Raw genomic sequence first — 510,746 nt, 5'->3', positions numbered from 1 at the left:
TAGATGTTTCCCAGTGATGGGTTTCAACTGGAAGGGCATCCACTGTGTAAAACATGTGCTGGATAAGTTAGTGGTTCATTCCGCTGTGGCAACTCCTGATTAATAAAGGGACTAGGCTGAAAAGAAAATGAAGGAATGAATATTTGAATTCTTTAAGAAAATGGTGCTAGTAATTATGTGGTTGCTTAAGACTCTTAATGAGTTGTTGGTGGTTTAAATAGCTTCTATATTGAGAATTAGAGAGAATTAGTTGGCATGTAGATGCAGTGCAACTTCAATTCAACGAACGGACCATCAAAATGAAGGTGACCAAAAATATTTAGATACCTTAGCAACAGCATAGCAACTGGATAAAAACTCAGAACCAAAGTAAATGCATTACATAATATAAAATATTTAGGCACCCTAGCAGCAGAATAAAACATTCAGAACACCATAGCAACTGCATAGTAATGAAATAAATCAAGCATGCAACATGTTCTGAAATGATACTTAATGTACCTCAATGTACTAAATTAGGATTCCTTAGCAACAGGATACTCTAAATGCTGCAGGAACTGCATTGGCATAAAAGAACCCGGGTCCCTAGCAACTGCATAGCAACGGGATAAAACCTCTCAGAACACCTTGGCAACTGAATAGTGATTTAGATTTAGACTCGATATGAAACCACTTAGATTCCTAGCAACTGCATAGCAACAGTAAAAAAACACTGGGATCCCTAACAACTGTTCAACATAAAACTACTCAGTTCCCTAGCAACAGTAAAAAAAAAAAAGACTAGGTAGTTGCTAAGATTTTCTTATTGGTTGTTATTGTGTTTCCAAGGCCTGCATGTCTATCAATCGCTGCTAATAATTTCTTTGTAAAGTCAGACTGGAAAGAGCTATGTAATTGAATACAATGCAAACAGGTTTATGTTGTCCATATAAGTGAGCTAGAGCAAGCAAATATGTACTCTGTTAATAAAAGTTTAGGTTGACTTAGAATGACCAGGGTTGTGTTTTTACTACTGTGCTCATACTCAATGGGCTTCAGACAGTTGTCTTTTTTGTGAAGAGTGGATATTGTGGGGTCTGGTCATCAACAGTCTCGAAATAAAGAGTAAAGTGGAGGATGTGTGTGGTACTGTATGTTGTATATTCTCTTTGAAGGACAAATGACATTAGGGGCTAATCTAATATGAATAATATCACCGAAGCACTTGGTATTTGTCTACTGTTTAAAGCGAGACAAATACTAGCATTAGCTTGTTTTTATTTTTGCTACCTTAAAATGCTGATTCTGTATAATGATGATGATGACAATTTTAAAAAGTAGTAACATTAGCATGTTGTTAGTTTTGCTAACATCTCAAACACACTGTATCTGTCATGATGATTATGATGTAAAAATAGTAGCATTAGCATGTTTCTAATTATGCTAACACCTCAAGGATGCTGATTCTGTCATGATGATGTAAAAATAGTAGCTAGCATTAGCATGTTGTTATTTTTGCTAACACCTCAAGTGTACTGATTCTGTTATGATGAGTATGATGTATAAATAGTAGCATTAGCATGTTTTTAATTATGCTAACACCTCAAGCATGCTGATTCTGTCATGATGATGATGATGTAAAAACAGTAGCTAGCATTAGCATGTTGCTTTTTTTGCTAACACCTCAAGTGTGCTAATTCATGATAATGATGATGTATAAATAGTAGCATTAGCATGTTTCTAATTATGCTAACACATCAAGCATGCTAATTCTGTCATGATGATGATGATGTAAAAAAAGTAGTATTAGCATGTTGTTAGTTTTGCTAACCCCTCAAGTGTGCTTATTTTGTCATGATGATGATGATGATGTAAAAATAGTAGCATTAGTTTCTAATTATGCTAACACCTCAAGCATGCTGATTCTGTCATGATGATGATGTAAAAAAAGTAGTATTAGCATGTTGTTAGTTTTGTTAACATCTCAAACACACTGATTCTGTCAGCACTGTCTGATGATGGCACGTGTAAAAAATATAATTGTGAAAACATAAATATATTTATTCTTTGTTTGTCTTCAGATCTTCACCCTTCCTGGCGTGTGCCACAAGTTCTTGTTAGGAAGCCAGCAGTACAGCACAGCCATGTGGGAAATATCTCAGCGCTGTGACAAAGAACAGCAATCTTAGTACCGGTGATAAAATTTGTACCTTGGATTGGTAAGTGTGTATGTTTATATGTGCTTTGCTTCTGAAATACTTTACATGTCTTTTTTATGGCGTGAGGGGTAGAGGAATATACAAGTAGAGTGGTGTCACTCCATATTTCTCCATACATTTAAAAACAAATCTTAACCACAAAAATGCTTGTTTTTATTATGGCAACATGCTAATCTACTGTACTGTATATAGAGGGAAGTTGTCATAGTGAAACCTGACTGCTATTGAATGAAATTTAATCAGTAAAATTATGTAATGAAAAAACAACATTAATAAACCATTAATTTTCCCATTATTCAACATAAAAAATGTTCATTCGAACATATCAACCTCTTGTGATAACATGCACCTACAGTTTTGATATTTACTATATAAACAGTTTAATGGAAGTTTTCTCCATGAATCTTGCCTATTGTAGAGTTAGAATGACCTATAATAAATAATATAATATATTTTTTATAAATATTAAGCCAACATTATATATTAAAACAAAAGACAGCATGACATCCTATGAGATCAAATAAAATCCACGTAGCTCATAAAAATAGGAACAAACCTTATTTTTTCAGTCAGATGTCCTTTATCATTCTGTCATGTCTCCTGTGAATGCAGATGACTGTCATCTATGTCGTGAGGCTCAGGATGAGCTGTGCGTCTGTTGTTGTCTGTGACTGACTGTAAATGAACTCTTGTCAGTGTGTAAACGTGAGGGCCTCGGAGGGTGGGCTCTAAACACACCTACATGAGAAGCCAGGGGACAATGAGGAGATTTAACATGGATGGAACCAATGTTTATAAATTTTTTATTATTCAAGAGAAGGACACAAATGTAAAAATTGTTTATACAACGTTTTTGTTGTGCTGTCAGCCACACAGGAGTTTAATGTCTGTTTATCGGTTTGAACTTTTCAATGAGGCTGTAATATATACAACTGCTACAAGGTGATTTCTGTGGGCTTGTGGTTGTTTGAACCAAAGTGACCCCAGCTATCCAAAGAGTACCATAATCAAGGTTATTTTGAACACTAGACTGCCCCAAGGGTCTGTGATATCCATCCGTCCGTCTATCTATCTATCTATCTATCTATCTATCTATCTATCTATCTATCTATCTATCTATCTATCTATCTATCTATCTATCTATCTATCTATCTATCTATCTATCTATCTATCTATCTATCTATCTATCTATCTATCTATCTATCTATCTATCTATCTATCGTTCTATCGTTCTTTATAATGAATCCATCCATCCATCCATCCATCCATCCATCTTTCTATTGTTTTATCTATCATATCCATCCATCCGTTTGTCTGTCTTTATATCTACCTATTGTTCTATCTATTCAATCGATCCATCCATCCGTTTATTTGTCTATCTTTATATCTATCTTTCTATTGTTCTATTGTTCTATCTATTGAATCGAACCACCCATCCATCCATCCATCCATCCATCCCTCCATCCATCCATCCCTCCATCCATCCATCCATCCATCCATCCATCCATCCATCCATCCATCCATCCATCCATCCATCCATCCATCCTTTCTTCCTTCCATCTATCCTTCTATCTATCTATCTATCTATCTATCTATCTATCTATCTATCTATCTATCTATCTATCTATCTATCTATCTATCTATCTATCTATCTATCTATCTATCTATCTATCTATCTATCTATCTATCTATTGTTTTATGTATTGTATCCATCCATCCATCCATCCATCTATCTTTATATCCATCTATCTATGGTTCTATCTTTTTAATCCAACCACCCATCCATTCATCATTCATCCATCCATCCATCCATCCATCCAACTGACAATCCGTCTGTCAGTCTGTCCATCGATCTATCCATCCATTCATCATTCTATCTATTGCATCTGTCCATCGTTCTATCTATTGCATCCATCCATCCATCCATCCATATAATACATGTTCTGCTGTGTGAAGGGGGTCACTGTCCGGTATTAAAATTGTTGGCTGATTAAGTGATGAGCAAGGAAGGAACTAAATGTTGTTGAAGGAACTGCTGATAAATATTTGGATTCTCTCTGACATGTAGCTGTAAAGGTGTCTGAACTCCTGCTACAGAAAACGCCCCAAATCATGACACTATATTTTACCTTTACTGAATTCTGCACACATTTTGAGTTTAGTCTTCCTCCAGTTTGATGATGAACATAATGTTTCCCATGAAACCCAAATAAATTAAGCACATTCTTTTCACTAAAGTGACCTTTGGACCAGTTCTCTCTCCACAAAACTTGCTCCTCAGCAAATGTTAGTGTAGTCTTTTGATTATCTCTGCTGATGAAGGTTTGGTCACTGCAGAGATCTCCAGTTCAGATTCTCTTAAAAGTTTAAACTATGTATGTTGGGAGACCAATCCTTTATCCTGTTTAGCACTGCACTGGCAATAAATAACACCTGCGGACAGTGTTAAACTGCTCTCCTTTTTATCCTGTTCTCTTGTGCATTTGTCTTTTGTGGACGACCAGCCTTTTAGATATGTCTATCTGACTCTTTGACTCTCTCTTTGTGCGTCTGACTCACTATCACTCAGTCCATCTCTTTCTTTACCTAACAACAATAATGGGCTGGTTGGAAATATAAAGCCCTTTTTTCAGTGAACTCTCTCTTCTGCCTTGGAGTATGTGTGGTTTTCTAAAGATGCGTTTGTGTTCAGGCTGCTGTGAGTGCTAAGAGCTGCTCAGTGGAAACTTTTGCTGTCAAAGTGTAATGTCAAACATCTCATCACAACTCCCGAGAGACAAAACCCAGTCGTAAGCACTGTGAATAAATTCTTTATAGTGCCACCAGACCATAGGAAGGTACGGCGTTACTAAACTACTGGCCTAATGACATTATAAAAAGATTTGTCTGTCTTGTTTTTGCTGAGAAATAAAATATAAAGACAAACACTATAGTTATTATCATTCATTCATTAATTCTCTTTTAGGCTTGTTCAAGCCTAAAAACCTTAGTTCCTTTATTAATATAGGGTCCCCACGGTGGAATGAACTGCCAACGTATCCAGCACATTTAATGCAGCAGACGCCCTTCCAGCTGGAACCCATCTCTGGGAAACATCCATACACACTCATTTACACCCATACACTACAGACAATTTTAGCCTACCTATTCCACCTGTACTGCATGTCTTAGGACTGTGGGGGAAACCGCAGCACCCGGAGGAAACCTACGTGAACATAGGGAGAACATGCAGACTCCACACAGAAACGCCATCTGACTCTGTCGAGGCTCGAACCAGCGATCTTCTTGCTGTGAGGGGACAGCACTTCCTACTGCGCCACTGCATCGCCTGTAGTAATTATAAAAAAATTAAAAACACTGTAGTAATTAATAGTAAATACTATAGTGTTTTTGAATCATGCTATAGTCAAGTAAATGTATTAATTTGTTATTGTAATGCTATAGTTGCTGTGCTAATACAAAAACGATATATAAAACGATGTAACCAAATTACTCAAAGTTCATTCATTCATTCATTCTATTCCAAATTATCCAGCATTTGCTTTATACAGCAGATGCCCTTCCAGCCACAACCTAGTACTGGGAATCACCCCATACACTCTTGCATTAACACACACACTCACTCATACACTATGGCCAATTTAGTTCATCCAATGCATGCATGCATGTTTTTGGACTGTGGGGGAAACCGGAGCACCCGAAGGCAACCCATGCGAACACGAATAGCCCTCTACACATGGTGTTGCCGTATAGCAACTTGATATTTATGTTAATTTCCCTGCCATTGTTTCTTTAACCCTATGACTGATGTTATAATTTTTTTGGAAGGCAAAGGCCTTGGTTTAGCCAATGGTTTGCTTTGGTTAAGACACATGACGTGCAGTGTTTTTCTGTGGCGCGATTTCTGACAGACTGGCGTTTATTGTGAGTAGTAGCTGAATGCAACTGTTTGTCTGATCCCCAAAAAATCTGAAGCATCACCTCCAGTAAGCTATAATGACATATTCACAACTTTAAAAAGTTTTTGTTAAATTAGTTTTTTCTAAATCGATCAAATGTATGTGTTGCCAATAGTGGAAAGTGCAATATTGCAGTAGTTTAGCTAGCTAAGGTTGGGTGATGTCGAGCAAATTGGTATTGTACGATGTCTAATATGAAACATCATGATGGACGATGGCATCTGCAGTGAATTAATTATTTATGAATAATGAATTCATTCGTAACAGATTCATTATTTGTAGCCTACAGTTTCAACTACCTGACCCGCATGGGCTTTGTTTTAACCATAACCAAATCGTAAATAAATAAAGAGAAGTTACACACAAATTACCACCTGTCAATCACTTTTTCTGCAGGACTCTGGCACATTGCTCTGGCATGAATAATCAGAGTGATCTGTGTCGTTATAATGCCGTTGACAAACTTAGTTGGTAAAAAAGGTGCACAACCAACAGTATCTGAGGTTTTCTCTAAAATTACTAAGTACAAGCGTTAGAGCGAAAGATTGAAGCAGTGTACTGACACTGTGACATGTTACCCGAAAAAAAGACAGAAGAGTCGTTAAATAGAGACAATGTTAATTAAATATCACATTTAACAATGTGAGACACGATCTAGCGGTACATCCTTGAAAAACTGTCTGACATGCTCTGCTCTCTGGGGTTTTGTGCTCAAGGCACTCACTGACTGCTGGAGCTCAGACGTGCTCATTCATTGCAGCTCATGACAGATTGTGTGTGTGGTCATGTGATGTGCGTTTTCATCGGATAGTGTCGAAGGAGTGCATTTCTGAAATGCTAGATAAAATGCCAGTGTGGACGTGGATTGTTTTAGTGTAAAGACGTATTTGTAAACGGGGCCGTGGGTATTTTTCCCGAACAGGTTGCTGCTGTGACGGGGGTGAGTAGGAAAGGATTGTGATGCCAGCTAGATAGATAGTTAATAATAAAGCAAAATGCTTAAATGTGATAGGGAACATCTGATTAAACAGAGTTGACACTAACAGAGTTGACGTTTTACACAATTTTGTGCTTTAGCTCATGATGCTCATCAAACCAGACACTACATGGCATGTCTTAAACAGAATTTTATGTATTTTCAACTTTTTTTTTTAAATGTGAATGAGAAAATCAATGAAATCACAATAACAAGAGTTGACAAATTATGCATCTACTATTGTTGTATCCTGACTATTTTTTTTTTTACAAATTAATTAGAGGAAGAATGACATACATCTCTGCCATCCAGAGCAAGCCAGAAACAAGTTGCATGCTTTTTCTTACTGTGCTTTTAATATTTTAAGAGTTTAGAGTTGAACTGAACACACTCAAAAAACTTTTTTTTTTGCTTGTTTAAACTACTTGAATAAAATGAGCTAAAACAACACAATTTCATTGGGACAACTTAAATTTGATAAAAGTGTTAACTTAATCAATTTGAGTTGGGTAAACATGAATGAATTATGTGGGACCCTGCATTTTTTACAGTGTAAAAAAACACACCATTTTTCATTACTGAAATTACAGATAATAGATGTTTATACAAATGTTTATTTAATTTAGTAAAGTAAACACAAGATAAAATATTAGACTTACTTGTTTCATGATAATTGAAGCTGAATGAGGAGTCTTAAAGTTAATATTTTAAGACAAAAATATTCCTAAATACACATACAAACATTACTTTCCGAGATTACATAACTTGTGTTATTATTAAAGACTGATTAATTAACATATTTAGGTTTGAATAATAATAGAAGATTTATCTTGGAGAAGCAAAATGTACCTGCAATTCTAGAATCACCCATGCATTTACAGTATAATACACTACAGTTCAAAAATGTTTTTCATGTTGGGTTATTGACAGAAAACAGTAAAATAAAATGAAGGATTAAAAGAGGGCATTCAGAAATAGCAATATCTTATAGTAATCTCCATAATCGAACAGATAACCAAGTTTAAAGTGAAGAAGTCGAAGGAAAAGGGGTAAGAGGAGGTATTAAGAACAGGCTCCAGAGGCAAGGAAGCCTGTGTTTCCCTGTTGCCATTATATTGCTGTCAAACTCCTGTCAGACTGAATGCAGTTTGCTTATAAAGCACTGAGGATGCTACTTTAACTCTGCTCCTTGTGATCAGCAAGCACATTCAGCACCCTGAAATCAATATTATTCATTGATTTTAGCTTAGCTTTTAATACTGACAAGACTGACATTTTATTTCATGACTTTTAAAACATGATACCAATGGGCACACTGTGTAATGGATCTAGGACCTTTTAATTGAGCATCTTTGAAGAAGCTCTGTAAAGTGTACAATGTTATTAGGCCCGTAGTCAGGGTAGGGGGTTCTGGTCGTTAGAAAGACCCACCCCCCACTGACAAAGGTCTAGAATATGTCCCATACATTAGCTCATTTGTAATATTTTGACTGAACCATAATACATTTTGCAAATAACCCATAAAAAGTTTCAAGACCAAAGGAATCTGAAAGTGAAGTCATCTTTCACTACTGACCTACTGTATTATTGGTAAATTGACATTTACATGGAACTTTTATTCAAAATATTGGACCTTATTCTTGAAAAAAACAAATCATCAATAAAAAAATTGTGAAGCACCAAAAGCCGGCCATATTACAGATTTTGGTGACACGTCCTGAAAATGCTCAAGACAGCAGTATATACAGTACTATTTGCACAGCCATTTGAATAGTTAGACATCACTGTATTTAGTAAAGTATCCGAGTACAAAACAATGAATATGTATGTTACACTTTTTTACTGCATATGCTCTTTACAATTCTAATTTATTTACAGCATTGTGCCAATTTCTCAGTAGCTTTGGTGCATTTCTCACAACACTATTTACATTTGCACAACAGTTAATGCATTTCTCAAAACAATTTGTACAAACTGCAAAACCTAGTTGATAACCTGCAGAAGTGTGTCACTTGCTCAAAATGGATAGCTCATTCCTCAAAAACAAGTGTTGATGTCAATGAACGAGTCAGTGTCATCAAGATGAAAAGTCCTGACACCATTGTTTATGAACAAGATATTCAATTCAATTCAATTCAGCTTTTTTTGTATAGCGCTTTTACAATGTAGATTGTGTCAAAGCAGCTTCACATTAATGGTCATAGTAACTGGATCATGGTAGTTCAGTTTTTAGTGTTTAAGTTCAGTTCAGTTCAGCTCAGTTCAGTGTGGTTTGAAATCATTACTGAGAGTCCAAACACTGAAGAGCAAATTCATCAATGCGTAGCTTTACAGATCCTGAACCATGCCAGTGGCGACAGCGGAGAGGGAAAAAAAACTTCACCAATATGAGAGTGAAAAAAAAAACTTGAGAGAACCAGACTCAGTTCGGCATGACCATTTTAATTTCTCCGCTGGCCAAAAGTCTTGTGCAGAGCTGCAGTCTATTCAGAAGATGCTGCAGAAGATATTCAAATGGTTTTGTCGTGTTTTCATTATCAGTTTACTCTGTTATTTTTTTCTAATGCAAAAAAAAGTCAGATTTTGGTGACACGAATGATCAAGACAGCACTATACTATTTGCACAGCCAATTGAGAACTACAGTAAAGTTAGAGATCACTGCATTTAGTGAGGTATCTGAGTACAAGACACTGAATGTTTTACATTTTTACTGCATTTACACTTTACAATTCTAATTTATTCACAACATTGTGCAAATTAATAAGCACCCCCTTATTTACAACAAACATAAACTTCCTTTGGGAGAGCTGTGCACAACTGTAAACAATATTGCAGTACAAATTAGAACTGAACCTACATACATACTGTGGGTAATCATTCATGAAATTGTTCAATTTAAGACATATTCTGAAAAAAAAGATAAAAAATCTTGATGAAATTACCTTGGGAGATTTTGACAACTAGTTCAACCTTTTTGTATGTGATGACTCAAGTAATGAAATGAGGACTGTTAGTTTTATGTGTATTGACTAATCAGCATTCACAAGTTTAGTTCATTTTGACTGAGATGACATAAGGAAATGATAATGTTATAAAGCAGCAGAGAGCTGCATGAAAGCAGCTGATGCATGCCCAAAAGCAGTTGCAATGTGTTGGAAGGAATGAGAAACTCCTACTAGGATGTGCACAAATGACTAATTGTTTTGAGAAATGCATGAACTGTTGTGCAAATGTAAAAAGTGTTGTGAGAAATGCACCAAAGCCACTCAGAAAAACTGTAAATGACAGTTTTTAATTAAACATTTGGACAGATTTAATTTCTTTCTTAATTATATATATGTATACTATTAATTATGTTTTATTCTAAAACTTTAGGAAATATCTTTAGTACATCAAAAAGTGTGGCTATATGGACCATCCAACAAACTAGTCCAGATATAAAAATAATACTGCTTAAAATGTCACTAAATGCAGTATTTAAGCCTCATAATTAAATAGAAAATGAAGTGAATAACTGCAAAAAAATGTCCATTAAAAATAGCCACCCATTTCAGCAGGCTGGTTCTGGGTTAAAGTTATTTTTAGAACAGAAGTGCCCCAAGGCTCTGTTTTGTGACCTGCATTATTTTCTATGTAAATCTATCTATTTATCTGTCCGTTGGTCTCGCTTTATATGTAAATGAAATTTGATTATGTCGCTCTCTGCTTGAACAGAAGTCCGAGTTTTTGCAGTTTACAACCACATGGTGGTGCTGGTGTGATTAAACACTGACTGTTACCCATCTAAAATACATCTCAATTTAAAAAACAAAAAACAACATTCTTTAAACCAAAATGAGACATTATTAGGTAGGTATTTAAGCAAACTCATACTTGCTTCCCTTGCAAATAGTTTATCATCAAAATATATATCATTAATTTTAATAAAATAGTTAGCAAGGATAAGCAAAGCATGAAACGCAGCTTCACAAACACACACATACGCACATTTATCCCCTCAGGTCCTGTTTCAGCATTGTTTCTGCGTTCAAGCCGCACAGCAAGCAATCAGTTCTCCAGCTTAACAAGTCTCTCCTCGCTGGAGAAATCACAATTATCCCCATGAAGACGCATTACTGCAGCCTGCCATTTACAATGCAAAATATGTGCCAGGTCCTTTTGTTGCTTCAAGCATACATAGTTTATTGTTTATATTTCGTTAAAGACTTAGAAATGTACTTTTTTTTGTAAGCAATAATTAAAAGTATTATTTGAGGAAGATTTGTATTTTAGTTAGGATTCATGTACACAATTTTAATGCAATTATTATGTTAATAATTGTGTGAGTTATTCATGTGGAATAAATTTAAATAGATTGTATTAATAATTAATATACATTTACAATGAATTAGTATTGCAAATCATATTATGCTTTTCAGAAATTGCATGATGTGTAAGAAGAAGATTGATAAATAATATTTTGTTATACTTGAATTATGTTCTTAATATATTCACATATTTGCATATTTTGTTACATTATGAAGAGTATATGCAGTTCTTAATATGTACATAATAATTTAAATATTAAAATGTGTAAATAAATGTATATATTATGTTATTAAATGTGATTAAAAATGTGAATGTTTTTCTGATATTTTATTAAATTAATCAGGTAAATTTATATAACGATAAATAAAAAAAATTATTTCAAAATAAAAAATAAAGCAGTAATATTTGAAATATCATATTTTATAATATAAAACATAATATGCCCATAATAATCCCGAATCATAAAAAGTTGGGACATTATGGAAATGTAATTAAAAAAAGAAATTGATTTCCAAATTTACTTTGACTTGTATTTCATTGCAAACAATATGAACACAAAATATTTCATGCTTTTTCTGGTCAACTTCATTTAATTTGAAAATATACAGTATAAAGTTAGAAAATATAAAGTTAGAATTATTAGCCCTCCTGAATTATTAGCCTCCTTAATTATTTTATAATATGTTAGAAAACATATTATCAGACATACTGTGAAATTGTCCTTGTTCTGTTAAACATAATTTGGGAAACATTTTAAAAAGAAAAAAGGGTGGCTAATAATTCTGACTTCAACTGTAAATACTTTTATGTCATTTAGACCTTCAACACATTCCAAAAAAAAGTTGGGACAGGAGTAGTTTAGGTCTAGTAATCTGGTAAATGGGTTAAATAATGATGTGATTTGAAACGGGATGTCAACAGGTGATTGTAATTATGATTTGGTACAAAAGCAGCTTCTAAGAAAGGTTTAGTCCTTTAGGAGCAAAGACGGGTCAAAGATCACCACTTTGCCAACAGATCCGTGATCAAATTATTGAAATGTTTAAAAACAATGTTCCTCAAAAAAGATAAGAAGACATTTGGATACTTCACCTTCAATTGTGCATAACATAATTAAAAGATTCAGGGTATCTGGAGGAATTTTAGTGCATAAAGGAAAAGGGTGCAAGCCTATTGTGAACTACTGTGATCTTCGATCAAGAATCCTTCATCTAGAAGCAATATCACCAATGACACCAATGTCAATTTAAACTGTACTTTGCCAAAAGGATGCCCTATGTTAACACTGTCCAGAAGTGCAGTCGACTTCTCTGGGCTTGGAGGCATCAGGGAAGGACCATCATTCTTTTTTTTTTTTTTTGGAAGAAATGGTTACCAGCAACAAGTCCAAAAGCCAGGGTCTGTCATGGTATGGGGTTGTGTCAGTGCCCTTAGCAAAGGTATCTTTAATTGAACTATCAATGCTGAAAAGTACATTGGGATTTTGGAGCACAATATGCTGCCTTCTTTGCCAGGGATGCCGTTGCATATTTATAAAAGAAGACAAAACCACATTCTGCACACATTACAAAGTTCTGGCAGTGGAGGAAGAGGAAACAGGTACTTGACTGGCCTGTCTGCTACCCTAACCTGTCTCCAATAGAGAATGTGTGGCGCATTTTGATGTGCATATGCCACTACGAAGACCCTGTACTGTGGTCCACCTTAAGGGTTGTTTGCAGGAAAAATAGGACAGAATTACACCTGAATCGCTTTATCAGTTGATGTCTTCAGTCCCTAAACATCTTTTAAGTATTGTGGAATGGCAACATTACAAAGTAGTAAATTGTATACTGTTTCAACTTTTTTTTAATTGTGTTGCAAGATCCAAAATTGGAAAATGTTTATTTTGAAAAATAAATAAATATAAAAAAAACTATGAAAATCATGAGGAACACATTAAATAATGTTTGTTGTATTGTCTGCAATGAAGTACAAGTCAAAGTAAATTTATAAATCATTTTTACTTTTTATTAGCATTTTTCATACTGTCCCAACGTTTTCTGATTTGGGGTTGTATGTGATTTTTAAGAAACGTTGTTTGTACACCATTCCTAGTATAAAATGTTTGCATGAGTCCAAGTCCCTTCATAATTTAAGAAAAATTAAAATGCATTGTATTCAACGTTATTTATTTTGTATCTTTGTTTTTAGATGACACCCAAGATGCATAAAAATTAAATAATAAAAACAAAACGACATCTCTAGCGGCCATCTGTGGCAGGTTTGGTGTTGGCTTTACCTATAACTGCACTGTAAATCCATTTGCAGAAGTTAAATAAGCACAATATGAATATCATACAATCCTAACAATGACTGACACTTGAAATCAGTGTAATAAATGTTCAGTCGCATGTCCATCAGGCTCATTTTAAACAGTCTTCCCTGCCTTCCATTGTGGTTCTTTAGGAAAATACACTATAGTCACGGATATGGCTGGAAACTTTGCATACTCATCATATTTGAAATTTAAATAGTATGTAAAGTAATAAGGCTGGCTATGATAATATTTCCAAAGCTTATGAGTTCATCTTTTGATTTTTTTCTGTATGGTTTTGTGCCTCCTATAAGAAAATCTCCTAAATCTGAATCTATTTGAATATTGGTCAGACCTGTGACCCGGCCAACCAGATGTGGCCTCATTCATTGCCATTTCCTTTCAAAATTATTCATGTTCAGCCACTTATAAAGAGACTACACTCTAAAAAATGGTGCTAAATAAGAGTCAGAGTGACTCATAATCATAAGGGAACCCATTTAAAGAGAAAGTTCACCCTAAAATGAAAATTTCTTTATCATTTACTTAAGTGGTTCTAAACGTTTCTACATTTTTTCATGTTAAACAAAGGACAAAATATTGTGAAGAGAAGATTATAATATTTTCATCCATAGTAAAACAATGCGATGGCTGTCCCCCCCACAACCCCCCTCCCCCCATCCCCCAAAATTCTTCAGAATATCTTGTTTTGTGTTCAATGGAAGAAGGAAACTCAGTGTGGGCAAATGGTGAGGACATTTTCATTTTTAGCCAAACTATCGTTTTGGGTTCTATATGCCTTTAATGCCATATACACTAGTGTGTTTTTGTATAAAATTAGAATGTGAATGTTACTTCTCAAAACTGGCATTTTTTATTGTGTTTCAGAAAACCATTCTCTTTTCATATTAAACAGCTCAAAATACATGATATGTGATTCACGCTCATTGGGCATGTGCATAATTTTGCGGCAGTCTAACAACTATAATAGTCTTATTCGTCAGGGTTGATAGTCCAAAATGACCAATCATAGAGCGATTGCGGATAGCCTCTATTTAGTACATCTATACCAGGGGTGCCCAAACTTGGTGGAGGTCCGACATCCTACAAAGTTTAGCCAAAAACTATTGAATACACAAGACATGTCACTCATATAGTGTTGATGGGGGAAGTGTAATTGATCTATAGACATTTCTTATCCTGAAACGCATGCTCAGACTTGCCTAACATGAGAAATAAATCCACATGAAGCTTTACTTCCCCATGAAATTAAACGAACAGAATTTTTTTTTGTTAATTTACATTGTTAGTTTTGTGTTGAACAATTCATCTGCATGTCATTAAAAAAATGTTTGCTCTTCTGAAAATCTGAAAATGCACTTCCTGTTTGTTTTCAGTTAAATTGTCAGATTATGTATATGTTAAGAATTGAGTGTGGCTAATGTATTTAACCACGCTGCTCTAACTGTCAGTTTTGACAACAAACTGAAACGTTAAGGAGGAGGAGTCTGTTAGGTTGTAAAACTCTCCCCAAACCCTTTTCCCGATCTTTCTGAATGAAGTGCCTACTTTGCTCGCAGTAGAATAAAACAAGCCAGGCCCACTGTTTTATTTTAACAAATGTTTTTGGTTTTTTAATCTGTATAAAATGAACACAGGGTAGAGTCAATCCCATCGATTGCAAGTCAAATGGCAGCATCTACTCGAACGCCCACAAACTTGTAAACAAATTGTTGGTATAATTTTGGAAGAAGATGTGCCATCAAGACCAAAGTTTGGAATTACTTCAGAACACCAGTGTGATCGTATTAGGCATTATTCAGATGATCATAATAAATAACATGGCCATGAATGAGGTTGTTATCGTGATCTCGTTCGCTTTGAATGAGCATGCGCATTACCATGAGCAACCTGAAAAAATGGTAATTTTGTTTGATTTGAATGCTTAGAAAATAAACTAAAAAACTTAAGAAACTTAATTGGTGATTCCAAAAATGAAATTTAATCAAATGTTTGGCAAACAGTTTTGGAAAATTCAATGTTTGCCCATTCAAACAGAACACTGCCCAAAAAGCGTTTCAAAGATGGACACCAAGTGAAATTACTTGCCCTGAAAGGGAGGTTGGTTTAGACACACCTACCTGGAAACTTGTAGTGGTAACAGCTTGATTAGCTTGTCTAGATGTGTCCAATTTGGGTTGGAGCTAAACTCTGAAGAGCACCAACCTTCCCCCAAGTTTTGGCAACTCTGGTCTACACTACCTGACAAAAGTCTTGTTGCCTGTCCAAGTTTTAGGAACAACAAATAATAACTTGAATTTTAGAAAGGCACAGGCCTCTAGATTACGCTCATTTTAACAAAATAAAATATAATCATGCCTTGATTTCTAATGATTTATTTAGGACAGTAAGGTCTGACTTTGCTTAGATAAAAGTCTTGTCACTTAACAGAAATCATGGACAGTATAGAATATAAAGTCATGGTGCAGTGGAAAAAGAATTAACATTGTGTGACTCCTATGAGCTTGGAGGACTGCATCCATACATCTCTGCAATGACTCAAATAACGTATTAATAAACTCATCTTAAATGACAAAGAAAGTGTTCTAGCTGGACTTCCAGAGTTCATCAAGATTCTTTGGATTCATCTTTAATGCCGCCTCCTTCATTTTACCCCAGACATGCTCGTCATGTCTGGTGACTAGGCTGGCCAATCCTGGAGCACCTTGACCTTTTTTGCTTTCAGGAACTTTGATGTGGAGGCTGAAGTATGAGAAGGAGCGCTATCCTGCTGAAGAATCTGCCCTCTCCTGTGGTTTGTAATGTAATAGGCAGCACAAATGTCTTGATACCTCAGGCTGTTGATGTTGCCATCCACTCTGCAGATGTCTCCCACACCCCCATAGTGAGTGTAACCCCAAACCATGATTTTTCTTCACCAAACTTGACTGATTTCTATGAAAATCTTGGGTCCATGTGGGTTCCAATAGGTCTTCTGCAGTATTTATGATGATTGGGATAAAACAGATGATTCATCTTTAAAAATCTACCTTTTGCCACTTTTCAAATGATTAACTAGAAGTCAAGTTATTATTTGTTGCTCTTACTGTGATCAATAACAAGACTTTTGTCAAGTAGTGTATACTAAAACAAACACCAGTGTTTCCAATCTAAAACATTCACATACTGCTCTGTTTTCACAGGTCAAATTTGCTGTAAACACAAGGGGACCTTTGTGAAACTGCTCCAATAAAATGAACACTGTTTAATCAAAGGATGGCATAGAGTAAGTTAAATTCTTGGAATATTGATCTGGTCAGTTTCATTTAGGGTTGGTGAGGGTGTGGGGTTGGAGTTGTTGACAAATTTGAGCTAGTTTGGTATTAACAGAATTAACAACGGGTGCAGTAGATGGACAAAAATTCAACCTCTAAAACAGGAATTTTACCTACAGAATCCACTGCCATTTTCCCACTTCTCATTGTCAGCTTTTGGTTTCTTCCACTAGTTTTGCATTTGTTTCAGTTCAGGGTCCTGGGTATCTCCAGATGCATGATAATCATTGTATTAGGAGCATGCCTCAATATTGTTAGGCATGCACACAAGCCTAACTTGTGACAACAATGAAAATTCAACAAAAACACTATCTTTCTGCTTCATTTTTCACTTTGGTTTTTAGGTATATCTTTGAACTCATGTCTTGGGTTTATAATTTATATTCTCATCAAAACTGTGGCAACATTTGCTACCCATTCTATACCAGCATAAATTTCCTGCATAATATGTTTCCGCGTTGAGATCAGATATGTTTTTGAAGTCTTCCTTTAATTTTTTGTAGAGTCTATTTGTGTGTGTGTGTGTATTACCCAATCTCATATGTAACCTATAAATGGGAAGTTATTACGGCCCAAAACCAATTCTATTTTTGTACCCCTTCCCCTTGGCCCTTGAAACAGAGTGGGAAGGGGAAGGGCTTAAAAATTTTCCCCAAAGACATAGGACACCACTACAATACCTGCACATGTCATCATATGACATTGCGATCTCTTGCTTAATATGAGATCATACAATCGCGACTGCTGTAGTTATTCTTATTTTTGGTATTTATCTTCAAGAAATCCCTGAAGGCATATATTATGTTATCATAACGGTCTACTGTGGCAATAAGATCGTAACTATACTGCATTTACAAAATAGCCATATTCATCTATGTAAACACGAAAACAACATTAACATTATACGAGACTCTGTAAAAAGGTTATTCCCAGCCATTAGAATTTTGGACAGGATATTCGAGTGTCATCAAGTGTCAGAATGTTGTGAAACTGCTATACAGGAGTTATTATTATAGATTATAAATAACGAAACTTTGCGTGGCATTTTTTTAAAAGCATGACGGTAAAACATAAACCCGGTTCTGACTGTGTTAAAACATGAGCTTGTTTGTTGTAAAAATTCATTATAATGATAAAAAATACGAATTTGTGGACCTCCTGATCTCCGTGTGCAGCCATGTTGCCATTGCAGATGGTGTATTTTGGGAAATTTTTGTACCCCTTGGTTTAGAAAAATCTTTGCTTCAAGGGCCATCTAAGCCTTCCCCTTAGCCCTACGCCTTCAAGCTAAAGAGAATTGGAACTGCACTTCCCCTTCACGTGAATGCCAAAAACGGTAAGGGGAAGTTCTAAGGTGTAGAATTGGGATTGGGCCTACATGTGCAGCAGCGTAAATGCTGGCACAGGTGTGTGTTTGTATGTTTGTGTTTATTTTTACTAAAACAATCCTGTATATTACAGATTTAATATGCTGTATATATAACGCTGAAACAGCATTTTATGAAATACTATACATTTTGAAGATATTAATTAAAGGAGAATTTTATATTCTGTAATTTTATTTTATTTATTATTAATTAATTAATTAATTAATTATTTATTTATTTTGGGTGATACTGACCAGTATATTTGGAATTCATCTTAGAGTTAAATTAAATTAGTTATTAGGATGGCAGAACAAAACAGAATATCAAAGACAAGATATAGCCTGAATGAATGAATGAATGAATGAATGAATGAATGAATGAATGAATATGGATTGTTAAATATAAAAAATATGAATGATAATGCGCACAAAATATATTTTTAACATCAAAATCTGAGAACAATTTGACACCAATACGCGTGCACATTGAGTGCGCAGCTGAGTGTGGGAGCGCGCTCAAGAGGCGCGCGTCCGCGGAGGGGGGGGGCTATGTATGAAAAGAAACAGGAAACTCCTCCGATCTGATCTGTTCGACTCTTTAACAGCAGTGGAAGAATCGGAGGCAGAGGCTGGCAGTTAATGACTTCATTTCACTCACTTTTTAATCAACGATGGCCGTAAAGGCACTCGATTGATTATCGACGCCGTCACTTTTATACTTTTAACTTTAGAAACTCCGGAAATTTAAAAAACTCCAGTTTAAAGCGGCGGTGCGCGTGTGTGAAAGAGTTGGGCGTGAGTCGTCGGGTGGCTCCACATTTCACCCGCCTGTGTATGATAATTCTTTACTTTTTGACACTTCGACTTCTTAAATCATTTAGAAGCCTTTTAAACTTCGAAAAGATGGGGTGCACCCTGAGCTCGGACGACAAGAGCGCCCAGGAGAGAAGTAAAATGATTGACAGAAACCTGCGGGATGATGGAGAGAAAGCGTCGCGAGAGGTCAAGCTGCTGCTGCTGGGTAAGTTTCGCTGCTGTGGTGATGGAAAAAGCCGTAAAATATACATTTTACAGCACGTGTGAGAAACTTTATCGCTTGTTTTTATATTTAAGTACGCTATGAGTGAATAATGAAGTAGTTAGGTGCGTATCTATGCTCTCTGGAAACTTTTATTTTTCTTCATAGTCAATGCGCTAGCATGTTAAAGCTAACCCACTATTATATCTCTCGAATCATTTCGCGGAGATTTGGCGGTTTGATATCTATGTTTTTCTATAACAGAAGGAAAATAACTGCATTAGTGATGTAATTAGACTGTTTTTATTTTATTTTTTGTTCTCGACCGTTTAAAGTAACGTACTTTTTTTTTTTGCATATTTTCCAGTTTGAAGCAAACGGCTCTCGGCTAATCTAGCCAACAAAAGACTAGTTTAATCTAATTTAATCTCCCTTGATTGGTTTAGGGAGATCAATCTGATAGATTAGACTAACCCTCATTTAATTATGATAAATAAGCTTGTGCATATGGAGGATCCTGCTGGGTGCTTGAAGGAAACTGGGGTGGCTGATGCTAAAATGGGCTTAAAAAGTCTGGAAGGGCTGAATAAGGGGTTAATTTGTATTTTTTTTTTTCCTCTTAGACTTGTCTAGGTGAAAATGAAATAGTTTTCTATTTATTTTAATTTTGAGCATCTCCTTCCAATATTTTCATTTAATAAATGAAGTTTAATATTTCCAAACATAGCACTGTTTTTTATTTACATTTTTGAAAAGAACAGAAATATAATATAATAAATTTATATTTTTCCTTTTTCCCTATAGAATTAATTTTTTAAATACAATTGATGCCATCACAGCCTTAGATTTTCTTAGAGAGATTCCTATTCCAAGTCAAATTCAGTGCATTTGCAATATTTAAACTCTATTTGCAGTTTACAGTTTGCTTTTCCTTCCCTTTAAAGCAGCCGACTTGTAAATTCATTGTGATTTACATAGAGGCCACTTGTTTTTCAGTTTCTGAATCCTGCTTTGCATAGGTTTCTTCTGTACTTTTCCAGTATTTGTATGTTAGTTTTTTTTGTTTTTTGGGTTAAGGGTAATTTTGATGAAATGAAGGCAAATAAACTATTTTCTAGTGATTGAAATATTTGTTTGGCTTTCTTGATTATTGATGGTGTGTATGGCTTTAACTTGTTTGTTTTAGGGAAAATGCCACACACTTACTGAAAAGAAGCTCTAGAAAATAAATAGCAATGTGTTTACCCTTAGGTTTGATTAAAGGTGTGAGAGATTGCTTTATTATTTTGAGGTTCATTTGAAGAACTGTGGACTCTTCTGTTTAAGCATTTGTGCACATGGGAAAAAAGGAATTGAGACCTGTGAAAAAGATGCTTCTGGCTTTGCTTTTAAATAAACTCTGGTATTTTTCAGCTTGTGTGAGATCAGCACGGATCAAAGACATCAAAACAAACCATTATATCATTGTTAGGCATTATATTTCAATACAGGTCTTCCAAAGGCATCTTTATTTGTGACTCAACATTTATAAAAATCCATAAGATTAAGCCCAGTACATTTTTTTTTGAGTGTTTTTTTTTTGGAAGTAATTTAAAAGTTATACATTTTATTTTTGGTGTCTTTACTTTCTGTATTAAAATGACAGTTTGAAGGAAATTTTACTGAATTTGTTTCGGTATATAAGCCAAATAAACCTTGTGAACTTAAGTGTGAACACACCTAAACTTTGTCAATTTCTTTACCTTTTTTTCTTTGCACATGAAATGATGATAATAATGTTTAAATCTGATAATTTAACAACCCTCATATAATGTAGACAATTTTTCCCATCTGTTGCTCTTCTTCTCTTTGTCTAAACAGGACGTAAAACCTGCTCTTATGTCATCAAACTTATGGGACTTGGTATCTAATTATCTAGTTAACTGGATTCCCCCTAAGTGCTGATTCATTATACGCCCTCTTGTGCTCTGTTCTTGGATTTGTTTGCTTTTTGGCAATGGGGATTGACAACATATGTCCTTACGCCTGCTGTAAAACAGGCAGGACTTCCTGTTTAGACTATTTAGGAGGACAAATGGTCACTGCCAGGGTTGTTTCTAATAATACATCCACTGGTGAGAAGAGAAAGCACTTTCACGGTTGGTTATTTGAAGAATCTTGTGTGTCAGAAGTAAACGAGCATCACAAATGGCCATCAGCATGTAATAAGTCAAAGAAGATGCACATTACTTCACCATTTAGAGCATGTTATTGGGTGCTTCTCTAGCACTGTCATTGGTTGCTCAGAAACCAAAATGCTGGCTTAAATTACAGCATAATAAATGCAGTCACAGGAGACCAAACAAAAGGTAAAACTAGCGCTTTGGAAGTCAGGTTCACAGTGTCGCAGCAAACACTTGGCGTCTGGCATGTAGTGTACTTGCTAACATTTATGGTTGGGGATTTGAAAGAACCCTTAATACAAAATTTTGATAGCTTAACTTACCAGAATATCATTGAAACATAGGGACATTAAACGTTTGATCACCCAAAAATGAAAAATTCTGTTATTTTCTTTAGTCACCTTCATGTCATTCCAATGCCCTGAGACCTTCATTCATTTTCTGGGCACAAGTTAAAATATTTTTATAAGATATTCTCTATGGTCCCAAGACATTCAGAGCCCAGAAAAGGATCCAAAAACATTTCTAAATCATCCATGCGACAAAGTATATTGTTTTAGCAAAAAATTTGTCTTTGTTTCTAGTCCAAATATCTACATTTCAAACTGACAACATTATTTAACTTTATTATATTAATTTTTTTATAATAATTTAGCTTGTTTTAAAGAAAAACTATTAATTTTGCTTTATTTCATCTGAATGTTAAAACAAACAATATTTTAATCTAAGAATTTCTTTAGGTATTTGGACTAGAAATGAGACGAAGCAAAGTTAGAAAAGCTTTTTTACATTGTGATTATTCAATTTCTGTCCCTGAATACTGTTAGACTCCCCATAAAACCATCAAATAGTGCTATTCAAACTACCTTGTGAAACTATTCATATCGCAATATTTATCGCAGAAAAATAAATATTGGAATATCAGAGTTTTCCAATATCGTGGTGCTATCAAGGCTAAAAACTGTTTAATAAAAGGAGTGAAAATCCAAAAAATTGAAGCTGAAAAATGTAAGAAATCAGGCCAGTCAATAGTTTTTTTTTGTAGAGAATTTGTCACCAATAATTGTGATAGAAATGAACAAGAAGGTTTTGAACTTAACAATACTTTAAGCGTCCAGTGTTTCATATGAAATGATTATAAAAATACACTGAGATCTTTGTTTATCTTCGGGACACATATTAAGACATTTCTGATGCAATCCGAGAGCTCTCTGGTCTTCCATAGACAGCAACAGTCCCCAAATGTTCAAAAAAAGAAATCAAAAATGTCATCCAGCCATTTCATGTGACTTAAGTGGTTCACATGATTATAGATTAAAGAACAATTTTTGTGGCAAATATTTTTTAAATATAACTTGATTGTTCACCTATATCTTTTCTCCTGCGTCAGGTCAGTGAACATGTTTGTTACGAGCAGTATGATGTATTTACATTAAAACCAGCAGCGCAACATGTAAGCGTTCTTGTAGAGACTTGCAATAATAATAATAATAGTAAATGCATACTCTAAAATGGTGCGGAAGACATCGGTGAACACAGTTGTTTTTTACAGATTTATTTATTGCTCAAAAGTGTTTGTATGATTATAACTGAACGACCAAATGTTTTGACAGTGTTTTTTTTTTCTGAACTGAACTTCAAATGACTTGGGACCATTGCTAAAAGCACTCAGATTTCATTTAAAATCTCTTAATTTGTGTTAAACGAACAAAAGTCTGTGTATTGAAAGGACCTAAAGGGTGATGATAAACAAATTTTATTCTTTGAGTGAACTAATGCTTTAAAGCACAATAATGAAAATATCTTGCCCTTAAGTTATTCCAATGCTTTGAGTTTCTTCCTTTTTTTGGTAAACACAAATGAAGTTATTATGTAGAATGTTGGAAACCAGTAGCAGTGACATCTATTGTTGGACAAACTAATCGGTGTCCGAGATTGTGCAAAATATCATCCTTTGTCAATAGAATAATCTCACTCTAACAGGTTTCTAACACGTTTTCAAATGGTTTTTATACGTAAATAAAATTGGAAAAATATAATATGCAGGAAACATTTATGTATGTGTTGAAATGTTGAAATCAATATTTGCTTCTCAGGAAATATTACAACCTCAAAGGACAATTAATGGTACAGATGAACATGAAGCAGCACAAGCCTCTCATGTGGGAGTTTTTTGGGGGTCTCTGGGGGAAGTGTACAGCACACTTGTGTCGGGTCTCGTCACAGTAGGGTTTGAATCTGGGCGAGAGATGCTGATGTGGCCTAATTGCTGTGTTTGTGCTCTGGGACTGAAAGAGAGAGACATCCTCCCACAGGGACATCCTTAACCACAACTGAGATGGTTAATTGAAATGTTCGCTTAGTGAACGGATGAACTCTTGTCTCACGGAAGGCGGAGAGCTGCATGGAATCGTTGAGATTTATATTAAAAAAAAAACCAAGTTATTTTCAATTGTGAAAATTGTAATGAAGATGCATAATATGTAGATATTACTAAATATTTGTGTGGATAAATCTAAAAACCTTTTTGTTTTTACTATTTAAAAGCAAAACCTTTTTAATCCCGTCTAGCATCAAAAGGTGTATGCATTGTTTTTTTCTAATTAAGACTTTTGTTTAATTAATCAAGAATAGATTAAATTCATTAAGTGACAGTAAAACCTCTTTTATGACTCAAATGCTGTTCTTGATTAAAGTGTTCTTTCTGTTAATCACACTTCCAAACAGCATTAATCAGCACAGAAGCTGTTCTCAACATTTAATGAATCAGAAGGATTTCTGAAGGTTCATCTGATTCTAAAAGCTAAAGTAATGATGCTAATAATGTATCATTTTAAAAGGTTTCTTCAAGAGTATAATGTATTAACATACAAAACCATACAAAATGCAATTCTATAGGATTAAAAATAATCATAGTTTTCTTTTTTTTTGGTCATCAAATCCTATTTGCTATATTTTAAGAGTTTCTTTTAATGGTTTTAGGTCAACAAATTAAGAGTTTAGATGCAAAAACCTCTAAATTAAATTGGATTTCTTCTAAAATTGGCATTTTTCTCCAACTCTGTGAAGGATCAGTAATTTTTCTTGTATAGTCATGAATAAGTTCTTTCCATTTGCCTTTAAAGTGAAAAAACTAAACACAAACATAGAAGGCTGAGAAAAATGCTGAGGGGAAATTTCAGATGGTCTTAAGAGGTTTTTTTCATCTGAACTCTTCATATGCAGTTTAACCTTTTACAAATAAATATGATGCAATTTTAACATTTATATAATTACATTTTAAAACCTAAAAGTTCTTGCAAAATTTTAGATAATTATTGGATTTTTCATTTAATTAATTTATTATTATTAATTTTAGGTTATCATTAGTTCATTCTTCTAGTACATTAGCTATTATTGTATTTGGTAAATAGTAAATACTTTTAATGTATAGTTTAATATTTACACTGTGATCCATATTCTTAAATGTGATTTTAATTCAACATTTAACAAATTCTTTGGCATTCTGAGTTAAATGTTTTATTACAAGTTTGCAATTTCATCTTTGTTTTTTGCATGATTGAAATCCTAGTGCTCTACATTAGATTTTTTTTACAACGACATTCGAAATTTACTAACCCCAAACTTTGGAAACATAGTGTGTTATAATTTAAAGTATTAATTTAAATATAACAGTTTTTTATGTGAGCATCCCAAGATCCATATTGGCATTCCCTTGCTTTCGTTTTAAGTCTACTGTCTGTTCCCAGCAATCAAACCTGTGCCAACTGGCATATCTAGATGCATAACTAATCTGTTTAGAAAAGTCTGTCAGTAATCCCATTACAGCGAGGTGTCGTTTAATTAATCCATTAAGATTTGCACCTTCCACCAGCAAAGTGTGGAAGTGTGTTAAAGTCAGACTGAAATATCCACTTAACACAAATCTGAACAGTCTTCATTTTATTTTCTGTTCGGTTGCCATTTCACATGACTAGTTTTCCCACTTCCCTTTGCTTTGTTTGTGATGGATGCAACGTGATGTTTTATTTTCAGTGAAACAGTCCATATTTCTTTCAGGGTCTAAATTGATAAGGTGTTCTCTCTACCAAGTTTTTACATGTGGTGAAATCAAAGGGATGGAAATGAAACGAACGTCTCGCTCAATCTGATACTGACTTCACATTTGCTGAGCTGGCAGGAGCCGCGAGTGTTTGATCACTCTGCTCCTCATACTCTTTTATTGAGCTGGAAAAGAGCTGGAATGTTTGGGTGTGTGTCCATCTGGTTAACACGCACTCTTTCTGCTTGTCTCTTGCAGGCGCTGGTGAATCCGGGAAAAGCACAATTGTCAAACAAATGAAGTAAGTATAACCTCTTATTATGTCATCATAATATGTCATACTGCTTCCCTAATGTTTAATATATCACACAGGATGTAAAAGATAGCAGCATCTATGGCAATTAGATGTGCCTTACATAATCGTTTGGTTATGATCTTGACTTATTAAGGGACTTCCCTCCCTTTGTCAGAGTCATATAACCTTTTAACATTTGAAACATCCTCAAATGCATTAGCGTTAAGCAATGGATTGCCGAAGTGATAGTGTTTTTTTTGTAGGAAGTGATAGAGTTCGCATCATCCTGCTGCCCTCAGTCAAAACCCAATAGGAACTTCCCATTGATTTTTTTTTTTTTTTTTAACCTAAACTGAACAACAAAGCTTGATTGCCTAAAGCAGTGTTTTTCTCAATCAATGTTCCTGGAGGACCACCAGCATTGCACATTTTCCTTAACCCAGTTGTTCTCAAACTGTGGTACATGTACCACTAGAGGTACGCGGACTTCTATTATTACATGGAGGAATCACTGAGTAATGAAAGAAAAAATGAATACAATTTTAATCATTTCATGCGTACGATAGCACCAATGTGATCAGCATTGGCTGTTCTCTTGAGCCTACAATCAAAGCGATGTTTAAAATGTTTACTTTAGTGCATTACTTTATCAGCTGCTAAAAATCAGTTCAATTGGGGCAGAACTAGAGAAAGAGGTGCATGGTGCTTGCAGAGCAGATACATGCTAGAGCAGTGGTCCCCAACCCCCGGGCCACAGACCGGCACCGGTCTATAGATCAATTGGTAGCCAGCCGCACAAAAAAATCATGAATTTCCGAGTCTGAACAATCATTTATTTAGAAAAATCTTTTATTTTGAAAAATGAGTGTATTCTCTTGTTACATCTCGGTCACTTGAGTGCCAAAATTTAACCCACAGGCTATGAAAATGAGTAAGAACTGTAGCCCGACGCGCTTGCGTATTCCAGGTGTCCCCTGTTGAAAACATCTTAACTTTTCTGAACGCTGCACCGCGAGTTATGAGATAACCAACTGATCGGCTTCATACTTTGTATGGAATATAATTTAATTGAATGAATATGACTAGAATATTTTCGAACTGTGCAGTGCTGTAGCTGCTTAATTCGGCCAACTTCGCTACGTTATTTCAATACTGTTGTTTATGGTGGTACTTGGAGAGACATTTTTTTCTGAGGTGGTACTTAGTGAAAATAGTTTGAGATCCACTGCCTTAACCAAAGATACCTGATTCAGATCATCAGCTCATTTGCAAAGACTGAAAGACCTGAGATCTGTAATGGGTGTGAAAAAGGAGACATCCAAGACATGCAGTGCTGGTGGTCCTCCTGGAACATGGTTAAGAAACACTTATCTAAAGAAAATCCATAAGTATGCATGATTGAATGAATTTTCTTTTTAATCAGTGTTTCTCAACCATGTTCCTGGAGAACCACCGGCAATGCAGATTTTACATTGCTCTTTAACCAAACAAACCAAACACTGAGTCATCAGCTTATTAGCAGAGTCTGAAAGACCTGTAATGAGTGACTTAAAAAGGAGACGTCCAAAACATGTAGTATTGGTGGGTCTTATGAAACGTGGTTAAGAAACACTGATCTAAAGAAATTCATGCAAAACTATGGATGTTTTTTTTTTTCCCTAACACTTTTAAAATTAAAATTAAAACTGCCTAAAAAGAGCAAATAGGAAATCAAACTCTCCAAACAACTACCCAAATATGAGGTCAAATGCTCAAATGTATGTGCTGGTTTGAGCATTTGATTCATCATTGAATTATTACAGGTTTATACAGAGTTGATCATAAAATTATTTGGTAGTTTAAGCATTTTATTTATCATGTGGGTTGTTTTGAGAGATTGATTTACTATTTGATCTTTTTAGGCATTTAGAATTTTCATTTTTATTTTGTTTGGGAAAAAAACTTCCATACAAAATAGTGCTGATTACACAAGCGATTTTGGCATCTAGTATGTATCTTGTCTTATTTTCTGTTTGACTATTTAATACACAATAGGCTGATTGACTTTAGAATATTTGATGTCAAATTTGAAGTCAAACAGATAGTTTTATTGCAATAGTAATACATCCTGTTGTCAGAACATAGATCACTGATTTGTATCAAGTGGTTCCATAACGCAACAAAACTCACAAGAGACAAGCTTCACTTCCTTCCAAAATCTACCAGTCATGCAAACGGTAAAGTCTTCGTTTTTCTTTGTAGTTCCTCGTTGCATAGTTTCTGGTTTGTTTGTTTTGGTGCAGTTTTGTAATAAATGATTGTTACGGGCAGAATGACAAACATTCATTTAGCACTTTTCTTCAGTGTCTACACTGGTTTTCAGAACCACATTCTATACTTAAATGCCACCAGTCTCACTCTTTTGTGCAACTGCAGCAGCTCCAGACAATCACAGTGCATAGTCAAAGAGACAGTATTTCAGTTCTTGTAAATGCAGAGCCTGACATTTCTAACAGCACATGCACTGAGGTTTTATTTTGCACTAATTTGCTTAACTGAGAGGGCAGTACTGTCAGTGTGCATTGTTTTACAGCAGTAAAAGATACAAAGGAACTACATGAAGAGCTCATCCCTATGCCCTAATGCCTTCAAAGGTTTAACTTTCAGAGGCTAAATATTCATAAATATTGAGCGTGGCAGCAGGGATTCTTAATATGTAGTGCCTAGGCCTGTCACAATAATCAATATATCGACTTATCACACAACACATGGACATGACCTCAATCATTTTTAGTGATGCAATATATAGCACCCATATATATATATAAAAAACAATTCTAGCAACATTTCAGCTGATTGTACAAAATCTCTATCTCTATCAGAGGTGTCAGTGTCAGATTGGTTAAAAAAACACTATGGTTTTACTATACTTTAGTTACATCTGATACTTTTTTACACTGCACTTTTCATTTTTGTTTTTATTAATTCATGGGTTTTCACTTTCTGATGAAATGCGTATTATTAAATTGTTTAAATGACTATAAATGAAATATTCTTAGGAATAAAATATAATGTGTTCTTTGGAAGAGTGAATTTGCATTGTGCTGCTATTCTATTGTCATTCTGGCATTATATAATTGGCAGCATATAATGGTCTTAAAATGACAATAATATAGTTTATCGATAAATATTTTGGTATAATATATCGTACAACAAAAAATTGATATTGTGACAGGCCTAGTAGTGCCCTTCAGGGCTAGATTTACAAATTGCAAGACTGCAACATCAATCGATGTCAGCTAATACACACAAAAAATGAAAGGTTATAAGAACAATATGGTTATTGTCAGTGTATACGATGAAAACTAAGTCATACAAATATTACTTGTTCCATTCATATACATACTTGACAACAAAACCAACAATGTATACTGTTTGTACAAGTGGCTGGTATGAATAAATGTAAAATGTAATGCATACATCTCCATTTAATAAGTATGTGCATACTGTTGTCAGCACATAGATCGCATCAAGTGATTTCATGGCATCTGAAAGACAAAAGCTGCATTTGTATTATCAGGCTGAACAATATTGTTTGCTTAACCGTTCTGTTACATGTCTATTCTGTGTTGTCAACACAGATACGGTTTCCTTTTTCCACAGTTGTTGATAACCGAACTCTTTGGATGGAATGTAATAAAAACGTGTCAATCTCTGCCTCGGTAATGCAAGTGTAATGTACACGGTGAAAGGAATGATGATGATCAGATATTTCTTTTTTGGGACTTCTCTTTTCTGATATTTGCTTCATTGACTAACAACAATAAATAAACAAATCTAACGCAGTTCATTCACAAAATACTTCAGTTTGAATTACGGCCAAACTATATCTCGATAGCACATTTGCACATGTAATGACCCGTTTCCACTGAGTGGTACGATCTGGTTCGGTTTGGTATGCTTTTATGGCCGTTTCCACTGTCAAAAAGCGTACCGAACCAAACCATACCGTACCACTTTTTCGGCACCCTTTCGAAAGGGTACCAAACGGGAGAAAGGGTACCAAAAGGTGGAGCTACACATGCAGCTGAACGCTAATTGGTTACAGAGATACGCTATGAGCTCGTGGAGATGCACAGAACGTAAACAAAGGAATCGCCATGTTTTTTTAATACAAAGTCGAGACAGTATTCGCTTTCTTCCGGGAGCTCACGATCGCATCTATATTTGATATAACAATCTTCTTGAGCTGATGATAATAACGTGTGTGTGTTTTTATTGAGGTGTCTCCGTCATCTGATCCATTTAGGAAAAAAAAGACAAGCGCGAGAGTGAAGCGGGAGTAAAACGCGAGAAAAAAAAAAGAAGCCGTCAAAACACAGGAGCAAAATTGTTTTAGCAACCTGAATCATGAACAAACTGCCATGTTTATCTTTGTCTTTTGGGTTATTATGAACTGGGAAAGACAAAATTACTCTCTAACAGAGCTTGCATGTGCTGCTGAAGATTACAGACAAAGATGAGACGTTTGTGCTGTCTGTGGGCTATATTGCGTGTGTTTTTGAAATCAAATAAGTACTAAATGTTTGCTGTGTGTAATTTTTTTCTGTAATGAAAAATATTTCGGAGACTGTAAGGGGCGGTATGTGTTCATATGTTGCATTTATTTATTTATTTTATATAATTACAGATGTTACAGTTACCTATTTTGATCATTTGATCATATTTTGATTTGGTCATTGATCTGCAGTTATAATCAAATCCTGTTCACAGAAAAAGTTAGTAATAAACATTTATAATTAAGTATTTGTGTATAAAGCATCTGTTTTGTGGAAAGTGCTGCTCATTATTATATGTGTACGACCCGTACAGCTTTACTGTAGACATTTATTCGAGCGAGCATAACGTCGACTTAAACTTTGTCATACATCACGCCCACCAAAAGGGTACCCTTTGTGGTTGAAACACAAGCCTGATAAAGGTGACCCGTACCGAACCGTACCGTACCGTACTGTACCAGTCAGTAGAAACGAGGCATTAAGGTATGGCGATGATGTGATCAGTAGCAAATTTACTCAAGAGTATGAAGTAATCATGCAACACCTTTGTCACTGCTTAGAATGCTATTATGATACATGATGCATGCTTTATTCTGTGTCAGGTTATATTTCACAAAAGAAATTAATTCAGACACTCAACTGAAGCTATGAAGTAAGTTTTGAGTAAAAAGGTCATTGCATGTGGTATTTGCATGTGCTTTCAGCTTTAACATTTGCAACATTCACTACTAAAGGCCATAATTTACAGAGAAGCTATGTAAACAGCTGTCAATATTGCAGAATGATTGTTTGCGGTTCGTCTATCGCAGGATGATATTGCATGCAATATTTTGCATAATTAGGCAGAAAACTATTGCTTTTTGTAGTAAATTTTGGAGATTCACAGCTGATTGTTGGGCCAGCTTTATAGAATGTGTATGACAATAGCATGCAATTTATCATTTAGCCCTAGCTTTATTGCTTCACAGACGACAACAGACAATCACAATACTTTTTCAGTGTTGTATAAACGTATACTAATAATATAATTGTGTAAAATGTACCCTTATTGACTCTGGTAACCTCTATAACCCAACACACAACAACCCCAAAACATTATTTATTTTGAGTGTGCCTCTCACAGGTGAGTGGGCTTCACAAACCACCTGTAGAAAAGGCGCTCTTTAATCTCTCTGACACTTTAAACTAGGAATGCAACGATTATAGATTTTGGTTGTACGATTATAGTCTGAGGAATAATCCCCGTTTCATGGTTATCATGATTATTATGCATTTATTAAAATACTACTAATAATACTAATTACTAAATACAAGTTTAGAAAATCACATGAAAACTCCTTATATTTTAAAGTGTTATTCATAGTCTATAAATATGTATTTGTTTAAAGGGCTTGAAATTAACTTTTTTTTGACTTGGCAGCACCGGTGCTCCCAACTTCAAAAATGTAGGAGCACCATAAGTTTATTGTATTTGAAAACGGCATCAATCAGGACCAACAAAAACTATCTAATTCTGTAATGACTTATTGGTGTTTGTGCAATAATTCCAAAATGAATGTCTAATGATTATAGAATAATAATGTTTATGATGATGATGATAAAAATATTACTAACTATAAATTGCATTTCTCATCATCATGCTGCCCTGAATGTTACATCATGAAAAAAAAATTATGGCTTGCAACAAACAAAAAAAAGCATTGCAGTAAGAAATATACATTTTGCACTATTGGTTTTATAACCATCTCAATTTAATGAACCAATCATATTTCTGCTTCAAAACATGAGTGTAAGATTAGAATAAATCATTTAGTTCAATGCTGAAAGCTGCAAAGCAGTCATCAGTAACTAAATAGAAAAATAAAAGATAGAATGGACAAATGAATAGAAAAGAAAGATTGGACAAAAGAATAGAAGAAAAGTCTCACTTCTACCTCTCTTTAAAAGTTTTGATTTCAGTTTGTGTCATTTTAAATGTTCAGTCTCGTTTTGCGCCGATTCACGTTTTTGTGTGTTAGTGGAAAAAAACAAGACAGACAGCCAGCCCAATAAACAAGAGGCGGGGAGCCGGATTCTCATCAGCTCATCCACTTCGAGACTTTCAGCACTCTCTCTGAAAACACTTGGTTAATCTCGGCTGGCAGATCAACATTAACCACGATTGCTCTTATTAGCGCCATTATTTGTAACTTTAGGTGGGTTTGCGAACCTCTGTAACTTTTGTTGCATCTTCCGTAAACTTCAGCCATTTGTATTTCCTGCGATCACAGAAGCTCCCTGTCATCTCAACTAGGTGCGCCTGAAAAGTGTGATCACGTCGCGTGCGCCTCCCTCCTTTAAAAATAACAAACTTGCCTTATTTAATTGCCTCAGTCATAGATAATCCACTGTGCGTGGTTATTAGTCTCAGTGTAAAAGCTCAACTTTAAACTAGTACACAGTTGACATAACTTTTAGTTTTGTTTTGTGCTAAAACATGGTGTTAAAAGGCCCTTATGATTAATTAACCATGATGAATTAAAGCGTGATTAATAATGAAATCAGTTAATCGTTGCATCCCTACTTTAAACAACACCTGCACCTTTTTTTGCAAATTTGCTCCACACACATACACACACACAAAATCATAGCGCATTTATGAAGTGTGCTTCACACAAGTGCAGTTTTCTTAATTTGGCACATTAAAGCAGGGGTTTTCAAACTTTTAGGACATGCACAATTTCATGTACAACTTCACTCGCACTCCCAGGCACCCCTCCCTCGAGCCAAAATGACAATGCATGTGCAAACATTTTTTAAAAATGCGTAGCATTAATTACATTGAAGCATAAATATATAGCTTACCTGATTCAGTGTGATGGCTGAGCCGGATTCCTGACACAACTAACTGTAAATCATCTTCCACTGTCAATCCGCCGCCATTCATTTGAGTGGAGAAATCATTCGTTTATGATCGCATTTTATTCCTATCACACATTAAAGTTAATTTTACATAAAGTCAGTGTACACAACAATCTCTGGGCTTGCTGCATAACAAATACCAAAATTTTAACAATTTATAAAACAATGAATCACTTTCTGGACATCGGATATTAGGCATGGACATATATATTGCGATCGTGACTTTCGAAAGTATTAAATCGCTTTGTAAACGTTTATTATTACCATTTCATGAATCTCCCCATTCATTTGAATAGAGCGCTTGGACCCGGAAGCCGCTCCGCGTGACGTCACACTTAACAAGCGGATAAGCATAAGCCAAAGCATACTTGATTTTGATGTATGTACATACAGAAAATGCTGCTTCGCAAAGCCAAGTTCACAGAGCCCTGATGGTGTAGACAACATTGAGTGTTTACATGGGCAACAATAATTTAATACCATTTGAATATAGTTAAGACAATACTCTGATTAAGAGTCTGCTTGTAAACAAGTTTTTGATCACCTTAATTCGACAAAAGTCATAACTGAACTAAACAGAAACGAAATTAAGACATGTGAAGTATGCATATTTTAGTGGCAGTATGCATATATTAGTGGCATTATTGAAGTAAACGCCGCAATCAAACTGTTACCGTCATGTAGGACGTTTCGCCGGCTCACCAGTTTTCATTCATTCATTCATTTACTCGAGTAAATGAATCATAATTTACTCGAGTGCACTCCTCAATGTCTTAATAGGTCCTGGTGCGCCCCACAGTTTGAAAACCCCTGCATTAAAGTATGTCACTAAGAAATAATAAGATTTTTTTTTTGATTGTGGCAAGCAAAAAACATTCCGTTGGCCCAACCAGGCTATTACAAATAATCATTAGTCTTTAGCCCTTTATAAGTCTAAAATTCAATTCATAATGGTCTTACAAAAAGTCTTACATTTTACATGATGAAACCTGCAGAAAACCTGCTGAGTCACTTTAGACAAAGGCGTCTGCTAAATGCAAGTTTAAATTTAGCCACTTAGTAAATACAGTTATTTGTATAGAGTTACACATTAAAAAGTGAATAGTTTTGAGATTCTATCAGCGACAGACTCTATTTCAGGCAATTTACCAAACCCCCATTCTAAAAACCCATCAACTTCATGCACGTTTTGGCTTACGAAAGCCTTCCTGCTGCACTTTGTAAGCAAATACAGTGATTATACCTTCACTTTTAATGGGTGTTGTTTGGCACAGCGAGCAGCCGAACACTTCCAGCCTCTTCAGCAGGGACTATATTCACATTACACGTGCCAGAAACCATTAGCTCTATTAGTTCAATTAACAATTATTGTCCTTCTCTTCCACAGAATCATCCATGAAGCGGGGTACTCAGAGGAAGAGTGCAAACAATACAGAGTCGTGGTTTACAGCAACACAATCCAGTCCATCATTGCCATCATAAGAGCCATGGGCCGCCTGAGGATTGACTTTGCGGATCCCGAACGAGCTGTAAGTGCTGTCGCTGTGCTGCAAAGTGGGGTTAAATGCAGGCCAGAGAATTTCCAGACCACTTATTTATGTAATGCTAATGTTGCAAATGGAGGAAAAAACAGAATACATAATTCATTTGATTGGCTTGACTGTCGTAGGATGACGCAAGACAGCTGTTTGTGATGGCCGGCTCCGTAGATGAGGGTTTCATGACGAGTGAGCTTGCCGGAGTAATCAAGCGGCTCTGGAGGGATGAAGGCGTACGGCTTTGTTTCCATCGCTCCAGAGAGTACCAGCTCAATGACTCTGCCTCATAGTGAGTATATCTGCCATGCTTTTGGCCTGGTTTTCACATAATAACCTCTGAGATCACCACGTAATCCTTCTCCAATTTACATTGTGGTTACTGACCACGTCATACGTGTAATGTGTGCCGACATTTCGTTCACATTGAGTTATTATAGACATTATTCCATCCATTATGGCCTATGATTCAAATATGCTTCATGCAAACTTTTCAAAAATGCAAATTTGTGCTGTGTTCTCCAAGCATTCTGGGAACCCATACTGTTTGCATATAACCCAGATGAGCAAGATGAAGTGAGGGTGATTAGAATTTCAAATTTTGAATGAAAAAAAAGTGTTACTGAGGACATTTAAACATCTATTGGATTTTTATTATTATTATTTTTTTTAAGAATAAAAAAAATTAATTTGATTATGAAGAATAATCAGTATGAAAGAATGCTAATATTTTGTAAGTATAAAAATGTCACTTACTATTTTCTTTAATTCTTCTCAAAAGTATTATCTTGTCATTTCCACACATTATTAGATGGGACACTCGTTTTTGCTAACAGGAGAAAATTACCTACTTTACTAAATTGCATTACATGAGTCAAAATGACTTGTTTTTTTCTAATGATACTTTCATTTAGGTTTCTAGCCATGTAAATACAATTTAGTCTTAATAAAAATGAATAATAAATGCTTTTAGATCTATTTTTGAATTACTACACCTTACCGTCAACATGTAATCTATCGAATACATGGGTTTCTTGTGATTGCATTTTCATGTAACACTTGTTCTGCAAGATCAACAACTTAAACCTAATTAAATTGTTCACATTTAAGTCACATCACATACTTAATTCTTTTTAATGGGCACATAGTTTACCCTTTTTTATGATTTAATATTAGTATTATGGTTCTTCTGAGTGTGCCAGTTTAGGTTCGGTTTAAAACACAGTTCAGATTTTTTTATTATAATGTGTTAAAAAGTGTCATGTTGGGGGCGTGTACACAGCTCGCTGTTTTAGGGATGTGTTGTTTTACTTGAAAATTAGTTTCAGCTTTCTGCCCAACGTAACAAGGGGGCGGAGCCAAGAGCTCACCAGCTCTTCAGCCAAACATGTAAGACTCGGACACAGACCAAGCAGAGAGTACACAATCATTTGTGTCTTTGTATAGTTTTACAGCCAACTGTGTGCTAGTTTTAAGTGCCGAGCTTGTACACCGAGACTATTGACCATGCACACTGAATTAACCTGACTGAGGCACCGGATGCGCCGCTTGAAGCTGCGACACGGCACACCAGACACTTTGTGGCGTGGCAGAAACATGAAGTGTCCCGAATCGCAGCGCCATGCGTTTTCGGATTCTAAACATAGGTTTCTATCAGGCTAAACACAACATCGATTCAAGTCGACAACTGTGCCCAGCCGCTGGTTTGAAGCGCCCTGTGCACCCTGATAGAAACCTATGTTTAGAATTCTAAAATGCATGGCTCTGCGCCACGCAGAGCGGCGCTTCTGGTATGCGACCTGCAGGCAAGGTAGTTATTTTTTTCCAATGGAGAGACGCGCACATGAGGCAACGCGCTTGCACTTTTCCAGCTGCACCTAGTTAAGATCACACTCACTGGGAGCTTCTGTGTTCGCGAGAAATGCAAACGGCTGAAGTTGCATCTAAAAATAGAGCAAGTGTGTTCCTTTAGTGATAACGCTTTGACTCGCGCTGAAAATGCCAGACGTGAAACAACAAACCAAGGATATGGTGATGCACCTGTCAATCAATATTGCTGAGCGGGGGGATCGCACTCCTACGTCAAGTTGCGGTTGATCTAAAAACCGCTCCAATTGTGCCACCGTTTTTATGTTGTTAAATTGAAAAAAAAAAGGGCTGTGTGTGTTTATATCACCCCAATATGACTGTCTATACACTATATCTACACACTTGTCTGTCTAAACAGCTTAAAAAGTAGATTTTTCACCATAGGTGCCCTTTAAAGTAATAATTTGATTGGTCAATAATACAGATATCCCCTCCTCAAACTCATGCCTTTGTTGAGCTGAAAATGTAATGTCAACACAGTATGCTAAAACTAAACCTTATGGTACGTATTCATTGAGTGGTACAGTACGGTACAGGTTTGTACACTTTTGTGGCCAATTCCACTGTCAAAAGGTACCAAAAAGCGAACCGTACCGTACCATACCACTTTTTGGCTACCCTTTTAAATTATTTTGATAGAAAGATTAGTAATGAACATTTATAGAGAATTTTTTGTGTATGAAGTATCTGTTTTGTGAGAAGTGCTTCTTATAAGACATGTTAAAGACCTGTACAGCTTTACTTTGAAAAGTGCATGTATATTAATATTATAAATGGTTGAGATTATATGGGTATTCTCTAGCTGTTGAGTGTACTTCTTTTGTACACTTGTTTTTGCGATGCATTGTGGGATTGATTGAGTGCACTTCAGAACATCCACTATAGTTTTGGGCCACTACAATTGCCTGCTCCCGCAAATAATGCACTGTTTAATGGTATAGGGTAATGCACTGTTTAATGGTATAGGGGGCAGTTTTGGATACAGCCCATGTGTATAGTGTTTGTTAAAGTGACAGATGTTGTATAAAAGGGCATTTTTTATTTAGTGCAACAATCAAGCAGAATTACTATAGAATTTACATTTTTATTCTAAATAAACTGATCGAATGGCTTTTTTTGTTTTGCTTTTTACAGATAAGTTAAATAATTAAGAGGATGGTTTGAATTTTTATTTATTTATTTATTTTTTATGAACTGAACAGTATTTTCTCTTTTTAGCTACCTGAATGATCTGGACAGAATATCCAATAGTTCATATGTCCCAACACAGCAAGATGTTCTGAGGACCAGAGTGAAGACTACTGGTATTGTGGAAACCCACTTCACATTCAAGGATCTTCACTTCAAGTGAGTTTTTAATTTTAAAATCCAAAACTAAGGGTCAGTTAATGTTTGGGTTTTTCCTATAGTAGTGACATTAATTGATATGTTTAAGTGTGCAATTGACTATTCGTTGATTCAACATGTTAAATTGTTCTCCGATATCTACATAGTAGGTATCTGGCTTAGGCAAGTAAAAAAATTCCAGAAACTGTTTTTATATGCTCATTTATTTCCCCATAAAAACCCCATGAATCAGAATCTGCATATTGACCAAATTTGGAATGGTCATGAATGTTAATGAGCTCTAATTTAACAAGCGTAGTAGATGAGTTGTTCAATCTTTTTAACTTAAAGGGTCACGAAACACCAAAACACATTTTTTGAGCTGTTGACAGTCGTATATGTGTCCCACACTGCTAAAAACACTATTAGGACACCTATATTTCACTAAAAAGTGTAAATTGGTTGTTTTTGCGTTATTTCAAGCAAATTCGTACTTCCGGTTTGAAATGAATTTTTGAAGCTGCGTCACGGTCATGACATAATAGCGTTTCTAGCGTGCAGACTGGACGTCTGTGCCAGAGTGTGTCTTATTACGTCTTACAGTATGTTGCGTTAATGCATGAGTAAGGCTTGGTTCAAACCAATCAGCGCGCTCTATTGTGAAACTTCATTAATATTCATTACTGTCACAGTGTTTAGACGACACTCACACCACGTTGTGTTGGCAAAACAAGCGTGAAGTGTTGCTTTTATAGTTTGCTGCAGTTAAGTTTCGTTTTCATTTTCTCTCTGTGAGAGCTCAGACTCGCGTGTGAATTACAGTGTATGCGACGCTCGACAAAAATAACTTGCGTGTCTAAGGAGGAACATTGTTTACCTGAGAGCTGTTCTCATCTGCAAACGATGAGATCCGGATTCGCTTGTAGTCTTCTCTTAATAAAAACGCGGCTCTAGTTGCTGGTGATTGTCCTGTCTCTACAGATTTGGTAAGTGAGCGACCAGTGCTCTTTGTTTATTCAGTTTGTTCGTATCGAACTAAGTTAACCATTGGACTGAGTGTAGACATGTTAGCACTACAACCAAACTTTAACCTCGTGTAGGGTTTTCACCGCATTAAGTGACCGGTGACTCTACACCGTGACTCTACCTGCCGTGTGCATCTAAGTTTCCGGGAAATGCAGAGGTTTTTTTCTCTCATTCGCCGTGCGGTATCAAACATTGCATGAAAAATACACGCTTACAGCAGTTCCTCGAATCAAATATCTCGTTTGTCGCGAGGGACATGAATGAATTCCCTGAATGAAAGAGCCAAACTGCAGTTAAATTCCACCATTTAATAATTTGGCAAATAATTCGACTACAGATGTCAATGTAGGTTAAACACCATCACTTTCTACTGTGTGTGTGTATTTTGACTCTGAAACTCGCGCGTGCCCAAATAGACACACCCACACTATCCCACTTTTCTTCCTCCGACACTCCCCCCTAAACAGAGCTGGACACGCCCACTTTTCTGACTTTTTCCAAAGTAGAGGTGTGAAAACACCCTGCTGAAACAAAGGGGGTTTCATGGCCCTTTAAGTACTGGAAGTTGATTTTACCTATGTGGAGTGAGCAAGCTATCTATTAAAAACACTGAAGTAATCTATTTTGGTCCTGAGTTGTGTTGTGAATAAAATATATGCTAAACTATGATTAAACTTAAAAAAAAAAAAAAAAACAGACCGAAACAGCCAGGAAATAATATTAAGCTCTGCGCAAGCAAATGGCATTTAATAAAGTGTATTGCTATTCTTTCACTTCAGAAAGTTGACAATTATAGTTGAGTGTTAAGACACTATTTTTAATGGTGCATTTTATAAGAACACACTTACTCCGCAATCTACATGTGTATGTTGAAATTTCACAAACACAATACATTAAAATAATAAACAAACTTTCCTTATTTTATTACTGAATGATTTACTATTGGATAACCTATTCCTTACTGAATACATATTTTAATTCACATATTGTACATTTTGCATCCAGATGCGCATATGAATAGATTGCTTGTCGAAAACCATCTGGTTGAGTCACGCATGCATAGTAGGGATGCTCCGATCAGGATTTTAGAAGCCGATACAGAGAACCGATTCCTTGTCATGGTGATACCGAGTACCGATTCTGATTCTTCAAGCTTATTATAACTTTGCCATTGCATAAGCACAAGTACCCTTTAAGTATGAGATCTTGCCTTACCTAAGATAATAAATTCAGGATGTTGCATGTATGTAATGGTCAGAAGCCACTTTATGAAAAGGAAATGGAAAAAACAAATTTTAAAAATGGTAAGAAAAATGACTAACAATGCAATTTGGAAACATTGCTCTGGGTCTTCCTCTGCTTGTATACTTGTAAACAAACTTTTGTGATGGGTTCATGAGAATGGTTAGATCAATGAGTACCGCTCGAGTCATGAAATGTGATTATCGGCCGATGGCGATCGATCGTAACTTCTCTAATACATAGCAAGTTTTATATAAACTTTAAAAAGGACAGGAAAATTATCATTGTTGCAATCTCACTAGGAAACATTGTGGCCAATCAATTGGTGCCTGCGGCGTGCATATTAATGATGAGCAACATCAGTCTGTGTTTTTATAGCTTAACTTCTGATTTTGTGGATTCTCGTGCAGGTCTTAAAGAACATGTAAATCTTAAAAGCATGCTAATGACTAGCCTTGTGAGCAACATAATAGTCTGCATTGCGTTCTCATAAGCCTGGTTTTTACCAAGGTTTTATACTCGCGGAATTTACATGAGGATGAGGAAACAATGGTGTTTGAGGCTCACTGTATGGCTATTTTTTTTAAAGTACTGAACTCCTTATTATTTGACTCTTCCTAGGTATACCTAAATTTTCTTTATAGGTCACCAAGTGATACTTTTAAAAATGACTTTCAAAAGAGAGTTGAATTAATTATTATAGAACAATTCTTTACATTTGCACAATATATATTAATAATTAAAAGTGTATATATACACAATTAAATAAATATAGATAAATACAAAACTACACATTGACAAAAAAATCACAATAAAAGCTATGCCATTTAGCCCAACTACAACTCAACCCAAGTTACAATACTAACAAACACCAAATAGTCTATTCAAGGTATGCTATGAACTGAGTTGTGATGGTGAGTCATGAGGCAGGGTGCTTTTAAATAGCTTATAAATTCCATGCGCTATTTAAATACTTTCATTTCTTTATTTAAAAGTACATGTTTATTTTGTGTTTATTTATAGGACATAGTGAACATTGTAACAGTGTTTGTTTGTGGATCATTCATCATCGCAAAAAAGATAAATATAGTTATCATATAGTGATTCTGAAAGTTCCTGGTTCAGCCTTAATGCTGGCATTTCTGACTGTCTCGGTTTCATTCTTTCATTGCTCTTATCATGGCATCTATTTCGAGCACAGGGTAAGAAGAAACCACTCATTTGCATTTAAAGGCACAGAAACTATGTCTTTTATTTTGACCCCAAAATTGACATTTTCAGCAGGTAATAATAAATTATACTTAGTTCGATTTGAAACATCAGACAAATTCTGGGCATACCAAAGTAAGTGACATCATTACTAATGTAAATTTTGTAAAATGATGATTTATTTATTTCATGGAGTGTAATGAGATTTCATTACTTGATAATTTTTCTATATTAAACCCCATTCACACAGGGCGTCCGCATCAATGCTTTCCATTCACTTTAAATGGGTAGCGTCAAGCAATGCCGAACTGAATTGTGGATCCGTCCGCGCCACTACAGCAGCGGTGATCGCTGCAGATTCACACAGGGCTTCAGCGTCAACACTTGACACAGGCTATGTCTGAAGTTGGGGCTGACAAGATCATCATAGCAGCGTCAGCCAATTAAATTAATAAACAATCGGCAACTGTCTCAGCTGGTGTATTTGCATAAAGTGATCTGATTGGCTGACGCTTCCATTGGCACTTGAAAAGCTGAGAAATTCCCAACCTCTGCACATGGATCCACAATTTTTTTTGGCAATGCTTGATGTCACCCCTTCAAAGTGAATGAGAAGCGTTGACACTGACGCCTCCTGTGAATAAAGCGTAACTTTTTAAGTGCCAATTGAAGCATCAGCCAATTCGATCACTTTATGCAAATACACCAGGTCAGACAGTAGCTAATTGCAAACTAATTTCATTGGCTGACGCTGCTATGATGATTGCGTCAGCCCCAACTTCAGGCAGGTCCTCTTACTTTTTTTATTATCTTCCTGTTTCAACTCCAGAGCAGATTTAAATATTTTGTCATGTAGCACCTTATTTCATATAGAAAATATACTTGTATAGCTTCTTGTATAACATTTGTGCTTATAAAAACAACTAAAGAAATTAATTCCATGCAATATTAAATGGAATGCAGTTTTATATAATAATAAATATTATAGAATAAGACTTAGTACAGCCAATATTTTATTAAATGTCACTAATATTTATTCTTGAAGATAATACAATGGTGTCTTTTTTGATCTTAATATAGTAATTAGTAATGTAGTAATTAGAATAAATTTACACAATAATAGAATAATAAAAATAAAATATATTTTACCATGGCATTTTGTTTTTTTTAGATGGATACTTTTTAAAAATAGTTTATGTAGTAAACTATATATTAAATATTGTTGTAATGTAGAAAATGCATAGATTTTAAATGTGAATCAAATTTAAACATTTTGCATTTTAGTTTATTTTTTATGTTATTTATTATATTGTTTGTAATTTCTGTAATGTTACTGATGTTTACACCTCAGTGTTGTTTATTGACAGTGAAATTGCTTTGAGTGAACAGATTAAGGGGATTGGAGGTTCTCGGTTTTTTGGGGGGCTGTTAGGAGTCTAGATGGCAGGTTACACAACATTTTCAGCCAGAAAACGTGAAACTTTTTATGCATTTCTCCAGGTTCATTTACACAACAATAGCATTTTTTGACTGAAAAACGCGTAAATCCACAATAAAGTAGAAGTTTTAAAAATGCAGCCATTGTCAAGTCTGTGTGAACCCCAAAACAAGACTCTTCGAAAAAGATGATGTCATTTTCATACATGGTACATGTTTGAGCAATTGTAGATTAACGGAAACTCTGTGGTAGAGTTGTGGTTTGAAGTTTGCTATCACTTCATCTGTAAAGTGTGAATCTATTTGCCAGTACAACCAACAGAGGAGACATATACTAACCATATACATATTCCCTACAGGTACTGTTTACTAGCATAATGACCGCATCCATTAATGGCCTGGCATACGTAATGCATTGTTTTTGGTTTTGTTTGCGCATGCTCGTAAATGTGGATCAACTTATTATTTTACATATCAATTTTCCTGCACCAAATCTTGTCCTGTACCACATTAGGATGCATCAAGTCTGATGTTTAAAGTTATTTATGTCTTGGCACCTAATTTAGCTAGAATTGTTTGAGTTATATTACAAGATAAAACAAAATGCAAAGCAAGTTGATTACAATAGTAGAAAAAAAGATGAAGAGTTTAAAACATGCATTTAGAAGTGATTAAATGATGGAGCATATAAGTAAACATAACCACTACTCCCCCATGTGATCGAATAGTGTATCTGCAATCTCATAGCTGGAAATTAAGGTGATCTGAAAATCTACTGTATCCCCCCAACACTAGCAGATCATTATTGTGTTAATGTGAATGCAGTTGAACATTTTTCCAGTTCAGGCCACATTTGTTTTTGCTACTTTTATTCCAAAGTTATGTTCAAACCAAAAACGTAAGTTAATCCTGTGACAGAAATAAGCTACTACATTTAAACAGTCACTCACAGTTGTTTGGTCTTAAAAATATCAAGCTTTTTATACATTTTTTAATATATTTTTTGTAGCCTAAGATTGGATCTGGGGGTACAGTTCCACTCTTTTCCGCCCTCTGTTGGTACCGCCCTGCACAGAATGCATCTTGCTGAACAGCTCTCCTCTGCTTTTCAGGATGTTTGACGTAGGTGGCCAAAGATCTGAGAGGAAGAAATGGATTCACTGCTTTGAAGGAGTGACCTCCATCATCTTCTGCGTGTCCCTCAGTGATTATGACCTGGTCCTGGCTGAGGATGAGGAGATGGTGAGAAAAATTTAAATCTGCTCTTTGAGAAGCTTTGCATTGGGACATTCCTCTCAGACGGTGCTCGTTTTGTCTCCTTTGTAGAACCGAATGCATGAGAGCATGAAGCTGTTTGACAGCATCTGCAATAACAAGTGGTTTACGGACACCTCCATCATCCTGTTTCTCAACAAGAAGGATCTGTTTGAAGAGAAGATCAGGATGAGCCCGCTTAGTATTTGTTTCCCAGAATATCCAGGTATGAACAGCTTAATGAATGTAATACAGCTTGAATGTAATGTTTTTGAATTTTATTTTGTAGTATGTTTATTTATATTATTATTTAGTTTTTTAATGTATAAGAAAATACAATGCATCTGTATAAATTATAATATAAAATATTGAATTAAAAGTAATAAATTAAATGCTTATTGTAGTTGTTTATGTAGTACATTATAAATTATATAACATATATTATTAAATACAATTCTTATAGTTTTGTTTGAAAAAAAAACTAATCAAGAAATGTATTTTTGCATAACAAATGGAATGCTGTTTTATAAAATATAGTATGGAAAAATGTAATTACGTTATAAAATATTGTAATTTAATACTAAACACGGCTGTGCGATTTGGAATTTTTATTAGTTTAATTAGTAATAATCAGAAATTCAATATGCACCAATTGCTTTTTTTTTCTTGGCTTATTCTAATTTCTGATATTTAGGTGCATTTTTTTTTTTTTTTTTTTTTTTTTTTTGCGGATTTCGATTTTTTTTTTTTTTTTTTTTAATTTTTTTTTTTTTAAGAACTATAGCTATAATTTATTATAATTATTATTATAAATAATAGTCAGTGCTTGATATTAACACCCGCCATATGCGGATAGATTTCAGCTGTGGCAGGGTTAGAGAGCCACTCCCACTAGCCACTTTGGCTGGTTGAAATTCATCCATCTAATCTAAATCAAGTCATTTTATCAAGCCGCAGTCAAATTTCTGCATATAAAATGTATTTTACAAACAAAATTTTGGCTAGTGAAAATGCAGAGTGGCTAGTAATGTTGAAAAAGTACTAGCCACTGTACTTTTTCAAAGTGATAAAAAAATTATTATAACTAAAAAATAATTAGGGAGGCCTAAAAAAAAATATATATATATATATATATATATATATATATATATATATATATTATAAGAATAAAATTGCATCTTAGATTTAAATACATTTTGATCCCAGTATGATAGCCCTAATATGAGAAACATTTTGTTTGTTTTGTTAGCGGCATGGAAATCAGAAAACTGTTGTCAAAGTATGTTTTTATTTATTTTTTTTTATTTTATTACAATTGTAACATTGTTGCGTCATATAACTGCACAGTCGCTGACGTCATGATTGTGATACGATTAGTCATGCAGCACTAATGCTAAATATGTCACTTCAATACTATAGAAAATAAAATGCTAAATAATAGGGATGTAACGGTATCAGAATTTCACGGTACGGTAATACCTCGGTATGAATGTCACGGTACGGTATTTATTGAATCATTTACAGGAAAAAAAAACTTTTGAAAATACTCCAAAAAAGTGCCAAAAGTGTCAATGACATACAAATTAGCCATCTATCTGTTAGCTTTGAAACAGGACCTTCAATTTTAATAACAAAAAATTATTAAACCATGTAAAAAAATAAAGTTTCAATTTAGTATTGTTGAAAACTCATCACATTCAACATTTAATCACTCACTTAGATAGAGATGGGTTTAAAGAAAAATTATCATATAATTATAATCTGGTAAAAGCTGGTATCTCTGGGTATTTACAATGTCCCCTGCAACAGAAAAAACCCCTCTCATTTGGGACTGAGGTTTCTGGGACAAGAGAGATATGACTTGGCCCATGTTGACAGCAGTGGGTAACGTTGTGCATTGTCTTTCCCCCACTTGAGAAGACAAACCATGAGTGAGATAGAGGTCTCTTTGCGGTACAAGTCAATGTCTGCATCAATCTGAACAGTGCTGTGTTTCTGCAGTCCCCATGACTGTTATTAGTCGTATTCCCCAACTTGCAGGCACGTGCACACATAGGGCTCAACCTGTGCAGTGCACATGTCCTTTTTAGTCTTGGATAGAAAATGCCCTTCCAAAACGATCAAAAGTGCCCCCGCGACGCGACACAACCTCCGTCCAGTCCAGCCCTTCAGTAGGCGCGCGACAACACCTCTCTTGGTATGCGCGCTCAACCCCCCCCCCCCTCGGCGCTTTACAATACGCGCGCCACAACACAGCTGATCAGAACGCGCGCGACAGCACCGCTATTCAGCACGCTCGCGGCGACAACACCCGCTTTAGGTTCGATCATTTCCATCTTTTTTTCATCTCCGCTACTAGCAGCACACTCCATTTCCGCATTACTGGATCTGTAGCGACAACAGACCGCAAAGGATTATGGCCACGCCGGGGCTGATGGGAAATGAAGTTTCAGCTACCTCCCGTTCGCTTCATTCGCCTGAGCAAATTTTCTCTGAAGATCTATAGTTTTACCGAGTCATGCGACTTCGGTAATATCGAAAAAATTTAATATTGCGGTATGACGGTATTTACAATACCGTTACATCCCTACTAAATAATAATTGTTTAGTAATAATAAATGTTTTGATTTATTTGAAAGTTTCTGTTATAAGTGATATAATATTATAAATCATTTAGAAAATATTACACATTAAATTGTTCACTTGTTCCTTTTTCTATAATTTTTATTTTGAATAATAATAATAATAATAATAAGTGATCTTTTATAATTTATATGGAAAATATGACATACTAGATTTAGTTTTCTAATCATTGTTTTATTTTATTTTTATAATTTTCCCCCTTTATTTTTTAACATTTATTTTGATTTATTAGAACTTTATTTAGAACATTGCAGACCAAGTTGTTTTCGTGTTTATTTTCTATTTTTTTATTCTAATTTTAATTTAAGTATCTGGTATCATAATAAGCGATATTATAATGATAGATTAATAATAGTTTCAATAAAGTCTAGATGGATAGTTTTTTTTAATAATACATAGTTTAGGACTGTAGAGGAAAAAGTATAAAATATAATAAAGATTTTAAGGAATAAATGTGTGTGTATAAAGATGTCTGATTTGCTCTCTTAACTGTAAAAACTCTCTATAAGGATCTGACGTATATGAAGAGGCGGCTGCTTACATCCAGTGTCAGTTTGAGGACCTGAATAAGAGGAAGGACACCAAAGAGATTTACTCTCACTTCACCTGTGCCACTGACACCAAGAACGTGCAGTTCGTCTTTGATGCTGTCACTGATGTCATCATCAAAAACAACCTAAAGGACTGCGGCCTCTTCTAAAGCCAGCTCATTGGTGAGCAGGAACAATAGAGCTTCATTTTTATTTTGCATGAATTCATATCATTCTGGTAAGATTGTTTATTTTTCCATTAAGTGTGTGGTTTTTTTTTTTGTCTTTTGGCAGTGTTGACAGCGAGTGGCCTGATGTTAAATCTTTGGGAGAACCAAAACAGGAAGAAGGTCAACCATGAACCTGAATGTTGAATGCATTACTTAACTTCATATTTATGTTCTCTGAACATTTTAGATTTTTTTAGGGTGTTTTAGGGAAGGAAAAAAAAGAGCATTTTGTGTAAAATAATTGTACAACTGTAATTGTTCCTGGAATTTTTCACCATTTTTAGACATTGTCTTTAAAGGTCCTTTTTAAAGGCTATTTTTCATTCAAAGGGTTTCTGGGAACAATTTTTTTTTCCAGTTTTTACTCCGAATACTAAGGTCATGTGCCTTCAGTTAATGTTGCAGTGCTTTTCTTTGCCACTTCAACTGAGTTTAATAAGAGACAGTTGATATTTATCCACACAACTCTCATCTGCTAAACTGTAGTATAAAAAGCTTGATATTTTTAAGACCAAACAACTGTGAGTGACTGTTTAAATGTATAGTAGCTTATTTCTGTCACAGGATTAACTTACGTTTTTGGTTTTGACATATAATCTTGGAATAAAAGTAGCAAAAACAAAATTAAATAAATATTACACAGTGTTTCAAGAAGGTCTCAAATCTGGGATACAAATTGCAAGCTAAAACTTTTCATTCTGAGCTTGTCGCATTTCTACATATATTGCAATCTTGTTTTTTTTATGTGGCAGTACTTGGTTCATCTTGAATTCAGATTTTTAGAATTGTTAATTTAAGTTTTTGGTAACTTTATTTTGATGGTACTATTACACATTTTGTTGACAGTTGCAGTGCAACTACATTCCAATTACTTCTAATTTGAGTATTAGTAGAGGGTCTGCTCCTTCAACATATTTAACTGCCTAAGAGACTTGGCAAGTACTTGTGAACATACACTAACCATAACCCCAACCTAACAGTCTACTTATAATCTTTTGAGATTTATTTGGCATGTAGATGCAATGTAACTTAAATTCAACAAAATCCGTTAAAGAGACCATCAAATAAAAGTGATACCAATTTTTTTTTACATTTTTGGAAATTCTGCTTTATCTAGTGAGCGAGTTTGGCGCAATTTATATTTATCTCTAAATGGAAATTCTGACTTTAATAATCCACGCTTTTCCCTGGTATTTAATATTTTTAAGACAATTTCTCACGATTCTGCTTTACATGAAGCTAGTGAGTTTGTTGCAATTCAGATTTTTTTGTCACAATTCTGCATTTATGTGGCAATGCTGAATTTGTTACATTTCTGACTTTAGTATTGCAAGTCTGCCACCGTTTTAAGTTTTAACTTTTGTTGCAATTCTGCTTTAAAGCTGTCAAAATTCAGATTTTGTCTTCATAATTGTCTTAAATGGAACTTTGAGTTTAAATCTTGAAAGTCTTTAAAATCTACATTTTGCTGCAGATTTTACTTTTTGCTGTAATTCTAACTAAAGCTCCACAGTGCGTGCGTGTGTGTATATATGCTAATTTTGCAGTTATGTCCTTCATTTTTGACTAGAATTGTAAGTTTTCACATTTGAGATTGTTTAAAGTTCATAAGTTGCTAAATTTAACTCACAGTTTTTAAGTTTGTCGCAATACAGATTTTACATATTTAAATGCTCTGTTTAGTTAAATTTATGAAGAAAAGCTACAAATTGTAATCCTGTGGCAGAAATGGGCTTTCACACAGAACTATGAATTTAACAGGAAAATCCAAACATATCAAAAGCTCTTTGCCTGTTCCTAAGAGTTTTTAAAGCTTGTGCTGAATCTCGTACAGCCGTCATTAGCAGCACAGCGTGTGTGTGTGTCAGATTTGCCTGTGATTGGAATGATGGAAAAACTGCGGTGAGCTTCAAATTAGCTGTTGAATTGGTTCCTGTGCACCTGCACATCATGAACTGTTTTAATGGGGAACTCCTCAAAAGGTTAACATTTCACAATAAGAGACATTTTTACTGATCAAAGGGAACCAACCGTTGTCGAATGGATTTAAAGGGACCAAAGAATAGGACTTTTTTTTTGTTGTTTTAGGTTCATACTTGGTTACATAATTTAATCTAGACAACCTGTATAATAGAAAATCCTATAGAAACCTTCAGTAGGAATGCAGACCATTTTTCTGATAATAGCCTGATCAATTCAAATGGTTTTAAACTTCCCTTTAATGTAGGTTCTTATTGGATGGGAAGAAATGTTGACTAATATTCATTATTTTGCTAATAAAAATGCTGTTGCAAGAACAGCATGCTAAAAAAAAGACGTCTGGCTTTTTTTCTTGACTACTTTTTATTGTAATTTTTGCTATTAACACATTGGTAAGAGTTGATTTGCTTTAAATAGGGGTTTTTGAAAAACGTGAGATGCATAAATCAATATTTCCAAATAGGAATATTTAGAGAGCTTTTTTAATAGAGTACAAAGTGGATTCACACTGAACTCTAGTGGCCATCAGAAGACATGGTTGAATGTTTACTTTTTAAGTCTTTAGTTTACATTATGTAAAGGTCAGGCAAATTATTTCTTCATATAAAATTTATAAAAAAAACTCATTAAGATGACATCAGCCACAAAATGTGTCACCATAAATGTAAAAAAAAAACAACATTTAAATAAAATGGTTTAAGGGGTAAAATATTAATATACAGTACTATGAGGAAAAAATACACTCATATTTAATAGAAATAAAGGGAAAAGGGGTCACAAATGTCATTAATTTAGCATATCAGATATATTTTGTACAAATGAAATCACATATACTTCTGACCCATATTTAATAAAGTATATAAAAAAAGAATGTGATCATATTATATTTTAAGTGATGTCTTTAGCTGACAAATGATTAAAGTCTAGAGGTTTAAATGAATGTGGCAAAGTATAAGGACTAAAAATGGCAATGAATAAGTATTTAAAATGTCTGTGTCATCAGATGATTGTATATAAATAGTTCTGACAATTTTTGGTGTATATAAACTATTACTTTGACCTTTTAATGGGTGTCTTATCTAAATTATGGTATAGTTGAATGATTTACATCATTTTTTTACATAAAATTTGACAGAAACAATTAATTGTATAAACAATTTATTATATATAATTTATTATATATATATATATATATATATATATATATATATATATATATATATATATATATATATATATATATATATATATATATATATATATATATAAAATTTATCCTTCAGTATTTAGAACACTTTATTAATCTGAAGAACCAAAAATAAAGCAGAGCAGAATAGCAAAATTTATCCTCAACCACAACTGACTCACACACTTAGCTCAGCCGATTCTGTGTGGCCCTCTATTTTAGGGTAAGATGGGGATTTAAATTTAAGTGATTTGACTAATCTCTCAGTTCTCTTGCAGAACGATCAAACGCTTGGTTAATAGAGGAATGGAAAATGAAGAAAGTTGGAAAACCTGACCTGAAAAAAAATCCATACCTTCAATATCCTCATGAGAAACACGCTTGTTTCATTAACTAAATACATTTACATTTATTCATTTAACAGATGCCTTTGTCACTGGAAAAATGCCGGGTTCCACACAATTCCTTCATGTTATCCCAACATAAATCGATTTAAGTTGATTGTTTTTACAAATTTAAGTGGATTTGACATAAGTTGTCCCTCAAACTTTTTCAACTCAATTTTAATAAGTAGTTTGAACAAGCAAGAAAAGTTACAATTGAGGAGGCACTAGCGATTCAACTAGGAGAGGCAGTATACACAAGTACTAATTATACAAGGGAACTATTAGTGCTCAGAGAATTGGGTACTAGAGAATGGGGGAAGGGGGGGGGTATAGACAAAGAAAAAGAGAGAATGGTTTCTACATGTGGTTTGTCAAGCCTACTCAACTGTGTAAGGCACACTTCATAAATCGTACTTTAGTTGTTTTAGTTGTAGGTAAAGTTAATTATTAATTATTTGTTAAGCGCTTTTACAATGTAGATTGTGTCAAAGCAGCTTCACATAAATGGTCATAGTAACTGGAATGTATCTGGAAAAAACATTCACAGGCTTTTATTCTTACAAACCGCATGGACGTAAATGCGTCTGAGTGTTTTGATTGGCTAAATTGGCACCATGCATTTTGGAATTCTGGGCGTGGGTTTCTGTCATGGTGCACGCGGCTTCAAGTTGGTGGCTGGGTGCCGCGGACAGCCGCCGACTTGGGGCGCTGTTGTGTGTGCCCTGTGTTTCGAGTTCTAAAATGTGTGGCGCGACGATTCGGGACACTTCATGTTTCTGCTGCACCACAGAGAGTGTCTGGTGTGCCGTGTCACGGCTTCGAGCTGTACATCCGGTGCCTCAGTCAAAGTTAATTCAGTGTGCGTGGTTATTAGTCTCGGTGTACAAGTTTGACACTTAAAACTAGCACACAGTTGTGTGTAAAACTATGCAAAGACACAAATAATTGTGTACTCTCTGCTTGGTCTGTGTCCGAGTCGTACATGTAAGACTGAATGCTGATCCTCTCATGTAGCTTACCTTCTCTCAGTCTGCCTGTCTGCTGCAAACACAGAGCTGGTGAGCTCTTGGCTCCGCCCCCTTGTTACATTGGGCGGGAAGCCGAAACTAATTTTCATGTGAAGCAACACGCCCCTAAAACAGCGAGCTGTGTACACGCCCCCAACATGACACTTTTTAATACATTATAATAAAAAAATCTGAACTGTGTTTTAAACTGAACCTAAACTGGCACACTTAAAAGAAACTTAATACTAATATTAAATTAAAAAAAATGGGTAAACTATGTGCCCTTTAAAGATTAAAGCCAATATGTACATGCCACTCTTTAAAGGACATGAAATGCTTACTGGGAACTATTGTTCTGCAGCGGAAACAATATTTTGCTGCAACATTTCAAAGAGATGGAAAGTAAATAAATGGCAGGCGGATATGATCCAGGTAAAAGCATCTTTTGCTAATGTGCAGTACTGAACAAAATCATTTTAGTGTGGATGATGGAAAGAATGGAAAACGATAGTGTTCATTCATTTTCTTGTCGGCTTAGTCCATTTATTAATCCGGGGTCACCACAGCGGAATGAACCGTCAACTTATCCAGCAAGTTTTTACGCAGCGGATGCCCTTCCAGCCGCAATTCATCTCTGGGAAAAATTCACACACACATTCACACACACACACTACGGACAATTTAGCCTACCCAATTCACCTGTACCGCATGTCTTTGGACTGTGGGGGAAACCAAGGACTCAGAGGAAACCCATGCGAACACAGGGAGAACATGCAAACTCCACACAGAAATGCCAACTTAGCCGAGGCTCGAACCAGCGACCCAGCAACCTTCTTGCTGTGAGGCTTATTAAATTGATAGTGTATCAATGGTTTATTTGGACAAGAAGTTTTCAGATTTATCCGGAATCGTGTAGATGTAGCTTCTGATGTCCTTTGATCCACAACATTTAACTTTTTAAATCTAAAACGAGCTATTTCAACAACATTTTCAGCCACAAATAGGAAACGTATGCCAAACATGGTGCCTTTTGCTGTTTCTTTACATGAAAACAGCTTTTTGGGAACTAACTGTTGATGACAAACTATGCAAGCAATGCGAGCTGACAAAATCAATATGGTTCGATTTGATTTCATGTAATTTAATCTTTAGAAGCTGTGCCAGTGACAGCTTCTGTACCTTTATTTCTGAGAGTGTGTGTTCTGCTTCTCACGTTTTTAGATGGAAAGATACTTCTGCACGAATTGACCCTGAGGCATCTTATTCAAAGCTGTCTGTTTTGATTTTTTTCTTCTCTGTAGTTGGCAATGAAGTAACAGTGTTGTAGTTATAAAATGAGCGAGACAGAATCATATAAGTTTGCGTTTGCAATTTTTAAAAAAAAATTTCCCTCCCTGATATCCAGTAACTTTTTTATTTTTATTTTAATCTTTTTATTGTTTTTAGCATAGGATATAATCAACAACATAAACAGAACAAAAAACTACATAAAAAATAATTAAATAAAAATAAGGGGGGGTTACAAAGGCCATTTCAAAATATACAAATAGTCAGAAACAACATAATACAACATCATCCAGAAAGCATAAGGAAATAAATATAATTAAATATGAAACAAAAATAATTTACAGAGAAATGCATAGGCTCCACAATTCGACTTACTCCAGACCAATCTCACTTATAAAGAGTTACTAGTTAGCATTACTGATATAGAACATAATTGGGCTCCAGATTTTTAAAATGTGTTTAGTTTGTTTGTCATCCCATATCGCATTTCCTCCATGGGCAACACAAAACTTAAGCTTCTAACCCAAATTTCGAAAACAGGCACATAATCTGACTTCCAATTTTGTAAAATTATTTTCTTTGCTAATATCATACACAAAGATACTGCCTGTGATATAATATCCAGTAACTTTAACATATAACACATTAATTATATATATATATATATATATATATATATATATATATATATATATATATATATATATATATATATAAATAAAATATTTAGTGCTTTGCTTCAATCAGTGTAAAGTTTGTGCAGGAACTACCTGCTAATCATATCAGTGCAGAAAAAAAAAGTCATGTAAATAGTCACAAGTATAAAAAAGAATAAAAAATACTTTCAAACAGTGAATTAGTGGCCATTCACACAGATTGCACCCTTGCCTCTAAAACGGTGTGATTTAGCACTTCTGCCATGTTGACGTCAGATAAAACCATTGTTGTGCCAACTTGTTACTCTAAACAGCAGCTTGCAAAGCTTGCCTTGCCTTTGAGTTCTTCTGATTAGTCCACTGCCTTAACCGACATCAATGAGTGACGGGTGTAAAATTGAAAATCTTTTCATTTCAAACTTTGTGTCTTAAAAATGCATATACAGTGCATCCGTAAAGTATTTATAGCTCTTAATTTTTTCCACATATTTTTATGTTTCAGCCTTATTCCAAAATGGATTTAATTAATTTATTTACTCAAAATTCTACACGTAATACCCCATAATGACAATGTGAAAAAAAAGTTTTTGAAATTGTTGCAAATTTATTACAAATAAAAAAGCTGTTTAGAGAGGAGAACCTTTCAGAAGAACAACCATCTGTGCAGCAACCCACCAATCAGGCCTGTATGGTAGAGTGGCCAGACGGAAGCCAGGAATTTGCCAAAAGGCATCTGAAGGACTCTAAGACCATAAGAAACTAAATTTTCTGGTCTCATGAGACTAAAATAACTAAAAGTCCTTGAGTGGCCCAGCCAGAGCCCAGACCTAAATTCTATTGAACATCTCTGGAGAGATCTGAAAATGGCTATACACCATCGCATCCCATCCAACCTGATAGAGCTTCAGAGGTACTGCAAAGAAGAATGGGCAAAAATTCCTAAAGACAGGTGTGCCAAGTTTGTGGCATCATATTCAAAAAGACTTGAGGCTGTAATTGCTGTCAAATGCGATTTAACAAAGTATTGAGCAAAGACTGTGAATACTTATGCAATATGCGCACTTTTCAATGCGTTAAATTAAATTAAAGAAAATTAAATAACGATGCATGGTGAGCAATGTGTTGAGTTGCCAGGTGTGTGTGTCTGTCTCTCTCCCTCTCTTTTCATCTGCAGGCCCCGCCTTAGATATGCAGACGACGTGCCCAGGGATTGGATGAAGTAACCCAGGGCATCCTTTAAAAAGGGAAAAATGGGCGTGGGGCGGGAGAGCGAGTTTTGTTGGCGTGGTGTATTTGAGTTTGGTGTGATAAAATTATTCCTGTTGCTAAGTGTTATCATTGATTGTGTTTCCCGTGCTGGCGTATGAGTTTTGACTCTTAGTTGTATATCCATCCGTGTTTCCCCTTCCTATTATTTTGTTTATGGTTTGTTTGTTTGTTGATATTGTACACGGTAAGAGGCAGTAGGGGTTGGACGCCACACTTTTCTTTTAGTAACTATTTTCTCTTGTTTTTCTTCTTAGTCAGGGAGATGTAGATTTTGTATTTTTATTTCTGGTATTTTATTAGGTGTATTTAGTTTCATTTGGGTGTTTAGAGTGTATTTTCTATTATTTTTCTGTGTGTCCACTCGAGGTATATGGCTTCATGTTTTTGGGTGATAAAAAAAGTGGTAAATAGGTAGTGCTGTCGCCTCACAGCAAGAAGGTTGCTGGTTCGAACCTCGGCTCAGTTGGTGTTTCTGTGTGGAGTTTGCATGTTCTCCCTGCCTTCGCGTGGGTTTCCTCTGGGTGCTCCGGTTTCCCCCACAGTCCACAGACATGCAGTACAGGTGAATTGGGTAGGCTAAATTGTCCGTAGTGTATGAGTGTGTGTGTGGATGTTTCCCAGAGATAAATTGCGGCTGGAAGGGCATCTGCTGCGTAAAAACTTGCTGGATAAGTTGGCGGTTTATTCTGCTGTGGCGACCCCGGATTAATAAAGGGACTAAGCTGACAAGAGAATGAATGAATGAATGAATCCTTCTTGTGGACGCGCAGTGGGTAAGTCATTTCAATTCTTTGTTTGGCTGCTTTCTTTTTGGTGTGGGAAGTAGTGAATAGTGTTAATATGGATTTTGATTTGACTGCCTTCACACTTTCTTCGAGCACGGTACAGTTTGATCTTTGCAGTAAGTATGATTTATTAAGAACTGCAAAAAAAAAAAAAAGAATTAAAAGCTGTGCTTTATAAAGAATTGGTTTTGCTCCATATACTGCTGATCCCTCAGAGGCAGGTGGCGTAGAGATGCAATTTCTACGCCGTTGAAGGGGTCTCGACTCCTCCACCATTGTCTCCACTTATCAAGTCACCAATATTTGCACCACCAGGTAGTATACCAAATTCTGACCCGTTATTTGTATTAATGTCAAAAGAATTGGATTTAGGAACCAAACAGGTTAAGAGAGCTGGAGCTGGAGCTGGAGTTAGTGAGGAAGCGGCTTCTAGTGGATCATGGCCGGTCTCCCCCGGCTGTAGATCCACTGGAGAGTTCTCCTGCTTTTTCTTCGTTCACTCAGTTACCCGCCGCCCCTTTGCCAGCCTTTCCCACCTAAGTTTCAACTCCCGATGTGACTAATGCTACAATTTGTCATGTGACCTGACACATCAATTTGGTGCCTAATTTTCGTGAAGCTGAAGGGGACAGCTATTTTACAGCGTTTTACAGTAATTTATTTGCTCATCTACATGAATTCTTGTGCACTTATCCATGGCGTAATTATGAGCCCTTTGGCTTGCTATATTTGCACGTTCATCGATGTAAAAGTAGCACATTGAAATGAAAAAAAGAAAACCCTGTTTTTTATAATGACCATTTAGGAAGTGAAATGATTCGTTTATGAAAGAAATGCAACATTGTGACATATTACATCTGTTTGCCATTTTATTCTGTTTTTTTTTACCATCAAAGTGCCAATATTCATTGACTTAGATTTTATGAATTGCCAAGGACCAATTTCAGCAAAAAATCTTCTTTTATAATATTCTACTGAAGAAAAACTTCAATTTTTTTCAACAAAAAAGTTTAATTTACGTGAAATGGGCCTATCTTTCTTCTATGGGCGAATCTTTTAGCAACTTCAATCCACTGTGTGCTTTTCGGACACCAAATGGATGTAATTATTTTTACATGTTGCTTATGCCAAAGCACAATAGCTTTTAGGATGAATTTATGGCCATTTCTATAACAAGTTGTGGGGTAGTAATGGATTTTAACTAAAGGACGTCAGATGTAAATTGAATATGTACAGTTTTAAGGCTTCATAGCTGTTATATCCTAGTTGTAAAATATGTGCCCATAAAAGTGTTGTCGGTAATAAGTCTAGCAGTAAATATAGAGCTTTTATGGTTGGGGAATTAGAGTAATCCTAATCCACACAATATTGAACTGAAAACATTATCCACTTTAATCTGCACATAATCTGCATGATCTAATTATGGTACGTATCCAAGCATCTATTTGCCGTATATTTCTTTAAAACAAAACTTAATTCATGTTAACATACTGATAATTAACCATAGTTTTATTATTGTATTGTAATTTTTGTAAATTACCATTTGTATAACTACAGTTTTATTACAAATACAAATATGGTTAAAAAAGTGGTTGTCAGTGTTGGGGAAAATTACTTTAGAAAGTAATGCTTTACAATATTGAGTTACTCCCTAAAAAAGTTATTAGTTGCGTTACTTAGTTGCTTTTTATGGAAATTAATGGGTTATGTTACTTTTTTATTACTTATCTGAGGCTTGATCTCTTTCAGATCTTGTTTTGTTTTCTTTATTTTTTAGTAGAGGAGCTCTGCAATTAGCAATGTGCTGTATAACCTACACCTTCATGTACCTTTAAAAAAACACAAAGTTTATATATATATATATATATATATATATATATATATATATATATATATATATATATATATATATATATATAGTATATTGTTATCTGAGAACTTCCTAACCCCAGAGCTCTACATGTCGTATATACAGATTATTGAAAGTTTAAAGCAATGTATTTGCTACTATTTGTCTCAAGTAAAATCACTGTTCATTGAGACAATCCCCTTTTCCTCTTCTTTGATGTGTTCAAAATAATGAATACCTTCTCTTAATGACTGTGTGTTTCATCTTGACTAATTATAATTCAGCAATTTATTTTTTCACTTGTGTTACATTTTCAAAAAAGTAACAACTATTATGACCCAATTTTTTTAAAATAATACTTGTTACAAGTAGCAATATTACGTAACTCGCATTAATTGAATTGCATTACCCCCAACCCTGATCATGGTTTTACTACAAAAGCCATGCGTTTTGTTTGTATTAAAAGCATTATTTATTTGGTTATGGCTAGGTTGGTTTTCGAATTGTTACTCACTATAAATCTCTTATTCACAAACTATTAGCAAATCCCTCCAGTCACATTAATATTGAATTACATGTTCCTTACAGTTTCTTCTCAAACTGTATGAAAAAGTAATGACGACAAAAGGTTTTTCATTGTCGACTTTGTCAGAGAATGTTAGTGAAATAGTGTGGAAGACGCCGTTTGACTTGAAGGCTGTTGAGCTAAACTTCCTACCCAAATCATTTTAGCCAAATCTGCTGTAAAAATCTAATAATTTAAAAATGTTTCATAGTTTGAAATTCATATGTTGATAATTGTATATATCTTTCTCTTTTAAAGGGCACCAAAAAGCTTGAATGGCCACAATAAATTATCTGATGTTTATTCTGAAATTAAACTTTACAGACACATTCTGGACACACCAAAGGCTTATCTTACATCTTGTAAAAGAGGTCAAATAGATGCCCTTTAAAAAAAAAAATATTGCCAACCATGTGACAATTTCCAATGTTCAGTGCAGGAAATCTAACACAATCTCACGGCAATTCGTAACTTTTAATTTAGTGGCTAATTTGTATGAATTTGCATGATCTAATTCCTACAATTTAGTACGATTTGCTCATCAACCAATGGTGGTGGGGTTAGTTGCCACGCCTTTTTTTTAAAACTGTACATTTTCGTACAACTCAACTCATATACGAATTAGCCACTAAACTGACCAAATGTAAAATACTTACATTTCCTCGTGTAATCAGGCTGAAGAAATCATATACAAACAAACTTACTAAAATTAACACTAAAAAGCAATACATAAATGCTAATAATAATGCTTCTTAAGTTCTAAATGCAACTGATCAATCTTTCTTTTGTTGCTCTTGATAGTAACCTGATCAAAAATTACTGTTTAATTTAGACATATTTTTATTGCAAATGTAGTCACAACAACAAAGATAAACACTGAAAAACCCATAATATTTTTTGTGCAAATTATATAGTTTTGCATGCACACACATTTAAAAAAAAAATCTATACTAGTTTTGGTAAAAACATGCACTCGTTTTTCATATTATTTGAATTATATGTACACGGCACATAATGGGCCCGTGTTTCCTTTCCAAATATTATTGAGAACGTTCTAGTCTATTCTAAATAAACATAAAATCACTTACAAAGCTACCACATATTCTAATATCATATATAAATTATATAAATAAATAAACAAATAAATAAATAATGAGGCTATTTATTAGGAAATTAAAATGTATATTTATTATTTATTAGGAACTGAAAAAATCCTACTTTAATAATAATATTAATAATGATGATTATTATTATTATTAAGTAGGATATTGTTTATTATTTAAAAGTCTACTTTTACAATTTGACACATTCAAACCACTGCAGAAATGTTCTAACCAACAGGCCCATGTCATATACAGTACAGATACTTAATAAATAACCTACTATAAATGAAAAGCATTAACGTATTCTATTGTTTTTTGTTTTCACAAGCATTGGAGCTTAACATAAATTCCGCTTTTAAATAATAGGTCACCTATAGCTTTCGTCATGAGCCAGGGCTGTTTAAAATGGCATCAATGTTTTTAAAGTGCACTCCAAAGGAAACGCAATTGTCAACATGAAGATCGCTAAAACTGAACTGTGAAAATTGTTTGAAAGCAAATTACACCTAAGAGAGATGGCTTTAATGTTTTTTTTTATCGTTCTAAGTTTAAATGTTAGAATGTTTTAAATGAATAGAGCATAGGGGGGATAACTGGGAATAGAACACAGCCAGGAACTATGTTTCTAACTATAGATGTGTAGTTGCAAGCATACAAGTCTGCAATGCAGTTTGCGAATGTTCATTGGAACGATGGATTTGGGAATGCCAAATCAATGAACTATGACTAACGACGGAACTTGCGACTTTACTTGGCTAATGATGGTTTTCGGAAACGCACCCCAGGTTTGGAAAAAGTTAAGGGTGATCAGTGGTGGAAAGAGTACTAAAAAAATAATACTTAAGTAAAAGTACCATAATTTGCCTAAAAATGTAGTGCAAGTAGAGTAAAAGTATCTGTTGTAAATATTACTCAAAAGTAGCCCTTTCAAAAGTACTCAAGAGTAGTGAGCAGTGAGTATTATGCTGTAAGAAGCTGATGCATTTACGTGTAATTTGTGGATGTGTGTAAACGTAACATTCTGTTGTGCATTTAGTTATAACTTATTGCCTAGCAGCCACACAACATCATAAGATGCTAATATTAGGTTAGATTTAGGTCGTAATGTCAGGTCACCAAAATTCAATGTCTACCCAGCATCTAAGGACAACATTATTTTGATGTCCAATAACAACGTCAATGACGTTGATATTTAGTTGACTTTAGGTTTTGTTAGAAATTAACCAAAATCCAATGTCCAGACAACGTTTTAAACCAACGTCATATTGACGTCAATTACTGACATTTATTCGTCAGGTATGGCAATCAAAATCTTACATCAGATAGATGTCATAGTGGTAATGTCCACTTAACCTCAAACTGTAACATCATTAGACGTTGATATTTGGTTAGATGTTTTCCAATTCCCATAGACAAGAAAAAATAAAGTGGTGACTGCAGATCGAAAGAAAAGTAGTGGAGTAAAAGTACCGATAAAAATGTACACAAGGCAAAGTAAAAGTACACATTTTTAAAACTACTCAGTAAATTACAATTCCTAAGAAAAACTACTCAATTATAGTAGTTTGAGTATTTGTTAGAATGATGACGGAAGTTTCAGTTTTGGGTGAACTATCCCTTTAAATGATTATGGTATTAAAAAAGAAAACATAATAAATAAACAAATAAATAAATAATAAAAATAGATACACTAAAAAAACTGAGTAATTTATATAACCCAATGGTTGAGTTAAACATATTTGGTTCTTTGTTGGGTTATTTTTTAACCTTTATTAGTTTATTTATTAATAACTCAACCAGTTGAGTTAAATATTTGGTGCTATGTCTGGTTATTTTTTAGCTTTATTTGGTTATTTATTTAATAGCTCAACCAGAAGGGTTAAAACTTTGAATTTCTGCTATCAACTGATTTAACTGTCTACAAACAGCTGTATTATGTGTGTGTAATGTTGTTTTTGCGTGATAACGTTTATTTAAGCTATAATGCACTAATATTGTTGTTGTTGTTTTTTTTATCAAATAACAACTCCGTATAGTGTTTTTTAAAATCCGTTTCACCATCCAAGACCATCTTTTAGAAGCGTTTGTATGTGGTTAAAATGTATTGTACATTATGGACACTGAGTGGAGCCTGCTGCAGCTGCCGGTCTCTACCGCACACAGAGCTCCACGTTCTGCTCCATCAACACACGATATTCTGCTTGCTCAGATTATAACTTTCTGTTCTTTGTTTTGTTTCTTCATTGTTTGTAATTTTTGATTTGTTTTAACAAAAGTTTAATGGAAATAAAGCATTTTCAATATTTTTGAAAACCGTGTTATTTGTTTACCCAGCCACAATTATTAAATTAATAGTAGTACTAGTAATAGTAGCAATAGTAAAAATATAACATTTAATCAAAACAACCCAATGCATTGGGTTTAATTATATAACCCAATGTATTGGGTTAAAATAACCCATAGTTGGGAAGGTCCCATAGTTGGATTATATGTTGGGGTATTTTTAACCCAACTATTTTAACAGTGTAGATAATAAAAATAATAGATAATATAAATAATCATATTTTTGGTGAAAAAACAATCAGGATTGAATTGTCTTTTGCACTTTTCCCCCATAATAATAAAATTATGTCTTGGTTGTTTGCATAGGGTAATTAATTATATTCAATTATTACTTTGAATGTTTGAATGAAAAGAACCTACTGGTATTTCATAATCTGCTTAATGGGGAAAAAAAACAAATCAAAATATTTGTACTTAAATCTCGATCGACTCCTTAAACTTGATTTAAAAATTCTCCCTCAAATCCTAGACTTCCAGCCCGCGCCAGGTTTCACCACACACACCTTCCTTTCTTCTTTCCTTCCTTTTCCTTCTCCCAGAGAGAATCCATCTGAATCCCGCTCTCTGGAATGCGCGCTCCAGCTCCAGCATTCCTGCCTCCTCCTCGACATCACATCCGGGTCACTCGGCAGTCAGCGAGCGTGCAGTCGCGCGTGCTCCTCCATCCATCCGTCCATCCAGTGGCGTTTGTGCTGCTGCAGCTCCGCGCAACATGGACCCTCAGAGCGGCGGCCAGACGCGGACGATCTGACGCGCCTCCGGGACCTGCGATCTACGCCACGCGCCGGGGCAGGGATGAGGTGCAGTCCGGCAGACGCACACTGCTAGGCGAGTCGACGAGCGTCAGCGATGTCAAAGAGTCTGAAGAAGAAGAACCACTGGACGAACAAAGTCCACGAAGCGCTGCTCGGCAGGAACAAGGAGGGCGAGCTGGGGTTCGACTTGAAAGGGGGCGCCGAGAACGGCAATTTCCCGTATTTCGGGGAGGTGAAGCAGGGGAAGGTGGCCATCCAGAGCGGCAAGCTGTCCCAGGACGAGCTGCTGCTGGAGGTCAACGATACGCCGGTGGCAGGGCTCACCATCAGGGATGTGCTGGCCGTCATCAAGCACTGCAAAGACCCGTTCCGACTAAAGTGCGTGAAGCAAGGTGAGGAGAAACATCAGCCGCCGTTTCTTTCTACGTGTGTAATGTGTGAATGTGTGTGTGTGAGAGAGAGACCACCGCTGTCTGGAGCTGCTGTCTGCACATTATTATTATTACAACGGATCCTGTTTACACACAAAGGTGTTTTCAGATCTGGTTTGGTGATCGATTGTGGCCGCAAGCGTTGTATTGTCAGCTGAAGTTACTATAGAGCGGATTGTCATATCGACGTGTCAATGCAAATTGGAGCTTTGTTAGGATTCTGAGGACTGTGGTGTTGTGGTACGGTGAGGGGTGTGGGGTATTTTTCAGCCCGTGTTGGAGATATTTTGGCCCCGCGGGTCTGCCATAGGCGAACTGGGCGAACATTTGAATGCGATTTCATTGATCTCGTAAAATGCACGTTGGATGTGGCAAGCGGTTTGAACATTAGCTCATTAGCAACTATTGTTACCTTACGCTATTTTCAAACATTTTGTAGTCTACGAGAACAAATCGTTAACAAAAGCACGTTTTCAAAAGTTTTTTAAAGCCTCATTCACACTACCAGTGACTTTTTAAATGCCTTTTACCCTGGTTGACAATTGCAGTTGCCACGGTTGTGTAGGCTATATATATGATAACAAGCCAAGTATATAAAAATGATATAAACATTTTAATAGGTATGTGACAAAATTGTTTTGGTTATGTGTAAACCTAATCAATATATACACACATTATTTTATGTCAAAACAAACATATACTTTGGATGTAATAATTCTCGATTAGGGCTGTGCGATATGGGCAAGCAAAAAAAAAAAATCTTGATTTTCTTGAGTAAAATTGCGATTTTGATTTTATTTGCGGTTTTGTTAAAGGGTCACGAAACACCAAAACACATTTTTTGAGCTGTTGACAGTCGTATATGTGTCCCACACTGCTAAAAACACTATTAGGACACCTATATTTCACTAAAAAGTGTAAATTGGTTGTTTTGCGTTATTTCAAGCAAATTTGTACTTCCTGTTTGAAACGAATTTTTGAAGCTGCGTCACGGTCATGACATAATAGCGTGTGTTCCAGCGTGCAGACTGGGCGTCTGTGCCTGAGTGAGTCTTATTACGTCTTACAGTGTGTTGCATTAATGCATGAGTAAGGCTTGGTTCAAACCAATCAGCGCGCTCTATTGTGCAACTTCATTAATATTCATTTGTGTCACCGTGCTTACACCACAAAGACGCCACGTTGTGTTGGCAAAACAAGCGTGAAGTGTTGCTTTTATAGTTTGCTGCCGTTAAGTTTCGTTTTCATTTGTTATTTCACCGGAATAACACACGCGGCTTTCTGACACTACCTGCAAGGGCATCTAAGTTACCGGGACATGCAGAGGTTTTTTTTTCTCTCATTCACAGTGCGGTATCAAACATTGCATGAAAAATACATGCTTAGATCAGTTCCTTGAATCAAATATCTCATTTGTTGCGAGAGGCATGAATGAATTCCCTGAATGAAAGAGCCAAACTGCAGTTAAAGTCCAACATTTAATAATTTGGCAAATAATTCGACTACAGATGTCCATGTAGGTTAAACACCATCACTTTCTCCTGTCTGTGTGGGTGTGTATTTTGACTCTGAAACTCGCGCGTGCACAAATAGACACTCCCACACCATCCCACTTTAGTTCCTCCGACACTCCCCCCGAAACAGAGCTGGACACGCCCACTTTTCTGACTTTTTCCAAAGTAGAGGTGTGAAAACACCCTGCTGAAACGAGGGGGTTTCATGGTCCTTTAAACACTGTTTGTGTTTTACAGTGTAAAACTGTTAACAATTAGATCTTTATCAAAGACCTGTAACATGTTTCTAAAACAGACATAAAGCAAAAAAAATCACCTATTAAAGCTGTAACAAATAGTCTCTAGAACAGACCTATGGCAAAATCAAATAAATAGACTACAATGTGTGTGTGCGTATGTCAGAAGTAGTTGCATGAAGTTTTCTACGGGTCAACAGATTTTTTTGCCATGCATAGATCATAGACCTTTTTGTGATGCTGCTGTGAAGTAGTCCGTTCGCATATCGCGTCTTTTGCTTGCACAAGTTTATTATTTCCAATGGAAACGCACAGCTTGAGTGCATATTGGGAGTGACGCGCTTGTGTATTCCAGGCTCATCGAGTTAACTTTTCAGAATGTTGCACCACGAGTCACGTAACAAGAACTGATCGATCAGCTTCATACTTTGTATGGGATCTAAACACAGAGCACCCAAACACCCATTGCGTTTTTGTTTCTCCATAAATAAAACTTGTAGGGGTGTCAAAATGAATTGTTTCTAAGGTGCATGTGATGCAGATGATTCGGTATCGGTTTAGTAATAATCATTACCGGTTATTATGTACTGACGTCATTTATCTCAAATGCGCTATGTCATTTACAACGCTCCAACTACTTAAAAATGCAGAAACTGCACAATTCACTGCGTGTGTGTTTGCTGGACAGTCTTTTACTGACACTTACAGCAGAAGCCCCTATTTCACTGCAATTGAGAGAATGAAAGCACTCCTTTTCTCTTTCTCTCTCACTGTGGCCCATTTGACCTGCTAACGTGACTTTTCCCCTCCTCTCGACTGTTACAGCGATACTTCTGGATACAAGCATGAGCGTGTGTCTGCAGAGTGATTTTTTTCTCCACCCCATCTATCATGGATTAGCTGTGATTGCCGCTGACACGTTAGAGCCAATCGCAGCCCTTTCAGTTGAGCGTGTGACCAGTCATAGAGGTGTAAGAAAGAACTCGCTAGACAAAGCTCAGAAAGCGAGCGAGACATTTAGATTTGTTTATTTGCTATATATGCTCATGTTGTTCTGTGCATGTTCTTGAGTTTTTAAAAGTACAGTTTATATTTATTTCTGTTTGTATTAAAGGGCAAAATTGTATTACAAATAGTAAATAAATATACTTATACATTTTACAAGAATTGCTGCTGTGAAGAAAATATAGAACTGTGTATGGAAAGCATCATCAATGTACCAGGATGCATCGAGATATCGAATTGAACCGAACCAATGACATGATTATCGTAACTGAACCGTGAGACCAGTGTAGGTTCACACCTCTAAAAACTTGTATCTGAACTGCAGGAATGTTCTGTTAGTTTGTCTTTCTCTGAGAAAACGGTTGATGGTCGCCTATAGCAACAACAAAAGACTAAGGAGCGCAATGCTGAAGGAATGACTCGCTCGCGCTTTCCACATGCTTTTATACGCGATATGTGTCTGACAGGTGTTACACATTACCTGATTCTAATTCAGCCTTCCTGTATCCAAAGTAATCCCACACCACAGATGTAGCCAGGACACAACAAGCCAGTGGCAAACAACTAGCGCAGATGAAAACCAACTATGTTGCCGGCTCATGTCTTGACCATAAAGCTGTGAATGAACACACCAAACAGACAGCTGCTGACAGAAATGAGAGCGTAGCTGCAGCCGTAGAACACGGCCTGTTTGCTCATTCCAAAAAGGGAAACCAGAACATCCAGTGCAAGCAAACAAAAAGTAAACAGCGCTGTTTTTAATACTGTTATCACAGCAATTGTCTTACAATAACTCTTATAATTCATATTGTTTGCAAAAATTTTTTGTGAAATTACCATCGGTTTAATTCGTCTCGTCGAATTGTTTACTTTGTTACGTCAGTTACATTTTTGATTTTGTGCATTTTGTGCTCAATCTAATGTTAACCTGATGAGAGTTGATGTGTGGCGCACACCTGGAAGGTACGAGTCGCCTGCTGCAGCTGCCAGGAAAGTCTCAAGACACACACATACATCACTCAACCTACTCATGTCAGTTGCATTGCTTTACTCCAATTCATTAATTCTCTCACATGGCATCATGGGATAGTAAAGTGTCCATTGAACGTGCACTATAGGGATGCAACGATTTACCGGTTTCACTATTAACCGTGCTTTAATTCATCATGGTTAATTAATCGTAAAGGCTTCTCAGCACCGCGTTTCTGCACAGAACAAAACTGCTGCAACAAAAAGTCATGCCGTGCCAACTGTGCGCTAATTTGTTGTTGAGACTAAGAACCACGCGTACTAGATAAACTATGACTGAGGCTATTATTGACTAAGACAAGCTAGTGCAAGTTCGTTATTTCCAATGGAGGGACGCGCGCATGACGCAGCGTGCTCACGCTTTTCAGGCGCTCCTCGTTGGGATGACGGGGCATTTGTGACCGCAGGAACTACAAACGGCTGAAGTCAAAGTATGAAGCAGTACATAAAATGTACACAGGTTTGTAAACCAATTTTAAGTTACAAATAATGGTGCCGATAAGAGCAATCATGATGTGGTGAATGTTGATCCACTAGCCGAGATCAACCGAGTGATTTCAGAGAGATTGCTGAAAGACTGAGTGGATCAGCTGTTTAATGGCCTGAATCTCGATGCGTTGCATTCACAGCTTGTTCAGTGCAAATGTCCGTTAAATGTTAAACACTAAACTAGGGATGCTCAAAATAATCTATTAACCGTTAACCGAAAGGCTGCGTTTGTGACCGATTAATGCTATCAGTTAAACGATTAAAATTATTATTTTATATATTTTTAGTTTGACTGCATAAGGGGCCGATTAAATGTGCCTTTGCGTTAAGAGGGGCATCTTTTGCACGCCGCTCATCCCAGAGCAGCAGTTTGTGTTGTCAAGACAACTACAGAGAACTTTTAAAGAGTTTGGTTTCCGCTCTACATTCATTCTTCCATGGCGGGGACCAAAATGCATCCCGCCACGGCTACATTACCCTTTCAAAACATTCAGTTATTGTTGTTGTTTTTAATAGCGGATTATAAACGCATCAAAACGTATTAAAAGGTAAGTGGATTATAACAGCGCAAACTTTTCTGTAACCGTATAGTGCTGTGCGCTATCTGTTTAATCCTTTGGGGTTACGTGCTGACACCTGACAGGTTCGCAATGCGTGAGGCCAGCAAACACGCAGAAGCTTTCAGTTAAGATGAACACAGTTTCTTTATAGATAAAGTATGACTCTGCATATAATCACTCTATCTTGCTGGAGTTTTTAGCCGTTTCGCTTTACTTCAGGGGAATCAGGACGCATTAATCCGCTCTGAAGGTCTAATCGCTGTTTTAAGTTATCCAGAGCTGTATGAATGTACAAATCTTGAATATCACAATATTATTAAATATTACAATTGTAACAACATAGACAGCAACACTTTTGCACAATCGATACCCAGCTGATTCAGTCGTTTCATAAGAGGACTGCGCTTCTTCTCTTCTTTTTTCCTTGTCAACATAAAGGCAGTGAGGTGCGCCTCGCGTTTTTGGAATGAAAAAAGCACATTAGCTGTAGTCGGCCACTTGTTTAACTGCAAGACATACTTAACTTGCGGGACGATAACGTATAACCCGTGCCTACAGACACATTTGCCAAAGAAGCAAAATAGAAGAAGAATATTGCTGTTTAAAACAGACGTGTTGATACCAAAAAAAGCGTTGATGTTGACCTGAACCTGCTTCATAAACGCAACAAATAGGCTTTACCTTTTATTTTACAGCTTATAAAGCATGTATGCACATTAATGCAATATCATATTTAAACAACACAACTGTTTACAAAAACTCAACATATGTGCACGTTGTTGTTGTCTTTTCATCACGCAGCGCGCACACTTGAACCGTGAGGGAGAGAGAGGAAACCATATCAGGACATACTCTTTAAAATAATGATTTCTATTAAAAATGTAAAAAGGTTTTGTGATTATAATAATAACAGCGGGGCATTAAATAAATGCATATTTTCCGTGGAGCGAGCGATTTGAGGAAGTCAGCTATTTTATTTGACGGAAGAAAAAAACATATGATTGGAAAAAAGCAGCCTATGCCGGTTATTAAAAATAATCAATCAGTGTTTTAGATTTGTAATATAAATAAATTTTTTAAGTGGAAAATAATTTAGGGCAATCCTATTTATTTTATTCATTTTATTTAGTTTATTCTGTTCCTCTGTGCTAAACACTGCAGGTGCGTGAAAATGCTTTGTTGTTGTGTTCTGTTATTAATATGCTAGCATATAAAAATAAATCAGTATTTTAAAAAGCAATATTTAATTTGTCGGACACAAAATAGTCTCGTCAATTTGTTTAATATAAAATTAATAGTAATCTGACCAGTTAACCGTTAATAACCGATTAATGAGCGGCGGTTGTCGGTTAGCAAAATAAACCGAAATTAGCATATTTTTAGCACAAAAAGATAAATGGACTATTATTTGTTTTTTTTATAATATTTTACTGTATTAATTAGTTACTTAACAGCAATAAATAACACTGTAAAATATCAGTTTTCATCTTATTTTCTAAACTAGTGGGGTTTAAAATTATTGAATGCATCATAATCGTGATAACTGTGAAACCGTGATTATTTTTTGGACTATAATCGTACAACCAAAATCTATAATCGTTGCATCCCTAGTGCACTACAGAATCATGTTGGAATTAGTAGATCATCCGGGTGCTTTTCTCCTTCTGTTTTTTGCATACTAAGAATTCGGACATACTACCTGGCTCACGTATAGTAGCGAATGTTTCTATTATCAATAATATTTTTAAAAAGTTTGGATTTGCTTTAAATGGCATTAATTTTTAATTTGCAAAAAGTGCTGCATTTCATCACAATTTTTGGTTTCTAGAATGATATTGGCACAGACTAGTCTATTTTTAAGTCTTTTTATTTTATTTTTTACTATAAATAAAAATGCCTGCAATGTTCTAGAAATTAGTGTTTTCAAAAGAATCAACTTGGGTACCAGTTAGTGCTGAAATTTTAAAAGCGTCCATTTCTCGCTAACATTTGAGCCGCGTCTATCAGCTGATCTGTCTGTGAGGTGACATACGAGCGATTTGCTGATGGATTGACTGATTGATGCAGCTTTGAAATTCTCCAGTGGTAATGGGAAATAGAAGTTTTTACCATTTTAGATTACTGCTGTCAATACTTTTTGACAACCCTAGGAAGGTTAGTTTTATTATGAAATCAGTCTAGTAGTGTTAAAGTCCTCGTGAACTTGAAGTTCCTGCTTCACTTGAATAAATATTAGAGTTAATATTAATAGTGAGGGTTGGCTTTCTTTTTTGTATAATTTCCTACTATAGTAGCATAATAGCAGTAAGAGGGGCTTGGTTAAAAAATATTGTAGCTACTGTCAAACTAGCACAAACAGAGAAGGACCGCCATTCCAAACGCAGAAACAACAGGTCAGAATTTAATCGAAGGTTTCCAAAACAAGCATTTTTTTCAGCAGATGAAATTGCACAAATGAATTGTTCACCTAAAGAAGAACAATGTGTGCCAACAAAATAAACATAATACATTTTGATTTCCTGTTGACTTTAAGCAATGAATGCTAATGTGGCCTGCCATACTGTGGTATCTCTTCAAAACAAAGGCACTGGGTGTTGAAAAGAACACTGGATGCGCGCATGTGTTGTTATCTCTCACACAGATGTTGACGTTCAGTGATGATTGGCATTTAAAGACGTTCAGCTGTGTGTCTTCAGGTCGGAAATGATGAGTTTTTAAAAATGCTTCTAGTAGATTATCCGTGTTTTCCGCTGTTGTTTGAAGCAAACTTCAGCCTCAGGCCTGCGCTCTGGAAAACATCCCCAGATCCCCTGTGAAAGCAAAAAATATCTTGATGCAAGCAATGGTTGTGTCGAGGGAGATCCAGATCTGTGGACTGACGTACAGTAAATATTGACTGGCTGTTGAAGATCAGCATGGGGAGCATGTTGTTTATGGTGTACTTATAATAGAGAGGTTGGTGGAATGGATTCATTTTAATAATTGAAATATGGTAGAGCTTAGAGATATAATGAAAACAGAGTCATGATAGCTGCTTGTTGATTATGTGGGCACCTGTTTAAAAATTTGTAATATACATTGAAAATATTAATCTTTGGTTTTGAGTCTGGGTATTTGTGATTTATTTGTGTGTCTTGTTTTGACTATACTAAAATGTTCTCGATGTTTTGTGTAATACTTTATAAGCAAAACAGCAATGATTGGATGTAAAAAAAGTAAAGACTGAAATTGAAAAAATAAAAATCCTACCCGAGTAGTATAACATTAAACAAAATAACATTTGCAAAAAAGTTTAAAATTGTTTTAAAAAAAAATCTGGGAAAATATTTTTCTAACTTTTTTCAAGTATTTGTCAAAAGCCAATAGATCTAGATTCCCTTATTGCAGTTAAAGCTAGTTATTACTGGTTTTGAGGTAAAACATTACAGAACAAAATATATTCTTATTAATTTGTCAGTCTACTAGAACAAATGTTAATATTATTGAACTGTTTAATATTATTAAAGTTGCTCCTACATATATACACCTAATGAGGGATGTAACAAAACATTTGGAACAGGGGAAAATCTGATTCTCCCTAAAAAGAAAGAAGCCAAATTCTATAAAATCTCATCTCTCATAGATTATTTTAAGGACAAATCCTACAGGAAATAGATGAATTAAAAAAAATTAGACTTATTTAGATTGAAATTGGAGGTCAGTATTTTTTAATTTATTTTTTCTTTATTTTTATTTACTTATTGTATTTATCTTTTATATTTTTTTATTGTCAAGTGTTGTGTAATTGTTTGTAGGACCAAATTTGTGAGTCAAAGAATATGTTTACATGAACACTAATAATCTGATTTTAATATGATTAGGACAATAATCTGATTAAGAGTCTGCCATGTAAACAGTGATTTTTGATTACCTTAATCTGACTAATCGACTAATCCGTCATAATCTAAATAAACAGAAATGGAATTAAGACGTAGAGTATGTTGATTTCAATCCCATTATTGAAGTGCAGCACAGACATACAGTGTAAACCTTAATCAAACTATTACCATCTTGAAGGATTTTCACCGCATTTTGCAACAGGATAGTCTATACACACGCGGCAGTTTGACACCATTATCTGCACCTACCGAGTCAGTGAAGGACCACAGACACCTTCATTGTGAAATGCTGAGGTAATTTTTTCCCGTATGGCGTACGGTATCAAATTGTTTTAAAACAGCACTCTTCCAGCAGTTCACATCAATATCTCGTTTGTCAAGGGGGCATGCATGAAATGTTCCTGAATTAAAGTGAAAGTGTCAAACTGCAGGTAAAGTCAACATATTAAAAATGAAACATCTGACATTACATGACACTCCGGAGCAAATGTGAAAAGTGCTATATTATGTAAAACAGGATTACGAAAGGAACATTAAAAAAAGCAACTCATGTAAACGCCTAAATCATTTTACTGTCTTTTTTAGATTAAGGCAAATTATTTGATTAGTGTTGTTCAGGTATAACATAGTCATTGTCTTTAAATGTTTTTAAAAACAATAAAAAACATTAATAAAAAACAGTTTAAATATTAATAAAATATTATAGTCCATAAAACAAAACACTTTAAATATTAGTATTAATAAATATAAAATTGCATAAACAAAAAATAAATAAAAAATAAAATAACCAAGATTTTAATAGTATTAACTATTATAAAAAAATAAAAATAAAAAAAAAAACACACTTGTACACTGGTCTAGGCATGGGACAATAACCGTTTTCAAGGTATACCGCAGTTTGGACAAGTCAAGGTTTTAAAACCGCCAACATTTTCTGTAATACTGTTATGTGTAAGATTTTTTGTTTACATTTTTTTTTTTTTTTTTTTTTAGAACAACGGTATCTCCAGCAAAAAAAGATATCCAAAGATGCCATTTTAAATTGTGAAGAAATTTGTTTTTTTAAACTAATGAAGACAGCAGAAGTGAATGATGCATTTCCATTATTTAGCTTGACTAGTTTACTGCTCCAAAATATTTTAAATCTTTCACAAAATAAAATGTATTGTGTTCAAAGGGGAAAACAGTTTTTTTTTTTTACCCAGACATTTAAAAAGAAATAATTTTGGAGCAGTAATCACAATACTGTGAAACCATCATATTTTTATTTAAGATTATCATAGCATCAGAATCTTATAATGCCCATTCCTACACTGGTCTAGACAATTTTCACTCAGATAGAGTTTTTAAATTGCTTGAATTATCATAAAGAAAGGATTCTGTTATTTGATTTCTGTAATTATGCGAATGTTGATTTATGGCAGCTGTAAAAACGATGTAGTAGACACTAGGCACGGGACGATAATTGGTTTAAGGTTTTCTGTGGTTTGAAAAAAAGGTTTTAAAACCGCCAGAATTTTCTATTATACCGTTTATATGGTATATGTACAGTTTTTTTTTTTTTGTTTGTTTAACGGTATAATTTTAATAAATTTGTTTAGTTTTTAAGGGCAACAGTATCTCCAGCAAAAAAGTATACCTTCAACAGAAAAAGCTACTGGTCTCGTCCAAAATATTTTAAATATTTCTTAAATTTAAATATATTGTGTTCATTAGTGTAAAAGTTTGTATTTTACCAAAACATTTTAAAAGAATTTTTTTTAAAGTAGTAATCACAATACCGAAAATCTTGATATTTTTTATCCAAGGTTATCATACTGTCACAATCTTATACCGTTTACACTGAAAATATCCAAATTTGGGTTTTGATTTAATATATATATATATATATATATATATATATATATATATATATATATATATATATATATATATATATATATATAAGTCAAATATATATTTAAATAAAAATTTTTAAGCACTAAATTTGAGCACTAAAATTAAAGTCTGTAAAGAATTAAAAAATATTTTAAATTAAATCAAAGTAGTAGGATAATTAAACCCTTTTAATCAGACAAATAAATAATTCAATATAAGTAAAATAAGAACAGATTTTATACTTGTTTACCCAAGAAAATAAAGTGTTTAAATGTAATATTTGTTTTTTAAAAATTAGTCCCAAATCCAATTGACTTTCAATAAAGCAGAAATCTCTCAAATTTGATAAAAAAATTTCATTTGCACTTAATATATGAATGCAGTGCTCTGACGTGAGATTAAGTTTCTTTAATTTTGCTGAAGTAAAATAATAATTTAACACAATAAAAACACTAATAGTTCATGCCTGCCTGCTGATATGTCGTGGGATTGGATTTATTTTAGTCTCGGTCTCATCCTGCTTTGAAGTAATGTACGAGATGTTGGTTTGGTTTGTATTGGTGTGTGTCCAGGATTCACTTTTGTGGTTTGGTTCTTACTGGGACTTTGATGCCCAGCTTGTCATAATGACCCAATTCTGACAGTTATATAAATATCAAGCTAAGTAGTCAACTAGGCTGCCTTTATACAATCACATTTACACACACAGCCACGTTTCACTCGTAAGAAAGAGCCGTCTTAATTTAGAATTCAGTCTTCTTTCATGTTTTCATTTAATCTTCCAGGGCAGATTTGTGGTTTCGTGCTTTCATAATCCCGTAATTCATTGAATGACCTTCGCCTTTTGAAATATCCACAAAATAGTCTTATTATTTTTCACTTGTGAAGTGCAGTGATAGGGTTTATACTACAGCTTGATTCTGATTGGCTGGTGGACATTCTAAAGTGCAATTATTTTCAGGTAAACACAGAGATAAAGTAGTTCCTGGCAGGTTTTGGCTGCATTAGGGCTCATTCACGGCGAATGCATCTTTGCTTCTAAAAATGCTTGATGCGGCGCTCAGGAATAGGCTTAATAAAATTGACACAATATTATGAACGTGATGTAATAACGACAATCATAGACCCATTCGAAATAGGAAAACAACATGTTATATAAAGCACCTGAATATACATCATATACCTCAGGATGTTCTGGACACAGCCACAATGAGCGTCTCCTCCGCCATGATGTAACGATAATTAAAACAGTTGCCATGTCAACTTTCTACATAAATAGAAGCTTGTAACTGTTGCCCCGCCTCCGAGCTCTTCTAATTGGTCAAATGCTTTTGGACCTGACAGGGATGAGCTATGCAGTGTGTGAAAGTTAAAGATCTTGTGAAAGTTTAGATATGGCATCTAAAAAATGCAGTGCTCACGTGCGCAGCATTTCAAAAGACGCAAGCGTAACCATTACCCATCCATTAAGAACCTGTTAACGTAGAAAACCATAGAAAAGTAGCACATTGGAGAGGAAAAACGCATTGTTTTTGAACGACCCCTTAGAGTTCCATATCATAATGATTACACGGCCTATAACTGTCAAAACTCAATTAAAATCAAAACGGAAGTTTCAGATAAATTGTGTAAGAAGCTAGGGCTATGTCAAAAATCCGAGTAGGTACAACATTTGTATTTAGATATACTACACAAACAATAGAAAAGTATGTTCTATGTAGTATGAATGTGAGGAATATGACATACATAGTTCAGACATGCTACATCCGCCTCTTGTCATTTTTACTTCACCTATACTACCTGACAAAAGTCCTGTCGCCTATCCAAGTCCAGGAATAACAAAAAATAACTTGACGTCTTGATCATTTGGTATCAGAAGTGGCTTATATGAAACGAAAAGCGCTATCCTGCTGAAGAACTTGCCCTCTCCTGTGGTTTGTAATGTATTAGGCAGCACAAATTGATAACTCAAGCTGTTGATGTTGCCAATTGCCATCCCCTCTGCAGATCTCTCGCACACCCATACATACTGAGTGTAACCCCAAACCATGATTTTTCCCTCACCAAACTTGACTGATTTCTGTGAGAATCTTGAGTCCATGCTGGTTCCAATAGGTCTTCTGCAGTATTTGTGATGATTGGGATGCAGTTCAACAGATGATTCATCTGAAAATCTACTTTCTGTCCTTTTTCCAAATGATCATTGTTGCTCTTACATTTGTGAAAAATTTTTTTTAGCCTGAAGTCATCCAATCTATATTTTTGGGGTAGAAATATATGCAAATTAGAGCATATTTAATGAAGTATTACTATATTTTCCCATTTAAACAATGTCTGAGGAGTAATATAATGCAAAATATGTGAGATCCCACTGTAATTAATCAACTGGGGAAGCATGGTGATAAATATTAGTTCATTTGTTTTTAAAACGAATATGAGCAGACTTCTGCAGCCTTGAGGGTTTGACTTCTTTGGCTTTGAAGTGTAATTTCTCCGTGACAGTCATTATTCTGTCATAATAGTATGCGTTTTCCTCCGAGATGCTAGATAGATTCGCATTTAGTCGTCGTAAAAGAAGTCATTTTCTTTCATCTGTGGTTTTCAATATTTCATCATCATCGTCATCATCATCTTCTTCCATCTCTTATGATCTCCCTTTCCTTTACATCTATGAAGAAGTGCAGCGCTTCTTAAGCTGGCAAACTGCATAATTATTATCGTGTATTTAGAGTAAACCTACAGTGAGATACAGAGAGTATCTGTACGTGAGAAAAGCAAACTGTTTCTGTGATGAAAATAGAGCATTTCTCATGATGGATAAAAACATATTGTACATCACAGTAATGCATTGCTTATTTATAAAAGCATTTATTATGAATGCTTGTTGTTGTTGTAACTAATATCAAGTTAACTCAAGTATAGTGGATGTCAGACAACTGTAATGTATTTTGTTTCTGCATTTATTTGTTAATAATGTTAATAATAAGTTAAAAGAGGGTTTAAGTTTATGTCAGTTAATGCATTTATGCAAATGTATTATATTTAGTCAGGTCCATTAATATTGGGACATCGACACAATGCTAATATTTTTTGCTCTACACACTAACACAGTGGGTTTGGAATAAAATGAACAAGATGTGCTTTAACTGCAGACTGTCAGCTTTAATTGCCAAGTCAATCCCCTAACCTGAATCTGATTGAGAATGCATTTCACTTGCTGGTGTAAGTGTTGGTGTATAGAGTCAAAAATGTTGGAATTGTGTCCATGTGCCAATATTTTTAGACCTGACTTTATATTATATACTTAATTCAAATTTGTGTTTATTCTCAATATTATTAAATTATATATTTTTCTCAACACAATGACTTTATTCTCAAAATCGAATCAGTTTATTCTCAAAACATGATGACTTTATTGTTGAGAAATTTAAATGAATTTATTCAAAACATTTTATTTGTTTTGAAATCTATCATAAATCATTTAATCTTTACCAATTTTCATACAATCAACCAGTTTCAAGGAAAACTCCCACCTGCCTCTAGTCAAGTGTATAGATCTATGTTCTATAAACAAATTTTTTTTTTAAGAATTTGATAATATTAATACAAACTTGTCTACATCAGTATTAGGGATGCAACGATTAACCGATTTCACTATTAACCGTGTTTTAATTCTTCACGGTTAATTAATCGTAAAGGCTTCTCAACACCATGTTTATGCACAGAACAAAACTACTGCAACTAAACAAAGTTATGCCAACTGTGTGCTAGTTTAACATTGCAAGCTTGTACATTAAGGCTAATACACATGCACACTGCATAAAGGCTAATTTTAACAATGGCTGAGGATAATAACTAAGGGTGGATCACATATCCCGTCTTTTGTACGCGCAAGTTTGTTATTTTCAATGGAGGCGAACAGCTTGTGTGTGCATATTAGCAGCAATGTGGAATGTGAATTACTAAACTAATAGTGATGTCCCGATCAGGTTTTGAGTCATTTGATTTTGAGTATCTACAAACACTGAAACCTGTTCCAATACTTGTATAATACACAGAATAAATAAGCGAAGAGAAAGATCTTGGACGTTCCTTATTTTTTATTTAATTCACCTTGTTTTAACATTCAACGACTCTTTGAACAAACAGAGCACTTCTGTGTGGTAGCTTGAACAATCACGTGATAAATAACATAAATTATTCACTTTAGGACTTTAGTGCAACAGTAAATATAAAAAAGTCTAATATAAAAACAAACAGCAGCTCAGCTTAAAATACTCAGCAGGCAATCCCAAGTTTACATCTCACAGTTTGCTATGGCATTGTTGTCGTCATCTACTTTATAATACCTCCAGATGGCAGACATACTCAAGCTTCAGGCTGCTTCCATGTTCTACTTTGCCGGCATTTAGCTAATAGCGTCTCTGTAACACAGTGATGTCATGCCGTACACGTTGCTGCTTCTGTGTGAAGTCAAGATAGAGGTCTAATTCTGTGCCACTGCGTAACTATAGATGTGTTAAAAAATATTGGGAATATATATTTATATATATATATATATATATATATATGTATATATATATTTAAGTCCTGATCAGGAGGTAACGTCCAATTCCGATCGAATGTAAAGCAGTATGATCGGCCCGATTTCCTATCACATGATCTGATCTGGACATCCCTATAAACTAGTAGTGTTTTGAAATAATAATCTTGAAACCGTTATTATTCCTTAGCAGGGCTTGACATGAACTTTTTTGATCACCAGCCACTGTGGCTAGTAGATTTCCAACATTACTACCCACTTACCATTTTCACTAGCCGCAATTTTGTTGTTTGGAAAATATATTTTGTATTAATAAATGTGACTTTGACATGCTAAAATGACTTGATTTAGATGTTGTGTTGTCCACATGCCTCCTTATTTATTTCACTGTTTGTGTGTGTTGGGTGTGAGCTAGCTCACTATGCATGAGCAAATGTGTTGTCATTGCAATTGGTTTTTATTTCACATGACTTTTTTAGGGCTCAAAATTAAGGTTTTACCAAATTTATCTCTGACCAGAAATAGTTATTTCTTAGCCACACATTTTTAATGTGTCAAAACAAGCAAATATATAGCTGTATACATAACCTTTTTATTCAACAAAACTTTCCTTTTTTTAAAAAATTGACATTTTAAAAGACCTATTGTCATGTATCTAAAATATGCACAGTAATCTGTCCTGGCTAAAGGTCCCAGATCAGCAGTTATTATTCATAAATGGGGAGCTAATCTCATATTAAAGCAATGTTATTGTAAAGGATGATAATTAAACTGTATTAACAAAATAACTGTAAGCAAAAGAAAGCAGGTAAAACATACGACGAATGATAATGAAAGGATGATCACGTGCCTGAGAATAATTAAAATGAAAGCAGTGACTGCTACACACAATTGTTTCGCACAAGTAAACAGGAGCGCGCGCACATTACCTTTGAGCGCGAGCAATCATCAACTCATAGGGTATTCACCTGCTTTTGCTCGCGCGAACAGTCGTCATCGTGCTGCTTCTTGATTCTGAGATCACATTTGCATGCATATTAGGCCATCCATATTGTTGAACCCTGTTTTAATAAAATTACAATGTAAAAATTATTTCCAACCTGTCAAAGTGGCTAGTGGGAGCAGCTGTCTCAAATCTGAAATTTACCCGCATTTGGCGGGTTGGCGGGTGTTAGTGTAAAGCCATGTTGCTTAGACTATAATCGTACGACCAAAATCTATAATCGTTGCATCTCTACTTCGTATATATGGTCCACCTCTCCCCCAAGAAATCATAGTATTATTAACGCATACATGTATACTTTAAAAAGTGAAAGACATGTATAAGGCTCTATTTTAACAATCTAGGCGCAAAGTCTAAATCGCAGACCGCAAAAGCATTAAGGGTCCGAATCCACTTTTGCTATTTTAAGGACAGAAAAATACACTCTAACAGGGTTGTGCTTATTCTGGTGCTTTGGGTTTCTTTTGAGAATAAACCAATCAGAGTGTCATCTCCCATTCCTTTTATTAGTCAGTTGTGTTGCGCCATAGTGCATTTGCTATTTACATGGCGGACTTTGTAAGTGGAAGAACTGAACGCTTCACTAGCGAGAAAACTGTTAAACAGAGCATCTGAAGTGCGAGTATAAAAAATGAGCCTCCTCCAATCGGCCTTTACTTTCACTTTCTCTTTTTTGTGGATGAAGAAACGGTGTTGTACACTTCAGTAAAGGCATCTATAAGCCTAAATAATTTCGTTTGTTAGCACAAAGATTTGTTTCAAAACCATTTCTAAAAATAATAATAATTGGTCTTATCATTTATTATATTTGAATACTCAGATGAAGCATGTTGGGATTTGATGCGAGGCAATTAATGCAGTTTGTCGTATTTGCAAATATGTGTAGTTGCAAATATATAGGGAGCTATGTCTGTAATCCATTTTAAAGCTTTTAAACTGTCAACATTGTAGGGAAAAGAGCAGCATGAACATTCTACCAAGCATCTCCTTTTGTTTTTCTACAGAAGAAGGTTAATATCAAGCATGAGGATGAGTAAACATTATATAGTTTTCCTGTTATTGTCATCCATGACTTTAATACACAGAGCTGTTTTGATATATCTGCCATTTGTTCTTCTCTTCGTAATATTAACGCTCCATATTTATTAGATGCAGATTGTCTCTTGGCTGGTTGCAAATCTGGTAACAATTCCCTAAGAGAGCTGTGAATGCATTTTAGCTTCTTCACATTATGCAATGTAACTCTCCAGCTATTTAAACAATTTTGCCTGGACCTTTTCTCTGATTAATCGATTTCTGATTAATTATGAAAACAGATAATGTGGTGTTAAGTATGGATGCTTGTTTCTGACCTGACATTAAGTAAAGGGAAGTGTGACGTTGTAGGTTAAAATTCGAGCTGTTTTTATTGCACTTTATGAACTTGTGTGTTAGGGCTTGGCAATTAATCGAAAAGTAATCGAAATTGACATTCAGAACCTATAACCAAAATTTTCCAGAACAATTTTTAAAATGAATTTCCTACTGCATGTGGTGTCACGTGACCCCGCTGTGTTCATTTGTTATTTAAGGTTGATTTACTTCTGCGTCGAGCACACCCATCTGGCCGAGCCTTTGTGGGGTCCAGGTGCAGTTGCAGTCTCGTCAGTAGAAACTGTTGGAAACTTTTGTTTTGTGTTTACCTCATGATTAAAGTTGTTGCACGTCCGCCGGTCCCGTCGCAATTTCACTTGTTCAACGCTGATGTTCAATGCTTAATCATAGATAGTAAATAGCTTGTGTTTCCTTCAATTATTTTAAAATCAAGTAATGTACCCGTCATTTAAGAATCTGTCACTTGTAATATGTAAGCATGTTTACTGTACAAAACCTGTCACTGAATTATGATAAATAAAATAAATAAATAAAATAATCTTTCATTAATCGTAATCGAGTTAAAATGTTAAATCAATCGAGATTTAGATTTTAGGCCAGCCCTATTATATGTACACTATTTATATTTACTATATTTACTATATTTACTATTTTTACTATTTTTAAAATAGCGTAAAAAAAAAAAAGACCTTCATCCACACTATACAATAGAGTTGTAAAAAGTATTGAATTTGGTGCCAATTGGTAGTGAAATATTAAAAATATCTATTTCCTGCTAAGATATGAGTGCTGTTAAGCATGTACTTAAGCATTGCTGAGTGTCATTATTCACCATTGTGTTTATATGCCCAACATGGTATCAACTGTTATCGAACTTGATACTTTTTAAATACTCAATACTCGATCATTTTTCCGAAACGCAGTAAAAATGTCATTTAAAAAATGCTATTTTAAAACAAAAATGCACTAGTGCAAATGCAGCCATAAACTTTATGGGAATAAAATTTATGAGAACATGGGGATGTTAGCAGGAAATGGATGTTTTTAAATTTTCAGTACCAATTGGTACTGAACTCCATGCTTTCGACATCATGTATAAACATTATACTGTATATACATTCAAATGTATTAATCTAAACTTTTTTTTTCACCTCTTCAGGCTATTTTGTCAAAGAAAAAGGTCTTAAGGTTCCCTTCTCTTCTATTTATACCAAGTAATAATAACAACAAAATGTATAACTTTGAGATGAGCGACGCAGTGGTGCAGTAGGTAGTGCTGTTGCTGTCACAGCAAGAAGGTTGCTGGTTCAAGCCTCAGCTGGGTCAGTTGGCGTTTCTGTGTGGAGTTTGCATGTTCACCCTACGTTCGCGTGGGTTGCCTCCGAGTGCTCTGGTTTCCCCTCAGTCCAAAGACTGAGTTATGATTACAACAAGCATTTGATATATTTTTTCTTTCAGAGCGAACCCACAGTTGTGCATGAAAATAAATGTTTACAGTGTCAGTATAACTGCTGTAACCTATATATTGTTGAATACAATATGATAATGGCAAATGTCTGATTGTACCAGTGAATAAAATTGTCTAATATGACAGATTGCAAGCATATTTCTCAAACATAGTAAGTCAACATCAGAATTATTATAAGTAAAATAGAATTATTTATAGAAACCAGTAGACCTACACATAATATTATTATTGATGTTGTGCCATATGTTGTTTTTTACCATACCTTTATTTTACATTTACAGAACTGTGAGAGAATCGTGATCTTTATTTTAAGCAAAAAAACCCCGATTCTCATTTTAGCCAGAATCGTGCAGCTCTAATATAGAAACTAGTAAATCTAGTAAACCTCCCTCAAAAAACTAACTGAATTTGAAAAAAAAAAATAGCCAAAATGAAATGGAAACTAAATCTAATGAAAAATCCAAAACTATTGTAATCTTGATTCTGAATTTGTCTCACAAATGTGTTTACATAATAAAAACACACAGCGCAGAGCGTTACAGTATTTTCCTCAGTCTTCCACTCACTAAGCAAGTGGAGCACAATGCCACCTAATTTGTGAAGCAGATCCATCTGACATCCCTCTAGGCTGCTATTTGGGATTATGATGGTTTTAATGCGCTTACTAGAGTAACTGATTACAATCAACCGGACTAAAGCTCGAGGTTTCCATCATACGGAATCATATACTTTAGGCTGATGTTGAGATCGCCATTTTAAAGTGGGTAAATCCTCAACCTATCAGGGCATAGAATTCACTTTGATTCACTGTTAAGTCACGACTACAAGCGTACAAGATGCCAAAAACTGCTGCCTTGAATGTGAATAAGGTAAAAAAAATTAACACTTTTCAACATGTTTTCACATTTGATTAATTGGGTTTAGAATCGCAAACATTTTTGTGTCGCTAGTTTTCTAAAATAATTTGTTTAAATATGACATTATTTCATTAATTTGGCACTAACTTGCATATATTTTTAGTACAAAAATCTGAGCATTGGATGAAGGTTAAACATTTTTACAAAAGGGATTTTGGGAATCTTTTTGTGTCACTCCACAATTCAGAAAATACTTATAACAGCCAAGAAAGAAAAAAAATTCTACAAATATTATCAGTCTTATTATGTATATAAAAAAATTGCTATTAAAGTGATTAGTTGACTTTAAACAGTGAGTAAAGCAATCAGTTGACTTTAAAAATATGACTGAACTTGTTGCTTTTAGAGGGAATAGTTGACTTTTGTTAAAGTGAGTAAACTCATTGTTTTAAAATGATTAGTTGACTTAAAGTGAGTAATCCTGCTGCTTTTAAAGCGATTAGTTGACTTTAGACAGTGAGTAATCCTGTTGTTTTTAAAGCGATTAGTTGACTTTAAAAAGTGATTAATCCTGTTGTTTTAAAAGTGATTAGTTGACTTTAGACAGTGAGTAATCCTGTTTTTTTAAAAGTGATTAGTTGACTTTAGACAGTGAGTAATCCTGTTGTTTTAAAAGTGATTAGTTGACTTTAGACAGTGAGTAATCCTGTTTTTTTAAAAGTGATTAGTTGACTTTAGACAGTGAGTAATCCTGTTGTTTTAAAAGTGATTAGTTGACTTTAGACAGTGAGTAATCCTGTTTTTTTAAAGAGATTAGTTGAATTTAAACAGTGAGTAATCCTGTTGTTTTTAAAGCGATTAGTTGACCTTAAACGGTGAGTAAATCTGTTGCTTTTAAAGGGATTAGTTGACTTTGCTTATATTGAGTAAATACATTGTTTTAAAAGCGATAGTTGACTGCTTAAAATAAGATAAATCGTGGCTTTTGAGAGTGACTAGTTAACTTTAAACAGTGAGTAAACTTGTTGCTTTTAAAGCGATTACTTGACTTTAAACTGTGTTAATCCTGTTGTTTTTAAAGCGATTAATTTACTTTAAAAGCAACATGATTACTCAGTGTTAAAAGCGATTAGTTGACTGTGGTCAAAGTGAGTAAACCCATTGCTTTCAAAGCTTTTGGTTGACTTTTCTTCAAAAAATGAATAACCTTTTTGTGTTTAAAGCGAACAGTTCACTTTGCTTAAAGTGAGTAAACCCATTGCTTTCAAAGCTTTTAGTTGACTTTTCTTCAAGAAATGAATAACCTTTTTGTATTTAAAGCGAACAGTTGACTTTGTTTAAAGTGGGTAAATCCATTGCTTTTAAAGTGATTAGTTGACTTTAAATCAGTGAGTAATTAGTGAGTGATTATTAAGTAAATGAATTGTGTTTGATTATAAAAATTTAAGTCAACTTAACAATTGCAATTTACAGTAGGTTTACTTGTTGCTTTTAACGTCACTTTTTAAAGGGGGTGGACCACTATGATATTATATTTTAAACTTTAGTTGATGTGTAATGTAGGTGTGTGAACAAACAACATCTCTGAATGTAAAAAGTTCTAAGTTCAATGCAAAGGGAGACCTTGGTTTTTAAAGAATTAGCTTAGCAAAGCCTACAGTGAACGAATTTTGGGGACTACAAAAAATACTTCTGCCCCCTGTGAGATCACAAAGGTTTGTTACTGCGCATCCAAACTGAGCAGGTAAGGGCCGTGGCCAGAGGCGCTGTAACGTTTAAGCAGAGATGAAGCTAAAAATCCGTCTAAACACGGCTGTTTCCACAGAGCTTCGTCTGTTTCTGTATTTGGGCTTCCAAAGGACATGACACAAAGACAGAAGTGCTTACAGTTCAATATTAATTATGTTCCAGAGAATTATAAAATACACAGCAAGCATGATTTGACAAAACAGCTCCAGAATCTCTCCCAGTTTAGTGCTGGATTCGGCTAAACACACACACTCCACCAGCACGTTCCAGTCTCTTATGTGTGGGCGCTCACGACTGCATTGATTGTCTACAGGCAGCTTTTCCATGCATTTTACATCTCAGATAATAAAGTCGCTAAAGTTATGTGGATGATTCATATTACTTACACCTGCATATTCCGGATACACTTGAAAGACGTCGTGTAACGCATAGTTAAAAAAAAATACAGGTTAGCTTACCTGACTCATGGTAGCAGCAGAATAATAAATCAAGGCTCACACAGGTTGCATCCCACATCTTGTGCTTTATTCTTCTGTCACGATATATTACAGAAAATAACTTAATCCGAGCATCAGAGAAAAAGAAAGTCCCGCGCACATGCGCTTGTTACAGAAAGTTCACACATTCACATACACACACACATAGACACAGACAACATTTACACCACACACACATAGACGCACACGCAAACGTTCTTACAGGAGCCACACCCCATTTTCATTCGTTACAGACACTTGTCAGACTTTATTATAGAGAGCAGGCAGGAGGTTGACTCATTGTTTACACAGCAGAAAAGCGCGTGCTTTTACGGGCGTGACGTGGAGCCGATTCGCGAATAGCAGCACATTATGACGATGACCAATCAGAGTCACTTAAGGGCGAGCCTTTCAGAGGAACTTGGAAATATGACAGTCATTTTCATGTTAGCTGAGTAGCTGTGTAATAATCAAAGTGAGATATATGAAAAAATAACGCGATTTTCTTCAAGTGAAACATGAGCACACATTGCTTTGGATTAAGGGTGTCACGATCCTCCAAATCCTCGATTCGATTACATTTTCGATTCTAAAGGCACGATTCGATTCAATTGTCGATTATGAATAATTAATTAATGACCAATTAATTATTTGTAGCCTACCGTTTAACTACCTGACCTGTATGGCCTTTGTTTTACCCATAAACAAATCATACAGTAAATGAATAAAGTCAAAATACACACAATTACCACCTGCCAATGACTTTTTCTGCGGGACTCGTGAATAGGCAGTGATCTGTGTCATTATGATGGCGTCGGTAAAAAAGACACACAACCAACAGGAACCAGCCAACAGAATCTGAGGTGTTCGCTAAAATGACTAAGTACAAGTGAGTGAAAGATTGAAGCAGTCCTCTGACTGCCTGGACCTGCTGTCTCGAGCGCATGGCTGTGTCAGTGTGGTCACGTGATGTGCATTTTCAGAGGTAGAGAGTAAGGAGGGCTGCTCAGAAATGCTACACGCCACTGTGGATGTCAAATCGTTGTCGTACTAAAATGACGTTTAAAAACAAAGACAGTGTAAACAGGGCCTGAGTGTGTACTTTTCGCGAGCGGGCGGAGAATCGCGATGCCGGTGTTGTTTATGGACGAACCGTACGTAATACGTACATAGCAGAGCTTGCAAAACTGTTTTTTTTTGACGACAACGTCAAACAAATGTCAACATAACTCACTGAAAATCCAAAATGCTTACACACCGGTGATTTCATTGAAAGAGGAGAGGGTTTAAGTTCTGTCGATGGGTCTCCTGCTTCTGCAGTTTAACAAACACTTCAACAAGCCTGTTTTTTTCCCGCTTGGCAAGCCAAGCTGACATGACATGGGGGCGTGGCAGCATCGACGATTCTATTTTTTGATTCGATAATTGAAAATGAGCATACATTTCGATCGATTTCGATTCAAAATTGAAATCGTGACACCCCTACTTCACATCTTATAAACACAACCAAGCCATAAAATTACATTCTGGACCACCCCTTTAAAGTAAAAAATCTAATCACTTTTTACAATAAATACATTTGTGATGTAGTGCTTTTGAAGTGAGATTAATGACTGAATAAGCAGAATTTTAGAAAATGTATTTAATCTACAAAAACAAGTTGATAAATTGACAAAAATATATATATACATGTACTAGTGTATTTGGCATGTTTTCTTTAAATTGAAAAGAATAAAAAAATGATGGGATGCTAAAAAGGCCAAAATCTACAGTGTCTCATTTTAAAATGACAAACACGGGCGCTTGTAAGTATGCAAGTGAGAATTAGATTTTTATGAAACTGTTTCTCACACTGGCTGGCTTACTTTGAAAGGAAAAAAAAACATATTTAGTAAATAATTAATTATGATGTGGGTTCTTATGCTTTAGATGTGTGCATAAAAACGCTTGGCCATCTGTCATGAGCGCTTCTGCAGTTCATTTCTCCTCTGCGCACTCAACACTGCAGGAACCCGGAGATCTGTGACACAGAGAAACAGTACATTTCATTTGTTGAAGTACATCAGATGCTTTATTTGCTGTTCTTTCTATTGTTGCGCTCATCACCTTAAGATGTAAATCGTATTTAAATGTGCACATGCAATTTTGTTGCTTGTTTCACATTAGTTGGGCTCACGACAGGGCAAGGACTTTTCTTTTGGTTTTAAATATTGTTCCTTATCTGCATTCTACTTGGTTGTTCAATAATTTGTTTAACGTCAGTTAATAATGAGAGGTTGCGATGGTGAATAAAAGGAAAAATTTTGCAAAGTGTAGCTGCATAATCTCCAAGTGCTTAGAAATTCTGTTTGTATTCATGTTGGCCTCATGTGGATTTAATGACTTTAAAAACATAATGCAGTGGAACTGGTAAGTTAAAATAACTTTGCTTACATTTTGATTGCTTAATCATAATTCAATCTTAATGATTTTTTAAAAAAGCAAATGTAGTTTAAATAATACAGTTTTTACGAGTCATGCACAGAAATTTTGTATTATATTTTATAATTATTATGATTTTTAGCTATAATATGATATATCATAAAATAATAATAACAGTTGTTGTTGTTGTTGTTGTTGTTGTTGTTGTTATTATTATTATATGTAATATATAAAAAATCTACATAATAATACTATAAATAAGAATATTATCTAAATATCATAATAAAATATAACTATTACACATAATATAATTATTTTCATTTAAAACATGATTAATAATAAAATAAATAATAATTATAACACAGTATTTAATAATAATTTTAAATAATAATAATAATAATAATAATAATACATTTATTTTTATTATATAATTGAGATTTGTATGTAAATGTATGCTTTTTGATGTCATTTTTGAATAAATTAATCTATCCTACCAAAGGAGGGAAAAAAAAGGCAAATCATTGATCTAAACATAGTATCAATGTTAGTAGTTTCCTTAAGAAGCCATTTGAAATCAATAATTACATGGAACTGAATCAAACACAAGTCCTTCTGCGCTTTAAAATGTGAAATATTCCTCATCAGCTCAGCGTGCAAACTCACACTGTGTGTTTTATCACAGAATTAGCTTCAGGATCTAAAACTCTGCGTTTGGAAAATAAACAAATGTCCACAGCCTACTAAAACCACTCTTTAATTTCAGTCCCATGCAGCGCTGTGTAAAAGCCTGTCACTGTAATGCATTGTGTATGAACTGTTTGCTCTTCAGCCCACAGTTGCACTATATTTTGCAGTGGGGAAAATGAAGATGAGCAAAGTGTTTGTTTTAGGATTAGAAAGAGGTGTAAGAATTACTCGACAGCGGGACACAAAACAAAAGAGCCTGCAGTCGCAGAGAAAGGTCTTTTTTGTTCTGTAATCGCTGTGTGGCTTTAGGCTTTAATGTCTTGTTCTGTGGCCTTGAGCGACTGCTTTGTCACTGAGATCTAGAATTGATCCCTGGGGCGTATTTATTTACTTGAAATTCAAACTGTTTTTGTTGAGTTTTGTTGGACGGGAATGGAGGAGGAGAAAGCATTTAGTCTGGCTGGAGAAAAGGAGTAGGCCTGCACAAGACTGGGAAAATATACAATGATGTAGAGCTGGGCGATATTGCAAAAATAAAAAGATTGTGATGTCATGTTTCATATCATCCGATGTTGATAATTATTAAATATTTTTTAAAAAAATACATTTAGGAATATTAGGATTTTTTTTACTATTTTAATTTATCAACATTACTAAAGCAAATAATTTTTAATAGTCAAAAGCCAAAATATTTAAACAGAATATCTGATCTCCTTATAGTAAAATAAACATCAGTGTTACATCAGTGTCAAAGACTTTTAAACTTTATAAATAAATTGTTACAAAGTGTGCAATGGTAAAGGTAGATCATCTGTAAGGTGTGAATAATAATGATAGAGTAAACCTCAAACTCTGTAAACAACACAAATTATGAAAATCAAATCTGAGCTTTCATGTAAAGGAACAAAAAATCATTATTAAAGTATTAACTTACTGCAGCGTAATGAATAGTGAAGTTGAATGACTATATTACCCCCTATGCTAAAAAATTTTTTCACATGGGGTGCTAGTGGCTAGGATGCATAAGAAAAGAAACCAAAAAGCCACTCTGGCGACATCCTTTTTTATTTACAATCTGCTCACTGCTGCTATACAGCACTCAGTTTCGCATGTGTTGTTTTTCTGACCTGAAGTGACAAGAGCGAGCATGTGGTCTTCTTCACCATTTTCTATGGCGTCTCTCGGAACAAGGCAACCATTTTCTCAGAGGATGACAAACAGACAAACCATTGCTGCAGCTCTGATACAAGGTTATCGGGAAAGGTAAAAAGCGCTGCAGTGTTTGGGTGTGCTGTGTTTGTCTTGGGTAATTGGTCTGTCGTTATTACTGAAATGTGTATATTTCTTACAAAGTGTGAAGCAGATTGGTTAGTTCTGCTTGCCTGAGTCAGTGCGCTCACGGCATTCAGGAAAGTTCAGATGCTTTTCAATTAGGTGCGGCTGGAAAATGTGCACAACATTGCGTGTGCGCCTCCATTAGACATGACAAACTGACACCCTAAGCTTATTGGCATTGCTTCCAAGGTGCGTGCTCAGCTGCCACATTTTAATAAAACTATATTGCTTCATACCGAAACTTTATACCAAACTTTTTTTATTATGGATATTGACAATGGTGTTTGGTTAATAAATACCAATATGGATTTTATCGTTCAGCCCTACAATGATGCTGAGTATTTTGGTCATTTTTTTTTGCCTATTATAATGTTTTCCTTTTCAAAAATAAGCATATGATTTTGTTAGCTCACATTGGTAGTTTTTGTGGTGAACTCCCAATGTGAGCATATTATTAAAACAAATATGTGCATGTCATTTAAAAAAACAAATCGTTTGCTCTTGTAATTTAAAATTAAAATCGGAAAATGCACTTCCTATTTGTTTTCAATTAAATTCTCAGATTACGTGATTTTGAAGTAATGGGCATGGATAACATACTAAACCACACACACCCTCCAATAGGGCCAATAGACAAGACGATGCTGAGCCGTCATCGCCAATTCTCTGCCACACTTAGGCCCTGTTTACACTAATACATCTTGGTATAAAAATGGCATTTTAGAACGAAAATGATCCTTATCCACACCATGTTTTTACCTATATTATCTATGTTACCTAGCATCTCTGAACAGCCCTCCGTCCCCTGAAAACACACACACACACACACACACACACAAACAGCCACACACACTGTCAGAGAGAGCAGTGCACGTCGGACAGTTTATCAAGGATGTACCGCTTGGTCGCGTGTCACTATAGTTGTTAAACGTGATATTTAATTAATCTGGTCTCTATTAGGGATGCTCATAATGATCGATTAACCGTTAACCAAAAGGGTGCGTTTGTAACCGTAACGTACAACTGCAACACATATTTGGTAACTCGCAGGACGGTAACGTGTAACCACACATGCATACAGACATATTTGCCAAGGAAAGCAAAATGGAAGAAGAATATTGCTGTTTGATACAGATGATGCCAAACTAGCACTGATACTGATTGCCTCCTGGATCTGCGTCATAAACACAACAAATAGACTTTAGCTTTCATTAAACAGATTATAAAGCATGTATGCAAATTAATGCAATATCATATTTAAACAACAAAACTGTTTACAAAAAGTCAACATATGCGCGCGTTGTCAGTGTTGTCTTTTCATCACGCAGCGCACACTTGAACCGCACACGAGATAGAGGAAACCATATATCAAGATATAATCTTTAAAATGATGATTTCTATTAAAAATGTAAAAGGTTTTATGGTATAATAATAAGAGTGGTACATTAAATAAATGCAAATTTTCCCTGGAGCGAGCAATTTGAGGAAGTCAGCAATATTTATTTGATGGAAGACATATGATTGAAAAAAAAAAACAGCCTATGCCAGTTCTTAAAAAGGATCAGTCAGTGTTTTGGTTTTATAATCTAAATTAATCATTGAGGGGAAAATATTTTAGGGCAGGCCTATTTATTTTATTTATTGTATTCTATTTTTCTATGCTATTGGAAACTCTGTAGGTGCTTGAAGATGCTCTGTTGTTATGTTCTGTTATTAATATGCTAGCATGTTAAAATAAATCAGTATTTTAAAATGCAATATTTAATGTGTGAGACACAAAATAGACAAGTCAATTTCTATTTATTTTAATTTAATAATAATTTAATATTAATCTGACTAGTTAACCGTTAATATCCGAATAACGAGGGATGGTTGTTGGTTAGAAATATTAACCGAAATGAGCGTCCCTAGTCTCTATTTAACGACTCTTAAGTCTTTTGAATCTATCAGGTTACGTGACACAGCATCTGTACACTGCTTCAATATTTTTCTTTCACACTTGTACTTGGCAATTTTAGTGAAGACCTCACATATTGTTGGTTGTGCACCTTTTTTACTGACCAACCTAATGCAGAAAAAGGTGATTGATAGGTGGTAATTTGTGTGCAACTTATCTTTATTTATTTATGATTTGTTTATGGGCAAAACAAAGACCATGCGGGTCAGGTTGTTGAAACAGTAGGCTACAAATAATTATTTCTTCATGAATTAGTTATTAATAAATATTTAATTCACCTCCGCCTATGATGACCATGTCATCGTTCATAGCAATGTTTTACATTAGACATCGCATAATGCCAAATTGGTCGACATCGCCCAACCCTGCCCTCCAACTGTCAGTTTTGACAACAAACAGAAATGGTGAGGAGGAGGTGTTTGTTAGGTTAAAATTAGTCTTCTAAATCTCATTTCCAGATCTTTTTTAATGAAATGCCTACTTTACTACATCTATTCAGCTCATTTAATATTCCTTTTTTTTTAGGAACTCCGTCCAATACAAAAAAAAGTCTCAGCTTCCAGTTAAGGTGGACTTTAAAGGAACACTTGGGAAAATAGGCTCATTTAACAGCTTCTCTAGAGTTAAACAGTTTAGTTTTACCATTTATAAATGCATTTTGCTGATCTTGGGAACACTTTTAGCTTAGCTTAGCATAAAGCCTGGTTTATACTTCTGCATCAAGTGATTGACGTGACCCACGGGGCATACAATCATGTAGACTTGCATTTATACTTCTGCGCGCTGTTTCTGTTGCTCTGAAAGAACTTTTCAGAAACACTAGCGGGGTGTTTGTGGTCCTCTGTGTCAAATTTCTTTGCTGGTGTTCTGTTTTTACTGAACGCTAGCTTAAATGTACAAAAGGCTTGCAACAACTTTAATCATAAGGTAAACACAAAACAACAATTTTCATCCGGAGCTCCGTCATAGGACTCCACACTTGTAAACACTCGCTGCATCGGGCTCGCACGGCTCTCACCTCCGCCCACCCTTGTCAGCACTACCAAGCTTACCAGTTTACCAACATTTTTTTGAGGGGTACTTGTCAGCGTAGCCAACGGCTGCTGCAAGGGCTATGCATCCACATGTAAGCTGCGCCGTAGCATGCGCTAAATGCAGAAGTAAAAATCACCCTTAAATTATTGAATTGGATTCAATCCATTAGCATCTCACTCAAAAGTGACCAAAGAGTTTTGCTAATTTTTGTATTTAAAGCTTTACTCTTCAGTAGTTTCACCGTGCACGACTGACGGAAATTGAAAAGTTTTTTTTTTTTGGTCTATGTTTTGGAACCCTCATTCCGGTGCAATAATCATTGAAACTTTGCTGCCATACCCTGCTACAGCAGAAGCAATGATATTCCCAAGTATATTTAGTGACTTTTTTTTTTCTATTATTAACATCCTTTACATTTTTTTGTATCCACCCAATGTGTGCGAGATCTGTCAGCACTCTCACAGACAGTCTCAAATGCTCTGCAGACCCACATACTTTGGCTCGCCTTATAGGGACTTAAAAAGTTTGTCCTAGGTTCTAAATCTTGTAAAATGTCTGGGATTCAACTTTTGCATTCACTTTCTAAAGCTTGTAAGCAATTTTGCATCACCTTTTTACATAGTCCTACTTTCGCTTGGCTTTGAAGCTGACTGAAACATTAAATAATTAATATTTTTAAATCTAAAAGACTCAGAAAACTATTTGCTTGAAGAGGACGAAATGACTGGTTTAAACTGATTGCAAAATATATGTACACCGTTAGTAGTAATGGTTAATCAATGCATTTGGCTTATTTAAATCTACATGTTATAATCTTATAGTTATGATAATTTTTAGAGATGTTGTCTGTTTTTGTTCTTTTTTGTTATTTATTTTTCATTTGCTGGTGTTTTTTAATTCTATTACCACCCCAAGTATAATCAAACCTGTGGGAAGCACTGTACTATGATGATGAATTACCTCCATAATTAATAACCAGAACCAAATGTCATAGTTTTTTTGAAATGCTCAAATCAGTCTGGCACCAACCAGAATACCTAAATCACATTTGTTTCTCCATTTTGATAAACTGTTTGAACTACTACATGTCTTCTTGACCACTTTTACATTCCTAAATGATTTAAGTTGCTGCCATGATTGGAGAATTAGATATTTGCATCAACTTTAGACCTACAAAGGCAGTCATTTTGATCATTTTTACATTTTGTAATTTAAGAATTTATTTAAAACAAAGCCCAAATAACTACACTGAAAAAAATGATTGCGAACAATTAAATGGGTTGAATTTAAACAAACATATTAAATTTAGTAATGTTCAGCTTAATTTGTTTGTTTAAATTCAGCTCAAATATTTTTTTAAAACCTCTTTTTAAAAATTATTCGTAGAGGATTCCTTGCATTTACTAATTTTTTGTGTATAGTATCCTGGCTTTTCATAAATGTGTGTATTCTTTATTCTAACATTGGTCTGGTAGCGGTCAAACTGACCCATGCATTTCAGCATCCACTACTTATTCCCTTGTCTTTGAATATGCGTGCATCTGTTGCCTAGTAACAAATGTCCTGCTAACAAAACACATTATGAATAACTTAAAAATAACTTAAAAAATAACCTTACTTCAAACAGCTTTCAAAACAACATATTCTGTGTGTGTGGTCAATAAACTTTGCTCCCCTGTTTGGCGGCCAAAGTGAGGTACACACCTTCGCAGGCAGTCTAGTAACTCGTACACATATATAAGCTCTATTACCAAAAATATCCGATTTTTTGGGTTGATGACTTCATGAAATATGACGACAGACATGCAAATCTAAAATATAAATATCTTAATAGAAGCTTTGAATGTAATTATGACATGATAATGTGATGCCTTATGTGAGAATGGTCAGAATGACCCTATGGCCATTCCAGTGTTAATGAGCAGGCAAGCAGGTGTACTGTAAAGTAGCATGTCCCTGTATATCTTTATGTCTTTGTCTTGCTATGTGTTTATTTATATACAGTTGAAGTCAGAATTATTAGCCCCCTTTTTAATTAAATTTTTTTTTAAATATTTACCAAATTATGTTAAACAGAGCAAGAAAATTTTCACAGTATGTCTGATAATACTTTTTTTTTCTTAAGAAAGTCTTATTTGTTTCATTCCGGTTAGAATAAAAGCAGTTTTCAATTTTTTTAACACCATTTTAAGGTCAAAATGATTAGCCCCTTTAAGCTATATATTTTTTTTCCATAGTCTACAGAACAAATCATCGTTATACAATAACTTGCCTAATTACCCTAACCCGTCTAGTTAACCTAATTAACCTAGTTAAGCCTTTAAATGTGACTTTAAGCTGTAGAAGTGTCTTGAAAAATATCTAGCCGAATATTATCTACTGTCATCATGGCAAAGAGAATAAATCAGTTATCTGAAATGAGTTATTAAAACCATTATGTTTAGAAATGTGTTGAAAAAATCTTCCCTCTGTTAAACAGAAATTGGGGAAAAAAAAATAAACAGGGCGGCTAATAATTCAGGGGAGCTAATAATTCTGACTTCAACTGTGTTTGTCTTTAGCTGGGTATCACATGCGCAACGATTAATGGAAATGCCTAAATTAGAAGAAAACTTTGCTTTAGTTCCCTTAATGCCGTAACTTGTGTGAAGAAAAAGTATTAACGCATCTCTCAGATAAGCTCTGACATAACAACCATTACACACACGTAGCCATCTCCTCCTCAGCTGTCTCCATTATGCTAGCCCTGTTTACTGTTCGTTACTAGGCAACCAATACTAGGACTGTGCGATCAATCAAAATCGAATTGCAATCGCGATTTGAAACGTTGAGATTAGCTAATCACAAGAGGCTGAGATATGAATATATATTTAATTTCGCCTGCCCAGAGCAAATGTGTGCATGGCATCTGTGTGTGACAGTCTTACTAGCTAATTGAGTGAGCACAGTTTCGTTCTACCCAATCAAAATTGTGCAACCGAAGTATGCAGAACTCCCATAAAAAACCCAAACAAAAGCGCAATGAGTGGGATGATGGCGTCTGCCGCTTAAGCATTAAAAGACAAATTAATACCAAAAAAAAAACTGGACTTCAGTAATATGGTAATATCTTGGTTTCAAAGTCGCATAAAATTAAGGTTTAATGTTTTGATAACTTCATGTGTATTTCGCGTGCATTTGCGACTCGCAATGCAGGTATGTGCATCGTCTGTGGTAACTGACTGTAATGTATTATGAAAAATATCATTTGCTGTTTCATTTTCATAAGACAGTTTTATATAGATGCATTAGTTGCAGAATTTTAAAGCAGTTTAACAATTTAAATGCTTCTTATTGGATATTACCTCATTCTTCTTCTTTGGCCTTAGTCCCGTATGGTTGCGGTGTCAGCTCTTAGGAACAAGTCCTCCATTTAGACTTGTCCATATGATAATGACTTTTTTTACACATTCTGGCCGGCCTGTCATCTGGGCCTGTCACACTCATACACTACGGACAATTTAGCCTACCCAATTCACCTGTACCGCATGTCTTTGGACTGTGGGGGAAACCGGAGCACCCGGAGGAAACCCACGCGAACGCAGGGAGAACATGCAAACTCCTTACAGAAACGCCAACTGAGCCAAGGTTCGAACCAGTGACTTTCTTGCTGTGAGGCGACAGCACTACCTACTGCGCCACTGCTTCGCCGTGGAAATTATCTCATTCAATGCGACTATATGACTTAACAGAGAGTCTACGACCTACTACCTACGGTTTGCTTTTAGAACAGGTTTACAAATTTAGTAACAAACTAGCCAGTAGTTACAAAGCCCCTAGTGTGGACTTCACCTTTCAGCTTAAGAAAGAATTTACGAACAGCTGGTGCAACCCTATCTAGGAGATAACTAATGCCATAATGCACTACATCGCTAAAGACACGGTTCATTTGAATGCAGTGATAAACTCTTCCACTTCACACTCATTTTAGCCATTTTGGAGTACCACAGCTGTATGTTTAATGTTATGATGTTTTGTGAAGCATCTGTAATTATTTTTTTGATTTAGACAATATGAGCTACAGAAAGGCTCTTATCAGCCATATTCATTTGCGAGTGTTCTGTATTTTTATAACAATTTTTTTTGTTTGTAAAATAAACTACACAAATTTATGTTCAACTTGTGTACAGAAAAATAAGGTCATTTTATTGTGCTTGCTGTTTGCTCTAGAGAAAAAATAAGTGTTTAATTTCTGAATATTTAAAACAAATTTAAATAAATGTTTAAGTTAATATCTTTTTAGTTTCTTTTTTTAACTAACACTCACTGCATTTTAGCAGTAAGAAGCTATGATACAGATTATTCAGCTGAAGCTTGACTACAAAATTGAATTGCGAATCAAATCAAAAATGAGGGAAAAGCACCTTAATTTGCATTTGTTTTTTTTTTTTACTTTGAAAAAGATTTGTTTTTTGCTATACTTAAACGTTGAGTACATGTGGATGGTCTGACGCAATCTTTTGCCATGGCTGACGCTGACTTTGACACGTAATTCTCACAAAAATGTAGGTACACATTGCGATGGACGTGTGATGCAAGGTCTGTGATTGGTCGACTTGGTAATTAAACGTTGACACTTTTGGACGGGGCTGAAAGTTGCAGGAGAGCTGCAATCCCATTGGATCGAGTGTTGTTAAATAATGCATTTACACCAGACGCAGTTGAAGCATCAAGCTCGAGTGATTTACATATTAAGTCAATGCAAAGACGCGAATAGACATCATGTGTTGCAATTCATGCGAATGATATGGTGCAAATTGAGTGTTTTGTGTGTTTGACACTCTTGAATTGGAAAATCTGAATTTAAGCAGACATTTGCGCCACGTTAACCAATCAGGAGCTTGCTCTTGTAGGGGTGTGAATATGACATTGCACCTGCAGTTGGTGTTCCAAAGGGAAATCCTCCGACATCGGGCAACATTTCATCAAACTGGGCTCAGTCTGAAGCACAGCTGGAAGCCTCCATCATCCAGGTATAGTTTCTGAAGGGGTTTATGAACTCACAGAGCTGGGTGCACCTCTGAAAAGATCTAGCGGATTCAGACATGGTGCTACTATCTAAATAATATTCATGTTAGCCATTTAGCAACGAAGCTAGAGACTCCAGGGCAGACAGAAGCCCCGGCCATGATGCAAATCTATTTCTGTTGCGAAGTGAATTTAATGTGGTAATGAAGCGAATTTGACAAGCAAGTGACGCGAGTAAATTTAAAATGTACATGCATCTGGCGCAATCTCAAATGTTCACGCAATCTGCCTGTCCTGTGGAGGAGCTCCAGATGGATACGTTTGTTTTGGGTTTACTTTATGATTAAAGTTCTTGCATGTCCGCCAATTCCTGCCTCTTTATGAGCGAGTTTAAGCCACTTGTATGGTAAAGTAGCATTACAGGTATTGAACAACACACCCATGAAGAAACTTCACATAGAGGAACATAAAACCTGCTGCCAGCTAGTGTTTTGAAAGTGTTATTGCAGAGCAACTCAATCAGAATGCTGTAGTATAAATGTACAGCTACGCGCAAGGCGTTTGCCACAGGTTGCGGCGATCACTTGACGCAGAAGTATAATGGAGTCTTTAGGATGAAACTATTGAGATGTGGAACACAGAAAATTGTGTTAATAGCATGAAATGTTGGCAATGTTGAAACACGCAAATTCAAGCAGTTTTTGGGGAAAAATTCTGTGACCTTCCTGAAGCAGATGGTGGGAGATCGCAGCACCGGTTGGGTGGGATTGAGTCCCAGATGATTCCGCATGACGAAGACACATTTTTGACATGACTTCAATGCTTCTAAAATCTGGGCCTGATTTTATGCATCATAACAAAGTCATTCGAGCAATGCTTGTTGAAACAAAAAGGGTCAGCTATTGCTTCTATCATCTAGCAGGGAAAAAATAACTCCCTTAGGAGTTCAATTAAACGTTTTCTTTGAAAAAAAAAAAAAAAAAGAAGAGATACATATGCTAAGTGGCAACCACTAAAAATGTCGTTTCAATTTTGAAAATGGGCTAGTTGTCAGAATTTTAGTTCCTGTGGTGTTTTTTTTATTTGTATAACTGAACCACTTTATATTTCCAAGATATTTTAAGAACGGAAACCTTGTGACGTGCAAAGATTTAGTTTCTATATTTAGGTAAAACAACAACAACCTGAATTCATCAGGATCTATTGTGGAGTCAGAGGAAAGGAAAATACGCATTCATTTTCAAAAAGACTAATTGCAACCAATCAAACTCTTTGGGATTGATGGGGTTCAGACATCGGGAGTTTTCTTCTGTACAGAATGACATCAAAGAAATCTTTATTTTTGTACCTGCTGTTGTGTGTGCTGTCAGATGTTGGTTTCCTCAGACCTTGTTGTTTAATTCCAGTTGATTTCTGCCATATTAAAGATAAAAATTAAATATGTTTACTCATAAAAACCCAGCTTGGATGTTTTGATGCCTAAATTCGAATAATGTTCCTCATTCAATGTTATTTTACTGTTTTTTATTTTTAAGTCTTAAGTTACATTGCCCTCATTTAGTACTCATGTTTAATACAATGACATCACTTCTAGGCAGGGGCTGATATAAGATTCTGACGCTTTGATAACCTTGAATAAAATTTTCTTGGTTTCACGATTTCACAGTACTGTGATTACTGCTCTAAATTGTGTTTTTTAAATGTCTGGGGAAAAAAAGATTTTTTTCCCCCTTTTAACAAAATATATTTTATTTAGAGAAACATTTAAAATATTTTGAAGCAGTAAACATGTCAGGCTAAATATTTCTAATAAATCATTGACTTCTGCTGTCTTCATTAGTTTCAAAAACACAAATTTCTTCACAATTCAAAACAGCATCTTTGGATACCTTTTCTGCGAGAGAAATGTAAATAAAAAATCTTTTACATACCTTAAAAGTGGTACTACTAGAGCTGCATGATTCTGGCTAAAATGAGAATCGCGATTTATTTTTTGCTTAAAATAAAGATAACACTTTTGTTGTAAAATACAGATGTAAAATAAAAGTTAATGAGTGAGCTATTATTGTTTTTTCTCAAACATATGGTAAAACAACAATAATATTATGGGTAGGTCTACTGGTTTCTATAAATAATTCTATAATAATTCTATAATTCTATTTTGCTCACGCAGAAATCCGGAGATTTTTGCCGATTTTTAGACTATCATTAAGTCTATTTACTTGTGTAAATGTGTTTAAATTTAAATGTATTTAAAAATTATTCTTTTTTAAAATTAATTTAAATAGTAATATTGACTAATATGAAAGTGTTCATTTGATTTATTTACAATACAGTTTGTAAAGTCATATTTTCTGTTTTTTAGTAGATACAGTTGAAGTCAGAATTATTAGCCCCCTCTGACTTATTAGCCCCCCGGTTTATTTTGTCCTCCAATTTCTGTTTAACGCAGAGATTTTCTCAACACATTACTAAGCATAATCGTTTTAACAACTGATTTCTAATAACTGATTTATTTCATCTTTGCCATGATGTCAGTAAGTAATATTTGACTAGATATTTTTCAAGACACTTCTTTACAGCTTAAAGTGACATTTAAAGGCTTAACTAGGTTAATTAGGTTAACTAGGTAGGTTAAGGTAATTAGGCAAGTTATTGTATAACGATGATTTGTTCTGTAGACTATCAAAGGAAAATATAGCTTAAAGGGGCTGATAATATTGTACTTAAAATTGTTTTTAAAAAATTAAAAACTGCTTTTATTCTCACCGAAATAAAACAAATAAGACTTACTCCAGAAGAACAAATATCATCAGACATACTGTGAAATTTCCTCTGTTAAACATCATTTGGGAAATATTTTAAATTCAAACGGGGCTAATAATTCTGACTTAAACTGTGTATGATAGAATTGCTTTGTTTACCAAATAAGTGGATCTAGATGGATTTGCATTGTAAACGTTTAATAAAAGTTAAAAAGCTAATATTTTTTTATTTCATATATTAAGTTGTTAGTTATGATACTCCCAAAACAATTCTGCATAAATTTGCAGATTTTTACAAAATTCTCCACAGAAATATCAAAAAATGTCTGCAGATTCTGTCTGACCCTGCTCATGAGACAACTTTTTGCCTAGATGAGAAATTTTGTTGCAATTTAGTCTTGCGACATCTCGTAGTAAATATACATTTGAGCTATTTTTTAAAATGTAAGTTATAATGTAATGACTGAAGTCATGTAGCATTTAAAGCTGTTTGCTTGCTGTTTTATTGTGTTTTTATTTTATTATTTACATTTGTTTCTCAGAAAAAGTACTTTTATAATTATGATTTTTTTTACTTAATTATTGGTTATTAGATGGAAATTTCTCTCCCTTTATGCACTTCAAATCTTTGTCGTGTGTCATCACTTTAACATCATTTTACCGCCTTTGGGTTGTTACAGTTAGAGGTGTGAGTGGTTTTTTGTAATATGAATCATCATCACAGGACAAACAAAGTGAGTCAGTCGGAGATCTTCAGAATCATAATTAGCAGCTTTCTCTTTTCTTCCGTTAACAAAAGGGAAAGAGATTGATAGTGGCGGATCTGCAGTTTTTGGATTCACGCCTAGCTGTTAATGTGGATTGTTTGAGTCAAAAAGACAAAATGGTGTCGTGCGTCGGGTTGACATGCAGGTGTCTGGGTCATTTTTACTTCTTTTGCTGATTGTAAGGTTTCAAGCTGTGTTGTGCCAAAAAGAAGTACATTGTGCTCCAGTGTAATCCTGTTATTATGGAAGATGGATTTAGCCATTTTATTTGGTGAGTGAGTGCCTAATGGCTCGTTTCCACTGACTGGTACAGTACAGTACGGTTTGGGTCGGTACGGGTCGCCTTTATCAGGCTTGCGGTTCCACTAGGGTACCCTTTTGGTGGGTGTGGTGTATGACAAAGTTTCAGTCACATCATTCTTGCTCAAGGAAATGTCTACAATAAAGCTGTACAGGTCGCTGACATATCATATGAAGAGCAATTCTCACAAAAACGATCCTTTAGACACATAACTAGTTCTTTATAAACGTTTATCACTAACTTTTCAATGAACAGGATTTGATTCTAACTGCAAATCACTCGCGTAAGCACTGACTTAAAGGTACAGTTCACCTAAGAATGGAAATCTGCTGTTAATTTATTAACCCTCAGACCTTGTAAGATTTGAGTGACTTTTTTCTTCAGTTAAACATTTTTCATAAGATTTTTAGCTTAAATTCTGATAGTTAAGGGGATAGTTCATTTAAAAATGAAAATTCTTTCATCATTTACTCATATATTTGACTTGTTCTGAACCAGTTTGAGCTTTTTTGTTCTGTTGAACACAAAAAGAAGCCATATCGAGGAATGTTGGAAACCGGTAACTATTGACCTCCGTAAAATGAGTGATCGAGATTCATTTAGTATTGCCTGTACAGTACATTACAGTACATCCGGAAAGCATTCATAGCGCTTCACTTGTTCCACATTTATTTATGTTACAGCCTTATTCCAAAATGGATTAAATTAACTTATTTCCTCAAAATTCTACACACAAAACCCCATACTGACAATGTAAAAAAAAGAGTTTTTGAAATTGTTGCAAATTTATTGCAAATAGAAAAGCTGAAAAATCACATGTACATAAGTATTCACAGCCTTTGCTCAATACTTTGTTGATGCATCTTTGGCAGCAATTACAGCCTCAAGTCTTTTTGAATACGATGCCACAAGCTTGGCACACCTGTCTTTGGGAATTTTTGCCCATTCCTCTTTGCAGTACCTCTCAAGCTCTATCAGGTTGGATGGGAAGCGACAGTGTAAATCCATTTTCAGATCTCTCCAGAGATGTTCAATAGGATTTAGGTCTTGGCTCTGGCTGGGCCACTCAAGGACATTCACCGAGTTGTTGTGAAGCCACTCCATTGATATTTTGGTGGTGTGCTTTGGGTCAGTAGTCCCTTTCACACATACAGACCTTTCCGGAAAATTGCCGGCAATTTTCCGGAAAGGTTGTATGTGTGAACAGGTCCTTTTTGAAAATACCGGTAAATTCGTTCTGGCTATTTTCCGGAAAGAGAAGTTGTAACATTACCGGCAATTTGCCGGAATGCTGCGCTGTGTGAATGCAGAAGGAAGATTCCCGTAATAAGCGCGTGCACGTCTAGAACGTGCTGACGTGAGACGTCTGCTTTAGCCAATCACAACAGTCAGACGCATTTAGGTCCGCGCGGTTTGTGAGGATAAAAGCCTTTGAATATTTTTCCAGACACATTTAGCTGCTAGAAGTTAGTCAGATCACTTTTATATCTTCTTCTTAATGCCAACTGTGTAAATAATCATCGATGAGATGCTTATGATAAGCCGTTGTTTGTTTACCTTCAAGCTTTGCGTGCGCCTATGAGCGCCTGCACACGCACATATTATGAACATCTCGACATGCGAAAGTGATCCTGCGAAAGTTGTTCACAATATTGATCATCCACAGAGTTTGTAATGTAGTCAAATGTTTACAAATACAAGCGCAGCCGTTTAAAGCTCATTTGTGGTGAATGATGTCAGAATTTACCAGTATTTTGGAATGGATGTGTGAATGCTCTTTTCCGGAAAATTTCCGTAACGTCCTCGCCTGTGTGAACAGCGCTTTTTTGAATATACCGGTAAAGTCGTTCCGGAAATTTTCCAGAAATTTACCAGTATCACTGTGTGAAAGGGGCTATTGTCTCGCTGGTAAAAGACCCATCATCCCAGTCTGAGGTTAAGAGCACTCTGAAGCAGGTTTTCAGTCTCTGTACATTGCTGCATTCATCCTTCCCTCTATTCTACGTAAGTCTTCCCATTCCTGCTGCTAAAAAAACATCCCCACTGCATGATGCTGCCACCACCAAGCTTTACTGTAGGAATGGTATTAGGCTGTGATGAGCGGTGCCTGGTTTTCTCCAAACGTAAAGCCTGGCATTCACTCCAAAGAGTTCCATTTTAGTCTCATCAGACCAGAGAATTTTGTTTCTTATGGTCTGAGCGTCCTTCAGATGCCTTTTGGCAAATTCCATTTTGGCTTCCGTATGGCCACTCTGCTGCCACCAATCATGCTTGGTGTGTGCTTTGACATGCACTATCAACCCTGGGACCTTATATAAACTGACAGGTGTATGGCTTTTTAAATCATGTCCAATCAACTAAATTATCCCAGGTGAACTCCAATTAAGCTGCTGAAACATTTAGATCTTCATGGCATAAGGCTGTGAATGCACATGTGATTTTTCAGGTTTTTTTATTTTTAATGAATTCCCAACAATTAAAAAAATCGTTTTTGAATGAATCAATTTAATTCATTTTGTAATAAGGCTGTAACATAAATAATTGTGGAAAAATTCAAAACTATGAATACTTTCCAGGTACACTCTAAATGAAGACCACAGTTCCACAATATACTAATGTTCTACTAAACCTAAAGTAAATGTAATTTTTTTTAAAGCACTGATAAATTGTGATTTATAACAAGCACTGCACACCTCCTTCTGTGCCTCATACGGACTGTCAGATTTGAATTTTAGCAGTTGATGACGTGCGCACTGAACATTCCTATCCCACCAATGTGATCGTACATTTCAAGGACCAGCCAAGGCTGATCACACCGGTGTGATTGTACTTGTAAAAGGGTTTACTTGTATCCTGTTACATTTGCTGCAAGTAGACGTGCAAAAACAGTGCTAAGTTAAATGTGTGTGTTTGTGTTTGTGTGTGTGTGTGTCTGTGTGTGTGTGTCTGTGTGTGTGTCTGTGTGTGTGTCTGTGTGTGTGTCTGTGTGTGTGTCTGTGTGTGTGTCTGTGTGTGTGTCTGTGTGTGTGTGTCTGTGTGTGTGTGTGTGTGTGTGTGTGTGTGTGTGTGTGCACTGTGAACTTTGTAATAGCATCTGTGTGTGACTCATCATTGCAGAAAAGCTTGAATAAACTTTTCCACAAATACATCAAATAACCTTTCTTGGTATATTTGACTTGTAAACTAAATCTCTGCTTCAATGTACTTTTCAAGTGGTTTCATATCTTTTTTATACCCTTTTTGGTAACCATAAAAGAAGATATTTTGGAAAAATGCTAGAAACCTGTAACCATTGACTTCCATATCAAGAAAGGAAATGCTATGCAGGTCAATGGCTACAGGTTTTCAACATTTTAAAAATAACTTGTTTTATGTGTAGCAGAAAAAAGAAACTTAAACTTGTGACAATAAGTAAACTAAAGGGTGAGTAAATGAATATCTCACAGGTTATTACTAGTCTTTGGAGATCAAAATTAGAGAACATTTTATAAACATTAGATTTTATAGATCAGTCGGGCTTGTTACCCAACTGGACACAGTCTTTCTCATACACATCACTAGACTCTTCCAGGTCATCACTAGTCTTAGTCTGTCACGGGACAATATAACTCGGCAATGGTTTCCCCAGAGATTTTCAGTCAGTTTTAGGTCAGGACTTAGGGTTGACACTTCATTATTTCCATTTTTTCAGCTTCAAGCAACTGATTTATTGATTTTAATGAACAAATTAATTGTAATTGTAATTTTTGATTGAGCTATTTTTTTTAATCATGCAGTTTGTCCTTTAAAATATTTGTATTGATTAAAAATATATTTTGCTGGTCTTTTGGGTTTACTTTATTGATCTCTAAAGAAACATTTGCTGTATTCCGATTCAATATGCCCGTGTTTGCACCATGACGACAACTAGGCCACATCTCTAACAGTCCAGCAGTGATTGGATGTAGCTGCCTATAAAAGAAGGAATCCGAGAATGGAGAGCAGAATATAATATGTTGTTTTGCGTCTGCTCAAAAAGGAAGTGCAGAATCTGACCTCTCGTAGGAGTTGATGGTTGCGAACAGGAGATATTGATTGGCTGACATCACACATGGTTTCTCTTGCTGCGTGTCCAAAGCTTCATCATGGCTCTCTGCTTTAGTCTGCTTGAGCTGAAGGGCTTCTATGCTGAACAACTTTCTATCAGAGGGAAACTTTGGGAAGATCGATGCACTGCTGGGCTGTCCTCAGTGAGGCCGGTGGTGTCAGGCGTTATTATGCTGTCAGTGAGAAACTGCTGGAACTCATTGAAATGTTTTATTAACCTCCTCTCCACTGCAAGAACAAATCAATATGGTGGCATATTCGCACCTTATCAGTGACTATTAACCATGTCATATGGAAGACTGTCTGGGTCAGACTGTTAGAGGTTTTTTTGTTTTAGCCGAGAGTGAAAAATAAGTGCAATTGTGATTTATTTTTTTTCATGATTGTGGCTTTTTGTATTCATGAATATATCTTCAAATTATAATTTTGTTTCTTAACATCTCACCACTTTAAGTCTCAGTATGTTACTGAATTTATAGATATAGATTTATGAATTTTTTATAACTGTTCCTTAAATTTCTAATTTTCAAACTGTTTTTTTAATATAAATGTGACTAAAATATTATTAGAATTTAGTGACTTTACATCTCATTGTTTTGACTTGTTTGTTGGTCATAATTGAGGCTTCAGATGTAAAAATGTGTCTATCTTATAATTAAGACTAGTTATTGCGATTGTTTGTATTGGAAAATGAGATAAATATACTATAGAGATCAAAATTAGTTTATAGTTTATATTATTAGTTTATATTAGAATAATTTATAAATGTTAAATTTTAGACATCACTTTAAGATTTTGGACATAGTCTTTTACACACACGTCCCTATTCTCTTACAGGTCATCACTAGTCTTAATCTGTCACAGGAAAAAACTACTCGCCAAGGATTTCCCAGAGATTTTCAGTTAGGTTTAGGTCAGGACTCTGGACAGACACTTCATTATTTTTAAGTTTTCAGCTTAAAGGAACTGATTTATCAATTTTAACCTTACCTGTTAAAACTTCTGCTACAGAAAACTTCTTCCAAACCATGACGCATCACCTCAACCTTTACTGACTTCTGCACACACTTTGAGTTCAGTCTTTTTTTAGTTTGGGTGATGAACATTTCCCATCAGACAAATTTAATTTTAGCTTGTTTCATCACTAAAGTGATCTTAGATCCACTTCTTTGTCCACATAACACATGCTCCTCAGCAAAGTTTAGTCTAGTCTTTGATTCTTTCTGCTGATAAAGGTTTGGTCACTGCACAAACATCCAGTCCTGACTTTTTTTTTTGGCATAGAAACATTGTTTGTTCTTAACTTGTTCAATTCTAAATTCAATTCAATTCATCCTTATTTCTATAGCGCATTTACAATGTAGATTACACCATGGCTTTTTACAATGTGTTAAAGCAGCTTAACATAGAAGTTGTAGTAAATTGAAACTGTGTCAGTCTAGATTTCAGAGTTAAAGGCTGGTTTAGTTCAGTTCAGTGTGGTTTAATCTTCACTGCTGAAAGTCCAAACACTAAAGAGCTAAATCTATCAATGTGCAGCTTCACAAGTCCTAAACTGAATCAATGTTTTTTTGTGTGTGTGTGTGGAAGACCATTTTGAGTGACATTTTAAATATGCAATATTTTAGAAATCACAGATTTGTAAAACAGAACTTCTTATGCTATGACTGAAAGGCCTATCCCTTCGGCCTTCATCTGGCCTTCAACCTGCTGACGGACGGTTTCAGTTCACTTCACTTCGTTCTTCACTTTAGAACGGCTCACCATTTTGAAAAGGTCAGTAGAAATTGTAAAGTTAGGCTGCCAGTTATGGTTTGTCAAATAATTAAGCTAATTTGGTGGAGTTTGGCTTGCTTGCTTGGGGTCAGTGGAGCTGCCCTTCAGTGGATCGTCCTTCAAATTTGACATTCGTGAATAAATCATCTTTAATCTATTTAGAACTACATCAGCGTTCTACCCCATTCTGCTGCTGTTTTGGTATGTTGAATACAGTATGTTCCTCAATAATGAAATTCTTATATCTGACTTTTAATGTTTGCCTGTTCTTCCTTGAAAGCAATTCTAACAATCTACATTGTATAAAATTGTGTGAAAATAAAAGACTAGTGGGTTAGTTTCTAGGAATTGTCGTTACTCCTTCAATGGAAAAACGGTTTGCTTTATATTTTCGCATGAAGACCTTCAGTCTCAAAGCATGGCTACATCTCAGAATTGAACCTTTGTCTTTTTCATATAATTCTCACAAACATGAATCTGGACCTTAAATTGCAATAGTATATTTGTGAGAAAAGCTAACAATATATTGGATGAGTCGTACTTAAAGATTTTTCTTTTATGCCAAAAATCTGAAGAATAGCAAATAATCCTTGAAGACATTTTGTAAATGTCCTACAGTAAATATACCAAAACTTACATTTTTATTCTAATATGCATAGCTAAAATCATACCCATATGCTGTGTTCACACCAGACGTGGATATAGCGCCAAATGTGAGTAATTATGTTAAGTTAAATTAATGCAAAGATGATCGGGACATGCCTACTGTTGACAGGTGTTGTGGTCCAAATTGATCTCAAAATTCCCTTAGACTTTGTACTCTGAGAGACCAAAACGGGCCTCCAAACAGACCACTTTAGCCCGTGTACGATAAACCCAATGGCGCACAATCCAGATAGGAATGTCTCCTCCCTGTGCCTGTTTGTTTCTGTACGTGCGTGTCTTTGAATGTATTGACTGTTTAATCAACAAGCATCTGTCATCACTTGTGGAGAAGGGTCTGTGAGATGACACAAAGTGCTGTCCTCTGGGATCGAGAGAGAGGGAGAGAGCGTGCGAAATAGAGGGTGTTTTTAACAGCTGTCCGACTCGCTCTCACCCTCACGTCATGCCTTTGCCCACTGTGTCATCCATCGTGTTGACAAATGAAGTCGTCGAGTCAAAGGTTTGTCCTCCTGCACAAAATCTCAGCTGTGACCTCAGACTTTCTCCTTGCAATATTGACTGAATCATGAGGACGTATTCTCTGGAGATAGGGCTCACTTTAAAGGAATAGTTCACCCAAAAATAAAAATAATCTCATCATTTACTGACCCTCAAACCTTCTTCTGTGGACATGACTTTTTCTTTCTGTCAGACAAACACAGCCGGAGTGGTTTTAAATTTTATATTTGCTCTTCCATGCTATGTTATTGTCTTGGATAATGGCTTTTATTTTGGCTCCCGAAAGGGCATAAATTTGTCATAAAAATAACCCATAAGGAGTACAAGAGTATATCCAATCAGAAATACTTATGTTTTTAATTATATACTCAAATCACTGGCCTCCTGTGGCAACAAAAAATATCATTTTTAAGACAGGTGGACACATGTACAAGCCCTTTAGAGAAAAGTTCTTCAGAACTTTTACAGTAACACAAAGTCAACTAGTTTTCTTGTTTGTCATCTTTAGTACACAAACTGTGTGGTGAGGGATTACTGCAAGACACGTCTGTTCCTGGAGCATCTTACGTAAGGTTGTTAAAAATATTGAGTTTGGTACCAATTAGAGCTGCAAAATTAATCGAAAAAAGATAACGATCTCTATTCAACCCCCTTGACGATCTTTTAAGTTCAGGAGAGAAGAAATGGTGGCCACACAAGTCTTCACGTTGTTTTACATACGTTGTTCTGCAACGTGGACACCAATGGTGTTGAAAGCATCACATACTGTATTTATAAGGTATAATTCACCTAAAAATGCCATTTCTGTCTTCATGTAATGATATATTTGTAGCCGCGAAATCACTCGTGATGTGAGCTGCTGACCGTGAGCTGTTACCAAAGAGAGGGCGAGCGCGCGCCTGTGAATAAAGTCTTCTTTAGTGAGCAGAACCTGCATAGGCTGTGAATAACAGGTAATAAAGTTATAAATAACGTTCAGTTTGTGGAACAGAGCGATTGTTTGAGAGCCGTGCCGGTAGTATGAACCGCACTTAGCAGTGAAAATGAAACCGAAAGCATGCACAACATTTAAATAATCATCGCATTTTAGAACTATGATGAGGCTACGAAATGCTTTTTTCTTTTTCAGCGAACCGAAAGTGTTGTGCATGACAATAAACAGTAGAGCTACATATAATATTAATATAGTTTTTTTACCATATGTTTTAGAAAAAACAATAATAAGAGCCCACTTATATTAACCTTTATTTTACATCTACAGAATCGTGAGAAAACAGTGATCTTTATTTTAGGCAAAAAAATGGCGATTCTCATTTTAGCCAAAATCGTGCATCTCTAGTACCAATCAGTACTGAAATTTTAAAAACACTCATTTCCCGCTAACATTTAAGCGTTGTGGAGTGCGCTCTTAAACACATCTGATTGGCCATTGTGTTCACATGCTTAACAGAAATGTGATTGGCCGTGAAGCTCATGGCTTCACCATTCTTCACCGCTCTTCACCAAGTGAAGAATGGGAAACCGATTACATTCACGGCCAATCACGCTCATTTCTTTTGAACATGTGAACACAATGGCCAATCAGCCTTGTTTAAGAACGCGTTCAACAACGCTGAAATGTTAGCGGCAAATGTATGTTTTAAAAATTTCAGTACCAATTTGGTAAAAAACTCGATATTTTTGACAACCCTACGTAAGATGCATTTAAATTTTAAGAAAATGCTCAGATGTTGGCGGAAAATGGCCATTTTTGAAATTTCAGTACCGAACTTGATAGTTTTGACAACCCTCCTTTTACGTCATCTGTCATTACTTCGTATAAATCAGTCATGCATTCAATCCTCACCACGGAAGTTAGTGATTAAAGTTTATCATTTCAAAATGTAATAAACAGTGCATCTGGAAAGTAATCATAGCGCTTAATTTTTTCAACGTTTTTTTTATGTTCCAGCCTTATTCCAAAATGGATTAAATTAATTTATTTCCTCAAAATACTACACACAATACCCCATAATGACAATGTGAAAAAAGAGTTTTTAAAATTGTTGGGAATTTATTAAAAATAAAAAAACTGAAAAATCAGATGTACAGAAGTATTCACAGCCTTTGCTGTGAAGCTGTAAATTGAGCTCAGGTATATTCTGTTTCCACTGATCATTTTTGATGTTTCAGCAGCTTAATTGGAGTTCATCTGTGGTAAATTCAGTTGATTAGGCATGATTTGAAAAGGCATACACCTGTCTAAAAGGTCCCAGGGTTGATAGTGCATGTCAAAGCACAAACCAAGCATAAAGACAAAGGAATTGTCTGTAGACGTCCGAGACAGGATTGTCTCGGGGGACAAAAAATGTCCTAATTATGTCATATTGAATGAGCTAATGCCTTATTTAAGTTTTTAAAATTAATCTTTAAAAACTTGAAATAAAAATAATGATTATAATTCCTAATGGAATCAATCAATTTCAGAAGAATTAAACATTAATTATGTTTTTGCATTATTCTACAGCAATTTCTTGCCCTAATAGTTTTTCCCACCTCTGTTGTGTGCAGGTTTTTCACATATCAGCTTTAGATGCTGCTGTTTTTGTTCGTTCACCCACACAAGTTTCATTTCTAAAGGGTTGCATCAAGGTCACTTCTGCCTCACCATAACTATGGGTTATTGTTACTCTTGTCTGCTGTATAATTTTCATTCTCACATTCCAAACAAACAGGATTTCGAGCTTCTTGTTGAGAGTAATACATTTAGAACACACACAGATGCATGCCTGTGAATACAGACATTAGATCTTTTTGACCAAAATGTTTAACTGTTTACATGATGGATTCTCAAATGATTGTCTAGTCACTTCAGTTAACACTTCATATGTGCCATGAAGAAATGGTGGGCGTACACCTAAAAATAGCTTGAAATGGTTATTTGAGGGAGTTTTTGTGTCTGTTGATGCATTTATTTATTTATTTATTTTCCTGCAATTTTCTTTATTATTGTTATTATTATTACAACTAACAAAAATGTTCAATAAAAAAATGAATAATAAACTAAATAATGGCTTTTTTAAAATTCTCTGTAGGCTATTACTTATTGTATATTTTAATATTAATGATAAAAATAATAAAAATGATTATTATTGTTATTGTTGTTATAGTAATACAGTTTGTTTTTCTATAATTATTATATTAAAATCCCCACAAATGACTTTGAGGAACACTTTGTGTTCGGGACTTTGACTTTGACTTTTACTTTGTACACAATAAAGTAAATAAATAACAGTAATAGTTTTAATAAAAAAGCATTTCTTATGTTCCCTCAGACTTTTGGACTTCTCTGTAGTTTATTCTTTATTGTATGCAGATTTTAATGCTGCACGATTTTGGATAAATCTGAATTTGCTATATTTTGTATTTCTGCTATATATATTTATTGCGATATACTGTATCTAAACAATTCTAGCAAATTATTAAATAAGTTTCAATTCTCACTCTTAGCAAACCGTTATGACTTACATAAACTCCTAATTTGCTCCTTATTAATAGTTACTAATGTAGGTTAGATATTGGGTAGAATTAGGGATGTAGAATAAGATCATACAGAATATGGGCTTTTATAAGTACTAATAAGCAGCCAAAATCTCAATAACCTTCCAAATAGTAAGAATTTGTCCTTAAAGTGTAACTATCAAATGTATTCATTTAGGTTGATTGGGATGATTCTGCAGGGCAGTGAATCATGCATAAAATGATTTAAAGAAAATACAAGCATAGATACATGCAGTAAAGCAAAGATAAAAGTTAAATAAGCTGTGCATTCTTTATTGTTTTTTTTTTAATGTAAATGTTAAAATTACAGTGCAATGTCGACTCAGCATTGCAGATCTATGCGAGGTGACTATTGCTGATGCATACATTTCGATATCGGTGCTAAAACAATATATTGTGTAGCCCTTGTAGATATGTATAAGGATAACGATATTTAATAATAACAATATTTAATAATAATAACAATATTATTAATATTAATAATAATAATGACATGCAATTATGATGTAGTAGAAATGATATTATTAATAATAATAATAATAGTAATAATAATAATAATAATAATAATAATAATTATTATTATTATTATTATTACATGTAATTACAGTGTATTAGTAGTAGTAATAATAATAATAATAATAATAATAATAATAATAACACTAATAATAATTGTTGTAGTAGTATTTATAACAATAAAATTAATAATAATTATTATTACATGTAATTACATGTATTAGTAGTAGAAATAATAATAATAATAGTAGTAGTAATATTATTAAAAATAATACTCATTACATGTAATTACAAAGTATTTGTAGTAGTAGTAATGATATTATTAATAATAATTATTATGATGATGATGATTATTATTGTTGTACATGGCACACAAATAGTAGTAGTAGTAGTAGTAGTAGTAGTAATAATAATAATAATAATAATAATAATAATAATAATAATTATTATTATTATTATTATTATACATGCTGTGCAATTATTTGAATATAATTTCTCTATTAAATCCCCCCAAATTATTTCACAATGATTTATTTTTCATAGCATTCATAGCATTTTTAAAAGCATTTATTTTCTAATATATATATATATATATATATATATATATATATATATATATATATATATATATATATATATATATTTAATATTGTGTTTATTTCAATGATTGAGTTCAACTTTATATGGCTTAAAATCACCCAAAAATGTATGTGTGATTTTATTTAGAATTTAATTTCTGTATTATTGACTAAACAGTAAAATGTATTCATTAAAAAAATAATATAAATGTAGGTACATGAATGGATGGATGGATGGATAGATAAAATAAGTATAAATTAAAAATGTTTTATCACCTTTTACATTTTAATCTGTCCAGCTTAGAATAAAACATGTCAGTAGTCAAACGTTACCTTTGTAGAGTATGTTAGAGAAACCCATTCCTGAGCTCCCGACATGACACCTTGCGTAAATATTTTAAATACCCTATTCATTTCCCGCTAGTCTTGGCTGGTTGTTGCGCCCTCAGAGTGCCGTTTTCACTCTTGACACTGATGTGTTCACAAGGTCAACAAGTTTGTGCGATGCCAACTAGCAGGAAGCATCTGGTGTGAACAAGCTGGCCTTTTTGGTGGTGTGTCCAAAAGCATCTGTATCACCCTCAGCCTCAGCACTTGCGCTACCAGTGTGCACCAACAGGGGGAGATATAAGACTTCAATATTATCCTGGCGAATGAGAATACAGGCTTCATTGTGATAGGCTCTCTGCTGGCAGAAGCTTTTTTTTCTCCTCTCTGTTGTCTCCCGACTGTCGACGACTCTGTCTCCTCTCCTCCGACGTTCCCTGTTTCCTCTGGATTAAATTAGCTGCAGAACGCGCGGCTCCTTCATTCCTGAATCCATTGATGAATTCAGGATTGCTCTAAAAATGGGATTGAAAGCGTAACGGAATAAAAGCAAAAGGGATTTTGGAAGGGGGTGAGTACATCCAAGCCAGTGACAGAGGAGGAGATCATCTGGACCGGTGGAATTACCATTGGGGATACAGTAGTTTGATGGGGGAAAGAGGGGGAGGAGGGAGCCGTTGTAATCATGGATGTTGACAAGTGATATATTTATTTAGGATCGGTGAATGAAGATGAGTCTACTTTGTGAGATGTTTTGGTTGGTGGTTAATGGTGTGACGGTATTCCGATGTGTCCTTTCCGCCGCAACAGCTGTGCAAGATTGATTGTTGCTTTTTTTTTTTTTTTTGGTGTCGCTTACCATCTCCATTCCAAATGTCTTGCTGGATTTTGATAATGTAATCTTTTTTAGGTGTTGATCCTTCTGGATTTATATTTCGGAATTACATTGATATTAGAAAGGAAAACCGATTTCCGTGAATTGGTTTTGCCTTTGTTTACCGGTGACAATGAGATGTAATGCATTCTGAACTTGTAAAATGGTGTGCAGGTTCACGTCTGTCACGTTTATTCTCAAACGATCCTTTCACATACCGGTGTGTTCTGGCTTTTTGAATTCCCAAGTATGCATCCGAGTGTATCCGTGCTCAGCTGTGCCTTATGGTCAAGGTTATGAGTGAAGCTAGAGAGGAAGAATGTAGCGGTGTCTTGCTCTCTTGAGCCTCAGCAATGCGAGATGATGTGTGATTTTGATTTGTCATGATTTTGTTCAGGTGGAAAGCTGATCTATTCAAGCTAGTTTTTATTTTTAGCAGTTGTCTTGGTGTCTCTGGGTGCCTCATGATGTTGTTGGTGAGCATTTGATGACAAGCTAGTGAGACAGTACAGTCTGTTGGATGTGAATCTTTAGGGAATCGTGTTGTTGTGATGAATACATCTATGCAAATGAAATGTTGCTGAACTGTTGAGCAATATCTAAAGTCACCTGTGTGAATGTGACATCTTCAGACTCAACAGAGAGGATGTGCTAATGCTAAATGACACGTGCTCTGTTTGAGAGTGTTTGAGAGGCTTGAAAACAAAAAGAATTTATAAAGACCTAAGAGTGAAACTTGTGGAACTCGGCTGATCCAAAATGCATGTTCTAACTTAATATTGTGGACATATTTTGGGATATTTATTGTTTTTATTTTTCATTGATTTATTATTAATATATTATATTATATTATATTATATATTAATTTAATTTAATTATTATTTATTTATCAACAATTTGTGATGACCTAAGAGTGAACCTTTTGGAACTCTGCTCCTCCAAACATGCCAGTCTATATTCTAAACATCATTTATTATGGCACATTACTGCACATTACTGTTTGTTTAATAAATAAATCATGTTTGGATGTTTATTTTTTTTGCATTTCTTTATTCCTTTAAACATTCCTTCCTTCCTTTATTCCTTCTTCTTTATTTTTCTTTCCTTTTCTTTGCTTTCTCTTCCTTCTCTTCTTCCTTCTATCTTTCCTTCTTTCCTTTTTTCCTTCCTTCATTCCGTCCTTCCTTGGTTCTCTCCTTCTTTTGTTCTGTCCTTTGCTTTCCTTCCTTTCTTCCTTTTCCTTTCTTTTTTCCCTTTCATTTCCTTTCCTTTTCTTTCCTTTCATTCACTTCCTTCCTTCCTTCCTTTCCTTTCTTCATTCTGTTCTTTATTCCTTCCTTCCTTTTTCTTTTCTTTTTCTTTTTTTCTTTTCTATTTCTTTTTCCTTCCCCACCTTTCCTTTTTTCCTTTCTTCCATCCTTCCTACCTACCTTCCTTCCTTCCTTCCTTCCTTCCCTAGTTCCTTCCTTCCTTTTTTTTCTTTGTTCTGTTCTTCTTTCATTTATTTTTTCCTTCCTTCCTTTCTTTTTCTTTTTTACCTTTCTTTTTTTCTTTATTTCTCTGCTTTGCTTTCCTTTCTTCCTTCCTTCCTTCCTTCCTTATTTCCTTCCTTCATTCTGTTCTTCCTTCTATTCTTTCCTTCCTTTTTTCATTCTGTTCTTCATTCCTTCCTTCCTTCCTTCCTTCCTTTCTTTCTGTTCTTACTTTCTTTCCTTCCTTCCTTTCTTCCTTCTGTTCTTTCTTTCTTTCTTTCTTTCTTCATTCTGTTCTTTTTTCCTTTCTTTCCTCCATATTTGTTTAAAAATCAAGATCACAATTTTCTCACGGTTCTGTAGATGTAAAATAAAGGTTAATATGAGTGAGCTATTATTATTGTTATTTCTCAAACGTATGGTAAAACATCAATAATATTAGGCCTATGTGTAGGTCTAGTGTTGGTAAAACTGCTAAATTTTGTATAGACCTAGAATGGTGGACTTGAACAGACTCTAAATTTGCCCTGGTCAATAATGCACAGTTAAGTGATGACATCAGAATACAACTATTCATAATTCTTATGTTGAATTAATTTTGTTTTGAGACAAATGCTTACAATCTATCATTGACAGCATTATTAGACCATTTCATCACTGGTAAAATTAGACATTTGTCATTATCAGATTAGTTCTTGCATTATATTCAACAATACGTACATAGGCTAGAGTAGTTGTAATGACACTGTTAAAGATTTGTTCTCATGCGCAACACTTTGTGTTCGCTATGAAGAAAAACATTTCAAATGCTTGTCGTAATCATTACTCTAAAATGCCATATGATCATTTAAATTATGTGCGTGCTTTCGGTTTCACTTTCACTGCCGAGTGCGCTCATGTCATGATCCCCTTCACTTTGACAAAATAAAAACATACATGGAAATCATACTTCCTGTGTGGCTCTCAAATGTTATTTACAACTTTATTGCCTGTTATTTGCAGCCTATGCCAGGGCTGGACTGGGGCAAAAAATCGGCCCTGGCATTTTTGGCCAGAGCGGCCCACTACATTCAATCAAAATGCTATCTATCTATGCACGTCCAATATTTTTATCAACTCATATTTTATAAAACACAAAAGCCATATATATGAAATAAATAAATACAAACTTTAATCTCAATTTAATTTCTGTATACTGTCCATAAAGATATTTGTTGAGTTCTAAAAAAATACACTCATTCATTCATTCATTCATTCATTTTCTTGTCGGCTTAGTCCCTTTATTAATCCGGGGTCGCCACAGCGGAATGAACCGACAACTTATCCAGCAAGTTTTTACGCAGCGGATGCCCTTTCAGCCGCAACCCATCTCTGGGAAACATCCACACACACATTCACACACACTCATACACTACAGCCAATTTAGCTTATTTAATACACTATTCACTCAGCCTATATTCAATAATAAACATTAAAAAACTGCCTGCTAATGCATGGGCAAATATTCAAAGGGAACAGTGTACTTTATAACCTCATTCACCTCATCCTGCTTGCTGTTTCACTATCTAAACAATGAAAACATAATATAAGTCAAATTTGTTTCATTTTGATATTATGATTAACAGACACCAAACAGCCTTGTGTAACTATATATTTATATGAGCATCATCTTCACTCTGCATATTTATAACAAAGTAGGGCCTAAATATATCTGCCTCCTTTCATTTTCATTAAAAAGAACAAGCTTTACCCTGTCTCTTTTGCAGAATATTAGTTTTAATAATCAATAATGGCCATTATAACAGTATAACGTACAATGAATTTAAATGATAAAGGTAATCAATCAGTCAATGTGCAGAATCAGTGTATGTGGTTACATAAATTAATATATTAGCTTATCTTTGCACTCAGCCAAAACAGAGTTACCTGAGAACAAGTGATTCAAAAGACATAAGAGTTGTTAGATAGAGACAACAAGATGAATTCAATATCACGTTTAACAACTATAGTGAGATCAGATCCAGCAGATGAACTGTCTGACATGCACTATACTCTCACCTGGGGTTTATGCTCACCCGCTGAACTACTGGCTGCAGCTCTTGGCAGAGAGTGCGCATGTGTGTGGTCACGTGATTTGCGTTTTTAGCCGTGTACTAGAATGAACAGAGAACTTTTCAGAACCGCTAAATGAAACGCCGGTGTATTTCCCGCGATTTCTCTGCGCCTCCCTTGCGTTTCTTCTCTCTGACTCTCGACTATTTTTACAAATACACACAGACGACGCACGCTCACACGGAGTCCAAAATAGGAGTTTGTGATTGGGCCAGGCCAGTGTCAATACAGAAAAGAGCCAATGGGCTGCAGAGTGTCAAATGGGCCGGCCCGGTCTGTCTGTCCGGGAAAAAAAGCATCTTACTTTCAGAGAGTCACAGAGATCACAGCAGCGTCAATTAATAAGGCAGAAAAAAACGATAGGCTGCTAAGCCTTTTATGAGCCGATCAGATGATAAGACGATGATCAGCCCAGCCCAAAAAGTACGTCGGCCCACCGGGAAAGTGCCCAGTCTGCCAGATGGCCAGTCTGCCCCTGGCCTATGCAGTTTCTGTTCACTAAAGTAAACATCAATCACGGGCATGTATGCGTCCTCTCTGTAGTAAACAAACAGTGCGTCACCTCACTTGTCATTTCGCAGCCACGAATACGTCATTAAATTAAGACAGAAATAGCATTTTTGGATTAATTATACCTTATAAATATAGTATGTGACACTCTTAACATCATTTGAAGGTGTCCATGTTGCTGAATGTAGGCAATATAAAACATTGGCTGAATCGTAGAAAAGCTTAATTGAGATCGTGTGTATGGTTGAATCGAGATCGCATTTTACATGTTCCAATTAATCGTGCAGCCCCACCACATTGCTTAGCAGCAACGTATTTAAAATAATGTGAAGACTTGTGAGACCTCCTTTATACTTCTCCTGAACTTGAAAATATAATTGGCTAAATCGTTGAAATGTTGGATTAGATTGTGTGGGGGTCGAATCGAGATTGTGATCTTTTTTTTTTTCGATTATACGTGCAGCCCTAATTTTCTTGCTTCCTTCCTTTCTTTCCTTTCCTCCTTCCTTCCCACCTTCCTTCCTTCTTAGTCCTACATTACCAACAGGGCTGGATAACCTGTCAGCCAAATGCCAGAAAAATAGTGAATAAATGGAATTGCACATTTGAACTTAATCGTCTTAGGTTTTGCATTTACCAGTTAACTTATTGGTGCTTTTTGTTTACATTCCTCAGGAGGTGTTGTGGATAAAGATCTCCGCCATTATCTCAATTTACGGTTCCAGAAAGGTTCAGTGGACCACGAACTTCAGCAAATCATACGTGACAACCTCTACCTCCGGACTGTGCCGTGTAAGTAAACTTGAATCTATATTTAAACAGTCCTCATAAATCAATGCATATACTTTGGGGCTTATTTGCATTCATATTTTTTGTTTCGATAAATGTGGTGTCCTAAATGCTTATAAGGACCATATTTCCAGATTGTAAATGCTATCTTTGACATCTGACTGCATTTATCAGTGCATGGCGGATTATTTTGTTTATCTCTTCTGTTTATGTGTTGTGCTGTAGCCCTGCTCACTGAAAAATCCAATTGCTCCAAAATGCAGGTTCTAATAGCTATACATTGAAAATCAACTATGCTCAGAGCAATTTTAGTTATATTTAGTGCAGTATTGTGCATAGTTACACAGTGTTACACAGCTTTTGTTTGTTATTTTGAAAAGGGAAAGAGTTCTCTAAACCAGTAGATGTGTGAGGGAAGGTATAGCTACACCAAATGAGCCAACCTGAAATATTGTGGAAGTTGTTATTGTTTTGTGTGAGGGATTATGGGAGAAACATGGAGTCAAACCCTCCCTGATATGTCTGGGTACCATCTCAATGTATGATGCAACCAGATAGAAAGAACCAATGTGACTTGTTTTGGATTCAAGCCCTTTGAATGTGTTTTTACCTAGTCAGACTTAAAGGAAAAGAGTGGTAATTTTTATGGAAAGCATTAGCCTCCAGTTCATGCTAAATGATAGGGGTGTTAGCAATGTTTTGAGATCATCCAGGTTTGTAACAAATTTGACTCGTACCTTGATTTGTAAAAACAAACTGAAAAGTGTTGACAGTAATGCGCCAAGACGTCTGTGGAGTAAACATACAATGCTTATAAAGGGTGTTTGAGCTTTATTTAACCTGGCTTATTTCTCATTGAAGTTTCTCATTAGTTCATTTGTAGTGGATTAGCGCTGTCAGCTTTAAATGCTTTATAGTTGATGAAGGAATTGTGACAGGCAAAGTAGTGGGTAGTTTTTCTCAGCTTGCTCGCTAGTGGTTACCAATGCTACCCTCTTTCTTTCTACCTCATATGCCAAATTTGTATTGTTGATGATTAAACTTAAGGTTCAAATACATGTGTAGATTGAGAAAGACATTATGGAAAACATTGTAGCTGGAAATGTTGCGGTTGCTGTATTGATTAAGCTTTTTAAAAATGATGAGTTGATATGTTTACATATCATACAATGGGCATAAATACTGTATGTGTTCATGTATGCATGCTGTCAAAAACGCTGGATCCTTGAAGAAATTAGAATGGGTAGTAGAGTATAGCTAGCTAGTGGTTGCTGGTATAACCTTTTATATGATGAAAGAAGGATAACAGCTATGTGTTGTATTAAAAGTGTGTGTGTGTGTGTGTGTGTGTGTGTGTGTGTGTGTGTGTGCGTGTGTGCGTGCGTGCGTGCGTGTGTGCGTGCGTGCGCACATGCTGTCAGTCACAAATGCTTGATGGTTGAACAAGGAATTGTAGCTGGCAAAGTTGTTGTTAGATTTTTACCAGCTAGCAAAAGTTAGCTGAGTAGCATTTGCTAATGTTTGGTCACTGGCTGATTCTCAATATGCATTCTTCTGCGATCTTGCGTCCTCGTGTTCTCGTTTAACGGCATCATCAATCGTCATTGTTTAGTTTCAAAACTCAACCAGGGTTCAGCGTTTAGGATTATTTCCACTGGGCCGACTGGACCAGTGGTTCAGATTTTTACCTGCCCTGACAACGTTTTCACTGGCCCCACCAAAAAAAAAGTGAATTGCTATTTCTTAGCCTCATATTTTAAATAATGTGTCAAAAATAATTTCTGTGAATCCATAATTTAAATATTTTAGAAATGTTAAAATATTTAGCAGTAAAATTTAGCAGTATGGAAAATGTGCAGGTATTTTATTGCAAAACAAAAAGTGACTGACTTAAAAGTGACGGCAAACCAAGCAAAACATCACTTCTTTTTTGTAACCCACATCGTCTTGTACCCATGTCAACAGACGTTTTCTGTTAGCCTCATATTTTGATGTGACGTCAGGTTGCCGTCTCTTTGCTGTACTAGTTTTTACCAGGTAATGAAAAAAATAACGTACTCACAACATCCAATCAGATATAAGAAAACGAAAAGCAATATGGTGTTTACGACATCATAGAGAAGGTAGCATTCAAAGACTTAAAAGAACAAATAGTTTCTCGATTCTAAGACTGTTTTTGTACACAAATAAAAAATAGTAGCAGGCAAATTGAAATGTAGTGACCCGATTGGGCCAGTAACGATTCTGTCTACTGTCCCGAGCATCTCTCACACTGGCCCCGGGCCATTGGGCGGTCCTTATTGTTGAACCCTGTCAACACATTAAAATTTGATGTGTTCTTGATATCGAGGACGCGTGGATGCAGACTTGGGCACCGAACTCGCTCTAGAAGTCCCAGAATACATTGCGACTGAATAAAGAAGGTGGGAAGTACAGCATTTTATATAGATTTATAATTAAAGAAATATAAGTTATTTATTTCAGGAGTTTACCTAAACGAGACTGTGAAAGTTAACATTAACATTGAAATCTTAATAAAGGCATAAACACATTAAGGGTGTTTATTTGCTGAAAAGGTTTTTATGCCTGTTATGTATTGAAAAGGCGAAAACAATAAATGGTTGCAGTAATGCTGAAATGCCTAAATAATTTTCTGTTAAAAATACATAAAAGTCAAGTGACCATCAGGAAGAACGCAGCATGTCATTTCTCACAGGACGCGTTTTGTGTTCTCTCGATCTCCTGAGTTTATTCTTCTAAGGTAACCTGGCTAGATCGCTCTCCACGAGAACGCTGTCCGTTCTTGGAAATTGAGAAACAATCATAGTCTGGTTATCTACATGATGTTATTGGAGTCCCAGGTTGTATGTGTTGAGCACCTATGTTTGAGCACATCATCAAGTTGGGTCTAATTTAAAAAAGCTGTCTCTATACACTAACGTATGCACAAAAATACTTTTGGCTTTACTAATTACTGATTTTGCAAATAACTTTTTTGATGTCAGTGTCAACACAATGTGGAGTACTATTTACTTTTTACTTTTTACATCTACATGCTTGTTGATGTTGCTGTAAAACAAACAAATATTAGACAAATATCTGAACAAACTCAATATTTTAACTTTATTTAAAATTTTAAGCAGTTTTAAAATTTAATCCATTAAATGCATTAATTTTCATACTGCAAACTGGCACTAATTTCCAGACCGGTCAAGATCTTGCTAGCCTGTCTGAAATATTATACCCTTTATTAAATATTAACTATTATATTTTTAACAAATAAGCACTGGCTAATAAATAACAAAGACAATAGTACTCAAGAAGTGTCACTCATACAGTTTCAAATGGGGAAAAGTTTGACTTTCAATAGCTCTACTCTAGCGACAGAAGTCCTTGGTTCTGATAAAGGAGCCAATCATCGATCAGTAAAGCAGAGAAGTGGCTCCGTCCAGACTGGTGTTCTCTATGAAAGTTTCTGCAGCGTTATTCTTATAAACCAGAGGGGCAGTGGCTCTAGCCACCGGGCCATACCCCTGTGCAGTGCCCTGCCTCTAGGGTCAGCAAACACACCGAATACTTGCCTCACAGGCCAACCCAGTCTAAAACTTGAAATATCTACTTTTAATTGATCCAACTGCACTTGAAAAGAAATGTTCTCTGGTTTTGTAATCTGTATGAAATGTACTCGAGGTAAAGTCAGTCCTGTCCTACCTCATTAATTCCCGCCTCCACATATTCAAATGCAAATCACATGATGGAAACTATTAGAAACCTGCTATAGTTTTGGGAGATTAACCAGCATGATTGGACATTATTGGATTGGATTATTGGATTATTGAAAGGATAATCTCATGTAACACATATGTTATTGACTGTTATGGTAGATCCATAGTTTGATTGAATAATTGTGTCCTCCAGAAACGGTCACGAAGGACGTTGGTTTCGTGATCTTGCTCCATTCTAGTACGCATAAACTTTAGCTTCAGCAACCTGAAAAAAATAATGTTTTATTTATGTTAATTGAACGTGTAGAAACAATTTAAGAGAATGTTTTTGTTAAGTTTCATTAGTGATTCTAAAAATAAAATTCAATCAATTTTGTGCAATTCCAGTGTTATGGATGTGACATTTGCAGTAAAATCTTGAAAAATAAAAACACAGAGAAATTATCAGAAACATTATATTGAAACATCTGTTTATATTTTCAAAACAATTAACCACAGGCTTATGGGGTCAGAAAAATATTAATCTGTAAACATTTTTAATATTTTAAACGAGGAAAATAAACATGTGACAAAAAGGCAGGCTTGGGTATCGTTTGGGGTTATTTCGATACCGATGCTAAATCAATTTTTTTTAAATGGTATTGGTGCCTGAAACGATACTTTTGAGCTATAGAATTATGGGGGATGACTCTAGAAAAATCGTTTATTTGACAAAAGAATGTTTTAATCAATTTAATTACCAAACAGGGCACAGGCGGATAAATCATGCTATTCGTGTGTAAATGGACAGATGAACATTGAGTTTACTCGCTTAATTCGCGCATCAAATCCGCTTTTTTCAGGTGTCGAATTCACCTCACAATAGATGCGAATTCACATCATGGACTCTAGATTCGTTGCTAAATGGCTAATATGGATTTTATATAGAGAATAGCTGTGTTTATGTGCTTTATGAACTCTAATCACTTCATTCTAATCCTTCATTCGCGTGAATTGCGTCATTCGCGCCACAGAATATCTATTTGCATCTTCGCATTGACTTAACATGTAAATCACTCATGCTTGACGCTTCTTCCACGTATTGTGTGAATGCAGCATTACAGTACTGTAAAATACAAGCTTACACAAAAAACCTAGAAAGGGTTTTGCTGTTTTGGTAAAAACTTAATTATTTAGGGCAAGGTTGACATTTGCATGGAATTGACCTTTAGGAGAATTTGATGTTTCCCTATTCAAAAAAATAGTAGCTTGCCATTCAAAGATTGCCGCCAAGTGAAATGACTTGCCTTAAAGGGACTTTGTACTGTAAATAAGTAGTACTTAACAGAAAAAAGTAGCATCTAAAACTTTGTAAATTTAATGTTAAACGTCTTGCCATACTGTGCTTGTGTTTGTATTAAACGCTGTGATTTGACATATACATGTAATGCAATACACCACATCACTTGTTTTTCCTCAAATCAAAGCAAAACAATGCTTTGGTCAATTCTATATGTATACTCTCCTCACCCCTTCGCTTGTTCTTCCCATCCTTCCTCTCTCTTTCTGTTTCTCTCTCTCTCTGTCTCCATCTCTCTCTCGCCTAGGGTTTCCAAGCAACCATCCTTTCCTCTCAGTCCTGCCTGCTGATGTTTCCCCTTCCCCCTCCATACAAACACATCACAATCACCGAGCGGCTGGATAAAATGATGCCTTTGATTTATGCCTGTGTAGTGCAGTCATGAGCATGTATTTCTGGAGCTGTTTCTCCCATACTGAGAGTGATTAGTGTAACCCAACAGCCTGCTATGAGATGTTTGGGAGGCTGGATTGGAAGAGACGCGTCAAGACAAAGTGACGTTAAGCTGTTCATTTGTCTGGTGAATGTTAAAGCAGAGGAGGAGGAGAGCGAGCCGAGAACCTGACCTGGGTAACTGAATGTGATGGCACCGCTTTATTAAAAACACACCGGATTGAGTTTGATTGTATTTAACAGTCCCATAAGGGAGATGAAATATGTGGGTGCTGGCGGGACATTATTAGACTACACAAAGCTGTAGAATTGCTATAGATTTTTTTTCTCCTCCATTTCTGGGCAGAAAAAGTGTTCTTCAGGCCAGGGTTAGTTTTGCACCTTGGTGAAAGTCATTTTATTTACTGACCTTCGTTTTTTTGCTTGAGATTGTAGTATATTAGGGCACTGTGAGATCAGTTTTATTTATCTACTTTTAGGGATGTCAATTTCTACAAAATCCTGTCATCGATGATCATTTAAAATAACTTTCAATTAACCAATTAATTACTCATCACTTATAAAATAATATATAATAAGACTTTAACTAATGCAACATTATTCATTCATTCATTATCTAATCAGGGGTCGCCACAGTGGAATGAACCGCCAACTTATCCAGCACATTTTTACACAGCGGATCCCCTTCCAACCGCTACTCATCTCATCCACACACATCCAAACACACTCATACACTATGGACAATTTAGCCTAGCCAATTCACCTGTACCGCATATCTTTGGACTGTGGAGGAAACCGGAGCACCCAGAGGAAACTCACGCGAACGCAGGGAGAACATACAAACTCCACAAAGAAACGCCAACTGACAGAGCCGAGACTCGAACCAGCGACCTTCTTGCTGTGAGGCGACAGCACTACCCACTGCGCCACTGCGTTACATTATATGTAAAAAACATTATATTTTAAAATAATCCAAACTTTTATATAGTCGTCAACTGGCTAAATACGTCAGAGGTGAACATGCGGCATGTGTTTCTGTTAAAGCTTCCATGAAGAACAGACTATAAAGGCTATGACAGACCAACGCTATCTCATGGCAATTCTTTTTGATTTAGTTGCTAATTTGTATGAAATCGTACAATCTCAGATTACACAATATCAATAAAAACTGTTGCTGTCAACTTTAGGTTAAGGTTTACTTATTAAACAGTCCCTCGCCTGAACTTAGAACAAGTGAATGCTGATTTATACTTCTGCGTCAAATGTGCGCGTATGCTATGGCGCGGCCTACGCGTGGATGCATAGCTCTTGCCTGTGGCCGTTGATGTGCTTATGCGCACCTCTCAAAAAATTTAACTACACGTCGCAATGATGCATAGCACAAGCTCTGTGATTTGTCAGCTTGGTAGTGCTGAAGAGTGTGGGCGGGACTGAAAGCTGTGCGAATCCGATGGAGCGATTGTTTCAAGTGTGGAGTCCTGTGAAGGACCTCCGGATGGAAAGTTTTTTTGCGTTTACCTTATGGCTAACGTTCCTGTCTCAAGATGAGCGAGTTTGAACCACTTTTACATTTAAGGAAGCGTTCAGAAAAAACAAAACACCAGCGAAGTAACTCGACAGCGAAGTATGAATGCACAGCTAAGCGCATTGCATGCGCCGTGGGTCATGCCGATCACTCGACGCAGAAGTATAAACTAGGTTTGAGATGGAGAAAATGAAAGCACATCAGCACTGAGGAAATATCAGATGCTCAACACATATTCCTTAAAACATTGACTTATAGTAAAATGTAGCAAGAGTTTTGTGATAAAAACAATTACAGTAAATCATTAATTAAATTCTTATGTTCACCAGAGTGAAACAAATCATCACCACACAATTGTGTAGTGGACAGGTAGGAAAAAATAATACACTTCATATAGACTGTATTTGTTGGAAAAATTATCTTTTTGGAACGAATTTAATTTGGTATAACTTGTTTCCTGATTTTAATGTATTTTTTGTTGGTGAGTTATCCACAAAAAATTAAGAAGAACAAATAACATTTGAGTTGAAGTGCTTCAAAACGAGGTCTGCTAGACGCTTTAGTGCATGTCTGGCCGCGAAGAGCTTTAAATTGAAAGCATGTTTGTATCAGTCTGTCAAGATTGCTTAAAACACCTTCATATTTTAGAAAAAGTAGTTAAGTTTGCATAACCAATGATTGATCTCATCCCCGCATGACAGGTTTTATGCGTCACCCAATATGCAATGTCAAGAGAGTGAGTCTATAAGGTAACGTAAACTGCACACACATGATTATGTAATGTGTAAAGTCCTGGACGTGTGTCTTGCAGTACAAAGCATATCTTATCCTTTAAATGTCCATGCTTAATCGGTCATTAAAAAGGTCATTTGATTAAAGGCTTCCTGACAATTAATCCATGATCGCATATTCATTAACATCCCTACTTACTTTACAATTCATTTTTATTTTTTATTATTTTTTATTATTTTCAGCTTTTTTTCTGGACGGAAGTTAAACTTTATTATAAAAAAAAGCTGATATAAATGTTAAATGATGCAATTTACGATTTTACCATTTTGCAATTTAACTACTTACAGAATTATTAGTAAAGTAATAGAAAGTCTTTGAAATGTGATTTTTATTTTCTTCAATTCCATTTTATTCTCGGATGGAATGGTTTAAAAATATCACACATATATAAATAAGTGAGAAGTACTTAATACTTTTTATCTTAATATTCAGACATTTTGCCTCACAACTGCTTTACAAATCTCTCAATTCAGATTTCTTTTCTTAAATGTTTGTTTGTTATAATTTAAAGTTATAAACACACAATATTAGGATTTAATGTTAGAATTGGAAAAAAAGCTATTGAACTTTAAATAATGGGAAATATATTATATAATTATTATAAGATTGTAAACTCCAAATTGCTAGGAAAAAATTGGGATGAATCGATACCATTTTTTTTTTTTTTATCCAATCCAATTTTTTTTGACCAATACAAATCCAATCCCGATACTGTGCCATTTTTAAAGCACTTGAATATTAATCTGTGCTTCACATTAAACTATAGAATGGCTTTAGAACAGGGGTGTCAAACTCAATTCCTGGAGGGCCGAAGCCCTGCACAGTTTAGTTCCAACCCTGCTCCAACACCTGTAGGTTTCAAACAAGCCTGAAGGACTCAATTAGTTTAATCAGGTGTGTTTAATCAGGGTTAAAACTAAACTGTGCAGTTTTGGAACTGACTTTGACACCTGTGCTTTAGAACATTTGGGATATAGTAGGCCTACTTGACAACTTTTTAGTGCCTTATAATTGGCTACCATCATGGCTTTTGTTGGCTTATGAATTACACAGAATTTAGAGCACACACAAGATCAGCAAAAATATTTGGTATCAAACGGATATCCGATCCAAGTATCAGGAACGGTGCATCACTAGAAATTAACTCTTTTTCCCCTCACAATTCTTTTTTGCAGTTTAATTCTGACTGCAAGATGAATTTCAGAATTATTCAATAAAATTGCCAGAATTATTAATCAAATTAAATTAATTACATAAAATGATCAGTTTTTTTTCATCCTTTAGTGGAAATAGGCTTCTGAGCTACAGGCTAGTGAGATGAACTCAGAATCTAATAATTGCATAAGTAAGATTCACATTGTGATTCCATCACAATTCCTTGTTTACATATTTCACAATACTGATTTTTTTGGGATTAAAAATGTACAATTGTTTGTTTTGCATTTGTTTCAGAATTGTTGCTTTTTATGGTTTGAAATTCACAGAAACTAGTCCACATCACAGTTTGTTTAAGTGTACAGCTCTAATTTTGATTCATTCCTCCGAAAATGTGGCTCGTTCATTACATATTCCATGTTACGCAGCTAATTCTGTTTTCCTGAGTGTGTTCTGTTCTTCTCTGGAATCCTGCTGGTCATTTCCACAAAAGGTGTAACTACATGACATGAGATATCTGAAGTGTAACTTCACTCTCAGCTGGAGAGCGCTGCATTGACATGGCTCATTTCACAAGTCTCTTCAGTTCACACGCACACTCAATAATTTCACAACTGGGTTTGTGGAGCAGCCTTTACCACTTGACGATTCACAGAAAGCGTGAGTGTCTGGGATAAATGATGTCGGCTTTATTATGATTTTTAGAGTTTTGGTTTGGATTACATTTTTTTGTTTAGATTTTAGATTTGATTTAGATTTGATCTTACAATTTTTGCTCTTGGAGAAATTCTGATTATTCAGCAATCTTTTTTTAGCTAATATTAAAAATGCAATAATTCACAAGAAAATAAGCTTTTGATCTAACCTAAATAAAAAGAGGTTTTCTTAGATCAGTTTGTTGAATACTACGTTATGGATGAATGTATGGATAGATGGATAGATTGGACTTTACAAGATAGATGGATAGATGGATGAATAGATAGATTAGAATGTAAAATATGCATAGATGGATGGATGGATGGATAGATTGGAATGTACAAGATAGATGGATGGATATATGGATATATGCATAGATGGATGGATGGATGGATGGATGGATGGATAGATAGATAGATGAATAAATTGGAATTTGCAAGATGGATGGATGAAAGAATTGATGGATAGACGAACGGACGGATGGATAGATAGATAGATTGAAATGTGCAAGATAGATTTATGGAAATAGATAGATAGATAGATAGATAGATAGATAGATAGATAGATAGATAGATAGATAGATAGATAGATAGATAGATAGATAGATAGATAGATAGATAGATAGGAATGAACAAGATCTTTGGATGGATATATGGATGGATGGATGGATGGATGGATTTAAATGTACAAAATGGATGGATGGATGCATGGATAGATAGGTTGGAATGTACAAGATGGGTGGATGGATGGATAGATTGGAATGGATGGATGGATAGATAGATTGAAATGTACAAGATGGATGGATGAATGGATGGATGGATAGGTTGGAGTACACGATGGATGGATAGATAGATAGATAGATAGATAGATAGATAGATAGATAGATAGATAGATAGATAGATAGATAGATAGATAGATAGATAGATAGATAGATAGATAGATAGATATTGGAATGTATAACAATAAAGCATAAATTTGCTTGTGCTTTACAAAATTTTACTTCACTTTTTTTTGTGTGTATTGATGCAATGCATGTAACAACATTATAAACCAATATTTAAAAAAACTGACCAGATAACATTAACCAGATGTACTAAAATAACAATTATTAAATATAAATAAGATGAATATAAAACTTACAAGGGCTGTGCAATTAATCGAAAATTCGATTTCGATTTTGGCTTCAAACGATTATGAAAAAGCATTAATCGAGATAAATGATTATTGCATCATATACCGGCCTCTTTCGTTTGTTGCTCTTAAAAGCACGAAAGACCGCATGCTTATGTGCGTATGCGTCAAGCACACAGTCAGAAGCATGCGGCCAGTCAGCATTCGGTCTCATTCGCACACTAAGTCGAGCAGAGGTGCACAGACATCTAAAGTCATCTTATTGTGAGCGCTTTAATGGTCAAATAGGTGTCAAAACGCGGTGTTTAGTGATTATTTATATTAACCCTCATTTGTGTAATAAACAAACGAGTTGAGGATCAAGACACGTGAAAGAGAAACCATTAAAGAGACAGGGTGATGTTCTTGCTGCTTCCTGTTTTTATGATTATTAATCAAATAAAACGAGAAAATCCCTCTCTGCTCTTGACTGAAGGACTTTTGTAGCTAAAGTGTTTTTCTTACAGTGAAGATTCTTAAAGCACAGTTTGTTTCATGTTTTTATTCTATTGTATTTATTTCTCTTTCCTTTGCAGGTTGGAAAATAACTGTATACAGTATATACAGTTGAAGTCGGAATTATTAGCCCTCCTGAATATTAGCAACCCTTTTCCTCCAATTTCTGTTTAATGGAAAGGAGTTTTTTTTTTTTTACTTATTTCTGAACATAATAGTTATGATAACTGATTTCTAATTACTGATTTATTTTATCTTTGCTATGATGACAGTAAATAATGTTTGACTAGATATTTTTCAAAATACAAACATTCAGATTAAAGTGCAATTCAAAGGCTTAATAAGGGTAATTAGGCAATTCATTGTATAACAGTAGTTTCTTCTGCAGACAATCAAAAATATATATATCTTAAGGGGGCTAATAATATTGACCTTAAAATGGGTTTCAAAATATTGAAACCTGCTTTTATTCTAGCTAAAATAAAACAAATAAGCCTAGAAGAAAAAATATTATAGGAAATACTGTTAAAATTCCTTGCTCTGTTAAACATCATTTGGGAAATATTTGTTTAAAAAAAAATTCTTAGGAGCGCTTAATAATCGTGATTACAATTATGACCAAAATAATCGTGATTATGATTTTTCCCAAAATCGAGCAGCCCTAAAACTTACCTTAATTATAAGTCACAAACAAGCATCACAAAAAAAGAAATAAATTAGGAAGTTAACATATTTATAACTAACACTAGCACAGTGTAAAATTCACAGCATTCATTACATATTTTTCCCCATACACCCTTCCTCCCTTCTCTGACTTATGCCTGTTTGAATTAATCAAAACATATATCCATTTTAAGCCTTGGTGAAATGAAAAACCCTTTTATTATTGCTCAAGGGTTTGCTGGTTTCATTTCTCCCAACGCCACTTCACTTGTAATTTCACACGGCACATGACAATAGGCAACAACCCCCTCCGATTCTCGAATATTCCACTGTTTCTCTTCCGCATCAGCTGTTATTTCCACCAAGCAAACAGTGACAGTGCAAAATCATGCTTTGCTCTCACTTGAGGCTGTGGCCTTGTCGAATCACGTCTGTCATTTTGAAGAGCGGACAACAGATCGCATCACGAAAGGGCCTGTCCATCCGCAGGGCAGCCGGAGCCTTGTGTTGTACAATTAGACTTTTACATTCGCTCTCTCTTATCTGCTACATCCAACCAAATGCAATTGTTGCGTCCCACTGCTCCTCCTTATAGCAAAATCCTATTAGTATCTGTCAGCCATCAACCAATGATATGTAATCATTTTAGACAGTTAGCTGGTTGCAAAGTGCAGCAGTAGAAGGCAAACGGACATTTGTGGGACTTGTTGGCAGTTTTTGGAGCTGGTGAGCAAATTATTTATTTCCCTGTTTGGGTTCTATAGGTTATATAGATGTACTGTGTTGTTGTTTCCAATGAGGTGAACCCTAAGGATTGTGTAGGCGAGCTGAATGTGAAAGTTCAACCTTTGACTTGGACTTAGACACAACTTGGCTAGATGTAAAATCTGAATTTCAAAATGTAAACTAAAAACTGCTAGATATAAACTTAGTCTTGTAAAATGTAAGAAGTAAACTTCAGAATAGCTACATGATGTAAACTCGGAAATGCAAGATGTAAACTCCGAATTGCAGGATGTAAACTCAGAATTGCGAGAAGTTACCTCAGAATTGCTAGACGTTATCTCAAAGTTGCGAGATGTATATTCAGAATTGCGAGATTGTAAACTCAGAATTCCGAGACGTAAACTCAGAATTGCGAGACGGAAACTCAGAATTGTGAGATGTAAGCTCAGAATTGCATAATTGTAAACTCAGAATTGCGAGACGTAAACTCCGAATTGCGAGACATAACTCAGAATTGTGAGACGTAAACTCAGAATTGTGAGACGTAAACTCAGAATTTTGAGACATAAACTCAGAATTGCATGATTGTAAGCTCAGAATTGCAAGATTGTCAACTCTGAATCGCGAGATTGTAAACTCAGAATCGCGAGATTGTAAACTCAGAATAGCGAGATTTTAAACTCAGAATCGCGAGATTGTAAACTCAGAATAGCGAGATTGTAAACTCAGAATTGCGAGACATAAACTAAGTATTGCGAGACTTAAACTCAAAATTGCGAGACGTAAACTCAGAATTTCCAGACGTAAACTCAAATTTGCGAGAGGTAAACTCAGAATTGCGAGACGTAAGCTCATAATTGCGAGACACAAGCTCAGAATTGCGAGACGTAAACTCAGTATTGCGAGACGTAAACTCAGTATTGTTTAGTGGTATTAGCTCAGTTTACGAATATTCATAATCAATAATAATGAGTTATTATTAATTATTAATATTACGGCTTAACCTTCTGTCAATTTGGTTAAACAAATATATAAATATATATAATTCCACCCTCTCTTTCGAGCGGACTCCCAGATTATGAATATTTATTATCAACAATAACGAATTATTATTAATCATTAATATTCTAAATTAACTTATTGTTAATTTGACCAAATAAATATAACCAGACCTCGCCCGCTCGTCCGAGCGAACTCTGTATGATCCATTTACTTGGAAAGGGAATTATTATCACTCCTTGAGCAGTAGATTAATCATTCATAAGTTTTGATTAACTTAATAGCAGCTTGTAGCAAAGAAATCGATCGTTTCAGTGACTTTTTCTGTGAGGCAAACTATACAATCCATTTGATTATAATAGGATTTATTGACTAGTCTGAGGGCGAGGCAGTGGCGCAGTAGGAAGTGCTGTCGCCTCACAGCAAGAAGGTCGCTGGGTTGCTGGTTCGAACCTCGGTTCAGTTGGCATTTCTGTGTGGAGTTTGCATTTTCTCCCTGCCTTCGCATGGGTTTCCTCCGGGTGCTCCGGTTTCCCCCACAGTCCAAAGACATGCAGTTCAGGTGAATAGGGTTGGCTAAATTGTCGGTAGTGTATGAGTGGGTGTGTGAATGTTTCACAGAGATGGGTTGTGGCTGGAAGGGCATCCGATGCGTAAAAACTAGCTGGATAAGTTGGCGGTTCATTCCGCTGTGGCGACCCCGGATTAATAAAGGGACTAAGCCGACAAAAATGACTAGTCTGACATATAACGAACAAACGCACAAACATAACATAAAACATCGAACAAATGTATACTGAATGTAGATAGGCTATAAACTGGTCTATAGAACATATAACAAACAGAAAGAAATAGAAAAGTGAGGAAATGGAGAGTTCAGATAAAAGAGTCGCAAATCTACCTCAGTTCCACACAACTATTCAGGACCACCAAGATTACACAAAAACACCTTTTTGATAGAGGGGCACAGCTTATAGCATAATTAAATACCTTTAGAAAGATGGTCTTTCTTTTGTGGGTGAGTCTCTCTCTGATGCGTTAGAAGATGGAGTCCTATAAGAAGTCCTTTCTTGATGCTTGGAGTTTGCAGGGTCGGAGGGTACATAAGGCACAAACTTTCACTGGGTTTCTCTGGAAAATTAAGAAAATGTGGGCTCGAATGATGCCACGCGGGTAACATCACATACCTGCATCTGACAATTCTACCGCAACACTATGAGGCTTTCATGTTAATAAGTCCCAAAATCTCAGAGCACTGTTTCCATCACATTGTTTATTCTACACCATAGAGACTGGATGGCAACGGTGACCATTGAGTGTGTGCATATATGCAAAATACCATTGTGTTTCCAGCCTTTGGTTAAATGATTCCTTAAACAAATCATCACAGTTTTTGAAATTTGAAATTAAACCTTGTTATTTGCCCTCAGAGGTGCCTGAAAGGTGTTGACTCTCCATTGCTGTTCCTCAGCAGAGAGTTTGATTCCAGCACAGAGAGTCATTATACATGCAGCAGGTGTTCAGGACTGCAGGACTGTCAGGTGGACAAAATATGGGGCTTTAGATCCCACTGAGAGACTCTTGAGACTGAAAATTGGCATCTCCAGGACACAGAGGAAAGCGGTTGTATAATTTATGGACAGTTTCATTGCGTTCTTAATATCTGAGTGTTTGTTTCCACTATATTGGGTGTAATAAGTGAAGTGGTATGCTGGAAAACAATGTGAATAGAAACCCTTAACTTTATTGAGTTTAAATACAAGTATCAAATGGATCCAGTGCTCGATACTTCCATTGCCATAGAATGTTAGGTACACCTCTTTCCATGATACCAAAGGACTGGTTTTTCTGACAGCACAGCTGGAGCTAATGTTAGGAGGATCATTGTTGCACCTGAAGGCACAGTTTCACATGCTTGCACACATAGTTAATTGTGCAGACAACTGTAAACATATTCTCACCATTCGCTCTATCCAACCGTGAGTCCTGTATTTCTCCCTGTCTCTTCAAAGATTCATAATACGATAAAGAAAGGCGTCTGAGTCATCTGTTCCTGAATCATTACCTTCCTTTTTTACCATCTGAATGGTTCAAATCAAGCTCTCCATCAACTGGCCTCATTAAGAGCGATTCTGCGTATAAGTGGACATTTCTTGTGAACATCAACGGCGGATTAAAAAAGGAGTTTGATGAAAGAAAATGAGCTGATCGATATTTGCTGAAATGTTGATTTGCTCAGACTTCCACAAAAGCTTTTGTTTGTGGTTCTACTTTACTTAATAAACTGAACCACATGAATAAGCAGCACTCTTTAAGACACACGCCTCCAGATCATCGATTTCATTTCTTGCAAACTATGTTTTGATACAGTAATTAGCCAGAGTTGCAGATTATTTAGAGGTCCTTAAAGAGAAGGAAGTTTTTGGGTATTTTGTTTTCATTACTAATAGCAGTAGATTAAAGACGAGTGGTGCTGATGTACTCGCTTATAGGACAAACAAATAATAAACAAGCAAAATTGCATTCTCATGACAAAAAATCTATACGGTGTAAAACCCAATAAGTTAAGGTAACTCAAACTATTTGAGGAAATCGATTGCATCAAACCAGTTCAAAAACTAATCCTAATAAGTACTGTGAACTTAATCGATTTGAGTAAAGGAAACAATTTGAGCACAGAAAAACCCAATAAATTAAGATAACTCCCAAAATGTTAGGGCAACTCAAACCGTTTGAGGAAACCGATTGCTACAAAACATTTGGGTTAAAAATGTATGTATATGAGTATCTATATGAGTACTGTGAGCTCAATTTAAGTTGAAGTAATGAGATAATTAGTTAGTAGCAGGTGTGCATTATTAATGCTCAATCAACACTTTTCTTAATCACTTCATTTACTCATTAACCTCAACACTGAGTTCAAAACTCTTTTCAAATGAGTAGAATTAACTTCCAGAAAATTTTGTGTTTTGTGGTAACTACACTCATTTCATTTGATGATGTTGACTTTTGGGTTTTACAATGTGTAAATATGTGCTTTTTTTTTTCTTAGTTTTGTTGAGGTTTTTTTTTTTTTTTTTTTGTGCTGTGTACTTTATATAGTTAAAGACAAAGTTAAGGGGCCCTAACATACACTGCGCAAAAAGGCGCAAGACATGTTTGGCGAGATTTATTATTATTTTCAATCCAGCGCAACCCTTATTTTCACGTTTTGCACCACATTGTTAAAATAGCAAGTCAATTTGCACCATTTTGTAGACTCTTGGGCATGCTGGTCTAAAATGAGATGTGTTAAGGCACATCATTGGCACGTTGCTATTTTGAGGAACTGAAATAGACCGCACCATTGACCATCTAAAAGCAAGTCTTAAGTCCAGTGCACACTGCTTTAGTTATGCACCTAAGTGGGTTCAAATGCTTAATAAACACAGGATGTACAGCACAAATATACACAAATATCTTTACACATGAAAAAATATTAAAATATTACAAAAATGACTATTTTCTACATAAATATAAAAACTTCTGCCTCTATGCCTCGTCCCTATGGGGGCGTTTTCAATTTGTTCATGACAATTTGCATTTGTATAATGTTATAATTATTAGCAGTATTATTTATTATATGCAAATTTAAATTTGTTTTAATAACAAGTTAAGAAACAAATCTTTAAGCTTAATAAATTAAATTAAATATATAGGCTAATGAATATCTTCAGTTCAGTGCATACAACACCATTTCCTTATCCACAAAAGTAAAGAGAATGTAAAGATGCCATTTACATGCATAACAATTTATAAATACAATCAAGAAAAATATACAATTGAAAAAGTGTTTTATCATTTTTTTAAGTTCTAAGTATTCAAGTACAGTAACTGAATGTTAAAAATAAAAATAATTCAATAAAGTTAATCGTGGTTAAGATTACAAATGGTACAATTTTAGGGCTCGAAAGCAACCTTTTTGAGAAATCCCATACTGATAACTGAGTGACCAAAAGGTACACGGAGCGCTCACCGGCCCTGCACACACTGCTTGACATGAATGAATCTGTTAACGATATAACTCTGCTGTTCTCACGGGTCGTGTCTAATATTGCACTGATGTTTCTGACATATACTGTACCTTATTATATGCATAAGTCATGTTAATAGCAATACTTTTCATGTGTAGCGATATTAGTTTAGTCAGTGCAAGCCCGTTTGCGATGGTGTACGTGGTGTTAAATTTGACATATAGCTGCCTCTTGCATGGCGGACAGCATCTGGCGATTAAATAAACGATTAAACAGAAGCTCTCGTGCTAGATGTGGCAAACAGTTACCTGAAAATTCCATCCCACAGACTTTTCATAGCGGACTTGAAGCCACTGGAAGTCTTTTATTCACTCTTCAAAAAGTGTAGATAGTGGATTAACATTCAGCACATGATCACTAGTAAGATGTGTCACTATTTGTAACTTTAGATGCCATGGTTTCGAAAACAAAATCTGTCAGTGTTATCTTCATTCTCATCTTCAGCGCTTTACAATTTTTTGCAGTAGTAGCTCTCTTTGTCATCCCAAGCCAGAAGGCATTGACTGAGTGATTGACAGCTGATATTTCAGTGCTAGAGCAGTAGTGGGCCAATAAAAAGAGCGCCAAGGCGGGACAAGCATTACGAACTTGGCTTTGTTTACTGCAGTAAGTTGACCTGACAATTGTTTTAACCATTCCTGAGCGCTGCGTTTCGCGTTTAAAGTGCAGAGATGCATTCTGTGTGAATGTCTCCCGAATTCGCGCATGTGGTGAACATTTTGCAGTAAAATCTGGTCGCACACAACAATTTTTTGCACACGAACACAAGCTCCCAAATATATTTTGAATTCGCATATGTAAAATCTCGGGCGCATATGCGAGCCCTGAATTTATTATGCCTGAATGCTTTTAAGGTCGTTATACAATCACAGGCATCCAAAACACATGCAAATGAAGAATTATAATCCAGACTCAACATTGTGTAAGCTCTCGATGTGACTACAAATGATGGCATTGCAATATTGATGCCGAAAGGATAAATTGTGCAGCCCTACTTTGGACAAAAGCGTCTGCTAAATGACTAAATATTTTTAAGGTATTTCATTATTAATATTTAACAGTAGCCATGTTTCCATCCACCTATTTTTATGTTTTTTGCATATGCGCATGAAAAATCATTTGATGGCAACGCCATGATGTGCATACATTTTGAAAATGCTCATAAAAAATGTATTCGCATAACTGAGTAGGATAAACTTTTTATTTGATAAGAAAAGATGCACATAAACTAAGATGGAAATGCTTTTACCAAACAAATTCCAGTATGTGCATTAAAAAAGGTCATGTGATTTTGTTGTAAGAGATCATGTGATGATAAAAATGTGTGTGAATGTACAAACCAGCAGGCTGAGCACATTGTAAACCATCTGAAATGTTGTTTTGGTTGTTCTAAAATGCCTTACCGTTTCAGTATTAGTGTTATTATATTATTATGACCTCCAGAATCAAGAGTGTTTGTGCTTCGCGTCTGACACCTTCAAATGTCAAAAAAATGTCAGGATTGCTTTCTAAGGCGCAAGTCATTTATTAGATGAAGAAACGATTCACACAGCTTCTTCTACTGCAGCAAATTCTATTTTTACTGTTGATATTTGGCGCCAGTTAATCAGGAAGTGATGATTTTGTTAACTTTGACTCATTGGATGGAAACGCTGCTTTATTCGCACGTCTTTTATTTAATAATGCAGTTTTGGGCATAAAGTTCATTCGCACTTTTGGATGGAAACATAGCTACTGACTCTCTATTTTGAAGTTGAATCAAAAACAACATTTTTTTGTTTGTTTAAATGAAATACAGTATACATGATTTGGTAACAACAATATTCACTGAACTAGAACCAGTTACAAACTAAGATGCAATTGCAATGCAGTTTTTGTGATTTCTTAATTTCTGATTACGTGATTTCGTTTTTCATTTTTTTAACTTCATATTTAGAGTTGTCAGAATTCTCAGAAATGTTTTTTCCAAAGCAAACTTATTATTTCTGTTGTTTCCCCATGAAAGAGCTGCATTTTTAGAAAGCCAGCAGCTTGAGTTTAAAGCACTTTGCATGTTTTTTTTAAAGCTGCTGTATGTGGGACTTGTGAAGCTGTGCATCAATGACTTTTCTCTTAAGTGTTTGCACTTTCAGCAGAGAAAATAAACCACACTGAACTAAACTAAATTGAACTTGAACTCTGAAAACTGGATTGACACAATTCAATCTCATTTACTCAATCTTCAAAGCATCAAAATACCATAAGACATTTGCAGTTACATGCAAAGTTAACATGTTTAAAAAGCAATGCTAAAGTTAGTTATTCTCCTATGAAAATGTGCCTCTTGTGTCAGAATATCTGCCTTTGTTTTGGTCTGTGTAACTCCACCCGCTACCAGTTTACACAATTACATTTTGACACATTGATGAAAAACAGCACATTTCATTTCTGTCTTGAAGGCTCCCTAGTGCATGCTCAGGAGGACAGTAGCAGCCTCCGAAATGAGACACAAATTCAGAATTATATAAATCCACATATGATGGTTTTTAATTTGGAAAAATGTATAGAAATATTACAAACATAAACATTAGCTGAGAGGCTTACAGTGTATTGCTGCTGGATCGTCAGGCAAGCTCATTCTTGTTAGTGTCGTCTGTCAAGCATCAAGTTGGAGGACAGTTAAGCATGTTTAGAAGAGCACTGGCGTTTTCAGCTGTGCAAAAATGCTTTGGTGGACACTCCTTTAAGGGCATTGAATCGTCAGGCACGCTAGTTCCGGTTAGTGTAGTAAGTCAAGCATCAAGTTGAAGGATATACTGAATATTTTGCAATGTTTTTTGCAATATTTTAATTTGGACTGCAATACATAGTTCATCCTCTAGCTGTCATTTTTACATGCAGCACCTTAGAATGCTTATACAAATGAGCATGTTTAGAAGAGCACTGGCGTTTTCAGCTGTGCAACAATTCTTTAGTGGATACTCTTAAGAACATTGTGCAAAAAAATTTGCATGTCAAAAATTAAATATGACCTCACGTTGTATAATAACATTGACATACTGCTCACTAAACTAAATAATTTTGAATTTGATTAGACTTTTTATGTATTTTTTATTTTGTTTTTACTTTCGTAGAAAGCATTTTAGAAGTGTTTTGACAATGTCTGACCATGTTGAGTGTTCATACCTTTGACGTACTGCCAGTCTTTAATTGATTATGCAACCAAAACTACCAAAAAGGCCACTGATTTCCTGAAACAAACACTGAATTTTTAAATAAACTCTGCAGCGTTGATAAGAAGGCGTACTTTCTATCCTCTCTCTGCAATGGCTTGGAATGGCTTCAGACATCAGAATTTTAGGATACAAGTACGAAAAAAAAACGCATACGAAAGACTCTGTGTGCAAAGACTTTTAGAATTAATTTTAAAAAATGCCTACAGGCTGGCTGTCCTAAGCATTATATCAGCTTTGTTGGCTTAAGACTTTGGCACAATATATTATCAATCAGTCTCTTGATTAAAAACAAACAAAAATATAGGATATGTAACAAAACAACAACAGCACAACATTTCTTCTTCTTGCAAGAGTCTATTTTTAGTATGGCTGTTCTGTTTTTTCTGAAATAATGTGCTGTTATATCAGGCTTCATTTAGTGTTTTGGTTCTTTCTTGGGTTTAGAGTGTCATAACTTTCTTTTTCTGTCCAGGTGATCTCATACAGCCTCAATAATATTCAGGTGTGGACCCTGTGAATGCCATTTCATGACTGTTCATGCTGAAAATGAAACCTATTACTATAAAAACAACTGAAGTCCTTTCCAGAAGGAATGGCAAAATGGATTAAAACCTATCTGTACTCTAACCTAACACAACACCTATCCTAACAAACCATACATCAGCTGAAAGATTTATTATTCACCCTGTATGAAAGAAAATGACAAAAAAATGTACACTTATGACTGGTTTTGTGGTAAAGGGTTACATATATTCATTATACCATCAGTAATACAACATATTTAATGTTGGCCTAAAACCTTTGCACAGTACTGTTCTTGCCAGCACCGATATTCTTTAACATTCGCACTTGTTCATTTTAGGCCCCATATAAATATATATTTAATAAAGCTGTTAAGGAGCTTTCCCTGAAGTCTCTCAGCATTATGCTCATTCATACATGGAGAGATCTCATGTCGTTGTGTCATATCGATTATACTGTGCGTGCAGGGTTTATTTAATGTGCTTGATTTAAAAATGGATGACGGCGCATCATAAGGTCTCAGTGTCTGCCGCTGGTTCCTCAGATGGGCTTTGATGTGCTGGTGGTTTCCAGCTGTTTGACTGACAGGCGGTGGATCATTACTGTGTGACGGACTTTTATGTTTGATGACCAATCAGATCAGTCATTATTATTCTATCCCATACACACTAAAATAAGAAGACAGTGTATATGAAACACTAAAATTGAAAGAACCATTATTCTGTTTATAAAAATAATTTTTCAGTTTTCTAATTTTTATTTATTCAGTTGTTTGAAGGAGCATGCAGTGTTTTAGTGTTTGATAAATGATATCTAACGGATTTTACTTTTACTAAGCAGATTGTAAAACCTTTAGGGTTTTGAAGGACATGAAGTTCTTTTAAAAATAAAATGTACAAAGCTATTTAGTAGATTAAAATCTATTTTCCCCCTGCTCATCCTATTTATTATGCTTCTTTCCCACGTTAATTCCGGATGGAGAGGGGGCCAATGGGATAGTAAACCCTATAAAGAATGTAACTGTGTAACTATCATATAAAGATATCATTGTGTTAGAATGATGAATGCATTGCTTAAAGGTTTCATATATAGGTTTGACACTCAGTGGTTGAACTAGGTATTGCACTTCTTGTTCAAAACACACGCAAGCAAATGTTGCCAGATTAATGACACCAACAGGAGTGTGTCTGACTATCGAGTCTAATGGCTTATTTAAGTTGTGTTCTAAATAAAAGCAACGGCACACGATAGAAGGAATATTTGCCATATTAAAAGAAGTTTTAAAGAAGTTCTTTAAGAGAAGTAAAATTTCTATTTTAGAAACGGCTTTTATTTCTTGCAGTTGAACAACAGAAAACTGTCAGTGATCACCACAGGTACACCTCATGTGCTTTATTCAGTGTTAAATGCTAATAATGTGAGTTTGAATGCTATTTTACATGACATTTATTGCCATACTACTAAAAGCAGCAGCAAATAGTTCACCTCAGATCTTGAAAATATAACAAAATGTTTAAAATTTTACTTTAGAGCTGTGACTCTAACACATATCAGTGATTCAGCATGTACATTTAATAATGTTAAAGAGGTTTAATATGTATTAATTAGATTATAAACCTTACCATTTCGTTGGAGTGCAGTGAGTGCACTATTTAAGTATCTGTCGTGTTTCATCTGATGCAAACGGCCAAATTACTTATCACTGCTTATCTTGACAGGTAGCATGTTGTATGACATGGGGTTAAAATGTAACCTGCTCGCCTAATGTTTACATTTTTCCACAAAGGCAACTTGAGTGCTGAAGTATAATTGGCTAAAGTGGCATTGTGCAGGTCAAAAGAACAAAACAAAGACAGTCGTTCCGGCTTGTAACGCACATTTTTCAAGCAGAATATCTGACTTTAGCATTGTTTTTCCTCTAGTGGCTGTTCTGTTTTTTATTTATTTTATTTATTTATGTATTTATTTTTTTTGTATGTTGAAATAAAAAAATATACAAAAAAAGTTCAAATCTATTTTTTATATCTATAAAATCTAAATAATACTTTCTGAAAAATAATGTAAATTTGAAACTTTAGTTTTAGTTATTTTTCAGTTTATTTGATTTGATTATTTGTAGCTATAAATAAATAAATAAATAAATAAATGTTAAGATTTTAAATAAATATTTAAATGTCGTTATTATAAATGTTTATTTTTTGCTAAATTTTAGCACATTTCAAATATAATTAAAACTGTTAAATGTTATTAATACAATAGTTTAAATGAAGAAAACTATTGTAAATATAACTGTTTGAATAATTTTAAAATGTCTAATATTTAATGTAAAATAATTGTTTTAATTTTTAATGTGTCAAACAAATAAAAAGAAAATGTATTCATGCTTTTAATGTATTCAGAGTGCCATTTAAAACACAGTGTTGTTGACAGCATAATCCATTTTTACCATGTAATGCCAAATCATGTTATTCGTAAGACATATATTAATATTAAAATATTAATATTTGTGTGTGTGTGTGTGTGTGTGTGTGTGTGTGTATAAATATTTTTGCAGTTGCTGAAACTTGCATTTTCTTAAAGCAAACACTTTCATCTGCTCTTCTTCAGTTTGTTATTTTCTAAAAAAAAAAAAAATAAAATAATAATAATAATAATAATAATAATTTTCCCACTTTGAAATCTCCCCCAGTTTTCATATCTCCCAGCTTCCGGCGAAAACTCCATTACATAACAATCATGCTGTTTACAGATGACTCACTTTCAGTACACAGAGAGCGTTTGAGCGTCACTTTATACATATACATGAAAAAGCACGCCGATAAAACGATACGTTATAAAGCGTAATCCATACATCTGAATGAGCGAAGGTCTGTCACTGAGTGTTTGCCTGTGTTTGGGTGATGTTGTGTTGTTGTTCTTCTGGCTGTGCGAGTCTTCAGTGGCCTGTGAGAGTCTGTCAGGCTGATGTATGAGTGTCTTCATCCGTCATGGCAGGCAGGAAGGCCTTCGCTTACTGAAGAAGCCTATAGAAACCATTACTGCTGCTGAAGCTGCTCCACATAGGGATATACATCACAGTGAAGGCACTGAGATTGCAGCTTATTTATGTTTATTACACGGCTTTTGGTCGGGCATACTTGATTCTGATTGGTCAGTCACAAAATTCCAAGGTATTTTATTTTTAGATAACAACCAACTAATATTACAGGGCTAATCTAGGTATTGATATTCTAGGTAAACATCCACACACACTCATTCACACTCATACCCTATGGAAAATTTAGCTTTCCCAATTCGCCTGTACCGCATGTCTTTGGACTGTGGGGGAAACTAGAACACCTGGAGGAAACCCACGTGAACGCAAGGAGAACATTTAAACTACACACAAAAACGCCAACTGACACAGCCGAGGCTCTAACCAGCGACTTTCTTGCTGAGGGGACAGCACTACCTACTGTGCCACCGCTTCGCCCCATATATATATATATATATATATATATATATATATATATATATATATATATATATATATATATATATATATATATATATATATATATATATATTATATATATATATTAAGGGTGTCACGATTTAGATTTTTAATCGAAATCGATCGAAATTTATGCTCAACTTCGATTATCAAATCAAAAAATAGAATCGTAGATGGTGCCACGCCCCCATGTCACGTTAGCTTGGCTTGCCAAGCGGGAAAAAACATGCTTGTTGAAGTGCTTGTTAAACTGCAGACGCGGGAGACCCGTCGACAGAGTTTAAATACTCTCCTCTTTCAATGAAGTCGCCGGTGTGGAAGTATTTTGGATTTCCAGTTAGTTATGTTGACAACGTTCGTGTTGTCGACAAAAAAAAAAAACACAGTTTGCAAGCTCTGCTATGTACGTATTACGGTTGGGATGATAGACAGTGGGTGCATCGCGATCCTCCGCCCCGCACCCGTTGCAAATCCGCTCGAGAAAAATACACACTCAGTGTATGAATACTCATGTTTGAGATATATGCTTGCAATCTGTCATATTAGACAATTTTATTCACTGGTAAAATCAGACATTTGCCATTATCAGATTATATTCAACAATATATAGGCTAGAGTAGTTATACTGACATTGTAAACCTTTATTTTCATGCACAACTGTGAGTTCGCTTTGAAAGAAAAAACATATCAAATGCTTGTCTTGATGAAAAGCAATGAAAAGATTGTGCAGCCGCCTTTTCTTCTCTCCTGAAATTGAAAACATGATTGACAGAATCGTAGAAATGCTGGATTAAGATCGTCTAGGGGGTCGAATCGAGATCGCGATCTTTTAACGATTAATTGTGCAGCTTTAATATATATATATATATATATATATATATATATATATATATATATATATATATATATATATATATATATATATATATTAGGGCTGCTCGATTTTGGAAAAAATCATAATCACGATTATTTTGGTCATAATTGTAATCACGATTATTCAAAACGATTATCAGTTGAAGTCAAAATTATTAGCGCTCCTGAGAATTTTGTTTTTTTAAATAACTATTTCCCAAATTATGTTAAACAGAGCAAGGAATTTTAACAGTATTTCCTCTAATATTTTTTTTCTTCTGGAGAAAGTCTTATTTGTTTTATTTTAGATAGAATAAAAGCAGGTTTAAATATTTTAAGAAATCAGTAATTAGACATGATATATCAAAACTATTATGTTCAGAAATAAGTAAAAAACTTCTTTCCATTAAACAGAAATTGGAGGAAAAGGGATGCTAATATTCAGGAGGGCTAATAATTCTGACTTCAACTGTATATATACAGTTATTTTCCACCCTGTAAAGGAAAGAGAAATAAATACAATAGAATAAAAATATGAAACAAACTGTGCTTTATGCATCTTCACTTTAAGAAAAACACTTTAGCTACAAAAGTCCAGTTCAGTCAAGAGCAGTGAGGGATGTTCTCCTTTTATTGTTTGATTAATAATGATGAAAGCAGGCAGCAGCAGGAATATTGCGCACTGTTGCTTTAATGGTTTCTCTTTCACGTGTCTTTTGATTCTCAACTCATTTGTTTATTACACAAATGAGGGTTAATATGAATAATCACTAAACACCGCGTTTTGACACCTATTTGACCATTAAAGTGCTCACATTAAGATGACTTGTGTGCGCTCTGCTCGTCTCAGTGTGTGAATGATACCGAATGCTGACCGCATACTACTGACTGTGTGTGCATGCTTTTAAGAGCAACAAATGTGTACAACTGGAAAGAGGCCGGTATATGATGCAATAATCGTTTATCTCGATTAATGGTTTTTCATAATCGTTAGAAGCCATTATCGAAATCGGATTTTCGATTAATTGCACAGCCCTATATATATATATATATATATATATATATATATATATATATATATATTTAGTGCTGTCAAATCAGTTAATGATATCCAAAATAAAAGTTAATATTTATTAAATAAATTTTGCGCGCGGGCATGGGATGATGGTTTTAAGATATACCATGGTTTTGAAAAGTCAAGGTTTTAAAACTGCTAAAATTTTCTGTAATACCGTTCCTACGGTATATGTAAGATATATTTTTTTGTCTTTTTTTATGTGTTGTAAAGAAATCTGTGTAGACTGACATGTTTACTGTTCCAAATTATTTAGCATTTCACAAAATAAAATACATTATGTTCAATAGGGTGAAGTTTTTTTTTTATCATGATATTACAGGGTTGTAATATCATGATATTTTTATCCAGGATTATCATACCGTCAGAAACTTATACCGGCCCATGCCTATTTGTGCGTACTGTTCATTTGTGTGTATTTAAATATATGCATCACTATATTGTATAATATGCCTGTTTAAATTGAAACAAAATATTTACATAAAATACAAATTATATATAAATAAATATATATATCGAAATTATTTCTCTTGTGTGTTTTTGTTTTTTATTTACAATCTGTTTATGTGTTTGTAAATATATAAATGGTTATCTATTATGTAAATAGTACAAACTTTTATCTTGGATATGATAAATCGTGATTAAACGTTTGACAGCACTTATATATACATTGTTTCCTCTAGAATTTTTTTCCAGCTGTGGCGGCAGCCTTTTACACTGGTACGTCAACTACCTGTGGCGTTATTTAAATTTAAATTATTGTCGTGAGTGCAGCATTTAGTCGAGATCGCATATATATATATATATATATATATATATATATATATATATATATATATATATATATATATATATATATATATATATATATACAGTATCTTTTTAAAATATTTTCAATAAATGATGTTTAACAGAGCAAGGACATTTTCACAGTATGTCTGATAATATTTTTTCTTCTTGAGAAAGTCCTATTTGTTTTATTTCAGCTAGAATAAAAGCAGTTTTGATTTTTTTATGAACCATTTTAGGGACAACATTATTAGCCCCTTTAAGCTATATTTTTTCTCGATAATCTACAGAACAAACCACTGTTATACAATAACTTGCCTAATTCCCCTAACCTGCCGTGTTAACTTAATTAACCTAGTTAAGCCTTTAAATTTCACTTTAAGCTGTATAGAAGTGTCTTGAAAAATATCTAATAAAATAATATTTACAGTCAACATGGTAAAGATAAAGTCAATCAGTTATTAGAAATGAGTTATTAAAATTATTATGTTTGGAAATATGTTGAAAAAATCTACTCTCCGTTAAACAGAAATAGGGGAAAAAATAAACAAGTGGTCTAATTATTTAGGGGGCTTATAATTCTGACTTCCACTTTATATATTTTATACTTTATATAATCTTTTCAAAAAAATTAGCTGATTTATTTTCTAAATTCATTCTTTAATTCTTAAGGATAAAAATATTTTTTTGTAGTTAATTTTAAATGTCAAATTGCTAATGATCATTGTTATTATTTGGTTTTATACTTGGTTTTGTTTTATACTATCATCTGCGTATGCATTTATGGTAATTTCAGTTTTTTTTTTTTTTATTCATATATATATTTTTTTTAGTTAATTATTTTACTTGTGAAGTTTCTACCTGTGATTGTGTGGGTTTTCTATGGGTGCTCCGACTTTCCCCACTGTCAAAGACATGTTATATAGGTGAATTGGGTAGGCTAAATTGTCCGTTGTGAATGAGTGTGTATGGATGTTTCCCTGTGATGGGTTGCAGCTGGAAGGGCATTCACTTGGTAAAACATATGCTGGATAATTTGGTGGTTCATTTCGCTGTGGCGACCCCAGATTAATAAAGGGACTAAGCCAAAAAGAAAATGAATGAATGATTATTTTACTCCATTTATCTTCTTGTGATGATTCTTAACTTACACTATTCAGTTAAAGAGAAGTGTTTTCATTGGCAGTGCTGCAGCAGGATTATGAAGGTTGCGATCCGCTGTAAAGGCGTCAGTGTTGGTCTCTTCTGTCTACAGCTTTAAAGCCTTCGCTTCAAGTCTTCCTCTGACGCACGTTCATTCCTCAAGCAAACTCTGTTTACTGACAGGCTTCTAGGGTTTATCTCACAGCTCAACAACACAGACACACAACTCACTGATAATGGACATCATGAGAGAGACGCCGTGGCAACAGAATGGGCTTATAATAGAGTATATAATAGATCAATTAGGATTAAGTTAACACACTTTAAAAAAAGGAACAGATATTGGAATACAAGTTATGACAGAGTATTGCTACTATATAAATTTGTCAATAACAATTAACAGTTTTTTTCAAAACAGCAATAATAATAACTGATTTTTTTTGTATTTATGCTATAGACACCACTACTGCCTCTACTAACAGTACTAGTATTATATAGAGTGATAATGAGGTTATGTTTATTGTACTAGTAATAATGCTAATAATATATTTTAATTTTATAAAATAATATATTTTAATTTCTAATATATTTACATTTTAAATTAATAATATTTTAAATTAAAGTAGTTTTTTAAAACTATACTACTACTAATAATATTATTATTATTATTATTCATAATACATCAATGCAATATAAGAATAAATAAATATATAACTATTAATAATAACAATAATATTATTATTAGCAACCTGTAATAGAAACATTTATTAATAGCAACCTGTACATATACAGTATTCATCTATTGTAAATCTCTGATCATAGTTAATACAACCTGTATATAATATTCATAGTACATCCATCTTGTATTGCACTTTATAACTTATACCCATATCCTACACTTGCTACTATTGCATTCCTGGTTAGACCTAAACTGCATTTCGTTACCTTGTACATGTGTAATGACAAAGTTGAATCCTAATCTAATCTAATCTAATCTAATCTAATCTAATCTAATAATAATTATTATTATATTAAACACATAAATAAATTTGTAGCTCAAACTAATGTAATTTCTTTATTTAAAAAAGAATTAATTAAATATATTTTTAAAAAATTGAAATTTATCTAGTCATAATATTTTCTCTCTATTTTTTATATTGAAAATCTCTTTGAGGGAGAAAGTATAATAACATGTTTAAATTTTTGATTTTAAATTGTATGCAGTGTGAATTGAGGATACATTTTGTAAAGATTCAACCATGTACATCAGTCTTACTACGGACAATTGATCAACTTTTGAACTAAATGGACTTTATTTTTTCTCAGTGTAGTGTACAGTTGAAGTCAGAATTATTAGCCCCCTTTTGATTTTTATTTTCTTTTTTAAATATTTCCCAAATGATCTTTAACAGAGCAATGACATTTTTACAGTATGTCTGATAATATTTTTTCTTCTGAAGAAAGTCTTATTTGTTTTATTTGGGCTAGAATAAAAGTAGTTATTAATTTTTTTAAAAACATTTTTGGGACAAAATTATTAGCCCCTTTAAGCTAATTCTTTTTTGGATAGTCTACAGAACAAACCATCATCATACAATAATTTGACTAATTACCCTAACCTGCCTAGTGCACCTTATTACCCTAGTTAAGCTTTTAAATGTCACTTTAAGCTGTATAGAAGTGTCTTGAAAAATTTCAAGTAAAATATTATTTACTGTCATCATGACAAAGACAAAATACATCTGTTATTAGAAATAAGTTTTTAAAACTATTATGCTTAGAAATGTGCTGAAACAATCTTCCCTCCATTAAACAGAAATTGGGGAAAAAAATAAACAGGGGCGCTAATAATACAGGGGGCTAATAATTCTGACTTCAACTGTATGTTTGCTTCATGAAGTGAAGGTTCACCTGATTTGCCTCCAGCATCTGATGGCATTCAGCGTGTTCCGGTTCACCTCTGATGTGATGAATCATTGCTTTAATCACTCGCAAGGACTGCCATGTAAAGGCCAGATTGAAGGCTGTTTCCTTTATCATAATGAACAGCGCAACCTTGTGTTTTCATTCAATACACTCATTCAGTCCTGTCCCTGTGTTTCCCTGCATTGACACAAGTATTATTTTATTAATGTTATTCATCAATAAAAACACTACTGCTACTAGAAGATTAACACCATATACAACTGTTATATGAAAATAATAATATAATAATTCATTGTGAGGTGAATTTTTGCCCCTTTTTCATCAGATTTAAAATAAATCTCTAGTGTCTTTTGAACGTGCCTGTAAAGTTTCACCACAAATCATTTATTATAGCTTGTCAAATCTGCCACTGTCTTAGGGTGATATAGATATGCACTGTCAGAAATAAAGGTACAAAATCTGTCACTGGGGCGGTGGCTATTCAAAAGGTACCTTTTTGTTCCTAACAGTTTCTTTTATAGGTACCGTTTAAAACCTAAAGAAGTTCACATCTGTACCTCATAGTACCTTAAAAATACAAAAGTGAACATTAAAGGTACAAAAGTTTACCCTAAAGTAGTGGTCCCCATCATCCAGGCCATGGACTGCTACCAATTCGTGGATCAATTGGCATTGGTCCACACAAAAAAATCACAAATTATTTCCATTTTATTTATTATCTGAGTCAGATCATTCTTTTATTTTGAAAAAAAATTTATTTAAAAAAATGGCCGTATTCTCTCTGCTATATCTTGGTCACTTGAGTGCCAAGATTTAACCCACAAGCTGACAAAATAAGTAAAAAAAACGGCATCTTTGGAAAGTGTCTTTTCATAGGGAAAAAGGTCCACTGAAGGACCCTTGAAGTGCCAAGGAATGGATCTACTAACCATTTGTCAACAAACCAGGTGAATCCAGCATATCTGTGCAGGAAGATCAACTGCTGGAGATCGTAAACAAAAGCGGTTTTAGGGTCCGTTCACATATCGAGTCTTTTTTTGTGCGCAAGTTTGTTATTTCCATTGGAGGCACCCGGCATGTGCCCACATATTAGGAGTGACACGCTCAAGCTGCGCGACGGGCTTGGTCCTTCCAGGCAAACCCAATTGAAAATATCTTTCAGAATGCCGCAAGCACACCGCGAGTTACGTGACAAGAACTTCATACTACATAGCTTTATTCTTTGTATGGAATATACACATTTTGGTAGACTAATTTCTTCAAACAAACACAAAACACCCAAACACTGCAGTGCTTTTTAATGTTTTCTATAAATAAAACTGGTATCAGAGTTATAGCAATGTTTTGTCAGCATATCATCTTCTAAGAAAACACTGATGGTCATCTAGAAACCTACGTAGAGCCACCTCCACCTCTCACCGCAGTAAAATTTTCAAGTTGACCCTTACATGGGGATAAAAATGTTGGGGATCACTACCCTAAAGGTACTAATGTGCAGCTGTAAAGTACAAAAATGTACCTTTTAAAAAGGTACCGCTTCAGTGACAGCTTTTGTTCCTTTATTTCTGAGAGTGTGGTGTCCATAATGTCAACTGTAGGCTTCTTAAGAGTGCAAATTAAGCTTAAAGTGGGCGGAGCCAACTGTCACCATCTTGTCAGTGTGTCACTGCGTTTGCCCACACATCACTCACTTCTGGATAAATGAAAATGGGCGGGCTGGAGATGCCTTGTTGTATTTACATACATCGTTTTTTCTTTGAGTTAAATGCTTAAAGAAACACTCTCCTTTTTTGGAAATTTAATGGGCTCATTTTAAGGGTACGCATCCACTGAAGTGTTTTTGCACTGTGTTTTATGCTCAGCATTTAAAAAAAAAAAACTTTGACAATTGAAGATAAATCATTAAGTCTGAACCATACCCGAATTAGCTGAGGTGACGTAATGACAAGCAGCAGCTGCCTGTCACTCCAGTGGCCACATCCTTAATTATACAGAAAATTTAGGCTGAATTTAAATTAAACGGTGGAGTTACAAAGGCATTCACCCCCTGAAAGTTGTCATGAAAGGTAATATTAGCTACAGTACATACATTTTTTGTATCAGGCTGAAAACATTTTATGCTATAAAGTTGAGAATTTTAACATGGGGGGTTTATGAGATTGTCCCCATTTTGGATCCAGCCCCATTGGCCAGTCTATGAACTGCAGTTTCATTCACTTCTGTATTGGCTTTCTTGGAGGTTTCTGAGTGTATTTCTCTTTAAATGCAAATGAGCTGCTGCTTTGCAGAAGTATACAGAGCTTTTACTTGCTATTCTGACAGATACAACAAAATAAACAATTATTACCCTGCTGAAAAATCCAGCCTAAACCAGCCTAGGCTGGTTGGCTGGTTTTAGCTGGTCAACCAGGCTGGTTTTAGAGGGGTTTTGGCCACTTCCAGGCTGGTTTCCAGCCATTTCCAGCCTGGACTTAGCTGGTTAGGCTGGGAGATGACCAGCTAAAACCAGCTTGACCAGCCTAGCAGGCTGGGAGCCCAGCCAAAACCAGCTATGTCCAGCTTAAACCAGGCTGGTCAAGCTGGTTTTAGCTGGATTTAGCTGGTCATTTTCCAGCCTGACCAGCTAGGACCAGGCTGGAAATGGCTGGAAACCAGCCTGGAAGTGGCCAAAACCCCTCTAAAACCAGCCTGGTCGACCAACTAAAACCAGCTAACCAGCCTAGGCTGGTTTAAGCTGGATTTTTTAGCAGGGTAAGCAGTCAAAATGGTATAAATTACCAGGGTGACCAGAACAAAGAGGTTACAACTTCCAGACATTTCTGAACGATTAGTGGATACATTTATTGTAATTGGCATTCATCCCAGATCGATCAAAAAGCTGAAGGAAAGTGAGTGAGTGAGTGAATCACACTGATGATGGTGAGAGTTTTCTTTGGTCTTTGTGAAAGCAATCAGAGACAATTCTAACCTTAGCCACATTAGCTGTTTAACATGTAAACAAATGCATAAAGGACATTTAAAAACTTTCTCCAAATATACTTGTTCTGGTTGTGATGTTAGAACACAAACTGCTGCTTTTGACCATTTCTTTAGAAAAAGAGCATTGCCAACTTTTATTTGTGAACAGTTTTCCATTCAACGCACAAACACACAAACAGCACTGGTCTAAGGGTGAACTGAGAGCAGATAAGAGGAGCTGGAGTGTCAGTAAGTCTGCAGGCCAATCTCTCCCAGCGAGACCTCAAACGCTCCACAAGGGCAGGACCTCATGTCAGCCTTCATCCACCATCACCCCTGCTGACTGGAAAAATATTTCAAGCACTTCGTACTTTCAGAAGTTTGTCTGCTTAGTGTTTCAGCCTTCTTGAAGAACTTCTTAAATCTCTCTGCTGTTTTTTTTTATTTTTTATTTTTTTATTTTGAAATGTCTTAGATGCATTTAGAAATGAATTTAGAAGCTAACAATGAAATCACATTTTATCCCCGCCTCAAACCCATGCCCTTGTTCAGTCTCACTAGAAGGTAAACAGCTACGGCTTTAAGTTCATTCATTTTCTTTTCTGCTTGGTACCTTCATTATAATATTTATTATAATCAGGGGTAGCCACAGCGGAATGAACAGCCAATCTATCCAGCATATGTTTTGCGCAGCAGATGCCTTTTCAGCTGCAGCCTATCACTGGAAAACACCCATAAACTGTCATTCACACACATATGCTTCCCGGTTAGAACCCAAACCATAAACCCAACCCTCACAGTAATGCTAAAATAGTAAGTATTTTTGTACGATAATTGTATTTTTGTAATAATATAAATAATTCTCTGTAACTTCTGGCCACATAGGTCTACCTTCTAGACTTTACCTTTCCACTAGGGGTGGTAGAAAAAAAAAACATTCACTTCACTATTGCGATTCTTTGCTAGACAATTTAAAAATTGATTGGTGTTTTTTAGAATCGAATCATATTTATGTTTTCTTTAAACATGGGAGGGTAGACGTTGCTCTTATTCCACCAGAGTACAAGCAAAAAAGTGAAACCATGGCTTAACTAGTGTTGACTAGGGATGTAACAGTATCAGAATTTCATGGTACGGTAATACCTCGGTATGAATGGCACGGTACGTTATTTATTGAATAATTTACAGGAAAACAAAACTAATGAAAAGACTTGGAAAAAAAGTGGCAAAAGTGTTTATTTACCATAGCACTGAACATATCAATGACATACAAATTAGCCATCTATCTGTAAGTTTTGAAACAGGAACTTCAATTTTTCAATTTTAATAACAAAAAAACTATAAAACCATGTAGAAAAAATAAAGTTTCAATTTAGTATTGTTGAAAACTCATCACATTCAACATTTAATCACTCACTCACTTGGATAGAGATGGGTTTTTTTTTTAAAGAAAAATTATCATATAAATATAATCTGGTAAAAGCTGGGATCTCTGGGCATGTCCCCTGCAACAGAAAAAAAAAACCTCTCATTTGGGACTGAGGTTTCTGGGACAGAGAGATAGGATTTAGCCAAAGTTGACCGCAGTGGGTAACGCTGTGCATTGTCTTTCCACCACTTGAGAGGACAAGCCATGAGTGAGATAGAGGTCTCTTTGCGGTATAAGTCGATGTCTGCATCAATCTAACAAGTGTGCTGTGTTCTGCAGTCCCCATGACTGTTTTTAGTCATATTCCCCGACTTATATTTCACCACAGTCTGGCAGTGCCTGCATATTGTTTTTTTCTTTATCTGTCACCTTTTCTCGTTTATTGTATCTTTTTAGAAAGACACACATCCGATTTAAAACCCGCTTTAGGTTCACACACTCCATTTCCGCATTACTGGATCTGTAGTGACAACAGACCGCAAAGGATGATGGCCACGCCTAGGCTGATGGGAATTGTAGTTCCCGCTACCTCCCGTTTGCTTCATTCGCCTAAGCAAACTTTTCTCAGAAATAGTTTTATTAAGTCATGTGCCTACGGTAATATTGAAAAAAATTAATATTGTGGTATGACGGTATTTACAATATTGTTACATCCCTAGTGTTGACCTTACCATTATGTTAGGGGACGGCATGTTTACATTGTATTTCCACACTGCAAAAAGTGCTCTTCTTACTTAGATTTTTATCTAGTTTTTAGCCTAAATATGGAAAACCTCTTATATCAAGAAGCATTTTCTAGACAAGCAAAACATATTGTCTTGTTTTAAGAAATAAGATGTCAAAATTCAGTGAGTTATCTGCCAATGGGGTCAGCAAAATAATCATATTTCAAAAGGAAAAACAAGATTATTTTGCTTACCCCATTTGGCAGATAACTCACTGAATTGTGACATAAATTTTGATTATTTGGCTTGTTTTAAGGTAAGACTCACTTAATTTTAGCATATTATTTCTTGAAACAATTACTTTCTTTAACAATATGTTTAGCTTGTCTAGAAAATGCTTCTTGATTTAAGAATTGTTTAGACTAGAAACAAGACAAAAAATCTAAGTAAGAAATAACTTTTGTCAGAAAATGCATCGTGTGCCTATTGACGTTAATTTAAAAAGCCATAGGAAATGCATTATCAGTTTGTGACCTGCGTCATGTGACATTATTACAATGCACATTCAGCCAAAGTTTGCATATACCGTAACCCAGGGCAGTCAAGCTTCCTGGAGGGCTGCAGCCTTGCGCAATTTAGTTCCAACTCTGCTTCAACATAACTGTAGGTTTGCAGATTAGTGACCAGGGACCTCATGTATCAATGCTGCGTACGCACAAAAAGTTTGCGTACAACAGATTTCCCGCTCACGTTTTGATTTACTAACGATGAAATTAACGTGAGAATGTGCGTTGGTTCATGCCAACTTCATGCCTGGCATACGTGCATTTCTTGTGTGTGTCTGTTTTATTTCCATTGGTGACTTCTAGAGGCAACCATGTTAAAATGCACACTACAAAGTATCTTTGAGCCGTGTAATGGCAGCTGTATGAGACGGGGTCATCTGCATGTCTAGCAGGTATATAAGGTTTCCATACCATACAGTTGACCAGCCAAACATAAAAGCGCAACTTTCAGCGATTGCCGGTTTTCCCAATCTAATCGGAGCGATCTACTGAACGCACATTGCTATAAAGGCGCAATCTGAAGATAAATTTGCACAGGCTACATGAATCGTAAACATTTCCATTCAATAAATTGTCAAATAATATGTGATGCTTAAATGCGCTTAACATAATACACACATTTATTAATGATTCCTACTTGTCTTCCTCGAGATGAAGAGTAGGCAAAATCTGATATGTAATGGGGGAAAAAAAAAAGTTTATCAGATGCTGGTTTCGAACTGGGTTCAGAAATGATAGTGTCAAAACATGTTGCCATGCGCTTAAGGAGCTACACCACTCGCGCTGCTAATGTCCGCTCGACTATCACTCAATTACCTCATTCCAACATGGTGTCCAACGAGACCCCACTACGTTACCCGCGTCCGCTCTCCCACTCTATTTTGTTTATTTTGTTATTAATTCCGGAGGACAAACTTGCAAATAACAAAGTTTTTCCGCTCTACCTCTGATAGGAGCACCCCCAATTCACATTTTGTTCAAAGTTTCTCTTTTTGCTTGCTTTTACCATTCCTTCTTTATTTGGTTTTGCCAAAGTAGAGTCATTAGCATATTTATACGGCGGAGGTGGCAGGAAGGGGTTTTGTGCTCATGCACATGCTCTCAGTCATGGTAATTCGGATGTACAAAGAGAATATGCGTGTGATTCGGCGTACGCAGTGTTTCATACATCTGATTTTTTTACTGCATACTCATATTTACAGATTTGACTGTACGCAATGTTTTAGTATGATTTCAACACAAGTCTTCGTACATGAGGCGCCAGGTTACTACGTGATGCAGATGCTACGCTCCTCCAAAACACCCCAAAGTGGCTCAATAAGATTTAGATCTGGTGATTGTGCAGGCCATGGCAGATGTTCACCTTCACTTTCACGTTCATCAAACCACTCTGTCACCAGTCTTTCTGTATGTATTGGTGTATTATCATCCTGATACATGGCACCGCCTTCAGGATACAATGTTTGAACCAATGGGTGCAGAATGGTTTAGTAGTCCTTGGCAGTGACGTGCTCATCTAGTAATTAGTGCCATGATTTTGCAGCCCCAACCTTCACTGATCCACCTCTATTCTTCACTCTGGGCATGCAACTGTCTGCGTTGTACGTTTCTTTGGGGCTTCTCCCCACCATTACTCTCCCGGGTGTGGGAAAGACAGTGTAGGTGCAGTCATTAGAGAACAATACATGTTTCACTTTTCCCATAGCCCAAGATTTTCACTGCTGGCACAGTTAAAGCAGACGTTTGGTGACCAAAGGTTTGGCTGTAGACCATTTTTAGGAATGTAAGCAAAAACTATGGTCCCAACGTATTTCCTGTTTTATATTTTAGATTTTTATAGCTTCTGAAAATCCAGAAAGAGCCACATATTGATAAATCATGTTATGAGAGCTGTTTCACCATTAAGTTATGATTGAATTGTCTCTTGTTACAGTTATGAAATAGTTTGATAACAAGCAGGAAATGTTAATGGGCCAATGACATTACCACATTGAAATGGTCTATAACAGCTCAGTCATGTATATTAACCCTGTGGGTCTCCACGATAAAGTTTATATAGTGAAAGAGCATTCGGCTTAGTTTTATTTTGCAGATCACAGGTCAATATTGTGACTATGACTTCTGCATGATGTTTGTTGATCTGTGGAGCAGCAGTTGTCAGGGTTTTGGCTTAGCAATTGCAGTCCAAGGGATCTAAAGAAACGCTGATGGTGACTTTAAAGAGGAGAATTCCTGAGGAGACACATGGAGAGGCGTAGAATGAGCTGCTGTGCTTCATCACAGTGAAGTAAAAGCAGAGCGGCGTCTTGTGGATCCTGCATCTGATTGGCTTTGACAGGGAATCTGAACGGGAAACGGCCGTAAACCTCAAAGATTATTTCATGGGAAGATGAAGCTGATATAAAGAGGCAATCAGGCAGAGAAATGAAAACAGGTAAAGCTGGACGCAATTTTCTCTCATCATCTCTCATAATCTATAATCACAAGAGAGAGGAGGAGAGAGAGAGGAGGAGGAGAGAGACGCTGGTTTCTGTGGCCTCTTCTAATCAGATTTAGTCTATGAATGTTTTTAATCAGGGCTCTTCAGGTATTCATCTGAACAGTTGTATGACGGGACAGATCAGTGCTCACCTCAGTCTGCTGATTTCGATTTAACACATTTTGTAATGTAATAAAATCTGTCTTAGTGTAGGTGTTTGTTTGTTTTTTTTGTTTTATTGCTTTAAGGAATTACAAGGTTTCTTAAAAACTACTAAATTATTCCACATTTATTTAAACAAAGAATTACTTTCCAGATAAGTTTTTTTGAAAACAGATTTATATATTTATTTATAGTTTTCTGTTTATTTACTTTTTAATTGGTTTATTTACTTCATTTACAAATTAATTATTTAATTTATTTATTTATTTCTGTATTGTGCCTTAAATCATTCTTTCTTTGTTAGTTCTTTTGTTTGTTCAGCATTTATTATTTTATTACATATATTTGTTTTTTCTTTTTTTTCTTGGATTTTTTGTTTGTCATTTTTTGTTTATCCTCATTTATTTTTTTTGTTCTTTTTCATTTTTTGTTTTCTTTCTTTTTGTTCCTCGATTGTTTTCTCTTTCTTTGTCAGTACTTTCATTCCTTTTTTATTTTGTTCTTTGTTTTATATTTTTGCTTCTTTTCTGTTTGTTTGTTCTTTGTTTTGTTTGCTCTTACATATTTCGTTGTTTGTTCTTTAACTCTCTTTTGTTTGTTTTTATTTGCTCATTTACTTACCCTCTGTATTTTAGCAAGTTAACAAAAATAATAAATTTTTACACCCATCTGACTTTGTAATTAGACCCAATGCCAATTCTTCCCCTTCTCCCCAATCCCATTTCTTCTCAAGCCCTTCCCCTTACCCAAAGCCCTCGTTTTACGTGTCACATGAAGGGGTTGGGGTGTCTCAATTCTCTTTAGCTTGAAAGAAAGAAAGAAAGAAAGAAAGAAATTAATAAAGAAAGAAAGAAAGAATTCCTCTTTTAATTCCTCTGTTCATTCTTAAAATTTTATTTTTGTTCGTTTTTAATTTGTTTTTCATTTTGTTTGTTGTTAATTTGTTCTTTCATATTTTTAATTTTGTTCCTTATTTGAATTTTAAAAAAAATCTCTTTTGATTTCTCAATTCATTCTTTCATTTATTGTTTATTTGGTTAATTTTTATTTCTTGAATTTTTGGTTTGTACTTTTTAATTGTTTGTTTTTATTTGTTGATTATTTTATCTTCTGTATTTTAACAAGTTAACAAAACTAATTCATTTTTCCACCCACTTGGCTTGTTGACTTTGGAAATAGACCCAATCCCAATACTCCCCCTTAGCCCTTCCCGATAAGCCTGGTTTATACTTCTGTGTCAGGTGATTGGGGTGACCCATGGCACATGCCTTGCGAGTTGCTCTGCATTTATACTTCTGCACGCTGTTTGTGTTGCTCTGCAATAACACTTCTGAAATGCTATAGCTTGCAATTATCCGAAAATCCGATTTCGATTTTGGCTTCTAACGATTATGAAAAACCATTAATCGAGATAAACGATTATTGCATCATATACCGGCCTCTTTCCAGTTGTACACATTTGTTGCTCTTTAAAGCATGCACACACAGTCAGTTTGTTTCATATTTTTATTCTATTGTATTTATTTCTCTTTCCTTTGCAGGGTGGAAAATAACTGTATATACAGTTGAAGTCAAAATTATTAGCCCTCCTGAATATTAGCAACCCTTTTCCTCCAATTTCTGTTTAATGGAAAGAAGATTTTTTTTCAACTTATTTCTGAACATAATAGTTTAAATAACTCATTTCTAATCACTAATTTTTTCCTTTGCAATGATGACAGCACATAATATTTTTCAAAATACAAGCATTTAGATTCAAAGGGAAATTAGGCAAGTCATTGTATAACAGTAGTTTCTTCTGGAAACAATCAAAAATATATATTGCTTAAGGGGACTAATAATGTTGACCTTAAAATAAGTTTCAAAATATTTAAACCTGCTTTTATTCTAGCCAAAATAAAACATGTAAGCCCTTCTCCTGAAGAAAAAATGTTAGAGGAAATACTGTAAAAATTCATTTCTCTGTTAAACATTTGAGAAATATTTAATTTTAAAAAAATTCTCAGGAGTTTGAATTCTTTAATTGAAAATTCTCATAATCGTTTTGAATAATCGTAATTATGACCAAAATATGACCAAAATAATTGTGATTATGATTTTTCCCAAAATCAAGCAGCCCTACTGGCAGTAGGTGTTTATGTTCCTCTGTGTCAAGTTTCTTTGATAGTGTTTTGTTTTTTCCGAATGCTACTTTAATGTACAAGTGGCTATAACTTGCTCATTTTGAGGCGGGAATCAGCGGACGTGCAACAACTTTAATCATAAGGTAAACACAAAACAACAGTTTCCATCTAGAGCTCTTTCATGGGACTCCACACTTGTAAACACTTGCAGCATTGGGCTCGCTGTGCTCTCACGCTCACCTACACTCATCAGCGATACCAAGCCGACCAATTACAGAGCTTGCACTTTGCGTCATTTTTTGAGAAATGCACATCAGGGTCGCCGACAGCCATGGCGAGGGCTATGCGTCCACGTGTAGGCGGCGCCAGAGCATATCAGAAGTATACTTGACGCAGAAGTATAAATCAGCCTTTACTGTTCTTAAGAAGTTTTTCTTTTTATTAGTTATTTGCTTACTGCATCTAAAATTTAAGTATTGTTTATTTTTATTTATGCTGATTTATAGTATTTGTACAATTTAGAAATGTGTATTGTGTTTGTCTGAACTCACAATATATACATGTTTATATATGCATAGTGTTGAGTTGCATAATGATTTCTGCATGTAGATCTTTAAATCACAACATTTCTTGAGCAAAACAAAAAATAGAAATGCTTCCAGTGTATATAAAATCTACATTAATTCCATCTGATTAATGAGCTATAAATATTCATAATGCATATGGAAATGAGCTGTGCTTCCGCTGAGTTTCCTGAGTGTTGTATCTATTTTGGCCCCTGTCAGCTACTGTAGCGCATTTGTGTTGAATGGACTCTGTTAACATGATTATTCCTGTCAGAACACTTGAGTTCACCTTTGTCTATCTTGTGTTCTTTTCTCTTCTTCCTTTTTTTTTCTTTTTAAAAATTTTTTCCTTCTTTCTTTGGGTTTCCTTCTTTCATTTTAGCCTCAGGCTGCCGTTCTCAATTTAACACATTTTGTAATATAATAAAAGCTCTTTTAGTGGAGGTGTTTGTTTGTTTGTTTATTTGTTTGTTTTATTGCTATCAGAAATTGCAAGGTTTCTTAAAAACTATTCTAATTATTCTGCTTTTATTCCACATTTATTTAAACAAAGAATTACTTTCCTGACATGTTTTTTTGAAAACAGATTCATATATTTATTTATAGTTTTCTGTTTATTTACTTTTTAATTTGAGGCCCCTATAGCTCTCGTTTTGCGTGTCACATAAAGGGGCAGGGATGTCTCAATTCTCCTTTCTTTCTTTCTTTCTTTCTTTCTTTCTTTCTTTCTGTCTTTCTTTCTTTCTTTTCTTTTTTCCTTCTTTTTTTGGTTTCCTCCTTTCATTTTATGCTTTTTTTTTCTTTCAGCCCTTTCTTTCATTTTTTCATTCTTTTATTTGTATGTTTTTTTTTGTAATTTTCTGTCTCTCTATCTACAGTTAGCTCCATAAATGTTTGGGCATCGACACAATTCTAACATTTTTGGATCTATACACCAACACAATTTATTTGAAATTAAAAAAAACAAGATGTGCTTTAACTGCAGACTGAGGGTTTTATTTATATTCAAATCAGGTGAACGCTGTAGGAATTACAACAGTTTGCATATGTGCCTCCAAAAGTAAGTATTAAGGGTCCAAAAGTAATTGGACAATTTGCTTCGGAGCTGTTCCATGGCCAGGTGTGTGTTAATCCATTGTTAATTAATTTCAACTATGCTATTTGCATAAGGAATCTGTTACTGTCATCTGTCAATACTTAAAACTTGCTCTTTTCTTTGTTCTTTTTTAATTCATTTGGTGTCATTTAGTTTCTTCAGTTCTATTTTTGTTAGGTATTTTCATTTGTTTTTTGTTTTGTTTGCTTATTTGTTCTTTCTATTTCTCCTTTTATTTTGTTTTGTTTTCTTTCTCATTCTCTAATTATTTCTCTTTCTTTGTTAGTTCTTTAATTTGTTCTTTCTTTCTTTCTTGTTTTTGTATTTTGTTAATATTTTAATTGTTTTTTCTTTTTTTGATTCCTCAATTAATTTTTAAATTTGTTATTTATTTGGTCCATTTTCTATTAGTTTGTTTGCTTTATTCTTTGTTCTTTTTTTGTTTCAGTTTTGTTATTTTTTTCTTCAGTTCTATTTTTGATAGTTTTATTTGTTCTTTTTGAACATTCAAAAAAATGTAGGATTTGTATTTATTCATTTCTTTTCTTTTCATTTATTTTTATTTTCTTCCTTTTTGTTCCCTATTTTTATCTTTCTTTGCTAGTAATAGTATATTTAACTAAATGTTAGTTTTTTATTTTAATCTTTCTTTCTATTTTTCTTTCTTTCTTTGTCTTGTTTTTACTTGTTAGTTTTGTTAATTTATTTGTATATTATTGTTTGTTTGTAATATTTCTTTTTCATTCTCTCCTAATTTGTTTATTGTGTTTTTCTCATTTCTTTTTCTATCTTTAATTTAACTTTTTCCATCATTCTTTCATTCTTTTTTCTTCTAAAAAAAATGTAAAATTTGTTATCAGCGTTACGGTTCTCTACAATGTTTTTAGTGCTGTGCATTTGATAGATGGTTACTTCTACTTATTAGCTGCATTTTTAAAAGAGGCCACAAATCAACACTTTTAAAAGGCACTTTTGGTTAGTACAGCTTGTGCACAAAATATCTCTTCGGCATCATAGGGAAGCCACTGAATTTGTAAAAAGGATTCACAGGTACTATATATAGGCCCGTCGCTGGAGAAAACATGTTCAGGTGAAAAAATCCCTGAATATTTCAATGTTTCAGACCACAGTGTGCCTTTCCAGTCTGCATATTACATAAGCTGTGTGTGACACACTCGTCTCTCATTCCCAATCCCTCCCTCACACTTAGATAAAAAAAAAAAAAAAACTGTCTTTCTTTAATAATTCAACAGTACCTTCACCTCTCAGAGCGACACATATGTGCTGTCATTTTAGTCCCAAAATCGAAATGGACTTTTCTTGTTTGAAGCTGAAAAATCCACTCCGAGCACCTTTGATTGGAGATACGAGGTGATGCATATCAGTCTTCTGAATCTGAAATGAGCTTCACGGTGGAAGAGGGTTATTTAAGACGGATATAAGCAAAGGCTTTTATCACCACCGCCTTGAAAGCTTTTCATATTACGTAAGCAATTATGTAGAAGCTAAAAATCTGTTGGGACTGATTTTAAAGTCTGTTTGAGTCCGACACATGGCCCATGCTCTGGGTACAACATGTGTGGGCAAAATGAGTTCATATCTGGTTCATGGCTTTTTCAAATTTGGGTAAAAAGAAAGTGTTGATGGTTTTACAGGTTTACTATACTGTTAAAAATCTTGCTGCCTAATTTTTTTTTAGTTTAGTCAAAATCAGACTGACAAAAAATAAGGATTTTTTTTTATTTTTAATGTGACCGTCATTTAGAATGCATTGCTTTACACTACCTGACAAAATTCTTGTCATCGATTCCAGTTGTAAGAGCAACAAATAATAACTTGACTTCTATTTGTTCATTTGGAAAAGTGGCAGAAGTTAGATTCATCCTAATCATCACAAATACTGCAGAAGACAGTTTCATGGACCCAAAATTCTCATAGAATTCAGTCAAGTTTGGTGAAGGAAAAATCATGGTTTGGGGTTACACTCAGTAGAGAGATCTGCAGAGTGGATGGCAAAATCAACAGCCAACAAATGTTTTTTAAATGTTACTTTAACTGGTTTTAATAAGTTAAAGTTTAATAATACCGTCACAAATTAAAGCATGAGTAATAAATCCCTACTCGGCACCAGTGAAAACATTTGAATTTAGCAGTTGATGACGTAGGTTCTGCATGTTATACAGTAGTCTGTTTAGTCGTACATGTGAAAGGATACAATAAACTTTAGCTTAATATATTTAGTTGAAACCTGATTTAACTTATTAAAGTAACATTTAAAAACATTTGTTGTGATGACTTTTAGTTTTTTTTACAGTGTAATAGATTTGCCATCTTGGCCTGCTGCAAATACAGCTATGGAAAAAAATTAAAAAATGAAAATTCTGTCATCATTTACTCGCCCTTTACTTGTTCCAAACCTTTGATTTCTTATTTCTGTTGAACGCAAAAGAAGATATTTTGAAAAATGTCGTAAACCTATAACCACGGACGTCTATAGCATTTGTTTTTCTTACTTATAAAGTCAATGGTTACAGATTTTCACCTTTCTTAAAAAATTTTATTTTTGTGTATGAAAGAAAGAAAGAAACTCATAAATATTTGATAACAGAGTGAGTAAATGATGTTTTTGTAAATTCACAATTTATAGGATTTATTGTGTTTGTCGGTTAAAATGTTAATATTTGTTTTATTAAAGGTCTGATAGCATTTTTGCCCGCATTCACTTATGATGGTGAGAATAACACATATATTCAATCAAATATAGTTTTTTTTTAAACTCTTTTAAAGTTAAATCATTCATATTGTGTTTAAAATAATCTAAAAATGAATACAAATGAATTAAAATAAATATATAAACATGTATGACAACATGCCATCTTCGTGTAATTTTATGCAAATTAAATGCTCTTAAAGGGGTGGACTACCGTTTAATCACTCAAGTACTTTCAAACCTGTTTGAGTTTCTTTCTTTTGTTGAACACAAATGAAGATTTACTAAAGACGTTTGGGAGGAAACTAAAAATACAATGGAAGTCAATGGCTGCTTGTCCCAATAATTCCCAATTCAATAAATTATGACAAACTTTACATTTTTTGGAGAACTATTCTTTTCATATCCTTATCCTTTCCATATCCTTATCCTTCCCATATTTTTAAATTCAGAAGGAAGGTCATCAGTAGTTTACAGAATAAAACAAAAGTGATATTTCACTCCATATACATATAAATTGTTAATCCCAAGAATCTGGTGCACGTCCCTGCTTTAGTTATTATTGAGGATATGTTGTGGACTTTATATTCAATACATTGTTTAGGCATTTAGAAAACAAACCTCTCTCAGACGGTGTAATTGGTTGTGATTTTGTGGTCGTATATGGCAGTAATAGCCAGAATGATGTCTGATTGGTTCATTGTTCTTTTAATGCTAATGCTTTTTCCCAGAAGACGGTTTAGCTCTTATATTAACAGATTATTCTATTTCTGCACTATAGTTTTATAATATTTGTTGTAGCTGTCTGGAATCAGATGAGTTTTGGTTGACACTCCTAATTCAGTTACCTGTGATGATTAAGTAATTTGGCATTAGAATGAATTTGTGATTCAAAGTAAACTGTTAATTTGCAAGTGAATATTGTGACTAACATTAGATGGCATTTTTGGTATTTACATGGCTTTTAGGCTGGGTTGCCTTGCCAGGTTTTGGAGAAGTTGACTCAAAACCCATCCACAAGGACTGAAATGAATGTACAGCCGAATTTTTAATTTTTTAAACATCCTGTGAAATTGTAATTTTTTTTCAAATATTTTTAAATGCTGTTTACAGAGTAAGAAACTTTTCACTGTATTTCCTATAATAAGTTTTCTTCTGAAGAAAGTCTTTTTTTTTAGTTTTGCTGGAATGAAAGTAGATTTTTTTAAGTAAATTATATTTTGCCTCCTAGTAAGTATTATTTATATGTATGAAACTTAATTAGCCTAAATAAAGTTAAGTCTTTAAATTGCACTTTAAGCTGTATATCTCGCAAAATATTTAGCAAAATGTTATATACTGTGATAATGGCAAAGACAAATGAAATGAGTTATTAGAAATTGATTATTAAAACTGTTATATTTAAAATGTGTTGAAAAAGGTCTTCTCTCTATTAAACTTGGAAAATATTTGAAAAAAGAATAAAAATTTCAGGGCTAATCATTTTGAAATTATCGGTTAAGTCAGAGTTTTATTAAATGACTGAGCAAATATAGTTAAAATTCTAATAAAAAAAATTCACTCATGAATAATTGATGAATGAAAATCATAATTTAATCACAATTTAAGTGACTATATATGGTAAGAAAAATGATTAAGTGCAAGTAAATACCTAAAATGGCTTTATTGATTCAAATAACTTTTGTTAAAAAAAACTAATTATACATTCATCGGCCACTTTATTAGGTACACCTGTCCACCTGCTCGTTATCACAAATTTCTAATCAGCCAATCACATGACAGCAACTCAATGCATGTAGACGATCATGGTCAAGATGATCGGCAACAGTTCAAACAGAGCATCAGAATGGTTAACAAAGGTGATTTAAGAGACTTTGAACGTGGCGTGGTTGTTGGTGCCAAACAGGCTGGTCTGAGTATTTCAGAAACCGCTGATTTACTGGGATTTTCACGTACAACCATTTTTAAGGTTTACCGAGAATGGTCCGAAAAAGAGAAAATATCAAGTGAGCGGAAGTTCTGTGGGCGCAAATGCCTTGTTGATGCCAAAGGTTAGAGGAGAATGGCCAGACTGTTTTGAGGTGATTGAAACGCAATAGTAACTCAAATAACCACTCGTAACAACCGAGGTATGCAGAAGAGCATCTCTGAATGCACATGTTGAACCTTGAGGCAGAAGAGATACAGCAGTAAAACACAATACCAGGTGCACTTCAAGCAGGATAATGTGCAATGCCAGAACTCAATCCAATAGAGCACCTTTGGGATGTGGTGGAATAGGAGATTCATATCATAGATGTGCAGCTGACAAATCTGCAGCAACTGTGTGATGCTATCATGTCAATATAGACCACAATCTCTTAGGAATATTTCCAGTACCTTATTGAATCTATGCCTCGAAGGATTAAGGCAGTTATGAAGGCAAAAGTGGGTCCAACCCGGTACTAGTAAGGTTTGCTTAATAAAATGGCCAGTTAGTGTATATTACCTCAAATATGGATCTTTTCAATTGAAAAAAACAACTGTTTTCATTTTTATGTTACGCTTTATGACAATAACAGTGTGCGGAGAAACATACTTTATTCAAACAAATATTTATAATATTTTTATCGTTTCAAGTAACTCTTGTGAAAGTAAAATATCAAAATATGGGCGCAAATTCAGTATAAAACGCAACATTTTTTGGGGTGCTTTCACACTAGCACTTTTGGTCCACGCCCAGGTTCAGTTGATGTCAGAGTACAGTATGCTTAGCTAGTGTAAACGATGTCTTCTGAACTCGGGTGCGCAACCAGGAACCGCAACTGAAGAGGTGGTCTGGGGTACGGTTCGTGCAAACTCTGGTACGGGTTACTTCTGATATGAATGCAATCGTACCAAATAACGGACGTTTTATAACGTTTATCGGTGCGTGCGTGCATGTGTGCATGTGTACGTGCGTACGTGCGTGCGTGCGTGCGTGTGTGTGTGTGTATAACACCTAACATTACCTTGGCGACAAGCAGGACTAACACAGTGATAGAGTCTGCATGTCTTCTCTTAAAACGACTTCTGCAGACATGGCTTTACATTCTTACGTTTTTTGTATTTTTTGTGGCAGATAGACGCGAGTTGCTCCCTGTATGTTACCAAAACCAAAAGATCCAGTAAAAGCTGAAGGACCATGATGTGTGTACGTTTTTCCATTTTGTTGGAAAGATGGCAAGGAGACAATCGAACTTAGGTTTGGGCCAGGCAATGAGTCAAGGGTGAAAGCACCCTAAAAGAACATAAAATACCAACAACCTAACATAAACAGTATAGGTTTTCTTGATATTTTCATATAAGAGCCGGCTGTGAATCAAGAAAATCATATTAAAAATGTAGTCATTTGGCAACCTGTGACATCAAACAATAATAAATATGTCATATCATATGAATTTATATTTAATAAATAGAATAGATGTTATTTATGTGCATTTGAATTCATATTGGCTTTTATTCAGAATGTTTTTCATTCTCCCAGCTGCATTTCATATTCGTTTTGTGTCGCTATAGTTACAAGCTGACTGTTTTTATTTATTAAAATCGCTTATCTGATGACCCATCTGTCAAAAATCTAATATTGTTATTAATTACCCACCTGATTACTCTTACATTTTCCTCTGAATAGCCAGTAATATGAGTGCTAAAATAAATAATACAACCCTAATCTCTTATTAACTATAATTTTTTTTCACAGAAACAAAATATGGCTTTTCTATTACCGTTTAATTGCTCAAATGGTTGAAGATTTTTCTATTGAGTATGTCATAATAAAAGTCCGTTTTACCTGATCATTGACCATTGCTTGACATGAAGGAAAGTCATTGCTAGCAGCAGGAATAGATTTGTTTCTCAGAAGCTTGAATTTGGCTCTTTCTCCTCCTCAGAGTGAGAGTTTTGTGGAATCAGAGACAGTTCGGTCGAGAGCTCAAGGGACTGGATTATGATATCGTTACTAAGAATGTGTCTGGCAAATCCCCAGTGCCTGATTTCTTAAGAGTGTTTGATTACCCTCAGAAGACTCAGCCTCGGTTAATGCATTAATTATGCGTCTGATTTACATAAACGGTCAATATGGAACTTGGAAACAACACTACAGTTGACAGAGCTGCGTTATTGCAAAGTGATGTTTGTTGTTGATTTGACTGTAATTTGAGCTAATCTATTTAAAGCTGAAGACAAGTTTTTAATTCTTTTTCAAATATTACCAAGTGCTGTTTAACCGATGTTAAGAATGCCATTAAAGAATGAATGTAGCAGAAATCATGAGTTTATTTTACCAATTATTTTGCAAGATAGTATTCAGCTTCAAGTGAAATTTAGGGCGTACTCGCACTATGCTATCCAAACCATGCCCAGGCCCTTTTCCCGGATCGCTTGAGAAGTGTGAGTGCGCTGAATCGGGCTCAGGCATGGTTCATCTGGCTGGCCCTGGCCCGGTTGGAAGAGGTGTGCCTAAGCAGGGTTCACTTGGGCTTTGGCGCGGTACGCTTATGTGTGTGAGTGCAAAATGTGCCAGAGCCCGAAACTGAAAGCGAGATGTGACTTTTAAGGGACTGTTTCATATGGATGTATTAATCATTCTTACCGTTCAGTGAACGCAAACTGTCGTAGTTTATTATAGATGCAAACCCCTCACTGCACGACAGCTGCTTCTTCAGCAAACCTCCTAATTCCTGCAGCACGAGGACTTTACATTTGTTTATAAGTGTCAAAAGCAGCTAATCTGTTCGGCAAAATATTTGAAAAAAATGTTCCTTATTAATATATTTTTGTAGTGTGTTAGCAGACCACTGTAATTCACAAATGTGAGTCCAGCTACGCTCTCATAGCAGGGAAATGGAAACAAAACCTTCTGTGCAGCACATTTATAAATGCAACACTGAAATCCCATGTCTCCAAACAATTATTTTTCTTCCACTTGTTTTAATTATGGTTGGCAATATAACATGGCGTCTCTCTGCCATCTGCACACTGTTACAGGTAAAAACGGTCTTCAAAGCTATCATGCATATTAATGAAGTTGCACCTTATTTACAACAAAGCGCGCTAATTGGTTCGAACCAAGTCTTTCAATTACAAATTACACAGTTTACACATTGATCTCATGGCCATAACGTAGCTTCAACATTTCTTTTCAAACTGGAAGAACAAATTTGCTAGAAATAACACAAAAACAACCAATTTCCACTTTTTTTGTGAAATATATGTGTCCTAACAGTGTTTTTAGCAGTGTGGGAAATATATATATATATATATATATTATCATAACAAAATATTAATATTATTAAGTAACTGTGCAATTTACAAGTACTGTTTTATATTTGTAGTATTTTTTAAATGCAATTCATCTCTGTGATTTAAAAAGTGTAACTATAATTTTGTCATCATTTACTTGTTCAAAACATGTTTGAGTTTCTTTTGTTATGTTTTTGTTAAACACAAAGGAAGATATTTTGAAAAATGCTGGTTGCTGGGACCCATTGATTTCAAATTTTTCACTTCTATAAAGTCGATGGATCCCAGCATCCAACATTATTAGGCTAGAAAATGTGATCAACTTTTTGGAATTTTTTTATTTATTTAAAATTTTAAGAAAAAAAATATTTGAAATAGCAATCTTTTGAAACATTCTAAATGTTTTATTACACTCTAAGAAAAATTCTGGGTTGTCATAACCCAAATTTGGGTCTGTTTAGGAAAAAAATATTTTAATCCAATGATTGGGTTTGTCCATATCTTACTTAGATTTTTTTTAGAGCAGGGCTTCTCAAAATCCGTACTCTAGACTGGATCTGGACCATGAGTGTATTCAATCCAGACCCGACTCCATTTCATATGGAGTCATATTCAATTCATATTCATATGGAATATTCAAATTGTGATAAATGCATAAACCTTGTAAATCAATAGTTTAGTTATTTGTATTTTTGTATAAATAAAATTGAATCATGTTTTTCTACCTGATTTTGTTGTCATGACATCCAGTGATCATACGAGGCTTCACGTGATCGAGCGGGTTAATCTTGCGCGTGTGCAGGTGCTTTAATGCAAAGCAATCATTTCAATGAATGGAGATGTCAGTCTCATGGAAAAGAAAAGTTGGTATAGAGAATAGACAGTTTAAAGTTGAATAGACAGAGAAGTATGCATTTATTTTTTTAATTCAGTTCAACTCACCTTTATTTCTATAGCGCTTTTACAATGTAGATTGTGTCAAAGCATATAAAAAAGTCATATAGAAAATTATAGTAAATTAAAAAAGTGTCAATCCGTTTTGCCACAAGCCAGCACAAAGCCATTCTGCTTGATTTGTAATGAGACAATTGGAGTTGTTAAGAGTGAAAATGTAAAACGCCACTATGAAACACGGACATTTTGAATGACAGTATCCACAAAATACAAATATAAGTTTTCATTAAACACCTTTTGTATTTTTCACTTTTTTGCATCTCTGAGAATTTTTTTTTTTTTTCAATTTAATTCACCTTTTTTATAGCGCTTTTACAGTGTAGATTGTGTCAAAGCAGCTTCACATGGAAGATTATAGTAAATTGAAACAGTGTCAGTTCAGTTTTCAAGGTTTAAGTTCAGTTCAGTTTAGCACAGTGGATATTTATTTTAAGTGTCAATCAATCAACTGGTGTTCCTAATAAAGTGTCAACCAAAAAGTGTACATAGAGTTTTTAACTTTTTTGGAGGTATTAAAAAATGAAGTGTGTGTAATTATTTGAATGTAAACTGCTGTAAGCAGGCCAGGGCCGAGAGCCATGGGAGCGACACAAAGTTGAGGAATGTAGACTGAATGTTAATGTGAAACACCTGCATGGCACACCGGTCTTAAACCTCACTGAGGAGCTCCAGAAGGATTTAAAGAGGAGTGGAGGGAGAGAGGACTAGGACTGGGACGGTTTGTGCTTTGTATGTGCGACACTAAGCTGTGATGCTGCTGCTTCTTGCTTCAGTTGCTTATTTTTAATTAGAAAATTGTCTGTCTTTGTTAAGCTGACTTCTGCTGCCTTCTTCCCATATCTATAAACTTTGATATTTGGACTAATACAGTTTCTGTGTGGGGATAGTTCACCCAGAAATGAAGATTCCATCATCATTTACTCGTCAAGTTGTTGCAAACATAGTTTCTTTCTTTTTTGAGTCTAAAGGAAAGTGTTAGGCCCTGTTTACACTAACACGTTTTCGTTTTAAAATGCATTAGTTTTGCTACGGTTATGCCTTCCGTCTTCACTATGCGTTTTCGAGCACCAAAAACAGAGGTTTTTGAAAGTGCTAAAGAAGCCGTTTTCTCCATAAAGCACTGCTGCTCCAGGCCTGGTCATGTTCTGCCAAGCTCCTCCATCCGGGTGATGTAATGTAATTTGCAACAAACGCAGAAAGGTGATGTGACACTCCCCACATGTATCAAAATTAGACAGCAAAATAAGAAAATTTTGCAATTTATTCTTTTATTTTTTGTTTCTTTTGAGTTTATCTGAGTTCTGTTGCATGTTTTTTTTAAAGCCCATCTTTATACAGAAATGGAGGTCGAAACCAATCTATGTGAAAATAAAAAGACAACAAGATGCGGCTGAAGTCTTCACTGTGTCACGTTAAAAGAACTTAACTTAGTGTCACACATCAATATCAGTCCCAAAGCAGTCGACCAATCAAAAGATCTCAAATGTGGGCCAGGCATTGCAAAATTCTGTTTACAATAGCAAGTTGGCATAACAACAAAAATATGTATTGAGTGAATGCCCCTAAGGCTTTTTTGTGCTTAGCCTTTCTTTTTTTTTGCCCAGTTTTAGCTTTAATATTCTGACAGGTGTGATAAAGTATGTGTATTCTTTTTGTCCTCAGGTACGACGAGGCAGCCCAAAGAGGGAGAGGTCCCAGGTGTGGACTACAACTTTGTGAGCGTTGAGCGGTTTATGGAATTAGAGAAAAGTGGGGCCTTGTTAGAAAGTGGAACGTACGAAGGTAAGCTGAATTCCACCACTAAACCTCCATAAATCTTTACCTCTAGAAATAAAGCTTATGTCTCACCTGTTACGCCGTAGCAGCCTGGAATATAAATTTTTCCTTACATTTTCTCGATGGTCCCGCAAGAAGGAGCGTGTGTGGCTTTGACATTGAGCAAAGGTATTCAGAACTAGTGCAGTTTGGTCTCCTGAGAGCCGACATTGAGGTGTGTGGACTACTTTCACATGCAGGTTTATGAGAGGAAGATCCTAACTGAATCTGGGAGGCATTGCATCATAACAGGGTAATTGCAGTGGATTTACCTTAAAAATGGCAGATAAAGGCACATTTGAGATAGTCGACTTTTCCTATAATGATTATATGTCCATTAGAAATTTGTGACATTTATTGTTGTAATTTTAAATCCATTAATTGAAGATGGCGACAGTCATATGTATCTGTGAATAGCTGGGGGAGATAAATATCAAATATCTGGGTTTCAGACATCTGCCGGTCTGTTTTTTACCAGCGTCTCGTCAGTTGTGGGGGAATGAGTCGAGTCCACCCTGCATTACTATAACTGTGCCCCTGTCGGGAGACTCGGTGAAGGCGGCGATAGTTTCAGATGCATCGAGTGATATACCCCCAAATCTGCGCGGGGTTGCTGTACCTAGCTTGCCTTTCCTGAAAACCAGGATGTCTATTTTTCCATATATGGTCTAAGGATTTCCGGAGCCTATTCTCCTGTCCAGTTTACATTCTGCATGAACGGGTAGTCATTTCAGCTCATGCTGTCGTCTTTCACTGGTGGGTTAATGACATTCATGTTAAAGCATTTTGTTCAAAAGACACGACTGTAACTAGTCGACGCCAGTTTTTAAGGCTTTTATTGATTGTGCTTTTATTAATTGAAAATATTGAACTGAATCCTGGTCCTGACAAAACTGTTTTTATGTCTACTTTTTTATTTTATCTGTGTTTTTATTCCTATGTCTTAAATAGTATGCTGAGCCTGGGTCCAGACACAAGTGTGATAAATGTATACATGTCACAATCTTTAGGCATTCAGCATCTTCATTACAGTTTTCTGAGGCTCTTCCTGCTCCTGACATTTTAGGTTTAAATTATAAACATGTCAAAGTTCATAAAAAATCTAAAAAAAATCTTGCCACATTAAGTCAGCTTGGTAAATTTAGTGGTTTCAAAATTTGTCATTTAAATATGAGGAGCTTTGTTCCCAAACTGGATGAATTCTAAATCATAATTGCTGAAACTCAACTGACAAACCTCAACTGACTCAGAATCATTACAATTAGTTGTCAATCTATCAAACCAGCTTTCAGTTACTATTATTGTCACATACAAGCCCCCAAATGTCAGCGCGGCTGCATACTTAATGCAGCTTGCTGACATGATAAAATGTGTTAAAAAAATAAAGAGCTTGTAATTCTTGGTGACATTAAAATGAACTTGATTGACAACTCATCCAAATCTTTGAAAGCCATAGCTATAAAATTGGGTTTACATCAATTAAGACTCCATCTAGATTTGGTAAAACTCGTAATTCTGTTTTGGATATTATATTTACAAACCAGCCAACTAAGTATTGTATATCTGGAGTAATTCACACCTCTGTTTCCGACCATTCCCTCATATGTCATAAGGAAAACTTTTAAACACCCAAGAACTCGTAAAAACAATTATACATCAAAAATACCAAACTCAAAATTACCTCAGTTTAATGCTTAATTTGAAGATATTAGCTGCATCCCAAATCACATACTTATGCACTATTCTACGTCATTTTGTAGTATAAATAGTGTAAGTAGTGTGTTCACACTAAAAACTCTGAAAATAATAAGTGCACTTTAATTACCCGGATGATGCACTCATTCAGCCGCTAAAATGAAGTGTGTATTGATGGACACTTCACGCACTCAACGAACGCAGTTTTGCCTACGTAGCGGAAGGGGTGGAGCTATCTGACGCACATGTTGGATAACTTTATTTATTTTTTATGGTAAAAGCAAAATTCTACGAGAGTGATTATAGCGCCTCCTGATGGTGAATGCGGTTATACTCACGGCAGGTGCTATTTGATAATTCGGTTGTTTATTTCACTGATTTGGCAACCGTCAAACCTCATTAGGGAAACCGTTTGAATTTCCGCTTAGTTAAAAAACATAAGTGTGCCATTTGGGACGACACTACATACATGTACTATACTGTTGAGTGTGTAAGTGCATAAGTACATAGTGCATGAGTTCATAGTGTATAGTGTGTCATTTGGAACGCAGATATTGATTGGAGTAATGAGATGCTATTGTCAAATCATGACTGCATCTTATTTAATTTTTATAGCAGAGTGGAGGAAATATGGCAAAAGTATACAACTACTTGCAAAATGTATGTCAGACACAACAAAGTACCTGGGGTAAATTCTGAAAATTTTCAACTTTAAAAAAAAAGCCTACTCTCTGAAGGCATACAGATTTTCTAAAACACGTGAAAATAGGCTTATTTTTAGTCAATACAGAAATAAATGTTACTCTGAATTGCGTAAAGCTAAGCAACTCTACTTTTAAAATCAAATTAACCAAGCTGTTACCAATCCAAGAGTACTATGGCAAACTATTAAATCTATAACTGGTTAATATATCTTATAAAATAACAATAACTTACAAATTGCTATAAATGGTACTCTTCTCACTGATCATGAAAAAAGGCTATCTCATTCAAAGAGTATTTCATTTTATCTGTACAAGAGCTGTCTTCTACATTTTTAGCTTCTCCAATGCTCCCAGTACCACCAAATACACTTCAACAGTTTTCTTTTTCTGAGATCTCACAAAGTGAGTTATTCGATGTCCTAAACTCTTTTAGTATTTCTCATGCCTGCGATGCAAACAGTTTAAACATGCATTTTATGGAAACTCATGCTAGTACTCTTATACCACTTTTTCATCATTCAGTTAATTTTTGAAAAACTGCTCAGATATTTCAATATTCAAACCTGAGAAGCCAACTAGTGTCTCTAATTATTGGCCAATCTCAATTCTCCCTAAATTTTCAAAGTTACTTGAAAAAGCATTGTGTAATCAGTTAATTGAGTATCTTGAATACAATAAGTTGCTTAGTGACGATTGCAGTCAACCATGTCAGCATTGCTTTTATTTACTGAACATATACATATGGCACTAAATAAAGGTCATGTCACTGGAGCTGTATATATATATATATATATATATATTAGAAACGTCTTTGATACAGTTGGTCATATTATTCTTTTAAACAATTTGATCTCTTTTACTCTCTCTTCTTTTGCAATAGACATGTTTTCATCATATTTATCCAATAGATCTCAGGCTGTTAAAATTAGTACGACAACATCCCAGGCATTAGGTTGTTCTATGGGGGTTCCACAGGGAAGTATTTTGGGACCTTTACTTTTCCCGATGTATATCAATGAGCTCCCTCAGGTAATTAAACTTTCAGATTCTTTATTGTACGCAGATGACACTGTACTTTTTGTGTCTAGATAAAGTACAGACACAATTAACAATAAATTAAATACAAATCTTCAGTATTTACAAGAGTGGCTGCAAGACAATCATTTGACTATTAACTTTAAGAAAACAGAGTTTATGTACTTTTATTTACCTAGGAGAAAATTATCCATATCCTATCCTATCACTTTCTCAAATCAAAAACTTTCCATTGAATCCACATATCATAATCAGTCTGGACTCTCACCTTACACTTATTGTAACCATGTTCAAAATGTTTATAAAAAAGCTGAAACAAAAGCTATTTGTTTATGGGAAAATTAGGACAAATTTGTCTTTTTCTGTTTCAGAAAATTATCTTCATGCCATAATCTTGTCTACCTTATCTTACTGTTTGCCTGTTTGGTCTCTCACTACAATTGTTATCTTGGAGCCAATAGCTAGACTGTACAATAGGGCCTATAAGATCCACAACAGACTTTCTGGATGAACACATCACTGTTTTGCTCTATCACTCTCTAATGCTTTAACATTTCAAAACTACATTATGAACACAGGGATTAAACTGTACTATAAAATTGTAAATAGCGCTACCTCAGCAGCCCTTTGTGCTTTGGTACCAAAACTCAAAACAAGGACTGATCGTTCCACCCGATCTGTAACAAATGGATGTTTGCCATTACCGGCTTTTAAAAACTGTTATGGACAGAGATCTTTCTTTTATGTATTCACAAAAGCCTGGACTGAGATCCCACAACAACTAAAAACAATACCAACATTGAGACTTTTAAAAAAAATCCCATGCTCGTCATCTGATGGTCAGCTATCGCTGTAGCCACTGCGATAGTAGCCTGCTTTTCTCTTATTTTATATGTTTGGTGATTGTTTGTACTGTGTTGATGGATGAGATGTCAGTCTGTTTTTATGTTCTGCAGAGCAGAAACCTGCTGAAAAAAACAGCATTCATGCTGAGTCAGGCCCGATTATCTTTTAATCTTTTCCTGTTTAAAAATTATAAATAAATAAATATTACAGTTTAGAAATATCACACTGCAAAAGGGCTGTTTTTCCAAACATCAGCATGTCACCTCTATTGCAGATTTTGTTTTCGTTAATATTGAGTTTGAATTTTAGACACTATAGTCTGTTTTTTTTTATTTTTTTATATTGCTTCAACAAAGGTAATAGTTCCGACGATAGTGCGACACAGCTGTTTCATCTATCAATGATTTTATTTTTGAACTAATTATTAAACTTAATATTTCACCGATTCATTCATAAAGTCTGTTTTGCACAAATGATTCAATGAATCACTCAAATTTGCCATCACGTACTTGGTTTGGTGTCATATTTATTTATCATTGACAGTCCAAAACCAGCCAAGCTGGCAGTAGAATAAATTCACCAAAATAGTCAGATGTCATATTTTTCTAAATAAATTCTTTATTAAATCTCAATGTGAAACAAGCAATGTCCAAAAATCTTTATAATCTTTTTAAAATTAATTTTCATTATTAGTGAATTTTTATAGGTAAGATGTTTACACTAATAAATAAAAAATACTATTATAAGCTTTTATCAGTCTTAAGACTGACTAATATTAACTATTATACCAAAAATGTGCTGCTAAATGTGGACAAAATGACTTTGGCAGGTAATTTTGTTCAGCAAGAATGCGTTTAAAGATTACCTTTAGCATTAGATGAATGCAAATGTAATAAAAAAAATGTAAATAACGTGGGAAAAATCCTTGTTAAATTGTTAACGTGATCCTTGCTGAATATTAATATGAGAAAGGTTAAAAGAAAACATAAAATTTAAAACAATGACTTTAAATTACACAACAAAACAATGAGATTTATTTCATGAGCATAAAAGCCAAGCTGACCCTCCATATTTGAACATTAGTGCGAGCAATATCACACAATACACGATGGCTCTATATCGGCACTTGTGGGAGGCGTGCATTGACGCAAAGGCTGAGTGCATTGACTCGCAAGCTGAGTGCTTCAGTGTCCCACCACTGATGATATACAGCCATATCACACTGCTACGAGTGTGATATTGCGTTTATACAACAGTTCGACGGAATAATCCTGTGTATAAAAAAAAAATCAAAAACAGAGAGTCTAAAAACTCTTTTGTATGAGAAACTACTTTCTTACGCTATTCCTTCACATCTGCAGGTGACGTCAGAATAGCAGAAATCGTTGCTACTTCACAAACATCGCTTTAGAGCTAGTGTTCGAATGATTCTCTAGCATAATGTATAAAGAAATTAAAAGAAATGAAAAAACGTGATTTTGCTCACATTTTAAGATTATAAGGCTTAACGAGAAAAAATGAAAATCTAAAGGGATTTCCCAGTATTTCTTTGTTGCAATTGGGAGATCACAATAATTAAACCTGAAAAAGCCACAGCAAAGCAAACACTAGCAGATTACTATGGTATCAATACAACTACACTACAAAATACAAAAGAAAGAGATCGACTTACAATATCACTCAACTGTTCTGTAATTATTTGTTCAGCTGTAGTTTTAAATGTACGCTAAAAATACTGTTTTTCTCCCTTAAAGACTTATCATGCAGTAATGTATGTAACTAAATTCTCGCCTAAAAAAGCCTTAAAAGTACATTATGTTGTCCAACAACTGCAATATTTCAAAAACTGTAGTTTTCTGCTTGCCACTCGTGTGGGCAGAGTGATATACAAGGGTGATGAGACTGTCTTATTAGTCAATCAGATTCGAGAACCAGACAGCTGTATGTATTTCCCATTAAATGCTATATCTAGTTAGAGCACATCTGCTTTCTCACTAGCATTAGCTCAAAATATAGTTATAGGATATTTAAATAAAGTCAGAGCAAGAACAAGATTTCTCATAGAGGTGAATAGTTGTCTTGTAAGTTGTGATGTTATAATGGAGTGTGAGGGGGAATTTAGCACTGAAGATTGGAGGCAGGATTGGATTAGAACCCCATATCAAGTGCTTTGTACACACCTGACAGGCTGGCCTGGGAGTTGCACGTCACTCATTTTGGGTGGGTGAGTGTGACGTAACTTTTTTTTTTTCTTCATCAGAGTTCAAAGGTTGCCGCATCCAAAAGCGGAGGCTGCTGCAACTCCAGCCACACACAATATTATTACTTGGGATGCACCGATATGGATTTTTTGGCCGATACCGATGACCGATAATTCTTCAGACTTGGAGGCCGATAGCCGATATATATATATATATATAGGCCGATAATTATAAGTATTTCAAAATGTTATATTTTTATACAGCAAACTTCATAAAAGATTGAACTGCTCTTTTGAACGGAATAGTCTATACTCAAAGCAATAAAGCTATGATTTCAAAATTGCAAGGTGATTATATAGACCTATATTCACCTATAAATCAGCATGCAAAAAATACATTATTTTTTTCTTCATAACATGCAACTTGACTGTTGCATAAAATTAAAAAGGTTAAATAACAAAATGGGGTTTAATCAACAAGCAAGTTAAATATATTATAAATAAAATGAAAATTAAAGAGCTATGGACTAAAACCAGCTCAAATGTTCTTGAAAAAAACGTGTTACAGTAATGTACATTTGTACGAATATTCCATGTCCAAAAAAGCCGTTTTTAGAGGTGTTTTGACCGTTTTGAGCCACCGTACAAATGAAAAGCTAGATACAGAATGCCTTATTTTAGAAAATGTGGCATAAATTAATCCTATTTGGCGTTTTAGATTCTTTTGAACACATGTAGCATCAACGCTTCTGTGTTCGTTCTTGCTGTCAATCGAAAATTAAAAGGAAAAATGATCGATGAAAGTTTTTGATAAATCGCTCTGAGGGTGCAGATTTGCCCTCGGAGTCAGATTTTGATACAAACCCGAGCGTTGAGCTGAGATGACTTTATGACAAACACAGAGCAGAATATAAATACAGAATGTGTGGCCCGTATGCTGGATTCAGTGACCGTGCACCTAGGCACTCCCCTGTTGATCTGTGAAGGCTCAAGGCTGTCAGATCTATGTGTGTGTGCGCGCGCGCGGTGACAGCTCTCACGCGCGCCCGTTATAATCAATATGAATATTCCGATCAAACTGAATACAATCTGACATCAACAACACATGGCAAGCAACACATTGCTAATACCAAATAATCATATTAGATCACAAACAGGCCGACAAGTTTTTGATTAGCACGTCATGTGTGCTGGTCAGTTTGGTGTGTGTGTATGTGTGTGTGTGTGTGAAGCGAAGAGGGAAAGAGAAAAGAAGAGCGTTTTTTTTCGCAATGAGACTGTTTTAGTGATGTTCCCTCTTTGGTGATTGGGCCAAGTTACATGTGTCAAACTAATATTATTCGGCCCTAGAGTAATAAGTGAATCTCCCCTGCTATCTCTAACACAACAAAGAGACAGAACAGGAAAGGTTTACAGATGTAATATTTTTTCCTGAGGCTATTTGCAGCAAAATACACAATGACACTCAATCAAACATATCTACAATGATAAGGATAATGGTTACTTTCTGAGTTATTCGCACAGCAATGCCACATGAAGAAAGGATGGACTTTGAAGGAATAAACAGTGTGAGGAGAGATCCATTGTAGTGCACTGAACAAGTCTGAACATGTCCCGCATACGCGTGCGTGGCAGGCAAGTCTGTACAACTACGTAATTTATCGGCTTAAAGATATAGGCCTAATTTAGACATCGTAACGATTACGATAATCCTAAAAATAGCATTTATCGGCCGATAACGATATGGCCGCCGATATATCGTGCATCCCTAATTATTACGTTATTAATTATTATTACGTCTCACAACATACGATAGAATAGTATTTTAAATATACTTAAAGCCATAATCATCGCAAACACTAATCAAATTAAGAAATGTGGAGTTTCCTATTTAAGTTGCATTATGGGAGTGCAGTACAGACATGTAAACATCGTAATCAAATTATTACCATTGTGTAGGACTTTTAGCTGCATTTTGCGACAAGATAAGCCATAGTCATCAATATAATCATCGCTGAACACGTTTATGCTGTCTGGGAAAAATAACTGAAGCTGCTGCTGAATGAAAGTAAAACTATTAAAAAATAAAAACCAAAAATGAGATTATTATATTTTCATCTTTTTTAAAGTTAAATTTGTGGAAAAAATTTGATTGTCACGTGAAATTGTACAGGGAAGAATGTTTGCATGTCCTTTATGGCACAATTCATTAAAATAAATGGAAAATAATATTCATTACAAGTTGATTTAAAAAAGCACCACACTCCTAGCTGTATGTATATTCATTTTTTTTGTTGTAGCTGTTTCATGTAGTTTTACTTGAGGTCATCACAGGCCAATTCAAGTCCACTCTTTAGTCTATAATTCTGGGTCACAGGCTGTAAATTTAATGAGTCTATGAACTTCACCTCTGCTGTTTCTGTCCCCACAGACCCGTAAAAGAATTCATAAATCCTGTGCCATACCCACACAGGAGCTCAGTTTTTTAATCATTAAACAGATTTCCCTGGATACACATGATTTCTTTTAAATCTTGAATGAAACGATTGAGTCGCTGGTGAATAAGGGTGCCGTAATAGCAAATAGAGCACTGGAAAAAAAAAAAACTCTGGCAAAGTTATTGAAAACATGATTACAGAGTTATTTGAAACATCAGACTTCACTTTATTTGCATGCCAAGTAGTTATGGAAACAATTTTTCATAGCTTTGACCCACATCCAGTTCTGTTTTGACCTGGAAAAGATGCATTAATTAAAAAAATAAAAATAAATTCCATGGTTTTAGGTGAGAGCAACACTAAAATCCTTAAAATGCACATTTTATATAAATTTTTTCTACTACTTTTTAAAGATATAAGTGTTTAAAAAACAATAACATTGTAATAATCGATAATAACAATTTTAATGTCTTGTTTTTACATTAGCACTCTGCGGCAACATGTGTACGTGTCTTGAGGCATTTTCTGTTAATAATGCCGAAAAGATCAGTGTATCTTTTGGTCATTGGATTTTCATTTTAGAATCGGATATTGAAAAACTAGGCGTTTTTATTTTTCATGGTGAAAAGTGGAAAAGCAAAATTTAAAAATGATTTGATTTTCATTTTTTTACGTCGAATAACAAAAAAAAAAAAAAAAAAAAAAAATAGCCAGAAAACAAATGCGTATAAGGGCTTGTTTTTATATTCTGACACCAGATAGGTTGACTTATTCACAATGACGCATAGCTACCACACACAGGCTAGCCTACTATAGGCTAATTTTTTTTCCCCACTTATATATATATATATATATATATATATATATATATATATATATATATATATATATATATATATATATATATATATAAATAATTTCAATTCAGGTGGCGCAGTAGGTAGTGCTGTTACCTCACAGCAAGAAGGGCGCTGGTTCAAGCCTCGGCTGGGTCAGTTGGCGTTTCTGTGTCGAGTTTGCATGTTCTCCCTGTGTTCGGGTGGGTTTCCTCCGGGTGCTTCAGTTTCCCCCACAGTCCAAAGACATGTGGTACAGGTTAATTGGGCATGGAACCTCGGTGATCTGATGCTGCTTTATTCAGAATGTGATGCATGTTATTTATTTTATTTATAAGTTATTTTACTGTAGTTGAATCAGTAAAAGTTTGGAAAGAGTTACTTTGCCCAAATAATTACAGCCTTAGGTATGTATAAAAGGTCTTAAAATATTATTTTGATTTAAAGTAATTGTTTTTTACGTTTAAAATATGATTTATTCTTAAAGCTTTTTTCATTACGCTACTTCAGTTTCTCATTCAGAAATTGTTATTAAATGCTGGATTAATGCTCAAGAAAGTTTGTATTACAACAGTTTTGCAAACACATCTTATACCATTTTAAATTGTGCATGCTATATAAGTGCACATACATTGTATACCTATAGTGTTTACATGGTCATAATACCGCAAGTAATACAAGCATTTAGTTTGGGCTAGCTTTTGCAGTTGGACATTCCTTTACAATACTCTTGATAGGTGAACATTAGTCAGTGGGGGAGTGTCTTTTTTTCTCTCCAGGTGTGAATTATTCATGATCATTGTCACTCCCATTGGGCTGTACAATTCATCAAAATTCAGTTTCAGTTTTGATTTGGGCTTCTAATGATTATGAAAAACATTATTCGAGATAAAACGATTATTGCGTCAAATACCGCCCCCTTTCCAGTTTTTCCTCTGCAAAGCTCGGTTTCACATGAACATTGCTAAAAGCATGTACTGGAATGTAACTTTTGCAGCATGGGATGCGCATCATTCATTGATGTACATTCGAATCATTCATGTTTTTAAAAAAATGCGGAAGAGATTGCATGCTGTTGTGTGTATGTGCTCAGCCTCAAAGACGAACAGAGCACACATATCTAAAGTTATCGTAATGTGAGCGCAATGCAAATTTGTGGCAAAACACTGTGTTTAGTGATTAGTCATATTAACCCTCATTTATGTAATAAACAAACAAGTTGAGAATCAAAAGACGTGTAAGTGAAACCATAAATCAGGGGTGCGTTTCTCAAACAACGACTTAACTCGTGGCCCAACTATCATAGTACGATGCATCATTTGGGAAAAGAACTATGTAGTGACGAGTGTTTCCCAAAACCCAAAAACATAATTTCTTTGTGCAAATTATATGCACACGCATTTAAAATAAAGTTCAATATTAGATTTGGTAAATACATGCACTCGCTTTCCATATAACTAAAATAAATGTAAATGGCACATAAGGCCTATGTTTGCTTTACTAATGTTATTTAGAAGTTGAATATTACATATTCTATTGTAAAACCTAAAATCCCTTACAAAAGCTAACACATATTCTAATATCAAATATAAATCATATGAATAAATAATGAGGCTATTTACTATAAAATGAAATGTAATATGTAGTACTTATTAGAAATTAAAAAATCATACTTTAATAATAATATTAATGATGATGATAATGATAATATTAATAAAAATTATTATTATTATATTTATTATAATTATTAAATTATAATTGCAATTATTATAAGTAGGATATTGTTTATTTATTTTTTTATTTTTGAAAAGTCTACATTTTCAATTTGACACTTGTAAACCACTGTAAAAAAGTTCTAACCAGCAGGCCCATATCATATACAGTACAGATACTTAATAAATAGTAAAATTAAATATAGATTCCGCTTTTAAATAATAGGTCACCTATAGCTTTCGCCATAAGACTGTGTTCAAAATGACATCAATGTTTTCAAAGTGCACTGTGAAGGGAGCACAATTGTAAACTTGAAGATTGCTACAACTGAACTGTAAAAATAGTTTGAAAACAAATTACACCTATGAGAGATGCTTTTTAAAATTTTTTGAATAATTTCAACTAACCCTATCATACACCCGGCGCAGTGTGGCGCAAGGCGTAACGCAATAGTCTTTTGGTAGTTTCAGCTTGGCGCAAGAGTCGTTTTGAGGTGTTGCGCTGTGCTGTTTAAATAGCAAATGCATTAGCGCTCATTTTTGCGTCCATAGACGTTCTGGTCTAAAAAGGAAGGCGTTCTGAGGTGGACCGCTGGCGCATCGCTATTTTAAGAAACTATAATAGATTTTTCATTAGACCAAAACCAACCCGGTCTAAACTCGGCGCACAGTTGCACCTCGCTTACACACTGCTTAATACGCACAAGAGAGCAATAGGCAAATATCTTTACATATGAAAAAATGTAAATATTAAGGATATATATAGGATATAATAAGAATATATGAAATATATTCTAAAATATGAAAAACCACTGCTTTTATGTCTTCATCTCGGGAGGCTTTTCAGTTCATTCATGACAATTTGCTTTTGTATAATGTTATTATTATTAGCAGTATTATTTATTATATCGATATTTATATTTGTTTTATTAAAAACAAGCTTAGATTTGCCCACCTGCAGGTTTTAGACCAAATGGGGCACAGCATGTGTTTTAGGATATAACTCAGGTTTTTGAGCACATTTTGCTATTATTATTCATTTATTTGTTTGCTGAAAATTAGAACTGAATTTAGAAATAGTTTTGAAACGAATATTTGAGCTTAACAAACAAAAGTATTTATTTATAAACTAATTGATGTCTGTGCAGTAAAGGTTTCCCTATCCAAGAGCTAAAGTGAAAGTGATCCATTATCTCTCATTCTCACCAAGCGGCAACCTCCCACTCTCTCTCAGGAAGCCAATACAGAAGTAACTAAAACTGCAATTCATGCGAAATTCCGCTAGTCCTGGCCGCTCCTGGCTCCAAAACAGAGCAAATTTCAATTGAGCCCACTGTTAGAATGGCCAACTTTACAGCAGAAAAAAAGGTGTTTACAGCCTGGTACAAAAAAAGATTTTGGTTAATACAGCTAATATTACCCTTCATGACAACTGTGAGGGGGGTGAATTTTTTTATAACTCATCCGTTTCCTTTATATTAAGTTATATTAAGTTTGCAAAATTAAGGGCGTGGCCACTTGAGTGACAGCTAGGTCTCGTTGGTCGCCGTCACGTCACTTCAGCTGAATCCTGCAAATTAGCCACTGAACTCGGCATATTTATCGTATTTCTGTGTTGTTTTATGTGGCTTTACACAGTCAACTGCCTTTTGGACTTGTTTCCTACAATTATTAGATGGCATGGCATGCTGAGAGCACTTAATTGAGCTCACAAACCATTCTTGTGGCCTCGGTTTCCCATGTGAGTAAAGTTATATACTTATATACCATCTCTATACATGTATTTGTTTTATTTAAGATCATTTAACGTTTAAATTTATATTTAGAGCTGTAATGCACTCCAGAATCTGTCAGATTGATTAGCTGTAGGCTCTAGAACAGTCATCTGAAGCGTTGTCATAGTGTTATGCTGGATTTCATCAATAGTCTTACATTAACTAACACAGACTATATCTGAAGTGTTTGGAAGTAATTCGCGTTTTCCTCCTGTTGAAAAACGTCATAAGAACAATGTTTAGTGGCTCAAAACACTTTATTGATATAGTATACAACCAAGCACAAGTGGTCAGAATACAAACGAATCACATGTGATAAAATATTAAGCGTTCTCCCAAAGCAAAGTGTGTCTGAACCAGGTCCAAGCTAAATGCTAGCAGGTGTCTGTAGCTCCGCTCACTCTCCGTCTCTTTGCCCTTGTTTGGTATCCCGCCGTGGGTGTGATGACGCGCGAACAAAATGGCGACGATTGGCCGCGCCTACTTGTGGCTTCTTTTGCGCTCTTTAGAAACCTATGGGTGACGTCACGGATACTACGTCCATATATTTTACAGTCTATGATTCTCACGCAGCAGATGCTCTGTTTAACAGTTTTCTGTTAAAAATACCTGTTAACTGTTAACTGTTTGCTTGTGAAATGCTATTTTTTTTCCACTTAGACTTACTTTGCGTCCTGTAAATAGCGAATGCACTCTTGGCACGATGCAGCTGACTCTTAAAGGGAATGGGAGATGAGACTAATTGGTTTATTCTTAAAACACACCTATAACTCATTAAGAAAATAAACTCAACCCTTTTAGACCATGCGCGAAGCGCAAGGCAGATTTCCCATCCTTAAATGAGCAAAAAAGCGTCCTGACACGCCCTGAAAGCATTTGCGCCCTGCGTTTTGCGCATGGAACGTCAAAATAGAGCCCTTAATGTTATAATGTTGTAAATGAATAGGGCATAGGGGGGATAAGTTGGAATAGAACACAATCAGGAACTATGTTTCTAACTACAGCTCCAGACCTGTAGTTGCGAGTGCTCAAGTTTGCGACGCAGTTTGCAAATGTTCGTTGGAGCGACGGATTTGGGAAACGGCAAATTAACAAATTATGTTTGTAACGACAAGACTTGCGACCTTAGTTGGCTAACAATGGTTTTGGAAAATGCACCCCAGAAGGACACTGCTCTTAAAGTGCCAGTGCAGAATATTCCTGCTAGCGACTGTTTTTCTCACTATTAATCAAACAACAAAAGGACAAAAACACTCACTGCTCTTGACTGAAGGACTTTTGTAGCTATAATTTAAGTTTTGTTGTTACAGTGAAGAATGATGCTTAAAGCACAGTTTGTTTCATATTTTTATTCTATTGTATTTATTTCTCTTTCCTTACATGGAGAAAAATAACTGTATATACAGTTAGAATTATTTGCGGCCCTTTATATTTTCCCCCCAATTTCTGTTAAACGAAAAGATGATTTTTTTTCAATCCATTTCTAAAGATAATAGATTTAATAATTCATTTCTAATAACTGATTTTTTTTTATCTTTGCTATGATGACAGTACATCATGTTTTACTACATATTTTTCAAGATACAGTACAAACGTTCACCTTAAAGTGCAATTTAAAGACTTAATTAGGGTAATTGGGCAAGTATAACAGTAGTTTTTTTCTGCAGACAATCGAAAAAAATTACTTAATGGGGGTGATAATTTTGACCTTAAAATAGGTTTAAAACATTTTTCTTAAACTTTAGACTTTTTCCAGAAGAAAAAAACATTATAAGAAATGCTGCGAAAAATTCCTTGCTCTGTTGAACATCATTTGGCAAATATATTTTGTACAGGAGGGTGAATAATTTTGACTTCAACTGTATCGTTTTAAATAATCGTGATTATAATAATGACCAAAATAATCGTGATTATGATTTTTTCTATAATTGAGCAGCCCTACACACATGCATACAGCATACTGACCCAAAACAGACTTAACAAAATGTAAATCATTGTAATGTTTTCTTTGATTGAGAGAACAGATTAAGTTTGACATATTTGTGAAGTAAATATTCTAGCCTACAAGACTAGTTACTCAAAGTTCTGTTCAGGCCCATTCAAAGTGTTTTTTAACCTTATTTCAGCTAAATTTTTTTCTCCAAAACCTATTAACCATGCATATTTTTTTTTTCTCAAAAACGCAAGCATGTATATAAATACTACTCACATATTATTGTAGCACAGTTTGTGCTGAATAAAAAAAATACATGTTGCCAATACTATGTAATACGCAGCTGAAATAAGCACAAATGTCAGGTTCTGTCAAAACATCTTAGGGGCCCCAAAATCACCTCAGACCCCAAAGAGTTAATAAATGAGAATAGGAAGTTATGATTGTTTTATAAAATAACTGTTCGAGTCCAAACTAGTATACATACAATGTATATTTATTTATTTATTTATTTATTTTTGTTGTCTTTATTTATCTTTATTTGTCACGTATTTCTTTCATAATAATATTTTTATATAAACATTTAAAAGTGACAGTTCTTTTTTGGTCATTTGGACCCAGGTATGGGTGGAATACCTTAATGTTTGATATCACTTTTTTTTGATGGTCCCTTTGTTGAATTGAAGTTATATTGCATTTACAAGCCAACTAATTCTCATTAGATTAAAAGTAGGCTGTTAGGTTGGGGTTAGGATTAGTGTAAACTCACATACACTTGCAAAGTTTCTTATAGTCAGTTAAATGTCTGTTGAAGGAGCAGTGTCAACAGATATTAAGCAGACAGTCTACTCATATTCAAATGGACCATCAAAATAAAGTGTTACATAATAATCTTTTAAATAATTCTTCTAAAATGTCTATGCCTTAATTACATGGTAATAACATGGCAATAGCTTAATAATAACGTGGTAACTGTCAAAACTTTCACATTCACTCATTAATGACAAGAGTTAATGGTAGATGTTAAGTGTTAAATCCACAAATTTGTTTTGTGTTCCTAGATAACTTCTATGGCACGCCAAAGCCTCCTGCCGAACCCACGCCGATGCTGTTTAATGTGACGGACCAACTCTTGCCCGGTGCCCGACCTAGTGCAGAGTGGAAAAGGAAGAGAAATAAGTCCGTCAGTAACATGGAGAAGGACAGCATTGAGCCTCCAGAAGAGGAGGAGGAGGAGAGTCCTATCATCAACGGCAACGGCATCGCCATCACACCAGGTTATGACCAACCACTGGTTAATTATGGGTGTGGGGTTAATTAGAAGTGTGGGCTTAACACTCGGTACAACTTATTTTTAATGTAAGGTGTAACTCCAAGATGTGGTTTTGAATCATAGAATCAATGAGGCTCTGTTTGAATATATTTACAGTTGAAGTCAGAATTATTAGCCCCCCTTTGATTTTTATTTATTATATATATATATATATATATATATATATATATATATATATATATATATATATATATATATATATATATATATATATATATATATATATTTCCCAAATGATGTTTAACAGAGCTAGTAAATTTTCACAGTATGTTTGATAATATTTTTTTCTTCTGGAGAAAGTCTTATTTGTTTTATTTCAGCTAGAATAAAAGCAGTTCTTTAATTTTTAAAAAAATATTTTAAGGTCAAAATTATTAGACCCTTTAAGCTATAAATTTTCAATAGTCTACAGAACAAACCATTGTTATACAATAATTTGCCTAATTACCCTAACCTGCCTAGTTAACCTAATTAATCTAGTTATGTAAATGTCACTTTAAGCTGTATGGAAGTGTCTTGAAAAATATCTAGTCAAATTTAATTTACTGTCATCATGGCAAAGAGAAAATTAATCAGTTATTAAAAAGGAGTTATTTAAACTATTATGTTTAGAAATGTGTTGAAAAAATCTTCTTTCTGTTAAATAGAAATTGGGGAACAAAATAAGCGGGGGCTAATAATTCAGGGTAGCTAATAATATATTTAAGCATTTATAGTTTCTAATATAGTAATTCCTCTCATACTGCAACTGAAAAATTCAGTTTAATAGAAATTACATCAAATTAAAGAAAATATACAAAAATTTTGTAATCCTATAGTATTTTTATCTGAAATTAAAGCCTAAAATATTAAATTAAATCTAAATTTAAACTGATAATCCTTAATAAAAACTGTAATAGCCACACAATGCTCATTTGTACTGTGTATTTAAAAAAAGATCAATATTTATACATTTTTATAATTGTATACTTTCAAGAAAACCCAAATATGAAAATGGCACACAGATGTGTTTATGTTAGCAATATGCTAATTCATTATTGGAACACGCTGACAGCATCAATAACCCTTACAAATAACATTCTTCATATTTGCGAATAAGCCAGCAATGTGCTTATTTGTTTTAGAAGTATGTTGGCGACATGTTAATTTGAGCTTGAAAGATTTTAGGAACGTGCTAACCCAGGGGTGTCAAACTCAATTCCTGGAGGGCCGAAGCCCTGCACAGTTTAGTTCCAACCCTGCTCCAACACACTTACCTGTAGGTTTCAAACAAGCCTGAAGGACTCAATTAGTTTGATCAGGTGTGTTTAATTAGGGTTGGAACTAAACTGTGCAGAGCTGCAGCTCTTTTGGAACTGAGTTTGACACCTGTGTGCTAACCCATGCTTACAAAACACTAGTAGATACTAGAAACATGCTAACAACTACTTATTCAGCAAAATAGCAAAATTTGTCATGTTTTAAACGTGTTAATTTGAGCTAGAAACATCTTAGGTAGCATGCTAATTCATGCTAGCAAAATGTTAGTTCATGCAGGGAACGTGATAGCAGCATGCAATTCATGCTAACAAAAACATGTTAAAAACATGCTAAATTGTGTTTCAAACATATACATTTAATGTTGGTGTTCTACTGACATGTTTATTTATGCTGCAAATATGATAGCTACATGTTATGAAAATGTCTATTTATACAAGAAATGTGTTAATTTTTTTAATGCTAATTCATGTGAACAATCTGTCAATTTGTCCTAGCAACATGCTAACAAATTGATAGCTCATGTTATCAAAGTTGTTTACAACATGATAATTCATGCTAGCAAAAATTATAGTTCATGTTAGGAACATGCTAGCAGCATACAGTTCATGCTAACATAATACATTTACATTTTAGAAACATGCTAAATTATGTTACAACAATGTACATCTAACAGTGTTAGCATCTTACTGAGATGTTTATTAATGCTAAATGCTTATTTATTAATGCTAAATTATTGTTTATTAATGCTAATGCATTTTATGCTAGAAAATTGATAGCTACATGTTAATTTATGTTAACAACATGCTAATTTGTGCTAGTAACTTGTTAGTTCATAAATGGTAGTTCATGTTATCAAAGTTGTTAACAACATGCTAAATAATACTAGTAACCCATTGAGATTTTAATTTATGCTAGAAACATGTTAACGGCATGATTAACATGTTAATGCTAACCCCTGAAAGAAACATGTTAACAACATGCTAATTTGTGTTTAAACTTACTAATAACATGGTAAATCTCGCAAGTTCCATGCTAACAGTATGCTAATTCTTGCTAGAAGCATACCAAAGCATGCTCAGTCATGTTCGAAACATGACAATTCGTGCTAACAATATGCTGACATGTTAGAAACATGTTAGCAGCATGTAAAGTAACGTTAACAACATGCTAACTCATGCAACTTTATCAACCCACATCAAAGTTTTGCATCTAGTTCATTTTGTTTTCCCTCACAGAATCAAGTGAACATGAGGACAAATCCACCGATGCCTCAGGAGATGTTCCCGTCCAGCCGTGCCCACCCGAGACCCCCACCCTCACAGCCACAGACGTTCCTGAGGAGGAAGGAGATGCTCCCAAATCCCCACAGGACTTGCAGGAGAATGATGATATGGGCTCTTTGCCAGACAACTGGGAGATGGCCTACACAGAGAAAGGAGAAGTTTACTTCATAGAGTGAGTGAAGTGCACTTCAAAGCACACTTCATAATGAAAGAGCTGCGAACATATGGAGCACTACCTGTTGCTGTGTCCTCTTTTGCAGATTGTTACGGATGTCTGAATTATTTATGTGTGCCGTATTGCGCTCACTCATTTTAATTCGGTTCAGTTTAAGGCGTTTTGCATTTTTTAAATGACTTTATGGATTGGCATGTAAAAATGTATTTACAATATTAACGTTATTCGTTCTTTTTAGGGGGTTTAATCAAAGTACTTGCCTCTAAAATTAATTTAAATTAATTTAAAATATAAAATCCCTAAATGGAAATATTTGATTAAAATATAACATATTATTGTTTTCATTTGCATAATTTTAATTATCATTCAGGTATTCTCACAGAATAAAGCCTGACAACTTATCAGCAGCCTAACACAAAGCACATGCCTTTCGTATACGATGGAAGGTTTATTAACCGACTAGATGTACATTATCCTGCTTATTACATGCATACTTGCCACAAAATTGATCTGAGCTGTAATAGTTTACCAGTCATTTTATTAAACAAAGCTTAAAAGTAACCTTCAGTACTTATTGTTCAGTTACAAGATGGTGCCAAACAGTCAAAATTAGCTGTGTGACAGATAATCATAAACATTTGTATATGAATGTACTCACTAATGGTCAAGATGATTCGTATTACCTTGTTGAGCATCTGTTATTAGTTTCAGCGATTTGTTATCTGGGAATACCTTGGGATGTTTCTATTGACCCATCAGAATCAAGTAATCCAGAGCACTGTATAATATAAAAAGTGAACAAACAAATACAATAACAATGACAGACAGCAAAACATACATTTATTAGAAGATATAGAAGAACAATTGCAAAAATGTATAATTAAAATCAGAATTTTTACAGATTTTAATACAGGCTTCCATTAAACTATTTGTGTCGAAAAAGAACTATGAATGACAGAAATTGTTCTAAATGTTCTTTAATGCTATTTTTGCTGAATTTTAAATTCACAATACAATTAGAACAGCCGTTTAAACATTTTTGTGTAAATAAATATTAAATTAGTTTAATTTTAACACTAGTATTACAGCGGAGGTCTTTTCCAATGTTTTTCATTTTTTATTGAATATCATTTTTAAAAAGCACATACAGTATATTTGGAAAGTATTCATAGAGCTTCATTTTTTCCAATTTTTTTTTTTTTTTTTTTACGTTACAGCCTTATTCCAAAATGGATTAAATTAATTTATTTCCTCAAAATTCTACACGCAATACTGCTTAATGACAATGTAAAAAAAATTTGATGCAAACTTTTTAAAAATAAAAAACATGTACATAAGTATTTCACATTTCATAATAGGGACTGCACAGAATTTTGAATTGTTGGCAGAAAACATAATCTTCAATTTTCAGTCGACAGAGAAAAACTGCCTGAAATTTAATAGAAAAAAAGCTCTCCATAGTCATCCATAGTCCCTCCCTAGTCACTGCACTATCTGAAGCAGCATTTACACAGAATTAGTAAAGTGCTGCACTGCGCTAATGAACCCATTCATTTCAATGGCTTGTGCCACACAAGGGAGGTTTGTTTCTGTGCTGACCAAAGAGCAATGGAACCGCAAAGTTTGCTCAAATAACACATTGACAGGACATTTATTTACAGTACACTTGTTCCTGCTGCTTGCCATAATGCTGCTGTGCTGTCATGGCAACAGTAAAATAATAATAACATTTCCTTGCATTTATATAGCGATTTTCAGGAAACTCAAAGCGCTTTACACAGTTTTAGGGGAATCTCCTCATCTGCCATCAGTGTGCAGCATCCAACTGGATGACGACGACGGCAGCCAAATTGTGCCAGACAACACATCAGCTGATTGGTGGAGAGGAGACAGAGTGATAGAGCAAATTATGTTATGGGGATGATTAGGAGGCCTTAATGGACAGAGGCCAGTGGGAAAATCAGGCCAGGATGCCGGGGTTAAACCCCTACTCTTTTTCGGAGGACATCCTAGGATTTTTAATGATCATAGAGAGTCTGGACCTCACTCTACGGGGGAATTAGGACCCACACAGACTGCAGGTTGAGTGCCCCCTGCTGGTCTCACTAACACCACTTCCAGCAGCAACCTAGCTTTCCTATGTGGTCTTCCATCCAGGTACTGACTGCTTAGCTTCAGTAAGTGACCCTGTGAGAGTTTCAGAGAGCTAGCTGCTTAAATGACACCTCTTGACTCGTTCACTATGAATAAAATGTGATTATTTTATTGCCTTGTGTTTAATAAAATCAGTATAAGCTAAGTTAAGTTCAATTTTAAAAGTCTTAAAAATTGCTTGATATTATGTAGTTGAATAATAAATAACTATTACAATGCATTTTGAGTTTCAACACAGAATTTTCCTTTCGGTGCATTCTTATGTCATAAAAAAACATTCACTCTGCAAAACTACATGCTACCACTTTGATTAGGAATGAACTAACACTGGATTTTGCTGAGCCTCATATGAACAAATCGCCATAAAACCGAATCTGCCAGAGCAACAGAAGGAAAAACAATCTCAAGACTCAGAGAATGATGTTTCCTTCCCTCACATCAGTCCTTAATGAGAAACAAGGGACTTATTAAGAATATCGATTGTCATTGCGGTGACTGGAAAAACCCAACTGTGACTGAGGCCTTCTGGGATACATAATTGAGAATGCTTTACATTTGAAAGAGAGTCTTAGACCAACATTTGGCGCAAAGAGACGCTTCAGTTTCAGATAATGGTAGCTAAACTACAACACAATGTTTTTCTCTGTTCTTTTCAGTCACAATACCAAAACGACGTCATGGCTGGACCCTCGATTAGCGAAGAAAGCTAAACCTCCAGAGGAGTGTGAGGAAGATGGTGAGTGTGTTACTGTAACACAAGCGCGTGCGTGTGTGCTTTACACTGCACTCATGACCTCTGCTTGTATTTTTTCCCTCTGGAGATGTACGCATGAGAGATTGTTTTATGAATTCTGAAGGGGAGATCGTGTTTTGTAAGATGTCAGAACATATTCTGGTTTCGTAAAACATACAGAAGGACAAGTGCTGCTAGCTTATGATTACACATTGTGTTTCCAATGACAGAATGGATGGGATAAAAATGTCTCAGCTAGCACTGATGAATCTGTTTATTTATTTATCTGTTCATTTATTTGTTCAAGTTATTTGTTTGTTCAGTCATATAACCAGCCATCAGTCAGTCTAAACATACATCCTTTCTCCATGTTTTGGTGTTTATTTGTTTATTCATTCATTCATTTTAAATTAATACTTGTTGTTTTGCTTGATCAGTTGTTTGTCTGATCAGTCATATAGTGATGCATTCATCCGTCTGTCCATTAATTAGTGATTCATTCATTCATGCATACCTAAATACATCTTTTCTTTATTTGTTTCGCATTCAGTCATCTTATAAATAGCTGTTCTTGATTTTTTGCTTGATTTTAATCATTTGTTTGTTCTGTTGTCGAACTTTCTATTCATTTTGACATCTTTGTTTATTTACTTGTTTTTCATTATTCCATTTCTTAAAAGCGTATCGTTCATTCTTTTGTTTGCTTTCGTTTGATCATTTGTTTGTTTGTTCAGTCATCAATCCATACAATCATCTAATCATCTACCCATAATCATTTGCCCTGCATCTATCCATCCATTCATAAATTTGTCTACCCTTCATACCCTTCATTAATTTGTTCATTCATTCATTCATTCATTCATTCATTCATTCATTCATTCATTCATTCATTCAATAATTCATTCATTCATTCATTCCCATACTTCTGTTCACATACCCATCCATACATCCATCTATGCATGTCCATCCACCCACCATTCATTCATTAAATCATTCATCAATGCACCCAAATGCATTAATTTACTCAATTATCTGTTCTACCATTCATTTACCTAACCATCCTTTTCATTTGTCCATTCATCCACCCACCAAACACTTATTTATTCATCAATCGATTCATCCATTCATCTATTCATACTTGCATGGATCTGTTCATTCATCCACCCACCATTCATTCATTCATTCATTCATTCATTCATTCATTCATCTGTCCATCCATACACTCATCATTCATCTGTCCATCCATACACTCATCATTCATTCATTCATTCATCCATTTGCCAATCCATCCATACACTCACCATTCAATCATTCATACATTCATTCTTTCATTAATTTATTCATTCATTCATACACTCACCATTCATTCGTTCATTTATTCATTCGTTCATTCATCCATTCGCCTGTCCATGCATACACTCACCATTCATTCATTCATTCATTCATTCATTCATTCATTCATTCATTCATTCATTCATCTGTCCATCCATACACTCACCATTCATTCATTCATGCATTCATTCATTCATCTGTCCATCCATACACTCACCATTTATTCATTCATCTGTCCATCCATATACTCACAATTCATTCATTCAATTATTCATTCATTCATTCATTCATTCATTCATTCATCCATTTATTTGTCCAGTTTGTGTAAGCTGCAATTTTCATTTGTTCATTCCCGCCTCAAATATTACCTGCGCTCTAAAAATAGAGCACCAGTTAGCATGACACATTCATTAGCATGCTCAAATACTGTGTTTTCTTTCTAGCCGCGCTGTTAAACACGCATGATGGTTCTTCGTACCCAAATCTGCCGTCTTTGAAACCCACTGTTGAATTAAAATGCAATTTAATGGGGCCAGAGAAATCAATATCTCTTTCCACAGGCCTTTTAATGCCTCTCTGTGACTTGACTACTAATAACCCTCTCCCTATTACGACATACATCTAGCTTTTGGCAAAAAAAAAAAAAAAAAAAAGTAAGGTCATAAGCATCATCACGATTGATTTACATTGTGTTCAATAATATCTGCTGCTCTCCTGATCCACGTGTGCATCTTCAAAGTTCAGACATCTACATGATTCAGAATTAATTTTAGGTGTCTGTTAGCGTGTGATCACAGTTTCACCATTAATTCCCATCAAACCTTGATAAATGATGGACTGTACATGTCAACCTAGTTTTAGTTGGTAGTCACAACATTTAACACAACACTTGCCTGTTTTATTTTGCAAAAATGTGCCAGAACTTATATGGTGCTTGCTGATTATTATCTCTGTTTGTTGGTTTTGAGGACACTACTTTTAAAGGACTTTTAAGGTGAGATTCTGCAGGCCAAAACATAGCTTTTTTACCGTAAAATTTTAAAATATTTGCCTTTTATAAATAGTTTCTATGGTCTAAAACAGCCAACATATATCTTAAATAGTTTTTGATACCCTTTATATATGTGTCTCTGTAGAGTTTAGTTGACATGAAAATTTTTATACACTGCATTCTCAAAATGAGTCCACATTTTATCAACATTTACACACCAAACAGTATTATTAATATCTGTATTCTGTTTTTTTTTTACTGAGGCAAATGTTCATACCTAATTCCCTCCATTATTTGTAACATTTTATTCTTTTTCTGGCTCTTCACAGTCATTTTCGAATTATGGAGTGATAAAAAAGATTCCCAAAATCCATTTTCCACTCAAAAATGAAACAAAAATCCTGAACTTGTCAGATTTTTGTGCAAAAATATATGCAAATGAGTGCATGTTAAATACATGACGACCTTTTATAAACATTTTAGAAAATTTCTAATGTAAAAAACAATTCTTAATGTAATCAAACAGATGGGCAAGTATGATGATAAATATTAGTCTTGCTCTATTCACCTGCAGTGTCTTGCCTTAAATATGCACCCAACACACACACACGCTGCTCATATTTACACTTGTGCACTCAATGCACTCAAATATACACTCGGTGAATGAAAGAGCCTGAACAAGAGACTTCTCCCATAGTTGCCATGGCAACTGCCGATGGACGACCATTGATTTAAGGAGGCTTGAGAACAGATATTTAAGGTGGTCTGGGTTATAGATGTTAAAAGCAGGAATAGTCTATAAATGTCATGCACGCGGACAATATGTATAATATTTTTTATATTCTGAGTACTGAATGTGGTGCATCAATAATCTCTTCAGCATCTTTTAAAACAATTGAGCATTTTTATTTTGTAAATTAATTTATTATTTATAAAGTAAAATTTCAAATGTTTGATTTTTTTTCACATTTCAAACCATAATTTTTATGTTTTATTGTTTTAATAATTCTGGTAATTATCTATTAATCCTTATTTAAAACAGTTATATTACTCTTGATTACTGTATATCTGTAAATGTACATTTATATGGGAAATATATAATTTATATTAGAATTAGAATTTGTAAAATTGGATTTTGTTAAAGTTTTTATTACTAGGTATTGTGTATTATTCTTTTTTTTCTGAATGTGGTATGTTATTAGTTATTTGTATAAAAGTTACTGTATCTGTGCAGTACTGAACATTTGATATATTGCTCATTTGTTTATAATTAGTTATTGCAATTAATAAACCAATTGTAACATGAATAATCTGAATAGATAAATAATACATGTAAATAATACACTGACAAAAGTGTTGTCTCCCATCCAAGTTTTAGGAGCAACAAATAATAATCTGACTTCTACTTGATGATTTGATATGAGAAGTGGCTTATATGAAAGGTAAAGGCCTCTAGATTATGCTTTTTTATCTAAATAAAATATGATCATGCCTTGATTTTTAATTATTTAATAAAAACTGTAATCTCTGACTTTGCCGAGACAAAAGTCTTGTCACTTAACAGAAATAAAGTACAGTATAGAATATACAGTCATGGTGCAATGGAAAAGGAATTACTATTGGGTATGCAGGGCTTAATTTGTGCCGGAACACGCCGGATCTGGATCCTGCACCTCATTTTACAGATCCCCCTCCTCAACCGCCCTCCTCCCCCGCCCACTGTTCACTTTCACTTTCTTTTGCGACTCCTCAACCCTCTTTACCTTCCTCTCTGCCATCCAACGCCCCGCCTTACCCCTTCCGCACTTCACTTTTGTCTGCGACCACCATACTCTACCCTCTCCCCCTTTCGTATGTGACACCTACACATCCTCAGGTAACAGGCCGGATCCGTTAGCCTGATCTGTTCTGGGACCTCGCAATTTACAAATAGCACACATAGTATGACTCTCATGAGCTTGGAGGACTGCATCCATACATCACTGCAATGACTCAAATAATAAAGTCTTCTGCAATGGCAAAGAAAGCGTTTTTGCAGGACTCCCAGAGTTCAAGATTATTTAGATTCATCTTCAGTGCCACCTCCTTCATCTTACCCCAGATATGCTCAATAATGTTCATGTCTGGTGACTGGGCTGGCCAATCCTGGAGCACCTTCACCTGTGTCGCCCTCTCCTGTGGTTTGTAATGTAATGGGCAGCACACATGTCTTGATACCTCAGGCTGTTGATGTTGCCATCCACTCTGCAGATCTCTCACACACCCCCATACTGAATGTAACCCCAAACCATGATTTTTTCCAAACTTGACTGATTTCTGTGAGAAACTTTGGTCCATGCTGGTTCCAATAGGTCTTCTGCAGTATTTGTGATGATTGGGCAGTTCAACAGATGATCCATTGAAAAAATCTACCTTCTGCCACTTTTCCAAACGATCAACTAGAAGTCAAATTATTATTTGTTGCTCGTACAACTGGAATCGACTGGAAAATTCTTTTGCCAGGTAGTGTGTGTATATAATAAGGAAAATGAATAAATAGTAAACTTACTAAAGAGTTTTCTAAATGTGAAATATTAATAATATTCAGATCATGTTGTCAATATTCATTAAATTAAAAATAATATTCAACACATTTTTGTTTTACATTTTCTTCTACTCCAGAAATGTTTCTTAATGCAGTAGGTGACGTTATATATTTTACATTGACTTTTAAAGTCACTCCATTTTAGATCCCCAAAATAAATACATTTTATTAACTATACAGCATTATTCCTAAAACCCTGAGTCGCATGCATAGTTTTATTATATTAAAAGAAAACTACAGTAAATCCGCCCAGTATTATGTCACACTTCTCACTTTTTTTTCTATTAAGAAAAGTGTCACCATCTGCTGTGTTACTCATCTCTCTCACTCACCTAAAGACGTGTTTATGACACTTGTAAGAAGCTGGTCCTGAATCCTCTTGGGAAAGGATTCTGCTTAATGTAAAGCCAAAATAAGAGCATGCTGGTGACTGAATGGAGAAGGGTCAAGCATTAGTGGATGTCAGTCTGTGTGTGTAGGAGGGAATTGATTGCTATAACCCTCCTAGTGAGGTGCGAGGAGCTTGTTGGTGGTCACACCTGCTCCTGCCTCCTCCAGCCCAGCGATCTGTTCCATTCACTCAACTAATGACTCTCCGAACACAGCATGGCTTTATTAGCAGTTGTTTTCGACACAGTATGTATGAAAAGTAGCTTCGAGTGCACGTCTGTTGTATATATTTGGGTTAGAGAATGCACTGATTTTATGCTCCTTTGCTTGTTTGCATGTTTTCACAGGTCCCGTCACAAAATAAATAAATAAGTGATAATTTATTGTGATAACAAATAGGACAGTTTAACATAAATTTACTTTGTTTTGATAGGTTTCTAGGGCATTGTGTGGTTGTTAGGGTGTTCAGATATGTTGCTAGACAAAAGTGTGGTCGTTGCTAGGGTGTTCTGAGTGATTGCCAGGCCATTGTGTGGTTGCTAGATTGGTCTGATTGGTTTGTTGACAATATGTGGTTGTAATGCTGCGTTCACACCAGACGCAGAACGCGCGTCAAGCGCGAGTGATTTACATGTTAAGTCAATGCAAACGTGCGAATAAACATCCTGCGCCACGATACGCGTGAGTGGCGCGGCGCGAATGACGCAAATTGCGCGAATGGCAAAATGAGCGTTTTGCGCGTTTGATGCGCTTAATGAGCGTTTCGCGTGAATCTCTCGAATTCGAAAATCTGAACTTCTGAACATTGTACATTCGCGCCGCGTTAACCAATCAGAAGCTTGCTCTTGTGGGGGCGTGATTGTAACGTAGAACCTGTTGTTGGTGTTCAGTTCATCAAACTCAGCTTGGCTCAGTCAGAAGCACCGCTGAAAGCCTCCGTCATCCAGGTTAAGTTTCTGGAGGAGTTAATGAGCTCACAGAGCTGGATGCAGCTCTGAAAGAATGTAAGTGGACTCAGACACGACCCTAAACGTATCGACGCTGTTTTTCAGTCTTTATAAAGCACATAAACACTAGCCCCTTTCACACAGTGATACCGGTAAATATCTGAAAAAATTTCTGGAACGACTTTACCGGTATATTCAAAAAAGCGCTGTTCACACAGGCGAGGACGTTACGAAAAGAGCATTCACACATCCATTTCAAAATACCGGTAAATTCTGACATCATTCACCACAAATGAGCTTTAAACGGCTGCGCTTGTATTTGTGAACATTTTACTAAATTACAAACTCTGTGGATGATCAATATTGTGAACAACTTTCGCAGGATCACTTTCGCATGTCGAGATGTTCATAATATGTGCGTGTGCAGGCGCTCATAGGCGCACGCAAAGCTTGAAGGTAAACAAACAACGGCTTATCATAAGCATCTCATCGATGATTATTTACACAGTTGGCATTAAGAAGAACATATAAATGTGATCTGACTAACTTCTAGCAGCTAAATGTGTCTGGAAAAATATTCAAAGGCTTTTATTCTCACAAACCGCGCGGACGTAAATGCGTCTGACTGTTGTGACTGGCTAAAGCAGACGTCTCACGTCAGCACGTTCTAGACGTGCACGCGCTTATTACGGCAATCTTCCTTCTGCATTCACACAGCGCAGCATTCCGGCAAATTGCCGGTAATGTTACAACTTCTCTTTCCGGAAAATAGCCAGAACGAATTTACCGGTATTTTCAAAAAGGAGCTGATCATTTTCCGGAAAGGTCTGTATGTGTGAAAGGGGCTACTGTTATTTTCTTCATAAAATCTATGTTAGCCATTTAGCTATGAAGCTAGAGTCTTCGGGCAGACAGAAGCCCTGCCCATCACGCGAATCGCGTCTGTTCTGAAGTGAATTTGAGATGCGAATGAAGCGGGGTTTGACGTGTGAATGAAGCGAGTAAACTCGAATGTTCAGGTGGCTATTTACGCGCGAATCGCACGATTTATCCGTGCGTTCCACGTCTGGTGTGAACACAGCATTAGGGTTTTGTGAGTGGTTGCCAGGGTGTTTTGAGTGGTTGCTATGGAAATGTGTGGTGATTGCTTGGGTGTTCAGAGAGGTTTCTAATACATTGTGTGGTTGCTAGAGTATTTTGAGTGGTTGTCAGGCTAATGTGTGTTTGCTATGTGTTCTGAGTGGCTATTGTGGCAATGTATTGTGGGTGCCATGCTGTTTAGAGAGGTTACTAAGACATTGTGTGGTTGCTAGGGTATTATGTAGCAAGTGGTTGCCAGGCTAATGCGCGGTTACTAGGAAATTCTGACTGGCTACTGTGGGAAAGTGTGGTAGATGCTAGGGTGTTCTGTGTAGTTGCCAGGACAATGTGTGATTGTTCAGGTTTTCTGAGTGGTTGCTAGGGTGTTCTGAGTGGTTACTGTGAAGTGTTGTAAGTGTTAGCTTTTTTATTTTTTATTTTTTTGAGTAGCCGCAAAGATCTTCTGAGTGGTTGCCAGGCCCTTGTGAGGTTGCTAGGGTATTTTAAGCAGTTTCCAGGCTAATGTGCTATTACTAGAATATTTGTAGTTGTTGCTATGAAGATGTGTGGTGGTTGCTAGGTTGTTCAGTGAGGTTTTCAATGCATTGTGTGTTTGCTAGGGTATTTTGAGGGGTTGCCAAACTAATGTGCAGGTTGTTCTGAGTGGTTACTGTGGGAAAAGTGTGGTGGATGCTAGGGTGTTCTGAGTGATTGCCAGGGCATTGTGAGGTTGCTAGGGTATTCTAAGTGTTTGCCAGGCCAATTTGCTGTTACCGGAGGCGGATACTATGGAAAAGTGTGGTGGATACTGAAGTGTTCAGAGAGATTGTGGGATTGCAAGGGAGCACTGGATATTAACTAGGGCATTGTGTGAGTGCTAGAATGTTGTGAATGGTTACCAGGGCATTGTTTGGTGGTTGTGTTTCTTTGTAGGGAATTTTGAATAGTTCATAAGATGTTATGAGGTTTTTAGAGTGTTCTGAGATGTTATCAGGGTCACTGCAGTCACTAGTGTTCTGTTGTTAGTGAAATGTGGTGGGTTTTAGGGTTATTTGGGTGGCTGTTTTGTTTGTTTTGAGGTGTTACCAGGGTGTTGTAATGTTGCTAGAATGTTCTGAGCGGATGTCAAGGCGTTTGAGGGTTGCTTGTAGGTTTTGAGTAGTTTTCAGGGCATTTTTTTGTGTTTGTTTGCTAGGGTTTTGTGAGGGATTGCTAGGGGATTTTTTTGTGGTTGTGTGGTTGCTAGGCTATTTTGTATCTATGGCATTATGACGTTGCTTTACTGTTTGTATGCTGTAATGGCATTTATAGTTGTTATAACAGTGTTATATGTGGTTGTAACTCAATCATGTGCTTGGGAATTATTCCGCTTGATATTTATTCAGAAATGGTTACTAGGGTATAGTATATGTTGGGGTGTATACAGAGAAGTTGTAAGAGCATTTTAGGTGTCTGCTACAATGTTCTGGCTGTTTAATGGGATGTTCAATGAGGTTGCCAGGGCGTTGTTTATTGGGTGTTCTGAGGGTTAATTAAGCCATTGTTTGGAGGTTGCTTGGGAGTTCTGAGCGATTAAGTAGGATATTGTTTAGTGGTTGCTAGGGTGTTTGGGGTCGTTAATTAAGACCCTGTGTCTCTAACTGCTTTATTAGGGTTTGGTAAGTGATTTATCAGGCTGTTGTTTGGTGGGTTCTGTTGTGTTCTGATCGGTTAATTAGCATATTGTTTGGTAGTTGCGATGGGTGGTCTGAGCTGTTAAATAGAGAATAGTTTGGAGGTGGATAGGGTGTTCTAAGTTATTCAGCATTTTAGTTTGATTAACAGTTTCTATGGTATCATGAACATTTCTAAGGGCATTTTAGGTGACCGTTTCAGTGTTCTCTGCATTTGACAGGTTGTTGTAGAAGGAGGACATTGCTAGGAGGTTGCTAGGTGTTTAGAATGATTACTATAGATGACGAGTGCTTATTTGTGGTTGCTAGATTCTCAGAGTGCTTGAGTGTTCTGAATGGTTACTAGGCAGCTCCTAAAGCACTGTTTTGTTGTAATAAGAGTATTCAGAGTGGCGTATATTTGATAGTCGATTCTGTGTTTGAAGTAATTGCATAGGTAACTGAATGCTAACCCATTGCTTAGTGGTTTTTCAATGTGTAAGTTGATTCTAGGTGTTCAGAGTGGTTATAAAGAGCAATGCTACTACAGGATGCAGTAGGTGTTCAAAGTATTTCTAGGAATATTCTAAATCATGTTTGGTGGTTGCTAAATAGTTATTGAATGTTGTTTAGTGGTTGCTAAGGTGTTATGAGAATTTTCTAGTGTATTCTGAATGGTTAATCTATTCTTTGTTGCTGTGTTTTCTATTCTACGAGGTTTCTTGAACATTTTTAGGAAATTGCTATGAAGTTACTCAGTGGTTGAGGTGAGGTTTCTAGGGAGTTCTGCACTGTTGTTATGGCATTATTTTTTCATTACTTGGGTGTTCTGAATGGTTTCTAGGCAGCTCCTAAAGCACTGTTTAGTTGTTATTAGAGAACTTGGAGTAGGATTTATTTGCTGGTCGCTTTGGTGTTTGGAGTAGTTGCTTAAGAGACTGAACGTAAAAGCATTGTTTAGCGGTTTCTGAGGTGTATCGGTGCATTCACATGGGGCTTCAGCGTGAATGCTTGACAGAAGGCATGTCTAAAGTTGGGGCTGATGCGATTGTCATTGCAGTGTCAGCCAATGATATTAGTCAGCAATCGAATACTGTCTCAGCTGGTGTATTTGCATACAGGGATCTGATTGCCTGGTGCTTCCGTCAGTGCTTGAAAAGTTGAGAAAGCCAGCAATGCCACTGAAGCACTGCTGATGGATCCACAATGCAGTTCGGCAACCCATTCAAAGTAAATGGGAAGCTATGATGCTATCACCCCATGTGAATGGGGCATAAATTGTTGCTAGGTGTTTAGATTGGTTATAAAGAGCAAAACTACTACAGGATGCTGTAGGTGTTCAAAGTAGTTTCTTTGAATATTCTAAATCATTTTTGGTGGTTGCTAAATAGTTATTGAATGTTGTTTAGTGGTGGCTAAGGTTTTATGGTTTTAAGGTTTTAATTTCCTAGTGTATTCTGAATGGTTGATGTATTCTATGTTGCTGTGTGTTCTATTCTACGAGGTTTCTTGAACATTTTTAGGAATTTGCTATGAAGTTACTCAGTGGTTAAATTGAGGTTTGTAGGGAATTTTGAACTGTTGCTAGGGCATAGTTTTTTAATTAATAAGGAGTTCAGGATGGCTTCTAGGCAGCTCTTAAAGCACTTTTTAGTTGTTTTTAGTGTATTCGGAGTAAGATTTTTTTTGCTGGTCACTTTGGTGTTTGGGTTAGTCACATTGGTGACTGAATGCTAACTCATAGGCTTATTTCACTAGGCCACCATTTTAAAGAACCAAATCGAGGTTGCGGTGGGAAGAAACCTGGAAGTATTGGACCAGCTCTGTAAATATTGCGGTAACGTGCTGTGGACTATAAACCTCGAGCTGTTGCCATGATTTCAAAATGCAGAAATGGTATAACCATCACTTTAATATCATTCAGTAAGTTTAATTTAAACAATTAAAAGCAATTTAGCATCAGACATCATCTGTAAGAGTAATACGCTTAAGTGTCCTGCTAGGCTTTAGTTCATGGCACCAGTTAAACACAGTGGGAATGCTTTCCTGCTTCAGCCTATGTAACCTATGTAGAGAAGTTTTAAAACCGTCTATTTCCCACTAACATTGAAGCGCCGCTGAGCGCAGAGGACTCGACTGATCTTCACAGCTGCTTCGCGCTCCAGTCTCCATGTATCTGTGTTTGCACTCAGTTTACCGCTCTTCACCCAGTGCAAACACAGATACATGGAGACCGGATAGCAGAGGGTGAACTGATGATCTTCTCAGCCAATCACAAGCATTTCTGTCGAGCACGTGAACACAATGGCAAATCACGTTTTTTCTTTTAAGTCAGTATCATGACAAGTCTAATATAGTAAAAGAAATCAGTTTATTAACTCAAGCTTGATAAATGGCATCTAAAATGTGTGTTTGGGAAAGAAAACATTAGCTAAGTAGTGCCATTTCCCTTAACTTAGCTGAAAATGAGCTCTGATATCTCTTTTTATTTTCACCATTCATTCAGAACGGACCTTCGGGTCACTCGGAAGGCGGTAACATGATAAATTTGTGTCACTTTATCTTCGCTGATACAGCCAAGTGCACAACGTTTCTATGTAACTCCCAACGATACTTCCGGGTTTCTTCAAATCGTAGCCTCGATTTCGCTTTAAAAAATGGCGGCCGCGTAAAATCAGTCTATTGCTTAGCGGTTTCTGTGGTGTAAGTTGTTGCTACTGTAGGTGTTCAGAGTGGTTTTAAAGAACAGTGCTACTACAGGATGCTGTAGGTGTTCAAAGTAGTTTCTAGCAAGCTGCTAAATAATTTTTTGGTGGTTACTAAGTTGTTATCGAATGTTATTTAGTTGCTAAGGTGTTACAAGACTTTTCTAGTGTATTCTGTATGGTTAATCTATTCTACGTTGTGTGTGTTCTATTCTGCGAGGTAGGGCATTGTTTCTTGATTGCTTGCGTGTTCTGAGTAGTTGCTAGGCTGATCTATAAGGGTTGTAAGGGCATTTCAGGTGAACGGTATAATATTCTGTGTGTTTTATAGGACAGGTTTGTTGCCAGGGCATTGTTTAGTTCAGTGTTTCTCAACCACGTTCCTTGAGGACCTCCAGCGCTGCATGTTTTGGATGTCTCCTTAGTCTGTCACACCCTATACAGGCCTTTCAGTCTCTTCTAATGAGCATGATGATCTGAATCAGGTGTGTTTGGTTAGAGAGACATGGAAAATGTGCAGAGCTGATGATCCTCCGAGAACGTGGTTGAGAAACACTGGTAGTTCTGTGTGTTTGATAGGCTGTACTATGACTATTATAATGATATAATGTTTATTAAGTATAAATGACATTGTCATCTTGCTGTAAAATTTAAAGAAAGCAAAGAAAACTACACCTAGTTACAGCAGAGATCTGAAAATCATATCACACACATGAAAAAAAGTGTACAAATAATGTCCATAGCAAGAAATAATAGAGGAAATTAGAGTGTGTTTCCATAACCCGGCTCTGATTGAGTGACTTGGAAAAAAACACCATCTGTGAAGTTAATTACTGTAGAAGGGCTGTCTGAAAAGATATGAGTTATGTTGGCCTTTTGTTTATATGAGCTTGATTTGCATGTTTACTGCGCTCCAGTCTCCCACAATAAATTCACGATGTATCTGCGTATTTTAACGTGTTTGTGAGGAATGCCGGCACATTTAACCGGTGATGTTTTTGATAATTACTGTGCGAGTTTGCACCCGTGTCTCATTTCTTCCTGATGTTTCAATAATATCAAATTTGGCTTCAAAACAAAAGCAACAGGAAACAGCATCTCGAGTTCTGCATTTGATGACGGCCCTTTTGTTGTCATTTTGTCAGCGTTTTCATTTGTTTTGTGAATCTCAGGCGGATTGAATGGCATGAAAGTATGTTGGCACTAACCTTCGGGCTGCCAGATCTCCCTTCACTTACCGCTGTGTGTCCTAATTAAGCTTTGTTTTACACACCGACTGCCAGCTTGAGCGGCCGGCTGGATTGTTTCGGGGTGCCGAATTGAAATTCTGGCGTGTGCCGGGAATGTGTGTTTTTAGAAGACGTCTAGACTGATTTGCCTGCAAGTATTATCATACACCGCAGGCATCCCTGGGGTTATTGATTTACTGGACTGGGCTCGGCTATAATGAAAACTGTGAGGAATGTTTTCATGACGTGCCATGCATTAAATGGCTCATTTTTATTTATTTATTTATTTTTTGCTCCTTAAGGTTGCATATTCTCCTTTCAGTGTTTTTGTAATTATTTCTAAATATTGGATTATGAAAATTATTCACTCCAAGGCTGATTAAATCATGCAATATGAAGGAAAGCAAGGGTCAACTTTGTTATTTTTTCATAAACAGTGCTAATGCCAAGCATTTTAAATAGAAGGATGATACTTTTTAAAATCAATTAATATTATGAGCAGATTATTATTGGAATCAAAGAGTGTTCTGCACACTAAGATATGATCATACAAATAACTGATTTGACATTAATAAATAAATCTAATGAAGTAAAGCACATCATTTTTGACTAGATCATTTTCTAGATTTTTTTTTTTACTAGATACTAGCATTCAGATTTAAGTGATATTTTGAGGCTTAACTAGCTTAATTAGGTCAACTAGGCAGGTTAGGGTAATTAGGCAAGTTATTGTATAACGATAGTTTGTTCTGTAGACTATTGAAAATATATATATATAGCACAAAGGGTCTAATAACATTGACCATAAAATGGTGTTTAAAATCTTAAAAACTGCTTTTATCCTAGCCGAAATAAAACAATAAGTCTTTCTCCAGTAGAAAAAAAAAAAAAAAAAATATATATATATATATATATATATATATATATATATATATATATAAATATATACAATATAAAGTTTAGCACGAGATTATTCAAACATCAAGTATTGTTATTTTTCAATAACGCGTATTTATATATGCATTGCAAATATATGCATACATATATGTATATGTACATATTTGATGACTGTAATAATGTGTAGTATACAAAAAATGTAAATTAGCCATTTTTCATATATTGTGATTCATGTTTTTATTTAAAAATGTTCCCCATTTATTTATGCTTTTGAATTACATTGTGGAACATTTAACCGTATAAAAGTATGTACATTGCCCATGTATACACACATATGTAAATGTGTTATCATACTTAAAAAATAACAATAACAGTTAATAATTTAATAAACATGTATTGTATTTTAAACATAAGTTTTTTAATATTAATATTAAAGCACTTCACATTAAAGCAGTTTTACATATTCAAAATAAAAAATATATTGATAAACTTCTGATTATAGATTATATTTTTGTCACGACAAGCTTTTTTTCAGATAAACCAAACCACTATACATTTTCTGACAGTCAGTATTGCAGTTTCAGATATTCATTCTTAAAACCATGAATGATTATTGTGATTTTTAAAACTCGCTACAAATCCTGTAAAATTGCCATTAGCTGTTATGTAAATGCATGTTTATACAGAAAGTTCATAAATATATATGTAAATATACAGTTCAAGTATGTTATATTCCTTTCATTTAAAGAATGTGCTTCATAGAGTACTATCCGCAATATCACTCAGTAAAATCACAGTTATTTTCACAGCTTTGTATGCAGCTTGGTGAAAAATAAGGTAAACGTGCACCCCCGTGAGGTAGTTCAACAAAAAAATACCTTAAATTAAAAAAAAAAATCAACAGTTCCTACAACAACACACACAAAAAACACAGTACATGAAATAATACAAACATAAGTGAACAAATCCAAACAGTGCAGAACTTTTTTTATGTTGTTAGTCACTATATCGCTTAAAGCTCCACATTTTGTTTGCTTTTTATTTTATTTTCAGATGCAAAACAAATTTACTGTTTACTCACCTTCGAGTGGTTACAGGTTTTCAGCATTCTTCAAACTATCTTCGTTTGTGTTCAACTTTAAAAGAAACTCCCAAGGTTTTTAATTTTAGAAATTAGTAAAGGAATAGAGTAAGTAAATAAAATTTTAAAGTAAAGTAAATTTTTATTTTCTTTAAGTGTGTGTGACATTTATTTTGGAAAATATTTAGGTCATTTTGAACCAAACTGTGGTAATATTAAAAATCGTGATAAAAAATTTCCATACCCTTACAATTTATATAATTTGGTTTCATTTGATTTGAACTTATTTATGCAAGGAAACGAAAAATTCAACCCAGACCACATTGAATTTCACTAAGTTATACATAAGGGAATATAGTATATAAGTATACAGTTTATTTAATCCGCTCAATTTATTTATGCATCAGGGATCAGCAAGATTTGCAACAAGGTGCCGACCATCTTATTTTTTATTTTCTTTTTACAGAACTTCCATATGGCTGGGAGAAAATCGACGACCCTATTTATGGCAGTTACTATGTTGAGTAAGTTGTTCAAATCTCTTCTTCCAAGCCCCAAATACTTAGAAAATCTGACCCCAAATCGCCCGCTTCATGCTCTTCAGTAAAGCGTGTGCGGGGCGCAGATTTTAATATCTGCACGCTCTGCCCCGCAGCCACATTAACAGAAGGACACAGTTTGAGAACCCCGTCCTAGAGGCCAAACGAAGGATCCAACAGCAGCAGCAAATGCAAAGTCAAGGTCTATCGGCGCTGCCATTGCCCACCATATATAGAGGTACTGCTTTTCTCTGTGGCCCATTTATGCCATCTTCACCTGCTTGGTTTGCTTGGTGTTGGGTTTACTTTATTTTACCCTAGTGACCAAAGCACCAAAAGGCCATCCAGTGGAGATGGTTGTGAAGTGTGTTGTTCTTTATCGTCTGACTGTTTGTTTGTGTTTGTCTCGACAGAAAAGCCCCCGTTCACACGTGATGCCACGCAGCTCAAAGGGACGTTCCTCACAACGGTGCTGCAGAAGAGCAACATGGGCTTCGGCTTCACCATTATCGGTGGCGATGAGCCGGATGAGTTCCTGCAGGTCAAGAGCGTCATTCCTGAAGGACCTGCAGCTCAGGATAGCAAGATGGACACAGGTGAGAAGATTGAGAAAGTCTGTATCTCTTTAATTAAATGTCTAATTTAAAAGTGTATCTTTAAACGTGCATCTAAGTTACAAAGAAATGCGGAGGGTTGTTTTTCTCTCATTCGCCGTGCGGTAACAAACATTGCATGAAAGATACACGCTTCCAGCAATTTCTCAAATCAAATATCTTGTTTGTCACGAGTGGTATGAAAGAAATTCCTGAATGAAAGAGCCAAACTGCAGTTAAAGTCCACCATTCAGTAATTTAACAAATAATTTGATTACTGATGTCCATGTCAACACAGTCACTGTCTTTCTCTTATGTTTCTGTGTTTGTTTTGCCTGTGTGAAAATCAGCGCATCCCCAAACCCACATTCCCAATTTTATGCAAATTTTTACTGACCATGCACTCCCCCCTAAACAAAGCTGGACACGCCCACTTTCCTGATTTTTTCCAAAGTAGAAGTGTGAACCCTGCCGAAACTGGGGGGTTTCATGGCCCTTAAGTAAAACTGGCCTCAGATGGACTAGTCTGCTTCAAACCTGCAGGAAAATATCAGGTTTTGCTAAAAGGCTGATTATTTTATCAACGATTAGGGTCAATAGTGGTAGCTTATTACACAAAGAAATTCTTAACATTAAAAAGGAAACATAAGCTCGACCACAACAGATCTTATCAATGTCATAATGAATGCTCAAACAATGTAGCCTAGTTTACTGCAAGCATCTTGTTTTAGTAAGATTGTGCCATCTGTCATATACAGTAGGCCTGTAGGTCTGTTATTTTTACTAAAGAAGATATATTATTTGAGTTTATCACCAGAACTACAGAAACTGTATTATGTTCATAAAAAAAATAATAAAAAATGGCACAGTATCAGGATCAGATCTGTATTTGTCGATACTCAGAATTTTAGTATCGAGATCGGATCAGTTCCAAAAAAATGGTATCGGTGCATCCCTAAGCTAAAGAGTTATTCACGACTAAAAACATACAAAATAAAATGTATATATTTTACATATACATTTTATATGTACAAATACACACATCCATCTATATGTATATAAAATGCTTATTTAAATTTATGTATAAAATATTTATACAGAAGATAAAATTATATAGAAATAGTTTAAAAGTATATACATGTATGTGTGGTGTGTGCATTTATGTACACTTATTTTGCAATATAACTTGTAATATTATGTAAATACGAACTTTATTTTAAATACGACTACATGATTAGTCACGATTAATTGTTAAACCACACTAATTATAATACATCTATAATTGTATATGTAATGTGAATGGTACGCTCACAAGGAAGTGCAGATCCAAACGCGGGTCTATTAAGAATGGTCAGTCAAGCAATGGTCAACAAAGGGGCAAACAGATGTACACAGGAAATCCCAGAGTCGTAGTCGAATACACAGGCGAATGGTCAGGAGGCAGGCAGCAGACAACGGAAATTAACAAAACAACAAAGCAAAGGTCTAACATGGAAAGGCAAGGAAATTGCCGGATAATCTTCACAGTTCAGTATGACAAGACTCATGTAAAAGCAACATGTAAATAAAGGTGAGATATATATATAGTCTTGTAATCAGTGTAGATGAGCAGCAGCTGTGTTTTTATGTGAGTGTTTAGATTATTGTCAGCTGTTGCAGGAGTTGATGAGAGCAAGGGGGTTCTGGGAGTTGTAGTTCGTTCAGCAGTTATCTCCCATATAGAAAACTCTGCTGGTGATTGCAACAAACTACTGTAAGTAAATCGCCAGCGGAAACAGCACCACTGGCAATCTTAACAATATAAATATAATAAAGTATATCATTTAAAATGACGAATATTCATATTAAGTGTATTGTTTATCAAATATATACATAGTAATGTAATATTCTTATTATCGTCATAGTAATCGTTTGATGTAAAATCATCCCGAGATATTTGCATAAAATAATAATAGTGCATTAACGCATTTACAATCTAAAGTTTTACGTTTAATCATTTCTAGTGTTATATAAATTATGTGGTCCATTAATAAGTTTTAAATGTATAGTAAATGCGTAACCATATATTTTTACAATACAATAGATTATCTTAGTAGTTATAGTATGTCATATTTCCAAAAAATATATTATAATTTTTATGTAATTTTAAACTATTAAACTAAAAATATTTAATCATAACAATTGATCATCACTATAATGTTTTTTATTCCAATGTTACTGTATGGTTAATTTAACATCTTAATTTAGCTTGCCATACTGCATTCTGGGATTAAAATCTCTGCAGTTTGAATTTTTTTTCCACAAAAGATGTCAAGGAACAACAGATGAAAGGCAGATTTCTCATCACCCAATATAGCGATTGGCTGTAGGGATGCACAGATATGGAATTTTGGAGGCAGATAGCCTCTCTATTAGCCTTAAATATAAATATTAATTAATCCATGAATAAAGCAACCAAATCTAACATTAACATTAACCAAAATTAACATTAACCATTAAACAAAATTAACATTAACCAAAAACTAAATTTTAATAAATAATAGAGTTAGGCAGCAAGCATGTAGAGTGGTACAGCCAACAGAACTTATATAATTTATCAGCCTATATTATTGGCTTAATTTTGTTTTTGATAGTGTTAACATTAAAAATAGCACCTATCTGCTGATATCAATATGGCCACTGATATACACTTACCGGTTACTTTATTGCGTACACCTAATTAATACTGGGTTGGACCCCCTTTTGCCTTAAGAACTGCCTTAATCCTTCTAGGCATAGATTCAACAAGGTACTGGAAATATTCCTCAGAGATTTTGGTCCATATTGACATGATAGCATTACTCTACAGATTTGTCAGCTGCACATCCATGATACAAATCTCCCGTTTCACCACATCCCAAAGGAGCTCTATTGGATTGAGTTCTGGTGACTGTGAAGGGCATTTGTGTATAGTGAACTCATTGTCATGTTCAAGAAACCAGTCTGAGATTATTTATGCTTCATGACATGGTGCGTTATCTTGCTGGAAGTAGCCATCAGAAGATGAGTACACTGTGGTCATAAAAGGATGGACATGGTCAGCAACAGTACTCAGGTAGTATGGTGTTGGCACGATGCTCAATTGGTGCTAATGGCCCCAAAGTGTGCCAATAAAATATCCCCCACACTAGAGATCTACGCGGGACCAAATTTTGAATCCAGCTCCCGCCCGCACCCGCCAGGTTTTAGCCCGAACCCGACCGCTCCCGCTTATATTAAGAATTTATTGTCCCGCTGCCCGACCCACCCCGTTTTCTGGCCGCCGCGCCCGATCCCGCTAAAGAGCGGGGGAGAACAAAACCGAAAATCCCCCAGCTATACAGTCCAGACAGCCAAGCTGTCTGTATAAACACACACACACAGCACCAAGCACACACACACAGACCAATCTCTCTCTCTCATACGTGCGCGCGCACTATTACCTACCTACCTATTACCACTAATACCAAAAGGTTTTATATAAAGGTATATAAATACTGAGTCGCGCCAGCTCCGGGCCGCAGCGCGCATTACTCTCGGGCCGATTCCGGCGCGGATGCGGCAGCGTCGGCTCGCTTACGGCCGCCACATCTGGCCCGATTGATTCGGGCCGGAATCGGGCAGTGAGTCCACAAGCATCCGGAGTCCGGCAGCCGGAGCCGGGCTGAGTGGTAAGTCTCCGGCAGGCGAGAATCTAGCCGGAACTGGCCCGAGTGTATTTTGCTATCTGGGAAAGCTCTCTCTCTCTCATTCGCGCGCGCGCACTAACATACACACACACAAGCACCAAGCACACACACAGACAAAGCTCGCTCGCTCTCGCTCTCTCTCTCTCTCTCTCTCTCTCTCTCATTCGCATAGCAATATCTGCGATATTGCTAGACAGCCCGCTCCCGTCCCAAATTAAACCCGTTACCGACCGCTCCCGCGATTTATTCGGAAATTTATTCCCGCGCCGCAGAAATCTGGTCGGGTCCTGCGGCGCCCGCGGGAATGCAGACCTCTACCCCACACCAATACACCACCACAAGCCTGAACAGTTGATACGAGGCAGGATGGAGCTATGCCTTTATGTTGTCGAAGCCAAATTCTAACCCTACCATCCGAATGTTGTAGCAGAAATCAAGGCATATCAGACCAGGCATAGTTTTTCTAATCTTCTATTGTCCAATTTTGGTGAGCCTGTGTGAATTGTAGCCTCAGTTTCCTGTTCTTAGCTGACAGGAGTGGCACTGGTGTGTTCTTCTGCTGCTGTAACCTATCTGCCTCAAGGTTGGACATGTTGTTCATTCAGAGATGCTCCTCTGCAGACCTCGATTGTAATGAGTGGTAATTGTTGAGTTACTGTTGCCTTTCTATCAGCTGCAACCAGTTTGGGTATTCTCCTCTGACCTCTGGCATCAACAAGGCATTTACGCCCACAGAACTGCCACTCACTGGACAATTTCTTGTTTTCTAAAGCCTAAAGATGGTTGTGCGTGAAAATCCCAGCAGATCAGCAGTTTCTGAAATACTTAGACCAGCTCGTTAGGCACCAACAACCATGCTGCGTTCAAAGTCACTTAAATCACCTTTCTTCCCCATTCTGATGCTCAGTTTGATCTGCAGCAGTTTGTCTTGACCATGTCTACATGCCTAAGTGCATTGTGTTGCTGCCATGTGAGTGGCTGATTGGAAATTTGTGTTCACGAGCAGTTGGACAGGTGTACCTACAAAAGTGGCCGGTGATTGCATCATGCATCTCCTAATTAGCTGATGCAAATAATCTCACAATCACTAAATGTTGGCCAATTAACCACCATAGTTGTAATTCATCAGTGTATATCAGTAGTCCACTAACTACTTTGCTGACTCTATTTAATGGAGAAAATAAAAAAATCAATACAGAAACATCTTTAGTTTTTATCACCAATGATTGTCATGTAACCATGGCTGCCGAGGCTAAGCAAGACAAACAGTGGCAGTAAAAACCAAATTTTCAGAGGCCTGCTTAGAATTACAAAAAGCCTTCTTTTAATGTGTTGACACTTATCGATACATAAGCAGGGCCGAGTAGCGACCTCAGAAGTTCTCAAGAGAAAACCCTCAGCGCATTGGCTAGGAAACATCATTATCTCTGTAGCCACCGCTTGACAACAGTCCCTAATAGCTTGCACAGAGCTAGCGCAAGGTCACGCTTGTCGCAGTGTGTTTTTCTGTGATGAAAGAGCGCTTTTGAGTGAGTCATCACAGGCGGACGCTGGAGGCTTATTTGCTGCTTTTTTCATAACTTCTCTATTCCCTTGAAGAGGAACTCTTACCCTAGTGTGGGAAACTTGAGTCCCTGTATCTATGTACGTATACCTGTATGGATGGCTTGTTCATTCCCTTGATCGTGTGTTAACTTTAGAAGTGCACCACATCTGATGACATCACTTCCCAGGGCCTTTACGGATAATGATGCTGGCAGTGGCTTTATTTGCATATGCCTCAAGCTAGCGTTGCGGTTTGGGCTTTGGTGGGATCGAGTGTGTTTTATCTGCTTTTGATGGGGGTCCATTTATAGAAGTTCCTCTGCACACACTTATGCCGTCGGCTTGTGCAGATTCAACAGGCCGCAGGTCGCCTTTCTTACTGAAACATCTCATTATTGGCTAGCTTTGCTGTTAGCAACGCTTGGTCAGTGTCTGTGCTTATGTAACAGACCTTCTGTGTGTGCTCTCAGATGATTTTAATAAAAAATGAAGTGATATAGTAAACATTTAGGTCAAAAAACATCTGTTTTATTAACTTTAAGTATGTGCATTCTTAAAACATGACATAATAGCTCTGTTAGCAAACCTAGTAAGGACATAATCCACAGTGCATCAGGAAAGTATTCATAGCGCTTAAATTTTTTCACATTTTTTTAGGTTACTACCTTATTCCAAAATTGATTAAATTCCTTTATTTCCTCAACATTCTACACACATTACTCCATTATGACAATGTCAAAAAAAGATTTTTTTTTTATTTTTTGCAAATTTAATGAAAATAAAAAAGCAGAAAAATCACATGTACAGAAGTATTCACCGCCTATGCCGTGAAGCTCTAAATTGAGCTTAGGTACCTTCTGTTTCCACTGATTTTCTTAAAATGTTTAGCAGCTTAATTGGAGTTCACCTGTGGTAAATTTAGTTGATTGGACATATGAAAAGGACTACACCAGTCTGTATAAGGTTCCAGGGTTGATAGTGCATGTCAACACAAACCAAGCATGAAGACAAAGGAAGTGTCTGTAGACTTCCGAGACAGGATGGTGTTGAGGCACAAGACTGGGGAAGGTTACAGAAAAAAAATTTCCGCTGCTCTGAAAGTTCCAATGAGCACAGTGGCCTCCATCATCCTTAAGTGGATATTCTTGGAACCACAGAGACTCTTTCTAGTGCTGGCCGGCCATCTAAACTGAGTAATGCGGGGGAGAAGGGCCTTAGTCAGGAAGGTGATCAATAACCCGATGGTCACTCTGTCTGAGCTCCAACGTTCTTCTGTGGAGAGAGGAGAACCTTAGAGAAGGACAACCATCTGTGCAACAATCCACTAATCAGGCCTGTAGGGTAGAGTGGCCAGATGGAAGCCACTCCCCGCCTGGAATTGGTCAAAAGGCATCTGAAGGACTCTAAGACCATAAGAAACTTCACTGGTCTGATGAGACTAAAATTGAACTCTTTGTAAGTGAATGTCAGGCGTTACATTTGGAGAAAACCAGGCACCGCTTATCACCAGGCCAATACTATCCCTACAGTGAAGCATGGTGGTGGCAGCACCATGCTGTGGGGATGTTTTTTCTGCTAATAAAAGGAGTCTAATAATTCAGGGGGTTTAATCATTCTGACTTTAACTGTATTTCCATTTAAAATAGGATAAATATATGAACGTGCAGTAGTGTTGTAAATTTCTGGGTGTCCACATACAGCAGTGATGCAGTCGTTTGTTTTGATTTGACAGAATGTTGAACAGACACGTCAGGAGAATTTTTTGCTCGATAGTCAAATTTCATGTGTTTGCTGCAAGTGTGCTGTAAATTCTGCATAATTCGATGCTGCTCAGTAGAAATCCGCCTCTATTTGCACAATTGCATCGCTAACAGAATAAGCATATCTCAGTGAACATTTCACTTTGACTATGGATTGATAGAGCCAATTCGGCCATTATCGGTAAGGGCCGATGAAGGTAATTTGGCCAGGACACCGAAGTTACACCCATAAGCCGCCTTTCCACTGCACACGACATTTGAAATACGCCCCCTTGTGGCAGTCGCACAGAATTTTCAGTTCTGACGTGCACCATGGGAGAGAAGCGGTTCTGGCAGTGTCAAAAATAAAGGAGTGCAAAAGTAAGAGTCTTTATTTTCTGTGCGTGCCATGGTTGAATGAATACTAGAAACTCATAGACCGTTAAAAATAATGGAGCGAATGTGGAGACAATATAAAAACATATATTTTTATTACTTTATTACTTACATTTATGAACAGAATTTTTTATTTTTTTAAATACAGACTTTTTCTGATTCAAAAAATAACCAAATAAAGTAGTATTTTTCATCTCACGCTCACGGACCTGCTTGGACAACACTGCAATACATCACATCTGGTCGGCCTGTCGCATACAGTCTAGTCGCAGGAGTTCAAATATTTCAATGGATCCGCAGCTCAATTCGGATCCAATTTTTCCTCATATGGAGATGATCGGACCTCCACGAAGTTCCCGGACTACTCTCCTTTGGAAATGAATGGCTTCCGGTCTGTCGCTTGTCGTGTGCAGTAGAAAGGAGGCTATACTCTTTACAAGAAGTGCCGTGGAATTTTTAATGACCACAGAGAGTCAGTACCTTAGTCCAACGTCTCATCCGAAAGATCTGAAAGCGCTCACTGACAGTAAAGCGTCCCCCTTCACTTGCGGGACTACTGGGGCATAAGGACTTACACAGACTGCAGGTTGAGCACCCTTCGCCGCTCTTACTAACAGCACATTTGGTGAAGGCTGCTATGGATTATATTTGTTATATATAAAAAATAATTGTGAACTTACCTGTTTCAGATGCTTCACCCCAGTCCAAAGATTAACACCCCAACAACCCTCCCTTACATCTGGTTCACAGGCACCAATATAACGCTTATCTAGAATCCTAAAGACTTCAGATTCTAGTGTGCCTGTTGACCCAAGGGAGTGACAGCTACCTCATTCTCCTCTTGGTCACAGCACCAGTATAACCACTCCAGTTTTGTTCAGTCTGTGAGATTTGATCTGACATTTCTAAGTTGGGAAGCTGGCGCACTAAGGGCCTTGTGCAAGAAGGAGTGAGATTAACCAGTACAGCTCTTACTAGCTGCTCTACAGTTGTCTCGACCCCTTAAACTTTACTCTCAACAGGGTCACAGCACATGTGCAACCCCTTTGGATCAATTCACCTTATTAGAATCGAATTGCCATTTCTACTATGGAAGGCTGACACACTAAGAGGGAAAGAAAAGACTGAAGCCTCGAGTGGATTCTTGAAGCCAGGGAAATGATGAACAGATTTTACTTGTTGGCCTTCATTATACTCACTCCTCAAATCTCACTCCCAACAAGGTCACAGCTTCTGTGTAAGCCTTACATTTTCTGTTGCCCCCGTAGGGTTCAAAGCGGCGTTTTCAGCATGGTAGGCAGGCACACTAACAAGGACATTAAAGACTGCTGTCTCGAGTTTTTCTTTTGAGGCCAGCGAAATGAGGTTTATTGCAGAGCTCATATAGCCTCTGTTAATCTCTCTTCCCCCTTAAACCACACTCTTATCAGGGTCAGGTTACTGATCTAACACTTTTGAATCTATGGGTTTCGAATCTGCATTTTCATGGGATCCAAGTACACTAATATGGACACTAAAGATTGCAGCCTCTAGTGCAGGGGTGCTCAATCCTGTTCCTGGAAATCTACCTTTTTGCAGAGTTCAGCATCTTAACATACCTTGGGCTGTTTCTCAATTCCAAGAGCGCTGAGAACGTGCTCGTGTTCTTGTGGAGACCATTTTTGCCAAGTTACCTCGGAAGAATGAACTCAGGAGACCGTGAGAACAAAGAACGCATCCTCTGAAAAATTAGATGTGTTTTTTCTGATGGTCACCTGACCTTCATGCATTTGTAACAGAAATTTATTTGAACATTACAGCATTGATACAACGATTTATTGTTGTTATTGTTCACAATATATACTATGCATAAAGAGCGTTCAAATATACGTTGCACAATACAAATAAAACAAATTTTAATATGCATTTTAGCAAATAAACACCTTTAATGGGTTTATGCCTTTATAAGGATTTCCATGGTAATGTTTACTTTTAGCGTTTCATGTAGGGACACCCCTAAGACAGATAAGTTATATCTCGAAACTTTAAAAATAAACCTGTAAAGTGCTGTGCTTTCCACCTCCATTATTCAGCCGCAATAACTTCTGGCACTTCTAGAGCGAGTTTGGTTCTCAAGTCTGCATCTATGCATCCTTGATATCAAGAATTCATCTGGGAACGTTCACATGTCCTCTGTTCTTGCTGTTTTGAATTTTGGAACTAAACTTTGGCAGCTTATGATGACATTACATGAGAACACGAGGACACAAGAATGCTGAAGAACACATATTGAGAAAAAGCCTTAGTTTCTTTTAGTTGTTTTTGATCAGGGTTGGAGCTGAACTCTGCAAGACGGTTGATCTCCAGGAACAGAATTGGGCACACCTGCTCTAGTGCACGTCTTGAGACTAGGCTATAAGCTTGCACCAGTGGACTCTGAGTTGCTTAAACTGGAATTTAAAGTCCTATTTAGAGGCTTAGTTAATACTAGCTAATTTGTACTTACTATGTTTGCAGCACATGTTCTTAATCTGTGGGTACAAACAAAACTAAACACTTCTAGAATAAAAATTAAGCTTGCCTGCCACCGACAGACATTTGGCAGGACATCAAGCAAAAAGCTATGAGAAGAGGGAGTTGAAGGAAGTAAGAACTTGAGGCTCTTTATTATCAATCATAAGTTCATCAATGATGGGATTGGGAAGTGGGCCCACTAAGAAACACTCTAATCACTGCTGCTTATACTGGGCAAGTATCTCTTGAGGCAAGGGCAGTGAGGTTTACTTGCACACTTCTTACTAGTTGGCATCTGTTCAACACAGGCTCATTCTGAAAAGGTAGCCCTATATACATTTGTGGAGATTGCGAGTAATGAAGACAGTGCTACGTCCAGCTGCATTTCATTTTTTTAAAAAATGATACGGGGCTGTATGACGCAGTTCCTTTTTGTGCTTACCAGCTGACCGCTTACCTCCGTATGAACGGCTTTTCCACTGTTACCATTTTGTACGGTAGCTCGACACGTATGTAGAGCGGAGTTGACCGCAACCATGGGGTGCAAGTCTGGTAAAAAAACAGTTTCAGAAAGCAGGTATGGCAAAAACAAAAGCTAAAAAATAAAATAAACAAGTAAATAACTGGGGGAAAATGTGGTAAAATAGGGAAAATGTGGTAAAAATCTGGAGGCTTTTCTTTTTATGGATGCCTTTGGTAAACACTGTCAGTTGGGTTTAAGGAAGGGATTGAGCAGGTCAATCAATTCTTTTTATTGGTGCTATTTGTTGAGTTGAGTTTAAGGAAGGGGAAAGGTGGGGGATTAATTGGTCAGTCAGTAAGTCAATCAGTCGACAGCGTCCTATAGTGGATTTACAGCAGCATGCACGAATGGCACTCGCGAGAGAAATTTGAGATCAGAAAAAGCGTACACAATGGCCTCTGGTGGGTTTTCGAAAACAAAAACTGCAAAAAACAGTAGCTCCTGGGACATATTTTGCTTTCTCCAGAAATGTATATAGGGGTATGTAATCAGAATGTGCCTGGGTTGCATCTGTTATACTTATTACCGTACCAAAAACCTATTTCTGTCAAGGCATCAATGTTTTACATACCCCACAGTTTTTAATTCAGCATTTTTAGCATGTGAGGCAGGCGCACCAGCAAACATCATAAAGACCACAGTTTTACCCACTAACTAGGCTACAAATCCTTCATTATGCACCATTGGTTGCATATGTCACCAGAATCCAACTGCGTTCATTACGTACGAATGACTTGCAATTGCTTCCCCATTGCAAATCTCTCAGCATGATCGCCTGTTCAGAAGCCAGCATAATTATGTTTTGTAAGAGAACCAATATGCTTAATAATTAAGCTAATTTATGCGCATACGCACTCTGAGCAAGTGGTAGATGTAAGAGCCATGACATAATGCACTTGGGAGTATGGCGCTTCATGTTTTCTTTTAAACGCGTGTTTAGTATTCTCGTTTTTTTCTTTATTTCTTCATCAGGTGATGTGATCGTCTACATCAATGACATCTGTGTTCTGGGCACCACCCATGCTGATGTGGTGAAGCTTTTCCAGTCGGTCCCCATTGGTCAGAGCGTCACCTTGGTATTGTGTCGAGGTTACCCGCTCCCATATGACCCAGAAGATCCTTCGGCAAGCTCCTCCATGCCCCCTTTGGGCCTGGTGGATCACCCGTTGCTGCTTAATGGAAGGAACAACTATGAAAATTATATGGAGTACATGTCTTTGACTGGCCGCTTGGTACCTGAGCATGGTGAGGGCCTCACCCCGCTTCCCCACCCAGGAGACACCCACCTGGATGGCTCACAACCTCCGTCCTTAACCACCCCAGGACCCCCACCTGACGACAGTGTCTCAATGGCATCATCCTCAGGAGCAACAGCTGGGGCTACGGTGGCCCCGGAGCTTCTGAGTCTCACTATAACCAAAGGTGCAGAGGGTTTCGGCTTTACCATAGCGGACAGTCCTACGGGGCAGAGAGTTAAACAGGTACGCTGAAATCCATAAGCAAACATTGTAATGTAGGGGTCTTCAGTTCAAACAAAATTTTGTCTATATATAGATCAGTGGAAGAAATAGAGGAAATAAATCAAATGGCGTGAATGGCCAGTGTGTTTGTTTTTATGCAATTATGATAGATGAAGTGATTCTAATTAAATAAACTAGAGCCAGTTTATTCTTTTTCCAAACCATGTTTGTTTGTTTTTTTGTTTGTTTTTTTGGTCTTCTGTTGAACACAAAAGATATCTTAAAGAATGTTGATGTCAAGTAGCAATTCAGCTCCCTAGCCAGAGGGGTTCAGGAGGTTTTAAAGACCCACCCCCACTGACAAAGTTCTAGAATTTGTCCCATACATGAGATTATTTGTGTTATTTGGACTGTTATGCTATCATAACTTATCAAAACTTCTGACCAAATACCAAATTCTGACTGAAGAAAGTTGAATGTGCTGGCCAGTTTTTTTATTTGCCTAAAGCTTGATTTATACTTTTGCCTGGCTTTGCATCACGCACCTCTGCTGACTTAATTATTTCAATGATTATAAAGATATTTATAACCATTCAATACAAATTTTATCAAACTTTGATTCATCACTTGCTTTTGCTCATATCTTAGACAGTTTTACCTATTGAAGTTTATTAAAATATTAATGACAACAGAACATGGGTTGCTCTACAAATATATATTTTATGATGGCAAGAATAAAAGCAAAAAAAGCACAATTACTAAAAAAATACAAATTTTCTTTTTTTTTTTTTTTAGATTTTAACCCACTCCACAATTCACACATTACTGTTCTATATTTATGCTAAAAAGGCAATAATGGTCCAACATTCCTGACCATTATCATCAACAAAGCCTAGAAACAGAGCATCAGTATACTGTAAACTGATAGGTTCAAATATTCCTTTCCAGTTATCAAAGAAATACTTCTGTGACTTCATTATAGTTTTATAACTGTTAAATAGTTTTAAATTCAAAATTTTAACAAATACATCAGTGTTAAGCCTATGAATTGTGGAAAAACATTTTTCTGTAATTGTGTACCTGGTGTCCACTTTTGCCATGACCTCTTTTGGTTTTAACAAACTTATCCTTCAGGTTTTTCCAGTCTTTTAAACAAGCTGTCTGTATAAACACAAACACACACACACACACACACACACACAAACATAGACAGCACCAAACAAGCAACACACAGCATCACGCTGCCTTTTATTCACACACATAAACACGCACATACACACACACACACACACAGTTGTTAGACTGCCCGTTACCGACCCCTCCTGCGCTTTATTCGTAAAATTTATTCCCGTGCATCAAGAAATTTGGTCAGCACCTGCAGTACAGCCGCGGGAATGCAGACCTCTATGCAGAAGTATCGCTGTAACAGCCGAGAGTTGAGAAAAAGTCACACCAGCAGGTCAAATGGGCCACAGAGTGAGAGAGAAAGAGAAAGAGAGAAATGGAGTTTACTTTCATTCTCTCAATCACAGTAAAATACAGGCTTCTGCTGTAAATGTTCGCACTCGTCTCCCTCACCATAGTAAGCTATGGTGACATAGTGCAAATGAGATAAATGACGTCAGTCATTACATTATAACTGGTTATGATTATTACTGAACCGATACCGAATTATCTGCATCTGCAACACGTTGCCGAAGAAACAATTCATTTTGACACCCTACTCCTTTCCCATGGCTGTTGCAATTTCTAGCCAAGAAATATTGATCATCTGGTTATCTCTATGATCACGGATCATGAAGTTGTCTGTACTGGTGTACCTGTTTCAGACAAAATCTCTTTAAAGTGTTTCATACTCAAATCAAATGCGGTGCCATGCTCACTGTTCGCTCGAGTTTTAAAAAAAAAAATCATGCAGTCTGCTGGGTGTAATCATGTCGCGCACACCCAAAACGAACCTCCGCAAACTCCGCGATGACGTCACATTTGCCACGCACACTCAAGCAGACGCGTTGAGTATAAACCAGGCTTGATAATTGACAGTAGACTACAGGTTTTAATTTAAAACTTCAAGAGATTCTGACAAGCTATTAAAACAAAAAGTGCTTAAAGTGTCATTAACCTGCAGTATTTAAACCTTATAATTAAACAAAAATTTAGGCGAATAACTGCAAAAAATCTCCACTTTTTAAGAAAAAAGAACCACCACTTTCACCTTACGGGCCTGCAATTTACTGCCACTGTATTTTTTTGCCATCTTTAAATTCAACGCTTACCTGTTTCTTTCAGATTTAATTATTTTCTTTACTGTCCTACCGACAAAAAATTGTTTAAAATTATTTGAGGGACAGTAAATGAGTTTAGGGTAAAGGTCAGGTTCTGTAACTACAGAAGTGTCAAGCTTTAAATATTTTTTATTAATTGGTCATTTTTGAGCAAGATGCTAATGGTCTAACCCGACTCAATGATTCATGCTAAGCTAAAAGCGTTCCCGCCTGACCCAAAGATCAGCTGAGTGGTAAAAGCTAAACTTAAATTGTAAATCTCAACTTTTAAACTTTAGGGGTCTTGTAAAATCTAAAAAGTAGAGGGTTCCTTTAAGGATATTAAATGGTTGGTATGTATTGTCTTAATGTTCATATGCTTATGAAGTATAAAATACAGTACATCCTTACTGATTTTGATCTATTTTGATCAGGTTCTGGAGCCGCAGGGTTGTCCGGGGTTGTGTGAAGGAGACTTGATAGTGGAGATTAATCAGAAGTGTCTCCAGGGACTGAACCACACACAGGTGGTGCAGCTGCTCAAGGACTGTCCAGTGGGAACAGAGGCTACGCTTGTCATTCAGAGAGGAACCACAGCAGGTGCGCACATTTACACCCTTCATTTCTAAAACCAAGTTCAGCAAAAACTTGCTGAAGGTGGCCTCGAATCTACGTCACGCATAGTCGAAACGAAACGTTCACCAAGATATGCTAATTTTGTTAGCATTTACTTAGACTCATGTCTTTTTTAGCAAGAAATTAATACATTTCAGCATAGCCATTAACAATATGTAATAAACCTGAACCCATACCGCAGCACAATAAAGAAAACACATTGATATTAGGTTTAGGTGAGGATGTTGTTCAGTACTAGTAGCAATTGAGTAGATTTTCCTCACATTGCTCAGGTACTGTAACTATTTAAAGATAACAAAACATCCATTTGTGTTTGAAAAGTTCCTTTAAAGTAAGTTTTAGCTGAAATTATGATAGTAACTTTCTGTACTTCAGCGCTTCACTCTTTTCTCTAAGCTCTAAGCTGAACTTGAAGTTAAATTTGCCTTAAGCTTTGATTCGGCAAGATTTTGAAATAAGAGGAGCGAAACACTCCTATTACAGAGTCCTAGATGTACTTTGCTCTACATCTCTATTCCTCAGCCTCAAACTGTTTTCTTTCAGAATATCTGAAGCTGATGAGCTGTTTTTGGGCAATTTTAGCAAAAGCCTTCGCAAGATTGCACACTGTATCATCTCTTGGCAAGAGCTGGTGACAGTTATTAGCATATTCAGACCGAAGCCAAGCTAATCTACTAATTCCATGCGAGTCCACTTATCGGAGCGCTTACTTTCATTAAAATGTCCTTGCAGAATGTAATATTTTATCACCCTTCTTAATTAGGATATTCTTAGAATTAAAATTAATGAGATCATTAATAGAAAACTATCTTGAAGAACGCTACAGTGTGTATGTTTTCTCAAAGCGAGACATTACAGGCAAACATATATGTCAGTTTTGGGCTTTTTGGCTTTTCATGAAGGGATTTTACAAGTCTAATGGAAGGAAAACATCCAAGATACACTTTTAAGTGTTTTGTCTCACTTCATCAATCTGCATCAGTGGATTTCATTCACAATATATGGATGGTTGACATTGCATTTAAATGGTTGAACGTTTCTTTAGACATTTTGTTACAAAAACTGCTGCTATTATATATATATTTTTTTTTACATAAAATCGTTATTAAGGGCTAATTTCACAATTGTCTATTTTAGTAAACGGCAATAATTGTTTTCACCCGTATTCTTCCAAAAACATAGGAACTAAAACCATTAAATCCATGTCCTCGTGTGTGATACTTTGCTAATTTTGGTCCTACTTTATATTAAGTGGCCTTAACTAACATGCATTTAAACTAAAATTAATCATTTGCTACAATGTACTTATTGCTCTCTAACCCTACCCATATCCCACCTCAAGAGCACCAGAAGTATTGATGTGAGTACCTACTGTAGTAGTTTTAAGGCCAGTGGAACACTATTTTAAATTGTACAATTCCATAAGTGCACTTTATAATTTGGTTGGTTGTCCTTTGTTGTGATAGCAATATTAATTATAATTTCATATATATTCAAATGAATTTAATGAATTTAAAGGGCACCTATAATGAAAATCAACTTTTGTAGGCTTTTTAAACAGAACTGTGTATACAGTGGGTCCACAATCATATTGGAGTGTTATAAACCCAACAAGGCTCTTTTTGTTTAATTTCCTGACGTTAAAATAGGCCCCAAATCCCTGTGATTTTGAGGCCAACCGCAACGTGATTGACACCTACAACGTAGGAGTGCAGTTTTCCCTGACCACTGAATTGATTGACAGATGACATGTCAACAAAATGACATGTTTACACATGTCCAAAGTACATTTTTTCAAAGAAACTGGGATTAAAATATCTGTTCCAACTCTCTCTGATCAGCTGTACCTCAATTTTGAACTTTAAAACATTTTTTAAAACTGCTTGTTTTAAAACTGCGTGTTTGTAATAAAGTCTGTATTTTAGCGATGTATACCATATTTCAAAGGAGGTAGAAAATAACCACATACTGTATGTTGGGCACGGTCCTTATATCATGAAAAGGGCCAAGTTTGAATTAAACTGTCATAGTAATTATATTGTTGCTGTGGTCTGACACAACTGTATTATTAAACAAATTATTTAAGTGGCTTCAGTTTTCTACGCTATAATATACACCATTACAATGCACCACAGTTTATACTAACGTTATTTTTTACAGTTTAAAAGTTTACTTTACTACAGTATTCTGTACTGAGTATTCTGTACTGTACTGAGTTGTACACATTGTACACTGTGATTCAAAAACATGTTTGTTATAAATTACTATAAAAAATTTTCCCCACGCGGATCTTCCAGACATCACAAAATAACAGATGAAAGTATATAAATGCGTGTCACATGGTCTACGTTATTATTTATTTATTTATTTTTTTAAACTACATTATTATTTATTTTTTATGAGTTGTTATCTTGATGTTCACGTTCAGTTGTTTATTACTGTTATTGTTATATAAACGCCAGTAAAGATTGGATTGTTGCAAAACAAGACAGAGATTTAATTGCATCGATTATATTACGTTACGTTATTTATATTCTCCTGGATTTTGTAAGTTTGGTGGAGGTTGTATCATATTTTTTATAACACATTATTATACACCTGTATATAATTTTTATTAGTGCTGTCAAATGAATTAATGCGTTAAAAAAAAAACTTGTACACATGGATGTATTGAAAAAATGTTTATTAAATGCCGCCTTTTTTGTGTTTTTCAGCTAGTTTCTTGAACTTCCACCCTTTTTGAGCTAAAGATTTTAGAAATAAACAACATAAAGCAGGAAGATTTAATGTTCTAATAGCATTAGTAGAAGAATCACTTGCTGCCCTCATGCATCATGTAAAAAAAAAAAACATGATCACCATAATGTGTAACATAATGTGTGTGTGTGTGTGTACTGCAAACGGCATTTGTGTGTGACTCATCATTTCAGAAAGGCTTGAATAAACTCGAATATAAACTCAAACGCAAATACATGAAATAAACTTTTTTTTTAACTTGTGACTAGAATTATTTCAGCTTTATCCATGTCCGTTTCTATCACTGACTGCTGTTTATCTGATGTAACGCATGAGAAGCAGACCTGCATGTCGGTGCAGCTCATTTGGAATTAAAGCCCCAGGCTACAAAATTGCCTAAGTTGTCCTTAGACATCGAAATGGGCAGATTCTACATGATATAATAAATAATCTGATGGGTATTTTGAGCTGAAACTTTACAGACACATTCTGCAGACACCAAAGCGTACTCACACTATATACAGTTGAACAGACCCAAAGCACGCTTGTCTCCCCTCCCGTCTCCCCCGACGGCCTGCACTTACATTAGTTTCGGGTCTGTGCACGCTTACATCATCGATGATGCGCTGTTCAATTAGTGCCCTCGCTCAGCACAGTGGAGATTTCTTCAGTTGTTTGGGATGCAGTGAAACACAGTCAAATATTTCACCGAACAGATCAGCCACTTTTGACGCTCTTTAAACAATCATAAAGTCCTCATGCTTCTGGAATGATGAGGTTTGCTGAAGGTGCAGCTGTCGTGCAGTGAGGGGTTTGCATCTTTAATAAATTACGACAGTTTGACTTTATTGAACAGTAAGAATGATTAATTACTCCATATGAAACAGTCCCTTAAAAGTCACGTCTCTTCTTCAGTTTCAGGCTCTGGCGCGTTTTGCACTCACACACAAGCGTACTGCCCCAAAGCCCGGCTGAACCATGCCTGAGCCCGATTCAGAGCACTCACACTTCTTAAACGATCTGGGAAACGGGCCTGGGCATGGTTCGGATAACATAGTGCGAGTACCCTTATCCTACATCTTGTTAAAGAGGTAAAATAGGCGCCCTTTAAGAATCCAACAATGAAGATAAATCATTCTCACGCTATTTGTAAATTATAAGAGTTGTAAGAGTTGTTTTTCTTAATGTTTGTCATGTCACACTATATGATGTATTTAAGGTACAGTTCTGTAAAAATATTCAAAATAAAAGTAAGTAAATTGATAAAATTACTGACCCCTTATATTTTCTCATCAGACTACATCAATATTTTTCACTGCCTATTTGTCAACTACCCATATATTTTTAAAGGCCATTTTCTCAAAAGTAGTTTTAAGAGTCATAAATCTCCACTTCAGCAGCCCCTACGTACACCAAACTGTACATTTGTGTTCACATCTGTATTATTAAGGGTTTTTTAAATAAGATGTTCATACATATATTTTTTTGGATTATATACAACATTTTATTCTACTAAAATGGTGTTTTTTCCTGGCTGTTTGCAGTATTTTGAATAATGAAACGATTAAACATCTGATTCTATTATGCCAAAAAAAATTAGCCTGCCATCTTCCAATATTCAGATTTGCAAATTAGTGCATATTTAATTATATAACTGTATTATTTGCATGTTTAAACACGTAATTTATAAAATCCAAAAATTTATGCATATTTCAATGTACATAATTAACTGCTTGTCCATTTTTGTAAACCACTATCAATCAAATAATTACATCCACACTTCCTGCCAGTTATGCCATGCGTCTGTTCTCACCTCCTCTTCATGTTTCATAACTATATTGAAGGCTACGGTCTTAAAGGACCTCTCAGAAAACACTGGGAGGTCTCTTGTAGCGGAGCGAAAGACGGTCCCGCGTGACTCACTGGATAAGTGCGAGACCATTCAGTTTTCGCTCCGGCGTTCTGCCAAAAGCCTGGTCAGTGGCGGCCATGTTCACAGCTCTGCTCCCCAGTTCTCTAATTAAAGCCCGACTCCCACACTGAGCTGCCGGTGAGGAACAGACTGGCCAATCAAAAGGCAAAGTAGAGGAATGGGGGAGGGGTGATCAGGAATCTAGCCAATCAGAGCATGTTGCTTCACAGCAGGTAGCGCTGAGGGAATACTCTGAAATAAATGCTGATTGAGAAGACGTTAATTTATTCCCAGTGACGCGAACTGTTTATATTACCATAATTTGCATGCATTTACATGAATAGGTCTATTTATAGCAGCAGGATGAATGGGCAAGTAAATGTCAAGGCGAGCATAATTCTAGAACGGAAACAAGAGCGAGCGTCCAGAATACTTTTAGAGAGATGTGTCATTAATAACATTAATAATATACAATCTTATATTAGTCTTTGGTTAGGGTTGGAGATATTAACAAAAAAAGTTTGATTATTAAAATAGATTAATTAAATAAAGCTAAACAAAATAGTTAATAATTAAAGTGTTTTTTGTGATTAGTTTTTTATTTATTTAAACAGGGTAGCATAAAGCAAGGATGAAAGTACAGATATTTAAAGAAAAATGCATACAGTAAATATAAGGATTTAAAAGAAATACATCATACAGTTAACCAACTGCAGCAAGTGATTATATAGAGTGATGCATCTTCCATGTTCAAAATTCATTTTAAAGCTTGCGCTGTTTATGTTATTTGTAAACCTAGTTTTAAAATGCATTTCACTTCTTGTTCTTGCTTGATTATTTAAAATAATAATCATATTAGCCTACGTTTTAATCAATTATGGCCTTTTTTTAAAATGTACACTGAGAATTCTAATGAAAGTCTATGAAGGTGGTGCATTTTACAGCAGCAATGCAATTTTTGGCACAACATCGGGAATGCAGTCAGATGATGAAGGTGATCAATGTTGATATTTTATTTGAGGTGTCAGTGCAGAAATAAACAAAACAATAGGCCTAATACAAAATATAAGATTAAAATATGGAAAAAATATCAGATGGTAATTTCAGTCTATTTTTCTAATGGATAGGCTAAACAGCACTAGGTAATATTTCAGCATTCTTTCATACTTATATTCGACATGAAAAGCACATTTGCTAGTAGAAATGACATCCTGCCCTACTCGTCATTCTCTCTTCATCTAGCGGTACATATGGCTATTACACAATCATAATACACTGTGATAAAGCCTGGTTTGTTAGTTTATTGGTTAGTTAATAAATCCAGATTTCATTATAGTTTCCACTTCTAAATCTTTCAGTGTTTTTCTACCTTATTAGTGCAGCAGTCGGAGCACAAATCCACTGTCCATCTTTCTCTCAGCAGTTCTTTTGTCAGGATTATTGACATCTTAGGGAGGACTGGACAGGCAGGTGCAAGGTGATAACTATACTCCTCTGACTTCCCGGTTTGTCAGAAATATCATCAGGGCCGTGGCATTTCAACAGTGTCGACAGCTCTCTTACATCCTGACTCTTTTTCCATTCAGGTCTTGCTATACTCTGATCTGACAGTCACCGCGAATCCCCTATGAATCACCTTTCAGACTTAACCTGAGAAGGACTCGAGACACAAGTGAAAGCTAAGAACACAAGGTGCACTGCATTAGCACTTTTTCCACTGATGCCATCGACAAAACATGGCATTGCGGTTCTATACTCTTAACATTTTTCAAGTGTTGTTTAGTGATTAACGCAATTAGAAAAATAAGTGAAACATTCTTGAAGCCTTGCATGAAAGCCAGACTGAAGTGTTCTGGTCTTAATTGTCCATATGGCATCTTTTGTGATGTACTTGGGGAGAAAGAGTACTTATAGAGTGGCACGACTGTGCGTATTTGCTGGAGGCTTTATAATTAGCCCTTCACTGCCAAGTCATGTACTAGTCATATAACGTTTAATGTAATCCTGTTAGTATAAGCAAGCATAAAGATGTTTTGCCCGTTTGCCTTATGCTACATATGTTTAAATACGCAGATGTACAGCCAACTGAAATATCTAGCCGTGTCAATATCAGGCAGAAGGTACTGGCTTCATCACAGTCTTAACTGGCCATATGCTAACTTTTTGGTTCATCCCCAACACACACACACACACACACAAACACACACACATTCTGATCTATGTAGAATTTGAACCAGTGACTCTTACATGGGAGTCGGGTGCACTAACAAGGACACTAAAGACAAATTTGTGTTCAAGTCCATTACACACACATGCACACCAAACCGCACTTTCAACCGGGTCACGACACCCGGCACTACTAGTACTACTCAACATGTTAAAAGTGTGATTGCAGCAACTATTTCTGCATGGAAGGTGGCCAAACTAATATAAAATAACTGTAAAGATGGCTGTATTCAGCATCTGTTTTTAGTACAGATCTTGAAGCTAGGGGAGTGAGAGTTTACTTGCTTGTTTGCCTTTGTTATACTCATTCCTCCCCAGAAAAAAAAACAAAAAAACTCACTTTTATCAAGGTCATGGCACTAATGTGGCCCCTCTGGTTCTACATGGCACAATCCAAGCAGTATTAGACCTGCAAATCTAATGTGGGAAGCAGGTGCACTAGCAATGATGTTAAAGACAGCAGTCTCCAGTCAAGTCCATTTCCCCCTTTAACTTATCTGTGTCTGGGTCATGGCACCAATTTTACAACTCTGGTTGTAGTTTACCTGATATGAGTGGAAATCCAACAAAGTTTTCAACATGGAAAGAGGGCATACTAACAAGGATTCTAAAAAGTGCACCAGCAAGGATGTTAAAGACAGCAGTCTCAAGTCAAGTCCATTACACTTACCCCCTAAACCTCATTCGTATCTGGGTCATGGCACCAATTTAACAACTCTGGTTGTAATTTACCTGATATGAGTGGGATTCCAACAAAGATTTCAACATGGAAGGAGGGCACACTAACAAGGATTTTAAATAGTGCACTAGCAAGGATGTAAAAAAACAGCAGTCTCTATTCAAGTCCATTACACTTACCCCCCTAAACCTTTTTCATATCCAGGTCACGGCACCAATTTAACCCCTCTGGTTGTACTTGACCTGATATGAGTGGGATTCTCACAATGATTTCAGTATGGAAGGAGGGCACACTAACAAGGCAACCTGCAAACAGGCTAAAGACAGCATCCTCTAGTCAAGTCAAGTCCAATAGTCACCCACCTAAACCTCACTCTCATCCGGTTCATGGCACCAAGGCAACCCATCTTATTCTATGTGATCTAAAACCAGTAGGATGTTTTTTCACATTGAAGGTGGGCACAGTAACAAAGACATTAAAGACCACAGCCTCCAGCATCTGTCATTAGTATTACTTTTGATAATAGGGAAGTTAGTTTTGCTTGCTCAGCTCTTATTAGTCTTCCTTTGTTATATTAATCACTCCTTAGTTTCATCCGGGTCACGGCACCAACAAAATTCCTTTAGTTCAGTTAAACCTATGAGTGGAATTTGAATAACTGTGTGAGTGAATTAGTTTAATGAATCAATTTTGCTTCATTTGTGAATGAATCAACTCACTCATTATCATCACCATGTCTGATGGTTTTAGTTTAATATTTAATACCTTCTAATAAGAAATAAATAAAATAAAAAGTATTATCAATATCGGTCAAATTGTAAATGCATTCAGGACTTGTCTGAGCATAATTGTATGTAGGTGAAAATGATCCTTGAAAGGTATTTAAGGATGCCGATATTAGCCTATGAATCTATCAAATCTGAAATAATCCCTGAAAGTATTGAGGTATCGTTTGTTTGCCAATATTGCACACACCTAGCATGCTGTATTAATTTTTATTTCTTCAGGTTATAAACCAGTCTTAAAAGCCTTAAATTTGACTTTTAAAAATGTGCTTCAACCCTGTTTTTATGCATACCCTGTAGCAAAGACTGAATATAGTGCAGGTGATTGAAAGAATCAGGTATGAGACCAAGAAATGAAAAGTCATAACTCATTATTCTCACAGCTCCTCTAGTCATGGTTTAATTAGATTGCAGATGAATCTTAAAAAAAAACTTTTTAATATCCCAGCCATTTCATACATGCACATCATCCATTTTATTATATGGACAACATAATACAGAAAAATAGTATTATGGAAATTTTTTGCACAATATGAGAAGTGAAATTTGTCAATTTAGAAGTTACTTACACTTGATCTAAACTTTAATAATATGCAGAATCAAAATAAATATTTATTTCAAATTTATTTTATTAGGTTTTTTTTATATGGAATATCAACCATAACATGGTCATTTTATAATTATCCTTCCATGTTAATGTTTACCCTACCCCAACCCCGATTGAACATTTCCCTCCCTCAAAAGCCTCTAACTTTCCATTGAGAAAGAAAAAAAAGTAATAATAAATAAATAATAATAACAATAAATAAATAAAAACAAATAATAATAATAATAATTAAAAATAAATAAATAAAAATAAATAAGATGAAAATAAATAGATAATCCAGTAGATAATCTAAAAAGGGGCACCACAACTTGTCAAAGGTCCTTAAAGAACCAGTAAGTGATAGTCTAATCTTTTCCAATTTAATATTAGTAAACACTTTATTTATCCGTTCATCAAAAGATGGGGGAGAGGCATATTTCCACTTTAAAAGGATGAGACGTCTCGCTATTAAAGTAGTAAAAGCTAAAGCCTTCTGGACCATTACTGAAAGGTTGGTATCTACTGCCAACTCAAAAATGGCCAAGAGTTGATTTGTATCCAGATCTATGTTGAATGCATCTTGCAGAGTTTTAAATATTTTAGTCCAATAATCAAATAATTTAGGGCATTCCCACAACATATGGATGAGATCTGCTGGTGAATGTTTGCACCTATTACATGCATCGCTGAGAGAGGGGTATATTTTAGCAAGTCTAGCGTTAGTGTAGTAGACCCTGTGTAGAATCTTACATTGTATAAGCCCATGTCTTGCACATATAGAAGAGGTATGTGTGAGCTCAAGAATATGCTCCCAGTGTTCATCAGAGAACTCAAAACCTAAGTTCTCTTCCCAAGCACCTCTTGCTTGATTTGCAGAGCTTGGATTGATATTGTGATTCAGGTTATAAATGGTAGAAATGCAATGTTTTGAGTGTGGTTCAAGCTTTAATAAATAATCTAATGGAGATTCAGGAGGTTGATTTGGAAAATGAGGGAACAGTTTTTGCACAAAGTGTCTGATTTGAAAAAAAAACAAAATAAGTGTGAATTAGGTAGTTCAAATCTTTTAGACAGGTTATTAAAGGATGAGAAAATGCCACTCTCATAGAGGTCATCAATTGTTTTTATGTCCTTATCAAACCACATTCTGAAAGGTGCATCCGTATTAGATTGACATAGGTTTAGACAGTGGTTTTTAAAAATTGGAGAAAGGATGGAGGACCTATGTAAACCTGTGTGTTTCCTAAATTGAGCAAAATAAATATTTAAACATTATTTAATTTAAAAATATTGTCACGAATCTTAACTACTACACTAATTGGAAATACATATTTTTAAAAAAAAGATGGCAGAGAATTGAGATTATTATCTAATTCATTTAAATATCTAATTTAAACTGGAGGGGCTCTGGTTTCGGGACCACAGGATTTCATCTCTGTTATTTGCAGACAATGATGTTCTGTTGGCTTCATCCAACATGGACCTTTAGCATGCACTGCCAGTTTGGTGCTGAGTGTGACGCGGCTGGGATGAGAATCAACACCTCCAAGTTCAAGGTCATGGTGCTCCACCGGAAAAAGGTGGCTTGCCATCACCAGGTTGGAGGAAAGTCCTTACCCCAGGTGGAGGAGTTTCTTGTATCCTGTTTCTTGTTCTTCGTGTATCTTGTGGTTTCGTTCACGAGTAAGGGAAGGATGAAATGTGAGATTGACAGGCGGATCAGCAGCGGCAGCAGAAATTCGGTTGATGTACCGGTACATTGCGGTAAAGAAGGAGCTGAGACGGAAGACAAAACTCTTGATTTACTGGTCAATCTATGTTCCTACTCTTATCTATAGTCATGAGCTTTGGGTCTTGACTGAAAGGACAAGATCTTGGATACAAGCGGCCGAACTGAGTTTCCTTGGCAGGATAGGGTGAGGAGTAGAGCCGCTGCTTCTCCACATCGAGAGAAGTCAGCTGAGGTGGCTCGGGCATCTGTTTTGGATGCCTCCTGGATGTCTACCTAAGAAGGTGTTCCAGGCATGTCCCACCGGGAGGAGGCCTTGGGGAAGACCCAGGACATGCTGCTGGGACTATGTCTCTCGGGTGGCCTGGGAACACCTCGGGATCCTGGAGGAGTTGGAGGAAGTGTCAAGGGAGTAGGAAGCTTTAGGGGTTCTCTCCTAAGACTGCTGCCCCCGTGAACCGGCTTCACAAAAGTGGATGAAAATGAATAAATAAATCTAATTAATTTTTTTAAATATGCACTACACCTATTAATAAAAAGTTGTTACTATATTGAAGATGACAATTTTGGTGAAAATGTTCTTTGTAGTACGCTACAGATATAAAAGCAGCATAAACATTAAAAGAATATAAAAAAGACTGTCTACTCCTATTTTATGATTGTTTAAAAGTGCCTTCGAGTTGTAAAAATGTAGTTTTATGTTTGTTGTCTCTTTTATGGTACTGAATACAGTTTGGCAGGGCCTCGTGTTACTCCTTTTGTTTGAAGATGAGTTTGACCTCAGCTCAAAGCTAATGATGTAATTACCCCACAAATAAATTCAATAAACTTTCCTCACTTCAGAGCCTATACCACAACCAGATAAACATGAACAAATAGGATGTGACTATTATGAAACTCGTTACCCAATAATGTTAATCTTTTTTTCTTTGTCTCTCTTTGTTAGGCCTCTTTACAGCCTGGGATCCAGCAAAACAGGTAAAATGATTTGAAGTACTTCATTTATTAATATACTGTCTGTTTTTAACATCTTCTTTTAACATTTTATATGACATCTTAAAATTATGGTAACTTTGACATGGTGTGAACTCAAGATTTCAGTCAACATGTTTGAATGACAAAGTGTAACAATTTTTATCATGTAGGAATTGTATATGAATTTCTGCAACTTGATTTATATGTTAACAAGGGATGAAAAAAATACAAAGCATGAATTTCCACCTTTAAGTGGATCTGTAGGCCATAATCAAATTGTACTATTAAAATTCATACAATTGCTTTATTGTACCATGAGGTGCCACTTACCAACCTCAAACGTATCGATGGGAATTTTTGGAGGAAAATTTGGAGGAAATTAGTAGATAATTGAAACTACTGCACAATCGTTCACGACTTTGGTCTGCAGAAATGTTGAGTTCATATCAAACAATTTGTAATAACAGATAAAGCAATACTGAAAAAGAAATAATAACAAATTACTGTTAGATCCAATATAATCAGCACAGAAATCAAGTTTTTGCAATCTTTCTGTAAATTCAGTGTGGGATTAGGTTTGTTGTCAGTAAATCTGAGGTTAAAACTAAACTGAAAGGGGACCAAGTTCTTACTGACATGGTGTAGGACAGGGGTTCTCAAGCTCGGTCCTGGAGGACCGGTGTACTGCAGATTTTAGCTCCAACTTGCCTCAACACACCTGCTAGGATGTGTCTAGTTAGAGCTTGATTAGCTTGCCCAGGTGGCTCTGATTAGGGTTGGAACTACACTTTGCAGGTCAGTGCCCCTTCAGGGCCAAGTTTGAGAACCCCTAATTTGGAACTTAAAAATAAAGTTAATTCGCTTTTTCCTGTTGTGGGAATTAAAGACAGTTTATCAGCCACTTGTGTAACCCCTATGTTCTGACAACGTTCAAACACGGCTCAAACTGGTGATTCTGGCATGGGAGGTGAACACTCTAACGAGGAGGCTACAGAACGTAGCCTCTAGTGCCTAGTGTCACTAACGCACCTCGAGATGCTCGGGGGAGTGAAGTTTACCTACACAGCACTTACTTACTGGCCTCCATTGCACTAGCTTACCTTACTTCTTTCCGGGTCACGGCACCAATGTAACTGCTGAGGTCTGACTCACTTGCAGGCACAGAGTGGGGTGAGGACTGGTTATTCTGGCATGGGAGGTGGGGATATGAAAGCAACTGTATATTTCAAAGATCTTTTTCATTTTTCATTTGAGGGCAAAATTTTTTTTTAAATAGCTATGTTAGTGGCTGTTCACATGTCATATCAAAAAGTGTGTGGAAAGTGCAAAGTGCACCTTTATCTTCTCCATTTTCCATCCTGTGGCATCTGTCTTTGCTAGGCAACCATCAACTGTTCTTGCAGAGGATTACAGACTGTCAAACCATTGCTGCAGCTCTGAAACTAGTTTTATTTATGGAGAACATTTAAAAGCACTGCAGTGTTTAGGTGCGCTGTGTTTGTCTGAGGTAATTAGTTTACCGTTGTTACCGAAATGTGTGTATTCCATACAATGTTAGAAGCTGATTAGTTAGTTCTGATCACATGACTCTCAGTGCACTTGTGACATTCTGAAAAGTTGAGATGTTTCTAAGATGATGTGCCTGGAAAGCAAGTGTGTCATACCACACTCGCCTCTTGTCAACCATGTGAGCGTCTGTGCATGTTTGCGAGTGCAAGTCGCGAGACTCTGAAAATAACAAACTTGTATGCGAAAAAAACAAAAACAATATGCGAACGGACTCTTATGGTATTCAGATTTTAAACACTCCAACACCCCCTTCCTGCAGTAAGTGGGGTTGTAAATGTGTCACACATACCCTTAAACACAATATTGATGGTGGCTGAGGCCCCGTTTACACTAATACATTTTAGTTTTAAAGTGCATAAGTTTTGCTACGATTACGCCTTCTGTCCGCACTACCCTGTAGTTTTAGAGGCCCGAAAACAGAGCGTGTTGAAAATGCTGAAGAGGCCATTTTGCTTTAAAAACGCTGCTGCTCCATGTCAGTGTGGATGGGGGAAAACATCTGAAGACATCTAAGACATCTGAAAAGGAGGCGTAGCTGCAGTTATGGAGCTTTTTCCGTAGTATTAAGTGCACAAATTTTAGTCTTGCATCCTCTCCTTAAGTTCAGACTTCGCAAGATTGACATGGAAAACAAACTCCCGAGGACACATCGGGTAAATCTTTTAAGGGAACAGTGTACTTTACAACCTCATTCACTTCACCCAGGCTACATTGTTTCACGTTCTTAACAATAAAATGAATACAGGACATAAGGAACAGCCTAACAACTTTAAAGACACCAAACCTGTTGAGGCATCACAAAACTATATATTTATATGAGCGTCATCTTCACTGTTTGTGTATTTATAACAAAACGGAGCCTATAACATTACTGCCTCCTTTCATTTTTACTGAAAAATAATAAACACACCCTCTCTTTTGCTGAATATCAGATTTAATAATCAATAATGGCCCTTAAAAGTATAACTTACAATACGCTTATACAATATAGGAAGTAAAGGCAATCAGTCAAGTCAGATGTGCAGAATCAGTGTATGTGGTTACATAAATTAATATAATGACTTATCTTTCCGCTTAGCCAAAACACGTTACCTGAGAGTAAGTAATAAATCCAAAAGACCAAAGGGTCATTAAATAAAGACAAGATATATTGAATATCACATTTAAGAACTATAGTGAGATGAAATCCAGCGGTATATCCTTGATGAACTGTCCGATGTGCGCTGCTCTTTTCTGGAGAGCTGTGCTCAAAGCACCCGCTGACTGTCTGGAGCTCAGATGTCCGCATACACTGCAGCACATGAAAAAGTGTGTGTGTGGTCACGTGATGTGCATTTTCAGCGGCGTAGTGTGGACAGAGATCGGTTCCAAAACGCTGAACTGTGGATTGGTTTCGTTCTAAAACGCCATTTTAAAACTAAAACGTATTAGTGTAAATGGGGCCTGAGATAGAAGAGCAACTTCATTAACATCTGGCAGACAGCACCACGGAGTGTTACATATTTATCTATTATGTTCTATAGAGGCACATTCCACAGCTTGGCGTTTTGGAAAATAGAAAATTGGAAAGTTGTAATATCACCTCACCTACCGCAATGCCTAACCATGACCTTGTTGGTAGCACATGTTGGTAGCACAACATCTGGGTACCTGCTTGCCTACTGTTTTTTTCAATTACTATGAATTTGGACATACTAATTTACTAACCCTTAAGGTCACAAGAGAGAGAATTTATGAATGGGAGTAAAGGAATTCAACTGACACAAACTGGTCATGTGATAACGAAAACATGGCGAATGTCGTACATCCAAATTCTATTTGTACCACCAACGTTCATACTAAAACAATGTACATTACAAATGATCTTAATGTACATTCAAACTCAAATGTAGTACCTACTTGATTAGTATGTCATTTCAGACCTTTTGACTATTGTTTTTCTACGTTAGAATTGGTTGGCCAAAGATCAGATCATGGATTGTTTTTCTACATGATGTAAGAATATTTTCCCACCTGCACGCCTCTATCTATCCACTGGCCTTCAGAGCTGATCTTGAACCAGCGTCTGATGGCCGAAATCCCTTGGCAGCTCAGAGCGACTGCAGCATCAATCTCTGACCGCTGCTGAAGACAAACCGCAGCCACGAGTTCTTAGTCTCAGCACGTGTTCAGCGCGGCGCTGGATCACACTCTGATGAAACCCGACATGGAAATGTCCCGGGTGACAGATGCATTAACGCAGTCTCCATGGGTGGCGCTTCATCAGTATTCCTCTTGTACTGCAGCATTAGCAAACAAAACGGTTTAACTGACAGCAAAGTGCGCCTCTTTAATACGTGTGCGTGCAAAGGAGCACGCTGGAATGTGTTTATCAAGAAGAGAAACTATTCCCAGCAAAGATTATGAAGGTGATCCTCCATTGATATTCCTCCTCCCCTGTCCCCGAGACCCACAGATTCAAAGGGATTAATTTGAAGTTTTACATATTTTTGAGAGAGAGAGATCTTGCTAATATGACAATTCTGTCTTTAGTATTTCGTCTATATATCACTACAAATTTGCGGAAATTTTGTTCATTTTATCTCATAATTAATCACTTTATTAGAGAATGTTTCATTTGAAAATATTTTATACAAACTGGCCATGAAAATCTGCAGTTTGCCTAAATTTTTTTAATTTATATTTCTGCTCTGTGTATGTGTGAGTTTCCAGTGAGTACAAAATAATAAACTATTATAATAGTGTAGGGTCCAACCAGTTAGTCCAATGACAGTGTCTACTAATGGATGAAGGTTTACTGCATGTTCTGTCTTTCCAGTGCACAATGTTGATTTACTTTAAATTTAACTCGTATCTGACTCCAATTTTAGTATGAGGTGGTTTAGAATATGAATATATTTATCATTGTTTTATCTGACTCCATTTATAAAACACTGATAAAGTTATTTTGTTTCCTTTAACATTACTTTAGATTATGATTGAATATTCTCTCAGATTCATTATTGTATGTTATTCTCATTCATTCGGATTCCTATAACATCCTGAGTACTGGCCGAGTATACAATCTCTTAAGCACAAGCATGTCAGTCTTGGTCACTTAACAGTGGCAATTGACCGCTATCCTAAAAAGGCAGAACCCTACTTACTCAGATTAGGATATTTTTTATGCGGTCCCCATGGAGCTGCTATCTACTAAATCAAACAGAGCTACTGTATATAGTCATATAATGATCATTACTATAGAATTAAGCAGACCAGTCATACTTAAACCATTATTAACTTTGAGTAATCACTATACTATCCAAATAGTATCATAAGTTTAAAAGATGAAGGTCTATCCCCTTAGATGACTTTTTACAGTCAAGTTTTTATGAATTAATGCCAATGTATTAGTCGGACAGAACATCGTATAAAGTGTCACGCTGCTCCATCTACCATGTTTTAGTCCGTTACTAACCTGTACAGGGGCTTGTGGTGCTATGGACTTAACGTAATCTACCAGGGATAATAACACAAACTCTGTTTGAATAATTCAAAACATAACAATTTATTAGCCAGGTAAATGTGTATTATGCCAATTCATTCAGTCAATTCATAAATGATACGCATATGTATACCTGACTTCAAAATATACATAGCGTGAAACATGAAGCACATTGAACATATTTCATAAGTGGTCAGAAACTTGTAAATAACTCATGAAAGAATAAAGTTACGTTAAAACTAAGCACACCATTGCTTTTCTTGTGAAATCCCCAATAAGTTTGATCAAAGAACCTCTTCCTATTGAAAAATCTAAAGTTGGATCCAAGATGGCCAACTTCAAAATGGCCATTATGGTCACCTCCCATCGTGAAAACTTTGCCCCCTCACATATACTAATGTGTCACAAGCAGGATGTTAATATCACAAACCATTCCCATTTTATTAAGGTGTATCCATATAAATGGCCCACCCTGTATGTGTATGGGCTACCACACCTGTTGCCACTCTTGTCAGCTAAGAACAGGAAACTGAGAGTACAATTCGCACAGGCTCACCAAAATTGGACAATTGAATATTGGAAAAACGTTGCCTAGTCTGAGTCTCGATTTCTGCTACGACATTTGCATGGCAGCGTCAGAATTTGGCATAAATAACATGAAAGCATGGATCCTTCCTGCCTTGTATCAACAGTTCAGGCTGCTGGTGGTAATGTAATGGTATGGAGGATATTTGTATGCACACTTTGGCCCCATTAGTACCATTAGTACCGATTGAGCATTGTGTCAATGCCACAGCAGAGTATTGTTACTGATCATATCCATCCCCTTATGACCACAGTGTACCCAACTTCTGATGGCTTTTTATAGCAGCAAAACGCACCATGTCATGAAGCGTGAATCATCTCAGAATGGTTTCTGGAACATGTAAATGAGTTCACTGTACTCAAATGGCCTCCACAGTCACTAGATTTCAATCCAATAGAGCACCTTTTAGATCTGAAACAGGAGATTCACATCATGAATATGGAATCGGCAAATCTGCAGTAACTGCGTGAAGCTATCATGTCAATAAGGACCAAAATCTCTGAGGAATGTTTCCAGTACCTTGTTGAATCTCTGCCACAAAGGATAAGTTCTGAAGGCAAAAGGGGGTTTAACCCAGTAACACCAAGGTGTACCCAATAAAAGACATCTAGTTAGTTATTTCGATAGTATGTAAAACATCTAGACTACTTCTCTCACAATCCCCAAGTTGGTCTTCTTATTTTTCTGGTGTATATATTTTCCCTCAGCATTACATGCCATAATTCTATTTCATGTCCACAAATGTTGTTTGCCAACCTAATAGACTACAGATCTCAGGTTCACTTTCTCTAAAGCGCTGTAAAACAACACACCGATTAATTTAGCAGGGATTCCTAGAAATGTCCACGTGTTCTCATTTCATGCGAGTTCACTTTCATCCCAGTATGAGATCCATCATTTTCAGGACGTCGTCCAGTTCGGCAGGATTCAGGCCCTCGTAATGGAATTGGCAGGTTAAGCGGTGAAAGCTGCAGGTGAAATGAGCAGCTCGCAGGAAATAGGATCCATTAGCCTCCGGGGCGCAGGACTCAAGCACGGATACTCGGCTTCACACTTTAGTCCCTCACTTAGGGCTTAATTCATCTCCCCCGCTGAGCCTCCAGAGACCGCTAAACTGAAAGAGGACAGGAGGAACGGCAGGGTCACCTTTATCACACACCTCGTGTTCCCTGCTTGAACTCTTAAAGGGGGCATATTATTGTGCCTCTTTTTTCAAGATGTAAAATAAGTCTCTGGTGTTCTCAGAATGATTCAGACCGAAATACGTCAAATATCATTTCTAATAGCTTGTCGAATTTAAGTAAAAGTAGGCAGTTTTGTATGTGTGTGTGTGTGTCTCTTTAAATGCAAATAGGCTGCTGCTTTTCAGAAGAGGGTGGAGGCTTTGCAAACTACTCTGACAGAAACAACAAAACAAGCGAATCCAAGATCAGTTTTAAAGCTTTACATGTTCAAACTACACTCAGACAATGATTGAGAAGAAGAGATTACAACCTCTAGATGCACCACAATGTTTCTAAATGGTTATTTGATTAATATATTTAGTTGTTGTGCTGTCTTTGCAAAAAAAACATTACGTTATTAATACAGATCTCATATATCATCGCAGAAATCGTAAAAGTCTGTTCCGTGTCTATTTAGTGCATAATAAATATGCCTTTATGTACATTGGGATACATGTACATCGGGATAAACATTAAGAGCTCTCTGATTATGTATAGCATGTTAAGAACAACCAGGGCTCATTAGGCATATATCCTTCAGTCCACATGTAAAAATTCACTTAAACTTATGTTTGACTGACAATATTTTGGTAAAAATGAAGGCTATGAAGCAGTATGACACAAAAAAAAATTGTTCCTTTTTACATTAATAATATATACAAGACATAAGAAATGATTCTTTTTGAACAGTTCTTTGCAAAAAACCAAACAGCTTAAAGATTCTATTTGCAACTATTTTGTGTCTTTTGATTATTATCTGACTTTTAATCAAATATGGTCACATCGCCTATCTATTTCACTTCGGACAACTTTTCTGATGTAATCAGTTGGTTCAGTTACTTACTTTGTACAGTGTAATACTTGCAACACAGAGCCGTTTGGTTCAAGTATGACGAAGCATGGTTCCACAAATAAGATAAAAGCAATGTAAAACCAGAAGAAAACTGTCACCATTAGTGTTGTGCTGGTTATTGAAAAATAGTAACTAGTTACAGTTACTAATTACTTCATTCAAAAAGTAACTAAATTACTTTATCGATTACTTAAACCAAAATGTAATGTGTTATCTGTTAAAAGTCATTTTTAATGCTCGCATTAATGCCGTTATAATGTCACTTCAGTGCTGCATGGAAAATACACTGTTGATCAACTTCACAGTTTTAATTCATTTGCATTCTCACAGCTAAAACACAAGAAAGACTTAACCAAAAAAGTCATTTTTAAACTGTAATTAATTTAAGTCAAACCAGCAGCACAAAAATAAAATAATATCACAAGGTTGTGAACCAGCTGAATAATATATTAACACAAAAAAAACTAAAGTTATTTCAACGTCATAAAAGTTGTTGTAATTAACCCTTAAACATGTTCTTGAGTAAGAAAATAGCGACAATATACAACAAACACAAAATCCTTGTGAAATAAATAAATAAAAGTAATCTGAATGATCATTCAGAATTAAGTTGATGAAACTCAGCACCAAATAAACTGCTATTATAGACAACCATACATTTTATGCATTTTAATAAAAATAATAATAATAACAGCTGCTCAAAAATGAAATCTGAGCAGTTTTCAAACTAACCACAAATTAAATGTGGCATGTCAACAGCTAATGGAAAGTAAGCTGTGTATATTCAAAGTGCAAAATCTGCTGTTGTACAATATAACAGCTATAAAAATATGTTTTACAATAAAAAATAAATCACTGCATTTTTCTTTCGCAATACAACGCTATACATTTACATAACGTGTTCTTAAATATTACAGAAATGTGTGTCTGTGTCTACTAAACCAATCAATTTTGTTATACAGACAACAAATGTGTGATTATTTATTTGAAACTACAAACATAATATTATTACTCTCTCTCTCCCGCTAATACACTTAGGGAGTACTCACACTATGCTATCCGAACCCAGGCCTGTTTCCAGGGTCGTTTGAGAAGTGTGAATGCTTTGAATCGGGCTCAGGCACGGTTCATTAGGCTGGCCCTGGTCCTGGTCCGCAGTTCACTTGGGCTTTGGCGTGGTATGCTTGTGTGTGAGTGCAAAACATACCTGAGCCCGAAACTGAAAGCGAGAAGTGACTTTTAAGGCACTGTTTTATATGGATTTCTTAATCATTCTTACTGTTTAATGAACGCAAACTGTCGTAGTTTATTAAATATGCAAACTCCTCACTGTACGACAGCTGCACCTTCGGCAAACCTCATAATTCCTGCAGCATGAGAACTTTATGATTGTTTATGAGCGTCAAAAGTGGCTGATCTGTTCAGCAAAATATTTGACTGTGTCATTGCATATCTTCGGGGGAGACGGGAGGGGGTACAAGCGTGCTTTGGCCCAGTTCAAGGCAACTGTACATATTGTGAGTATGCCCTTAGCCTGTCTTGCGCTCCTAGTTTCTCTCGTCCAGTCTGGTGCCTCTTTCGCGACGCGTCTTCTTTACAGTGGTTAGTTGGCATCCACCAATACCACAATGCCTCGCAGCTGTAAACAGGAAAATGTAGCCTAGACTGCAGTCAAAATGAATGAACTTACCAAGTAACAGACAAACACATCATATCGTAATGATAACAGAGTTAGTATATTTAAAAAGTAATACGTTACAGTATTAGTTACTGTCAAAAGTAATGCCGTTACAGTAACGCATTACTAAGAACACGTTATTACCCAACACTGGTCACAAGTGCACTTTTCTCTTACGCTTGATTTTGAAAACACTATTTTTGGTAAATAAGTAAAAGTAAAATTATAATAAGATCCTCTTTCTACATCACTAGGGGAGCAAAATATGAAGAGTGTATTTTTTCACATGCTTGCAGGGAAAATCTTAACAAAAAAAAGATACCGGGCTGTTCTTTTTCACCTTTGCTAATGCACTGGACAATTATACAATTACAATTATAGGGCTTAAACATAGAAAGATTTGATTAGTTTATTTTTCTTAGCAATTGTATGTGTCTGCTCAAACTGGTCTATTTTTTATTGCAGTGGGATCCTCAAGGAAGTCCTCAGACTGGTTTATCGGCTACTTTGCTTCCTCATGGTGCTCCACATCCTGCACAGACGCTTCATCGCTCCTCTGTTCCAGATTCAGAGGCTTTCCACTTAGGCAAGCCGGACCCCTATGACCTCTATGAGAAGTCACGGGCTATATATGAAAGCAGACGTAAGTCAGAGTTTTTGGTGAGCGATTTCTAAAAATAAAATTGTTTCAATTCTTAGTTTACTAATATAATATAATATGATATAATATGATATAATATAATATAATATAATATAATATAATATAATATAATATAATATAATATAATATAATATAATATAATATAATATAATTACTATTTTTATTAGCAAATTCGAATTACCGGTACTGGTATAAAATAATTATTTAGTCTATATAATATAATATAAATATAAGTGGGTTCCCAAAGTCATGAAAACACTGAAAATATAGTATAATGGCTATATTACTTATAATAAAAAAATGTGTGAATGTGTACTGGTTTTATTATTTAATAATGTTTTATATTAATATATTTAATATAATAAAGAGTGTTTCATTACTGCATGAACTGATTTTATTTAAAGACAAAATTCTTTTAGTTATTATAGATGTATATTATAATATACATTAGTATTCAAGTTGTCAACAGTAAACATAAAAAAGCATATTTCTAAAGGTGCTGATGACTTAAAATTTTCACCAGATGATGATAACCAAATAAATAGATATACTGTATGAACAGAAAACAATATTAATTAATTTACAACTAAGTTATATGTAATAAAATTAAATGACACAGGAAAAAAAAGTATTGAACACGAGGAAAGGAAGGTGTAGTAAGGCAGTGAAAGCCCAGACAGCAGCTGAAATCTCTCAGTAGTTCTTCAGCATTTCTCTGCCCTTCGTCATTGTACAATAATATTCGCCGCTTCAGTCCAACATCTACATAATCAGGATGATGAAGATCAAACCAGAGTGGACATTTCAGCAAGACAATGATCCAAAACACAGCCAAGAAAACTCCCAAATGCTTTCAAAGAAAATCAAGCTATAGAATGGCCCAGCCAATCACCTGACTTGAATCCAATAGAGAATACAAAATAAAGATCAATTGGGATAGAGACCCACAAGATTTTTACACTCTGTTGAAGTCTGTGAAAAACTCACACCTGAGCATTTCATGTGACTTCATTCTCCATATGAGAGCCGTCTTTAAACTGCCATCACCAAAAAAGCCTATAAAAATAGTCAAAACTTTTTAGAAACTATTTGAGAGTTTCCCTGGCTATGTTTTGGATCATTGTCTCGCTGAAATGCCCACTCTGGTTTGATCTTCATCATCCTGCTAATGTAGATGTTGTACTGAAGCAGCGAATATTTGTTTACACTGAGGAAGGGCAGAGGGTTGCTGAAGAACTACTGAGAGATTTCACCTCAGCTGCTATCTGGGCTTTCACTGCCTTTCTACACCTCCTCATCTTCATGTTTTCAATACTTTGTCCCTGAGTCATTTAATTTTATTACACATAACTTAATTTGTAAACTAATTAGATTTGTTTTGCAGATATACATTTCTTAGGTTTATACGTTTATATATATATAAACACACACACACACACACACGCGCACACACACACACACACACACACACACACACACACACACACACACACACAGTTGAGGTCAGAATTATTAAACCCCCTTTGAATTTTTTTTTGCTTTTTTAAATATTTCCTAAACGATGTTTAACAGCAAGGAAATTTTCACAGTATGTCTGATAATATTTTTTATTTTGGAGAAAGTGTCATTTGTTTTATTTCAGCTAGAATAAAAGCAGTTTTTAATTTTTTAATAAAAAATTTTTAAGGTCAAAATGTTTAGCCCCTTTAAGCTATTTTTTTCGATAGTCTACAAAACAGGCCATCATTATACAATAACTTGCCTAATTACCCTAGCCTGCCTATTTAACCTAATTACCTAGTTAAGCTTTTGAATGATACGGTAAGCTGTATAGAAGTGTCTTGAAAAATATCTAGTTAAATTATATTTACTGTCATCATGGCAAAGATAAAATAAATCAGTTATTAGAAACGAGTTACTAAAACTGAAATGTGTTGAAAAAAAAAAAACCTTCTCTCGGTTAACCAAAAAAGGGGGAAATATAAACAATTCGGGGGGCTAATAATTCTGACTTCAACTGTGTGTATGTATACAGTTGAAACCAGAAGTTTACATACACTCTAAAAAAGGAACATAACCTTTTTTTTAAACGTCTGATGGTAAATCATACTAAACGTTTACTATTTTAGGTCCATTAGGATTACCTAAATCATTTACATTTGCTAAATGCCGGAATAATGAGAGAATTTGTTTGAGAATTTTTATTAATTTCTAGAAAGTCAAAAGTTTACATACATTTCCTTGTTTTTTTTTTTTTTTAGCTTTCTTTTGAACTGTATAACTTTAGTCAACTATTTTGGGTATCCTTCACAAGCTTCTCACAATAGTTTGAAGGAATTTTTTCAGTCTTGCTCACACAAGCCTTTTTAACTATGCCCACAAATTTTCCATAGGATTGAGATCAGGGCTTTTTGATGGCCTCTCCAAAACATTCACTTTGTTGTCCTTAAAGCACATTTTAACTAATTTGACTATGCTTAGTGTCATGGTTTTATTGGAAAACCCATTTGTGGCCAAGTTTTAATTTCCTGACTGATGTCTTGAGATGTTTCTTCAGTTTTTCTACATAACGTTCTTTCGTCATGATGCCATCTATCGTGTGAAGTGAGCCAGTCCCTTTTGCAGCAAAACAGCCCCACAACATGATGCTGAAATCCCCATACTTCACTATTGGGATGGTGTTCCTAGGCTTGTAAGCTTTCCCCTTTGTCCTCCAAATGTAACACTGGTCATTATGGCCAAACAATTCAATCTTAGTCCATCAGACCACAGGACATGTCTTCAAAAATTATTATTTTTTCCAGTGTAGTTTACCAAACTGTAATCTGCCTTTTTTTGTTGTTGTTGATTCTGGCTTGTTGATTTTCCCATGTTGTCACAAAAGGATGTTTGAGGTTTTTTCTTAAATACTATTATACAGTTGTGCCTCCAATTAACTCAAATGTTGTCAATTAGCCACTCAGAAACTTTTAAAACCTTGACAGCATCATCTGAGCTTTTTCAGAGGCAGAATAATCTTGTTGTATGTAAACTTGAATTTGAAGAAAAGTCATAACAATTTCTCAAAAAAATATCTCTCTCATTATTCTGCTATTAAGCATAACAGAAACAAATTTGATAATCCTAACTTACCTATAAGAGAAAAAGTTTGGTCACATTGACGTCTTATATGTATGTATATATATCTATATCTATATCTATATATATATATATATATATATATATATATATATATATATATATATATATATATATATATATATATATATATATATATATATATATATATATATATATATATATCACAGTAAATTATTACTGAATTGGGATGAATATAAATTAAAATAAAATTTCCAATATAAAATATCCATGACAAAAATCACAAAAATAAAAACGAATTAGCTCTATATTTTATATTTAAAAATGAATATCGAATCATTGCTGAATTATCTATCATTGCTGTCTACTTTTCTATTTTAAAAATATGTTTTTAACATTATTAATAATGTCAATACAAGTGAAAAATCACTACCACGCTTCACTACTATCATCACCAAATAATAATAATAATTATAATAGTAATAGTTGTAGTTTTCTTCAGCCCAATAATAATTTCCTTTTCATTTCTTTTCACTTTATGGTGAAATCGCCTTTAAAATTCACAACAGCTTCCTTGAGATTGTTCCTTCCACACGTGAGCCTAAATAAAGCACAAATCCAGTCCAAAGTATTTATGAATAATGTCAGTGTCTGAATGTGTCGTTTGTCACCCGCACAGAGCCGCTTCCTCCTCGGACGCTGACAGACTCTACAGGCAAGTCTTCTTTTCCTCTACATGTCACAAACACACGCTCTCAGTCACTTCTGTATGGCTAATTTATGTAACCCGCGTGGCTTTAGTGCTCTATATTTAGATCTGTGTCTGCACTGTACTCTTATTCTCCACTCCATCAGGAGGTTGAGCACGCCGGTGTGTGAGCTGACCTACATAACTCAGCTTATGGAGATCCGATGTTCCTCAAGAGCTCCTGCTAACATGAGCAGATCACAAAGACCAGTGTGGCGTCAGTGTGTCACTATGCTGTTGCTAGGATGTTCTGGGTAGATGTTACACAGCTGTAATGTGGTTGCCAAGGTATTCTGGGTATATACTAATGCTATCTGGTTGCTGGAATCTTCTGGGTAGATGATATGAAGTTGCTATGTGGTTGCTAGGGTCCTCTGAGTAGATGGTAAGCAGTTGCTATGTGGTTGCTAGGGTCTTCTGAGTAGATGGTAAGCAGTTGCTATGTGGTTGCTAGGGTCTTTTGGGTAGATGCTAGGCAGTTGCTATGTGGTTGCTAGGGTCTTCTGGATAGATTCTTTCTGGTTGCTGTGGTGTTCAAGGTAGATGCTGGAAAGTTGCTATGGTGTTCTGGATAGATGCTAGGAAGTTGCTATGTGGTTGCTAGGGTGTTCTGGGTAGATGCTAGGCTGGGGCTATGTGGTTGCTTGGGTGTTCCTGGTACTGTAGGTAGGCCGTTGCTCGGGTGTTCTAGGTAGATGTTATGCAGTTGGAATGTACTTGCTAAGGTATTCTGGGTATGTACGTATGCTATCTGGTTGCTAGGATCTTTTGGGTGGATGCTATGAAGTTGTTATGTGGTTGCTAAGGTGTTCCGGGTAGATGGTAAGCGGTTGCTAGGGTATTCTGGGTAGATGCTATCTGGTTGCTGTGGTGTTTAAAACAGATGCTAGTAAGTTACTATGTGGTTGCTAGGGTGTTCTGGGTAGAGGCAAAGCAGTTGCTATGTGGTTGCTAGGGTCTTCTGGGTAGATGCTTAGCGTTGCAATGTTGTTGCTTGCATGTTCTGGGTAGATGCTTGGCAGTTGCTATGTGGTTGCTAGGGTGTTCTGGGTAGATGCTATCTGGTTGCTGTGGTGTTCAAGTTAGATGCTTGGAAGTTGCTATGTGGTTGTTAGGGTGTTTGGGTAAAAGCTAGGCAGTCAGTTGCTACGGTGTTCTAGGTAGATGCAATGAAGTTGCAATATGGTTGCTAGGGTAGATGTTAAACAGTTGCTATGTGGTTACTGGAGTGTTCTAGCTAGATGCTAGGCAGTTGCTAGGATGTTCTGTGTAGATGCTAAGCTGTTACTATGTGGTTGCTAAGGTGTTCTGGATTGATGCTTTCTGTTTGCTAGGGTGTTCTGGGAAGATGCTAGGAATTGCTATGTGGTTGCTAGGGTGTTCTGGGTAGATGCTAGGTTGGTGCTATGCAGTTGCTAAGGTGTTCTGGGTACACAATAGGCAGTCAGTTGCTGAAGTGTTCTGAGAACATGATAAGTAGTTGCCATGTGGTTGCTAGGGTGTTCTGTGGTGATGCTATCTGGTTGCTAGGGTGTTCTCGGTAGATGCTAAGCAGTTGCTATGCGGTTGCTGGTGTGTTTCTGGTAGATGCCAGGCTGGGTGCCATGCGTTTTTTAAGCTGTTCTTAGAGCATTATAGGCAGTCAGTTGCTAGGGTGTTCTGGGTAGATGCTAAGCAGCTGCTATGTGGTTGCTAGGGTCTTCTGGGTAGATGGTAGGCAGTTGCTTTGTGGTTGCTAAGGTGTTCTGGGTAGATGCTATCTGGTTGCTGGGGTGTTCTGGTTAGATGCTAGGAAGTTGCAATGTGGTTGCAATGGTGTTCTGGGTAGATTCTAGGTGGTTGTTCGTTTGTTCTGGGTAGATGGTGTGGTTGCTAAGGTGTTCTGTGTAGATGCTATTTGGTTGCTGGGTGAATGCTAAGCGAGTGCTTTGCAGTTAAGGTGTGCTAAGGAGGTGTTCCTGGTACATGATAGGTAGTCAGTTGCTCGGATGTTCAGGGTAGAGGCGAAGTAGTTGCTATGTGGTTGCTAGGGTCTTCTGGGTAGATGCTTAGCGTTGCAATGTTGTTGCTTGGATGTTCTGAGCAGATGTTAGGGAATTGCTATGTGGTTGCTATGATGTTCTGGTTATATGGTATCTGGTTGCTAGGGTCTTATTGGGTAGGTGCTAGAAGGTTGCTATGTGGTTGCTAGGATCTTCTGGCTAGATGGTAAGCAGTTTCTATGTGGTTGCTAGGGTCTTCTGGCTAGATGGTAAGCAGTTTATATGTGGTTGCTAGGGTCTTCTGGGTAGATACTAAGCAGATGCTATGTGGTTACTAGTATATTATAGATGGATGCTAAGCTGTTACTGTTCTGGATAGATGCTAAGTAGTTGCTTTGTGGTGGCTATGTAGGGTGTTCTGGTAAATGCTAAGCAGTTGGTATGGGGTTACTAGTGTGTTCTGGCTAGATGCTGGACATTTGTTATGCACTTGCTAGGGTGTTGTGGGTGGTTGCTAAACTTAAAGTCAGAATTATTAGCCCCTCTGTTCAATTTTTCCCCCAATTTATTTTATTTATTTCCAAGTATAAATTTTAATAGCTCATTTTTAATAACGGATTTGTTTTATCTTTGCCATGATGACAGTAAATAATATTTAACTAGATATTTTTTCAAGACACTTCTAAACAGCCTAAAGTGACATTTAAAGGCTAGACTAGGTTAATTAGGCAGGTTAGGGTAGTTAGGCAAGTTATTGTATAACAATGGTTTGTTCTGTAGACCAGGGGTTCCCAAACTTTTAAGCCTGTGACCCCCAAAATGACAATGCCAGTGACCTGTGACCCCAAATATCCTATGAAGTGGTTATATATACAGAAACCTTGCATGCAATAGCGTATATACACCAATAGACCCAAGTCTAATCTTCGTTTTATTTTTTTAATGCATGTCAGTGCTGTAAGTGTGCCAGAAAGTTTAATCGTTATAAAAATCAATCTGCTTCATCTGACACTATTGCTGTTTCTTTAATATACTGTAATTACCCCAGGGGTCACAATCCAATACAACTAGGAACTATAAGCCACTATAGTAACTATATGGTATATAGTAACTATAAACAACTATTTTCATGGATAAAATATGGTAATTCCTATGGTTTAATAAAATAAATAGATTTTTGGAAAACACCAGGTGACCCCTCTTCATTCTCCTGCGACCCCCACTTTGAGAACCACTGCTGTAGAAAAAAATATGGCTTATGAGGGCAAATATTTTTTGTATTTTTTTTAAAATATAAACTGCTTTTATTCTAGCCAAAATAAAACAAATAAGACTTTCTCCAGAAAAAAAAAATATATATATAGCAAATACTGTGAAAAAAACTGAAGATAGTTATATGTCTTTAATAAAAACTTTTATTTGGTTAAAAAAGTCAAATTTCTAACCCTATGCCTAAATTAAAAATACATTTTTTTGTATTATTAACAATTAATTTCCTAATTTTAATCATTCTCAATAATAAAATTTATTTAATTCTGATTACTAAATAAATACTGTAATACAAGGTTGCCGAAAACGTCATCTGGAATTTTCCATATTTAGGTCATTATATGTCAAGTATGCTTTTTGTAGTCTTGTAATGTTATGGAATATATTAGTAAAAAATATGTTTATATATTCAGAGGTCTGCATTAATATTCTCTGACTATGATATTGTAACGCTTTCTATAGAACATATTCATTTAAATGGGAGATTTGTGTGGGGTGTACTTGTATATGCCAAGCACTCTATATGTTTACAAATTATATATTCAGATGTATATATTTTAATTGCATTTCTATATTCTGACAGTACATTCAGATTTTCATTTTTATTTTTTACAATAGAATTGTTATATACTAGTAATTAAAATACTCAATTTTTTCTAAGACAATAGGTTACACTCCAAAAAGAAAGCAGTGTTAAATCATTCCTGCTGTGTGTGTTTGTGTGTGTGATATCTGAACTGTGTTTGTGGTTGTTTAGGTGTGGAGTATCAGGAGGTGGAGGTGCACCTGCTGAGGGAGAAGACCGGCTTCGGCTTCAGGATTCTGGGTGGAGACGAGGCGGTGCAGGCTGTGAGTCCGGAGGCCCGTGACAAGGCTCGTATGGGGCAGAATAAGCAGATACTGGTTCATATCTGTACAGCTCCACGAGCAGCAGATGGAAACACACCTGACACACTCTTTTTCTGTTCCATTCAGCTACTTACAGCACGTTACAGTAGCAGTATTGTTTTGTCTGTCTGTCTTTCTTTGGGCATGTAGCATTATAATTTGATTGTTTATGAGTATAGTGATCATAGTCGTGTATTAAAAGATTATATACAGTTCACGCTTTAGTCAAATCTAAATTACGAAACATTTTTTTCAATATATTTTATTTATTTGCTGTAACTTTTGATATATCCAATGCATCTTTGCTGAATAACAGTATTGAGTTGAAAAGCAAGATACATAAAGACTTGTGTACACTTTATGATTTATGACCGACTTTGTCCATTAAGCTTTTAAAGCAAAATTATGTATATTTTAAGTATTGCAGTTGATTAATTGTTTAAAAATATGTAACACTACATCACGATTGATTGTACAATCACTGGCCACTTTATTAGGTACACCTTCCTAGTACCTAGTTGGACCCCCTTTTGCCCTCAGAACTGCCCTAAACCTTCGTGGAATAGATCCAATAAGGTACTGGAAATATTCCTCAGAGATTATGGTCCTTATTGACATGATAGCATCACACAGTTGCTGCAGATTTGTCGGCTGCACATCCATGATGTGCATTTTATAGTCCCACATCTTAAAGGTGCTTTATTGGATTGAGATCTGATGACTGTGGAGGACATTTGAGTACAGTGAACTCATTGAAAGTTGAATCACGCTTTATGACATAGCACGTTACCCTGCTGGGAGTAGCCATCAGAAGATGGGTACACTGTGGTCATTAAGGGATGGACATGATCAGCAACTATACTCAGGTAGGCTGTGGTGTTGACACGATGCTCAATTGGTACTAATTGCCCCAAAGTGTGCCAAGAAAATATCCCCCACTCCATTACACCACCACCAGCCTGATACTAGGCAGGATGGATTCATGCTTTCATGTTGTTGATGCCAAATTCTGACCCTGCCATCTGAATGTTGCTGCAGAAATCGAGACTTATCAGACCAGGCAACGTTTTTTCAATCTTTAGAATATGCTAAATCACTGTCAAATTTTGGTGACCCTGGGTGAATTGTAGCCTCAGTTTCCTGTTCTTAGCTGAAAGAAGTGGCACCCAGTGTGATTTTCTGCTGCTGTAACCCATCTGCCACAAGGTTGGACATGTGGTGCATTCAGAGATGCTCTTCTTCATGTCTAGCCTAAATGCATTGAGTTGCTGCCATGTGATTGGCTGATTTGAAATTTGCATCAACATTGGACAGGTGTACCTAATAAAGTGGCTGGTTAGTATATATCTCAGAGTATAGATCATTTTGAACAATTAAACAATTAAAAAGAAATTTAATCTAATATATGAAGTTACAATTTCTCATTACTATAACTCATAGCATGATATTTTCATTATAATGCCCAGCCCTATTTCCCCACCAAATTGAAGCTTACGTTTTACTTAAATTGCCCCTTTTTTGTCGTTTGCAATTTTAGTTTTTCTTCTTTTATGTCAGGGTACAGATTGTTCCATCTGCCTGTGACGAGGCACAAATCTGTGATTGGGTGTTTTATGTGTCAGTCAAAGAGCTACTTTTTGTGTAAATAGATCAATGTTTGTTTATTCATTAATTTATTTATTAATTAAATACATATTTAGACTGAAGTTAGTTGAAAAGTTAAAAAAGATAAAATAATTTTTGGAAATGTTTATATTTTTAATAGTTTTAGTTAAAGTTTGTTTTTTTCTGCTAATTCCTCATAAATATTAACAATAACACTAACCTTGTTCTGTACCATGGTAAATGAGTTAAAGATGAACAGCAACATGTTTACAATTTAAAATAAATGAACATTTGTCTAATAATCAGTTATTATTTTATTTATTTTAATAAAATAAATAAATGTGTACATAAATAAAAATACATAAATAAATGTGTTATGCTGAATGATGATCATTTTAGCCTTATTTTGTCCTTAAAATTAAAATACTTTTTGAATTATTTTGTTTGCTATGTAAAACCACATTATAAATTATTTTTTATTGGTTGCACTAACATCTTTGACCCATTAGCATTTGATACCATGAGTATATACCATAAGAACGTTAATGTGAAATACGTTTATTTACAGTCGTCTCTAAGCTAGTGGTTTTTGGTAATCCCTGATACTTTCATCTACTTTTCACAAATAAACACCAGCGCTTTCTGTCAAGATAATAGAATCTCATTAGCTAGTGAAGATAACTTTGTAAATCGTTGTCAGTATTATCAATTAGTATTATTATGAATGGATCAATGTTAGATGACATCAATGTGATGTCTGATTTCTCTCCACAGATTGTGATTGGAGCAATCATTGAGAATAGCCCAGCAGAGCGGGACGGCAGGCTGCGTCCCGGAGATGAGCTGGTCTCGGTTGACAGGATGCCTGTGGGGGGACGACCACATCGCTACGTCATCGACCTCATGCATGCGGCAGCTCGAAATGGACAGGTCACCCTGACGGTTAGGAGGAGAGTTCTGACGCAGCAGAGTAAGCCAAATACTACAGTATACTGTGTTTTGAACTGTTCCCTTAGTGTATGCCCACCGTCAAACACACAGGATTACAAATTATACAGTCGAGATCAACAATTTAAGACACTTAAAATGTGTAAAAGTTACATCTCTTGCACATCTCTAGGACATGACTAGTCTCTCAAGGATTTTCCAGAGATTTTCAGTCAGGTTTAGATCAGGACCTTGGGTTGCCGCTTCATCTTACAAAAATTTAAGGTGTTTTAATAAAAGTCTTTTACAAAATTCTGGCATTTCAAGAAAATGTAATCTCTTGTGATCAAAATTTGAGAACAGCAATGACTGTTTGTAGCAAAGAGAAATGTTACAACTGACATTTCTGAGGGTTATAGCTGTTAAAAATGTGTAGGAAGCAAACAGACCCTTACTTTGAATGACGTGAGCACACCTGCAGCTGCAGCACATCCCTAATCTCTCACACCACATCTATAGTCTCTCACTGGGTATCACTAGTCTCTCAAATGGCATCACTATTTTCTCACAGGACCCAATTTGTCTCTTATGGATTTTCCAGAGATTTTTTTAATCAGGTTTAGATCGGGACTTGGGGCTGCCTCTTCATCATTAAAAATTTGATGGAGTTTTAGAACAGTGTTTTACAAAATGGAGGAATTTCAAGAAAATTAAATAAAACCCTCTATTTTGCGGAAAACACTGTGATCAGAATTCGAGAACAGCAATGACTACACCAAGAAATTTTACAGGGGAAATTTCTAAAGGTTATTGCAGATAAAAATGTGTAGGAATTAAACAGACCCTTACTTTGAATGACTTCAGCACACCTGCAGCCACAGCACACGCCTAGTCTCTCAAATGACATCACTAGTCTGACACGCCACATCAGTAGTCTCTCAAATGGCATCACTAGTTGCTCAAAGGACTTATTTTTATAGAGATTTTCAATCAGGTTTAGGTCAGGGCTCTGGCCTGCCACTTTATTATTTCAGTGTTTTCAGCTTGAAGGAACTGCTTTACTTGTTTTGTTGTATGACAGGAACTCGCTGACCTCATGAAAACATACTGGCTGATTTTAAGAACCACATGTTGTTAAAGGAGCTTCTGACAAACATTGAACCTAAATGAGTTGGTGACACTATAGAGATGCAATATTCTTGTAATTAGACATTTGGAACAAGCTATTGCTCTTGCTATGGTTAAAAGGAGCTTTATTTTTAAATTGGCCTTTATTTGGTCAAGGAACGGCTCATCTTGCAAAATCAGTGAAAGCTAGAAAGTTGGGCTACCAGTTAAATAGGGTTTGCCAAAGAATTAAGGACATTACCACCAAATTACATCATGATGAATAACAAAAATTAAAAAATTATGCAGTACTGTTATGAGCAGAAAAAATAAAAAAGGAAATTAGTCAATTAAATATTGAAAAGGGAACTAAAACCAAATATTTTCTAAATAATATTTTACACCCAATTCTAAGATTCATTTGAGGCAGTTTCTATTAAATTGATTTCATCATATTTTGTTCAACTATGACTATTTCTACTTAAAGTTGGACCATTTAAACTAAATCTACAGCAAACTGCATATTTTTACTTATTCTTAAGGTTTCTCCATATTCTAACTACATCATACTATATAAGTCATAAAAGCAAACCGTTTTATTCCAAATGAAAACCATTCAGATCTGATGGTTGATTGACATTATGATGTAAATCAGCATGAATGCGAGTCAGTAATATCTGTGTCTCTTTTCTCTATTAGTCTGTGTGTGTATTGACTGACATTGTGTTTGCTGCCACCTGCAGGTCAACCGTGTGAGGAGAACGGTGGTTCAGCCAATCAGAACAGCTCTCCTCGAGGTCACGCTGTCTGTCCGGTCAACCTGCCGCCCACCACTGATGTGGTCATTCACCGTAAGGAAAGTGAAGGCTTCGGCTTTGTCATCATCAGCTCCCTCAACCGTCCAGAGACCACAAACACAATAAGTGAGTCCTTTTACACTGCTGTCAGTCTGATGATCCGGTCAGCGTTCATAATGCAGGCTTTTATGAACACAAGCTCTTTATTGTTCCACACAATATTGTTGGAAGTACAGATTTATTGAAAGTCAGAGATGAAGTCTCTAGGTCCTTTATTAATATTTGGGTGGATCTTAGGATGCTTATATAGGATAACTTTTGGTTTATACCTTTTTTCATATAGTAAATGAAGCCTGTCTGGCCTATTTAATATCTGTTTAGTTTATACTTTAGTACAGGGGTCGGGAACCTTTTTTCAGCAAAGAGCCATTTTAGATTTTTTGGGCAAATGCATTTTTTTAAAGAACCGTTGGTGATATACTGTATATGAAGCATCACATGTTTCGCAAGTCCATGTATTAAGAAGGGATCATTTATAGATTTTTTTTTCTTTTCGCCATCACTTACTAATGTTGTTTGAATTTACGTGTGCAAGGTTACCATAGAAATGTAAGTTGCATGCCCCTTTATTGTTGTCGCGTTTCAAGTTAATTCACAGCACCGCACAACGCGTTGAAGCGTCCTTTTATTCTTATTCTTATTAATTTTGCTGTAAAAATATACAATAAAAAGGTCATTAGGAAACAATAAATTTTTTGAAGGGAGACAGTTGTAAAGCCACATATTTTTGGTCAAAGAGTCACATGTGGCTCCCGAGCCATAGGTTCCCTACCCATGCTACCCATGCTTTAATATATATATATATATATATATATATATATATATATATATATATATATATATATATATATATATATATATATATATATATATATGTGTGTGTGTGTGTGTGTGTGTGTGTGTGTGTGTGTGTGTTTGTGTAATGTAAATACGTATATATATAATGTGTGTGTATGTATGTATAAATATATATATATGTATGTGTATATATATGTGTGTGTGTGTGTGTGTGTTTGTGTATATATATATATATATATATATATATATATATATATATATATATATATATATATATATATATATATATATATATGATAGTACATACTGTATTTTAAACCAAATACCAATCAAAGTACACCCACCCCATCCCAACAGAGCCATACATACATCCATCTAAAGGTCATCAATCCAAGCCAATCTTTTATGATTTGTAGATTCATTAACGAATTTGCTATATAGCGTAGAAATGTTGTATTTGGCACTGGCATTTTTAACTGCAATTTCTTCTAAACTACTTAGGGTCGGGCACTGGTATGAATGAGTTTAAGAACTTATAAAATTATGGATCTGAAGTTTCTTTAAAAAATTAGGCATTTGAGGAATTTTTTATTCAATTCAATTCATCTTTATTTGTATAGCGCTTTTACAATGTAGATTGTGTCAAAGCAGCTTCACATAAATGGTCATAGTAACTGGATCAGGGTAGTTCAGTTTTTAGTGTTTAAGTTCAGTTCAGTTCAGCTCAGTTCAGTGTGGTTTAAAGTCATTACTGAGAGTCCAAACACTGAATAGCAAATTCATCGATGCATAGCCCTACCGATCCTGAACCATGCAAGCCAGAGGTGACAGCGGAGAGGGAAAAAAAACTTCACCGATAGGAGAGTGAAGAAAAAAAACCTTAAAGAGAACCCAGACTCAGTTGGGCAACCATTTTAGTTTCTCCGCTGGCCAAAAGTCAAAGCTGCAGTCTCAGCTATGGAGGCTGGAAGCTGGAAGCTTTATCTAAGGTCATCAGTATATTATCTTCATAAAGATCTGATCTCTTCCGTAAGCCTTTCTGAAACCGCAGCTTAAAACCCATGTCTGATTTCCCTTCTACGAATAATGCGTTACCCCAAATAGGACAGAATTAAGATAGTACTGGGGTTTCTCCCAGCTCAACCTGTGACATATGGCACGATAAAATGGTCTCTCAAATGACATCACTAGTTTTTCAGAGGATATTATTAGTCTCTCAAGGATTTTTCAGAGATTTTCAATCAGTTTTAGGTCAGGACTTGGGGCAGCCACTTTATCATTTAAATTTGAGGGAGTTTTAGAACTGTGTTTTACTAAATGCAGGCTTTTTAGAAAATTTATTAAATCCCTTTATTTTGGACATTTTGTACTACACAATCATTTCTTTTTTTATTAAAATGAACGTATCACTATATTTTTCCAACTAAAGTATGTGTAAAGTTTTTTTCTACCCAGTTTCATGAAACTCTCCATTGGTGTGTGTTTTGTAGCTGTGCCACATAAGATCGGCCGCATCATCGAGGGCAGTCCGGCCGATCGCTGTGGAAAGCTGAAGGTTGGCGACCGTATTATGGCTGTCAACTGTCAGTCTATTATCAACATGCCTCACGCAGACATTGTCAAGCTGATCAAAGACGCTGGACTCACTGTCACCCTGCACATCATCCCAGAGGAAGGTATGGTCATTTTTTTTTCATGGCCAATTGCCCTTTTAAAAAGCAAATTGGTCAGATAGATTGTATAACTTCAATATTGTTTTTTATCATTAAAAAAGTAGCAAGCAAAAATACCCATATAAAGCAAATACACTAAACCGGCTGAAGAAAAAGGAAACTTACAATCTTCCAGTAGGTGGTGCTTATAGAAAAGCAGGAATAACACCATTTCACTTTCCTAAAGACGCATTCAAGTCCACTGTGTTTTTGAAGCCCAGAATGTGTGCAGTAAAATGTTCTTTGAGTGGTTATTAATAATCTGTTCAATAATTGGTTAAACAGAACCCGGCTACCACTGCTGTTTACAAAAAGACTAACCGTACGTTCACACCGAAAGCGGCGAGAGCGTCCAAGGTCGCTCTGGCCGCCCTGGCGACAACGCTCTCTGCCTTTAGCTCCTCCGGCGAGAGCTACATTGATCTCGTACTTAAAGGAGCCGTTGCAGCATATCAGTTACATTCCTGCATAAAACATGTTTCTAGCGTGAAAATGTTGCGCACTTCTTATCAAATTCATACAACAATAGAAGATCAAGTTGCGTGTGGTGTGGCTTTGCTCTATTTATCCAATATGTGTCCATATGTCTGAAATATCCTGAAGCAGCAGTACTGTTTTGTACTGTCACATCGCGTGAGATTCCCGCTTTTTTAAGATAAATTTATATATCATTAATGAACATCAGTAACTCGCCAGTAACTTATCTAATGTATGTTCCTGTAGGAAAAAAATTTAAATAATTGGAAATCCGGCGACCGCAATAATCAAACCCTTGGGAACAACTGTGGTCGGAACCAAAGTTCACTGGTCTGTGTTCTCTGAACTGCTATCAAGCGATGGACGTCTTCATTTTGATTGCTTGCCGCCGAACCGCGTCATAGCTCATTACCATAAAGTTGACTTCATTTCAACTCTCCTCGACGCTCACGCCGGCGAAGACGCGCCGCGGTGTGAACGTACGGTCAATGTTTTCACATCAAACTCTTGAGAGCAGCAAGACTGAGTGAATGAGCTTCATTTTTTTTTAAATTCCATGATAAATCTGATTGAGTGCACCAATTGTTTTCATGCACAGCAGATTTCTTCCACGAGAGGATAAACAGATCTGCATGTGAGCCCGCCAGCTCTTTTTAAACACTTGTGCACTGTGCATCACATCACCTTCTCTCTACAGGGTGGGCCATTAATATGGATACACCTATATAAAATGGGAATGGTTGGTGATATTAACATCCTGTTTGTTGCACATTAGTATATGTGAGGTGGCAAACTTTTCAAGATGGGAGGTGACCATGGTGGCCATTTTGAAGTCTGCCAACTTGGATCCAACTTTTGTTTTTTTCAACAGGAAGACATGTGACACATCAAACTTATTGGGAATTAAACAAGAAAAGCAATGGTGTGCTTAGTTTTAATGTAACTTTATTCTTTCATGAGTTATTTACAAGTTTCTGACCACTTGTGTTCAATGTGCTGCCCATTGTGTTGGTTTGTCAATGCAATCCTCTACTCCCACTATTCACACACTGATAGCAACACCGCAGGAGAAATGCCAGCACAGGCTTCCAGTGTCCATAGTTTCAGGTGCTGCACATCTTGCATCTTCAATGTTTTCACTTTTTGAAACGCAACACTCCAAGCTATCGCTTAAACGTACATGAGTTATAAAGAAAACTGCCTTATTCATGCAGTCTTTTTTATTTAATGTTGTCAACATCACGGAATGAGCGACGATGAAATGAACAAAGGTCAATTTGTTTTTACCTTTGTTAAAATGCACGCACAGTATCTTGTTTATTTCTGTGGGTGTTCGGTCATTCCTCTGTGACATTTGAGCTGCCAGTACAGCACAGTAAGGTTTTGTTTGTTTGTACATCTGTTCTGTATTTCTGACCTCTGCTAACACTCCGTTTACACACTGTATACCATAAAAAAATCATTCCAGTAAGGTTTGTTTGCAAGTTATATTAAAACAACATCCAGTTTCTAAAATGCTTTTTCTGTCTAATCCATCTGTGCATCCCTTATCACAATATAGTATCGTAAAGAATCTTGTTTTTCTTATACTCAATTATTTTTTGCCCTAGACGTAAATGGTGCTCACTCGGCCCCAACATCGGAAAAGCAGAGTCCCATGGTGGCCCAGAAGCACAGCCCACAGACCCAGTCCAGCCCGGCAACCCAGCAGAGCCCTACCATGGCACATCCCAGCCCTCCAGCCCCTCACCCCAGCCCAGCCACCACACAGCCCAGCCCACTACTGGTAGACCAGAGTCCTGGAGCTCCACACGGCAGCCCTCCGCTCATTCAGGGCAGTGTGTCTGTGAGTCAGGCCGGCCTGGAGAGCATGCAGACAGGCTCAGCCATGACTCAGGCTGCTCCGGTTCTGGATCCAGGCATGACGGGGATTCAAACCACTATCATTGGATCAGTGCCGGTGCCGGTGCCTCCACAACTCTATCTTCATGACACCAGGTATATATTATATATATATATTTATTATTGATTCTGTAATCTCTGAATTTTACGTAAAATCAAGCAAATGTAGCAAAATTTTGAAGAGCTCACAATTTTTTGACATTTCTGCAGATCTCCCACATATTTTGGGCAGTCAGGATAATGATCAAAATCCTGGTTTTACATTCAAAAACATTATACTACTTGTGAATAGTTTGTGCTCATCTACTGTGCAGAGCCTCATTTTGTCAACACACTCTTCAATGCCTGTATGATCTAGGCTAACTTGAGCTTAAACGTCTTTATACTGTAAATATGTTAAATGAACTGGAGCGGATTCGAACGCAGATTTTATTCGGTATAGTCAAAGCAGGCAAAGGTCATAACAGGAGCAGACTACAATGTCAGGGGTAACTAGCAAAGGTAATTAGCAAAGGTTGAGGAATTCAGAAGACAGTACAAAACAAAACAAGCAAACCAGGCAGGAACAGGGAACAAGAAACACACTCAGAAGTGTTCATGCAAGAAACAACAAGACTTTAGAAGGATAGGGAGTGACTGGGTGCTTTAAATAGAGCAGATGATTGTGAATAGGTGCTGTGGTAACCAGTGCATTGGTCCAGCGAAGTGTTATCGGGTGTTAGATGCAAAAGATGATGGTAAGTGTAGTCCTGGTGAGTGGCAGAGGTGATGTGTGGATTGCCCTCCAGTATGTCTTGTGGGCTCTTCAGTTGTTGACTGTGACTCACTTACACACACACACACACACACACACATAATATTGCACAAACAACATAGACGATTTAGCATTTATTTTTAAACAATTGGTTTCAAACATTGTCAACTCACAAATTTTATCAAATATGATAAAAATGTGTAAATATGTTTATATTTTTAAAGTAAAACAATCAAATAAATGCATCAAATTTAGCCACAAAAACAAAATTTGCCACTCCTTATTTTAGTCATAAGAATCTTGGATTTTTTGGGGTCAAAATCCTGGAGGGACTGTTATCTATTCATCAACTTGAATATTTGTGATGTGATCTATAAAAATCCATTACATTGTGAAACGTTGCAGATTGTATGTTTTGATAACGTACAAACTATATGAAAGCTGATTTCACATCCTTTGATGCTTTTTCCTAGCTTTTCATTTACAAAAGTTATGTTTATATAATTTAAATAAATATATGGGTATTTTTTGTAATAAGCAACTGATTTCATCCCATGAATGGGAAACTAAATAAAAACTGAATCTTTAATAGCTACTTGTATCCAACAAAGGTATTAGTAAACGTATTTAACAAATAAATACTAGTAATTCGTAGGAAACATTTCATGAATGAGTACTAGTATCTTTTGTAGTTGGATTTCTGAAAAATGTGTTTTGACCACAGTGTCAGACTGATACGCAAAACACACTTGCAGCCAATCAGCAGTAAGGGATGTGTCTATCTGTAGCGGAGATATCATAATGGTACAAGGTCCTGTTGGGTTATGAGCATGTTTGTTTTGTTGCTTTCAAATAACATCATCATTTGGTAAAAATCTTAAAGAAATTGGTATTTTCTTTAACAAACAACTGATTTTAACTCAATAGAAAACTGAATCTCGATGACAGATCTCCATAGACGTCAATGGCAAAATTTCGAAAAGTGTTAGTAGATATAGTCATACGTAAAATACTGCAAGTACTATTAATGAATGAATAATTAATAGCATCTATTTAATAGCTACTAGTGTCTAACAAAAGTATTAGTAAACATATCTAAAGAATAAATTCTAGTAATTCATAAGTAACAACAATTCATGAGTACTTATATCCAGTAAATAAGAACTGGTATCTAGTGAATACTACTAAAGATGCTGGTATCTAAATAAAAAGCACTATTAATAGGTACCGGTATTTAATGGCTTCTTGCGGTAAAGATGCATTTTCATTGGTCTAATCAGAAGTGGAGGAAACTAAATTCATGCGTAAACAGTGTTTGAAACTTTTTGAGCTTTTCCACTTTTGTCACATTAAGAGATAGTCGTAAGCCCATGAGGTTCATTGGATTGTTTTCATGTGGTTGAATGCATTCAAACAGCTTCTCTGCCTACTGACCTCATTCTTAATCATTACAGGACATATTGTTGAAGCGCATTGGCCAGATGGGATTTCAACTGGTTTGAAGATGTAAAAAAAAAAAAAATAAGCAAATGTTCTTTAGCCAGATGCAAAATCCTTTTGTTGTAGTTTTGCATTTATCAGAGCAGAAACAAAAGCTCTCTGTTGCAAAGACTGCAATAATAAAGAACTATGCTACCCCAGTCAAATCTTAGAATATCATGTCATGTGAAAAACTTAGTTCACCCAAACATGAAAATTTTGTCTTTACTTGTTTCAAGCCTTTGAGTTTTTTTCTTCTGATAAACACAAAAGGAGATATTTTGTAAAATGTTGGAAACCTGTAACCATTGACTCTTATGGTATGTTTGTTTTTTTACTATGGAAGGCAGCAGGATTTTAGCTTTCTTCAGAACATCTTCTGTGTTTAACAGAAGAAAGAACTCATAAAGGTTTGACACCACTCGAGGGTGAAAAAATAGTGAGTGCATTTAAATTTTTGGGTGAACTATTCCTTTAAATAAATGCCTAAAATCCAACACTTACTTAATTGTCAGCAAATAGAAAGTACACTCACCGGCCAGTTTATTAGGTACATAACTGCTTGTTAATACAATTTTCTTATCAGCCGATCACATGGTAGCAACTCAATGCATTTAGTATTGTAGACATGCCGAGCATCAGAATGGGGAAAAAAGCTGATTTAAGTCACTTTTAACGTGGCGTGGTTGTTGGTGCCAGACGGGCTGGTCTGAGTATTTCAGAAACTGCTGATCTACTGGGATTTTTACGCTCAACCATCTCTAGGGTTTACAGAGAAGGGTCAGAAAAGGAGAAAATATCCAGTGAGCGGCAGTTCTGTGGGTGCAAATGCCTTGTTGATGGCAGAGGAGAGGTCAGAGGAGAATAGCCAGACTGGTTCGAGCTGATACAAAGGCAACAGTAACTCAAATAACCACTCATTACAATTGAGGTCTGCAGAAGAGCTTCTCTGAACACACAACACGTCAAACCTTGAGGCGGAAGGGCTACAGCAGCAGAAGACCACACTGGGTGCCACTCCTGTCATCTAAGAACAGGAAACTGAGGCTACAATTCACACAGGCTCACCAAAATTGAACAATAGAAGATTGAAAACATTGCCTGGTCTAATGAGTCTCAATTTCTTCTGCAACATTCGGATGGCAGGGTCAGAAATTGGCATCAACAACATGAAAGCATGAATCCTTGTATCAACAGTTCAGGCTGGTGGTGGTGGTGTAATGGTGTGGGGGATATTTTCTTGGCACCTTATGGGCCCATTAGCACCAATTAAACATCGTGTCAACGCTACAGCCTACTTGAGTATTGTTGCTGACCATGTCCATCTCTTTATGACCACAGTGTACCCATCTTCTGATGGCTACTTCCAGCAGAATAACGTGCGGTGTCATAAAGCGTGAATCATCTCAGAATGGTTTCTTGAACATGACAATGAGTTCACTGTACCTAAATGGCCTCTACAGTGATCAGATCTCTATCCAATAGTGCACCTCTTGGATGTGGTGAAACGGGAGATTTGCACCCTGAATGTGCAGCTGACAAATCTGCAGAAACTGCATGATGCTATCATGTCAATGTAGACTAAAATCTGTGAGGAATATTAGGATTAAGGCAAAAGGGGGTCGTACAAAAAGCATCGTAATAGAAGGTGTACCTAATAAAGTGGCCGGTGAGTGTATATATGACTATTAAATGGAATTTAAACAATGTATATAGTCAACCTGCATTTATTTATTTCTTTGTCAGTATTATTAAACTTTCAGCACATTTGATCGCATTTATTTATATTACATAAGAAAAAAAAACTAAGTCTTTTTTATGGCATTCATATTTTAGTATACATTACACGAGTGGTATAAGAAATATCAGTCAGACATGCTCTCTTTAGACTGACCGGTCTAAGCTTCTCATTTTATTCCATTTCTTTTCCCTCTTGTGACCACATGTGTTTAAGGGCTTCTCTTAGGTAGTCTTTGGACTCAAGCAAACAGCCTTGAGCAGCCTGGTATAATGCTCCGAGCGCCTGCTGTCCTTCTCTTTCAACAGCCCCACTAACATCACTTAACACTTCACCATAAATTTTTTATTTACCTCCTCAATAATACACACTTCTCCTCCCAGGCTGGGTTTGCACATATTTTCTTTTCCCCCTAAGCTCAAATGTATGCATTGTGAAAGATGGAAAAAGAGACTTGATAAATTCGGCCCATAAGCGAAGCCCCATTCACATGCTCACAGAGAGAGAGAGAGAAAGGTCACCGCTGGACACAGAACGAACAAAACAGGTTGTTTTTATAGTACATGAGATATAATGGTGAGCTTAGGTGGTTTAATATTGAGTTGTTTTTGGTCATTTACAGTAGTGTTTCCCAACTCTGTTTCTGGAGGCACACCAACAGTACATATTTTGGATGTCTGACTCATCTGAACCATTCATTTTAGGTTTCCGAGTCTCTTCTAATGTTCTGATGATTTGATTCAGGTGGGTTTGAATACAGATATATAGACTAGATATATCACATACAGACCCTGAGCATACGTCATTACCAACGCCATATTTGTACAGTGCTCCCAGGACAAAAATCATTCAACTGCACTTGTCAGTAATAAAGCCAATCTGAAGATGCTGAATTGTTGCTGTGTATGTGTGTAGTAATGAGCAAACAAAGAAAACAAAGCATAAAGGCAGAACAATTTATAGGTAAGATTTGGCTTTTTATGTTTTTGTATGTCACAAACTTTTGTGCTTAACAAGTAGCGTTATAGATGATAATACAATCACTTATTAGACTGACCATAAGGCAAAGTAGCACCAGACTCGCACTAAATTCTAGGCTTATGCTAGTTTTGTTGAATAAAATCAGCAAACAATGTAAAAAAAACAATAACGACAAGATGCTGTGGTGCCAGAAACTTGTATTATTATCTGCTAAGTGACGTAACAGCTAGTTTTTGAAGTAACCTAACGTTATAAGGGTGCCTGATAACATAGGCATAGCCTCAGTGTGCATACTGTCCCCCCTAAATTATTGAATGTTACAAATATTATATACCATTTTGATCAGAAAGATGGATATGCACACAAACAAATCTCTTATTCCGTTAGCATTAAAAGTGGAAGTGAGAGAGGGGGTGTGTTTCAGGACATGGATTAGATCAAATTTAACATATCAATGGCTCCAAATGGCCAGTCTTCCACTACACGTTGGTCCCACATTCATTTCAAAGGAGCGCTACCCTGTACCAAAATGGCAGCTCTATTGACGCATTCCTTTCAAAAGACAACAACAGCGTAGGTGAAGTCTAATGTAATCATCTATGGTGTTTGAATAGGAAGATGTTGAATATGTGTACTGTAAACACTGATTTACAGTACAATGAACTCCACTAATAATGGTGGTCTTGCTAAATATGAGTAAAGAATGCTGTGGACAATTATTTTCAACTTAATTGTTTTATGTTTAATCCACTTACATTTGTAAAAGAAAAAAGAAAAAAAAGTCAACTCAATTTCTTCATGTTTACCCAACAAAAATCTATTGCGTTGAACCAAGCATTTTTACAGTGTCGGTCACCTGGAGTTAAATACGCAAAGCAAGTATATTGATATAGCACATTTCATACACAATAGTAATTCAAAGTGCTTTACATAAACAAGAAGAAAAGAAACAAGAAAATAAAAATGATTAATAGATTTAAAAATGATTAAAATCAGATAAAAACAGATTAAATTGTTAAAACAGATTATAAAAGAATGAAACAGAAAAGAAAGACATGCTTTTCACAGGATGTCTGATAATATTTTTTCTTATACAAACATTCTTATTTGTTTTATTTCAGCTAAAACAAAAGCAGTTTTAATTTTGTAAACACCATTTTAAGGTCAAAATTTGTAGCTCCTTTCAGCAATATATTTTTCGATAGTCTACAGAACAAACCATCGTTATACAATAACTTGCCTAATTCCCCTAACCTGCCCAGTTAATCAAATTAACCTAGTTAAGCCTTTAAATGTCCCTTTAAGCTGTATAGAAGTGTCTTGAAAAATATCTAATCAAATATTATTTTCCGTCATCATAGCAAAGATCAAATGAATCTGTTATCAGAAATGAGTTATTAAAACTATTATGATTAGAAATGTGTTGAAAAAAAATCTTCTCTCCGATAAACAGAAATTCGGGGCTGGGGGGAATAAAAAGGTGGGCTAGTAATTCTGACATCAACTGTAAATAGTTGACTATTGACTATTTTTGAACCAATTCAGCCAATCTCCAGCTCTGACAGGAGCATGTTTAGCTTAGCTTAGCATAAATCATTGTATTAGGTTAGACCGTAAGCATCTCGCTTTGAAAAAATAAAAACAAAAATTGATAATTTACCCATCTAAAGTATGTAGTTACATCGTGCTATTTTCTAGGTCAGTATAAGTAGGAACTATAGTCTCATTCTGGCGTAAACCTAAAAGTTTAGCTTATCGCATAGATATTGCAAGTGTTTATGGTTTACAATTACAACTATTGGTTAATTCATACAGTTTGTTTAGCTTTATGAAACAGTAGGTCATGCTTGATAAATGTCCTGTGCCTAGTCAACCAGGTGTACTGAAAATGTTATATGTCTACACAATGTGCTCATATGAATTCTTAGGGGTGCCAATAATTGTGGCACACATATATTTTACAAAGATATTTGTTTTTGTGACAAAAGTGTGCTGGGTTTGGATTTTGTTTTATTCTCAATTAGAGTGAGAAGACAGATTTTTTCTTAAAGGTCCCATGAAGTGCTTTGAAATATGCTTTTTTATTTGAAGTTTAAAACCAAAACACGAAGAAAGGGTGGGTCTGAGTAGCTCCTCCCCTTTTTTTAAACAGCCAATAGCATTTTGTTTTAATTACAGCTCTGCCAGTTGATCAAATAAAAAGCAAATGAGAAGCGTCTTATAGGGGGTGGGGCATGTCACACACTAGAGAGCATTTGATTGGTTATGATTTGATGACAATCTGAAGTATGAGGTGAATAAAACCATTTATCCATTTTGCAGGAAGTGACACTACAGCTTCATGCTTTACATGTTTATATCAGCTTTATATCTCCTAAATGCGAATTTTGACACTGTTTTGGAGCACACTAGCTTATACGTATCTTAAAAGCTAACAGTAATGATACTAACATCTACAAAACTTTATTTTAATTTCATAGGACCTTTGAAATTATGAGGAATTATCAAAAGGTTAAATGAGAAATACGCAGCCTTTACACAGCTTTCTTTTTCATATTTAGCAAGGGTATTAGTGTAGGGCACTGCAGTTTGCTGAATAATCGCTTAACTTGACTTTGTTGTTGGTGTCTGCAGGTCGGAGGTAAAGGCCAGGCAGGATGTTAAACCTGATATTTGCCAAGCTGCTTACACAGACTACAGACAGCCGCCAGTGGACTACAGACATCCCCCTGTGGCAGATTACAGACAGCCCCCGACCATGGAGTATAGACACCCGCCTGCGCTCATCGACTACAGACAACACTCCATCGCTGACTACAGGCCACAGGTCACACACAACAACATTACATATTTACAGCTGCTATAAACACATCTGTGTTGTATGAAAGCCTATATAAATGTGTTTTTAGACAGTTTCTGACAATATAATAACTTTGTATTAAAATATTCTTCACTTTTTCCATGTTTTTTTTTTGTTACTGCCTTATTTTTGAAATTGTTGCAAATGTATTAAAAATAAAAAAAAACCTGAAAAATCACATGTACATAAGTATTCACAGCTTTTGCTTTAAATTGAGCTCAGGTACATCCTGTTTCCATTGTTCATTCTTGAGATGTTACAGCACCTTAATTGGAGTTCACCTGTGGTAAATTCAGTTGATTGGATATGATTTGAAACTGCATACACCTGTCTATATAAGGGCCCAGGGTTGACAGTGCATGTCAAAGCACAAGATTAGATTAGATAGATTCAACTTTATTGTCATTACACATGTACAAGTACAATGCAACGAAATGCAGTTTAGGTATAACCAGCAGTGCAATAGCAGCAAGTGCAGGATACAGGAATAAGTTATAAAGTGCAGTTATAGAAAACTATGGTGATATTTACAGATGGGATGGATGTACTATGAACATTATATACAGGTTGGATAAGCTATGAACAGATTTACAATATATGGATATATGTGCAGGTTGCTATTAATAATCAGTAGTGTGCAGATAGATAAACATGATTACAAGTGTATATGTTACAATATATGAATATATGTACAGGGATAGATGAACATGATTACAAGTGTATATGTAACAATATATGAATATATGTACAGGTTGCTATTAATAGTCAGTAGTATGCAGATAAATAAGCATGATTACAGTGTATATGTATAGTGGGTGTGTACATAATTACAAATGCCCATATGCAGTGGGTATGTACAGTTCAATAAGTAAACAGCTCAATGTGGTGCAGTGAATGTGCAAATGTTAAACAGTGCAGTTATTGCGAGGAGTTTAAGTTAGAGGAAAGTGGGGGGTGTATTGGGGGGGGCAAAAGAGTCAGTGGGGGGCAAAAGAGTCAGTGTGGGGCAGAGTTCAGGAGGGAGACAGCTCTGGGGAAAAAGCTGTTCCTCAGTCTGCTGGTTTTTGTCCGGGGGAGCCTGAAGCGCCTGCCGGAGGGCAGGAGAGAAAACTGTCTGTGAGCAGGGTGAAAGGTGTCCTTCAGAATACTGAGTGCTCGGTGCAAACAGTGTTTCTTCTGGATGTCCTCTATGGCTGGCAGTGTGGTCCCTGTGATGCGTTGGGCAGTTTTCACCACCCGCTGCAGTGCCTTACGCTCAGCAACAGAGCAGCTTCCATACCAGACTGTGACACAGTTTGTCAGGATGCTCTCTATTGTGCAGCGGTAGAAGTTCACCAGGACGGCTGATGAAAGCTGGTTCTTCTTCAGTTGCCTTAAGAAGAATAGGCGCTGATGAGCCTTCTTGATCAGGCTGGAGGTGTTGGTGGTCCAGGAAAGGTCCTTTGAGATGTGGGTCCCCAGGAACTTAAAGGATGAGACAGGCTCAACGGCCATCCCACTGATGTGGATGGGATCATGTGAGTCTGTTCGTCACTTTCTGAAGTCCACAATGAGCTCCTTGGTCTTTTTGGTGTTAAGGAGCAGATTATTGTCGGTGCACCAAGTGGCCAGATGCTGTATCTCCTCCCTGTAGGCCGTCTCATTGTTGCTGATTAGACCAATCACTGTGGTGTCATCTGCAAATTTGATGATGGTGTTGGATCTATTAACAGGCCTACAGTCAACAGTAAAAAGGGAGTAGAGGAAGGGGCTCAGCACACAGCCCTGTGGTACACCAGTGTTGAGTGTGACAAACCAAGCATGAAGACAAAGGAATTGTCTGTAGGCCTCAGAGACAGAATTGTCTTGAGGCACAAGGCTGGGGAAGGTTACAGAACAATTTCTGCTGCTAAGAAAGTTCCAATGAGCACAGTGGCCCCCATCATCCGTCAGTGGAAGATGTTTGGAATCACCAGGACTCTTCCTAGAGCTGGCCGGCCATCTAAGCTGAGTGATCGGGGAGAAGGGCCTTAGTCAAGGAGGTGAACAATAACCCGATGGTCACTCTGTTTGAGCTTCAGCGTTCATCTTTGGAGAGAGGAGACATTACAGAAGGACAACCATCTGTGTACAAACCATACTTGTATGGTACAGTGGCCAGACAGAAGCCCCTCCTTAGTAAAGGGCGCATAGCAGCACACTTGGAATTTGCCAAAAGGCATCTGAAACTAAATTCTTGAGTCTGATGGGACTAAAATTGAACTCTTTGGAGTGAATGCCAGACGTTTGTAGAAAACCAGGCACCGCTCATCACCAGACTAACACTATCCCTATAGTGAAGCATGGTAGTGGCAGCATTATGCTGTGGGGATGAGTTTCAGCAGCAGAGCTGGAAGACTAGTCAGGATAGAGGGAAATATGAATGCAGCAATGTACAGAGTCCTAAATGAAAACCTGCTTCAGAGTGTTCCTGACCTCAGACTGGGGCGACCGTTCCTCTTCCAGCAGGATAATGACCCAAAGCACACTGCCAAAATATTGATGGAGTGGCTTCACAACAACTCCTGTGAATCCTGTGATCCTTGAGTGGCCCAGTCAGAGCCCAGACCTAAATCTTATTAAACTTCTCTGGAGAGATCTTCCCATCCAACCTGATAGAGCTTAAGAGAAACTGCAAAGAGGAATGGGTACAAATTCCCAAGGACAGGTGTGCCAAGCTTGTGGCATCATATTCAAAAAGACTTGAGGCTGTAATGGCTGCCAAAGGTGCATCAACAAAGTATTGAGTAAAGGCTGTGAATACTTATGTACATGTGATTTTTCAGCTTTTTTATTTTGAATAAATTTGCAACAATTTCAAAAAAATCCTCCATTGGTTCCATGTGACGTCACACAGTGGTGCAGTCGCCATTATTGTGGACGGACTGTACTATGCTGTCAATCTGCTGTGGTGCAAAAATAGCTGAATTATGTTGCTTCAGTAGCTCCTTAACTACTTTTCATTACAGTAATGTGTCCTGATGTAATTGAGGTCTAGTTTTTGTGATAATATGATAATGATTGTCTATTGTTAACCCTTTGTGGAAACAATATAAACAGCAAGGCTTGACTTTCTATATTACTGAATTTAAGCACACTGTTTTTTTAGAATCACGGGTAAACAAATAAAATAGCCCTTTAAATTTTAAATGTCTTCTTATTTGTATGACCTAAAATTATGGCGTATGCTGATACTAGAAAAATCCATCCAATATACAAACATGTATAGTTCAGTGCTGGATTATAATTTAATTTTAGTTCATAGGCACGACAAACAGTAGTGAAGCCATAAATAAATGTACAGAAAAGGAAGTTGAGAGGAGCAAAAGGAACAAAACACAGTTTAAGGTATCTTCAGAAACATCATAATCAGTATTTCTTTGTTCTTGTGCAAAATATTGATTTCATTTAGTCTCATTTAAATGCGCTGTGGTTGTGTGACCACATCTGACACAAATATGTCGGTGAACATAGCTTAAATTAGGTTTTTGGTCCCTATGAATATGCCTTTTTTAATAAAAATATTTAGAACTTATTTTTGGTCATTTAAATATGAAAAAAATCATATTAAATGTATATTGTATAAAGGCTCAATAAAAGTCAACTCCGGGGGTTTTATTGAGAAGCAGCAGTGCCAGACATTTATTTACACTTTTTACATTTCTTTTTCCAGGACTATGACTATTTCACTGTGGAACTGGAGAAAAGTGTGAAGGGATTTGGCTTCAGTATCCGCGGAGGAAGGGAATATAAGATGGACCTGTTTGTGTTGAGACTGGCTGAGGATGGACCTGCAGTCCGCAACGGCAGAATGAGGGTGAGAAAAGCCCTTTCAGACGCATCAATCCGAGATGAAACTGTTCCCATTGAGTATCACACTAAAATAATATTAAGATTTAGTTGGAATGTATTTTAGTCTAGTTTCTGATGACAATGTGATTGGGGTCTGCATGATTTTCTTAAAATAAATATGTGCTTTAAATCAATGATCATGTATTCTGTATAACAAAATGACAGTATAAAATTAGGATCATAAAAAAAGCGATTTGCTAATGACCCTGTTATAGCTGTTTAAATACAAACGTTCACCTTTTTAAAATAATTATTGATCTAGGCAGTTTAGAGATTTATACAATATTACACTGGACTGGTTTTGTTGATGTTTAACAAAATACCTAGGACTATACTTTACTGAATAATTTAATGGACAACAGAAATAATGGAGGCAAAGCTGTTCAGAATAAAGATATCTAACATATAAAAGTCATAAATTCCGACTGAGGACAGTTGAATATACTGGCAAGTTGATTATTCGTGTATATATATATATATATATATATATATATATATATATATATATATATATATATATATATATATATATATATACATATATATATATATATATATATATATATATATATATATATATATATATATATATATATATATATATATATATATACATATATACACACACACAGTTAAAGTCAGAATTATTAGCCCCCCTGAATTATTAGCACCCCTGTTTTTTTTTTTTCACCAATTTCTGTTTAATGGAGGGAAGATTGTTTCAGCACATTTCTAAGCATAATAGTTTTAAAAACTTATTTATAATAATCTATTTTACTTTTGTAATGATGACAGTAAATAATATTTCACTAGATATTTTTCAAGACACTTCTACACAGCTTAAAGTGACATTTAAAGGCTTAACTAGGTTAATAAGATGAACTAGGCAAGTTAGGGTATTTAGGCAAGTTATTGTATAACGATGGTTTGTTCTGTTGATCATTGAAAAAAAATTTGCTTAAAGGGGCTAATTATTTTGTCCCAAAAATGTTTTTAGAAAAATTAATAACTGCTTTTAATCTAGCTGAAATAAAACAAATAAGACTTTCTCCAGAATAAAAAATAGTATAACATAGTAAAATAGTTTGGTAAACTATTTGACAACATTTTTTTTTTTTGGAACATAAAAAAGTGTGGCTATAATATTGATCCGACAAGATAATCCAGTAAAAATTTGTTCACAAATTAGCATTTGTGAGCTGAGAGATGCATAAGCATTGATTTTCTGCTGTGACTTGGGCTTGAATCTTAAACTGAACTTAAATTGAAGTTTGCAGCATTAAGGCCCAATCCCAATTCTACCTCTTAGCCCTTCTCTTTACCCCTACCCCTTGTTTTGCACGTTTATGTGAAGGGGGTAGGGGTGTCCCAATTTGTTACATCTCTAAAATGTAATATTTATACCTCATAATTAAATAGAAAATCAGACAAATAACTGCAAAAAGGGGGAGTTTTTCAGAACAAAAAATAACCACACATTTCTATAAGCTACTGTAGCTACAGGCCTGATAGTGTAATGTTAAAAGAATTTTTATTAACGGATATAAAGAGAGAGTTTAATAAAGACTTCTGTTTATTTTAGCCATAGTGAAAATGAAACCGGTCTCGTATATCAGTAGTAATAAAAGATGGAGCACAGGCTTTTCTGACAAATTGTTTCAACCGAAATTGCACAAACTACTCTGAGAGATTAGGAAAACTGGGAGAGATCATGTACTTTTACATTCAGCTGTTTATTCTGCATTTAGTTTTCAGGGCGTATTATCCAGTCATCAGTCTGCTATATCGTAAGACTGTGCATTAAAACGGGGGGAAAAAGCACAAGCATTAACGGCATTATCATGATGGACTCATTCAATAGTGAACTTGAGTTAAGGTCAGTAGGGAAAGTGAGTCTTCACTTATGTGTGTACACACCTTATTCTTGCATGGGAAATTGCCCTGCGCTGTTTTGGCGCTGCTACGTCTGAACACAGCTACAGCCTCTCACATGTAAGCAGGGAAAGGCACAGCCAATAAGTGTTCAAATGTGTTTCACGGTGGTGTGACTCAAGGAGACACGATATTTAACACTTTCGACATATCTGCGTTAATATAGACAGCACAATTTTTAAAGTCAATTATATTATTGGTGGGGACATTTCAATTGTTGGTGGATATTGGTCCATGCTAAATCTACGCCCTTGGGAGAAACTGTAGTGTAAGGTGACATGAATTTAAACTGTAAGTCTATTTGAGCAGAAGTGACAAACTACAAGCTTTACATGTTTCTATCAATTTTATATCTTCTATATGTAAATTTTGTCACTGTTATGAAGCACACTAGCTTATAGATATCTTAAAAATGAACAATACTGAAACTAAAAAACTTATTTTAGTTTCATGGGACCTTTAAAAACAGATGGTAGCATAGCAATTTCCATGTTTTTTATTTCTATTCTAGTGCCATCAAGTGGCCAAACTCGGCTATTTTTCTACTCGTTCCTTATATTGAGCTCATTCACGTGCGCCAATTTTGATAGAAATATCAAATTCGGTTCAAGAGCTTTAGCCATTTTAGTAAAATATTGCTATAGAATAAATAATTATATATCTATGAAATCTCAATCTAATTTTTAAAATACATTTTGAATATATAAATTAAAAAACAGGCATATGTTTTGTTCATCTTAAGCAAAAGATTACAATAAATGAGATATAACACACTTGAATTCTCGACTACTAGTTTAGGAGTTCTTTGTGATTTTATACTTGTTTACTGTAGCGCCACCATTAGGCAGATCAGGGAGATATTGTGTGGTCAAATGAGAGACCCATTTATAATGAGTCAGGGACGTAACACTTGAACTTAATTCTAGGCCATCAGAGTCAGGTCTGAAACAATAAACAATTGTCAGTGGTGGGACGGTTCACAGAATTCTTAGTTCGGTTCATATAACGGTTTTGTAGTTACTGTTTTCAGATTCATTCGGTTATTGTAAAAAAAAAAAAACTAAAGCAAAACGTAACACTTCTATACATCGGCATAAAATACATAGCTTTATAAGTAGGCCCACACGGAATCTGCGCGCAGAATTCCGTAGATTTTTCGCAAAATTCCGCAGATTTTCAGCTGAATTCCGCAGATTTCCTCAGATTTTAATCCCATCATTAATTCTGTTTATTTACTTGTGTAAATGTGTGTAAATCTGTATATATATCAGTTTTTTTTATTAATTAAAGTAATATTATTGACTAAGATAAAAAATGTTCAATGTACAATGCAGTTTGTACAGTCCTATTTTCTGCAGATTTTTTCCAAAATTCTCTGGAGAAATAGCAAAAAACGTCCACAGATTCCATCTGGTCCTGTTTATTAGCTACCATTTACAGTATGTAAAAAGGATAAAAACTTGATCTTATTAATATGCTCATTATTTTAAATAAACATGTGTAACTTCTGGAGAAATGTAATGTGTACTTTCACTTTAGACTCAGACTTAAATGACTGTTAAACGTGTGTAGTCTGACGTTGTTACATGCATTCAGCCTGTGTTCTAGCGCAAGAACGTATATTTTTTTTAAAAATTAGCATTTGTGAGCTGAGAGATGCATAAGCATTGATTTTCTGCTGTGACTTGGGCTTGAATCTTAAACTGAACTTAAATTGAAGTTTGCAGCATTAAGGCCCAATCCCAATTCTACCTCTTAGCCCTTCTCTTTACCCCTACCCCTTGTTTTGCACGTTCATGTGAAGGGGTAGGGGTGTCCCAATTCTCTTTATCTTGAAGGCGAAGGGCTAAGGGGAAGGGGTAGATAGAGAGATTTTTCAGGACCACACTCAAAACCAAGGGCTAAGAAAATTTCATTGTTATGAATTTTTACGACATACAAGCACATGTTTTAATATGTTCTTAACCATGTTCGTGTTTTACCGTCATGCTTTAAAAAAACCGTTAAAATAAAAACTGCTAAATTTCGCAATCTATAATCCTTAATCATAACTCCTGTACAGCTGTCCCACAACATACCATCGAATGCCCTGTCAGAAAAGTCTAGTGGCTGGGCTTTTTACAGCGTCTGCTATGATGTTAATGTTGTTTTCGTGTGTTTACATTTATTAATATGGCCCTTATGTTAAATGTACAGTATAGTTACGATCTTATTGCCACATTAGATCGTTATAATAACATAATATCGCTACCTTCAGTGATTTCCTGAAGATAAATACCCCAAAATAACGCAACTGGAATAAGTACAGCAGTCCAACGACTGATCTCATATAAAGCAAGATATCCCAATGACATATGATGACGTGTGCAGGTGCTGTAGTGGTGTCCCAATTCTTACGGGTAAATTTTGAAGCCCTACCCCTTCACACTTTGTTTGAAGGACCAAGGGGAAGGGGTACAAAAATAGAACTGGGATTGGGCCTAATTGTAAAAGAAACACTGTAAACTCTAGAGAACTGAACAAAAGTTAAACTATGATAATAGCACATAGTAACATTTTAACAAACTGCTTCAGAGGCTGGTTATGTATTGCGTCCATTACACGTACAAGTTTGTTATTTGTTAGGGGTAGTTAGAAGGTAGAGATCTGTGCCCTAGCAGTAGAGCTTTGTCTAGTAACACCGCTGGCTCTGACAGATCACTTTACTGCAGATTGTTGATGTTTGAAAAATCACAATGACAAATAGCCAATACCATTTTTACATCAAATAAATGTGAGAAAAAAAAATCTCCAAACATTTGAAGTGTTGTGTGTTCTTTGTTCTAATTGGTCAGTTAATATGTTATTACAGGGTATCTGTGGGGTCTTAAAATATCTTAAATTTCCAAAAAAAAACTCCAATATTAAGCCTTGAAAAGTCTTAAATTCACTGAAATATTGTCTTGTAGGTTTTAAACCATTTTAAACTGGTCTTAATTTTCTTTTGTTTATATAAAGCTACCCAATCAATCCAACACGCATCTAATCACTGATACATCTCAATAAAACTTCTAGCAAAATTATTTTAGTTGTGTTGAAAAAAATTATATACAACTAGGGTCTGCTTGCTTTGTATAACTAATTAGAATTAGTTTATTGATGGGTCAAGTATTTTTTTAGGCTGGGCCATATAAACAAACCCTTAGCATTCAGCCCATTATAAGTCTGAAATTCCATTCTTCGAGGTCTTAATGTCTTAAAAAGTCTTAAATTGGACTTGGTGAAACCTGCAGAAACGCTGTATTAAAACCTTTAAGGCTATGCAAGATCCTGATGCTGAATAAATGTCTTCTGCCCGCAGGTTGGAGATCAGATTATTGAAATTAACGGTGAGAGTACGAGAGACATGAGTCACGCTCGTGCCATTGAGCTCATCAAGGCTGGCGGTCGTCGGGTACGTCTGCTGTTGAAAAGGGGCACAGGACAGGTGCCAGAATATGGTGAGTACTACGATACACGCAGCCAAAAGTTGAGCCGTTCAATAGAAATATCAGGTTTTATAGACATTAGAAGCTTTTTAGAATATAGAATTGATCATGTTTTACAACTAAAAACCTGCTGATTTTGGTTGAAATAAGAGAATGAATGCTCATAAATGTGTTTATAGGACAATTACTCAAGCGGTGCACTGTGTTCTTGACAGGTTGCTTTAGCTGTTAAAAGCTTGAAAGCCTTTAATGACTCTCTGTCTCAATTAAACCTTTCAGTGGACTTTCATCCAAGGCTCCGATATACTGCAGCAGAAATCAAAGAATAAACTTGTATGACATCATACAAAGTTCAAAGTTTCATACAAGTGTGCCCAAAGCAAAATCTGATAAATGCCTTTCAGCAACTACTGGTTGATGACAATGTGTGGGTGTGCCTCTGAAGCTCCGCCTTCTTTGAGGTGGACATTTCTTTTTTTTTTTGGTTCATTTCTTCAGTTCAGTCCACCGAGGTCTCTTTTTAGCATCTAGCATGTCTGACAGTGATGTAAGATTATATAGAAAATATATATGCAAAATAGTGCAAAATCATGTTATTTTAAAGAAAAGTCACAGCATCATGTTTTCATTATTGGTGGTGGCCAAAAGCCAATAAATCAATGGTTATTATATCATCTTTTAGAGAATGGCCCTCCCTGATGGTTTGGATACCCTATTCCATCTATGGGCCATTCTTCAACTACGGGCATTTTTACCCTTGTGAAGTTGAGTAAAAAAACTTGTTCAAAATTACCGTAACACAGCCTCATAAGTTTAAACAATTTGTCTAGTTTTAAGATCTGTAAGAGGACAAACTTAGACAAGAAGAAAAACATTTTTTCCATTGTGAACTGAACAAATGTCAATTCCACCACATCTCAATATACAGCTTATTTCAAAATGAAATGAATTATGGCAGTCAAACATTGTCTAAGATCATTTTTGTATCTAGTTTTACCAATCTTACCACAATACATATAATAATTATACATTTGCCAATTAAATAAATAAGTTGTATGCTGAATTGTACACCTGTCACACTCTAAAATGTATTATTAATTTGCTTAAGAGCTTATTAGAAAATAAATCAACTGAATTTGTATATTGAAAAGAGCATGAACTTATACATTGTGAATACACTTTTAATGTGTGATGAGAACCTTTTAAATATATATTTTTTTAAATGTGTGTGGTGATGGAAATGACTGGTGGAAATGACATTTCAACAGTTTATTTTGAAAAAAGGAAAAATAGCTTCACTGATTAGCTTTGAATTGATACTAGCCTTTCATGTATAAAAGAAACTCCTATTTACCTTAATTTATTTTGGTTTTTAAAAACGTCTTTGAAGGTACAACAGGTTTGGAAATGATGTAGAATTCATGTATTTCCTTATCAAGCAACATTTACTTTGTGTTGTTGATAGAAATAAAAATGTCCTTCCTCTTGAACATTCACTATTCATTTTCATAGAAACCAACTAAATAATCTTACACAAAGTTTTTAAAGTGACATTACAGTGTTGTTGTGGAAATAACACTGATACTGTGCGACAGCTATATTTTTTATAAAAAATAATCTTGATAATAGACCTTTTTTACAGCGGAATTGAACAACAGAAGCGCCCTTCGCAGCAATGTATCGCTATTTCCGGTTTCGCTGGGAGTCGCAGAAACATGACAGCCTCAGGACTGCAGATGACTTTCTCACTGTCAACTTTGCCATAATTTGTACATGAAGACATCGTTCGGTAAATGTGTAAAACTGACGTAGCCTAAATAAAACAGTTTATAAAAGATGATACAGAATTTGTGCAGAAAACGTGTCTTACACAAAGCGTTTGCAACGTTAGGTTCCAGTAAGGTGCACAGCCAACAGCATAAGATCTGCTCATTCAAGCCATTAGTAAGCAAGATTAACTAGGCTATTTAACATCCAGCAGGATTAGTTTTATGTCAGTACCATCCAGCAGGATTAGTTTTATGTCAGTACCTTTTTATTCAGAGTCAGATATAGTGATTGACGAGGTAGCTGTACAGGCAAGTTGCTATCAGGCAATGCGGGAGCCCCGTACATTACAGGTTGTTTAATGCTCATAAGGTTTTCTCAAGTCTGGAAACATGCGTTAGCTCCTACTCATGGAAAAAATATATATATATATTTATTTAAAAAACAGCAAATAACATTTTACAATACAAAAATATACATGCCAGGGGGTAATTATAAATAAAATACAAATATACCAAATGTAATATAACATATGTAATAATAAAAAACATTGTAGAGTTCACACATTTTTGAAGTGTGTCGGGCTCTCTTGTTTAGAGAGTTGATCCTGGTATTATGCAAGCATATTTCAGTCATCAATACATTAAAATTTGGATTCTTATTAGTAAATTTACATTTATGAATGTACAATTTTGTTAACAGCATGAGCAAATTAAATAAATAAAACAATTTTCTTTTAGATTAGGATAATCAAGTAAAGCCCAAGTGTACATTTTTCCATAATGATGAAAGGTTTTGAACACAAAATATTTGTTATTAATACATTTTTGCACCTCACCCCATAAGCTGACCATGTACTAAGCCAAAATAAGTGTAAAACCGTCTACCATGATGAGCACTTGTTTGTGGAAGGCAGATAGCTTAACTGGAGTTTTGTCTATATTATAATTACTTGTCAAAATAAAACTAAGACCACCAGTCTTTGAAAAAACATAATAATCTCCGCTTTGAAGTGCATACAGCATACAAACGTACTCCCGCATTTAACTTGAAACAACAGTCAACCCCTCTAATAACTTCACCCATGATTTTCTCTGTCCTTCGTCTTTCGGGAAATCGTGGTAATTAAAGTAAAGGTGTCGTTTTTTGAGTTGGAGCAGCCGGGAACGCTGCAATTACAGCAATGAGATGAGCCTGCCATTCTTTCGTACTCCGTCGCATTGAAACCGGATGTAGTGATAAGCTGTTTCGGTTACCGGAACCAGGAAGTGTAAAAAAGGCCTATAGTCTTACATTATAAATATTTAAATTATTTCACTAGTGCTTAATTAAGATAAATGAATAGATACCAGATAAATAATATTTTAAAATATTTTGGACACCTAAAAGGAGGTTAAATAATATGAAAAAATATATAATAGAATAAGGATTTTGTATAAAATGATATATATTTTTGGATATATGATCAAAGGACATAAAAGTGTCCGTAGTTGAAGAATTACCCTTATAGGGCAGTTCTGTACCCAATTCTGACTCCTGCCAGATTATTTTACACTACTGATACTGGTAGGTTTGGGGTTAGGTGTGGAGAAAGGGTTAGTATAAGGGATGAAGTTTAGAATTAAAAGCCCTGATATACTTCAAACTAAAGGAGAGAACTAAAATCACATAATTTCAAATAAAATCCAGCCAAACAAAGCTTGTATTGAGTTTGTTTTGGCAGATTGAAACAACTCAACATAGAGAATTTTTGGGGGAGTTTGTTTTGGCTTCTAAACACCTTTCAGCTACTCTAAGGTCTGTAGGAATTACGCAATCGGTGGCTGTGTTCAGGAACTCCGTCTTCTTTGAGAAGATAGTACTCAGAGTGTCAAAGCCAGTCTCCGTAGTGGTCTCCAGTGCAGCCCAAGACCGGTTACTAACTGACACTAAGCAGGTCTGAGCCTGGTCAGTACCTGGATGGGAGACCACATTGGGAAAACTGGGTTGCTGTAGGAAGTGCTGTTAGTGAGGCCAGCAGGGGGTGCTTAACCTGTGGTCTGTGTAAGTCCTAATGCCTCAGTATATTGAAGAGGACTCTATAATGTCAATGAGCATCGTCTTTCGGATGAGACATTAAACCAAGGTCCTGACTTTCTGTGGCCATTAAAAATACAATGGCACTTCCCATAAAAAGTAGGGGTGTAACCTTGGTGTCCTGGCCGAATACCCTCAATTGAGCCTTACCCATTATGGCCTCCCAATTATCCCCATTCACTGAATTGGCTTTATCTCCGTCTCTCCACTCCATCGATAACTGGTGTGTGGTGAGTGCACTGGCACAGTTGTCCTGTGACTAAGAGATGTGGCGAGACCCCCCAATTGATCACTGCCACATGTTTACGAAATACCGCTCTCATAATCACAGCGTTATTGTGTTTGTCATGTATACACACAAGCAGCATGATAATTGTTTACAACTTGGGATGTTCTATACCTCCTAACCCATTACCTATTCCAATATACCTGAGCTCAAGGTATTGATATCAAACCCGAGTACTGAACTGATATGTGAGTATGTTCTTGTAAAATACACACATTACTGTACTTTATTGAAAAAAGTTCAAATCAAACACTGAAACTGAAAAATAATTGTTTTACAGTATAACCATATAAAAATGAATGCAAAAATTATGAAATATTACACATTTGATAAGAATAAAATATAAAAAAAATAACCTTTTTTAAAACTTAAAATTTAGAGAAATTTTTTTTATAATAAAATAGTGTGTTACTCTCATTTTCCATGCAGTTCTAATAGTGGTTTTTTGTGGAACAAAGCACAACTTCCTGTGTTTGCATTCTAAGCAGTGAAGCAGATCTGATTTTGGGTTTCCAGTGTTAAGCAAAGCTAGCATAAGTCAGATTTAAAAGATTCGGATTGGTTTATGGTTTCAAATACTCACCGATACTGATGCCAGTATTTTTGGTTTGTCGCGGGGGCACTTCAGATCATTTTGGAAGGGCACTTTCTATCCAAGAATAAAAAGGGCATGTGCACTGCACATGTCAGGGAGTCAAAATTGGGCACAGAAGCAGCCTTGCTTTAGATCTGACTTCATACACCTTTGAGATTTTTTAATTAGAAGTGAATTTTCCACCACCTGCTCGACAAAACCTGCGTAAAAATAAAGGATGGGACTCTTTCACTCCTAATCGAAGAACTATAACTAAATTTGCTGTTAGTATTTCGGGGCCTTCAGTAATGAAACTTCTATTAACTCCTCTCTTCTATCAGCTGTTCTGTTTTTCTAACTCTTGTATGATCTAATAGTACAGTCTTTTACTTCCTGTCCTGTAGGGATGGTTCCTACCAACCTTTCCATGTGCATGAAAAGTGACACTCTAGCCTCACCCTATTTCTTCATAATGGGACACTCTAAAGACACGGTTCGTGGCATCCTGCACGTCTTTCTGCTTACAGTTCTTTTATATCTCTGCTTCTGTCCGGGTTGCATTGCATGCGTCGCGTGTTTGAGCCTTTTTCAACTGTGATTGGTTACAATGTGTACTTCTGTGAATTTTTGTCATTGTGTGCATGTGTTTGCTTGACATTGTTGGGGAAGTTGGGGAAGACTAGTATTTCTAAAGTAGTTCAATTATAATCACAGAGGCTTGAAAATAACTTCAGAGTTCTTATTAGTTTTCTATAACTGTACATTACCTGAAAAAAGTCTTTTCGTCGATCTCAGTTGTAAGAGCATAAAAATAATAACTTCTAGTTGATCATGTGGAAAAGTGGCAGGAGGTAGATTTTTTCGATGAATTATCTGTTGAACTGCATCCCAAACATCAAAAATACTGCAGAAGACCTATTTGAAGCTGCATGGAGCCGAGATTCTGATAGAAATCAGTCAAGTTTGATAAAGGGAAAATCATGGTTTGGGGTTACATTCAGTATGAGGGCATGCGACAGATTTGCAGAAGGGATGGCAACATCAACAGCCTTAGGTATCAAGACATTTGTGCTGCCCATTACATTACAAACCACAAGAGAGGGCAAATTCTTCCACAGGATAGCCCTCATTCTTATACTTCAGCCTCCACATCAAAGTTCCTGAATGCAAAGAAGGTCAAGGTGCTCCAGGATTGGCCAGCCCAGTCACCAGACATGAACATAATTGAGCATGTCTGGGATAAGTGGGAGGAGGCATTGAAGATGAATCCAAAGAATCTTGATGAACTCTGGGAGTCCTGCTGGAACGCTTTTTTTGCCAATACAGATGACTTTATTAATAAGTAATTGCGGAAGTCAGTGCAGAAATGTTTGGATGGAGTCATACACAATCTTAATTCTTTTTCCACTGCACCGTGACTTTACATTCTATACTGTACATTATTTCTGTTAAATGACAAGACTTTTGTCGCAGCAAAGTCAGACCTTACTGTCCTAATTAAATAATTAAAAATCAAGGCATGATCATATTTTATTTTGGTAAAATAAGCATAATCTAGAGGCCTTTGCCTTTTATATTAGCCACTTATGATCAACAAATGATCAACTAGAAGTCAAATTATTATTTGTTGTTCCTCAAAAATGGATAGGCGACAAGACTTTTATCAGGTAAAATGGTTATTTGTGTTTAATTTTATAAACCACTTTTTACATTTTTTTAAAATCATTTTGAGCATTTATTTTACAAAAAAAATCTATTAAAAATATATTCATTTTCATATCTTAAATATCAAATAAAAAGATAAAAGTTCAAATAGAAATGTTGTCATTTAGAGTTTTTTTTTTCATATAAGTACTAATTATTCCACCAAATATAAATTTCTGAATATAACTCTTGTGAACTACAGTATTTATAGCATTTCTCCCTTATTTAAAATAAAGTGTAGCTATTTAGAACACAGTTGAACATTTTATCAATCTATTAATGACATATCCAGAGAACTGATCATAACTAGCAAAAGTGATGTGTGTTCATTTTTACCAGAGCTGTATATATGGTTTATGCTTTATAATGTGATTTCCAGCCAGATATATTTATCTACCAAAACTTAACTGGCACCTCGCTTAACCCTGCTTTATAAGTTAAATTTTATCATTATATTAAATACCCCTATTACTGTAAATGCTTTTAAAAACTCCCCAACACTGCATGAACTGTGTTACTTCCATTCGAAGTTACCTTGCTGTCCAGTCTAATGGGTGATTCACAGGGTTTTTGTTGTGTTTCCTAGTAGACAGTGCCACCTCCCGGAGTGCTCTCTCTCCAGCCGCCCCTGCCTTGTCGGAAGTAGTTTCGCCCCATTAGAGTGACTCTCACCCCTCGCCGTCACCCGTCATCTCATCCAGCCTCGAACCCTGGACCTTCAGTGGCATTTCTGTGACAGTTTGGACCAATCACGGTGCCCCTCGTGGTCAGTTTTGTGAGGCTTTGCCTGCAGAACGAAGGGTGGCAGGTCCACCTGTAAGAGCTGTGCTTTGAACAGCCTAAAAACGAAGGAGACGGATCTTAAAAGTCTAAAATATTGAGAACAGATGGAGACATATCAACCTCAAATGGATTATCGCATCCAACTTGCTTTTCATACAGTCGCCAAGTTTGTTTTTCATGTTTCCGGACGATCCAGATGAACGGCAGCCAAAGACGGGTGGCTCGGCCTCTCGCTGTTTAATTCTGGATCCAAAGCGGACACTTCTCACCGGGGAACGAGCCGAACTTTCAACGCCTCGCTCTTCCGTCTGAGCACTCGTTGTTTGTTTATCATGTAGAGGTTGTTTATTTTTTGGTATAATTTCAAGAGGTTCACACCAAGCCCCTTGCGATACCAGGGGTCAAATATCGCAAATATATGTGTAGCATGAAAAATGAGATTTCCGAGGAAACACACAAACTTCTGAGTTGAGAACTTTTCAGTATTGAGTTTCTTTATATGTCTGATGGGGGAATGAACATCACACTGGCAGTAAAAATAAAAAAGGAGGCTGCCATGATGGAGACAATGTCACGCCAAACCATTCAAGGTTCATTCATGGGAGGTAAATGCATATCAGTCGCCAAATCTGCCGCATGGATGTATCCCTTTAGATCCCGAGACAATAGTATGGTTAAGTCTTGATGAATTCTTTACCCGGGCAAGCGTTTGGTTTCATCGCAGACTGACGTGAAGATGAACGGCGGATGTTTTCAAAGCCTCGGTGTGTCATTTTCGGCCTCATCGGCCCTGTACTGTTTGCCACCACTGTGGATTTGGGGTGCCATCTTACACCTCATGAGCTTCATCCCCATGTCTCTGATGGCTCCGTAGTTCATGGAAAATAATTAGCAGAGCTAATTAAAGGAGAAAATGTTTGCAGGGCAGTTTGGTCTGAGACCAGGAGACATGCAGTCTTTCACCCTGTCTTAACCAAGTGCGACATGACTAATAATTAGCCTGTTAGCTCAAAATGCGAAAACGTATTTGATGTGTTTTGTAACTGTCGGCAGGGTCACACTCAAAGTAGTGTGGGTCGTTAAAACATAAAATCTACATAATATTATTCTATTTACTTTCTTAACACACATTCCTGGTCAGGATTTGCTTGATATTTTAGTACCTACCGATTATCTAGTCTGATCTTACGAGAAAACGTACGTATTTTACGTTTTGTCAGTTAAGTGGCTAATTCATACAAGTTTGTATAAGTTTAGACATACAAAAATGTATGATTTTAAAAAGGAGGCATGGCACCAAACAAAATCACAAAGATTGTATGAATTCATACAAATTAGCCTAAAACTAAAAGTTATGAATTGCCATTAGATTGTGTTGGATTATTGGCTGAAATTGTTATTGGATGACTTTCAAATTTCTTTTAAAAATTTAGGAATTTTCTAGCTGCTTGTTATAGTTGTGTGATTATTTAGTTGTTGTTTGTTTTTCAGAATGTGTTATCTTAATATTTGCATTTTGACCAAATAAAATATAACTATAGGAGGGCTATATATATATATATATATATATATATATATATATATATATATATATATATATATATATATATATATATATATTTAGTGCTGTCAATCGATTAAAAAAAATTAACTAATTAATCGCACCTTTTTAAAAAAAAATTAAAATACTGAAACTTGTAATTTTGGCTATTTAAATGTAAAATTAATGCAAACGCAAGACAAAAAATATTTAAATTCAAAATATAATTGTTTAATAGAATTTTTGTTTAACTTGTAACACAGATTTCTTCATGTAAACAACATACCCACAATAAACCATCAAGATCCTAGCTTGACAGCCATATTTATTACAGAAACTAAAACACAGGCATGTTAATGACATTTAAATTTCAAAACAATCAATGCCAATAAGGAAAACATTGATTTCCATGTTGGATTCTAAGTGGACTGCAAAAACATGCCAAAATACAGGAATTGCAGATATGGAAAATGACAAATTATAATAATAAACTATAGAATACAAACTGTTGCACTCATTGTAAAGTTTATTGCTGTGAGTTGAGAACATTAGTTATAGAGTAGAAACAATTTTGCTTAATCCTCCTTTACATTCATCCAGATGCTGAGACTGTGAGTATCCCGCAAGTGCACAGAGACTCCCAAATGCCCGCAAATGAATGATAATTTCTTGCAAACCGGTCGTTAAATACATTGCACACCCCTCTCGCCCCTACTCAGATACGTCGCTCACTCCATCCCTGACACAGTCACACACAACGCGCTGCAGACGTTTTGGCCCCAACGGCCTTCCATACTGGAGCGACTCCCCTCAGATTCAACACGCATCATCACGTTCATCAAATTTGCTTAAACTAAGCGTCCTAAAGTATTACTGTATTTCACAAGGATTCTGACACAACAACGCGCAGCATATGCTTTTGTTGCGTTTAATGAGGAAACACGCTAAACTTGGAGGGCTCATGCTGAAAGGCAGAGTAATGCCCTGTCTTTGACAGCTCGCGACTTCACCAGAGACTTTCTGAGTACATTTACGTAAGACACCAATACTCCGATTTTAATATGATTAAGATAACACTCTTTTTAAAAGTCTACCGTGTAGCCTTAAAAGGAACCTTACCTTAAAGGAACACCGAGTCATGAAATGCGGAGGATTTTCATTCTGTTCGCCATGCGGTATCAACTTACAACAGAAGTCGAAAGTTAAAATTGAAACACCCGAAATTGCATGAAACTCTGGAGAGCCTGGTGATGCGACTAATTGTTTTATACTGAAACTTGCCTTCAAAAAGTGCTTCATAGGTCTTATCCATATTTATTGCATGTTGAACACACGTCCACCACAACAGAAAGTGAAAAAAACCTGCAACTGCGTTCATTTTTTTTTTACGCGTTAATTATTTAAAATTAATAGCAAGCGTTAACGCGTTAGATTTGACAGCGCTAATATGTATTTTATATATATATATATATATATATATATATATATATATATATATATATATATTTTTTTTTTTTTTTTTTTTTTAAATAAGGTATAATTATGGGTTAAGCTATTTAAAATGTATTTCAATATCTGCTAAATTTACTTATGCCTGTTATTAAATGATATTGAATGATCTAGAAGTTTCCATAGAAATTTGCCAAAAAAAAATCCTGCTTGTTACAATTGTTGCTAGTTAAGACAAAAAAACACTGACACTGACTATTTACTTTAACACATATTTCTGTTTGGAATCCCAACAAACAATTTTGTGTTTAATAGACATCTAATACACATCTAAACATACAGTAAACAGCTTGGCTAAAACAAGGCTAAACCTGGGCTGTCAGTGAAAATCAAATAGACATTTAAGAATAGCCCAAATCTTCATATGTGTAGTCATTCATTTCTGTCTATTTGAGGACTAGACTAGACGTCTATTAGATTTTCACTAACATCCCAAATTTAACCTTGTTTCAGCCAAGACAACTATGTTTAGACCTCTATTAGACATCCATTAGACATCTTTTAAAAACAAAAAATGCTTGCTGGGATATGTGTAATATTGTTGGCACAATACCAATTATCGGCCGATATCGGACCCATAAATTAAATATAGAAAAAGATACGATTACCTGCTGCTAGTTACACATCTGGAAATAAATAAATGAAATAAAAAGGCTCTATTTAGTGCTCATTTCTGATCAGGATATGCATGACATTTTGATAGCATACCAATAATCGGCAATTTAATTGTGCATGCAAATTTCCCCTAGTTTTACATTCAAATTAAATTTGCTTATTTTTTTATTATTATGATACTTTAAAATTGCACATTGCAAAATTTACCAATGAATAAGTATAAAGGGATACCTAAATTCACATGTAGCATTTAAAATGACAATATTTTACTATTTTTTTTTTTTGTAAATATTTGTAAAGTGTTTGTAAATTAATCAGTTACCCACTATAACAAGTGAATCATGGTAAATCACAGTACCCACTATTTCAAGTAAATGTATCGGTTTATGGCATACCGATATTCTAGTCACTTTGCTTTATGGCTTGATGTTTTGTCATGTCACACCTGGTTAAGGCATGGTTAAGGTTAAGTTGTGAAGAAAAATAAGGAAAGGTGTGCAGTTTTTAAAGAATGGGGGCATGATCAGGGTCTCTCTAGCATGAATAGGTGGGACCCAGTTGAATGGGGCAGAGTGCCTTACTGGCAGGATAAAGAATAGTATGAAATATGCATTTTACATAAAAAAAAAATCATCTTAAGAGCTGAGCTTTTTCAACAGTGACAATTTTTTTTCTGATGTCGTGAAAATGTTTTGCTGGTGAAAATGTATAAAGATCACAAATACTGATCTGGCATACGAGGATATGACGTGCCATTTACACTAATGCATTTTTGTTTTATAATGCATATGATTGGTTGCTGTAATGTGTGGTAGTCCACACTACTCTGGCGTCTTTGACCTGTAAAAACTGGGTGGTTTTGAAAATACTAAAGACCCTGTTTTGGTTTTAAACACAAAAAACGCATTCGTTTAAATGGCACCATGCACTACCACTAAAAAGTTTGGGATTATAAAGATTTTAACATTTTTAAAAGAAGAATATTCTATTCATCTAGACTAATTTGTTTGAAAAGAAATGCAGTAAAAACTGTTAAATATTATTCAACTTTAAAAAAACTGTTTTCTTAATTTGTATTTATTCCTAATTCAACGCTGAATTTCCAGCATCATTACTCCAGTATCACATGATTCTTCAGATAATCAGAAAAATTATTATTAGTGTTAAAAACTGTTGGGCTGCTTAATTTTTTTGTGTAAATATCTCATTTGTTAAATATACTTAAAGTATTTGAGCAATTCCAGTGTTATGGATGTGACATTTGCAGTAAAAACTCCAAACATAAATTCACAGTGAAAGTTTGTTAACATTAAATTGAAACATCTGTTTATATTTTTGAGAACAACTGACCACAGAGTTAAGGAACCAGAAAATATCAATCTGTACATGTTTTGTACTTTAAAGACATTTTTGAGAATTTCTAAAGTACTTTAAAATACTTGCTTACACTAAAAACTTAGAAACGATTTCTATTTTTGGGTGAAAGTTTGCATGGAATTTCTCATTTACTTTTATTCATCAAGGACATATTAAATTTTCCATTAGTGAAAGTAGGAAATACATTTATAATGTAAATATATATATATATATATATATATATATATATATATATATATATATATATATATATATATATATATATATATATATGTGTGTGTGTGTGTGTGTGTGTGTGTATATTATATTATATATATTATACCAGTTAGTTTCGCTAAAAACAATGAAGCAGGGAAAAATACAAATAATTAAAAGAATAATTATTAATGACTGAATTCTAATTATAAGTGATCATATGTTAAAAAGCAAATCAATATATTAGAATAATAATGCGACACTGAAGACACTAATAAACACAATTTTAATGTACATTTAATTTGAAAGCAGACTAAATTGCAATAATATTTCACAGTTTTACTGTATCCTTTATTAAATAATCTAAAAATCTTCTGTATCCCAAACTTCTGACCTGTAGTGTATGTCAAGATTTTTGTGTTTGTTGCAGCAAGCTGTTTTATTCAGACCTCTGTCATTTTGAGCTTTTCATTAATGCGTTTCATACAGTGATAATGATCGTCAGAACACATTTCCAGTGATTGAATCTCACAGTGTGGAGGGAAAGGTCTGACGCCACGCAGCGTTTTGCCTCTTTTTGTATTCATTTAATTGTGAAATCGTCTTCTGCAGCTCTGTCATTCTGATCGCAGGCTGATTACTGTGCCAATTCAGTTGTTTTCGAGGTATGTGTGGAATGTAATTCCAGGTTTTCAAGTGCTTTCGTGAAGCGCAGAACATCCTAAAACTGTGTCCGGAGCCGCGTTGAAAACAGTGCATATCAGTTGAAGCTTATCACATTCCTACTTCTCTACACTGTGGGGGGAAATTGGATTTAATCGCACAAAATTACATTTTAAATTGACTTTTTTTGCTTTAAGCATAAACCTTGAGAAATTTGGTAACCTATTTTATTGTTTTAATTATAATTATATAACTATATTATAATTATAATTATAATAATAACATTTCTTAATAGTGTAACAAAAAAACATAATTCATAAGGTTTGATTTAATGAGGTATATGTTTTAAAGAATTAAATAAAATACAACACAACCCGCATTAAATGCGTCCACATTTATACTTAATTCAAGATACATATTTTTTTTTTTTATTAATTTTCGAACATCTTTAACACTGATCACATTTAAACGTAATCATTTTAAAGTATTTTTCTTAATTTAACCATATACTGTTACAGAAAATTTCCTGTAGAATCTACAATAACCTACAGGCAGCTGTTTGCCAGTAACTTACTGTAAATCAATTACAGCAGAAATACTGTATTTACATTGACAGGACTATTTATCTTGCTATATATGTATTTACAGAATTGTAATGTAATTGTAATGTATACTTTTGCTGTAAAATATACAGTCATTTTTACAATGAAACTTTAAATACAGTAAGATCCTGCATAAAGGCTGGTTTGTGCTTCTGCATAGAGTGATCGCTGTGACACACAGAGCATGCCTTGCACATAGGCATGCATTTATATTTCTGTGTGCTGTTTGTGTTGCTTTGCAATAACACTTTCAAAACGCTAGCTGGCACTAGGTTTTTTATGTTCCTCTGTAGCTGTGTTTCCATCCACCTTTTTCTGAAATAAATGGTTAATGGAAACACCAAGATGTGCATAAATTTTGAAAATGCGCATAACAAATTTATACGCATAACTGAGTAGGATAAACTTTTTGTTTGATAAGAAAAGATGTGCAAAAAATACGATGGAAACACTTTTACCGAACAAATTTCAGCATGCGCATTAAAAAAAGTCATGTGATTTTGTTATGAGATCATTCATTGCATGTCGGCATCGTCTTTTGAGGCGCAAGTATTTTATTAAATGAAGAAAAGATTCACACAGCTTCTACTACTGCAGTAAATTCCATTTTTACTGTTGATATTTGGTGCCACTTAATCAGGAAGTGACGATAATCCAATATTTTATGCGATAATGCAGTTTTAAAGTTTATAAAGTCAATTTGCATTTTTGAATGGAAACATAGCTAGTGTCAAGTTTCTTTGTGGCTGTTTTTTTGTTTTGTTTGTTTGCTTTTTGGTTCCCAAAGTGAGTGTCGGGACCCCCCAGGGGGTATTAAAAACACAGCACTAGCATCAGATGCAGCACATAGATTTTATGGCACCAGGTTAAACTTTCTGACACCTTTACGGCACTCGTGAACAAAAATAAATAAATACAGGCCACAACTGAACATGGAGTATGGTCTCCAAGTGGCGTTCTCCAAAATTAAACGATGAATAGACTTGGGGGTTATTGGTATGTGCGTGCCGTTGTGTGCAAGGTTTTTATATTTATAACCACCTCAAGAGGATTTTGGGGGTCACGGGTTGAAAAGTTGGGGAACTCCTGCCTTAATGCACCAGTAGCTAAAACTCGCTTATTCAGAGGCGGGAACCGACAGACATGCAACGACTTTGATCATAAGGTAAACACAAAACAAAAGTTTCCATCTGTAGCTCTTTATTAGTACACCACACTTGCAAACACTCGCTTCATCAGGCTCATGGCTCTCAGCACCGATGATATTCGTCAAAGCTACCAAGCCGACCAATCACAGAGCTTGCACTACGTGTCACTGTAATGTGTAGTTACATTATTTAGAGGTGCGTGTCAGCATCTGCGTCAGCTATGGCGAGGGCTAAGTGACTGTGCGAAGGCTTCGCCGGGCTATATGAGTGCACTTGATGCAGAATTATAAATCAGCCTTAACTGTCCTACAGTAAAGTACGGTTCATATTACTGTTAAGTACTGTATAATTTACAAAAATCGTTTACAGTGTATTTCAATTTGGTTACATGTAGGCTTAAAACAAAAAAACTCTGATCACAGTCAAACTTTCAATTCAAGTTTGTTTGTAGAGCGCTTTTCACAAGAATTATTCTTTTAAAGCAGCTTTACAAAAGGTGCACTTTATTGTAGTATAATCAAATTCTGTAAAGTTAAGGTTATTAGATACCATAACTTTATTAGTTACTAATAATTTTAACTAATTAACTAGTAAATAATAGCTTTTAACAGTGAAAGTTATTAGATTTAAACTTACACACACTGGCCACTTTATTAGGTACACCTGTCCAACTGCTCATTACCGCAAATTTCTAAACAGCCAATCACATGGCAGCAACTCAGTGCATTTAGGCATGTAGACATGATCAAGACGATCTGCTGCAGTTCAAACCAAGGTGATTTAAGTGACTTTGAACTTGGCATAGTTGTTGGTGCCAATAACGTGCCATGTCATAAAGCGTGAATGATCTCAGACTGGTTTCTTGAACATGACAATGAGTTCACTGTACTCAAATGGCCTCCACAGTCACCAGATCTCAATCCAATAGAGCACCTTTGGGATGTGGTGGAATGGGAGATTCACATCATGGATGTGCAGTTGACAAATCTGCACTAACTGTGTGATGCTATCATGTCAATATAGACCACAATCTCTGAGGAATATTTCCAGTACCTGTTGAATCTATGCCACATAGTATAAAGGCAGTTCTGAAGGTGAAAGTGGGTCCAACCCAGTACTAGTAAGGTGTACCTAATAAAGTGGCCGGTAAGGGTAGTTAACCTTTAGACCTAATTTATTTATTCTTTTTTTTTTTTTTTTTCAGATTAAAGCATAAACCCAGTTTGAATTGGTAACATTTATGCTTAAAACAAACAAACTACAAGTAATACTATCAATTTTCTTGTGCCAAATACACTTTTTAAGGATTTGTTTTTCTCAAAAATAAGGATTGCAGAACCCGTTTTTCCCCTCCGCAGTGGAATGGTGTATATTAGTAAAGCGTGCCACAATAAACTGCTCCCTGTTGATTTTTTTGTAGCGAGCACATAATATTTGAACATAAGTCTCATCATGGGGTGCAGTGTGTGCTATTAAAAACTGCTGTTTACATAGAGAGACAGACAGACAGACAGACAGCTGAAGGAAAATATGGATGCATTTCTTGCACAGCTCATAGCTTTTACTGTTTGAAGCTGTATCCTGCCTGCTGTGAAAAATAAGACAAAGAAAAAAAAAGCATTTTATATTACGGAGGAAAATATTGAATCTGTGCAAGATGGCACGTACGGTGGCCCATTCAGATCAATATTACTGTGTAGTGTTAGATGTGTATTTACCTTGTACAGCTGTACTCCTATAAATATGGTTTAATGTATTATTGATAGTTTCAAAGACTAAGTGATCAAATATTTTTATGAAATGCAACAGTACGGATATAATAAATTTTGCTAAAATCTTGTTTACCTGTATGATATTCTGATATACTGTTAAATAAACTCTTGACAAGGTCTAAAGGTCATTTTTTGAGTTTTTTTTTATTCGTGTGTCTTAATTCTTGGAGTGTTGGTGTTCAAGGATTTAAAAAATGCAGTTTGCTTTTTTAATGCTGCACCTTTTTTTATTATTAAAAAAAACTATTTTAAACAAGAAAATAAAATCAATTTAAAAGTGCAAAATTAACTTGATCTTTTTTTATTGAAGTGATTTTTAACTGATTTTATAGAAGTATTTTTCTTAGCTTTTTTAGAGCATATTACAAAAGCTACAGGATTTATTTTTTTACTTTTAGGTTATTTTGACTTTTTAAAGTACAATTGAGATTCTTCATGATTATATTCTTACAATTCTGTTTCTGTCTCTCTTCAGAATTCTGACTTTATTTCTTCCACTTTTGAGTGTCAAGAAAAAGCTTGCAATTACAAACTCAGATTTCTGACAATTGTTTGTTCCTTGCAAATTGTTTAAATCCCAAATCAAAGATAACTGAAAGTTTCTATCTCAAATTTACAAAGTAATTGTGACTCTCGCTATCATTTATTTAACTCTTCTGAATTTTACATCTTATTTAAATTGAGTTTTTATTGTATCGTTTTAGAGGCTCACTTACTATTCTGCATTACTATATTTTAACTATACTAACTAAATCTCACAAGTTTGACTTCATTTTATCTTAAAATTGCAAGATACTGTATATCTAACCATTTTTATCTTTTTTCATCAGAAGGTTCTACATGCACAGGTAGAGTTTTTCAGCCAATGTTGAACTTCCTGTGAAAGCTTTGTGATTTTTTTTTTTTTTCAATTTAATGAAGTTCCTTTTACAGCATTGATGTTGTAATGTAGTTTAATTATAATCAGTTAAATAGACTTGATGACAAAATTAGCAGCAGGCTAGCGAAAAAATTCCATTCAAAATACTAGGGTAAGGCGACACAGTGGCGCAAAAGGTAGTGCTGTCGCCTCACAGCAAGAAGGTCGCTGGTTCGAGCCTCGGCTGGGTCAGTTGGCGTTTCTGTGTGGAGTTTGCATGTTCTCCCTGCGTTTGCGTCGGTTTCTTCCGGGTGCTCCAGTTTCCCCCACAGTCCAAAGACATGCGGTACAGGTGAATTGGGTAGGCTAAATTGTCCGTAGTGTATGAGTGTGTATGGATGTTTCCCAGTGATGGGTTGCTGCTGGAAGGGCATCCGCTGCGTAAAAACTTGCTGGTTAAGTTGGCGGTTCATTCTGCTGTGCCGACCCTGTATTAATAAAAGTGACTAAGCCGAAAAGAAAATGAATGAATAAATGATGCTGGGGTAAAATTAATTTCCATATTTTAAAGACATGGTGCTGAAAAATATAATTCAATACAGTGCTTCTCATTTGGTCTGATACCCACTTTATATTGTATCTCAGCCAGGCAGTGATGATCGCTGTTTTGTTTTTTTAAAGAAATCAGATCTTAAACACTGTGATTTTGTATGGGATGACAATTAACCGGAAGCTCTGGGTCTGGCTGACTGAAATGAAAAGTCTGTGTGCATATACTCCATTGCTACTTCATGTCATGTAATTCTGAATTCATGGCTTTCTTGTAATTCTCACTTTTTCTTTACAATACGGTATATGCAGAAGTATGCAGAAGGACTTTTAATTTTTCAGTAACCTGGGTCAAATGCTTTCGATGAAAAGTTTGCCTTTACAAAATCGATGCTTTTAAGGTCTGTTTTCTATCTTCACTGCCTAAATGATATACACCAGGGGTGTCCAAACTCTTTCCTGGAGGGCTGGTGTCCTGCAGATTTTTTTCTATGATAACCTGCTGATCCTGATGGGCACGTGCAAGTAAACGGCTTTTTATTTTGCTTTACGCTTCAACAACTACATGAAGTCTATTTAACTGATTATATTTTGATTACATTACAACATCACGGCTATAAAAGGTACCGTACAAAGATGAAAAAGTCACATTAACCTTTCACCGGAAGTATATCGATATTTGAGGAAACACTAGCTCCGCTTATACCCTATACTGCTTCAAAACTCAATTCAGCCTTTTGTTTTACATTTCTGAATTTTAAATCTTATTCTAATACACACATTTATATATTTTTCAGTTTAATGCTTTCCTTTGATTCTTACATACTATGCTTTTACTATACAAACTATATTTCCTACAGGTTTTACTTTTATATTTCTCAAAATTCCAAGATAAAAACGTTTTATTAAAAATGGTTAAATATGTTTGCCACACCCCATTCCTAAAATATATGTAATCTGACAAATTAACTGAAAAAAAGGGAAGTGCATTTTCAGATTTCAATTAAAGATAAGAAGGGCAAACATTTTTATTTTCTTAATGACAATCACAGATGAATTGTTCACCACAAAACTAGCAATGTGAGCTAACAAAATCATATAGTTAGTTTGGATTTTATGGGGACTTTAATTTCTTGCAATTGTAAATTGCTTCCTTGTAATTAATTCTAACAATTATTTTCCTCTCACTGTTCTGCCTCATAACTTGAAACTATAATATAGAACCCACAGTGGTAAGACTATGAGATATAAACTCATAATTCTGAGTCAGATTGTTAGAAATTATGTTTTTATTTTTGGCAGAAGTCTAGCTTGTGTGGTAGCTTACAAATATACAAAGAAGCCCTTTCTGCGCCGTACCACAAGATGGCGCATTAAACAACATTATTAACCGAAAAATAGTCAAAGAAGAGGTTGATCAAAGAAAAGACTTTATGGCCAAAATAACAAAAACAACCTTACAATGTCTGAAAAACACCGAAACCTTCCTCAGTGGATGGTCAAGACAAACGATAAAGACGCTGAAAAGAAGAAAACGCATGAAACCACTAGAAGGACAGCGAAGAAGCGGCTCAAAAGGTAAAATCTTACAGAACAACAACTTATTAACGTAGTTATAATGTGAACATAATGTGCGTTTTTATAAATGTTTCTCCGTCGTCCTCAGTGTCGTCGCGTATTGGATGAATGAGAGGGAGCTGTTAGAAACGGCGCTCGATATTCTGAAGGATGAAACGGTAAATATTTTGATCCTTATTTATTTATTGGTGTGTTTTATCTGTTGTTTATGCCACGTGATACTTACCATTATTCTCATTTTTCTTGTAAACGTCAGAAAATGAGTAGAGACGCAGTCCAAGCCCCGGAGGAGGAGGAGGATGAGGTGAAGGTGATCCCGGAGACTGATGATGAAGACTCGACAGATTTACACCACAGCACTCGTGTTTCAAACATCGCCGAGCAAGAAACTGTGCCATATGAAAACTGTGTGGAAGAGAAAACCAATACAAAACCAGACTGCCATTTAAAGCCGAATTCTGATGTTTTAGAACCTCCAGAGATGCCTGACGAGGATGACGAGGCTCTTAAGCTTGTAAGAGAGATCTTTTTCACGTAATTCAAGCCCCGAGTACACAAAAGGTTTGTTATTGTACTTAAACGAATTTAATCATCTGTTGAAGAGACATTTACTTATTTATTTATCTATCCTAGTGTTGTTGCAAACAGGGTATTGCTAGCTTTCTTCTGTGGAGCACAATAGGAGATGCTTTGAAGAATGTTCTAGTCGCTCTTTTTCAGTTCAAGATTGGAGTCTAGACTTAGAATCTTTAAAATGCACCACAGAATTGGTCTTAATAAACCTTATTAATATTTTATTTTCGAAACAATTTTTTTGAGGGAATATTCTCCCCTTGTGTTCCTCAGAAAAAAAGAAAGCGTTTAGGTTTGGAACAATGTAAGTAATTGATTACTTTTTTTTTTTGTAAAAAGAGTTTACATCTTGAATTTTAATAAAAATAACTGCTTTTACTCAGGAAATGTAAATCTTGTTTGGATCTGCGTGGACTTGTTTGTTTAGGCAACAACCAATAGATCCAAGGTAATGTCTAATTTGACTTTTATACCATCTGCTCTGATAATTGTAAATTGCACACTTGGGTCTTTGTTCCTGTGGGTAAGAATGCAACTTTAAAAACATGAGAACGTTCGATTCCACGCAATAATCAATTGTGTATTTAATCATTTTTTATTTTAAAAGCTAACCTTCAGTGTCTTGAGGCATAAACAGATGTCGCAGGCGTGCAGGTGCATATTTTTATTTGCACTCTCATAAAACAAACAAGACATCCCAAACCTGGGGAAATGTCATATTAAAATGCACAAATAAACAAACTATGTGAGTGTAATTTGTCACCAAATTTATATATATAAAGGGTCTGGTGAATTCTCTTCTGATTGAATTATTACTTGGACCTTAAAGGGTTACTTCACCCAAAACATAAAATTATCATTATTTACTCGCCCTCCTGTCTTTCCAATCCCCTAAGACCTTCTTTCATCTTCAGAACACAAGATATTTTAGGTGAAATCTGAGAGCTCCATCGACAGCAATGGTCCTTGACTAGTTCAATGTTAAGAAAGGTGATATAAAACATGCCTAGATGGCCATCCATGCATGCACAAAGCATAGGCACATGTGAGGTAATACTCTGAGGCGTGGCCAAGTGACTCAAGAAGACGAGCCCTATACTGACACTGAGTAGAAGAAACCGTTGAATAAAGTAGTGGATTTTTTTATGTATGTGCACAAAAGTATTTGTGTAGCTTGATAATATTCTGGTTAAACCACTGAAGGCATATCCGCTTTAGTCGTGATGTACGGAATACTGTTTTCGAGTCCAAGCCGCTGCTAGTTTGACTTGAGAAAATATTCATTTATGACCACTTTTTAGTCATATCACACATTAAAATGATTTTATTATAAAATCATGGTAGACACAACAGTCTGTACACTTGCTGCACCACAGACGGCATTACTTTAACAATTTATAAAGAAAATCATTACTTTCTAGCCATCTGATATTAGGCATGGTTATATTCAGTTGAAGTCAGAAATATTAGCCCCCCCCCCCCCCCCCCCTTATCTTTGCCGTGATGAGTAAATATTTTACTAGATATTTTTCCAAGACACTTCTATACAGCTTACAGTGACATTTAAAAGCTTAACTAGGTTAACTAGGCAGATCAGAGTAATTAGTTAAGTTATTGTATAACAGTGGTTTGTTCTGTAGACAGTCGAGAAAAAAAATTTGCTTGAGGGGGCTAATAATGTTATCCTTAAAATGGTGTTTAAAAAATTAATAACTGCTTTTATTCTCGCTGAAATAAAACAAATAAGACTTTCTCCAGAAGAAATAATATTATCAGACATATTGTGAAAATTTCCTTGCTACGTTAAACATAATTTGGGAAATATAAAAAAAATAATAATAATAATTCAAATGGGGGGGGCTAATAATTCTGACTTATAGAATACTTATATATATATATATATATATATATATATATATATATATATATATATATATATATATATATATATTTTTTTATATATATATATATATATATATATATATATATATATATATATATATATATATATATATATATATATATATATATATATATGTGTGTGTATGTATATTTTGCGGTCGTGATCTTCGAAAGTATTACATTGCTTTGTAAATGTTTATTTTTACCATTTGATGAGCCTCTCCATACAGTTTGATATGGCACTTGGACCCAGAAGCTGTTTAACTGAACAAGCAGATAGTCTGTTTCTTCTTCTGGAAACTTGCTGTTTACAAAGGATGAAGGAGCTCTTAGATTTCACCTAAAATATGTTCCTAAGATGAACGAAGCTCTCTGGTGTTTGGAAGATATGAGGGTGAGTAATTAATAACAGAATTTTCATTTTTGGGTGAACTAACACCAACAAGTTTTAGGAAAAAAAGAAATGCTTTGGCACAAGAAAACACGCATTAGTGTGATTACAGTTATACAAAAATAATGTAGGAAATAGTTTAAATCAAAATGTTCAATATGCTTCCAATGAATTAGTTTACACTGTTAACTGTCATAAAACCAAATACAGTCATGATTTCCTAAAATGTAGATGCATCCTTCCTGAGGTGGAGATCTAAATTCTAGTTGTGGACAATCAAAGCCAAATGTCCCAACCAGAAGCTAATACTGTCCTGGCAGGTTGTCTCTAAGGTATTCCTGATGTTTCTTCAGAAGTATCCAATTCATATATATATGCCTAATAGTTTTAAAAGGAAGTTCAATGCAATTTATCAATGTTTTGTTTGCCTTAAATTTGTGTGAGTTACATGTGTCATGTTGTCACTGTCATGTGACCTATGCGTTAGTCACATTGCTTTACTACCATTCACAATGGTCTCATAGAGTGATAAAGTGAACACCCTTCACAATTTCAGTATTAAGTATAGAAGTAAACAGTTTTTTTGTCTGGGCATTTCCGGGGCCTGTACCATAAAGCCAGATTAGCTGGCAAGCTAACTAACTAGGTTTAATTTGCACCAATTCTGGGTTTTAGGTACCATGAAGACAGCGCAAGTTAGTTCAGCTGTTCAATAACTGTCATTGTTACCTGAAGTAAAGCCCACAATTGTTGCTAACTTAACTGGCTAGCTAGCTTATCCAGCTTTATGGTAATAAAGGATGTTTTAATGAGTAAAATAACTAACATAAAAGTAAAAAAAACACCAAAAAGCCTTTGTGGGAATGTGCAGACTGCTGCTTTGTGGATTTATGCTTGTTTAACAGTTGTTTGTCAGTGCAGAGTTTTTTTTTTTTACAGTACTAACAAATGACAGATTTCGTCAACATTATCTTTTAACTTATTTAGAGGGACTTACAACTGTTATTGTGATTGAAAAGTAAGTGAAATGAGCTTTCAATGTGTTCTGGAGGAGAGTCCGGTTACTGTTCGGTGTTCTCTGAGAGGAGTGGTGTCAGGCTGTTAATTTGGCCATCAAAATCACTCATCTGAAGACAAAAGACAATAAGGTTTCGATTCCAGTGTTTTGTAATTCACAAATTAATAAAAAGAAAAAGGGCAGCAAATAGTTTCTTACACTTTTCGGCTTGTAAACTCCCAGTTTAAATCGACAACAAACCACATCTACGCAGAAACCAACCAGGTTATGTAGCATGCCTGAAGAAACAGATCACAGTCAACCAGTCATTTCAAATAAGATACTTTGGTTAGCATGATTCTCTCTCTCTACTAATAGAAAAGCTTAATTTCAAACTTTTGTCACAATTCAGTGCGTGTGTGTGTGTGTGTATATGTATGTATGTATGTATGTATGTATATATATATATATATATATATATATATATATATATATATATATATATATATGACCAGGTAAAATAGCTTGTGTTGCAGTACACTGTTCAACAAATATTGCAGGAACCAACGAAAATGCAACAACTTTAATCATACGATAAACACAAAACTGGATCTCTTTCACACTTGCTCCATTGGGCTACCAAGCTGACCAATCACAGAGCTTGTGATACGCATAGGGATGTGTAGTAACATTTTTTGAGAGGTGTGCATCAGCCAAGGCGAGGAATGTGCGGCCGTGCGAAGGCTACGCCAAACCATCCACGAGCAAGGAAATCCTAAAGTTCAAGTCTCAAGTAAATTTTTGTGATATTAATAATACTAATAATTCCTTACAACTATATAGCACTTTTCTGGGCAATTAAAGCACTTTACACATAGGGGGGGGATCTCCTCATCCACCACCAGTGTGCAGCATCCACCTGGATGACTCGACGGCAGCCAATTTGCGCCAGACTGCACACCAGCTGATTGGTAAAGAATAGACAGAGTGATGGAGGAAATTATGATATGGGGAGGGTTAGGAGACCATGATAGACAGTGGCCAGTGGGCAGATTTGGCCAGGGTGCCGGGGTTAAAACCCAACTCTTTTTTTGGAAAGACCTCCTGGGATTTTTTTAATGACCACAGAGACTAAGAACGGTTTAACGTCTCATCCGAAAGACGGCGCTCACTGAGCAGTATAGAGTCCCCGAAACTATACTGGGGCATTATGACCCACACAGACTGCAGGTTGGGCGCCCACTGCTGGCCTCACTAATGCCACTTCCAGCAGCAACCCAGTTTTCCCATGTGATTTTCCCATCCAGGTACTGACCGGGCACAGCCCTGCTTAGCTTTCATGTTAAGAGTTGCCAGCGTGAGACTCGAGCAAGTCAAGTCGGGTCTTTTTGAATATTTGTCATGCAAGTCTTAAGTCAGAATTGTGCGGCAATGTCTGATTTGAGTCAAATCATGTGATTTGTACCACACGCCATCAAGCATAAGTGCTGTAAACCTGTCGGTCTTCTACCACTGATATAATTTTAAAGATTATTTTAAGGTCAAATCTTACTTAGTGCTGCTTTAACATCTTCCATTGTTTTGTTTTTTGTTTGTTAATTAGTTGTTTTTTCTGCCAAGTAATCTAATTTTTTTCCCCTAAAGATTTATGTCTTTTCAGTTCAGGCTATCTGTTTACAAACTTTATCCACAATCGTAATTTTAGTCATAAAATTATATATAACTAGTTATATAGCTCCTTTCAAACTTTTTTCAGGTCTACAACAGTTTACATCTTAAAATTCAGTTGTTGATTTTTCATTCAGAACAGAATGACGGTTGTGGCAAACTTTTCCTTACATTTACCTTTTTTTAATACAAAAACTTTAATACTCCATTTACCTGTTGTAGAGAAAATGCCTCCAATGATGCCACAGAGACGCACAAGGAACTGCCAGAAGGGCATGTGCTGCTCAGTCACCTTCACCATCAGAGAGCTGATGTCATACTTCATAAAGATCCCAGAAACCCCATGACTCCCCGCTGCATGGTTTATCACTCGCTCCTGCAGAAAACAAGCCAAATATGGCATCATCCTTGGGCAATCATGCGTACATGACACACTTGCTCATTTAAAAAAATTGCATAGTAAAACGTAGCAAATTGTAAAAAGTTTGAAGCAAAACATTAAACCACAGATGGTTATAAATATATATATGTACCCGCTCAGTGACTGAATACTGGTGCGTGTCTGCGTACACCTTGTACGTCTGCAGTTTTGTGGGCACAATGGTAATAAAGTACTGGAACATTTGATTATCTAGCAAAAGGGAAAGAAAAAAAAATTGAATCAAAAAATGTAACTTTTCACTTCAACTTTCTTGCTGTTAATATAATATTTGCAAGTAAAAAAATAACTCAAAACCACATTTAAAATAAATGTGTAAACAATATATCAAACAAGTGATATAAAAGAATTTAACTTCAAAACAATTGCATACACTACCTGACAAGTCTCGTCGCCTATCAAAGAAACAAGAAATAGTAACTTAACTTCTAGTTGATTGTTTGAGACAAGGCTCATATACAAAAAGGCAAAGGCCTCTAGATTACACTTATTTTACCAAATTATAATATGATCATGCCTTGATGTTTAATCATTTAATTAAGACAGTAAGGTCTGACTTTGCTTAGACAGAAGTCTTTTCACTTAACAGAAATAATGTAAAGTATAAAATATAAAGTCATGGTGCAGTGGAAAAAGATTTCATTTTGTGTGTGACTCCCATGATCTTGGAGGACTGCATCCCTACATCTCTGCAATAACTCAAATAACTAAATAAAATCATCTGGAATGACAAAGAAAGCATTTCAGAACTCCCAGAGTTCATCAAGATTCTTTGTATTCATCTTCAATGCCTCCTCCATCTTACCTCAGACATGCTCAATAATGCTCATATCTAGTGACTAGGTTGGCCAATCCTGGAGCAACTTGGCCTTCCTTGCTTTCAGGAACTTTGATTTGGAGGCTGAAGTATAAGAAGGAGCGCTACCCTGCTGAAGAATTTGCCCTCAGTCTCCTGTAATTGTAATGTAATGGGTAGCACAAATGTCTTAATAGCTCAGGCTGTTGATGTTTCCATCACCTCTTCAGATCTATCGCACACCCCCAGACTGAATGTAACCCCAAACCATGATTTTTCCTTCACCAAACCTGACTGATTTCTTTGACAATCTTGGGCCCATGCAGCTTCCAATAGGTCTTCTGCAGTATTTGTGATGATTGGGATGCAGTTCAACAGATGATTTATTGGAAAAAATCTACCTTCTGCCACTTTTCCAAATGATCAACTAGAAGTCAAGTTATAATTTGTTGCTCTTACAACTGGGATCGACGACAAGACTTTTGTCAGGTAATGTATAATTTTTTTTTATTACATAGAATTTTACCTTTTTAATTCTTGGTATATGCTTAAAACACTTGTATAATTCAATTATCTTAAATCATATAAAAATTCTCAGACGTTTTATTCTAAAAAAATATAACATATATAATATATATGTTGAATTTTTGGTTACATGTTACTTATGCTTGCATATATAAACTATATTAAAAGTAAACATGATTTTATGATGATAGAGTTTGTAATTATACATGTTATTAAATTAGAAAAAAGAATTTTCGTACAAAATTGATCATCATCAACATAAGTTTTTATATGGATTATGTAATGTCTAAACAAATTTGTAATGAATCTCAGTGTTTAATAGTGTACATGTGCTGATGATGAAAATCACTTTTCCTTAAATATTAAAAACCTAAAAATACTCACGATCTGCAGACACTTTTTCTGTGCCATCCAGGGGATTTAAAATGCCTGGTATTTCTTCTCCAAAAGACAGATGATCTATCCGATGGGAAAAGTTATATGCTGAAACATAAAACAGTTTTTATTAGCAAAATTATGTTTTTGACATAAAACTTAAAACCATTTCAGTGAACCAGATGTTGCCCTCTGATCTGGATTCAAAAGTCATTCAGATAACATCTGTAGCACAAAATCAGACTTTTCTAAAACACTGCTATGAACAAGCAATAATAGAGTCTGAAGTAAAAACAGTTTTCGTCTTACTCTCATGGCTGACCAGCGCTGCTAGATGAGCATGCCCTCGAGGATGTGGGATAGCCCTAAAATCAATATTAGGAGATGCAGATACATCAGACAATATTATTCAAAAATTCTACATATGCACGTTTTCACATTTAAAACAACATACATAAGCTGACATAGGTTTAATGCAGTCCTCATCCTACTTAAAAAAAAAAAGGTAAAATATATATTCAGAAGTCTTAGATCTTCACAGTGATATCATTTGTAAATTAGGATTTAATTGCAAACAAGTGATTTAACGTAAGCGTCTTATGGCAGGACAGTGACTATTTAAGGGTTAAACACAAAAGATTCTCATATACCTCCAGTGAAATTGAAAAACAAACTGGTGTTATGTAATATAAAACAAAATCAGGTCAAATAATTAAAATATTTTCTGGAAATGTTTGCTTTGGTCAATGGCGATGATGTAAAAGGCAGGTGTGGCTCTAAGGCTCTGCCCTCTTTGACATGAAAAACCTCAATGGTTCATTTCTTCAGGTTAAACACGAGTTAAAACAACATAACTATAGTAGAAATTTAATTTATGCTAGTAAGACAAAGGGACATTGAAAACATTTTGTCATATTTAAAACTGTAAATCTGCTAGCTAAATTAATATAAATAAACATGACACGATTTCACTTCAATATTATCGAGATAGAGTCTGCAAATACTGTATATACTCATTGTTATAATCAGATGCTTTCTTAACTGCGGTTTCTCACTCCTGACCTTATTTTTATATATTTTTTTGTTAACAGTGTTACCAAATTACTAATGTTTTTTTTTATTAAATGACCAAACCGTCAAAAAACATATCTGTAAATACAGTAGAGGAAATAAGTATTGATCATGTCAGTAGATGACAGTAGATGAAATATCTCAGGAGTTATTCAGCAAAACTCTGCTTTTCGTCATTGTAAATGAATATTAGCTGCTTCAGTCCAACATCTACATTATGAGGGTGCTAAAGGTAACATTTTTGTTTTGGTTTATTTTCAAGTTTGTATTTTTACCAAAACCTGGGGGGGTGTTTTCTGCCCCACTAGACGTGGATATAACTGAGGGCGCGGGTGGTGAGGGTAGTGTCGCGGACGCCGCTCTCTCTATTATGCTGCCCCAAACGCGGATATAACTGAAGGTGAGAGTAGTTTCAGGGACGCCGCTCTTTCTATTCTGCCGCCCTAGATGCGGATATAACTGAGCTGCGGGTGGCGAGGGTAGTTTAGGGGACGCCGCCCTCTCTATTCTGCCACCCTAGACGCGGATGAGGGCGCGGGTGGCGAGGGTAGTTTCGGGAACACTGCTCTCTCGATTCTGCCACCCTAGACGCGGATGAGGGCGAGGGTGGCGAGGGTAGTTTCGGTAGTTTGCCCCAATATATGTCAAGGCCATAAAAGTCAGCTGTATTTAAAACCATACTCTATATTTTAGTTATAACTGTTTACAAAAACAATGAAATGAAACATACTTGCCAACGGTGATGTGGAAATTTCCTGCTACTTTATTGACATAGAGGTGTCCATGTATCCGACAAGCATTTAAAGGCTGATTTGGATCATCTTCCCTACACAGTAAACAGAAAAGAAGTCTCTATAAAAAAAATCATCACCATACAAATCTTAACTATCGTGTTGTGTAAAAACCCTCACACTGAAGCCAATATACAAGGAAATGACCCTGTGAATAAAAGCAATAGATCTATGTGAAGCTATTTAAACCTGATGCAATCTTTTATGGCACAATAAAGCAAGTTTTTTTTTTATTAGAGTGTTGTTGGTTTTTTACTTAATGACCAGTGAAGAAACTAGCCGTACAATAAATGTTTAGAGCTTTAGATCCTCCTGCAGAGTTTGAGATTGCTGCTGTTATGCCCCATTCATACAGGGCGTCAGCATCAAAGCTTCCCATTCACTTTAAATGGGTGACGTCAGGCGTTGCCAGACTGCATTGTGGATCCGTTGACGTCGCTTCAGTGGCATTGCTTGCTGCAGAAGTTGGGAAATTCTCAACTTTTTAAGCGCCAACGGAAGCAACAGCCAATCAGATCTTTTTATGCAAATACCCAAGCACAGACAGTGGCAGATTGCAGAATAATTTCATTGGCTGACACTGCTATGACCATTGCGTCAGCCCAAACTTCAGACACGCCCTCGGTCAAGTGTTGAAACTGAAGCCTCGTGTGAATGCAGTTACTTTAAAGTACCGAAGAAAAGTATTAAAGACAAGAAAATATAATGGGTTTTCTTGCAATCATTGTTGTAATTAAGAAGATATTTATTATTACATGTTTGCTTTATATATCATGGTAATGAATTACATTTTTGCACATTCGTTTGGCTTTTACAGCAGGTAGATACAGGAACTCAGTCAAAGGAACTTGCCACCAGGCTTGTTTCCTCTAAAATAATTTCTTCCAGAACATTTTTTCTGGTTGCATTCACAGCAGCAGAAGGAATTCTGAGGTGTGGTAGGCTGACCAGCTGCAGCATCAAACTCAGGCCGTACTCACACTAGGTACAGTTGCCTCGAACCGGGCCAAAGCACGCTTGTCCCCCCTCCCGTCTCCCCCGACGGCCCGCGCTCACACCATACCGGGCCACGGCACGCTTACGTCATCGCTGCTGCTCTGTTCAGAAGCGCTCTCTATGGCAAGCCTTTTTAGCATTTAAATCTTTGTTCTGACTCCATAAATATATTTAGAGATATCTGTAATTATATTTTGACTAGTCATAATTATAATTCGACTAGTCAGAATAACAATTAGAGATATCTACAATTGCAATTGTACGAGTACGAAATCAGATTGGAGATATCTGCAAATATATTATGACTAGTCATTTTCCTCCATTGACTTCCATTGAAAAATATTTGCAGATATCTCTAAATGAATTTTGACTCGTCACAATTGTAATTAGAGATATCTCTAACTGAGTTTTTACTAGTCATACAGATGTCTTTAATTCGTAATATTTAGAGATATTTACAAATATATTTGAAGATATCTCTAATTAATTTACTAATAGTCGAATTACAGTTGTAGATATCTTGAATTGGATTTTTGACGAGTCAAAACTCAGAGATATCTGCAAATATTTTTTAATGGAAGTCAATGGAGGAATATGACTAGTCATAATATATTTGCAGATATCTCCAATCTGATTTCGTACTAGTACCATTGTAATTGCAGATATCTCTAATTGTCATTCTGACAAGTCGAATTATAATAATGACTTGTCAAAATATATAATTATATCTCTAAATATATTTATGGATAGTCAGAACAAGGTTTAAATGTTAAAACGGCTTGCCATACGCTCTCATTTAGCAGCACAGTGGAGATTTCTCTAGTTATATCCTTTCAGTCGTTTGTTATGCAGTGACATGCAGTCAAATATTTCGCCAAACAGTCCTTAGGGATGCGGGGACACACAGTCAGATATTTTACCGAACAGATCCGCCACTTTTGGCGCTCATAAACAATCAAAGCTCTCGTGCTGCAGGAATGAGGAGATCTGCTGAAGGCGCGCAGCTGACGTGCTGTGTGGAGTTTGCGTCTTTAATAAACTACGGCAGTTTGCGTTCACTGAACAGTAAGAATGATTAATAAATCCATATCAAACAGTCCCTTAAAAGTCACGTCTCGCTTTCGGTTTCGGGCTTTGGCGCGTTTCGCGCTCACACACAAGCGTACCGCGCCAAAGCCCAAGTGTACCGCGCTCAGGCACACCTCTTCCAACCGGGCCAGGGCCGGCCAAGTGAACCGTGCTTGAGCCTGATTCAGCGCACTCACACTTCTCAAACGATCCGGGAAACGGGCCTGGGCACGGTACGGATGGCATAGTGTGAGTAGGCCCTCAGCATTCAAGAAAAGAGCATGCTGTGACTAAAGCTGTGTTTTCAGTATGTGTGTTTAATATAGTGGTCATGAAAAAATGACCTATACGTTAAGTAACCAACCTCTAAAAAAAGAGGACTAAATAACCTACAACATCTTTTAAAGCTACATATCAATAGCCTTGTTTCCATCCAAAGATGCTAATTAGACTTGCAAAACTGGAATATTGCAAAAAAATAAAACATCCAATGTTACCATCCAATAAGTCATACAAAACAAAAACTTAATGAGAAACCTGTGCCAAATATCAAAAAGAAAAATGGAATTTGTCAACGTGGGCCTTTTTTCTTATAAAATAAATTACTTTTACCTTAAAAGATGAAACGCAATGAACATACTTTGACTTTTTGAGGCATGAGATTGCTCTCAGGAGTGCAGCTGCTCAAGACCACTGTAATGATGGACCTAGTCTGAGGGATTTTAAAATGACCAAAACAACATTTCAGATGTGGTCTGTCTGTTGGTTTGTCATTAATGAAATCTTACCAATTACATGACTTTTTGATACACATGCTGGAAATTATTCAGTAAACGTGTTTGCAGTTGTCCGTATGATTTATGTGCATCTCGGTGTTTCCGTTAAACCTTTTGTTTGCAACATTCCAAAATGCACTTTAAAAAAAGACAGATTGAAACAGCTTTTAAGGCAGAGAAACACCACAGCAAAAAGACAACGGGGAAATGCAGCAAACGTTAGATTCCTGTAGTGTATGTTTTTATGTATTGTAACACTTTAAAATATTGTGGCATGCATTTGCTAAATCAGAAAACATGTACGTCAATGTGGTTACTATTGTGCTAGGTCAGAAGTAGATGTTCTTGGACATAACTTCATTCACAGTTCCTGCTATAAATACACCAAAAACAGGTACTTCTGCCTGTAGTTCTAGGAACTGCGAGAAGTCATAGTGCACATTTACTACTGAACAAGATTAAGTTTTATAAACTAATTTCGAGAGGAGCATGTGATATGATTGATCGTGGCTGGTCTCTCATCTACAATCATTGATAAACAATCTATTTTATCTTGCTTGTCATTGTTATCGAAGAAACCCCCATCCACCCCTTTTCCTTCTTTACCAGGGGGAGCTCTCTAGATCTACCTGATCTCGGACCCCCTTTTATGCTAAATGACCAGGCTGGAGCCCTGGGCTCAATTATCTCTGAGCTCCGGATTCTCTTCCAAGACTGCATCCCAAACCTGCAATTAGTATTAAACAATAGCAAAGTTTCAACTCTTGAAAGTTTCAGGGGATTGGAATGACATGATGGTGAGTAATTAAAAAGGGTATTTCAAATCTTTTGGGTAAACTAACCATTTAACTCAAATGAAAAAAACCTACAAGATACATACACAAGAATACATGCATCCTTAGTCAGCTTTAGCTATTGTGCAGGAATGAACTTTCAGCCAAAGGTTATCAGCCGTTTCACATTTGTTGTGAATGCAGCATTCTTCTGTGTCTGGCTTTGCTTTCACTTCACATTCAGTGTGAAAGTGCTTTAATACACACTCTTAGTTATCTGACCTTGGTGGGAGAGCAGTGGGGGAACCTTTCATGACATTCTTGAACAGAACATCTTGGAGTGAATGTTCCTCACGCAGACGGCCCTGAATGAGCAAAAGTGTCCTGACAAACAAACAAACAAACAAAATAGATTTTTAAAAATCTTTTAATAATTACAATATTATTATTAAAAGCTTTTCAAAAGCGTTTTGATTGAAAAATACATATTACAATTGCTTCATGGGAGCTATATTTCCATCTACCACTGCACATATATTTACGCAAACATACTGCATAAAATATGCATGGAGTATAGTTTTCATGCATTTTTTATGGCAATATTTTAATGCATTTTAGAATTTCCAACCAGTGTTTATTTATGCAATATCCTAAAATCTGCATGGATGAAAACTAGTGTTACATGTGGAAGCTAGAAATTGTAAACACATATAAAATGAATGAAATGTAATTCACCTGTGCCAGAGCCGCTGCTGGGGAGAAAGGTCAAAAACAACCTGCAAAATATTTATAAAACATGTTATGGTGACTACTAAAATATTCTAGCAAAATAAGCAAAATTCAGACACTCACAGGTTCATACACCAGGCCATCAGATGCCACCATTGTTTCAGCGAGATCCAAAACATCTGCTCCGACAACTGAAATCAAATTCATTTACAAAGAGTTTAACAAATTTATGCAAGCAACAAGTCATGCAACACATTAATGTAGGAAGATTCACTTACATTGGCACCTCATGGCAACTGTGATATCAATATTAATTCGGAGTTTGCTGCAACACGAATGAAGCAAAGTGTTTTATTGCACATCTTTCAACTATTATATACAGATTGAAAATGATGAATGACTAATTTACCTAGTAAAATCCTTATCTACTTCATACTCGTACTTCATCCATGTGTCCCGATACACAAAGAATTCAAAGAAGGCCAAGAGCGCCATGGCTGTGAAGGCCAACAACGACACTGAGAAAGAGAAAAAAATAGATACATTTCATTTCCTTAATGAGGGTTTATTTCTGTTTAACTAATGTAATATTTGAGAAAAGTCAGGAAAAAAAAGAAAAGAAAAGAAACAAATTAAAAGACATTAAAAACAATATAAAATAAATGTATAGACAATATTTAGCTTTTTACTTGTAGGTATATATATATATACAGTTGAAGTCAGAATTTTTAGCCCCTTGTTTATTTTTCCCCCAATTTCTGTTTAATGGAGAGAAGATTTCTTCAACAAATTTCTAAACATAATAGTTGATAACCTATTTATTTTATCTTTGCCATGATAACAGTAAACAATATTTTATATTTTTAAAGACACTTCTACAGCTTAAAGTGACATTTAAGGCTTAACTAGGTTAATTAGGTTAACTAGGCAGGATAGGGTAATGAAGCAATTGTATAATTGTATATTGTATAACGATGGTTTGTTCAGTAGACTATTGAAAAAAAATACAGCTTCAAGGGGCTAATAATGACGTTAAAATTGGTTCAAAAAAATTAAAAACTGCTTTTATTCTTGCTGAAATAAAACAAATAAGACTTTTTCCAGAAGAAAAAAATTACAAAAAAATTAAATATACATGTATAAAATGTTGGCTAAGTTACTTAATAAAATGAATTAATTACCAAAACAATCATAAAAATTGTGTTTAAATAATATTTTTAATTACTTTATCCGAGAAGAATTTTAATCGCTCAACGAGTAATTTAATTATTTGACTCAAAACTACTTATAATCCATAAGAACTTAAATACATAGGCAATTGAAATTAAACTTTTTTAATTCCATTAATTTAAGCCAAACAGGATCTTTTAGTTTTACTATAAAATGTAGTACTTGTATCAGAAGACAGAATGTTTAAAAAATAATGACATCATATTTCCTACACACCGTACTGACAGATTTCTAACTCAATTCATTGTTTCTTAAGCATGCCTAATTGCCTTGAATAATAAACTTTTTTAGTTGAAAAATAATATTCTGCTAAATTTATTTACAACATTTCAAATACTCTGCTTCTCATAATGTTTTATAAAAATAAATTGAATTTTTTTTACAGTAATTCACAGTATTTAAGGCAAGTTCATCATAAGTACGTGTAATTAACTAAAAGTTAATCCCCTGGTTTACTTTTTCTGCGGAAAAGAAATTGAATTAAAGTAACTAATTACACCCAACAATGCATTATATAACGTAATAGATCTTCGTCTCACCAGTTCCTCCGCTGGCTGTTGTCTCCACATAACTCTCAGGAACCTTTGGAAAAGCATCCAACTCTCTCACAAAGTTCAGGGCTTTCTTTTTGTTCAGCCTCCTCATCGTCACACCAGTTTACGCTTTTCTTCCTCATGAATTTAAACTGAAATTCACAATTAGCATCTGTTTAACAATTTATATATATCAAACTGATCTGTACAAGATACTAGTCTACAACGATATGTCAACCCTTTAAACACATAAGTTATGATAAAGAGCTGTTTTAACTTTAAACAGCTTCTGAGACAGATTTATTTCAACAGTTTGTCTGTGAATGCTCAGTTATATTTGCTTACTGTTAGCCACGGTTAGCCGTGCACTTGTCTGTCGTGCCGTTTTCTTCGTTTTTGACCTACCTTTAGACGCTATTTTAAGCGCTCCATTGTCTTTTCTTCAATTTTCAAACGATCAAGTTTTTTTTACATTGAGCATTTAATAAAATAACGGACAGAAACGCAGAAGACCGGAGAACAGAGTCGCTGATGTGTTGTGGTCGCGCTTCCGGTGCGACGGACTCTGGGAATTGTAGTCATTTGACTGAATAACTAAAAAAATACGTCAGAACGTGGGTGCATTGCTATTTTTGTCACATATTTATGTTTTGAGTTGTAAGATAACAACTAAAATAATTTTAGAACTTTCAGAATTTCTAGCACAAATAAATCAAAATCCAATGCAAACAGAGAGTGTTACTTACATGTTATTACCATCAGGGGCGTCACTAGACCCCATTTACTGCCCCAGTAAATGCATTAAGTTACAGTTTATAGGCTAAGTAAGTGTTTTAATTAAGAGTGGTAATCCTAGAATAAAGACGCTTTTTCTATTCTGAAACAGATTGCACAATGAAGTTAGTTTCAAAAGAAATGTATTGAGATTACGATGCGGTGGTGCAGTGGGTGATGATGTTGCCTCACAGCAAGAAGGTCGCTGGTTCAAGCCTCAGCTTGGTCAGTTGGAATTTCTGTGTGGAGTTTGCATGTTCTTCCCAAAGATATGCACTATAGTTGAATTGTGTAGGCTAAATTGTCCATACTGTATGTGTGTGAATGAGTGTGTATTGGTATTTTCCAGAGATGGGTTGCGGCTGGAAGGGCATCCGCTGCATAAAAAAATATGCTGGACAAGTTGGCGGTTGATTCCGCTGTGGCGACCCCAGATTAATAAAGGAACTAAGCTGAAAAGAAAATGAATTAATTAATGTATTGAGATTAATTAAAAACGTGATATCTTTCTCTTTGGCAGATTGGCATGGAGCATGTGGAGAAACAGGAAAACACACCTCAGTAACAAGTACATCATAATAAAGTACAATGTAAAAGTTACATCATGTGTAAGCAAACTATTAACAAAATACAAAGTTACTGCATATGCTTTATTCCTACTGTTCTGAATGAGAATTATTTGTGCATTGTAAATCCTGAATAAGGGTCATTATCACTATAAAGTGTCTTTGATGTCCCACAAGATTAAATCATTCCTATATGAACATAATGCCAATGATGAAATTCTGATGTTTGAATATAATTGGTTAAACCTTCACAAACATGCAAGAATAATAATAAGTGTTTTCAAATATGTTTTTGTCCATTTTTGCCATATTCTTTCACTGAATGAATGTGATTTTGCCATGTCCCACACACTGCTCAGCCAACTTCAGTCAGTTTGATAAAGTAGGTAAATTAGATTAATTTAAAAAGATTTTTAAATATTCTTATTGTCTTTGTTATTTGGTAAAATAAGTATTTTTGATCACTTTTATTTTGTTTCCGCCACAGTCCAAAGACATGCGGTACAGTTGATTTGGGTAGGCTAAATTGTCCGTAATGTATGTGTGTAAGTGAGTGTGTATGGATGTTTCCCAGAGATGGGTTGCGGCTGGAAGGGTATCCGCTGCATAAAACATATGCTGGATAAGTTGGCGGTTCATTCCTCTGTGGCGACCCCGGATTAATAGGGGGACTAAGCCAAAAAAAAATGAATGAATGAATAAATCTTTTCATGACAGGGTTGACACAATTTAAAGTTTGTTTACTGATTTTCTGCTTGCAGATTATTTGTAAAAAGTGCAGGAGCTTGACCAAGTTGGACCAACATTCATTTCTTACAGCCTAAGGTCTAATAAATACAACTATGTGGGTATCTTCAAAAATCTCAAACATTTTTTGAAGACTTTGATGTCTCAAAGGCACTTTATTGTGATAATGACTCATAAATAACCATTAAGGGCTGTTATATTCTTAACAGAAAATTACAAATGAACAGTCATTCAGAACAAAAAAAAAATCAATTTCAAGATACAAAAAAATGAAACGGGACAACTTCCTGAAATGCAAAGTAAATCTTTGAAATCTTACCTAATAATAAAATGGATGTGCAGTTATGCTGAATACTAAGTGTCAAAACATGTTTTGTACATACAATATATTTGACAAAACAACAGCAATAGCCTATTATGCCTATATGATAAAACCTTTCAGTGTTATTCTGCAATGTTTAAACTGAACTATATGCTTTTAGAGATGTCTTACAGACCAATTTACTATTTGCCTGAAGATCTATAAATGCATGCAAACTGAAATATTAACATACAAAAGTTTATCGAAATGAGAATCAAAGTTGCTATTATTTATATACTCAAAATATATTACAGGGACCCACATCCTTTAACTAATTTTTATTATCATTATTCTGTTCTGTTTCACGGAAATCGTGCACTGCACCTTTAAGTTATTTGAATATGGCGCCGGCGCGGTGGCGTTGCTGTGATTACCATAGTCCGTGGCATTCTAAAAAAGAATGTGTTAGAAAAACCTCCGATAACGAAGAAAAACTGCAGTGTCTGAACATCACTGGACATTAGCGGTATGTAAAGATCTTTCTTAAACTATAATTTTAGGTTATATAAGGTTGTTACGAAGTGCTTTTGCTGAAAGATGCTTAATATTTTAGTATTTCTCTCTCCTTCAAATCGTTTCAGATTTTAATATTTTTTCCACGTCTACACTGTTGATTGTAACGTTACTGAATGTTGGTTGGAATTGGAGAGTTTGCCATGTTGTCGACTTGTCAATTTTAGGATTTTAAATATATACTATATTCTATATAACTAATTTGTGTATTGTTATCTTTATCTATTTATAATCGTAGAATGACATTTGTTATGTTGTCAGATTGGTAGACCAACAGATACAATATTTGTGTTTGTTAGTATGCTTCATTTGTAAATTGCCATCTTATTTAACATTTAACATTTGATTGTTATTTGTTATATCATCAGATAAATTGATCTGTTATTATGTATTTGTATGCGGTCAGTTTTAACACATATCGCATATTACTGTATGTCTATTGTCAGATAGATTTATGCTGTCGGCCTGTTCAACATTTATAGCTTTTTATTGTTATTTCTTCTATTTAAAGTTTAACTATTTATTGTAACACATTTATATATTATAAGTTTATAGATTTTCATCTTGTAGACTATTTACTTAAAGCTGCAAAATATTATTTGTCAGTGTTATAACAGAACCAGAATGGAGACAATGGTGGATGAAATTTCCAAAGAATGGTATTAAGATTAATTAATGACTTGAAAAAAAAAAAATCTATCCAAAATGAAGTGGGTGGTGGTTGGTATAGATAGTTAAACAGATCTTGCCTGTGTCAGGTTTTTCTTTTTCAGATAATGAAGATGGAGCAGGCAGAAGAGAAACAGAGCAGGTAGAGCTCTCTTGGTGCTGCCTTTTTTTTTGCAGTTTGGAGTGGAGCAGAAGAAGGAGAATCAGAAGGGGAACGGCGGAGATATACTTGAAGACCTGGAGCTCAGCGAACAGGTAGAACTGCCTGAACAGACTGAACAACAGAGTTAGCTTCCAAACAAATATAATAAGTTTAACTGAAGACTTGATATCTTTCTCTTTGGCAGATTGGCATGGAGCAACAGGGAAACACACTTTAGTAATGAGAAGTGCATCATAATAAATTAGGTACTGCTTTACATTTTTAAGTTAGGCTAAATCAAACAAACTTTAAAAAACTTTTTAACTTATATATTTTAATTTGTACAGAGTGCTGGTCGGGTGTTTCCTTCAGATAGACAGAGATAGATATAATATTTGTGTTTTTTTGTATGCTTCATTTGTATGTTCCTATCTTGTTTAACATTTGCAGATTTTTATTTGTTATATCAACAGATAAATTGAATTGTTATAATGTATTTGTATGCTGTCAGTTTTAACACATATTGCATATTACTGTATACGTCTATTGTCAGATGGATTTATGCTGTCAGCCTGTTCAACATTTATGACTTTTTATTGTTATTTGTTCTATTTAAAGTTTCACTATTTATTGTAACATATTCTAAGTTTATAGATTTCTAATATTCTAAGTTTATAGATTTTCATCTTGGAGAGTATTTATATCATATATTTATAGCTGCAAAATATTATTTGTTAGTGTTAGAACAGAACCAGATTGGAGACAATGGTAGATGACGCTTCCAAAGAATGCCATTAAGATGACTTGATATCTTTCTATTGTATTTTGCAGATTGGAATGGACCACAAGGAGGAAAAAAGGGAACACCAAAGCAATGACTGGAAATTGATGGTCAGGAATTTCTTTTAAAACAATCCTTTAAAGATGAAGTGGGTGGTGGTTGGTATATATATAGTAACAGGTCATGCCTGTGTCAGGTTTTTCTTTTTCAGGTAATGAAGAGAGAGCAGGCAGAAGAGGAAGACTCAGCACCAGAGCATCAATGGACATTTATCTAAAACAGGAAATGGAGCTCTGTTGGTGTTTTTTTTGTCTTTTGGAGGTTGGAGTGGAGCAGAAGAAGGAGACTCAGAAGGGGAACGGCAGAGATATAATTAGAAGACCTGGAGCTTAGTAAACAGGTAGAACTATGTGAACAGACTGAACAATAGAGTAGGTTTCCAAAGAAATGTATCGACATTAATTAAAGACTTGATATCTTTCTCTTTAGCAGATTGGCACTGAGCATGTGGAGAAACAGGAAGAAACATTGTGAAACATAGATAGATAGACAGATAGACAGATAGATAGATAGATAGATAGATAGATAGATAGATAGATAGATAGATAGATAGATAGATAGATAGATAGATAGATAGATAGATAGATAGATAGATAGATAGATAGATAGAGATGAACAGGTTCTATTGATGTTGTCTTTGTCTTTTACAGAGTGGAGTGGTGCAACTAGGCAATCACACATCTCAGGAATGAATGATAAAAAAAAAGATGGTCAGGTATTACCTATTGATAACAGATGTCCTTCCAAGTGGAAGGGGGTGGAGGTGGGCTTAGATAGTTAGATAGATGTCTGTCACAAGTGTTTTTTTTTTCAAGTAATGGACACACAACAGGCAGAAGGAAATTCATAAGAGCATTGGTGGAGAATTATCTGAAAAACACTGGAGAACAGCTTCTGCATGGCTGGAGCTCATCAAGCATGTAGAGCTCTGTTAGTTTTGTCTTTGTTTTTTACAGACTAGACTAGAGTGCAGCATGTGGAGAAAAATAGAAATCACAAACCTCAGCAATGACTGGAAACGGATGATCGGGAATATCCTTCAAAAGGCAGAAAGTGCATAGATGGATGTCCTTCCAAGAGGTAGGGGGTGTTGGTGGGCTTAGAGGGTTAGACAGATGTCTCTCTCTTTAGGATATCCTTTAGAGGTGAAGGTGGGTTTGGATAAAAAGATGTGTTGTCTGGCAGGTGTTTCTTTTGCAGATAATGGACACACAACAGGCAGAAGAAGGCAGAACTCATAAGAGCATCGGTGGAGATTTGTCTAAAAAGCACTGGAAAACACTTTGCTTATTGCTGGAGATCAGCCGGGAAGTAGAGCTTTGTTAGTCTTGTTTTTGTCTTTTGCAGATTATGCTATGGGTCATGTGGAGAAATGGAAAATTAAACCTCAGCAATGACTAAAAACCTATGGTCAGGTTAGGTATTTACTGGATGGATGTATAAAAAGAGGTGGAGGTGGGCATAGACAGATTAATGTCTTGTCTGTGGCAGGTGTTCTTTTTCAGGTAATGGACACAAAATATGCAAAGGAAGGAAACTCAAAAGGATGAAAGACTTATCTGAAGAACACTGGAGAACATTCCAGTTATGAACATAACCCAAATTTCCCTGATGATAGAAACAGAGACATGTGTCTACCAACACTTTGGGAGTTAGCTACATGACCAATCGCTTTGAAGAGTTAAAAAATGGATCACACACCTCAAAGAATGCCTATGAGTTGGCAGAGCTCAGCTTCACAGGTGCTTGTGATTAATCATTAGTAGGGTATATAAACCAGAACACGTGGAGCGAGCCGCTGGACTTTTGCCACTGAAGAGCCGAACACTCAGCAATCTGCTGGAGACCCAGCTGCTGTGGCAATGGAGACACACAAATTCATTTCCATCTTCAGGGAACATGGGTTACTTTCGTAATCAGGACGTTCCCCTTCAGTGGGAACTATGATGTTTGTCTACCAACATTTTGAGTGTGTATGAAAACACTACAGCATCTGAGCCCATCACACCCCTGATGTGAAGTTTGCCAAGCATAGCGTGAGTGCACAAGCATCACCTAGAGTGTAACCTTCCAAAGTCCCCTAGGACCTTTAATTACCAGAATATGGGAATAATTTTGGAATTTAGAAAACAGGGGTCGTAAATATGCTTTTTACCTAGCTAGCTGTAGCCAAGAGATTTTAAAAAATACAATGGTATTTTGCCATTCCCGAAAGAGACAGACAATCGCCAATGGGGATCACGAGTAGCTGGCACTGATCCCCTGAATGTGGGTAAACCAAGCGGGCATACCAGACATTATGCTGGGCCAGGTACCCGAGTGAATCAGGTGCCGGGATGAGTCACTTGATATCCAAGTGAGTCACTCACTAAGTAGAGCACAATAAGTGCATGGAGCTCTGTGTTAGGGAGCATGGCACAGCAAGCATATTTGACACCAAGCTCAGTTTCCTTCCGATTGGCCGAGGTTACCCAGCAAATGGAAAGAAATGGGCTCCACACAAAGACTTTAAAATCTTGCCAATGTGTTAAGTGTCGCCCAGCTCGCAGCTCTACAAATATCAGTAAGATAGGCACCACGTGCTAATGCCCAATAGGAGGCAACACTTCTTGCGCTTTCACTCCCGGATGACATGGCTTACCCTCGCACTGATAGGCGAGGATGATGGCATCAATTATCCTATGGGCCAACCTCTGTTTTTATGCGGCAAATTCTTTTTGAAAACAACCATAACAGATAAAGAGCTGCACAGAATAACGTAAAAGTAGGCCTGCTCAAATCCCAGGCACAGTTTACCTCCAGATCCCCCAATCTTTTTGATTGATGCCTATGCAACCAGCAGAGCTGTCTTTATGGGCAGAAGTTTTAAGGATACTGAGTTGAGTGGCTCAAACAAATCTCTCTGCATAGAGATCACAAGAGGGTGTAAGAGGGTGGCAGGATGGATTTAATTGCCTCACGCCTCTGAGGAACCAGATGATTAAGATATGTTTCCCGGCCGTGCTGCCATCCATCGCATCATGGTGAGCAGAGATGTTCTACAATGTAGACTTTTAGTATGGAGGGTGATAGCCTATGCTCTAGCTTATATTGAAGAAAGGATAATACAACACTAATCTGGCAAGTCTGGGGATCTTCTTGGCATGAAGTACACCACTCCTTTCTTGTTCCTGAGAAAGGAGTGCCTTCCTCAGGGGAATATGCCAGGGAGGGGCCATCGCGAGGAGTGTGAGTTTGGAAACCCAGCTCTAGTTGAGCCAGAGAGGTGCAACAAATAGGACCTGCTCCTCGTCCTCCCTGACTTTGCACAGAGCCTTTGCGAGTTGGTCACTGGGGGAAACGTATGGGGGCCTCATTTGCTCATGCCCTGGGGCCAGCATTGCGTCAGCGCATGCATGCCAAAGAGGGCCTCAGTCAGCGAATAAAAGAACTGCAAATTTTCAGGAGAAGCAGAATGTTGACCTGGGCTTTCCCGAAGTGCTTCCATATCAGCTGGCCATTGATATGTCAGTGCAGTAGGAATTCGGTTCATGAACTTGCAGCTGCATGCTCGTTGCACGCGGCCCCCCAGCCCATGTCCATCGAGATGACAACATGTCTTGACGCTTGTTCTAAGGACACTGCGACTCATAGAAGACAAGGTCAGTCCAAGAGCTGAGGGTGCGGCGATACAGTATCATAGGTATTAAAGGGCCATGACACCCCCCACTTTCGGTTAAAGTCTACTTCAGAATTTTTTCAAAAGATGCATGATTAATGGGCGTGGAGCTCCGTGAGCATCGGGCAGGAGTGGGCGTAGCCAGCAGGGGAGAACGTGAGCGAACGAAGCTAGCTCACAAAATGAGACAAACCGGGAGGAGACGCATGAGTTTATAGTTTACAAAGTTAAAATGCAAAGAAATGAACAGTGATTTAATGTCCTGCTACATTTGTTATTCGTAATTTTATATACACATAACCACAATTTATATCATTATAAAGATAAGTGTATTCATGTAAACACTATAAATGAGGACTTCCCCCTCAATCCCCGTATCTAGCAGACTCAGTGCAGCAGGTCTCCTGACCTGTCTATTTTAACCATTAGCCCTGCTGGTAATCTGGAGGATTTAGGCAAACACAGCAGCACAGTGATGTGTCTGAATGTGAACGAACTCCTGATAAAAGACAGCGTCCGCCATTCTCTAATTCTCGTGCTGCTCTCCTGACAAAAATGCTTGCAGCACACACACAGCTTTGCTGTATGATCGGCCCTGACAAGATCGCGGAGGAAAACATGCAACAAACCCCGTGGATCATGGAAACAAACGCATATGAGCCTTCATGAACGGCTAAATACTGTGTGCCCGTGCCGTGTCTCACAGCTCGGGTTTGACTCTGGCAGGTCTCATGAATAATTAGGCATCCGGCTCTTCTCATAGGATAAGAAAACTCCGCTATGAATAATAATGAGAAACCGACGCGTCATCATTGCACTTGCAGTACTGCGCTACGTCGCCCATTTTGATCCCGCCCCAAAATTCATTTTAAACCCGGAAGCTGAAATTAGCTGACAAAAGCTCAAAATTATCCAGTTTTCCCCACAATTAAAGCTGACAGGTGCTAACATTGTCTTAACTGATGCTCAACACACACAAATCTGTTAATATAAAAAAAAGTTATCCAGAGTGTCCTGAACCTTTAAAGAGCCCATATTATACATGAAATAGGGTCATATTTTGGTTATAAGGGTCTCCAGCAACAGTCTAATATGCATGCAAGGTCAAAAAACACTTTTATGGTCTTATAATCTGAATTTATTTTTACCTAATTATCCCAGCGACTCCCGTATGAATCGTCCAGTGATTCATTTGTTCCCAAACCCCTCCTTAGCGTGAAGCTAATCTGCACTGATTTAACCGATGACAGTCTGCTGCGATTTATTTGACACTGACTGCTTTCAGCCAGAGACAGAGTGAAATGCCCAGCAGCTAATCAGCAAAATAGAAGTAGTCACAGTGCATACACAATCAATAGTGTAAGGCGTGGAGTTTATCTGCCCGTGGGTCAATGTAAATACAAACGATGGACTTGAAAATACAGACGAGTAACTATTTTATTGAGCAAAAACTCCCAAGCACTGGCGAGGAGATCTCCTAGCTTGTCACATTCTGCTCTTTTCACAGACACACACACACACACACACACAAATATTGCCCTCGTCCTCGCGCACGCGTCCACACACACAGACATAACCCTCCTTCAGACGACATCGCGCACACGCACACACACACATGCACACACACACACACACACACACACATTACACTCCTCCACGGGAACGTAAACAAAGCAGCACGCGTCGCGTTTTTAACGTGGCTTTGCACGCGATATGAAAATATAGAGTTAACCTGATACAGTACACACGGTTACAAGTAACAAATCACAACCAAATACATTTGCAAGCTAGAGTAAACTAGGCAACAACTTTAATCGCACGTACTTACACTTGAGATGTGGAGGATGAAACCGATCCAGGTTCTCACATGTCCATAGTCTTTACTGATCCTTCCTTTAACAAACGAAGTATTCTTTGTAGCATGTAGTTTCCAGAAGTTTCCAGTAGTTTCCAACTGCTTAAAGCTGGGCTTATGCTGAGGTTCCATCTTTGGGTAGAGACTCAATAATATCCATCTGCAGTGTGACTTCAATCGACCGGCATGTTTGTGTGTGTGTGTGTGTGTGTGTGTGTGGGTTTCTGTGTCAGAGGGCGGGGCCGCAGGTTTCAAATCTCCCGGGTTTGCGCGTGCGTGTGAATAACTTGGTTTCATTGGTACGTCATGGCGAAACACCTAATGACTCGTTATCAAGGCGACTCATTTGAAGCACTATGAGTCGACTCTTTTATAAATGAATCAACTGTTTTAAACCTTGTACTCTTACAGATTTAAGCCTTAGCTGGATATTTCACTTCACTTAGAGCTGTGTTACACACTACATAGAGGGGCATTTTCAAAAACCCATAATATGGGCTCTTTAATAACTTTTTGACATCTAATTTATTCATTAGATTTAATACCAAAGCTGTAACACTAGCATTGTTTATCTGTAAATAAGACTGTGCAGCTGTAAGCCTTTGAGTTATTTATCCACTCACTCCATAAAATATTTATTAAAGGACTGTGCAACAACAACAGATGTGGCGAAAGCTGAACAAAGCAATTATAAGCCAATTGTCAAGATAACTGAGTATGCAGATACTGGCGAGCCAAAGAGGCGCAAGGGCACACTCTGCGAGCTTGGTGAAAACTCGCAGTGACATGGAAAGGCCAAGGGGGAGGACCTTATACTGCCATGCTTAACCTTCCAACACAAACTGGAGAAGCAGTCGGTAGCGTGCACAATTGGAGACATCAAAGTACGCGTCCTTCAGGTCTGTAGCTACAAACCAATCCCTAGGATGGATGCATTGGAGTATGCATTTCTGCATAAGCATCTTGAATGGCATATTGTGTAGATTGTGGTCCAAGATACAAAGATCTAGCATTGGTCTTAACCCACCTCAATTTTTGAAACCCACCCTTACTTTTAAGCACGATTACTTCCTTCGTTAGGAGGACAGTATCTCGCAGACACGGGGCTGACCTTTGTAAAATGCATGCTCGTAAACTTGGGAGGCTGGCAAAGCTCCCGCTAATGGCATCGTCGGAGCAATCACTGACGTGCCAGCAGTGGGGCAGCTTGGGAGGAAAAAGCTCACCCTGGAAAGCGGATTGTCTCTGGGAAGAGCTGAAATTAAGAGGTTGTCACTTACCTTCATCCTGGATGTTGTGAAGAGGCTGGAGAAGGAAGAGAAAGGAGCCTGTCCTTTTGCACTCTTGGAGCTTGTGGCAATATGCATTGGTGCTGGAAGTTGGTGCATTCTTGACTGGCAGGGCTCAGGTTTGCACACGCTAAGAGAAAGAAAACTGCTCTTTTAATGAAAATTGGGTCAACGCCAGCCCGGAGGCCAGCAGTGAGATGTTTTTCAATGTTGTCCCCAATAAAGTTGGCGAATAGGGATAAGGGCTTGTTCAGCCAGCTTCTGCGCCTGGGATAGCGTGGCCAATATGTCAGAGATCTCACTCACAACCCCCGGAGGGCGGTAGTGGGTCCAGACTGTCATCAGAACATGTCAGTTCACGATTCAATGCAGCAATGGAAATCGGGTCCTCTGTGTTATCAAGTGAGGGTGTGGCCATCCCACCACACTCACTTAAAGCTTGGATGGAGTGCACTGTGGGGTAGTAAGAGGTCTACTGGCCCGAAGGCGATGAATGAGCCCCCCCTGTGACCCTCAAGCCTGCCTGAGTGCTAACCAATTTGCGAGGAGCAGCAGGGATGGCACACCCTAATGCTAGTGTGCGCCACAACCTCAGTTGCACAACAGTCATGTCCTCGTAGTGAGGGCATGAGCTGTCTGTGAGCCCCGCCTCAACATGCTGGACCCCAGACATGTGACTCAATACTCATGCCTGTCATCCGGGGAAAGGAAATCACAGCACCCAGAAACATTTTAAAAGATGAAATCATTAAAAAGATGTGTTTCTCGGTCCTGTTACTCTCTTACACCCCATTCACACGGGGCGTCAGCTTCAATTCCTCCCATTCACTTTGAATGGGTGACGTCAGGCTTTGCCAAACTGCATTGTGGATCTGTCAGCGCTGCTTCAGTGGGACTTTTTCAACTTTTCAAGTGCTGAAGGAAGTGTCAGCCAATCAGATCGCTTAATGCAAATACACCAGCTCAGACAGTAGCCGATTGCTAACTAATTTCATTGGCTGACGCTGCTATGATGACTGCATTAGCCCCAACTTCAGACACGCCCTCCGTCAAGCGTTGACACTGAAGCCCCGTGTGAATGAGGCGCTAAGGGAATTTGCTATTTTATTTAAAACTGCTCTATTAGCAACCAGTAAAACCAGCACTGGTTAGATACTCTACTATTGATTAATCACCAGCACCTGTGAAGCTGAGCTCTGCCAACTCATAGGCATTCATTGGCTCGTTTTCTTACTCTTCAGGGTGATTGTTGTCTAGCAAACTCCAAAAATGTCGGTAGACACATGTCATGGTTTCTACTCAAGGGGAACAGCTTGTTCATTGCTGGAGATTAGCAAGCTTGTAGAGCTCTATTAGTGCTGTCTTTGTTTTTTTACATACTGGAGTGTAGCATTTGGAGAAAAATAGGAATTACACCTTAGCAATGACTCGAAATGCATGATAAGGAATATCCTTCAAAGGCAGAATGATGAGTGCATAGATGGATGTCCTTCTAAGAGGAAGGGGGTGGTGGTGGGCATAGATTGTTAGATGTCTTCTCTGTGGCAGTTATTTTAATTGTAGATAATGGAACCACAACAGGCAGAGGAAGGAGACTAACAAGAGCATTGTTGAAAATGTATTTGAAAATTACTGGAGAACAGCTTGCGCATTGCTTGACTTCAGCGAGCATTTAGGACTACGTTGGTGTTGTCTTTGTCTTTTGCAAATTGAAGTGGTGCAGAAGGGGACATCTCCAAGTAGAGCTTTATGTCTAGCAACACCACTGTTTATAACACTCATAAAAAGAGAGAGGCTGTTTACGAAATGAACCTTTGAATTTGTGGTACAAATTGACATTATTTTCATTTAATCTATGATTAATATTCTTAAAGCTTTTTTAGCAAGGTTCATAAATATTGCTAGCATGCTTTAAGAAAGGTAACTATGCTGCTATAATGTAGGGATGTCCAGATCTGATCACATGATCGGAAATCGGTCCCAATCACACGGTTTCAGATTTGATCGGAATTGGACGTTACCTCCTGATCAGGACTCGAATATATATGATTATGTACATATATATTCTCATTATTTTTTAACACATCTGTAGGGTCCAGCCAGTTGGTCCAATGACGGTATCCAATGTTGGATGAAGGTTCACTGCATGTTTGGTCTTTCCAGTGCACAATGTTGATTTATATTAAACTTAACTCATATCTGACTCCAATTTTAGTATGAGGTGGTTTAGAATATTAATATATTTATCCTCGTTTTATCTGACTCCAATTATAAAACATTGATAAGATTATTTTGTTTCCTTTCACATTATTTTAGATTATGATTGAATATTCTTTTGATTTGTTATTATACCTTATTCTCATTTACTCAGATTCCGATAGCATCTCGAGTCTTGCACCGGCCGGGTATACAATCTCTTAATACAAGCTTGTCAGTCTTGGTCATTAAACAGAGGCGATTAACCACTCTCCTAGAAAGGCAGAACACTACTTACTCAATTTAGGAGATTTTTATGTGGTCCCCATAGATCTGTTATCTACTAATTCAAGACAAAGTATTTTAATAATAATCGCGCAGGATTATACTATTGTAGATGAAGGCCTAAATATCCACATTTAAAGTAGTTTCAACAATATTTTGTTGTTCTAAATAGTTGGCCTTTTACAGTCCAAGTATACATGAATAAATGCCAATTTGTTAGTCGGATCTCTACCAACATTGTATAGCGTGCCACACTGCTCCGTCTAACATGTTTTAGTCTGTTACTAACCTGTACAGTGGCTTGTAGTGCTATGGACAACAACATTTATCAGTGATAATAACACGAGGTTTGAATAATTCAAAACATAATTTATTAGTCAGGTAAATGTATTATGCCAAATTCAATCAATACAAAACATCAAATTATCAAAGATGAATCCAAGATTAAAAGATGCATTCCTGACTTTTTACATAACGTGTAAATTTTACATAACGTGGAGCCTAGGCTCCATGTTATGGGCTGATCTGGGTAGGCAGAATCGCCCTGAGTCTTTCTCAACCCTTACCTTAAATAATCCAAGAATTCCCTCAAGGAAGGGGGTGTGAATAACAAAAGGGAAAGTCACACCCTTCACAGTGGTTCAAAAGATGCCTGAAGTTATATATTTATTGTTCTGATTATGTCTATTTCTGAGAGAATGAGACCATTGTACCACTCGCACTGAGACATTTCAAATGATATCAAACATGATAGTTAAAGTCAGTTTGGTTAATCTAGAACATTCAAACATTGAAATGACCATATGCGTGAGTTGGGGGGATGAAGCTGAGTTTCAGCATACTCAGATGCAAATGCAGCAGGAACTGGTTTTTCCCGCATTCCCCCTTGCTGGGTTGTGAAGTTACCAGTCTCTGTTTTCAGCTCATGTTTTGAATTGTCAAAGATATCAGAATATTTTCAATATTTCAACTCTTACACATCTATAGTTCTGCAGTGGCACAGAGTTAGACCTCTTTGTTGACTTTTTACAGAAACAGCAACGCATGCGGCATGACAACAGTTTGTTGCAGATCTGCCGCTATTGGTTAAATGCCGACAAAGTAGAATGCGGAAGCAGCTTGAAGCAGAAAGCACGAGTATGTCTGCGGTCTAGAGATGTTTTGAAGTTGATGACATCAACATTGCCATAGCAAACTGTGGGATATGTAATCTTGGGGTTTCCTGCCAGGTATTTTAAGTTGAGCTGCTATTTGTTTTTATATTAGATTTTTGTATATTTACTGTCGCACTTAGGGTCAGAAGTGAAGGATTTAGGTTATTTATTACTTGATTGTTCAGGCTACCACACAGAAGTGCTCTGTTTGTTAACAGATTTGTTGAATGTTAAAATAAGGTGAAATAAATAAAAAATAAGGAAAATCCTGGATCTAATTATTCGCTTTTCTTTATTATTTTTTTGTATTATAGAAGTCTCAAAACAGGTTTTGGTATCGACTTAAAATTAAATGACTCGGACATTCCTACTATAATGTTAACATTTAAAGAAGTTGTTAACATGCTAACACATTGATTTCAACATTGCTAACATGTTTTCTTAGAATTGTTCTTCCACATTGCTTATCTTTCATCATTTTTTTAATTGTCTGCTTTAGGAAAACCACAAATCCAGTTAAAATTGACATTTTAAAAGATGGATTTTATTCTTAGAAGAATAGTAAAAAATTAACAGTAAACTCACACTTTAATTTTATGACATATTTATTGCCATAAAAACAATACAAAATAACAGCTAACCTATTGTGAACACAACACCAGCTAAACATGATCATATTTAAATGCATCTCGATCTTTGGATTTGTATTAAATTTGTTTATTTCCCGAATCTTTCTATAAACTTTTTACATAATTCCAGCAGCAGCCATTTTAATATATGAAAAGCTCTAACATAAAACGTCAATTTAAATAACAATGAATTAGTAGCACTAAAAACATTTTTCGCATAGTAAACATCAAGCCTGCATCAGCACACTTTTTAAAGTGACATCTGGAGTTAATAAACCTAAATGTCGGCTGAATCCGGACCCTCGTCCCGTAACACTGGTTGTTCGTGGCTGTCAGAAGTTGGCGTGTCGGTGTGCTCTTGCGACGGGTCTTCAGAACAGCAGCTGATGGTGGGAGAAATGACATCAGGACTCGTGTCACATGACTCTGTGCTCTGTTCAGACGTCGCGGTGGTCGTGATGGTGGCCATGCTTGCAGGGATGGGGTCAAACTCATCATCATCATCCTCTAGGTTGGAACTTTCACTGACGTCTGTGGAAAACAAAGTGGATTGAATACACTGTAAACATGATCAGTAAATTAGCAGTTTTCCGTATTTTGGGAAACGTGTTTTTATTTTTTCCTCATCATTTATGTTTTTTAATTGCATTAATGGACCTTGCTCTTTCTTCCGAAAAAGCAATATATTGTCTGGGTTGTATATTATGCTACAAAAACCTTGCAATAAACTGGCAGCATATTTTCTATTATTTTACAGACTTGTTTCTCTATAGAAAACCGATGGCCGATAGTTGAACCTTGGATCCAGGAGGGACAATGCATTTTTTGTCCAGGCCATTGTACACTGGACCAGCTTTATACCCTCACCAGGGTGCTCGAGGGTTCATAGGAGTAAGCCTAACCAGTCCACATGTGTTTTGTGGACGTGGAGAAGACATTCGACTGTGTCCCTCGGGGCATTCTGTGGAGGGTGCTCTGGGAGTATGGGGTCAGAGGCGCTCTGTTAAGAGCGGTCTCGTCCCTGTATGAACAGAGTAGGAGTTTGGTTTTGTTACAAACCCCTGATGTTAGTCTAGGGTGTGGGGTTTGACATTTATTTAATTAAAATATATTTGTATAAACAGTGAATGAGTGGAAAGACAACCAAAGTAATGCCAAAAAATGTGTGCTTTTATTTACAATCCCAAAGTGAACAACAACAACGAATTAATCAAAATTAAAGAAAAAGTAAGTAAAGCAAAAATATTCTATTTACAATATGTACAAACACTGAGACAAATAAAGACGGGAAAAACAAGAGAGCTGGCAGAAGGGACGCGGGCGGCGCTAAAGAAATGAAAAGAACAAAACCAAAACTAAATCTAACTTCCCAGAAGCATCTAGCTAACTAACTATGTGAAAAACAGTATAATTAACACACGAAGATCTTCCGAGTCCTAACTATCTACTCTATCTATCTATCCAAAAGTACAAGGAGTGGCGCTCGCCCCTAACCTAGTGTACTAGACAGCAGAGTAGTCCTGAGTGTTGCGAAATGTATGTCACGTGACCTTCTTACCTGTCCGCTTCGTCCAAGCCTCGTAAACAACGATAAACTAAGAACAATGTACGAATAACGGACGGATAACGTGCACACAGAAACAAGCAACAACAAAACACAGTTAGACGGGGTTATTTCAAAACGCACGCGGTAAATACAAACAAGCGACGAAACAGCGAAAGAGACAAATGCAAGCAAGAAAGCAAGAAAGAGCGAGTGGTCTGGCGCGCGCTTTTAAGACGGGTGGTCTTTGCTTATTGGATGTGACGTAACCGGGGAGGAATGACTGACAGCTGAATGGACCAATGAACGGAACCTGAGAATACATGAGAGCAGATACGGGAGAACAGAGCGAGAGAGAGAGAAAAAACACAGAGAAAACAGAGCACAAAAAACACAAATACATAACAGGTTTGCATTGCCGGCAATAAATCAGACTTGTTTCCAGTGCATGTTGGACATGGCTGCCCTTTGTCACCAATTCTCTTCATAATTTTTGTGGACAGAATTTCTATGCACAGCCATGGGCCTGAGTTCAAGTATCTTAGGGTTTTTTGAGGGAAGGATGGAACGTGAGCTTGACTGGCGGATCAGCAGGAGCAGTAATGCGTCGATGTATCGGTCCATTGTGGTAAAAGAGCAGAGCCGAACGGCAAAGCTCTAAATTTACCAGTCAATCTATGCTCCTGTTCTCAGCTATGGTCATGAGCTTTGGGACATGACCGAAAGGACAAGACCTCGGATACAAGCGGCCGAAAGGATTTTCCTTTACACAGGAGGAGCTCTGAGTAGAGTTCCTCCACATCGAGAGAAGTCAGCTGAGGTGGCTTGGGCATCTGTTCTGGATGCCTCCTGGACACCTACCTAGGGAGGTGTTCTAGGCATGTCCCATGGAGAGGAGGCCTCGGAAAAGACCCAGGACACGCTGGAGAGGCTATTGCTGCGTCCAAAACTGCATACATCCATACTATACATTACTAAAATCAGTATGCTAGCCAAGTAGTATGCCTGAATTCATAGAATTCGAAAATCAGTATGCGAGAAGTACCTGGATGACTTACTACTTCTGGCAAGATTCTGAAGTGCGCATCCCATGCATGCTGCGCTATCCCATGATGCACTGCAAGAGAATTTATGAATGGAAGTGAAGCGACGCAATTGATGCAGGTAGGTCACGTGACCATGACAAAATGGTGGATGTAGTACGTCCAAATTCCAGTTATATTTTTCACATTCATACGGTAGAGAACATACTTTTCTAACGGCTGAGTAGTACGTTTAAAGTTAAATGCAGTACCTACTGAGTAGTAGGCGGTTTTGGACGCAGCCACTGTCTCTTGGCTGGCCTAGGAATGCTTTGGGATATGTCTTATATGTTATATTATTTCAAATACTAAAATGTCAATAAAAGTCACTTTGTTAAACTGTAGAATTGAATTTTCAACATCAAAATTCGACAGTGCACAGATCAAGGCCCCATAATGGAATTCACAACTGTAAATAAATGGAAAACACTTGTGAATCACAAAATCAGCAAACTGAAGAAAAAAAGAGAATAACATTAAATTAATTCCAATTTAAACGTTTCTATGTTTTATAATTTATAGTTATGGGTTTGAGGACAAATAAAATATAATAAATATAATGATGACATCTCTTTTGAATTTAAAATAAATTGTTGTGATTTAGAGCATTTGTTTTTGCAGAAAGTTAAAAAGGTACCATGTTTTCAGGCATGTTCATATTCATTTTTAGACAGCATAAACATTTTTTTTCCAATTTTAAATCATTAGTTCTCAGATATGAAAAGTTTGCAAAAACCTTAAATAACCTCTGAAATTTTCATTTTCAGCATTTTCATCAGGGTCCTGTGTAGGTTTAGTAATTTCACTTTTATGACAAAGAATAAGTTCTTTTTATGGTTTTCAAAGTGAAATAACTTCACATAAACAAAGTAGGCTAAGAATAATGTTCATTTTCCATTTAAATTTCTGACAGCACTTAAAGGTTTTACACAATAACTAATAAAAAAAATCATGATTAACAGCAAAACTGCAGAAAAACTACATTACCCATGATGCTGTGCTTTATTTACTTCTATAAAGCACCAGGAATAACACTCTCAGAATAAATATTTGTATAAATGTGCAAAATTGACAATATGTTGTTTCTATAGAAGCCAGCAACAGCTTTAAATCAAGAGTTTTTTTTTTCAATTTGATTTCATCAATTGCAATGCTTCATCGGGTTGTAGTTTTTATTCTTATTAAAGCAATTAAATGGATATTTCCCCTCGCATGGTTTTTAACCTTTAAGAGTTTCCTTTTTCTGTTGAATAAAAAAAAAAAGATATTTTGCTGGGACCCCAACATTCTTCAAATATCTTATTTTGTTTATTCAACAGAAAAAAATTAATAAACTCATATAGGTTTTTATCCAGTGAAGGGTGAAGAAATTATGACATTTTTTGGGGAGGTGACCTATCCCTTTAAGTAACTTTTGATATTCAGGTATTTCTTTTATTTTGGTTCATTGCTTATATAGGGTTCTTAATAAATGTCTATGACGAAAATGAATGTGAAACTTCCAAAATTGGTTCATCTAATTCACCTCTACCAGGTCTTTGGATTGTGGAATAAACTAGACAGTGGAGGAAACCCCTGCCAACATGGCGAGAACATGCAAACTCCACACAGACATGCCAACTTGCCCAGCCTGGACTTGAACCAGAGACCTTCTTGCTGTAAAGCGACAGTGCTAACCACTGAGCCATCGTTCTACCTGACCACACACTAGTAATGCAAGAAATACAGTAAATAGTTGAATGTTAAGATTTATCAGTGTTAATAATACTGCATCATCCCAATCAAAAAAATAACACATAAATACTTACTGCTAAAGGCCTCTGGATATTGCTTTGCAACCTTGCCTTTTAACGTCCTGAGGAAACACAAAATATATTAGACGTTATGCAGCCTTTTTTTCTGAGCAAAAAAGTATGTCTATACATTTTACCATATTTTACAAAAATGTAATCTTTTCATGCACATTTAGAACAATAATTAAGTCATGCCATATTAAAAGACTCTGTTTAGGGCTCACAGTGGAGCAAAAAATACTAATTAATTGTCATTTTAAATCTTTACACTTTGCCTTCTGTTAGCTACCAATTTGTCAGTAATACTCTTTTAAAAAAATCTTAAAATATGAATACAATTTAGTATGATCACTTATTACTTGTTTATTTAACACTTTAACTGCCCCACTAAGAAAAATGTTTTGGATTGCATTTCTTAACTCCTAATGTCACTAGTAATGCACTCAATGCAAAACACATCCCATCATTTCTAAAGTATCAGCATCTACCAAATGGTAGATATGTTGGTTAATGGTAAAAGTACCAGAACTAATAAATATACTTTGAAAAATCGGAAAATATGAAGTGTAAGACTGATTATTTAAAAATAGATTCAAAATAAAACATTTCTGAATGATTTCTGAAAAATTTGAATACTATTTTTTTTTAAGTATACCATAAAATATTTTAGATTCTCATTTAACATGTTTTCTTGTTTGTTTTTTTGCAATCAAACCAAAATCAAGTGTAGTAGTGTGAACCATTATTTAAAACAGTCATTTCTTGAATGACTTTAACAGTCATTGTTTAAAATCAGTAAATATATGGTCAACCATTTGGATGAGCAGGCAGTTAAATGGTTAATAGGGGAGGGCAGAGCACAAAGTAACGTGGAGTAAAATAGAAAACAAGGTATTTGCGCAGGGTTAACCATGCCATGCTTCCGAAGTTTTCACCACAGTGTCGGTCGGCAAATGTCTTCCTGCCAATTATTGAAAACTTTCAGGGAAATTTTAATGAGAAATACAGGAGAAACCGTTTTTGCAGCATAAAAGTTTTTTTTTTTTTTTTTTAGTTGGTATTTTTTATTTAAAAAAAAAATCTGTGTAAGTATGCAAGTAAAATCTTATATTGCTGTGATTACCTTCTTCTAGGCTGAAAGATGGAACCATTTTGAAAGATGTAAAAAAAAAAACTGTGACTGATAATATATATATATTTTTTTTTTTTTGAGTGTAATGTTCAGAACTTTTTATACAAAATGTTTTATAAAAGAAAATATTTTTTAATAGAAAAAAATTTATTTTATAGCTAATACTGCAAATAAGTGCATTGTATAATAATGTACAATAATGAAATAAATCCAAATGTCTTTATCCAACAGATAAATAAATAAACATATTGTGCTATGTTGAATAAAAATAAACTGAGCAATGTACTGAGGAAATATAGCTACTATTTAAATAAACTGATTTTAAATAAATTGTGTGAGAGCTGACTTTATAAGCATGTGTTACAACTAACCCTCTGTCTGTTACAACTTGCCCCACATGTGGGGTAAATAGTAACATTTTTACTCCCTGCACTTTTGGCAATAATACACAGAAACCATAGGTCTGAAAATCATACAACCATTGCTCATTGGTAGGAGAGGCTTGTGTGTTGTTGGTAAAAATAAATGGTTCAGGGTTCAGACACATTTTTACTACTAAAATTCCATGACTTTTGCATGATTTTTCCAAAACTTTTAAGTAAATTTTTATGACCTTAATGTTTCATGCAATGTCTACATATGCATGGTAAAAGAAAAACAATGCAGGTTCAAATTGATTACAGCATATCGTAAAACAAGCAACAACCTATTAAGTTTTAATTTATATTTACATCTATGTAAAATTGATTCAGATAATGCTTACATCACACTAATATTGTGAGAATGTGACTGGCAAAGGACAGAAAAGCAGTAAATAACCTATATTCAAGTATAAAGATTTCTGTTTTCCATGATTTTTCCAAAACTTTGTGGGTTTTTCTCTTTTTCCCAAACTTTCCCAAGCCTTGAAAAAGGCATGTCAAAATACTACGACTTTTCCAGGTTTTCCTTGACCGTATGAATTCAGATGGTTTGTCTAACTCCATTACTTTGTTCATTATTTGGCCAAAACCAAAAAGTGTTACTTTGTGCCCCGCTCTCCCCTATACACAGGTGAAAACTAGAGTACATTTTCTATTTACACTTAAATAATGTACTGACTTACAATGTAATATTACTCAACTAATTTGTTGAGTTTAATTTGTGAAAAGTTACTTTAATGGCATTTTAAATGACAAAATAGTAAAATATGGTAACACACTCATTGCTAAACATCACTCAATTCAATCTTAATTTGCAAACATAACACCTTATTCTTCTGAAGATGCTGTCCAAGTCTTTCTTCATCTCTATCAAAGTCCTGGTGTGCATCAGAAAGTGTTCATTCATCTGCTGTAAGCGCACATTGGACAAGCCGTTGAAGTTGATCAGCATCTCATTGGTTTTCTCAAAGCGGTCCAGCCTGTAGGACATGCATCAAAACAGGTTTTAAACAGCTTCCTTTTTAGGTACTTTACTAGAATTTAGGTACGTTAAAGTTGGTTTTAAATTCAACTTGTGACATTCTTCCTATATTTTGAGGTGAAGTTGGTTTTATATTCACACATTCAGACTTTCTCTTTAATAATATAATTTCAGAAACTTACTCTTTGCGAATACTAAATAGTGGAAACATATTAGCAGTCAATGAGCATCAGACTAGGTTGTTTATAGTCAAATAAATAGTGGTTATGTTGTTTTGAAGTCATTCTTACACAGGATTTCAGACCCAATGTTTTACCAGTACCATGGTAAACAATATAGGGACCATATCACAAGTGATCACTGAAAGAATGTTCAAATATAAAACCAACTTTACCTCAATTTCCTTATGTTTACCGTGGTAATTTGAATAATCGAAATCAGGGCGAGGCAGTGGTGCAATAGGTAGTGCTGTTGCCTCACAGCAAGAAGGTCTCTGGGTCGCTGGTTCGAACCTCGGCTCAGTTGGCATTTCTGTGTGGAGTTTGTATGTTCTCCCTGCCTTCGTGTGGGTTTCCTCCGGATGCTCCGGTTTCCCCCACAGTCCAAAGACATGCGGTACAGGTGAATAGGGTAGGCTAAATTGTCCGTAGTGTACGAGTGTGTAAATGTGTGTGTGGATGTTTCCCAAAGATGGGTTGTGGCTGGAAGGGCATCCGCTGCGTAAAAACTTGCTGGATAAGTTGGCGGTTCATTCCGCTATGGTGACCCCGGATTAATAAAGGGACTAAGCCGACAAGAAAATGAATTATATGAAATCACAAAGACTATAGAATACATAGAATACAATATGCCTTACAGGGACTTTGGTGTGACTTGAAAACAACATTAGCACTATTTATTTGACTGTGAACAATGTTGCATTTTGATAGTCATTGGCTGCTAATATGATTCCACTGTTAAGAATTTGAAAACGACACTTTTCTGAAGTTATACTGTTAAGGAGAAAGTCTGGATGTGTGAATATAATCCGAATTTTACCTCAATTTCACTAGACAGGGATACTCACATATGTCTCTGGGCTTGAATGATGGCGTTCACATCCTCAGAGTTCACCATACTGAGCATCCTGTTACAGAATATTCCCGAAGCTGTGGGCTCCATTTGAACTTTTTCGAGAGCAAAGCACGAGATTTATTGAGTTATGCTAATAATAAACCGATACAGACGAGTGTAATCGCTTACGTGCTAAAATATTCGCTTTCTGACTAGTTTTCGTCTGACTTTGTTTGTTTCTAAAGCGTCGCAGTCTGATGCAGGAGGTTTTGCATGTATGCAGACTTTTATTGTATTCCTAAAACGATCAAACATTTACTGGACTGAGATGCAGGCAGACATTTTTGTTGTGGTGTTGTCATATGATCGCTGAGAGATCGTGACGCATTTGGGAGGCGGCATCTAGAAGGTTTTCTTAGCGTTGATTGGATGTTCAGAAAGACAGAAAGAGGGGTTTAAAAGGGCTTTAAAATGAAATGTAGATTTATAATGCGCTTTCTGTGATGATAAAGAAGAGAGTATTGCTCATTTATGTTATGGTTGTATTTATACACAGTTGTTTTGGTGTTATCTTTTTTTTTTTTTTGGTAAACGTTATGAATATTGCTTTTCAATTCAAAGAAAAAGATTATTTATTCTTTATATGAGAATACTGTCTACTTTATAATGTGGTGTTTTGTAATTTGCTAATTATATATGGAAATATTTTTATTCATAAATGTACATGTGCAGTGGAAAAACCTAATTTTACTCACTTAAAAATAGAAATAGGACAAGGACAATAAAAGAAACAAAAAATACCAAACAAAAAGAACTGTTATTATTATACTATTATTATCTTAAAGCCTTAAATGCTGTCTTTGAATAATTGTATTTTTTTATTTTTGTTTTATGTTGTATTTATTTTTATGTAAACATAATGTTTTTATTCCCTTTGTATGTTCTGTGTTCTAAAATTGCAATAAAAAAATAAATAAATAAAAAGGGCTTTAAAATATTGTTTTAATTTGTTTTAACATACAATATAAAATAAGAATACAGTATCCCAAAATGACTTCAGTACTATATGCACCACATGAGATGGATATTATGAATATATATATATATATATATATATATATATATATATATATATATATATATATATATATATATATATATATATATATATATATATATATATATTAGGCCTGTATTTTATATTTCGGTAAATATTAGTTTCTATTTATAAATATAAATGTTATTATGAATAGTGGAAGTAATTTATTCAGTTTATTTAAGCATTTTCTAAACCTATTAATATAAATGGCGTTATATGTAAACTGTATTATTACATTTTTAAGAAATACTTTTTTATTAATTGATTTTAATACATTTTAATTATGTAAAAATATACATTTGCATAATTAACTTATTTGTATTAATAGTATATATTGTTTGAAGATTGCTTATTATATTATTCGATTTCAGTTTATTATACACAATGTAAAAATGATATGACAAAAGTCAACAATATTTTGTTACTTTAACTTATTTAAATAAGTTAATAAAGCTGTATGGCATTGATTTCTGAAGTGTATAATGTTTGGCATTACAGAATTATTTCTAAATGGATCTTGTCACTGAACACTACCATTATACATAATGTACAGTTGAAGTCAGAATTATTAGCCCCCTTGATTTATTAGACCCCCCTGTTTATTTTTTCCCCTCAATTTCTGTTTAACAGAGAGAAGATTTGTTCAACACATTTCTAAACATAATAATTTTAATAACTCATTTCTAATAACTGATTTATTTTATCTTTGCCATGATGACAGTAAATAATATTTCACTAGATATTTTTTAATACACTTCTATGCAGCTTACAGTGACATTTAAAGGCTTAACTATGTTAATAATGTTAAGTAGGTTAGGATAATTAGGCAAGTTATTGTATAATGATGGTTTGTTCTGTAGACTATCAAAAATACAAAGTTTAAAAGGGCTAATCATTTTGACCTTAAAATGGTTTGTAAAAAATTAATAACTACTTTTAATCTAGCAGAAATAAAGCAAATAAGACTTTCTCCAGAAGAAAAAATATTATCAGACATACTGAAAAAATGGCCTTGTTCTGTTAAACATCATTTGGGAAATATTTAAAAAGAAAAAAAAAATCAAAGGGGGGCTAATAATTCTGACTTTAACTGCATACACAATTTAACCTTTTATTTTTAGCCAGTTTTTAACTGGTGTGAGTTGAGATGACGACTACAGCTAGTTAATTTGATTTAACTGAAAAGTTAGACAGCAAGATTTATTTCAGAGTGAATTATATGTGTGTGTCTTTGTGTGTGTGTTTTAAAATATTATATAGATAAATTCATATAGATTTAGGTTAATTATTGTTATTTGATATTTTGGACGTTATAAATTCTTAAACAAGATTCAGCGATGCAGAGGTGCAGTAGGTAGTGCTGACGCCTCACAGCAAGAAAGTCGCTGATTCGAGCCTCGGCTGGGTCAGTTGCCGTTTCTGTGTGGAGTTTGCATGTTCCCCCTGCGTTCGCGTGGGTTTCCTCCGGGTGCTCCGGTTTCCACCACAATCCAAAGACGTGCGGTACAGGTGAATTCGGTAGGCTAAATTGTCCATAGTGTATGAGTGTGTGTGAATGAGTGTGTGTGGATGTTTCCCAGAGATGGGTTGCGGCTGAAAGGGCATCCGCTGTGTAAAAACGTGCTGGATAAGTTGGCGGTTCATTCCGCTGTGGCGACCCCGGATTGATGAGGGGACTAGGTCGAAAAGAAAATTAATTCTTAAACAAGATTATTTGACATTTTTGTATTTGTGTATACACAGATTTTCAGCATTATGATCTCAATACACCCGTTGACATCTAGTAGAGTAGAAATTACATTTTATGCAAAACAATTTTAACAAAAATCAAAAAACTAAATCTCAAGCGTATCTTGCTATTTTAATTCTATTTTTAGTATTTATTCAAATTTAAATTAGTTTTTTTAAAGTAACATTCTCAGGGCACTGCATGAGTTACACTCTCAGGGCTGGGTTGCGGCAGCAAGAGTAAAACATATGCCAGAGTAATTGGTGGTTCATTCCGCTGTGGCAAATAAAGAAACAAGGAAAGTGAGTGAGTGACAACCTTTTTTAAAAATCAGTTTAAAAAAATGTAGTCCCCATGAACCAGAAGCTACGATTTAAGCTTTTTTTTGTAATGTGACGTAGTTCCTAGAGAAACGGGATAAAAATGACAAATTACGATTTTTTTTTCTTAATGACATGCACAGATGAATTGTTCACCGCAAAACTAGCAATGTGAGCTGATAAAATCATTTGATAAGTTTTAATTTCACGGGGATTTAAATTTCTTAATGAACACAACCATAATAATATATAAATGTGTTATTTTAGAATGTAAAAATATTCTGAGAGAAATAACTGCAAGTTATAAATTGTTAAAAATAATCCAGTGTTGGGTTGCAGCTGGAAGGGCATTCGCTGCATGAAGCATATGCTGAATAAGTAGGTGGTTTATTCCGCTGTGGCGACCCCAGATTAATAAGGGGACCAAGAAAAGAAACAAAAATGAATGAATAATAATCATTTAACAGTTTCAAAAAAATAAATATCTGCCTTCTTTAGCAACTCAATGTAGTTCGGCGGTTGCCCAGTAAGCGGCAGTAAATACAGATTCAAATCTGATCCTCACTCAGTCAACTTTCATAGAAGAAGCCGATCGCGTAGTCGAGCTCTTTAGAAGAGTTTATCCAAATCTATCACAGTACACAACTTATCCGTATAATTGAAAGGTTTTGCCCTTGAAAACAGGTGAGAAACTCACTTTACAATTTTTATAAAACCGAAAAATTAGCTTATAAGCCCGTTGCGTGCTGTACATGTAGCTGGCTAACGTTAGCATATTCCTTTCTAACGTTCAATACTTATTCTTCCAAAACATTCTTCGTATTCATGCTTCAGACGCCCAATAACGCTTCAAGAGTTACCTGTATATTTAAAACCATCATGACAACTAACAAAGCGTCTTTGAATCTCATTTCAGCTGGTCAAAATGGCATTAGACTGGGTTGGCAATCTTGTTTCAATCCATTGTGGACCAACTCTAGGAGTCTACCAAGGGGAGATTTCTTCAGTGGATCAGACCAGTCAGACCATCTCTCTCAGAAACCCCTTCCACAATGGAGTCAAATGCACTGTGCCTGAGGTTACCTTCAGGTAAATTATAAAAGAGAGCTGTGTTATTATGTCTTTTATCATTTTTACTGATGTTTTTAGGATGGATACTTTCGTCTCATTTGTCTTAAGCCACACTTGTGTGGTATTTTGAAATCCCTTTATGTAATTTGAGTTGTAGAATTTTGTTAATGTTTGTTAGATTTTTGTTAATGAATATATAAGAATCATTTATTCAACCTCTCTTTTTTTCTAAACCTGCATAAGTTCCCTTTTTCTGTTAAACACAAATTAAGTTAATTTGAAAATAATAATAATGTGGTCGTTATTGACTTATAGCAGAGGGAAACTTTGGAAGTCAGTGTTAACCAATCATTTTGGAAGTGAAAAGTTAAAAAGAAGTCAAAAAGCCTCGTTATGCTATTTAAAAATATTACAAAACCTTTCCTTTTTTATGAATTAGTGGTGTGAATAGACGCTTACTTCCGGAGATGGGAAGTAACAAAGTACAAATACATTCGTTACTGTACTTAAGTAGATTTTTCTGATATCAGTACTTTACTCCACTACATGTTTTTTCTGACAACTTTTTACTTTTACTTCTTACATTTTTTTACACAGATATCTGTTTAAAAATGCTTAACCCTTTTGTCACCTTCCGATCATATTGCACAGGATTTCTCTGGTCTTTTATTGTAATACAGGGAAATATTGTGATTTTTTTGTAAAGATTTGTACATTTAGTACTTAAACAATCAAACACTTTATTAAAAAAAAACTTATGCATTTGTTTCCTTTATTTACTTTATAAAAACACTGAATTAACAGGTTATGTATGAGAACTACTTTTTAAAGAGAATAAAGCAGCTTTAGCCTAATGGAAAAAAATTGTTTGCAGTCAAATATGATGAGCCTTGTGTATATATATATATATATATATATATATATATATATATATATATATATATATATATATATATAGGACAGAATACTGTGTAAAATGTAATTATTTATAAAGATATACAGACCTACAGAATTATTTTAGAGTGTATGAACATAAATAGCAGCTGTTGTTTTTGATCTAACAGCCACAAAAGTACATGATGAACGCTGTGAATTTGAGTCAGGATGATCATACATGAGCAGACTTTTAGAGCAATGTTGTTGCAAAGTATAGGGTATATGCCGAAGCATGCTAATAGGACTTTGAATTTGCCAGTAACCTGAGTTAAACGCTTCCGGTCAACTGTACATGCCGGCCGATTCTGATGGGCACGTACGAGTAAACGGCTTTTTGTCTCGTTTTAAGCTTGATCAACTAAAAGAATGCCAAAGTTTATTTAACTGAATGTATTTTAATTACATTACATCATCAATGCTGTAAAAGGAACCATATACGTTGGGAAAAAAAAAATTACAATAACAGGTCACCTTAAGTTTATCAGTATAATAAAAACACCAGCTCGGCACATACCCTATTACAGGGTGTGATGCTGCTTTCATAAAATTGCCAACAAAAATTTTACATAAGAATTAGAAATGTAAGTTAGTTTATTAATGTATCGATAGGATGTGAGGACTAATTGCTTTTTATGGTACTTACTATCCTTAAACTTAGTTGCTGAATTATACAGGGTCGCCACAGCGGAATGAACCACCAATTATTCCAGCATATGTTTTACACAGTGGATACCCTTCCAGCGGCAACCCAGCACTGAGAAACTTATACATTACTGCCAGTTTAGTTACCTATTATTCACCTATACCGCATGTCATTGGACTGTGGTTGAAACGGGTACTTTTTACTTTTTTGCTTTTGTAAATTTTTGAGGCGCTACTTTTTTACTTTTACTTGATTACAAAAGTGTAGTCAGTACTTCTACTTTTTAAAAAATTGTACAAAAGCACGCACATCCCTCTTAACTGGGTGCTCAGCCAAAAAAACGCAAAAGGTGCAAATTAAATATTAATAAAAGGCGGCAACACCAAATCTCCAAAAATACTAATTTATTCAATTAAAAAAAGCTGACAGAAAGCATGTAAAAGGTTAAAGCCTGGATTGGTTTTTCTTTACAGAAACAAATCCTCCTTTACACATTCCTCAAAGCAGCTCAAATTAACAGTATTACCAATTCTGGATTATGGGGATGTAATTTACAGATGAGCTTCAAAAACTCTTCTTCTTAAACTGAATGTTATTTACTATGCAGCAAATAGTTTTGTTACTCTTGCGCCATTTAATATTCATCACTGTCAGCTGTATTCTTTACTGAATTATTCTTTGCTTCAAATTTAACAAATTCATTGGTTTCTGTTAATTTTCAAAACTCTTATTGGGAAAAACACCACTATATTTATTTACAGTCACTTCTTAAATTCAGGAAACATGTCGAAATCTGCGCTCTAATAGTTTTATTAACCTTTGCATACTCAACGTTCGCACTTCATTTGGTCGCAACTCTTCTCAGTTTTCTGCTGCTGATGCTTGGAATCATCTGCAGGAGACCTTAAAGCTCAGCACTCTCGTTTCACTACCATCTTTTAAAAATTAACTCCAATAAATATTACAAGATCACTGTGCTTGTCTTTTGTTTCGTTGGTTTTATATGTTATTTTCTGCATTTGTGAAATTGTTATTGTATTGTGTTCCTGCTGCTTTGTACTGTATCTGTTCCCTCTTGGTCAGGTCTTCATTGTAAATGAGAACTGGATCTTAGTTGACTTACCTGGTTAAAAAAAAGGTTATTAGTTACCAGACACACCCCTTACTGCTGATTGGCTACAAGTGTGTTTTGGGCGTTGGTCCGACACTGTTGTCAAAAGCATGTTTCAAATATTTCTTGATGCAATTGAGTGAGTTGCATTATATACTACAGTACATGAAATGTTACTCGGCTTAAAACAGGATAATTAATCTATGTGTACCATGAAGTCGCTTACTATATATTTCCTTCTTCCTCCACAGTGCCATGGACATAAAAGATCTCAAAATTTTAGAGATCTCCAAAAATTCTATTGAAGTTTCCAAGCAGAATGGTCCAGAGTCCAGCTCCACCACCTTGATGCCGCACGTTGGACGCAAGGACAAGGGTGGGGGTGGTGGTGGTGGCGCCTCGGTGAACAGTGCTCCTGTGATGGTACCTAATAAAGCTGAACCCAGACTGCAGGAAGGAGGAGTTTCGCCAGTGCCACATTATTCCAAGAGTTACGGTGAACGTCACATAGATATGGCTGTACAGGGTAAAGGCTTTAGACGAAGACACAACTCATGTGAGTCTTCTTAGTCGTATATCTATTTAGTTAAACTTCAGCCTTTATGTATATGATTCTATATAGTGAATATACAGTTAAAACCGTAACATTGTAAAAGATGATCATTTATTGTTAAGGGATATTATTAGACCTATTACAAATTGTAACTTAATTGAAAAAAAAAATCACGCACATCAATCTAAATGGGTGCTCAGCCAAACAAAAAGTGCTAAATGATTTCTGAAGGATCACTATCATTTTTATTTTTAATATGTTAAAAAAATGCATAAAGGCAGTGACACCAAAGCTCCAAAAATATAAATGTTTTGACTTAAAAAGGCTCTGACAAAGTGTGTGACGTTTCAAGCACATCAAAAACGTCACATGCTTTGTGAGAGCCTTTTTTAATTTAATAAAATGATATTTTTGGAGCTTTGGTGTTGCCTCCTTTAGGATTTTTTTACAAATTAAAAAATAAATTGATTGTGATCCTTTAGAAATCTTATTTAGTGCTTAAGAAACATTTGTTATTAAAGTGGCAATTGTTTTTGCTGCTGCTTTGTGGAAACTGTGATTCAGTTTCATTTAGTAGTTTGGGACAAGAAGGTTTTATATGGAGAAAAAAAAGAAGAAAAAACATTACTTTGTTTTAAGCAAGGATCCATAAAATATATCATAAGGGACAGTAAAGAATTGTAATGTAACAAAGGATTTACGTTTTTTTATATAAAATGTTCATTTGGATATGCAATTCAAAGAATCCTGAATTTTCCTTAGAATAGCAGTAAAAATAGTTTTCAGCATTGATTAAAAAGAAACATTAGTAATTGAAAACAAATAATAATTGATCTTATCTAAACAAAAAAATTAGAAGGATAATTTTAGGATAATATGACACTGAAAATTAGACTAGTGACTAGTAAACACATTTTTTTTAACATTTCCTTTTTAAATCACATTTTTACAATTTCTAATCAAATAAATGCAGTTTTAGAGCCATTAGAAATTCTTTTTCATTAGTCTTAAAGGGCACCTATGGTAAAAAAAATCTACTTTTCAAGCTGTTTGCACAGACATGTGTGTAAGTATAGTGTATAGACAGTCATATTGGGGTGATATAAACACACCCAGTGCTTTTTTTTTGTAATTTAACAACATAAAATTGGTGGACCAATTAGAGCGGTTTTCAGACGACCGCGACTTGATGTAGGAGTGTGGTCCTCCCGCCCACCAATATTGATTGACTGGCACGCGTCACCTAATCCTCCATTTGTAGTTTCACATCCGCCATTTTCAGCGCGAGTCAAAGCGATATCTTAAAGGAGCATCCTGGCTCTATTTTTAGATGCAAGGCTCATTGGGCTCAACACAATGTTCTCCACATTATCGCTCTAATTGGAATTATTGGTTGTACTTTTAGGTGGGTTTGCAGACGTGTACTTTTCATTATGTCTACCTTAAACTTCAGCCGTTTGCATTTCTCGCGTTCACAGAAGCTCCCTGTGATCTTAACTAGGTGCAGCTGGAAAAGTGCAAGCGCGTTGCCTCATGTGCGTGTCTCTCCATTGGAAATAAAATAACAAACTTGCCTGCAGGTCGCACATCAGAAGCTCCGCTCTTCGTGGTGCGACGTTGACACAGCGCCATGAATTTTGAAATTCTGGGCCTGGGTTTCTGTTGGGGTCACTGGTGTGCCGTGCGTGGCTTCGAGCTGCACATCCGGTGCCTCAGTCTAAGTTAATTCAGTATGCGTGGTTATTAGTCTAGGTGTACAAGCTCGGCACTTAAAACTAATTCACAGTTGGCTGTAAAACTATACAAAGACTCTTTACAAAGAGATTTTGTACTCTCTGCTTGGTCTGTGTCCGAGTCTTACATGTACAGCTGAATGCTGATCCTCTCATGTAGCTTACCTTCTCTGTCTGCCTGTCTGTTGCAAACACAGAGCTGGTGAGCTCTTGGCTCCGCCCCCTTGTTACATTGGGCGGGAAGCCGAAACTAATTTTCATGTGAAGCAACACGCCCCTAAAACAGCGAGCTGTGTACACGCCCCCAACATGACACTTTTTAACACATTATAATAAAGAAATCTGAACTGTGTGTTGAACTGAACCTAAACTGGCACACTCAGAAGAACCTTAATACTGATATTAAATCATAAAATGGGGTAAACTATGTGCCCTTTAACTGGTAATGTAAGTTATATTTTTTTCCTCTAACACATTTTTTCTCTATAAACTACAACTCAAATTCCAGAAAAGTTGAGACATTTTTAAAAATGCTATAAAATCAAGAATATGTGATTTGCTTATTATCTTTAACTGTTATTTAATTGACAAAATGTACTTAGAAAAGATTTCTAATAATTTCAGAGAGCAAATGAGTTATATTCTGGAAATATAAGCTAATTTTGATTTCAATGCCTGCAACACACTCCAAGTTTTACAAGCAAAAGGTTTTGCTAGGGCTGGGCGATTAATCAAAAAGTAATCGAAATCGACAATCAGAACCTACAATTTCCAGGTACATTTTTCAATTACTTTACCTACCACTTGTGGAGTCAAGTGACCTCGCTTTGTTAAGGCTATTTTCTACTTTTTTATATCATACTTCTGACATGCATACAGTCTGGTGCAGCCTTCGCATGCCCACCACCTTTCAAAAAATGTAGCTACACAATACAATGATATGTAGTGCAAGCTTTGTGATTGGTCGTTTTGGTAGTGGTGACAAGGGTGGATGGCACATTTTAGGCAATGTGTGTTTTATTATTAGTTGTTCAGTGTTGATGTTCAATAAATAATCATAGATATTAGATTATATATAGATAGTGTGTGTTTCGCTTCTCTGTGTTATAATTTTAAAATTAAGTAATCCACTCTACATTCAAAAATTTGTCAGTTGTAAGATGTGAGCATATTTACTGTGCAAAACCTGTCATTGAACTATGGGGTCAAAAAAACAAAATAAATATAGAAAATATTCGTAATCCAATTAAAAATGTTAAATTAATCAAGATTTTGATTTTAGGCAAAATTGCCCAGCCCTTATTTTTGCCCAATCTGCCATAATATAAAACTTGAGATGCTTAACAGTCAGTTGTTGTCATTATCTGTTTTTCCTTTTCATGATTACTTATTTTTGATCTGGACATCAGGGAGGCCAGCCAAACCACACTGTTTGTAGCACAGTGAACCAGGATGAGACTTGATCTAATAACCATACACTTACCATGAAAAACATTATCCTGATGATGGTATATGACTATGGTCATATATGGTATATGATATTCTACCAATATATGTCTCCATGTGAATGGTTCTTTTGCGCACATTTCTTTGCTGATTCCTGAACCATGAATTACTTTTACATTTGCAGACAAGTCCATATTTTAAGCTTGTTTCTGGAAAAAAACAGACGTTTGAGATTCCAGTCTCTAAGTTGAGATTGTATTTTTGATTATCTGAAATCCGCTCTGGTTTTCTATACTGCTTTCAGCATAAACAACAAGTCAAGTAGCATTTCTAGATGCAGCAGTTGCAGAGATGTTTCTGAAGTTCCACTAAGCTTTATTTAACAGCACAACATGACAGTTTTTTTTTATATGCAGTGCAATCTGAGGCTCTAAGCTTGAGCACATTCAGCTGTGGGTTCCTGCATTGCTCCACACTGATTGAGATTTATTTGTATTTACTCAATGTTTTCACAACATTAAATGTGGCAGTTGACTAAAATTGGCTGTGATTTTGCATTGATAAATGTGATTTTGGTTTTGTTTGGAAATTCTCACATGGCTTTTGGCACTAAGTGATGATCCATGATCCTGCTTTACTTGCAAATACTGAGATGCTTATTTTATACCCAACATGTAGCCTTAATGCAGTGCATCCGTAAAGTATTCATGTATGCACACTGCCAAAATATCAATGGATTGGCTTTACAACAACTCTGTGACTGTCCTTGAGTGACCCAGCCAGAGCCCAATCCTGTTGAACATCTCTGGAGAGATCTTAAAATGGCTGTACACCATCACTTTCTATCAAGCCTGATAGAGCTTGAGAGGTACTGCAAAGAGAAAAGGGCAAAAATTCCCAAAATACAGGTGTGCCAAGCTTGTGGCATCATATTCAAAAAGACTTGAGGCTGTACTTGCTGCCAAAGGTGCATCAACAAAGTATTGAGTGTGAATTGTTTTGAACTTGATTTTTCAGGTTTTTTATTTGTAATAAATTTGCAACAATTTCAAAAACTTTTTTTACATTGTCATTATGAGGTATTGTGTACAGAATGTTGAGAAAATAAATGAATTTAATTCATTTTGGAATTGAGCTATAGTATAAAAAAATGTGGAAAAAGTGAAGCGCTATGAATACTTTGCAGATGCAATGTATATCACCAATTGACCTGCTTATTATGGACTGCTTCAAAATGTTTCGTTTGGATATTCTGTGACCCTTTAACTTGTATTTTACCTCTTTCCCAATGTTTTTGGAGTGTGTAGCAGTAGCAGGCATTAAAACAAAAATCTGTTTCTTTAGACTTTTGTCACTTAAACAAAATGTAAAGATGATCAGCAAATCGCAAATTCTTGGTTTTATTGCATTTGTTTTCAGATTGTTATAAATGGCCGCTTTATTTTTGTTTCCAGGGTCGTCTAGTTGCAGAGGTCCAAATCAGGCCACACCGAAAAAGAACGGACTCAAGAATGGCGGTCACATGAAGAACAAAGACGATGAATGTTTTGGAGATGGTATGGACGATGTTCTCGATGAGGACTTTGACTTTGAAGGGAACCTGGCGCTGTTCGACAAGGCTGCGGTGTTCTCGCAAATCGAATCGTCAGAACGGCGAGGAAACGGTGCGAGATCTCGAGGGACACCTGGAGAGCAAACACCATCCAGATACCGGCACGATGAGAACATCCTTGAGGCCAAACCTGTCGTTTACAGACAGATCACAGTTCCACAGAATGGATCAAAAGAATATAGCACTGGTAAGAATCAGAGCTGCACTATAAGAAAAAAATGGCGTTGCAAAATTTAGTTTTTCTGCGATATGTAATATGAATACAATTGCACCAGATGGATTAAATGGCTCTAATTTCAAAGAAAGTGTCATTTAGGTTCATTAGGATGATTTTGTAGGGCAGTGTATCTGCATAAAATATAATAAACATAAAGCAAAGATAAATACAATGCACATTATGCAAATTAAATAATGAAAACCTTATGAAGTCTAAACACATTCAAATGTAGAAAATTAATAGTTTTAAGGAATATTTAGATTCATACCTTACCACAAGGTATCTTAATGGGTTTTGTGAATTAAGACAAAGTCCACTCAAGGAAGAAAATTAATAATAAAACTTAAAAATACATAATATGAATAAAAACAAATACAACAACAAAACAAAATCCTTTACTTAAAATCCGCTTTATCCGCTACTAAAATGTTAACAATACTTTTGAACAAATTGTCTCAAAACACACTTGCAGTCAATAAGCAGTAAGGTGTGTAGTTACTATAGTGGAGATATCAGAAAGGGCTTGAACTCCTGTTGGTTTGTGATCATGTTTGATTTAGTGCTTTCAATTAGTGACGTTTTTTTGGCAAAGTTGACTTTGCGCATTAGTTAAATAGCTATATTGGTATATTGTCTTCAAATATCAGAATTCATGCCATTTATTTCCTCCCTAGATTCAGGTCTTGTGGTACCCAGCATCTCCTTCGAGTTGCACAAGCGTTTGTTAGCTGCAGCAGAAAGTCACGGTCTCTCTCTGGAGCGCAGGCTTGAGATGACGGGTGTATGTGCGAGTCAGATGGCCCTCACGCTACTTGGAGGACCAAACAGGTTTGTGAGGCCTAAACAAAAAAGAATGTCATTTTGTGTCAAATAAACCAAATTACAGATGTCCTGAAGCATTCTTTGTTTGCACTGGTTTACATTTCCTGATAGTTGTAATTTAAAAGAAGGTAATTAACATGACAAAAACCATAAATTAGGATCTTAAGATTCCAGCTGTTTTATGACCTGTTTAAAATTTGTATTAGAAGTTGTAAGAATGAAACATAAAGAGAAATGTGAGCTCTGTCTGTTTAGAATAATATAACCGTATGGCTGTTATGAAAACAATTCTCTAAATAACATTCCTGTCACATGTCTCTGACTTTGAAATAGAAAAATCCCATCTTGAGAGTGCAAAAGCATTCACTGCATGATTAGGCATATTGTAATGTTAGAATAGCCCCATGATTCAATATTTGAAAGCAAAAAAAAATTTATTAAATACAAATAAGTTTATATTTTTAAGATGTGATATAGCTAAGTCACATCACATAAGCAAGAATGCTGAACATCTGTGCATTGCAATTTACAAATATAATATTGATATAATATTGATTGACATTCACATTCACCCATTTAGCAGACATTTTTGTCCAAAGCAACTTACTAGTGAGGCATTAAGCAGTTCAACATGAAGAGGCATAGGAAGTTGTTGTTTTTATGCAGAATATTGTTTTTATTTTCATTTTTAGTCAAGAACCAAAGCAGCCAATGTTGGGTAAGTTGTTGTAGATTCCAAATTGCTGATTACTACTGAAAAATTGTTATCTGATTACATTACTAATTACTTAATGTAAAAAGTAATCAGATTACTTTTTACTTTACTTCGTAGTTACTTTTAAAACACATTAAATATACCTTTCAAAATACAAAATAAACTGCAGCTCTTTTAGTAAAATAATATTCACTGAAAAACATTAAAATGGGTTGATCACTGCAGCTTGACATATTCAAAAACTTAAAGAGTTCGCCCAAAACTTTCAATTCTCTTATCATTCACTTGCTTCAAACCTCTGATAACATAAAAACCATTTAGATCAAAACTGAATACCTGTAACGATTGAAATCCATAATATGAAAAAGCACTGCAGTGTCTGGGTGTTCTGTGTTTGTCTGAGGTAATTAGTCTATCTATATGTGTATATTCCATACAAAGTATGAAGATGACCGGTCAGTTCTTGTCATAAGACTCTCAGTTTTATTGGGTGCGCAAGTTACATGCGAGTGCGTGCAAAAGCACTCCCAATATGCGCGCAATTTTTGCGACTCGATTGGAATTAACAAACTCGCACATCCAAAAGACGTGATATGTAAAGGGCAGCTTCACAGCTTTTCTCTTTACATTCAGAAGATACCTTCACTGCCGATCCTGTACAAAAATCCAAGTTTGCCTGTTTAGTTGAACCACCGTGTTTTTGGGTGCTGGTGTTCTGTTTGGTGACTAATATTGTCCTAGAATGCTTTCCATTCAAGTGCTTGAACAAGTTGCTGGTCTAGAAAAAAAGCAGTTGAAAGTTCTTTAGAGGCTGGACATAGACTTCATTTCATTGTTTTTTTTTTACACTCAATGAAACCAATATAATGTCTGTGTTTCCACTTGAGGAAGCAACCATCCTCCTCAACAGCTGTTTCAGCTTGCGTTCTAGAGCAGTTTAAAAGCGCATGCTTATTAACTGACGTTGCAGCAGAAAACGGGATTTAAAATAAGCATTTTTTTCTTCTAAAAACTGTATTTAAAACGCAATTACATCGACTTAAGTAACTGTAATTACACAGATTAAAAATGTAATGCGTTACATTACTGCATTCCCAAAAAACGTAGTTAGAATACAGTAACGTGTTACTGTTTATTGAGATACACCCAACTTTACAAGCAGCTAAGGAAGCCCTGCAGTTGGAGATAACAAAATGTAAAATTCCTGTTAAACCTGCATTGAATCTGAATATTAGTGAGAAATGGCAAATGGAATGGGATGATAGTAGAATTAAAAATTTATACAAAGTTAATCTATTTGTAAATGAACAAAATAATTACCATTTTGAAAATAGACATGATCAGGTTGTGTGTGTGTGTATATATATGTGTGTATATATATATGTGTGTGTGTGTGTGTATATATATATATATATATATATATATATATATATATATATATATATATATATATGTGTGTGTGTATATATATATATATATATATATATATGTGTGTGTGTATATATATATATATATATATATATATATATATATATATATATATATATATATATATATATATATATATATATATGTGTGTGTGTGTATATATATATATATATATATATATATATATATATATATATATATATATATATATATATATATGTGTATATATATATATATATATATATATATATATGTGTATATATATATATATGTGTATATATATATATATGTGTGTATATATATATATATATATATATATATATATATATATATATATATATATATATATATATATATATATATATAGTTGTACATATGTAGAACTGGTCATTCAAGACTTACACTTATATTTATTGAAGGAGAAAAAAAACTGTGTAAGAAGGTTTTGCCAATGCTGCTGATATGGCATTAAACATAAATAAATAAATGTAGTCAATAACCTGTGTTTAAGATGACACAGATTGACCCATATGTATGCTCTGGTTTTCATCAGTCTGGTTCTTCTCTTAGACTTACCCCAAAGAATGTGCATCAACGACCCACGGTAGCCCTGCTGTGTGGCCCTCATGTCCAGGGAGCTCAGGGAATCAGCTGTGGACGTCACTTGGCCAACCATGAAGTAGAGGTCGTCCTTTTCCTGCCAAATTTTGTCAAGATGTTGGAGGCCATCACCAGTGAACTAGCACTATTCGGAAAGACGGGAGGCAGACTGGTTTCTAATGTGAAAGGTGTGCCACTTATGCAACTGCATTTATTAACTACATTATTTGAAAAGTACTGATATATAAAATAAGTTTTAGATGTTTAATTATGGTTAAATGTCAGAAACATTTTAGAAAATTTATCGTGATGTACAAAACATTAGGGTTAGTGAGGCTGCATTTACACTATTGTATTTTTATTTTAAAACCGCTTTAAACTCTTTATCCATATTGTCTTTTTTACTATGTTTTAGTATCCCTCCACACTTTACAGCATACAGTACATGATTTGTGACCATTCACACTCACTGAGCATGCAAATAGTTCACCGACATCCTTGCTTGTTTTGTATTGGTCATATGAGAGGAGCGTGATGAATCAGAGAACGATACACAAGGCAAGAGAACCAGTCAGGGAGTGATTGTGGATAGCTGCGCCTCTGTATTCAAAAGTTTGCATTTCAGTCCATCTAGTGTAGACGCTTGATGTAACTATAACAAAGCCGATACATTTTAAACCAAAATGCACCAGTGTAAAAGGCACCTACGTATCCTATAATGACAGAGTAATATAGTCATGGCACAACAGTATATTTCATATTACTAAGGATTGTAATTGGCTTTTTTTCCCCATTTTATATTTTTTAAAAATTATGCATTTCTAATGCCTTTCACATTACCAAGAGCAGCTATTAGATTGTTATGTAAACATGTGATGCATATTTTGTTTTTCTTAAGAGAATAAAGACAAATGATGGGAGGTACACTACCAGTCAAAAGTTTGGGGGCATTTTTGTTTTTAATTATTTCATGTTTTTTTTTTTTTTTTTTTTTTTTTATAAAATAATTCTGTTCACCAAGGCAGCATTTATTACGTATAAAAACAATTGTCAAATTGTAAAATGTTTGTAAAAAAATTTAAAAACTGCTTTCTTGTATGTAGTTTTAAATGAAATTAATACTCCAGTCATTATTGCTTTTATTACTATTAACATTAATAATAATAATAATAATGGTAATAATGGTAATAATGCTAATTAATATAACAGTGATTTCTGAAGGATCGTGTGACTCTGAACAATAGAGTAATGAAGGTGAACATTCATCTTTAAAATCACTGGAATAAATTTATTCATTTTCTTTTCGGCTTAGTCCCTTTATTTATCCAGGATCGCCACATCGGAATGAACCGCCAACTTATCCAGCACATGTTTTACGCAGTGGATGCCCTTAAAGCTGCAACCCATCTCTGAGAAACATCCATACACTCGCATTCACACTCATACATTACAGGCAATTTAGCCTACCTAATTCACCTGTATCTTTGACATGTCTTTGAACTGTGGGGGAAACCGGAGCACCATAAGGAACAGTTTTTTTATTATTTTACAATTTGTACTATATTTTTGATTAAATAAATTGATGAAATGCAGCTTTGGTGAGCAGGAGAAGCTTATTTCAAACATTTAAAAATCATACTGAACCCAAACTTTTGACCACTATTGTAAGAAAACAAGTTATCTATGTAAGGTTGAAGTCAGAAGTATTAGCCCCCCCCCTGTTTATTTTTTCCCCAATTTCTGTTTAACAGAGAGCAGGTATTTTCAACACATTTCTAAACATAATAGTTTTAATAACTCATTTCTAATAGCTGATTTCTTTTATCTTTGCCTTGATGACTGTAAATAATATTTGACTAGATATTTTTAAGACACTTCTATACAGCAAAAAATAAAAAATAAATTAAAAGGGTGGGCTAATAATTCTTCAACTCTTTGTGTTTGCACAAGCTTTGGCACTGCTGTCAACTAAAGTCACATTACATTTATTTATAAATGTAGCACTTTATATAGTATTTTAAAGATTAAATTCAAAGAAATTACAATTAGAATTAATTTCAGTTCTTACTATTAACCAGCAGTTTGTTACATTACACAGCACACCCTGCTGTTACGTAATCACCATGAACCACTAGAAATTTTGCGTTACGTTTTTTTTTAAACGCTGTTTCGATCCCCTAAATAAACTAAAAAAAAACTCTGGAATTTTTAAACTAAATGATATGACCACTTATAGTTAGATGGGACATGGGACCAAAAATTTTGTCATTTGAACCATGCAGTGTAAATGCATGTTTCCATCAAGACACTTCTTAATTTAAAAAGACCGTTATCATGGGTTTGTATCTCGCATGTGTTCCTAACACACCCACCTAAAGGCTTTGTTTAGGTGGGCTAGGAAGTCTTGGAAACTTCCACTCTGATTTGCAAAAACGTATATACTTTGAACTCAGCCACCCACCTTACATAAATATCTTCCATTTTTGGGTTAACTTTAAACAGAGAAACACACTGGTAGATTAAGTCATCACTTACTCACCCTGGCTTTGTGCTTATATGTTGCATGCTCTTCTATTTTTTTTTGTGAATTCAAGAAAATGTCCTTCTTGTGCTCTTCCTTATAATGGCTATAAACATCAAACAACATTAAGCTTTAAAGCATCTCAGAAATGTTAGTGAAAAGTCACACATTTCTAGTGGGGAAATAATATAATATAATATAATATAAAAAGCTGTTTTTATTTATTTTTCCAATTTTTTTTTATAAGTTACAGATGTAACTGCAATACAGCTGGGAAAATAATTGGTTTTTGGCTGGGAATAAAATTTCTAAAGGAGCTGTTAACATGCAATTGAACCAGATTTTGGTGAAATCCCAAACAGTACAAACATCAAAATAAAAAAAATCTGAAAAAGTAGATGTGCAATAACAATGAAATGACAAGAGGAGAAAGTGCTGAACTACTGAAACATATTTAATACTTTTCTACAAAAGGCATTTTTATTGATGGCAGCTTAAAGACGCCTCATTAACCAACATTAAGTCCCCAAAAAATCCAAACTAACCATATGATTTTTTTATCTGTGAATGTCATTAAAAACAATAGTTTGCCCTTTTAATCTTTAATTGAAATCTAAAAATTCACTTTTTTTTTTTGGTAAAATTGTCAGATTACTTGTATCTTGGTGAAGAGGACGTGTCTGTTATGTAGTAATAACTCTCCCCAAACACTTTTCCTGATCTTTCTGAATGAAATGCCTACTTTAACACATCCATTCAGCTCACAGTAGAAAAACAAGCCACGCCCACTGTTGTGTCATTTAATATTCCGTTTCTTTAGTAACTGCATCATAATATGGAAAAAATAACGGTTGCAGCTTCCAGTTCATGTGAACTTTAACAACAAAAAAGCATCTCAGAAATGTTTCAAGTGACAAGTCACACATTTCTAGTGGGGGTTTCATGATAGTGTTGACTAAAACAACCTTTTAGTAGACTATTAGTGGGAAAAGAGCTCTAGTTTAGAGATGTTTAACTTGACTAAAACTGGTGACAAAACTACACTACAGCTGCGTCCCAAATGGCACACTATACACTGTGCTCTTATTCACTATGTACTTATGCACTCACACACTCAACAGCATAGTACATGTGTGTAATATCCTCCCAAATGGAAAGTTTTTTTTTTACTAAGCAGAATTTCAAACCGTTTCCCTGATGACATTTGTTGGTTGCGAAATTAGTAAAATAAACGCCCAAACTACCAAATAATACCTGCCATGAGTATAACCGCATTCACCATCGGAAGGCAGTATAATCGCTCTCATAGGAGAATTTAGCTTTTACAATCCTAAATAAATACAGAAACCCAACATCAGAGGCTGAAAGCTCTGTCCCTTCCGCTACGTGAGCAAAGCAGCAGCGGTTGAGAGCGTGAAGTGTCACATTTAATTTTAACCATTGAATAAGTGCATCATCCAGGTATTTCACTGCTATTATACGGACTAATGAGTGTTGAGTTTCCCTAATTTCTGTTTAAAGGAGAGACATTTTTTTCAACACATTTCTAGACATAATCATTTTAATAACTCATTTCTAATAACTGATTTTATCTTTGCCATGATGACAGTAAATGTGACTAGATATTTTTCAAGACGCTTCTATACAGCTTAAAGTCACATTAAAAGGCTTAACTAGGCAGGTTAGGGTAATTAGGCAAGTTATTGTATAACACTGGTTTGTTCTGTCGGTTATCGAAAAAAGCTTATAAAGGCTAATAATTTTAACCTTAAAATGGTGTTTAAATAATTAAAAACCTCGTTTATTCTAGCCAAAATAACACAAATAAGACTTTCTCCAGAAGAAAAAATATTATCAGACATAGAAAATTTCCTTTCTCTGTTAAACATAATTTGGGAAATATTTAAAAAATAAATTGAAAAATATTTCAAAAGAAGTTACAATCGTGTAAATGTGTCAAGACTGTGCAATACAGCCGGGAAACAAAGAAATATGTTTTTTTTCTGGGAATAAAATTTTTAAAGGAGCTTTTGACATGCAATTGAACCAGGTTTTAGTGAAAACCCAAACAGTACAAACATCAAAATAACAAAATCTGAAAAAGTAGTTGTGTAGAAACAACTACTGAATAACTATTAAAAGATTTCAGCTGCTGTCTGGGCTTTCACTGCCTTTCTACACCTCCCTTTCTTCATGAGTTCAATGTTTTTTCCTTGTGTGATTTCATTTTATTGCACCTAACTTGGTTTGTAAACTATTTAGATTTGTTTTCTTTGCACATATGGATTTTTATTTTGGTTGTCATCAACATGAGGGGAAATTTTCAGGTTTCAGTAAAAGTAACTGCACCTTTAGAAATATGTTTTCTGAGAAAAATGTGTTCAATAGTTATTTTCCCTGCTATATGAGGACAAAAAGCATCTGTGTCTTAGTATTTGATCTTGAAGCATCATGTCCAATTTTTATTTTATGTTTTGTGTTCCTATATCACTCAAAATTCAACAGAGTTGGTTTGGAAGTGGACTGAGACCTATCTTTTCATTGTCCTCACTTAGATGTTTGTTGCACACTTGATTTGCACTGCCAGCGTTCAAACTAATTCATGTGAAAGGCACTAACATATCAATCGCAACAGATTAAGTTTAATCAAACTAAACCTCCCAAGTGTGAAATTACTCCTAATTAAATTTTTTTGGGGGGTCAACTATCTCTTTAAAAGGGGTCATATGATGCAATGCTTTGAACATTTTCGAAAAATCAACAATACACTCAATTAAGCAACCTTTTGTTTGTTTGTGGCTGTTTTTGCTCCATTGACTTCTATTATAATGACTTTTTTGATTGCAAAGCCATGACAAAATGTAATTATGCATTCTTGGTTGTTGCTGGTTTTACGTGTTGAAGGATTATTTTTTAACTCTTGATCATTAGTTGCAGTGCAAAAAAAAACTTTACTTCTGGCTTAAAATTATTAATATAGTGTGTGTGTGTGTGTGTGTGTGTGTGTGTGTGTGTGTGTGTGTGTGTGTGTGTGTGTGTGTGTGTGTGTGTGTGTGTGTGTGTGCGTGTGTGTGTGTGAGAGAGACATTTAAGCACCCTCTTTGGTTTGAGAAGATAAAAAAATAAGCTGTATTTGAGGAAATGTTTAAGAAACTAAAAAATAAGCAGCTCAATCTCAGAACATCGTAAACATAGTATGCGTGTTTATGCACGCACGTTATAATCTGTTGTTTTGCTTAATTTAAAGGTTGAAAACTTTTTTGCTAAGGCCTATGGTGCCAACTGATGATCGACAGTAAAAATGAACAGTGAAAATTCCCAACAGGAAAAACCACCAACAATCAGGAATGCATGATTATTTAATGTTATGCCTTTGCAATCAAAAAATGTGGTTATAATGGAATTCAATGGTGCAAAAACAGCCGTGAACATAATTAACTATATAAACACATTACGTTGCACCAAATACAATAAATAATGTTCATTTTAGCAGCATCGTATGTCCCCTTTAAACCATTGGTCTGATCACCTACTCATTTAAAACAAATGTCATTTAACCCACAGACTTGCCCGGGACGCCAGTTGACCTGGTAATAAACTGCCTGGACTCCCACGAAAACGGATTCTTGAGAGACCAGCCATGGTACAAGGCTGCTGCTGACTGGGCTAACCAAAATCGAGCCCCCGTCCTGAGCATTGACCCTCCAGTAAGCGGACAAGCACATGCAGTGGAAGCCAAATGGTCGCTTTCCCTGGGCCTCCCCCTTCCCCTATCAGAAGGCGCTGGCCGAGTCTACCTATGCGACATCGGCATCCCCCGACAGGTGTTCCAGGAAGTGGGAATCAAATATCACTCCCCCTTCGGATGTAAATTCGTCATCCCCCTGCACTCCGAATAAGCCGCTGACTTCACGGCTCACTGAACCTGCCTTAAAGATTTTAAGAATGAACCCATGCTGGTTTGAATGTTGCCGCTGAACTGGAACTTCTCAGTCTTTTTTTCTATACTTCAGTGATGATTCCCATTAAAGGGAAGTGATGGAAAATACCAGCTCTTGTGACAAATCTGATAAGTTAAAAGCAGAACCGACATTAGTATACTTAACATCTGCTTGCATTAATGGCCGTTTTAATACACAATACTGATCTTTTTAGATAACAAAACTTTCATACCCCATTCATTGCAATGTAAACATCTGGCTTAATGTTCAAATCATACTTTTAGCATCTCAAATAGAAGAACCTGCTTTTAGTTTAAAGTCTGATTTGAATCCAAATTTGTTTTCATAGAAAAATGTGCATTAGATGAGGGGGTTGTCTTTTCCCCTTCTATTTTTATTTTTTCATTTCGTGCCAGATTGATCAACGTCATTTTCACCTCAAACTGAGATTGAGGCAGTAAGTTTATTCACACAAAGTGTTGTTTGGTTTGTTGACCAAGCCTGGTGTGCTGTAAATATGACAGATTGACTGGCTTCTTATCAGTGATAAAAACATTGCACACTTGAATAGGAAGCAGGAAGTGTACTGAAAACTTAGTTTGCTTGACATTGGATCAGCACTGAGAATTGTAAGAGGTTACTGGCCAATACCACCAATTTTTCTATTCTAATTAGTTTGCTATGCTTCACCTCATTTATGTTTGTTTTCATTTTTGGTGGCCAGAAAAAAAATTACCTATGAAATCCAGTTTTAGGGTTTCAAATTAAGTCAGTATACTGAAAACTTAGTTTGGTTGACTTTGGACCAGTACTGAGCATTTTAAGCAGTTATATTGGCCAATTCCACTAATTTTCCTATTCTAATTATTATTGCTATGTTTCACCTCATTTCAAGTTACCTACAAAATCCAGTTTTGGGGCTTCAGATTGAGTCAGCATTGTCAAAACTTAGTTTGCTTGACATTGGATCAGTACTGACAATTGTAAGCAGTTATTGGCCAATACCATAAATTTTCCAATTCTAAATAATATTGCCATGCTTCACCTCATTTATGTTTGTTTTCATTTTTGCTGGTCAGAAAAAAAAAATTACCTATGAAATCCAGTTTTAGGGTTTCAGATCGAGTCAGCATACTAAACTTGGGTTGGTTGACATTGGACCAGTACTAAGCATTGTAAGCAGTTATTGGCCAATACCACCAACTTCCCTTTTCTAATTATCATTGCTATGCTTCACCTCATTTACGTTTGTTTTCATTTTTGGTGGTCAGAAAAAAAATTACCTTCGAAATCCAGTTTTAGGGTTTCAGATTGAGTCGCCATATTGAAAAATTAGTTTGGTTGAGATTTGGGCCAGTACTGAACATTTTAAGCAGTCATTGGCCAATACCACCAGTTTTCCTATTCTAATTATTATTGCTATGCTTTTTCTCGCTTACGTTTGTTTTCGTTTTGGGTGGTCAGAAAGAAATCATCTAAAAACCTAAAAATAGATTTCGTAGGTGAGTCAGCGTACTGAAAACTTAGTTTGGTTGACATTGGACTAGTACTGAGCATTTTAAGAAGTTATTGGCCAATACCACCAATTTTCCAATTCTAAATAATATCGCTATGCTTCACCTAATTCATGTTTGTTTTCAATTTTGGTGGTCAGAAAAACAATTACCTTTGAAATCCAGTTTACTTAGTTTGGTTGACATTGGACTAGTACTGAGCATTGTAAGCAGATATATTGGCCAATTCCACCAATTGTCCTATTCTAATTATTATTACTATGCCTCACATCATTTATGTTTGCTTCCATTTTCGGTGGTCTGAAAAAAAGTTACCTACAAAATCCAGTTTTAGGGTTTCAGATTGAGTCAGCGTACTGAAAACTTTGTTTATTGACCATGGACCAGTTCTGTTTATTTTAAGCAGTTACTGGCCAATGCCACCAGTTTATCCATTTAAACTATTATCGCTATGCTTCACCTCATTTATGTTTGTTTCCGTTTTTTGTGGTCAGAAAAAAATCACCTACGATATCTAGTTTTAGGGATTCAGATTGAGCTAACATACTAAAAACTTAGTTTGGTTGACATTTGGACCAGTACTGAGCATTGTAAGCAGTTATTGGCCAATACCACCAATTTTCCAATTCTAATTATTATTGCTACACTTCACCTCATTTATGTTTGTTTTCGGTGTTCAGAAAAGAAATAACTCACGGAATCCAGTTTTAGGGTTTCCGATTGAGCCAAGGTTGTTTGTTTGGTTATACCAAACAAGGATCTTTATTATTAGGAGAGATGCTTCATGTGTTGCAGTAAACCTGCTTATTGAAATTAATGCGTGATTTTATTACACGTCATAATATTGTGCGCACAAACCCATAATTCAGTGAGCCCAAGTACTTTTGGGTAACGTATGAAGAGTTCTTCAGGGAGCACTGATAAAGGCAACTTTATTCACTCCTTCAAACTTAATATGAGAGGCACTTACAAGACAAAAGTCATCTATAAAAGATGGATATGATAGAAATAAATCAATGTGATAGAAATAAACTTTGAAATGTTTTACAACTGAAACCAGGAAATAAGGTACTGCTTTCATCAGATTCATTTGCTTCTTTTTTTCTAAATATCATTTTGTTAAACCTTTATTGTGACCTCTCCCAAACTTCTCTTTTTTTCTGTTGTATGATCTTTGTCATGTTCTCTTGGTCATTGTATGTTTATTTCTTATACTTTAAAAAAACTTTGGGTTAAGCTATGTACAATCTAGGGGTGACGTCACTAAAGTTGACCTCCTCAGGTGTCTAAAATTTCTTGTCTTAAGTGTTTGGAGAAACTAGAAACCAACAGACCTTATACATCAGCTAGTCTTAGTGATGCGGGGGGAGCAAAAAGCTCAATGTGAATTGTTCTTTTTTTTCTGTTGATGTTTGTCTGTAAGTTCACTGGTACAGCCTTTGATGGCTGTTGGAGAGCCGTTTGGTTCACTGAAATACATTTTGAGCTTAAAAACCAAGACTAAATGGGAAAGGAAATTAATGAAAGATAATTAATGATGCTAATGAAATTCCATTGTTCCATGTTTTGAGAACACCGAATAGTGAAATCCATTTTATAGTGGACGAGTACATACGTGTCTAATTATTCAGCAAATCCAGCTCTATAAGAGTTTAAAAATGTTGCCAAAATCCACTTGTTACTTGAGATTAGAAATATTACTGCTGTATTACTGATTTGCAGAAAAAAACAAAACAATTTGGCTCTAATTAATAATAGTTGCAGAGCCCAGTCGTAATATTCAGTTGAATATTGTTTCATACCTAAGCACTGCATATACTTAGATGTTAAAATGCAGTTTGAGATCATTCCTCTATAGGAGTTTGCTTCTAAAATCTATGACCAAACTGTCTTGAGCAATTGAAGAAGTGTTGTTGATGTTCATTTGCGTGGCTCCTCAATATTTGTCACAATGACATCACTGAAGGTTCCAGGAGGTTTTGTTCAGTATCTTTGAAAAAAAAAAAAAAGAAGCATATTTTTGGTTCATTTCCATTCTCGTAGCTTTTTCTTCACAGAAGCATGAGATAAAGGTTGTTAGCGTTGCATAACTTTATCATTTATCTCTGCACCTGTTGTAAAAGGGAAGATGCAATTTTGTGAATTTGTTCAGGCAACAAACTTGTTACCATTAATTATAAATTAACAACATATCTGTTCAGAATAGTTCTGATATCACTGGAAACCTTACATGCTCAACTTTGTCAACCTTGAAATGCAAGGACTGAATAAATAAAGAGAATGGAAATATGGCTGTGAATGTTGTTCTTGTCTTTTTTTTTTTTCTTTTAATAAAAGGATCATAAATATTACAATACTGACAAACTCTTTTTGTCTGTCTTCACCTGAGTATTTTTTCTTAATATGTGTTGCGGTGTCTCATAAAATCAAGGGCTATGAGTACTTTCAGTTTAAAAAGAATAAAATAAAGGGCTGGCTCCTGACAATACATTAAGGTTTTATGAGGCAAAATTTGTAATTAAATAATTTAACCTCATTGTGATTTAAGAGCCATGGATATTATTTTTGTGTTGTTTATAGGGTTTTTAATTATCAAAATATGGGGCCAAATCAGTCTCAAAAATAATACATTTTTAGAAATAATACTCATACATGCAAAGGTCAATCACATTTACAAAATCCAATTTGTAAATTCAAAGCATAATTCATAAATACAACATACGATTTGTGAATTCACAAGTAAAAATCATAAATATTTTCACCTAATGAATTGGATTTGTGTGTATATTATGAATCGTGTTTTGAATTTATGAAATTGATTTTTGTATTTATGAATCATGTTTTAAAATTACAAATTGGATTAGTGTAATTACGAATTGTTTTGAATTTTAGAATTGGATTTGTGCATTTACGACTCCTGATTTGAATTTACAAATTGGATTTCTGTACTTATGAATCGTGTTTTGAATTTACTAATTGGATTTGGCACTTTTAAATTGTATTTTAAATTTATGAATTGCGTTTGTTTATTTATAAATAGTGTTTTGAACTTTCGAATTGGATTTGTGTTTTTATGAATCGTGTTTTGAATTTACTAATTGGATTTATACATTTTTAAATCATGCTTAAAATTTATGAATTGGATTTGTGTATTTATAAATTGTGTTTTGAACTTTTGAATTGGATTTGTGTATTTACAAATCATGTTTTGAACTTTTAAAATGGATTTGTGTATTCAGGAATCATTTTTTAAATCTTTCTTATTGAATTTGTGCATTTACGAATCGTGTTTTGAATTTACGAATTGGATTTGTGCATTTACGATTTTTTTTGAGCTTTTAAATTGTATTTGTGCATTTTCAAATCCTGTTATGAATTCCAAACTGGAATTTTGTATTTATGAATCGTGTTTTGAATTTACTAATTGGATTTTTGCAGCTTTAAATCCTGTTTCAAATTTATGAATTAGATTTTTGTATTTATGAATCGTGTTTTGAAATTACGAACAGGATTTGTGTAATTACAAATTGTGTTTTGAACTTTCGAATTGTGTTTTTAAAGTTACCAATTGGATTTTGTAAATGTTTCTTGTGTTGTGGATGTATGAATAATATATTGCAAATTTACTATTTTTGAGACTCATCTGGCTCCATATCAAAATGTCAGAAGCTTGTGACTTGCATTCTCAGCTAAAAATGTTCCTAATTTTTCTACTGGATAGAAAAAGAGTCACCTACCTCTTGCATTTACAAATTCACATTAAAATTCTGGTCTAAGAGTTTCTTTAAATCAGAGATGCCCAAACTAGGGCCCGCGGGCCAAAATTGGCCCATGATAATCTTTGATTCATAGAAGACATGGACAAATGATGGGGAAGGTTGGGGCAAGAGGTCGTCAGTTCTAATTTTACATAATCTTTTGTTTGTTGGTTTAATTGCAGAGCTACAAAAAAACAAAACTTTGAATGTGAATGAATCAGATTTTACCAGGGCAATGAAATCCTTATACACATTTTTTTTTTTAAATGTTGAACGATTTTTATGTTATAAATAAAATTGTTTATGGTTTTATTGTAAGAAGTACCTTACAAAATTTAAAATACATATACAAGTATTCATACGATTATAGTTTTTTTATATTATTAAATTAGGGAGTTACCATGACAACTTTAATGTAAAGCAGTTTGATATGTTTGGCTTCAGTCCACCACCCTCAATCATGTTTAGATTTTGGCCTTTCGTAAGAAAAAGTTTGGGCACCCTTGCTTTATATATTACATTTGAATGGCTTTATTGTTGCAATTCTCTTTAAAAACGCTTGCTGTCGCTCCTGCTGCAAACTTATGAATCCTACCACGGTAAGGGACTATCTTATGAATGTTAAGCAGTCAATGCTAACATTGCTCAGTGTCTATTTTGTAAACCTCGTTAATATTGACATATTCACAGTAACATTTGTCATTAATCCTGCTTTACTCTTGTTTTCGGAAAATTTTCTTTAGCCTCACATATTTAATATTGAGAAGCCATATGCCCTCGCAGTAGTAGAATTCGTAGCATTACGACGCATGCGCACAACAAACGGGGCTGTCTGAAGAAGTGCGTTTCCTTTTCAAGGGCCTGTGAATGTGTGTGTGTAAAAGACAGCTGGAGCCCTAGGGTGTGCTGCGCTTCCGTAAAGCTTAAAAACTGCTCGCTTTAGGCGGCGTAGCATTTATCGACTTCCCTGGTCAGTAATAAGCTGCAACAGTTGCGTTTTTTTGGGGGGCTGAACCGTTTGTTTTCTTTCCCGCGCTGTGTGTTTTGTATGTGAGGCGTATATATAACCGCCGCTGTCTTTAACGGTTTTTTGCGGGTATATTTGTATGCACGGACGAACCGAACATCTTTTGTCTGGGTTGATGTTAAAGGAAAGCTCGTTGGAAGATCTATTTGACGCCGAATGTGTGAATGATCACGTCTGTATCTCGTGTTGATGCATTCTGGTGGGTTTGACCCACACATGGACTAAGTGGACGATCTTAAAACATCTACAACTTCAAGGCATTTGGACACCATCATCTGCAGAACACCTATAGGTAATGTGTTTTTGTTTTCGCTAATGTAACTGCGTGATATTAACCATATTTTTAGTATCTACTTGGACGTCTCATAATGGACGCATTGTGTTTGCGAATCTGAATGCGATGGGTCTGTTTTACAGCTGTCTAAATAAGAGCCACTTGAAGCTGCTGCATGAGACAAAAACGTGTCCTTCATGTTTTGTTAATCATCTTAAATAAAGCATATGCTCAAGATGCAAAGGGTTTGTTCCCAGAATGCACTGGGTGCGAGAAGGCGAAATGGACTAATGCCATTTTGAGATGCATTGTCTTTTTTTGGACCATCCGTTCTGTTCCCCATCAGCATCATTTTGGATTATGTTGTCATGGTTTCTTGAATGTTTAATAACAACATCTGAATGTAGGTCTGGCCTGTACATAGTTGACCCATAATAATACCCTTTTTAAAAGGAAATAGTAAACTTATTTACTAATAAACACCACCAGAGTCATTTGTGACCCAACCTGTCATGGTATTTAAAAAGAAAAAAAAATCCCATGTTAAAAAGACGGTTATTCAAATCATAGCAGAAAGGTCTCTCTGTGTTTTTGCCTTTATTAATATTAATGAGTTGCATTTATAAAGGTTGAAATCCAAAGGTCACTTCCTCCTGCTAAAGTGCAGACTTTAAAGACACGCTTCCCCAAATAAGGAGAATTGTAACTATCATGCTGTTTCAAACCAGATTTCTATTGGCTGTTCTTGCTTCTAACATTTTCATAGTGAATAGAGAATGGCTTTATGATGACAAAAAGTAAAAGTGTCATAATAATGGTTCACATTGTACGTAGTCCTGTACGCAGTCAAATCTTTGGAATGGGCTTGACTGGAGAAAATGCACAAATGTGACTCCACTTGTGTACATAAACAATATTAAATGAGCAATTCCATGCAAATGTCAACCTTGCCATGAAAAAATGAAGTTTTCACTAGAAAAGCGAGCAGTTTTTACATTTTTTTTGTGTAAGGAAGTATTTTACAGTACTGTAAACATACTCAATAATGAGTTTGTTAACATGGACACCAATAATCAGATTTTTATACGATTAAGACAATACTCTGGTTAGGAGTGATTTTTGATTAATTTAATCCGATTAAGATTATAATTGAACTAAAGAGAAATCGAATTAAGACATGTGGAGTATGTCGATACTTCATTATTGAAGTGCAGAACAGACATGTAAACAGCTTAATTAAACTATTACCATCATGTAGGACTTTTTGCTGCGTTTTGCGACTGGATAGTCCACACACACACACACACGGCTGTTTGACACTATTCTTTGCACCTAGAGTCAGTTAAGGACCACAGACACATGCACTGTGAAATGCAAAGTTTTTTTTTTCCATTCAGCGAGCGGTATGAAATTCCATTAAAACAACACACATCCAACAATTCATAGTTGCATCCAATATCTTGTTTGTCACGGGTGCATGCATGAAATGTTCCTGAATGAAAGTGAAAGAACCAAACTGCAGTTAAAGTGGAAAAATGAAAACTAAAAAAACTCAAAATGACATGAAACTCTGGAGAAAATGTGGATAGCATGGTGACGCAATGATGGTAATCGAATAATGTGCTATAACATGTAAAACTTGATCATGAAAGGAACATTCAAAAAGCAACTCGTGTACACCATAATAATATTATTGTCTTAATTAGATTAAGGCAAATAATTTGATTACTGATGTAAATGTAGTCAGTGTCTCTGTCAAATTCAATTGTCAAATTGGTACAGGTGAATTGGGTACACTAAATTGTCCGTAGTGTATGAGTGTGAATGATGATGTGTAGATGTTTCCCAGGGATGGGTTGCGGCTGGAAGGGCATCCGCTACGTAAAACGTGCTGGATAAGTTGGCGGTTAATTTCGCTGTGGTGACCCCGGATTAATAAAGGGACTGAACCAAAAATAAAATGAATGAATGAATATAATATGTTTTTCATGTACTATATAGTCTGGAAGTATGTGATTTCAGACACAGCCATCGTATTCAAAGCGGAAAAAGGTTGTTTTTAGTTTTTTTACCCAGACATTTAAGAAGAATATGATGACCCACATACGAAGTATACTTGTTAATTTAAAAAACAGTGCTACAGTTAATTATCCTTGATGAGTGTGGTGTTTAGTCTGTGTAACCCCTCCCACTGAAAATTTACCCAATTATATTCCAGCATCCTGGGTTGCCATAGTGTAAAGCACATAGTATTTCTTTTCAGGCTTGAAGACTGCCTCAGTATTTGCAGGTACGGCTTGAAAAAAGCAGCCTAGGAAAACGTAATGTGCCTTTAACATAACTACATGAATTGAAAAAAATATTATTAATATGGAAGAATAAACATTAAGTAGCTGTCTAAAACTACTTTGTTGATACAGTTAGATTAGTTACATGTTATGAGCCACCACATTTCTTCAAAAATTTTGCTCTTTATTCGTTTTTAAAGTGAAGTGATATACTATTTTTGCATTCAGTTGGACACTGAGCTGCATTACATACTAGCTGACAGGTAGGTATATCAGATGAAAGTGCCAAGATATTGGATGTCTCCAGTGAAACCACTCCTGTTTTTACCTTGCGAATTCCATTTCCTGTCAACGGCTTTTAGGAGAATGTGTTTTTCTCATGCACATGAACAGTGTCAGACAGAAGCGCCAACTAGGGATGCTTGATTATGGGAAAAATCATAACCACTACAGTGTTTCCCCTAAGTTTTTGGGGGGTTGGGGCTGTGGTGTGACACGGCCCAATGCAGCATGGCTGTTCAGCCTCACACTGACACAAGGAGTCATGGTCTTTTAATGACAGCAGTAAATAACTGAGCAACTATTTGAACTGTACAACCGTTTGTAATTTATAAATTAACTTTTATTTTATATCTTTTTTTATTCACAAACTGTGCAGCTTTTGTCACTATAATGTATCTTTTTGGGCTTCTGGAAGAACACTTCCTGTGCCTCTTGGTATGGAAAGTCAGAAATGTCTGGCCCATTTATTGAGACATTTATTAAACATGTCTCGTATAAAAATTTAGATGTGAACATGTCATGACCAGATGCAGCTCTACAGAAAATATTTCATCCATTTATTTTACTGAGCTTAGTGTCTTATTTATCAGGGGTCACCAAAGTAGAATGAACCACCACAGAAAAATGACAAACTATGCAATTTGGAAATATTGCAAATGATGAAAGATGAAATTTAGTTAAAATGCACATCTATAAATCTAATACTTGTTTGTTAAAAGGAAATAGGTCCATAAACTACTACTTATAGCAATGAGTATTACAAGTAGTTATATTAGTAAATATTTATGTAAAAAAAGTTTTATCTAATAAAGTGAATTTTAATATTATCAACACAGAACTTTCAGTTGTTATATGTAAAAAGGCCTAAATATGTGTAGGACCAGTCAAATATTTTGCCTCTCTCCAACTATTGACAGCAGATCTCTCAATGAGATAGAGGGGATTTGCACTCGCTTTATCTTTACTGCTCTATTCATTTAACCTGTGAAATGTAATATTTAGACCATCACTGTGCCTCTCGCGATCTGTTCACTTGCTTATTCACTCTTGTCGCCATGATTGCTGAGTATTTTAGTTTATTTTGGGGGGGATCACAATATGAATTTGCGGAAGACACGCAGAGCTTTCGAGAGAAGTCATAACTAGACACTAGATCAGGGATGTCAAACTCTATTCCCGCAGCCCTGCACAGATTAGTTCCAACCCTGCTCCAACACACTTGCCTGTAGGTTTCAACAAGCCTGAAGGACTCAATTAGTTTGATCAGGTGCGTTTAATTAGGGTTGGAACTGAACTCTGCAGGGCTGCGGCCCTCCAGGAATTGAGTTTGACATCCATGCACTAGATGGAGGAGATACCTCCGCTCGCAACACAGCATATGACATGCGCGATTTCCGGGAGATTAGTATTCGTTTGCAAGCGTCTGGGGTCTCTATGCATTTGCGGGAGACTCCCGGAACTTTCGAGAAACTTGGGATGTCTGCATTTGTAAATATTTTAGCTGCAGTGATGCGAGCGCAGAACAGAAATTACATGCTGTTGTGTAAATAAGATATTACATACGGCTATTTAGCTTGTTTAATAAAAAAACGTTGTGATCTGCCGCTACATAGATAATCCAATTAATGTGACTTAATTAAGGGGGGCAGGTACAGCCCTTGGGAGGGTGGGGCGCCCCCTTTATATAATGATATGGGAAACACAGCACTATTATTTTGGTCATGATTGTAATCATGATTATTTAAAATGATTATCAGTGGGCCACATGACCACACATTGTGTGTGTATATGTAAAAACCAGGTTGCTGTTACACCTATACTTTTCAAAAATCATTAAATTACACAATTCAATTCATCTATTTTCTTTTTGGCTTAGTCCCTTTATTAATCCGGCGTCGCCACAGCAGAATGAACCACCAACTTATCCAGCAGGTTTTTACGCAGCGGATGCTCTTCCAGCCGCAACCCATCTCTGGAAAACACACACACTCATACGCTACGGACAATTTAGTGTACCCAATTCACCTGTACCGCATTTCTTTGGCTTTTGCTATCTTTTGTAAATATCCGGAAAATTTCCAGAACGACTTTACCGGTAAATTCAAGAAAGCGCTGTTCACATAGACGAGGACGTTATGGAATTTTCCCGGAAAAGACCGTTCACACATCCATTCCAAAATACTGATAAATTCTGACCAGAAATGACCAGAAATGACCTCTAAACGGCTGCGCTTGTATTTGTAAACATTTGACTACATTACGAACTCTGTGGATGGATCAGTATTATGAACAACTTTGATGAAAACATATTGAGAAACATTTTCAGCACACCAGCAAATTACCGGTAATGTTACAACTTCTCATTCGGGAAAATAACCGGAACGAATTTACCGGTATTTTCAAAAAGGGCCAGTTCACACATACAGACCTCTCCGGAAAATTGCCGGTAATTTTCCAAAAAGAACTGTATGTGTGAAAGGGTCTTACGTGTCATTTGCAGTGAAATGAATGCAGTTTGCTGGAGTAGCGGAGAGATCTGACGCAATAATATGGCTGCTGGATATGACGTAATAATAGTTTATTCTTGATTAATGTTTTTTCATAAATGTTAAAGACCAAAATTGAAATTGAATTTCGAAATTGAATTGAATTGCACAGGTCTGGCATCAACAGCTTTCAAACTTGGCATTTTTTAAATGAAAAGTCTCCGCAACCCACTAAAATGCTTCTGCAACTCACAAGTTAAGAAATACTGGTTGAAAGGGCTGTGCACATAAATATACACTATACTTTGGTCATTAATGGATAGTTATGCTCCTATTGCTTATTTTATTTGTCATATAAGCATTTATATTTATTTTATAAAGGATAATCCCCAAACTGCCGTATCCTTCAGTCCATAAAATAGTTTGATAAAATTTGCTTGATGTTGTTGAGCAAATGGACGTTAAAATACGAGGCCCTCTTTTGAAGAGCATCAAAACAGCTCTTCCTGTTCAGTTCCTTTAAAATCACACCTGCGAGAGCTTCTCGGTCGGGCTTCACTGCATCTCGTCTGTCAGAATAATTGTATTTCTGAACAACTCGGCTCTGTCATTTACAATGGGTTTTCCCCTGCTGCTGAACTGCTGTGCTTTTCACTTGCTCAAAAAAGCATTTGTGGTGTTCTGCTCGATTTGCGTGTGCAAGAACATTGTTTTTCTGGCACATTTCGCCAGCAGCAGTCAGTTTTACAGGCATAGGCTGTTTCCTTATTCGCGTATACTACTCAATTCGACGTTAACACTTCCTTAAAGATTCACAAAACAACACGTGACACTGCCGTATCGCTTATTACGCTTCTACTGTCGTGTTAAATTGCAGTGTTACTTTGCCCTTTTAAAATAAGGAAACGAGGGACCATCCTGCTGCAAATATGACCATGTTGTGTTTCAAGGCAAGCTCAAGTGAAGTCATTAAAGCTGTCTGTTTGGTTGTAGAGCTGGACTTGTTTATGTTGGTAGTCTCTTTGCCTCCCTACTGTCACAGAGCCTGGTCAGTAGATGACAGAGCAGTGTAATTAAGCATCAAAGAGAGCTGCTGGAGCTGTTCTGCCCAGAGGGAAGAGTGTTCGCAGGGTCAAGCTGGTGAGAGACGCCCCCCTGCTATGATGCTGGATGGCGTGGAGCTTAAAAAGCTTTGTGGTCACAGAATGGAGGGAAATAACTGGGCATAATTATAAAGGCTAATGATATACGCCCAGTGTGACCCTCATTTTCTGGGGTTGTTTTTGGCCTTGTTGTATTTGCATTTGAAATGAGTGTGAATTTGTTCAGCGTAGGTCAGTCTCCAAAGAGAAGGCTCGTTGGGTACTTGTACGTTTGAGATCATAGGAATGTATTCTGATTACCCTAAAATGTAAATAGATAGGAGTTAGGAGTCTTATGGAAAATACATACAGCAGATACAAGGGGAAAATGGTCCAAAGACTTTCTGGTAGTATGATTGAAGAAGCTCATCTTGTAGATATAGCTCAAGAACGTTTATAAAAATTGACATTTTGTCAAAGTATTTATTGAGAGATGAAGAGGGCTAGTAACTAGGGCTGGGCGATTTGGCCTAAAATTAAATTCTCAAAATAACTCTTATGATTAGTTAACAATTTTTTATTATTTTTTATTTTTTTCGTAGTTCACTGACAGGTTTGGTACAGTAAATATGCTCATATTACAAGTAAGGGATTTTTGAATGAAGGATACATTACTTGGTTTTAGAGTAATTGATAGACACACGCACTATTTACTATCTATGATTATTTATTGAACATTAATGTTGAACAGGTGAAATTAAAACACATTGCCTGAAACGAACAGTCACTTTTTTATTATATAAAAAGTGAAAATGTAGAACTTGCACTTTTAGAAAGATAATACATTATTTTCATTATTTTCGTATTAAATATAGAAAATAAGCCTCATCTCTTCTAAATAAATTAACTTTTGTATATCCTGTAAATAATATTTTAGTCAGTGCATTTTTTTTTGCATCTTTTGTAGACAAATATTTTAATGTAATGGAAAATATGCTGTCACAAGGCATCTCTGATGCAGTTTCCAATCATTATGAATGTAGTGCAAAGTAAGGCTCAAGAATGGGGCCATCGTCCTACTTGACCAGAGATCAGATGTGGCTGCAAAGCCTTTAAAGGCTGATTACTACCTCTGTTTCGTGTGATTACAATTACCCACAGTGTCTGCCTTGCTCGCAGTCATAAATTTATACTTTTACGTGTTGTGTGTTGCGGGTTTTTATGTTCCATTGTGTCGAGTTTTTTCACGTTTTTTTAATGAACAGGAAGCTAAAACTAGCTCATTTAGAGGCGGAAACCAGCGGACATGCAACAACTTTAATCATAAGGTAAACACAAATCAAAAGTATCCAACTGGAGCTCGCTCCTCCACGTGACTTGACACACTCTCTCCAACAGGCTCGCTGGTCTCCTGTGGCTCTCCCCACCACCTACGCTCATTGCCGCTATCAAACCGACCAATCACAGAGCTTGTGCCACATGTCATCGCAACATATACTTGCATTTTTTTAGAGGTGCATGGGTATGCGATCACGCAGTCTGAACTAGGCATAAGTGTAGGTAACTGGTGATCTGTGAGACATTTTACAAGGACAGATTGCTGTGCATATTTTTGATACATGACAATAAATATTTTTAAAAGTCAGTTGTTTTTCTTAGTTTTATTTTTTAAAGAATTTTTGTTAACTAAGAAATAATTTATGTTTGGTGTGCTCAGTTACATTTGGTAAATCCTTAATTTTGAGGTCTAAAAAGTCATGTGAAATAAAGACTAATTGCAGTAGTACACTACAAGTAGAACAAAAATCTTAATCAAGTAATTTTAGCGTGTCAAAGTCATGTTTATGCATATAAAAATGTTTTCCAACAACAAAATTGTGGCTAGTGAAAATGCAGAGTGGCTAGTAATGTTGGAAAACTACTAGCCGCAGTTACTGGTGATCAAAAAAGTTAATGTCAAGCCCTGGTTCTAAGTGTCAGTTTCAATTACTTTTCAATTAATCGCCCAGCCTCTGCTAGTAACTAGAGCTTCAACAAAAGATTATTTTGATACCCTTTTACTCTCATAATTTAAATGAACAATTGTAAATAATTTCAAAGGCTAATTAGTAGGTTTTAAATGATTACTGATCTTTTACAACTAGTTTAATATTCTGATTCTGTCCAACCCAAATCACACAATCTCATTGTTTATTTTATTTTTTTTACTTTTAAATGGAAAAAAATAAAATAAAAATAAATCATAAGTAACTAAGGTGATTCTTCCTAACCTATGCCTGATAAAAAAATTATTTATAACTGTATTTACCATTTAAAATATTTTAGAGAATGTAGAAAGCATATTTGCTTTAATAAAATGTTTGATTGAACTTTTAAAAAAATCTGGTTTAGAAAACCTGACCCACCCGACCCACAGTTTTAACGTTAGTGTGCACATCATTAGCTGGGATGTTTCCTAAGTCCTCCAACTTGCAGGTAGCGCTCCCTTGTAAGGCTAATTCCACATTCTTGAATGTAGTATTGCATGCAAACAGCATTTTTAAATGTTGTGAAACTTTCATGCACATACTACAGTAGGCTTAAGGCTTAAACTTTTTCGATTGACTTCAAATGTAAAATAATGTACACTTCAAATTAATTTGCATTCTGTCATAATTTGCAAAGTTTTCTTATCAAACAACTACTCAACAACAAGCATATTTATTGACACATTTTTATTTGATTTCAATTTAATTTCTATAATTTCACCCCTTCTAGAAACTAGATGCATTAAGCCTTTTACACATCATGGACACAGTGTTTGCATTTTCTCATTCTTTTCTAGATTATATCCACTTTTGTAAAGTAAATAAAAAGTGAAGAAAAAGTATTTGCTTAATGGATGAATGCACACATGCAACAGTTGCCAGTGTGTACATTTCAGACGGCACTATTGACGCTTTTATTTATCATTACAACAAATCTTTAACATGTTTCTATTAAATAAACAGTCTTTGATTCTTCATACAATACTACTTGTATGGAATCTCGTTCTTGCCACTGAATAACAAATAAAAAATATTTGTTGTTCTGACTGTTAATTTCAGGATTTTGAGATATCTCAGTTGATTAATCTCGAAGTTGCAAGCTAAGTCAGAATAGTTTTTTAATTATTTTTATTTTTTATTATCATTACCATGATGACTGTGCATAATATTTTACTACAAATTTTTCAAAATACTAGCGTAATTGTGCAATTTAAAGGCTTAACTAGGATAATTAGGTATATCATTGTATTACAATGGTTTGTTCTGTAGACAGTATAAAAAATAAATATTTCTTATGAGGGCTATAATAATATTGACCTTAAGTTTTTTTTTTAAATTGAAAACTTTGGTTTTTATTCTAGTCAAAATAAAGCAAATAAGGCTTTCTCCAGAAGAAAAAATGTTGTAGGAATTATTGTGAAAAAATCCTTGCTCTGGTAAACGTCATTTAGGAAATATTTGAAAAAGAAAAACAGGAGGGCTAATAATTTTGACTTTAAACTGTACATCTCGCATTTCTGAGAAAAAAAAATCTGAAGTTTGAATCACATAATTGTGCAATTAAAAAGTCACTAACCTATTTTATATGTTTTTACAGGTGTGGACTTCTATATGCTAGCTTTTTGTTAGTAATAAAATAATTTGGGGTTAAGATGTGTTTTGCGCATCATTTGCACACCCTGTCACGAGACAAAGTGCCACTGAAGTAGACACATTGTAATAATGTTAAGGAATAATTTCTTAATTGATTATTTATTTAAATGACTATATCTATAATCACTCAGTCAATGCCTTCTGGCTTGGGATGCCAGGGAGAGCTACTACCGCAAAAATGAAGAGCGCTGAAGATGAGAATGAAAATAACACTGACAGATTTTGTTTTAGAAACCATGGCATCTAGTTACAAATTATGATGCATCTTAGTAGTGATCATGTGCTGAATGTTAATCCACCTTCTGAACTTTTCAAAGAGTGGATAAAAGACTTCCCTTGGCTTTAAGTCCGCTATGAAGAATCTGTGGGATGTAATTTTCAGGTAACTGTTTGCCTCATCTAGCACGAGACCTTCTGTTTAATCCTTCATTTACTCGCCAAATGCTGTCCGCCGTGCAAGTGGCAGCTATATGTCAAATTTAACACCACGTACACCATCGCAAACGGGCTTACACTGACTAAACTAATATCACTACACATGAAAAGACCGGTATTGCTATTAACATGACGTATGCATATATTAAGGTACAGAAAATGTCAAAAGCATCAGTGCAATATCAGACAGCACCCGTGAGAACAGCACAGTAATATCGTTAACAGATTCCTTTATGTCAGGCAGTGCATGCAGGGCTAGTGAGCGGTCCGTGTATCTTTTGATCACTCAGTTATGTTATAAAAATGTACTTTTTTTTTTGATAACTGGATTTCGTTAAGACATATTTTCCTCACGCATGCATATATATTTTTTTTGCTTGATAGTTTGATTAGTGTTGATTTCAAATGCTATAAATCTGTTTGTATAAAAATTGTAGTAACGGTGCTTATAATTGGTGGGTGTGACTAAATTTTGGCTGATGCGCCTACATTTTTTAAGTTGGGAGCACCGGTGCTACCAAGCAAAAAGCCCTGATAATCTATTATAATACAATATAATTATCTATATTATATATATCTATAATACTACATAGCCTGATGAAATACAGAACTTGTGCACATATTGCTACAACAGATTCAGGGCTCAACAATAAGGACTACCCGATGGCCTGGGGCCAGCGTGAGAGATGCTTGGGACAGTAGACAGAATTGTTACTGGCCCGATAGGGGCAGTGCTGCCTTGTCATTAAATTGTAATTGACGGCAACATCAACATTAAACTATGTTTTGCATAGTTTTGCTGTCACTTTTAAGTCAGCCATCTTTTGTTTTGCAATAAAATACCTGCACATTTTGCATACTGGTATATTTTACTGCTAAATATTTAAACATTTTTAAAATATTTCAATTATAGATTCACAAACATTATTTATTGACGCATTATTTAATATATGTGGCTAAGAAATGGCAAATTACTTTTACTAAATTACTTTTTTTTTTTTTTTTTTGTGGGGCCAATGAAAGTTTTGGCAGGGCAAGTAAAAATCTGAACCACTGGTCTAATCAAGCTAGTAAATAAAAACCTTAGCATTGAACCCTGAGATTTATTGTTGCCACTGTAATTTTTCTTGTATATTTATTCTGTTAAAAGCAAAATGAATAGGAATGTAACAATTCACCATAAGCCGGTTAAAAATCGATTCAAATATGTGACTTCAAATCAGTAGAAATGTTGAACGAATAGCGATACATTTTGATCAGAGGGGGCGCTGTGTTTTACAGGTGCAAACACGCTTTACCTGCACATCAGTGGCGAGCAAGAGGTGGGGTGCCAGTAAAATGACAGGGGTGAAGTGCACCAGACAAACCCTAACTATGTGCAAATACTTCAAAGAGACGGTTGCACTAACAGAACAACTAATATGATGCACATAAACCGACAGTGAAAACTACTGTCACTGATGTCTATATGCAAAAAACTATTAATAAGCCAAGCCATGTGGACCGGATGATTTTCAACTCCGCTTGCTCCAGCAAGTGCTACAGAGATCACACATGCATCAGTTTTTTCATTGTGAAAGTGTGAAGATGTTTTTCTGACTGAAAGAGAAAGCTGTGCTGTTACAGATACATGTATCATATTATTTTTTACCCTCTCCCTTTCAAATTAGTTTATGCAAATTTTAATAATTAAAAATATTCAACTAATTCACTAATACTTTTATTGATTTATACTTAATAATTATTCACCTTTATAATCATGTTCAACTCCTGTCTCTATCCTACTATATAATTATCACTTTTATAATCAGTTTTTAATGCAAGTAGTCAGTCCCCTGGATCAGAGGGCCTATTGACCACCTCTGTACACACTGCTCTCTGGTTTAGAAAAGGCTCTCCTGTCCACACCAGCTGTCTCAGTTCCAAGTGAAAGTTTTTTTTTTCATCAGCAGGTGACATTGTAAATGTGCAAAGACCTCAGCTTATGCCAGAAAACATAGGTAAGCTGATTTCTTTTTAAAAAAAAGTGAAATCCCAGCACAGTCACAGTTTTAGTTTGTTTATATTAACAAGTCTTCTTTAGGATGTATTAACTTTTATTTTTTGGAATTTATTTATTTTTAAAACAGCAATTTGGTTATGGCAGTAAATATATTATTTCAAGAGTTCACACTTAACTGATGATCTTTCAAAAGCTTGTTTGGCATGCTGTCCCTTCGCAGAGCGAGAGGGGAGCTTGAGCTCGATGTATCTCAGAACTCCCCGGCTGCAGTAGCTAAGAGAACATGTGAGAAAAAGGGAGCTAGACAAGTGCTTGATTGCCAAGTCTGTTATGCATAATTTATATCTTTGGGTGGTGGGAGGAAACCGGAGAACCTGGGGAAAACCCACGCGGACGCGGTGAGAATATACAAACTCCTCACTGAAATGCTCACCACCCTGGTGGGACCAGGGCCGGCAGTGTTCTTGCTGTGGGGCTAACAGTGCTAACCACTGGGCCGCCGTGCCGCCCCATCTATGTTAAAGGGAGAGAATGGAGATAAAGGGGGGTTTCTTCCAAACAAAGATAAAGTGGACTGAAGACTGTGCTTACTAATAGTAGCTTAGAACTTATATGATTGGAAGATCATGATTGGCTAATATGAGACCGGCTGTGATTAAATCATAAGCACATGATCCTCTCGGAATTAGTTTATAAATAAACTTTACTTAGCAAAAAATGTACAGCATTTAATAAAAAAAATTAAAGGGCTCTTCACCTTAAATTAGTTTTTAAATAATTTTGTAAAACAAAATCGTGAATGAATCGTGAATTTAGTGATTAGTATCGAATCGTGAGTCAGATGAATCATTACATCACTAAAACATATAAATAGAGGCACTGAATCTTGTTTGTATGTTACGCTTGCACGAATGGGAGCGCAAGCAATGCATCGTATTTCTGTACACTCCTCTCATATTCTGTCATCATACATATTTCAGAATTAAAAGGATTATTCTGATATTTTTAGCCTCTGCGCTGCATTTTCCTGTGGCCTTCATATGAATGCTTTGTCTTCCATCACAGGAATTTTGCACATGAATATTAATGACATGCCCTCAGGGCTTTCTTTGTAATGAAGTAAGGGCCTCCCATAACATCACAGTGTCAATGTTACAGTGTGATCGTATTATTATAGAAATTACCATCATCCTACCCACATGTAATCATATTTTATTAACGTTTGTGTAATGTCATAAGGGATATTAATATGAGGTTATCAGAAGGACCAGAATTCAATTATTGACCCCATTTATACTGTAATTCTAGGGCCCTACTGTTCAATTGTTTTTTAAATCAATTTACAGTTTAATTTTATGCTTAGCAGAGCAGCATTTATTGAACCAAGTACAAAGTAAATGGCCAATCACACCGATCATGTTTTTTGCTTTGAGAGGTGCATCTTTTGCATGGTTTACTAACGGCCGTGAGTGTTTTGCTCATTTTTAACCACCTGCTGCACCTCACGTTTTTGCCGTTGTGCGCTCGCAGCTGAAAAAATGTCAACTCTGAGAGGAAAAAGCGCATTGTCAGTGGCATATTTTTCATTGTCCAATTAAATGAAAGCAGAGGCAAGGTTTACATTGAGGTGACAGCAGTGTTTGTGTTGTCAATACGACTACGAAGACTTTTAAAGGCTAGTGGTCGCCGTTTCAAATTATCTAGAGCTGAATGACTTTTACAAATCTTAAATATCACAATATTAATAAATATTACAATTATAACAATACCAACTGCAACATTCATGCACAATACGCAGCTCATTCAGTCGTTTCCACCAAGTAACATAAAAAAAAACACACCTCGTGTTTTTGTAATGTAAAAGCCTTTTTCCTCACAGAGTTGACATTTTTTCAGCTGCGAGCGCACAACGGCAAAAACGTGAGGTGCAGCAGGTGGTTAAAAATGTGCAAAACACTCACGGCCGTTAGTAAACGTTGTTGTGATCGGCCCCTAATACCGAAAAATATAATCACATCATTTTTATATGCTTTAAATTTGATTTAAGTTGATTTTTCAGTTTCAATTTTGTCTAGGACATTTTCCTTTAGTAGTCATTGGAATTAATTGTTTTATGATGATAAACTCCTTTTTTAAAAATAGAAATACTTTAAAAATTTTCTAAAATGGTTTAATGCTTCTTTAGTCAAATGAATGGATCCTTGCTGAGTAAGTTCATTTCTTTAAAAAATACTACAACCAAACTGGACTGTTGTTGTTATTAGTATTACTATTATTATTTTTTTTTTTAAAGTGTGCGGGTTGTTTGTTAGCTTCTTTAACTAATCATATTATGAAGAATTTGTATCTAGTTAGACGTATGGTGTACAAATACATACAGTGCAATCCTGGATTAACATCTATGTTGATCCTGATCATTTTTGTTCAGAAATCTAATCCATACATATTCCCTACCACTAAACCCAACCATAACTGTAAGTTATTCCTCAAATCAGAGGGGAATAATTGTTGGATAACAATGATGTGGAAGTGCATAAACCTTACCATTCGGATTGGAATGTTGTTCCAGGATCAACATAGATGTTATTCTCGGAACATGTCCTACTTAGTGAAATCAGGTTGGGGGTAAAGAATACCTGAGGTCAAAATCTTTCAACCTGTTGGATCTTGCCCCACTGCACTGATAGTAAAAGTGAAGAAATTCACATACCATAATGCTGCTTTTACGTCCTCACTGACATCATCATCATTTCAATTGAGTATACAAAAACAAGACAAAAAGGTGGGACAGGTTACCAATGGATATACATAGTGATCATTATATTGATTGTTACAATATTTTCAGATCCTTAAAAAAAGTAATTGCAGGCAAAAAGATATATTCATATAAATAAGTAAAACAAAGATCACATTATTTACATTTTAAAAGCACGAGAAATTATGTGTTTTTAGCTTTGATTTGTATTCAGATGATATGTGTAAGATATCTAAATGTATTAGAACAGCACAGACCTCAACTCCATTATGCAATTAGAATAACATTAGAGTAAATTTTACAAAGATTTTTTTTCCAGCTGATGATTGATAAAAATATAGATGGCAGTCCTGCTTCAGAAAGCTTGAGTATTTAAGTGTGCACTCTGCAGTGTAAAATCAAAAGAACATTTATGAATGTTTTTTAGCTGACAAAACAAACTTCAGATCGGCTTATTGGAAACAGAATTTGTGATCAGTTCAGTTGCCTTTTTCTAATCCAGGTTCAGCATAGTCTTCACTCCACAGATGAAATACAGAGCGAGCACCTCAGAACAGAAAAAGAGGACAAGGTGTGCGATTATCATCAATAGATTAGAATATGTTTTTCTGTGCAGTTCTTTATCATAGATGCAGCATCTGTTAAGCTGTTGACTGGTTCAATGCAAGTAATGATTGTGTACTGCAAGAACTATAGGACGCCTAGCATTGCTTGTTTATTTCTGCTTGTTCTCACCATTAATATGAGAAAACATTTACAAAATGTCATGGGGAGCAATGCTTTTTTCTGTAGTTTAATGTTTTTTCATTTTTTTTTTTACTTTTTAAACTTATTCTGCACTTGAAAACAAATGGAGTATTGATATTTATTGACCAAACACCATTGTCTCATTGTTTGGTATGAAGGGTGTAGTTTTATTTAAACTTGGAGGCGCTCACACGCAAAACTGTCAATGTGGGCGCACATTGAAGAAGATATGAACGTGGAGCTGCTTATTGCACTTGTAAACAATCCTTTCTTCATCGCTAGAGCTTAAGCTGCTACTTGAACCATCCATGCGTGTTCGAATCACCAGTAACTAACAACAAGCTTGTTAACTTTCTGTATTCTTCTTCTGTGTTAAAAGCGGGTGTTAAAGTAAAGCTAAAGTTGTGTAGCACCATCTGACATCAAGGAGTGATTTTGCATACTCTTCTGCTCGACTTCAGTGAAAATCGCTTGGGTTTAAATCTGGAAAAACTTCTCGGGAAAACGCTGATGATGAACGCAAACGCAAAAGCATCCCAGTGTGTAAGAGCCTCAAGCTACACATTAGCTAAGTACTTCCTTTTTAAAAAGAACAAATGTAGTCAAAGGCTGCTGAACTTCTGTCTGAAAGGCACTTTTGATCAACTATATTATGAAATTGTTTGGTATTTTCCTTTTGTATTTTTTTCTCTTTGGAGTACAAATGTGTATATTCTTGTCACCTGACTCGCGGTGTGCTCGCAGCTTTTTTTTTAGGTGCGCCTGGAAAGTAGGAGCACATCGCTGCCAATAAGCGTGCTCAAGCCACATGCCTCCATTGGAAATGATGAACGTGTGTGCTTCCCTTAGGTATAGCCTCAGCCACAGTTAAAATCCACCTTTAATCCAGTGTGCGTGCGTATAGTGTACAAGCTTGGAACTTTAAACTTTGTTTAGTTGCAGTAGTTTTTATTCCATGCAGAAACGCTGTGTTGAGAGGCCTTTACGAATAATTTTACCGGGAATAATTCAAGCGCTGTTAGTTGTAAAATCGATTGATCATTGCATTCCTATTTTAAATATAGCATTTGATTGTAAGTATGAAAAACCGATTTGAAGAAGCGATAGAAGCTGCATTTGCATGATCAAGAAGGGTTTTAAAGATGGGCGCTCCATGAAATTACTTTCCTAAAAGGGATTTAGATTATTTTGTTGATGTCAATTAAATTAGGTGTTATTAAATTAACATTATGTTATTAAATTAACATTAAGTGTTACAGAAGAGAAGTTATTAATAGTCACATCATGCGAAATAAACTTTTGAAAGCTGTTTGGACAGAATTGTGTGTAGGTATAGTGTGTCCACTATTACCCGGGCGGGCCGGGTAATAAAAAAATACATTATGATTAATTACAGGTCGGTTGCAGGTATATGTAGCTGGACAAGGCAGTGAACCAGCGAAAAAACAAAGAGTGGGCTTCGCAGAATGGGAAGATAAGACTCCTAAAATAATGGATGAAGTGCAAAGTAGCATAACTGTTCAAAGTTTCATTTAGAGAAGTCATCGGAGGAAAATCTGCTATCGTTCTGGGAGAAACAAGATCGCTTATTTCCATTACCTTGCGAGCAGAATCGTGTGCAATCCTACAACAAGCAGTGCGAGCGAACGCTCATTCAGTGCAGCTGGCGGCGTTTAAGAGGCGAGGTGGAATCTCCCAAACCAGGCACAGTAGATGCTATTCTGTTTTTGCACAGTGCGAACAAAAAGGCCAAGTAAACATAACATAGCTGCCGCTTAGGGTGAAGTGGCACCCTTTTTGTTATCTTGTTCCTCTATTTGTAAAAGCTAAAATGTCTTATTTTTACTTTCTGCATATATTTGAAAATGAAGATAATGTTGTCTAAAGACAAACTTTTGTTTTTATAAATAAATGTTCATTTAAAAACGTTTACGATTAACGTATTATTTTACTATCAGAGATGCGCAGATTATAGCTCACTGGACTCTGCTGTAATATCCACAGTGACCCATCGTCATGCCTAAAACAAAGAATTAAATTATTAAAGTGACGATCGGGTGCGGATACATATATCAGATAAAACTATATGTGCGGGTGGATAATTAGTAAAAAGCTGCAGATTCGGGTGACATTTCAGCTGATCCGCGCATCTCTAGTGTCGTATAAACACGTCAACAGAGTAGAATTAGCAAAGAAACTGCCATTAAAAGATCTGTTTCAACTCTCTGTGATCAGCTGCACTGCAAGAATACGTTTTACAAGTTTAAAACATGTACAGCAGTGCATGTTAGTAATAAAGTAAAGACAGTAAAATCCCTATGTAATTCATAACCAATGGAATCACCACAGCTGAAGAGTATCAGTACAACTATATACCAGAATGCTTCAAACACACAATAGAAGTCTGGGTTTGCAGCGTTAGATGTTTATTTTGTACAGTAGCATAGTGAATATCCATATAGCAGTGCAGTGTATATTAAATTGTATACTGTCACATTTGCCATGAGTAGACGTGCAAACATGACATTTGTGTGTGACTCATTGTTGCAAAAAAGCTTGAATATACTCCACCATTTGACTCATAGACTGAATCTCTGCCTCATCCGTGTCCGTCTCTGTCACTTGTGCTGACATGACGCAGTAGAAGCAGACACGTATGTGGGAACGATGGATGGGGAGAACAAGCTTGTTTGTATTCAAAGGCACAGGCTACAACAACAGCTACACTTTCTTTTGACCCCAAAATGGGCATTTTCTGCATTGTATAAGAATTAATCTGATGGGTATTTTAAATTGAAACTTCAGTTCAGAGTCATATTCTACAGAAACAAAAGGCTAATATTAGTGGTAAAAAGTGGTAAAATATGAGCCCTTTAATACATAGAAAAAAAAAAGTTAAAAATAGAAACAAAAAAGTAATTTGAGTTTTTTAAAAAAGTGGTTTGTGTTAGAAATTCAAACAGTAAAACTTTTTAGAACCAGTAAGCGTGTGTGTGTATTTGTGTGTTTGAATTAGGACTGTTGGATATATCGTTACAGCATGGATATCGCAATGTGAGCATTTGCAATAGACACATCGCAGGATCTGAAATGTGGATTCTAGTCTAGTAAATGTTGAAAAAATATGTTACTATTAAAACTAAAAACTTATTGTTACACTTTGAAGTTACTCCAAAAATGAGAGAGTAAATGAAATCAGATTATTATTATTATTTTTTTAAATCATAATATTTCTAAATGTACTGTTAAAAAAATATTCAATAATTATCTATATTGAATCATGTGAAACATAATATTGTGAGGATTTTTTTGCAATATCACCTAACCCTAATCGCAATATGCATTGCGGAATAATGTATTGCAATGTCAGTCCTAATATTGTGCAGCCCTCGGTTGAATGTTTGAATGTCGTTTGAAGGAATTCTTTTTTTTTTTGTTTATTCGGTACTCAGTTTTTACCCATCTGTAGCCAGTTTTCCACTATTGGTCTGAATGGTTCTGTTCGCTAAATCTTTTAATTCTGCTCCAGTCAGCTTTGTTTTTTGTTGTTGTTGTTGTTTTTTTCACGGTGGTGCTGATTTTGGAACTTTTTGGAATGTAATACAAATGTGTCAGATGTTGCCCTGGTAATGCAAGTCTAATTTAAACGATGACATGGAGCATGATCAGATTTCTGTTATGTGGTTTTGTCTGATTATATCCTCCATTGGGATATCCTTTTTTATATATTTACTTTGTTGAATCACTTTGTACTTTGTTAAATTATCAAAAGAAATAAAAAAGTGGCACTCTTCCACACACCTTCTAGCCAACCAGAATCAAGAATATCAAGACCATGGAATAAGTAGTTTTATTTTACTCGAGTAAAATGTTAGGCTACGCACCTCTGACCAGCAGTCACAGATATTACAATTGTTGTCCCTGTATGCTTTTTTTAAGTTCCAGTAGCCATTGACATGCGTGCTACGAATCACCAAGCATCACAGTTTCAGTGAAAAAAATCTACTTTGATGTTTTACTGTAGAAAAAGAGATGTCACCAACATGTTAGAAAGCCCAGGGCTGAGCTAACAGCAGATGTTCAGTGTTGGTTGAACTATCACATTAACTGTTCTACAGACTTTTGTGGCAATTATGCATGAAGACAAACATACGCAAATGTGAATAGCTGATATATTGAACATTTTCATGGGCACACACACCGTGACACATTAGCGGTTCATAACTGATCTAAAAATAGAGCGCGTATCTCACCGGCCCTCTTGAAGCACACTAACTGCACTCATTAAATGAACATGTCGAATGATGCCACATTTGCGGTTGAAAGCGAGAATTAAAGAGCATCCAAACGTGGTGTAGGGTCATATTATTGCAGTAGTGGAGCACAGTTGTGAACAGTGGAGGTCAGATGTTTTGTAAGAGGATGTGAAGTAGATGGGTTTAAGGGATGAAAGGCTCTATCTGCGAGCACATCACGTCTCTGTTCTCTCTCATTGAAGCTGGTTTCCTGGTTCCTCATGTAGCCTGCAGGCCACTGTCAGGCCTCCCCGACTGAGTCTCACACGTGCTCTGCTTTGAGCATGATGCCATAAATTGCAGCCTCTGACATTTTTTGTGTCATTCAAAGGAGTTTGGGTTTATTGGCCTGCAGGTTTATTTTCAGGACCAAATCAAATAGGCGATCGTGAAAATGTAAGGGAACTAATGGGCCTGGATAAGTCATATTGAAAAGAATCATGAAGTGTTTGTAAATGTAACTATGATGAACATTAGCATCATCATCATATTTTTTACTGATTATAATAATAATAATACTTTAACAATTAGTTGTAGTACTTTTTGTTACTTTTTGTTTTGTTATAAGAAAACATTATTTATATTATTTTTTAAATAATTAATATCACTTTAAAATCAAGACTACTTGTAGTAAAAATGTGTACTTTTAAGCCAGTATCTTAATGTGACGGTTATAGATATTATTTTGTAATCTAAATCCTAGGCAATTTAGTAACGTGAATACCTGGTAAAGCAATGAAACTTGCATGGATTACAGTATTTAAAAAAATAAAATAATAAATTTTGGGTAATGGTTCACATCTAAATTTTAACACAATCGACCCAATGAAAAACAAATCATTTGCCTTATTCTTTTCTGTCTCCATGAGACCAATTTTTATATATCCTGGTACAGAGCAAATTTGTCTTGTTGAAGAAATTTAATTAATTTAATTTCTCTTTTTGTTCTAAACAAAAAGATAAAGCTTTAATTGAAACATCAATTCCCCAAAAATATTCATTCAATGGTTTCACATCTAAATTTGATCACTTAAGCCAATGAGAAATAAATAATTTGCCTTAATATTTAAGTCCATGAAAGTACAAAGGATATTATAATATTTGCTCTATGTGGACATCTGGAGCTACTATAACCTACACTGAAAATTTTTTTTCATAATTTAACGTTTTTTTTTTTTTTTTTTCGGCAGCTGGGATGCCGGTGAAAAAAGTAAAATAATGGCCATTGAATTACAGAAATGTACATTAATTCGTTATTTTACATTTTTATTTTTCCGGCACCCCAGCTGCCAAAACCCCCTCTGTAAAATGACAGATTTTTTTTACAATGTAACTAAACTGTTTAATTAATCTAAATGGCTAGCACGGGGCTGCTAGCATTTATGGCACATAACGTTACGCTTAACATCACATTAGCGTGAAGAATACTTGTGTCCCATACACCGCACAAACCTGAGTGTCTCTGTTGCAGATCTCCCAGTTAACCTTTTTATTCTGAGCTCAGATCATGACCAGCCCTTAACAGGACCATATCACCAGGTGTGCTTTCTTTACACACCCAATATTTTGATGGCCAATATTTTATAAATAAATGAAATATTGGGCTTAAATCACAGAAGCCATCTTAAACAGAAACACACAAAGTTTATCACAAAACAACCATGTACTTTAACTAATATAACACACAAACTAACTCTAAAGCTTTGGTGCTGTGGACCAGGTCATTACAATATTGAGTTTCTGTTTAATACACATGCACTGGCCTGTGTAAGTAACCTTAACATTTTGAATTGGTCAAAACAATATTCCTTAGTTGAGCTCTTAATCAAACACATTTATATTTAACTATGTTTTTTAAATTAAAATATATTACTTGAAAAATAAAACAAATAATATTAAAATGAAATAAGATACATTTTTATTTTTTTTACTTTATTTATATTTCTCTTTTTAGGGAAGAAAAATAAAAAATACAAATGATAATAAATTGTACATTTAAAAAAAAAAAAAAGATAAAAAACAATAACACATCGAAACCTAAATGAACAGTTGACTGACCACATGTTTCCTTACAGGTCACATAAAAAATACATATAAAAATCAAAAGATATATTTTTAATTGGATGAAGTGCTGCTTGAAATTTTTTTTATTTTATTTTTTTCAGTGCAGTATAATATAGTCAGTGTTCAGATTTATACTACGGTAAAGTCAGTCTTGCCTAGTATCAAAATCAAAAAAACTTTCACTTAAAGCTTTTATATATTTTTCTTATGTGCAGTTGCATTTACAGTTCTTAAAGAGACTCGTGTTATCCTTTCAAAACTTGATATGGATGCAGGAAAAAAGTTGACGTCCATTTAAGCAAGCCTTGACAGAACCAGGCTGCACAAAGCCACTGTTGTCAGAATGTGAATAATAGGAACTGCTTTTCTTCTCCATCATGCCCTCTGGAAACTTCCACAGTCTCCATCATGTTGGAGCCCCCCGTCAGCCTCCAGAGCTCTGCTGCAAGTTTTTGTGTCAGATTCTCAAGGAATGAAAAGTCCTCTTGTGCGAGGCGTAGCCCAGCCGATGCAATCCTCAAACAATGATATCATTTGTAACCACGGATTTGCCAAGGCACACCCCGAATTCGCTGCTGATCACAAAAAGCCTTGTTGATTTTGATTGGTTGGCGCGTTGCTCTTTGAATTTCGGCTTCTTGTTTTGTATGGATGTTGCTCTGATTTGTCAGAAATCCTGCTGGTTTTGACATGGCTCACTTGATCTAGTCTGTGTGCGTCGTCTTTAGGTATTTTCACATGGTTGCATCATTTTATGTTCCCTCCGTTAAGGTTGTTTAGGGTGAGTGTGCGCTGAATAGCACCATCTGGACCATTTGCTCAGATTAGTGTCAATTCGAGAGTCGAATTATTTAATGTAGGCTGAAGAAATCGGTCACTTTACATTCCCATTTACTGGGATAGCATTTCTGTTGTTTCCCTGAACAATTTTTGTTTTTTGTTTAGATGTTGTTGCTAGTCATCTTGAAGTATGGGTTAAATTGAGGTTGGAGGAGTTGTTTCTGTAACTAAGGGATGTATATCTGATATTAATAATAAACCACGTCTTGGCAGACAACACCAAATAAAGTTTCTTCAAGTACGTTGTGTTAATTGTGGCATTGTGAGTGTGCCTTAAATAGGTTGTTGCTTTACATGGCAAGTGTGGTAGAGGCGGTTGGTTAAATTGAAACTAGTTGACTTCCTGTCCTTTACTTCAGACCTCTTGTTGCATTTTTTTTCTAGTACATTATATACATAGTTTAATTTGATTTGATTATTTTGTTTTGTTTCATCATTTTTATTTGTAATTTGTTTTGTTTTTGATTCGGTTTTCCTGATTCTTATTTGCTTATTTATTTATTGATTTATTTATTTATTTATTATTTCTACTTGATTTATTTATTCTTTTTGGTAATTAGTAGGGGTGCAATGATTATAGGTTTTGGTTGTGCGATTATAGTCTGAGGAATATTCACACTTATGATTGTTATGCATTTATTAATTTCAAGACACTACTAGTTTAGCAGGGTTCAACGCTAGGGATCTTTTTTTATTGGCCCGATCGGGCAAGTGGTTTAGATTTTTACTTGCCCTGCCAAAATTTTCTCTGGCCCCACCAAAAAAAAAGTTAGCCATTTAGTTTTTTAGCATTACTTTTCTTTAAATACAACCGACAATTTAAAAAGGATTTAATTTAAATACAATACTGATTAGATTAACTAAAGTGAATGGTTTAATGTGTGGTTTAGTTGAATTATTTAGTTGACAATTTTATGGTTTTTGTTTGTTTATAACCAACCAAAATTCCTAATTTTATGAACCGGCTCATTACATCAGTCTATAATACTTTCAATATTTTCATTTTTCATTTATTTGTAAATCTAGATTTAAAATGCATTTCACTTCTTGTTCTTGCTTGATCCATCAACATAATAATCATATTAGCCGCACGAACCACGCTTACTGGGCAAACAAGTTCTGAAACAAACATCTGGGCATGAAAGCATGCAATTGACAGTCGCAGCCAAATTAAATTTTAGTGACAAGGCAACACTAGCCCCGATCGGACCAGTAACCATTCGGTATACTGTCCCGAGCGTCTTGCACACTGGCCCCGGGCCAGCGGGCAGTCCTTATTGTTGAGCCCTGTTTAGTAAATCACATGTAAACTCCTTATATTTTTAAGTGTTATTTGCTGCTGCCGCCCAGTAACTAAATAATGCATCACAAAATAGTCATAAAAACAAACAATTGTTAATTTCTGTTGGACTTAAAAAATAAAAAATGTTTTTAAGTATTTAAACACAATTTTACACTGAAAATAAATGACCGAACAATAAATCAATCAATCAATGAATAAAAATATTTAAAAAAAAAAATTGTATTTGTCTACATGTTTAAATCTACATATTAGCTAAGCATTTCCTTTTAAAGAGAACAAATGTCCAAGGCTGCTGAACTTCTGTCTAAAAAGGCACTTTTGATCAACTATATTATGAAATTGGTATTTTTCATTTTATATATATTTTTTCCCTTTGTATGAAATACACACATTTCTGCTCCAAAGTGTGAAGCTGATCCGTCACATCTTTTCATGTGACTCGCAGTGCACTCGCAAAATTTTTTCAACTAGGTGGGCATGGAAAGCGTGAGAACAGCGCACGTTGCCAATATGCACAAGCAAGCCAAACATCTTCATTGGAAATAACGTAAACATGCACACGCAAAAGACGGGATATGTAAACGGCCCTTAGTTAATATTCTCAGCCATAGTTAAAGTCGGCCTTTAATTCAGTGTGCGTGCGTATTGAGTACAAGCTCGGAACTTTAAACTAGCGGCATAACTTTTAGTTGCAGCAGTTTTGTTCCGTAAAGAAACATGGTGTTAAAAAGGCATTATGATTTATTAACCGTGATTAATAGTGAAATAGTGATAGTCGGTTTATCGTTGCTTCTCTAGTATAGGGCTGGGCAATATGGCAATAATGCAATCTCAATAATTAATTATTTTCAATAATTTTACGTTGTTAATTCTTCCAGATTTAAAAGAGTACCCCAACAATTACTAAAGCATTCATTAAAAGAGTTCATTAAATGGCATAATATAAATTCTCTAATATCAATACAGGGCTCGAAATTAACTTTTTTACTTGGTAGCACCGGTGCTCCCAACTTCAAATATTTAGGAGCACCAAAAAATTTTTAGGAGCACCAGAAAAAAATTAGGAGCACCCACCAAAAATGAATGAGCACAGCTGCAAATTGTTTTTAAGGGATTTATTGTATTTTAAAACAACAGACTGACAAAAACCAGAAACAACTATCTAACTAATGCTGTGAAGACATTGATATTTGTGTGCAATAATTCCAAGATGAATGTCTAATAATTAGGCCATAGAATATTGATGATAAAAAATGACAATAATAGTAACAATGAATTCCATTACTCATTATGATACTGCCTTGAATGTGCTTGAATGGAAGTTATCTGCTATAAAAAGTCTGTTACTTTATGAAAAATAATTGTATAGTTTGCATCAAACAAAAATGAAGCATTGCAATAAGAAAGATTTATTTTGTACTGCTGTTTTTATATGCATGTCAATTTAATAAAAAATATTTCTGCTACAAAACAAACAAAAGATTATAATAAATCATTCAATTCAATGATGAAAGCTGCAAAGCAGTCATCAGTAAATAAATATAAAAATAATATACACCTCAAACAAGAATAGACAAAAGAAAGTAAGTAAAGTCTCACTTCTATCACTCTTTAAAAGTTTTGGTTTCAGTTTGTGTCAATTTAAAGGTTCAGTCTGAGATGATCTTCATTTTTCTGTATTAGTGGAAAGCAGGCGAGTCAGCCGACCTATTTTATGAGCAGGCAGAGCAGGATTCTTGCGCTAACCATCGCGCAATACCGGTCTTTGTTATGAGCCGCAGTTTCAGTGTAAACTTAGTAAAGGCGAGCTTCTTTGGCGATGATATGTACAGTATTAGATTTGACTTTTAGCGGACATTTGCGCTGAACACGCAGTGAATGCAACGCATGAGATTCGGGCACCTTCTCCAAGAAGCGCGTACTCGATTGATCTCAGCTGGCGGATCATTATTCACCACGTGACGTATCATGATCGCTTTCATCTGCGCCTCAACTTTAGGTGGGGTTTGCAAACCTGTGTGCTTTAAGTTTTTACTCTTCAGCCGTTTGCATTTCCTGTGGTCATAAAAGCTCCTTCCCTGTCATCTGACTGCGGAGTACCTTGAGTGAATGACAGCTAATATGGACCAATAAAGCGGCAGGGAAGAGCGATTCAGCACGTTTTTGAAAAAATCAAAACAGGTCGCACTACAACCATTATCTGCAGTCGCACTAATGCTCCCATATATATTATGAGGTCGCATAGATTAATTTTCGGGCGCATATGCGACCAAAATGGTCGCAATTTCGAGCCCTGCAATATCTATAATAACCTCTATATCAACATGCTTTTAGATTCCAATTGTTGCACATTTCTGCTGTGTGATTGGCTCTTAGATCAACATAGAGAAAAAAAGAGCCCAGAGTCCAGAGCTTATCGTTGTCATTGACATCAATTTTATCACAATTCAATATAATATTGTTTATCCTCCCAGCTCTAATCTCTAGTAATTAGTAGTGTTTTTTATTGTATTTTTTAAGTTTGTCATCGGTTTTATTTTTCTTGTTTTATTTTCCTGTGTCTGTGTTATTTTTTAATAATGTCTTTTGTGATGGGTTTTTTTTGTTGTAATTTTTTTATTTATTTGTTTAGCGCAGGGGTCACCAAACTTGTTCCTGGAGGGCCGGTGTCCTGCAGATTTTAGCTCCAACCCTAATCAAACACACCTGAACAAGCTAATCAAGGTCTTTTTAGGTATACTTGAAACATCCAGGCAGGTGCGTTGAGGCAAGTTGGAGCTAAACCCTGCAGGTGCACCGGCCCTCCAGGACCGAGATTGTTGACCCCTGGTTTAGCGCTTTCAAAAGTTTTGCTTTTACTTTGTTTTTGTTTCTATTCGTTTGAACACTCAGTTGTATACAAAATTTCACTTGCTTTATCTCTCCCATCAAGTGCGTCTTGGCCTGGAAAAGTTTGTAAACTCTTGAATTCTGCCTCACTATTTTTTGTCAGTTTAATTGATGCAAGTTGAGTTGACCAGGAAATGTAATTCATTTAATGACCAGCTAATTTAACTCAACTAACAACTTGGAGGCAGCAAGATTTTTTGTTTTTACACTGTAAAAATTAGTTACTTAAAGCAAGTACACCAATTGCCTTAAAAGCAACAAGTTGACTTTACAGAAATAATGTAAATAAACGCATTGTAACTTGGAACTGTTAAGCTGACTTAATTTTTATAATCATGCTTATTGTACTCACTTTATTAGTCAACTAATTCTTTTTTTACAGTGTGAGACTATTTTAGCACATGTGTTTTCAAATAATGACTGTAATTATTACAATATTTGGTGCTTCATTAAGTCTTTAAAATCTAAAATTATAGCCTGTATTGAATTTAGAAGACACACTGGAGTCTGGAAGAGCAGATTTATTTTAGTTGCTGTCATTTTGCTAGATACAGAAAAGCTGGAAAAAACTAATATCATAAATGTGTATTGGAAAAAGTGATTAGTTTACTTTTATTTTTTTTAAAAGTAAGTAGAATTTGCATAAAAAAATAAAGTCAATTTAACAGTTCCAAGTTACCATGGGTTATTATTATAAAGTCAACTTGTTTTTTTATGGCAATTGGTTTACTCTTATTCATGTGTACAGTGCACAAGCCCGTTTGAATCACAACCATCAAGCCTGACACATCCCAAAGTTTTTGAAAAGCTGATCCACTACAACAACAATCAGTTTCCTGTCTTTACATGAATCATGCTATTCCAGTGTGTGACAAGTATAAAATTAGTTAGTCAGAGCAGCAGGGGAAGACTGTGTTTTTAAAGGGAAGTGCGTGATATCCTAACTGTAAGGCCTTCGGTCAATTTATGCCGTTATTGGAACCCATTTGGCTGTCTAGCCAGCACCCTTCAACTCGTACCGCTCATCACCCACCAACGCCAATACAGGATGACCGTTTTAGTCCCAGCAGCTCAGACAGGAAGTGACTTCATGTTGTGGGGCCCACTGCAGTTTTTAAGCCAGTGCTACTTTGCATTGAACAGGCTGGCAATCAGAGCTGGTTGACATATTAATGAGGTCAAAGCGCTCTGTGTCATATCATATCTGCTTTACAAGCCCAATGCATGCACTGCACCACTTGTAAAAAAAAAATAAGGTGGGCAGATTCAACCGTTGTGAATGTGAACCGGAAACACTTGAAAGTAATTGCAAAATGTGTCTTGCGTTGTTTTAAGTGCATTATTAGGTTTAGTACTAAGCTTATTTATTTTTTACTAATTCTGGGCGCATGGTTTACTGTTAAGTGGGTTATTGTGTTTTAATTTTTGTGTTCTCAATAAATATTTTTATATTTTTACTGTTAAATTTATTTTGTTTGTTTTATGATTATTATTTTTGTTTTGTTTTGTGATTTTTTTTTTTGTATTCTGCTTTATTTTGTGATCTCAATAGTTTTTATTTTTATTGTTTTAAATTTGTTTTATAATGATTTGTTTTGTGATTTTCTTTTGAAGAATTTTATTGTTTTATATTCTTATTTTTCAAATTGTTTTTTAGTATTTTTCTTTTTTGTGCCCTCAATAAATAAATTAATTTTGTTTTTTTTATTTTGTATTTTTCAGATTTTAATGTTATTGTTTATTTTTGTGCTCTCAGTAAAATGTTTTATTTTATATTGTTTTAATTTTCTTAGTTTTATGATGATTATTGTTTTGTGTTTTGTGATTTTATTTATTTATTTTAAAAATATTTTTCTGTTTTTTATTTTCGTGTTTTCAGTTTTATTTTTGTTGTTAATTTGTTTTGCTTTTTATTTATTTATTTTTATTGATTGATTTTACATTTTTTGTATTTTTTAGTTTTTATTTTATTGTTTTTGCTCAATAAATAGTTTTTATTTCATTTTATTATTTTAGATGGGTTTTTTGTTATGATTTATTTTTTGTGGGGGATTTGAGTTTTTTTATGATAAATTTTTGTGCTTTCAATAAATACTTTTTATTTTTTATTTTTTGTAGTTTTATGGTGATTTCTTGTTTTTAGTTTTGTTTGTATTTGTATTGTTTTTAAATTTTATAGTGAGTATTTTTTCATTTTGTGATTTTTTGATTGTTTTATTTTTTGTTTTGCATGAATAGTTTTTAATTTTATAGTTTAAATTTTTTTTGTTCTATGATTATTTTTTTTGTTTGTTTATTTTTAGCATTTTTCTGTGTTTTTTATTGCTTTAAATTTGCTTTTTAGTTTTATGATTTTGTTTTGTGTGTGATTTTAGTTTTTTCCCCCTATTTTTCTGTTTTTATTTTATTTTTATATTTATACTCTTAATAAATATTACATTTGTTTTGTTTTTTGTGATGTTTTTTATTTTTATTTTTTTTTGCATTTTTTGTTCGTTATTGTTTTATTTTTATTCACTATTCAGGGCCCTGTTTTTTTCCAAAAAATATAATAGGTTGACTTTCAAAGCTCTTGTTTGCTTTTAGCACTTCACTTCTAATAAACCTTTAAAATTTAAATTAAATAAACTTTAGAATTTGGTTTTTGTAACTGAAATCCTATGAGAAACAGTTTTCTGCACATCAAACTTCCTGCTCATTTGTTCCTTTGAGAATTGCAGGTGAGAAAAACAGCATTGCATGTGTCATTTGCTTAAGTTCAAGTTCAGTTCACAAGTTTGTCCCAGCATAATGGAAATACAGCAATACTTACTTTTGAGATTCAAGTTGCTCATCACCATGAAAGTGAAGTGTGTTTTTTTTTTTCTTTTGTAACTTCTCGTTTCTGCTTTTGGGTCTTTTAATTTTGAGTATTTTATTCTTCTTCACGGAAGTAACTACAGCACTGCTTTATTTAACCCAATGTTTATCTGAAGAGAAAAAATAGAGAATAGTATTTTTAAAACTATAGACTGTATTGCATGATTGCTAAAACGTAATTGTCTGTAAATTAATACATTATTTATAATGATTACAAGCACATTTTCAGTCCTAACTTAAATTAATTTTACTTATTTATTCTTTTTTCTCCTAATTTATAAATTGGTTTGCAAATTTATCATTTTCTTTAATTTATACATTTCTAAAATATATATATATATATATATATATATATATATTTTTTTTTTTAAAGTTTTCTCTTTAAAAAATCTGTTTTATACCCTGCTTAAACACACACTTAATAGAAATGCCTAGGATTTTAAAGGATCAGCATTATTTCTTGTATCGCAAGATTTATTTTTTTAGTCTGAACTGTTAGTTGATGCATAAATAACCTATCTCATTTCTAACCAGAGACTTTGTGCGTTGTTACTTTTTGATAATTGACAAACAGATGATAGATAAGACAAACGGATAGTAGATGACTCCAAAGCCATCTCAATGTCCTTCTTAAAGTTGATTTAGAAATGCCTCTCGTAACCCATCCGGTTTCAACAGTGTAGTATTAGTCTGGTCATGGATGGTTGATTTCTAAGTGTAAAGTGCTTGTTTTGTGGGGTGGCTTGATGCCCTCAGTTCACACTGAATGTTTAACAGGCTTTCTGCAAGCCTGCTTTGCTGCTCAGCCCTTCTTCCTGTCTGAGGCATCGGAAAATCTACAGCCGCCACTTCCCCTTTGAAAGTGTGTGTGTGTGCTTGAACTGTATTTGCTGCTGAACAGTGTTTGCTGACATGCATGGCAGGTTGAATTTTGACTCATTGTTGAAATGCGAGTACTTTTTTGGTATGCCTGACTTGCTTGTAGTCAGGATGGCTTGTTTGGTTTATTATTTTTTAGAAATCACTTTGTAAATTAGGATTTAATTTGAAGCTGTCATAATGCTTTTTTTTATTGGTGATCGACAGGTTTTGGGCCAGTTTTGGCTGCTGCTGTATGCCTCAGGCTCAGCTCTGATGTTACCGGTTGAAACGGGTCGACTGTGAGAGGACGGATTCCCTCAGCTATGTCTACCTTTGAGGTAAAGGAAGCCTTAAGGTGGTGCTGTTAAGATATAATGTGAATTATGACACCGCTTCATTTTTAAAGCATCCTGTTTTGCTTTCCTTTTTTTTTTTTTAAAGTCAAAGGCTTTTCCTTTTTTCTTTCCCTCTCTAGGCGACCTGGCCTGCGGGCACCGAGTGTGTGGCCAGGTACAACTTCCCTGGAACGGCAGACCAGGACTTGCCCATGTGCAAAGGAGATGTGCTTACTATAGTTGGAGTAACTAAGGTACATTTCTGAAATGTTACTGTATATGATACTGCAAAAATGGAAATTGTCATCATTTACTCAACCTACTCAAACTATACAATATATCTGAAAATATGGTCTAGTCATTTTGTCAAATGCTGTTGTACGTTTACTGTATGGAGGAAAACATGAATTAAATATTAGCATTAGTGTTCTATGTAGACTGAAAAAAATATTCATTGGATTTACTAAAAAATGTTTAAGTTAAGTGGTTGCAAACAATTTATATGAGCTAAATTTAAACAAATTAAATTTAGAAATGTTTAACTTTTTAAATTAAGCTTATATAAATTGTTTGCTTTAATTATCAATGAACCCTTTTTTTTCAGTGTAAGAAAATATTTGATATCAAGTCATTTGACTTATTTAAGCTATACATGTAATTTTAAATCGCACCTTAATTTAATAATTGGAGCACTTTGAAAGTTTGGAGTGTGTACGGTTTTTGAAAATGCTTTTGAATCTTCACCCAGCCTGCATTCATTTGATCAGCAATACTGTAAAAACAATATTTTATTATTGTTACTTGTCATTTGACTTAATTTTGAAGCATCATTTATTTTTATGATGGAAAATTAACTTTTTAGCATCATTTCTCCAGACTGTCTCTAGAGTGTCATGTGATTGTTCAGGAATCATGTTAATAGGCTGATTTGGTGTATTAAAAGCTTAGTTCTTATCAATGTTGAAAACAGTAGTGCTGCTTAAGATTTGTGGAAATCATGATACATTTTTTTGCAGTATAATTTGAACAATATATTTTTTTAAATTCATTCATTCGTTATTGCTCGGCTTAGTCCCTTTATTTATCTGGGAATGAACCGCCATCTTGTCCAGCAAATGTTTTACACAGCGGATGCCCTTCCAACTGCAACCCAGTTCTGGGAAACATCCATACACACAAACACTACGGCCAATTTAGTTTGTTAAATTTACCTGTACCGCATGTCTTTATACTGTGGGGGAAACCGGAGCACCCGGTGGAAACCCACACCAGCACGGGTAGAACATGCAAACTCCACACAGAAATTCCAACTGACCCAGCCAGGACTCGAGGCAGTGATCTTCTTGCTGTGAGGTTACAGTGTTAACCACTGAGCCACCATGTCACCCTATTCGCAATATAGTATTGCTAATACTAATTTTGCTTTATCTAATGCATCTTTGCTGATGAAACATCTGCACTGTGATTTACATTTGTATTTTAGTATTTGTGGAAATTTTGGAGGTACATAAAAAAAAACAATCCCAGCTGAGTAAGAGTTGTGAACTTTAAAGTGTAAACTTTGAAAACGTATTCACACTAATTTTACTGTTCAGTGGAAACTAATGAGACCTAGTAGCTGCGAAGATATCAAAATTGCATAAAAATGACTAAAACGTGCTATATTATTACTTTTTGTGAGAAATCTAAATGGTATGTTCATGCTTTGCGAGTTTGGTTGGTTACAATAAACTTAAGTGTGATTGCTCTGTTAGTGTGGTTCATTTGAATAAGTGTGAATGCCGCCATTTGCACTTTGGTGGACACTGAAAAGATGTCAAGCTCTTGTGCTTGTTGCGTTCATTTTTTTTAGCAGTTGAACTTCACCAAGGACATCAATACGAAACAAAAGCAGAAGTTTAATTCACAACTTTGGATGGAAACATAGCTATTATGTCAGTGTTGCCCATTACAGTTTAATACAGGTGTCAGAAACTGGTCTACTACTTGCAGATCTTCATTTGTGTGGGTGACAGATGGACATCTGATTCTGTTTTGGCCACATTTGCATATTTTACACTTTTAACTCTTGATAGAAATAGTGTTACAAGGATGCACAAAAATCATTTTAAGCTCAGCAGTCAACGCACAGCATTGTTTTAGATATTCAGTATGTTCCGTTAAAATATATGTAATGAAAATATAGGTTGTTTTCACATGGCGTCATTGATTTAGATGGAATGCAGGAAGTGGTTCTTCTACTTAGAAATCGCTATCAGAACATTAAAATATCTCTGTTTTATGATATTTATATTTGTTTAAATTGGCCAAAATAATAATGCCAAACAACTTTTAATAGACTTCCAAAAGTTTTTGATCATAAAGGGGAGAAAGTTCAGGAAAATGGCTGAAAGACGGAAGAAAAAGCGCCATGTAATAAACATTTGTTCAGTGCATCCATGTGTACAAACCTTTTTTGAATGCAATAATTCATTTTGACAACACCAATAAAGATTACAGGTCTAGCTATGTTTAAAACAGGGTTCATACAGTCATGGAAAACCTGGAAAAGTCATGAAATTTAGACACGACAATTTCCAGACCTGGAAATTTTTTGTCTTTTCTGCCCTTGGCCAATCCCATGGTCTCACATTATTAGTCCATTATATAAATTAAATTTTACATGGATATTAATAATAAATTTAAACTAAGTAATTGGTGGTTCATTCTGCTGTGGCGAATCCTGATAAATCAGGGACTAAGCCTAAAGAATGAATAACTAAAAGACTAAATGAATGAATAATTGTTGCATGTTTTAAGATATGCTATAATAAATTTGAATGTGGATAGTTTTTCCTACCATGTATATGAAGACATAATATGAAACATTTGGTCATTAAAATTTACTTAAAAGTCTTGGAAAAGTCATGAAATTTTGTAGTAAAAATGTGTATGAACCCTGGTGTAAATATGTGTTCTATAAAAATCAGATTCAAACACCACCACACTTATACAGAATCCAGTAGAATATAAGTAACGTATACAGTCATATAATCGCAATAAAATCTCCATCTTGTTTTGCAATAATCCATGTCTTTACTGGCGTTTCGGCAGAATAAACAATCCTAACATGAACATCTAGATGCGCAGCAGCAGTAAATATTTGTTGATGGTAAGTTCATCGACCAAACAAAAAAGAAATGCAACTCTTGCGACAAAACCTGATGATTATTATTGTGGAGGCTTTTTCCCTCTCACAAAATAAGTAAGCAAATAAATCAAGAAATAAATAAATAATAATGTAGACTATGCATCCACGCTTTTGTATGCTTGCTTTCATGTTATTTTGTGAAATAAACTATAATAATTTATAATAAACATGTTTTTGAACCACATCGTAAAATGTATAATGTGTTCAACTCTTTGTAAATGAATGCTAAAGAATACAGTAACATATTAAACTGTAATAAATACTCTAACGTTAGCGTAAACTGTGGAGCATCTTCATTAGTGCAGAAAACTGAAGCCTATTGAATAATTACTCATTACTACAGTTGTGTTGTACCACAGCTAGGCGTGGGGCAGTATAAGATTCTGAAGGTATGATAACCTTGGATAAATATATCACGGTTTTGCAGGATTGTGATTACTGCTCTAAAATATATTCTTCTTAAATGTCTGGGAAAAAACAAAAAATAATTCCCTTTTGAACACAATATATTTTATTTTGAGAAACATTTAAAATATTTTGGAACCGTAAACATGTCAGGCTAAATTAATTATTGATTTTTTTTTTTTTTTTACAATTTAAAACGGCATCTTTTCTGCTGAAGATACAATTGTCCTAAAAACAAACAAACAAACAACAAAAAAAACATAAATAAAAAATCGTACACGTACCTTTGGAACAGTATTGCAGAACTTTTTTATGGTTTTTATAATCTTAACTTTTCCAATCTGCGGTATACTGTGAAAATGATTATCGTCTAATGCCTAACCACAGCAACAATATAATAACTACGACAGTTTAATTCAAACAATTATAAACAGTATGCTCTCAAACACTGTTGTATTTACTATAAAATGTTTCAAGTAATGTAATTAAACAGTATCTACCGTCTCGATGACAGGCAACTATATTTTAGTTTAGTAGAAAACTCGGCCCTCTTCCTGATATAAGGATCATGCCCAACATATGTGGTTGTTTTCTATTTATAGCTCCTTAAAAATATGGTATATATGGCAAATATATGAACTTTCCTCTGTGTCTCATTCATTTTTTTTACTTCCTGCCTTCCATCTGAAAACCATTTAATTGAAAACAACCTGTATGTGGTGTTGTTTTTATTCTTACTTTGCAGTATCGTTATGTTTGGTCTAAAATAATATTATAAATTACAAGTGTCTGCATTCGATGAAATTAATTTTAACTGTTTAAAAGCACAATATATCTCATCGTCTTATAAAAAGGATGTCACACAAGTTCTGAACAACACAAAAGCCAAATATATTGTCTATAAATAAATAATTTTTTATTTTTGGGTCTCTATTCCAGGACCCTAATTGGTACAGAGCAAAAAACTCCGCTGGACGAGAGGGCACCATCCCAGCAAACTACGTTCAGAAGAGAGAAGGAGTAAAGTCCGCCAGCAAACTGAGCCTTATGCCGTAAGTACGCCGTTCATTTGCCTGCACTTTTTGTCTTCACTGATGTACACTTGATAGTAGAGTGTTTGCGCGGGTTTCATACATACAAACATTAGCGAGCTATATTTAGCATGCATGACTGATATCATCACAGATCACCTACTATATCTATAATAATACACAAATGTCTTCCTGCTTTCCGGCCCACCACAATAACCCAAGGACTCATTTGAATCGGTCAGCTGTTTAAAATAGAAAGGAGAAATCAAAGAGTTATATAAATGGCACTATGGAAAAAAAGTCCATCTGATATGCAAAAAGCCAGACGCGTGCATCATGATTAGCGTAAAGAGCATACGATATTCTTCAATTACTGGCTGCCTTTAGAAGGATGCAGGAGTCTCGGTTGCTTAGCAAGGCAAGCTCTGAATCTGCGATGTATAGAAGCTAGAGGTCTGCTTTTTACCGTGTATAATAGAAGGGTTGGATGTAGATGTGTTTGGGTTTGGTAGATGGTGACGGTAGCAGTCTGGTCTTAAGTAAGTGCACGGCTTCAGTTTATTTTTGATGGTGTGTATGTGTATGTGTGGGTTATTGGGAGATACAGATTGGATGTTTCTCATGCCAGGGAAGCCACAGAAGGGCCAGGCTAGGCCAGCGCTCCTTTTGGAAGCCTGTAATTTAGCTTCCTTTTCTCAGTCCTGTGCACAATATTATGTATCCAAATCAGTGAATTCTACCCATAGTTAGTCCTAAATGCAGAAAAAAACAAAGCAATACTATTTTTAGCATATTTTAGTGCTTTTAAGGTAAAATACTATTTCAGATGCACTGCTTTGAGAATTCAATTCAAGTTTATTTGTAGTTAGTAGTTGTATAAATAGTTATTGTTTCAAAGCAGTTTTACTGTAATGCACATTGATGCATTACAAACAAAATCAGAAAAGTTATGTTATCATAACTTTATTAGTTGCTAATTACTTTAATCACTACACTGTAAAACCCAACAGTCAACTTTATCAAATGCAATGTGTAGTTAGCTTGACTGAAAGTTAAATCTACTCATTTGAAAAGAGTTTTGAATTCAGTGTTGTGTTAAAGTGTTAATTAAATATCTTACTATTTCAGCAGGAAAAAGTTCACAGTACTTGCATAGATTAGCTTTTTAACTCAAATGGTTTGTAGCAATCGGTTAGGGCTGTGCAATTGATCGAAAATCCGATTTCGATTTTAGCTTCTAAATATTATGAAAAACCATTAATCGAGATAAACGATTATTAACTTAACAGCGCAAAAGTCTGCATGCTTGTGTGTGTGTGTGTGTGTGTGTGTGTGTGTGTGTGTGTGTGTGTGTGTGTGTGTGTGTGTGTGTGTGTCTGTGTGTGTGTGTCTGTGTGTGTGTGTGTGCGACGCGCACACACAGAGGCATGCAGTCAGCATTCGATCTCATTCGCACACTGACGAGCAGGGCCCTGTTCGGTTTATGCACCTTTAAAATCTCATATAATTAAGAAAATTCCAGACCATTAGCTGCATTAAAAACAAACAACAGTTGTTTTAAAATCTATTCTGAATTTAACAGGGAGCCAGTGAAGAGAGTAAAGGACAGGTGTGATGATCTCTCTTGATGGTCTTGTTTTTAATATTTAACTCCAACTTGGAACAATTCAAACTATTAGACTGATCATTATAGCTAGGTCTTTCCTACTGAGTATGAGTTTGAGGTGAAAAGTTAAAAAGCAGCGTTCAGTTTTCAGCATCTTTCAGTTTGTTCTGCAAATCCACAACGTAAAATATGAATACGTGTGAAAAAATATTTAATGTATAACTAAGAAATACTTTTTAATTCACCAAATTCAAAATTCTCACATATGTAAAACACTTAAACAGTATCAGAAATTATGCAAACCAATCCTCTTTCCAAATTATCAAGTCCTGTGCCTAGTCCGGTGCCATCCTTAAAGGCTGATCAGGCATGTGCTGTTTTGGCAGTGAGATCTGGAAAAATGGATATTCTCATGTCACAACACTGACCTGTTTCCTCTCACCTGCATGCATTAATACTTCAACACAGTCAAAATAATAATGCAGCCTTGCCACAATAGCTCGTGGTTGCTGCCTAGTCGGGTTTTGACTGCAATGTGTGATGCGATCTGTCAATTATGATGTTCTTATCCATGTTGAGTGCGTCCTTAAGGGGCGATCACACTGAACATGCTTATTACATTGAGAGGCGCCTTTTTGAATGGTTTACTAACTGCTACAAGAATTCTGCGCCCTGCTTATGCTCCCTGCTTGCCTCACGTTTTACCCTCCTGCTACGCCTTATGTTTTTGCCCCCTGCGTGCCGTGCACTCGCAGTTGAAAAAAAAAGTTAACTTGGGCAGAAAAAATTTGTTACGTCAGTCGCGACTTTTTCATTCTAAACTCTCAGTTTCCGCTGAGGTGCCTGCAGTGTTTGTTGTCAAGACAACAACAGACACTTTTGAAGATAGAGGCGAGACTTGTGGTTGCTGTTTTGAGTTATCTTGTGCTATACGACTTAAATCTTGAATATCGCAATATTATTAAATATAAAAATTATATTAATATGAGCAGCAACACTCACGCACATTAAGCAGATGATTCAGTCATTAGGTAGCGACATAAAAAGCGTACTGTGCTTCTATTTTCCCGTCAGCAACAAGGCAGTGTGATGCGCCTCGTGTTTTTGGAACTTAAAGACATGTTTGGTGTGATCAAACCCTTAGAGGCCGATCACACCAAACGTGCCTTTACGTTCCAAAAATGCGAGGCACACCACAGTAGCTGTGCCTCATTTCAGAGGCTGCATCCTCCAAAGGATGCATTCGAAGTGCGCTGCGTCATCACGTTGCAACGAAGGCATTCTCGTTTAAAAAAAACTCCAAATGCATCCTTCGTTTCCCAGGTGATCAAGGACACAACCTGGTGGATCCTTTGTGGCCTAGAACGTCCCTAGATTCATTGCGTGCTGATAACGGCAGGACATTTTTAAAACAAAACTCTGGATTAAATGTATAAATTGGGTTTATTTTACTTGGATATCTAAACACATGTTTGAAAAAAACAAATAGAGGATGACACATTTTAGGAAAGAGGGATTTTATAGACACTTTACATGTTCATGTGTACATGTATGGATCAAAGGAAATACATTTCCAGCTTCTGTAAACCTCGCTTTGCCTTTAGATCGCTTAAAATAAGTTTTTAAATCACTTTGAAAAAAAAGTCATTACAAATTTTATTACCACTTATTAAAAGCAGCTGTTACGGTTGCTAGGTGACGAGATCTGTCCTCTGTAGGCTTGATCGTCTTATTTCAAAATGCTCGGTTCGGGCTGTGTGGACTTCGAAGAACTCGCCTTTGAAGTCTGCATCCTTCGGTGCCTCAACAAAAACCTGCCTCTGCTTATATTTGATTGGAGAATGAAAAAGACTTGACTAACGTAACATGCTTTTTTTTCTCAGGTTCAGGGTTGACTTTTATCAACTGTGAGTGCACTGGACGCAAAGGCAAAAACACGAGGCGCAGCAGGCGGTTAAAATGAGGGGTGCAAAACGCTTCCTGCCATTAGTAAATCATTCAATAAAGGCACCTCTTAAAGCAAATAGCGTGTTCGGTGTGATCGGCCCCTTAATCCGCTTGGATCGCCACAGCAGTAGAAAGTTGGTGTTCCAGAACACCAATAATTTTTGCTTTATTCCGACGAGATCTGGCTTTTAAATCTTCAAACTTCTTCTAGTTTTACCGCAGTAGCCAACAGAGAGTCAACCTTTTCATATAGCAGAGTAACATCCGAACGTGTGGAGAGAGAATGTTCCATATCCAATAAAGGAGTACTTTAGACACATTTTTACAATGATTCAAGAGGATAACTCGAGTAAAAAGTCATTATTTAGGTTTCAATAAACAATTTCTATGATATTTTAGTGTTTTTCATTGCAGCAACAATATTCTGACAGCAATAGGCCGTTCATATATATTTTACACGCTATCTGTGCAAAATTCAAAGTGCAAAACTGAATCTTCATCAATCTTAAGTTGAGTCGTTACAGTCATTCCTTGTACTTGATGAATTATTCTTCATCAGACATTAAAAAAATGCAAACTATCCATTGCTATCACTTGTAAATGATGCTCTTAGCAAACATGTCTGTCTTTTATCTGTGGTCACTCAGATGGTTCCATGGAAAGATCACACGCGAGCAGGCTGAGAGACTGCTCTACCCCCCAGAAACAGGCCTCTTCCTGGTGCGTGAGAGCACCAACTACCCTGGAGACTACACCCTTTGTGTCAGCTGCGACGGCAAGGTGGAGCATTACCGCATCATCTACCACAACGGCAAACTGTCCATCGATGAGGAGGAGTACTTCGAAAACCTCATGCAGCTCATGGAGGTGAGGCTCGATGAATTATGACCTTCTTTAACCTTAAATTTTGACTGAAAAGCAGTGGTGTTTTTAGCAGCCAGTGTAATTTGTGTTGTGCATATGAGTACATAGGGCTGGGCGATATTGCAAAAAAATGTCACGATATCATGTTTCATATCATCCGTTATTGATAATTATTAATTTTTTTTTAAACAATACATTCAGGAATATTAGGATTTTTTTTATTTAACCACTTTAATTTACCCACATTACTAAGGCAAATAGTTTTATTAGTCAAAAACAAAAATATTTAAACAAAGTATCTCATCTCTTTATAATAAAATAAATATAAGTGTTAAAGAGACTCTTAAACTTGATAAATAAAATGTGTGCAATGGTAAAGGTACATCAACATGCTTGCGCTTCCCTGGCGTTTTTCGTAACTAAGTGGCCATCAACCATTTTCTCAGAGGATGACAAATGGACAAACCATTGCTGCAGCTCTGATGCAAATTTATGGGGAAAAGTAAAAAAGCATTGGAAATGACAAACTTACACACTAAGCTTATTGGAACTGCTTCCAAGGCTTATTGGAACTTGTACCAAAAGGTGGTGCTAGACGCACAACTGAACGCTATTGGTTTACAGAGATGTGTCACTCGCTTATGTAACAAGCCAGAAAGAAAACAAAGGAAACGCCATGTTTTAAAAACACAGCCGAGACATTACACCGTTAAAATATATACATATAATAATGAGCCATGGTTAACCGGAGTTCAAACAAACCTTGTCGTCGTCTTGATGAACAGCCAAAAAGAAGAGCAGATGCTGCCCTGTGCCCCGTAGTTTTTTGCAAGGCCGTCTAAAGCGCGATCGATTTTGATTTCTCGTTTGCTGCATGTCTATATTTAAAATAACAAACTTCTTGAGCTGATGATAATAACGTGCATGTGATTATTGAAGTCCACCCGATCCTTTCAGGAGCGGACAAATGCGAGAGTGACGCGTAAAAAAAGAAAAGAGAAGCCAGAAAAAACACAGGTGCAAATAAATTTTTTTAGCAGTCTAAAACATAAACAAACTGCCATGTTTAACTATTATTGTCGCCTTTTGGACTAATATGAACTAGGAATGATGGTATTACTCTCTAACTGCTGAAGATTAAAGATATAGATGAGAGGTTTGCTCTGACTGTGGACTGTATGTTGTGTGTTTTTGAATTCAAATAAGGACTAAATGTATGCTGTGTGTAGTTTCTCTGTAATTGGTAACATATCAGAAACTGTAAGGGTCTGTATGTGTTCATGTATGTTGCATTTATTTATTTATTTATTTTACATAATTGCAGACATTTTTTTTTTTACAGCAAAGCAATAAGCTCATGTAAATGTGTGTACTTAATAAAGTGTTAGACAATAACTCAGTATTTATGCCTGTATAGTTGCTGTGTGGATTGTGCACTGAAGCACACTTCCTTTTCTCAGACATCAACAAAAATTGTGTAGTTTAGTAAGATGTCAATAATGGCAAATAAAGCAAAATGATGCACATATTACCAACATTTCTTGACATTTAAGGAGAGAAAGCTATTTATTTACTAGAAACAACATTTATTATAAACGTCAAGTTAAATACATTTTTAAATTGAAATCAATTCATATGCGAGGAAAATTGCAAAAAAATTGCAAAACAATTGACATAAGAGTTTTTATGAATGAGTCTTAGAAGATAGTTTTGTTTATTTTGTTTTCCCTATTTGTCTTATAGTGCATAAGTGCAACACCTCTTGCTTTGTTTACAACAGTAATACAGGAACAACTATGGGCCAAAACCAAATTTATTTTAGAACCCCCTACCTTAACCCTTTGCTTTTCAAACTAAGTGTGAAGTAGGCATGGGACTATAACAACCAAACTTTTCTGCTATACCATTCTTATGGTAAATGTATTGATTATGTATGATTATTTATTTATTTATTTATTTTTCTATTTAGTTTTCAGGACAACCGTATCTCCTGTAGAAATATATCCAAAGATGCCATTTTAAATTGTAAAGAAATCTGTGTTTTTGAAACAAATGAAGACAGCAAAAGTCAATGATACATTTAAATTATTGCGAAAATATTTTAAACGTTTCACAAAATTAAATATATATTGTTCAAAGGGGAAAAGTTTTAGTTTTTTACCCAGACATTTAAAAAGAACATATTTTAGAGCAGTAATCACAATTCCGTCAAACTGTTATATTTTTATCCAAGGTTATCATACCGTTAGAATCTTATACCAGCCAATGATTAGTGTGAAGTGAAATGGCTTCAGTTTTATCCCTATAAAAAAGGGCCGTTTCTAGCTCTTAGGTCATTTGAGATTGTTGGTGACACCTGATGTAGTTATTCCAGTTGTCATCAAGCGACAGATTTGAGAATATGTTGTGGTGCTACTATACAGTAGTTTTTATTATGGATTAGGGCTGTGCAATTAATCGAAAATCCGATTTCGATTTTGCCTTCTAACGATTATGAAAAATCATTAATCGAGATAAACGATTATTGCATCATTTACCGCCCCCTTTCAAGTTGTACACGTGTTGCTCTTAAAAGCGCGAAAGACCGCATGATTCTGTGCGCCGCGCACACAGTATTGAAGGATGAAGTCAGCATTCGGTCTCACTCGCACACTAAGACGAGCAGAGCGCAGTCAGCGCACACATCTAAAGTCATCTTAACGTGAGCACTTTAATGGTCAAATAGGTGTCAAAACGCGGTGTTTAGTGATTATTCATATCAAGCATCATTTGTGTTATAAACTAACGAGTTGAGATTTAAAAGAAGCGAAAGAGAAACTATTAAAGAGACAGCGCTATAATCCTTTTGCCGCCTGTTTATATGATTATTAATCAAACAACAAATGGAGAACATGCCTCTGCTCTTGACTGAAGGATTTTTGTAGCTAAAGTGTTTCCTAAAGTGAAGATGCTTAAAGCACAGTTTGTTTGACTTGATAATTTTTTCAAAATACATGCATTAAGATTCAAAGTGCGATTTAAAGGCTTAATTAGTGTTATTAGACAGGTCATTGTATAACAGTAGTTTCTTCTACAGACAATCAAAAAATATTTTGCTTAAGGAGGCTAATATTATAGACTTTAAAATGGGTTTCAAAATATTTAAACTTGCTTTTATTCTAGCCAAAATAAAAATAAAAAAGCCTTTCTCCAGAAGAAAAAAATATAAGAGTAAATACTGTTAAAATTCCTTGCTCTGTTAAACATCATTTGGGAAATATTTATTTTTTACAAAATTCTCAGGAGCGCTAATAATTTCGACTTTAACAGTAATCGTTTTGAATAATCGTGATTTGATTTGTCCCAAAATCGAGCAGCCCTATTATGGATTATAGATAGCGAAATGTTGCGTTTAAAAAAAAAAAAAAATTGTGAACCGCAAACGTGAAACCATGAATCGTGAAACACGAACGCTGTATTAAAATAGATGCTTGTTTGTTGTAAAAATTCTTAGTAATGGCAAGCAAATTCTAAATTCCTCCTTCAGAGATAAGACCTTTTATTAATGTTTACATTTTAAACAAGTGGCAGGAGGAGTGGGATGATATTGAAAAATAATAAACTGTATGAAATACAACATGAAATCTCAAACTAAATTTTAAGACTAGATTTGATCAAATGATTTTTACCAGATGTTGTATTGGACATACAAGAATAACCCATGTTTTTTTGCTCAAAGGTGAGGACTACTCAATGTTCGCTTCTGCACAATTCCTCTCATGGTAAAACACGTTTTACTGGACTGTCCTGCTTTTAAGGATTTCAGAAGATTTTTTTTCTAAAATGAATTCTCTTAAGGTAATTTTTAGCAAAGTAACACCAGAAAAAATTAGAGAATTTGTAGCATGTATTAGAGCTAAATACCGTATTTAATTTACTGTATGTATTCATTTGTTTGTTGTTTTTTAATTTTATATTTATTATTGAAATCTGCTTTCCAAGAAAATAGCCTTGGTTGCTGACATGGCATTAAACAAAAAATACATTACATCTTAATAATGGCAAAATCTCCTTACCCTCGTGTATAGCCATGTGGCTGTTGTAGCTTGTGCTTTCTGGGAAATTTTCATAACTCTTAGTTTCTAGTGTGATCCTGGAAAATTTCCATTTCAAGGGCTGTCTAGAACTTCCCTACACCTACAAGCCTAAGAGAATTGGGATTGGTCCTATGTCACTGCTCTTTATAAGCAGCAGTGTGGGTATAAAGTGAATTTGCATGCCATTCATTTTCTAAAAAACAAAACAATTGTGAGGAAATAGAATAAAAAAATCAGCATGGTGGATCAAATCATGAGTTCAGTAAATCATTACATGCCTAAATTCCATGCCTCCAAACATGGAGCTGAACAGAACTAACAGTGATTGGTTGTTTTAAATGTCATTCAGATGGCCTTTTGTTTGTTGTGATGGGCTCCAGGGTTCTTTGTACCTTGCTTAAATGATCTGAGATGATTTGACAGATCCTGGATCTTTTAATCTTGACAAATAATCTCTGACTAATTTGGTTTTTCAAACAAGTTTGCGAATCAGATTAAAATGTCCAGATGAACTGATCTGAAATCTCTGCCTGTGTTGTGAAGGATTTATACATTGATCCTCGAAATCATGATCAGCAATGCAACGATTGGCTGACGGCACAGCAGTGAAATGACAACATCCGATTAATATTCAAATATTCAAATATAAAATTTGTAGTAAACAAATATGATGCGCATTAACTTCATATTTGTTGTGGGCTGCAGGCTTCACACTTTCATCTGTCAAGAGTATTTAGCAATTTATTTAGTTTTACATTTAGAGTGGATTTTCTTTATTATAGTAGCCTAGGCCTTTTCAAGTTTTGTAATCAGCGTAAGAAATCTAAATAAATTTTGCAATAAAAAAATAATCTGCAACTTTTACAAAGCATTAAATCACAGTCATATTAGCCATCAAAACATGTACAACTGAATAAATTATTATTCCTTTATAAAAAAAAAACGGTTTAATTTTTTGCATGTCTATTTTCATACAGGAATTGTACTAAAGCTGGTACCTTAAAATGGCACTCCAATGGCAATCCATATTAGTAAATGCCATTGGAGAGAACCACCCTTTTTTGTACTTATTTCGGAGTGCAGATTGCGTAAATCTTTTTTCTATATTTTTGTAAACTTGTATGTATATAAACATAAATATTATGAATTATTTAATATAAAATATAAATTTTATATATATATATATATATATATATATATATATATATATATATATATATATATATATATAATTATTATTATCTTTTTATTTATTATCTTTTATTCATTTATCTTTTTTTCAATATATTTTACTATTTACCCAAGTGTATATAACCTATGGGTTGGCTTACAGGAAATCTGCGTGTGCAGAATATTTCTACAGATTTTTAGCCCATCATTGAGTCTATGTATTTACTTGTGTAATGGTATATTTATTCAGTTTTTAAATTGATTTCACTAATATTATTACGATATTATAATAATAAAATGTATAATATGAAAATGGTCATATGATTTATTTACAATACAGTTTGTAAGATATGTTCTGTCTTTTAGTAGACATATTATATGCGTTGTTTATCAAATAAATGGATCTAATTCAATTAGCATTGTAAACATTAAATAAAAGCTTAAAGTGTATTATTTTTTATTTCATATATTAATTTTTTAGTTATGATACTCCCAAAATCAATATCACCGCATAAATCTGCAGACTTTTTACAAAATTCTCTGCAGAAATAGCAAAAAGGTTTTTGTCTGACTCTACCTATAGGTTACTTCTGTAAGAAAATATCAGGCAAATATCAGCACCCAGTACATACTTTCAGTATCACCTTTGCTTGAAATGATCTGATCTGATCCTGTTTATATGAAATAAGAACTAACAGAACTGTTGCTATCACAACAACTTTCGGATGAGTTTTGAAAAATGAAACGATCCTGGATCGTGTCAAATTGTCAATATCCAGATCTAGCTAACTGAGGAATACATGCACAAAGCATGGACCCCAGATCTTCTGCAATCAGGTTGAATGTCTGACTACTGGTTGACTAGCATACATGTGAGGGGATTAAAAGCTGCTGCAACTTTAGTTTAAATGGCTACGAATACATTTTTAACATATATTAATTGTAGAGACGAAAGACGCAGGCACTGGAAAAGAAGGGCAAAATATAAGTGTACATGTTTAGGTATGGTATCAAATAGAGTAAACTTTGAAGCACACTATTTTTTATATGCTTTTTTCATGCTTTCATTTTCACTTGTTTCCTATATGCTTACAGGACGTTTGGTAGTTTTATGATTTTTATTTAATTAATGTTTAGATTTTTTTGGTGAAAAATTTCTAAGAAAACAATTGTTAACACTACAGCGAGGTGTTATTATAGCTAGATTATAACAGTTTCGAGTGCACACAAAAACAAACCATATATATATCCGTGTTTGTGTATTTATATATTCATTCAGCACAAGCATACTCCAGAGTTAGCCCGGCGGGTTGTAAAACCATCAAGCTTCTTCCTGTGAATCTCTTACCGCCTCCGTCAACATTTTCAAACCGATCGCCGCCACACACTGAGCCAAAAATAGCCCAAACAGGAAGTCAGTCCACATCAGACGCACTGGCCACAGGGATGGAGCAAGCATTTACGATAGACTCCAGGAAACTATTTTATGCACGCACACCTTGTGCTTTGGGGTCAAAGGTTCAGTCCAGGCCTGTTGAAGGAAATGACACTGCTAAACAAGAGCTGTGAAATGAAGCTAAATGTTTTGCGGGTGTTGTTTAGGAACGAAGGTCTATTCTGTTATAAACCTTATATAGCATTCTAATTTCACAGAACAGAAGCAATGGTAAAGTGATGGTAGCAGATGAAATACTACACTGTTTTGTTGCATTTTCATAACAATTATGATTGCCATTGATACCGTTTTGATCGCATATGCACCTGAAATTTAATCTATGCGACCTCAAAATGTGTCTAGGAGCATTCTGTTATTAACCTGATATAACATGCTAATTTTGCAGAACAGAAGCAATGGTAAAGTATTGGTAGCAGATGAAATACTAAACTGTTTTGGAGTATTTTCATAACAAGAAAGGTTATCATTGATTCCATTTTGGTTGCATATGAGCCTGAAATCTATGCGACCTCAAAATATATTTTGGAGCATTTGTGCGAGTGCATAAAATTGTTGATGGGATGACAATTCACCAGAAGCCCTGGGGCTGGCTGACTGAAATTAAAAGTCTGTGTGCATACACCAGGTTGCAATAAAAAAAAAAAAATTATTATAATAATTAAAGTATTTTATAAAATTACAATAAAGTAGAAAAGGGGGCTTTTAAGATATTTTTTATTATTATTTATTATATATTATTACTGTTTATTTCAACATGAACCTACATTCAGAGGATTATTCATTTTTATTTTCCCCTAGCTCAGTTCATATGAACTACTCGTGCAAAGCTAGTGGGTTACATTTTATTTACATTGGGCCACTGCATCTGTTAAACTGCTGCACTGAGCAAGTGTTGGAGGGTGTGCTTATGTGACCATGTTTTTGTTGTTGTTTTTTTTTTACTTCATAGAGCTCAGTGTTTCTCTGAGTTCTTCCAAACTCGCTGCCATGTTGTTACTATGGCAAATGATTGGGAACTATGGAAGCACAGAGCGGAGCATTGCATGTGCTAAACCTGATTTATACTCTACGCATTCGCTAGTACGATTAAGTGCGCATGGCAGATGTGACATCATCGCAGAGTTTGCAGAAGTTTGCTTTGGGTGCGTGCGACCTCATTTCGACTGGTGGAGCGCACAGACTTTTTTGAGACTCCAGCGAACAGTTCGATTGGCGCCATATTTGATTTGAGCTGAATATGACTCACTTTGAAGAGATTTTGCCTGAAATGGATATGACTGTACAGAAATCTTTATTATTTGTCTATGTGTGATCATAGGGATAACCAGATGACCAATAATTCTTGGCTAGAAATTGCAACAGCAGTGGGAAAGAAAGTTTTTCTTAAAATGTTTGAAAACTTGAGGGATAAGTTTGTTAAAACCAAAAAGAGAGGCCATGGCAAAAGTGGAGACCCATGTGGTTTTAATAAACAATTAAAGAATGTTTTTCCACCATTCATAGGTTTAACACTGATGTATATATTACACTTCTGGATTTAAAACAATTTAATAGTTCCAAAACTAAAATGAGGAACATTATAAATTTGATAACTGGAAAAGAATAACGGTTACAATATATTGATGCACTGTTTTTCTAGGCTTTATTGGTGATAATGATCCGGCAAGTTGGACCATTATTGCCTTTTTAGCATATGAGGACACAAAGTCAGATGGTAATGTGTGAATTGTGGAATGGGCTAAATCTATTTAAAAAAAATAATAATAAACTTACTAAAAAAGAATAATAAGTGTGCTTTTTTTTTGGCTTTTATTCTTGGCATAATAAAACTATATTTGTGGAGCAAGCAATGCTCTCTTGTCATTGATATTTAACTTTAATAGGTAGAATTGTCCGAGATATGAACAAAAGCAAATGATGCATCAAAGTTTAATTTTAAAAATCTTGAATGGTTATAAAAATCTTTATATTCATTTCAATAATTTATAAAAATAATAAACAATATTAATGATATGACGTAGTTCCGTAAACTTCCTATTTCTGTTTATTTGTCTGATTTTATGCTCTGTTTCTTTCGTCTGCCCCCTGTCATTTTAAAGAATATCACAATGTCAAACGTGTCAAGTACATAAGCCTAGTGTTGTTACGTGAGATGAGCGCGCAGTCAGTGGAGGTCCGTGACCTGGTGCCAGGCAAAAGTATAAATCAGCCTTTAGAATGAAAACAGATGTTCATTGAAACAAATCAGTTTAATCTAAGAGTTAATCAATAAAATCGATTTATCATCCAACCTCAATTTTTGAAAAATTTCTATCATTTTCAGCCAATTTTTTATGAACCTATTATGTAACTGCACAAAACTTTCAGGAGTTATATGTAAATAGGCCTAAATAAATGCAAGTCCTTTCAAATGGTTTGTTCATGTCCAACTATTGATACACGCATCTTTATCTAAATGAAAGAGTGATGGAATTAAATAGTTTGGAAAATTCCTGACATATTATATGCTCATAGTCCCAGAAAGCCTTACCGCAGCTCCACTGACAGTGTGTGAGATCTGTGAGGGAAAGATGGATGGAAGCCTGTTACGGATGACACAGGACATAAATGTTTACTGCTAGTATAGTACATAAACGTGCCTCTCTCTATCTTTCCTCTTTCTCGTTCTTTTTCTTGGTCCATGATTTCCAGGATATTGTCTCTAATTTGCATGAGTCAGGGAGGTGGGATGACTGTGTGAGACACTAGACATTGTGTGTTGCTTGTCAAAGCAGCTAAATACAGTAGATCTGCAATGGATGCAACAAAGAGGCCATTGCTCACCACATATGTAGACAGCTGTGCAAGTATGCAAGCACAAGGATCTCTCCTGTCTAGTGTCTCGAATCATTGACGTCCTCCATGCTTCATATACTTCCTCAAGTGCTGTCACACTGCTGATGTACACAGTGGAAGGACATTTTTTGCATGTTTGTCACCTTTTATTGTTTCAGATTATTAAACTAATTTCAATATTAGTCAGAGATAACACAAGTAAACACATTCAGTTTTGAAATAAAGGTTTTTATTACTAAGGGAAAATTAAATGTAAAATAGGCATTTGTGGAAAAAGGTTTAGTAAATAATAACTAAAATCAAGTGTTTTTAAAGGGCCATGACACACCCCACTTTCGGTTTCAACCATTAGCCCTTATGGTAATCTGTAGGATTTAGGCAAACACAGCTGCACGGCAATGTGTCTAAATGTGAACAAACTCCACTGGTAAAGGACCCAGTCTGCCATTCCCCAATTCTTGTACAGCTCTCCCCAAAAAAATGCTTGCTGCACACAAACAGCTTTGCTGTATCGGCCCTGACAGGATTGTGGGGAAAAAATGCAACTAACCCCGTGGATCATGGAAACAAACCCTTACAACCCTTCATAAACGGCTAAATACTGCGTGCTGTGGGTCCGTGGACGAGATCTCACCCAGTCATCAACATAGGGTCAACCCAGAAGATGGAATGAGCTAACAAAAGCTCAAAATTGTTTCAGGTCAGGACTTTGACTAGGCCACTCCAAAGTCTTCATTTTGTTTTGGACTTACTTGTGGGCTTTGGATCATTGTCCTTCAGCAAACACTTTCACAAAGGGTTATTTAGTTTGGGATTTAGTTTTCCCTTAATAATAAAAAATGTATTTCAAAACTGCATGATGTGTTTACGTATAATCTTTGACTAATTTTAATTCAAGATGATCTGAAATTATAAAGTGTGACAAACCTGCAAAAAAAAAAGTCAGTTAAAAAAACAAATGCTTTTTCACACCACTGTAATTCTTGTGCGTATTTCTCTGCTTTTAAACTTGTAAACAATCTGCAATACTTTTGTGAGATTGAAGTGATAAAATACTGATCAATTCATAAAATGCGAATATCGGTTAATTCAATCTCAGTCCAATCAATTGGAGCATGCCTTCATTTTTTAGAAAATTTTTGGCAATTATTTGTTCATTTTTGTTTAGCTTTTTTCATAGTAACACTGGGTTTTTGTAACTGAAAAGGTATATATAGCTATGGGTGCTTTCACATCTGTAGTTCGCTTCATTTGGTCCGGACCAAGGGCAATAAATGATACATTGTTGCATTTTCTGCCGTCTTTGGGTCGTTTTCACACCACACTGCTGGCTTTGGTCCGAACCAGTTGAAACGAACGACAATGCAGTCACCTGACAAAATCCACATCTCTTATTGGCCAGATGTTGTTAAACATACTTCCTAAACTGCTTATTGATTGGTCAGAATTCACATGCGGGAAAATGCCAGTGAACTCCCGCAGGTAAACAAAACCTTTTACTCTGGAGGGACGACTGCGCTGGCAGATTGTATCTCTGCTTTAGACAAACTACATTACGAAAATGAAGCGCGGCCGTGGCTGGAAAACAATGTTTAATGCATCACTCGTCACTTCAGGAGGAGCCGTGAATTAATTTAGCTAAACTGCGACATGCTCATCTTGCGGAAATATTACCAACGATCCATTAGGTAATGTTTTCCCCTCTCTCTGTTGGTAAAGCGCTGTCAACAAATATTTTTCCTCCATAACCCATAATGCACAGCGCATCGGCCTACAGCAGCTGAATTAGTCCAAAACGTGCAGTACTTTTTGCGGTTGGACCTGTTTTAGTACGGATCATATTCTCACCACAAACGAACCGCTCCAGGGTCCGTTACCGAGACCACCTCTTCAAGCAGGTCTCGGTACGCTTATTTGGTCCGCTTTTGGTGCGCACTCGAGTACAATTGCTGCATTCTCACCTGCCCAAACAAACTGTACCAAAAGAGGAAACAAACTCTAGTGCGATTCAATCCAACTAAATAAGGCAGGTGTGAAAGCACCCTATATTTATATTTTAGGAACAGGACCTTTACAAGGAGATCAGCATATTTGAGTTTCTTTACACCATAAAGTTCTGCTTTATAAAACACCGCTGTATTTCATAATATTGAGATTTCCCTTTTCTTAAAATACATTTAAATGATGCATGCTTGTCTTTAAATAACACACCCTCTCAGCAAAAGTAGAAGCTGTTTATTCTTGTTTACAAAGCTGCTGTTAAGATCAGAGTGTTGGAAAGTGGCTTGAGTCCTTCTTTTCATTTAAATTAAAGGAATCTATTATGGCTATTACATGATCACCTTAAAAAGCCTTAAAAAAGTGATACTTATAGCACTTCACAAACATTCAAGGCTGTAACACAAAGCACAGTGAGCACCGCTAATCAAAAGGCAGGCTTAAAATGGGCTGATTTACATAGATGCGAGATGTAAATGGCTGTACTTTGTATAGTTTTACATATCTTTTTATTTTTATTCAGCTGTCTATTGGCTTTATAAGGGCCGCTCAGTGTGATTAACCAGTGATGCGTTCTCGGTTAAGTGTTGATAACGGATGTGCTCTAGTTCTCCTAGATTGGGGTCTGGACAGTTTTAGTGGTCACTTTAGAGGCACTATGGGTTCCTCAAGTCTCTCCTCACCCTTTCTATTACGGAATTCCACACATTCTTCAGTGTAATTTTGGCTACAGTCGCTCTCTCTTTCTCCCACCCTTATATACTCAACTGAACAGTTGTGCTCTTTCCTGAGAAGTGGACAGGGCTACAATAAGTCTTTATGTTCAGAGTGATTACATTGCCACAGAAGATATTCTTCCCACATTCCGCTTGATAAAATTCATTGGAAAACTGCTCGAGATAAATTAAATAAAATCCCCAAATTGATATTTTCAGCTGTCATTTGATTAGTGTTTATCATTGCACATTTATTATTTTTTTTTTCTAAAATAAATGATAAAAGAAATACTTTTACTCTGCAAGAATGAACTAAAATTATTGGTAGTGACTGTAAAGATGTATATGATGTTATAAAAGTATTTTATTCAGGATGATTAATCAAAATCGACATTCAGAACCTGTAATCAATCTAATTTTTGCAGGTCAATTTTTTTCAATTACATTCCCTTCCATGTGTGAAGTCACATGAGCCGCTCTGTTAAAGCTGTTTTATACACCTGCATCAAACGCATGGTTATGTTCCGGCGCAGCCTTTGCGTGGTCGCGAAAAAAAAACTACACATTGCACATTTGCATTACATTGACGATGAATGGAAGCTGTGCCAGATATGCTTTGAGATGGCATATTTTCTATTACAATAAAATTATTTACATTGAAAATTATATTTTCTACTTTTGAAAACGTTGAACATAATTAGTTTTGTTTTCAAAAGTTATTTGTTTTCCCATTTTTTTAAGAATAAAGGGACTGTCGATTTCAGGCAATGTGTGTTTTCATTTTAGTTGTTCAAAGATGTTTAATAAATAATCGTAGATAGTGTGTGTTTCCTTCAATTATTTTTAAATTAAGTAAAAATTGTATTGTAAAAATCTCTCACTTGTGATATGTGAGCATATTTACTGTACAAAACCTGTTAGTGAATCGTGAGGTCAAAAAAATAAAATAATCGTTTATTAATCGTAATCAAGTTGAAATGTTCATTTAATCGAGATTTTGATTTGAGGGCAATTCGCCCTCAAATCAAAAATAATTTATTATTATTTTAATAAATATATCTGTTTAATAAATCTGAATCACAAACACACATTGCCTATATTCACTGAGAAATAGATAAAAATATTAATTTTTAAAAAAATGGGATTTACTCAATTAAGCAGAGCACTGTATATTACAGATGTTTTTTTGTTTGTTTGTTTGTTTTTTGCCGTCAGTTTGACAAGTCAGCCACCCTTTGTTAAATAATTTCAAACCGCAATAAAATACCTCCACATTTTCCATACTTTTCTTTTCTGTTTGCAAAACACTTTTATTTACAATTTTTTTAAAGTCTTAAAATTCTAGATTCACAGACTTTATTTTTGACACATTATTTAAAATATGTATCTAAAAAAATAGTTATTAACTTCCCTTTCTTTTGTTGGTGGGGCAAGTGAAAATTTTGGCAGGGCAAGTAGAAATCTGAACCACTGGCCCGATCAGACCAGTGGACCCTGTATACAATAGATTTGTTTTTATATTTTAGCTGTCAATTTCATATAATAGCATGTTATGACATTAGTTTTATTTTGCTTTTAGGGTAATTTTTATTTTAGTTGAATGTGATATTACTAATAAGAAATGCTTCTTAAGCATTAGATCAGCATATCTTTATAAATGAAAGATTATGTGATGAAATGGAATAATTTCAGCTTTACCATCTCAGGAATGAATCACATAACAAAATTATTAACATCAAATCTGTGCTATTTCTCATGTATGAAAGTAAATGGCTGAAAAAGATGGTGTTACAGTGAGAACCTTTTGTATTTGAAAGTATCAGTGCGTTGCAGAATTACTGAAGTGTTTGTGTGACTGTACTCATGCAAATGTGTTGTTATTTTGAGCGCGCATGTAATATCGGCGCACTCGCACACAGACACACGCACTCCAGTTCCTGGAACAGTTGATAACGAGGAAGTGACAAAGAGGAAACGGGCACAGGTTCCAGATCATTTCAACAGCATAATCGATGCATTACAATCGTCCTACAATATTATCACATCGTCTGACCTCACGCTTCTAGCGTCCAGACATGAAATCAAAAACACGTTTTTCATCACTGAAATGATAAGAATGTCCTCGCCTGTGTGGACTTGTCTATTGTGAGGAGGCGAAACGCAGGATTCGGTGGTTTATATGTAAACAACAGCGACCTCTGCTGGAGACTATCTTATTTATTCATTTTATTCATTCAAACTGCACATTCAAGGTGTGTTTTCCTTCTCTAGTTACATAAAACCTGCATTTATTTGCATATCGAGTTGCATTATTCAGTAAATTGGTCATTTGTTTAAGTTTATTCTAGCATGTTAATACCCTTTCATAAACATTTGATGGTTTTCTTTTAATTTCCATTACTGTCATGCTAGTTTTTTTTTTTTTTTTTGGTAAATGAGCTTACTTTTGGTCGGCTTGTGTGTGTTTGTTTTTCAACAGCACTACACTAAAGATGCAGATGGACTCTGTACGCGACTCATCAAACCTAAAATCATGGAGGGGACTGTGGCAGCCCAGGATGAGTTCTCCAGAAGTAAGACCTCCCTTGAGTGTATTCACACATTTGTTTACATGTTTGTACAGGTTTAACCTTCTGGTGCTCCTTGTTCCAGAAAGGTAATTGTACTGGTTATCATCAAAGAAACTTGACTTCTTAGAGGGATAGTTCATCCAAAGTGAAAAATCTGTCATAATTTATTCGACTTGTTTCAAACCTGCGTTTTAAATGGTGATGTACTGAAAAACGTTGGGGAACTCCACCACGCAACTCGCTGCCTTCTTCCTCTGTAATATCATGACAGTTTGCCACCTATGGTTGCAAATAACTGTACAATGGGGAGCTTGTAAAGTATAAAAAACCTTCCCTACTTACCGCTGTAAGACTGTGATGGTTGGCTTTAGGGTTGGGGAAGGTGTAGATGTTAATAACTTTAATAGTTAGGTTAAGGGTTGAGTAAGGTGTAGACATTATTAACTATGATGGTTGGGTTAGTTAGTTTTGAAATATGGCTCTCTAAAATTTCAAGTTATGCCTCTGAGGTTCTACAATTTACGCCCCTTCATGTTACACCCCTATATATTATATTCAATAGTATATTTTGGTTTCTACTATGGATTTCAATGACATGCTTTATAACATCCCAACATTCTTCAGAATATTTAGCTTTGTGTTCTCAGAAGCAAGACCTCATAAAAATTTGGAACCACTTGAGTGCGAGTAAATGACGGGAATTTTTATCTGAACATTCCATTTAACATTTTAAAAATTAAATATAGTTTATTTAAAAAAAGTTTCATGCTACTAAAGAATATCCACCTCTAAATTGTGCCATTTATTTCTCTATAAATTCAAAATATTATCTATTTTTTGGGTTTATGTTGTAGTTAATGCTGAATATAAAAAATGTAAACCTGTATATTCTTTAAATAGTTTTACTGATCTGATTTTCAATCTTGTTTATTATTAAGTTACATTATTAATACTGAAGAGCAACAGAGGATTTAATTCCTGCATGGCTAAATTAGTACCCAATTTTCTTTCCCCGCAGGTGGCTGGGCTTTGAATAGAAAAGAACTGAAGCTTATCCAGACTATTGGAAAGGGAGAGTTTGGAGGTACGTGTGTTTGCTTTGAGAAAATTATTATTATTTTTTTTTTACTATATACATATACTGTTGTGCATAAATCGGTATACCACCTTTTGAAAATTAATTTTTATTTATTAATTTCTCAGTGAATGTATCCAATAATCTTTGGTTCATTTAAACATAACATTTTTGTTAAACAGTTTTATCCATTAAAATAATAGTTTGGTCACCAAACATTAATCTTTAATAAAAGTCTTTAACAATTGCAAGATGATAATAATACAGTACATTTAAATTCATGCGAGTAATTGCAAAAATAAATTTGCAAACTACAAAATTGCAACTAAATTATATATTTTTTTATGTTTCTCTTGAGTTTTTCCCCCCTGTTTATTAAAGTTGTATTTAATATTTCCCTCCAACTTTTTAATTTGGGTGTACACATTTTTGGACCATGATCTCAAGTTATTTTGTTAAATTAGCTGTAGTTTTGACTTTGGAACTAACTAATCTAATGTATATGCACAAATATATTATTGTAAAGCATCCTGTAGAAAAAATCCATTTAGAAGAGAGATCTGTTAGGGCTGTACTTATATATGCTGAGCACTGTATACAATTTTTAACATAAGAAATGCACTGTACTAAATATTTTTATTTTACATACCATATATACTATTGCTAACCAAAAATGAATCATATCACTAACCCTAATGTTGCTATCTCTCACATTTGATGCATTATTGTCAAATGAATGTCACTTTTTATCACTTATATTCTAAAGAAAATATTGTGTATATTTTGCATATTAATATAAGCGTTCTTTTGTTTTTTGTTTTCATTTTGTATTTTTTTATTGCAGTTTCCAAATTTACATACATATGTATGGTATATACGCACAGGTGTCAATTCCAGTTCCTGGAGGGCTGTAGCTCTACACAGTTTAGTTCCAACCCTGCTTTAACACACTTACCTGTAGGTCTCAAACAAGCCTAAGGAACTTAATTAGTTTGATCAGGTGTGTTCAGTTAGGGTTGAAACTAAACTGTGCAGAGCTCCGGCCCTCCAGAAACTGGAATTGACACCTGTGGTAAATAGGAGTTTCCACATTATATACACAAAACAATCAATCATCGGAATCCAGAAGTTGAAAGAAATTATAAAATACCATAAACATTTTTAATAATTACGGAATGTACTGTACATTAATAGTTACAGAATGTCCTGTACATTAATAATTCAAGGACATCATGAGGACAATCAAAACAATACTCTCATAATTGTTTTGTATGTCGTCAAAAAGAAAACAGTTTAAGTTTTGTTGCTTTTCAATTGCAATTCAATTGTGTACTTTTCTTAACACACATTGAGGCACCCAGTCTACCCCTCTTCCCCCTAAGCTATATACGTATGAAACTGTGAGGATGGTATTTTTAGCATATTAAATGTACATTTTTATTTATTTTTATTTTTTCATTAGGTATTGTTCTTCTCACTATCTTTCTTTTGTTTTCTCTCATTACAAGAAAATTATACACAAAATAAACATAATAAAAATGCACATCTTTCTGATTATACATCCTATGTTAAGTCTGGTCTTAATGGGTGAATACATTCTACTGATTTTCTCCATGTCTCATTAAACTCCTCAGTCTGTAAACAATGATTCATTACCTCTCCATATTGTAGTTTTCATAAATTATGTCAAACCAGTCACTAATTTGAGGCATTTAGAGTTGCAACCATTTTTGGTTTTGGCTTTTTTACAGGCTATCAGCAAAATATTCATCAGTTTTTTTTTTTTTAAATATAATTTTAAATGGCTAACCAAATGTTTAGATTGCTAATAAAATAAATGTTTTAAAGACTATATCACCAAATGTACAAAAATTAGAAATGTTACAATAAGATTTTCAGATTTGACCTAATTAATGATGTTTTCTATAATGTGATAGAAAAAATGCTCTACAAAGCATGCCAAGTGACCACTACTGGAATGATTGGCCTTAAATTTGGCCCAGGATCCAATTATCTTAAAAAAAATTCAATGCATACAGAATATTATAATAATAATATGAACTACACAAGGAGTCATTAATTCATTCAGACTTAATTATTCTCTTTGTTTATTTGTTCTTAGATGTGATGGTTGGAGACTACAGAGGAAAGAAAGTAGCGGTGAAGTGTATCAAACATGATGCCACAGCACAGGCCTTCGTTGCAGAGGCTTCAGTCATGACGTGCGTTCATCTAACTGACCAATTAGAATCCTAGTTATATTTAGAGTCATTGCAAAATATTCATATTCATGCGCTGCACTTTTACAGTCAATTACGGCATAATAACCTGGTGCAGCTGCTGGGGGTGATCGTGGAAGAAAAGGGCAGCCTTTACATCGTCACTGAGTACATGGCCAAGGTCAGCGACTTCCATCTGTTACCATCGAGAATAGCCAGAGGCATGTTTAATAGCCATATAAAAAGTGTAGAGTGTACTTAAGTGTTGTTGGTATGCCTTTTTCAGGGTAGTCTTGTGGACTATCTGCGCTCCAGAGGTCGTACTGTTATCGGTGGAGATCGTTTGATCAATTTCTCAATGTGAGTTTCTTTATTATTATTTTTAAGCCATGACAAAATAGCATAACTTCAGACTTTGAAGCATAATAAAATATAATATATTTTTTTTATAAAATTATAAAAGTTATTATAAAAACTATATTCTATAATAACCATATTTTTTATTAATTAATTAATTTATTAATTTATTTCTTTTTTACTTTATCTATCTATCTATCTATCTATCTATCTATCTATCTATCTATCTATCTATCTATCTATCTATCTATCTATCTATCTATCTATCTATCTATCTATCTATCTATTTACATTTTCTCCTAGGGATGTGTGCAAGGCAATGGAATATCTTGAGGCCAATAACTTTGTGCACCGGGACCTTGCCGCTCGTAATGTTCTTGTGTCAGAGGACAACATAGCTAAAGTCAGTGATTTCGGCCTCACCAAGGAAGCCTCGTCTACTCAAGATACAGCCAAACTCCCTGTTAAGTGGACTTCACCTGAGGCCTTACGAGAGAAGGTGTGCTTTGTAAATGGTTTGTTTTAATGGTGGAATCTAGTTGAAAATATCCTTTTATTAATCTGCACGTCTTTCTGAAACAGAAATTTTCCACTAAGTCGGATGTATGGAGTTATGGGATCTTACTGTGGGAGATCTATTCTTTTGGTCGGGTACCATATCCAAGAATTGTAAGTCCCTTCAAATCCGAAACACATTTTCCTGAATGTTCACTTGTAGCTGATACTGGTGATTGAATAGTTTTACTAATCTCTAAATAGGATGTATTAATTAATAGTTAATTTATAGTTATTATTATTATTATACTTTTATTAAAAATCATAAAATAAATAAAATAGTTTGTATAATAATACGTTTTTTTAAATTAATTTTTCAGTCTTTAAACAAAAGATTATTAAATGTGTCATTTTTAGGGCTTTACGATATTGAAAAATCAGACATTGCGATATTCACTTTTTGTGCAAAAAATATTGTGATATACTGTATCTACAATTTCACCAGAGGACTTGAAAATTGCTATTTGGAAAGAATTTATTCAATTTAATTGGGAATATTTTGTAGGGAAGTTTTTTACGCATAAAAATGTAATAAAATGTGAAATACAAGCATTGATGAATACAAAAGAGCAAAGGCAGAAGTGTGATAAGTGTTTTATGGTTTTCAGGGCATTTGCATCGTATCCAAGAACAGAATTTGAATAATCAAATGTAAAATAACACTGCAAGTCTTTACTGTATAAAAAATTTAAAAAGTATTATTTATTAAAGAAAACTATATGTGCCTGAATACTTTGAAATCTTTCAGCACTTAAAAATGTGCAAATTCTAAAATTTCACTCCATTATGGTTAAACTCTGCAATAACTTCACAATGCTCATGTGTTCTAAACTGTTTCTCCTGGTCAGCTATAATCATAACTTTACGTTGCATATCCTGCAATGTGACTATTGCGGATGTGCACATTGCAGTATCAATGCTGAGACGATATATTGTGCAGCCCTAGTCATAATATATTTAGCTCATAAATTATTCTTGCTATTAACAAACTAATAACTATGATGTTTGCCTCAATAAACTTCTAATTTGCTGTTTGATAGAGTATTTGGATTTAGGTGATAGCTAGAATTCTTGATGTCGAATAAGATCATGCAGAATATGTACTTTACATATAAACAGCCAGTATTTAAACAATAGGCAGGTAATAGTCCACCAGTTGGTACAAGTGTTGGCAATTTTATTATATTCAGAGTTCCGACCCTTCTTGAGTTTCAGACATACAGTATGGGTTCAAGGCCTGTAAAATACTTATAAAATTAATTATTGCTTACATTTATATAGCACTTTTCTGGACACCCAAACGCTTTACACATTTTCGGGGTGGAATCTCCTCATCCACCACCAATGTGCAGCATCCACCTGGCAGAGAGGAAACAGAGTGATGAAACCAATTATGATATGGGGATCTCAGTTTAATGTCTCATCCAAAAGATGGCGATCACCAAGCAGTATAGAATCCCTATCAATATACTGGGGCATTAGGACCCACACAGACCGCAGTTTGAGAGCCCCCTGCTGGCCTCACTAACACCACTACCAACAGCAACCTAGTTTTCCCATGTGGTCTTCCATCCATGTACTGACCAGGTACTCAGTCCTGCTTAGCTTCAGTGGGCGACCATGTGAAAGTTGCAGAGAGCTAGCTGCTTATACACAGGTCCTTAAAAGTGCTTGGATTAAATTTTAATTGAAATTTGTTTATGGATGGTAAATTGTGCTATAAAAAAAAAAAAAAAAAGAGAAATTCTTTAACTAAGAATCTTACATTTAAACCTTGTACAATAACACTGACAAATAATGCACATTTGATCAATATTTCTGAAACCGCATTTGAATATTACCAGCATTGAAATCAACAAATCTGATTAAATTTCTTTGACCATGACTTTTTAAAATGTTTGAAAAGTGTTTGAAAATGACTTGTAAGTATTAAGTGAACTGTTAATGCCCACATGAACTGGAAGCTGCAACCGTTTTTGTTTGTTTGTTTGTTTTTCTCCATATTGTGATGCAGTTCCTAGAGAAACTGAATATTAAATGAGAAAACAGTGGGCGTGGCTTGTTTTTTTCTACTGTGAGCTGATTGGATGTAGTAAAGTAGGCATTTCATTTAGAAAGATGTGGAAAAGTATTTAGGGAGAGTTATTACAACCTAACAGATTCCTCCTCCTCACCATTTCTGTTTGTTTTCATATCTGAGTTGAACCAGCGTGGTTAAATATGTTAGCTACGCCCAGTTGCTAAGATATACGTAATCTGAGAATAAAACAAACAGCAAGTGCATTTTCAGATTTCGATAAAAGATTAGAAGGGCAAACAATTTTTTTTTCTCATAATGACATGCACAGATGAATTGTCCATCCCAAAACAATCAATTGAGCTAACAAAATCATATGGTTAGTTTTGATTTCATAGGGACTTAAAAGTACATTAAGGGCTTTCATGGCACTACATATGCTAAGGCATGAATTACAGAGGTCCTTGAAACTGTTGTTCAGGAAAGCATGGGAACTCTGTTACATTAGTTTTATCTCATTAATTTTTTAGTTATTAACAAATACATCAATTTTTCAAATGTTATGTTTTACTTCAGTATAATTTCAGATTCCTACCAGTAGAGGGCACCGTTGTCTCCTTAAGCACATTTTGTTTTGTTTTATCCTGAGTCATTGTCTCTCTTTCTCTTCTTCCAGCCTCTAAAGGAAGTGGTCCCGCGTGTAGAGAAGGGTTATAAGATGGACTCCCCCGACGGCTGTCCTCCAGTGGTGTACGACATCATGAAGCAGTGCTGGACTCTGGATGCTGTGGTGCGGCCAAGCTTCAGAGACCTTCGAGAGAAACTGCAAGATATCATAACCAATGAGCTCTACCGATAAAAAGACTGAAGAAGAGTACAAACACCTCCATGGGACCATCCTCATTCAATCTGACCAAATCTACTCTTAAAGAGGTGGACTTGACAAACATCACAAGTTACGTTTGCAAGCGCGTTCTTTTCTTCTCGCTCTCTCTTTCTCTCTCTCTACATCTTTTACTTTGCTTGGTTTTCTTAATTTTGGGGAGGCTGGCCTTCTCTATACAACTCACCTCTTTTTGATTCATAAGATCTTCAGCCTCCTCTGACCTCATATGTCTTCATATTCTCCCCCATTATGGATTTTTGATTTGATGATGAAGTACTTCCTGCTAAAAATATGATGATAATAATCAGTATTAGTATAAAAAACACAACAAATATAATGAAAATTATTCACAGGACTTTTTGGCCCTGTTGATTCTGCAAAATCCTAAACCAAAAAGCAATAATTGGCACTTAGAGATCATATCCTCATCCTATTTTCATTTCCAGTAGCCGGTGAAATACATGAGGAAGTCTTTCTTCTATTTCACAGTGCCTTTATGCCAGAAGTCTGTTTTACCTCAGAGCTTGCCTTTTTTTGTTTGTTTTTTTGCATAATTTTTTATACGTTGTTTAAAAGCGCTTGCGTTTCCTGCTTTTTTGCATCTCATCTTTCCACACATGTCAGTCTGAGCCTCCAAACCGGAATGGATGAATATAAACATGGAATATAAACACATTTCAAATGAGATGTGGCTTGGGTGGAAGCCAGAATGCTTTAATTCAGTATAAATAAATAAATAAAATAGTAAGACAAAGAAACTATACTAAAAGCCCACAAGTACAGATTTGTGGAATATTTGTTCTATAAGTCATATGCTGATTATTATTTTTTTTTGGTCGTCGTGAAGGACTTGATTTTACTCGCAGTGCTTTATTTTTTCTTCTTTTTAAACATTTTTTGCTGCCACATTACAAAAGAAATCATTCCACCAGAACAGTTTGATAAAAAGAAAGTTAAACAAAAAATAAAAAGGCTGCCAAAAAGCTTGGAATGTGTGTTTATGTGCCGTTTAAAATGCCACTGTTGTGCTTTCATCCTGTATGTAATATCTCTGTTTGTAAATGTAAAAGGTTTGCAAAATATCAAAGATCAAAGTGCTCGATAAATGGAGTTTATGTCTCCCAAAAAAAACAACAGCAACATCCTGATTCTGAATTTCCTGAAATGAGTCGTCAGTAATTCCATTTTGTCTTTCTTGCACAAATAGCGACCGTTTTGTAGGCAATAGTGTTGGGAAATAGCCACTGTTTTGTAGGCAATAGTGATGGGAAGTTCGGATTATATTGCTAACTCAGACCTTTGAGTCTCGTGCAGCGAGGTGAACAAATCTTTTTTAGAGTCATTTCGTTCGATTTGCCAAAATATTATTAAAATGTTACGAGTTGCTTCCAATGACATCTACAATTACACCAAATAAAATTCACCTTTCGAGTCTTCTGGTTTTTGAGTCATTCGTTCATCATGTGATGGCATGTAAAGAGAGATGTGAGAAATGAACAGATCAAATCTTTTTCATATGATTTGCTTCTGTTTTTCATGGGATGAACGAACGGCTTAAACCAAGGACTCGAGAGATGAACGGATCAAATCTTTTTCTTGCTCTAAATGCATATGATTGGCTTCTGCCTTTCACGTGATGAACAAAAGACTCAGACCAAGGGCTCGAGAGATGAACGGATCACATCTTTTTTCGGCTCTAAATTCATATGATTGGCTTCCATCTTTCACGTGATGAACAAACGACTCAAACCCGATAGAAGACTCAAAAAAAGGTACTAATCTTCTACTCCACCTGCACAAATGTGAGAAAACTCATCGTTCTCGAGTCATACAAAAGATTTTTTCAAAATGAATAAATCATCTAAAAACAACCCATCACCAGTAGACAATGTAATGCCATCATGGTTATTTCTGTCATAACAAAGTTATTGTCACAAGCCCGTAGACCAATCACAGAAGAGTAGGCTCTCGGAAAGGCAGGGCTTGAATGAATCATTTCAGACAGAAAACCCAGGATTCTTGAAAGTACTTGATTTCAAACATACATGAATTCAAGGCCTGGAAAGTACATAAAAACAAACATATGTTCTTGAAAGTGCTTAAATTGGAAATTTATGGTGTTATTTCAGCAATTGTACCTTGCTGGTTTCAAAAATGGAATGAAAAAAATGAAGAAATCCTTCATTTAAAAATCTTGAATTTCAATCTTACATAAGAATGTCAAATGACAAATATTTAATTTTATCAATATTTCAGAAACCACATTTGAATATTCAGTGTAAAAATCCGCTAAATGTAATAAAGTTCTTTGAGCATGACTGTTTAAAACGGTCAACAGTTTTGAAATGACAGCTTGATGTAAATGACATTTTAATGTAAATAAAGTGTGAGTGAAATGTTCAGTTCCGGAAGGACTTTTATGGGGTATATACAGTGGGGGAAAATAAGTATTAAACACGTCACTATTTTTCTCAGAATATTTCTAAAGGTGCCGTAGACTTGAAAATCTTCTAAGATGTTAATAACAACCAAAGAAACACCTGCATGCAAAGAAAACTAAACTAATTACATTACAGTTATGTGTATTAACATGAAATGACACAGTGAAAAAGTATTGAACACATGAAGAAAGGGAGGTGTAGCTTTCACACCGAGAGCATCAAAGTAGCCGGAAGTCTTTCGTTTTCAATGGGAGCTGTGGTTTGGCGGCAAGCAATCAGAATGTAGAAGTCCACTGCTTGAAGCATGAATCCCTTGCTAACTAAAACGACAGCACAAAACTAATTTGATGCTTTAGAACAGGGCTCTTCAATTGGCGGCCCCCGAGGCACTTTGTTCCGGCCCTCCAAACAGTGTGACCAGTACATCAAAAATAAATTTAGTTCAGTCGACAAACAGCTGCTATGGTTATGAAGTGGCAAGTGAAAATGAGCTGCAGTTAAAGGCTGCACAGAGCGCGAGTCATCATAAGCGAGTGGTGCGGGCAGCCGAAAGCATGTTTGTTGAAAAGGCTTTTTGTACAATGCACTGATATCGTTAATAGGGATGCAACAATTAGCCGATTTTAATATTAACTGCGCTTTAATTCGTCACAGTTTATTAATCGTAAAGTCTTCTCTAAGCTGCATTTCTGTTGCAGGGAACGAAACGAAACTGCTGCAAAATGCCAAGTTGCCTGTGCGCTAGTTTTAAGTTTGAAGTACACCGAGGCTAATACCAAAGAGCTTAGAATGACCAAGAGGTGACACGGGTGTAATTTGGGAAACAGCCACTAGAGGGCACGACGGCTATTTTGGAATGAAAACTCCAATTCTGTTAAGTAAACTATTAAAAGTGCTGATGATTGTGATAGTAAGTGTTGTATTGTCGTCTTTCAGGTTGTATCTCAGCTTTAATGTGCTTTTTAAATAAATAAATTACAAAGCAGCTGCCATCGCGACAATAATGAGATCCAATGGAGATCCAAAATGGCGGAATACAGGGCTGTTGCTGGGCGCTGCTGTTGCAATGTTCTATTAAGTGTCGCCTCTTGGTCATTCTAAGCTCTTTGCTAATACGGACGCCCTTCGTTTGGGATGCTTTTCATGAACCGGCCCCCATGCCAAACAAATTGAATAGCCCTGCTTTAGAATATTTCAGACATATGGACGCATATTGGATTAGTGGAGCAAAGCCACCCCACACGCAACAAATAAATATTCATTGTTAAATGAATTTAATAAATAGTTCTTAACATTTTCCTGCTATAGAAAGCTTGTTTTTTGTGGGAATGTAAGGTATATGATGATATGCTGCAATGACCCCTTTAAATACAATATCAATATAATGAATTTTGATGCTCTCACTGGTGGAGCTGTGAAGGCAGACAGCGTTGTCGCCACACAGATCAGTGTGAACTTTGCTCTCACCGCCTTCGGTGTGAACGCACTGTCAGTAGTTCTTTAGCAACCCTCTGCCCTTCATCATTGTAAATGAATAATAGTTGCTTCAGTCCAACATCTACATTAACAGGATGATGAAGATCAAACTAGAGTGGACATTTCAGCAAGACAATGATCCAAAGAAAACTCTCAAATGCTTTTAGAGAGAACATCAAGCTTTAGAATGGCCCAGCCAATCACCTGACTTGAATCCAATAGAGAATACAAAATAAAGATCAGATTTGATAAACAAAACCCACTGAACCATCAAGAAGTCTGTGGAAAAACTCACACCTGAGCTATTCATGTGACTTCATTGTCCATTTGAAAGGCGTCTCTAAGCTGCCGTCACCAAAAAAGCCTTTTATATAAAGTATTGAATCTGTTTCAGTTTAGTACTTTCTCCTTGTTTCATTTCATTTTAATTCACAAAACTAATTTTTCAGTTTTTTTTAAATATTTTTTTTATGTTTGTATTGTCTGGGTTTATACTAAAATCTGGTTTAATTCCATGTCAACAGCTTCTTTAAAAATATTCCCAGGAAAAAAAAAAACATGACATGTTCAATACTGATTTTCCCTGTTGTATGCTGGGGGCATGAATTAAGGTGCTCCATTTAAAATTACCAGTGATTTAAAACGTCCTTGAATTTGGTCTTCATGAAAGAGTGGGAAACCCTGTGTTGAGAAAAGCTGCGATGTTCATTATGGGAATATATATGTATGTGTGTGTGTGTGTGTGTGTGTGTGTGTGTGTGTGTGTGTGTGTGTGTGTGTGTGTATATATATATATATATATATATATATATATATATATATATATATATATATATATCGTTTATTTTGACCTTGGATGGATGTAAACTTTTGTGGCAAAATTTTGTTATGCGGAAACTGTAAACACATCCAGCGAGGAAACACATCATATATACAGTGGTGAAGCATGACAGCTTTTCACCGTGATGTTTTGGCACACGGATGTGAAATGGTAACAATAAAAGCGATGCCCTACAGATGCGCTTGGCGTGTGTCACATGCTTCGAAAAACCACATCACATGCAGCTCCAGCAGGATGTGATAGGATGCTTCTGTGGTCTATCTATAGGATGCTGTATTTTTGCTCAGCGCGTGTTTCTTGTCGGCAACATGATAGCGAGAAGAGGAAGATTCATGAGCGTGCAGCTAAAAATGAACCGCTGAAATGCTGCATTTGTGGTTTTTCGTGAAGGTGAATCCACCTCTAGTTTACAACAACATCAGAACAAAAACACAGCAGAGATGTTCCCACTTTCCCTTTTACAGACATTAAATTTCTCAAGGGAACTACTACTGGGTATTTAACAAATAGACAGTAAAATTGTAAAAATAAATAAATAAAAAATAATAATAATAATTGTAAAACAACTTTTAGGATAAAAAAAAAAGTTTGAAGACTAATGTTGGAGAAAATTCAAATTATCTTTGTGTCTAAAACACCTTTACAATGTAGATTAGTTCAGTTTAGTGTGGTTTCATTTTTTTACTGTTGAAAGTCCAAAGAGCTGTAAAGAGCAAATACAACGATGTGCTGCTCTACGTGTCCTAAACCAAGTAAGTTAGTGGCGACAGTGACAAGGAACAAACTTCCCCAGTTGACGAAAGAGAAGGAAAAAATAAAACTTTAGAGAAACCAGGCTCAGTTGAGCACGACCATTTCTCCTGTGGCCAAACTTCCTGTGCAGAGCTGCCATACAAAATACAAGAAGCCGCTCACTTTAGCAACTTTTTTATTGTTTTTTAAAGCTAAACTAAAACCGTAAAACAATTCCTGTGGTGTGACATGCAACAATAACAGCTCGTAATAATATATTAATACCATGAGAGCACTCGTAGACTCCTTTAAAAGACTTAAGACGTCTTCAATTTCAAAACCACACACACATATATTATATATATATATATATATATATATATATATATATATACACACACACACACACACACACACACACACACACACACACAGACACACACACATTTAAGAGTTAGGGTGTTTTATAAATATATATATATATATATATATATATATATATATATATATATATATATATATATATATATATATATATATATATATATATATATATATATATAACGCCTTAACTCTTAAATGTACTGAAATGTATTATCTTTCATGGTTTAAATAATTTCTAATCGGTCTTAATTTTCCTATGTCCATGTAAAACTACCCGATCTGGTCAACACCCATCCATTCACTAACAATCCATCTCAATAAATCTTTTAACATAACTCTATTTATGACTTTTGTACCAAATGGTTTAATTATCTTTCTTACAATAACATTTGTTTAAAAGTTCTCCACATATGAAAGGTATGTTAAAGACAATAGCCTGGACAGACTTGTCAGGCCCATAGCCAGTCTGGTAAAAGGGGAGCTTCTTTTTTCTCAAAAAGTGGACTTTTTTTTGCAGTTATTCGCTTTATTTTCTATTAAATTATGAGGTTGAAATACTGCATTTAGTGACAATTTAAGCAAGATTTTTAGTAAATATGAAATAATACAGATTTTTTAAAAATACATATTTATCACATCATGTATTGGAGCTACCCGCCGGTTATTAAAACAGTCTATGCGTTTCATTTATTAAACACTGTGAAAACTAAAAAGATAAACAATCAAACAAACAAACCAAATGTTTCGCACAAACACAATCAAAATGACATCAAATTAAATAATATACAAACAATCTTTCATTTATCGTGTTGATAACCAGCAGTAGAACAATCAGGGGCATTTAACAGGTGCCTGCACTGAGATCTCACTTTGCTAGTATCCATACAAACTCTCAGATTAAATCAATCAAGGAGGATCATGTGACCTCTGACTCAAGCCAACCAGAAACAAGGAAATTTATAACATAAATATAAACCAATACTATTTTAAATAATGAACTACAAAAACAATAAACAACCGAAAATACAAGCTGACCGATCACGGTCAGCTACATATATCATTAGGAAAAAATAGGAATAAGGTAAAGCTTTCAATGAAAATGAATGCAGTCAATTGCCATTTATTAGGCAAAAAACAAACTGGCCAGCTCATTCAACTTTCCTCAATCAGAATTTGGGCATTTCAATAAAGTTAACTAAAACATAGCAATGATAATAACGTAGATTTGCCAAGCCTCTTGTAAAAAAAGTACATTTAAAAATTCATGAATAACAACAACAAGCCAAAATAGTATTCAAATCAATTTCAATATGGTCCACTTTTGGTGCTTAACACCTTTTTATTGCTCATTTTTGCTTCAAGAATAAGGTCCAAGATTTAGAATAAAACTCACTTGTAAAATGTTTAAAAACAATACAGTGGCGAAAAAAGACTTCACTTACGTCAGATTGTAAAATGAATATGTTTGTCAGCATTGGCCACTGATTGGCTAAGTCCCAAACCAAGCAAGCCAGCGGTTTCTCCTCTGGCCAACTTCTTGTGCAAAGCTGCAGAACAAAATACAAGAAGCCGCACACTTGATCAACTCTTTCATTGTTTTTTTGTTAATTTACTAAACTGTACTGTAAAAAAATTCTATAGTGTGACATACAACAACAATAACTCTTAATAATCTCTTAATAATCTAATAATTCATTTTCTATTTATTTATGAGGTTGAAATACTGTATTTAGTGACATTTTAGGCACTATTTTTAGCTGGATTAGCTTGTCAGATGGTCATAATTACCACACTTCATGACACCGAATCAATATGAAATGATGCTTATTTTTATATTTTTAAAATACAAATGTATTACATCATATTTCATTAGAAAAAATTATGAAATCTGGCCTATTGTCATTTATTAGGCTTATTTTTAATTTTTTTAAATATTCAGCTTATAATAAATTCATAAAATGAATATATTTGTTTGCATTGGCCACTGATTAGCTGGTCACGTCAAAGAGACAGCCACAAAGGATAACGCTTTGTCAAAGCCTTTTTTAGTTATTTTCACTATTTATGTCTGCATAGCAGTAAAAATAGGTCGAATGAGCTCATATAAGACAAATTCTGGACTTTTGTCAGTGAGGGGTGGGTATTCTGAATTCTGAACTTAATAATAATTGATTTTGTTAAACCTGCAGAAACTTACTTTCTATTTATTTTATCTGAAATTATGATTTTTTTTTCTCCAAAGGACAACACAATTTTTTATTTATGACTTAACAGATGCAGGTCATAACATTTACAGGGGGCTTCAGTCACATAATCTTGAATAGGGTCCTTCAACTAAGTAAGGTTTCCATGGAATTGTCCAGTTTAATGTGATCATATATATATATATATATATATATATATATATATATATATATATATATATATATATATATATATATATATATATATATATATATATATATATACATACATACATATATACATATACATATATATATACATACATACATATATATATATATATATATATATATATATATATATATATATATATATATATACACACACACACATACATACATACATATATATATATATATATATATATATATATATATATATATATATATATATATACACACATACATACATATACATACATATATATATATATATATATACACACATACATATATATATGTGTGTGTGTGTGTATATATATATATATGTGTGTGTGTGTGTATATATATATATACACACACACACACATACATATATATATATATATATATATATATGTATGTATCAAGTTTCTGTTTTTATAAATTTATTAATGATTTTACGATTCAAATATAGGTAAACAGGTATTTATTAATGATTTTACCATTTTCCTTTAATTTTATAAGAGCTGTAATTTAATTACACCATCAGATAGTTTTGAGTTTGGTTCAAAACTGCAAAAAAAAAAAGTTATAGCACTGCAGTTTTTATAATAAAAGGTCATTGGAATGCGAAGAGAAAAAAACCTGCTAAATTTACTGCATTTTAAATGTTGATGATACAAATTATATTCATTTTTGTGACATGAAAATGAAAATTCACCATCACGTCAACAACACTGCTACTTTTTGACGTTTTTAAATTGCTCTTATTGCAAATTATAATAAGAAACTGGTTGATTTGCATATTCATAATAAGAGGATGCTTAATTTGCATAATTGATTCGATCATTTAAATATGACATTTCTGTGTTGATCTTTTTTTTCTATTTAAAAGGAAATGTAAAGGAAGCACTTGTAGCACCTCATCCAAAAAAGTGAAATTCAGAAATCTGTCTCAAGCTTCGCACTTACAGAGTAAAATGTGGTAAGTCATGGAGACGTGTCTTCAGCTTCCCCCTCGAGCGTCTTGTGTGCTTCATGCCAGAGCGCTCCACTGTGGGTGTCACCATGTGTGTGTGTCACGATTTGCTGCTTTGTGGCTTATCTGAAAGTTTATGCCAAAGGACAGCAAGAGCAGTGTAATTCAACTGTTTTGGTTAAAGGGAATGATTCTAGGGAAGAACAGAAATGACACCTCAGCAGTCAGTAAAGATTATGATGACCTCATTCATTCCTTTTTCTTCAGCTTAGTCCCTTTATTTATCAGGGGTCACCACAGTGATAGTTGCTGCAGCATGGTAGTTGCTGCAGATCTATCTTAAGACATGGCATATTATCTGGAAGTAGCCATTACAACCTGGATATACTATCATATAGCAGGGGTGCCCAATCCATGGCTGTCAACATTGGCATTGGAAAATAAGGTATACTGACTGTTTTGAGAATTGCATAGGAGGGGCAACGACGCCTGTAATGGAAGGGAATCCCAACATTTTTATTTTTAATTCAAAATGTTTTCATATCTATATAACAAATGATGAAAACAAATTCACATTTAAAAGCAAGAGGCATCCCCTGGTGGTTCAGCGGTATGGGTTGCATATAGGTAGGATTGGCTCCTTGAGTTTATTGCCACCCTTCACTGAAAGATTAAAATATGGGAAATACCTTTACGGGATGATTGTAAGTAGTAATGTGTTTTTATATAGCGCATTTATTTTGTATGATTGACATCCAAAGCGCTTCACAGTCATCAGGGGGGGGGTCTCTCCACACCACCACCAGTGTGCAGCATCCGCTAAGATGATGCGATGGCAGCCACAGGACAACGGCTGGAACGACCACACACCAGCTATAGATGGAGTGGAGAAGACATGGGCTTTAAAGTGACCACAGTGAGTCAGGACCTCAGTTAAACATCTCATCTGAAAGACGCAGTTTGAGCACCCCCTGCTGGCCTCACTAACACCACTTCCAAACAGCAATCTTTCCCATGTGGTCTCCCATCCAGGTACTGACCAGGCTCAGCCCTGCTTAGCTTCAGCGAGTAACCGGCCTTGAACTGCAGGGTGACATGGTTATGGATGATAGCGTGATAGAATTGTAAAATGCAGGATAATCCTGGGAAAAATGGAAGGGGTTGACAGGTATGGTCCAGTCAAAGTTTCTCCAATTCCTGGAGATCTACCTTCCTGCACAGTTCCGCTGCAACCTTGATCAAATGCTCCTGTTTTTAATTACCAAGTGCTCCTTCAAATCCCACTTAGGCTCTGTTCACGCAAACATGGGTGCTTTCAAAACTGCACGTATTTTCGACATGGTTTTGCTGTTTGTCCACACGAAAACGCAAAGTCAGGTAACTGAAACCAGTACTTCCTGAAAACTCCAGCCAGGGTGAAGATTATCCAAAACTCTGGGTACAGAAACTCCGGGTACAGTGTGGTTGTGTTTGCCTCATGACGTCAGCTTGCATGCTCCTTTCTCCTTTCTGATTGACCAACATGGCTGCATTCACACCAAATGTGGAAGATGCAAATGAGGCAATATTCCGCACATTCGTGGCAAACACATTGCATATATTGTGTCGCTCACCCGCGAAATGGTAATCCAACTCTATTCTCATGTTTGCATTGATTTATTTGCAATTTACTTGTGCAAATACTTAATTTCCTGTTTGGTGTTTGATAAAACACTCATTATTGCTGCCTGTTGGTTCGGCATGCCTGTTGGTTTAGTTGTTTTTGATCAGGGTTGAAGCTACTCTCTTCAGGAAGGTATAAATCCAGGAACATGATTGGTAACCCTGTCGTAAATAAATGGATATAGTCAGCAACAATACTCTAGAGCAGGGATTACCAAGCTTGTTCCTGGAGGGCCGGTGTCCTGCAGATTTTAGCTATAACCCTAATCAAACACACCTGAACAAGCTAATCAAGGTCTTACTAGGTAAACGTGTAACACCCAGGCTGGGATGTTGAGGCAAGTTGGAGCTAAACTCTACAGGGCACCGGACCTCCAGGAACGAGATTGGTGACCCCTGATCTAGGTTTTGGCGTTTAAAGGAATGCTCAGTTGCAATGAAGAGTCCCAAATGAAGAAGAAAACCCCATTCCACCAGCACCAATTAAAACTTTTGATACTAGAGAAAAGACAGATCCATGCTTTTTTGTAGTCTACTGTATGCGAAATTCTGGCTCGACCATCTGAGTCCTGCAGCAGAAATAGAGCCTCATCAGACCAGGCAAGCTTTTATCCAGTCGTCTCTTGTTGAATTTTGATGAGCCTGTTTTGAACTGTTGCCTCAAGCTCATCTGCTGCAAGTTTTGATGTGTTGTGTGTTCAGAGCTTGTGCGTTGTTTGAGCTACTGTTTTCTATCAGTCTGTTCATTCTCCTTTGGCCTCTGACACAAGCAAGGCATTGACGCCTACAGAACTGCCGCTCTCTGGGTATTTTATTATTATTTTTTTTCTTTTTTTATTTTTCAATCCCTATAAACCCTAGAGATGGTTGTGTGAAGATCCCAGTAAATTAGCAATCTTTTAAATACTCACACTAGCTCGTCTGCCACAAGAAACTGTGCCATGTTCAAAGTCATTTAGATCCCTTTTCAACCTCATCCTAAATCTCAGTTTGAACTTCTCTTCACCACATCTAGAGTTGCTGCCACTCGATTGGCCGATTCAATTTTGGGTTAACCCTTTAACTTTTACTCCTTTAACCCTTTTGACCACATTTGACCAATTTCTCTGATTATGCTGTGTCCTTGACGCTAATTCAAGATAAATTTGAGTTTTTTCTAATTTGTTTGTTTTAATGATGATCTATATGGACAAAAGGTCAACCAGGTGGTTACATTGCCAGTAAAAGAGTTAACAAGGAGTTGAATAGATGGCACCTTAAAAAGTGTACAATAAGGGTGCTTTCACACCTGTGTATCGATTCAGTTGTTCCGAAACAGAGATTACAATCACGCTCAGCTGTCTGGAGAGGTGGTGGTTTGGTGGTGATTGACAGGGTGCGCGCGCGTGATGTGTCTGAGCAGAGACGCGGTGGGGAGGGGTGAGAAGGGTGCGCGACAATGCCTATTTGAGGACTGGGAGGGAGACGCGAGATTACCAGGAGATCATCACTCGTTTGCGGGCATCAGGAGACACGCGAAACTTCCCGCCATACTCATAATTCTCTCTTCATATAGCCGTAAGCCTATTACATATCCATAAAACACTGTGATTTAATCGCGCTCGGATCGGATCGCTTTCTCACTGCAATCGATCCGCTCCAGGGTTCGTTTCAATCGAGCCGAGACCACCTCATTCAAGCGATCTCGGAGCGATTACTTTGGCGCGGAACAGAGCGCGATTGCCCTGTTCACATATGCCAAACGAACCGCGCTAACTGGGCAAACGAGACACGTTCCGAAACAAAAGTGTAGGTGTGAAAGCACCCTAAGATTGTCTCTGGAACTTTGGTCACATATTTCCTATGCCTAAATAAAACTTTTTTAGTTCTATAGAATGCAATAAGGCTGCACTCGCAAACTTAAACCACTTACCCTTGGGGGAATCACCAGTGCCATTTTAAAGTGTGTTACACTATGTCTAGTGCAGTGTTTCTCAACCACGTTCCTGGAGGCCCACCAACACTGCATGTTTTGAATGAGTCCTTTTTCTGTCTTACCCATTACAGGTCTTTCAGTCTTTGCTAATAAGCTGATGATTTGAATAAGGTGTGTTTGGTTTAGAAAATGTGAAAAGCTGGTGGTCATCCAGGAACGTGGTTGAGAAACACTGGTATAGTGAGCTAGGGAAACTTACATGGACATATCCTTGACCACTCGATTTTGACCTAGTGACCGAATCTGCTTCATACAGTATGTACATGCCAGCACCTATATGTACCACAATGTATTGGGATTGTGGGGGTGGGGTTTGGTGCCACGCCACTTTTAAAAATCATTCATTTTCGAACAACTGAACTCTAGAACTTATTAAACTAGTTAAACTTTCATACTCGACTAAACTGACAAAATCTTAAACAGTTAAGTTTCGTTGTGACATCAGGCTGGAATAGCATAAAAATTTGGTCTGCAATGCAGACTAGGGGTCCTATCATACACCCGGCGCAATAAGGCGCAGGACGTGTTTGCCATGATTTGTTGCTACTTTCAGACCAGCGCAACCCCAATTTTCCCATTTTGTGCCACGTTGTTTAAATAGCAAATCCATTTGCGCCACTTTGTTGATTCATGCGTGTGTCGGTCTAAAAAGGAGGTGGGTTAAGGCAAATAGTTGCTATCTTGAGATATTGAAATAAACCGCACTTTTGACGAAGTAAAAGCTGGTCTAAAGTCTAGTGCAGAGCCCTTTAGTAATTCGCCTATACAGGTCCAACTGCTAACAGATTGCTTAATACACACAGGATTTACAGCAATAAAAAAAATTACAAATTAAACAAATAAAGGATTAAAACATTATAAAATTATTATTCATTCATTTTTTTGTCAGCTTAGTCCCATTATTAATCCGGGGTCACCACAGCGGAAAGAACCGCCAACTTATCCAGCAAGTTTTTACACAGCGGATGCCCTTCCAGCCGCAACCCATCTCTGGGAAACATCCACACACACATTCACACACACACTCATACACCACGGACAATTTAGCCTACCCACTTCTCCTGTACCGAATGTCTTTGGACTGTGGGGGAAACCGGAGCACCCGGAGGAAACCCACGCGAAGGCAGGGAGAACATGCAAACTCCACATCCAATGGATGTCTTAATAGGAGTGCATACAACATTGTTTCCTTATCCACGAAAGTAAAGGAGTAAAGAGTAAAAATAAAGTAAAGAAAAAGTAAAGGCAGAATGGAGGAGGCTCGTTCTTTATCCTTGCTGCAGATGGTCTGTTTAACTGTTTTCTCACTAGTTAAGTGCTCTGTTTTCCCCTACAAATTCCACCATTTAAATAGCAAATGCCCAGGCCCGAATGTAATGTGAGGGTGTGTGTGTTGGTGGAGGGAACAAGCATGCTTTGGCCCAGTTCAAGGCAACTGTATGTGAGTACGGACTTAATCTATTTGTTTTTGTACAACATGAATGAATTGTGAGGAACCCTGCATTTTTCGTTTATATATTTTCGTTTATATATCATATAGAAAAATCAGGCATCATGTGTACAGCTAGGAAGGATAAACTAATTATCCCATTGATTGTTTTATCCAAATAATTTTATTTGTCAGGTATTTAGCATCTGATTCTGCCTCTCCAGGTACAATTTTTGCCTTGTTTCTGTGTCATTTTAATTGGTTTTAATGGTATATTGTAACGTTAAAATGTGATCGTGTTTAAAATGGGAACAGTTTGACAACGTTTGATGAGTTAAAGTATTAGATTTAAGTCAGTATTTATTGTGGAGCTCTGTTTCGCATCCACTCAACACTGCAGCAAAACTTGAAGTTTTTCAGGTATTTAAGTGGCAACAAAAGGACTCCGAAATTTGCATTTTAATTCAGTTCATGTTTATACCAGTTACATATACACAGTTACATTTCTTTATCCAACCCTACAAAAGACCCTAGAAAAAAGGAATGACCCTGTTTGCCGTAAGAGAGCGACATTAAGTGACATGCTAAGTTTGATTCTCTGAAATACCAAAGTTCCTCCAGCTGTAGGTTCAGATGTGCTCCGCAGTGCTCGTCAGCCCCCATTTACATCTCTACAGTGACATTTGGGCTCAGGCCCGGATCCAGCCTTCACCCACGCCCAGCCTAAGGGAGCCTGGATGCCAGTGTGAATCCCAATCAACACTAGAAGTGGAGTCCACGAGATGCTTAGGTTCACGACAGTCTTCTCTCATGCAAAACGCATCTGTCTGCTGTTTGCATTTTGCCAAGAAATGGCCATCATGAAGGCTTGCTTGAGTACAGTGATTCAGAGTTATGTTGAATAAAAATAAGTGCTTCAGGCAAGAGGGAATTCTCAATGCCCTGGCATTTATCTGAAGAATCATCGACCCTCATAGTGAGCGAGTGCTATGAATGTTATTGGAAAGTGTTTCTTTTATAAGGACACTAAATCCAATTGAATGTCTCTTGTTCTCAACTGGACAAATGAGGACAAATCAGATTGCAGCTGGTCATGTTTAAAACATATATGATAATGGATTCAGTGCAGCGTCTCTGAATAAACTCTCATATTATCAGAGATTTCCATCTGAAAGCAGTTGGGCTCTGCAAGATGAATGTTCACAGCAAATGTAATTGTCAAAATTCTCCCAAATGGTACAAAGCGTTGACTCACTGGTCTTTGGGAAAGGTCATGTTATCAAGTAAAGAGAGGACGCTTGAACATGTATTATTCATGTTTTCAAAAATTGATCCGTCAATATCTAAGCAGTTCAAAATTCAGATAACAATGACAAATATATGTTTCAAAGTTTTTAAAGAAACAGTAAGATGTCTGTATACAATACCGGTCAAAAGTTTGGGTTCAGTAGGATTTTTAAATGTTTTAAAATCAGCTTCTTCTGCTCACCAAGATTGCATTTATTTATTCAAATATACAGTACAAATAGTCAAATTGTGAAATATTATTCAATTCAATTCAATTCAGCTTTATTTGTATAGCGCTTTTACAATGTAGATTGTGTCAAAGCAGCTTCACATAAGTGGTCACAGTAACTGGAACAGTGTGGTTCAGGTTTTAGTGTTTAAGTTCAGCACTATATTGCACTATAAAATAACTGTTCAAAAGTAGTTTATAATTTACCTTAATAATTTATTCCACTGATTTTAAATATGATTTTTCATTAATCCAGGCTTTAGTCACATGATCATCCAGAAATCAGTTTTTATTATTATTATTATTATTATTATTATTATTATTATTATTAATTTTAATAAAACAATAATGGAGAAATTAGAATTATTAGCCCCCCTTAGATTTTTTTCCCTTTTGTAAATATTTTCCAAATGATTTTAACAGCAAGGAAACGTTCATAGTATGTCTGATGTTTTTCTTCTGGTGAAAGTCTTATTTGTTTTATTTTGGTTAGAATTAAAGCAGTTTTTAGCTTTTTACAAACATTCTAAGGTCAAAATGATTAGCCTCTTTAAGCAATTTTTTATTTCAATAGTCTACAGAACAAACCATCGTTATACAATAACTTGCCTAATTCCCCTAACCTGCCTAGTTAACCTAATTAACCTAGTTACGCCTTTAAATGTAACTTTAAGCTGTATAGAAGCGTCTTGAAAAATATCTAGTAAAATATTATTTACTGTTATCATGGCAAAGATCAAATAAATCAGTTATTAGAAATGGGATATTAAAACTATTATGTTTAGAAATTGATTGGAAAAAATCTTCTCTACGTTAAACAGAAATTGGGGGGAAATATAAACAGTGGGGCGAATAATTCAGGGGGTTTAATAATTCTGGCCTCAGCTGTACATAAAGTACAATAAGAAAGCAGTTATTTAAAAATGTAATAACTATTTAACAATTTTTAATATTTAATAAATGCCGCCTTCATGAACAGAATAATTTTCATTTTCAAAATATATATATATATATATATATATATATATATATATATATATATATATATATATATATATATATATATATATTGAGGTAAGAAGTGAAAATGAATATCTGTAGAGGTGATTATCGAACACCCAATAAAGCTGCGGTCACACTGGGCTTTTCCTCCCATAGACTCCCCATTCATAGGCACCCGAATGCATCAGACCGGAAACGCGGTCAAGTTTCGCAGGTTGCTGCGGCGCAAAGTTTAAGCTTGGTGAACTCTGACCTGCGAAATCGCATCACTTGACTGCGTGAGACCAATCGAGGATCAAAACATGACCTTTTTGTACAGAAATTTAAAACATGGAGAGATCGCTCACTTTTTCAAAATGCCTAATTCGCTTGTTTATTCCCGCCCCTTTTCGCAGCGCTGCACGACCGAATATCGCACACACAAACTCTAGTGTGAACGTAGCTTGAGGGGGGAAGAACATGCTCAGAGCCTGGCGGCTAATTAGCAGTAATAATAAATCACACCTGTTTATTCTAGTGATTGGCCGGAGAGACACCCTTCTTGAGGAGAAAGAAGGAGCAGCCAAGAATGGAGAGAGTGCACACACACAGCTTTACGTGTGGTGGCAGTCATTAAATTTATTTATTCATTTATTTTATTTTATTTTAATTTTATTTTCTTTAAAACTTGACCTTGACTTATACCGCCGACCCTGTCGACCCTACAAACGAATTTTACTACAGAATGTTTATATCAGTTACATTAATATAGCTTTTTTATTATTATGTTATTGCATATTTATATGGGAAATAATTGTATATTATCATTATGTTTCAATTGTATTTATTATTTATTATTATTTAATTTTTATTATTATCATATCTTTTAAACAGTGGATGCCCTTACAGCTACAACACCAATACGCTATTATTCACACACATACACTACGCACAATTTAGTTTATTAAATTCACCTATAGCACAGGTCTGTGGGGAAAAACACGCAAACACGGTAAGAATGGGCAAACTCCACACAGAAATGCCAACTGAGCCAGCTGTGACTCGAACCAGCAACCTCCTTTCTGTGAGGCGACTGTGCTAACCACTGAGCCATCATATCACCTCTGACTATAATATATGAATAATATAATATTTTAATATGAAATTACAGAAAATAGACCTTTATGTACTTTAATAACCCAAGTAGCTTAAATTCTGCGTAACGTACCATTGCAAGTATTTGTAAATATTTTGTTCATATAATTTTTTTGTCCATTTTTAGTTGTAAAAACTGCACCTAATCTCGTTAACAAACTATAAAGTTAAATCCTAGACAAAAATGCAGACGAGATGTTTTAATTGGTGATATGTTTAACACAGAGTAAAAGTGACAGTGGCAGATCATCATTACTCACACTGACTCATCAACAAGCCCACAGGCCGTCATTAATGGAGAACTCAGAAAAACTTACAAACCAATATTAGCTTTCATGTGCACTGTCTCTAAAATAAAATCACACCAAGTTAAAATGTAAAAACTTAAGTAGTTTATGCTATTTAATATATGTTAGTGTATATTGTTTAATCCTCAAAATACTTCTAATATGGAAACATCTTTTAGCAAGACATCTACAGAGGATTTTAAAGGATTTGCCCTCAGTTAATTTGCTCTCATGAACAATATAACACGTCTTCCCTCTCCATTGTACACAAACTGTCATTAAATGTGTTTCAATTGAAAGCAGAGCATGAAATGGATCAATACATTAGACTTGTGCATCAATCTTAAAGTCGCCATAAAACAGAGGTAAAGACTGTCCTTTTTTTCTCTTTTGTGATTTACAGTTGAACTCAGAATTATAAGCCCCCCTTTAAATTTTTGTTTTCTTTCTCAAATATTTCCCAAATGATGTTAAACAGATTTTTACAGTCTTTTCTATAATATTTTCTCATCTGGAGAAAGTCTTATTTGTTTTATTTTTTGCTATAACAAAAGTAGTTTTAAATTTTAAAACAATTTTAAGGTCAAACTTATTAGCCCTCTTAACTAATATTGTCTACAGAACAATATTAGCATTTTATATGACTTGCCTAATTAACCAAGTTAAGCCTTTAAATTTCACCTCTGTCATCATACTGTCATCATACTGCCACCATGGTAAAGATAAAATAAATCAATTATTAGAAATGAGTTCTTAAAAACTATTATGTTTAGAAATATGTTGAAAAAGTTTTCTTTCCCTTAAACTGAAATTGCAAAAAACTTTCCTCAACTGCACATCCAATTGAAATTGCTCTGAAATGAAAAATAAAAATGTAGGGTGGTGCATGATTTTGTCCTTTGGGAACAGATATAATTGTAGAATTATTTTAATTTGAAGAACAAAATGGACAAGGATGGCAGAAACGAGATACGCCCTGGTAGCCCCTCCCACAAGCCATTTTATGCAATCAGAAGTGGAGAAAAGTTGTTTTTGAGGGGGCAGGTGTTGTGATCGCCAGCAGGTGTTTTTTTCCATTGGAAATCATTTCCTACCATCTACAAATCCCAGAAGTCTTTAGACCCATCACTCCTGCCACAGCTGACAGTCATTTAGACACACACACAAACAGCTGAGACCATTGATCATTGATTACTTGAACAATTTAAACCCCTCTGTTCCAAACACATGTTGCTGAGTATTGATTAGCTGTTGCAGTCATTCCAAGCGGTTTCCTTGTTTCTCGTGGTTTTGCCTTCAGACTGTTAACCATGTTAGCCTGTCCTGAAACCTTTTGGCTGTTTTTGGATCACGGTTTTGGATTGTCTACTAAACTGTTTGTGCTGGTTTTTGACCCCTGCTGGCCTGACTGCATTTGGAACTACCCCTGCTGCATGTCCTCCATTTGTAACAGAAACGAAGGTTATAGTATGTGATAAAAGGTTTTGAGGGTAATTATAGTTTTACGAAACATTCAGTTGCTCAGATACATAATTTATTACAAGCACTACTACAAATAAAATAAGTGTACATTTTGATTTTACAACAACTTTACAGACAGACAGACAGACACACACACACACACACAGGTTAATTAGGTTAACTAGGCAGGTTAGGGTAATTAGACAAATTATTGTATAACGATGGATTCTTCTGTAGACTATCGCAAAAAAAATTATCGGCTTAAAATGGCTAATAATTTTGACCTTAATTTTTTTAAAAATTAAAAGCTTTTAATTTTTAAACAAATAAGACTTTCTCCAGAAGAAAAAATATTATCAGACATACTGTGAAAATTTGCGTGCTCTGTTAAACATAATGCATATGTATGTATATGTAATAATTAGACACTGGGGCATCATCATAGAACTTGCAGTCCTATACTAAATCACCACAAGAGAGACCGGGCTCATGGATATTTTAAACGAGGAAGAAAATAGGGGGGAAATGCTCAAAATGAACCAGTTTACCAGCCTGATCTCACAAGTAAATGTAACTATTTTATGTTTTGTCAGTTTAGTGGCTAATTTGTATGAGTTCAGTCATACAAAAATGTATATTTTTTAAAAAGGAGGCATGGCACCAAACCCCACCCCTACAGCAGCCAACCAGCATTGGCGGATAAGCAAATCTTACTAAAATACACGAATGACATTATACGAATTCACGAATTAGCCACTAAATCCAGATGTTACGAATTGCCTTGAGACCATTAAAGCTAACAGATAATTGCTGTTCAACACACAAAACATTTGACAGCGCAGAAAATTTAGTAAAGGGTTTTGTGACACCTTAATGTTTGGTTTGTTGTCCATACTGTCTTTGAAATTGAGCCAAGTCTTTTCACCAGCCCTTAACACTGTGTGTAGTGTTAAAACAAACCACTTTGGTGTATACTGACCTTATTAATGTCTTATCATCAACATATTAGAAAATACAGTAAAGTATTGTTTACATTAGGTTGTGTTTGCCACAAATCCAACTGAAAATAGCAGTAATTGTGTCCCAAACAGATTCAATAATGTCTGGACAAAACACAAATTATCAAGTATCCTTAAATATTTATCATTATTTTTCGTTATGTTTCTGAAAGACGTTTCATCAACGTGGATACACTGTACACAGTACACAACACATTCAGAGCTCACTTTGCTTGGTGGAAGTGATTTGTGTTTAGCTAGGTCGTATCATAGGCTATTTTTTTATTTGTATATGATATCCATGTATGTATTATATTTACAGCAACAGCAAGCATAAAACAGTAGGTTATGTATCTTATGATGTTCAAGTTGTTTATCTGCGATGTCATGAAGCGTCAAGTCGCACGTTACGAGAGAGAGAGAGCGAGAGAGAGAGAGAGAGAGAGAGAGAGAGAGAGAGAGAGAGAGAGAGAGAGAGAGAGAGAGAGTTAGTTCCTCCGCTTTGTATTGGTTCTAAATGGTGGGGCTGAAACTTGAACTGAGAGCAGATGACAAATGTAGGCTACTTTTTGTTGTCGCATTTTTGTTTTCCCTCACGCGAGACACATAACGTTAGACATTAATGTGACGAAAGAGTTTTCCCCGCGACTAACGTTAGGAATTTATTGAAGAACAGTCTATATTGTGATAAACAATGGCTTTTATGTTGAAACACATGATAGGAGGGCAGCTGAAGGATCTTACCGGGGGTCTAGAAGAGAAACCTGAAGGGGAAAAGACTGAAGCTGCGGCGAAAGGAATGACCCAAGAAGAGTTCGAGCAGTACCAACAACAGCTGGCGGAGGAGAAGTAAGACTCAGCGCTTTTATTTGTTTGGTCATAACCATGAATCGGTGATGTTTTATTTTTTTTAAGGGCAAGACACTGCAGGTAAAAGGTGTTTTAGGATACTAGTTTTCATAATACTTTCCCAGCTCATACGTTTTTTTGTAGGTTTTTAAAGATTTCGTTTAAATATGCAAATGAGTGCCTGTTTTATTCAATGAGCTAATTTGCATACATCGAATGAAGTCATTTTCAGAGTTATTGTTTTATTAATGTGACATAATAACATTTTTACACAGGGGATATTGTTCATCTATTTTTACTCCATACATTACTAAATATTGTACACAGCCAGAAAAAAGACTCGTTATGACTTTATAAGCGTAATAAATGAAACAAGTGACTTTGTATGTTTTCTTTAGCCATTTAAGATCGAATAAAACAGTTCACAAAACTTGAAATAAAAATTAAATATTGTTCTTTTCCCTCTATAGTGGCTGACTGACAAACCTTGAATCAATTTGAATTACATTATGGGTATTTTCTCTTTTATTTAATGTAGTAATAACCAGTTAATACAGTTTTAATGTCTGTGTAATTTTTAATAATTTGTGGTTTAAAAAAAAAATCAGACGTTAATTATTATTATTATTATTAATAATATTATTATTCGTATTATTATTAATATTATTAGTATTATTATTAAACAATGAATACCTTGTTGAATGCCACCAAAAAAAATGCCATTATATATTTATTATATCAAAACACGAGGACTACATTCCTTCTGTTTGAATTGAATACACAAACTTCATGGTCACTTGTACAAATGTAATACAAGGAGCGTTGGAGAAGGTCAGTGTTTATCTCCTGCTTACTGTATTTCTGTGGTTTAATCAATACTGCATGTCACCTTGCTCTCCAGATCCATGTTTCTCAGGTTTGGCCTTGAGGACAGTGACTCCTCTGCAGAAATGCATATGCAGCTGTTTTTTTTCCTCCATGTGCATATTTCAACGGTGTTGTATTACATTGTCCTAGACGAATAAAACTTGCTAATATTGAGTGTTGAATGACAATAATATCTATCTATCTATCTATCTATCTATCTATCTATCTATCTATCTATCTATCTGTCTGTCTGTCTGTCTGTCTGTCTGTCTGTCTGTCTGTCTGTCTGTCTGTCTGTCTGTCTGTCTGTCTGTCTGTCTGTCTATCCATCTATCTTTAAACACATAAAAATTTAAATCAAATTTGGAAAACAATATGGACAAACCACAGAATTATTCTTTAAGATTTATACCAATGCATGGTTTTGTCCATATTTAACCAAATTTGGTGTATGTACATATATTAAATAATAAATATGTTTTGTTTTATTACAGTTTATGTACAAATAAATAATTAGATTATTAAAAATTCATTTATTTATTACATTTATTGTAATATAGTTATATTTGTAACAGTTGAAGTCAGAATTATTAACCCCTTAGATTTTTTTTTCTTATTTAAATATTTCCCAAATGATGTTTAACAGAGCAATTACATTTTCACAGTATGTCTGATAATATCTATTTTTTTCTTATTTGCTTTATTTCGGCTAGAATAAAAGCAGTTTAAGCTATATTTAAGCTATATTTTTATTTATGTCTGTCAAATCAAATTGACCCACACATAAATGTTTTGCATAATTTCTTATTGCTATAAATATTTTGTAAAAGAATACATGCTATAATGTGTATAAATTAATATACAGTGCTCAGCATAATTGAGTACACCCCATTTTGAAAATGAATATGTTTATTAATTTCTTAGTGAATATAGGCAATGTGTTTGGGGATTCAGATTTATTAAACATATATTTATTAAAATAATATTTCAGTCACCAAACATTTATAGAAAATGAAAGATAATACAATTAGTTTCAAGCTAAATATTGCAAAAAAAAAAAAAAAAAATGACAACCTGCAAAATTACAACTGTTTTTCAATTTTTTGCTTCCTTTTGATTTTTCCTCTTTTTTAAATTTTGGGTTTAATATTTTTTTATAACATAAATTTGGCTGTACTCGTTTTTGGACCGTTATTGTAAGTTATTTTGAATATGCTCCAGATTTGGCTTTAGTATTGACTAATCTAATGTATATGCACAAATATAATATTGTATAGCTTCCCATTAAAAATATAAATTTATAAGATATATTTGTGAGAGGTGTACTCATATATGCTGAGCAATGTATACATACATTACTACCACTGACAAAAATGCTTTAAATCTTTGAATGTCCAAACATTATTCCTCTAGGTTGGAAAGAGATGCCAACTTTGCCCAAAAGAAGGCAGAGCGAGCCACAGTCAGGAGCCACTTCAGAGAAAAATACCGTCTTCCTAAAGTAAACCTCACATTTATAAAACACACCGTATGACCCATCCTAATCACATATTCCATTAACATTAACACTAACATTTACTATCTTTTTTATTACCAGAGTGAATTGGACGATACTCAAATTCAGGCTGCGGCTGATGACGTAGAGCTGCCCACTGAACTGGCCAAGATGATCGCTGAAGACAACCAAGAAGAAGAACACAAGCAGTCAGTCCTCGGCCAGATCACCAACATTCAGAACGTGGACATGGACCAGCTGAAAGAGAAGGCCCAGTCCACCCTCGAGGACCTGAAACAGACTGCCGAGAAGTGTGATGTCATGTAGGACACAAAAAACAAGGATCAGAGGTGATTTTAAGGGATTGTTCACCCAGAAATGAAATACACCCTCATAAAGAAGCCAACTGCTACAGATCAAAATTATGACTTACTAAGTCTGATTTCCAAGTCTCATAAATTTGACTTATTAAATAATAATTTCATTTTAATATACTATATTTTCCATATTTAATGTCGTATTTGTGACTGTTAAAGGTGACCTATTATGCCCCTTATTACAAGATTTAAAAAAAGTCTCTTATGTCCTTAGAGTGTGTAAGTTGTGTAAGTTTCAGCTCAAAATACATCACCCATAATGCTTTATAACACTTTGAATCTGCCCCTTTGAGGCTTTGATTTTAATTGTGTCATTTTGGTGACCGTTGCTTTAAATTCAAATGAGATTGTGTTCTTTTTAAAATAGGGCAAAGCTACAAATGCCTGTGTGTCAGCATAGTGGAAGATTCAAAATCAAGACTAACGTCCTATGCCAATGAGGGAGAGATAATCACTAATGGGCGGGGCATTCCCCCTCTGATGACACTTACAAAAGTAGAATGCCAATCATCGTGTTTCTGCAGACTGATTTCATCAAATTGTGATTATAAAAAAATATTGTCTTCCCTTCGATGTTAGTTTTATTCACAAAATGTTGCCACACAAATGTGTTTCAAGAGTTTACACTTAGATATACTTGGCGTTAATAGCAGATTTGGCATGCTGTCCCGGGAGAGAATACCGAGCTTGGAGAAAATTGATCCTAACTGTACGTTCAGACCTAAAGCGGCGAGAGCGTCGAAGCGATAAGCGAAGTGGAGCAGCATGGTGCGGCTTCATCGGTTTGGGCGTCGAGGAGAGTTGAAATCATATTTTTTTCTTTTTAATAAAGTGGGAATTTCATGTGACAACAAAACCAATGTTGCTGCTTCAGCATATTTCAGACATATTGGATAAGTGGAGCAAAACCAGACCACATGCAACTTGATCTTCCGTAGTTAAATGAATTTAAATACGAAATCAATGTAGTGAAATTTGACACTTTAGCCGCCGGAGCTGAAGGCAGACAGTGTTGTCGCCAGGGTGGCCAGAGCGACCTTTGACGCTCTCACTGCCTTCGGTGTGAACGCATAGTAAGGCTCCCGCCTGGTCAATAAGCATATAAAGAGGTTTCAAAAAAAGGAAGAAAAAGGAGGAGATGGGGTGGAAGGGGGGATTCTTCCGAAAACAAAGATAAAGCAGTAGGGTGAAATCGGTCTATTTATTGTAATTGTAAGCTTGGATCAATCTGATTGGATTATCACTGATTACAGATGAAAAGCCAGCTGTGACCAATCATATAATGTGCTCCTCAAAATAATTAGTCCTTATAAAAGGATTTTAGCATAATAGGTTTCCTTTAAAGTTGAAACAATAACTTACTAACTTGTATCTCATAATTATAGTTAGTAATTCATCATTTTAACTTTTAAGGTCTTAATTTTGATTTAAGTGTCACACTTCTTTTCTTAAAATTCAGAATTTTGATTTCTCTTTAGTATGTTATAATTCTGACATTTTATGACTAACTAACTTTATTATAACATATTAAACTGAAATAACAACATAAAAAGATTAAACTTTTATATAATTAAGTCAAAATTGTGATTGCAAAAGGGAAAATATGACTTACTAACTTGAAATGATAACTTTACAAATCTAGATCATGATCTAAATTCTGACTTAAAAAGCTGATTTATTTACTAACTTGGAATTATGACTTTACAAATCTAAATTGTTATCTAAATTATGACTTTAAAAGCTGAAATTATGCCTTGTCATAATTATCAGATTAAAAAGTCAAGATTTTTGGCATAATAATACGTAAAATTCATTTGTAAGGAACATCAGTTCTCGCTACTTTGTGCCATCATCTCATAACATTGAAGTCATAATTTAGGCATAATGTGAAATTAGTAATTCATAATTTTGACTTTACACCTGAAGTTCTTTGTTATTTAATGTATTTTTTATTTTATATAACATTGGTATCCATAGTAGGAAAACAAAATTTGTTTATAACATTCTTTGAAATATCTTCTTTTGTGTAAAGAATCTTCATTTTTTGGTGAATTACCCCTTTGAGGTAGAATGTGGGAATAAATCAGATCTGTCTGTCAGATGATTTGTAAAGTACTGTAAGTCTCTGGTTCATTAAAGACAAACTCCATCTCAAAGCCAAGCCATCAATTATCAAATAAATCTGAGGAGTGACTGTTGATATCACAAATAATGTTGACCATATTGTATACATTATATTACACGTTGTCATTATTCTAGCTAAAGGCAATATTTATATGTCACAGGTACCATGTTTTACATGTTGTCATTTAGTGTTCCAAATATGTTATATTTGTTAATGTTGCCTGTAAATCAGCCTGGAATTGTACAACATACAGTATTTGAGTCATTGCTTACATGTATAGTATATTTATTATTATTATGTATAAATTGCCTAATTGAAATAAATGTATTTATGTTTTTACAGTTTTATGTAATATTGATGCATTTACTTTCAGTAAATGTTCTGTAAACATTTCTTTTTTTTGTTGTTGCTTTTTAAATGCAACATCAAGCTTTTTAAAAATAGTATTTGTCATTTGTATTTCATTTTATTTATGTATAATATATCAGTCAGGGACACAAAAAATTTAAGTTTCATTCATTCATTTTCCTTCGGCTTAGTCTTTTTTATTCATCAGGGGTCTCCACAGCAGAATGAAGCGGCAACTTATCCAGTAAATGTTTTACACAGCATATGCCCTTGCAGCTGCAACCCAGTACTAAGGTACACACTCATTCACACACATGAAATGGATTATGGACAAACCCACGCAATCACGGGGAGAACATGCAAACTCCACACAGAAATGCCAACTGACCCAGCCGAGGCTCGGACCAGCAGCCTTTTTGCTGTGAGGCGACAGCGGTACCCACTGCACCGCCTAATTTACTAACTTGTATGTAATATTCATTGTTTGTCATAATTTTAACTTTTAAGGTCATCATTTTGACTAAAGTGTGTTAAACATTTTTCATCAAAATTCTGATTCAAGTTAAGTTGGTAGGTTATATTTTTGACTTTTTATTCGTGAATCTGCTTTAGTACATTATGATTATGACTTGTTATGTCATGATTATGACTTTTAAAGTCAGAATTATGACTTTACTAACTTTATTATGACATTAGATTGAAGTCATGAGATAAAATATGATTCTTTAAAAATCAAAGATGATAGAATCTGCATTTTTGGTGAACTATCCCTTTAGAGTAGAAAGTGGAAATAAATCAGATCAAAATGATTTGTACAGAAAGACTGACGAAAAAAGGCATCAAAAATAATTAAATCTGAAGTGACTGTCACAAATAATGTTGCCCTTATTTCCCAGTTTTAGGAAACACCCTCACATTCACACACATACACTAGGGCCAATTTAGTTAATCCAATTCACCTATATCGCTTTGTACTGTGGAAGAAATCCACGCCAACACGGGGAGACAGCGACCTTCTTGGTGTGAGCCACTGAGCCACCGTGTCGCCCCTCTCCTAAAGATAAAATTACAGTAGTATCTCACTTAAATAAATCCAGCGTCGTCTTATAAAACAGTCAATCTGGACCTGGGAACTACTCTACAAGGTCCATGTTGTCGAAGGCTCATTTTTCGGTAACGCAACTTTGGTGCATCAAGAAAAACATTCCGTTTTCATGTAATAAATGAAGTTCATGTAACAATAAATACACCACAACAAGCAGGACTGTCATCATTCACATTTCATAAACACGAGGAAAGCAGCGATGGACACCGAAGCGGATCTCTTTTATCGCCAGCTACCCAAAGTGGTAGGAAATGACATTAGATCAGATTTAATGACACTGCAGGGTTAAAAAGTTATCTTGATTACATTCAGAATTGCTAACATTATAATGCTAACGATACAAGTTTTTTTTATGACACGTAAATATATTTAAATTAAGTATTGTTGGGTTTAACATGCTCTAATTTGCAAACATGTGTAGCACTTGTTTAAATATTCTTAGATTCTTGTTATGATTTTTTTCTTTAAGGTATTAAAGAGAAATATTTTTACAGATGGATTTAGAAATATATTTTTATAGTTTCGTAAGCAAGAAAATACTGCAAAAAGCCAGGGAATAGCATCTTACATTTTTTTTGAGGAGTAAAACGTGGTATACAATTAGACAAACTATATTATGAACACAGATTATAGATATGAATAAAACAGTACAATTAGATCTATGTATTGCTCCTCACTTGGAAATTGTTTACAATACGCATTTTAAAATGTTTCAACATATATATATACATATATATATATATATATATATATATATATATATATATATATATATATATATAGCAGGAGTGTCCAAACCTGGTCCTGGAGGGCCGGTGTCCTGCTTAGTTTAGCTTTAACCTGCCAGAAAGTTTCTAGTACATCTAGTCAGAGCTTGATTAGCTTGTTCAGGTGTGTTTGATTGGGGTTGTAGCTAAACTCTCCAGGACACCGGCCCTCCAGGACCAGGTTTGGACACTCCTGCTGTATAATAAAGTAATTAAAAGACACAGTAAAGATCTGTAGGTCTTAAAAGTATGATTAGGGTATTTCGAAGTTTTCCCTGCGGTGAAAAAAGGCAAATATTGTGTATTGATGAACATATTGTACAAGTGTTAATGACATTAAACTTTTACTTCTCTTACAGGAGCTGCACGCGCATCTCAATGGTTCGGTGAGTTTTGAAACCATGGAGAAGCTGATAAAGCGAAAACCGCATCTAAACATCGAGCACAGCATGACGGCCATCCGCCGCGGACAGCGCCGCACACTGGACGAGTGAGTGACAAAAACAAACACAAGCCTGAACACTGCTTTACTGACAATGTTTTTTGACCACTACATTCCATGTCACTAGCGTGAAAAATGTGTCAAAATACACATAGTATGAATGTAAACCAGGGCTATCACGTCTGTCAAGTTTAAGTCATCATTTACTCACTACTCACCTTTTTTCCAATTGTGTTTGACTCAAAAGAACACAAAAGAAGATACTTAGAAGAAAGCTGGAGCCTGTAACAATTGACTTCCAATAACCAGAAAGGGAAATCTTTCCTTATGTTTGTTAGACCTTCAGAAAATAAACTTAAACATAACTTTTGTGTTCACCATTAAACCACACTAAGTAAGTCTCCTTTTAATTTTAGTGCCCTTTTAAATCCCTAAAGAGCTTTTGTGTAAATTCTGTACAAGAAATAATTTTTTTTTACATTCTGTAAAAAAACATAACAAAAAAAAATTGTAAAAAAAGGAAGAAACATTATAGCTCTGGAGATGAAGTTATTGTGTTCATGTGCCAATACATTTTTATAGATATCACAATATATTGTTATTGTAAATACAATAAAATAAAGTATAACAAAATTAACAACGCTGTCTGTAAAAATCGTCTGTTTTGCTTATGTTTATTTTAATATAAGTATTTTATTTTTGCTGATTACATGAACTGGTTCTTAAGGTTAGTGTGTTTTTCCAACAGGTGTTTTCAAGTGTTTAAAGTGATTCATCAGCTGGTTGATTCAGAAGAGGACATTCTAATGGTAAAGCAGTTTTTGCATAATTTTTCATTGTCTTCCACCTTTAAAAAAAAGGTAAAAAGTGAATTATTAATATTATTGTTATTATTAAACAGGTTGCAAAATCAGTCATTCAAGAGTTTGCGGCAGATGGAGTAAAATACTTGGAGTTGCGTAGCACACCACGAGAAGTGACTGAAACAGGTATTAGAGGACATTAACATCAAACTGTTATTAGCATTTCTGTTTCTTTTTGTTTACATTAATTTCTTCACAAAAAGGTCTCAGTAAACAAAGATACATTGAAACTGTGCTGGAAGCGATACGGCAATGTAAACAGGAGGGTGTTGACATTGATGTCAGGTAATTTTTTTCAGGTTTTTATACTATAGATTTTGTAGATGATGACTGTTTGTTGTCTTATGCTCAACTTCTGAATGTTTGAACAGGTTTCTGGTGGCTGTAGACCGCAGACATGGGCCTGAGGTTGCCATGCAAACAGTAAAGCTGGCAGAAGACTTTCTGCTGTCCAGTGATGGGACAGTAGTTGGACTTGACCTAAGTGGAGACCCAACCGTGAGTTCAGATTACTGTACACACAGAAAATAAGTCACAGTGCATTACTGAGAGCTAGTAGGACTCACTAGCAATCACACTGGTTTATTGTATCCTGGTACATGCTAGCAGGTTTAAGCGATATTACCAGCAATGTTTTAAACATGTTAGTATCATAATCAGTAGTTACACATTAATTTATGCTAGCATGGTTTTAGAATTAAGTAACAACATGTCAAATGTGCTACAACCATTTAAGCAACATCTTAATTCTTATTACTGATGAGTTCAAATGTGTTAGAAACTTGTTAGCAACATGTTAAAATATGCTAACCAGGCTAGCAACGTGTGAAACTTGCTAGCAACATTTTAAACACTATACAATATGCAAATTTAATATAGCAACAAGTTAAAACATTTTAGAATGTTTTAACATGTTACAATTATGTTACTAACATCCTCATATTAGTAACATGTTAAACATCCTAGAAGGATGGTAATTCATGCAGCAACAAAAAAGAAGCCTAAAACATAATAGCAACAAGTTAATACATTCTAGCATTGTGTTAAACATGTTAGCAACATGCCATATATAGTAGCAAAATAGAAAAATACTATTAGAACATACACAGCAACATGTTAAGCATGCTAGAAACGTATTAGCAACATGCTAATGTTATAACATGTTAACATATCAAATCAAATCACTTTTATTGTCCAATTATCAGCAGCACGTGTGCTATGATGAGTGAAAAGCTTAGATGCTGGCTCCAGTGCAAAATGCAACAATGTACAACAACATACTGCCAAAAAAACAGGACAATGTAAAATTGGCAATGTTGACAGCGATACGTACAATGAATAGGTGTACATGAATAGGTTTATAGCATGCTTTAACAATAAGTTAAAGCATGCTACAGACATGCTTGTGACATTCTGATTTGAGCTAGCAGCATGTTAAACATGTGAAAACGTGTCTTTAATGTGTTAATCATGCTAACAACATCTGAACAGTAGAAACATGTTCATACAAGGTAATATTGTGTTAGAACATGTTAGCAACATTCTTTCTTTCTTTCTCTCTACATGCTAAATTTCAATTTATGCATTACATATTGTCCAAATTAACTTACCTCTTAGGTTGAATTATAAAAAACAAAGTGGAATATAAGCAGCAGCACATTTTAGATGATAAAATAAGTAACTTCCGGAAAATAGTCCACAGTATACCCACTTGTTGTTTTGGGCTGCAGTGATTAATCTTCAGCCTGTGATCTTGCAGGTTGGTCATGGAAAAGATTTGCTCGCTGCACTTCAGAAAGCCAAGAATTTTGGTCTAAAGCTGGCACTACATCTTTCAGAGGTCAGAGCACATGGAGACATGTCTATACTGGAATTATGTGTTGTTAGGAAATCCGTTGGATTGTTGAAACCAGAGCTTTCGTGTTTTTCAGGTTCCTTCTCAGATAGATGAGACAGAGTTGTTGTTGAACCTGCCTCCTGACAGAATCGGCCATGGAACCTTCCTGCATCCTGATGTCGGCGGGTCAGACAGTCTTGTTGACAAAGTCTGCAAACAAAATATTCCCATTGGTAAAAAATTCCCATTGTATTATTGTTATTTTACTTCATTTGTTAACTTTTTTCATAGGTACAGTAGTTTATCAGATTTAAAACATTGCATACTTCAAAGGAACTTCAAAGAACTTTAAAGAACTATATAATTCCTAAATGTAGTGTTAACAACAAGCCAATTAAAGCCATCATACCAAAAACAGGCTAGAATGTGATATGTGATAATCGTGGACAATATGTAATCTCTGTCTAATGTAACATCTCATCCTTTCAATATCTACTGTCCTGTCATAATAACGGCAGAAATGCCAAAAATAAATCTTTAAAAAAACATGTTAGAAACATGTTAGCAACAAATGTTAGCTATGTTAATGTTAGCAAGATGTTAATGATATTAGTAGTGTGTTAAACCAAATAAATAGGGTTGTCACAATTCTAAAATCACATGCTTGACATTTGAACTAGTTATTTTTCTATTTTATTTGTCGCATATCGTGTCAACAGCATGTTAACATGTTAGCCATGTTTTAACATAAGTTATAAATGTTCAAATTCATGTAAACAACATGCTAATGTAGTGGAGGTTGGCTAGTGAAGTGTTGAGCAGGTAAACCTCACTTCTCTCACCTCTAAAAGGTGCTGTAGTGACAGATACTAGATGTCTTTAGCCTCCTTGATAGAGCAACCGACTCTCATGCAGAAAGTCGCCGGTTTGATCCCAGCTCAGAACGGGTTGGGTGCAGTAGGACCTAGGGCTGTGAAATTAATCGAAAATTCGATTTCGATTGCGATTTTGGCTTTTAACGATTATGAAAAACCATTAATCGAGATAAACGATTATTCCATCACGTACCGCCCCCTTTCCAGTTGTACACGTGTGAAAACTCTGCCTCTGCAAAGCTCAGCTCCACGTGAAAAGGCCTAAAAGCATGTGCTGTAATGTAACTTTTGCAGCACGGGATGCTCATCATTCATATTTTTAAAAGCGCAAAAGAGCACGTGCTGTTGTGTGTGTGCGCGCCGTGCTTAGCCTCTGACAGGTAGCGTTTGTGTGTTTGCGCGCGCCGCGCATGGCCTCGGACAGCAGAGCACACACACATCTAACGCGATCTTAATGTGAGCGCTTTAATGGTCAAATACATGCACGTTTGTGTCAGAGCGTGGTGTTTAGTGATTATTCATATTAACCCTCATTTGTGTAATAAACTAACAAGTTGAGAATCAAAAGACACGAGAAAGAGAAACCATATCATAGCCGCACTATTCTTAAAGTGACAGCGTGCGATATTCCTGCTGCTGCCGACTGTTTTTATTATTAATCAATAATAAAATCAAAAATACAGTGAAGATGCTTAAAGCGCAGTTTAAACATAACAGATTTAATAACTCATTTCTAATAACTGATTTCTTTTATCTTTGCTATGAATACAGTACATTTTATTTTACTAGATGTTTTTCAAAAAACTCAGCCTAAAGTGACCTTCAAAGGCTTAATTAGGGTAAATAGACAAGTCATTGTATAACAGTAGTTTCTTCTGCAGACAATCAAACATGTATATTGCTTAAAAGGGGCTAATAATATCGAGCTATTAAAATAGGTTTCAAAATATTCAAACCTGCTTTTATTCTAGCTGAAATAAAACAAATATGCCTTTCTCCAGAAGAAAAAAATATTATAGGAAATACTGTAAAAAAAAACCTCTGTTAAACATCATTTGGGAAATATTTATAAATAAAAATAAATTTACAGAAGGACGAATAATTTTGACTTCAACTGATAATCGTTTTGAATAATCGTGATTACAATTATGACCAAAATAATCGTGATTATGATTTTTCCCATAATCGAGCAGCCCAAGTAGGACCGGTGGGGTTTCAAAAATTCACGCTAGCAAAATGTTAGATATTAGAAAGCATGCTTGTAACAAATGCTATTTATGATAGCAAAAAAATGTTAGCTATGTCCCAGCTAGCAAAATTCATGTGGCTCAAATCCGCCCCACACCAGACACCTGCTTTCAGCTAGTCTATTGCACAGTCTATTTCAGTTCCTCAAAATAGCTACGCGCCAACAATGCACCTTAAACAAAGTGCTGCAAAATGGGAAAATTAAGGTTGCGCTGGTCTGAAAATAGCAACAAATCGCGCCAAACATGTCTCAACTAGTTTTCTATTGTAACTGTAAAGTGACAGACTTGAACTAAACATTAAAATAATATGTAAATTTATCTGTTATTGATTTTCAGAGATTTGTTTGACCTCTAATGTAAAAGGTCAAACCGTGCCTTCATATGACAAGCATCACTTCAAGTACTGGTATAATCGAAGACATCCGTGTGTTCTCTGCGTGAGTTCATTTCCCAAAATATTTTCAACACACTCACTTTTTAAATGATTTAAAACTGATCTAAAAAATGCTGTTAAATAATAAATAAGTGTTAAATAATAACTTTATGCTTGTTCCTCCAGACGGATGATAAGGGCGTCTTTTGCACGGATCTTTCTCAGGAGTATCAACTGGCCGCCTCCACCTTTGGTTTGACAAAAGAAGCTGTGTGGAGTCTTTCCCAGCAGGCCATTGGTTACACGTTCGCCCCTGAGCCAATCAAACAGCGACTGGAGAAGACATGGGCGGAGCTCAAACAGCAGATTCTCCAATGAGGAAAGAGCTGTAAAACTTCAACAGTCCTACCTCAGAAAGTCTGGTTTGTCAAACATTAAAACACATTGCTGCTGCAAATGCTAATTCTAAAAAAATATCACCACACTTTGTTAATATCTGAAATAATACACACCCTACATGTGCTGTGTAAAACAGAGATTTAAGGTTTTAAATGGAGTTGATATAAATATTTTAATATTTATCAGAGATTGTTGATGGTTTCTTGAATTTCAATATTGTTTATTAATATTGAATATTAATTGTAGGATGTTTAATGAATTTAGCAGCTTTTGTGTTTATAAAGAGTTGTTCCTCTTTAATAAATAATCAATATTTATCAAATAAAAAAAATCATATTTGCTTATTTTGTGGCATCAGTTTCATTGATCGGATGAGCATCAAACACTAAGATGAACTACAACGCATGGACGTTTCTATTTCTATACAGTGCATAATAATATTTAATAAGGCATAAGCACAGGACAGTTTGAGATTTTTACCTCATCAATTCAGAATACAGCTTAAAGAATATTATTAAGGAAACGGCATTTTTGATGCAATTATTTTCTTCCATTTTAAAACAACCAATGTCTGAATTTATATTTCAACTTTAGCTGTTGTAAAAAGAGTTTAGACTTTTTAATTAAAGTAATTAAAATCTAACATTAATTATATATTATTGAATGTGTCTGTATTATATTATTGGATATTTATGCAGTGATAATAAATGTTTGTTTAAATATTTTACAGTTAGAATGGATTATTATTCATTCATCTTTTGTTTTCCTTCAGCTTAGTCTCTTATTTATCTGAGGTTGCCACAGTGGATTGAACCGCCAACTAATCCAGCATATGTTTTATGCAGCAAATGCCCTTTCAGCTGCAACCCAGCACTGGGAAACACCCATACACTCTCACATTCTCACACACACACACACACACACACACACACACTCACACACTATGGCCAATTTAGTTTATTCCGTTCACCTGTAGTGCATGTCTTTGGACTTGTGGGGGAAACCTGAGCACCCGGAGGAAACCCATGCGTACTTGGGGACAACATGCAAACCTCAATACAGAAATGCCAACTGACCTAGCCGGGGCTCGAACCAGTGACCTTTTTGCTGTGAGGTGGCCACTATGCCACCCTGATAGATTTTTATGGTTTTTAAATGTACTTTTCTTAATATTATTTGTAATGATCTAACATATTTGCTATAGATTATTTTAGTATTCTTGAAGATTAATATTGGAATTTAATACAATAAAATGCACTTAAGTTTAAAATTAATTTTAAATTATTGAAAGTTTATTGATCTTTATTATTGCAATCTTTTTTAATCTGTCGCTAGAGCACCTTTAGAGGCCTGAGGTTTAACTGCATATCACTTCCCTAACTGGCCTCCATTACATGTATATAGTTATTTTTAACATTTTTATAGATTTCTTGAAGTAAGTTTCTTGAAAGTTTCTTGAATATTAACATTTTTCATAAATGTTGGATATCAAAACATTAGTATTTTTTTACAATTTAAAGATTATTTTGATATGATTTCATGAGATAAAAATCCATATTGGTTATTATTAATATAAGGATATCAATATTTTGCATTAATTTTCAAACATTTGCAACTGATTTATTATACACTCCTTGATTGCTTATAAATTACACAAAAACAATTAATACTCTAATATTCTTGAGAACTCATATATCTTTTTAATACTGGATATTACTTAATAATAAATTTACACAGTTTTTAGCACAAAATATTCATGTTGGACAAAAAAAGAGAAATAAAAAAGCAGTGGTTCTCAAAGTAGGGGTCGCTGGACAATGACAGGGGGTCGCTTTGTGATTTCCAAAAGTCTAATCAATTTTATTAAACTATTAGAATTGCCATATTTTATCCATAGCCCACAGAAGATAAAAATATTTTTTAACTGTTACATTTAAAAAGCAACAACATGCAATCAAAAAGCCATCAGACTATCAAATTATTTTCAATTATGTGTTTATGTTAGATTAAGAACACAGCATTAGTTTCCGATTTCAAAGCACCAGGTTATTTTTTTCTCACACCATTAAGGCAATCAAATACATTAAAATTAAATACAGGCCACAACTAAACATTGAGGATGATCACGGTGGCGGTCTCCAAAAATCACTTGTGCTGAAAACGTTGTGACCACCAGCAGGGACGTTGCTAAACGTTAATAATCGCCCATTCCCCAGTAAATGATTAAATGCAAACGAACCAACGCTGATGTAGTTGAGCATGTGCGCAAAAAAAACCAACCCCTGCTTTAAACCACCTTGTGTTCTACCACCAGAGGGCAGCAGTTCACTGTAAATGTGCAGCTCAACACAAACTGTAACGGCTGGAGAGAAGGTTTCAAAATTGTGCTTTCTGTCCTGAAAAATGATCCTAGTTGGATCACATTTCAACAGCTCACATTTCATTAATTGTCTGATTAGAGCAATCCTCGCACATCTTCTTTTCCATCTGGAGTCAGAAAAGAAAATGGGCAGAATAATAGAATCTGTTACAGGGCCAGATAGAATCTGCAGTCATTTCTGCAGCTTGGTAAAGTTGGTTAGGTTTGATATTTGCCGGACATTCACACGCAGTTTTCGGGATCATCTGCGAATAACATAGATGGACTGAAAACACGCAGTAACGCAAAAAAGAAAAAGTATTTCTAGAAGAATCCAGTATATGGTATGAGGCTAGACTGATTTACTACAAGTAACAAGGCTAAAGAACCTCTAGGTAAACACTTTACTATACGGTACATATAAAGCAGAAATAGGCAATATCTCTTACAGTCATAAGCAAACAGTAAACATCAGTTAAAGCGCTTGAATGATATTTTCTCACATTTCCCCCTTCATTTATGTATACATCACACAAATATATAGAAAAATATATTTACATTATTTTACTTAGATTTAAGCTTCTCAATCTAAAGTGTTCTCACATTCCTAGGGACTAAACTGACTTACTACTGGAAAGATTTTACCAATATTTCCATTAATATACAGTTGAAATCAAAATTATTAACCCCCCTTTGAATTAATTTTTCTCTTTTAAATATTTCCCAAATGATGTTTAACAGAGCAAGGACATTTTCACAGTCTGATTTTTTTTCTTCTGGAGAAAGTCTTATTTGTTTTAATTTTGCTAGAGTAAAAGCAGTTTTTCATTTTTTAATAAACATTTTAAGTTCAATATTATTAACCTCATTAAGCTATATATTTCAGCGATAGTCTACACAAATCATCATTATGGAATAACTTGCCTAAATAGCCTAACCGGCCTTGTTACCCTTAACCTAGTTAAGCCTTTAAATGTCAGTTTAAACTATAGAAGTATCTTAAAAAATATGTAGTAAAATATTTACTGTCATTATGGCAATGATAAAATATATCAGTTTATGAAATGTTATTAAAACTATTATGTCTAGAAATGTGTTCTCAAAAAAATCTCTCCGTTAAACAGAAATTGGGTAAAAAAATAAACAGGGAGGCTAATAATTCAGGTGGGCTAATAATTCTGACTTCAACTGTATATACAGTACATAAACACGATAGAAAAATATCAGACTGAAGCCAGTCTGACAGAAGGCCAGCCTGGCTTATTACAGGTGAGATTAATTTATATTTTTATTCATATAAATATTCAGTATGCAAATAATTTTCAAAAATCCTTACAATAAATCACCCTACTGTAATTTTATGACTTTAAAGGGTGTAGTACAATCGTATAGGCCAGACTGACTTACTACAGGTGAAATTTTTTCCATATTTTCATTCATATTTTTACTGTACACAGATATTTATGAAAATATTTACAATAATTTATCCTACTGTAATTTTATGATTTTAAAATGTGTAGCAAATTCACAGAAGCCAAGACGGACTTACTACAGAAGAGATTTTACCCATATTAATATTAATATTTTACAGTAAACAAATATTGAAGAAAAATAATTACAGTAAATCACCTTATTGTAATTGTATTATGTTAAAGAGTGTAGTACATTCACAGAGGCCAAACTGACTTACTAAAGGTGATATTTTACCCATATTTTCAGTCATATTTGTACAGTGCACAAATATTAAAGAAAAGTAATTACAGTAAATCACCCTGTGGTAATTTTATTATTTTAAAAGGTGTAAAGGTGCAAGAGTTTACCCATATTTTCATTTATATTTGTACAGTAAACAAATAATAAATTTTTTTTTACAGTAAATCACCCTACTGTAATTTTATGATTTTCAAGGGTGTAGTACATTTCAATAGGCCAGGCAGACTTACTACATTTAAGATTTATTCATATTTCGATTCATATAAATATGCAGTATGCAAAATTTTTTGAAGAATATTTACAGTAAACACCCTACAGTAATTTTACGATTTTAAAGGCATTCGCATAGGCCAGGCAGACTCACCACAGTTGACATTTCACCCATATTTTCATTCATATTTGTACAACAAACAAATAATTTTCAAATTTTTTTACTGTTAATCATCCCACTGTAATGTTATGATTTTAAATGGTGTAGTAAATTAGCATATGCCAGACTGACTTACTACAAATGAGATTTTACCCATATTTTCATTAATATTTTTACATTACACAAAAATTGAAGAAAAATGTTTACAGTAAACACCCCAGGACACTTTCAGGATTTTAAAGGGTGTAAAATAACCGTATAGGCCAGACTGACTTACTACAGGTGAGATTTTGTCCATATTTTCATTCATATTTTTCAGTGCAGAAATATTTTTGGAAAATATTTACAGTAAGTTACCCTACTGTAATTTTTTTATGTTAAAGGATGTAGCACATTCCCAAAGACCAGACAGACTTACTACACTTGAGATGTATTCAAGTTTCTTTTCATATACAGTATGCAAATATTGAAGAAAAATCATTACAGTAAATCACCCTACCATAATTTTACGATTTTAAAGGATGTAGTACATTCACAGAGGCCAAACTGACTTACAATAGGTAAGATTTTACCCATATTTTCATTCATATTTTTACAGTACACAAATAATTTTCTAAATTATTTGTGTACTGTAAAAATATGAATGAAACTTCCATTGAATTCTGTCTGTGGGCCCTATGTTTAGTTCAACATTAAAGGGACAGTTTTTCCCAAATTTGAAAATGTACTCACCATTTAGGGGGGAGTGGGGACATTTGCAACATTTTTTGCATTTTTTGTGGAAACCCCAAATTTGATACAATACAATACAATACAATAAAATACAATACAATAAACCCACGTCTATTGGGCACCCATTGAAATTGCTATATGTGTACATGATAATATATGCAGAATTTAAACTTGAACAGACTCAAACTTTGCAACTGATCCCAAGCAGGCGGACGGTTGCAACATTTATTTAAATGTATTGATAATAAAAAAAAAATTGCAAACATCTGGTTGCATTTTCTTGGCATTTGTTTTGTAAAGAGACTAAAATGGAAATTGGTTAAATTGTTAATATTATATAATATTATAATAATATAATATTATAATATTATATATTATATAATATATAATATTATAATAATATAATAATGTAAATTGATCACATAGATACAGACTATTAAAAGAACAACCACAAATAATTACCAAGCCTAAAAACAAAAAAAGCCTGAGAAGTTTTCTGAACATTACATTTTTTTAAAATTAACTAAAAACGACTTTTATACTGAAGGAACGGTCCCTTATGGCTGATTTCTCTCAGATTGAAGAAGGGCCTATCTGAGAATATGTAATATGAATATCATCACTCTAGCTCATTCCTGAATGGAGGAATAAGTGTAGTTGCAACTGCCCCATGTTGCAACCGTCCTGTTCTTTCCCTTGAGTGCTTCCAAAAACATTTTAATTCAGTTTAGTTTTCTGTTGAACATCAAAAAAAAAAAAATTTAAATGTTGACAAATGACCATCGACACAGTCGAAATATATAGCATGGAAGTCAATTGCAATGTCTGTCTTCTAAGTAGGTTTTTGTGTGCTCAGCTGACTGAAAAAGAAACTCCCACAGATTTGGAACAAGCAGAGGGCAAGCAATTGATGACAGAACTTTCATTTTATGGTTGAATTATCTCCTACATCAGTTAGCATGCTAACCTCTTCAGACCACATTCAACATTCATTCTTAGCCCATTCTAAAACGACAAAATAAAAATAAGGAGTTTGACCTTGCTAACCCTGTTCTCCAGCAGTGCTTTAGTAGTTTTTTGAAGCGAATCTAGGGGGAGGAAGGCAGAATCGACCCCACTGTGAGCAGTTGGAAACCTCAGATGCAACATCTCAATTGATTTCTCCCAAGGTTTTCTAAAGGTTTCTTAAATCTGTAATAGTATCATTTTTATGTGTATTTCACAGTGGGTTAAAAGGATAGTTCACCAAAAAAATGAAAATTCTTTTATCGTTTTCTCACCCTCCATTTGTTCCAAACCTTTATGAGTTTATTTCTTCTGTACAACACAACAAAAGATATTCTAGTAGAGGTGTATGGAAGCCTGTTCCCGTCACTGAATGATAAAAAAATAAATATGTTCTTAAAATAAAATTATAAAGTCTGAATTTTCCAAGTTATAAAGCCAAATTCAGAATTATAAAGTTGCAATTCAGAGTTATAAAGTCAGAGTTTTGAGTTTTAAAGTCGCAATTCAGAGTTATAAAGTCAGAATTTTGAGTTATAAAATTCTGACTTCATAACTCGGAATTGCAACTTAAAAACTCAAATCTCTGACTTTATAACTGTATTGTGACTTTATAACTCGAAATTCTGACTTTATAATTCTGTATTGCGACTTTATAACTCTGTATTCTGACTTTATAACTAGAAATTCTGACTTTATAATTCTGTATTGCGACTTTATAACTCTGTATTGCGACTTTATAACTAGAAATTCTGACTTTATAATTCTGTATTGCGACTTTATAACTCAAAATTATGACTTTATAACTTAAAATTATGACTTTAAAACTCTGTATTGCGACTTTATAACTCGAAATTCTGGCTTTATAACTCAAAATTCTGACTTTATAACTATTGTGACTTTACAACTCGGAATTCTGACTATATAACTTTGTAGTGTGACTCTATAACTCGAAATTCTGATCTTATAACTAAAAATTCTGACTTTATAAGTCTATATTACGACTTTATAACTTGAAATTCTGACTATAACTCGAAATTCTGACTTTATAACTCAAAATCTGACTTTATAACTCTGTATTGTGACTTTACAACTCGGAATTCTGACTTTATAACTTAAAATTCTGACTTTAAAACTCTGTATTGCGACTTTATAACTCGAAATTCTGGCTTTATAACTCAAAATTCTGACTTTATAACTATTGTGACTTTACAACTCGGAATTCTGACTATATAACTTTGTAGTGTGACTCTATAACTCGAAATTCTGATCTTATAACTAAAAATTCTGACTTTAAAAGTCTATATTACGACTTTATAACTTGAAATTCTGACTATAACTCGAAATTCTGACTTTATAACTCAAAATCTGACTTTATAACTCTGTATTGTGACTTTACAACTCGGAATTCTGACTTTATAACTTAAAATTCTGACTTTAAAACTCTGTATTGCGACTTTATAACTCGAAATTCTGGCTTTATAACTCAAAATTCTGACTTTATAACTATTGTGACTTTACAACTCGGAATTCTGACTATATAACTTTGTAGTGTGACTCTATAACTCGAAATTCTGATCTTATAACTAAAAATTCTGACTTTAAAAGTCTATATTACGACTTTATAACTTGAAATTCTGACTATAACTCGAAATTCTGACTTTATAACTCAAAATCTGACTTTATAACTCTGTATTGTGACTTTACAACTCGGAATTCTGACTTTATAACTGTATTGCGACATTATAACTAAATTGCAGTATTCTAACTTTATAACATGGAATTCTGACTTTATAACTCAGAATTCTGATTTTATAACTCGGAATTGCGACTTTAGAATTTTAATTTTATAATTTTTTTAATTTTACATTTTATTTGTTATTCAGTGACAGGAACGGGCTTCAATAATGATGTTTATTTTACAGACAGAATTTTATCCTGACTATAGAAATCAGTGGCTACCAGTTTACAATGATATTCAAAATAGATTTCATTTTGTGTATATATTTAAGGACATCAGATTATGAGAGAGACCAGGGCTTGTTGTCACACTTTTGATCTTTTTTGGAAAACAATACGACCACAACAAAGATGCACTGAATTGTTTAAGTTATATATCCACAATTATATAGCCACTCAGAGAATTGGAGTACTGATGCTGAACATTAAACAAATTAAAATACTTAATTTTAGCACTGTTTTATGGTTAGCACTGTTGCTTCAAAACAAGAAGGTCGCTGGTTCGAGCCCCAGCTGGGTCAGTTGGCATTTCTTTTTTTTATCAATATATTTTTTATTATTTTCACATCAATAATTTACAAAATCATTTCAGTATACATGTAAACATTCTTTTCTAACCACCCTCCACCCCTTTTCCACCCTCACAAGACAGAACACTTAAATAGACATACTTGTGAGACATCGAGCTGATGTGTAAATTAAGAGGAAATAAACAATAAACAAACAATAATGACAAATACAGGATTAAAGCAATGAAGTGTCACACTTTTCCATCCGTATTTTCTGTCAATGTAACATCCAAGTTATTCATGTATTCAATAAATTTACTCCAAGTCTTCTCAAACATCGATTTTTTTAAGATTAAACATTATTTTTTTAACAGGAACATAAGAAGAAAGTTCTCTAAGCCATACAATATGACTTGGTGGTTCTACTGATTTCCAATGTATAGCAATGCATTTCTTTGCTGCTATCAGAGCCATTTTAATTAAACGTAAATTTTTCCTTTGATCGAACAGAAGAACTAATTCATCTCCTAACAACATAAATCTTGGATCAGGTAAAGGGTTAACATTGGCAATTTTACTAATAGTTTGTATTATATTTCTCCAATAGGTTTTAAGTTTGGAACATGTCCAAAACATATGAAATAATGTACCAACCTCAATCTTACATCTAGAACAATATTCTGAATATGAATCACTTATTCTGTGCAATCGCTCGGGTGTATAATATACCCTGTGTAAAATATTAAACTGTATTAATGTATGTCTACTATTACACGAAAATGTTAAGGCACTTTTACAGATAAAAAAGAAAAGAAAACCACACTGCTCTCATCTGTGCTGCCCAGAAATAAAACAAAAAATCGGGAAGTTGTAGTCAACCTTTTTTGGATGTCATCTGTAATGTCCTAAGTTTAATCCTTGGAGTTTTTTTATTCCAAATAAAATTTCTAATTGAGCTGTTGAGATTCCTAAAAAACTTTTGTGGGATAGAAATAGGGAGGGTCTGAAACAAATATAAAAATTTAGGAAGAATATTCATTTTTATGCAGTTTATCCTGCCAATTAGTGATAATGGTAGTGGATTCCATCTTTCCAGATCTCTAATTACCTTTTTAAGTAATGGGGAATAATTCAAAGAATATGCTTCTTCCAATTTCGAAGGAATATTTAGTCCTAAATAAACCATTTTTTCAGTATTCCACAAAAAAGGAATGTTATCTAAGGGTATTTTCTCCCCAGCCAAATTCAATGGCATCATAACGCTTTTATTAAAAGTAATTTTATGGCCAGATATGTCCCTAAAGTTTTCCAAGAGTTGAGACAAATTAGATAGAGATAAATCAGGATTAGTTAGATATAGCATCACATCGTCCGCGTATAATGATATCTTGTGTATACAACCTCGTTTTTTTTTTTAATCCAAAGATTGATTTACAGTATGTGTCCGTATTGTTATAGCTAGGGGTTCTACCGCTAGTGCAAAGAGTAGCGGGGAGAGGGAACATTCCTGTCTGGTTCCTATTGATAAATAAAAATGTTCAGATACATCAGAATTAGTACGGTTGGCTGCCGATGGATTCCTATACAACATCTTAATCATCTCAATAAAGTTTGGACCGAAATTCATTTTTTGTAAAACCGCAATCACATAAGGCCATTCCACTCGGTTGAAGGCTTTTTCTGCATCTGAAAGAGCAATCACCGGAAAATCTATTTGTTTTGCTGAATAAATAATATTAATTTACCTCTGTATGTTATCGAAAGAGGATCTATTTCTGATAAATCCAGTTTGATCCATGTAAATTAAACTAGGCAGTACTCGCTCTAAACGTAATGCAATCATTTTGGTAAGAATTTTATAATCAGAATTAAGCAGTGAGATTGGCCGATAGGAAGCACATAGATTAGGATCTTTGCCAGGATTTAAAAGAACTGTGATTAAAGCCTGGTTTAAAGTCTCTGGTAATTCTGTTTTATGAATTGCCTCTGTATACATTGAAAACAACGGGTCTGCTAATTTAGAAAAAAAAAGTTTTATAAAAATCCATCGAAAACCCATCTAACCCAGGTGTTTTACCCCCGGCTAGAGCAGCGACTGCAAATTGCATCTCTTTTTTCGAAATTTCATTTTCGAGTTCTTCTTGATCATTATCACTTAAGACTGGTATATCCCATTTACTTAAAAACATTTTAATCTTCGCCTCCTCTTTTCCTTGAGATTTATAAAGTGACTTATAAAAATCTAAGAATTCTTGGTTAATTAATTTGGGGTGTTTAATAATTTTGTTTTCGGATGAATATATTTTAGGTATAGATTTACTAATTTCTTCTTTTCTTATTTGCCATGCTAGCACTTTTCCAATCTTATCTCCATGTTCGTAATACTTCTGTCGTGATGTGAGAAGTGCATTTTCTGCTTCTTTGGATGATAGAATATTATATTTAATTTTTTTTTTACTGCAATTGTTAAAACAGCTGAGCATCTTTATTCTTAAAACGTTCCCTTTCCATTACTAAGATTTCTTTTTCAAGTGATTGTAACTGTTTTTGATATTGTTTTTTTTTTTTACCGAAAGAAAAAGCTATGATTTGACCCGGTAAGAATGCCTTCATGGCCTCCCAGATTACACCCGAAGAAGCAGGACAGTTGGCATTTCTGTGTGGAGTTTGCATGTTCTCCTCGTGTTTGTGTGGGTTTCCTCTGGGTGCTGTGGTTTCCCCTACAGTCTGAAGACATGCTCTATAAAAAGCATGTAAATTGAATAAATTAAATTGGCCGTAGTGTATGAGTGTGCGTGTGAATATAAGAGTGTATGGGTGTTTTCCAGTACTGGGTTGCAGCTGGAAGGGCATCCGCTGTGTAAAACATGTGCTGGATAAGTTGGCGATTCATTTCGCTGTGGCAACCCCTGATAAATAAAGGGACAAAGCCGTAGGAAATTTAATGAATGAATCTTATAATTCTGACTTTTTAAACATGTAAATATGAGTTTCATCTTGCTGTTCTGTGTTATTATCTGGCAACACTGACTTTTCTTATCAATTTTTAGTTCATGTCACACAATTCAGATTTTTAAAATCTTTTTTAAATCTATATTTCATAATGCTTCCTTTTTTTCACAAATCTGACAATTTTTTTTAGAATTCTGAGTTTATTTTATAACTTTTGTGTAATTCTAACATTTTCTGCATAATTCTTCCCCTACTTGTTATTTTATTTAATATCTCAAAATACTGTCTTTATCTGTCAATTTTTTGTGTTTTGCGTTTTTCAAATTTTCCACTTTTTTCCTCACAATTCTCACATTCTTATCTCAAAATATTTTTACAAAGTTTAAAAAAATTATTTTTTTATATGAATTTACCTCACACTTCAGATATTATCTTGCATTTTTTTAGTTTACATCTCACAGTTCTTCTTTAATCATGCTATTATTATATTTTTTTATCTCACATTACATTCCATGTATTTATTTTGCAATTCAAAATATTTTTTGCAGTTTCGAGATACAAACTGACAATTGTGGGGAAAAGATTGAAATAAAAATTTCTTACAAATTTTAATTGCACAGTTATGAGTTCATTCATTCCTTTTTCTTCGGCCTAGTCCTTTAGTTATCATGGGTCGCCACAGTGGAATGAATCGCCAACTATTCTGGCATTTGTTTTACGCAAGAGATGCCCTTCCAGCCACAATCCAGTACTGGGAAAATTATGAGCTGGTTAATTAAAACATATAGATTTTACTTTGTGCTATAAACAAGTAGGGGATGTTTTATTTTATATATATAATTAAGTGAAACAAATACATGCTTCAAATGACAAATATTGTAAAAGGCTTTCCATATTTTCTTTTAAACTTTTGCAGAGTATAGATTTTTATTTCATATTTTGCGATATGAGTGACGCTAACAAGCTATTGATTTAATTATTTCTATGTTCTTCATTTTCTTTCTAATGTATGTTGTTTATAATGCCTATAATGAAATCCAGAACCTGTTTATGCATTTCATAACAATAACTAAGTCCTATATTTCTTTGCTAAACTCTAGAGAGGTGCGCTATCACAGTTCTAAAAGCGATCATTTTGCTTTGCTTGGCTAAAACAGCCACATGACGCTGGCAGGCATCCAGTGAGATATTCCACAGAGGCGTATCTTCTTCACAAGGCCTTGCTTCTGTTGCTTGTGTTTGTAAAGCATATTTGACAAGCCGGTAATGATGCCAGACACATACAAACTACAAAGCTTGTCTTGCTGATGTCATCGCAACAATGCCCAGATGCATTTCTTGTGTTAGCAAGAGCTTTGGCTCTGTCTGCAAACACTTCTTGTTGTTTGAAAGCAGCAGAGCGTTCGAGTTTGTCGGATTTCAGACTCGCATGAGACAGGAGGAAAACAGTGAGCGGTGCTGTCAAAGAGGTTCTTTTAATTTACGAAATTATCTTTTTATTGAAGTCATGGTAACACTTTACAATTACAGTAGATGAATATTGATGTATTAACATCAATGTAAACTAACAACTAATGATGAGTTAATGTATATGCTAATCATGCTACAACATGAACCACATAAGTTGATGTGTGAATAACCGCTACCTTAATTGCTTGTTAGTACATGATTGTTTGTTAAAGCATTAATTACCACATTAGTTATGCTTAATTTAACCATCATGAACTCATGATATGTTAATGTATTATTCTACCATGACTTTACTTGGAGGGGCACATCATCATTAACCCATTCTTAACTACTCATCAACTCCTTATGGACGTCTGTGTAGCGTGTTTACACTAAATCACTTGATTCTGTTTCTGAATTCGAAAAGACAACAAAATCTGTTTAATCTTTGTTTAATGGGCAGTTTATGATTGGTTGATCAATCCATTTAACAATATGACCTTTAAAGAGTCTACAGAAAGTGAGGTGTAATTTCACCGAACAACAGTTTGTTCATCAAATTAGCACAAGATTGCATCTATGTTATTATGAATTACATATACAGCATTCAGTGTGCTGCTTTCTTGCTGTATTGGAAGATTATTATTATACAATTACATGTTGCAACCTCACCCACGCTATTCCTTCACTTGAGTTGCCCAGGGTGATGATTTGTTTTAAAACAACCTTGCAAAGAGAGCACCAAGCAGTGGTGTCTTGAGAATGCCTTTGCTGCCCTTTCTGGGTCCTTAAAGGCACTGTAGCATGTAATTGTGGCAGCAGCGAAAGAGAATTGGAGGGTAGAACGTATTTGGGTTTTCAACAGTATATAGATGCTTCTTAATAATGGCTATTTTTGTGTTCAATAACAATCCAGGGTTCATCCTGACACATTTGTAAGCAAGGCTAGAAATTTTATTTAATTTAAAAATATATATTTAATGCATTTTTGTAAATATAGTTGAAGTCTAAATTATTATCCCTTCTGAATAATTAGCCCCCCTGTTTATTTCCCCCCCCAATTTCTGTTTAATGGAAAGAAGTTTTTTTTTCGACACATTTTTTAAACAAAATAGTTTTAATAACTCATTTTTTTAATAACTGATTTATTTTATCTTTGCCATAATGATATAACCACTAGATATTTTTCAAGACACTTCCATACAGCTTAAAATGACATTTAAAGGCTTAACTACAGTAGGTTAATTTGGTTATCTAGGCAGGTTAGGGTAATTAGGCAAGTTATATAATAATGATTGTTCTGTAGACTATCGAAAAAAATATAGCTTAAAGGAGCTAATAATTTCTACCTTAAAATGGCTTTTAAAAATTAAAAACTGCTATTATTTTTGGCGAAATAAAACAAATAAGACTTTCTCCAGACGAAAAAAATATTATCAGAAATACTGTGAATATTTCCTGCTCTGTTAAACATCATTTGGGAAATATTTAAAAAAGAAAAGAAAATGCAAAGGGGGGCTAATGATTCTAACTTCAACTGTAAACTAAAAAAAAAAATTCTGGTTGCCTTAAATTTTTAAGCTGAATCAAATTAACCTTATGAGTGCTTTGAGCTTATATTATGTTAAACTGACTTAAGACAGCTTGCGTAATTTATAAAAGGAAGTTAGAACATTAACTTAGTTTAATAAGTTAAGATTACCTCAAACATGATGTCAGAACTAATTGATTATATTATATAATTCTATAATTCAACATTGTAATAATGAACATGCACGTTATTAATATTGTAGGCACTTCATAACAATGTAAATAATAATTCCTTGTTTTAATTTTATATTTTTTATAATATTTTTATTTTAAAACTTTTAGAGTGCCTTTTAGAAATATTTACTTTGTTGTATTAGTGTTTGCTCATCATAGCACCAGATGCTTGAAGAGTTAATAGAATAATTTTTTTTGAACATTTGCACATATTAATCTGACCTTCTGGGCGATTCAGTGGGGCAGTAGGTAGTGCTGTCGCCTCACAGCAAGAGGGTCGCAGATTCGAGCCTCGGCTCAGTTGGCGTTTCTGTGTGGAGTTTGCATGTTCTCCCTGCGTTTGCGTGGGTTCCTCCGGGTGCTCCGGTTTCCCCCACAGTCCAAACACATGCGGTACAGGTGAATTGGGTGGGCTAAATTGTCCGTAGTGTATAAGTGTGTGTGTGTGGATGTTTTCCAGAGATGGGTTGCAGCTGGAAGAGCCTCCATGCTGGATAAGTAGGTGGTTCATTCCGCTGTGGTGACCCCCAATTAATAAAGGGACTAAGCCGACAAGAAAATGAATGAATGAATCTGACCTTCAACATTGACAATCTGACTATTTTTAGACTGTCTGTTCATTAGCTCTTTACAGTGAGGCTCCATTTACTAACATCAGTTAATTTAACTAAGGTCAATGTATAATGACAACTTCAAAAGTATTTATTATTCCTATTTGATGTTTATTTAGTAATTATTGCCTAATAAAATCAAGAATCTTTTTATTAAATTGAGTTAATAACTAATACAATTCAATTGTGTTTTATTCCATTAACTAACGTTTACTAATAATGTGTGTTGATTGTTACCTATATTCTAATTTATTTTTCTTTTGCAATTGAATTTGTTTAAAATGTTTGGTTTAAAGAAATATAAGTAAATTTGCATTTCTTTGCATCTTGTTATTCATGTTTTTATTTTTCCTCATTTTTTTATGGGACCTTGATCTTTCTTCCAACAACATTTAACCTAGTTTAAAGTGATATTGTCTGGGTAGTTGTTGTAAATTCTGGTACAAAAACCTTTATTTTATAGACTTATTTGTTTATATATCATTTCTTATACACAAAAAGCTGGGTTCCACACAATTCCTTCATCCCAACACAAATCGAATAAGTTTACTTAATTGTTTTTACAAATGTAGGTAGATTGAACATAAAGCAATTAAGTTAAAAAAAAACTGTTCTTAAGTTTTTAAGTTTTTCAAAAAACTGAAGAATTGTGTTGATTCAGCTTATTTTAAATAAGTTGTTCAAACAAGTGTACATTACATTATTTCAAACTACTAAAATGTCAATAAAAGTCACTTTGTTAAACTATACACTGTAAAACCCAAAAAGTTAAGGTAACTCAAACCATTTGAGGAAACCGATTGCAACAAACCATTTAAGTTCAAAAACTAATTCTAATGAGTACTATCAACTTACTCCATTTGAGTAAATGAAGCGATTTGAGCACAGTAAAACCCAATAAATGAAGAGAACTCAAACCAACTAAGTACTGTAAAACCCAATAAGTTAACTCAAACCGTTTGAGAAAACCGATTGCTACAAACCATTTACAACATATTTATAAGAGTACTGTGAACTTACTCCATTTAATTTGAAGTAATTAATTATTTAATAAACTTAATATCTTCAACAATGAGTTTAAAACTCTTTTCATTCATTCATTCATTCATTTTCTTTTAGGCTTAATCCCTTTATTAATCTAGGGTCACCACAGTGGAATGAATCGCCAACTTATCCAGCATAGGTCTTATGCAGCGGATGCCCTTCCCAACAGACCACAGAGGATGATGGGCACGCCTTGGCTGATGGGAATTGTATTTTCCGCTACCTCCCGTTCACTTCATTCGCCTGAGCAATTTTTTTTTTTAGAAGACCTATAGTTTTATTGAGTCATGCGACTACGGTAATATCGGAAAAATTGCTATTGCGTTATGACGTTATTTACAATACCGTTACATCCCTAATAAATAAATATATATATATATATATATATATATATATATATATATATATATATATATATATATATATATATATATATCGTCACCTTAGAATTATGAACATAATGGGATGTTTTTTGTAGGTTGTTTACATTTTAAGACGTTTTCTTTTAAAAACAAATGTTACACACATACTGTTTGCCATGGAATGCAAAAACTTTAAAGCTCAATATCTCAAAATCATTCAGAATGCAGATAGAACCTTATAATTCCAAGGGGACGAGATTTATATATATATATATGTATATATATATATATATATATATATATATATATATATATATATATATATATATATATATATATATATATATATATATATATATATAATTATTATAAAATTAATAACTGACAAAAAAATAAACTGAAATGGCTCCTTGCTGAAAAAGGTTTGTGACCCCTGCTAAGGACGTCTGAGACTTATTTTACATCTTGTAAAAAGGGGTATAATAGGTCCCCTTTAAAAAGGATTTTAGAAGCACATTTGTATTTTCTGGAGCACAGTACAAAATATGAAATGACATTTGAAAAAAAAATTCAAAATTGGAGGACACTTTCAGAAAACACTTTTACTGGTTGCACAGTTATTGGTTGTAATCTAAGGTTTCAATTTTAAAATGCATACGTTTTCTTATAGTTACTGTATGCCTGGCATTTACACTACTTCGGCATCTTCTTTTCTTAGAAAAATGGAACATTTTGAAAATGACTTTTAGTTTGGAAACACTGTGTGCAGACTTTTGAAATGTGGAGCAGATTCTGCACTATTGTGTGTGTTCCCTGATTCGTTTAAACTCTACACTTCCTCATTTTAACTGCTGTAACAAATCTTCCTTTACTGAAAAAAGTGTTGCATGCAGAACTATTGCAAACAATTTATTTGTGTTGAATTTAAACAAACAAATTAGGTTTAATAATGTTCAACTAATTATTTTGTTTAAATTCAACACAAATAAATTGTTTACAACCACTTAACGTAAAAATTGAGTAAATCCAAGAAATGATCTCTGAATATTTTTTTTTTCATTGTTCATGCTGCTATACAGTAGCTGTTCTCTAATTTTGATCACTGTGTTTTTCAGAAAATAAAGTTTTTGTTGTTGGAGTGCCTTGGTTACTTTGTAAAACATTGTTCTACACTGTAAAAAGTCCTTAGTTGCCTTAATTTTTTTAAGCTGGATCAAATTAACCTTATGAGTCAATTGAACTTATATTATGTTAACTAACTTTAAACAGCTTGTGTAACTTAAAATTAAGTTAGAACATGATTAACTTAGTTACAATGATCTAAAACATATTCTGTCAGAACTTATTGATTATATATATATTTTTTATGGTGTAAAACTGTGGTGTAAAAAAGTTGTATAAATGTATATTATTAAAGGAATATAATGATGAAGGTGATTGAAAAAGGATCAAATGAGAAAGGTATGACAACATTTTAATTAATGGCTATTTGCAGTACTATGTATTTTTTTTCTTTGGGCCTATGTTGCAAAATGTAAAGGTACAAATGGAATCAAACATATAATATGTCAAAGATGCCAAAAGCATAAAATATGTTTCATGTGAAAAGAAGAGATAAGTAAAAGAAGACATAAGTTTAAGTAACAGACGAATGATGTATTTGGTAATGTGGTGAGAAAATAATAAGCTTGTGCTTCATCCCACTTCATTTTCGACCATGTTGAACTGTATTTTTTGTTAATGATTTTTTTATGTATGATATTTTTGTTCACTGGCTCTAGTCCTGGCTGGGTCAGTTGGCATTTCTGTGCGGAGTTTGCATGTTCTTCCTTTGTTGGTGTGGGTTTCCTCCGGGTGCTCCTGTTTCCCCCACAGTTCAAAGACATGGTATAAGTGAACTGAATGAGAGAATGAGTGCGCATGGGGTTTTTCCCAGTACTGTGTTATGGCTGGAAGGGTATCTGCTGCATAAAACATGCCGGAATAGTTAGAAAAGGAAAATGAATGAATGAATGTTCTATTAGCATGTTATTTAGATTAGATCCTTCACATTTTGAACAAAGATAACCTTATTGCTAAAAGAAAAACATTTGTTTTCATAAATTGTTCTCATATTCATTGGCCTTTGCTGTTTGGAATGTTCCAGATTTCTCTATATATACAGAATCAGGGCTGTCACAGATGTATTCTTTTCTGGGGATCCAATAAGAACTGATGTGACTGAATTTACAAAGAGCAGAAGCATCTGGGTGAGTAGTGTTTCAATTGAAGGATTCAAACACTCCATGTATGCTTATCAGGGTGTGAAATTTCAGCTATATGAATCAGTATGAGCTGGCTGAATGACTTATTGATTGTTGTGATGATGTACTGTGGCTGCTGTGGACATGTCAAGTTAAACATCTTGTACATTAAATAGTATTTCACACAAGCAAATGCCATGTATTAGACTTAAAAGCTTATAAAGCACTTTATTAGATAAACAGTAGATGTCCAACTTCTTGTTGATACAAATATTTAATCAGCCAATCACACGTGACTTGCATTTATAAATGTAGGTGGCTGTATGCGTGTCACCGACATGGTCCCAGGCATTCCCCTCGCTGACCAGCAGAGGTCACCATCTCCGGACTTCTAACCATTACGTCATCCATTTCACTCTGATCCCAGCACACCTGTTCTCCATCTCACTAATGACCCCCGTACCATATATAAGCAGCTCACACACACATTTCATTGCGAAGTCTTGTTTAGCCCCGGCCAGCATTTCTGAGCGTTCTATTCTGCCTGATCTCCCGTTGACCACTTCAGCCCGGTTCTCGACTCTGCTCTGTCTTCTGCCTGCCCTTGACCAAAGCCTGCTTACACGGACTCTGATTCTCGCTGCCTGCCCTTGACACAAGCCTGGTAATCACTCTGCCTCTGTTAGTCTGCTAATCATCGTTGAGTTGTATGTTGTATGTTCGCACAGCCGTGCGAGGTGTTGATGTTTGAGTGTGACTTAATAAATACTGCAAAATGGATGCCTCCGTGTCAGTCTCCCCGTTACAGAAGACTTCGCCCAACATGGATCCCGCAGCCATCCAGGTTTTGTCTCACGAAGTCACAACACAAGCTCAGGTATTGTCAACACACCAACAACAACTAACACATCTAACTCAGTTAACAGACGAACTGGTGAAATCCCTACAAAACCTGCAAGCTGCTGCCACTGCGCAACCCACCGCCAACTACTCTCCAAGTCCACTTGTTGTTGCACAACCCCCGATGACTTCCGGAGTTCGATTGGCTTTCCCTGACAAGTTCTCAGGTAACCCAGCAAAATGTAAAGGCTTCCTACTGCAATGTAAACTGTTTATTGCCCAACAGCCCCATCTGTTTAAGGACGAGAATGGGAAAATTGCTTTTGTGTGCTCCCTGCTCACTGGGAAGGCGCTAGACTGGGCTACTGCAGTTTGGCCAGACAGTACCCCGATATTTCCCTCGTTTAATGACTTTCTCAAACGTTTCTGCACTGTGTTCGATCATCCGGAGGGTGGTCGTAACGCTGGCGAGGAGCTATTGTGCATCCAACAGGGAGATCGCTCCGCCGCTGAATTCGCCCTGCAGTTCCGCACTTTGGCAGCGCAAACTGGCTGGGTTGATGATCCGCTTGCCACGCTCTACAGAAAGGCTCTAAGACCAGAATTGCAGCGAGAGATGGCATGTCGTGACGAGGGAAAAACACTGGATCAACTAATCGAACTTTCCATAAGGTTAGACACTCTCCTCTATGCTCAATTGCTTCCAGTCCTGTATCCCCTGAGACCTCCGCTGAACCCATGCAATTGGGTAGAACCCGCCTGAACCCAGAAGAGTGAGAACGACGGAGAAGAAATCACCTGTGCATTTACTGCGGACTTCCAGGTCATACGAAGGTTTTATGTCCCAACAAGCCTCTCCCTAAAACCCTCTCGGTGAGTGCAACCACTATGTTCACTACCACTAATAATGTTGTGAATCTGCCTGTCACTTTGAGAAGCAATGGAGATGAGATTGAGACTATGGCCATGATCGATTCAGGAGCCGCTGGTAACTTTATTGATTACACGTTTGCCACCACTCACTCCATTCCTTTAACCTCCTGTGATTCCTCCATAGCCATCACTGCTGTAGACGGGCGCCCTTTGGGAGAAGGACGTATAAAATTCCAGACCCTGCCAATCTTACTTCAAACAGGCTCTCTCCATGAAGAGGAAATCTCCCTTCTTGCCATCAACTCCCCTAAACACTCTGTAATTCTTGGTTTACCATGGCTACAACAGCATGACCCTCAAGTCTCTTGGAGAACTGGTGAGATCACAAAATGGACCAATCAATGCTTTACCCAATGTCTGCATTCTGTTTCCCCTGTCCAGATCAACACAATTAACAAGACCGAAGACTCTGAACTCTGTCATGTTCCTGATGCTTATCATGATTTAATTGAGGCATTTAATAAACAGAAGGCTACCAAGCTCCCTCCACATCGTGAAAATGACTGTGCCATCGAGCTGCTACCCGGCACCACGCCCCCTCGTGGTCGCATTTTCCCTCTCTCACACCCTGAAACTGAAGCTATGAAGAGTTACATTTCTGAGGAGCTAGAGAAGGGCTTTATTCGACCATCTACTTCACCCGCTTCAGCAGGGTTTTTCTTCGTCAAGAAGAAGGATGGCAGCTTGCGCCCATGCATTGATTACCGAGGCTTAAATGAGATCACAGTTAAATACCGCTACCCATTGCCATTGGTTCCAGCCACCCTTGAGCAACTCCGATCCGCCCAGTATTTCACTAAGTTGGACCTCCGTAGTGCATATAACCTCATCCGCATACGACAGGGAGACGAGTGGAAAACCGGGTTCTCTACAATCGACGGCCACTACGAATACCTCGTTATGCCCTTCGGCCTAGCAAACAGTCCTTCCGTGTTCCAGGCATTTGTAAATGAGGTATTTAGAGACATGCTCAACAAGTGGGTCATAGTGTATATTGACGACATCCTGGTCTACTCCAATTCGCTATCTGAGCATATCCAGCACGTCCGGGCAGTGCTCAAACGCCTCATTCAAAACCAGCTGTATGCAAAGAGCTCCAAGTGCGAATTCCACCAGACCTGCATCTCATTCCTTGGTTACATCATCAGTCCAGAAGGCGTGGCCATGGACCAGCAAAAGGTCGACTCCGTGACACAATGGCCACAACCCGAGACCATCAGACAACTACAACGATTTCTGGGCTTTGCTAACTTCTACAGGCGCTTCATAAGAAACTTCAGTTCAGTCGCTGCTCCTCTGACCGCCATGGTAAAAGCCAACAATGCTCGCCTTAAATGGAACCCAGACGCTGTCCGAGCATTTACTCAGCTAAAAACTCGCTTCTCCAGTGCACCCATTCTGCGTCATCCTGATCCCGAGCAACCCTTTGTAATCGAAATTGACGCGTCCAACACTGGAATTGGAGCCATCCTGTCCCAAAGATCCCTCGTTACTAAGAAGCTCCATCCCTGTGCCTTCTATTCTCGCAAGCTCAACTCCGCTGAACGGAACTACGATGTGGGAAACCGAGAACTCCTCGCCATGAAAGCCGCGCTAGAAGAATGGAGGCACTGGCTTGAGGGCGCAAAACATTCCTTCATCGTCATCACGATCACAAAAACCTAGAATATATCCGTTCCTGTAAACGTCTGAACCCTAGACAGGCAAGATGGGCGCTGTTTTTCACCCGATTTGACTTCCAAGTCACCTATATCCCTGGCTCGAAAAACATCAAAGCAGATGCTCTGTCCCGCCTCTCAGACGATGAGACCTCTGAATACCATGATGAACCCATAATCAAAGATCCTCTAATTGTCGCTCCTATCCAGTGGGATATAGAACAGGAGATCCTTCAAGCCGCCGAAACCAATCCATCTCCACAACCCTGTCCAGAGAATAAAATCTTCGTTCCCCCATCACTTCGAGAAAGGCTCATCTCCGAGGTACATGACCACCCCAGTTCCGGTCACCCAGGCAGCACAGCCACCGTACACCTGATTCAATCCCGCTATTGGTGGTCATCCATACACCAAGATGTCATTAACTTCATCAATAAATGCTCACCCTGTCAGATGTCCAAACACTCCCGTCACCGTCCAGCTGGATTACTCCAACCCCTGGAGGTGCCACATCGTCCCTGGTCACACATCGCAATAGATTTCATTACCGATTTACCCATATCTCAGGGCAAAACCACCATCCTCACAGTAGTGGATCGATTCTAAAAATCCTGCCGCCTTATCCCCATCTCTAAACTGCCTACAGCCATGGAGACGGCCGAATTAATCTGCGAGTGTGTGTTCCGGTACTATGGTCTCCCCGAAGACATCGTGTCGGATAGAGGTCCCCAATTTACATCCCGACTCTGGTCAGCATTCTTTAAAAATCTCCAAATTAATGTTAGCCTAACATCCGGCTATCATCCCCAATCCAACGGGCAGACAGAGCGCTTGAACCAGGAAATCGGCAGATTTCTACGCACGTACTGCCATTCGAACCAGAATGAATGGGCCAAATTTCTGATGTGGGCAGAATATGCTCAGAACTCCCTCAGAAAAGCATCTACTGGATTAACCCCATTTCAATGCGTGCTGGGCTTCCAACCTCCTCTCTTTCCCTGGTCCGGCGAGACCTCTGAACTCCCTGCGGTGGATACCTGGTTTAAAACCTGCGAAGAGGTCTGGAACGCAGCTCACACTCACCTCTCTCACGCCGTACGGCGTTTCAAGGAACAAGCCGATCGACACCGACGTCCTGGTCCCATGTATTCCCCAGGACAATGGGTATGGCTTTCCACCCGCGACTTACGCCTCAAGCTGCCCTGCAAGAAGCTCAGTCCCAGGTACGTGGGTCCTTTCCAGATTGAAAGACAAATATCTCCTGTTTCGTTCAGACTGACACTCCCTAATCATTTTCGTATTTCCCCCACTTTCCATGTCTCTCTGCTCAAGCCTGCTGCTGGTCCAGCCGAGGCGGATAGGGAGGTGGCAGCCGGTGAACAGGGTCCCCCGCCCCTCATGATCGATGGTGAGGAGGCCTACCAGATCCACGAGATCCTGAAATCCAGACGCCGGGGTGGACAACTCCAATATCTCGTTGATTGGGAGGGGTACGGCCCGGAGGAGAGATCTTGGATTAACCGCAAGGACATCCTCGACACCACACTACTGGAAGAGTTCCACTCACAACATCCGGAGATGCCGGCCCCTCGCCCCCGTGGAAGACCCCGGCGTCGAGAATTGCCTCACTTCAGGAGCCGTTCGTTGGGGGGGGGCTCTGTCACCGACTCGGTCCCAGGCATTCCCCTCGCTGACCAGCAGAGGTCACCATCTCCGGACTTCTAACCATTACGTCATCCATTTCACTCTGATCCCAGCACACCTGTTCTCCATCTCACTAATGACCCACGTACCATATATAAGCAGCTCACACACACACTTCATTGCGAAGTCTTGTTTAGCCCCGGCCAGCATTTCTGAGCGTTCTATCCTGCCTGATCTCCCGTTGACCACTTCAGCCCGGTTCTCGACTCTGCTCTGTCTTCTGCCTGCCCTTGACCAAAGCCTGCTTACACGGACTCTGATTCTCGCTGCCTGCCCTTGACACAAGCCTGGTAATCACTCTGCCTCTGTTAGTCTGCTAATCATCGTTGAGTTGTATGTTGTATGTTCGCACAGCCGTGCGAGGTGTTGATGTTTAAGTGTGACTTAATAAATACTGCAAAATGGATGCCTCCGTGTCAGTCTCCCCGTTACAATGCGAAACTCTTAAATAGTGCACTATTTGAGGGAGCAGCAATTAGTGGTAATGTCAACCATAGTGGACATTTTGAAATATACTCAAAAAATACCACAATGCACCGCAACAGAAAAAAAACAGCATAATTCGGGGGTGACCAGTTCTTCTTTGACTAAGCAATCTTGTGCAGAGCTGCAGTCTGGGCATATGAAGCTTGAGAATGATGAGCGTCCATTGTGGAGTTGTGGAATTGTCTTGGTGTTCATCTTACACAGTGTAACTACAGTTAAGAGTCACTCTATTAAGCAAGATGCCAATGGTCTAATCCAATTAAATGATCTTTGCTAAGCTAAAAGTGATTCAACTAGACACAGAGGGATCTGCTAAATGGATTATAAAATGGTAAAACTCAGCCGTTTAACATAGGGGTGTCACAGTTGTGGATAGGGAAAAGAGCAAAGACTTAAGTGCAGGAACAACATGGGTTTTATTAATAATAAAATAAAATTATGGTAACAAAAACAACCCACAGGGGGAAATAATAACAAAAAGACAATCAAACTAGATCTATCAACCGTGCACTCACACATGTGACATGTTCCGATTCCAGCACCAACCGAAACTGAAACCAACTTGACTAAAGCGCTGAAAACAGAACAGCACAAGTGGAGCCAAGACCTTGCCCCAAACAAGAACAAGGACAAAGACAGGATATGAGTGCTTGACCTGAGAAAACTCCAGCCAAGAGACAAAACAGGACTAGTGTCTGGGCTCTGCCACCAAAACAAGAATTAACAAGACCAAAGTGGCAGAATACTGACAAGGGGAGTTGTAAAATGAGACAATTTTTTTTTTTTTAAAGTGGCATGTTCCTTTAAGTGGACTATATTAGTGGACTAAAGTAGGGACTAGTGAATGAGGTTGTAATTTTGGATACAGCAAAGAAGTTCTACTGGATTTCTAAACAAGCATCTGAAAGGAGAACAAAGGTGATTTAAGTTACTCTGAATGAGGAAATGGTTGTTGTCAGAACTGCTGATCTAATGGGTTCTCACACAAGCATCTGGATCTCTGGTCTAAAAAAGAAAAGTTTAAGTTGCAATGGTACCTTTGCAGAAATAAGCATCAATACATTTTAAGAGTAAAAGTTGGGCCAAAAATAAATATAATGTTTCATGAAGAGACATTTTTGTTATACAGTGCATTCGGGAAGTATTCATAACGCTTCACATTTTCCACATTTTTTAATGTTACAGCCTTATTCCAAAATGGATTAAATACCTTTATTTCCTCAAAATTTTACACACAATACTCTATGTGTCTAATGTGAAAAAAGAGTTTTTGAAATTGTTGCAAATTTATAAAAAAAAGTAAAAGCTGAAAAATCACACGTACACAAGTATTCACAGCCTTTGCTAAATGTTTTGTTGATGCACCATTGACGGCCTTTACAGCCTCAAGTCTTTTCGATTACGATGCCACAAGCTCAACACACCTGTCTATTTTCACCCATTCCTCTTTGCAGTACCTCTCAAGCTCTATCAGGTTGGATGGGAAGCGATGGTGTACAGCCATTTTCATCTCCAGAGATGTTCAATAGGTGTTAAGTCTGGGCTCTAGCTGGGCCACTCAAGGACATTCACAGAGTTGTTGTGAAGCCAGTCCACTGATATTTTGGCGGTGTGCTTCGAGTCATTGTCCTGCTGGAAGATGAACCCGTGCCCAGATCTGATATCAAAAGCACTCTAAAGCAGGTTTTCATTCAGGATGTCACTTTACATTGCTGCATTCATCTTTCCCTCTATCCTGACTAGGCTTCCAGATCCTGCTGCTGAAAAAAAAATCTTAACAGCATGAAACTGCCACCACCATGCTTCACTGTAGGGATGGTATTATCCTGGTGATGAGCAGTGCCTGGTTTTCTCCAAAAGAAAATGCCTGGCATTCACTCCACTCCACAGAGTTCAATTTTAGGGCCTACTCACACTATGCCATCCGTACCGTGCCCAGGCCCTTTTCCCGGATCGTTTGAGAAGTGTGAGTGCGCTGAATCGTGCTCAAGCACGGTTCACTTGGCCGGCCCTGGCCCGGTTGGAAGAGGTGTGCCTGAGCGCGGTACACTTGGGCTTTGGCGCGGTACGCTTGTGTGTGAGCGCAAAACGCGCCAAAGCCCGAAACCGAGACGTGACTTTTAAGGGACTGTTTGATATGGATTTATTAATTATTCTTACTGTTCAGTGAACGCAAACTGCCGTAGTTTATTAAAGACGCAAACTCCTCACAGCACGCCAGCTGCGCGCCTTCAGCAGACCTCCTCATTCCTGCAGCACGAGAGCTTTATGAATGTTTATGAGCGCCAAAAGTGGCGGATCTGTTCGGCGAAATATCTGACTGCGTGTCACCGCATCCCTAAGGACTGTTTGGCGAAATATTTGACGGCATATCAAACGACTGAAACGATATAACTAGAGAAATCTCCACTATGCTACTGAGTGAGAGCGTATGGCAAGCCGTTTTAGCATTTAAACCTTGTTCTGACTATCCATAAATATATTTAGAGATATCTCTAATTATATTTTGACTAGTCATAATTATAATTCGACTAGTCAGAATGACAATTAGAGATATCTGCAATTACAATTGTACTAGTACGAAATCAGATTGGAGATATCTGCAAATATATTATGACTAGTCATATTCCTCCATTGACTTCCATTGAAAAATATTTGCAGATATCTCTAACTGAGTTTTGACTTGTCAAAAATCCAATTCAAAATATCTACAACTGTAATTCGACTATTAGTAAATTAATTAGAGATCTTCAAATATATTTGTAAATATCTCTAAATATGATGAATTAAAGACATCTCCAAATGTATTATGACTAGTAAAAACTCAGAGATATCTCTAATTACAATTGTGACTAGTCCAAACTCATTTAGAGATATCTGCAAATATTTTTCAATGGAAGTCAATGGAGGAATATGACTAGTCAACGAGGCAACAACTTTAATCGCACGTACTTACACTTGAGAAATGGAGGAAGAAACACATCCTGACGTCCATCAGTAAGTTACTCTTTACTGATCCTTCCTTTAACAAACACCGATGAAGTATTCTTCGTAGCATGTAGTTTCCAGAAGTTTCCAGTAGTTTCCAACTGCTTGGTTATAATGCTGAGGTTTCATCTTTGGGTAGAGACTGCAGTGTGACTGCAATCGACCGGCATGTTTGTATGCGTGTGTTTGTGGGTGTGTGTGTGTGTTTGCGTTTCTGCGTCAGAGGGCGGGGCCTCAGGTTTGAAATCTCCCGGGTTTGCACGTGCACGTGAATAACTTGGTTTCGTTCGTACGTCATGGCGAAACACCTAATGACTCGGTATCAAGGCGACTCGTTTGAAGCACTATGAGTCGACTCTTTTATAGATGAATCAACCGTTTTAAACACTGTACTCTTACAGATTTAAGCCTTAGCTGGATACTTCACTTCACTTAGAGCTGTGTTACACACTACATGGAGGGAAATTTTCAAAAACCCATAATATGGGCTCTTTAAAGGCTGTGAATACTCATGTACATGTGATTTTTCAGTTTTTTTATTTTTAATAAATTTACTACAATTTCAAATAATCTTTTTTTTCACATTGTCATTATGGGGTGTTGTGTTTAGAATTTTGAGGAAATAAATGAATTTAATCCATTTTGGAATAAGGCTGTAACAAAAAAAATGTGGAAATAGTAAAACGCTAAAAATACTTTTCGCGCTGTATGTCCTACTGTGATTATATCAATCCTTAAATTTTTATTAGTAATATGCTTTGATAAGAGCTTAAATTGGACTATTTTGAATGTGGTTTTCTAAATATTTAGATTTTCAATTAGAGTCCAGATTTTTAAGCATCTTGGCCAAATATTGTCCTGTTCATAGATCAGCGGAAAGCTTTCAGGAAAAACCTTTTGACAGATTTAATGGTCCAGGGTCAGAAATATTCAGCAAAATATCTTGCTCATGTCAGAATTCTAGGACAGTATCCCCAGTTAAATGTAATGTAGTTCTTTTCCAAATCAAATGATCAAACGATATTTCATAAGTACACATTTTCATAGTCATCTCAGATGTTTTTAGATCTAATTAGTTATTTGACTTTCTTCCAGGATACATTTGCATGTGTTTAAAAAGGCAAAATCTTCACAAACAGTTGAAAACCAGCATTCCTTATAGTGTTGCTCAAAATAGATGATCTTCCAGCAGCAAAAGCCCTGGAGTGCAGTGTGAATTCATTGTGTCTGTAGAAGCGCTGAAGCCCACGGCATCCTCATTACAACAGAGCTGGAGGAGAGCCTGAAAGAGCAGTCCATGTCATATTTGCAGAGTTTGAGCTGTTTGCTTTCTCTGATAGACTCTCAGCTGAAACATACTCATTCCTTTGTGGGAGCAATTGTTATACATGACCTTGAGGAAAAGACGTATCTATCTATCTATCTATCTATCTATCTATCTATCTATCTATCTGTCTGTCTGTCTGTCTGTCTGTCTGTCTGTCTGTCTGTCTGTCTGTCTGTCTGTCTGTCTGTCTGTCTGTCTGTCTGTCTGTCTGTCTGTCTGTCTGTCTGTCTGTCTGTCTGTCTGTGTAATTCATCTTGTTCCATTTCAATCGACCCATCCATCCGTCCATCAATCCAGCCAGCCGTCCGTCCGTCTGTCCATCCGTCCATCCATCCATCCATCCATCCATCCATCCATCCATCCATCCATCCATCCATCCGGCTGTCCGTCTGTCTGTCCGTCCATCCATCAGTCTAATAATTTATTTCCATCCATCAATTTATTATTTGCTCTTGTTCCATTTCCATCCATCCTTCTATCAATTCTTTCTTTCCTTTTTCTCTTTTTTGTTCTCCATCTGTCTTTCCATTCATCTGTCCATCTATCCATTAATTTTTTCCATCATCCATCCATCTATCTATCCATCCATCCATCCATCCATCCATCCATCCATCCATCCATCCATCCATCCATCCATCCATCCATCCATCCATTTATTTTCATCCATCCATTCATTTTTCTTTCTTTCTTTTTTCTTTCTTTCTTTCTTTCTTTCTTTCTTTCTTTCTTTCTTTCTTTCTTTCTTTCTTTCTTTCTTTCTTTCTTTCTTTCTTTCTTTCTTTCTTTCTTTCTTTCTTTCTTTCTTTCTTTCTTTTTTCTTTCTTTCTTTCTTTTTTCTTTCTTTCTTTCTTTCTTTCTTTCTTTCTTTCTCTTTTTGTTTTTCATTTAACTGTGTCCATCAATCCTCTATCTTTTTATTACTTCCATCCATCTGCCTGTCCGTTCGTCAGTCTATTAATATTTTCCATCCATCCATCCATTTATTTCCATCCATCAATTTATTTTTTTGCTCTTGTTCTATTTCCATCCATCCATCCATCCATCCATCAGTCCATTCCTTTATTTTCATCCATCCATTCATTTTTTGCTCTTGTTCCATTTCCAATTATCAATTCTTTCTTTCTTTCTTTCTTTCTTTCTTTCTTTCTTTCTTTCTTTCTTTCTTTCTTTCTTTCTTTCTTTCTTTCTTTCTTTCTTTCTTTCTTTCTTTCTTTCTTTACCTATCTATCTATCTATCTATCTATCTATCTATCTATCTATCTATCTATCTATCTATCTATCTATCTATCTATCTATCTATCTATCTATCTATCTATCTATCTATCTATCTAGCTATCCCAATTTTTAAAAATAGATTGTTAATCTGAAAGCAGAAAGGCATATGGTCTTGACTCACTGCTCTGCAAGCAGGCAGAAACCAGGCGAAACAATAACAGTGTCACCAAAGTTCTGCCAGCCCTATCCTGTCCCTGAAAAGGCTGCCACCTGTCAGCGAAAGATATGAAGCAAATGGCAGATTCCCGGAGACTGGACACAAGCAGATGACATCTGTCAATTAAAAAGAATTTACCATGGACCAAGTTACAGCCTGAGGTGACAGGCATAGACCTAATGTGGTGACAGTACATTCTTTATTCCTATTCTTAGTATCTTTTTTATTTTATGTAGAGAAATGTTTATTTCAGCAGGCAGCAAAATCCAATTTCCAATAAGTACAAGCTTAATATAATTTGCTTAAACCCTCCAAAATGACCCCATGGTTTCCCTCCACACAATACAACCATGGCAAGTTTTGTAGATCATGCTGTGATTGACCTTTGCCCTCTATTAATATCTAATAAATTCAACAGCCTAATCTACAGGCACCAGGGGCAGCAAATAAGCTAGTAAATATTGTGAAATATAAACAGCATGTTGTATCAGCACATCAGTGTAATGCTGTTAGTCAGATTCCCAAAGTGGTTTATAAGGTCAAAGGTCACAGGAGGTCATTCATATGAGTAATATAGGTGGGATGAGGAGTGCAGTTTGAGTTTATAACCCAGTGATGTGGAGAACTGTGACATGGGTCCTGTTTTAACTGAGGTATTGAAAAAAAATTGCAAGCACGCACACAAACCTTGAGTCACTAATGTGGCAAGGGACTCAGTAGCCCTGTGAAATAGATTATACTTCAAGGTAATTGCAAAATGCACTGCTGATGATGTCTTTCATTCTCTCTCTCTGGTGCAAGAACCCAATGAGCAATTTGTCTTTAGAGGTCTGAGAGTCAGAGCGCCTGCTACGGGTGTCTAATGTAACTACAGCTCTTCAGACAGCAAAGCTTTCTTGGTAAGGAACTAAATTTAAAATATCTGTTAGATTAAAAATAATTATATATTCAAATTACTGCTTAAACTATAGTGTATTTTTTCTAAATGTTGATGGTAGATGAAAATTATAAGTGTTTACCTTTCTGTTGTTAGTAATAGAACGCTTGGATAAAATTCAGTAGAAACAATACCACATTTATTATTTTACTGTTTTTACTTTTGCACTCTCAAGTTTTTTAAAAATGTAAAAAAGTGGCAAACATGTACAAATAGAAAGAGAAAGTAGTAACCCCAATGCTTTCCATAGATTTTTTGACATTTTAGCTGACCTGACAGAAGTCTTGTCGTCATTCCCAGTTGTAAGAGCAACAAATAATAACTTGACTTCTAGTTGATTGTTTGGAAAAGTGGCTGAAGGTAGATTTTTTTTCGATGAATCCTCTGTTGTACTGCATCCTAATCATCACAAATACTGCCGAAGACCTATTGGAACCAGCATTGACCCAAGTTTGGTGAAGGAAAAATCATGGTTTGGGGTTACATTCAGTATGGGGGTGTGCGAGAGATTTGCAGAGTGGATGGCAACATCAACAGCCTGATGTATTAAGACATTTGTGCTGCCCATTACATTACAAACCACAGGAGAGGGCAAATTCTTCAGCAGGATAGCCCTCCTTCTCACATCAAAGTTCCTAAAAGCAAAAAAGGTGCTCCAGGATTGGCCAGTCCAGTCACTAGACATAAACATTATTGAACATATCTGGGGTAAGATGAAGGAGGAGGCATTGAAGATGAATCCAAATAATCTTGATGAACTCTGGGAGTCCTGCAAGAGCACTTTCTTTACCATTCCAGATTACTTTATTAATAAATTATTCATTGCAGAGATGTATGGATGCAGTCATCCAACAATATTACATAATATTAATTCTTTTTCCACTGCACCATGACTGTATATTCTATACTGTACATTATTTCTGTTAAGTGACAAGATGTTTGTCTAAGCAAAGTCAGACCTTACTGTCATAATTAAAGTATTGAAAATCAAGGCACGATCATAGTCTTTTTTTGGTAAAATAAGCATAATCTAGAGACCTTTGTCTTTTATTCAAGCCTCTTCTGATACCAAATGATCAACTAGAAGTCAAGTTATTATTTGTTGTTCCTAAACCTTGAGACTTTTCAGGTAGTGTTAAATGGTCCTGTAAACTACAATGGAGGTCATACAGCAGATCCTGTTCTTGTATCTTGGCGTGTTTGTCACAAGAAGACAAGCTTTGTTTAAGCTCAGAACAACTATATTATTATACTGTAATAATACAGTGTCATATTTCAGCTGTGTATTTTCCAAATTAACTTTCTGTTTTTGCTGAAAGTTCTGTTTTAGTTTCTGTTCACCTGGCTTGTTGTATGTGCAGGTGATAATTCTCTATAAACCATCTAGCATTCAGCAATGAGTATAGCTCCACCCTTTAGTACCTTACTGTTGTAGTGGATACCCTTACGAAATCTCAAAAAAAAAAGTGGAACGATACACTTCCTTTTTTATATATATAATAATTTTTTATGGGGTTTTCACCTTTAATTGCAATTAGGACAGTTAAGGTTACAGACAGGACATTATTGGGAGCAGACAGAGGGAAGGGTTAGTAAAGGACCTCTTCTACGAAGTCTAACTCGAGTCGCTGTGGGCACAGTGATACTATATGTTGGCGCACTTAACCACTAGGCTATTGGTGCAGACACGATACAGTTACTACTGTAGTTTGGTACTACTGACATAGCAGTACAAAGGGAAATAATTGGTTACTGTTCGCTACTGTACTGAGCCATACCGATTGAGTCATAGGTCTATGAGTACTCTACTACAAGTTAATTGACTTGTAGTTGCAAATGTACTTTTACTCAGCAGAATGTCTGTTGGGAAAAGATGAACATAAACGGATACTGAACATTGCATCTGCACCATTTTTGTCCCTGAGCTTTACACTATATCTTAGTTCAGTTATACCTGTTAAGATTAGAATAATTCTATGTACAGTAGGTTTATTGAGATTTTCATCTGCCTATAAAACTACTCTATGAATACACTTGTGCTTCAAATGGGTGTAACTCCAAGAAGTATGGGGTTAAATAATAATAGCTGCCATGTTTAAGCATTGTTCTGAACCAAACTACAAATAGCCGTTTGTATGCAGGATACATGTCACCTTGCAGACCCAGACTGGTTGTATGCTGAAACTAAGAAGGGTACTTGTGACAGGTCAGCAGGGGCGTTGATTGAAGAGGGGGAGAGGGCAGAGGTGAATTTCGGGGCTTTGCACCAATGGAAGGAATGTATTTTCTGATGTCTGGGACACAAAACCTGTGCATAGTGCATATTTAGGGTCCAGAATCCCTAGTGATACCCTTGCTGGTCAGTATCTAGATGGGAGACTGGGGAAAAAACTAGGTCACGTAGTTGTTAAGGTCATTCATTTTCTTGTCGGCTTAGTCCCTTTATTAATCCCGGTTTGCCACAGCGGAATGAACCGCCAACTTATCCAGCAAGTTTTCACACAGTGGATGCCCTTCCAGCTGCAACCCATTTCTGGGAAACATTCACACATACATTCACACACACACACACACACACACACACACACACACACACACACACACACACACACACACACACACACACACACACACACACACACACACTACGGACAATTTAGCCTACCCAATTCACCTGCACCACATGTCTTTGGACTGTGGGGGAAACCGGAGCACCCGGAGGAAACCCATGCGAAGGCAGGGAGAACATGCAAACTTCACACAGAAATGCCAACTGAGCCGAGGTTCGACCCAGCGACCTTCTTGCTGTGAGGCGACAGCACTACCTACAACGCCACTGCCTCGCCCCGTTGTTAAGGTTTGATATGCAAAAATCGTCATTTTGAATTAAACTCAGCCAAAACAGTTTCAAGGATTATGATAATTTGAAATGGTAATACTAAACGTCAGAAAATTCACCATTGATATTCTTGAAACTTGTAATCATGACAACACTAGTTCTGTATAGTGATGGTGATACTATTAAAAAGTGCTGTTATATTATTTGTTGCCTTGCTCTGACCTTTTGACTTGCTTAATTGGAGTCGATGGTGCTGCACTTCATTGAATCGCCCTTCAACAGTGTCATTCTTATTGAATTTAATAATTTTTGAACTAACTAGAACTACACCAGCCTTATTGAATATATCGCCATTGACAACATTTTTGTATTTGACTTTTATTATTTGCCAGTTTTTTCTTGTATAAAGTGTCTTTAAAACAAAAAAACAAAGGTGATTTGACTTGAGGAATACAACACTTGTGTCCAAGACAAGTTCTTTATCATTCATTGCCTCCTAACAATTTTACCCTCTAAATAGGCTTTTAAGGGGTTGTGGAACCCCCCTTTCTCAGTTTAAGTCTCTCTTAGAAGTTTTTCAAAAAATGCACCATGACGGGCGTGAAGCGCTGTGAGCAGAGGGAGTAGTGGGAGGGGGCTGTTGTCAAAAACTGTTGTCAGTTGGCTCACAAAACAGACCAAAAAAAAAAAAAAAATTCCATTATGTGAGGAGACTAATGATTTTATAGTTTACAAAGTTAAAATGCAACGAAATAAATAGTACGTAATTTAATGCCATTACATACACGATAGGCTGTTTGTAATTTCAAAAAATATATATACATAACAACAATTTGTTACATCATTTATTCATTTTCTTTTTGGGTTAGTCTCTTTATTAATATAGATTCATGAAAACATATTTATCCAGCATATGTTTTATGCATTAAATGGCTAACCCTAACCCATACACTCCCATTTACACACATACACTACGGACAATTTATATTACCCAATTCACCTCTAGTGCATGTCTTTGGACTGTGGGCGAAACCAGAGCACCCGGAGGAAACCCACGCGAACATGGGGAAAACATGCAAACTCCACACACAAATGCTAACTGACCCAGCTGAGCCTCGAACCAGTGACCTTCTAGCTGTGAGGGGACAGTTCTACCTACTGCGCCACTTTGTCACCTATTTGTTATATCATTATAAAGATAAACATGTTTCTAAAATACTATAAATGAGGAGGTGTTCCCTCCTCCTGAATCCCCTAGATCTGAAAGCAGACACAGTGGACAGCAGTGCAGCAGGTCTCTTGCCCTATCTATTTCAACCATTAGCCCTGCAGATAATCCAACGGATTTTAAACATGAGTGAATACAGCAGCATGGATAAGCGATGTGTCTGAATGGTAGAAATGATGAAGGACAATGTCCACCGTTCTCTAATTCTAGTACAGCTCTCTTGACAAAAATACACACAAACAGCTTTGCTGTATCGGCCCTGATGACAGCCATTGCAGGAAAAACCATGCAACAAAGCCCATGAAACATAAAAACAAAGACCTACGACCCTTCATGAATGACTAAATACTGCATGCCGTGCAAGGCCATAGTCTTACAGCTTGGCAGGTCTGTCATCGGAAACATGTGATGTAATGAATAATTAAGAAACAGGGTCTTCTCATAAGAAAACTCTGTCTTTAAATAATAATGAGAAACAGATGCATTATCACTGGACAGGCAGATAGCACTACATCACTGTTTTTGATCCCACCTCAATAATGATTTTAAACCTGGAAGATTAAATTAGCGGACAAAAGCTCATTTAAAAAAAGCTCCAAATTATCCAGTTTCATCCACAAATAAAGCTAACAGGTGCTAATGTTGTCTATAACATTAAACACAAACAAATCTGTTAAAATCTCAAAAGTAGGTCTGCTTCAGGGTTTTTTAAACCTTTAACAGTCTCTCTTGACTACCTATAGCTAGTGCTAGTGCTCTGAGCTAGGAGACCAGAATTTAGTTTTCTAGGGGAAAGTCTCAGGTTTAGTTGTCTAGTCCGTGATTGGGACTTTTTAAATTCAAAGTAAAAATACACAAAGTGTTTTGTCCCTTTTTAAACGTGTAGATAGTCATAAGTGAGATTTGACCACTGAACAGGAAAATCATATAATCCTGCTGGACTTTGTAAATGGTCGAGAGTGAGGGGAGATTATCTGGATACAGACCGGGTGCAGTTGCAAGCTGAGCTGCATGCAATGCTTTTAATAAGCACACCTATCCCCACCCCTAATCCTACCTCATCACAGTAAAGTCAAGTGAGTGCATATGCAGTAAGATATGCAGTCTCAGCTTACATTTCCAAGTTTGCATCCCATTTAGATAACTGTACTGCAGTATCTACACAGAACTGAAACTGAACAAAATTGAAGCAGCAAACAGAAGTTACAACAGGTGACACAAAGCCTTTTAGGCGCTAAGTAAATTTGACAAAATGGTGTTACTGCATTCTTTTTTGCAGGGCAGTGTTCAGTGCTTTGTGTGTACATCATGTAGAAAAACCCTTCAAAATGCAACGAAGCCATTGTTAGTGACGTGCAGTGGTCTAGTCAGCCACCAGAGGGCAGTAGTGTGCCCACTATGAGTTGGTACGTTGTTCGCTGTACTGCCTTCACCCCCATTATGCCTCGGAGATCTGCCTCAAAAGCTGCTACCCCATGGGCCAGGTGCTCTCACACTGACTGGAGTCCTGTGAGGAGGATACATTTTCCTTTTCACTCTCCAATAAATCACCATTAATATTGACTTTCTGTGAGCTGACTCACTTTCTTCATCTAAATTTAGAAGACAGAGGCAGCCATCTAAATCTAGTTAGAGGACTGAAAATGCCATCCTTGGAGAGAGAACTATTCATTCTGTCTTTGTGTTATAAATAAGTCTGTCTGAAACACCTGGTGAAAGTTTTATCTTGTTTTAGAAGTTAAGGTTTCTGACACATCTCTTGTGAGGTTTCGGATTTTGTGTTTGGGAAGTGCAGCGTCACTCCCTTTGAGATGAGCAGGTCACAAGGCTTGAAATATAAGCAACTCTTTTGGGTTTCATTAGTTTTGGTTCAGCTAAGAAGAAACATGTATGACTGTGTACAAACAGGTTTCTGTCTTACATTGTTACATAGCACTTCGTTGTTTGTTGTTTGCACTGCATTTGAGGCATGTAATGTAATGTCATGGCTGGTGACATCATCATCTCTTTTATCCACAAACCTCATCATTGACCGAACTGTTATTTGATCTCCTGGTAAGAGCTCCATTAGTGAGCTAAAAGAAGCTTCTAGGGCTGCAGATGAACTAATTATGTATTGGTTGGAGATCCAGGATTCAGTCTAGGTCATTGATAAATTTGCCATGCTGAAACCAGACTAAAACATCACATGAACGATGATGTCATAAATCACAGTACCTACAGTATCAAATGGTATAAAATCGGAAACATCAATGTATAGGAACTTCAGTGGTTGAACTAACTTACAATGTAAAAATGTATGGCTTCCAATCAATTCCTTCATGGTATCCCAACCCAAATCAATTAGGATAACTAACAAATTTAAGTAGATTGAACATAAAACAATTAAGTTGTCCCACAAAAGCTTAAGAATCAAATGTTGACTACTGTATTGTCCAACAATTAAGTGCAAATACCTTCTTTATGAAGAATAAACCCTAGTATCCACAAAGTACAAAGTAGTATGCTCTATAGATTCATTGATAAAAACTAGTTGAAATTAAATAGTTGATATCTCAATGACAGATCCACACAGACTGTAAATAGTGAAGAACTAGAACACTTAGTCAATGTTAAAATAAGAACTAATATTTGTTTTTACCTTGTGCACATTTTTTACTCTAAATGATTTTTTTAAACAAATGATTGAGGTGAAAACCATGTATTCACAACACCTTCTACACCTCAATCCACCTCTACTTACACTTTACATTAATTTATTTGAAAATCACATTTGCAAATACTGAAATTCACAATGTGAACCCAGATTTTACAATCTGTTGGGATATGTTCAAGTCTGTAATATAGGATGGAGTATGCATTGAATTAGTAAACTGAACGGTAACACTTTATTTTGATGGTCTATTTGAGTATCAGTAGACTGTTTGCTTAACTAAACTAAATTATTTCCTTTTACTCAAATATCAATGAAAGTCTATTGCCATTAATGGAAACAAGTTACTACTGGACACACTCTACAGTGATAATGAGATGCTGTTCCTCGAGTGTGGGAGTTTTTCTTTATTTTCACATTTTCCACAAGTTTGTATTGTTACTAACTGTATTGTTTATATAGCTAACTTTCAGATTTGTAGCTGTATAAGGAAAATAAATATTAAAATTAAGTGTCAATAGCTATTTTTCCTCCAATTATGTTGTTTAGATATCTGCACAAAATTGAAATAACACATAAAACATTCACAAATAAAGCACCGTTTCTATCCAACGAATCAAAGAGAACAAGTCATCACTTCTTGATAAACTTGTGCCAAATATCAAACAACGACAAATGGAAATGGAAAATTACTTTTTCTTTTATAATAAATTACTTGCATCTCAGACAACAAAATGCAATTAAAGCCAAGAGTATCTGGATGCAGTCTCTCAGAGATGCAATGTCAGACACAATGCACTCAATAGAGCTAGTGACGTCACTATGATGGGTAGGGACAGGGGTGGGGTTAGGTGAGCCCATTTAAAAGCATTGCATGCAGCTCAGATTGCATTTTCACCAAGTTTGCAGACAGACCCCTCTAATTAAAGCAGGTGGCTAATTAGTTTGCTTATCAGTTATTTGCATGCATTTTGAATGTGCATTTTCAAAGATTTACGGATCTCAGCAGATTTCTGATCTCTGCAGATTTTTGTTATGTTAAAATTTAAGGGTTATAGCATAATGGGGAAGAGTAGACACAAAGGTTTGGATGAGGATGGGCTAAATGACTTTAAGACTGTACATCATGCAAAACTATAATTATGCAAGAATATAGACAAAGAGTTGATGTAGCTTTTAGAGAAAAAACTGCATAACTTATATTTAAACAACTTTGTAATTAACATTGTGATGACTAGTCTGGGGCCAGGGACTGTGGGAAATTTAACATAGGCTCATTCTGAAAACGTAGCCCTATATACATTTTTGGAGATCATGAATTATGTAGCCAGAGCTACGCATGGCTGCATTTTAGCTTTAAAATGAGCTCTACAGGGCTGTATGATGCCATTTCTTTTCTCATTTATAGCCAACTGCTCACCTCCATATGGGCGGCTTTTCTGCTGTTACCAGTTTGTCCAGCTCGACGCAGAGTGCAGTTGACTGTGACAAAGGGGCTTGAGTCTGGTGAAAAATGTCTCTAAAACGCAGGTAGGACAGAAACTTATTTTAAAAAATAAATAAAAACAAGTAAATAACAGGGTGAGAATGTGGTAAAATCTGAAAACATGGTAAAAATCTGTGATTTTCTTTTTCTTGATTGCTTAATAAAACACAATTGGTTGGGTTTAGGGAAGGGGGAAGTTGGGGGGATCGGTCGGTTGGTCTGTCAGTCAGTCAGTCGACCGAGGCCTCTGGTGGATTAACATGAGAACAGCAGGTGTGAATAGCTGAGAGAAATCTGACATCTAAAAGTTGTACAGAGCGGCCTCTGGTGGATTCACAAAAACAAAAACTGCAAAAAATGTAGCTCCTGGGATGTAGTTTGCTTTCTCCAGAAATGTATATAGAGGTATGTAATCAGAATGAGCCTGGGTTGGGGAAATGAGTGTTAATGGGAGTAGCACAATGTAAAACTAGTACCTCAGATCCCATATTCAGTTAAGTCAACAAAATTTATAAGTCAGGGGTGTACAAACTCAATCCCGAAGGGCTGGTCTCCTGCATATTAGTTCTAACTCTAATTAAACACACAATATTACACTCTCAGAAATAATGTACGCAAGCTGTCATTGGGGTGATACCTTTTCAAAAGGTACATTTAAAAAAAATATATATATATTTGATATCCTAAAAGGTCCATATTATTACTTCAAGGGTACATATTGGTACCTAAAAGATACAATAGTGTTCCTCTTACATTTTTAGGTACTAATTTATACTTTTGAGGTACCAATATGGACTCTTTAAATACAAATGTGTACCTTTTGAAAAGGTACCACCAATACCTTTATTACTAAGAGTGTAGAGACTTCCACGCAGGTGTGCTGAAGGAAGTTGGAGCTAAACTATGCAGGACACCGGCCCTCCAGGATTGAGTTAGGACAACCCTGGTCTAAATATGAATTAAATGACACTTAAATCATAAGGTTAAGATGTACTAAACTGAATCAGGGCAACAAGTTTATCATGGTTTACCTTGATAAACACAATTTGTCAATGTTGTACCAACACAAATCAATTAACTTAAAAAAATGTTAGTGGACTGAACATAAAACTATCAAGTTGTCCAAAAAAAATCTCAAGAATAGTGTTGTTTCAGCTTATTTTAAATAAGTAGTTTGAACAAGAAGAAAAAAAAAACCTTTTTGAGTGTATTTACAAAAAATAAAGCAAAATAAAGCACAGGCTAATAAATAAGCACTGTTGGAAAATACACTATAACCTGAAAATGTTGAAAGGCTTAGCTTTGTAACTCTACTTGCAAGTAGAACACGACTAGATGGTCAAACTTTCTGCAGAGATATCTTGTTACGTCAGTGGTTTTGCGTAAGTGAAGGACCTTGAAGAGAACGTCCCATATTCCCTTTCATTTTGGACTGGCAAAGAGATTTCAGGGCTTTAGGGATTGAGCAACACGAAGACCTGAATCATAAGATCAATATTCTTTTGTCTATTTCTGCGAGGAATAAAAAAACAATTGGTTATCTTGTGGGCAGCGAGGTGAAATGCATTGCTGTAAGAAAGAGCGAGCAGTGCTTCATGGTGACAGTAAAGAAATGAAATGATGTAAACTGACAGTAATTTATAAAGCAATCAATATGTGTCTTCAGGATAGAGTAACACAACAGCCTCGGGTACATCATTTAATCCATTTGGCAGTAGAAGTCTATTGTTTTTGAGTTGCTGAAGTCGATAGACAAAATAATGCCATAAATAAAATTTGATCGACAAGAGAAAGGTTAATCAGCGTTGTGTTATAGACTTAAATGAAGTGTTCCCACAAGCAAAGAAGAGCTGGGTTTGCACATATTCTCACACCTTGCTAAAATAGAGCAGAACTGCACAAAAACATCATTCCTAGTTTCATAAATTTACAATGCTCCTTTAATCTCTCAGTCTCCAGAGTCAGAATTTATTTATGGACTGTAAATTTATTTATAGACTCCTGTCCAGCACCCCGTAATAAACCAGCAGAGAACAGTGCACATTTAATGACATAAGAACAGTTGTTTTAGTATTATATACTGTCATAGTTACTGTTAGTATTTTTATTATAATTTATTTTCTGTTATATATATTTAAATCACTGTGTGTTTTAGTAATAGCGTTCAATATTTACCTTTAATGCCTCTCATGTACAATATCCTGCACAACAATGTTCATTCTCATGTAAAAGTACTTGTATAGCCTGCGTTATGTGTATAGTTAAGTATCTTATAGTATAAGTTATGCATAGGTTTTTAAAATAGCTCCTATGTCCAGTGTTGTGTTTGCATTATAATTAACTTATGTAGCATTGTTGTGAGACACAACATTTCGTTTCTCTGTATGTCCACACATGTAGCGGGATGACAAAAACGCTTGACAAACACTTGACTCAAGTGTTTGTGTTATTTGTATTAGTTTTGTCTATTTTTTTTTATTTAGCTATTTAGTACTTAAATAAAAAATATGAAATATTATAGAGCATACTTACTCTGAAAAATGTTTTTTAAATGTCTTAGACTTACACTCCAAAAAATATTTTTGTTGCTTGTTCAAACTACTTATTTAAAATAAGTTGAAACAGCACAATTCTTGAGATTTTGTCGTGACAACTTAACTGTTTTATGTTCAATTCACTCAAATTTGTAAAAACAACTAAGTTAAATTAATTCCTTCATGTTGTCCCAACACAAATCGATTGTGTGGAACCCAATTTTTTTTTTGTTATTAAAAGCACGGTTAGAACAAAAAAATATTATTTTATAAATTTTATTAAAACTTTTTAAAAATAATCTTTACTGGTGGTAATAAATTAAAATGGATTGCGTAATCTAAAAATGTATAATGCTTCATGCATAATTGAAATATTTTTTTAATGAGCCTTAATTGACTTTTATTTTACTTTTATTTACTGAAATATTTGCATTCCTTTTGTGTTTACTGTGTGAAATATATACAGTGCTCAACAGAAATGAGTAGACCTAATTTTGAAAATGAATATTATTATCCATTTCTCTGTGAATATAGGTATTATTTTTTGTGCATTTGAACAAAATAGATTTATTAAAAAGATATATTTATTAAAATATCATTTTAGCCACTAAACATCTTTAGAAATAGAAGGATAATACATTTGAATTCATGCTAAATATTGGCAAATAATTACAAACTACAAAATCTCCATAAAACTTTGTAATTTTTTGGTTCTTTAATTGTTTTTATTTTATATTTTTCTCTAACATATAAATGTGGGTGTACTAATTTTGGATCATTGTCATAAGTTATTTTGTTAGATTATCTCTAGATTTAGCTTCAGTACTGACTAATCTAATTTATATGCATTAATATAATAATGTAAAGCTTTTGATAGAAAATATTAATTTAAATGAGAGATTTGTGAGGGGAGTCCTCATAGAGTTAAAGTCAGAATAATTAGCCCATCTTGGAATTTTTTTTAATTGTTTGATGTTTAACAGAGCAAGGAAATTTTCACAGTATTTCTGATAGTATTTTTTCTTCTGGAAATAGTCTTATTCATTTTATTTTGGCTAAAATAAAAGCAGTTTTTAATTTGTTTTTTTTTTTATTTTATGGTCAAAATTATTAGCCCCTTTAAGCTATATATATTTTTTTTGTCAAAAGAACAAACCATTGTTATACAATAACTTGCCTAATTCCCCTAACTTGCCTAGTAACCTAATTAACCTAGTTAAGCCTTTAAATGTCACTTTATAGAAGTGTCTTGAAAAATATCTAGTAAATTTTATTGACTATCATCATGGCAAAGATAAAATAAACCAGTTATTAGAGATAAGTTATTAAAACTATTATGTTTAGAAATGTGTTCAAAATAATCTTCTCTCTGTTAAACAGAAAACGGGCAAAAAAATAAACAGAGGGGCGTCACAATGGTGCAGTGGGTAGCCCAATCGCTGTTGCCCCCACTTGACTTTTCTGTGTGGAGTTTGTATGTTCTCCTCGTGTTCGTGTAGGTTTCCTCCGGGTGCTCCGGTTTCCCCTACAGTCCAAAGACATGCGGTACAGGTGAATTGGGTAAGCTAAATTGGCCAAAGTGTCTGTGTGTGAATGTAAGAGTGTATGGGTGTTTCCCAGTTATGGGTTGCAACTGGAAGGACATCCGCTGCGTTAAAACATATGCTGGATAAGTTGCCAGTTCATTCCGCTGTGGCGACCCCTGAAGGGACTAAGCCGAAAAGAAATTGAATGAATGAATGAGTATAATAAATTTATATATTTAATTTCTGTATATTTTATACAATAAGTATATTTGTATATGGTAAGTATTCCATAAATGTAATTAGCCTACATAATATAATTATAAGTTATATTATATTATTTTATTGAACACACGAAAATGAATAATATTAAATGGAAAAAAAAACTGATATTAAGAACACTGTTTAAAGCCTGTTTATTATTGACCAATTAAAATAATATTTTAAACATTTTGGGGAAAAAAACATATTTTTCACTTTGTTTGAGGGCATGCCAAAATCAAACAACAAAACTTTTTATCGTGATGAACATTATAAATGATATAAGCAAGTTTCTATACATTATTATTGGTTTTA

At 35.4% G+C, this 510,746-nt stretch overlaps 9 protein-coding genes and 2 long non-coding RNA genes across 45 annotated transcripts; 8 read left to right on the top strand and 3 right to left on the bottom strand.

Annotated features, from left to right (window-relative positions):
* Nucleotides 1-18,986: 18,986 nt before the first annotated feature.
* gnaia (guanine nucleotide binding protein (G protein), alpha inhibiting activity polypeptide a) lies at nucleotides 18,987-50,009 on the top strand. The gene is given in 9 exon segments (NM_198805.2): nucleotides 18,987-19,460; nucleotides 25,920-25,962; nucleotides 34,783-34,924; nucleotides 35,065-35,222; nucleotides 38,018-38,146; nucleotides 44,152-44,281; nucleotides 44,366-44,519; nucleotides 47,446-47,649; nucleotides 47,761-50,009. Coding segments are annotated over 8 exon segments (1,134 nt in total). The 5' UTR covers nucleotides 18,987-19,273; the 3' UTR covers nucleotides 47,637-47,649; nucleotides 47,761-50,009.
* Nucleotides 50,010-62,730: 12,721 nt separating this feature from the next.
* On the top strand, nucleotides 62,731-298,651 carry magi2b (membrane associated guanylate kinase, WW and PDZ domain containing 2b). 27 transcript variants are annotated; one of them, XM_073943120.1, is made up of 24 exons: nucleotides 62,731-63,259; nucleotides 119,260-119,376; nucleotides 172,733-172,852; nucleotides 189,121-189,336; nucleotides 191,888-192,107; nucleotides 194,921-195,000; nucleotides 210,352-210,409; nucleotides 210,541-210,662; nucleotides 210,838-211,020; nucleotides 222,393-222,901; nucleotides 225,579-225,744; nucleotides 237,380-237,411; nucleotides 247,267-247,444; nucleotides 251,241-251,276; nucleotides 255,318-255,409; nucleotides 257,828-258,023; nucleotides 259,831-260,010; nucleotides 262,233-262,418; nucleotides 264,542-264,929; nucleotides 272,420-272,612; nucleotides 276,337-276,480; nucleotides 281,788-281,926; nucleotides 287,022-287,110; nucleotides 288,911-290,323. In XM_073943120.1, exons 1-24 carry the CDS (start codon nucleotides 62,962-62,964, stop codon nucleotides 288,965-288,967), a joined length of 3,999 nt encoding a protein of 1,332 aa, XP_073799221.1. In that variant the 5' UTR covers nucleotides 62,731-62,961; the 3' UTR covers nucleotides 288,968-290,323. The 27 variants fall into 27 exon arrangements, 24 of the variants coding, with proteins under 24 accessions (XP_073799221.1, XP_073799220.1, XP_073799223.1 ...); XM_073943119.1 differs by having other exon boundaries at nucleotides 255,318-255,433; XM_073943122.1 differs by having other exon boundaries at nucleotides 255,318-255,433; nucleotides 288,908-288,993.
* Nucleotides 298,652-301,204: 2,553 nt separating this feature from the next.
* LOC141380958 (uncharacterized) lies at nucleotides 301,205-301,916 on the bottom strand. The gene is made up of 2 exons (XR_012400397.1): nucleotides 301,738-301,916; nucleotides 301,205-301,654 (listed from the first exon to the last, which is right to left on the bottom strand). It is a non-coding gene; the product is annotated as an uncharacterized lncRNA (long non-coding RNA).
* On the top strand, nucleotides 301,337-302,477 carry si:ch211-127m7.2. Its single transcript, XM_021473859.2, has 3 exons — nucleotides 301,337-301,511; nucleotides 301,600-301,669; nucleotides 301,768-302,477. The coding sequence occupies exons 1-3, from the start codon at nucleotides 301,396-301,398 to the stop codon at nucleotides 302,047-302,049; spliced, it is 468 nt and encodes a 155-aa protein (XP_021329534.1). The 5' UTR covers nucleotides 301,337-301,395; the 3' UTR covers nucleotides 302,050-302,477.
* A 2,779-nt stretch (nucleotides 302,478-305,256) lies between these two features.
* ergic2 (ERGIC and golgi 2) lies at nucleotides 305,257-317,674 on the bottom strand. Its single transcript, NM_200407.1, is given in 14 exon segments — nucleotides 305,257-305,504; nucleotides 305,594-305,673; nucleotides 307,256-307,418; nucleotides 307,576-307,673; nucleotides 309,187-309,285; nucleotides 309,487-309,542; nucleotides 310,979-311,074; nucleotides 314,935-315,036; nucleotides 315,388-315,428; nucleotides 315,505-315,572; nucleotides 315,660-315,706; nucleotides 315,791-315,899; nucleotides 317,151-317,296; nucleotides 317,550-317,674. Coding segments are annotated over 13 exon segments (1,131 nt in total). The 5' UTR covers nucleotides 317,257-317,296; nucleotides 317,550-317,674; the 3' UTR covers nucleotides 305,257-305,438.
* Nucleotides 317,675-320,863: 3,189 nt separating this feature from the next.
* LOC141380957 (uncharacterized) lies at nucleotides 320,864-322,837 on the top strand. The gene is made up of 4 exons (XR_012400393.1): nucleotides 320,864-321,029; nucleotides 321,122-321,182; nucleotides 321,748-321,807; nucleotides 321,894-322,837. It is a non-coding gene; the product is annotated as an uncharacterized lncRNA (long non-coding RNA).
* Nucleotides 322,838-332,781: 9,944 nt separating this feature from the next.
* On the bottom strand, nucleotides 332,782-341,209 carry kxd1 (KxDL motif containing 1). Of its 2 annotated transcripts, none has more exon segments than NM_001003469.2 (4): nucleotides 332,782-333,354; nucleotides 337,257-337,303; nucleotides 339,623-339,775; nucleotides 340,844-341,209. In NM_001003469.2, coding segments are annotated over 4 exon segments (549 nt in total). In that variant the 5' UTR covers nucleotides 340,939-341,209; the 3' UTR covers nucleotides 332,782-333,100.
* Nucleotides 341,210-344,541: 3,332 nt separating this feature from the next.
* On the top strand, nucleotides 344,542-367,140 carry edc3 (enhancer of mRNA decapping 3 homolog (S. cerevisiae)). Of its 7 annotated transcripts, none has more exon segments than NM_001018126.2 (7): nucleotides 344,542-344,662; nucleotides 344,895-345,067; nucleotides 347,991-348,295; nucleotides 352,926-353,270; nucleotides 353,975-354,128; nucleotides 356,836-357,053; nucleotides 362,951-365,897. In NM_001018126.2, coding segments are annotated over 6 exon segments (1,521 nt in total). In that variant the 5' UTR covers nucleotides 344,542-344,662; nucleotides 344,895-344,903; the 3' UTR covers nucleotides 363,286-365,897.
* Nucleotides 367,141-369,569: 2,429 nt separating this feature from the next.
* csk (C-terminal Src kinase) lies at nucleotides 369,570-433,067 on the top strand. Its single transcript, NM_001077599.1, is given in 13 exon segments — nucleotides 369,570-369,918; nucleotides 400,994-401,106; nucleotides 401,244-401,357; nucleotides 405,638-405,750; nucleotides 409,930-410,149; nucleotides 424,877-424,970; nucleotides 425,986-426,051; nucleotides 428,165-428,264; nucleotides 428,352-428,442; nucleotides 428,548-428,621; nucleotides 428,922-429,117; nucleotides 429,201-429,287; nucleotides 431,867-433,067. Coding segments are annotated over 12 exon segments (1,353 nt in total). The 5' UTR covers nucleotides 369,570-369,918; nucleotides 400,994-401,091; the 3' UTR covers nucleotides 432,050-433,067.
* A 20,214-nt stretch (nucleotides 433,068-453,281) lies between these two features.
* On the top strand, nucleotides 453,282-458,832 carry cplx3a (complexin 3a). Of its 2 annotated transcripts, XM_073942098.1 has the most exons (4): nucleotides 453,282-453,334; nucleotides 453,500-453,626; nucleotides 455,907-455,994; nucleotides 456,091-458,832. In XM_073942098.1, the coding sequence occupies exons 2-4, from the start codon at nucleotides 453,577-453,579 to the stop codon at nucleotides 456,313-456,315; spliced, it is 363 nt and encodes a 120-aa protein (XP_073798199.1). In that variant the 5' UTR covers nucleotides 453,282-453,334; nucleotides 453,500-453,576; the 3' UTR covers nucleotides 456,316-458,832.
* A 1,257-nt stretch (nucleotides 458,833-460,089) lies between these two features.
* On the top strand, nucleotides 460,090-467,097 carry mapda (N6-Methyl-AMP deaminase; the record flags this gene model as incomplete). Its single annotated transcript, NM_001033744.1, is given in 10 exon segments — nucleotides 460,090-460,187; nucleotides 461,070-461,200; nucleotides 461,901-461,961; nucleotides 462,054-462,141; nucleotides 462,219-462,300; nucleotides 462,387-462,513; nucleotides 463,775-463,855; nucleotides 463,947-464,085; nucleotides 466,314-466,414; nucleotides 466,537-467,097. Coding segments are annotated over 10 exon segments (1,047 nt in total). The 5' UTR covers nucleotides 460,090-460,142.
* Between the last annotated feature and the right edge of the window lie 43,649 nt (nucleotides 467,098-510,746).

This window comes from Danio rerio, chromosome 25, assembly GCF_049306965.1.
Source record: "Danio rerio strain Tuebingen ecotype United States chromosome 25, GRCz12tu, whole genome shotgun sequence".
Taxonomy (NCBI): domain Eukaryota; kingdom Metazoa; phylum Chordata; class Actinopteri; order Cypriniformes; family Danionidae; genus Danio; species Danio rerio.
This window is presented reverse-complemented; position numbering and strand designations above follow the sequence as displayed.

Coding starts and splice junctions, on each gene's coding strand:
- magi2b (XM_073943119.1), top strand. CDS start 62,962: ATGTCAAAGAGTCTGAAGAAGAAGAACCACTGGACGAACAAAGTCCAC. Junction 192,108..194,920: donor GGAGAAGTTTACTTCATAGA/GTGAGTGAAGTG, acceptor TGTTCTTTTCAG/TCACAATACCAAAACGACGT. Junction 210,410..210,540: donor TATGGCAGTTACTATGTTGA/GTAAGTTGTTCA, acceptor TCTGCCCCGCAG/CCACATTAACAGAAGGACAC.
- si:ch211-127m7.2 (XM_021473859.2), top strand. CDS start 301,396: ATGTCTGAAAAACACCGAAACCTTCCTCAGTGGATGGTCAAGACAAAC. Junction 301,512..301,599: donor GCGAAGAAGCGGCTCAAAAG/GTAAAATCTTAC, acceptor CGTCGTCCTCAG/TGTCGTCGCGTATTGGATGA. Junction 301,670..301,767: donor ATATTCTGAAGGATGAAACG/GTAAATATTTTG, acceptor TGTAAACGTCAG/AAAATGAGTAGAGACGCAGT.
- kxd1 (XM_073941992.1), bottom strand. CDS start 339,747: ATGCTGATCAACTTCAACGGCTTGTCCAATGTGCGCTTACAGCAGATG. Junction 337,304..339,622: donor AGCATCTTCAGAAGAATAAG/GTGTTATGTTTG, acceptor GTGTTTCCTCAG/GACGTTAAAAGGCAAGGTTG. Junction 333,355..337,256: donor ATATCCAGAGGCCTTTAGCA/GTAAGTATTTAT, acceptor TGTTTTCCACAG/ACGTCAGTGAAAGTTCCAAC.
- edc3 (XM_073942031.1), top strand. CDS start 344,904: ATGGCATTAGACTGGGTTGGCAATCTTGTTTCAATCCATTGTGGACCA. Junction 353,271..353,974: donor ATCAAAAGAATATAGCACTG/GTAAGAATCAGA, acceptor TTTCCTCCCTAG/ATTCAGGTCTTGTGGTACCC. Junction 357,054..362,950: donor ACTGGTTTCTAATGTGAAAG/GTGTGCCACTTA, acceptor TTTAACCCACAG/ACTTGCCCGGGACGCCAGTT.
- cplx3a (XM_073942098.1), top strand. CDS start 453,577: ATGACCCAAGAAGAGTTCGAGCAGTACCAACAACAGCTGGCGGAGGAG. Junction 453,627..455,906: donor CAACAGCTGGCGGAGGAGAA/GTAAGACTCAGC, acceptor TTATTCCTCTAG/GTTGGAAAGAGATGCCAACT. Junction 455,995..456,090: donor AAAAATACCGTCTTCCTAAA/GTAAACCTCACA, acceptor TTTTATTACCAG/AGTGAATTGGACGATACTCA.